The sequence below is a fragment of the Pteronotus mesoamericanus genome, unplaced genomic scaffold, assembly GCF_021234165.1.
Source record: "Pteronotus mesoamericanus isolate MK-2021 breed Mesoamerican mustached bat unplaced genomic scaffold, CSHL_Meso_final contig_121, whole genome shotgun sequence".
Lineage (NCBI taxonomy): Eukaryota > Metazoa > Chordata > Mammalia > Chiroptera > Mormoopidae > Pteronotus > Pteronotus mesoamericanus.
The window spans coordinates 2,766,997-3,343,712 of NW_026555046.1; the positions used below are offsets into that span (position 1 = coordinate 2,766,997).

At 38.6% G+C, this 576,716-nt stretch overlaps 2 protein-coding genes and 7 pseudogenes across 2 annotated transcripts in view; 5 read left to right on the forward strand and 4 right to left on the reverse strand.

The window, feature by feature from the left end:
- Window positions 1–18,492: 18,492 nt before the first annotated feature.
- TMEM131 (transmembrane protein 131) lies at window positions 18,493–261,953 on the reverse strand. The gene is made up of 41 exons (XM_054586120.1): window positions 261,465–261,953; window positions 209,834–209,895; window positions 184,956–184,996; window positions 166,356–166,424; window positions 154,039–154,162; window positions 129,694–129,810; window positions 126,878–127,000; window positions 118,780–118,860; window positions 105,864–106,014; window positions 105,710–105,766; window positions 104,250–104,311; window positions 88,132–88,240; window positions 82,003–82,111; window positions 80,788–80,941; window positions 80,528–80,698; window positions 79,399–79,509; window positions 79,173–79,307; window positions 76,551–76,655; window positions 75,277–75,363; window positions 72,371–72,523; window positions 72,199–72,274; window positions 71,912–72,029; window positions 69,944–70,082; window positions 69,719–69,828; window positions 68,972–69,038; window positions 64,696–64,847; window positions 64,103–64,245; window positions 63,483–63,669; window positions 62,264–62,449; window positions 61,441–61,599; window positions 60,456–61,036; window positions 46,020–46,195; window positions 42,994–43,121; window positions 38,537–38,661; window positions 38,186–38,335; window positions 29,996–30,161; window positions 28,691–28,812; window positions 28,489–28,585; window positions 27,559–27,656; window positions 26,546–26,706; window positions 18,493–19,606 (listed from the first exon to the last, which is right to left on the reverse strand). Exons 1-41 carry the CDS (start codon window positions 261,640–261,642, stop codon window positions 19,322–19,324), a joined length of 5,625 nt encoding a protein of 1,874 aa, XP_054442095.1. The 5' UTR covers window positions 261,643–261,953; the 3' UTR covers window positions 18,493–19,321.
- Window positions 20,724–21,113, reverse strand: LOC129080611 (60S ribosomal protein L31-like; annotated as a pseudogene).
- Window positions 119,456–120,174, reverse strand: LOC129080601 (POU domain, class 5, transcription factor 1-like; annotated as a pseudogene).
- Window positions 130,304–132,681, forward strand: LOC129080288 (ferritin heavy chain-like; annotated as a pseudogene).
- A 27,999-nt stretch (window positions 261,954–289,952) lies between the features above and the next one.
- Window positions 289,953–291,601, reverse strand: LOC129080198 (asparagine--tRNA ligase, cytoplasmic-like; annotated as a pseudogene).
- Window positions 291,602–369,465: 77,864 nt separating this feature from the next.
- On the forward strand, window positions 369,466–370,120 carry LOC129080209 (PACRG-like protein; annotated as a pseudogene).
- Window positions 370,121–375,607: 5,487 nt separating this feature from the next.
- VWA3B (von Willebrand factor A domain containing 3B) overlaps window positions 375,608–576,716 on the forward strand; it is a 217,404-nt gene continuing 16,295 nt past the window's right edge. Inside the window, 23 exon segments of the mRNA XM_054586153.1 lie at window positions 375,608–375,883; window positions 380,240–380,467; window positions 413,007–413,101; window positions 414,214–414,464; window positions 419,525–419,684; window positions 426,201–426,370; window positions 430,889–431,004; window positions 461,372–461,497; window positions 481,946–482,142; window positions 487,262–487,416; window positions 489,819–489,957; window positions 490,998–491,129; window positions 492,687–492,785; window positions 496,011–496,193; window positions 515,385–515,512; window positions 518,064–518,221; window positions 528,489–528,602; window positions 529,998–530,085; window positions 530,164–530,320; window positions 539,819–539,937; window positions 545,184–545,234; window positions 550,497–550,701; window positions 573,432–573,543. Of these exon segments, the coding sequence (XP_054442128.1) occupies window positions 380,272–380,467; window positions 413,007–413,101; window positions 414,214–414,464; window positions 419,525–419,684; window positions 426,201–426,370; window positions 430,889–431,004; window positions 461,372–461,497; window positions 481,946–482,142; window positions 487,262–487,416; window positions 489,819–489,957; window positions 490,998–491,129; window positions 492,687–492,785; window positions 496,011–496,193; window positions 515,385–515,512; window positions 518,064–518,221; window positions 528,489–528,602; window positions 529,998–530,085; window positions 530,164–530,320; window positions 539,819–539,937; window positions 545,184–545,234; window positions 550,497–550,701; window positions 573,432–573,543 (3,151 nt within the window). The 5' untranslated portion in view covers window positions 375,608–375,883; window positions 380,240–380,271.
- On the forward strand, window positions 446,589–448,782 carry LOC129080291 (kelch-like protein 4; annotated as a pseudogene).
- On the forward strand, window positions 457,441–458,363 carry LOC129080622 (aldo-keto reductase family 1 member B1-like; annotated as a pseudogene).

Genomic DNA, 576,716 nt, shown 5'->3' on the forward strand with positions numbered 1-576,716 from the left:
TATGATTCCAATTTTCTTCAATTTGTTTATTTATTTTGTGTCCTACGATGTGGTCTTTGAAAATGGTCTAGGTGCACTTGAGATGAATGTGTGTTCTATTGTTTTGGGATAAAATGTTCTGTAAATGTCAATTAAATCCATTAAACTTAGTGTTTTTTAAAAAATTTTATTTTAATTTATTTTTTCAAATACATTTATCTCTGCCTACCCCCCACCACTTTCCCCTGCCCCCTCCCTCCCTAACTCCCTCAGCTCCTCCCCCTTGGCCCTGTCCATGAGTCCTTGCTATACGTTCCACAACCTTCCCCTTCCCATCCCCCTCCCCGCTGCCCCTCCCTCCCTCCCTCCTGTCTCTGTTGATTTCCCTTGCTTTCAGTTATGCTGGTCTTATTTTCCTTGCATCTTTGTATTGTTGGTTAGGTTCCACTTATAGATGAGATCATATGGTATTTGTCTTTCGCCCCCTGGCTTATTTCACTTAGCATAATGCTCTCCAGTTCCATCCATGGTGTCGCGGAGTTTAGTAGTTCTTTTTTTCTTTCTGCTGCGTAGTATTCCATTGTGTATATGTACCATAATTTTTTGATCCAATCATCTACTGATGGGCATTTAGGTTGCTTCCAGCACTTGGCTATGGTAAATTGTGCTGCTATGAACATTGGGGTGCATAGGTTCTTTTGTATCGGCATATTGGTATTCTTAGGGTACAGTTCCAGCAGGGGAATCACTGGATCAAAAGGCAGTTCCATTTTCAGCTTTTTGAGGAAATTCCACATTGCTTTCCACAGTGGCTGCACCAGTCTGCATTCCCACCAACAGTGTACTAGGGTTCCCTTTTCTTCACAGCCTCGCCACCACCTGTTGTTTGTTGATCTGTTTATGATGGCCATTCTGACCGGTGTGAGGTGGTACCTCATGGCGGTTTTGATCTGCATTTCTCTGATGGCTAGTGATGCTGAGCATCCTTTCAAATGCCTCTGGGCTGTCTGTATCTCCTCCTTGGAAAAGCGTCTGCCCAGGTCCTTTGCCCTTTTTTTGATTGGATCGTTTGTCTTCTTGGAGTGGAGTCGAGTGAGTTCTTAATATATCTTGGAGATCAAACCTCTATCTGATGTATCATTAGCGAATATATTTTCCCATACGGTTGGCTCCCTTTTCATTTTGCTGATGTTTTCTTTTGCCGTGCAGAAGCTCCTTATTTTGATGAGGTCCCACTTGTTTATTCTTTCCTTTATGCCCCTTGCTATAGGAGACATATTGGTGAAAAACTTGTTGCGTGGAATATCTGAGAGTTTCCTGCCAATGTTCTCCTCTAGGACTTTGATGGTGTTGCGACTTATACTTAAGTCTTTTATCCTTCTTGAGTTTATTTTTGTGTATGGTGTCAGCTGATGATCCAATTTCAATTTTTTGCATGTAGCCATCCAGCTCTCCTAACACCGCTTGTTGAAGAGGCTATTATTGCTCCACTTTATGCTTCTGCCCCCTTTGTCAAATATTAGATGCCCATAGAGACCTGGGCTTATTTCTGGGATTTCTATTCTGTTCCACTGGTCTATGGGTCTGTTCTTGTGCCAGTACCAGATTGTTTTGAGTATAGTGGCTTTGTAGTAGAGTTTGATGTCCGGTATTGTGATCCCTCCTACTTTGTGTTTCTTTCTCAAAATTGCTGCAGCTATTCGGGGTCGCTTATGATTCCATATAAATTTTTGAAAGTCTGTTCTATTTCTGTGAAATACATCATTGGTATCTTAATAGGGATTGTGTTGAATCTATAAATTGCTTTGGGTAGTATGGACATTTTGATGATATTAATTCTTCCAATCCATGAGCACAGTATATGCTTCCATTTATTTGTGTCTTCCTTAATTTCTTTCTTCAATTTTGTATAGTTTTCTGCATACAGGTCCTTTACCTCCTTGGTTAAATTTATTCCTGGGTACTTTATTTTTCTTGTTGCTATAGCAAATGGTATTTTTTTTCTGATTGCTTCTTCTTCTATTTCATTACTGGTGTACAAAAATGCCTTTGATTTCTGAATATTGACTTTGTATCCTGCTGTTTTGCCAAATTCACTTATTAGATTGAGTAGTTTTTTGGTAGAGTCTACAGGGTTTTCTATGTATACTATCATGTCATCTGCAAACAGTGATAGTTTTACTTCCTCCTTTCCTATTTGGATGCCTTTTATTTCTTTTTCTTGTCTGACTGCTGTAGCTAGGTCTTCCTATACCATGTTGAAAGAAGTGGTGAAAGCGGACACCCTTGTTGTGTTCCCGATCTTAGTGGGAAAGCTTTCATTTTTTGCCCGTTGATTATGATGTTGGCTGTAGGTTTTTCATATATGGCCTTTATTACATTGAGGAATGCCCCATTTATTCCCATTTTGCTGAGTGTTTTGATCATAAATGGGTGCTGTACCTTATCGAATGCTTTTTCTGTGTCTATCGAGATGATCATGTGGTTTTTGTCTTTTCTTTTAGTTATGTGATGTATTATGTTTATTGACTTGCATATATTGAACCATCCCTGCATGCCTGGGATGAATCCCACTTGATCGTGGTGGATAATCTTTTGAATGTATTGCTGGATGCAGTTTGCCAATATTTTGTTGAGGATTTTAGCGTCTATGTTGATCAGCGAAATTGGCCTGTAGTTTTCTTTCTTTGTAGGGTCTTTATCTGGTTTTGGGATCAGGGTGATGCAGGCCTCATAGAAAGAGTCTGGGAGTCTTCCCTCCTCTTGGATTGTTTGGAATAGTCTGAGAAGGACAGGGGTTAGCTCTTCCTTAAATGTTTTGTAAAATTCTCCTGTGAAACCGTCTGGCCCTGGGCTTTTGTGTGCTGGGAGTTTCTTGATGACTGCTTCAATTTCCCCAGCTGTTACCGGTCTGTTCAAGCTTTCTGTTTCCTCCTCCTTCAGTGTTGGAAGATTATACTTTTCTAAAAATTTGTCCATTGCATCAAGATTTTCAAATTTCGTGGCATATAATTGTTCATAGTAGTTTCTGACAATCCTTTGTATTTCTGTGGTATCAGTTGTTATTTCTCCTCTTTCATTTCTGATATTATTAATCTGGGTCCTCTCCCTTTTTTTCTTGATGAGTCTGCTTAAAGGCTTGTCAATTTTATTTATCTTTTCAAAGGACCAGCTTCTGGATTGGTTGATCCTCTGAATTGTTCTTTTTGTCTCTATGTCGTTCAGTTCTGCTCTAATCTTGACTATTTCCTTCCTTCTCCTTGCTCTGGGATTTATTGGTGGTTGTTTCTCCAGTTCTTGGAGTTGTAGTGTTAGGTCTTTTATTTGAAATGCTTCTATGTTTTTTAGGTAAGCCTGTATTGCTATGAACTTCCCTCTCAGGACCGCCTTTGCTGTGGTCCATAGGTTTTGGACTGTTGTCTGTTCATTTTCATTTGTTTCCAGAAATTTTTTGATTTCTTCTCTTATCTCATTATTGACCCATTCATTGTATAATAGTCTACTGTTCAATCTCCATGAGTGTGCCAGTTCTTGAAGTTTCTCTTGGAGGTTGATTTCCAGTTTCAAGGCCTTGTGGTCCGAGAAAAAGTTTGGTATTATTTCAATTTTCCTGAACTTGCTGAGGTTTGCTTTGTGTCTTATCATGTGGTCTATCTTTGAAACACTGCCATGAGCATTTGAAAAGAATGTGTATTTTTCTTCTTTGGGATGTAAGGTTCTATATATGTCAGTTAAGTCTCTTTGATTCAGTGTGTCATTCAGCGCCACAATATGTTTATTAATGTTTTGTTTGGAAGATCTGTCCATTTTTGACAGTGGGGTGTTGAAATCCCCTACTATCAGTGTGTTGCTGTCTATATCTATTTTGAAGTCATCCAACAATTTCCTTCTAAACTGGGGTCTCCTATATTGGGTGCATATAAGTTTACAATGTTTATGTCTTCTTGATAGATTTTTCCTTTTAGTATAATAAAGTGTCCCTCTGGGTCTCTTTTTATGGCCTTTGTTTTGAAATCTACTCTGTCTGATACAAGTATGGCAACCCCGGCCTTTTTCTCATGCCCATTTGCTTGGAATATTTTTTTTCCATCCCTTTACTTTCAATCTGTGTAGGTCTTTGGCTCTGAGGTAGGTCTCTTGTAGGCAGCATATGTGTGGGTCATGTTTTCTTATCCATTCAGCTACCCTGTGTCTTTTGATTGGGGCATTTAGTCCATTCACATTGAGAGATATTACTGATAGAAACTTACTCATCTTTTCTCTTTGTACCTGTGTTCCTCTCTCTCATTCTTTTTCTTCATCTGCTTAAACCAGTCCCCTTAGCATATCTTGGAGTGCTGGTTTGGTAGAGATGTATTCTTTTAGCCTTCTCTTGTCTGGGAAACTCCGTATTTCCCCTTCTATTTTAATTGAGAGCCCTGCTGGGCAGAGCAGCCTTGGCTGTAGGCCCTTGCTTTTCTTTCTTTTTCTTTTTTCTTTTTCCTTTTTTTTGGAATATTTGTTGCCATTCCCTTCTGGCTTGTAGTGTTTCTGTTGAGAAGTCAGCTCCTAGGTGTATTGGGGCCCCCTTGTATGTTAATTTCTCCTTCTCCCTTGCTGCCTTGAGGATTCTCTCTTTGTCTTTGATAGTTGCCATTTTAATGATGATGTGTCTTGGAGTGGACCTCTTTCAGTCCCTCTTGAGTGGGGTCCTCTGTGCCTTCTGGATCCATGAGAGCCTTTCTCCTCAAATTAGGGAAATTTTCCATCATTACTTTTTCGAGGAGGTTCTCTATCCCTTGCTCCTCTTCTTCTCCTTCTGGTATCCCTATTATATGGATATTATTGCGTTTCAGGTTGTCCTTCATTTCCCTAAATGCCTCTTCATTCTTTTTGAGTCTTTTTTCCATTTCTTGTTCTTTCTGGGAGCTTCTTTCTACTTTATCCTCCATATCACTGATTCGATCCTTGGCTTCATCCAGCCTGCTTTGGATTCCTTCTACTGTGTTCTTCAATTCAGAAATGGTATTCTTCATATCCTCTTGTGTCTTCTTGATAGTTTCTTTGTCCTTTTCCAGACTGATAGTTTGCTGCAAGATCCTGATAGTTTCTCTGCAGTTTCTCATAGTTCTCTTTGAGCTGGCTGAGCTCATTGAGCTTCCTTAGAGCCATTGTTTTGAAATCAATATCTGATAGTTCCCTTGCCTCTATTTCATTTAGCTCTCTCTGTGGGGAGTCCCCTTTTCCACTCATTTGGGGGGAACTTCTTTTTCTTCCCATTTTTGTGAGAGTCTGTTAAGTATTTTTGTCCTTTACTTTTCTTTCTTGGCCTGCCTCTGATGATGTCAGTTGTTGACCCTATATGACCTTGGGTTGTTTGTTTGAGCCTTCCAGAAGTCCAATGTCTGTGTCTGACTCCTGCTTGGGGCAGCTCTGTGATCCCTTCGGTCAGGGCTGGGCTATTTTTTGGGATTGCTCTGCACTCTTACGCTGTCTCCTTGATCACACTCCCGGCGTGGCAGGATCCCCCGCCTGCCTGGGCTTGCATGTGCTTGCCCCAGACCAGGAGGCTTATTCGCGACCTCGTGTACTCATCTGGCTCCCCTGGCCTGCAAGCTCCGTGGCACTGGTCCGTTTAGGGTCTTCTATTGTGTGTTTTCCCTGTTTTTGGCTCTTTGGGTGCGTTGCTTGCCCTCGCCAAACGGGGACTACAGAAATGGGAGAAAGTCAGCTCCAGGACTCTCCGGTTAATCCTGTTTCCAGTCTCTCCTCCAGGGACTCTGGGCAGCTCTGTGACCCCTTTGGCCGGGGATCTACTAATTTTGTGGGCCGCTCCGCAATCCTGGGTGGGCGGGTCAATTTATGCCTGCCCTTGCCGCTCTGTGCACTCCCTCGCAGGCTGGATTGGTGTCAATCTGTGTGAGGCCTTGCCGGCAGGTGCAAGCATTCGCCAGCCCGCGCGGGTCACACACATGCTCGCCAACCCTCCCTGGTCACTCAGCGCAAGTGTGCGCGCCTGCACTGGGTGTTTTTAGGGTGTCTATGTGTACTTTTCGGCTTTTGGCTCTTTGGGGGTGTGGCCTCTTCCCGCGCAATGGAGACTACGGCAAGGAGAAGGAGTCCGGACTCCCCGGTTCCTCCTCCTGTTCTTTCCCCAACGCCTCTGTTTCTAGTCTCTCCTCAGGGGTCTCTGGGCAGTTCTGTGACCCCTTCGGCCAAGGATCCACCCCCTGTGCAGACTGCATTTCAATTGCAAGCAGTCTGGTTCATGCACGCCCCGTTTCTGCCTCTTTGGGGTCGCGCCTTTCCATCCCACAATGGAGACTACAGAATGGGGAGGGAGTCAGGACTCTCTGGTTCCTCCTCCCGTTCTTTCCCCAACGCCTCCATCTCCAGTCTCTCCTCAAGGCTCTCCCAGCCAGTCTGCACTCAGCCCTGCAGCTCACAGGTGCACAAGCTGTGTGCGGAGTGCACAAAAGGCAGGTTAATTGTTTCCCTTATGCCTGAGCAAGATGGTAGCTGCAGAGTGGGAGGTGTGTTATCACCCGGGCTCCAGTGGCCGCGGTGTCAGTTCTCTTCACAAAGTTTTTCCTCACCAGTCTTTTCCCAGGCACCAGCCCACCCTGCTGCCACCTCTACCCAGAGATCAAGGAGGGTGGCTGCCACTGCAATTTTTGCTTTGGCCCTTTAAATGTCTCTTTGCATCCCCAGCCACCTGTCTCTGGCAGAGAGCGTCCCTAAGCTTTTCGGAGTTGCGTTTTTTCTGTATTTTCTTGTAAACTTAGTGTTTTGATTATGGTAGCTGTTTCCTTGTTGATTTTTTGTCTGGAAGAACTATCCATTGGTGACAATGGGGTGTTAAAATTCCCTACAATGATTGTATTGCTGTTGATCTCTCCCTTAAGTCCTCCATGATTTTCTTTATATATTTACATGCTCCTATATTGGGTGCATATACATTTACAGGGTTTATATCCTCTTGTTGTGTTTATCCCTTTAGTATTATTATTCACCTGCTGTCTCTTATAATGGGCTTTGTTTTGAAGTCTATTTTGTCATTTATAAGTATTGCTACCCCAGCTTTTTTTGGTCTCCATTTGCATGGAATATTTTTTTTCATCCTTTCACTTTCAGCTTGTATAAATCTTTTTTTCTGAAGTGGGTCTTTTGTAGACAGCAAGTATATGAATCATGTTTTCTTATTCATTCAACTACCGTATGTCTTTTGACATTATTACAGTGGGGCATGTAATAATCCCTTTATATTTAAGGTTATTATTGATAGGTATTCTTTGCCATTTTTTTCCCCATTGAACCTGTGTTATTCTCTCTAGTTCTTCTTATAGTCGTCCCTTTAGCATCTCTTGCAATGCTGGTTTTGGTGGAAATGAACTCCTTTAGCAGATGTGTGTGTGTGTGTGTGTGTGTGTGTGTGTGTGTGTGTGTGTGTGAAGCTCTTTATTTTGCCTTCCATTTTAAATGAAAGCCCTGCTGGATAGAGTTGTCTTGGTTGTAAGTCCTGGCTGTTTTTTGTAATTTTGTTTTTAAATATTTTATTTATTTATTTTTAGAGGGAGGCAAAGGGAGAGGGAAAAAGAAAACAATGCACAAGAGAAACATCAATCAGTTGCCTCTTGTATGCCCTTATCCGGGGACCTGGCCCACAACCCAGGCATGTGCCCTGACTGGGAACCAAACCAATGACTGTCACTGAGTTGTAGGCTGTTACTTTACATTATTTGGAGTGCTTCATGCCAGTCCCTTCTGGCCTGTAGTGTTTCTGTTGAGAAATTACCTGACAGCCTTATTGGAGCTCCCTTGTAGGTAACTATTTCTTTCTTGCTGCCTTTCAGATTCTCTTTTTGTCTTTAAACTTGGTCATTTTAATTGTGAGGTGTCATAAGTGGGTTTCTTTGGGTTCATCTTGACAGGGACTCTCTGTCATTCCTGAACTTGTGTGACTTTTTCCTTCACACAAGGTTAGGGAAATTTCCTGTCATTATTTCTTCAAACAGCTTTTCTACCCTTTGCTCCCTTCTTCTTCTGGAGTCCCCATGATGCAACCATTGTTACATTTTTTGTTGCCCCACAGCTCCCTTAAACTATCCTTGTTCTTTTAAAATCATTTTTCTTTTTGTTGCTCTAATTGGGTATTTTTTACTACCTTGTATTCCAAATCACTGATTTTATCCTCTGCTTTGTCTAGCCTGCTTTTAATTCTTTTTAGTGTATTCTTCATGTCAGATATTGCATTCTTCATTTTCAACTGGTTCTCAATCATAGTTTCTATGTCCTATGCTGATGTAATTCTTACTAAGTTCCTTGATCATCCTTACAACCATTACTTTGAACTCAATGTCTAATAATTTGCTTGCCTCAATTTCATTTAGCTCTTTTTCTGGGGATTCCTCCTTTTCTTTCATTTGGATGTTGTTTCTTTGTCTCCCCCTTTCAGCTGTCTTTTTTTGTTTGTCACTCTGTATTAGGTAGATCTTCTTTGACAGCTTGTCTTCATGGGGTATCTTTATGTGGTAGGAGTGCTGTGGGACCCAGTGGTGCAGTCTCCTTGATTTCCTGAGCTGGATGTTCTAGGAATGTCCTTTGTGTGGGTTATGTGGGTTCTCCTCTTGTATTTGAGTCCTGATTGTTGTTGGCCTGTTTGACAATGGGATCTCCCCTTCACCTGGCTGACTGTGAGGCTCAACCCCCACTACACCTTGTACATTATTGTACAGGTGCTGTACAGGTGCTGACAGAACCACACAAAACCACACAAAAAAACCCAAAACAAGCAACACTCCCAACAACTACAACAAAACCAACAACAAAAGAGCAAAGAACAATAAAAGTGGAAAGAGAAATATTTAGTAGAGAAAAGTGAAAAGAAAAAGGGTAAGAGAATCCCAAAGGAAAGAAAAGCAATTATGAAAGAAAAGGAAGAGAGCTAATAAAAGTAATGAATAGAAGAAGAAAATGGGGAAAAGGGGCAAAGAGAGAAAAGATAACAAAAATAGAAAAAGAAAGAAGGTAAAAATGAAATAAAGATAGGAGTAAAATAAGGCTTATGGATGAAAAAATACAGCACCAAAAATAAAAGAAAAATAAAAAATTAAAAGGCTATGCAAAAGAAAAAAATAGCAAAAATAGTAAAAAAGAAAATGGAATTCATTTCCACAGAGTGTAGTGGAAATAAACTCTGTTGGGTTCTCCCTTTGGCTACAGCTCTGATATTGTCTGAGGCTGGTGTAAGCCAAAGTCACATCCAGCCCTTGGCAGGCTGTGTGCACCTACAAGCAAGTGATCCACAGTTTGTGGTTGTTTCCTTTGGGCTTGGCTGTGCACAATATGGGCCAAGCTGTACTGCAAAGCTGGCTTTTATCAGCACTAGGCCCTGGCGCAGGTCAACAAATGATCTAAGGCCCCACAAGTTCCATCTCTGCAGGCCTCTGCCTGCTGGCCTGCTGTCAGTCTTAGACTATTCACTGACCTATTTCTGAGAGGGCTTCTGGTGGAATCAGGAGGATGGGACTCCTGGATCTCTCATAGGAGTTGACTTTCAGACTTCAGGGCAGATGGTGGATGTTTCCCCTGCCACCAAGCAACTTGTCTGAGTCTGTCTGGGATTATTTCCCTCAACTCAGCAGCATGGAGCCCTTCATATATAGTGGGTGGGGCCCCCATAGCCCAGATTTTCAGTCTGCCAGAAACCAGGAGTGTGTTTCTTTGGCTCTCTCATAAAGGGGAAGTGCCAGTCTGGTTCCCAAGCAAATATATGGAATGGCTGTGCCCTGAAGCCAGTCTCGGACAACCCAAACCTGCATATGTTGCTGCCTCCACAGCAGGGGATTAAGATGCAGATGGGTCGAATGAAAGAAGAAAAGGAAAAAAACAAAATGAAACAAAAAAAAGGATGCAGGTTGGGGCTGAGAGTGGGGCTAGCAGCATCCCACAGGGTTGGGTAATTGCTTTTCCCCTGGGAGGGGCTTTCTCTTCTCAAGAAAGATGGCAGCTACAGTATTGAGGTATATCCAGGCACAGAAATCCCTAGAGCTGCTCCCCATGTCTTCCTCTAAGGTGAGTGCCTGTGAACCTAAAACCAGTACTTTGGCCCCTGGGTTCCGTTTCATATTCTGTCCAGTCTCAACACATTGCTCTCTCAAGACTGCATCCTTGAAAATGGCTCCAACATTTTCTGCTTTATTATTATTATTATTATTATTATTATTATTATTTTGTCAACTTGCCCAGTTGTCATCTGAAATGATTTAATTTCTGGGATTGGATTATAGTTTAAGGGTGAATTTAAGTCTAAAAGAATTTTAATTAGGAGCAAATGAAAGTAAATCAGGGCTAATCAAGGAAATCTCTAGCAAAATTACAGATATGTAAAAAAAATGATTAAGAGTTGATGATAATTTGGTGATAAAAAAATCTCTTTTGCTTTGATGTATTTTAACTGAATAATTTTACATGCAAAACCCAGATTATAATTTTACTCCTTTGGTCCATTATTGGTGTAAGAAAAAAATTTGAAGGACCTATTAAAATACCATTATTTGTATGTATAATGGCATATAAAGACAATAAAAACAAAAAATTGGTAATGATGTAGAGTTTTTAACTATAGCTTTAGAATACAGGGGTCTGGAAGAAGTAACACCTACTGGAGTGTGGTTAGCAGTGTATGTGAATGTCTTGCACAAGATGGACAGCAAGTTGAACATTTCACCTAAAATCTTCTATGGTGTGCTTGAGTGTGATATTGTTATGCTAAATAATTACAAGCTTATGATTTTATAATTAAAAGGGGTGTTATTTGTGCTGGACCCTGTATAATAAACTTTTCAGTGTATTAAATATTGTATATAGCACTATATTTATAAGGATGAATGGTAATAACTTTTAAAAGTGAATTGAAAAGCACATTGTCTATTATCCTATGCAAATACCTGTATGTCTCTGCAATTACTGTACCATGTATAACTATCTATATTATGACCTATAATAGTACTTAAAAAAACATACACTTTTTTCTTCAGAGATGTGATTTCCAGACAAAAATATAAACTGTTAATATTTTATGTGGATTAAACTCATTTAAAATTTTGAAGTGGCAAAACATATCTAAAAGTATTTGCATATTGTTAATCTGCTGATTTTAAGAAATACTTAATATTCTTTTTTTCTTTTAAAAAACTGTACTTTTTAAATTATTTTATTTTTTTATTGTTCAAATACATTTGTCTCTTTTTTCCTGCCACCACTTTCCCCTGCCCGCCCCCTCCCACCCTCAATCCTTCCCCACTTTGGCTTTGTCCATGGGTCCTTTATACATGTTTTTTGACTTGACCCTTCTTCCCCTTCTTTTTCTCCGTTACTCACCTCCCTCATTCCCTCTCGTAACTGTTGGTTTGTTTTTTCTTTCAATGTTGCTGGTTATATCTTTCTTGTTTTGTTGATTAGGTTCCACTTACAGGTGAGATCATATGGTATTTGTCTTTCACAGCCTGGCTTATTTCACGTAACATAATGCTCTCTAGTTCCATCCATGTTGTCATGAAGGGTAGTAACTCTTTCTGCTGCGTAGTATTCCATTGTGTAAATGTACCATAGTTTTTTCATCCATTCATTTATTGATGGGCACTTAGGTTGCTTCCAGCACTTGGCTATTGTAAATTGTGCTATGGACATTGGGGTGCATAGGTTCTTCTGGTGTTTAAGGATTCTTTGGGTATAATCCCAGCGGTGGAATCGCTGGGTCAAAAGGCAGTTTCATTTTTAGCTTTTTGAGGAAATTTCAAACTGTTTTCCAGTGACTGCACCAGTCTGCATTCCCACCAACAGTGTAGTAGGGTTCCCTTTTCCCCACAACCTTGCCAGCACTTCTTTGTTGATTTCTTTATGAGGGCCATTCTGACTGGTGTGAAGTGGTATCTCATTGTGATTTTAATTTGCATCTCTCTGATGCCTAGTGATATTGAGCATCCTTTCATATGTCTCTGGGCCCTGTGTATGTCCTCCTTGGAGAAGTGCCTGTTCAGGTCCTTGGCCCATTTTTTAATTGGTTGTTTGTCTTCCTGGAGTGGAGTCATGTGAGTTCTTTATATATTTTGGAGATCAAACCCTTGTCCAAGGTATCATTGGCAAATGTATTTTCCCATATGGTTGGTTTCCTTTTCATTTTGCTGATGTTTTCTTTAGTCCTGCAGAAGCTTCTTTCTTATTTTGATGAAATCTCATTTGTTTATTCTTTCCTTTATGTCCCTTGGCCTAGGGGACATATAAGTGAAAATAAGCTGTGTGGAATATCTGAGTTTCCTGCCTATGCTCTCCTCTAGGACTTTTATGGTGTCTCAACTATATTTAAGTCTTTTATCCATCTTGAGTTTATTTTTGTGTATGGTGTAGGTTGGTGGTCAAATTTCAATGTTTTGCATGTAGCTATCCAGGTCTCCCAAAACCATTTGTTGAAGAGGCTATTTTTAGTCTATTTTATGATTCTGTCTGCTTTGTTGAATATTAATTGACCATAGAGACATGGGTTTATTTTTGGGCTCTCCATTCTGTTCCATTGATCTATGTGTCTGTTCTTATGCCAGTACCAGACTGTTTTGATTACAGTGGCCTTGTAATATAGTTTTGGTGTCATATTATGGTCCCTCTTACTTTGTTCTTCTTTCTCAAAATTGCTGCAGCTATTTGGGGTCATTTATGGTTCCATATAAATTTTTGAAATGTTCTATATCTGTGAAATATGTCAATGGTATTTGAATAGGGATTGTATTGAATCTATAAATTGCTTTGGGTAGTATGGACATTTTGATGATGTTAATTCTTCCAATCCATGAGCACGGTACATGTTTCCATTTATTTGTGTGTCTTAATTTCTTTCTTCTGCATATAGGTCTTTTACTTCCTTTGTTAAGTTTATTCCTAGGTACTTTATTTTTCTTGTTGCTATAGCAAATGGGATTTTTTTCCTGATTCCTGATTCTGCTATTTCATTGTTGGTGTACAAAAATGCCTTTGATTTCTGAATATTGACTTTGTATCCCTTTGTTTTGCCAAATTCACTTATTAGGTCAAGTAGTTTTTTGGGGAGTCTGTGGTGTTTTCTATGTACACTATCATGTCATTTGCAAAAAAATGACAGTTTACTTCCTCCTCTCCAATTTGGATGCCTTTTCTTTCCTTTTTCTTGTCTGATCGTTGTGGCTAGGACTTCCAATATTATGTTGAATAGAAATGGTGAAAGTTGTTTGTTTCCAATCTTAGTTGGAAAGCTTTTAGTTTTTGCTCTTTCAGTTATGATGTTGGCTGTAGGTTTTTGATATATGGCCTTTATTGAGGTATGTCCTCTTTATTCCCCACTTTGCTGAGGTTTTTGTTTTTTATCATAAATGAGTACTGTACCTTATCAAATGCTTTTCTTGCATCTATTAATATGAGCATGTGATTTTTGTCTTTCATTTTGTTTATGTGATTTATCACCCTTATTGATTTGTGAATATTGAACCATCCTTGCATCCGTGGGATGAATCCCACTTGATTATGGTGGATGATCTTTTTAATGTATTGCTGGTTGCAGTTTGCCAATATTTTGTTGAGGATTTTAGCATCTATGTTCATCAGAGATATTGGCCTGTAGTTTTCTTTCTTTGTTGTGTCTTTATCTGGTTTTGGGATTAGGACGATGCTGGCCTCATCAAGAGTTTGGGTCTTCTTTCTTCTTGGATTTTTTGGAATAGTCTGAGAAGGACAGGGGTCAGTTCTTCCTTAAATGTTTTGTAAAATTCTCCTGTGAAACCATACGGTCCTGGGCTTTTGTGTGCTGGAATTTTTTTGATTACTGCTTCTAATTCACCAGCTGTTATCGGTCTGTTCAGGCTTTCTGCTTCATCATCATTTGGTGTTGGAAGGTTATATTTTTCTAGAAATTGGTCCATTTCATTGAGGTTTTCAATTTCTTGGCATATAGTTGTTTGTAGTAATTTCTTACACTCCTTTGTATTTCTGTGGTTTCAGTTGCAATTTCTCCTCTTTCGTCTGATTTTATTCATTTGGGTCTTCTCCCCCTTTTTCCTGATTCTGCTGAAAGGCTTGTCGAATTTGTTTATATTTTCAACCAACCAGTTGCTGGATTTATTGATCTTTTGAATTGTTCTTTTAGTCTCTATGTCATTCAGTTCTGCTCTGATCTTGATTATTTCCTTCCTTCTACTCACTCTGGGTTTTTTCATTGTTTCTCCAGTTCTTGTAGAGGTAGGGTTAGGTTGTTTATTTGAAATGTTTCTATTTTTTTTAGGTAGGCATGGATTGCTCTGAACTTCCCTCTCAGGACTACCTTCGCTGTATCCCATAGATTTTGTACTGTTGTGTGTTCATTTTCATTTGTTTCCAGAAACTTTTTGATTTCTTCCTTGAACTCGTTATTGCCCCATTTATTGTTTAATAGCATACTATTCAGTCACCATGAGTTTGAATGTTTTTGTTTTTTCCTTGAGGTTGGTTTCTACTTTGAAGCCCTTGTGGTCTGAGAAAATGCTTGTTATGATTTCAGTTTTCTTGAATTCATTGCGGCTTGTTTTGTGTCCTCTCATGTTGCCTGTCTTTGAAAATGTTTCATGTGCATTTGAAAAGAATGTGTAATTTGCTTCTTTGGGATGAAAGGTTCTATATATGTCAGTTAAGTCCATTTGATCAAATGTGTCATTAAGTTTCCACAGTATCCTTGTTGATAATTTTGTTTGGAAGAGCCATCCATTGTTGCCGATGGGGTGTTAAATATGCTACTGTTTGTTGCTGCCTATATCCTCCAAGACTTTCCTTATGTATTTGGATGCTTCTATGTTGGGTGCATATAGGTTTACAATGTTTATGCCTGCTTGATAAATTCTTCCTTTGGGTAGTATGAAGTGTCCTTCTGTGACTCTTTTTATGGCCTTTGTTTTAAAGTCTATTTTGCCTGATGTAAGTCTTGCTACTCCAGTTTTGTCATTTGCTTGGAATATTTTTTTCCATCCCTTTACTTTCAGTCTGTGTAGGTCCTTTGTTCTGAGGTGGATCTCTTGTAGGCAGCATATGTACGGGTCATGTTTTCTTATCTGCTTATCTATCCTATGTTTTTTTTTTTATTAGAATATGAAATCCATTAACATTTAAAGTTATTATTGATAGGTATTCATTTTTTTCCTTTGTACCTGTGTTCCTCTCATTTTTTTCATCTTAAAGCAGTCCCTTTAGCATGTCTTGTAATGCTGGTTTGGTGGAGATGTATTCTTTTAGTCTTCTTTTGACTGTGAAACTCCTTATTTCACCTTCCATTTTCACTGAGAGCCTTGCTGGGTAGAGTAGTTTTGGTGCAGGCCTTTGCTTTTCATTACTTGGAATATTTCTTGCCATTCCCTTCTGACTTGTAGTGTTTCTATTGAGAACTCAGCTGCTAGCCGTATCAGGGCCCCCTTGTATGTTACTACTTGTTTCTCCCTTGCTGCCTTTAAGATTCTCTCTTTGTGTTTGATATTTGCCATCTTAATGATGATGTGTCTTGGACTGGGCCTCATTGGGTTCGTCTTGAATGGGACCCTCTGTGCTTCCTGGACTTGTATGACTTTTTCTGTCCTCCAATTAGGGAGGTTTTCCATCATTACTTTTTCAAACACGTTCTCAATTATCCCCTCCTCCTCTTTTTCTCCTTCTGGTATCCCTGTTATATGGATATTATTATGTTTCAGGATCTTCTACGTTTCCCTAAACACCTCTTCATTCTTTTTGAGTCTTTTTTTTTTTCTTTCATTTTCTGACTCTTTCTGGGAGCTTTTATCTACTTTGTCCTCCAGCTCACTGATTGGATCCTCTGCTTTACCTAGCCTGCTTTTGTTTCCTTGTACTGTGTTCTTCAATTCAGAAAGTTTTTTTCATTTTCTCTGGACTCTTATTGATTGTTCCTGTGTCCTTTTCCGTGCTGATACAGTTTGCAGTAAGTTCCTCATAGTTTCCCTGTAGTTTTTGGTAGTTCTCCCTGAGCTCATCGAGTTTCCTTAGAACCGTTGTTTTGAACTCAGTATCTGAGAGTTTACTTGCCTCTTTCATTTAGTTCTCTTACAGGGGATTCTTCTTTTCCTTTCAACTGAGGTTGGAGGTGTGTGTCTTTGTCTTCCTATTATTTGTGAGATTCTTTTTTTGCTTCTGCTTCTTAAATTGATCTGTCTTGACTTCCTGACTTTGTGGTGTGAAAATCTATGGTAGGAGATCGCTGTTTGTTTTTCCTGGGTCTGCCTCTGATGTCAGGTGACGCTGCCAGACCTTAGGCAGTCTGTTTGACTTCCAGAAATCTGCTATCTGCAACTGCCCCTTTCAGTTTTTAATCTAGTCACTTTGCACTCAGCAGCCAGTCTTAGGCACCATAGGGTGGGGTAGAGTCCCTCCTGGGGGCAGAGAATTGTGTCCTCTCATGCTCCTGCTGCTCCAGCGAGTGGTCTAAGCCAGATGGCTCCAGTCAGGTTGTGCTAAAGCTGATTCTTCTGTCTGAGGTTATAAGGTTCCTCTCTCGTTACTGTTCAGTTGTTTGTTCCAGGTGATTTCTCCACAATTTAATTGTAATTCCAGATTCCTCCTGGGAGGAGGTCAGTGTGACTTCCATTCATTCCTTGGCATCTTGCCTCAGAAACTATACTACTATTTCAAGATTTGTTAATTTAGGTCTAAGCTTTTTAGACCTAAGCTCTTTTTAGGTCTAAGTAAGGATTCTGAACATTAAAAGTTGTTTACACATTACATTTTCATGAATTTTTTGTATTTTAAGAATTTAGTAAAATTAAACCATTTAAAAATATCCATTATTTCATTTAAATACAATGATATATAAAGATGTACGGGGGGGACAAACAAAAAAAAACCCTCACAAATTATCTTCTGGAATGCAGGCCCTTTGTAGGCTTCCCTTGCTAGGTGAGTGTCCCTGAAACCCACATGTATCAGTGTACCAGCTGGTGGTGTTGTGAGAGGCTGTTTGGCTTCAGTGAATTTTGTTTGAAGACCAATGTGTTTGCCCACTTCACAATGGGAGATTTATGAGTGAACCTGGCATACCACAGTGAGTATTCAGAAGTTTTTGACCAAAAATGGCATGACTCACCTGCCCCACCCTCCCTATTCCCTTAATCTCATTCCACACATTTTTGTTTTTTGTTTCCCCAGATTAAAAGAACCCTCAAAGGGAAATGTTTTGCCCATGTGGAAGAAGTGGAAAAAAAAAATCTCAATAGCTATATTGCATCAAAGAGTACTTTGAAGGTGAAATTTTGATGCGTAAGAATACACAATTTTTAATAAAAAATTCCATTTTTGAGGGTCCTCCCTTGTGTATGTATAAATAAAATACACATACATATAAGAAAGGGTCTGTCTAGAAAGCCTAGCTATGTAATATGAAAAAGAGACATTTATTGGAAATACAACAAACATTGTACATAGGACAATGATGCCTCAGTTCCCTTCAAAATAGACACTTTGGGACTTCACACAGTTCTTCCCATCACCATCAGCTGCCCTGTCATATTTTCCTAAATATCAATGGTCTGAAATTGCTTCCCTTTCAAAGGTGATTTTAATTTGGGAAAAGCCAGAGGTTGCAGAGCACCATATCTGGGCTGTAGGGGGGCCAAGTCACCTGGGTGATTTGATGTTTCACCAAAAAAGTCTCCAGGAGTTGTGATGCATGAGCAGGGCACATTGTCTCGAGGAAGCTGCAAATCACAAGTTGCGCATAGCCGCGACCTTCTGAATCATTTGAAGTTTCTGTGGAGGAATGCTCAAGCTTACTGCGAAATATGATGCAGACTTGTTGCTCTACTCATTCAGTCATTTTGAAAATGATGGCCACACAGTACATGCTCACTCAATGGCGTCTGCTGCCCCCACGAATTAGTACAGCAAAGTTGTCATTGTTCACACATCTGCATTCCAGTACACTCTCCTTGGCTGCCAAGTTACATCAATGTCATGCAAATCTTTCTCGTTACAGTAACAATGGAGGGACAGACCTCAGTATGTTCAGTGTTTCCTAGTTACTGAGAAAAAGCTGTGTGTCCAAAGGTTGGCTTTAAAATAGACTTGATATAATAGATGAGAAAAGCAAGCTGGAGTAGGCACAACTTTCTGAAAGGTTAAATCACACCAGAGAAAAGCCATGTGTCCGAAGGTTGGCTTAAAAATAGACTTGATGTAATAGATGAGAAAAGCAAGTTGGAGTAGGCAAGACTTTCTGAAAGATTAAATCGTACCAGAGATGGCATACTGGTATTTGTGTATTCTGTACAGGTAGCATTTGGAGGGGTTATAGGAGTTTTAAAATTGGAAGAGAGTCAATATTCCTCTATTTAGAAGGAAAAATAAGTTTTAAATGTGTAAACTTTTTTTCCATCAGGACCTCCAGTGATTACCACAGAAATACTCAGAATTTAATTAGAGCACTGGGGTTCCAGCTATGATAAATCAAATTGCACAGAGTGAATAACAGCATGGCTTACTTTGGTGTGAGAGAGCCCTAATAAATGTAACTTGCATGTAGAAAAAGGCACACAACGATTCAAGGCTTTTGAAAAAAGCATTTATTTCAAAGTACAACACAAAGTTGTATTTTTAAGAAATACACACTCAATCTTGTTATCTCAAGACTTGGCTATGTGCATTTCAGTTTATCTTTAAAATAAATTCAGGTATACAAATGTTACATACCTCAAGTACAAACAGCACAGAAAATGCATATGGTCTTAACTGAATGTTTTTACATTCATTCAATGTTCTTAGAGTTGACTTACATTTCTGTAATCTGCTTTTAAACCAGAACAGCCTTATTTTAAAAAAATATTCTGTGTTTTTCAGCACAAAGTCCTCATACATTTTTAAAATTAGATCTTGGCGCATAATATTGCGAAATTATAAAAAACCAAACCTGGTAATTTAATAAAATTGTCACATGCCAGAAATTCTGAATCAACTAAAAAATTATTTCCTTAGCTGTGATGTCAAATTTGTGTCCATACAGATAAAGGATGGAAGAAGACAGGTGGTGGAAACTTGATGACAATTAAGGTTTTCAGATGTACAGGTCTTATTGGAATTTGTGGCCGAGTCCAGACTTTTCTCTAAAAGCAAAGAGCAAATCTCATTATCATAATTGCAAGAAATATCCGAAAGGAGCGAGTGGTACAAGCTTGCCCTGCTTGAGTCTGTTTTGCAAAGATGTGGAGGGTAGGGAGTGGGAAGCTACAACAGTAAGAGCCTTAGAAAGATGTCTCAGAAACTGGCATATCATGATCTAGATAGAGGGCCCCAATTTTTTTTTTTTTTGTGCCTAATTTCAATTCTCATGAGGGAAGTGAGAATTAGACCATGGGTCCGAGCTTCTTCTTCCAATTGTGGGGCTCCATATTCGCCATGGGTTGTAGGTCTGTCCCAAATCATCAGCTGGACTGGAGGCAGAAGGAGCATGAGGAGCAGAGGAGTTCTCTGTACCCATGAGGCCAATGTTGGTCAGTGTGTTTGATGGAGTGGTGAAAGGAAGGGCATTGCTAAGGTTGCTCGACCAGATTGAGCTGCTGAAAGGAGTGGTGGACCACAAGCCGCTGGTGTTGCCAAGGATTGACTGCAAAACAGAAAACAACACAGGGTGTCAGGCTGAGACTGGTAGGCAGATGGTAAAGTGGTAAAAGTTATGCTGAAAATAGGGGCTGGGTCATAGACAGCTTTCACTTTATGTATTTTAAAACTAATTAAGTATTATTTGCTTTATGTATAGCCATCCCAGAGTCTGAACAAATGGCTGTAAGCTTTTAAAGGACTGGCCAACTACAGCCAGTGGCTACTTCCAGTCCAGCCTACTTCTGTAAATAAAGTTACCCTGGAGTCCAGCCACACCATTTGTTCATGTACTGTCATGGCTGCTTGGGCACTATTATGGCAGAGATGAACAGGTGCGATCAAAATAGTACAACCTACAAAGCCTAAAGTATGCAGTGACCCCTGTTTTAAAGAATGGTTGTGATGTTTTTAAAACTGAAGCCAAATGATTACAGGTAGAGACAAACTTTGAAATTTATTTAAATGAAGAAATCACAGTGGGATCATATTTTTCTATCAAAAAATTTTTTCCTCAATTTTGTACTGTATTTTTTTCTCTCAAAATTTTGTAAAAGCTGAAACCACTAATTATTTTAAGAATTATTTTCCTAGAGCATTATTTCTGTAGAAATACTTAGCTGCAAAGCAAACAAATACACATAGAAAGCTCAAGATAAGACACAGATACCTTTCAGAAACAAAATCAAAGCTACCCCCAACAAACCTTACTATCTGGCAACCACCTATTTCTTCTCTGCATCTATGAGTTTGTTTTCTTTGTTCGTTTATTTTGTATTTTAGATTCCACAAATAAGTAGTATCATATGGTGTTTGCCTTTCTCTGACTTATTTAATAGCATAATTTCTAGGTCTATCCATATTGTTGTAAATAGCAGGATTTCATTCTTTTCTTATGGTACACATTGTATGTGTGTACCATTATTTACTCTATACATTTTCTTCTGCTGATGGGAACTTGTTTGCTTTCGTATCTTGACTATTGTAAGTAATGCTGCAATAAACATAGGGCTGCATTTATCTTTCTGAATTTGTGTTTTGTGTTTCTTCAGATAAATATCCAGATATTGTATGGTAGTTCTATTTTTTTTCCAGAGGCAGTTTATAACTTTGACAATCAGCAGTTAGTTCTCATCCACATTAACTGTCTGTAGACTTTTGAAAGTGGTGATAGGTACGTAGGTGACCAACGTATAGAGCTTGTTTGGTGAATCTTCATCCTCATTTCATTTTCTGTGCAACCGCACCCGGATATGGTATGGGACATTCCTTATTCCTTTGGTCCAGGTAGCTTTGCTGAGCCTTGTGTCAATGCACACATCTGGAGCTCCCATCTTCTTTATGGTAAATTTCTGAATCTTTTTGAGTGCCCAAGGGGCAAGCTTCTTGAAGCCCACTCCATGGATACACTTATGGATGCTGATGGTGTACCCTCTGGTCACTACCTCATTAATGGCAGAACAGCCCTTCTTCTTGCCACCTTTCTTTGCAGGAGCCATTTTGCTGGGCCCAAGTTGGAAAGAAATAGCGCATGATATTGTGGGAGAAAGAAAGCTCTATTTTTAATTTTTGAGGAATCTCCATAGTATTTTCTACAGTGGCTGCACCAATTTATAACCCCACCAACAACGCATGAAGGTTCCCTTTTCTCCATATCTTCACCAACATTTGTTTTTTATTAATGATAACCATTCTGACAGGTGTGAGGTGGTATTTCATGCCTTTAATTTGCATTTCCCTGATGATTAGTAATGTTGACCATCTGTGTGTTGTCTTTGAAGAAATGTCTCTTCACATCCTCTGCCCAGTTTTTAATTGGATTGTAGGTGTTTTTTTGGTGTTAAGTTATACAGGGAGGACAAATGTAGTTTTACAGCTGCTTGTATAGAAAATAATACAATAATATTAATACAAGAATAAACTGTGTTTTGTGTACTCACAATTGTAAACCTACTTTTGCCCCTCCCTGTATTAGATCTTTATATATTTTGGATAATAACCCCTTCTCAGATGCATCATTAGCAAGTATTTCCTCCCATTTAGTAGGTTCTTTTCATTTTGTTGGTCTCCTTCACCATGCAGAAATTTTTCAGTTTGATGTAGTGCCTTTTGTTTTCCTTTTGTTTCCCTTGCCCAAGGAGACATAGCCAAAAAAAAAAAATATCGCTAAGAGTGATGTCAAGGAGTTTACTGCCTATATTTTCTTCTATGAGTTTTATAGTTTCAGGTCTTACATTTAAGGTTTTAATTCATTTTGAGTTCACTCTTGCATATGGTGTAAGAAAGTAGTTGTTTCTCTCTTTTTTTTTTGCATGTATCTCTAGCTTTCCCAATACTACTTATAGAAGAGACTGTCTTATCCCATTGTATATTCTTGCCTCCTTTTGTCATAGATTAGTTGAACATATAAGCATGGTTTTATTTCTGGGCTATCTATTCTGTTTCACTGATCTGTCCATTTTTATGCCAGTATCACAGTGTTTTGATTATGAGAAACTTGTATAGTATAGCTTGAAATCAGGTAGTGTGGTATCTCTAAGTTTGTTCTTTCTCAAAATTGCTTTGGCTATTCATGGTTTTTTGTGGCTCCATATAAAATTTTAGATTATTTGTTCATTCTGTGGAAAATGCCTCTGTTGTTCTGATAGGGATTGTACTGAATATATAGATTGTTTTGGGTAGTATGAACAATTTGATGACATTAATTCTTCCTATTCATGAGCACAGTTCATTTTCCCACTTATTGGTGTTTTCCAATACTATGTTGAATCAAAGTGATGAAAGTGGACATTCTAGTCTTGTTCCAGACCTTAAGGAATATGCTTTTAGCTCTTCACTGTTATGTTTGTCATATCTGGTCTTTATTATGTTGAGGTACGTTTCCTGGATATCCACTTCAGTTTATCATAAATGAATGTTGGATTTTGTCAAATGCTTTGCTTGCATCTATGGATATAATCATATGATTTTCATCCTTCATTTTGTTATGTGGTGCACCATGTTAATTATTTTGGGGATAGTGAACCAACCTTGCATCCTGTGAATAAATCCCACTTGATAATGGTGTATGATCTTTTTAATGTATTGATGAATTATGTTTGCTAATATTTTGTTGAGGATTTTTGCATCTATGTTCTTCGGGAATAGTGACCTGTAATTTTTTTTTGTACTATCTTTTTCTGGTTTTGGTTATTGGGGTAATGCTGGCTTTGTAAAATGAACTTGGGAGTCTTCCCTCCTCCTCAATTTATTGTGATAGTTTGAAAAGTACAGGTATTAATTTTTCTTTGGATGCTTGTAAAACTCTGAAGACATCTGGCCCAGGACTTTTGTTTGTTGGGAGTTTTCTGATTACTGATTCCATTTCATTAGTAATGAGTTTGTTTGGATTTTTTGTTTCTTCCTAACTCAGACTTGAAAGACTGTATGTAGGAATTTATCAGTTTCCTCCAAGTTGTCCAATTTGTTGGCATATAATTGCTCTATTTTCTTATTCTTTTTCTGTGCTGTTGATCATCACTTCTCTTTCATTTCCAACTTATTTTTTGGTTGCCCTCCTTTTTTCTTGATGGGTATGATGAAAGGTTTATCAATTTTGCTTATCTTTTCATAGAACCACTTCCTAGCTTCATTGATCTTCTCTATTGTGCTTTTAGGCTCTATTTTCTACTCTGATTTTTATTATTTCCTTCCTTCTACTCACTTTAGTCCATTTACATTAATTATTGTAGCTACTGCCATTTTATTTAAATTGATTTTACAGTTCTTCTCTGTTCCTTTCTTATTTGCTTGATCTCTTCTATGTTGATGACTTTTTATAGTGTGTTTGGAGTTGTTTCTTATGTATCTCTTGGAGATTTTTGGTTTGTGGTTACTATGTGCTGCATATATACCAAGCTATGTTTCCAGCAGTTCATTTTTAGTTGATAGTTGCTTAAGTTTGAACACATTCTAAAACCACTAAAATTTTTACTCACCCCCTCCACATTTGTGTCATTATTTTTCCTTCTTTTGTGTGTATCCCTTAATTTATTATTGTAATTACACATGATCTACTTTTGTCTTTTAACCTTTGTATTAGTTTTATAGTTGGTTGATCCACTGCTTTGTTTGCCTTTTTTTTCCCTTTTATATATATATTTTTAATTCATATTTTGGATCCTTTTCTCTTAAAGAAGTCCCTTTAACATTTAATGCAATACTGGTTTAGCAGTAATCAACTTCTTTGGAGCTTTTTCTTGACCGGGAAACTGGTTCTCCTTCAATTAAATGATAACCTTGCTACGTAGAACAATATTGGTTGTAGGTCTTTCTTTCATCACTTGGAATATTTTGTGCCAATTCCTTCTGGCCGGCAAAGTTTCTGCTGAGAAATAGGCAAACAGCCTTCTGGGAGCTCCCTTATAGGTAACTAGCTGCTTTTCTCTGGCTGCTTTTAAGATCCTCTGTCTTTAACCTTTGGCATTTTATTTTATTTATCTTTTTAAAAGATTTTATTTACTTATTTTTAGAGAGAGTAGAAGGGAGAAAGAGTGGGAGAGAAACATTGATATGTGAGGGATACATCAGTTGGTTGCCTTTTGTACACTCCCACCTGGGGACCTGATTGGCAACCCAGGCATGTGCCCTGACTGGGAAAATCGAACCAGCAACCTTTTGGTTTGCAGGCCAACACTCAGTCTACTGAGCCACACCAGCCAAGGTAACAACCTTTGGCAATTTAATTATGACATGTCTTAGTGTGGGACTCTTTGGGTTCATCTTGTTCAGCACTCTGTACTTCCTGGACTGTGTGCTTACTTCCATTGACAGGTTAGGGACGTTTGCCATCATTGCTTCTTCAAATATGTTTTCAACCCCTTTTTCTCTCATTTCTTCTGGTACCTCTATGATACAATGTTGGTACACTTGATGTTTTCCCAGAGGAATCTTACACTATTCTCATTTATAATTTTTTTAAAAAAGTTTTTGCTGTTCTGATTAGGTGTTTGTCACTACCTTATCTTCCACATTGCTAACTTGATCCTCTGCTGTTGATTCCCTCTAACGCATTTTTTCATTTCCTTATTATATTCCTCATTTCTGGTCCTTTTTCCTGTTTCTATCTTCATGTTTCCTTTTTTTGAGGTTCTCGTTGAGTTTATCTATTCTTCCCCTAAATTGATTGAGCGTCCTTACAATCAAGTGTTTTGAATTCCATATCTGGTAGGTTGCTTATCTCCATTTCCTTCTTTTTCTGGAGTGTGATCCTGTTCTTTCATTTGGACATGTTTGTCTCTTTGTTTTGGCTGCCTTCCTGTATTTGTTTCTGTGTATTAGGCAAATCTGCTATATCTCCCGATCTTGACAGAATGTTCTTATCTAGGACATTATTAAGTGGTGCAGTCTTCTTGGGTGTCCATTGTGTTGGTTGTGGGTCTTCCTGTTGAGCCTGGATTCTTGCTGAACTGACCCCTCAGGCTGATTGGCTCTGAGGGCTTATTGTGACTACAGCAAACAAGCTGTTGTGTGTGACCTTTACAGAGTGAAAGTTGCGTTAGTGGTGCTCTAGTACCAGCTGAATCCACTGTTGAGATGTATTTTTTTTTGTGGAGCTGGTTGGGGGATGCTCTTGTGTGGTCTTAAGCTAGCCACACAGTGTGTTGGTTCTGGAGTCTCTAGGGAGGAGCTTTGGTGCAGGTCAAAGCCAACTACCATTTGAACCTGGCTTGGGGCCATCTGATAAGATGTACAAAGTGATCTGTGGTTGGTTGCTGCTTGTGCTGAGCCTGAAGGCAGTTGGGAGAGGATATTTTGCAAACCAAGGCTGGCTGCCCCTAGTGTCAAGCTTGGGACCCATTGGTGGGCATCCCAATGTGAGCTGAGGTCATCTGCCACTTGGCTGACTGTGTGGCCACTTAAGTGAGGCTATATTCCAAGCCAAGACTGGCCACTGCTTATGCCAGCTCTGGGGGCTAACCGATGGGAGTTACAACGCAAGTTGGGACCTGTTGCTGCTTGTGCTGAGCTTGGGGTAGCTTAGCAAGAGGTACTGGTTACACTGAGGTCTGCTGCTGCTTATTTGGGGTTTGTGGATCTTTGAGAGCTTTTAGGAAAGTCTGTAGCACAAACCAACACATGTCTTTGTGTGAAGGAACCCCTGAAAGAGGTTTGGTTGGACAGGAGAGTTGGGCGAGGCAGGGTCTCAGGGAATCACCAGAGTGGGGTGAATCATGTTTGGCTAATAAAGAGCTCAGATTTGGAGCCACGTTGGCTGGGTGTGGGGAGAGCTCTATGTTACCTGCCAGCAGTTCTGTCCCTGAAGAGAGCTGCCCCTCTATCCCTTGCCCTGAAGCTAGTCAATTTAATTCCTCTCTCTATCTCCCTGGTGCATTTTGAACTGTTGGCCCTGTGCTGGAGTGTGAAGTGAGTCCCTGTGCAGGCCCTTTAAGAGCAGCACCTTGGTCTCTAGCAGTCCTTGTCTTTCCTGGATGCAATCCCTGCTGGTTTTCACAGATGTGTTATGGGGACTCTTCTTCCTGGCACTAAAACTCCAGGTTAGGGAGCCCATGTGGGGCTGGGACCTCTCACTCCTCAGGGAAGATCTCACCAGTCTGTGCCTCCACCTTTCCTACCAGTCTGGATGTGACTTTTTTATATCCTTAATTATAAGATTTCTGTTCAGCTAATCTTCAGGTGGTTCTCATTGGCTGTTCTATAATTTAATTTTGACATGGTCATAGAACAAGGTAAGAACAGTGTTTACACCCACTCCACCATCTTGACTAGAAGCCTCCTCTTCCCATAATTTCCTGAGTATAATGGTTCCGACAGATATTGATGGGTCACTTTGGAAGATATGAAGACACAGTCAGAAAGACAGTAACAGTACTAACGCAACACTTCCACACTATTATCAGCTGCTTATAACTGTGGCAGTAACGATGAGTCAGCCTTGAGTACTCACTGTGGCTGTGTGGGTTGGGGAGCTTGAACTGGCTGGCCAGGAAGGGCTGGGATCTGTGGCTGGAGAGTCCCACAGGTATGAAGGGCCACTACTGAACTCATTCCAGCTCCTCTGGGAGGCCTGATTGCATGGTCGAGATAACCCAAGTTTGCTAAAAACTTCTGAAAATAAGAATACAAGTTTAAGTCCGTATTTTATTTTGCTGAGGTCAAGAAAGTGGCATGTCCAATAATTTACTGTATATTATCTAGCATTTGCTCCAATTTCTTTTTTCTCGAATACATTTTTGTTCTTCTATATCTAATTATCAGATCACATCTTTTCTCACCAAGGATAGGATGGGGCATCTACCCAGTGGCACATTTCCCACTGCTGCCCACTTGGAGTCATCATACCCACTTCGTCAGCTCCCCCCACACTCCACGTACAACTGGGGGATAGTCCCCAGAACTCAGGCACACAGTGCACAATTTGAATACTCTACCCAAGCCTAGATAACATAAAATGCAAGTATTTCCCAACTCTAACATTATAATCACAGCTAACGTAAAACTCCCATGGTGGTCTCTAATTCTGTACAGCAAGAAAACATATGAAGCCCTGGCATAGCCAGGAATCACATCTCAGACAGAATCCTTTCCAGAGGTTCCTAAGTAAGTGTTGTGAAGCACAAACCAACAGAGACTCACGCAGCATCGAGCCTGTTCCACTGTACCTCTGGGCTGAGAGGAGAGTGGAAGGAGACCCTTCCTAGAGGCTCTTACTGGGCCCCATTAGCATCTGTCCAAACAGCAAGAACAGATCCGCTTCCCTAAGGTAAACCCACATATTTTATGTCTATTGGTTCCTGGCTGCAATACAAAGAAATGCATCTTTTAAAAATGTCTACTACATGACAAATCATGCTCTCCTTTCTATCTCAGTGTGTTTCCCCACATGTAAAACTAGACTTCGTCTTCCTTCCTTCCTTGTCCACAGGCTTATTAGTTACAGGTCTAGTGTTAAACACTCACCACCAGTTAGGTTAAAAGAATTCCCAAACGCGGAGAACGAATTGAGAGGTGTGAAGTCAGGGCTGCTGGGGTTGCTGACAGGACTCCACAAACCCGAGCTGAATGTTACAAGAGGAAAATGCAACACAAAATGGACGATGGTTAGTGTAAATGGATCCCTTAAGTATGGCTTCACAAAGGGGCAGTGCTGCTTCAGCTGGGGGTACTCAAGTATTAAACACAAACACAAAGGGGAGAACTGAAAAACAATGTCTATACCACAGAGGGTTGAAGGAACAAGAGAATTCCAGAGCTCCTACTCCTTATCATAAGCTGAGAGCCTGGAGATATTTCTTCCTTATGTTTACTTTTTGGTAATAAAAGATTTATTTAAAAACATTTAAACACAGGACTCATTTTCTTTTAGTGCCAAGCAGGTAAAGTTGGTGTTCTGCTTACTGACGGTCTCTATTGTTACTGTTATTTACCTGGGAAGATAAACCAAGGCACTCATTGCATGCCACCAGACCCATGGCAGTGTTCTGGGTCAAGAAAGGGGCATGTCCAATAAATTACTATAAATTATCTAGTATTTGCTCCAGTTTGTTTCCTCTCAAATACATTTTTTTCTTCTATATCTAATTATCAGATCACATCCTTTCTTTCAGAAGGCTGTGATGATGGAAAATGACAACACAAACCTCTCTGCTAGGGTGATACATGTCGTGTGCAACTCCTTCCTTCTGTCAGGGGAGCTATGAGGGAAGCACAATAACTAGGCTTTTTGCTTCCCCCCAAAAGGCAAGAGCCCCTAGAAGCCTGGACCACTTTTGACAAATGCATACTTATACTCTAGGGAAAAATACCTGAAACACATGTATGGACGGAAAATGCTAACCTGATTTGAGAAGCCTGTTCATCTTTCTACTAAGTAAGAAGAGTCTACTGTACCTGTCTGAGCCATCGCTGTCAACAGGAGTGTGTGAAATGCCAAGACTGCTGGAAAAATCTGTTTTGTTTGAAGAAACTTTAGCAAAGCCATTCCCACCTGTAACAATGGACTCTGAATCAATCAAAGAAAAATCACACCAAAGGTAAGTCCACCATGCCTGAAGCCCTGCTGTGACAGGTCTTCTGATGTCAGGCCACTCACCTGGGCTCTTGTCATAGCCAGCTGTGACTGCAGCAAAAGTGGGGTTGCCATTCTTGCCAGGAAGTGAGGCTGCTTTTGTCAATTTGTGTTGGTTTCCATTTGGCTGCTTGGTTTTTGGGTCACTGAAGAAAGAAGAAAAAAGAAAACTAATCCTTCTTCAGCACTGCCCGCTGGAGGCTTGTAGGAGTGCTTGTCTCAAGGCTGTGGATCTGCAGGACTGAGTCCATGCAGTCAGCACCTTCACTGCGCCAGCCCAGGGCCGCCCACAGGGCACAGCCTGGCCTCATGTCAATGATTTGGGACCTACAACTTCACCGTCAAATAGAAGATAAGGGATTTGTGGGGGAAAGTAAGAAAATACAGGATCAGTATAAGAGATCTGGATCACAATTCAGGGACTGGAAAGACTGTTTTAGAGAAGGACTTTAGGAAGGGAAGCACTAGGCAGTGAACAAGGAGTAGAATGTGATGTCTTCATAGGCGACAACACATGACAAACTGGTTCTTAGAACGTGTCCTCCCCTATCAGGACAGGCTAAGGAGCTCACGGTGGCAAGGACCCAGGCCAGGTGGTCTCCCCCAGATTAAGTGGATGGATGCTGCCTTTTCCGGCAAAAGTTAAAAACTTGGCGGGTGCACTGTAGTTTCCTCACGTGGAAAGCAGTGGGGGTAACAGTACCTAATTTGTGCTTGTGGGGAGGATGAAATGCAGTGGCAGCTCTGCGGCGCTGAGAACAGTGCTGGTGTGAGGTAAGACTTGGTCAGTGCTGCATAGATGGTTATAATTACCACTGAGGTTACTGTTATCCTTCAGGTCAAACACAAGCGTGCTGTGCCTCTGGTGAGGAGCACTTGAGGGGATCCCATCTACCTGTCAGGAGGCTGCCTTGCTGTGCACATGTCACCTACTGCAGCAGATTTGTTCTAGATCCTGCCCTTTTAACTGCTAAGCTAAACTGCCATAAGGTTAAGAGAAATATTCCACAAAGACATTTCCTCAACTCAAAGGACATATGTAGATCTTCATCTAATGCTCAGAATGCTTATTTACTCTTGAACTAGAACATAATTCTAGTAAGTCATTTTATGCATTTCGGGCCCATGGGTCATAAAAGCCAAGGGAAAGAAGAGGTACTGCTGGAATTGGGCACCACCATGATGGTGCCAAGGGAGAACCTGACCCGGGGAAAGGGCTGGAAAGGAGAGCAGTCTGTGGCCACTGGGTGTTTCCATTTAGTGGGAGTGAGCCTCAGGTTTCTGGAGCACTTATCTATTCAAGGAACAGGAAGCAACCAGTGAGCCTACCTGCTGGAGCTACTGTTGACAATGCTGCTGTAGCTGCCGCGGGACGTGAGCAGGCAAGGTGCAGAGGGGGGAGATGGAGAGGCAGGTGTCGGTGAGGTCTGGCGTTGTTTTAAGAAAATGTCTGCGTTGAGGGTTTGCAGAGAAAGTTTATAAAGACTATCAGTAGCTGGAAAGTAAAAATAAAAGGTCTCATTAATGTGATGCTTTCACTTTTTGAAGTCAGTTACTTTTGATGTTTCACCTGATACTATGCAGAACTCAAGTGCTTCTACAAAGAAAAACAAAATTAAAGCTTTACGTGTGTTCTGTTCAAAGGTTTAAAGAAAACAAGGAAAGCAGCTTCTCTCTGCATTATGAGGCTTCCCTGGAAGCACCAGTGAGGCCCATCTCTCTCATGAACAGGTCTGCTTTTCTTCCCTTCTCCCATGTCCTTCAGGAATGGGTAGGTGAAATCACTGTGTGGGATCTGAGAGTTTCTATGCTTCCATAAAGGTTCACACAACTGTGGCAGGTGCAGGGCCTGGGGCAGAGCATCCCACAGTTCACTGCATAGTAGTCTGTGTTCCCATACACTTGGTGAGGTGCTGTTCCTGGTTCCTGATTTACAAGGATACAAACTCCTAGTATCTTCCTCCTTCCTTTTAGGGTAATGTCTACACAGCTGTTTAAAAATTTAAAACAAAAAACTGTCATGAAATAATACCTCTTCTGCACTCACTAAACAGAAACATGTAACATTTTTATCAGAAAAAGATATCACCACTTCTGATCAAGATGGTGGAGTAGATAAAAACCATGTTTGCTCACCGTGTCCCAGGACCACCACATCAAACTACAACTAAAGTAGAACTAGAAAAAGAAGAACAAACGAAGCCCAAAGTGAGTAGAAAGAAGGAAATAATAAGGATCTGAGCAGAAATTTAAAAAAAAAGTTTAGAAATATAGAAAAAAAATGAAACCAGGAGGTTTTTTTTTCTGAAAAGGTAAATAAAATTAATAAACCTTAGTCAAACTCATCAAGAAAAAAACGAAGAGGACCCAAATAAGTAAGATCAGAAAGAGGAAACTGATGCTACAGAAACAGAAAGAATTTTAATACTACAAACAATTACATGACAACAAATGGGAAAACCTGGGAGCAATGGATAAATTTTTAGAAACATGCAATCTTCCACATTGAATCAGGAAGAAACAATCTGAACACTGGTTATGACCACTCAAATTGAAGCAGTAATGAAAAAAACTCTCAACAAACAAAAGTCCAGACTCAGATGGTATCACAGGTGAGTTTTACCAAACATTCAAAGAAGAATTAATGCCTCAAACTATTACAAATAATAGAATATGAGGGAAGACTCCTAAACTCACTTTATGAGGACTTCATTACTCTCATTTTGAAACCAAAGACCATACAAACAAGGAAATTATAGGCCAATATGCCCGATGAAACAAAAATCCTCAGCAAAATATTAAAAACCAAATTCATCAATACATTAAAAAGATCATACACCAATGATCAAGTGGGAGTTATACCCAGGATGCAAGACTGGTTCAATATCCACAAATCAATTAATGTGATATATGCCACATAACAAAATGAAGGATAAAGATCATATGATCATACCAATAGATGCAGACAAGCATTAGATAAAAACCAACATCAATTCATGATAAAAATTCTCAGCAAAGCAAGGATAGAGAAAACATTCCTCAACATAACAAAGGTCATATATGACAAACCCACAGCCAACATCATAATCAACAGTGAAAAGCTGACAGCTTTTTCTTTAAAATCAGGAACAAGACAAGGAGGCCCACCTTTACCAATTATATCCAACATAGTACTGGAAATCCTAGTTAAAACAATTAGGCAAGAGAAAGAAACAAAATGCATCCAAATTGGAAAGGAAGAAGTAAAACTCATTATTTGCAGATGACATGATACTACAGGGTCTAACACAAGTAATGCCCCTTTTTAAATTATGAAATCTTTTATTACAAAATCATAAGCATGTAATTCTGTAACATAACAATATCATACTCAAGCACACCATATGACATTTTAGGTGAAATGTTCAAAGTAAAACTATAAATTATTACATCCATATTATTACCCTACCAACCACATGCAAACAGGCATTACTTCTGCTAGACCCTGTATATATAGAAAACCCAAAAAACTTTAGAACTAATAAATGAATGCAGTAAAGTAACAGGATACTAAACTAATACTCAGAATTTGGTTGCATTTTTCTATACCAGTAATGAACTATAAAAGAGAAATTAGAAAACAATCCTATTTACAAATGCATCAAAAAGAATACCAAGAAATAAATTTAAACAAGGGAGTAAAGTATCTGTACTCTGAAAACTACGAGACACTGAAGAAAGAAATAAAAGAAGATACAAATAAATGGAAGGCTATACTGTGCACATGGATAAAAAGAATTAACACCATTACAATGCCCATACTACCTAAAGCAATCTATAGATTCAATGTGATCCCTATCAAAACACCAGTGGTATTTTTCACAGAACCAGAACAAATAATCCAAAAGTTTATAGACCCCGAATAGCCAAAGCAGTCTTGGAAAAAAAACCCCAAGTTGGAGGTACCATGCTACCTGATAACAAACTATATTATAAGGCTATAGTAATCAAAACAGCATGGCACTGGCATAAAAACAGACACACATATCAAGGGAAAAGAATAGAACCTGGAAATAAACTCACGTTTATATTGTCATTTAATCCATGACAAAGAAGTCAAGACTATACTATAGGGTAAAGACAGCCTCTTCAATAAGTGGTGTTTTCCCAACTGGAGCAGTATGATAGGGGACCAAGCCCCCTACCCCAGAATTTATTTATTGTATAAAAAAATTGTGTATTTATTCTTATATGTTTAAACTTCAGTCACCTTTAAAGTACTCTCCATTTGATGCAATACACCTATTGAGATGTTTTTTTCCACTGCTCAAAACAGTTTTTTAAAATTTTTAATTGAATTAGTGACATTAGTTAATAAAATTATATGTTTCAGCTAAACAATTCTATAATACACCATCTGTATATTGTATTGTGTATTTACCATTCCAAGTCAAGTCTCTTTCCATCACCATTTACCCCCTCTTTACCCTCTCTACCTCTCCCCACCCCTCTTTCCCTCTTGCAATCACTATATTGCTGTTTTTGTCTGTAAGTTTTTTCTTTGCAAGATCCCTTTAACTTTTTCACCTAGTCCCCAACCCCTGCTGCTCTGACAACTATAGGTCTGTTCCCTGTATCTATGATTCTGTTTCTTTTTGTTTGTTAAGTTTATTTTGTTCATTAGATTTCACATATGAGTGAAATCATATGGTACTTATCTTACTCTGACTGGCTTATTTCACTTAGCATAATACTCTCCAGGTCCACCCATGCTGCAACAAAGGGTAAGTTCCCCTTTTTTATGGCTACGTAGTATTCCATTGTGTAAAAGTAACACAACTTCCTTATCCACTCATCTACTGATGTGCCCTTGGACTGCTTTCAAATCTTGGCTCTTATAAATAATGCTGAAATGAACATAAAGGTGCATATATTCTTTCAAATTAGTGTTTCAGGTTTCTTTTGAAATATTCCCAGAAGTGGAATTCCTGGTTCATAAAGCAATTTCATTGTTAATTTTTTTTATATATCTAGCAATGTAATATATGATTAAACTGATATTTCAACTCTTTTGAACTCATTGATTTTGATGGCTTTTAGTGTTTCTGTCATTTTTTGTTTCACCTCTTCCACACCAGCAGTACATTTCCCTTTGAGGACTTTTTTCATCCGGGGAAACAAAGAAAAGTCACTGGAGGTGAGATCAGGTGAACAGGGTCACATCGTTTTTGATCAAAAATTGCTGAGCACTGAGCACAGTGTGGGCTCCTTAATCACCCATCATGAAATGGGCACATGTGTTGAAAGAGTCTTCAACAAAACATTCACTGAAGCCAAAAGCAGCTTCACAACAATGCCAAGGTGGTACACTAAAACAGACGGGTTCCTAGAACCTAGAGGGGGAAGCCTGTACTACAGGGGCCTACCCTCCAGAAGATAATTCCAATTTTTGGGCCCCCCCTTGCACATGGAAAAAAAATGAAACTAAACCACTTTCTTACACCACATACAAGAATAAACTCAAAATGGATTATAGACTTAAATTAAAGAACCAAAACCACAAAAACTAGAAGAAGCTGTAGGGAGTAAACTGTGATATTATTCTTAACAATTTTTTTTTTTGGTGCGGTAAGTTTCCTTGGGCAAGGGAAACAAAAGAAAAACAAATGGGACTACATCAAACTAAAAATTTTCTGGACAGTGAATGAAACCATCAACAATATGAAAAGACAACTTACTGACTGGAAGAAGGTATTGGCCAATGATAAATCTGATAAGGGGTTAATACCCAAAATATATAAGGAACTCACACAACTTAACACCAGAAAACAATCGGATTAAAAATGGGTCAGAGGACATGAACAGACATTTCTCCAAAGAGAACAGACATTTCTCCAAAGAGAACAGAGAGCCAATAAACATATGAAAGATGCTCAAAATTACTAATCATTAGGTAAATGCAAATTAAGAGCACAATAAGATATCGCCTCACGCCTATCAGAATGGCTATCATCAATAAATCAAAAAACAACAAATGTTGGTGAAGATGTGGAGAAACATAACTTTAGTGCACTGCTACTACTTGCAAACTGATGCTGCTACTATGAAAAGCAATAGAGATTCCTCAAAAAAATTAAAAATAAAGCTACCATATGACCCAGTAATTCTACTCCTGAGTATTTATCCAAGAAAACCTCAAACACCAATTCAAAAAGATATATATATCCCTATGTTCACTGCAGCATTATTTACAACAGCCAAGATATGGAAGCAACTAATGTCCACTGATAGACGAATGAATAAAGATGTCGTACATATGTATAATGGAGTATTACTCAGCCATAAAAAAGAATGAAATCTTGCCATTTGTGACAACATGGGAGGACTCAGAGAGTATTATGTTCAACAAAATAATCAGAGAAAGACAAATATTGTTTCACTTACATGTGGAATCTAAAAAACAAAATGAATGAACAAAACAAACTGATAATACAGAGAATGAATTGATGGTTGCCAGATGGGAGGGAGTCTCGGGAATGGGTGAAAAAGGTAAAGGGATTAAGATATATAAATTGGCAGTTATTGTATAAAAACAGTTACAAGGATGTAAAGTAGAGCAAGGAGAATAGAGCCAATAATATTGTAATAATTGTGTGTGGTATCAGAAGAGTACTAGTCTTATTGGGGTGATCACTTAGTAAGTTTTAAAGTGTCTAATCATTATATTGTATACATAAAGGTAATATAATATTGTATGTCAACTGTAATTGAGAAATAAAAATACAAGTTTTTTTTAAGCCCTGACCAGTGTGGCTCAGTGGATTGCGCGTTGTTCCACAAAGCTAAAGGTCACCAGTTTGACTCCCAGTCAGGGCACAGGCCTAGGCTGCGGGTTTGGTCCTCAGTTGGGGCATGTATAAGAGGCAATTGACTGATGTTTCTCATATCGACATTTCTTTTCCTTTCGCCCTCCCTTCCTCTCTCTCTTAAAATTTTTTAAATTAAGAAAAAGAAAGAAGATATCATATGTACCTTGGTGCTGGTCAGGTGACTGTGATACAAAGCAGTCAGTCAAGTGCTCTGGCCTTTGTGAATTCAGTCTCCATGGGCTCCCAACCTTTGAGGCTGCCAACTGACCCAGTTATATTGGCACAGCTGCACAGACCCACTGCCCTTGTTTCTTATCTTTGCCCAAAGCAGCTCTGTCCAGCCTGATACATTTCCCTGTAACCCTCCTGGTTGGCCTATGTCCCATGCAAGTCCTGTGTAGAGTGAGGACAGTCTGTTCCTCCTCATTTCCAGAGTGAATGAAGCCTGCTTTCATGGTGGTTCTACTTCTTTGTAATTCTCTCTTACATCTGATGCTTCTCCCCAGCACCTAGATAAGGCTATACCTTCCTTGGTTGTGTCAAAGCCCCCATTATGGCACTACCAAGGAAAACATCCTTTTCTTTGAAATCTCAGCTATCCATTTGCCGGCTTCTGTGCCACCTTGTGCCTGCCCCAGGAGTTCTCCCTGACCTTTCTCAATGGTGTTGGCCCCTAATTCATTGTCGTTATGACCGTCCCACCCACTCTTACCTGTGACTATGTGGATAATTCCTTCCCTCATGTGCTGTGTTATTTGTTGACCTGATGCCCATGCTTAGGGCCATTCTCAAATACCATCTCCTCTATGAGCCCTGCTCAAATCACTTCATTCTCTGGCCCTCCTTGGAAGCCCCCAAAGCACAGTATGCCTAAATAATATCACATATTTGCTGTAGGGTCATTCATTATTTGTACAATTGTCCTGACCCTTCCCTAGCCACTTCTTACGTAATACGTTTTCTGACCTCCTCCAACACCACCAGAAGTGGCCTGTCCCCCTGTGAACTGCCCACACCTGTACCCCTCACCTGACTTCTAAGTTCTTAGCCTTCATTCAACTCACTGAGGCTTCACTGAAATCCCCCTTCACCTTAAGAATCTTGCTGCTCAACCTTGATTTTACCTTTAATGCCAAAAGCCAAATGTGAGTTTACTCTAACACTGCAGTGTAGACAAGTCAGTCCTAAGACTGGCCCTCTCTTCATCCTAAATCCTGCCATCAGGCCCCTCCCTGTGTTTGTCTTTATTGTCTTCTATTTCAGGCAAGGACCTCTGCCTCATGTTGGTAGGCTGTGCTACTGTCATGATTGATAGCAGGCCAAATCTGAGAATAAGGTAAAAGAGTGAGGAAAATAATGAAACCATCATATAGGTTGTTTATGTCCAAGACATGGGTAAAGTTGAGAGTAAACTGAATTTCTAGAAAGTGATTACACTGTAAGTATATGAGGAACAAGAAAGGTAAAGCAATATGGAGTTAATGCCCTCATAAAGGAGCAGTTTTTTGAAAGATTCCCCAATCCAAACAGGTCTTCCCATTTTGGACAATGGGCATTGGTGTGCTGGTGCACCAGCTTCTGGGAAACAAAAGACCTGATGTAAATCATCTGCTACTTCTCTGGTGTACATACTCTTATTACAGTATGTAGGTAGTTATTAACAAAAGAAGGGAGCAAACACAATCATACGTTAAGCCTGATTAACTAGGAAGCTGCTGCTTCACAGACTCCCTAGGGGGCAGCTGCATCCTCCACCAAAAGGGCTCAATTCCCAAGCAGGCAGAAAGGCTGGCTTTCCAATCTCTCTGGGGAATAACCAGCCCATTACTAGGGGAAGGAGAACCAGTAAGGGAGAGATTCCTTGGAGAGGCATGTGCAGATGAAGCCAGATGACAAAGCAAAACTATGAGACAAGTGCACCAGAAGCCAAAATAGCAACTGCAACGGGAAAGAGTCTAGCCTGGGAAAATACGGAAAAAGAATCGGATAGAATAAGGGCACAAAACCCTGAAAGATTCAAGAAAGGGAATGGACCAGGGGAGGGCCTACCACAGCCCTTGGAAAACCTAGGAAACAGGTTGGATAGTTTGCAAGATAGCCTGCTTGCTCCTGAAACCAAGAAAATATTTGGAAGATCAGCAGGGATCTTGGGGCAGCTGCCACTAGAGCCTGTCTACCCTCTGTATCTCTTAAGGAGTATTATTTATTTTCACCCCAGTAAATCTTGCCACTACTCCCCTGTGTGTGCCCCTTGAAATTCTTTTCTTGTGACACTACAAGAACCCATATTCTCTGACAATGCTCTCACCATGACCAACTAAACTACTACAGTTTAACAACTGGCAGACTATTTAACAAGAGGCTTTTGTTGGCTAGTACAAGCTGGCTCTAGCAAACCAGATACTGGGTCACCTTTAATTTTTTTTTTAAAAATTTTATTTTAAAAAAGATTTTATTGTTTATTTTCAGGGAGTAGGGAAGTGAAGGGGAAAGAGAGGGAAGGAAACACTGATTGGTTATAGATTGCCTCTCACCCCCAACTGGGGACCTCGCCTGCAACCCAGGCATGTGCTCTGACTAGGAATTGAACTGGTGGCTGGGTCTCCTTCTAAAGCAATTTATCCCTGCTGAATTTTCATGCCTAGAGCGATTCCCAAGTTGCCATACTTACAGCTGCCAGGTTTGTGAACTGGCACAGAATCCCACTCTGGCGGCGGAGAGTCTTTTTCTCCTTCTGAGCTACTAGTGTTGCCTAGTTCTTGACTATTTGGGAGGAATTTCGCTAGGGCAGATGGCCTGTTATCCACTAACCTATTTGTACCTGTACAGAAAGGAGAAAAGAAAGTTGTTAGTGGACAATGACTCCTTTATTTTAGATCTACTTCAATGACCCCTCTAATGAAGATGAGAACACAATCTTAGCTTTTTACACGACTAATTACTATAACTGACCACTGGTAATTCACAACTAACTATTACTATAATCGATCATGGAGGTATCTGTATGACCAACAGGAAATACCTTTTGTTTTCTGGGAATTCCGTGATTTGGAGCTGCTTGTCAATGCAGTTGGAAGAGGGATCTTGGTTGAGAGGCTCCTCCGTTGTTTACTTTCTAATGAGGAAGGGTACGGCAGCTCTAAGCAACTGAAAGACAAGCATGGAAGCAAAATTCAGATTTGTCTCTTTTTTTGTGGGGCAGAGAAGTCAGTGAGTGCTCTGCACATTCAATGCATGTTTTAGGAATCTGGCTTCCTGAGGCATTATCTGCCCCCATCCTGAGGCTGAGGAGGCCTAGGAGACAGCTCAGCACTTGAAGACACCTCCTTTGCACTCTGAGTGGTGACAATTAAAGGTTAGAGCACCTGCTTCAGGTAATGGGCATAAAGCCATTAGCAGGAACTTGCCATTTTGAAGCTGTTGAATCTCTCCCAGTAAATACACTACCAGTGGTGTTCCTGAATGTAGAGATTCAGAAAGGTCAAGGTTCTGCTACAGATATTTTTTGTTGTAGAAACTATTGAATGAACCAAGCTATGTATACAGATTCTCCCTCCTAGAAGGCAGCTAATCCACATCAGATTTCAAAGGTCAGAATGGTTTAGACCTTCTAGATCCAATGGCACACAAAGTACACTACTTCCCCCAAAGGTAAGCAGATGACAGAATAAAGTATGATCTATCTTATAAATAAATATAATTTAACAAAGGCTATTTACAAACATTTTATAAGGTACTAGGTCAAAGGTCATTTTATTTTCATTCTTTTGTTTCTCTATATTTCACAAAGTTTCTATCATAAATATGTATTGTATTTGGAATTAGTAAAGTAGGTAAAAAAGAACCCTAAAGGGTCTCAGCTACCCCAAATTAGGCAGGATAATAAACTGACTTGAAAAAATCCACAGTTTTATACATCTTCTGTCCTTTTGCTTCTGGCTGACAGGGTTACTTAAAAACTGCACCTTTTAAAAAAACAAAAGCTCCCATGACACAGACACCCACCCAGTCCTCCTGTGGTGGGTGAGTGTGAGTTATTTTTAAGTCGGTGGTTTATTAGCGTTGGGGGTGAGGGCTGTCTATGTAGACAAAACTTAACTCTGTGCCACTGTAAAATTAATTGGTTTTTAAGAAAAAAGGTGCCAGACAACTACTTTATTTTTGCCGATTCATACTTTTCTAAATTAAGCCAAACAATCTCTATTGAAAAAACTTTAAGGCTTCTGAATGCGTGGATAGAGCCAACTTAATTTCAGTGATTATTTGTTAAAGGAAAAACCAGAAAGGTGTTTCAGATGCCAGACTTTATTTCGGCTCATGTAATACATGGAACAGGCCCCATGCAGGGAGGCAGGAAGCCAAGGGCAAAGTCAGGGTTTCCCTGAGCTGACGGGGGCTGGAGGCCACTGTGTGGAATGTGGTGTCAACTGCCCTGGGTGGGTGTGCTATTTGAGCGGATTATGAGAGAGTAAACATTGTGCTAACTTTAGATTTTTACATTTGTTTCTTAAACATAAAATGCTGATAAACAATTAGAAAACAAAAGAATCAACAGATAGCTGGTGTCCTCTATCAGGGTTTCCTGGGCCTTTTTTGATTCTCTGGAAGTCATGACTCTTACACCCTGGCATATCTGACCTACGGAACAGTCTTCTGGAGGTCTGCAGGCTCAGTTCTGCAGTACTGAAGCTGGAAAAAATGAACGGACCAAGGCTCTGCCATTGCAACCCAATGATCTACACTCAGAAATGATTTTTGTGAAATTAACTCTTGGGAGTCTGATAGGAGGATCTATACTGGCAGAGACAGAGGCATCCCTCTCTGGCTTTATCGATTTTTAAAAACTGTGTATGACAGCTGTGCGGGGGGAGGTAGGGGGAGGGTTGGGGGGGTGGAAGGATCGAGTGCAAAAGAAAAAGAACTTAGGGACACAGATAACAGTGTGGTGACTGCATGGGGGATGGGGATGGGTGGAGTTGGAAGAGGGTAAGGGGGTTAAATGGTAATGGAAAAACAAAATAGCTGAAATATAAAAAATAAAAATAAATCTCGTAAAGATTAAAAAATGCATATATATTTCCTTCAGATGTAATAAAGCACTGAAAATACTTCTTGTTAAGTAAAAGGCATTTCAGGTATCACTACTGCAGGGCCAGAAGTGATTGTACCTGAATAACAGTGCAAGGCGTGCATCCTAATTCAGTGTGAACAGGAGATGGTTCTATTCAGACAGGCACATTGCTGGTTATTGAAAAAAGTCTCTATTTGTTTAACTCTGTACTTGATTGATGTCCTAATGAATACTGACTCTCAATACTTTATTTTTATCCCTGAATTCAGAAAAACACAAAACAAGATCTGTGACTTCAAGACATTAGAGAAAGGAGGTTAGAAGACTAAGGCTGCATATGGATTTCTCCAGTAACAAATTTTTTTTTTTTTTTTTTTTTTTTGGTGAAAAGGAAAGGAACTATTTATTCAAAAGTTATATAGGTTTGATTAATGGCTAAATGTCCGTCTTAAGTCTCAAAATCCCTTTAAAACACCCACCAACACACAGTCCTGCCTTCCTCCCTTTGCCCAGTTAGGCCAATCAGGCCAGTCAGGGGTACCATCCTTCAGAAGAAAAAGAACCGAAGTCCGGGGCTTGGCTAGGCAGGCCTCTCGCGGGTCTCAGCACCATCTGCTGCATCGCCGCGCTCTCCAGCTCTTAATCCAAAACCATGTGGCACCTTCCCATGGCCCACCAGCAAGAGTCCTTTCTCCCCTTTTTCTTCCTCCGTGGGCTTCACATTGTTCCCCAGAGTCTGTGTCCCTTTGTCTCTCTTGCAGGCCCCTGTCTTTCCTCCTTCCTCTCCCAGTTATATTCTCCAAAGACAATTTAGAAAGATAATTTATAGTGCACTGCTTAAATTGTTTTTTGGTACTGATTCTTAGCTATGTATCAAAAGAACCTGAATTGTCACTGTAACTGTCCCTTGAACAGGTGATAGAGAACTGGTCACTCTAACTTGTGGTTTGCCAGAGAACTCAAAAACCTTAGCAAGGTTAGTGATACTGCAGTGAAGTCTTTTACAACCTTTTCAAAACCAAATCTGCTAACAGTCAAATAAATTCATAAAAGGAAAAATGAGAACACAACATAAAGGGAAGAGGAATGAGGGTGAGATTAACATGTACTATTTGTTTTGAATTATCATGTCTCAGGCACTGAGCTCAGATACCCAGGCTAATAAACTTCCTAGCCACTAGCTGATTAACATTCTTGTCCTGGGATGCCACACTATCAGCACCAATTAATGCCTCAGGATGACTTCTGTCATGAGAGGTCCAAGAGTGTTAACCTCGACTCCATGTGACATTCCTTCTAACTGGGTCAGACTATTCTCAACAAACTGTGTGATTAGGTCAAACTAACAATTTGCACAGAAGACTAAATTTTAGACACTCCATTACTAATCACTGCCATATGCTGTGTTATTTCTAAATTCAGGGACAAGGTGAAATTTCTTTCCAGTAATCACTAATTCTTATTAGCTTTCCCTTCTGCAGAACAGACTGACTTGCCTGAGTAAAGCTGTGTAATCTAGGGAGAGTGTATAGGTTATTGGTGTTTTTTGCAAATCTCAAGTATTAAGACCCAGAATAAGAGTTCTAAGGCAAATTTTAATGATAATGAACTATGTCTTCTTTTATTACTTTATACCTAATTCCTTCAACTTCCTGGGTCAATGCCCACTTGCCACACAAAAAAGCATATATCAGCTTTCATGCTGACAGCCATTTCATACAATGAACTAGGAAGGGCATTATTAACAATGCTAAAACTAAAATTAATTTATTAGGTAGATCCAAAGTTTAATAGAAGTATGACGTTAATAACCCAATAGTTCACTTATTCATTTGCTTGGGGAAACATTTTGTAGCAAGCCTTCCGGGGGGGGGGGGCGGTGGTGGTGAGGGGGGCAAAAATTCTGTCCCACAGGGCCTGGGATGGAGTAATTTCATGGTAGACTTGTCTTATAGGAACCACCTGCCCTGATTACCTAAGCATAGATTCTTCCAAGTTTTACGGCACAGAATTCTAGATCCAACTGCAGCTTTGAGTTAGAAAGCAGGTTCTGAGCTCTCTTTCAGAAAAGTTATAATCACACTTGTGGCTAAACCACTGAGGTCATCTTTGCGCGGAGTTGAACTGACTGGCTCCCTGCCTGGGAATGAATTACCAACCTAAATCTTCGCAACAAGTTACCTCTTCCTTTTATGTTTCTGACATCGAAAGCATGTGGCCATCCCTAATTGGTAAATATTGGGCATCAGAAAGAAACCAAGAGGAACATGATGTAGAATAGGACTTTTGTTGTACTCCCCGCCCCACCCCCACCAAAGACCAACCAAACCAAGCAAAAGCTTTACCTAGCTTTTACCAGTAACTTCTTTTATATACTTTATTTCTCTGCACTCATTTCTTTATCTCACCTGGGTTTCACATCTGTTGGGATTTCCTTCTTAACATTCAAGAGTTTTTTGCTTTTTTGTTTCACTTGAGGCATTTCATTTTCATGTTTTTCAGCCATGGCTTGTTTTCCCTTTTGCTTTTCTGTATCCTGTAAAAAATGTACACTTAATTGCTGAGAGGTATTAATAAAGATGACAAGATATAGTTCTATTTGAATGTAGATACACAAAACTGAAGATGTAGCAGATATATATAAAAATGATAAACTCCTTTCTTCAAATCTATCTTAACTATTGTGGTTCTGTCGGTTTTTCAGTCTTTGATTTATTATAATTGTATTTTGTTGAGTCTGAGTTATAAAGTGTCATTTTAATTTGTACCCATATCTTGACTGGGGTCAGGGGTGGCACTGGCAGAAGCCAATTGGTGGCTTCTTAGTTTTTGGATACAGGGAGCAAAACCTTGCCTTTATTAACAAGAAAAGGTCAGCAAGGAATACAACATAAGCATTCTGGCAATGGGTTCAATGCTGATCTCAAGGACCATCCAAGCCAAGAATACAAGTGTCTACACCCATTCACTGAATGTTCACAGTGACACTGTGACTGTCAATAGAGTTATAGTGAGTTAATGTTAACAATTATTCACCATCAATAGGAGGGGGCTTAGTTACCTACTCACTTACTCAACATTTACTGGTCACCCACTTGGAGCCAGGCAAGGGGTTACCAAGAGGGTCCAGGCCCTTCCCCTGAGGGCTGAGATTTAGCAGGAGGGAGATACAGATGACAGTGAGAGATCAATCAACTTGTGCTTCCATATGGAAGTGCTCACTGGCCATGACCATAGCACAGAGGAGCTGTCTCACCTGGCTCAAGTGTGAAGCATGGACTGGAAAGGCCATACCCATGATGCATGCAACAGCTGTGCTACTTGACTGGTTGCCAAATACTGTTTCTGGCCAGCATTTATACCAGGTAAGTATAAAAACCAGATTCATGCTTTCTTATAATAATTTGACACTGTTGCAGTCTCCAAGTACCAATCAGTGAACTTGCCCCAAGGACATGGCATGGGGTCTGTTCAGGTGCTGATGAACTTGCCTGGGGAGTGGCATGTGGACTGGGTGCATATTGCTCATGTGCAGTAGGACCACGTATGTGACAGATTGGAAATTTTTAAAAAAACTTGTTCTTCATCACAGATAGTTTGAACAGCACTGTGTTCAAGGATGCATGAGGCTAACAAGGGGCACAGACAGGAGAAGAACATATGTGTAGCAAAAGGGAAAAGCTGTGAGTGTGGGGGAGTTACAAGCACATGGTGAATTAGAATCAACCCAACAGTGTCTAGCTTCACAGTGTGGTTATTAAGGGAAACTGGATTTTAACAGGTAACATCAAGTCAATCTATCTAACTGCCAAAAGTAAATAACCAGAGAAAGGGCCAGAACACCCTCCTGCCCCTACACCTTTTCAGACTTATTCTGGGTTATTAAGGAAGCATTTCCTGAGCACTTGACTCATCAAGAGTTTTGTAGATGGTGAACTCTTTGAGGATGAGAACTGGTCTTTTGTCCACTTGTTTCCTAAGCTCCCAGCACAAGACCCAGCTCTTAGGTACTCAGTATAGACTTTTTGAATAAATGGGTAGAACAGGGCTGGAACAGACAGGCAAGTGTGTAATCTAGTTGGGAAGAAATTACACACAACTGGCAAACAGGTCAGCCACGAAGAAATAAGAGCACAAGAACCCTTTGGAAGAGTGCTGAGGAGGAGGAATAAAAACAGAACATCAGGGAGAAGGGTAACAGTTATGCAGGCTATGAGTTCTGAGCCATGTCTGTAAGGATGCAAATGACAGGGAAGGAGAAGCTGAAGGAAAGTAACAACAGAGAGGTAAAAATTATGCCAGCAGGTGCACAAAGAATGCGGGAGATGGGGTAGCTGGAGGGGGCCACTGGGGAATAGTTAGGGAAAAAGCTGGAAAGGTGGAAAAGATGTAAAGAAACCATGTGTTAAAAATGTCTTCCAGAAGCTTATTCTTATCACTGAAACTGCTGGGATTCTACTCTAAGATTTGTAGTCATCTGTTAGAAGGATATAATGCACAGGACTCCAGTACTAGTTATCAATTATACTGAGGGGCACAGAGCACCACGCCAAATGTGAAGGATACAAAGGGGAAGGCAGTTGCCAAGAAAAAGTTACATATAAATTTTACTTAAAAAATTAATATATGTAGGTGACACTACTCGATTTCTTTAAGAAATGACTCCTTAGGCCACTAGGTTAAAACAGAAAAGAAACTTCTGGTATACAAGATTAAAGGTTATATTAGCATCATTTTAAATGTGAAATATAGTTACCTAAAAAACAAAAATGCCAAAATAGAATTCCACTTTCCCTTTTCTGCTAAATCAGATTCTCAGACACAACCCAACAGTAACACTACCCTCTATTACCTAACTCCCGGTAGTATCAGGTGCTTTACAATATTACTCCTGATGCAAAAGACACTGAGGAGTGACGCAGCTTTCTTGATGTGCTGATGTGTGCTAGGCTGAGTCCCCAGTTCTGGGTGAGTACTAAAGCCTGGAGTCTTTCCCTGGGTTATGTTTCTCTGCAGGACAGTCACTGCTCTACCCGTGTAGGGATTGGGCTGCTACTGAAGCTGATTGTGCCAGAAGTGATCTTACAGGAAAAGCTCAATCTAAGTAAAATGGTGTAATTCCTACGCATTCCCTTCTGATACTTAAAATCTGAAACAAATTCCATGAGCCAGAGTAGTTACTATTCCAGATATCCCCTAACTTTTAAGCAGTGTTTCCAATTTCTAACCATTTTACTTTGTTAACATGCTTCCCAATGTTCTTCCTGGGGGGAAATGAAGACACTCATCCCCAGAGCTGTGACTGTTTAAGCATGTCTGTGAACACTGAGCACTGATCCTCAGAACATGTGCTCAATGTTAAATATAAAATGCTCATTATGCATTAAGAAACCCAAATGATGAGACAGTGTCTGTTTGTACAATCCCGCCCTACCTCCTTGAGGAGAGGTTCTGTGTCTGGGTTGGAGGTCTCTGTGGTGGTAGAGGAGCTGTCATCATCAGCCAAGGAGTCTTTCAGCTCATCTTCCTGGGGCTTTCCCTTTCCCTTCTTCTCCTTTTCCTCTGGCTTCTTAGATGCTTTAACCTTGCGCTGAAGAGGTTTTCCTTTTGCTGCGGATGGAAATCAAAGTAAAATAACTGATTTTTAAATAGCTGAGAGAACACAGGAACTAAAACCTTTTTTTTTTTGAAGAGGCTGGACTCTTCTGATTAATCAAACTTTCCTTTATTTATTCCTTAGAGAATTATTTAATTATTCCCTAATTAAAATTTTCCAAATCATGTTTGACTTTTTGATTAGACTGTTTTAAAAATTAACTTTGAGGCATAATTTTTGCACAATAAGATGTATCTATGTTAAGTGTACAGAGTTTTGGAAAACTCAGTAGTTTTGACCAATCTGTATGCCTGTCTTTGAATACTTTTTTGTATCAGAGAGAGTAATAGAGCTTGGAAAAGTCACAGAAGTTAAAACCTGAGACCTTTCGAATCTATTTGGATGTGGAAGTCTGATGGTGACACTTCTTTGGTGCTGGTGTTCCCTAGGGATCTGCCCTTGAAACTTTACTTTCCCCATCTATAATCACCGTGGGGGCACACTTTAATAAAATAACGGGTAACAAAAAAAGGTGTGTGTGTGTGTGTACATAAATCATTTAAATTTAAAAGCAGAGTTCCCTAGAGCTCATAGTGACTAAGCTGTAGCATGTCCATAGGGCATATACTAATTGTTGTCAAGTATGTTAATTCTTTAGAATCATCAAGTGTTGTTTACTCTGAAAAAGCTAAACACACTTTTTCTTATGCAAAGAATAGGTCAATTTGGCTGGAAAGCCATCCTCCCAAGTTCAATTCCAGCTTTCTTCTCAGCATGTCAAGGACTGGATCTCTCTTTCGGTCATCATGTCTGAGAAAAATGGGAGATTTATAAATGTTCACCTCATAAGTGACCAGCTGCTAGACCCCACTTCATCAGTAAGGATACAGGAAAAAAGCTTATGGAAGTAGACAATGATCTGTCAAGTTCTTTTATCACAGATACACACTCTAGGCATAATTATTTTGTATGACATGCTACATTGAGTTAACATTCTGTAATTACAAATATTCTGTTCTAAAGACATGTAGGCAGTTTCCATTTTCCACTATTATAAAACACAGTGTATATAAGATTATTTCTAGATACGAAATTTCCAGATATGAGCTCACTGATTCAAATGATGGGTGCATTATTTTATTTTTAAGGCTTTTGACATGCTTCGGAAAACTTGTTGCTTTCCATTATCTATGAATATACAAATGAAAAAAAAACTGACTTGATAAAGAGAGAAACATTGGTTTGTTGTTCCACTTATTGCTGCATTCATTGGCTGATTCTTGTATGTGCCCTGACCAGGAAACCTGTAACCCTGGCATATCAGGATGATGCTCTAACCAACTAAGCTACCCAGCCAGAGCCAAGCTTCTTGTTAACAGAACTACCACTGACAATTTTCTATATATAACTATAGATCCCAGGCTATTGATGTTTTTAGAAATATATAATTTGCTTGCCTAAATTGAAGAGAGAGAGAATAATCACTGACAGGTTAAATTCTAATCACCAACAATGATTTGGGTGTAAGTCCATCTACCCTAGCAAATTAAAAGAGAAGCCTGCTAACTACATGTCTATTATAATCATCTAGGAAAATTTTTGACATGTGGTTGGCCGATGACAACCTTTCTTGCCCTTGTCTTCATGTCCTGACTCCAGTAGGTAAGACGGGGCCTGGTGTTCCTGTGTATTCTGCCCCACGAAAAAGGTAGTCATTGTCATCCTTTCATATTGCTAGCTGGAAAAGCAAACCTGGGGTCCCTGCCTTCTGTGAAGCTCCAACTCTCTATCTTATGTTCTCTCCTGCCATATCCAAATACGGAAGTTCTGATTAGAAGTTTTAGAACTGGGATGGAGGCAAGAAGCCTCACCTGGACTCTAGCATAAGCTTCTTTCATCAACTAAGTTCTATCATGGGCAGGAAGGTAGTGGAGAGGTTATGGGGTGCCTAAGTGGTACTGTATTGCTTGCTCACTGTGTGTATGCTGCTGTGGCAGGAGACCTGAGAGAAAACAAGGGGTGCATGGTAGAGAGCAGGCACCACAACCCACTTCACACTGCTCACATGTGATGATCAATCATTTGTTATGACTCGAATGGCTGGTATTTAACAATCCCACCCAACAGGGAGTGGGCACACTTTAAGCAGCTACTTTATCTTGGTGAGACAACAGTTTGCATCTCTCCTCAAAACCTGATGTCCAAGTGGTGGCTGCTATGCCTGCTCCAAAAAGTGGTCAGAATGAAATAGTACATTTTCTTGAAGACTACTTAAGTAAATTTTTTTCTAGCAGCTAAGTAGATTCAAAACTATTAACAAGAACCATTTTTCCCTACCTGCAGGGCACCCTTGGGGTTAATCTCATGAAGTATGTCCAAGAAGAATACAAGATAGGCTGCTGAATATATGCAACAGAGAACTACCAGCTATTTGAGGGTCTAGCATCGTCACATAACAGTGAAGTCCTAATTCTTGTCAGATAATCCAAATTTGACCTGAGTTACCACAGATGTTATGTGTGTGTGGGTGATGTTGAGCATATACGTCAGTGAGGCGGTAGATGAAGAGTTATTACTTAATGCTATGAGGCCAAGATAAAGCCATCTGTGTGGAGAATGTTCCATGTTCCCGTATTCTTTTCAACAGACCAACGCCCCTTCTATTAGCCAATGTCCTCAGATTCAAGCAGAAATTCAATGCCAAGCAGTCTTTTTCAGGTGAACTTTCGAGCTTCCTTGTCCTGAACCAGAAATGTAACAATGTTTTCTTTTGGGCTTAGCTGCCAGGACATTTGCAGCCAATTTAATGCTTAATAGTAACAACTAACTTCATTCTAGGTTTGTTGATATAGCACCAAAATTAAAAACAAATGAAACATCAAAAAACTGCTTTTTGTCTTTATTCTCTGTTTTACATGTGCTTTAATAATTTAAACTATCTCCAATAATTTTAAAAGTAGGCAAATTATAAATTTAAAAAATATGTCCCACTCATTTACTTTTTTTTTTTTTTGCTACTAAGTGGTATATAAATGATTCTGCAAACACTAGTTTGGTCAACTTGCTTTGGTTGTGTCTCTTCCATTTTAAATCCCACTGTTAGTTTCCACCCAAAAGAATAATTTCAGGAAAGTTCCAACTACTAGCAAACGGTTTATTTGAGCCCGTTGAACTCCTGGCAGCTGTGTACCTCAGTTGGGTCTTGCAAAGCCATTTACAACACTTAACGGGAGATTCTGGAGACTCTCTAGAGCAGGGCTCCCCAACCTCCAAGCTACAAACTGGTACTGGTACAGGCTTGTTAGGAACCGGACTGCACAGCAGGAAGCGAGCTTGGATGTATTGCACTCTGATCATCCCGAAACCATCTCTCTAGTTTGGTCCATGGAAAAATAATTTTCCACGAAACCAGTCCCTGGTGGCAAAAAGGTTGGGGACCACTGCTCTAGAGATCACTAATCCCAGCAGGAATCTGTCTTCCTTCTCACCTTTAGCTTCTTAAAAGGCCGAAATGAGGCCAAAAAATACTAAAGACCAAGACATGATTTACTGGGGTCAGTACTTGACCTGTAAATTTATTTTCTCCTTTGTTCTGAATGATGCCTTTATAAGCATGATAAACTGAAAGATACCAAAAAATGCATGCAAGGAAATCTCTCCAGGGGTTCTTTAGGCTAAGGTAAAAAATGTTTTCAAAATTCTATAGAAATTATCACATTACTTGGTCTTATTAAACTCTTTGCTGAGATAGTAAAGATGTTTGTTCAGCTCAACAGAAGGTAAAAAGAATTCCTATTTGTGAAAAAAACTATAATTTTATTCCAGGGTAGAAATTACTAATGAGTGTGCAAGACAACCCATACTGTATTCTATTATAGTTTTTCTTGTGTCTAGATACCACTAGTGGCATTAAGGAGAACCAAAAAGGTATACAGGACTAGGGCAAAAGGCTGCACAACCAAAACTACATAGGAAACACAGAGTTCAATTATTTAGGATTTTCATACAATTATGTTCAATTAAATTTTGGATTTGTTTATTGTAGAAATAAAATATCCTGGATATTCAAAGCAAACTTACCACAATTTAAGTTGAGAGAGGATAGCTTCTGTCCTTGTTTAGGCATTTCTCTCCACTCCCTTTGAGGGCATTTCCTTCCTGCCCCCAAACCCACTAGATGCTTCTACAACTCTCGCAGCTTGACCTGCTGGATCTCCCATCCCTTGACTTATCCATGTTCTCCCTGTCTGTTTGGTCTTTCCCTATCTTGCTAATTCCTCATGACATCATCACCCATGTAGTTTTGCTTTCTCTGGCCCACAGAACTCCAGCACTGTATTAATACAAAGACTATTCACCCTTGGGTTGCAGGGTGCACGGAGAGAAAGGACAGCACAAGGTGGAGTTAGAGTGACACTCAGCTAGGCGCCCACTGTTGCCTAGGGGCTGCTCTGCAAATCTAACAGTCCTATCCTGTGGACTCCCAGTCTACAGGAATTCCAGCTATTTGGAATTTGACTATTCTAAACTTTCTCTATTTTCTTTTTGTACCAGATGTCCAGCCATTTGGCGTCTCTGGGCCACACTGGAAGAAGAAGAGTTGTCTTAGGCCACACATTAAATACAAACACTAATGAAAACTGATGCGCAGGAAAAAAGGTCCGTGTGTAATTTTTATGATATCTGCCACCACAGATAAGCAAAAAAGTCCCTGCATAATAACCCTAATTATGTAGCGGCCCTTTTGATAATCTTTTAAAATTGTCGAGCAGGTCCCAAGTTTGTGATCACTAATATAGGAAATGTACTTAACTAAGTAATATAATGTCACTAATTTTTAAGTAATTTTTTATTGTAAAAGCAAAGAGGGCAACATAAAACTAGTGGGATGCTTAACACTGTATTTGAAAAACTAGTGCATCAATATGTGGTTTGATGGAAGTAGTTGTAATTCTCAGTGAGTTCTCCAGGTGCTCATCAGATATTTTGGTTCTAATTTAATTCTTAATGTGTTTCATTCTTGAAAATAGTTGCATGCAAATGTAGGTGCTGCCAAATAGCGATGACATGAATAGGCGTGATTGTGAAGCATGGGATATTTGTCTCTGGGAAGATAAGACCTACAAAAGTCTAGTAAAGAGATACAATCAAATTTTTAAATTGAATGTCAGACTGCAGCTCCTTGCATTCCATTTGAAAATTGGCAAGTAACATATTTATTAGACTGAAAATGGAGTCGCGAATATAGCAAAATATTATTTTCCTGGAAATCTTGAAATCTGTTTTCAAATTCTTGTATCAAGTTGAAAAGCAAGGCTGCATATTTTTCGCTCTTTACAGGACTGTGTTTAGTAAGGCATAAAATTGTTTGCCTTAATTTGAGCTTGCCATCATTTCAGTTTCATTTGGAATGTTGTTATGCTTTGAAAGGTGGTATTAAACACCTTGAAGACATATGTTTAACTCATTTAAAGGAGCAGTTAAATCCACTGAAAATGCTAAATCTGTAAGCCACTTTTCATCAAGTTCCAGTACAAATTTGTTTTTTGATACCATTAATGACTTGTTAACATGTTGCAAATCGTACAGTCTCCTCAAAGTTTGGCGTCAAGTTAGCTATCTTATTTCCAAAAAGTAAATGATGTCGCCACAGTCAGCATCAATACTTCTAAGGAATTCCTGGAATTGGTGATGATTCAATTCCTTGGCTCCTATGAAATTCAGTCTTGATTATGATTTGCATGACATTACCCACTTTTATGAATAACTTTTCTTGATGTACTATGCAATGATACTTCATCAAACATTGAGTTTTGGGTGGCAATTTCACTGTCTTCTATTAATTTTACAAGTCCTTCTTTTACCTATCATTGCCGGGGCACCAACAGTAACTATACCAGATATGTTGACAATGGACAAAAAAAATCACTTTAAACATATTTTTTTACTGCTCTGTATAAATCTCCTGATTTAGTTGAAGAAGCCATTTCTTCAGTGACATTATATTTTCATCAATACCTTTAATAAAAATGGCAACCTGAGCCGTATCTATAGCATCAGTGCTATCGTCTACTGCCGAGGCATAAACTTTAAAATTAGGAGCTTTACTCTCTAAACTTCTTTTGGTAAATTTTCCAATTTCTTCAATTCGCCTGGCTATTGTCTGGTAAGACAAACTGATTTTAGAGATATCCCCTGTTTTTTCAGGGCAAGTTGTATCTGCCACGCTTTCTATATATTGCTTAATAAACCCACCATCAGTAAATGGTTTTGTTTTTTTGCTATTAAATATGCTACCACATAGCTAGCTTTTATAATGGAATCCACCTGAGTTGTAACTTTTTGAAAAAATTTTTGTTGAGAAGACAGACTTTTTATCAGTTCAGCTATTTTGTCCTTACAACACAATCCTTCATACTCACTGAATTTGGTAACATGTTTTTGCATATAATGACTTTTCAAATTATAGTCTTTGAAAACCTGTACTAATTCCCTAAAAATTAAGCAGAGTGCCTTACTATTTGCCTCTGCAAAAAACTAGGTATCTGTCCACTTTTCACTGAACAAACTTCCTTCATCTGTAATTCTTTTTTTGGTTCTTTTTTCTTTTGAGACATTGTAAAAGCCAAGCTGGGATTAAATAATAATAATAATAATAATAATAATAATAATAAAAATAAATAAAGGACCTTATTTACTTTTATATTTTTTATAGATTTTATTTATTTATTTTTAGAGAGTGGGGAAAGGAGAGAGAAAGAGAAATATCAATGTGTGGTTGCCTCTCCCATGCCCCCACCAGAGACCTGGCCTGCAACCCAGGCATGTGCCCTGACTGGGAATCAAACCAGCAACCCTTTGGTTCACAGGCTGGTACTCAATCCACTGAGCCACACCAGCCAGGGTGTACTTTACTTACTTTCATTATGAAAATTAATTGACAGGAAAATAGAAAGCAAGGTTTGGGCTCTTGCACAGCCCTCCCAGCTGCCTATGCAGGGTGAGGCGGAGGGCTGACTGTAAAGTGTGGCAGGTGATGTGTGAGGCACTGCCCAGATGTGGAGGTATCTTTAATAATCAAAAAAGAATGCTTACCTGACTTCTAAATAACATTAAATGCCTAATGTTGCAACGGTAGGTTGAAATATTGATAATCGCTGCCTCACTGAATGACCAGAAGCACATGTAACATCTGAAGGTATTAATTCTACTGTCTGCTCTTGGAAGATAACACATTAGAAGCTGCATACTACCTTAAAGCTGAAGCCACATACACTACAAATAGAGTGTACGCATGTTTATTTTACTTGACACTGCTGAGTGTAATCCCCCAAAAATCTCATAATGTTTTAAGTAAATTAATGATTTTGTGTTTGGTCACATGCATAGTCATCCTGGGCCACATGCAGCCAGTGGGCCATGGGTTGGCCACCCCTGGTTTATACCTTAATATCTCTCCTTTAGTCTCAGCAACTGTTATTTTAGTTCAGATGAAAAGTTCCCCTACCTCCCTGTGCTGTCTCCTCACCTCTACCAATTCATCTGCATTCACATACTGATGGACTAAGTATCTTTTATCATCTACTTAACTGGGCCTCACTGCACCCTACCTCCTTGGGCATTTGGTTTTCACCAATTATCTCATTTGCTTCTCTTCTTTTTGGAGGAAGTAGTGCAGCTGAAGGGTTAGGTAAGTCAGGCCTGGGCCTGGCCCCCCATCTGCCTGATGTAGCTTTCTTAAACTGAAGACACATGGTCATAGCAATACCAGTCACAGCAGAGCATGAGGCATGCACAGCTGAGTCAGTGGCATTTGAAAGTGCTGATCAACACCACTGCTCTCAGCTTTACTGCTTTCTGTCTTTGGCTCACAGATATTTCCAAGTACCATGTTCCCTTTTTCCCCTCATTAAAAATGCTACCATACAATATATGGCTTCCTTTTTCTTATTAAAAATTAAAGTACAGTGAGGCTACAGAGTAAACCCTCCCTTCTCTACTTCACTCCCTTTCCCACCAACACATACACAGACACTAAGAAGTGGCTGCTGGAAAAAGTCAGATGTGAGTGATACTCTCTAAGCCATGTAACTTGCTTTTTAGTCGTATTTAGTTTAGAAACTATTCTTGTTGAGGCCAAACCATGTTCTAGCTGTTACCTCCTCTGTGGAGCTCTGGTGTACTTTCCCTTCTCCTGGCCTTGCTGGGATATGCTGCCCACACCTCTACCTGCTTTCTGACATGGTGTCTCTGTTGGCTGCCTTTTGCCAGCCTTACCCTCAGAACTCTGTCCTTAGACCCCTGCTTGTCCCATTTCTCACCCACAAGACCAAGTTCCAATTGGACATTTCTGCTGGGAAGTTCCATAGCCACCTTCAACTCAGAAGGTGCCATTCCTGCTCTAATAATATTCATAACAGTAGCTGCACACTACAACATAGATAGGAACTATCCTATCCACTTTAAAGATAACAAACAGAGGCTTGGAGAAGTAATTTTCTCCAAACTCACACAGTCAGTAAGATACCGAGCCAGGATTTGATTGGGGCCTGCCTGATGGCAGACTCTGACCTCATGATCCCACACCACTCTGCTTTTCCTACCCTGGATAGAGAAGTGACGATGGCCACAAGATTACACCATTGCTTCAGTTAGTGCAGATATTAAGAACTGAGCACCAGGTTGAGAGCTTTTTCTGTATCCCTCAGTCTAACAATCTACAGGGCTTACGTGTTAGTGGGGGAAAACCCACAGAAGTATAGAATCTAAAGATTATCCAGCTGTATGAGACCCTACTCAGGCCAGCAATGAACAGAGGGGCCCTTCTGAGTGCCACCTTCCACAGGGAACAGTGACTGGAGGAAAGACTAGAGAAATAGCTAGATGGCCTGCAAGCCACTCAACCCAGAGAGGGTGAGATTTAGGGAGATCACATTCATTTGAAGAGGTCATTCTGAACAGCCTCCCAAACCTAAAAAAAATATGAGCTCATTACAAGAAGACTTTTTTTCCTTTGAGATATTGAGGATGTGGGAGGAAGAGCAGGGTCCTTGTGAAAAGAGGAAGTTCATATTTAATGTAAACATGATGACTACTTGCAGGGGTTTGGGTAAGCTTTAGACTTGCATGGGTATTCAACCTTTTGGCATCTCTGCACCACACTGAAAGAATTGTTGTCTTGGGCCACATATTAAATACACTGCAACACATAATCACAAAAAAGCTCTCATCAAAAAATCTCTCATAATGTTTTAAGTAAATTTATGATTTTGTGTTGGGCTGCATTCACAGCCATTCTGGGCTGCATATAGCCCATGGGCCACAGGTTGGACACCCCTGCTCAGAGGGATTAGAAAGTTTTTATGACATACTACCATTCTGTAATTCCCAGACTAATGCCTGCCTTTCAAAGTTCATTTAAAAGACTGGTTTACTGTATGCACATTGTACATCAATAAAAACTTATTTAAAAAAAAAAAAGACCTGGCTCTTCCTTCTTTTGAAACTTGAGAGCTTGTTTGGAGGTTCTAGCAGGGGAGTGCAGCTACTCCTATACCCTTGACCAGTCCTCTCTAGTGGGAAGGTCGTTCTCTTCAACAGAGCGCGCAGCTTTGGGTTGGACCACATGGATCGGTGAGGGAGGAAAGGGACACCCGCCTAGCCAGCCAGATCAGCTGAATCAACCCTGGTGATCAATGGGGTGACAGATGTTGCAGCCAGATCGCCCTCACATCCTCCTTCCTTCTTTTGAAATAGCAACAGTGGGAAGGATAATAGGCAGAGTGACCACTGATGTGCAGCTTGTAATCACTGTGTCCTCATGAAATTACTAATGATATGATACCCATACTCCATCTTTGAGTATGTTTCAGTAAGTCAGCTCTAGGACCACTGTGAAAATTAAAAAAGTCTTTAATTTTAAAATTTATGTTCTAGATGAATGACCTTGAAAATAAAAATGGACCTATCCTTCTGATGTTAGAGGATTATCTCAGACACAGGCAACAAGGGATTCAATCTGACCATCAAACTCTTTTTTTGTGGTAAGAACAGATAATATCCATTTACTCTACATTCCCTCAACATGGGAAAAACACATTAGGTAACTTGACCTAATCAAAATCCTCTAAGAATTTATATTACTATAAAAGTATCCTAAAGTATGTAAATTCTATTAATGAGATAACAGAAGATGATTTCTGTGGCAGAAACTAATATACTGAAGATATGTTATTGTTTCATAAATCCAAATGCATGTACTATTTTTTTTACTCAATTAAGGATAGTCTCTTTAGTAAATGGTGTTGGGAAAACTGGATACCCACAGAATAAAATGGGACCCCTACCTTAACGCCACTCACAAAAATTAAACCAAATGGATTACAGATTTCTTTTTCACTTGTTCATTTATTTTATTATTTTAGATTCAATTGTTGGTATATATGTATTTATTGTCATTTTATCATTCACACTTTTTATCTTTTTTTCCCCTCGTAAAGACCCTTTTTTTAACATTTCTTATGATATTGGTTTGGTGGTGATGAACTCCTTTAGGAGTTTTTTTTTGGGGGGGGGTCTGGGAAGCTTTTTATCTGTTTTTTGATTTGATTTTTAAAAAAGATTTATTTATTTATTTTTAGAGAGAGGGGAAGGGAGGGAGAAAGAGAGACAGAGAAACATTGATATGTGATTCCTTCCTTGCCTCTTCCATGTCCCCAGTGGGGACCTGGCCTGCAACTTAGCATGAGTCCTGATTGGGAACTGAACTGGAGAACTTTTGGTTCACAAGCTGGCACTCAATGCACTAAGCCACACTAGTCAGGGCTCTGTCCTTTGATTTTATATAATAGTTTTGCTGGGTAGAGTAATCTTGGTTGTAGATCCTTGCTTTTCATCACTTCGGATATTTCCTGCCATTTCCTTCTGGCCAGCAAAGTTTCTTTTGAGAAATCAGCTGACAGTCTTATGGGAGCTACCTTTTAAGTAACTAACTGCTTTCCTCTTGCTGTTTTTAAGATTCTCCCTTTGTGTTTAGTCTTTGGCATTTTAAGTATGTGTCTTGTTGTGGGCTTCTTTGGGTTAGTCTTGCTTGGGACTCTCTAAGTTTCCTGGACTTGTATGTCTATTTCCTTCACTAGGTCAGGGACGTTTTCTGTCATTATTTTTTCAAATGGGTTTTCATTTTCTTGTTTTCTCTCCTCCTCTGGCACTTCCATGATTCAAATGCTGGTATGCTTAAGTTGTCCCAGAGGTTCCTTACACTATCCTTATTTTTTAAATTCTTTTTTCTTTTTGCTGTTCTAATTGGGTTTTTTTACTTCCTTATATTTCAAAATGCTGATTTGATTCTTGGCTTCATCTTCTCTACTATTGATTCCCTGTAAATTATTTATTTCAGTTAGAGTATCTTTGACTGGTTTTTTTTTTTATGGTTTCCATGTCTTTTTTTTATGCTGCTGAAGTTCTCACTAAATCCCTTCAGCATCCTTATAACCATGGTTTTGAACTCTGTACTTGTTAGTTTGCTTGTCTCTATTACATTTATTTCTTTTTCTTGATCTTGTACTTGGGACCTATTTGTCTCCCCATTTTGGCTGCTTCCCTTTGTTTCTATGTATTAGGTAGAACTGCTACATCTCCTGGACTTGGCCTACTGTAGTAGGTGTCCTTGTAGGGTTCAGTGGCACAGCCTCCCCATTCACCCGAGCAGGGCACTCCAGGTACAACCTCCATATGGGCTTTGCACACCTTCCTGTTGTAGCTGAGCCTTGACTGCTGCTGGCAACTCAATTGGAGGGAATTGGCCCCAGGCCAATTGACTTCAAAGACTGGCTGGGACCACTGTGGAGGATCAGCTGTGTAGGGTCCCACTGAATCTATCTTTTGAATGTGTCTCTTGTGGAGGTGGTTGGATGGTGCTTTGATATGGCCTGAGCTGCAAAGCAATCTGCAGATGGCTGCTACTTGTACTGGGTTTGAAAGTGCCCTGGGCTTGAAAGTGCCCAGGAGAGGCCAAGTTGTGACCTAAGGCTATTTAGCAAGTGTTTTGGGGCATGTTGAGGCCAGATGCTGCTTGTTTGAGAGATTTTAGGAAAGTCTGAAGCATGAACCAAAATGAGCTGGACACAGGTTGGGTACGCCCCCGAGATGGGTGGGGTGGGATCTCAGGGAATCATTAGGCAGGACTAATAGTGTGAGCCAGATTCATGGAGGCTCAGATATGGTGCTAGCATGCTGGCTCTGAGAAAGGAAGGCTCAGAAAAGGAACAATCGCCTCTGCCAGCATTTCTGTCTGGCAGAAAGCTACCTCTCCAGCTTTCACCAGGATGCCAGACAATTCAGTTTCCTTCCTCCATGTCCCTGGTGCCTTTCAAGCTGCTGCCTCAGCACTGGAGCGCAGAGGGAGTGAGTGTGAACAAGTCTATGCATGGGCTCTTTAAAAGGAACTGCCTGGAAGTCCTCTGCCTCACTCAGCCACAATCCCCACTAGTTTTTACAGACATAAATTATGGGGACTCCTCTTCTGGTGCTGGAACCCTGGGCTGGTGGGCTGGGTGTGGGGTTGGACCCCTTGTTCCTCAGATGGGCTCTCTGCAGCCAAAATATCCCTCCTGATTTTTATCTGCCACACATGAGTGGACTAGCCCATTCCGTGTCTCTGCCCCTCCTAGAAGTCTTGATATGGTTTTTTCTTTATATCCACAGTTGCAGGACTTCTGTTCAGGTAGATTTCAGGTGGTTCTGAATGATGGTTGTTCTGCAGTTCAGTTGTAATTTTGATGTACCAAATGTAGGTAGTTCTAAGAGAACTCTATATAACCAACTTTACATCACAGCAACAAGAAATTCTCTAAAGAAAACTCCTGGACTCTGGGGATGTCAGGTTTCTTCTGGGTCATACGGCTGCAGAGTTCCCTGTTCCTTCTGTAAACCAAAGGTAAACTTCCTTGGTATATCTGTGAGGGAGGTACTTAAATAGGCTTGGAGTAACATGCATTGGAATGGCTGAAATAGGAGAGAAAGGAAGACGCTAAAATGTTAGGGTGTAAAGGATTAAATGGAGGAAATACAGCTAGGCCATTTATTGGTTTTTACATTTGATTCTAGAAATTACCCATTAGCCTACCTGTGTATGTATGTATGATACACAGACTTCTAAGATGGCTCCCAGTGACCTTACCTCTTGGTATTTGTGTTCTTACAGAATTCTCTCTCCTGAACTGTGGGCAGGACCACATTGCTAATGACCAAACTACTGAAGAAGAGATGGGATGTCACTTCCAGGAGCAGGTCACAAGATACTGACTTCTGTCCTGCCAGCTTGTTTTCTCTTTTGCCTTCTTGCTTGCTCACTCTGGGGAAGCCAACTGCTTTGAGCTGCTCTATAAAGGGGATGCGTGACAAGCTGCTGGCCACATCCAGCAAGGAACTTGGAATCATCAGTTCAACATGCTGTGATGAAATGAATCCCCCATCAACCACCTCAGTGAGCTTGGAAGCAGATCCAACTTCAGCCTTGGCCAACACCTTGAATGCAGTCTTTTGAGAGCTGGAGAACCCAGCTGAGCTGCACTCTGAGGTCTGACCCATAGAAACTGTGAGCGATTCATTTGTTACCAAGGAAAAAGTAACTAATAGAATATGCAGGACTCCAAAGCAGGGGTCAGCAAACTTTTTCTGTAAAGGGCTAGACAGTAAGTATTTTCAGGTTTGTGAACCCTATGGTCTCTGTCGCAGCTACTCAACTCCCTTGATGCTGCACAAAAGTGGGCACAGATAATATGTAAACAAGTGGATGTGGCTGAGTACCAATGTAACTATTTACAAAAACAGGTGATTTGGCTCATTGGCTAGAGTTCGCCAACCCATGCTCTAAAGTACAGGTTGTACAGAAATACTATTTTTGAGTTAAAATGATCTCCATCTTACTACTGTGTTAAAAATTATTTAAACAGTTTTTAAAAAGCTCATTCTAACACAATTACATAATAGTCACAGGCAGCTGAAAGGCAAACAGTTTAATCAATTTCTGAATTTGGTCAGTAATCTAAGAAACACATGTATCTTTTATGACAAATGGCTACCTCTATTTGCATTTTTGACACGTAAAAGCCGAAGTCCAATGCTGGCACTAAATCTGACGCAGAAGAGCACCTACTGAATTAGTGTATATCACAACTCTGACCACAATAATTGCTGAGACAGGCACTGACTATCCCTTCACACACTGACTGACCCCTCATGTGGTGTTCCACAGTGAGAACAGAGGCCTACCTTTGCTTTTTGACAGTGGCGATGGTGGCTGCTCTGTAAACACGTCCAGGGCTGGGGGGTCATGGTGGTCGAAATCTTTGTCCATGGCTTCTATGAGACTGGTGATGTCTGAGTCTTCTGAGCTGTGCCTTGTGCTGTTGGCACGTTCTGGGTGGGAAGGGTGTGTGAGGGGGGCGGGTGACAGCCTTCCCAGCTGTGGCTCCTGGTGCTGAGGCACTGGTGGCGGCGGCGGAGAAGAGTGCTGCTCCAGCGTGCTGTGGACATGATGCTGGCTGCTGTGCTGGCTTTGTTTTGTGCCTTTGGACTTTCTGCCCGCTGTGTGACTCTGGGCCACTGTATTTGAGTCAAGGACCAGGGGGCCTGCTTTGCTAGAAGACTGTGCAGAAGTCCTGCTAGAGGTACTGGAGCTGTTTTTGGCTCTGACGTTGTCCACGTCAGCTGAGTTTCTACTGCTGTGACTGCTGTGTGAATGGATGGGCGGGCCACACTGCTTATGACTCCCTGCACCGGGTCGGGACGATGAGCCACCTGCGCCACAGAACCCCCGACTGTGACCGGAGTCACAGCTGAGTGTGTTCAAGCTGAAAAAGGACAAACTGCAGTCAGTAAACAGCAACCTACAAAATCTGGGATTAAAAAAAAAAAAATTATTTCATCAGTAAAGCCATCACAAATATAAACATTACAAGGAAAAACAAGCAATGGGAATAGTTTTCACAACTCCATATGGTCTGTTCTATTTGAAAACTTAGGAATTGAGTCACAGCCTAAGAATATTTTGACCCTCACCAATATAATGAAAACATGATTATCTGCTATAAGTTCTTGGTAACTGGAGCTACATACAGTGTATTATTAAGTAATTAGAATTAAGATTTCCCTATCCCCCCCCCGAGTAAAGATGAAAGAGAAACTTATTTTTCTTTTAATTACATCAGCCAAATCTATGTATACTAGAGAATCTATTTTCAGCCTGTGAACATACTTTCCTTCAGATGAAATACCAATGATTCTCCTGAGATCAAAAGGTCTTCCCACATCAAAGGGTGGGTTTGAGGCCTCAAAGGACAGCCGTCTTCGAAATGGCTCCCAAATTCCTTGAGCTTCTAAATAGGCTGTTCCAATGACCAAAAGAAACAGGGCACTGCAGGCACAGAGAGGGTTCATGTGTTAGTGCAATAGTAACTAAGTTTGATTTAAAGGCAGAGTTTCCTGGCAAAGTACAATATGTTATTAAAAAAACAAAGACATCTATGAAAGTTTTTAATGGACAAGACAAAAAACAAAGCACTGTGGGGAAAGCTTGCACATCAGTTTTTATAGAATGCCAATTTACATTAAGGCTCATATGGGAGAAATGATTATTTGTATCAGAATAGTCACTAAAGGAAACTTTTCCTTTTATCAAGGCGCAGCTTTTATCTTTTCTTTTAGTTTTAACTCTAGGCCAACTCTGTTTCCTTAAAGGATGTGTGGAGTAACTATGTAAAGTGATTTAGAGATGAGTATATCTGATTCTTGAAACACATTAACAAATATACTGATAAATGAGGAGTGTTTTTTTCCCTTTAAGAAATTAACATATACTTAACATATAGTAAATTTCAAAGGCAGACAGACTTTTATCACGTATACCACCAAAAAGGGTTCAGTTTTGACTGCTTCCACTAGATGTGGAGAAGATACGTAAGCCAGACTGTCTATTCGTGGAAGGGTCCCCAGCACTCAGAACACGACTGTCACATGGTGGGCTCTCAATGAACAATGTCGAGTGATGTGGAATACCAACTTCAAAAGAAGACAAGTACCTCATTATTCCTGAGATGATAATATACAGAGCCAGCTCCCAGTTGGGTCTGGGTAGGGCTTCTGCACAGGTTGCTAACATATGGTATGGAAGGGATGCATTCAATACAAACACAAATTCAGAGCCACTGGTAGTTACAAACTTCAGTTCACGAATAACTCTAGAAGCTGTGAAATCAGGAGTAAACCTAAAACAGAATGATTGGCAGTTAAGACCAGGTTTTAAAAACATACTGCAAGCAGTTTAAAACATAGTATCAGTCCCATATACCTATGAAACATATCACAAAATTTGATACTTTTATTCAGCCTCATTTTAAGACGGAGAAAGTTGATTCCCATGAGGTTAATAACAAAAACAACTATATTCTGTAGATAAATGGAGAACTAACATAAAAAAAAGAGCCTGTTCCTTGCAATCGTTAATTCAGAAAGTGGTCTATGAGTTTCCTTCTCTTCCCTCCTCCTTTCTCTAAATCCACACTGTTCTCCAAGGATACATTCCTAATAATGCCTTTAAAAACACAAACAAACGAACAACCAAACAAAAGAAACTAAACCCCAGTGATCTTCTGTCTCCTGCAGTACTGCTTTCTTCATAATTTTTTATGTCTGTTAACTGTATGTTCCCAAACCAGATGATGTGCACATGAGGAAAGGAGTGCTATTCCTCCTTGTTCCTTAAATGGAGTAATAAATGTAGTAACTTGTTAAGTCAAGGTCCACTCAAGATCATGACGCTATCATTCAATTAAGGGGACAAGATTATATTTTGTTACATGAACTTCACTGCATAACAAGTTATCAGTTAGTTAAGATATGCTGCAACTCTTACTGGTACAGGAATTAAAACTGTTTTGATGAAAATACTACATATTCTTATGTGGTACAACATGGAAAAACTGTACATGTGATGTGTCTGCTTTGTTGCTGAGACTGCAAACCTATTAGCACCAACACCTGCTTTAATACAATCCTGAAAATAATTCTGAAACTGATTTCTAAGATTATCTGATCCACTCTGGAGACAGAAGTGTCATGATTTTGAAAACAAAGATATAAAAAAACCACCAAAGATTAAGTGGGAAAAAAAAGTAAATATATTTGTGGATAAAGACCTTTTTTGTGTGTATGAGAACATTCTGCACAGTTTGAATAACTCTAGTATAAAAAGTTAATGGGAAGCTAATGATTCATTATACTTTATCAGAAAATACTTACAATATAATTATGTCTTTAGAGGCATTGGCGCTTAGTGCAAACTCTTGACAATTAACAACTTTGAAGCCATATCCCTCACAAGAGTACCCACTGACTTCAATGGCTTCTATGTGAATTTGAAGTTGTCCTGTATTTTCTACTTTAAATGTTCTTTTCAATGTAAAATTTGGTTCTCTCAGTTTCAAACCTAAAGGAAAAAAATTAAGAGTGAATACAAATCTTTCAACCATGTGCCCCAGGTCCAAATGATGAAAGCTTACTCGTGAACGCGTCTGGAGATTATGAAGTAACTCCTCTAGCCAAGGAATTCAGCTTTACTCAGATTTCAGCAGGAAGTACTCTACTTTGTATGTTCTTTTAGATGTCAAAAGTTTGTGCTTTATCTTTTATACTCAGAATAAGTCATCTAAGGCATGAAATGAATACTGGTACTTTAGACCTTTCAAGATCCAAATCAAACAACCCTAAAAGCCAGTCAGGATGTTTCCTTATAACTCTGAAGTATTCATCAATGATATACACATGTGCACAGACAGAAATACTGTTTTTGTTTTTGGAACTAATTACTGTTGAAAGTAAATGCTGAAATTTGTGCCTGTGAACCTGTTAGCAATACTCACTATCTGTACAATCTTTTAATAATGCTTCTGTGATTTTAAAGCGTAAGGAACTCCCTGGACCAGGAAGCTTGCCTGCCACCCTCAGGCTTTCAGTTGTTCCTTGTCCTTGGACCATCAGAGCATCCATCACGGTCAGGTTATTTCTATGCAAGAACAAGAATCACAGATTTTTCATCACTTCTTGGCTTTTGGCTAATATCAAGTGAAGAACTACAGATTTTTCTCCTATTATATTTTGCACAATACTTTGATCTACAATTTTACCATGATTTTATAAACTACTATGCAGAAATTAAAACAGTAAATTTAAGAGTGGGACATTTATACTTTAAAAATTTAAAAATATTTACACAAATAAAAAGTTTTTCATTTTTAAGTCATACATGGAACAGCAAGACACTATTCAGGTTTTTTAGTTATAAACATAATCACAAAATAATGTTTCATCATGCACTGTGTGTGCACATGTGCCTTGGACAAAGTAAAAAAACATTTCTAGAAATTAAATATGCAAACTCATATTGAAACAAATCAAGTAAGAACTTCTAATAGAAGTGCTAAAAATTACTCTACACTTAAATCACAGACCATACCTGATTATGATTAGTGAAGACACAGTTCTGTTGTGAACTGGAGTAAACTTTACTTTGACAGACCTCTTTTCTCCAGGTTTTAAAATGAGGTTGAAGATAAAATTTCGAGAGAGGCCCTCTGTGAATCCTGTTGAACTCTGCAGTGGATAAGCCTTGGATCATCGGGTAATGAATAGCAGTCATTAATATAGTCTCTGGGAAAATGTTTTTTCCTTTACCTGATCTACAGCCCAGTATTACTAATTTCTTCAATTGATTAAATATGTAAACAAGGACACTGAAGGCGCAGGTGTCAAAGTCTTCATGTTTGTATTAGGCACGTTTTTGTATACAGATCTTTTAATTTTGAAATATAACATACAAACAGAAAAGGACACAAACCTAAGATAAATAGCTTGATGTTTCAAAACAAAGCAAATGGCTGTGTAACCAACACACAGCACCCCAGAGTCATTCTGATACTGTCCCCACCTATTGTCACTTCTGTCCTGCTCCTCCAAGGGGTATCTGCAGAAGGGTCTTAAGGTTATATCATGTTTTTTGTTTGCAAAAATATTTCCAATTCATATTACTCTATCTTTGAATTTTACTTTGAAAGCTAAGCACATAATCACTGCTTCATAAACACTTGGTGATTTAATGTTTTGAAGGATAGCTCAGTTTCATTAATAAAAATTTGAAGTCTTGACAGCCAGTTACAGATTAAAAGAAAATCAAGTGGTTCTTCGAGCGCGCCCCTCGCCTTTTTTCTATCCTCTCTCTAGCTTGAGTCCCCACTGAGGAGACCATGGATGGGTTCCGGTGCACCCTGTTGCTCCTGCTGGTCGCCCTGGTCCTAGCCCTGGCAATGAGCTCTGCAGCTGGGGCAAGTCCTGGCAAGCTTCTTATGCCCAGTGGCCTGGCAGAGGCAGATGTCAATGAGGAGGTTATGCAGTAGGCACTCAACTCGCCCTGAGCTAGTACAATAAAGTGAGTAATGACACCTTCCACAGCCATGCCATGTGGGTGGTGTGTGCCTGCAAGCAGGTTGTGGATGGGCTGAGTGGCTTCCTGGATGTGGAAATTGGTCAAATCACATGTACCAAGTCCCAGCCCAACTGGGCAAGCTGTCCCTTCCATGTCCAGCCACACCTGAAAAAGAAAGCACTCTGCTTTTTCCAGATATACACTGTCCCTTGGTTGGGCAAGACCTCCATGGTGAAGTCCAGCTGCTAGGACGCATAGAGGATTTGTGACAGCCTGGGCCTCACTGACTGCCTCATACTTATACTCCCCTACCCTGGTGGAGTCCTCTCAGTGTGCTGGTCCTAGAAGACAAATAGAGAAGGCTTCCTGAGCAATATCTGAAGAGCTAGGTGGCTTTAACTTGTTTCTTTCTATTAATTTCTTTCTAGCTGTACCTGTCCCTGGTGCACATGTTCTGCCCCTATTTTACTCAATAAAAAGTAAGATTAACTAAAAAAAAAAAAAAGAAAGGAAAAAAAAGGAAATCATAGTTCGCACTTAAGGATATACTGCTCTGATTTTTTAAGTAACATTAAGTTTCAAGTTTTTGTGGGAAGGGTGGGCATCACTTGGCTGTGAGGGTCCATGCTCTTCATGGCTCTGCTCACGTATTAAAGGAGAGGGAGTTTTGTATGATTTTTCTATTCTACTTGGCAGTTAGGTTTAATACACAGAGACCTAATTCCTGCATTAGTCATGATCCTACAAACCTGACTTATAGTCAGTTCACTTAATGCGGCACACTACTTAATTCTTGTGCTTCTGAGGCATTTTTTCCCCTGTGTCTAATATTTTTTTCTGTTAATGTCTACCAGGACAAAACAATATTCTGACTGCTCTAAATGGTTGGTAAATAAGTTTCCTTTTAAATAAACTATTCTGGGTAATTGATGGACACATTATATACCATACATATAGTCCCAACAAACATTAGCTAATGTAAACTCTGATGACTTCGGAAACACTTTAGATGTTGTGATGTCTCAGGGATAGCATTAAGGGCCTCAAAAATTCTTCATGATTTTGTAATGATGGTTTTCACAGAGTGACCCATTCACCCCTGGGGATCTCAGAGATCCTTTCAGGGTATCCATGATGTCAGAACAATTTCCCCAATACTGTCAGACACAATCTGCCTTTTTCAGTGTGCTGACATTTGTACTGGTGGTCAACAAAAACAATGATGGGTCAATCTGCTGACCGTTTAGTACGAAGCAGGGCAGTACTATCAAACTTCCTGAGAAGGCACTGTCTTCTTTGCTGCATGCACATGTAGTTAAGAGAATCAAGTTCTGGATTAAACAACAGTAAACATCAACCTTACTAAGTCTCAACCCCTGGACACATGTCTTTTTAACATTCTGTGATAATATGGGCAGTATGCATAGAGCACTACTGCTGCGCACTGAGGTATCACATTGTCTTGAAGAGCTATCATTTGAGATGCAAACTGAACTCACTGCTTTTCTCATGGAACACCATTTATATTTGAGAAAATGACTGACAGGCAACCTATGGTTATTCAGATGGGCGTATCTGGTGGACACTTTTAATGAAAATACAGTGCATTTGTTTCTTTAAGGAAAACAACTTAAGTATTTGTTGCCAATGATAAAATTCCAGCATTTAAGTAGATATGGGAAACAAGGTATCGTACATCAAAAAGAGGAAAAAAAGTGAAGTTAACATGGATATAAAGGAAGAGTCAGGGAGGATCAAGACAGCCTCATCAGTGAAGGCTTCACAGGTAGCAGGGTGGCAGGGTGAACAGAAGAATGTCCAGGAATGGACGCACTACATGGCAGGGCTGAATGAAGGTAGTCAAGGCCAAGAGACTTTAGCACTTTGCAGGTGGCTTTAGTTCCAAAAGCTAAATTCCCGACTGGTCCATACCCCACACATTAAGGGCTTATAAAAATGAGTGATTAGTGGCTGCTCATCTTGACCTGTATGATAGAGAATTCTTTTGTTTCTAGAACAAATCAGTTTATGTACACATTTATTGATTCAAGGATATCAACTGAGTGAAAACTATGCTACTGTGCTAAAGTATGAACAGCCAGCTATGGGTCTCACATTCATGGAGCTTACAATTTTACTAGAAAGTATACAAAATAAAAATTTAAATGACCGAGCACAATATTTTGAGGTTTAATAAAAATAAATTATGTATTAGTATATACCTCATGATCCTGATGTGTAACCTTTATTGTGGATAGGAAGCCACTGTAATTAAGTACAGAACACAGATAGAGAATGATTTCCTAGAGGCAAAGGTGTCAGACAAGGGTGCCTTTTATTTCCCTATATGCTTAATCTGTATGCAGAACATATATGAACATCAAGAAGACAAGAATGATAACTACAAAAGAAATATACAACTTAATCATAGATAAGGAAGACAATGAAATTGTTAAAGATTTTGCTGGTTCAGCCATCCAACTCAGATAGAGACTGCAGCCAAGAAATCAAGAAAAGGCTGAGACTAAGAAGGGCAGCAAAGGATGAATTAGGAGATCACCAAGAGCAAAGATATATGTCATTAGAAAACAATGCTACGATCATGCATAACCTCATATTCCCAATAACTATGTACAGATGTGAAAGTTGGACAGTGAAGAAGGCTGATAGGAAAAACATGAATTCATTTGAAATGTGGTGTTGGAGAGCTCTACGGACACCATGGGCTGTTAGAAAGATGAATAAGTGAGTCCTAGAGCAAATTAAGTCTGAAACAACACTGGAGACAAAAATGACAAAACTGTCCTACTTCAGGTACATCATGAGAACACAGGTTTCTCTGCAAAAGGCAGTAGTGCTGGGAAAAACAGAAGGCGGCAGGAAAAGAGGAAGACCATATATGGACTGGATTGATTCCATAAAGAAGCTGTAGGCATGAGTCTATAGTTGCTGAGCAGGGCTAAGGAGAGACCATTGTGGATATCACTCGTTCATGGAGTCAACAGCAGCTGGAGCACATAATACACTCCCTCCCCCATATAGTATTTGAATTTCTAGTAGGTGTTACTATAAATAGTCATGTCCTTAATATTTAATGCCTACAAATAGGAAGTTTCTTCTACCCACTGTCCCTCATGTCAATCTAAATCCAACCTATCCTGCCTGCGTTTTTACCTTTACAACCTTTACTGACTTATTCATAACTTGTTCTTCAGCCAAACATAAGGGCAGTTAATAGTTTTCTGTCTCATGAGCATCGATCATATTATAGAATTATTTTTGTGGAGTAGTATAAAGTTTAAATACTTACACTGTTTCTGAAGACTTGGAATTCTAGTGTTCTTAAATCTACCTTTGCCACCTTACTCAAGTTAAACCTAAAATAAAAACGTATATATTTTTCTTTGTAAGCAGCATCACAATTAAATGGGTTATACAGTAATTATCAAGTCTACGTTTTGTTTGCAAGTTATCTTTTGGCAGATTTGAGATCAAAATTATCGGATTAACAGCTTTCAAAAATTAAGAGCCACACTTAAGAGTTAATATTTTGTTCACTTTTTAAAAATACAATATTTGAAAGGTTCCACTTGGTTTTCTTTATAACAGTTTTTTAAATCTTCACCTGAGGATATGTTGATTAGAGAGAGAGGAAGAGGTGAAGGGGGGGGGGGGGAGAGAGAGAGAGAAAAGCATCGATTGGTTGCCTCCTCCTGTACATGCCCCAACTGGAGTTCAGACATGCGACCTAGGTATGTGCCCTGACTGGAGATTGAACCGTCAACCTTTTGGTGTATGTACAGGATGATGCTCCAACGAACTGCAGTATCTGTATGAAGATGTTCTACATTACTTTTTCTTGTATTAAACTGAAAGCTTTTCCATATGCTTAACATATATCAATCTCTCTTCCCAGAACCTTCTCTCCACTTCAATTACAGACTAGAATTTCTTTAAGCCCCATCTATTACTGTATGAGCTGCAACAGACTTTAAAATGTGTAAAGCAAAATTCAGTGCTAATATAGAAACATTTGATTACCTAAAGCAATGCTTACCTTGATATTAACTTATCCACAAAGACTGAAGGATTGGAATATAAAGCCAGGGGAATAAACTGAATATAAACAGGAACATCTGCAGGATTTTCTAAAGTAATTTCTTCTTCCTTAAATAAAGTAACCAAACAGTATATGAAAGATTTCCATAGTTATAAATAAGGGTAGGTACTTTACAAATCCTATTATGTATTTCCAAAACCCAGTGTCGCTCTGAATACTTACTGAAGAGCAGTTGGTATTAGTAAGTGGAAATTTCAAGTGCCGGGGTGAACTAAGTATGGAAGGCCAGGAGAGCTCAGCAGTGATTTTTGACAGTATGTTTTTTTGAAGGTCTGTATTTATTTCAAATAAAGCACTCAATCTAGAAAAAAAATTTGTAAGTTACTGGATCAAAATGAAGTATTTGAGTTTTCTGAAAAACAAGAAATTCCATCAAGTTTGTGTACTTGAGAAATTTTATTCTGGCTCTGGATAAACACAGGTTTATTTGCTCTAATATTTTACTATGCATAGAAACGTGTATAAAGTTGTCTCTATACTGGCATCAAGTGCTGCCAATATATGTATCATTGATCCCCATACTGTTTTTCTTCACTTAATATGTAAAGAAAAAGACAGGCATGTATGCATAACACATAATGGGGATCCTAAAAGACCTTGCATGCCTAGTGGAAAGACCTAGACACTAAGACCAGGGTGCTAAGAACATTTTCAGTACAACTAATGAGAAGGCAGTGCAGTGCTTGGTATATGGCCTTTCCCTCTTGAATTAAAAAACAAAACAAAATCCTAATATGCAATGAGTATAGAAGGTAATCCGCAGGAGGGTTTCGTGCAGCTATTTGTAAAGTAGTCGGCAACATTCAGGGCCTCATTTAATTACTTCCCTACTTATGAGTGTTTATAAACCAGCTGTTTAGAACTCAAAACACATTTCCTAAGGAAACAATATTATAAATGGGGCTATGGTCAGTGGACCCAAACAATGAAGCCTATTTTATCCCTAAATGACACCAAATTATGGTATTCCAGTATTGGTAAGAGCACAGGCTTTGTAAGACTAGTAATGGAAAGTCTCTGTAACACACACACTGATAAGGTAACACAAAGGCAGGAGCAGGGAGCATGACCCACTCACTGTGTAACTGGAACCCAGAGGCACAGGGTAGACAAAAAGCCCAGGTTTTCAGCAATGGAATGCTGGGCACACAAAGAGGAAGGTAAGGGTTTCATTAGGTGGAAGGTGACGAAGTTCCTTGGCAGCTAAACCTAGGGCAGCACTCTAAGTTACTTATTCATAATTGAATGGTAAAATTTGGAGACTGTTTATACATTACAATGTCCACTATGGAAGTGTAGGGGGACCAACAAATGTTTTAATTAGTACTCTCTTAGTTCATTAGAAGTCTCTTTGTACTTATTTTAATCATTTGAAAGTAAAAATTTAACTCTTTGTGTTAAGAAAACATTTTATAGTAAATAGTTCAGATAAACAGAAACCTTCAGATTTAACTATTAGTGGTTTGAAAATTTTATATCACTATAAACTGCAGTATCTTGATAATACTGACAAATACATTTCAAATTAGCCAACTGAGAGGAGCAGTTTTCATCAGTTGTCTTGTTATCATCATTCTAGTCAAATTCTCTTCTAAAGTACATGAAAAGATCAAATTTCTGTACTGTCCTTGTTTTGAATACAGGTGCAGTAGTGATCTGTCATTAGCATGTTTTGTACCTGCCGAAGACATGGTAATACCATCTGAACCGGGCCCTGTGGATATACCCCTAACAGTTCAGCACTTGGAAAGGAGGTGGTTCATTTCCCAAATGACACACTCGTCTCCTGCTACGGAATGAAACCGAGAACACGTTTTACCTTGCCTTTAACAGAGGTCAGTATTGGCATCCTATGTAAAGACAACTTTAAATAGTTTCTTTGATTTTGGGGAAGTATTTAGAGTGATGGAGTAAAGAGAAAAATGGTAGTATATATATTTCTGAGCAATATACAATTAAAATGGCAATTCAAGGTGCCTCATTTATAATTTTTTGAAGATTAGGCATATTTTCTTAACTATAGAAAAGTAAATAACCTAATATAAACCTAATATTTAGGAAGTAACATTAACTGAGATGTTTTGAACTTGTAAAGACAGTTAAAATATTTAAATAAAGCAGAACACTCACCTATAACCTGAGTTTTCCTTTATTCCCATCCATCCTTTGAACAGGCTTTGATGCAAATCCCAGTCAGCATCCCATGTATCTTCTTGCATGGCTACCCCCGGCTGGACTTTGGGTTCAGCTAAAACAGGGAACGTAAGTTGTGATATACTTAGCCCTACATATCTAATCCACTTGCCAATTTTCCTGAAATTATTTCTACAGCCCAAGAGATAGGGACGGACTTTTAAAATAGCAGCCTTCATTAAAGAATACTTTGTGGGCAGTGAAAAAATAGCAAGGTAACTTACATTTGGACAGAAAAGGTAAGCCAACATAGCAATGATCCCCACACTGCAATCCAGGATCAAAATAAATATTTGCAATCTATAAAGAGGCACAGGAGAACAATGAATTCCAAGTCCACAGAAGGTCACAATAATAAAACAGTCATGGATGGAATTCTTAAATAGTATGTCAAACCTTTGATTTTTTTCCTGGCTCCAAGTCTTCCTTATTGCTCCGTAATCGTTTGTAGTAAAATCGCCCATCTTCTGACAAAGATCGTATTTGCTGTATTTTTACTTTCTGTGAGAAGGAGTTCATAATACTTAAACTTTGATGAACTATTTTCCCCTGAAGGAAGAAAACAAATTCATTTGTATAGGGCTGAATTTTCTTCAGCTTAAGAGCCAACAGACATCTTTCTAGGAAATCAAAACTCAAAGGACATTTAGAATTTTCAAGAGTTGCTACTTCCTAAATTTGTAGTTAGAGATCTTAATCAGCAGCATGCCTCTTCCTATGATAGGATACTAGATTTTAAGTAAAAAAACTGTATGATTTAAATAATCCTTAGAATCATATGGTAATCTTTTACTTTTGTTTGAAAACTTTTTTTTGTTTTTATAAATTGATTCTTAGCTATTAAAGAAGTCTCTAAAATGTTCTTAGCCACTGGTCTAATATTGGTATTAAAGACACGGAAGTTAGGAAAAAGAGATGAATAATGGTGAAGTTAAGACAAACACTCATCATTTACAGTCTAGCAAGAGTAAAATGCATTAGAAAGACATTAGAAGGCAGGCATGCTGCTGAGTCCCAGCTTGGCCTCTAATCAATTGTGTCTTTCTGGCAATTACCTAGTCTTCATGTAAATGTCGTAACTATGTCTCTCATGTCCATGTCTTGTCTTGAAGGGGTATGGTGAATCAAAAGAGAGAGTAGATACACAAGTTCATTTTACAATATTCAAATACTAATTATTAAACTATGAGTTATTTGAAATGTTTATTAAGTATTGTTCTCAGTTGGCTCTTGCACTCTCCATCTGATAAAAGACTCTACAGACTTTGGTAATTGTTACAGACTGAATGTGTCCCCCCTAAAATTTATGTAGAAATTCTAGCCCTCAATGTGATGGTATTAGGAGGTCAGGCCTTTCAGAGGTGATTAGGTCATGAGGGTAGAAACCTAATGAATGGGGTCAGTGAGTGGCCTTAAAAAAAGAAAGCCAGGAGCTTGCCCTCCTTCTTTCCTCTTCTGGCTAAGTGATTATGCAATGAGAAGACAGCATCTGCAAAAGCAGGAAGAGGGCCTGCACCATACAAAGGACCTTTTAGTGTCTTCATCTTGGACTTCCCAACTTTCTGAATTGTGAGAAATAAATGTTTGTTGTTTAAGTTACCAGTCTCTGGCAATTTGTTATGGCAGCCGAACTAACACAGTAATATCAAGTTACTTTGTAATTTTAAACAATTATCTGGACCTGTAAGTAACCTGTAGATAGAGATCTGAAAACTTAACCTAAAGTAGTTCAAAACCAGCACCTTGTTTTTATACAGATGTTTTCTCGTTTACTGCAGGATTTATGTAGTAGTTAAGGAGATCATTGATTAAAAAGGCAATTGAAGGAAGGAACAGGTCCTTTTGGGTAAATAATGAATTCAAGAGTTCTGTATAATCAGTGCTAAGTGGAATGACAAGAAGATAAAGATTTTAAGACCTACTCTTTAAATATGCTGCACCTTTTAAATCAAAATTTATATTTTTAAGGAGCAAAGATCTGAATTTAAGTTTTATTACATAAAACATTAAGATTTTTGCAATGTACTATTATTCTCTTAACCCACCATGTCTTCTACCACAAAATAAAAGACACTTCCACATTTGCCCCAGTGTGCCCTGGACTGATTGCATCATCATCCTACATCTCTTTTCTCCTGTTGTCCAGGCTCAAATTATAAATCACTATTTTTGACTCCTCTAGCTGCCAGCCTACCACACCTGTTTCAATTAGTCCCTCAGGATATTCAAAGACAGTTTAATTCATTCACCTGAAATGTCTCTTGTCTATGTTGTTTCTTTTCATCATTTTGCTCCTCCATCCATCCACCAACTACTGAGAACCTGCTACTGGGGATAAAAGATCCCTGTCCTAGAGGATCTCAGAGTCTCCTTGGGGAGACCAATACATAGGCAATATTTACAGCATAATGTGACTCTTGCTGCAAGACAGGTAATTTCAAATCCTTCCAGGATCATACAGAACTAGTACTGTTTAGTGGAGTCAAGACATCTTCAGAAAGGAGATGATGAGAGAACTGAATCTGGAAAGATGAGTAGAAGTTCTCTGAAGGTAGGAGAGGAGGAAGGGCATTCAAGGAAGACTAATAGCCAAAGGCTTGCAGGTATGGAAGGAATTTACTGCCTCTGCCAAATCTCCCCTATACACTATCATGTGGACTCTGGCCGGAGTCTCTGGGTGGGCCTCTAGGTGCTCTATAGTTACTTCTGTATGCATTTACTTCTGACAAAGGGCCAATCCTTAAAGCTCAGCTCTGATGACATTAATCTTCTGCTCAAAAACTATATATTTCCATGGATTTAAATGCACTTTTTAAAAAAAAATGCTATCACTCCAATATAATGTTTCATCTCCACTCTTACCAAACTGGCCAACTCACTACTGCCTAAAGCTATCTTGGACTTGACTGCTGTGTCTTTATTCAGGTTGTTTCCTGGGTCCTGAATGCAATGTCTAACCACCTCTACTCTATCCCTGACCAAACACATTCTGAGCTAGCTCACATGACACCTTCATCAATTAGATATGTGTTTCTCTCATAGCATTTTATTTTTATACCTCTCAGAGAAAATTCTACATCTCTGAGTTATGGACCCATTTCCTAGTCTTGATGGAAAGCTTTCTGAGAAAAGGAACCATTTCTTATTCCTCTTCATACCCCCTAAAGAACCTATACAAAGTCTTACCTTAAAATAAGCTATTGACAAAGAATAACTGATATTTCTGTTGAATTTGAGGAACACAGAGGTAAAAGCAAAGAAAAAAAATGAGCAAGAAAAAGTCAGTAAATTAACTGTCTTACTGGGAAGGATGGTGGAAGGACCATATGCTTTGGAAAGCAAGTCAGCGAACCCACTGCGATCACAGCCTTCACAGGAATCGTCAGAATCTGTACAGAAGCAGACCATAAAGAAGTGTTTAAGTCCGAGAGTGATCCCAACTGTTACAACATTATGTTTTGGGATTAAAAAACCTAATTTTGGGACTTAGATTAGTAATGACCAACTGTTTAGCAATGTTAAAATCACCCATGGAAACTATTTAATCTGACCAATGTACTCCATAAATGCACTAAAATACAATAAATTTCTGTGTACTTCTCAGTGACTCATTGAAAACATGGTAAACAAGACCAAACAATGGGGAGTAAAGAATAGATTTTTTTTTTCATAAAGGTTATTTTGTAGATTATTATAATTTAAAAAGAAAAGTCAAATTGTACTTCTAAAACAATGTATGTGCTGTATGTGCTGAAAACAGGTAGGAGAACAAGAGCAACAATATGATGAACTTAGCAGTGCAAAACTTCCCAAAGAGCTTTTCAATATTAAATTAGAATGTTTAGGTTTGGCAGAAATACATACAGTCAAAATCTCACTGACAGCAACATGTTAAATGCCACAGAGTTTTTAAAAAGCTCAATGATCTTCATTTTGTCTCTGATTTAGGACTCATATAAATACACTTGTGAGAACTCAAATTAAGATGTGACTTCCTGGTTGTGTCTTCCTATTCGGAAATGTTACATGAAGGATAGCTATAATTACAGAAAGAATCAGAGATATCTAATTCATTAATTTCAGACAGGGTCTCTGCAATGCTATAACCACTGGTGAGCAGGGTTCCAAGAGTGATTCAAAATGTGCCCAAAGCAATTTTTAAAGAAGATTTTTGGTTAAGAGGTTTGAGTTTTATCAGAAGACCAATATTCTGCAAACTATTCTCAAAAGCTCAGCTAAAAAAAAATTATTTATTTATTTTTAGAGAGAGAGGGAGGGAGAAAGTGAGAAACATCAATGCATGTGGGAAACATTGATTCGCTGCCTCTTGCACATACCCTAACAGAGGAACTGGGCCACAACCCAGGCATGTGCCCTGACTGGGAATCATACTGGCGACCTTTTGCTTTGTGGGACCAATACCCAACCAACTCAGCCACAACTGAGCCACAGGGCAAAAGCTCAGTTTTTAAGGTATAAAACAGGTAAACTATAACTTTATGAGTAAACTTAGTTCTGTTTCTATAATAACAAACAAAAAACTGAATTATTCAGAAAACACCCATAAAGTCCTTACCTCATAGTCTGTTGTGATCTGTATGGCTCCATCATGAATCCCTTCCAGCTTTTTTGCAGTAAGTTTGACTCTGAACACTGCAAAATAGCCTGAAGCTAATATCACCTGTATGTAGCAGAAATGATAATCATTCATTAGCCTGCTAGTTGAAGTTCTACTAAAATAGAAAAGAAGGCTATAGTGATAAACTGACTTCTGAACCCTAACACATACCAGGACAACACAGAGTTACCATATCATCAAGTACAAATATTTCTAAACAATGCCCATCCCTGGCTGTTTATCTACACTTATTCCATGTGCCACCAAGAAAATTGGCTTCTTGAGGAACAGTCAAGAGTCCCAATTGCCAAGTTTGGGCAGGGGCATGGTCCTCAGGCACCACCCATGTACCTGCATGGACAAAGAGGGTGAGGACTGGAGCAGAGGGACACAGCTTTCTACCAACCCTTCAGCCATATTAGGGTACAAGCATATAGAAGTTGGTTTGGCTTCAAGTTCTGAATTAAACTGTCATGTTAATAATCATGTCTTCAGAACAAATGAAGTTGGGTTAAATGAAAACTCAAATATCATGGAAAGAAAGAGTTAAGCGATACAAATTTGGAAGAAGAATGGGGACCTTATTTGTTTTCTCAAACCATTTGCTGATGTTTCTGGTACGTAATCTTTTCAATTGTGAAATTTTCAAAAAAAAAAAAGGAAAAAAAAGAAAAAAAAAGAAACCCCATGAAATGCATTTTGTGAAGTTGTGTTTTAGATTTTAGTAGTTGTATTTTACATAGAATTCACATTTACATCAAAATAACAAATGTCGATAGACCAAACATACTTTCCTCCTTTTGGAAGCATTTTTGTGTTGGTTTTTTTGTAATTCTAACGCTTTCATCATAATTCTATAACTACTCAAGTCAGAACACAGGTCTGGAGAACACACAGAGTTGTTGGCAACATGTGTTTCATAAGGCACAGAATGCTAATTTAGTTCATAGCTTTGGCTTTTTAGAAAACAGCTAAAAGTTTGGGCATTACAAACTTTAAAAAAATCATGTGTGGAGTTTCTATTTTTAAGTTCACCTTATCACAACTTCCTATTTTAAGTAAGTGTTCATAACAACAATCTCATCTTTCTGCCCTTATTTTTGTATTTACAGTTTATATAAAAATGAATTATAAATCTCTCAAATTTAAAGTGTATGTGTTATACGTATTATTTCCTGCTACGAAATGATCCAGATTTCTAAAATGATTTCTGTCTTATTAGGAAACAGTATAATTCAGCCATTTGGGATTAGACACACATATAATTTTACTCTATTGTTTGAAGAAACACATTAATGGCTGGCCTCATTGTTATCTTTTTTCAGCATTTCATTTGTATTAAAAATAAAATTTCAGCTGGAGTGACAAATATTCCTTCTCATTAGCATATCTATTGTATGTTTTTAAAAGAGGCTCTATTTCTGAATCATATTTAAAACATAATAAATTATTAAAATGTAAATACCTATAAATCTAGCACTATTCAGATATACCTAATTATGCAGCTTGAGTCCTACACAGATGCAGTCAGAATGCATTATTTAGTAATTTCCTACTTTTTCATAAATCCTTTTCAAGTTTCTACATACAATCATATTTACAACTCTTTATTTGTTTCAATAGTCATTCAATCATAGAATCGTAATTTTCTTTATGCATTTGGTTGGCTATGTCCTGTTACTTGGAATCATTAATAATGCTACTGTGAACATCTTTATTCTTACAGCTTTTGGCTCTTAAGTTGCTTCCACGGAAAGAATTCCTAGGAGTGGTATATACTGCCAAACTGCCCTCCCAAAAAACTGTTTTGGGGGATCCTTCCAGTGAAAACTTTCTAAATCAGTTTTTATAACCTATAGCATTCCATGGAAGTATATCTGTCATCAATTTCTGCATTAGGACATCTGCTTTTCCTTTTTTAAAACTGCTGCAAGAAGTTCTACCCTAACTTACAGAGGAGGTAAGTTATGGTCCTTTTCATGAGAGGGGATTCTGACTCTGTTCTGAGTAGGTGTAAACTCCAAGTTCCTTTCTTAGCAGTGGGGAGGGGTTAGACTCATGTTATACTCACTTTCTCTTGCTTTATGCTTTTATAACCAGCTTTCCATATTTATAAGACAGAAAAAAGTATATGGGCAGGGATCAAACAATATTCACCTCATTGAACTCTTTTAATTAGTGTGGAAAATTGGCCAGAAATACTACTGTATAATTGAAGACATTCCCCTGATATGCAGGGTTATCTCTTCTGCCCAGTAAATTCAATGGACACAGGGTTAATTTAGTACCAATGTGCCCTGTAATGACACTTGTATTATAAAAGGATGATTTAAATTTTGCTTGTTATAGAACTTTGTATGACAAGGTAAACCTTAACCCCATTGGGTTTAAAGTACCCTTATCATAAAGGGAGGGATTTGAAGTAGATGACCTACAAGGTGCTTTCAATACCAAGTAACCACTGCTTTATGAATCCCATAAAAATATGAACTGAAGTATGTGACATGGCAACAGTCTTTTATTCTGTGTCTAGACACAGAAACATCTATGTTTAAGAAAACAATAAGAAGGTTTACTTACTGATGATTGGTCTGATAAAGAGGATTTTTCTAACTCTGCAAGGCTTGAAATTATTGTAGTTTTATTGCCTCTTTCAGTAGCTATGAGTTCTATTGATAAACCATCTCCTATGATGTGCCAACTTTTTATAGCCAACTTAAAAAAGAAAAAGATATGGAGGTGATTATTGCAGCACCAGAATAAAATCCTTAAATACGATTTAGCATAAAAACAGATTTTTTTTTACCTCAATCGGATTGCTGTTTATAATTGCAAATAAAATATTACTTGTTTCTGTAGCACTCAGTATGCCAAAATCTATGAAACGCTCCTCTATTTTGGGGGGTAATATAAAATACTGAAAAGATATAAAAGAACTAGATTAAATGTAAAATCAAACTTATGTAAGAGAATGTTATCAAGAGAAAATGACTATATTAAGATATTCTAAGGTTTCTCTATTTTATGTAAATATGCACATACACACATATAAAATATAATTATTTTTAGTAATCAAAATGAAAACTCCCATAGCCTCTATTCCACAGCTTTTCTCTCTAAAGGCATATAAAAAAAGTGGAAAGCTAAAGGGAGTGGGGGAAGTGGAGGGAGTCCTAGAACATAAGGCAAACGGTCCATGGTTTCAGTAAACACTATGCATCATGAAAGCAGCTACAAATACATAATCATTTAAACCAAACAAATGATGAAGGAGTGGGACAATATGAAGGTCCCTCAAGCCCTAATATTCTTATTGCTGTCAGCTTTTTGGAGAACTACATTTCTATGTTTTCATTTTCTTTTTATCTTTCCTATCAGTTTTGCTTCTTCCATAAACTTTGTCATTGGCTACTCTGAGGACACATATTTTGGATTTTTTTTCAGGCTTATTTTCTGTACTAGGAAGACCGTTACTCTTCCTGTCTGTTTAGACTACTCTTCCAACCATGTGTCTTTACCAGCTTCCTTTCTTCTTTAGTATCTAGTTTTCTTCATCATGATACTTCCTGACCTCTTTCCTATATAGTTTCTTCTTCAACCTCCTGTTACTTTTTTCCTCATTGTGATTTTTCCTTACTTTGTTTTTAGCTTCCTCATGATTATAATAGTTTAAAAGCAAAGTCAAGAGAAAGAAAGTGGAGAAGATCTAAGTGGAGACTCTAACTAGAGGATTCAGCTGCATCATGAGGGGAGACAGCTGCTGGGAAGGGTGAAAACCAGTTTTCTTGAAAATACAGACTGGGGGAAGAGACATACTTGTAAAGAAGAGAAAACAGTGAAATGCAAGGGTGCCTAATAATGATTGCCTAATGATACCTGAAAACACAGAAGATGGGGAGGGAGTTTAATTTTTAAAGGTAGATAAACATACTTACATCTAAAAAGCCTGTATATACCCGCACGGGCAAATGAAATTTAGAAGCATTAGTAATAAGTAAAATGTTGTTATCTATGTGCACAGATGATGTGGTTGGCATAAAAAACAGGGTAAAAATGTATCCTGATTCGTTTGGAAGAATTAAGACCGGTTTGCTGAAGTTGTGAACCTAGAAAATGAGGGGAAAGGAAAAACCGTGTTAGCATCTCCAAGCTGGTAGGTCAGTAAAGTTAAAAGTATGAAGGGTCCCAGACATACTTTAAACATTGTTTTGGCTTCTTCTGGTAGCAACACATCATGAATGAGGATCGCAAAACTGAAAGTGTTAGTAAGGTAAATTGGCCTTTCCACAGGATCAGAAGGACTGTCTCGGATGTGAAACAATGTTGCAGCGTGATCAAATCCCAAATAACTATTTGGAAAAAAAAAAAATTCATTTTCATTTCCATCTGTTAACTTAAAATCCAAGTTCTTTTGTTGTAATAATTTATGTTTAGCACTAAGGACTGTTATTAGAGAATTAGAACTGTAAATATTTAACTGATTGATTACATGATTTAAAACAAAATTTAACTTGCAAAATATTAACATGGAATATAAAGAACTATACTCTTACTTATTGTATATAATTAAAAAATTAAAACCAAGAATATATTAACAGAATCATTCAATTGCAACCAGCTTCGTCTCTATCAAGTTGATTATTAAACTATTATTGGTTATAGTAGCGATTTTCAACCTGTGTGCTGCAAAAAATTTTAAAACATGCAATACCTAACTATTTAGTCAAGGCACTGACCTCTTTTCCCTTAGATTCTCAAATTAAAAAAAAAAAAAAATGACAACAGACAACACAACAGCTATATGGTGTGAATCAATCAAAACAGGTACGATCTGACACCTATTTTTTTTTGTCAGAGCAGCAAAAAATGTATTTTTTAGTGTGTGGAAGAATTTTAGTAATTAGTTTATGTGTGCCATGAGATGAAAAAGGTTGAAAATCGCTGGGTTACTGTATAATTAGAAAATGAACTACACATATTATTGGCCACTTATAAAAAGTTGTAATTCTGGAAGAGTGCATACAAGTTTATAAAGGAATATAAATGCTTTTGTTTCAATTGACAATATACTTTACTAACAAACCGCAACCACTTCCAGGTTACAAAAGGAATTTACAGAAAGGAAATGGTTCAAATGACTTATAGACTCATTTTTCTATTGTATTACTGAGTTATCAAAACTTCATTTTAAGCCCAAATTACATCATCCCATTTAACTTTTTCTTCTAAGCAAAATATAAACAAAATGTGGGAGGAATTTTCTCCTTTACAGTTGAAGTTGTTATTTTCAACAATAATTTCATGGAGTTTATGTGAATTTGGATACTAGTTTTTTGCTAACATCAGTTACAGGAAAATAGAACTTACTGATTATTAATAAGTTACAAAGTTTATTTCAAGAGAAACTTACCCATCTAATACTTCTGCTTGATATGGTATCTCAAGTTTAGAATAACTCTTTTCCTTTGCTTTAACAGTGATTTTCCCAGAAAACTGAGATGGTTTTTTTGCTTTTGATGCTGAAAGGAAACACACACACATACACACACACACACACAAAAATCTCTGTCAACTTTATACAGAGGAGTGTAAGAGTGGCTATGTGGACTGAAAAAATCTTAAAAGCTGAGCTTTCAAATTGATAAGCAGAATAGTTTTACAACATTTTAAATCAAATATCACACTTTTCATACAAAAAAGGAATAATGTTTTAATTTGCCTGTAATGGGACAAATAAGGAATTAGTAATGAATACAATTCAGGAAGAAAACCACTTTATTTGAGCTACTTATTTATAGCCATAAACTTTTGCTTTGCTTATATTTACAGCAGGGTTTCTCAACTTTGGCACCACTGACATTTTATGCCAGGGTAATTCTTTATTGTGAGGTGGCGTGACTGTCCTGTGCAGTGTAGGAAGTTTAGCGGCATCCTGGGCCTCTACTTGTTAGGTATCAGCAGCTTCCCCAGCTGTGAGAAACAAGGTTATCTGCAGACACTGCCAAATGTCCCCTGGGAGCAAAACTGTGCCTCACCGAAAACCATTGGTTCACAGTCACACTGAGAAAGAAGTAACATTACTTGTGTGACCAGTCTTCTTATAAATACACACCAAGTAGAGTTTTGAGCTCTGACTTCTTATGTTAGCCAACCCTAACTTACAGTAATAAGAGGAGGCATCCTTTGTCTGCCATCACACTGTCCTCACAGATGAAGTAAAACCTTTAATTTCTATAGCAGTTCTGTGTAATTCTTGCTGGAATTACAGAAATAGCTTCAGTTGGATCCAGTCTGGGTACCCATAGGATGTTCCTTTCAAAGCAAATAAAGAAGCTGTTTATCTTTATCCCCTTTAAAATACTTCAGGAACACTTCTGCTTACGACAATTTACATGTGGGCCCTGCAAATGGGTGTTGTCCAAGTTTGGCACAAAAAAAGATGCAAAAAAAAAAAAAAAAGAAAAGGAAAAAGGAACATATGGTATCTAGTGTGTGGCTAAGTACAGGTAATGACTACATTTTTAAAATCCCCATTAAGCCTCAATTCTTTCTGTTTGCTGTTTTAGCTACTTCTGAATGCTTTTTGTTTTTCACTATTTATTCTGATGTAAAGCAGATCACAAGGGCCATAATTAAAGCATTTCATGGTAGTTTATCAAGTTATATTTTAGCAAATAAAGTTTACAAAAGTCTCCAGAAAATTCAGTTAAAAATCCTAAAGAATAAGTGACCTGATGAAAAAGATGCTTGCTTGTAGAGTTAATATATATGGTACATTCTGAAAATATTAAAAAGTTAAATAAAGCACACATTTCCTATTGATTGTCACAGCAATCCCAGTGGTATTTTGTGTTGGGATCTGGGGTGGTGGAGGTAGGATGTGAAGTGAAAGGTGGAGGGACCATCCCATGGTAATAAAAAACTACTTTTAAGAAATGTAGCACTGGAGAAGCAATACTTATATGAGACAAAATAGACTTTAAAACAAAGGTTATAATAAGACGCAAATAAGGATATTACATACTGATAAAGGGATCAATCCAGTAAGAGGATATAATCCTTATAAATTTTATGCATCCAACATAGGAGCATCTAAATGTATAAATCAAATACCGGTGGATGTCCAGGGAGCAACTGACAGTAACAGCTACAGTAGGGGATTTTAATACCCCACTGACTTCAGTGGAAAGATCTTCCAGACAGAAAATCAACAAGGAAACAGAAGCCTTGGATGACACATCAAACCAGATAGATTTAATTGATATTTTTCAGAGCATTTTACCCCAAAGCAGCAGAATATACATTTTTTTCAAGTGTACATGGAACATTTTCCAGGACGGACCACATGTTAGGGCACAAAACAATATAGGACACAATATATTAGGGAAGACTGAATAGTATCAACCATCTTCTCCAACCACAATAGTATGAAACTAGAAATCAGTTAAAAAAAACCGAAATAAACACATGAAGGCTAAATAACATGTCACTAAAAATAAGTGGGCTAATAACAATGAGATCAATGACGAAATCAAAAGATACCTTGAGATGAAAATAAAAACACAACAAAACTAAACCTATGGGACACAGTAAAAATAGTTCTAAGAAGAAAATTCATAACATTACAGGCCTACCTTAAGAAATAAGAAAAATCTTAAACAATCTTACTTTTTCCCTAAAGAAACTAGAAAAAAAAACAAAAAAGCCTATGAATAGAAGGAAGGAAATAATACAAATCAAAGCAGTAATAAATGAAATAGGGTCTAAAAAAATACAAAAGATCAATAAAAGCAAGAGCTGGTTCTCTGAAAAAATAAATAAGATTGATAAACCTTTAACCAAACTCGTCAAGGAAAAGAGAGAGAGGACCTAATAGATAAAATCAGAAATAAAACAAGAAGTAACAAAAGTCAGTACAAAAATAAGGATTACCTTTAAATATTATGAGCAACTATATGTCAACAAATTGGACAATTTGGAGGAAACAGATATATCCTCAGAAACACATAATCTTCCAAAACTGAATCAAGAAGAAACAAAAATTCTGAACAGACAGATCACAACTAATGAAATAGAAGCAGTAATCAAAAATCTTCAACAATCAAAAATCTTGGACTGGAGGAAGGCTTCACAGGTCAATTTTATCAAGCATTCATAGAACTAATATATATCCTTCAAAAACTAGTCCCAAAAACTCAAGAGAAGGGAACACTCCCAAGATCATTTTACAAGACCAGCATTATCCTAATTCTAAAACCAAACAAAGACACTGCAAAGAAAGAAAATTTTAGGCCAATTTCCTAGTGAACATAGATGCTAAAATTTTCAACAAAAGATTAGCAAATGGAATTCAATAATACATTAAAATGATCATACATGATGATCGAATAGGATTTATTACTGGAATGCAAGGTTGGTACAATAGCCGCAAATCAATTAACATGATATACCATATAGACAAAATGCAGAACAAAAATTGTATGATCACATCAACAGATGCAGACAAAGCTTTGGACAAAATCCAGTACCATTTATAATAAACACCCAGCAAAGTGGAAAAAGAGAGAACATACCTCAATGTAATAAAGGCTGTATATGACAAACCCACTGCCAACATCAAACTCAATGGGGAGAAACTAAAAGTATTTCCCATAAATTCAGGAACAAGACAGGGATGTCTGCTTTCACCACTCTTATTTAACATAGTATTGGATGTCCTAGCCACAGCAATTGGAAAAGAAGAAATAAAAGGTATTCAAATTGAAAAGGAGGAAGGAAAACTGTCATTATTTGCAGATGACATGATACTGTATATAGAAAACCCTAAAGATTCCACCAAAAAACTACCAGAACTGAAAAATTCATTACAGTAACAGGACATGAAATTAATATTAAAAAATCAACTGCATTTTTATATACCAACAATGAACTATCAGAAAGAGAAGCTAAGAAAACAATCCCATTTACCACTGCATCAAAATAAAATAAAATAAAATAAAATACCTAGGAATAAATTTAACCAAGGAGGCAAGACACCTATACTCAGAAAATTGTAAGACAGTGAAGAAAGAAGATACAAATAAACAGAAGCATATAACAAGCTCATAGGAAGAATTAATATCATTAAAATTTCCATGCTACCCAAAGCACTCTACATATTCCACGCCATTACTATCAAAATACCAATGGCATATTTCACAAAACTAGAACAAATAATCCAAAAATGTACATGGAACCAAAAAGACCCTGAATATCCACAACAATCCTGAGGAAAAAGAACAAGGTTAGAGGTATCATGCTACATGATATCAAAGTATATATACTACAAGGCTACAATAATCAAAGCAGCATGGTACTGGCATAAAAACATACATATAAGTCTATGGAGCAGAATAGAGAGCCCAGAAATAAACCCACACCTATATGGTCAATTAATATTTGACAAAGTAGGCAGGAATATATAATGGGGTAAAGACAGTCTATTCAATAAATGGTATTGGGAAAATAGGACAGATTAAGTGCAAAAAAAAAAAAATGAATCTAGACCATCTTCTTAAACCACATACAAAAACTCAAAATGGACTTAAGACTTAAATGTAAGACTTCAAACCATAAAACTCCTGGAAGAAAATATAGGCAGTAAAATCTCTGACATTTTCTCTTAGCAATATTTTTTTCTGATATTTCTTGGGCAAGGGAAACAAAAGAAAAAAATAAACAGGATATCAAACTAAAAAGTTTTTGCAAAGCAAAGGAACCTATTGAATGTGAGAAGATATTCACCAGTGATACATCTGGTAAGTGGTTAAAATTCAAAATGTATAAAAATAACTGATACAACTCAATACCAAAACCAAACATCGAACTAAAAAATGGGCAGGGGACCTAAACAGACACTTCTCCAAAGAGAACATACAGATGGCCAATAGACAAATGATTAAATGCTCCACTCAAACAACACAGGATAGCTGAATGGATAAGAAAACATATATATGTCTACAAGAATCACACCTCAGAACAAAAGACACACAAACTGAAAGAGATGAAAAAAACTTCATGCATATGGAAAACAAAGAAAAAAAGGTGGGGTAGCAATACTTATATGAGATAAAATAGACTTTAAGAAATATAGCACTTGCTTTAAAAATGCTTTCCCTTTGCCTGTGTATTTAATTTTATCTAATTTAAGAAGCACTTATTCTAGAGTCTATGATCTCAGAAGAACCAACATTACTGACAGTCATTCATCTCAAGAATGGAAACATTCACTGAGTTGTCAGTCCAGGAGCTTGAGGAGAAGAGCATGGGAGGCCGGGATAGCACTGTCTTGATGTGCACCCCCTCATTCCTTCGATACACCAGGAGGGTGGGTACTAAATGCTCTCAAGGGTCAGGAATTACTATTGGCTGCTCTCTTTCTTGATAAGAAAAGAGAATGTACCTGCCAAAATCGAAACTGGTGGTCATGACTGTGGTGTCTTAAGAACACAGACAATTTATCACAATCTTGGAAATAACTGTGGCATCAAAACCTTCATCAAGCCTACTTGACAGCTGGATTATGACACCATGCCACATATTTCATGTTGATTTCCTTGGCTGTTTTCTTTGAGCTTGCAGGATGAAGACTGAAGCTGGTGCCCAGCCTGTGCAGTTGCTCCAGACCCTCCTGAGAATTATCCATGTGCAAGCAGTAAGCAAAATGCTCTCACACTGTGCAGAGTGTTCCAGTGTTCTGTCACATGCAGAAGGTCACCAGCGAGCCAATACTTTCATCTGATGAGGAGCTTAAATGTAAAATGTGGACTATATGCAGAGATGGCTGTGTTGTAAAGCCAAAGTTTAAGCTTCAGGGTTCCTCACTTGCATGGGCTCCCATAACAAGCCCCGTTTGGAGTTTCAGTTCTTATTAAATTTAATCACATATAGTTAAGCAGCTATTAAGTCACTATTTGAAAAATTTCTGGATCGCAAATTCAGTAAGAATTCTACTAAAGCGGGCAAAAATGAATAAAAATGTGCTATTCAAATACGTTCAAGTCTGGGTTGAATTAATATTTCAAGTGCCAAAATATACAGTATAATAATTCTATTATAAAGGCTAGTATTTTAGCTTAGGCAGGACTGTCTCCCTTGCTTAGAAAAGCCAATATATGAAAATGTTGAAAAGAATATTTCTGCTCTCAAATTCAGACATGTTTCTGAAGTTGAAATACATTATCACCCAATTACAAAAATTAATGACTTCATAATTAAGACAAAGTATAATTGGAATATATGTGGAAGAGCCCAGATTACAAAAATTTAATTCCATTCCTACTGTATTTGCCAAAACTAGCTTAGGTTTATAAAATTAGAATATTTTCTTTCATAAAACAGTCAAATAAGAGTTCTTGGTATTTTACAAGAAAACCCAACCTAAGCAGTAATATAAAATCTGACTGTAAAATGGTCAAGATTTCTATATTAAGATGTTGACACAGAGGTCGTCTAGTTAATCAAAATAAGACCACTGTATTAGAAAAAGTTGAGTACTTACCATCAAAACTAATACTTGCAACTTTGGTATATTTACTTTCTGAAGCTTTTAAGGTAATTGGTTTAAAGTGTACTGTTATAGCATCATTTTGTGGTGTGGGTCGAACACTCTGTAAAGAGAAAAATATAGATAGCATTGTTTTAGTCTAGTGGTTCAGTTATATTTACACTGGAAAGTGTACTGGAAAAGTAAGGCTTCAAAACTTTAAAAATGGACTTCATGCGGTCCCTTTAAATGGAGTAAGCCAAACTAATAAAATGTCAAATTGATTTCAGGAGAATATCTTTAAGAAATAAAATAATCAGCCCTGGCTGGTGTGGCTCAGTGGATTGAGCACCAGCCTGCTAACCAAAGGGTTGCCAGTTCAATTCCCAGTCAGAGCACATGCCTGGGTTGCGGCCCAGGCCCCCAGTAGGGGATGCATGAGAGACAACCACATATTGATGTTTTTCTCCCTCTCTTTCTCCCTCCCTTCCCCTCTGTCTAAAAATAAATAAAATCTAAAAAAGAAATGACATAATCAGAAAAAAAATGTATGACAGATGAGTGTAAAAATCTAAAGACAAACCTAGTACACAGGGAGTGCATACATAAAACAGAAATAAAACGTCTTTATTTTTCAAATGAATGTCCAAATCATATATTGGGTTAGCCAAAAAGTTTGTTTGCTTTTTTCCATAAGATGGCTCTAGTAGTACTTAGTTGTCTTTAACTTCTTTTATAACAAGTTTGTTATATTGTATTGTGACAGCTGTCATTATATTGTCAGCATGCATTAAAAAAAATCAAAATGGTGAATTTTTGTATAGCCAATTTAATATTGAAATGGAAGAAAATAAGCAACATTTTCGGCATATTATGCTTTATTATTTCAAGAAAGGTAAAAACGCAACTGAAATGAAAAAAAAAAAAGATTTGTGCAGTGTATGGAGAAGGCGCTGTGACTGCTCAAACATGTTAAAAGTGGTGTGCGAGTTTCGTGCTGGAGATTTCTCGCTTGATGATGATGCTCCACGGTCGAGTAGGTCAGCTGAAGCTGACAGTGATCAAATCGAGACATTAATGGATAACAATCAACATTATACCACACAGGAAACAGCTGACATACTCAAAATATCCAAATAAATAGTTATTCATTAAAATGAAAAATGTGCCTTTTTATTTTACAGAAAAAATCATATGGATATAAGAGAGGGAGACACAAAGATTCATGAGAGTCACTCTTAAAGAATCCATGTGAAGATGAACCATAAACATGAATTTGGAAGCTGGTACCCATTTGCTAAGATAGTGTTGCAGACCCATTTCTAATGGTAGTTCTCTCGGGAGCCCAGTGCAAGTGAGGCACTGCTGACCAGGGACAGGGTCTCACTCCAAGCTGCGGGACTGAGCAGTGAAGTGACTACAGGGATGTGTAACTGGGAAAAAGTCAGAATTCTTTAAATTTAATAAATAAGGCCTTTCCATTACAGGGGAAAACACCCAAACTAAACCTAGAGTAACAAAAAAGAAACAGTAAAAGCTTGTACTTTTTGGGCAAACTTAAAGAATATATACAAATGCAGTAATTTTTTAGTCGATGATTCTCATGGGCACAAAGCACTTTTCATTGGAAGGAACTTTACAGATCCCAACCTCTTTCCCTGTTGATGGGTGAAGAGAACCATGCAATACTGAGCTATGTTTTCATAGCCAGGCATCAAGAGGCAGAACTGGACTCCGTTCAGGGCCCTTCTTCACCTGACACCCCGTGCCCAAACACATATTACACATAATGACTAAACACACTGCTTTCTACTACCTGCAGGCACAGCATCTCTGGCCCGTTGCTGGTTAGTACTCAGCCATCAGCAGGTTTTGACTGAGTCTGGAACCATGGGCTTAAGGATGGCTCTGACTGTTTCTGTGCTGGACATATTCATAGCCTTAGCACCTGGCCTCAGGCTCTCTCAGAACTCTCATTCTTTTTCTCTTTGACAACTCCTCATGTCTTTGAATCTCTAACTGAGGCTGGGTGCTGATCTGCTCATATCAATACACTTACTATAATTAGCAACCACTTGAAGCATATATCTCTTTCTTCCTTGGAGGGGGGTGGGGGGTGTGTGTGTGTGTGTGTTCAAAGCAGTGTGAACTGTTAAGATAATCTGCAACTGGATAACGTTTCATTTGGGTCTAGTATGCTGTACCACAATACTATGCTAATATTTTTTCTGAAGGAAAGGGAAGCAGTACAGGAGCATATGTGACAATCCCATAGAGACCTGTTTATAAGTACGAGCCTCAGTAAGCTGCCCATCCACTCTGCACCTGAGTTCTTCCATCCTAGGGGATTGGATTAGATATTTTCTGAGAGTCCATCTAGCTATATATATCTTTTTTATTCTATTAAGTTTGCTGTGTTTTCAAATTAGCTACTTTTATCCTGAGGTCAAGATTGTCAGAGATGATCTTATAAAGCGCTGTAGAGCTCTGCAAAGGACTTACACACAAATGGTTACAAACACTCTCTCCTGCTCCACTGACTATGACAGTACAGCAAGAGGACCTGAACTGTTTCAAACATGCTTAAAGACTATATGTGGCACTAACAGCCAGAACACTTTTTGACTGTCATTAGCCTGTAGAGAACCACATGGGAAATAGCTAAGTGATGATACTTATTAAAATATAGTCACTGTAAGTACTAAGAGCTTAAGATAGTGGATGAAAAATGTTTTTATCACATGAAATGTACTACTTAAAAAAAAAAGATTTTATTTATTTATTTTTAGAGAGGGGAAGAGAGGGAGAAACAGGGACAGAAACATCAATGTGTGGTTGCATTTCGTGCGCCCCCTCCTGGGGACCTGGCCTGCAACCTAGCCATGTGCCCTGACTGGGAATCAAACCAGTGACCCTTCGGTTCGCAGGCCACAGCTCAATCCACTGAGCCACAGCAGCTAGGGCTGAAATGTACCACTTCTAAGATTTTCCTTACCAGAAGAAAATTTTATACTCAATATTATTACCCAAGATCTGTTGCACTAATAGTAAACAAATATTCAATTAACGTGTTTTATATAAATTGTCTGAATTGTTCACTTAATACCATTATAAAAACCCCTAAGTCAGTTAATACCCGTTTCCAAGGGAGCAAAAACAGAGCAAAACAAACAAAACAAACACTGAAATAGTTGACTTATTCTGGTGGCTTTAAATAAAAAATAATATGTAATTATTAACTTGTAATAAGCATATTTATACTAATATCAGTTTTAATATCAGTCACTAGCTGCCTCTTAAAGACAATCAAGAAGTAGAAAAAACTTGGCAACATTCCCAGGAAAGGCAGCCTACCACATGTTCCAAATACAGTTCCAGTCTTTTCTCACAAGACTCATACCCAATAATGTTCAATAACTGTCAAGTGAGACTTAAAGGCCCAGGACTTTCTGAAACTAATTATCTGAGTAAGCAAGGAAAATAGCCTTCTAGTACCTAAAAATTGTATACAATAGTTGGACAAATTTGCTAAGGCTCATAGCAAGTTGATATTGTTAAAATAAGTACATCTGTGACTCTTATTCATCAATTAGCAAGGAAATGTCAGGCAACTGTTACTCTTAGAACATCTCAAGCAAACTTACTACATGTTTTATGCAACATTAATATTTAAAAAATGTTTTCTAAATATTCTCAAAGTTACATTAGATGATCAGTGTCAGGAAGACCTGACCCTCTGCATCTTGTCCACCAAAGATGGGGAATTTGTATTTGGAGTTGCTTGCTTTAACAGTCTTCTATCTACAAAGGTGAAGAGACTAAATTCCCTGAAGGGGAATTAAACAAAAAAACAAAAAACACTGCCTAGCCCATCCTGAAAATGACATATTTGTGAAATGGTGAAAGGCAGAGGCCCTTCTAAAATGTATCAGTCTTTAAGTTTGGCTGATTATGCAGAAAAGTACAGGAAAAACCTTAGAAGGCCCTCATACAATTCTTAGAATCATCCCGTGGCTGTCAAGGCAAGACGTGTAAGCCACCACCATCTCTCAAGTGGACCACTGTAAAAGATTTCTGTTTCTGTAGTCACTCTCCACAAAGTAGCTATAGTGACCTTTCACAAACACATAAATACTTAAAGTTCTTTAATTTCTCATTGTACCCATAATAAAATCTAAACATGCTGCAGGGTCCTAGCAGTACTGTGTGACTCTCTCACACACACCTTTTACATTCTACCTCTTAGTATCTCCCATGACATCCAAAGCTATTCCTGCCTCATACCTTTGCACTTGCCTGCTACCTGTGCTAGGAACGCTCGTCTACCAATTTTTTCAATGAGTGTCTGCTGCTTAGTCCTCAGTTATGACCTCAAAATGTCAGCTCCTTTGAGACAACCCCATCTAAACCATCCCCTCTCCCCCTTACATGCCACTCTGTGTATTTCTTTCATAGACCTGGGCTTGAGACTTCTGGCCAAGATGGAAGTATAGGAAGATAAAACATTTTGCCTCCTCACAAAACCAAAAGAAGGACAAGTGTAAAAACAAAAAACAACCAGAACTGACAGAAAATCAAACTGCACAGAAGTCTGACAACTAAGGAGATAAAGAAGAAACATTTATCCAGACTGGTAGGAGGGTCAGAGACAGGCAGCCAGGGTGGAGAGGATGCATGGCAAGGCAGGAGCTGGCAGATTGGGCAGGCGAGGTGGCACCTAGCAGACCGGGCAATCCCACATTTGAGAGTGGATAAACTGGGAGGAACAGTTAGGGAGCGAGACAGACCATGCAACCCAAGGTTCCAGTGAGGGAAAGGAAAGCTTCAAAACTTCTGGCTGTACAAACTGGTGGGGGTTGCGGTGGTGGGAGAAACTCCCAGCCTCACAGGATAGTTCACTGGAGTGACTGACAGGGTCCTAGAACATACACAAACCCACCTACTTGGGAATCAGCACCAGAAGGGCCCAATTTGCTTGTGGCAAGCGAGGGAAGTGAAATCTGGCAGCACTGTTCCCTCTCTGACCCTCCTCCACACACAGTGCCATACCACAGTGACCTGGGTTGCCCCACCCTGGTGAATACCTAAGGCTCTGCCCCTTACAACCTAACAGGTGTGCTGAGACAAAGGAATATGGACCAAATGAAAGAACAGATCAAAGCTCCAAAAATAGAACTAAGCAATGAACAGATAGCCAACCTATCAGATACACAGTTCAAAACTCTGCTCATCGGGATGCTTACAGAAACGGTTGAGTATGGTCACAAAATAGAGGAAAAAGTGAAGGCTATGCAAAGTGAAATAAAAAAAATATATAGGGAGCCAATAGTAAAGAGAAAGAAACTGGGACTCAAATCAATGATTTGGGGCAAAAGGAAGAAATAAGCATTCAACCAGAACAGAAGGAAGAAACAAGAATTCAAAAAAATGGGGAGAGGCTTAGGAACATCTGGGACAGCTTGAAACATTCCAACATCTGAATCACAGGGGTGCCACAAGAAGAAGAGGAAGAGCAAGAAATTGAAAACTTATTTCAAAAAATAATGGAGTTCCTCAATCTGGTGAAGGAAACAGACTTCCAGGAGATCCAGGAAGCTCAGAGAATCCCAAAGAAGTTGGACCCAAGGAAGCACACACCAAGGTACATCATAATTAGATTAGTCAAGATGAAAGATAAGGAGAGAATTGTAAAAGCAGCAAGACAAAAGGAGACAGTTACCTACAAAGCAGTCCCCATAAGACTATGAGCTGATTTCTCAAAAAGAAACCCTGCAGGCAAGAGGGGCTGGAAATAAGTATTCAAAGTTGCGAAAAGCAAGGACCTATATCTAAGATTACTCTATCCAGCAGAGCTATCATTTAGAATGGAAGGACAGATAAAATACTTCCCGGATAAGGTAAAGTTAAAGGAGTTCATCATCACCAAACCCATACTATATGAAATGTTAAAGGGACTTATCTATGAAAAAGATGATGATAAAACTACGAACAGTGAAATGACAACAAACTCGTAATAATCAACAACTGAACCTAAAACCAAAAACAAACTAAGCAAACAACCAGAACAGGAACAAAGTCACAGAAATGGAGATTACATGGAGGGTTATTAATGGGGAAGGGGAGGGAGGAGAATAGGGGAAAGGTATAAGGAATAAGAAGCATAAATGATAGGTACAAAACAGACAGGGAGAGATTAAATATAGTATAGAAAATGGAGAAGCCGAAGAACTTATATGTACGACCCATGGACATGAACTAAGTTGGCGGGGGGGCGGGGGGATGCTGATGGGGGAGGGGTGCAGGGTGGGGGGGAATAAAGAGCAGAGAAAAAATGGGACAACTGTAATAGCATAATCAACAAAATATACTTAAAAAGAGAAAAAGAACTGGGCTTGATTTACAATGCTGTTGTATAATCTTGGCTGATTCAGTGCTGTATTATCAGTACTTAGTACAGGAGATGGCAAATAACTGATGTTCATTAAATATTTATTGAATGAATGGATAAATAAATAAGGAAATAAGACAAAACTACCAAAACACTGGCTGCGTGTAGACTTTGGATAGTAGGAAAAATACATACATAGGCAGATACAGATGTAGACATATAGACATATTCACAGATCAACAGTTTTTTAATAGCAATACAAATTTGAAATTAAAATGATATACTCATAGAGACTTAAATGTCATTATGTACCTAATGTATTTTCGAGTAACTTTTGAGTTTTTATAGTTGAATAAGTCATTACTTGGAAAACTACAACCCATGTGACTTATAAATTGTTGTATCAAATACAGGAATCCCTATAATGTATCTCCCACAGTGCCTGAACCATAGAAAGAGCAAATAAAAGAGAAAAGTCGGTACATGGGCCTATTTAATTCCATCGTAATGGATTAAACACTACATTTTTTAAATTCATATTCTTATATCAATTGCTAATTTCGTTTTTCTAGGAAATGTTTATTGAAAAGGACATTTACGGCAGTCCACTCACTGTATGCAAAAAGTTGGACCAGATCATCTGGGCTGTGTAAGGGCACTTTCCTATCAAATCTCTAAACCCTCACATATGGAAAAGTGATTACAGGCCTGAAGTCTTCCCAACAAGTATAAAAGCTCCCACTCTTACCCTGCTGTGTGCAATGGCCTCCCACATACTGAATAAACCAGTAACAGACAAACAGCATGCAGAACATGCAAATAATAAAAATGATCTGACATCTCAAAAAGGCAATGGCAGGGTGGTCCACCAGCAGACAAACAGTTATCCACAGCTGAAGAGAAATCTTGGATGCTGCCAGGAAGTTGTGCGGCACAATGCACCTCTGTGGAGGTCAGTGGCTTAAGCACACGAGAAGGGAAGGACTGGGAAGGGAGTGTGTCTGTGTCACTACGAATGAGGTAAATTTGCTCCATATAAATGACAGACTAAGGAGGAAATCCAGCACCATCAAGTTCAGGGAAAGTAAGTAGATTATAGCCAAAGCAACCAAGACAAATCGAACAGAAGGACTTTATATTCCATTATAAAGGTAACTCTCGTAACTAAGCTATAAAATTTTGAACAAAAGAATCACAATTCTGGGTGACAGTGATTTAAAAATGTTAAAAAACAGCAGTGATTCCTAGGCTTTTGCATTTCACTGGTTGGTAAAATCTAGAATGTAGGTGTGGGAGAGACCCAAGATGGCAGAAGAGAAAGTGGAAGCTGTACTCACCTCAACCCAAGACCAATCTGGAAATACAATTAAATTGTAGAGAAATCACCCTGAATAACCAACTAAACACTAGCTGGAGAGAAACCTTATAACCGTGGACAGAGGAAACTACTTTACCACAATGAGACTGGTAGGAACTGTGGAGGAGGTGCAAGCGGGCTGGCTAGGCTCCCATGGGCAGCAGCCTAAGTGCTGAAGAGATGTTTAGTGACTGGGGGGTCCCCTTGAGAAGTATGGGGTCCAAACCCTAGGCTGGGTTCCATAGCCTACAGCACCAGAGCTGGAAAATGAACCCAGATAACATCTAGCTGTGAAAAGCAGCGGGTTTTGTCTGCCAGGAAGAGAGAACTAGAGACTCAGAGAGCCTTTGAAAGGGCCAATACACAAAATTCTGCTTGCAGCTACTTATCCTGACCTCTGGCAGATGGAGGGCAGAATGGACTACAGACACATGAGGAGAGTCTGCAGCTGGTGGCTCTGGGGAGAGAACTGAAGGAACAGCCGCTAGGGTCCCTGTGATGAGTCATTCCTCATACTACAAGAGCCATTACTCTCAGGCAGAGCACCCCTCTCCAAGTGGCATCAGCTTGAGGGGAAGCAAGAGGCCTGACCACAGGAATTACTCTGCCTCACCCTGTGGAGCTTAAGCCCTGCTGCCGATCACAGCCTGATTAGATTAACAACTGTGGCAGAAAATACAAAGAAGTAGACAAAATGGGAAGACAAAGAAACAGACCTGAATGAAAGAATGAGAGAATTCTCCAGAAGAACTAGATGAAATGGAGACAAGCAATTTATTAGATAGACTTTAGAGTAATGATTATAAGGATACTCAACAGCATTAAAAAAGACATAGAAACCATAAAAAAGAACCTGTCAGAAATAAATAATTTAATATCTGAAATAAATAATACACTGGAAGGAGTAAACAGTAGGTTAGATGAAGCAGAGGATCGAATCAGTGATTTGGAAGCTAAGGTGAAAAGAAACACCCAAGCAGAGCAACAAAAAGAAAAAAAATGAGGAGAGCTTAAGAAACATTTTGGACAACATGATGTGTAACAACATCTGCATCATGGGAATACCAGAAGGAGAAGAGAGTGAGCAAAGGATTGAGAACTTAACTGAAGAAATAATGACCAAAAACTTCCCTTACGTGGTGAAGGAAAAAGACACGCAAATCCAGGAAGCTCAGCGTCCCAAACAAGCTGGACCCAAAGAGGCCTATACCGAGACATATCATAATTAAAACGGCAACGTTTAAAGACAAGGAGAGATGCTAAAAACCTGAAGAAAAAAGGTAGTTCCATACAAGGGAACACCACTTAAGACTGTCATCTGATTTCTCAGAAACAGAAATATTTAAGGCTAGAAGGGAGTGGCATGAAGTATTCAACATGATGAAAAGCAAGGTCCTACAACAATGTTTACTTTACCCAGCAAGACCGTCATTTAAAATCAAAGGAGAGATATGGAGTTCCCCAGACAAGAAAAAGCTAAAGGAGTTTGTTAATACCAAACCAGTACTGCAACAAATGTTAAAGGGCTTGTTTTAAGAAGAAGAGAAAGGAAAAAAACCCCAACAACCCAGGAAACTAGTCTAACAGTAAAGTGGCATTAAATACGTATCTATCAACAATCACCTTAAATGTAAATGGCTAAATGTTCCAACCAAAAGATACAGGGCAGCTGAATGGTTAAGAAAACAAGACCCATATATATGCTATCTCCAAGAGACCCAATCAGATCAAATGATACACAAAGACTAAAATAAAGGGATGGAAAAAAGGTATTTCATGCAAATAGAAAGGAAAAAAAAAAGCTGAAGTAGCAATACTTATATTCAACAAAACAGACTTAAAACCAAGGCTATATTAGGAGATAAAGAAGGATACTACATAAGGATAAAGGAAACAATCCAAAAAGAGGATATAGCCGTAGTAAACATTTATGCACCCAACATAGAAGCACGCAAATATGTGAAGCAAACCTTGATAAACATAAAGGGAGAGACTCAGAAATACAGTCATAGTATGGGATTTTAACACCCCACTGAATTCAATGGATCGATCTTCCAGGCAGAAAAACAACAAGGAGACAGCACCCTTAAATAACACTCTAGATCAAATGGATTTAATTGATATCTTCAGAGCATTTAACCCCAAAGCACTTTTCAAGTGTACATGGAATGTTTTTTTAGTATAGACCACATGTTAGGACACAAAATAAGTCTCAATAAATTTAAGAAGGCTGAAATCATATCAAGCATCTTCTGTGAACCAAATGCCATGAACCTGGACATCAATAACAAGAAAAACACTGAAAAATAGCCAAAGACATGGAAAGTAAATAACATGTTATTAAAAAAATGAATGGGTCAATGAAATCAACAAGGAAATCAGGAGATACCTTGAAACAAATGAAAATGAGAATATAACAATCCAAAATCTGTGGGACTCAGGGAACGCAATCCTAAAAGGGAAATTCATAGCATTATAGGTCTATCTCAAAAAACAAGAAAAAGCTCAAATAAACAATCTAACTTTACACTGAAAGGACTTGAAAAAGAACAACAAACAAAGCCCAAAGTGAGAAGGAAGGAAATAATGAAGATCAGAGCAGATATCAATGAAATAGAGTCTAAAAAAAGATACAAAAGATAAATGAATTCAAAAGCTGATTCTTTGAAAAGATAAACATGGTTGATGAACCTCTAACCAGATTTATCAAGAAAAAAAGTGAGAGGACCCAAATAAATAAAATCAGAAACGAAAGGGGAGAAATAACAACTAATGCCAAAGAAACTAAAAGACTGTAAGAAACATAAACAAATATATGCCAACAAACTGGGTGAATTCCTAGAAACATAAAATCTTCCAAAACCAAATCATGAAGAACGAAAGAATCTGAAATAGATTACGCCTAATGAAATTGAAGCAGCAATCAAAACACTCCCAACAAACAGAAGTGCTGGACCAGATGGCTTCACAGGTGAATTTTACCAAACATTCAGAGAAGAACTAGTATCTTTTCTTCTCAAACTATTTCAAAAAGTTCAAGCTTATTTTATGAGGCCAGAATTATTGTAATTTTAAAACTGGAAAGAGACACTACAACGAAAGACAATTACAGGCCAATATCCCTGATGAACATAGACACTAAAACCCTCACCAAAATATTAGCAAACCAAATACAACAATGCATCAAAAAAGATCACACGCCATGATCAAGTGGGACTTATCCCAGGGATGTAAGGTAGTGCAATATTCACAAATCAATAAATGCGATTCACCACATAAAGAAAATGAAGGATAAAAACTAGATGATCATATTGATAGATGCAGAAAAAGCATCTGATAAAATCCAGCACCCATTTATGATAAAAACACTCAGCAAAGTAGGAGCATACCACAACATAATAGAGGCCTACTGCCAACGTCATACTCTATGTGCAAAAATTAAAAGTATTTCCCTTAAGGTCAGGAACAAGACAGTGGTGTCCGCTTTCACTACTTTTATTCAACATAGTCCTGGAACTCCTAGCCAGCAATCAGATAAGAAGAAGAAATAAAAGGTATCCTTATTGGGGAAAAAAAAAAGTAAAACTGTCATTATTTGGACATGATGTGATACTGTACATAGAGAACCCCAAAGATTCTACCAAGAAACTACTAAAATGATGAATTCACCAAATTAGCAGGATACAAAAGCAATATCCAGAAATCAGCTGCATTTTTATATGCCAATAATGAACTAACAGGAAGGGAAATTAAGAAAGCAATTTCATTCACAATTGCTTCAAAAATAAAATACCTAGGAATAAACCTAACCAAGGATGTAAAGTACCTGTACTTGGAAAATTATGACACTGAAGAAACTGAAGAAGACACAAATAAGTGGAAGAACATACCATGTTCATGGATAGGAATAATTGACATCATTAAAATGTTGTACCACCCAAAGCAATCTATGGATTCAATGAAATTCCTATCAAAATTCCAATGACTTACTTCACAGAACTAGAACAAATATTTCAAAAATTTATATGGAACCACAAAAGGCCCCATACAGCAACACCGATCCTAAGAAAGAAGAACAAAATAGGAATCATGCTACCTAATATGAAACTATACCTAAGGTCACAGTAATCAAAACAGCATGCTCCTGGCATAGAAACAGACTTATAGCTCAATGGAAAAGAGTAAGAGCCTAGAAATAAAGCCACACCATTATAGTCAATTAATATTTGGCAAAAAAGGCAGGAACATACAACGCGCTAAAGATAGCTTACTCAATAAATGATGTTGGGAAAATTGGACAGATATGTGCAGAAAAATGAAACTAGACCACCTTAAACCACAAACAAGAATAAATCCAAAATGGATTAAAGACTTAAATGTTAGACCCTAAACTATAAAAACTGTAGAAGAAAACATAGACAGCAAAATCTTGCACATTGCTTATAGCAATTTTATCAGATGTATCTCCCCAGGTAAGGAAAACAAGAAAAAATAAACAAACGGGACTACATCAAACTAAAAACTTTTTGCACAACAAAGGAAAAACATCAACAAAATAAAAAGACAACCCACAGAATGGGAGAACATATTTGCTGATATATCCAAAACTTATAAAGAACTTACAAAACTCAACATCAAAAAAACAAACAGCCCAATTAAAAAATGGCCAAAGGACCTGAATAGACACGTTCTTAAAGAGGACATACAGATGGCCAACAGACATATGAAAAGATGCTCAACATCACTAATCATGAGAGAAATACAAATTAAAATCACAATGAGATGTCATCTCACACCTGTCAGGGTGGCTATCATCAACAAATCCACAAACAGCAAGTGCTGGCGAGGATGAGGAGAAAGTGGAACCCTTTTGTACTGTTGGTGGGAATGCAGACTGGTGCACCACTGTGGAAAGCAGTATGTAGATACCTCAAAAATTAAAAATGGACTTGTCTTTTGACACAGCAATTCCACTTCTGCGAATATATCCAAAGGAACTCAAAACACTAATTTGAAAGAACATAAGCACCCCTATGTTAATTGCGGCGTTATTTACAATTGCCAACATAGGGAAGCTGTGCAAGTGTCCATTAGTAGATGCGTAGATAAACAACTAAGGGACATTTACACAATGGAATACTTACTCGACCATAAAAAGGAAGAAAATTTTACCCTTTGCGACAGTATGGATGTCCCTTGAGAAAATTATGCTAAGTGAAATAAGCCAGTTAGAGAAAGACAGATACCATATGATTTCACCCATATGTGGAATCTAATGAACAAACTGAACTAACAATCAAAATAGAGATGGACTCATAGATAGAGAGCAGGATGACGGCTAATGGGGCCAGGGAGGTTATGGGGTGAAGATATTGAGCAAGAAGGAAAAAGGACTCATGGACATGGACACAGTGTGGTGATTGTGGGAGTGAAGGGGGTATACGAGGACTAAATGGTAACGGAAAAAAACACAAAAAAATAAAAATAAAAATAAAATTATTAGAATGTGTGTGTGTGTTTATGCTTGTGGAAGGAAGTCTAACAGAAGTTTCCTAACTTTTATTTTGCAAATATGAGCAATTTGGTGGTAGGGGAAGAAGAATATCTTAATATCTACTACCTTTATTCATAAAATAAAAGATATTTTAATGTCAAAGAAAAATAGTAGAAAAATTATGACAACTAAAAGCTGGTTCTTTGAAAGGGTAGACAAAATTGACAAACAAACTTTTAAAAAATATATAGAAGACTCAAATTACTAAAGTCAAGAACGAAAGACAAGACATTACTACCTACTTCATAGGGGGAAAAGTTTTATAAAAAAATACTGTGAATAATGGGATGCCAACAAATTAGATAACTTAGGTAAAATGGAAAATCCTAGAAAAACATAAGCACTGGAATTGATTCAAGAAACAACAGAGCCCTTGCTGGTGCGGTTCAGTGGACTGAGTACTGGCCTGCGAACCAAAGGTCACGGGTTCCACTCCTGGTCAGGGCGCATGCCTGGGTTGTGAGGAAGGTCTCCAGCTGGGGTTGTGAGAGAGGCAACCAACTGATGTATCTCTGGCACATTAATGTTTCTTTCCTCTTTCTCCCTCCCTCCCCATCTCTCTAAAAATAAATAAATAAAATCATTTTTTAAAAGAGAATATAGAATCTGAATACACTTATAGCCAATAAAGAGACTGAGTTATTAATTTTAAAACTTCCCATAAGAAAAGCCTGGGCCGAGATGGCTTTATTGGTGAATTCTACCAAACATCTGAAGAAAAACTAACACCAACCATCACAAATTCTTCCCAAAAAATAGAAGAGGAGGAAACACTTCTCAACACATTCAATTATGAAAAAAACCCCTATCTACTGTCTTTATTCATAAAATGACTGTTATTTTAATGTCAAAGAAACAAGCGCATTATTGCAGAATAGTCCTTCTCTAGAAAGGGTATTTGTAAATTTTTTAAACATATGCACACTAATAGTTTTATAAATATTTATATTGTTATTTTGCTTATTTTTCCAAAGACTTATGAAAATTTCAATACAGATTAAAGAGCCAAAACCAATCACTAACCCCTCAAGATTGTATTAACAATCAGCATTATGTACTTTTTGAAAGATATAATTACTGCTATAAAATAGGAATTACAAAGAAACTGTACAACAGAAATATTCAGTTATATTTTCTTATGTAAAAGGTCACACCTGGAAGATATGCTGATAGTTTTATTCCAGAGAGACTTTGATGATAATTATTCAAAAGACTGAATTAAAAAAAGTCATTAAATTAAAAATGAGTATTATATAAAAATATAAACACTAAGGTTACTATTTAAGAAAAAAACTAAGAACAAGAGACATAATGGGGCTGCTTATTTTTTTGGTGTTTTTGTTTTAATGGCATCAGGGTGGCCAAGTCAAAGGAGTTGTTCCTTGTCATCTGTGGAAAGATGCTGGGCCCCTGACGACCCCCCTGGGAAGTATGGCAGCGTACACTGGCTATGGCATCGCAGGTCTCTCTCGGCCTGACTAACACCGGAGGAGCAGGAACCCCAGGTGGGGTAATTTCAATCCCTCAGTATATAATGGACACTCTCCACCAGGCCACACTTCCCTAACACACCCTCAATTCTTCCACTAAGCAGGAAGAGATACAAGGTCAGAGAGCAGGACACTGTCCAGGCTGTGATCTCTCTAGTGAGCAGACTGTTGCGCATTAAAACGTGGTTACCTGGGATGACAACTTCTTGCTTCCTCATTTGGGGTTTGTATACTCTCCTTTCTTTGGTCTCTACTCCACCACCTGGTCGTAAACTCTGGCTTTGGCCATTGATGGGCAAAAGTCCCTTAAGTCTCATGCCCTCTGATGTACCTTATTTTATCAGAATTTTCCTGAATTTACGTTTCTGACATCGAAACAGGTTTAATAAAAATGTACTGTTTTCCTTTTCCATCATTCCCTATGATGTGTCCTGGGACCTCACCAGAAGGCCAGGTTGTGGCTAAAACAAAATATAAACAGCCCTGCTTTTTTATTTTTCTTTTGTGCCTAAAACCATCTAATGGAACCCTAATTCCACTCTAAGGCATAAAAGTTATTGGAGTGTATGTGTGCGGGGAAGGGAGGACCCTAGTTTATGGTATGCTTTCTAGGGTAACTGTAATAGCTGCCAGTTGGAAGGGATATCCATGACAAATGTTAACAGCATGCTACTGCTACCTACCCTAATTCTTTGCTTCATAATTTCTCTTGCCAACACATCTGAATCTTTCTTTCTCTCTTTTTACTTACTCATACACATAAGTCTAACAACCAAACTTGATGGAATCCTTATAACCTGTTTTTCTTTGCACATGGCACACCGATACTATGATTTACCAGAATCCACAGGTTATTCATTAATGCTAACATGAGGATATGTTGATTTTTAGAGTGAGAGAAAGGGAAGGAGAGGGAAGGAGGATGAGAGAGAAACATCAATTGGTTTCCTCCCGTACATGTCCCAACCTAGGATCAAACCCATAACCTAGGAATGTACCCTGACTGGGGGTCAAACCTGCAACCTTCTGGTATACAGGACAACACTCCAACGAACTGAGCCACTGGGCCAGGGCTTCACAGGCCTTTTATATTATTCTGCCTAAATATGAACCTCATGAACTTCAGTTCAAACTTAAGTTGGAAAAGATCACCTACTTTCCCTTTCATCCTTAAAATTTGGTGGTTAAAGCAGAATAGGTTTCTCACATTATACTTAGTACCACGGTTCACCAGGTCCCCACAAAACAAAATGCCTTTAGAGCAAGAATTTAATTATTTTTAACTTTGTAATAAGTTTAATAATAAAGAATATATAAATTAGGAAAAGATAAGTAAAAACTTACTGTTATTGGTACATCTTTTGTTCCTGAATTTAATAAATGAAGATTTAAAACTTTTGGTAGATCTGTTAAAATTGAAAAAAGAAATATTTCTTAACAAGGTGTATTTTATAGCAAGTTAGAATCTTTTATCTTCTTAGATATCAGATTGAATCTATTTTAGAATGTGAAATAAAATGACCATCACATTAATAAAAAGAAATATTAGGCAGGAATCACCTTATTCATAAGGACATTGTGTGTTATAAGAACTACCCCCCACCTAAACAATTAGGCCAAAATAAAACAAGAAATTTTTAGTAAACTTGACATTAAAACTTTTAGTTTTCCAGCAAAGTACAGTGAAGCAAATTAGAAATGTGAAATTATATTAAAACTGAATCAAACATTCAAATATGGGTCTTCACTATCAAATAACAAAATTTTAATTACATATGGCCCACAGACATCCCAAATTACCAGTACAGTTGACTCTTAAGCAACACAAGGATTAGGGGTACTGATCCTCACATAGTTGAAAATTCATGTATAACTTCTGATTCTCCAAAAATTTAACTACAATCCCTTGGTATCTAAAGGGGGTTGGTTCCAGGATCAAAATCCATGGATGCTCAAGTTTCTTATATAAAAAGGTATAGAACAATGCAGTCAGCCTTCCACATCCACAGATTCCCAAAAACAGACAGAAAATACAGGTTTTGATCCCTGGTTGGTCGAAGCATGGATGTGAAACCTGGGATACAGAGGCCAACTGTATGTATACTTATTGAAAAAAATCCACATAGAAATAGACTCATTCAGTTCAAACCCACATTGTTCAATGGTTAACTACATTGTCACTTTTTCCTTAATAAATCCTTGATTGTTTTCAATTTAAAATTTGAATTCTTTCCCCTTCCCTTCCTTTCCCCCCACCCACCCCTCCCTCCTTCCCTCTTGTCTCTGTAGGTTTAAAGTCAAGGAACATATAGCAAGGACTCATGGACAAAACCAAAGGGGGAAGGATTGAAGGAGGGAGTGGGGGAGGGGCCAAGGGAATGTGGTGGGGGGAAGGCAGAGACAAATGTATTTGGAAAAAAAATAAATTAATTAAAAAATAAAATAAAATTTGAATTCTTTCTCTGACCACCTGGGACAAATTTCTAACATCATATCATTATGATGCAATTGAATAATCAATATCTAAATAAAAATCCAGAAGTAGGGAGGAACTAGATTACAAAACTGAGAAACTACTTTGTGCCTCAACTTCCATTTGCAAGACTTTACTTAAGTTATCCCATGGCCTTGAAAGGGTTCTCAGTTCCCAAAAGGAGATTTCTACAAAATCAGATAACACACTAGGAGGAACTCACAAAGGTGAATTACAAAGGAGTAAAGCAGAACCATTTAGTACTGAACAGAGATTTTCTTTCTTTCTTTTTTTTTTAAAAGATCCATAAAGACATTGTCTCTTTTCTTACCTTGTGTTCGCAGGGTACCAAAATCTAACATTTCTGTTGAGGAATAAATTCCAGGGGCTTGGAGAAAAGAAAAGTAAACAATTATATTTCACTTTGCCAGAGAAAGTTCAATGAAAACCAAACAAACTGACAGTGCCTTCAGTTTTCCACTCACCTGTTGTAACTTCAACCTCAACAGGAAGAATGATAAACTCTGTACTGTCTGAAGCATTTGTCTTTATTCTTATGAAGGCTGTGTGGTTATCTGCTTCTCTGGAGGAAAAACTGGCTCTCATCACTCCCTTGGTTTCATAAGGAGGAATTTCCTGACAAGTTAACAGACCATAATGTAGCATAGCTTTTGTAATGTTGCAAAACCATCAGTTTATTGAATAAGGTGACATCGACCGAAAGATACCTAATTATTTTATATATTAAGAAAAAAATACATTAACAAATATATTCCACTGTAACACATATTCTAATTCTGCAGGATGTTAAAATGTGAAATATGTGCACTGCCACTTGCAAAGCCATCATTAAAGGTAGAATTGATCTATAAAATCAGTTGTTCTTTGATGTATTGGTGGTGCTTAGGTTTACGAGGTCTGTTCAGAAAAAGTCCAGCCATTGTTAACAAAAATGGTTTGTGTGACATCCATGTAACCGGGCAGCCGAGGAGAGTGGACTGGAATGTGCAAGTGTGAATAATGATGACTACTCTGTACTACTCAGGGGGGTGGTATACGCCCTTGAGTGAGCACACGTACTGTGTGGCCGTCGCATTTAAAATGAATGAGCAGAGCAAGGAATCTGCATTAAATTTTGCATTAAGCATGAACATTCCTCTAGGGAAATTATCTGTATGATTCAGAAGGCTGCAGTTATGGGCAACTGGTGACTGGCAGCTTCATCATGACAACGTGTGCACTCATGCATTGCTTCTGGTGCAAAGTTTTTTTTGACACATCAAAATCACCCAGGTGACTCAGCGCCCCTAAGCCCAGACTTGGTCCCCTGTGACTTCTGGCTTTTCACAAAACTAAAATCACCTTTGAAAAGGAAGAGATTTCAGACCATCAGTATGACAGGGAAGCTGATGGCAATTGGGAGAACTGTGTAAGGTGCCTACTTTGAAAGGGACTGAGGTGTCCTTGTCCTATGTACAATGTTTTGTGTATCTTCAATAAATGTCTCTAATTATTACATGGCTGGATACCTTCTAGACAGACCTTGTATAATTCAGTCCTGAAATTGTCTAACCGACAGAAAATTATAACCAAGAGAGTTTAAACTGTGCACTCCTTTCATTTAAAACCTAACAGAAAAAAAAGCTTCCCAAGCAAATCTGCAGTTTATCAACTGTGGGTCAGGAAGGCTTCAGACACGGAAGATTGTTGCAGTTTCTAGGCCTGTAATGGGAGAACACTCACACATACACTAGAAGGAAGATTCATTTAAAAAAAAAAAAAAAAAAAAAAAAGGCTACTTTTTGAAGTGTAATTCTTTTCCTAGTTTTAGAACAATCTGGCTTCCTTGGGATGACCAGAGTTTCTCTGTGCACATTTTTTTGGTCTTTTTAGGAAATACCTGTGTTTTAGATTTTGCTGTTTTTCACTTACCTTTACTCTCAACTTTTTAGTTTTAAAAACTATAGGAGGTGACTGAAACATTCCTAGGCCCCCTAGAGAGGGACCATCCACTCATAAATTACTCGTATTTGGGATCTAACTTGGTCTCTGGGTTTTCTCACATACTGAAATAGGGTGGGAGGTGAAGTCAAGGCCAACTGACTTTTTTCTCTCTAGATTTGTAGGAGTAGGAGTCACTATAGCTTTCCTTTAACCCTGTGGGTTTTATTAAAACATTATGCCATCTCTGCTACAATTCAATAATTCTTAACTAAGCAGAAACTTGAATTCTCTCATATTTGTTTATTATGTACCAATTATATTTGATAGTAAATTCTTAGTTCTTCTATCTAGAATTAAATACAAATTTAATAGCTTATAGTTAATTTTCTGAGGTATTGTTTTAGACACTATTTCTCCAAAAGGCTTTTCAAATAATAATTACAAGGTAAAACATTTTTGTGAAAGGGTACAAATGGACCACCTACACATTATGTATTTCTACCTGATAGTGTGTTTCTGTATCTTAACAGTTAGCCAAATGCTGACAAATTTGTGTCTAAACGTTTAAGTCAACATCCTAAAAATGCCCTATATATCCTTTCCCTATTTGAGACTGGTCAGAATTCAGAAGACAGAATCAAGAGGCAATGTGTGTTTAAGAGCACAATTCATAAAGAAAAGTTGATCTTCAGAGCTCATTCATAGTGGTACACAGTGTGTTATCAATAATGTGAGTGACCTTGGTATAAGAACTGCATTTAGTATGTCTTTTCCCTCTTTCATTAAAGCATGGCAGACAACATTAAAAACCCCTCAAAACTCTCCTATGGTAGGAACCTTTGCAAATAAGGTAGTTACTACATATTCATTAATTTGGTTAATATTTGGTAGTATTCTCTAAGAAAAAGTGGTTTTCTATGCACTGATACAAACTATTGTTAATATTCAACAATAAAGGTGGACACAGAACACCTAAGAAGTTAAAAACTTCTAAGGTCTCAAAAGGGCTTGGCTATGTTTCCTCAGTAAACACGGACTGTAAATCGGAATGTCCAATTATATACTTTCAAAAATTGAATGGATCCTTCTCACAGGGTTTAAAAAACAAAAAAATCTTAGGATCATATAAGTTTGAAGATGGGAGATCCAAGATGGCGGAGGAATGAGTGAAAAGATACACCAACTTCCTCAGAGGACCAATCTGGAATTGTAACTAAATTAAGAAGAAATCACCCGGAACAAACAACTGAACAATAGTGAGAGAGAAGCCTTATAACTGTGGACAGATGGAAGAAAGAGCTTCAGCACAATCTGACTGGTAAGGAGTGCGGTGGAGACATGAGAGGGCTGGCTGGGTGCCCACAGGTGACAGCTGAAGTTCCAGAGGAATATTTAAGCAGCCAGTTGTATTCCCCTGAGAAGACTGGGGTCTAAACCATAAGCTGGAATCCCTAGACTACCAGGGCCCAAAAAGTACACAGATAACATCCAGCTGTGAAAAGCGGCAGGGTTGCTCTCTGCCAGGGACTGACTGCAGGAGACACAAAGAGCTGATTAAAGGGAGAACACGAAAATTTTCTTCTGCAGCCACTTACCCTGTGATCTGGCAAAAGGGGGACAAAGAATGGACTAGAGATGCTTGAAGAGAGACTGGGGATGGAAGCTTTGGAGAGAGAACTGAGAGAGTAGCTGCCGGGATCTTACTGCTGAGTCATCCCAAACACTGCAGCAACCATCCTGCTCAGGCAGACCACTCCCCTCCCAGTAGCAGCAGACTGAGGGGAAGAAATAGCCCCGCCTCGAGGAGAGATTCTGCTCCGCTCTGTGGTGCTTAAGCCTGACTGCTGAGTGCAGAGTGACTAGATTTACAACTGAAGAGGTCAGCCATAGACTGTGGATGACTGGTGGTCTCGAATAGGCTGCCTAAGGCCAGGCTGGGACACTCTCTGACATCACCAGAGGTGGATCCAGAAAGGAAAAAAACAGTGGTAAATACTAGATACTACAAAGACAAAATCCACTATGGTCTTCTCCATGATTTGCGATATTTTCTCTCCTGCATAGAATTTTTTAAAAAAAGGTTCTCAATTGTTATTTTCCTGCAGATATCTTTATTCTGTTCCCCACAGGAGCTCACAAACACATTCTAATCAAGTTTAGAACTCCATTTTGCCTTAGCAAAATAAAATCTCAAAACTGAAAATTGAGATGTTCACTGTGGAAAAATACTTGTTGAACATTCAAATCAAAGACAATTCAAGTATTTCTTTTCTTCTACAGAGGGATTTCACATGTAACATCCTCACAGGAATATAATTTTGTTATCATAGCCACGTCAGATACGTAAATTAAAAAAAAAGGATGGGAAATATAAAATAAATTTTGTGGCTATAACTTGAAATTAATTTACATATACAAATCTTGACAATTTATTTGACTGTTCTTCTTTTTAAAATTTTATTTTTAAGTCATGTTTATTCTATTACAGTTGTCTCAATTTTTCCCCCATTGCCCTCCTCCACCCATCCCATTCCACCCACTTCTCACACAGTCAATTCCCACTCTCTTGTCCACATCCATGGTTCATTCATACATGTCTTTTGTTTAGTCCCTTCACCTTTTCACCATTGTCCTCCTTCCCCATCTCCCCTGGTCACTTTCAGTCTGCTCCATATTTCCTTGCCTGTGGTTTATTTTGTTCGTCAGTTTATTTTGTTGAATAGATTCCACTTATAGGTGAGATCATATGGTATTTGTCTTTCACTGACTGGCTTATTTCACTTAGCATAATATTCTCCAGTTCCATCCATGATGTCGCAGAAGGTAGGAGTCCTTTCTTTTCTTTTTTCTTTTCTTTCTTTCAAAGTGCAGATTCATTTTATTTATTTTTTAAATGTCAAAATCCATTATAAAATATTAAAAAATTTAAATCCATTAAAAAGTCTCTCCAATTAAAACATGACACCAGCTCAGAAATAATCAAGTAGATCAATGAAATAAAATGAGCATTCTAGAAACAAATGTATATATCTGTCTAACAATGGAATATATGATTAAATTGATATTTCAGATCAATGGGGAAAATAAGGCCTATTCAACAAATAAGGTGCACGGTCCACTATTACTTGAAATAAAACAAATATAAAGCCTGATTTCACAAATTATACAAAACATATTCAGATGAGTTAAAAATCAATATGTAAAATCTAAGGAGTTTTAGGAGAAAATACAAAATAACATTTTTCTTACCTAGAAGTAATATACTCAAACCTAGAAGCCACAAAGTAAAATATTGACAATATGACTATATCAAACATTTACGACTATGTAGTAATATACATAAAGTTAAACGACAAGTAATAGAATAGGAAAGTATTTGCGACACATCTAAAAATAGGTTAATAGTTTTCTCATTTGTTGTTTTTTTAGGGTAACAATTCTACAAACATTTAAACAAAAAATGGATTAAGAATACCAAAAAGTCATTTAAAGCTTCCTAAAAATAATAGAAATAGGCAAAAAATATACAAATACAGGTTTCATTTCAACAAATAATAAAGGAACAATTAAAATAACACACCATTGTCACAATCAGATTAGTAAGTATTAAAAACATTGGTAATACCAAGTATTGGTGACTGTGAAAGGAACTGGGTATTCATAGATTCTTTTTCTTCATCTTCTTAAAGCAGTCCCTTTAGCATATTTTGCAATACTGGTTTGGCAGAGGTGTATTCTTTTTAGCCTTCTTTTGTCAGGAAAAGCCCTTATTTCACCTTCTGTTTTAACTGAGTGCCTTGCTGGGTGGAGCAGTGTTGTTAGCAGGCCTCTGCTTTTCATTACATGGAATATTTCTTGCCAGTCCCTTCTGGCTTGTAGTGTTTCTGTGGAGAAGTCAGCTGCTAGCCATACTGGGGCTCCCTTATATGTTACTACCTCTTTCTCCCTTGCTGCCTTTAGAATTCTCTCTTTGTCTTTGATATTTGCCATTTTGATGATGATGTGTCTTGGAGTGGGCCTCATTAGTTTCCTCTTGAATAGGACCCTCTGTGCTTCCTGGACTTGTGTGACTTTTTCTCTCCTCCAATTAGGGAAGTTTTCCATCGTGACTATTTCAGACAGGTTCTCTATCCCTTGCTCCTCTTCTCCTTTTGGTATCCCTATTATACGGATATTATTACATTTCAGGTTGTTCTGCATTTCCCTGAACACCTCTTAATTCTTTATGAGTCTTTTTTCATTTTCTTGCTTTTTCTTTTTTTTTTTTTTCCTACCTTGTTATCTAGCTTGGTGATTCATTCCTCTGATTCGTTCCTCTGCTTCATCTAGCCTGCTTTTGATTCCTTCTACTGTGTTCTTCAATTGAGAAATTGTATTCTTCATTTCCTCTTGCGTCTTCTTGATAGTTTCTATGTCCTTTTCATATTGATATTGTTTGCAGTAAGTTCCTCGTAGTTTCCCTGTAGTTTTTGGTAATTCTCTCTGAGTTCACTGGGTTCATTGAGCTTCCTTTTAAAAGTTGTTTGGAATTCAATATCTGACAGTTTACTTGCCTCTATTTCATTTAGTTCTCTTTCTGCGGATTCCTCTTTTCCCTTCATTTGTTGATTGTTTCTTTGTCTTACCACAGTTTGTTAGAGTATCTTTTTTGCTTCTGCTTCTTAAATTGATCTGTCTTGATTTCCTGACTTTGAGGGGTGAAGGTCTATGGTAGGAGACCGCTGTTTTTTTTCTTTTTGAGTCTGCCTCTAATGATGTTAGATGCTGACTCTGTCTTGATGATAGACAGTCTATTCGAGACTTCCAGGAATCCACTGTCTGTGGCCGTCTCTGGCAGCTGTTAATCTAGTCACCTCTCCTGCAGAGATTTTTAGCATTCATTTCTTGTCCTTCATGTTTGTGCATTTGAAGTCACTGGACTTTATATTATAATTTATTTCAGTTCACATATTTTGCTCCTCCCTTCTCTTGCCCCATTTTACTTTCTTCTTTCCTCTTATTATTTTCATTTTAAATTTCATTTTCTTTCTTGCTACCACTTGTTTCTATTCCTCATTCTTGCTCTTTCTCCCCGCTCCAGCCCCTCAAATCAATTTTCTTGTAAATGGTCACCTCATATTCTTTTTCCCAGTCTTAAAAATACCCACATACACACTTACTTTCAGTAACTGTTGCTCATTAGATGTGGATATGGTAGTTGTTGTTGCTTTTTTTCAATTCTATCTCTAGATCTTCATTATTTCTGTATTTCAAATCTCAAATTTTACTGTTCCCCTCTCCTACTCTTTGTCTCAAATTTTAATTTTTCCCTGCCTCAGCCTGTTTTCTTTTTTTCTCTTTCATCCTGCCCCTCCTTTTTATTTTTTGGTTTTATTTTTGTCTCAAGTTTTAATTTTTCCTTGTCTTATCCGGGTTTTCATTCCTCACTCTTAGTATTCCCTTTTCCTCTATCATCTCAAAATCATTTCCCTTGCCTCTAGACATCTCTTAAGGTTTTTTTTGGTGTCCTTTTTCCCTCTAACACCCAACCCACCTATATTACTTTTAGCACATTTGTTGTTGATAGTGCTCTGGTGGAGCTTTTTCTCCAATTTGGTTCCTATTTTTTTATTATTTACTTCATTATCCTTTCACTTTCTCTCTCACCTAATTTAATTAGCGGGTCACCTCATATTTACTTTCCCTTCTACTAGTAGTCTTAACCTCGTTACATCCCTATTAATATTGGTTCATTTGCTGTTAATAGTGGGACTGCGGGTGGAAGTTATTTTTGTGGTTATGGGTTTGTTTCCTGCGCTTTGTGGTTTTGTTCTGGCAATACCTGCACAACATCATACAAGAAGTGGTGGGCAGAGTGACTCTCAGTCAACCAGGTGGAGGGAAGGACCCACCAAAGAATGACTGAAAAACAATCAAAACCCAATTACATCCAGAGTGCCAACATAGAGGCATAAAAGGCCTGCCAAAAGTATCAAGTTCAGGAGATCAAGGAGACTGCACCACTGAATTACACAGATCTCCTATCATAAAAATTCACACCACAAAGAGGGAGTCAAAGCAGATCAATTTAAGAAACAGAAGCAAACAAGAAGAGCCTCTTCTAAAATGTGTAGATAAAGAATCTCTGATTGAAAGGAAAGGAAGAATCCTCAGAAAGAGTGCTGAATGAAATATAGGCAAGTAAACCATCAGATACTGAGTTCAAAACACTGCTTTTAAGGAAGCTCAATGAGTTCATTGAGAATAACAAACAACTTAGGGAAGCTACAAGGAACTTACTGCAAACTATATCAGCATGAAAAAGGATATAGAAACTATCAACAAGAGCCAAGAAGGAATGAAGAATATAATTTCTGAATTGAAGAATACAGTAGAAGGAATCAAAAGCAGGCTAGATGAAGCAGAGGATTGAATCAGTGAGCAGGAGGACAAGGTAGCAAAAAGCGCCCAAAAAGAGCAAGAACAGGAAAAAAGACACACACACACACACACAAACCCAAACCCACAGATGGGTTAAGGGACTACAGGACAACATGGAATGTAACATCGGTATAACATGAAATGTAACATTTGTATAACAGGAATACCAGAAGGAGAAGAGGAGGAAGGGACAGAAGCCTGATTCAAAAAGCGTTGATGGCAAACTTCCCTAATTTGATGAATGAAAACTTCACACAATTTCAGGAAGCACAGATGGTCCTAAGAAAGATGAACCCTAAATGGTCCGCTCAAAGATCATCATAATTAAAAATGGCAAAATTCAAAGACAAAGAGAATCTTAAAGGCAGCAAGGGAGAAAAAGGACGTGACATAAAAGGCAGCTTTGATAAGGCTAGCAGCTGAGCTTAACAGAAACACTACAAGCCAGAAGAGAATAGCAAGAAATATTCCAAGTAATGAAAAACAAAGGCCTGCAACCAAGACTACTATAACCAGCAAGGCTCTCATTTAAAATGCAAGGTGAAATAAGGAATTGAAGAAGGCTAAAAGAATACACCTCCACCAAACCAGCACTGCAAGATATGCTAAAGGGACTGCTTTGAGAAGATGAAGAAAAAGAGTGAGAGAGAGAGAGAGAGAGAGGAACACAGGCACAAAGAGGGTAAAATGGCAATGAATAAGTACCTATCAATAATAACCTTAAAAGGAAATGGATTAATGCTCTAGTCAAAAGATATAGGGTAGGTGAATATATGGAAAACATGACCTGCACATGTGCTTCCTACCAGAGATCCAACCCAGAATAAAAGAACTACACAGACTGAGAGTAAATGGTTTGAAAAAATATTCCAAGTAAATGGACAGTAAAAAAAGCTGGGGTAGCAATACTTATATCAAACAAAATAGACTTCAAAACAAAGGCCATAAAAAGAGACACAGAAGGACACTTTATAATACTCAAGGGAAGAATCCATCAAGAAGACATAAATATTGTAAACATATATGCACCCAACACAGGAGCACCCATATTGATAAGGAAAATCTTGGAGGACTTCAAGAAAGATGTGGACAGTAACATACTCATATAGGGGATTTTAACACCCCACTGTAAATAATGGATAGATCTTCCAAACAACTAGCAACAAGGATATTGTGGCACAGAATGACACAATAGATCAAAGAGATGTAACTGATACATATATGAATTTGCATCCCAAAGAAGCTAATTACACATTCTTTTTGATGCACCTGGGGCATTTTTAAAGACAGACAACATGAGAGGACACAAAACAAGCTGCAACAAATTCAAGGAAACTGAAATCGTAACAAGCATTTTCTCAGACCACAAAGGCTTCAAAGTAGAAACCAACCTCAAGGAAAAAACTCAAAAACATTCAAACTCATGGAGACTGAATAGCATGTCATTAAACAGTGAATGGGTTAATAATGATATAAAAGAAGAAATCAAAAAAGTTTCTGGAAACAAATGAAAATGAACACAAAACAGCCCTAAACTTAAGAGACACAGTGAAGGCAGTCCTGAGAGGGAAGTTCAGAGCAATACAGGCTTATTTGAAAAAAAGAATCATTTCAAATTAACAACTTAACCCTACATCTACAAGAAATGGAGGAACACCAACAAACAAAGCCCGGAGTGAGTAGAAGGAAGGAAATAATCAAGATCAGAGCAGAATTAAATGACATAGAGACTAATATAACAATTCAGCAGATCAACTGATTCAGGAGCTGGTTTTTTGAAAAGATAAAGAAAATTGACAAGCCTTTAACCAGACTCATTAAGAAAAATAGAGAGGACTCAAATAAATAAAATCAGAAATGGAAGAGGAGAAATCAGAACTTATAACATAGAAATACAAAGGATTGTAAGAAATTACAATGAACAACTATATACGAAGAAAATTGAAAACCTGGGTGAAATGGACAAATTTCTAGAAACATAATCTTCCAAAACTCAATCAAGAAGAAGCAGAAAGCCTGAACAGACTGATAACAGCTGGGGAAATTGAAGCAGTAATCAAAAAACTCCCAACACACAAAAGCCCCGGACCAAACAGTTGCACAGGAGAATTTTATAAAACATTTAGGGAAGAGCTAACCCCTATACTTCTCAGATTATTCCAGAAAATCCAAGAAAAGGGAAAACTCTCTAACTCTTTTTATGAGACCAGAATCATCCTAATCCCCAAACCAGATAAAGACACAACAAAGAAAGAAAACTAAAGGCCAATATTGCTCATGAACATAGATGCTAAAATCCTCAGCAAAATATTGGCAAACCATATCCAGAAATACATTAAAAAGATCATACACCATGATCAACTGGGATTCATCCTAGAGATGCAAGGATGGTACAATATTCACAAATCAATAAATGTAATACATCACATAAATAAAATGAAAGACAAAAATCACATGATAATACCAATAGATGTGGAAAAAGCATTTATAAGGCACAGCACCCATTTATGATATAAACACTCAGCAAAGTGGGAGTAGAGGGAGCGTACAACAACATAATAAAGGCTATATACAAGTAACTTACAGAAAACTTCATACTTAACGAGCAAAACTAAGCTTTCCCACTAAGATCAGGAATAAGACAAGGGTGTCTGCTTTCACCACTTCTATTCAACATAGTATTGGAAGTTCCAGCCACAGTGATCAGACAAGAAAAAGAAATAAAAGGCACCCAATTGAAAAGGAGGAAGTAAAACTGTCATTGTTTGCAGATGACATGATAGTGTATATAGAAAACCCAAAAGACTCCACCCAAAAACTAGTCAACCTAGTAAGTGAATTAGGCAAAATGGTGGGATATAAAGTCAATATTCAGAAAATTGAAGGCATTTTTGTACACCAACAATGAAATATCAGAAACAGAAATTAGGAAAAAAATTCCATTTGCTATAGCAACAAGAAAAATAAAGTACCTAGGAATAAACCTAACCAAAGAGGTAAAAGACCTGTACTCAGAAAACTACACAAAACTCAAGAAAAAAATTAAGAAACAAATAAATGGAAGCATATACTGTGTTCATGGTTTGAAACACTTAACATCATCGAAATGTCCATACTACCCAAAGTAATTTATAGATTCAATGCAATCTCTATTAAAAGACCAGTGACATATTTCACAGACATACAAGAAATATTTCAAAACTTTATATAAATAAATGATCCTGTTTAGCTTTAGCAATTTTGAGAAAGAAGAATGAAGTAGAAGGGATCACAATACCTGATATCAAACTGTATTACAAGGCCACTGTAATCACAGCAGTCTGATACTAGCCTAAAAACAGATACATAAAGCAATGGAACAGAATAGTGAGCCCAGGTATAAACCCATGTCTTTATGGTCAACTAATATTTGACAAAGGGGACAAGAGCATAAAATGGAGTAAAAACAGCCTCTTTAACAAATGGTGCTGGGAGATCTGAAAGAGTACATGCAAAAAAATGAAGCTCAACCACCAACTTACATCATATACAAAAATAAAGATGGATAAAAGAGTTAAGTTCCAACACCATAGAAATCCTAGAGGAGAACAAAGGCAGGAAAATCTCAGATATTCCATGCAGCAATATCTTCACCAATATGTCCCCTAGAGCAAGGGATATAAAGGAAAGAATAAACAAATGGGACTACATCAAATTAAAAAGCTTCTGCATGGCTAAAGGAAACATGAACAAAATGAAAAGGGAACCAAGTGTTTGCCAATGATACCTCGGACAAGTGTTTGATCTCCAACAAAGAACTCACATGACTCCATACCAGGAAGACAAACAATCCAATTAAAAAATGGGCAAAGGACTTGAACAGATACTTCTCCAAGGAGGACATACACAGGACCCAGAGACATATGAAAGGATGCTCAGCATCACTAGTCATCAGAGAAATGCTAATTAAAACCACAGTGAGATACTACCTCACACCAGTCAGAATGGCCATCATTAAGAAATCAACAAATGAGTGCTGGTGAGGTTGTGGAGAAAAGGGAACCCTAGTCCACTGTTGGTGAGAATGCAGACTGGTGCAACTACTGTGGAAAACAGTATGCAATTTCCTTAGGAAACTAAAAATGGAACTGCTTTTTGACGCAGAAGTTCCACTGCTGGGAGTATACCCAAGAATACTGAAACACCAATTCAAAAGAATTCCAATGTTCATAGCAGCACAATTTACAATAGCCAAGTCCTGGAAACAGCTGAAGGGCCCATCAGTAAATGAGTGGATCAAAAAACTGTGGTATATTTACACAATGGAATACTACACAGCAGAAATAAAGAACTCCTACCCTTTGCAAAAGCATGGATGGAACTGGAGAGTATTAAGCTAAGTGAAATAAGCATGGTGGGGGAAATACAAATACCATATGATCTCACCTATAAGTGGAACCTAATCAACAGAATAAACAAGTGAGCAAAAGGAACCAGAGATATGCAGACAAAGAACAAACTGATACTGATCGAAGGGGAGGGTTGAGGGGGATAACAGGGGAGATAAGGGGAAGATCAAGTCAAGGAACATGTATAAAGGACCCATGGACAAAGAGAATGGTAGAGGGGATTAAAGGGGGGGCAGGTAGGGCAGGGAAGAGTAATGGGGGAAAAATGAAGACAACTGTAATTGAACAACAATTAAAAAATAATAAAATAAAATAGTTAAAAATCTTAAGAGTAAAGCAAACTATAAATGATTAGGTTCAGAGACAACATTACCAATATAATTATGATAAATAGATAAAATCTTTTCCTTTCCACACAGTGGGTTAAAGATCCTACCAATTTTGTTCACTTCTATTTTCAAAAATTACTACTTTTCTCTCATCCTATCATCCAATTTTCAAATATATTTGATATAAATTCAATATTCAGACAATTAAAAAGTCACCCACATTTTTTCAGGTGGTAAAGAGTCAAGTAGTTTCTGGTGTATTTAAGTAAAAAATTGGTTTCATGTGACCACATGTGAGAGAAAAATGTGTTAGCACTCACCCACAGTTTTTTGGTACCTCCTTGTTGACCCGTTGGAAGTTCTAGGTGAAGATCTCCTCCACTGGAGTACATTTCTACAACCTGTAACAAAAGAGCACATGACAGGTAAGTTAAAAATCATATCCTCAATGCATGTGATTTGCTGTTACACAGAAATGAATTTGATAACCTAATTGTTTATCAGAAAAGATTTAAAAATAGTTACAGATATAAATGTAGGCTAAGTGTCCTGTCACATTACCAGTCAGTACCCTGTATGTGTAAACAATGGTGGTATTTTTTAATAAAAACAACTTGACTTTGAAATATTAAACTTCAAAACAGTGGAGTTGTCTCAAATACTGAATTTTAGAAAATCCACCCATAGGAGACTTAGAGTAATTCATGAAAATTATCAAATTTTAGAAATATAAATATTGTGTGTGTGTGTGTGTGTGTGTGTGTGTGTGTGTGTCCCAGACCTCTTTATTTAAGATCAAAGTGATAAGTGATGTGGGGATTAAAATCAAGAGCATCACTGATCTTCACCTTCCCTCTAACCAGTTACCCAAACACTCTGTCCCTAACCTGTCTGTGCTCCCAATTCTGTATTGAAGAAAGAACTTAATCCCAAAGCCCTGGAACAATGCTCAGGGTTCTTTCTGTAGGTCTCCCCTGTCCTGGAAGGGTTGTCAGCTCAGTTTGAATGCATGGGAGAGCCTAGAATGGTGACAGACACAAAGAGAAAGACTTCACCCTCAGGAAAGGGGACTGCGAAGTACAGCATAGTGAAGTGAGGGCCAGCATAGCCTGGGGTACCAAAATGAGGCCCTGGTGCCACAGGAAATGGTACTGGTCCCCTTGAGAAAGGGGGTCCAGAAGCCTTAAAATCCTCTTGAGACTAGTCTCTGCTTGATCATTTGCCTTTCTGGTGATGGATGCAGAACGACACTTGGACCACATCCTTCTTCAGCTGAGCTGCTGGGCAAAGTAGCTGATGTGCTGCAGGTGGGCTTTGGGCACTGCAGAAACATGTTCTTGAGGTTGCCCCTCACTCGGTTCCTGGTACTTGTTCACTTTCTCTTTTGAGCATGCACAAGGTTCTACACTTTGCATATTCCTGAAGATTCTTGTCAGCTTCTTCCTTCCACTTCTGCAGGAGGGGTTGCAGCTTATACATGTTCTTTAAACTGAGCTGCAGAGTCTCAACGTAGTGGATGGTTGTTTGGCCAAAAGAGAACACCCAGGGGGAGCCCCACATTGGCCTCGGTATATCCCAGGATGATCTTCTGCTTCAAGAAGCTGGCAAACTTCTTGAGGTCTTTATTCAGAGCTCTCATGTACTCATTCGCCTCCTCCTCAGGGTTTGGCTCCAGCTTCATGGCCCCAGGAGGAGTAGTGCAAGACTATGGGAAGGCCCCCCTTGAGGTTGCTCTCCATCCTTGCTCCCGCCTGGTCCTCAGGTTGGGAGTTCTCCAGGCCACTTTTGGGCACCAGACCCACTCCAGCCTGAGGCCCACAGGAGACCATCCCCCAATGTTAACTCACATGGTGGGGGACAAGAGGAATTCCCCAGACCTTGGTTCCAGAGCCAAGTTCTGTCCCAATTCCCATCCCACTGGGAGGGCCCTGGAAGCTCAGCCAGGCATGACAGTCAACTCAACCTGGCTCTGGCCCTCCCGACCCATCGCCTCCACCACCTGGCGGGAGCAAGAAGGCAAAGTCAGAAGCCAGGTGTCCCGCCATGGGAAGAATGGTGCCCTAAGCCAGGGGTCAGGTGAAAGGAGAGCTCTCCAAGGCACTCAAATTCTGTATTTTCTTATAGTAACACAGTGCTTCTTTATTCACACATTTATAAGACCTAGCAATGGATCTACTAGCCAGTATAATTGAAAAACAGTGAAGAGTGTATTATTCTGAAACATAAACAATTTTAATGTAGAATGTAAACTTTTAGCTCCTACTGATGGCAAAATCACAGGTGCTGTTAATGCCTCTGTGGCTTGTACCTATACACATGATTTTTAAAAACAAAATAGTTTTTTTTTAATGAAAGAGAAACAACTACCAGTTGAGAAACACCTTTTTCTTTTTTTAATCCTCACCCAAGGACATGCCTATTGATTTTACATATAGAGGAAGGAAGGGAGGCAGAGAGGGAGAGAAACATCAATGTGAGAAAGAAACATTGATCAGTTTCTCCTGCATGTGCCCGGACCGGGGACTCAACCCAAAAGCTAGGCATGTGCCCTGACTGGGAGTCAAACCTGTGACCCTTCGTTTACAGGATGATGCTCTAACCAACTGAACCACACTGGCCAGGGCTTAAAATAGTTTTAATGAAATAGTTTTATGTACAATAAACTATACATATTTAAAATACACAAGATGACAAATTCTGACATATGTACACAGTATAAAGCTACCACTTCAATTAAAATATGAAATATACCCATTACCTCACAGTTTACTCATGCACTTTGCTATCTACCTGTCACTCTTTGTCCCCTCTCATCCCTGGGTATCTGCTGAGTTGCTCTGAGCCACTCTGTATTTGTTTGTATTTTGTAGAGTTTTATATAAATGAAATAAAAAATCTGTACTTTTGTGTTTGGTTGCTTTTACTCAGTGTAATGATTTTGAAACCCATCATGTTGTATGTATTTATAGTTCATTTCTTTTCCCTTTTGTGGATATGTAATAATTTTTTATACATTCAGCTAATAATGAACACTTGACAGAGATGCTATGAACAATTCATTAATAAGTCTGTGTATGAAAAAAAGACTGGCCAAAATGGAGGTGTAGGTAGATACACTTTACCTCCTCTCACAACCAAAAGGAGGACAACAAATTTAAAAAACAAAAAACAACTAGAACTGCCAGGTAATCGAACTGTATGGAAGTCTGACAACCAAGGAGTTAAAGAAGAAACATTTATCCAGACTGGTAGGAGGGGCGGAGGTGGAAGATAGGGAAGAGAGAACATGTAGCAAGGCAGCTTCTGGAGGACCAGGTGGGCGAGATAGCAGCTGGCAGACCAGGTGGTCCCATGTTTGCATGCAGATAAACCAGGAGGAACAACTGGGGAGTGAGACAGACCTAGCAATCCTGGGTTCCAGAGTGGGAAAAGAAAGTCTCAAAATCTCTGGCTATAAAAACTGTGAGGGATGTGGTGGCAGGAGAAACTCGTTGGAGAGATCCACAGGTGGAAGAATTTACACAAACCCATCCACCAGGGAATCAGCACCAGAACGACCCAATTTGATAGTGGGTAGCTGGGGAAGTGACTGAAAGCCAGACGAGAGCTGAGCAAGTGGCGTTGTTTCCTCTCAGACTCCTCCCCACCTACAGCATCACAACTAGGGACCTGGGTTGCCCTGTCCTGGTGAATACCTAAGGCTCTGCACCTCCTAACCTAATAGGTGCACTGAGACAAAGAAATATGGCCCAAATGAAAGAACAGATCAAAGCTCCAAAAATGCAACCAAGCAAGGAGGAGATGGTTAATCTACCAGATGCGGAGTTCAAAATATTGGTAATCAGGATGCTCACAGAAATGGTTGAGTATGGTCACAAAATAGAGGAAAAAGTGAAGGCTATGCAAAGTGAGATAAAGAAAAATATACAGGGAACCAACAGTAAAGGGAAGGAAACTGAGACTCAAATCAATGATTTGGAGCTGGAGGAAGAGAGAAACACTCAACCAGAACAGAATGAAGAAATGAGAATTCAAAAAAAAGAGGAGAGGCTTAGGAACCTCTGGGACAGCTTGAAACATTCCAACATCTGAATCACAGGGGTGCCAGAAGGAGAAGAGGAAGAGCAAGAAATTGAAAACTTATTTCAAAAAATAATGAAGGAGAAGTTACCCAATCTGGCGAAGGAAACAGACTTCCATGAGATACAGGAAGCTCAGAGAATCCCAAAGAAGTTGGACCCAAGGAAGCATACACCAAGGCACACCATAATTACATTACCCAAGATGAAAGATAAGGAGAGAATTGTAAAAGCAGCAAGACAAAAGGAGACAGTTACCTACAAAGCAGTTCCCATAAGACTATCAGCTGATTTCTCAAAAAGAAACCTTGCAGGCAAGAAGGGGCTGGAAAGACGTATTCCAAGTCATGAAAGGCAAGGACCTACATACGAGATTACTCTATCCAGCAATCCTATCATTTAGAATGGAAAAGCAGATAAAGTGCTTTCCAGATAAGGTAAAGTTAAAGGAGTTCATCATCACCAAACCCTTATTATATGAAATGTTAAAGGGACTTATCTAAGAAAAAGAAGATGATCAAAAACTATTAACAGTAAAATGACAACAAACTCACGGAACCTAAGAAAAAACAAAAACAAAAACAAAGCAAGCAACTAAAACAGGAACGGAATCACAGAAATGGAGATCAGTGGGGAGGTGGAAGGGGGAAACTAGGGGAAAAGGTACAGGGGATAAGAAGCATAAATAGTAGGTACAGAAAAGGCAGGAGGAGGTTAAGAATAGTATAGGAAATGGAGAAGCCAAATAACTTATATATGTACAACCCATGGACACGAACTAAGGGATGGGTGGGATACTGGGAGGAGGGTGGGTGCAAGGCAGAAGAAAATAAAGGGGAGAAAAAAAATGGGACAACTGTAATAGCATAATCAATAAAATGATTTCAAAAAAAGAGAAAAAGAAAAAGAAGTAAGTCTGTGTATGAATGTCTGCTCTTCTTTCTTTTAGGAAAAGACCTAGGAACAGAATGGGTCCTATGACAGGAGTCTTTCCTTTAATGGCAGATAATCCTATCTCCTAATGAGAATAATCTAATTAAATGCAAATTTGAGGTAAAGTTATAAGAGAAGGGATAAAAAACCTGTACTCCTTTTATTACAAAAGTTCTCTGATGGTATCTAGAAAAGGACAAAGCAGGAATACAGTAATACTTTAGTATAAGCTTAAAGGTTTTTGGTGTGTGTGCTGGTGTTAACGAAATGCACTGGGGAAAGACTAATGAACTAGGATTTTTTTGGAGTGTTATTACTTGCCTTCCAATTTCTTACAACAGTATTCCTGCAACGTACTGATTGTATTAATAGTAATAGCACCTTATCTGATGGGGTAACTATGGAACTTTTTCTGAAAAACCAGAAAAGATCACATGTTGTTTTATTTAACCTTCCAAGGTATTAAGGAAATAAACATAACAATGTTTAGAAACAAAAGACTGAAAGGTAGACTACTGATAACAACGAAATACGTAAGGAGACAGGGACCGAAAAAGGCTAAATCACAAAATCAAAGGGAAGATTACAATAAAATTAGGTATGTGACACATTCCTGATTTTTAGTTCAGTACTATTTATCCTAATTTAATAAAGTTTAGAAAAAAAGAAATCCAATAATATATATAGAATGTATTTTTAAAATTCCCACAAAAACTGTTTATTTTTGTATGCCCAAATATATGCCTAAAAATGCACACACACAAAAGGATCTGATGTGATGCACACCAAGATCATATGACTAGTATCTATGAGGAAGGGTTTAGGGCTGGAGTAGTGCTAATACAATAGTTACCTGCTACATGTGGTTATATTTAAGTTTAAATTAGTTGAAATGAAATAAAATGTTTAGTTCCTCAACCACTCTAGTCACAATTCAAGTGCTCCATAGCCACATGTGGCTCATGGCTACTGTACTGAACAGAGCAGATAAAGAACTTTTTCATTATCCAAGAAAGTTCTACTAGACAGTGCTGGGTTGGAAGGGAAGAAGTCAAGGGGACATCTGCTTCACAATTGTTTGAATTAACATTTTTTTCAGGGAGAACATACGTGTTTGTATTGCATATTGAAAAAAATAGATCTTGCTTTACAATATTTTCTTAAATTCAAGGACAAGACTAATGACAGTAGAACACATTACAGTACTATCAGGTTAAAAGTATCTTCCATACAAACTTTCAGTTATAAAGTAAGTCCTGGGAATGTAAGCTACAGCATGGACAATAGTTAATAATACTGTTTTCATATTTGAAAGTTGCTAACAGTAGATCTTAAAAGTTTTTGTCACATGGGAAAAAATTTTAACTGTGTGGTGATGGATGCTAACTAGATTTATTGTGGTGATCATTTTATAATATATAAGGATATGGAATAATTATATTGCACAATTAAAACTAATATAATGTTACAGGTCAATTATATATCAACAAAAGAAAAAAATCAGTATTGAATTCAAAGAGATAATTATTCTGAACAATAGCCTGATGACTCAAAAGCTGAGGAGAAGAGACACAGACCATAGGACCACTTAAAAAATTGCAGGCTGGCCGCCACCACTTGCTGAGATAAGGACCCCCATCATCCAGCAGGAAGCAACTCCTGAGTCTGTGTTCTGGCAACTACACAGACAGGGCACCCTGGGCTGCTCTGTCATATTGCCGCTATAGCAGTGTGCCAAGTCATGCAGCAGGGTCTGAAAGAATGAAGACCCCCACCCCCCACACTTTTTTAATGTCTTTGACTTAAAGTAGTCAAAACAAGAAAGTAGCAAGAATTTATGAGGTTTCTGCATAGATTTGTAATAAAAGCCAGAACAGGGGAAATATATCATTACCTAAAGTAGCAAACAGATATGAATGACAGAGTGATGACGATGAAGGGGAAACACTTTTCACTGTGCAAATAGGACACAAGAGGTTTTTCCTCTTTTGTGATGAAGATATATAATGAAAAATAATTAAAATTCTTGCAGAGTACAGGGTCCAGCAGAAGGCAGGTTTGCTTGAGTATGGTTGGTAGGGTACGTGACTGTCTCGCATGAGATAGAGAGCAATATGAACATTTTACTTAAAATGTCCTATGGCGTGCTTGAGTGTGATATTGCAATGTTAAAGAACTACATGCTTATGATTTTGTAATAAAGGGGCATTATTTGTGCCAGACCCTGTATTTTTATTAGTAGCTATCCTTACCCAGTGTCAGCCAAATGTTGGGGTAGAAACTTTTTCTTGCTACTTGAGCATAAAATTCAGGCTCTGAAAATCTTGTCTTGTTTTTCCTCATTTTCCCTTCTAATGTTTATGAATATGTTTACCAGGGGGTTCTAGGATGATAAATCCATTTTGGTTGCCACAGTTGTTTAGCTTACCACAATATATAGTATTTCCTTCCACCTGTCATTTTCAAGATACTGTTAAGTCCTTCAGTGTTAAGTTTGGGTGCTCTGGGTGTGGAAAACCACTCTGGAAAACATCCACATCTTCCAACACAGACAACAGAACTAGATAAGCTATAGTGGTAGCAAATGTCATATAGTAGGAAGTCACTAGGGATGTGGGTGGGGTTTTAAAAAGTATCTGAATGAGTCACACCAGCCATGTCCACTGTGGAAGAGACAAGAAACCAGTGAAAAGGAATTTCAAATTTGAAAAGTTACTACTAAAAGATTGGGTAAAATAAGGTGTTAGATTTTTGAAATAAAAAATAAGTTTGCTGTTAATCATGATGCTCTTACCCTTCCCTTGGGACTTAATTTCCAGGCTATTATCACCAAAAACTTATTAATTTCAGAAACAGGTAGAAACTGTGTTTTTTAAAAAAAGATTTTAAATTTATTTATTGATTTGAGAGAGAGAGAAAAAAAGAGAAACATTGGCTTGTTGTTCCACTTATTTATGCATTCATTGGTTGCTTCTTTTATGTGCCCTGATCGGAGGTTGAACCCACAACCTTGGACTATCTGGACAGTGCTATGACCAACTGAGCTACCTGGCCTGGGCTGGTACAAACTGTGTTTTTAAAAATTTATATTGGACTGAAAAGAGCTTATAGGCAAGAAAAGTAGCCAGCCTTATATAGCTGAAAACTCTTCTTAAGTATAGAGCTGCCTAAACTGTAATACCAGGGCAGCCATAATTGTTTTAAAAATAGTTAAAAAGATTCAATACCTAGACTGCTGACATCCAAAATGCACACCACAGCAAGATGCATTAGAATACCCTTCTTCAATACAACTTTGAAACCACATCATTTTAAAGTCTTGAAAACGGTAACGAACTTAAATATTAAGCTAAGCCTTAATTTCCACCAAAATGAAGTTCATTCAAAATCACTGTCATAAACTCACCTGCAAAGGCTCACTGTGAGGGTTGTGTATGTTTATTATAGGTGAGAAACTGCTATTCACAGGGACTCTGGCCCCAATGAATGGCCTCAAACGATAAGGATTCGGAACTCCAACACCAAATACCTGTTTCAAACAAGGAATAAAAAGTAATTTGAGTTGCTTTTACAACCAACATTTTTATAGGTTATGACTGATTGATCTAGGGAAAACTGTTGAGTCTAACTTAGATTTAAAAAAAATCTTAACTCTCTTTAAAAGGAGCACACATGTAGTTTCTACATCTGATTTGGCTACATATACGATTTACTACACATACATGCATTTGGAATAATTTTTATGATATACTGGAACTAGAAGGATAGCAGTCCTTCATGAATGACAGGCAAGAAAATAAGGACTCAAAAGATTTCCCTATGCTAAACCTCAAAAGATGAATCTAGGGCCCAGACATCTCTCAAATACCAAGTACAGCCTCAGGTCATTCCTGCATAGGAAGGCCTGAGTTGACTAAATAGCATGAGTCAGTTATTGAGATGACACATATTTACTAAGTGCTTGCAATGTGCTAGGCACAAACACACACAGTAGTGAAAAACTGAATAATGAACAAGACAGATAATGTGCCTGCTCTCACGAAACTTAAATTCTAGTATGAAAAACAGGCTAGAAAACAATAACAAAAGGTTTAAAAAAATGTGGTATGTGATTTAGAGTAACAGGCTGGAGGAAGGATGGGACTACTCTTTTAGAGAGGGTGGCTAGGGTAGTCTTCTTTGGTGCGGGGGCGGGGGGAGTGACATGAGTTGTTGCTACCTGAAAAAAAAAGCCAGTACTGGGAGTGGACTCAGGCAAGGGGAAGTGTACAGGCAAAGGGCATGAGGCAGGAAAGGGCTTGGCTTGTTTGAAGACCAGGAAGAAGAAAGGAGCATGGTCAAAAAGGATGAGGTAGGAGATCTACATAGGAATCAGATTCTTAGATCATTATAGGTCTTGGTCAGTTTACATTTTGCTCTATGTGCAATGAGAAAACAAGATTTACAAGGGGAAGTTGACAGGATCTTATTTATGTTCAAAGGGATTGGGGAGGAATGGCAGGCCAGTTAGAAAGCTACTGTGTAATAGCGTGAGGGGTGACGATAGTTTAGAAGATGGCAGTGAAGAGGAGAGATGCAGACAGACTCAATAAATATTTAGGAAGAAGACTTGAGGTAAAGTAAGACAGCTGCCTGCTGAGGCTCACCTTGAGAAGAACCTGATCACAACCCTCAAGTAATCCCATTTGGCCATGACCACCTAGATCACTTGGGGGTGCCTATGCAGGGCAAAGGTCTTCATAATCTTATGACAGTCTTTTCATTTACTCAGCAAGTGTATGTTTAAATGAGTGTCATCTATAGAGTGCCTTAGTTACTTACCTATATAGGCCTTTAAAAGTTTACCGACTAACTACTAAACAACCATTAAAGACTTATTCTTATTCACATTATGTAAGTACAAGATATGCTTATGACTAAAATGGAATGTTTATTCTGACACTAATTTTCAAAATATATGAAGTGTTCTGGGCAATGGAGAAGAAACGTTCAAAAACCAAAGCACAAAAACTGTAAAGTAAGACATTTAAACAAATGAGTTCCATGGGCAATACAACACAGTGGCTAAGAGGATGTTTGCAGGTACAAGGACATGGGTTTGAATTTCTGTTCAACAACCTACTAGTAGCATAATCTAAGTAAATTATTTAACCTTTATAAGTTTCATCTTCCTTGTCTAAAAAATTGAGAACAGTATCTATAACACTTGCAGAAGAGTAAAGTGTGAAGTGTCGTACAATTATAAATAATCTCAACTTTAATAAACAGTAACTTTCTTTAATAACCTAAACAATAACTGCACATAAAAATAACAAAAACTTAAAACAATATATTTACTAAGAAAAGCAGGCATGTATGGTTTAATCTTGAAACTATTACAGAGTATGTTTCACAACTGTACAAATAATAAAAAAAATTAGAGTCAGTGTGAAAATATTTTTTACTATTCTTTTGTCAATCAATCTTACAATAACATTTCAGCTGCAGTTTTAACATCATTTGTTCAGTCTAATTGGAATAGGGATATTCACAGACACAGCAATAGGAATAAAAATGCTCTAAGTCTCATCTTTTACATTTACTATTATCTCTGAGTTCATGAACTTTTTAAAAGCTTATGATGTGATATGTCAAAGATGATGAATATGTTTAAAAAAAAAATAAAAGGAAAACAAGATCTCTCTTCCGGGAATATATCCAAAGGAACCCAAAACATTAATTCAAAGGAACTTAGGCACTTCTATGTTCATTGCAGCATTATTTACAATTGCTAAGATATGGAAGCAGCCTAAGTGTCCATCAGTAGGTGAGTGGATAAAACTCTGGGACATTTACACAATGGAATACTACTAAGCCATAAAAAGGAAGAAAATTTTACCCTTTGTGAGAGTATAGATGGACCTGGAGAACATTATGCTAAGTGAAGTAAGCCAGTCAGAGAAAGACAAATACCATAGGATTTCACTCATATGTGGAATCTAATGAACAAACTGAACTAACAGGCAAAATAGAGACAGACTCATACAGAGAAGGATGACAGCTAAGGGAGAGAGGAGATTAGGGGATGGAGGGATTGAGCAAAAGAAAAACAGTGAGGTGATTACAGGGAGTGGGGGAAGAGCAGGGTATAAGAGGACTAAATGGTAATGGAAAAAATACAATAAAAAAAATCAATTGACCATAAAAAAATAAATATATGAATGTTTTAATTCTGGTTCTTACCTGGTAGGTAAATACCCCATGATTAGATGTGTTAATAAATAAAGTATTTTCTACATTTCCCACTACTCTTGCAAGGAAAACTACATCAAATGATGTATTTCCTCCTGGAAGAATTTTCTGTAAAAGAACAGCAATAAATAAAGTTAAATTAGTAACCAAAAAAAATCAGATCATGGTAACCACAATTAGAGACCTAAAATTCTCTAAAATAAACATTTCAGAATCATTTCCATAAACTATCTTCTCCCCACAAAGGATTAAGCTTTAAATTAGCCAAAATATTTTATAATAGAAAATAACTGATGTCGACAGTCATGTATTTCTGTCAATTACCAGTCTAAAAACCCCACAAAACAGATGGTTTCCCTGGACTCTGTTCATTCAGCAATTGCTGGGCTGGAATGAGGTACCTCATTATAGGCTGTTTCATCATCACACGATCAAGTAGGAGTGAGCTGAATCTGAATTTTTTATATACATGTACTCTACTATGAAGCAGCAACCTGTACAATTCCTAAGAAGCAGTAAGCCCAGACTTTAACCCCTTTACCTCTGTCACCCATTCACAAAGGAATACAACGTGCCAGCAACTCACATGAGAAAAGAAGGCATGGGAGACAGGTATGTGCAAGAACTCACCCCTGTTATCTTGTACAGAATGAAAATGTCATTGTAGTTAGTAAAAAAAAACAAACAACAAAACACAACAGAACAATACGGCTACTTGAGAAGTTCAAGACTACAGACTGCAGTTCTGTTTGCAATGAAGGCTTAAAATGCATTTTAATAAAGTCATCAACTTTGCACATTCTGCCACTATGGCTAGAACTCTAAAATAATCCCCAAATTATAGCTTAAAATACATGACATTGAGACTTCTGGCTTCATCTTAGTACATAGGAAGCTGTAAAACACATTTCTCCTGCATTATCAATTACAAAAAAAAAAACCTTTTCTTGAACCCACCACTAAGTTTCTGTATCAACTAGCCCAGAATCTAAGGAAAGACAAGCATCTCCAAGGAGAGATGGAATGTGAATACTGGCTCACCCATGGTAGAGAATGGGAAGAAGAGGGTAAAATGAATTCAGCTAAGCATTTTTTAAAAAATATTTTATTTTTATTTTTAGACAGAGGGGAAGGGAGGGAGAAAGAGAGGGAGAAAAATATCAATTGTGTGGTTGCCTCTTGCACGCCTCCTACTGGGAACCTGGCCTGCAACCCAGGCATATGACCTGACTGGAAAATGAACAGTGACCATTTGGTTCATAGGCCAGCACTCAATCCACTGAGCCATACCAGCCAGGGTGAATTCCACTAAAATATTTATACACTGGCCAAGTATGGGCTAAAATATGAGTCCAAAACTCTTTGGGTACTATAGACAATAAGTGGAGGTCATACCTGAGCAAAAATTAGTAATAGGAAGATATCTGGTAAATTCTTAAATAGTTTGAAATGAAGCCAACACCTTCAAAATAACTCATTGGTGAAAGAAGTAGTCACTACGTAAATTATAAACTATTTTTAATCAATTAGAAATGAGGACAATGTATCAAAATGGTCAGCTGCAATTCAAGCAATATTTGGAGGGAAATTTATAGTATTACATGCTTACTTTGAAAAGAAATGCCTCAAATCAATAATCTATGTTCCCATCCTAAAAAAACTAAAGTAAACTAAACCCAAAATACACAAAAGAGAACAGAGGAGAAGAAATGAAAGAAAAGCAAACAAACAAAAAAAATAAAATAGAACAAAAGGCTAATGCTTCAAAAAGGTCCATAAAACTGATAAAAAACCCTATAAAGAATTACCAAAAACAATAAGGGACACAAAAATAAAACAAACTGAAATGCAGACATCATTATATATACTTTTTACATGTAATAAAGGATGACAAAGTAATACTACAAACAACTCTATAGCCATAAATTTAAAAACTAGAACGGACATTATCTAAAAATCAAAATCTGCCAAAGTTCATTCAAAATGAAACTGAAAACTTTAACAGTCCTACATCCATTAAAGCAATTTAATTTGTAATGAAAAATCTTCCCACAAAACAAACTGCCAAATATAAAAAACAGTCACCAGGATGTAAAGTACAGCATATGGAATTTATAGTCAACAACATTATAACTATGTTTGCTGTCAGGTAGATACTAGACTTATTGGAATGATCACATAAGTTATATAAATGTCTAATCACTATGCTGTTCACCTGAACCTAATATTGCACCTGAACTGTAATTGAAAAATTACAAGTTAAAATAAAACTCCCACAAAGAAAAAAGCGCAAGCTCAAGTCTTCACGGAGAGTTGCTGTGGTTTCCTCCTTCTTTGGAACCCTGTGCTTGTCCCCTATCCCAGCCATCTACCCAGATGCACCCTTCTGCCACCTCCTCACAATTCCCTCACACTGCCCCACAGCCCCAGCCCTGCTCTGGAGCCCAGAAGCCGCGTGTCCTCAGCCACACAACAGGACAGAGGACACTACTAACTGCCAGATCAACCTGGAGCTCTATACTTCCTATGTCTACCTGTCCATGTCTTACTACACTAACTGCAATGATGTGGCTTTGAATAACTTTGCCAAATATTTTCTTCACCAATCTCATGAAAAGAGGGAACATGCTGAGAAATTGATAAAGCTGCATAACCAATGAGGTGGTCAGATCTTCCTTTAGGATACCAAGAAACCACACCATGATGACTGGGAGAATGGGCTGAATGCAGTGGAGTGTGTATTACACTTGGAAAAAAGTGTGAATCACTCACTACTAGACTTGCACAAATTGGCCGCTGGAAAAAAACGCCCCTCATTTGTGTGACTTCATTGAGACTCACTACCTGGATGAGCAGGTGAAATCCTTCAAAGATGTGGGTGACCACTTAACCAACCTGTGCAGATTGGGGGCTCCTGAATCTGGCATGGCAGAGGATCTCTTTGACAAGCACACTCTAGGAGACAGTACAGAGAGCTAAAACTTAGGCTGCCTTCCCACTGCCACAAGAGTGACATCCCTGGTCACCAAAGCAGTACGTGCATTTTGGAGTTACCTTTACCTTTTCTATAACTTGTACCAATCATCCATTTATATCTTCTTTCACTTGTACCATTCCTTCAAATAAAGTAATTTGGTCCTCCTCCTCCCGCCCCCCCACCCCGCCAAAAGGAAAGAAAAGCCCAAGCTGAGACGGTTTCACTGGTAGAACAGAAGAATTTCTACCAACCATTAAATAATTAAGAGATATATATACATAAAGTTTCCAGTGTATGGAAGAAGAGAAAACATTCCCCACCTCATTTTATGAGTCTAGCATATTACCCTGATATCCATACCAAATAAACACTTCAAAAGAAAACTATGAGTCAATATTCCTCATGATCATAGACATACAATCATCTAAAAAGTACTGGCAAACTGAATCCAGTCAATGCATGAAAATGGTTAATACAACTTGATCAAGTGATTTTTTACCTTGACAAAGCAATTCTAGTTCAAAATTCAAAAATCAAAATGATGTAAGTGGTATTATCAACTTATTAAAGAAGAAATACCATATGGTAATTTCAATAGCTGCATAAAATAATTAGACAAAAATCAATATCCATTCATCTTAGTAGCGGAAAGATGGCGGAGTGAATGGGAGTTGCGCTGACCTCCTCCTCCCAAGACAAAACTGGAATTGCGACTAAATAGTGGAGTAATCACCTGGAACTATAGTGAGAGAGGAGCCTTGGAGCCGCGGACAGACAGTGGATTCAACTCTCACACATCCCAACGGGTGAGAAGTGTGGGGGAAGCTCGAGTGGGGGAAGCTTGAGAGGGTGGGCTGGGTGCACCAGAGGGACATTGAAATGGCCAGTTAGCTCCCCCCAAGAAGAACGGGGTCTGAATCATAAACAGGGACCTCTAAACTACAGCAACTAAAACCAGGAAAATACAGACAAAACGCAACCCGGAAAAACTTAGGGGCGCTCTCTGCCAGAGACAGGTGGCTGGGGATGCAAAGAGACAGTTAAAGGGCCAACGCAAAAATTGCAGTGGCAGCCACCCTCCTTGATCTCTGGGTAGAGGCAGCAGCAGGGTGGGCTGGTGGGTGGGAAAAGACTGGTGAGGAAAAACTTCGTGAAGAGAACTGAGACGGCGGCCGGTGGAGCCCCGGTGATAACTCACTTCCCACTCTGCTGCTACCATCTCGCCCAGGTATAAGGGAATCAATTAACCTGCCTTTTGTGCACTCCGCACACAGGTTGTGCGCTTGTGATCTGGGGGGCTAAGTGCAGACTGGCTGGGAGAGCCTTGAGGAGAGACTGGAGACGGAGGCGTTGAGGAAAGAACGGGAGGAGGAACTGGGGAGTCCCGACGCCCTCCCCGTTCCGTAGTCTCCATATTGGGCTGGCAAAGCGCACACCCAAAGAGGCAGAAGCAGGGTGCGCATGAACCAGACTGCCCGTGATTGAAACACAGTCCACACAGGTGGTGGATCCTTGGCTGAAGGGGTCACAGAACTGCCTGGAGACCCCTGAGGAGACACTGGAAACGGAGGCGTTGGGGAAAGAACAGAAGGAGGAACCGGGGAGTACCCGCTCCTTCTCCTTTCCCTAGTCTCCATTGTGCGGGAAAAGGACACACACCCAAAAGAGCCAAAAGCCAAAAAGCACACAATAGAGAGCCCAAAACCACCCAGTGCAGGCGCACACACTTGCACCGAGTGCCCGGCGAGGGTTGGCAAGTGTGTGTGTGGACCCACATGGGCTGGCAAGACCTCCCAAAGGTTGGCACCAACGGGGCCTACGAGGGAGTGAGCAGATCAGCGAGGGTAGGTGTAAATCGACCCGCGCAGGCCCGCGAGTGCAGAGCAGGCCGCAGAAATAGTGGATCCCGGGTCGAAGGGGTCACAGAGCTGCCCAGAGTCCCTGGAGGAGAGACTGGAGACAGGATTAACCGGAGAGTCCTGGAGCTGACTTCCTCCCATTTCCGTAGTCCCCATTTGGCGAGGGCAAGCAACGCACCCAAAGAGCCAAAAGCAGGGAAAGCACACAATAGAAGACCCTAAAGGGACCAGTGCCGGGTTATCTGCTGGCCTGGGGGGCCAGATGAGTACACAAGGTGGCGAAGAAGCCCCCTGGGCTGGGGCAAGGACGCGGGAGCCCAGGCGGGTGGGGGATCCTGCCAGGCCGGGAAGCGCGATCAAGAAGCCTGCGTGACAGTGGAGAGCGATCCACAGAAATAGTGGATCCCTGGCTGAAGGAGTCACTCAGCTGCCAAAGGCAGGAATCAGACACAGACAGTAGATTCCTGGAAGGCTCAAACAAATGACCCAAGGTCATACAGGGTCAACAACTGACATCATCAGAGGCAGGCCCAGAAAGAAAAGAAAAAAAAAAAAAAAGGGCGAGCCTACTACCATAGAAGTTTAATCCACAGTCAGGAAATCTAGGTGGCCTAATTGAAGCAGAAGCGAAAATAACTAACTAACTAACTAACTAACTAACTAACTTAGCAGACTCTCACAAAAATGGGAAGAAAAAGAAGTTTCCCCCAAATGAATAGAAAAGGGGACTCCCCACAGAGACAGCTAAAAGAAACAGAGGCAAGGGAACTATCAGACACTGAATTCAAAACAATGGCTCTAAGGAGGCTCAATGAGCTCAGCCAGCTCAAAGAGAACTATGAGAAACTGCAGAGAAACTATCAGGATCTTGCAGCAAACTATATCAGCCAGGAAAAGGACATAGAAACTATCAAGAAGACACAAGAGGATATGAAGAATACCATTTCTGAATTGAAGAACACAGTAGAAGGAATCCAAAGCAGGCTGGATGAAGCCGAGGATCAAATCAGTGAGATGGAGGATAAGGTAGAAAGTAGCTCCCAGAAAGAAAAAGAAATAGAAAAAAGACTCAAAAAGAATGAAGAGGCATTTAGGGAAATGAAGGACAACCTGAAACGCAATAATATCCGTATAATAGGGATATCAGAAGGAGAAGAAGAGGAGCAAGGCATAGAGAACTTCCATGAAAAAGTAATGATGGAAAATTTCTCTAATCTGAGGAGAGAAAGAGTCTCATAGATCCAGGAGGCACAGAGGACCCCACTCAAGAGAGACTCAAGGAGGTCCACTCCAAGACACATCATCATTAAAACGGCAACTATCAAAGGCAACGAGAGAATCCTCAAGGCAGCAAGGGAGAAGGAGAAAGTAACATACAAGAGGGCTCCATACGGCTAGGAACTGACTTCTCAACAGAAACACTACAAGCCAGAAAGGAATGGCAACAAATATTACAAGTAATGAAAAGCAAGGGCCTACAACCAAGGCTGCTCTACCCAGCAAGGCTCTGAATTAAAATAGAAGGGGAAATATGGAGTTTCCCAGACAAAAGAAGGCTAAAAGAATACATCTCTACCAAACCACCACTCCAAGATATGCTGAAGGGACCGGTTTAAGAAGATGAAGGAAAAGAGTGAGAAAGAGAAAAACACAGGTACAAGGAGAAAAAATGAGTAAGTTTCTATCAGTAATAATTCTCAATGTAAATGGACTAAATGCCCCAATGAAGAGACACAGGGTAGCTGAATGGATAAGAAAACATGACCCACACATATGCTGCCTACAAGAGACCTACCTCAGAGCCAAAGACCTACACAGATTGAAAGTAAAGGGATGGAAAAAAATATTCCAAGCAAATGGGCATGAGAAAAAGGCCGGGGTTGCCATACTTGTATCAGACAAAGTAGATTTCAAAACAAAGGCCATAAAAAGAGACCCAGAGGGGCACTTTATAATACTTAAAGGAAGAATCTATCAAGAAGACATAAACATTGTAAATTTATATGCTCCCAATACAGGACCCCCAAAGTATATAAGGAAATTGTTGGACGACTTCAAAATAGATATAGACAGCAACACACTGATAGTAGGGGATTTCAACACCCCACTGTCAAAAATGGACAGATCTTCCAAACAAAACATTAATAAAGATATCGTGCAGCTGAATGACACACTGGATCAAATAGACTTAACTGACATATATAGAACCTTACATCCCAAAGAAGAAAAATACACATTCTTTTCAAATGCTCATGGCAGTGTTTCAAAGATAGACCACATGATAGGACACAAAGCAAACCTCAGCAAATTCAGGAAAATTGAAATAATACCAAACTTTTTCTCGGACCACAAGGCCTTGAAACTGGAAATCAACCTCCAAGAGAAACTTCAAAAACTTGCACACTCATGGAGACTGAACAGTAGACTATTAAACAATGAATGGGTCAATAATGAGATAAGAGAAGAAATCACAAAATTTCTGGAAACAAATGAAAATGAACAGACAACAGTCCAAAACCTATGGGACACAGCAAAGGCGGTCCTGAGAGGGAAGTTCATAGCAATACAGGCTTACCTAAAAAAGATAGAAACATTTCAAACAAAAGCCCTAACACTACAACTTCAAGAACTGGAGAAACAACAACCAATAAATCCCAGAGCAAGGAGAAGGAAGGAAATAGTCAAGATTAGAGCAGAACTGAATGACATAGAGAAGAAAGAACAATTCAGAGGATCAACCAATCCAGAAGCTGGTTCTTTGAAAAGATAAATAAAATTGACAAGCCTTTAAGCAGACTCATCAAGAAAAGAAGGGAGAGGACCCAGATTAATAATATCAGAAATGAAAGAGGAGAAATAACAACTGATACCACAGAAATACAAAGGATTGTCAGAAACTACTATGAACAATTATATGCCACGAAATTTGAAAACCTTGATGAAATGTACAAATTTTTAGAAAAGTATAATCTTCCAACACTGAAGAAGGAAGAAACAGAAAGCTTGAACAGACCAGTAACAGCTGGGGAAATTGAAGCAGTAATCAAGAAACTCGCGACATACCAAAGCCCAGGGCTGGACGGTTTCACAGGAGAATTTTACAAAACATTTAAGGAAGAGCTAACCCCTGTCCTTCTCAGACTATTCCAAACAATCCAAGAGGAGGGAAGACTCCCAGACTCTTTCTATGAGGCCAGCATCACCCTAATCCCAAAACCAGATAAAGACCCTACAAAGAAAGAAAACTACAGGCCAATTTTACTGATGAACATAGACGCTAAAATCCTCAACAAAATATAGGCAAAGCGCATCCAGCAATACATTCGAAAGATTATCCACCATGATCGAGTGGGATTCATCTCAGGGATGCAGGGATGGTTCAATATACACAATTCAATAAATGTAATACATCACATAAATAAAGGAAAAGACAAAAACCACATGATCATCTCGATATATGCAGAAAAAGCATTTGATAAGGTCCCGCACACATTTATGATCAAAACACTCAGCAAAATGAGAATAAATGGGGCATTCCTCAACGTAATAAAGGCCATATATGAAAAACCTACAGTCAACATCATACTCAATGGGCAAAAACTAAAAGGTTTCTCACTAAGATTGGGAATACGGCAAGGATGTCTGCTTTCACCACTTCTTTTCAACATCGTATTGGAAGTCCTAGCCAAAGCGGTCAGACAAGAAAGGAAATAAAAGGCATCCAAATAGGAAAGGAGGAAGTAAAGCTATCATTGTTTGCAGATGACATGATAGTGTACATAGAGAACCCTGTAGACTCTACCAAAAAACTCCACAACCTAATAAGTGATTTTGGCAAAACAGCAGGATACAAAGTCAATATTCAGAAATCAAAGGCATTTTTGTATACCAGCAATGCAATAAAAGAAGAAGAAATCAGGAAAAAAAAACCATTCAATATAGCAAGAAGAAAAATAAAGTACCTAGGAATAAATTAACCAAGGAGGTAAAGGACCTGTACGCAGAAAACTATACAACATTGAAGAAATTAAGGAAGACACAAATAAATGGAAGCGTATACTGTGCTCATGGATTGGAAGAATTAATATCATCAAAATGCCCACACTACCCAAAGCAATTTATAGATTCAACGTAATCCCTATTAAGATACCAATGACATATTTCACGGAAATAGAACAGACATTTCAAAAACTTATATGGAACCATAAGCGACCCCGAATAGCCGCAGCAATTTTGAGAAAGAAATACAAAGTAGGAGGGATCAAGATACTGGACATCAAACTCTACTACAAAGCCACTCTACTCAAAACAATCTGTTACGGGCACAAGAACAGACCCATACATCAGTGGAACAGAATAGAATGCCCAGAAATAAGCCCAGGTCTCTATGGGCATCTAGTATTTGACAAAGGGGGCAGAAGCATAAAGTGGAGCAATAATAGCCTCTTCAACAAATGGTGTTGGGAGAGCTGGATGGCTACATGCAAAAAATTGAAATTAGATCATCATCTGACACCATACACAAAAATAAACTCAAGATGGATAAAAGACTTAAATATAAGTCGCAACACCATAAAAGTCCTAGAGGAGAACATTGGCAGGAAACTCTCATATATCCCATGGAGCAATTTTTTCACCAATATGTCTCCTAAAGCACGGGACATAAAGGAAAGAATAAACAAGTGGGACCTCATCAAAATAAGAAGCTTCTGCACGACAAAAGAAAACATCAGCAAAATGAAAAGGGAGCCAACCGTATGGGAAAATATATTCGCTAATGATACATCAGATAGAGGTTTGATCTCCAGGATATATAAAGAACTCACTTGCCTCCACTCCAAGAAGACAAACGATCCAATCAAAAAATGGGCAAAGGACCTGGGCAGACGCTTTTCCAAGAAGGAGATAGAGAGGGTCCAGAGGCATTTGAAAGGATGCTCAGCATCACTAGCCATCAGAGAAATGCAGCTCAAAACCACCATGAGGTACCACCTCACACCGGTCAGAATGGCCATCATAAACAGATCAACAAACAACAGGTGCCAGCGAGGCTGTGGAGAAAAGGGAACATTAATACACTGTTGGTGGGAATGCAGACTGGTGTAGCCACTGTGGAAAGCGGTGTAGAATTTCCTCAAAAAGATGAAAATGGAACTGCCTTTTGATCCAGTGATTCCTCTACTGGGACTACACCCTAAGAATCCCAAAACGCCAATTCAAAAGAACCTATGCACCCCAATGTTCATAGCAGCACAATTTACAATAGCCACGTGTTGGAAGCAGCCTAAATGCCCATCAGTAGATGACTGGATCAAAAAATTATGGTACATTTACACAATGGAACACTACGCAGCAGAAAGAAAAAAAAGATCTACTAAACTTCGCAAGAGCATGGATGTAACTTGAGAGCATTATGCCAAGTGAAATAAGCCAGGGGGCAAAAGACAAATACCATATGATCTCACCTATAAGTGGAACTTAATCAACAATACAAAGATGCAAGGAAAATAAGACCAGCAACACTGAAAGGAAAAGAAACCAAGAGAGATAAGAGGGAAGGAGGGAGGGGTGGCGGGGGGAAAAGGAAGGGAAGGGGAAAGTCAAGGATCATATAGCAAGGACTCATGGACTAAACCAAAGGGGAAGAGTTGAGGGAGGGGGCAAGGGAAAGTGGTGGGGGGTAGGCAGAGACAAATGTATTTGAAAAAATAAATTAATTAAAAAAAGATAAAACACACACACACACACACACGTGCACACGCACACACACACAAAATCTTAGTAAACTAGGTCAATATGTAACCCACCTCTTTACTCTTTTCTGTTAAAAGTGTTTTTATAAAAGATGAATTGTTAATTTTCATCTTGGGTTGATAATATTGGGTTGGCCAAAAAGTTCATTTGTTTTTTTCTGTCAGATGGCTCTAGCAGTGTTCAGTTGTGTTTAATTTCATTTGTAACAATTTTGTTAGATTGTATTGTGACAGCTGTCATATCAGTGTGCATTAAAAAAAAAAAACTTATGAAAATAGTGAATTTTTGTGTGGCCATTTTAATATTCAAGATGGAGGAAAAGTAACATTTTCAGCATATTATGCCTTATTTCAAGAAAGGTAAAAATGCAATTGAAATGCAAAAAAAGATTTGTGCAGTGTATGGAGAAGGTGCTGTGACTGACTGAACATGTCAAAAGTGGTTTGTGAAGTTTCATGCTGGAGATTTCTTGCTGGATGATGATGCTCCTTGGTCGGGTAGATCAGTTGAAGTTGAGAGTGATCAAATCGAGACATTAATTGAGAATAATCAATGTTCTACCATGTGGGAGAGAGTCAACACACTCAAAATATCTAAATCAATAAAGTTATTGGTGAAAAGTGAAAAATGTGTCTTTTATTTTACCGAAGAAACCCACACGGACTATTTGGCCAACCCAATATGTAACCTGTGGATAAGCTGCATATTTGTGTAAGAGTTCCAGGTACTAGCTTCGGGAAAGGAGGCTGACTCCAGCAAGTGTATGTTCTGGCTCCAGGAGACTTGCTGATTTTCAACCACAAAAACCAGACCTCTGCTTGACCAGTGTCAAAATATCATTGGAGTGAACTGTGCTGACTTACATGTAGATAAGTTTCAACCTTCCTCCCTGATTTCTTTATTCTGATTTCTCTCTCCCTTCTAATAAAAACCCCTGCCAGCAATGAGATGTTAAGATGGACTTTGGGATGAGAGTCCTCCATCTTCTCAGGTTGCTGGCACTTGAATAAACATCAGCACCTGTATCACCCCAAGTTAGGCTTTTGTTGCAGCAGGCAGCTGAACTTGCATTCAGTGACAAACAGAAGAGTACTTCCTCAACCTGATAAGCGCATCTAGAACTGTCATATTTAATGGCGAATGACTGAATGCTTACTTTCCCAAATCTGAAACAAAGCAATGATGTCCTTTCTCAGGACAGCTGTTCAACATTATATTGGAAGTAATACCAGTGCAATGAGGCAACAAATAAAAGGCACACCCATTAGAAAGAAAGAAAAACGTGTCGTTATTCAGACAGCATGGCTATCTTTAGAAAGAATAAAAAAAAATCTTCAAAAATGCTCTTAGAACTAATGAAAGAATTTAACAATGTCACAGGAATAAAGGTCCACATATAATGTTCAATTGTACTTCCCTATCCTAGCAATTAACACTGGAATTCTATCGTTTAAAAAGGTATTATTTACAGTAACATGAACACATACACAAAGAAATATTGAGGTATAAATCTAATAACATGTAAATTGTGTAAGCTAAAAACTACAGCACTTTGTTGAAAGTAGTGAAAGAAGACTTTAAAAAATGGAGAGCCAACACTGTGTTCATAGATCAGAAGACTCAATATTGTTAAGATATTTATTCTCCCCAAACTGACTTCTATATCCAATGAAATTGAAATAAAAATTTCAGTCTGAGGAGAAATAACTAAATGCAATGTGAAACAGGATTCTGGAACAGAAAAAGTACATTTATAAAAAACTAATGAGATTTGTAAGTTTTTTAGTCAACAGTATTGTACAAATGTTAATTTCCTGGTTTTGATAATTGTATGATTATACAAGATGTCAGCATCAAGAGAAACTGTGTGAAGGACATATGAAGAAAAACTATACTTACTTTTCTGTATATTTAAGGTTAATTAAAAATAAAACAACTTAGCAAAGTTTTTAAAAAAGAAATCAACTAGCTGTTTCTAAAATTTAGATGGCAAGGAAAGGGATTCAGAAGAACAATACAATTTTGAAAAAGAAAACAAAATTGGAACACATGCACTACCTGATTCTAGGAATTACTAAATAGCTACAGTAATCATGACAGTGAGGTACTGGTGAAAAGGTAGACATATTAGCACATAATGGGGTCTGGCAAACAGACCCACACATACAAGGTCAATTGATTTTTGACAAAATGTAGAGGGATTTCAATGAGAAGAGGCAATTTTTTCAACCCATGGAACAGAAACAACTGTATATCCATGTGCAAAACAAAAGGAAATGACTCTTGATCCATATCGCTTACCATCAAAACAAGCACTAACTCAAAATGAACCATGGACCTAAACGTAAAATCTCAAACTATAAACTTCTGGAAGAAAAACTGGAAAAGATCTTGACCTTGGTTTAGGCAAAGAGCTCTTAGCTACAACTCTAAAAGCAAAACTCATAAAACAAAAAGTTGATAAATTGGACTTCATGGAAATTCATGACCTGTTCTTTAAAAGATCCTATAAGGGACCATAAAGACATGATACAGCCTGTAAGGAAGATTTGCCAATCACATAAAGAGCTTTGTCAATGAAAAGATGCTCAACAACCATTAGTCATTAGTGAACGTAACTTAAAAAAGAACATTGTACACCTATTAGAATGACTAAAATAAAGAAAAAACAAATGCAAATTTAACAGTAGAGAGCTAATAAGGATGTTGAGCAACTGGAACTCTCAAACATTTCTAGTGGGAATGCAAAATGGTAGTTACTATGAAGAACTGTTAAACATAGACTTTGCACACAACCCAGCAATTCCACTCTTAAGTATTTTTGTAAAGAAAATGAAAATTTCTGTACACACAAAAATCTACACATACATTTTTATAGTGATTTTATTATTATAACTCTAAACAGGAAACAGCCCAAATGTCTTTAACTGAACAGATAAATAAACTGCAATGCCTTATACTGAAGCATCACCCAGTAAAAAAATGGTACAAAGAACTGAAACATCCAACTACTTGGATCAATTTGAAATGAAAGATGACAGACTCAAAAAGTTCTATACTGCATATCTCCATTTATATAACCTTTTAGAATAGACTACACTCAGAGGCTTGAGTTGACTTGTTGATTACATGACTTTGTCAAAATTGACAACTCTACAGTCACGTGTAGATTACTTAGAGGATAATCCTGACAAATGTGTGGTTAGGTGCTTTTGTTGTTGCGCAAACATCATAGAGTACACTTACACAAACCTAGATGGTACAGCCTACTATTGTAATTGTATGTGCTGTACTTTTATAGGACTGGAGCATTAGGTTTGTTTATATCAGCATCACCACAAACAAGTTAACTGTAGTGTGAGCTCCAACAATTGGCCTTTTTAAAAAAATACAATGCCTGATTTATGCTTTGAATGCAGAGGCATCCATTTCAAAGTAAACAAAAGCACTGCCAGACACACGACCTGATAAAGAAGCAGGCTGCCTTTCCCCCAGTGACTGATGCTCTTTTGCTTAGGAGATTCTGGTTGATTTAGACAACTGACCATTTGGGCTACCTGGTTTTTTTCTTCCTGCACTTTAAATCCCCACTCTTAAGATGTTTCATCCCCACTCTTACCATGTTTTAAATTCACCAATAAAGTTGAGCCTCCACTCTCAATCCCAATAAAAGCAGAACACCAGGCCCCTGTTGCTCTCTCCCAGGCATGCCTTATATGCTCCAGGGCCTGTCAGTAATTAATTCATCTCTCTTCAGAGTTTTGCTGAAGAGTATCTTGCAATCAAAGTAAGATCATGGGGTGGCCCAGTCATAACATTAGTGTAGAAAGGACAGATGTCTATGGAAAGCTCACCTGTACCCAGGTGAGTGCACCCAGGCATTTCTTGCCAATAGCACTGCTTTGGAAAGACCAAGAAAGAAACAGTAATGCATCATGCTATGACTTTCGGACAGCTAAAATGTCACTATGTGATAGTAATTTTTTAGCTCCATTATAAGGTATGGGACCACCTTTATTTAAGGGATCTGAGACTGAACAAAACATTGTTATGAGGTGCATGACTATACACTAAAATAGGTGAATTTTACTGAAAGTATACAATGTCAGTTTGCATGCTTCTTGGAGCAAGAACAAGCAATTGAAAGTTTGGGTTTAATTCTTGGTAGGCAACAATAAACTCAATTCTCCTTAGAGGCAACAAAAGCACTGAACAAAGTAAATAATAGTATCACTGAGTCTGTTTGGAACTACTGACCCAGATATCCAAAGCAGTCATGAGAAAGAACAACAATGCCAGAGATAGCACATTCCTACTTTCAAACTATACTACAAGGCTACAGTAATGAAAATAGTATGGTACTGACATAAACTGACATAAAGACCAATGGAGCAGAATAGAAACCCCAAAACAACCCCCTGCAAACACAGTCAACCATATTTGACAAAGGAGGCAAGAACACTCTGTGGGGAAAAGATAGTCTCTTCAATGAATGGTGTTGGAAAACCTAGATAACTGCATGTCAAAAAATAAAACTGGAACCTGTCTTATACCCCTTAACCAAAACTGAGATGAATTAAGACTTAAACATAAGACCTGATACTGTAAAACTCCTGGAAGAAAACACAGGAAAGAAACCCCTTGAAAGTGGTCTGGGAAATATTTTGTTTTGATATGACACCAAAAGAACAAACAACAAAAGCCAGATTCAACAAGTAGGGCTATCAAACTAAAAAGCTTCTGTGCAGCAAAGGAAATGATCAATAAAATGAAAAGGCTACCTATAGAATAGAAGAAAATATTTGCAAACCGCATTATCTGATAAGGGGTTAATTTCCAAAACACATAAAATGTCATACAACAGACAAGCAATCTGAATAAAAAATGGGCAGAAGATCTAAACAGACTTTTTTTTCCCCCAAAGAAAATATCCAAAAGGCCAACAGGGATATGAAAAGATGCTCGCCCTGGCTGGTGTGGCTCAGTTGGTTGGAGCATCATCCCCTACTGAAGGGTTGAGGGTTTGATAACTAGTCAGGCACATGCCTAGGTTTCTGGTTCAATCCCCAGTATGGATGTGGGAACCATGCAATCTCTGGTCCAGATGAGTATGAGACGTAACCAATCGATGCTTCTCTCTCACATCGATATTTCTCCCTACCCCTTCCACTCTCTGAAAAAGCAATGAAAAAAGGATCTGTGGGTGAAGATAGAGAAAAAAGAAAAACACTCATCATTACTAATCATAAGGGAAATGCAAATCAGAACCACAATGAGACTATCACCTCGCACCTGTTAAAATGGACATCATTAAGAAGAGATAATTGTTGTGAAAGATGTGTAGATAAGGGAATCCTTGAACATTGTTGGTGAGCATGCAAAGTGGAACCGCTACTATGGAAACAGTAGAGAGATCACTCAATAGTACTACCAAAAGAACTACCATATGATCCAGTAATCTCACTTCTTGGTATATATCCAAAAGAAATGAAAATAGGATATAAAAGAGATATAGCACACCCATGTTTACTGCAACATTATTCACAACAGTCAATATGGATACAACTAAGTGTTCATTAACTGATGAGTGGATAAAAAACACATGCTCATACACTGGAATATTATTCAAGTATGAAAGAGGAAATCTCGCCATTCGTGACCACATGGATGAACCTTGAGGACGTCATGCTAAATTAGATAAGTCAGACAGAGACAGAGAAAGAGAAAGGCAAACACTTTATGTTTTCACTTACATGTCAAATCTAAATAAGCTGAACTTGTAAAAACAGTAGATGGTGCTTACCCGAGGTTGGGGGAAGGAAGATTGGGGATACATGTTATTTAAGGGTACAAATATGCAACTAGTAGATAAATAAGTTCTGGAGATCTAATGCACAGAATAGTGATTACAAACAATAGTACTGTAGTATAAACTGCATTAGGGTTAGATCCTAATGGTCCACCCCCAACACACACACAACTATATAGTGACTGAGGCCTGTTAGCTAAACCTATGGTGGTAATCATGTTGCAATAGATAAGTCCATCAATTCAATGTGCTGTACAACTTAAGTTTACACAAAGTGATATGTCAATTATAACTCAATTAAAAGAAAAAAGATAAAAATTGAACCACATCCCCACTGTGCTAACTGCTTTTTTCTCAATTTGTATCATCACCTAACACCTCATAAGTATTTATTATTCTTGCCTCCTCTATGCTGCTGATGTCACCCTACCCCTCACCTCCCAGAGGTAAGTCTCTAAGTATCGTAAGAAGAATCTCTGTTGTTTACTGATAAATCCACAGTGCCTGGTACCTTTTGCACACAGGTGGCAAACTATTTTTTAAAATTTATTTATTTATTTATTTATTTATTTATTTATTTATTTTTAGAGAGGGGCAAGGAAGGGAGACAGAGAGGGAGAGAAACATCAATGTGTGGTTGCCTCTCACACACCCCCTACTGGGGACCTGGCCCATAGCTCAGGCATGTGCCCTGACAGGGAATCGAACCAGTGACCCATTGGTTCACAGGCTGGCGTTCAGTCCACTGAGCCACATCAGCCAGGGCAACCATTTTTTAATTTATAATTTCTTACATGTTTTAAATTACAAAAATAGTAAGTGCTTATTTCACTTAGTGATTTATTGTAAAGATGCATGACATGAATACTACCAACCCATCTCCATTCTCATCTTTCTCAGGTTATCCAGTTTTCCTGTGCATTACTGATCTGTACAATACTTAGGTTCTTCTTAATATCCGAATATATACAGATTTTCTGCTTTATATGAAAGTGGTGTCATAGTCTACTCTACAATGTGCTGTTACATATTAACACATTATTCCATATCAACAGAGCAGGTCTAATTCATTCTTTTTATTCTCTGCAAAACACTCCATACTACTGCTAATATCAGATTTTGCTCTGCTCCCAATAAAATGCATGGATGCCAGAGTTTAACCTGAAATAAAATAAGTTGGCCAAACATCTTAATTTTAGTCACAGATTGAAACAAAGTTTATCCTAGTTAATCTTCAGTTTATCTGAAAATTCAACCAATCAAAAGGTTCTAAATAATCAAGGAAAAAACAATTTTTGTTTGCTTACCAATGTGTGTAAGGTATGCTATTTTTACAATTCTTAGGTAATCAAAATTTGACTATTATGGAGTATTAAAAATCTGTATTCTTTGACATAAAACATGTATTACATATTTTATGGCCAATATACAATACAGTCATTAAAGATAAACAGGTCTAAGTTTCAGTCTTAATATTATGTAATTTTAAATTACAATTAATAAGACAGAATTAACAGATAATAGTAAGTAATTATCTGTTTTTCTTCTTGATTTCCAGGTGGTCTTAAAAATCAAAATTTTAGTAAGGAGAATTATTTGTGTGTTAGAATACAGATATGTAAAACTCAGCCTCTAAAGCAATAATTATTCTTTTCTGCTTGCTTAATGTAGAGATGACATTAATTAATAATCTAAAACCTCAGTGAATTACAGAAAATGTTTCATTCTTGAGGAAATTAAGGTTTGACTAAAAATTATGAAGGTAACAAGGGTACTCAGAATTAGAATATACAGAAAGGATTTGCTCTCCTTGACATGAGAAACTCTCTTCATTTTCTCCTAACATCTTATTATAGGCATAAAATTGACATGTAAGGGATATATGATGATTTCTTCCTCCAAGGGTTCATTCCATCTCTACTTCCTAAGCTTCTGGGATCAGTACGTACTGAAGGAATAAAGATGGAAAGCAGTAAGAAGAGAGAGAAGACAGTAAAAATTTTATCTATCTCCTTTGAAACTAAACCTAGATTACCTAAAGGTAGATTTTTATAGGCATAGATTATATTTTATTGTTTAATTTCATCTCCTGAGGAATGGAAAACAGGTTGGTTTTTAACCTGTTCTTTGACTGTACACACATTTAGTTTACCTTTTGAAGAATTTTCAGGAAACTATTCTCTTTGCATAAGATTCATGAGTTTAAGTCAGTCCCTGAGAGAACTTGTTCAGAAATGTCAAACTGGGGGCCTTTGGCTTATTTTGTTTGGTCTACATTATCTGTCTTTCTAAAGTTGAATTCTTTTTCAATATGTAAAAATTGGGATATCACATAAAAATTACAATTTCTGACTCTTTTTGGAAACCCCAAAGAATTGCACATGGGCTGTTAAACACCCCCACATGGCAACCACTGGCTGGAGCCACCTGGGGACTGATCCCTACGGATGGACCATATGCTCTCTCCAGGTCCCCTGATTCCACTTGGCCTGCTTCTTTTGTTTATATTGCCTACTTGGCCCCTGTAACAATCTGTGATTAGAACTCTTGATCTAGCCTCTGTATTGTGATTATACAGTGAAAAAAGTAAAAACCCTATCCTTTAATAAGGGTGAAGCCTAAATAAGTTTAGAAAAAACAAAACACTGCTTGAATTAGCAAAGGCAGTTAACTAGTTAAAAATAAAATCTGCAGTGGAGTTGTGAACTATTTTAAAACTGTTTCTATTTTCACTTCACTATTTTACCTTTAACCTAACATGTCTGAATGCCTGAGAGCAGGATGGTTCCATTCATCCATACGTGCATCTCTGTATATAAGCTGTAGTGTATATGCGGCAACTCGAGCTTAATATGATCCAAATCATTGGGTAAAGCCAATAGAACACTTTGACCTTGGCTATTGTCACTAACTGTACTACCAGAGCCAACCCCTTTTTGATTTAGCCTTTTATTTCTATATTAAGGGTGCTGGACTAGACGAATACACAGATCTCTCCCAGCACCGGGATTCTATTATTTGAGACCATTAGTTTATTTATAAAAACTGCAAAAACAGCTTTCAAGTAAAGAAATTTGAAGATAGAAAATGACTTGAGAGAACTAATGCTTTAAAAAAGTTTTATGTAATTATAAAAAAACTGTAAAAACAGCTTTTAGGTAACAATAGAAAATAATTCAAAGGAAATTTAAGAAATATATATATTTTTCAAGACCGTATTCATTTTATTTTTAGACAGAGGGGTAAGGAGAGAGAGAAACATCAGTGTGGGGGTGACTCTCATATGCCCCCTACTGGGGACCTTGGCCAGTAACCCAGGCATGTGCCCTGACTGGGAATTGACCAGGCGACCCTTTGGTTCACAGGCCAGTGCTCAATCCACTGAGCCACACCAGTCAGGGCTAGTTTAAGAAATATTTTAGTTAAAAGATGTTTCTAGGACCAGAGAGGTTCACAAATGAATTCTACCAAGTGTTCAAAGAAGAATTAATACCTATCCTTCTCCATCTATTCCAAAAAAAACTGAAGAAGTAGGAAGCCTTCCAAACTTACTCTGTGAAGCTAGCATTATCCTGATACCAAAACCAAAGACACAACAAAAGAAAATTACAGGACAAATATCCCTGATGAACACAGATGTCAAAATTCTTAATAAAATATTAGCAAACCAAGTTCAACAATACATTTAAAACACTACACACCATGATCAAGAGGGATTTATCTCATAAACACAAGGATGGTTCAATATCCACAAATCAATGAACAAAATACACCACATAAACAAAATGAAGGACAAAAATCACATGGCCATATCAAAAGATGCAGAAAAAGCATCTGAAAAAATCCAACATCCATTTATAATAAAAATTAAAAATAAAAAAATAATAAAAAAAACTCCCAACAAAGTGGATATAGAGGGAACACGCCCTAACATAATAAAGATCATGTATGGCAAACCTACAGCTAACATTATACTCAACAGTAAAAAGCTGAAAGTTTTTTCTTTAAGATCAGGATATCCACTCTTGCCACTTTCATTCAACATTGTACCGGAAATCCTAGCCATAGCAACAGACAAGAACAAGAAATAAAAAGCATCCAAATTGAAAAGGAAACAGTAAACCTGTTATTTCTAGATACTATATATAGATAAAGATTCCACCAAAAAACTATTAGAATAAATGAATTCAGTAAAGTTGGAAAACAGAAAATTAATATAAAGAAATTTGTTGTGGTTCTCTACACTTACACCGAATTATCAGAAGTGGAAATTGAGAAAACAATCCCATTTACAATGACATCAAAAAGAACAAAATACCTAGGAATAGATTTAACCAAGGAGGAAAAAGACTTCTAGTCTGTAACTATAAGATACTTATGAAGACAAACATTAATGGAAGGATATGCTATGCTCATGGACTGGAGGAATTAATATTGACCCAATGTACATAGTACCCAAAGCGATCTACATATATAATACAATCACTATCAAAATACCAATGGCATTTTTCACAGAACTAAAATGAACAATCCTAAAATATATATAGAACCACAGAAGACCATGAATAGCCAAAGAAATCTTGAGAAAGAACAATGTTGGAGGTATCATGCTCCCTGATTTCAAACTACGTTCTACAAACGTACTTGCACAAAAACAGACACAGATCAATGGAACAGAACAGAAAGCCCAGAAACAAATCCATGTTTACAATTAACCTATGACAAAGGAGACAAGACTATACAATGGGGTATATACAAGAAATGGTGTTGGGAAAACTTGAAAGATACACGCGAAAAAAAATAGAATACTTTCTTACACCATATATTAAAAAAAAAAACCCTCAAAATGAATAAAATGCTAGCCCTAGCTGGTGTGGCTCAGTGGATTGAGTACTTGCCTGTGAACCAAAGGGTTGCCAGTAAGAGTCCCAGTGTCTGGCACACGCCTGGGTTGCGGTCTAGGTCCCCAGCAGGGGGCGTGCAAGATGCAACCACACATTGATGTTTCTCTACTCCCTCCCTCCCCTCTCTGAAAATAAATAAATAAAATCTTTTAGAAAATTTAAAGGACTAAAGGCTTAAGTGTAAGAGATGAAATTATAAAACTAGAAGAAAACATAGGCAGTAACTCCTTAACATGGGTCTTAGCAATATTATTTATTGGAATACCTCCTTGGGCAAAAACAACAAAAGTAAAAAACAAACTGGACAATATCAAACTAAAAAGCTTTTGCAACATGAAAGAAACCATTAACAAAAAAACAAAAAGGCAAAGCTACTGAATGGAAGGAGATATTTGCAAATGACATATCCACAAGGAATTAATATCCAAAATACACAAAAAACTCATACAACTCAACATAAAAAAAATCTCAAACAATCCAATTAAAAAATAGGCAGATAACATGAATAAACATATCTCCAAAGAAGATACAAAGATGGGCAAGAGACATAAAAAGATGTTTGACATCACTAATCATCAGGAAAATGCAAATCAAAACCGCAATAAGACATCACCTCATGACTGTCAGAATGGTTATCAACAAATAATAGTGTTGGCAAGGATATGGAGAAAAGAGAACTGTCATGCATGGTTGGTACAAGTGCAAACTGATGCAGCACTATGAAAAATACTATGAACCCCCAAACAATGCTCTATAATCTAAAGCGTTGATGGGATTAGCCAAAGAACATATAGGCAAGACACACAGACACAGATAACAGTGTGGCGATGGCCAGAGGGAAGGGGGGCACTGGGTGGAGGTGGGCAAAGGTGCGGGGAATGGGGAAATCTGTTAAATAGTGTCAACAATAAAGATAAAATAAAATAAAAATGATTTTGAACTAGGAAAAAAAAAAAGAAAAATACTATGGAGATTCCTCAAAATATTAAAAATGGAATAACCATATGGCCCAGCAATCCCACTTATGGATATTTTTCCGAAAAAATTTAAAACATTAATTTAAAAAGATATATGCATCCTATGTTCCTTGTAGCATTAGTTACAATAGTGAGGATATGGCAGCAACCTGGCCATATTGATAGATGAATGAATAAAGAAGGTACACACACACACACACACACACACACACACACACACACACACACACTGAACTATTACTCAGCCGTAGAAAGAATGAAATCTTGCCATTTGCAACAGTATGGATGGACCTAAAGGGTATTGTGCCAAGTGAAAGAGTCATTCAGAGAAAAACATATACCACGTGATTTCACTTATATGTGCATGTGAAAAATGAAACAAATGAACAAGCCAAACAGAAGCAAACTCATAGATACAGGGAAGAAACTGATGGTTGTCAGACTGGTGGTGTGGGGACGGGAGGGGGGGGACGTTGGCGTTGGCCATAAAAGGTGAAGTGATTAAGAAGTACAAATTACCAGTTATAAAAATAGTCACAGGGATATAAGTACGGCACAGGGAATATAGTCATTAATATTGTAATAACTATGCATCATGTCACATAGGCACTAGATTTATGGTGAGGATCACTTTGTAAAGTATGTAAATATCTAATCACTCTGTTGTATTCCTGAAACTTATATATTTTATGTCAGCTATAATTAAAAATAAATTCAAAAAGGAATGCTCTCTATGAATATCACAAAATATTAAAAATTTTATTATCAAATAAATATGCTGACTTATTAATTCCTTGTTTATAGAATACTTTTAAATTTAAAAAAGCCACTATTATATGTCATATCTGTACAAGTTGTTAGCTTACAACAACATGTGATGGAACAGGGTTTTAGAAAGGAGAAATGTAGAAATCTAAATAACATATAACCTTATATGCTAAAAAAAACTCCTTAGTTATTTAGTCATATTGCTGGGAAGAGGAAATTAGAATCCATTCATTTACTTCACTCCAATATTTGCTACTTAGCCAATTATTTTCAAAGCCTATATATTAAGGTTTAATGCATTTTCTCAATTTCAAAATTTATTAAGACCTAATTGTTTGTCAGAAAAAAAGTTGTATTTTTAATAACAAGTTTGCATACTATCTACAAAAATGATTATAAGTAAAATTATAGAGGATATTTGTGGTAGGCCGAACCTTAAAGTAATCCACAAACTTCTTACTCTAATTTCTGAGACTGTCAATATGAGGAGATACCGTAAGTGTGACTTTACAAACAAGATAAAAGGGATTTTGTAGATGTAACTGAGGTTATATCAATTGACTCTAATTAATCAAAAAGGAGACCATCCAGGTTATCCTGACCCAATGACACGGTTGGGCCAAGGAAGCCAAAGCTATCTGAAGGTATGAGGGAGATGTGACACACCACTGCTGGCTTGAAGAAGGAATATGGGTGCTGTGAGAAACTAAGAGCGATCCCTGGCCAATAGCTAGCAAAGACATGGGGACCTCAATTCTACAACCACAAGGGATGGAATTCAGCTAACAATTTGAATAAGTTTGAAAGTTAATTTCCCCCTAAGTCTCCAGTCAAGGACTCAGACCAGCCAACGCCTTAAGTACAGCCTTATGATACCCTGAGCAAAGAACCTACTGGACTTGTGATTTAGAGAACTATATGCTAATAAGTGGGTTTCGTTTTATACCATCATGTTTGTGCGAATTTATTGTGCAGCAACAGAAAACTAACACAATGCTGAGGAATTACCTACTTTAGAAAAGAAAAGAAAATCAACTGAACACAGGAATACTACATTTTTCAGAGTGCTTTAAGGTTCAATGTTGATTTGATAAGCTGTTTCATGTTGAGAAAAACATGTATTTAAGAGAAGTGATAGTTCTTAGGAAATGGTGTAAACTGAAATCCAGAACAAATTAGAAACATTTAAACAGATTTTAAATACAGCAAAATTAAATTATACGTAAAAAATTCTAGACATTTCAATTTCAAACTCAAGGGAAATCTGCTATAAATAAGAAAGACTTACCCTATTTTGAAAAAATGATGCATGAAAATGTGATGTTGTAGCAGAAATTGATACTAAAGTAATTGTTTCTTCAGAACTAGGATTATGTAAATAAACTTTTTCCATTTTTGGCATTCCAACTGGCCTGTAAAAACAAAAAGAAAATTGTCACAAATGATTCAAAGATAACTTCTAGTTGTTAAAAAAAAACAAACATTAAAATTATTAGACAAATACATATCCCAATGTATAAAACTGTTTATTAAATTGGTTTGTATTTAAATTTACACATAAAGATGCATTTAGCCATTCAACAAATATTTGAGTGACAATTTTATGTCACATACTGAGCCAAATCCTGGGATATAATGAAGCAAGTCTCTCCCTGGATGAAGCTTACAATGTATTAAGGCAGCAGGCAGGGAACAAAATGGACAGATCCTTTTAGTTCTTTCTGTAATACCACCCTGCTTTCCTATTAATTTGAATCGTGTCCTCTTCTTCCCCAAATCCATTGATCACTGCTCTTCAATTTAGGAGGAGAAATTTGCAAAGTTATGTAAGCAGATCTGCCTTATACATGGGGATATGGAGACACAGGAAACTTAATTAACTTGCCCAAAGTCATACAAGGAAACTAAATTTGTATCTAAGCCATGTGGCTCTAGTTCATGTTCTAGCACACTATATTCACTGCCTCCTCTCAAAGGATCAATGTCACATACGCTCAGTGGTCTATGAGAGGGGACCCCCCTCCAAAAAAAGGGATTTATTTATAAAAAATTGCGTCTTTCTTAGATGTTTAAACTTCAGTCACCTTCAAAGTACTCTCCATTTGATGCAATACACCTATTGAGATTTTGTTTTCCATTGCTCAAAGCAGTTTTTGAACTTGTCAGTTTTGATGCCTTTTAGTGCTTCTGCCATTTTTTGTTTCACCTCCTCCATGTTGGAAAACGTTTCCCTTTGATGACTTTTTCTTCGGGGAAACAAACAAACAAACAAACAAACAAAAAGTAGAAAGAAAGAGTGGGGCACAGAGTCATGCCGTTTTTGGTCAAAAACTGCTGAACACTCAATGCAGTGTGGGCAGGTGTGCTTGTATATCACTCATGGTAAAGGGGCAAAAACAGAGTCTTCAAAAAAAAAAAAATCGGTTTAAGCCAAATGTGGCCTCTCATAACAATGCCAGCTAGTACACTGATCCAGGTGGGTTCCTGGATCACTCACCTAGCGGAAAATGTCTGTACGACAAGGGGCCCGCCCTTCAGAAGATAATTCTGATTTTTATGGGGGGAAGCCCTCCCTCTGTATGTGGGGAACTGGGGCGCCAGCTTGGGGGTCATCTCCCTTCTTAAATTCACCATAGAGAAAGACCAAAGCCTAGCCTTCTGTCTTTCCTCAATATGCATTACAAGACAGGAGCTCCTGAGTTCATACCTCAAAATAACAGGATCTGTGAGAACAATCTATTAGAAAATATATATGATGTCATGATAGACTGTAACGCTGTTACCAATTTGCTGTCTGGGCCTGTGAGAGGATTACACTTTTCCATTTCAGTAACATTAGGCTTGGCCATATGATTTGCTTTGGCTAATGAAATGTGAGCAAAAGTAACATTCACCATTAAGTTTTAAGAGCCTTCTTGCACTCTTTTTCCTTTGCCAAGAAAGTGGCACTTCCCATATATGAGTGCTCTTTCAGTCTAAATTTCAGAGCTTTTGGGTTTGGTTGTGGTCACCGTATCATCCAATAAAGGCTCAAAAATGCAGAGCTGAAGCTAGAAAAGTTGAACTAAGAATTAAAAATAAGCATAATGTAGCTCTGCCATACTTAAATGGCAAGATACTAGGAAAATGAAGGATGGAATCATAGAAAAAAAAGAAAATATTTGTATAAAATGTATCATATAAAGGTAATACACGGAATAGGTAGGTGAAGGTTTATTAATGAATTGGAGGAGTAGATTGACAATTTACTTCAGAATTCAGCAAGAAAGAATATGTATTTAGAATTAGAATATTTTAAAAGATACAGCTAACGAAATTAAAAAAAAATAGTGATATGTTGTCCATAACTAGAAATGTTAATATTTTGGAAACTGAAATGTAGAAATATTTGAAGAGTATGGACAAAAATAATGAGGCAAATCCAAAATTTTAAAAAAGATGAAATAATTCTTGAAAGGTTTTATGAGGTATCGATATCATCTAAAACAACAAAATCTAATTCAGCAGCACTTTACTCATTTTCTTCTACAGCTTCATCTACTGTTCAAGCTTGGATTATTTTAAACTTTGTCTTTTCTAGAACAGAATAATATCGTCCTTTTATAATACACCAAGAAGTCAGGTTCATACATGTTAAGTTTCACAAACTATTCAAATAAAAACTCTTCATTGTCTTTTTAAACATTTAACACATTTTTAAGGTTTTCATTAACAGGCAGCACTGCTGTCTATTTTGTACATCAGTTTGAGAATTCATAGTTCTGATATGAAGTTTTGTTGTTAGAGTTAAATGTTTTCTGGTGACTCGAAGGCCCAAACCAAAGCCTTCTGTCCTGAGAGCTTATTACGACCTCTTGCTAAAGTGGGAGCAGATGAGTTGGCTGCATTTGCAGTCACTGGAAGCTGTGCCCAGATTGCCCGTGCGAGATGGAATTCCATAGGAGACATTCTCTGCTCTACCCAGAGAAGCAACATCCAGATTAGTGTTTGACTGCTACAACTGGGAGATGTAGATGCACCTCAGAAGCCAGGAATTTGGGGACTGCCTTAGAATTCTGCTGTAGTAAGCAGCATGTGTGACTGCTTGGCTAGACAGGTAGATTTAAAAATAAAAAAGATTTTCAAGTGCCTGCCAATGCTTGTTCTGTTTGTTTCCATTATGAGCTGCTTCAAAGACAGAAGTAGGGCCAAAGGGGAGAGTGTGAATTATTTATAAATAAACGAAGCTGAATCAATATACAGCTATTCTCTGTAGTGTTAGAGTGGAGCTACTGATTTTTCATATTTTAGAAGAGCCTGAGGCTCAAAGAACTAGAAAGAAGCAGCTATGAATCAGAAACTAGCTTGGAAAGTAAACTGCAATTCTGTGGACAATGGCAAGTTTCCTATGCCCCAGAAAGAAGATATGCAATGCCAGGAATGAGCTGAAGAGATGGCTGAGCAACTGCCTTGAGACAAACCTTATGAATGACAGTGACACAGCACTCTTAATAACACAACTTCTGGCAGGAAGTTGCACCAAATCAATATGTACTACTTTGTACTACTCAAATACCACAAAGCCTGACCATATTCTCAAAACACATTTATTTAGACTGAGGATAAAGCTGGGGTGTTGGTGGAACAGTTAGAAATTGAAAAGATATAAGGCATCAAATGTGCCTTTAGAAAGGGGACCTACCTGATTTTCTTGGAATATCAAAAAGGGGTAAGGGAGAAATGCCTTTGATGACCTGAATTTAACTTGACAATAAATACTTCCATTTTTATAAGTCTATTCAATTTCCATTTTCAAGCCATTCAGCCTCCATTTTAAGCTTTAGATATGAAATCAAGATTTTCTGCTCTTAATGATTATATAAACCAAAGAACTCAGTAAACTAAGATTCCACCCAAAGCAACTTTTATAGTCTGCAAATAAATGTATGAAAAAAGGAATCATGGATAATATAAAATATTTAATAGCACTGGCATAAATAACTAAAGGGGGAGCAGGAAGAAAGGGAGAAGTGGTTATGCCCAAACTGTTCCAGCCAATTGTTAAGGGGTGGAAGGGAGGTGGAGAGAGAGAAAAGAAAGGGAGATGGTAAGGGGACGAGGTAGAATTAAAGAATAAATTAAAACAAAATGAATGAAAACAAAAGTAGCTATTTTTGAAGGAAGTTCTAGAGGGCAGTAGGAACAATCAGGGTAGTGAGAGAAGCCAGTGCATGTGGGGTCTACAAAGTGGCCAGGGAACTAGAGCTACTTCCTGGCATAAGAACTGGAAACCCCCTGGAGGCTCTGCATGGCAATCAGATGCAACCTGGAGAGTTAAATTCATCCAGCTTAAAGTTCTTCCAGACACTGCAAATGGTGCTTTAAGAGTGGCTTCTCAATTTGCAAAAATGACAAGCAGTGGAAAAAGTTCACAGAATACCGTAGACAAAGCTTCAGTGCCTCAGTCAAGGTAGTGAGCAATGACAACTCCACTTAAAATTTCTGGGAAAAATATGAGAAAGTGTTCTGTTAAGGACACTTCTAAAGTTCTAAAATTACTATACATATACCAAGTCAATGAAACATCTATATCATGGGCATTAAGTCACTACATTGCTGGATCAAGAAGAGAAGGTATAGCAAATACTTAATGTAGCCCAGCAAAAACACTTAAAAACGTAAAACTAACTTAACTAAAGCAAGAGAAATCAGCAGACAACCTTGTTGGACTTAATGTACCATATATAAGTTTTTAAATGTGAAATATGTGACAGAAGTACAAAGACAGACTAAGAAGTAGGGGAGCAGATATCAGAATGATCAGCAGTGCACTGATAGAAGTTAGTAGAAGACGTCATGAATAATGAAGACTTGAATTCCTTGTTTAACATTTGATTCCTGACAGTTTTAAGCCCCAAACATCCCTTCACCTTATGCTATATATCTGGGCAAGCCAGTAAGGAAGCCTGCACACTCTCCCTCTTGGATCTAGTCAGAAGTTCAAACCATGCAAGCTTCACCCCTAAGGACAATCAAAGTGAAGTCAAGTCTTCTTTCTCTGCTCCCTCAAGCCGTTTTTCAGACCTGTTTGCGAGAATTGTCCCTCCACCCCCAGCTCTCCCCAGAAAGCTTCATTATATGAGTATGATAAACCTTTTCATACCCTCTTGGTGTGTGTATGCATCTGATGTCATCAGTCTCAACATTGGACCAAATTTGGGGTGGGGATCCATCCCACTTTGTAGGTAAACACAACCCCATGGAAACAGAGAGAAGGCAGTTTCTACCACTGCTGGGCAGGCTGGGAAAGGCCTGCTTTACAGAGAATAGCTATTCCCTATAGCACTAAAGGTCATTAGGGAGTTGACATGCCAAGGAGGCTGTAACTGATTTCAACTGCAGTAGTTGCCTACTGTATAATTTCTCTGGGTGAAACAGGGAAAATACCTTAAGACACATCCACTACCAAATACTCCCCTGTCTGACTGGTGGGAAAGACATTTGATCTAAGCCAAGGAGATTATTGCATTACTCTGAGATTTTTCAAACTAAAGAAAAAGAAACTATTCGTCCCTGATGGAGAAAGGCTACAGAATGTGAGCCTGAAGAGCAATCAGTGAATCTGTTATCGTTGTAGGAAAAAAAATGTTGGTAGTGGGGAGAGTAAGCCAATGCAGAGAGGCAGAAATAACACACAGAGAGGAGTACTAGTGGCATGGGATAATGGGGATCCTGTTGGCCCCTGGTCCCAGCTGCACCTCTTACCTTCCTGCAGATATATTACAGTCCTCAGTGTTTCTTCCAATATACACTCATCTTTGCCTCAACTAGTTTAAATGATATTTCTATCCCTTAGAACCAGACACTGACCAAAACAGAGGAATTAAAGGCACTCTGTAATTACTGTTAATTGTCTTACAATACCAGTAATGGTATTCCAATTATGTCTTTATGTATGCAAATGTGTCCTGAAGAATATTGGAATGAAATGTCATCATGTCTGCCACTTTCAAATGATTCAAATCAGCAAAAATATGAAGTAAAATATGGCAAAAATGTTCACTACTAAAGTTGGGTGAACAGTACATTCATCATCTGTTCTTTATACTTTTCTGAAGACATAAAAGCTTCCATGAAAATTATTTTTATATGGGAGGCTCTTAAAGTATGTATAACATATCTAGAGCTTAGAAAGATCAGTTATTTCAGAGCACTATAAGTATCAATAGTTATGCACAGGTGTAGTTCAGGGTGGGGTGGCGTGTAAGAGAGGTAAAGGACAGATCTGATGTTAAGACACTTAGCATTATCTTGAAGACATTAGGAAACCATTAAGGGGTTTTTTGGGGGAGAGGAGTGCAGGAAATAACATGATAAGATTTCAAGAGTAAAGAGATTTCTCTGTTGATAGTACAGATCATAAATAGGAAATGGCAGGCATGTGGTCAGTCTAGATAAGAAATGATGAAGGCCTGAATTAAGAGGAGAAGGGTGAGCAGTAAAGGTTAGAGAGAAGACATGAAAAACTGATAGGATTCTGGTACTGGATTTGGTGAGAAAAGAAGTAGGGTGCTTTGAGGGAAGGTGAGGAATTCAGGAATGCTCAGAATTCATGGTTTGGTGACTGGCTGGCACCATTCACAGAGACTGGAAATTGAGAAGCACGAGCAGGACACACTGACGTTAAGGTGTTGTTGGAGACATGAGGTAACTGTTGAGGGGACTGTGGGTATAGGGTGGGAAACCATGGGTATAAGTCAAAGATGTGAAATACCACCTAGTAAGAAAGTGTGGAGGGGGCTTAAAAGGGCTGAGGAAACAGAAGCAGACACAGTTAGGGTATAGACAGAGAAACAGAACCCTTGAAAGAGGCTAAGAAAAAAGAGCCTTAGACACAGGAGCCAAACAACGTGGTTCACAGGGTGGAGGCAGAAAAAGAGCTGAGAGATGAACAAGACAGCAATGCCATACAATCTACAAGAGATCAAGAAAGCAAGATGAGTAACTGTCACTGAACAAAAAAACCCTGAAGTGGGCAGTTCCAGGATTGATTAATTCAGCAGTGCAACAATATGGTCAAGAGCTTAAGTTCTTTCCATTTTCCCCTCTGTCAAACATACTTTGCTGGCTTTATCCTCAGGCTAGTACTTCCAATTGATTACAAGATGGTTGCCAAAGCACCTCAAAAATCACATGCAGACATGATTCAGCATGGAAGATGGGTATTTCTTTATTGTATCTCTTTTTTTGGAATGAAAACAATCCTTCCCCAGAAACCCTTTAATAGACCAGATCTCTCACATTGTTCAGTAGAATGTATCACATCTACCGCTGAATTGATCACAAACAAGAAGAATGGGATTATGGCAACTGACATAGATCAATTAGGATTTACTCCTCAGCTGGGAACAGGGTCACTTTTCTTAAGGGCTGGAAAATGGAATTATACCAACAAAAGGGGGGCAAAATAGATGGCAACTAACAGGCATGAAGATGGGCCATTCTATACCAAAGTATTCTAATCTGATTCTTTTTCCACTTAATGTTTATTTAGGAAAGAGCAGGGATTTTTGGATGCAAAAAGTAGTCAAAGAAGGAAAAAATTTCAATTAAGTTTTATGTTTCAAAGGGTAAAAAAAATAAACTTATAACTTTAAGAGAGGATATGTGCTAAAATATCTTTGATTTCCTTTAGCAATCGGTTAGTTCCTGACCCAATGATAATTTACTTTCTTCATTGAAAATGTACAACTTCATCTTGTTTGTTCTAAAACTACTTTTATTAATTAATTTATTTAGGGATTTGGAGGATCAACATGGTGGAGGAGCGAGTGGAAGTCACACTGACCTCCTCCCAGGACCAACCTGGAATTACAACTAAATTTTGGAGAAATCAACTGGAACAAACAACAGAAAAATAGTGAGACAGGAGCCTTATAAACTTGGACAGAGAGAAGAATCAGCTTTAGCACAATGTAACTGGTAAGGAGTGCGGTAGAGACTCAAGAAGGCAGGTGAGGTGCCCAGGGGCAGCAGCACCAGAAGGATACTGAAATGGCAAGTTGGATTCCCCTTGAGAAGGGCGGGGTCTAAAACGTAAGTGGGGATCTCCATCCTACAGCACCAGAGCCCAAAAATTACACAGATAACAGCCAGCTGTGAAAAGTGGCAGGGTTGCTCTTTGCCAGAGACATGCAGCTGGAGACGCAAACAGCCTTTTAAAGGGCCAACGCATAAATTTATTTTACCCTGGTCCGGCAAAGGCAGGGGCAGAGTGGGCTAGAGATGTCCGAAGAGAGACTGATGAAGGAGGCTTTGGGGACAAAACGGAGAGAGTAGTTGGCGAGGTCCAGTGCTGACTCATTCCCCATATGGCAGCAGCCATCTTGCTCAGGCACACCACCGCCTTGAGTGGCTACAGGCTCAGAGGACACAGTAACACAGTAGCGCCGCTCCCAGGAGGGACTCTGTCCCACCCTGCCCTGTCTAAGCAGGCCTGCAGAGTGACTAGATTAACAGCTGAAGGAGACAGCCACAGACAGTACATTCCTGGAATTCGCGAACAGACTAACATCAGACAGGGGTAACATCTGACATCCTCAGAGGCAGATCCAGAAAGAAAAAACAGTGGTCTCCTACCATAGATGTTCATACCACAAAGTCAAGAAATCAAGACAGAGATCAATTTAAGGAGCAGATTCAAAAGGGAAGAGCCTCACAAATAATGGGAAGACAAAGAAACACCCCCCAGTTGAAGGGAAAGGATGAATCCCCAAAAAGAGAGCTAAATGAAATAGAGGCAAGTAAACTATCAGATATTGAGTTCAAAACAATGGTTATAAGGAAGCTCAATGAGCTCAGGGAGCTCAGAGAGAATTACAAAAAAATACAGGGAAACTACAAGGAACTTGCTGCAAACTGTATCAGCATGAAAAAGGACATAGAAACTATCAATAAGAGACAAGAGGAAATGAAGAATACAATATCTGAATTGAAGAACACACCAGAAGGAATCAAAAGTAGCCTAGATGAAGCACAGGAACGAATCAGTGAGCTGGAGGACAAGGTAGAAAAAAGCTCCCAGAAAGAGCAAGAAAATGAAAAGACTCAAAAAGAATAAAGAGGCATTTAGGGAAATGCAGGACAACCTGAAATGTAATTATATCTGCATAATAGGGATACAGAAGGGATGAGGAGGAACAAGGGACAGAGAATCTGTTGGAAAAATTAGCAATGGAAACTTCCCTAAATTGAGGAGAGAAAAAGTCACACAAGTCCAGGAAGCACAGAGGGTCCCATTCAAGAGGAACACAAAGAGGCTCACTCCAAGACACATCATAATTAAAATGGCAAATTTCAAAGACAAAGAGACAATCCTAAAGGCAGCAAGGGAGAAAAAACAGCTGGTAACATACAAGGGAGCCCTGACACTGCTAGCAGCTGACTTCTCAACAGAAACACTACAGGCCAGAAGGGAATGGCAACAAATATTCCAAGTCATGAAAAGCAAAGGCCTGCAACCAAGGCTGCTCTACTCATCAAGGCTCTCAATTAAAATGGAAGGTGAAATAAGGAGTTTCCCAGACAAAAGAAGGCTAAAAGAATACACCTCCATCAAACTGGCATTGCAAGAAATGCTAAAGGGACTGCTTTAAGAAGATGAAGAAAAAGAGTCTATGAATACTCAGTTCCTTTCACAGTCACCAATACTTGATATTAACAATATTTTTAATACTTATTAATCTGATTGTGACAATGATGTGTTATTTTAATTGTTCCTTTATTATTTGTGGAAACTAAACCTGTTTTTGTATATTTCTTGCCTATTTCTATTATTTTTAAATAGCTTTAAATGACTTTTTGGTATTCTTTATCCAGTTTTTGATTAAATGTTTGTAAAATTCTTTTCCCTAAAAAAAAAACCCCACATAAACCAATTAACCGTATTTTAGATATGCTGCAAATACTGTCCTATTCTATTACTTGTCTTTAACTTTTTTTATATGTATATTACTGTACAGTCTTAAATGTTTAATATAGTCATACTGTCAATATTTTACTTTATAGCTTCTGGGTTTGAATATTTTACTTCAGGGTAAGGAAAAATATTAGTTTGTATTTTCTCCTAAAACTCCTTAGAATTTACATATTGATTTTTAAGTCACCCGAAAGTTTCTTGTATAGTGTGACATAGGGCTCTATATTTGTTTTATTTCACGTAATAGTGGTCCATGTACCTTATTTGTTAAATAAGCTTTATTTTCCCCATTGGTTTGAAATATCAATTTAATTATATATTACATTGTTAGATATATACATTTGTTTCTAGAACGCTCATTTTATTTCATTGATCTCCTTGATTATTTCTGTACTGGTGTCATGTTGTTTTAATTGCTGAGACTTTAAAATGGATTTAAATTTTTAAATATTTTATAATGGATTTTGACATGTAAAAAATAAATTAAATCAATCTGCATTTATGAAAAAACAAAAGAAGGAATTCCTACCTTTTGTGAGAATATGGATGTAACTGGAGAATATTATGCTAAGTGAAATAAGCCAGTTGGTAAAAAACAACTACCATATGATCTCACTTATAAGTGGAATTTATTAAACAAAATAAACCAATGAACAAAATAAATCACAGGCAAGGAAACATGGAGCAGAGTGAAAGTGATCAGAGGAGATGGGGAAGGAGGACAATGGTGGAAAGAAGGCGAAGGAACTAAACAGAGAACATGTATGACTGACCCATGGACATGGACAACAGAGTGGTAACTGACTGTGGGACAGGGGAGCAGGGGGCAAGGGTGGAGGAGGGCAAAGGGGAAAAAATTGAGACAACTGTAATAGAATAAACATGATTTTAAAAAAAGGAATTTCTTGGGGTGACATTGGTTAATTATATGGGTTTCAGGTGTAAAATTCTACATCATCTGTATATTTGTGTGTTCACCACTCTGAGTCGCATCTCCTTCCATCACCATTTATCCCCTCCCTTTATCTTCTTCTATATCCCTCCACACCCTTTCTCTCCTGAAATCACCATACTGCTGTCTGTATTCACTTGAGTCTTTCTTTTTTCTTTGATTAATCCTTTCACCCTTCTCACTCAATCCCCATCCTCCTCCCCTCTGACAGCTGTTAGTCTGTTCTCTGTAACCATGAGTCTGTCTCCACTTTGTAGTTTATTTTGTTCATTAGGTTCCACATATAAGTGAAATCCTAACTACTTTCATGTTTCATAAAATGAACCTTAGCTCTAAAAATGCTAGGCACATTCTTTCATTCACATCCCTTTTGATTTTCTACAGTCAGAAGTTCTGAATTTAGGAACCTCTGTTTATATTCATGTGGTTTTTATAACATAGATTTACAAAAATTTAATTTCTCGTATTTAGGGAGTGGGTCATTATCTAAAGGGATTGAGGGACAGATAATTTGGAAAAGTAATTCCCAATTCTAACTCAGGTATTTTGTATACCTGAAAACTGATTTATCTGAAGGGATGCATGAAGTTTGTAAAACTCTCTCAAAAAACAAATAATGAAGTGAAAAACAGCTGGATGTGACTTTTTAAGCAATCTCTCTAGAATGGTTACGAACTTTTTCAAAGTAAAAATATTCACTATTTTAGACAAAGAATTTTGGTATAGTATACTGATCTCCTCTGTCCCTACAGTTATACATATTCATATACCCTTATATTGCTCAGGTCACAGTCTTAGAATGGAGTTCATCAGTGTTTATTCTGATTGTTTCCCCCTAAGTACATCTGCAATATGCAAAACCTGAGGCCCAGACGTAGGAAGTGAGCCAGAATGTAGTTTCAAGAAGCATGTCTGTAGCTGAACCCTGTGTTTCTGTGGGATTTGCTTTGGTCTGCCCTTCTGGGTTGGAGATATTATTATTATAATGTTTGATGATGTATAAAAGTTCGTACTTTGGAGCACCTCCACACCTTTCCCCACTCACTTTCCCCAGGTGTGTTTTCCTTGCCTCTCTCTTCTACTAAGTTCCAAGAGCCTTTCTGCCTATGTAACTTGTTTCTTGAGTCCATTTCCTCTACAGCTCACTTCTCCTACCTTTTTAACTTTCTAAATAAACTTTCTCTTAATGTTTGAGTCTTGGCTCTGAATTACTTCTTAGCTAGAACTCAAGTATCAAGGTTGCTGAACTAAGATCTGGTCTGGTCTGGTCTGACTTTGCCGGTATAACTGTGCCCTTTAGCCTCCAACGTAGGGGCTTAAGAAGAAGAAAAGAAAAGCAATGCATCAAACAAACAAATAATATATCCTATATCCACAGGAAAAATTTAAATAATAAAAATGACAATGAAGTGCTAATAAGAAAAGATAACCCATAAATTTTATGCTTCTTCTGGAGGTAAGAGAAACAGAGACTCAAATAAGTGAGTAGCTTTCAAACTTCAAAATTTAGTATTATATGTTAGGTTCATAATTATTACTTCCCATCTGCAAACTGCATTCAACATCATTTGTTTACCTGATGACTTCAATATTAACTTTTTCAAACAGATAACACAGGCGAAAGGCAAGACAAATGCATGAGTAAATTACAGGCATATTTTAAAGAAGAACTATGGTCTGGACATTTCAAACTTACTGTTCATGGAAATCCAGCATTGGTGGTTCAAATCGTATAGGTCTACAGTTACCCCGGTACAGAGATATACTGTAAGTAAAAAGAAAACAGCTTAAGAAGCAATTCCTCAGAAAAACACATTTCCCCAAACCAAAGTCAGGGACTTAAATTTTGTCATGAGTATGTACCTTTAAGAAAAGTGGAGGTTAATGTTCTAGTAGGAATATGCATTACTTTCTTTATTAGATAAAAGCAATTAAGGGTGTTTTAACAAAATGAAAATAATAACAACAACGACAACATAGGAGTATTTTCCCTAATGCAAGGTAATGTAAAAAGAGAAACTTCTCAGGCAGACTGAATGTTGAAATTTATTTGGTTGATATTATTCACAATAATATACCTTAAAAGACTTGCTTAGATTTTTGATACATGTACAATGAACAATAAATAGATGATACCAACTACGTATACTTGGCAGACATATACCTATACATAGAGATAGTAACTGTGATCACATGATAACTGGAAAGGCAAAGGAACTAAACAAAAATAAATTTTGGGGCAGAAATTTCCAAGAACTGAAATATTTTTTTAATCTGAGTCTGGAACACTGATCTTTGACATCTTGGACTAAATATTTGAGTATCATTTCTAACTGTCCCACTTGATACTAGGACTTCCCAATAGAACAGTTTTTTAAAAAAGATTTTATTTATTTTTAGAGAGAGGGTAAGGGAGGGAAAAAAAGAGGAAGAGGAATATCGATGTGAAACAGAGTCAATAGGTTGCCTCTGGCATGCCCCCAACCAGGGACCTAGCCCAGCAACCCCAGCATGTGCTCTGACCAGGAATTGAACTGGCGACCTCTTGGTTTCCTGAAGGACACCCAACCCACTCAGCCAAACCAGTCAGGGCTAGGAAAGGTTTTGAAAGAGCAAACCTACTAGACATCACGATGACCTAACAGTGATGTTAAGTATAAATAACAGGGTGGGGGGAGCCCGCATACCTACAGTTATGTATTTATACACCAAGAAAACCAGAAATTGTCAGCCACTAAAATTTCTAAATACTCCATGTTTATCTTTCTGTTGCATTTTAAGAAATGACACAAGAACAAAACCAATTCTTTGAAGTAAGTATTTCCATCACCATCATAATTCACAAGAACACGAGCTTCAAATGATACAGTAATGTCATTCAAGAAATAAAGGAAGTACATTAGAAAAAGAACATACAAAATATGTTGGAAATTTAGCTTTAACTCTATTCTATAAAGATTACATAGCCTGAGTGGAATAATTGAGTTAAAAGTAATAAAATCTAAGGGTATTTTTAGCCCTATCAATTGAGAGTAATCTGTGCTGTTTGATAATTCCTCTACATATGGTGAACAGAAAAGATGACATACACAAACAAGAAGGAAAACACCAAATGTATGATTATACTTTACTAAAGCACTGGGGCAAAGAACGTAGAATTCCTCACAAGACAGCTGCTAAATGCAGCAAGAGGTACAGAATCTACCTTTGATTTCTGCCCTTCTTAGACATGATGTAACAAGAACACTCTGGCTCCTTCGAAACAAGAGATCCGGATCAATTTATCAGTTTTATTGGTGTAGAACCCAAACTTGCATAAAATCTTCATCTAATCAAAGGGGGGAAAGTATAACGCATAAAGTAAATGTGTGTAACTCAATAATTTACATATAAACTCTGACTTGTTAGATATACAAAGGAGATTAATAAACAGTTTTTTCTCTCAAAAAACTGTGTCAACTCCCCAAGTTACAAATGGAAATATCTAAAGTGGCCAGACAAGGTAAAAAAAAGTGCACACTCTGTAAATTCAACACAAATATACTGAAGCCCATGGGCTGTCTAGTGCTGGGGCTATGGGGACAAAAGCAAAGAGCCTGCTTTCATGGCACTAACATTTCAGTAAGGACAACAAAAGTGAAGCAATGGCAGTGATGTGTAACACATAAAGATAAATCACACACAGTAGAAGAGAAAATGCCTCTCTGAGGAGGAACACCAGAACTGAGACGTAATGGGGGAGATCTGGGAAAAGACAGTAGGATGTACTTAGTAGGCTGAGGAAAATGAAGCTGATGTGGTCAGAATGCCGGGAAGAGGAGACAGAGGTAGGAAGCGGGCTCAGGTCTCCTAGTAGGAGTCTTGATTTTATTCTAAGTGTATCAAAAAGCCTCTACAATGTTTTGAACAAGGAAATAACATGATCTTACGTGTGTGAAAAGGTTAATGCTGGCTGCTATGTGAAGAACAGACTGTAGTGACCCAAAAGTGGAAGCAGCGAAGTGGTGCAACAGTACAGACAAGAGGGAATGATAGCCATGGTCTATGTGATTGCAAGGAAGGGTGGTAAGACGTGGCTTCTTTTATGAATACAGGGTGGTGCAAAAGTAGGTTTACAGTTGTTTGTATGGAAAATAATACAATAATGAATAAATCATGATACAGGAATAAACTCTTGTTTCACGGACTCATAACTGTAAATGTACTTTTCCCCCACCCTATATATGTAGAAGCTAGACAACAGGTTATGCTATCAGGCTGATTGTGACGTGACAAAGAAGAGAAGCATACAGGATGACTTCATTCTAAGATTTTGGCCTGAGAAACTGCATCCATAGTCATGGCATGGGAATAGTGGGCTGGAAGTAGGGAAGGGAAAATGAGTAGATATTCAAGAGTATTTTTAGACATTTGAATTGGAGATGTATTATCTAGATGGAGATGTCAAGTTACTTTGGTGAGTTAATTGTAATAGTTTGTGTACAGATTCTCTTAGATCTTCCCATCACTAACTATATGGGCTGCCAAAATAATTACTGTCTTGGATTATCTCTGAAAACAAATAATTTGCAAGTAAAAACAATTCTATTTATTCCTTTCAAGTTCTTACACTTTGTTTCTCTTTTTTGTCTGTATGGGCTAAGAAGATCATCCATAAAATGTTCCACAAAGGTGGTATATTGCAATTATTATTGTGATATTTATAGAGTACTCACATAATGTGAGATTGAGGGAACAATACATGAAAAATTATTCCCCTCATAAATAAATGCATATTTTCAAAGCAGTAACAAATCTATATCTAAGAAAGAGCTTAATATTTCAGTGGGTACAACACAGTTGGCATAGGTTTAATGGGTACAATCTTATTTTAACAAAAACCCGAACTCCAATAACATAATTGTCATGTAGCCATAACTGATCAAAAGGGTTACTACTATGTTTATTTGGAAAGGCCATGGCATTTAGTACTTTATTAACAGAGAGCAAATGTTTCCAAATCTGTAACATTGAAAAATAAACTGGGGAAGAAGCAAGTTTGAACAATGGTGCCCTTTGGCAATTTCAAAGAAACAGAATCTGTCACATTGTTAATAGTATAATGCATGATTTTATGCTTTCCGCAGGGATCATATTTGTTTTGAAATTCTCAATACAGTGTTTTTATTTGCACTAAAATTTTTACTATATATTTGGGGATAAAGAGATGAATAAAGACTAGTTTTTGACAAGCTAGGGAACAACTGAAGAGACACAAGATGCGGTCTATGCCGCCTAGAGAACTATTGGGTCCGAGTTAGGCAGTTATCTCCCAGGTGAAGCACAGAAGGGTTTCTTGGAGCTTTGGTAGTGGCTACTACCTAAGTAAAAGGTACTGTTTTTGGCCCAATATTTCTTAAAGAATGGTTAGTGGTCTACTGTATCTTAATCCTCTAAAATGTTAGAAGTGTAGATTCTAGGGACCCATCTCCAATCTGATGCCTATCATCTAGTGTGGAACCCAGAAATTTGTGTTTTTATGTACACTCATATTTGGGACTACTCTTTTGTATTCTGATCTACAACAAGCATTGCAAGCAAAATTAGGAAGGGGGGAAACTACCTTAGGAAGTACCTTTCAAAGTCACTATTTAAAATGGTTCCAAATATGATTTTATTAGAGAAAGCTAAAAAAGTGTCTTAAAAATAACACAGACTACTCCTATATAACATACACTTTCCTATAAATACATTTTAGCTCAAATTTGCATTTCCCAAAGGACTAATGATATTGAACACCTTTCCAATTTTTAGTGTCCCATTAGATACTTCCTTTTGTAAAGTGTTCAAAGTTTTAAAACTGGGATGTTTGTCTTATTTAAATTGTAAGATGTAAGAGTTCTGTATGTATTCCATATACATGTTCTTTGTCAAATATACCTACTGTGAATATTTTCTCCCTGTCCCTCCTTTTCCTAATGGTGTCTTTGGGGAGTGGTACAATCAAGATGGCAACATATGCCATTGCAACTTCAGTGCTCTGCACAAGACCAACTAGAAACTAACCACAGATAAGATACCACTATGAAAACCCAAGAACATGGGGGAAAGGCTGAACCTCCCCCACCTCGAATTACAGAGACCAAAAAGGACATCAGAAAGGTAAGAGGAAGGGCTAAAGTCTTATCTCACTACCCCTCCACCAGGCTAGCAAAGCCCTCCACTGAGAGGGTCCTGGAGGCCTAGGGTTTCTCCAGTGGGAAACAGAGTCCGAGGTGGATATCCAGCCCCCCTATTTGTTGTGGGTTGCTTCCTGGAAAGCTTCCTTAGGGACTTTAGGGGGAATTGTGGGGGCAGATCTGTAGGGCTTGAGCCCTGGAGATCAGATTGAGATGCAGAGGACAGTGGGGCTTATAGCAACCAACACTTGGTTCTTGGCAGACTTCACTACTCCTTTCAACAACAGCTAAGTGGAGATCCTGGCCAGTGGCCAGTGAGCTCGATGGACAATTTTGCCTAATTCGGGTCCCCAACCAACAAACCATACTAGCCATAGGCTGTTCTATGGTCCCACCTGGGCTCAGAAGCAATTTCAAAGGCCTACTAGGACTGAATATAGCCTCCAGATGTGCTTGATCAGAAGACCTAACCAAAGCACTTGGGGAGCTCTGTAGCCCATTCTATAGCTCCACTTACAATGGCACTTGAGCAGAGAACCCAGCCAGTGGTTAAGTCTATCTGCAGAGCCAAGCTGGTTGACTCATCTGGCCAAGGAGCGTGATGATCAGCTTTGCTGTATTTGGATGCCCAGCAATCAAGCTATAAAGGATGTGAAACCTGTTCTATCGTCCTGCCTAAGCAAAGAATCTACATAGCCCCACCCAACTGCTGAGAACTGTAACTAGTCTTGCCTGACTGGGAAGACTGACCAGAGAGAATGGGTACTCTGGGAGCCCATGGTACAGCTGTGCATGGTCAGAGAACCAAGCCAGTTGTTTGATTTAACGGTTCTCAGAAAAAAACAAAACCCAACCCTGAACTCAGAGCTTGGGAGGTGGCCTTGGGCAAACTGCGACTAGACCTATGGGAGGATGCTATCAGCTGAACCATAAAGCATGCTAAGCTGAGCTGAGTGGTAAAGAGCTGTCTCTCCTGAAGTGGACAATAAAGTTGGAAAGAGGAGACCACTCATTCCATACAGTGTAGGTATCAAGGCAAGGACTAAAGAATATCAACAACCCGGTAAACATGACACCACAAAGGAAACTGATAAAGTTCTAATAACTGACCCTGAAGAAATGAGATCTTTGAACTCTCTGAAAAGAATTAAGAATGATCCTCTTAAATGCATTTAGTGAACTACAAGAACACACAGACAACTAAACAAAATTAGGAAAACAATGCATGAACAAAACAAAATTAACAAAGAAATAAAAACTACTAAAAAAACAAACAAAGAGAAATCCCAGAGCTGAAAAATATAATGCAATGAAGAATTCTAGGGAGCTTCAAAAACAGACTCTACAAAGGAAAAGAACAAACCAGTGAACTAAAATATAGTTAATTTAAAATTACCTAGTCATAGGAGCAATAAGAAAATGAATGAAAAAGGGTAAAGAAAGCATGTGGAACCTATAGGATAACACCAAGAAAAATCATAAACATACTATGGGAATCATAGAAGCAGAGAAAGGCATAAAAAGTATATTTAAAGGAATAATTAATCAAGAATTACCAAACATTAGAAGAGAAAAATGACCATTAGGGTTTATGAGGCCCAAATGACCCCAAGTAAGATGAACCCAAAAAACGCTACAATGAAAGACATCAAAATTAACCTGTCAAAATCAAACACACAGAATTTTGAAAGCAGTGAAGGGAAGAAAGATAGGTCACATAAAAGGAAACCCCTAAAAGAATACAGGCAGACTTTTCAACCATACTTTGCAGGCCAAGAGAAAGTAGAAAAATATATTAAAATATTGGGGAAAAATAACTGTCAATCAACAATACTACACTTGGCAAAGCAGTATTTCAGAAATGACAGAAGGATAAAGACTTCCTGAACAAACAAAATCTGAGCAAGTTCATCTTCACTAGACCTTCCCTACTAAAAAAAAAAAAAAAAAAAAAAAAAGGCTAAAGGATGTTCTTCAAGCAGAAATAAAGGGTACTAACAAACATTAAGAACATAAATGTATGTGTAAAACTCACTGATAATGGTAAATATAGTCTAAATCACATTCTCTAATATTGACTATGGTGCTAATTCATTTACAACTTCAGTTTAAGAGTAAAAAATGTACTAAAATACCTAAAATAAAAACAAACTGCTACTGACTATACAACATAAAATATATGTAAAATTTGACATCATTAAAATGTGGAAAGGAAAATAAAAGTATAAAGTTTATGTATGCTATCAAAGTTAAGCTGTCATATTAAAATAAAATGTTAAAAAATGTGGTTTTTATGTTAGCCTCATGGCAACCACAAAAAGAAAACCTGTAGTAGTTACACAAAAAAATCATAATTAAGAAGTCAAACCATACTACCACAAAGGGTCATCAAATCAGAGAAGAAGGCAGTGAGGTAAATAGAGTAGGAAGGAACAAAGAATTTACAAAGAGGAAAAAATTAACAAAATGACAACAGTTAAATCCTTTATCAGTCACTACTTGAAACAAAAATGGGTAAGAGATTCCTGGAAGTCTAGAAAAGACTGCTTATGTCATATGGGGTCAAAGGCTGACATCATCAGAGGCAGCCCAGGAAAAAAAAACAGCGGTCTCCAACCACAGAGGTCCACATTACAAGTCAGGAAGTCAAAACAGATCAATTTAAGAAGCAGAAGCAAAAAAGAAGGGTCTCACAAATAACAGGAAGACAAAGAAACTCTCCTCAGTTGAAGGGAAAGGAGGAATCCCCAGGAAGAGAACTAAATGAAACAGAGGCAAGTAAACTCAGATATTGAGTTCAAAAGAACAGTTCTCAGGGAGCTCAGAGAGAATTACCAAAAACTGCAGGGAAACTACGAGGAACTTACTGCAAACTATATCAGCATGAAAAAGGACACAGGAAATATCAATAAGAGGCAAGAGGAAATGAAGAATAAAATTTCTGAATTGAAGAACACAGAAGGAATCAAAAGCAGGCTAGATGAAGCTGAGGATCCAAACAGCAAGCTGGATGACAAGGTAGAAAAAGGCTCCCAGAAAGAGCAAGAAAAGGGAAAAAGACTCAAAATGAATGAAGACGTGTTTAGGGAAATGCAGGACAACCTGAACCAATAATATCCGTATAATAGGGTTACCAGAAGGAGAAGAAGAGGAGGAAGGGATAGAGAACCTATTTGAAAAAGTAACGATGGAACACTTCTCTAAATGGAGGAGAGAAAAAGTCACACAAGTCCAGGAAGCACAGAGGGTCCCATTCAAGAGGAACACAAAGAGGCTCACTCCAAGACACATCATAATTAAAATGGCAAATTTCAAAGACAAAGAGACATTCCTAAAGGCAGCAAGGGAGAAAAAACAGCTGGTAACATACAAGGGAGCCCTGACACTGCTAGCAGCTAACTTCTCAACAGAAACACTACAGGCCAGAAGGGAATGGCAACAAATATTCCAAGTCATGAATAGCAAAGGCCTGCAACCAAGGCTGCTCTACTCATCAAGGCTCTCAATTAAAATGGAAGGTGAAATAAGGAGTTTCCCAGACAAAAGGCTAAAAGAATACACCTCCATCAAACTGGCATTGCAAGAAATGCTAAAGGGACTGCTTTAAAAAGATGAAGAAAAAGAGTGAGAAACAGAGGAACACAGGTACAAAGGGAAAAAATAAGTACCTATTAATAGTAACTTTAAATGTAAATGGGTTAAATACTCGAATCAAAAGATATAGGGTAGCTGAATGGACAAGAAAGCATGACCTACATATATGCTGCCTACAAGAGACCCACCTCAGAACAAAGGACCCACACAGACCGAAAGTAAGGGGATGGAAAAAAATATTCCAAGAAAATGGACAGGGAATAAAACCCAGGATTGCAATATTACAGCAGACAAAACAGATTTCAAAACAAAGGCCATAAAAAGAAACAGAGGACAATTCATAATGCTCAAAGGAAGAATCCATCAAGAAGACATAAGCATTGTAAACTTATATGCAGCCAACGAAGGAGCACCGAAATATATAAGGAAAATCTTGGAGGACTTCAAGAAAGATATAGACAGTAACACACTGATTGTAGGGGATTTTAACACACCATTGTCAATAATAAATAGATCTTCCAAAAAAAAAAAAAAAAACAAAGATATCGTGGAACTGAACGACGCATTAGCTCAAATGTACTTAACAGAGATATATAGAACCTTTCATCCCAAAGAAGGAAAATACATTCTTTTCAAATGCACATGGAACATTTTCAAAGATAGATCACATGAGAGGACACAAAACAAGCCTCAACAAATTCAAGAAAACTGAAATCATAACAAGCAAATTTTCTCAGATCACAAGGGCTTGAAATTGGAAACCAAGCTTAAGGAAAAAACTCAAAAACATTCAAATTCATGGAGGCTGAATAGCACGCTATTATACAATGAATAGGTCATAATGAGATCAAAGAAGAAATCAAGAATTTTCTGGCTAAAAATGAAAATGAACACACAACAGTCCAAAACCTATGGGACACAGTGAATGAATGCAGTGGTGAGAGGGAACTTCATAGCAACACAGCCCTACCTAAAAAAGATAGAAACATTTCAAATAAACAAAGTAATCCTCCAGGTTCAAGAATGAGTGAAACAACAACAAACAAAGCCCAGAATGAATAGAAGGAAGGAAATAATCAAGATCAGAGCAGAACTGAATGACATAGAGACTTAAAAGGACAATTCAAAGGATCAACAAATCCAGGAGCTGGTTCTTTGAAAAGATAAAACGAAACTGACAAGCCTTTAAGCAGACTCATCAAGGAAAAAAGGGACAGGACCCAAATAAATATCAGAAATGGAAGAAGAGGAATAACAACTGATACCACAGAAATAGATAAGGGTTGTAAGAAATAACTATGAATAATTATATGCCAAGAAATTTGAAAACCTTCATGAAATGGACACATTTCTGAAAAATATAACCTTCCAACACCGAATGAAGAAGAAGCAGAAAGCCTGAACAGACCATTAACAGCTGGGGAAACTGAAGCAGTAATCAAAACACTCCCGGCACACAAAACACTTGACTGAACACAGGAGAATTTTACAAAACATCTCAGGAAGAGATAACCCCTGTCCTTCTCAGCCTATTCCAACATATCCAAGAAGAGGGAAGACTCCCAAACTCTTTTTATGAGGCCAGCATCATCCTAATCCCAAAATCAAATAAAGACACAACCAAGAAAGAAAACTACTGGCCAATATCTCTGATGAACATAGATGCTAAAATCCTCAACAAAATATTGGCAAACCGCATCCAGCAATACATTAAAAAGATCATCTACCATGATCAAGTGGGATTCATCCCACGGATTCAAGGATGGTGCAAAATTTGCAAATCAATAAACATAATGCATCACATAAACAGAAGGAAAGACAAAAACCACATGATCGTATCCATAGATGCAGAAAAAGCATTTGATAAGGTACAGCATCCATTTATGATAAATATCCTCAGCAAAGTGGGAATAAAGGGATCATACCTCAACATAATAAAGGCCATATATGAAAACCTACAGCCAACATCATACTCAATGGGCAAAAACCAAAAGCTTTCCCACTAAATCGGGAACAAGACAAGGTTGTCCACTTTCACCACTTCTATTCAACATAGTTTTGGAAGTCCTAGCCACTGTGATCAGACAAAAAAAAGAAATAAAAGGCATCCAAATTGGGAAGGAGGAAGTAAAAGGAAAAAAAACAAAAATGGATTAAATTCAAAAGACTTGGAATGGCTGAACGAATCAAAAAGGAAAAAACAAGATCGAAAGATGTGTTGCCTGTAGGAGACTAACTTTCGCTTTAAAGACACACATACATTGAGAGTGTCAGAATAAAAAAAGTATTTTCAACCAAATTATAACTAAAAGAAAGCAGGGATAGCTATATTATATCAAACAAAATAAACTTTAAGCTAAATCTGGTCAAAAGAGGCAACAAAGGTCATTACGTAATGATAAAGAGGTCAATCTTTCAAGAAGGCATAAATGTTATAAATACTTATATACCCCAACATCAGAGCACCTACATATTTAAAACAAATATCAACATAACTAATAAGAGAAACTAGAATAAAATAGTAGCTGGAGACTTTAATACCCCACTTTCCACAATGGATAGATCATCCTGACAGAATCAACAAGGAAGCAGTGGAATTGAACAATGCTACAGACCCAATAGAGTTAAGAGAGGTATACAGAACATTTCATCCAACAACAGCAGACTACATACGAGGCAGGCAGGGACCCACAAAATCCTGGAACTTATTTATAAAAAATTGAGTATTTATTCTTACATTTCTAAATTGCACTTTCAAAGTACTGTCGATTTGATGCAATACACCTATCAAGATGTTTTTTCCATTGCTCAAAACAGTTTTGAACTCATTGGTTGTGATGTCTTTTAGTGCTTCTGCCATTTTTTGTTTTGCCTCTTCCACATTGGCAAAACATTTCCATTTGAGGACTTTTTCTTCTGAAACAAAAAATGCTGCTTGGCACCAGATAGGGTGACTAGGGAGGGTGGAACACAGGGGCTATGCCTTTTTGGTTAAAAACTGCTGAACACTCAGCACAGTGTGGAAAGGTGTGCTTGTAAATCACCTATCATTAAATGGGCAAATGTGTTGAAAGGGTCTTCAAAAAACATTCACTGACGCTGCACGCAGCTTCTCACAACAATGCCAGCTAGTACACTGATCCAGATGGGTTCCCAGAACACTCACCTAGTGGGGCCAGCCTATACTATAAGGGGCCTGCTCTCCAGGAGACAATTACAGTTTTTTGGGGTCCCTCTTATATTCTTCTCAAGTTTACATGCAGCATTTCAGGACAGATCGTATGTTACATTACAAAACAAATTTTAGCTAATTAAAGATGACTGAAATTATACCAAGTATCTTTTCTGACCATAATGGTATAAAACTAGACTTAGTAACCGGAGGAAAACCGGAAAACTCACAAGCACATAGAAATTAAACAACATACTCCTGAACAACTAATGGATCAAAGATATAAAAAGGGAAATGAGACAGCATCTTGAGACAAATTAAAATGGAAGCACAACACACCAAAACTTATATGATGAAAAAGAAAGAAGTTTTAAGAGGAAAATTTAGAGCAATAAAGGCATACATCAAGAAAAAAAGAAAGATCACAAGTAAACAAACTAACTTTCTATTGCAAGGAACTAGGAAAAGAACAAACTAAGAATAAAGTTAGCAGAACAAAGAAATAGAGCAGAAATAAATGAAATAGAGAACAGGAAAACAATGAAACAACGATTAATAAAACTGTTGGTTCTTTGACAGGATAAACAAAATTGACATTTCTTAAGCCAGACTCACCAAGGAAAAAAGAGGACCTCAAAATAAAAATTATACACGTATGAAGAAACATTACAACTCATACCACAGAAATACAAAGGATCATAAGACACTACTGTGAACAAGTATATGACAACAAACTGGAACACACAGAAGAAATGGATAAATTCCTAGAAGTATATAACTTACCAAAACTGAATCAAAGAAATAGAAAATCTGGCTTCTGGCCAAGATGAAGGTATAGGTAGACACAATTCACCGCCTTGTATAACAATAAGGATAACAACCAATCTAAGAACAAAAACTAGAACTGCCAGAAAATTGAACTGTATGGAAGTCCAACAACCAAGGAGTTAAAGAACATCCAGACAAGTAGGAAGGGTGAAGACAGGCAGCCAGGGCAAAAGGACATGAGGCAAGGCAGCAGGTAGCCAGCAGAATAGGTGGTCCCACATTCACATGAGGCAGGTAAAAACTGGGGACAACTGGGGAACGAGCAATCCCAGCCCCAGGCCAGACCACACAGCCCACGGTTCCACCGCCAGAGAATTAAAGCATCAAAACCTCTGGCTGCAAAAACCAGTGGGAGTTGTGGCAGTGGGAGACACCACTGGTCTCTAAGGAGAATACATTTAAAGGGCCCACATTGTCATAGAAATTACACAAACCCACCCACTCAGGGAATCAGCACCAAGGCAGCAGACACAAGAGCGCCAGTCACTCCCAGGAAGTGGGGGAAGTGACTGAAAATGAGGAGAGCACCAAGAAAGCAACATTGTTCCCTCTCTAACCCGTCCCCCACATACAGTGCCACAAAGCTGTGAAACAGTTTGCCCTGCCCAAGAGAATACCTAAAGCTCCACCCATTATAACATAACATACACACCAACACAGAGAGTCAAAGCAGCTCTACCTAAATACACAGAAACACAGGGAGGCTGCCAAGTAGAGGAGAGAAAGAAATATAGTCCAAATGACAGAAGAGATCAAAACTGGATACTCAAAGAAATAACTGGGTATGGCCGTAAAATAAAGGAAGAAGTGAAGGCTATACAAAGTGAAATAAAGAAAAATATACAGGGAACCGACAGTGAAGGGAAGGAAGCCAGGATTCAAATCAACGATTTGGAACAAAAGGAAGAAATAAACATTTGACCAAAACAGAAAGAAGAAACAAGAATCCAAAAAAAGGAGGAGAGGCTTAGGGACAATTTTAAAAATACCAATATCTGAATCATAGGGGTGCCAGAAGAAGAGAGAGCAAGAAATCAAAAACTTATTTGAAAAAATAATGAAAGAAAACTTCCCCAAGTTGGTGAAGGAAATAGATATACTAGTCCAGGAGGCTCAGAGAGTCCCAAAAAAGTAGGACCCAAAGAGGACCACATCAAGACACATCATAATTAAAATGCCAAAGGTTAAGGATAAGGAGAGATTCTTAAAAGCAGCAAGAGAAAAGAAGAGAGTTGCCTACAAAGGCGTTCCCATAAGACTCTGAGCTGATTTTTCAAAAGAAACTTTGCAGGAAGAAGGGACTGGCAAGAAATATTCAGTCATGAAAAGCAAGGACCCACATCCAAGATTACTCTATCCAGCAAAGCTATCAATTAGAATGGGAGGGCAGATAAAGTCCTTCCCAGACAGGTAAAGCTGAAGTTGTTCATCATACCAAGCCCTCATTATATGAAATGTTAAAGGGACTTACCTAAGAAAAAGAAGATCAAAAGTATGAACAGTAAAATCACAACAAACTCACAACTATCAAGAACTGAACCTAAAAAAAACCTCAAAACAACAAAAAACAAAAACAAACTAAGCAGACAACTAGAACAGGAACAGAATCTTAGAAATGGAGGTCACGTGGAGGGTTATCAACAGGGAGGGCAAAATGGGAGAATAGGAGAAAAGGTACAGTGAATAAGAAACATAACTGCTAAGTACAAAAAGACACGGGGAAGTTAAGAATAGTACAGGAAGTGGGAGAGGTTAAAAATAGTATAAAAAATGAAGAAGCCTAAGAACTTATATGTATGACCCATGGACATGACCTATAGGGACGAGGGTTGCTGGAAGGTATGGGGGTACCAGGCAGAGAGGGGAAGGGGAAAAATGGGACAACTGTAATAACATAAGCAATAATATATACTTAATTTTTAAAAATTTAAAAAAATAAATAGAAAATATGAACAAATGAATAACATTAAGGAGACAAAAACCTCCCAACAAAGAAAAGTTGGGACCAGATGGTTTCACTAGTGAATTTTATCAAACATTTAAAGAAAAATTAACACCAATCCTTCTCAAACACTTCCAAACTAATTATAACAATTCAGCATTACTCTGATACCAAAGCCAGATAAGGACACTATAAGAAAGGACAACTACAAGCCAGTATTTTGGATGGATATAGGTACAAAAAAACAAATTCAACAGCACATTAAAAAAGATCATACACCATGATCAAGTGCAATTTATCACACCATGATCGAGTGCAATTTATCCCTAGGATGCAAAAATGGTTCAACATTTGCAAATCAATAAATGTGATACATCAAATTAATAGGATAAAAGACTCATATGGCTCATCTTACTATATCTAGAAAACCAATCTGACAAAATTCAACATCCATTCATGATAAACACTCACAAAAAATTGGGTATAGAAAAAATGTACCTCAACATAATAAAGGACACATATAACAAGCCCACAGCTAACATCATACTCAAAGATGAAAGGCTAAGAAATTTTCCTCTAAGATGGGAATAAGACAAGGGGGCCCACTCTCACCATTCCTACTCAACATAATACTGGAAAGTCCTAACCAGAGGAAACAAGGTGATTAAAATTACAAACTTCCTTCTATAAGATAAATAATTTCTGGAGTTACAATATGTAGCATGGTAAGTATAATTAAAAATAGTGTATTGTATATTTCAAAGTGTTAAGAGAGATTTTAAACACTTCTCATCACATGAAAAAACTAACTGTGAGGTGATGTTAACTAAATTTATTGTGGTAATCATTTTGCATATATATAAATAGAATCATTATGCTGTATATTTTGAACTTACACAATCAATTATATCTTAATAAAACTAGGGGGTAATGGTGCCTTTTGAAGAGCAGAAGTTTTTAATATCGATAAAATCCAACTTCTCATTTTTTCTTGTATGTTATGTGTTTTTGGTATCCTAATAAAAGTTTGCCCAGGTAGCATACATTTCTACTAAATGTTTTAGCTTTTACACATAGGTCTACTATCTTTTTTAAGTTAATTATGGTTTATGTTGTGAGGTAAAGTTCTTTTTCTTCCATATAGATATGACACAAAATGTCACAAGGCTTTTAAACAGCTATTTTAAGTCATATGTGTATTAGGTAACTTGATCCCCTATAACTAAAATCTGAGGCTTTCATGATCTGATTCTAATGCCTCTCCAAGTGTGCCGCAAGATAGACTGCATTCTGTCACTTCTTCAACACATATGCTTTATGACCTTATCAGAAGTGGTGTCTCCATGATCCTTCGCAACCCCTGAAGCCAGGTAGTATATTCAGAGCCCCAGCAGACAGGAGATACTTTAAGAAACTGAAAGCAGGTTGTCTCTCACCTCTATTCAACACTCTCCCCCCTCATGTCCTCTTAGTCATGACAACTACCCTCCCGCATGTCTCTACTGGCATCCCGACTCCTCTTTCATCACCTTTCCCTCTCTAATTCCTACTAATTTTCTATATTCTTATTCTAGGAATAGTGGCTAAAAGAGAAAATACAGGGAATATTGAAGGAGTCCATATTTGATATGAGAAAAGTCAAAGAGAATGCTACACTGGGCTGGCAATCAGAAGATAAAATCAATTTAAACTGAAACTGCTCCTCTATCCTTGGGCATAACCTTTGGTTCTTCTATAAGTCTCAGCTTCCTCAAGTGTCCAAGGGGCTCAACAAGATAACCTCTTAGAGTTTCTTATCCAGAATCATCTCTAGTTATTTGATAACTTCCATCTTAGTGAAATTTTTGAACCCAAACCCAAATCCTGACACTTTTATAGAACAATTTGTACTTGAACTGAAAAAAAAAAATTACAATTTCTCTTCTGACACAACTACACATTTACAATTCTGTTGTTACACAACTGCACATTTTATTTTATTTTCATTTTACATTTTATTTTACATATACACTTTCAATAAAGTTATTCATGTTTAAATTAGAGCTCAGGTATTGTTTAATTTGACTGTGCAGCACTAAGCTATACATAAAAACGACTAAATTCTTCAAGTGTAGAAGTTATGTTGTGATCATCACTGCTAGGTAAATACAGACTATAATTGTCCCATATTTAAAATAAATGATTTATTAACATAATTCATAAATACAGCTCTTTAGTTTTTAGTTCACTGGTATGAGGCTGAAATCTGAATTTAGACTTGTATGTTGTTATGGACTGAATTGTATCCTCCCAAAATTCTTATTTTGAAGCCCTAACCAGATCGCATTTGGAGATGGGGTTTTTGGGAGGTAATCAGGTTTAAATGAGAACATGAGGGTAAGGCCCTTAAAAGAAGAGACACCAGAAAGCTTGCTACCTCTCTTTCTTTTTGCCATGTGAGGACAAAATGGAGAAAGCAGGTCTCTGCAAGCCAAAGAGAGAGCCCCACAGGGTAACCCAATCTGCTGGCACCTGATCTTAAACTCCCAACCTCCAGAACTGTAAGAAATAAATATCTATTGCTTCGCTGCCCAGTCTATGTGGTGTTTTGTTACAGCAGCCTGTTCTGACTAAACATGTTTACTGCCTAATCCAGTCCATACTTATATGGTATTGCAAACCAGTTTGAACCTAATGTTTATCCAATTCATGGTCTTGGTGAGAAAAAAAAAAGTGTGACTGTTTTAAAACATATCTGCACATTCTCCAATATTCCTGCTATCAATAGGTGAAAGCCTCTGCTTCCACCCCACCAATGCCTTAAGTCCATGCCAACCTAAGTGACCAAGAGTGTATAACAGAAGTAACACTATGTAAGGACAGGTCATTATAGGTGATCCAGCTTCCACTGGTTCTCTTTGGGATGTTCACTCTTGGAATCCAGCCATCTTGCTGGAAGAAAGCCCTAACAAGCCTCAGTGAAAAGACCACACAGAGAGGCCCACATGTAGGTGTTCTAGGTGACAGTTCAGCTGAGGTGCCAGGTAACGAGCTAGCATCAACATGAGAGCGATCATACTTTTAGCTCCCCACCACTGAGTCATTCCTAGCTCTGGAGTCTCCCCAGTTGAGGACCCTATCACCATAGAGCAGAGGCAAGTTGCCTTCACTGTGCCTGGCCTAAATCCCTGACCTATAGAATCTGAGAGCATAGTAAAACCATTTTTTTATGCCAGGAAGTTTTGGGGTAGTTCATTAGACAGATGTAGACAACAGATAAGTGGAATGTGAGAGCAGAATATCATTATCTATTTCTTGTAAATTCTTCATTATACTAAGAAAATAACTTGATAAGATCACTTTCATAAATGTAGTATAATGTCATAGCTAACCTCTTAACTGCTGGAATAAAGGATTGAGGAAGAAGCACAAGGTATCAGATGTGCTTTTCTCAACTAATTTTGCTCCAGATGGGTGAGAGAGCTCTAGGTTTCTTAGATGGTCCAGCCAAGGTGGCATCAGTTAGATTTCCAGTGGTCTGAAAACAATCCATCCCAGAGTCAAAAATATTTGGGGGATGGGGGTGGGCGGGGTAAAGGATGGAAGGTGGCATTATGACTTATAATCATAGTTGGAGAGAGGTCTACACCTTACTGTTGGCAGTGGGCATTCCTTTGGCCAGGGTTCATGAGCAGACCAGGTCCAAAGAGGCATATCTAACATTAAGGAGAAGGACAGAGCAACAAGGGAGTCAGGGCATTTAACTGCAGATAAGAAAGAGCAAAAACAGTGATTACTAAAGGAGTTTCATTATTATACATATTTATGAAGTAGCTGTCCTCATAATCTGAATATTTGCTACTTCTTTCTCAAAATAAACTTTTCTGTTAATGTCATCTGAATTTCACTAGTGTGCGGATAATCTTGGATGTATTTTAGCATCAAGAAAGCTCTCCCCTCCAGAAACCAGCTGCAGGCCCTCACTGGATATTAAAGTGAATCATGCAGTAGCATTCTTTATACTGTTTCCATAATAGACGTGAGAAGCTCCAGAAGACCAAAGAATTTGTGGGTGTGAAAGTCATCTTCAAATTCACATGCAGGTATATAATCTCATAATACCTGAGAATAAAACAACTCCCCTATAATCACAGAGAATGTGTTTAAAAGGCATCTTTTAGACATGGGACTGGGTTTCACACTCCCTGCTCCCTTTCCCAGGGGCCTGCAGGCAGACTGACTTCTGGTGATACTGAGGGCAGCAATGGGCAGTCTGTAAAAGACAGGGAGGACCATATGAGAAGTCACTAGGGAGTTAAAAAGTTGATCCTTGCACAAAGCCATAAAGTTTCAGCTTTGAGTAAAAGCCCTTCATATATGATGGGGGAGGACTGTTATGCAGTGCATCACATACAAATTCAGATTTAAACCTGGCTTTCCATACACAATACTTGAAATACATGATATAATGTCATTTATAATAAGCTTCAACAAAAAAGTATGCGGAAAGAGATGGGGAACATTGTAGGTATCCCCCAGAAGGAACTGAAAGTATGTTAGTATCTTACTAAATCTACAGAATTTTATATACCATAAAAAAATATATATGTATTCCTTCTTTACCTTTTTTGTTGATATGAACTGAGTCCAAGTGTTGCCTCAGTCTGTGAAAGGAAGAAAACAATGGTAAAAATACTAAAACAAAATCTTTATACTACAGACATATGAAACATCCAAAATATTTTATTGTAATTTCAACTTTGATCTTATGCTCATTTGAATTTACAGCTTAAATGTGACCCCCAAATCATATGAAATGATCTGTCACACTATATACAGGTACTCTCTGCTTTTTATAAGTTCACATTATACCACTTCACTTCAGAAAAGACCTACATTAGTACCTGTTTTCATTAACTGAATAGCCCGAAGAGGATTTTTGCTCTTACCAAAAAAAAAAAAAAAAAAAAAAAAAAAAAAAGAGGTAAAAAGCTAAAAGATAGCTCAGAGTTTGTTCTGCAGCAGCCAATAGAGGCAGTGGCCTCCCAGCAGTAAGAGTGGCCCCACCGAGCTCCTTCCCCAGAACCACACTCAGCACCTCAGCCTCCGGCCCCAGAGCCCTGAGCTGTGCGTGGGAGCATCTGGGCCTTATCTCCAGTGATTTTGTGTGTCCACTAGCAAGCTGTGTCCTAGGGTATCAGAAAGGCATAACAGAGCTCTTAACGGTGTTATGCTTTAGTGTAAAACTGGACATAATTAAGCATTTTGATCATGATGAACAAAATAACGACATTGTCCTTGCACTGAATTTTGGATCTGGGAATGCTTAAAATTTTTTCCATAGGTTGTGAAAAGTTTCATAGAAACCTCTGTTTTCAGGTAGCGAGGAAACATATAACTCAAGTGCAAGAGGAATCTGGATTACATTTTAACACGCATGGAAATATCATCACGTAATGTGATTGATTTTTAAAAGTTTGCCAGACCAATACCTCTGATGAGAGGAGTCCTCTTCACATTCACTTTGTGAGGCTACATGAGCCTCTCTCTGTTCACTGCCTACCACTGCGTGCCGGGTGCCGGTGTGTATCAGTTTCAGCCACTATGAAGCTGAATGTGAGGTATTCGAGGAGGGCAATCATTTTAAAACTAAATAAATATGTGTTTATCCACCGAATAAAGAATATGAAAATCGTGGAAAGGCTCTGCATCAGAGAATAAATAGGTGACATGCTAGAACGTGTGATAAAGAAAGTCCTGTCTGCAAAGATAACATTTACACTAAAGCCTAAAGGATAAAAAGAGCTATGTGTGTAATCAAGACTGGGTGGTGGTGGAGAAAACAGCATGTGCAGAGGTCCTCATACAGGGAAGAGCCTAGACGTTCGCAAAACAGAGAGCAGCAGATCTATATGGCTGGAGCTTAGAGACAGGAGAGAGAGAAGAGGAAAATGAGGCTGGAGGGGTAAACGGGAAAGATTATGTTGTGCTCTGGTAAGAAGTTCAAACTGTGTATATTTAAATGCAATACAAGGGTTCTGGAGTAATAAGAGACAGAGGCAGACAAAGTTTTAAAGATACTATCTGTCTTTAGTGTAGAGGACAGATTAGAAGAGATAAGAGAGAAAGCAAGAAGTTGAGAGGCAACTAATGAAGGAAATGAAGTGCTTAATAATGGTGTGTGAGCAAACACCCAAACTTTAAGGAATACCATCAGTGAACTTATCCCAAAAGGTTAGCTTCTACATTATAATTAGAAAAAGCAGTAGAGTTGTGGCCTTTTTTCCCATTAATATATATTATTTTGAAACAGTATTTTGGAGAATACATATGAAGGATATATGGCAGATGTGGGAACTGTCCTTATTTTTCAAAGTGAATGCTTGTGTGAATGTCTGATGTCTGTAATTTTCTTTAAAATTCTTCAGTAATATAATTTGTCCATGAAAGTATGTGTGTATAGAACACAAATATGGCAAAATGTTAACTGTCAGGTCTATCTCAATGGTAAGTGAATGGATATTAATTCTCTCAACTCTTCCATTTTCTGTACTTAAAGAAAAATTTCTTTAACTTTTTATTATGGGAAAAATATTTGCAAATCATATATCTGATGAAGTATATAGCATATAATGAAGAACCTCCACAACTCAACAGCAAACAACAAAAACAACCTGATTGAAAAATGGAGAGAACTTGAATAGGTAGTTCTCTAAAGAAGACATACAAATGGATAGCAGGCACATGAAAAGATACTCATCATCACTGATCATTAAGGAAATGCCTATCAAAACCACAAATGTGATACCATCTCACTCCCATCTGAGATACTACCTCATTCCCATTAGGATGGTTACTATTTAAAAAACAAACAAACAAAATAACATTTTGGTAAGTGGAGCAAGTGAAGTTGGTGACATGGAGAAACTGGAACCCTTGTGCATTGCTAGTAGGAGTAAAATGTGCAGCTACTGTGGAGACTAGTAAGGCAGTTCCTCAAAAATGTAAACAATTACCATATGACTCTGTAAATCCAGTTCTGGGTATAGACCCAAAAGAACTGAAAGCAGAAATCAGGGACTCATATTTGGATATCCACGTTCATAGTAGCATCATAATAGCTAAAAGAGTGGAAGCAACCCAAGTGCCTATAACCGATGAGTGAACAAAATGTAATTTATACAACAGAATGTTATTCAATCTTAAAAAGAAAGAAAATCCTGATATATGTTACAATACGGATAAACCCTGAAGACTAAGTCTACACTTATGCTAAGTGATATAAGCAGTCACAAAAGGAGAAATACGGTAAGATTCCACTTATATGAGGTACCTAAAGTAGTGAAATTCATAGGGACAGAAACTAGAAAGGAGGAGTAGAATGGCCAGGGTTTGGGGGAGGAGGAATTGGGTGTTTCAGTTTGGGATAATGAAAAAGTTCTGGAGTTGGATGGTGCTGATGTGAAAACAAATGTAAACGTACCTAATACCACAAGACCGTACACTTACAAATGGTTAAAAATGTAACTTTTATGTTACTTGTATCTTACCACACTCAAAAAAAGTTATAGCAATCAAGATTAATGGAACAGAGGAAAGTCCAGGAATAAACTCACATTCACAGTTATTTGATTTTCAATAAATGCATCAATGCAATTCAATAGAGAAACATACACCTTTTCAACATATGGAGCTGGAACAACTGGACAACCTACTGGGGGAAAAAGTAAACCTCTATCCTATGTCACATGAGGTACTCAAACTAACTTTAGATGAATCATAGTTCTAAGCATAAAAACAAATTATAAAGCTTCAACAAGAAATCACAGATTATCTTTGTAACCTTGAAATAGACAAAGATTTCATAAACAAGGCAAAAAAAAAAAAATCCCACTAGGTATAAAAGAAAATAATTGACAGATAGAGTCACCAAAAAGACAGTGTTATGAAAGTGAAAAGGCAAACTACACATTGAGAGAAAATGTTTGCAAATCACGTATTTAAGAACATATCCTGAATGTATAAAAAAATCTGAATAATAAACCACCCAATTTTAAAAAATTGGCAATTATACAAATGTCAGCTAAACACATGAAAAGATACCCTGTATCGGCAATTAAGGAAAAGCTAGCAAAAATTCTAATAAACTACACATTATAATGTCCAAAATGGAAAAAGACTGATCATACAAAAGGTGGGCGAGGGGGGGCATAATGGGGACTTTTTTTCATACATAGCTGGTGGGAAAACAAAATAACATTACCTCTTCAGAAGAAGCTCAGCAATTTCTTACAAAGTTATACACCTACCACCATATGACCTAGCCACTGCACTCCTAGATATTTGCCCAAGAGAAATGAAAACACATGTCTATCCAAAGACTTGCAGATGAATGTTTGTAGTAGTTTTAGTTGTAATTAGTCAGTACTTAGAACAACCCAAATTTCCATCAACAGGTGAATGAATACATGAAATGTGTACTATCTACACAATGGAATACTTCTCGAAAATAAAAAAATAATACACTCAAGACTGGGAACCTTTCTTTCTTTCCCATTAAATATTTCTTTATTGTTTTATAATAAATGTTTAAAAATAATTTTTAAAGAACATTTGAGTGACAAGAGAATAAACTATTGATACACACAGCAACATGGATGAATCTCAAAATAATTATGCTGAGTCAGACCCCCCTAAAAGTATATTCTGTGTGATTCAATTTATATAAAGTGTTTTAAAATATAAACTGTCAGTGACAAAAAGCAGATTGGTGGTTGTCTAGAGATGGGAAAGTGAGGGTTGGAACAATCACCAAAGGTCACAAGTAAACTTTCATAGTGATGGCTATGTTCATTATCTTGATTGTAGTGATGGTTTCACAGGTGTATAAATGTCAAACTTTTCAAATTATACACTAAGTTTACATTTATACTAAGTGACAGTTCACTGTATGTCACTTCAAAAAAGGCATAGCCTAAAAATTCTACAAGAGCAAAACTGGTTCCCATTTGAGACTGACAGGAAGGAGACTCACCCATGTATACTTTCTGGAGGGTGAAAAAAACCTTCAGAAAAACAATCTGGCCAAAAAGATTATTCATGAAGAATTGCATATGCAGAAGCTGTCTTGTGAAAGATATAGATATTCAAGGTAAAGAAACGGTGGAAATAAGGTTAGAAAAATAGAAAGTAAATGTTGTTTTTGAAGTATAAGCAACAAAAATAGAAAAATATTTAACAATAATAAAGAGTAAAAAATCTCAGGACATGCCAATACACCCTGAGTACTGACAGAAAGGGAGCAATCACAGCAGACACTATTTTATTTCTAATGTAATTTGAGAAATAAAGGTTTAAACATTTTAAATGTTTATCTGAAAATTAAGCCTCAAATCAAGAGCGAAAAAAACAAAAAAAAAAAGCATGAAATTTAGATGAGCTGGATTAAATACAAAATACAATATGATTAAATGAGATCAACTTGTCTATTTAAAAAGGACAAACGGATTGTGTCAAAAGAGGAGAAAAGGCAAGCAAGGAAGAGTTACACTGTAATAACCTTATATCTTAAGTAAAAATTTGTATAAATTAACAGCAAAAAGAAAAAAAATAAAAGAAAATGAGGGAAAGAATATTGTGATTGAAATGCAGTAATGGGCAAACAGGCAATTCACTAAAGAAAAATAAATGGCCAATAATTATACGAAAAGATGACCAGCCTCACTAAATAACGAAGCAGTCCCTAGAAGACACTGAGATTTCATTATTTTACCATCTGAATGGCAGGCACTCATGAAATTTATGAATTCATGTCCAGAGGTTAAGTATCTATCAGGAGTACTCAGAGCCCTAAAATGTGCCTGTGCCATGGCTTTTTGGGGGTGGGGTGGGGGGAGTTTCTATCAAATATAAGACATACTTAAAATATTTCAAAGTAAATTTCACTGAATCACAGATATTTAAATTTGCTAATTCTTGGCTTATTGCAAATGATCTTTTCACTGTGCCTATCTCAAAAGACAAGCACAGACTCCTTCCTACCCACAATTCAGAATCTATGCTGTTATTGCATGTAAGGGCTCCAGCCTCTGCCTAGCTCACTGTTAGGTTCCAGATGTCAGACCAATCTGAGCACAGTCTCTCAGAGACTGTGCCCAACAAAAACAGGGACATATGGAGGAAAATGGACTATTCTTACAAATGAATGGACCAGCCTCTGCAAAAACGTGTGTGTGAGGTATGTTCTCAACTATTAAATTCTCTTATCACAAAAATAACACATGATAGTTTTATCCTTATAACCTAGTAGTTCTATGTTGGAGGTGATTTTGTCCTACAGGGGCATGTGACAATGTCTTGATACTTTTGATGGTCACAACTGAGAGGGCTATGCTACTTGCATTTAGAGGGCAAAAGCCAGGATGCTGGTAAATACAATGCACAGGTCAGTCTTCTTCCCTCCCAGGACCTATCTGGTCCAAAATGTTTATACACTGCCAAGACTGAAAACCCTACTGTAACCTGAATTTTACAAAGAAATAGTAGCAATTTAGATTTTCATTTGTAATGACATCAGCCTGCATTATAAGTCAAAGTACATAGTTTTCACAACTTTATGGAGACATTTGAATACAGAATTGTATTTTACAGATAAGGAAACTAAGCCTCTGAATGATTCAAATTATGGTCCAGGAGCAAATGGTTAGGAGTGAGAACTCAGAATCTGTAATCTCGTCTATTATTACATACTTATTATGATACATACCCTTGATAAGACTGTATGTGCCTAATATTAACATCTTTTAGATAAGATGAACTGAAGTTGGCCATATTATTGCTAACATTTTTTAACGTCATATTTTATGCTGTATAAATATTGAACAGCATGTTTAGTTTCCTTAGAAAAATTCAACTAAATGAAATTTACTACAAAATTAGGCAAACAAGGCTAGTTGTGTACAAGGCACTAAGTGCTGTGTGCCAGCCTAGACTCAAGATTCTTGACGTTACAGGTGGGGCACATACATAGGTCAGTGGTACCAGGGTCCACAATGGGCAGTATATCAGTGTCACATACTGTGCAGCTTTCCCCAGGGCTATGCTTGAAAAAGGAACCCAGTCTCCTTGAAGATGATTAGATCTATCACTTTCAGATATAAAATTACATACGTCTTCAAGGACTGGGGTAGGGGTAGACGATAAGGTCTGCTTTTGATTAAGAAAAATAAGCAGGTGGTCTTGCCTCTCATCAGCTACCCACCCTCATCCCCCAAAAGGTCCTCTGCAGATAATTCTCATCATTGAGAATAAACAAAGTAATTGTGAGGCATTTTTAGAAATTTTTAACTCACAAAATGGGTCTTCCTTAACTTTTTTAAAAAATTGTTTTGCTTATGTGTTTGCCTATGTGTATTTTTAATGTAAATTTTTACTGAGATAATTGTAGATTCATACACAACTGTAAGAACTAAAATAAGAGAGAGGTACATTTTACCCAGTTTCCTCCAATGAACTGTACTGCAAAAGCTATGGTATAAGATCACAACCAGGATATTGATATTGACATAATCACACATCCTGTTCAAATTTCCTGTTTCACTTGTACTCATTTATGTGTTTGTGTGTCTATTAACCTCTACACAATATTCTCACTTGTGTAGGTTCATGAATCCACCACCACAGTCATGATTCATAATATTCCTTCACCACAAGATCACGGGTGCTGCCCTTTGCACCTTCTGCATCCCCTCCCCCAAGCTCCAGCAATCAGTGAGCTGCTATTCATGTCTAAACTGTTGTCACCTCAAAACTGTCACGTAAATGGAATCATACAAATACCACCTTGGGATTGGCTGGTTACTCAGCATAACTCTCTGGTGATTCACTCAGGTCACTGCATGTAGCAAGAACTGTTTCCCTTCTACTGCTGAGCGGTGTTCCATGCATGGATATTCCACAGCTTATTTAACTAATCACCCACTGAAGGACACCTTGGTTGGTTCCAGCTTTTGACTGTTTATTACAAATACAGCTCCTATGAACAAGTCTTAGTGTGAATATAAACTTCCGTTTTTCTAGGAGAATTCACAAGACTGCAATGCAAGACACAGGGTAACTCGTTTAGTTTTATAAGTAACTACCAAATTGTTTCCCAGAGTGGAGTACCACTTACCCACTAGCAATGTATGAGTGACCCAGTTTCTACCCATCCTTGCTAGCACTTGGTGTTATTATTTTTTGTGTGTGGTTTTAATTTGCATTTTCCTGATGGATAATGATGTTAAACAGCTTTCCATGTTCTTTTTGTCATTTGTATATACTTTTCAGTAAAATGTCTGCTCATGTCTCTGTTGCCAATTCCTAGTTGCATTTTTTATTGCTATGGAGTTCTGAGAGTTCTTTATATATTCTAAAAACTAGGTTCTTTGTCTCTTAGTCTATAGTCTGACTTTTTATCTAGTTTGCAAGTTCTTCAGCAGAGCAAGTTTTTAACTCGTCAATTTTTCCTTTCTGGAGATTGTACTTCTGTGTCAAGTCTTTGGTGTCAAGAACCCTGCGAACTTCTATATCCTAAAGCTTTTCTCTATTTTTGTTTCCTAATAGTTGTACAGATTTATGTTTATATTTAAGTCCAAATCCATTTTGAGTTGTACAAGGTGTAAGTTTATCTGTATATTTAAATATGTTTTGGTGTTCTTTGTTCCCAGTTTTTAAAGCTATTTTTTTTAAGAGATTTTATTTATTTATTTTTAGAGAGAGGGTAAGAGAGAGAGAAAGGGAGACAAACATCAATGTATGGCTGCATCTCACATGCTCCCTACTGGGGACCTGGCCCACAATCCAGGCATGTGCCTTGACTGGGAATTGAACCGGGAATCAGACTAGCCACCCTTTGTTTGCAGACCAGTACTCAATCCACTGAACCACACCAGCCAGAGCATAAAGCTATTTTTGAGTAAGCTATTTAATCTTTTTTGTTATGACTTTTTAAAAACAGAAAACTGGAAATGTGGTGTCAAGACGACAGAGCATCAAAATGAGCTGAGATAAAGAGCAGATAGTTCTGAGAAGACCTAGGATCTGAAATAAAAAACAAATAAAAATGAAGAAGCCATGTTCAAATAATAGCCCTGCCCTCACTAGCCCAGTAACCTTGGAAAATATAGGAAGAGGTATTCTTTCAACTGCAAAGAGGTGCACAGAGGTTAGCTTCTGATTAGGGCCTTCTAGTATCCCATTTCTCCAACTCCAGCCATAAGTAATCAACTTGAGATCATGGGAAATGGCTGTTTTGAGTAGAAAATCTGTTGTTAAATTTGAAAACTGACTACTTAAAATAAGAAAACAAAGCTATGCTTGCAGAAAAAAACCACTAAAAGGAAATAAATTGATTATGCTTTAACATGCTCCCCTGTAATATCATCATAAAATCAATGACCTATTTCATGTATTTTGACTTTGGGTAGTGATGATATATTATAGAATTGTACACCTGAAACCTATATAATTTTATTAACCATGACACTTCAAAAAATTCAATAAAATTTTTTAAAAAAGAACTTAGAAGAGTAACTGGCACAGTGTAAGATGATACCTCATTGTACTTTTGATTTGCATTCCCTAATGATCACTGTTGAGTATCTCTTCATGTGCTTATTAGCCATTTGCACCTCTTCTCTGAAGACATGCCTACTCACATCCTTTGTTTTTATTTTTTTAATTGGGTTTTTTTGGTCTTTTGTTGTTAGTATTATAAATTCTCTCTAAATTCTGCATATCAATCCCTTATCAGATATTTGCAATATTTTCTCCCAGTCTGTAGGTTGCCTTTTTTCTTTGTTACTGTTTCTTTGAAGCACAAAATGTAAAAATTTTCATGAAGTCCAATTTGTCTAATTTTTCTTTTGTTGACTGTGCCTTTGATGTCACAGTTTAGAAATAACTGCCAAATCCAGTATCATAAAGCTTTTGTCCTACATTTTCATCTAAGAGTTTTATGGCTTCAAGTCTTACGTTTGTGTCTTTGATTCACCTGAGTTATATTTGTATATAGTGTTAGGTAAGGGTCCAACTTCATTCTTTTTTGTGAATATCTAGTTTGCTCAGCACCATTTATAAAATGACTACACTTGCCCATTAAATAATCTTAGCACCATTATCAAAAATCATCTGCATTTATGCAAAGGTTCATTTCTGAGCTCTCTATTCTAGTCCATTGGTCTATCTAGGTCTACGTTCATGCCAGTAGCACCTTGTTTTGATTACTGTAGCTCTGTAGTAAGTTTTGAAATCAGAAAGTGTGAATCCTTCAGCTTTGATCTTCTTTTGCAAGGATATTTAGGCTATTTAAGGTATCTTGAGTTACTACATGAATTTCGGGATGGGTTTTTCTATGTCTGCAAAAAAATACTGAATATCAATGGAATTTCAATAGGGATTGTACTGAATTTATTGACCGTTTTTAGTAGTACTGACATCTTGATAGTATTATTCTTCAAATCCATGAACACGGGCTGTTTCCACTTATTTATGTTTTCTTTAATTTCTTTCAGCAGTGTTTGTAGATTTCATTGTACAAGTCTTTCACCTCCTTGGTTAATTCCTCAGTATTTCATTCTTTACAGTGGTACTATAAATGGACTTATTTTTCTGATTCCTTTTTAGGTTGTTCATTGAGTATACAGGCATATCTCATTTTATTGTGCTTTACTGCATGTTGCAGATATTACATTTTTCATCAACACTGAGGCAAGATGCTCCACCAGCAAAAAGATTACAATTCACTAAAGGCTTAAATAAATGTTAGCATTTTTTAGCAATAAAGTTTTTTTTTTAAATTAAGGTATATACACTACTTTTTCTAGACATAGGCGATTGCACACTTAGTAGAATGCAGTATAGTATACACGTAATTTTTATGTGCACTGGGAAACCAAAGAATGTCATGTGACTCACTTTATTGCAATATTGATATTTGCTTTATTGCATCTGTACATGGAAGGCTAAATATACCTCAACTAATTCAATGTTTGTCAGTGAGAAGTCACACCTGCTGCAGTGTTCTCAAGTCACATGTATGCTTGAACACTTTCAGTAATGGAAATTCACTTGTCTCAGGGAACCTTACTTGGTTCTGAAATTATCAGCCTTGATTTTAATACTTTCGCTTAAAATAAGTTGACAACTTTAGAGCAACATTCTTTAAGAAGGTGTGTAATCTCTCCCTGGCTGGTGTGGCTCGGTGGCATTAGTGCCAGCCCGCAAACCAAACGGTCACTGGTTCAATTCCCAGTCAGGGCACATGCCTGAGTTGTTGGCCACATCCCAGTAGTAGGTGCATGAGAGGCAACCACACACTGATGTTTCTCTCCTTCTTTCTCCCTCCTTTCCCCTCTCTAAAAATATATAAATAAAATCTTAAAAAAAAAGGTACGTTATCTTCAATGACCATTTTAATAAAAATTTTAAGACACTAAATCTCTGTAGTTTCTTCCTCTTACTGGAGTTTGTTTTTTACACTTTGAACTGTTTGCATGCATGTGTAAGAGAGAAAATATTCTTTTGAATCATCTCCCCTGCCTAAAATATGTTTCTTCAGCACTTAGTTTATCTTAGTTACAAAGTACACACTGATGATTTTTGTGTATTGATTTTGTATCCTGTTAACTTTGCTGAGTTCATTTATTAGTTCTAACAGTTTTTTATAGAAATTTTAGGGTTTTCTATTGGGTTGGCCAACAAGTACATTTGTTTTTTTTTCTGTAAGATGGCTCTAGTAGCACTTAGTTGTCTTTAACTTCATTCAAAACAATTTTGTTACATTGTATTGTGAGAGCTGTCATATCAGTGTGCATTAAAAAAAAAAACCTATCAAAACTGATGAATTTTTGTGTAGACATTTTAATATTAAAATGGAAGAAAATAAGCAACATTTTCAGCATATTATACTTTATTATTTCAAAAAAAGTAAAAATGCAAATGAAATGCAGAAAAGACTTGTGCAGTGTGTGGAGAAAGTGCTATGACTGATCGAATGTGTCAAAAGTGGTTTGTGAAGTTTCGTGCTGGAGATTTATCACTGGATTATGCTCCATGGTTGAGTAGATCAGTTGAAGCTGACAGCGATCAAATCAAGACATTCATTGAGTATAATCAATGTTATACCACGTGGGAGGTAGCCGACACACTCAAAATATCCAAATCCATAAAGTTATTAGTCAAAGTGAAAACTGTGTCTTTACAGAAATCACCTAAACATACTTTTTGGGCAGCCCAATATGTATAAGGTCTCAATTATCTGCCAACAGACAATTTTATTTTTTCCTTTCCAATTTGTAGGTCTTTTAATTTCTGTTTTTTGGTCTATCTAGTCTGGCTAAAACTTCCAGTACTATGTTGAATAATAGTATTAAAAGTAGATATCCCGGGGAAAAAATACAATAAAAAATAAATTTAAATAAATTCAATCATATAATAAAAAAAATTGCAGGCATCCTAGTCTTATTCCTGATCTTAAAGGAAAAACTTCTGTTTTTTTCACCACAGAATATGTTAGCTGTGGGTTTTTCATATATGGTTTTTATTATCTTGAGGTAGTTTCCTTCTGTTCCCAGTTTGTTGAGTTTTGTCAAATAGTTCTATTGCAACAATTGTGATGAGTATGTAGTTTCTGTCTTTCAGTCTATTAATTCGATATATTACATTGACAGATTTTCCTATGATAAAAATTCTTACATTTTAGGAATAAATCCCATTTTTTAATGTATTAGTCTCTTAAACATATAGAAAACAAAGAGTGGAGTTTCAAACCACTGTTACAATAACACTGGCTTATATAATTGCCCATGTATTCACTTTCACAAAATCCTCACCTGAGGATATGTTTATTGATTTTAGAGAGAAAGAGAGGGAGTGAGGGAGGGAACAAGGGAGGGGGAGGGGAGGAGAGAGAGAAAAACATCAACGTGAGAAATATCCATCAGTTGCCTCCTGTACATGTCACTACTGGAGAACAAACTCACAACCCAGGTAGATGCCCTGACCCAGAATTGAATCAGCAATCTTTTGGAGTACAGAACGACGCTCCAACCAACTCAGATACCCAGCCAAGGGTACTGAGATCTTTGTTTCTTCATATGGCTTCAAGTTGTTATCTAGTGCAGTTTCATTTTAACCTGCAGGACCCCCTTTAGAATTTTCGCAGGGCAGGTCTAATGGTAGTAAATTTCCTCACAGCTTTTGTTTATCTGGGAATGGCTACTTCATTTTTGAAGTATATTTGTGCCAGACACAGAATACTCGGTTGACAGTCCCCCCCTACCCCACCCCTTTTACAACTTTTACTATACTGGCCCACTGACTTCTGGCCTCCAGCATTTATAATGAGAAATCTGTTGACAATATTATTGAGGACTCCTTGGGTACGCTAAGATGCTTCTCTCTTGCTGCTTTCAAGGTTCTCTTTGTCTTTCAAAAGTCTGGTATTTATGCTGTGTATAAAAAGACCTCTTAGACCAGCCTATCTTCTAAGCACATCATTTAGGAATTTATCTCTTTTCTCTAAGGCAACCCTCTTAATTCTCAGGCAGCAGAGCAACAGAAAGTGTAAAAGATTTGGAATCAAACTTGCTTAATGAACTAACTAGCTGAGACTCCAACAAGTGCTCACAAAAATGGTAGTTCTGGCCATTATTGCCTTCTAGTCATGGCTTCCTATCAATGAATGCTCAGAAAAGAATATATATGACCACTGTTTCTTCACTAAAATTAGAACACAAAATTATAAATTCTTAAAAGCTTTAAAAGAGCACATTAAACTCTGCATGGGCTCTCAACTCATGAACATTGTGGAACTTGCCTTCCAATGTCTTAAAATTCTATTAATTATTCTGACAGAATAATGAAAAAAATACAGAGCTAGCCTTTTCCTTGGGCTTTATTTTCATTTTTTTATAAGAAAAGTTATAGAAAACAGATTAATACTTAAAAATGAAAAATATCTTTTCAAATTTAATCTTAAAATATTTCAGAGGAACAGGTTAAAAAGAACCAGCCATTTTGACCAGTTAGCACTGAAAAAATGGTTTGAGGATTCCTTATGGGGATGAGTTTTAATGCATATTTCTTCCGTTAAGATGTAGAAGTGTTCTGTGTTCACCTTAGGAACTATTTGGTCTTTATATATGGTATACTCTAAACCTTAGTAGCCTTGCCAAGCAGGGAATACAAAATGAATATAGCACATAGAACAAAAAATCATGGGCTCAGAAGATTCCTATGTTTAATCATAGCCCAATTTTACCAGTGGTAACCCACTGAATGTGCTTGAGAACTGCACAGGCATTGTCTGTAGAAAGAGCTCTGAAACTCAACAGGCTAGGTACTTAATGCAGGTTAGATTCCTGCTCAAACAACTGAATATTGAGCAAATTATTTAACGTCAACGAGTCCCATTTTCTTGTCTTTATAAAAGAAGTCATCCCTGGCTGGTGTGATTCGGTTGGCTGGAGCCTTGTGCTGTAACCAAAAGGTTGGGGGTTCAATTCCTAGGCACATGCCTAGGTTACGAGTTTGTTCCCTCATCCAGACATGTACGATCCCTGGTCCAGGTGTTTATGGGAGGTGGCCAATCAATGCTTCTCTTTTGCATCAATGTGTCGCTCTTTCCCTTCCTCTCTCTTTCTCAAATCAATGAAAAAAACGTCCTTAGGTGAGAACAAAAAAAAATTTTCTTAAAAAAGGCCAATCCAATCTTTGTAGCAAATTTTTAAATGAGTTTTGGCAATTTTTACTGACTCATCAAGTAATTTTTAAAACTAAAAAAATTACTGTGAGCCAAGCCACATAACATAATATAAATTCCAGGATCGTGGAGGGAATGCTCTCAGGAAAAATTCTCATTTTAAATAATGTAAAACAAGGCTATTGCTTTCACTCTTTCCCTTTTTTAATTTGGAGAAACCTGATATATATTCTGCCACAGAAAGGCTACATGTACATTTCTGTTTTAATCATACTAAAAGAAATCAGGTGTTAAGAAATAGTTAAACCTACGTCAAAATTTTTGTCAGAAAGAATGACATTTTGTCATAATCAAAAATATTCCCAGGAAACATCCTTCAACATTAAAATGGACAATTTTTATACATGTATTCAAAAGGGTCTTATATTCTACTTCTTGGTGATATATAATACATTATTTATAGTACCTCATATTAGACATTCTGCAGGAGTCTCAGTGAGGTTTCATTATAGCTGAAGTAGCCAACTAGTTCCATCTGCCCTCAATATCTCCCCAGTCCAAAATTACCTTTGCCATAGAACTATGAGGTCTCAATCAAGCTCTTATCCAAGCATTTCAGCAGACCCAAAGTATGAGCATATCACATCCCAGTCCACAAGCTCTTCCGCAATGTCCAGAATCTTCAAAATGATCAATCTACAATCTAGGTGTCTAGTTCCTAAAGGACACGGATACTTCTTCAATCAATAATTCTAGGGGAATTTCCCAGAAATTCAGCCCTTGTTTGTCTGTCATTCGAATCCTGCAAATAACCACCTAAAGGGATATATTTAAAACAGTCATCCCTATAAGTTCTCCAAGTTCTCACCTTGCAACAGATTAAAGTAATAGCGAAAAAACTAAGATCATTTTCTAGTAAGAAAGCATTACAAAATTAGAGATCATTATATTATCTTCACTTTTTATTCAGTTTTAAAATATAAAAAGCCATACAAATACTTTCTGCAAGTACCATTCAGCCACTGCCTGCTTTGTTTCTCAACATCTTTTATATAAAGGTATAAGTGACACATTTATTTAAAATTTTAGAACCAGTAAAAGGGATGTCTGGAACACTGACTTGCTTCATTGTCAGAGAAGAAAAAAACCCTTAAAAGTCATCACTTTTCATCTTTATCTCTTTGTGTGCTTAGTGTCTGAAATCTAAATTTATGCTAAAATTCGAATACAAACCATTTTCCAGGTCTCTACCAGAATCATTTCTCTATACCTTTAAACTAACTTTACTTTTTACTTTCCTGCCTTTACCTATCCTACAAGGAATACTTTCCTAGCATTATTTATGTCATATATTTAGTTATAAACAAGTAAACAAATATATCATAGTCAGCATCACGTCACATAGAGACTAATAATCATACCTAAAGTGAGCAGACTAGAATCCTAATACCCGTTCCATTACCACAAAGTCATGGAATTTTGAGTAACTTTCTTAAATATAAAATGAACAAAGTATTATCAGTTTTACTGCCAAATTACATGGTACTTGAAAACAAATGCTATCATTACAAAGGGGTATGTAGGTATAAGCACAGAACATGGTTCAAGTTTGGAGAAGAAACTCAAAAACACCCCAGCCACAAAAGTCAGAGGGTAAGTTAAGATGGCTTTTACTGTTCCTCCTCAGCTCTGAAATTCTAAACTGATTTTTCACTGGGAAGACTAAAGATAGCTTCATGGTGATATCTGAGCTAGGTATGAAAGGAAGGACAGGATTTTATCAGGTTATACTTTCTAATATTATGTGACACATAGTTAAAGATGGGCTGATGATGGCAAGGAGTAGGATGATAGAGATGTAAATTTATAGAACGTAAGCTCTTTAGAGGAGTTCTTGTCCAGATAAATATACTGAGGACCAACATCTGAATGCAATGTTTCACTCACTGGCTCCATCCTCCCAGAGCTCACCTCATTCCACAACTCCTGACCTCACTCATCCGCCACCTTACCAAAGAGCATTAAATTCACGAAGTCAAGGAGACTGCACCACTGAATCTCACCGGTCTCCGACCACAGAAGTTTACGTTATGAAGTAATGAAGTCAAAAAAGACCAACTGAAGAAGCAGAAGCAAAAAAGAGGAGTCTCACAAATACTGGCAAGATAAAGAAACAACCCCCAATTGAAGGGAAAGGAGGAATCCCCAGAAAGAGCACTCAGTGAAATAGAGGCATGTAAACTATCATGAACTGACTTCAAAAAAACGGTTCTAAGGAAGCTCAGAGAGCTCAAAAAGAATTACCAAAAACTTCAGGGAAACTAGAAGGAACTTACTGTAAACTGTATCAACATGAAAAAGGACACAGGAACTATCAATAAGAGGCAAGAGGAAATGAAGAATACAATTTCTGAATTGAAGAACACAGTAGAAGGAATCAAAAGCAGGCTAGATGAAACAGAGGAACAAATCAGTGAGCTGGAGCATAAGGTAGAAAAAAGCTCACAGAAAGAGCAAGAAAATGAAAAAGACTCAAATAGAATGCAGAGGCGGAGAATCAAGATGGCAGAGGAGTGAGTGGAAGTCACACTGATGTCCTCCCAAGACAAATCTGGATTTACAACTAAATGGTGAAGAAATCACCTGGAACAAAAAACTGAACAATAGCGAGAGAGGAGCCTTGTAACCTCGGAGACAGAAGAATTGGCTTTAGTGCAATCAAACTGGTAAGGAGAGCGGTACAGACTTGAGAAGGCAGGTGGGTGCCCATGGGCAGCAGCACCAGAAGGATACTGAAATGGTCCTGAGAAGAGCTCAGGTTCTAAACCAAAAGCAAGGATCTCTAGCCCACAGCACCAGAACCCAAAAACTATACAGAAAATAACTAGCTGCGAAAAGCAGCAGGGTTGCTCTCTGCCAGAAACAGGCGGCTGGAGACATAAAGAACTGTTTAAAGGGCCAACACATAAATTTTCATGGGCAGCCACTTACCCTGGTTTCCAGCAAAGTTGCTAGAGATGCCTGAGGAGAGACTGCGGAATGAGGCTTTGCGGAGAGAATTGAGAGAGTAGCTGGAGGGATCCTGGTGCTGACTCATCCCCCATGGGGCAGCAGCCATCTTGCTGAGGCAGAGACCACGCCCCCTGAACTGCACCAGTACCAAAAGACCTAATAGCCTCACCCCCAGGTGGGACTCGACCCTGCCCCCTGTGCTGTCTAAACTGCCTGCTGAGTGCAGAGGGGCAGCCACAGACAGTAGATCCCTGGTGAAAGGGGGCACAGAGAGGTCTGAAGGAACTTGAAGAGAGACTGTGGACGGATGATGTGGGGAAAGAACGGAGAGAGTAGCCAGTGGAATCACAGTGCACACTCCTCCCCCGTACAGCAGCAGCGTTGAGAGGACCCAATAACTCCACCCCCAGGAGGGACTCTGTCCCGGCCGGAGCTGTCTAAGGCGGCCTGCTGAGTGCAGAGTGAATAGATTAACAGCTGAAGGAGACAGCCACAAACAGTAGATTACTGGAAATCTCAAACAGACTGCCTAAGGTCAGACAGGGACGACATCAGATATCATCAGAGCCAGATACAAAAAGTAAAAACAGCAGTCTCCAACCACAGAAATTCATACCACAAAGTCAGGAAATGAAGACAGATCAACTTAAGAATCAGAAGCAACAGAGAAGAATCTCACAAATAATGGGAAGACAAAGAAATACGGCCAACACGAAGGGAAAGGAGCAATCCCCACAAAGAGAGCTAAATGAAACAGAGGCAAGTAAACTATCAGATATTGAGTTCAAAACAATGGTTATAAGGAAGCTCAATGAGCTCAGTGAGCTCAGAGAGAATTACAAAAAACTACAGAGAAACTACGAGGAACTTACTGCAAAGTATATCAGAATGAAAAAGGACATAGAAACTATCAACAAGAGGCAAGAGGAAATGAAGAATACAATTTCTGAATTGAAGAACACAGTACAAGGAAACAAAAGCAGGCTACATGAAGCAGAGGAACGAATCAGCGAGCTGGAGGACAAGGTAGAAAAAAGCTCCCCAAAAGAGCAAGAAAACGAAAAAAGACTCAAAAAGAATGAAGAGGCATTGAGGGAAATGCAGGACAACCTGAAACATAATAATATCCAGCTAATAGGGATACCAGAAGGAGAAGAGGATGAGGTAGGGATAGAGAACCTGTTTGAAAGAGAAATGATGAAAAACTTCCCTAATTGGAGGAGAGGAAAAGCCACACAAGTCCAGGAAGCACAGAGGGTCCCATTCAAGAGGAACCCAATGAGGTCCACTTCAAGACACATCATCATTAAAATGGCAAATATCAAAAACAAACAGAGCATCCTAAAGGAAGCAAGGGAGAAAGAGGCAGTAACATATAAGGGAGCCCCGACATGGCTAGCAGCTGACTTCTCAACATAAACACTGCAAGCCAGAAGGGAGTGGCAAGAAATATTCCAAGTCATGAAAAGCAAAGGCCTGCAACCAAGACTGCTCTGCCAGCAAGGCTCTCAATTAAAATGGAAGGCTAAATAAGGAAGTTCCCAGACCAAAGAAGGCTAAAAGAATATACCTCCACCAAAACAGTACTGCAAAATATGCTAAAGGGACTGACTGCTTTAAGGTGAAGAAAAAGTTTCTATGAATACCCAGTTCCTTTCAGAGTTGCAAATACTTGATATTTCCAATATTTTTAATACTCATTAATCTGATTGTGACAACGATGTTACTTTTAATTGTTCCTTTACTATTTGTTGACACTAAACCTGTTTTTGTATATTTCTTGTCTATTTCTATTATTTTTTTTAAAAAAGCTTTAAATGACTTTTTGGTATTCTTTATCCATTTATTGATTAAAGGTTTGTAGAACTTTTCTCCCTAAAAAAACAAAAAAAACCCAAAAAACTCCTATTAATCCACTTATAGATGTTTTGCAAATACTTTCCTATTCTATTCCTTGCCCTTTAACTTTTTTATATGTATATTACTATATAGTTAAATGTTTAATATAGTCATGTCATCAATATTTGCTTTATAGCTTCTGGGTTTCAATATTTTACCTCAGGTCATGAAAAATAATTGCTCTATCTTCTTCTAAAACTCCTTAGATTCTACATATTGATTTTTAACTCATCTGAATATATCTTGTATAATGTGTGAAATAGGGCTGTGTATTTGTTTTATTTCAAGTAATAGTGGTCCATGCACCTTATTTGTGGAATAAGTCTTATTTTCCCCATTGATTTGAAATATCAACTTAATCATATATTATTTTGTTAGACAGATATATACGTTTGTCTCTAGAATGCTCATTATATTTCATTGATCTACTTGATTATTTCTGTGCTGGTATCATGCTGGTTTAATTGCTGAGCCTTTATAATGGTTTTAAATTTTTTTAATATTTTATAATTAACTTTGACATTTAAAAAAATGAATAAAATGAATCTGCATTGAAGAAAGAAAGAAAGAGAGAGAGATGGAACTCCTACCTTTTGTAACAACATGGATGGAACTGGAGAATATTAAGCTAAGTGAAATAAGCCAGTTGATGAAAGACTAATACCATATGATCTCACCTGTAAGTGGACCCTTTTCAACAAAATAAACTAATGAACAAAAGAAACCACAGGCATGGAAACATGGAGCAGACTGAACGGGACCAGAGGGGACAGGGAAAGAGCACAATGGTGGAAAGAAGGGGAAGGGAGTAGACAAGGAACATGTATGAATGACTCATGAACATGGACAAGAGAGTGGGAATTGACTGTGGCGGGGGGGAGGGGGGTAGTGGTGGGATACTTGGCGGGGGGGGGTTAATGGGTAAAAATTAAGACAACTGTAGTAGAATAAACATGATTTATAAATTTAAAAAAATAAAATTAAAATTAAAAATATATAAATATTTTCTTTAAAAAAAAAAAGGAATGCAGAGGCATTGAGGGAAATGTGGAACAACCTGAAACAAAATAATATCCATATAACAGGGATACCAGAAGGAATAGAAGAGGAGCAGCGGATAGAGAAGCTGTTGGAAAAAGTAGTAATAGAAAACTTCCCTAATTGGAGGAGAGAAGTCACACAAGTCCAGGAAGCACAAAGGTCCCATTCAGGAGGAACCCAATGAGGCCCACTACAAGACACATGATAATTAAAATGACAAATTTCAAAGACAAAGAGACAATCCTAAAGGCAGTAAGGGAGAAACAGGTAGTAACATACAAGGGAGCCCTGATACGGCTAGCAGCTGACTTCTCAACATAAACACTGCAAGCCAGAAGGGAATAGCAAGAAATACTTCAAGTCATGAAAAGCAAAGGTCTGCAACCAACACTGTTCTACCCAGCAAGGCTCTCAATGAAAATGGAAGGTGAAATAAGGAAGTTCCCAGACAAAAGAAGGCTAAAAGAATACACCTCCACCAAACCAGCATTGCAAGATATGCTAAAGGGACTTCTTTAAGGAGATGAAGAAATAGAGTGAGAGAGAGAGGAACCGAGGAATGAAGGGAAAAAAATCAGTAAGTACCTACCAATAACAACTATAAATGTATGGATTAAAGGTTCCAATCAAAAGTTACAGGGTAGCTGAGTGGATAAGAACACCTGACCCACATATATGCTACCTACAAGAGGCCCACCTCAGAACAACGGACCTGCGCATATTGAAAGTCTCAAGGGATAGGAAAAAATAGTTCAAGCAAATGACAGGAAAAAAAAGCAGGTATAGCAATACTTATATCAGACAAAATAAATTTCAAAACAAAGACCATATTAAGAGACACATAAGGACACTTCATAAGACCCAAAGGAAGAATCCGTCAAGAAGATATATACATTGTAAACCTATATGCACCCAATACAGGAGCACCGAAATATGTAAGGAAAATCTTGGATGGCTTCAAGAAAGATATAAACAGTGTTCCCTGACAGTAGGGGATTTTAACATGCCACCATAAATAATGGATAGATCTTCCAAACAAAATATCAACAAAAATATTGTGGAACTGAACAACGCATTAGATTGAATGGACTTAACTGATATATACATATATATCATATATATCTTTCATCCCAAAGAAGGAAAATACACATTCTTTTCAAATGCACATGGAACATTTTCAAAGACAGACCATATGAGAGAACACAGAATAAGCCTCAACAAAGTCAAGAAAAATGAAATCATAACAAGCATTTTCTTGGACCGCAAGGGCTTGAAACTGGAAACCAACCTCAAGGAGAAAATTCAAAAACACTGAAACTCATGGAGATTGAATAGCATGCTATTAAACAAAGAATAGGTCATAATGAGATCAAAGAAGAAATCAAGAAGTTTCTGGATACAAATGAAAATGAACACACAACAGTCCAAAATCTATGGGACACAGAGAATGCAGTCGTGAGAGGGAACTTCATAGCAATACCGCCCTACCTAAAAAAGATAGAAACATTTCAAATAAACGACCTAATCCTCCAGCTTCAAGAACTGGAGAAACAGCAACAAAGCCCAGAACGAGTACAAGGAAGGAAATAACCAAGATCAGAGCAAAACTGAATGACATGGACACTGAAGAAGAATTCCAAAAGATCAACCAATCCAGGAGCTGTTTCTTTGAAAAGATAAACCAAATGGCCAAGCCTTTAAGCAGACTCATCAAGAAGAAAAGGGACAGGACCCAAATGAATAAAATCAGATGAAAGAGGAAAAATTACAACTGAAACCGCAGAAATACAAAGGAGTGTAAGAAATTACTATGAACAATTACATGCCAAGAAAACTGAAAACCTTGATGAAATGGACAAATTTCTAGAAAACTATAACCTCCCAACACTGAATGAAAAAGAAGCAGAAAGCCTGAACAGACTGATAACAGCTTGTGTAACTGAAGCAGTAATCAAAAAACTCCCAGTACACAGAAGCCCTGGACCAGACAGATTTATAGGAGAATTTTACAAGACATTTAAGGAAGAGATAACCACTGAACCTCAGACTATTTCAACAAATCCATGAAGAGGGAAGACTCCCAAACTCTTTTTATGAGGCCAGCATCATCCTAATCCCAAAACCAGATAAAGACACAACCAAAAAAGAAAACTACAGACCAGTATCACTGATGAACATAGATGCTAAAATCCTCAAGAAAATATTGGCAAACCACATCCAGCAATACATTAAAAAGATCACCTGCCGTGATCAGGTGGGATTCATCCCAAGGATGCAAGGATGGTTCAGTATTTGCAAATCAATATACTTTATACATCACATAAACAAAAGGAAAGGCAAGACACACCTTATTATACCAATAGATGTGAAAAAAGCATTTGGTAAGGTACAGCACTCACTGATAATCATAACACTCAGCAAAGTGGGAGTAAATGGGGCATACCTCAACACAATAAAGGCCATATATGAAAAACTACAGCCAACATCATACTCAATGGGCAAAAACTAAAAGCTTTCCCACTAAGATCGGGAAAAAGACAAGATGTCCTCTTCCACCACTTCTATCCGACATACCATTGGAAGTCCTAGCCACAGAGATCAGAGAAGAGAAATAAAAGGCATTCAAACTGGAAAAAAAGAAGTAAAACTGTCATTGCAGAAGACATGATAGTGTACAGAGAAAACCCCATAAACTCCAAGAAAAACTACTCAACCTAATAAATGATTTGGCAAAACAGTGGGCTACAAAGTCAATATTCAGAAATCGAAGGCATTTTTGTACACCAACAATGAAATAGTAAAATCAGAATCAGGAAAAGAATCCCATTTGATATAGCAACAAGAAAAATAAAGTACCTAAGAATAAACTTAACCAAGGACATAAAAGACCTGTATGCGGAAAACTATACAACACTGAGGAATGAAATTAAGGAAGATACAAATAAATGGAAGTATATACCGTGTTCATGGTTTGAAAGAATTAACATCATCAAAATGTCCATACTACCCAAAGCAATTTATAGAGTCAATGAAATCCCTATTCAAATACCAATGAGATATTTCACAGATATAGAACAAACAATTCAAAAATTTATATGGAACCATAAATGGCCTGGAATAGCAGCAGCAATTTTGAGAAATAAGAATAAAGTAACATCAAACTATATTACAAGGCCAGTGTAATCAAAACAGTCTGGTACTGGCATAAGAACAGATACATTGATCAATGGAAGAGAACAGAGAGCCCAGAAGTAAACCCATGTCTCTATGGTCAATTAATATTTGACCAAGGGGGCAGACGCATAAAATGGAATTAAACAAATGGTTTTGGGAGAGCTGGACAGCTACATGCAAAAAAATGAAACTTGATCATCAACTTACACCACATAAAAATAAACTCAAGATGGATAAAAGACTTAAGTATGTTGTGACACCATAAAAGTCCTAGAGAACATAGGCAGGAAACTCCCAGATATTCCATGCAGCAGTATCTTCACTAATATGTCCTCTAGAGCAATGGACACAAAGGAAAGAATAAACAAATGGGACCTCATCAAAATAAGAAGCTTCTCCACAGCTAAAGAAAACATCAGCATAATGAAAAGGGAGACAAACGTACAGGAAAATATATTTGCCAATGACACCTCAGACAAGGGTTTGATCTCCAAAATATATAAAGAACTCATACAACTCCACTCCAGGAAGACAAACAAACCAATTAAAAAATGGGCAAGAGATCTGACAGTCTCTTCTCCAAGGAAGACATACAGAGGGCCAAGAGACATATGAAAGGATGCTCGGCATCACTAGCCATCAGAAAGATGCAAATTAAAACCATAAAGAGATACCACTTCACGCCGGTCAGAATGGCCATCATAAAGGAATCAACAACTAACAAGAGCTGTTTGTGGAGAAAAGGGAATCCTAGTACACTGCTGGTGGGAATGTGGAAAGGTGGAGCCACTGTGGGAAACAGTGTGGAATATCCTCAAAAAGATAAAAATGGAACTGCCTTTTGACCCAGGGATTCCACTGCTGGGATTATACCTGAAGAGTCCCAAAACACCACTTCAACAGGACCTATGCACCCTAATGTTCATAGCAGCAGAACCCAAGTGCCCATCAGTAAATGAGTGGATCAAAAAGCTATGGTACATTTACACCATTGAATACTACACAGCAGAAAGAACTCACTCCTACCCTTTGCAACAGCATGGATGGAACTGGAGGGCAATATGCTCAACAAAGTAAGCCAGGAGGTGAAAGATAAATACCATATGATCTCACCTATAAGTGGAACCTAACCAATAAAACAAACAAGTAAGAAAAATATAACCAGCAACATTGAAAGAAAAAACAAAGCAACAGTAACCAGAGGGGAGGAGTGAGGGAGGTAAAGGAGAAAAGAAAGGGAAGGGTTAAGTCAAGGAACAGGTATAAAGGACCCAAGGACAAAGCAAAAGTGGGGAAGGATTGAGCGTGGGAGGTGGGGGTGGGTGGGGCAGGGGAAAGTGGTGGTGGGAAAATGGAGACCATTGTACTTGGGGAAGAAAAAGAAAATAAATAAATAAATAAATATAAATGCACATACAATTTAACTAAGGATAAATTTTTACTATATATTCTTTTTGTTTTCTATTTTCTCTTATACTGTGAGAATTATACCTAACAAGGCAATTACCTTTAATGACTACCTAGAATACCTTTGTTCTTTTTTTTTTGACTAACAATCTCTTTAGGCTGTTTCCAAATTTTTGTTAATAAATAATGCTATGATTGGTAACTGAAAAAAATAAAATAAAATTACCTGTAGTAGCCCTCCATCGTCAAATCGCAGTACTTCTATTATGCTCTCTGACTGAATAAATGCTGTGAAGGAAACAAAACATACTATCACTTACAGATGCATAAATTTGATTTAAATAAACCCATTTATCTTAAAGGTAATGCTACAATTTTATATTTTATTCATTTACTTTTTAGGTTTTATTTATTTTTAGAGAGAGGGGAAAGGGGGGAGAAAGAGAGGGAGAGAAACATCAGTGTGTGGTTGCCTTTTGCATGCCTCCCACTTGGGACTTGACTTGCAACCCAGGCATGTACAGACTGGGAATCGAACTGGCGACTCTGGTTTGCAGACCAGCATTCAATCCACTGAGCCACACCAAACAGGGCTACACTTTTATATTCTAAAAATATACTGCTAGATGGAAAATATGACCAATACTTCAGGATTTTAACAACAATAAAATATGTTTAAAATTAATACAACTCAATTAGAAACTAGTTTTAAACAACCTACAGGCTATGTAAACCACTTGCAAAATATCTATTCCTACTATACTGCCAGAAAGTACAGAACAGTCATATTCAACTAGGTGCAGATTATTTTCATTGGTAGGTTACTGGAAATATCATAAACACCTAAAAAAGATCACTAGACCATTGTATTTATCCCCTAAAATGATAAGCTGGCATTTTGTATCATCTGCTCTTTTGCAGGGGTGATATGGCCTGGGATCAACAGTCAAGACACTTGGTAGGGGAATGGGCAAGGAAAATGGCAAAAGGAGACTATTCTGTTCCAGGAAATTGAAAACAATGCAAAGCCAAGATACAAAGCTAACATACTTTTACCACACAATACAGCAATTGTGTTCCTAGGTATTTACCCAACTGACTTGAAAACATATGTCCACAAAAAAATCAGCATACAATTTGTCATAACAACTTTATTCATAATCACCGCAACTGAACATAATCAAGATGTTCTTTAACAGGTAACTAGAAAGACAAACGTAGTACACCAATACAATGGACTATTATTCAGTAATAAAATGTAAGAGAAAATACTACATACTGTAGGATTATAAGTATAAGACATTCTGGAAAAGGTAATAACATAGAGATGGTAAAAAGATCAGTGGTTGCTAGAGGTTTGGGGAGACAAAGGAAAGGAAGAAAAAGTGAACCACAGCAAATTTTTTAGGGCAGTGAAACTATTCTGCATGATACTACAACGTAGATACATGACACTATGTATTTGTCAGAACAGAACTCTACAGAACAAACAGTGAACCTAACATGTATAAAATTAAAAAAAATCATTTAGGAGATCAGGGGATCCCATGATGGAATGAAAAACGTGACAAAACAATTTTACTATATTACAAATGTATGAAACCAACTCACTGAAGGAGGGGTAGAATGGGGGAAAGTGCTGATGAAAGTAATTTGGAAATTACTGGAATCTGTATGACTACAGGCAAAGAAACTACATAAGCACTATACTCTAGTTGATAAAGTTATTTCCCACATGGGTGTGGGTTAATAATTCTGATGCTGATACATGTATACTGGAATTGAACAATTAAGTATGTGGATGATGGATAGTGGGAATTAGATTTCTCACTCTTGGAGTAAGTTAAGAGTTTACACAAAAGCAAGAGAAGGAGGCTAGAATGATCTATGTGGTAATGGATAAGAGTTGGCAACATCAGTATGAACTCATGTTTAGCTTGATACATGTTTAGTACAGATGATTACATTCTGAAGCTTATGGATGTGCACATACACAGGTTAGTATACATTACATAAATTTCTTTGCCCTGTCAGTTGAGAGGACCTGGAAGCAATTATATGCCAGTAGCAAAGGGCACACTTATCACTCAGGTCTTGGTTTCTAGTATCATCCTCCAATAAAAGGAACCAGGGCTTCTTAGAGAGGTGGCTTAATCTAGGGCTAAGGCAAGAAATACACAAGATGAAAGTGGAACATCTTAGAGTGCCAAAAAGTGAGAAAATGCTAAGAACAAAAAACCTACATTGATGGAAATATGTGAAAGGGACATGAGTTAACAGAAAGAATTCCCAGATGGCGAAAGCTAAAACAACTTAAGCAGTAAAACAAAGTTGTATTAAATTATAACTGAAAGTATAAAATAAATATCTACAAGTCCATACTGGTACAAATAAATGACTGAATAAATAAGTAAGTGGGGAAAAGAGACAAAACTCCTAGGCAGAAGAATTCTGAAATTTACTTTTAGAAATTCTTCTGTCAAGACTGTGGAGTGTAACTCCCTATTCTTTAAGCCTGGGATGCACACAGTGATTTCCTTCCAAAGAAAATAGTATAGAATGGAGGGACTAAAGAGTAAATACACTCTGGCGGAACCTGACAAATGTTACCTCAGATGATCAGGGTCAACTTCCACAGTGAAAGATCATGTTGATAGTCTGTACCCTTGACATAATGTATAGTAAAAATGACACTTTTATCCTCCCCAAATCACTTAGCCCCAGTCTCATCATGAGAAAAACACCAGGGAAATCTCATTGAGGGACATTCTACAAAGTACCTGACCAGTACTCCTGAAAACTGTCACAGTCATAAAAAACAAGAAAAGCCTGAGACACTCAGAGATCAGAGGAGCCTCAGGGGACGTGACTACTAAATGTAATGGGCTATCTTGTGTGGGATCCTAAAAAAGAAAAAGAGAATTAGGTAGAAGCAAAGGAAGTCTGATTAAAGTATGGGCGTCACTTAGTAAGAATGCATTAATTAATAGAAAAAGAGTACCGTATTAATGGAAGATGTTAATAACAGGGAAAACGGGGGGAGGGGGTATATAGGAACTCTGTACTATTTTTGAAATGTTTATATAAAAATAAAGATTGTTCTAAAATAGAGTTAATTGTTAAAAAGCACAAAATAATGGTATTTTCACTTAGTATGGCATTTACTGAACTCCTCTTCATTGGTTTTTGGGCATTCAGAGAAGACACTTGCTGTCTAATCTCATATACCTGGCTTTTCTAGTATGGCTAAGGCTGAAAGTCAAGCAGCAGAGTGAGATACTAGCTAATGAGATTACTTTACATAGTTAAAGTGGTGTTTTCCTGCCTGCATCACTTTCCTCGTATTCTAATAATCACATCTTGATTGTATTTTGGGAAATTCATGTCCTTCATTTCTTAACTTTAACCAATGTCAAGCTTTTCATTAAATTTCCCAGGTCTTGAGAGACCAGAGTAAGAGGCTGACAACTCCATCATTGCAACAAGAGTTTATTAAGAGAACTTATATATGAGGAGTGTCTTGGGCAGATAAAACAACATGGATATCCTCTGCCACTGCAGCAGGTGTTAAAGAATTATATAGAATGAGGCAGGATAAATAAAGGTACTGGAGCCCCAGATAAAGAAAAACCACTCACAAGCTTGCCCAAGGAGGTGGTGGCGGCAGGGGGTGGGGTGAGCGGGCAGGGAGGGCAAGGGGCTGTTCCAGGAACCAGCAAGCCTGGGGATAAAGGGAGGGGTTGAACAAACCGGTTCTGAGGGGATTTATGGGAAGCCATCTCTGTTCTGGCCTAAATCTAGCTTGTGGATCCAGCAGTGGTCACATCATAGAACAGTCTCTTCTTCACACAACCTGTTCTACTCCTGCTCATTGCCCACCAGTTCTTAGTATATAGAGAACATCCAACAACTTTTGAGTGCATGAATGAAACCCTGCCTTTTTGCTCAGGTATAATTTGGTATTTGCACTCAATGATACAAGTGACTTGGTTTTTGTCTCTAGTTCCAGCTTGTAGTTGAATTTCAAACCTAAGATTAGAGCTAATGACTCTGACGGGATTACTGACAAAGAGTACATTTGACGTGCAGGAGATCATCTTTACAGAAAGTGGTAAACTGTTCAGAAGGAAGAACTGTGAGTATAAAGGGTTCTGCCCAGCTCACCCATCCCATTTCTCATCCCTTTCCTTAACTGTTAACATAAACTGAAATTTCATACTACCCGGGAAATCTTTTTGTTATACTTCTCTTGAAGACCAATTTATTGATGTAAGAACACAAAGAACTAACAAGAATTAACTGACTAGCCAGTTGTTCACATTATGAGACAAAAAGTAGGAGCTCCTAGTTAGAAATGTTCCATTTAGTCAATAAAGGAAACCAACAAGAAGGTACTGGAAACGTACTGTATTTGGTGGCTGCTGTTAGAAATACTACATGATGACCACTGCGTAAGTTCCCATCATCAAATGAGATCAGAAATTTAGCTAACAAGAACTTTTAAGACAGAGGCAAAAGTATAATTTGGGTGCACTGTATTTTTAATTAGGAGCTTTTTAAAAAAACTTCAATTACTTTAGGTGAAAAAAATTAATAGTAGCAGCTGATTTATAAAGTCCTAAAAAAAAAATCACCATATTTTGCCATATATAACGTGCACCCACGTTTTTTGCGAGCATTATACACAGGATTATTACACCCATTATTACACCCATGGCATGTATTCATTATACCCATGTATAATGTGCATCCTTATTTTTTCCTCAAAAATTTGGGCAAAAAGTGCATATTATACATGGCAAAATACAGTGTGTTACACATCATGAGCTTTCCTCAAAAGATGTGGAAATGAATAGGATTTAACTCTGGCATGAAATGACACAGTATACAATGCTTTAAATGATCAATTATAACTTTAAATTGGTGCCTAGAAAAATAGCACTTACACTAAATATATACTTCATCATTTTATGTTATTAAACCTATGAAATACAAAAAGGAACCAAAGCAAGTCAAATTCCCCCTTCTCCACCTCTGAATTTGAAACCATAACTAAAAAATACTTCCTCTCAAAAATTTTTTCCCTAATTTTATACTCAAAATGAATCCCCAACTTCCCAATTTTCCCCGATTCAAGCAGAAACCATATATGATAGAAATAAAAATAACATCTAATGATTATCGATCACTATGTTGTTAAACTTCAAATTGATCATGTGACACAGATATTACAGATTCCATGTAAAGACAGACGGGCACAGTGGGGTTATGCTTCAGGTCACTCAACAAGAATGTGGCTTGAGATGGACTAAATTTCAACAATGGGGCTCCAGAATCAATGCTTCTAAACCCATCACTATTTACTTTCAAAGTAAATGTTACATTAATGCTTATTACTAACATCACCTACAAGCAACCTCATTTAAAAAATTAGGCATATGTTATTTCCAATAACAAGTGAGGAAAGAAGGGTATATAAACAAAAGGGATTTCTATTTCTGGCTTTTATGATTGTACTGGTATTTACTTGTGAAGTTAGACTCAGTAAGATGTACCTGAAGCTCCTCATATCCACCCACATGACTATGATGTCTGAGTAACAAAGCTTATTATATTGTGTAAGAATCTCAATGTGTCAGTTGTTTAATGACCCACTTTCAAAACAGAAGTGCAGAAGTTTGTTTACTTCCCTACTTCATTTCGTTAAGAATGACATAAAATAATTTTTTAAAAAACCTTCACTTTAAAGGCAAATTTTTCTCAACTATAATTAGCTTTTTTCCCCTTCTAGGTAGAGATTTTTTTTTTCTGGCTATTGCAACTAATGACTAGATACAGTCTGCTTGTTTTCATACATCTTTTACAGTAATTCATGAAAATAATAAATGTTGCAAATAACCCATTAGAAATAGATATCATATGGGTGTGTGCGTGAGGCATTAGGATCCCAGGCTGTCACCATCAAGTGTTTACTTTTCTAGCCTTCAGTCTCCTCACCTACAATGCAAGACTGAACTAATTAAACCAGTGATATTTAAAACAAACAAACAAACATAAAAACAGGTGAGGAAAAGGCCATACAAGAAGGACTTGGAAGGGCCCCCAAATTCTGAGTCAAAGAGCTACCTTGCCTGAAATTCTTTCCTCATGGCTGCTGTCTTCTTCAAATGTTAACCTCAAAGCTACCCCAGAGAGGCCTTCTGTGACTGCTCCAAGCAGATCCCTGTTTTTCTCCATCATATGCTCTATTTTAACTATTATCACAATCTATAACTTAGTTTGTTATCTATGCCTAGGACAAAGTCTGAAAAATGAAAGATAAGACACATTGGTTAAAATAATGGCATTAATATTTCAAAATTAATCATCACTAATGATACTAATATCTCTTTCATAATTACACTTGCTCAGGATTTTGTTTCAGCAAAAGGCTCAGTAACAAAAATTTTTAAGCATTCTGAACTAGTTTTATATGGACTCCTCTCTTTATAAAGATACTTCCGCACTGAAACCATATTTATTTCCTCGCTAATTTTCTTATCTGAAAGATGTAACAGACATCTAATTTATCTTCTTTTCACATTAAAAGCACAAAGGAATTTATGAAAAGAACCAAATAAAAAAGCACAATTATTGAGGTTCCCATCTTTAATAAAGTATTATAAGAGTAAAGAAATGACAAAATATGGCCCATAAACAGGAAAAAATGCAATGAATAGAAACTATTCCTGATGAAGCCCAGACATAGGACTTCCTAGATAAAAATGTTAATAAGCTACTTTAAGTATGTTAATAAAGAAAAAAATAGAGAATGATGTCTCACCAAAAAGAAAAAATCAATAAAGAAAATATAAAAAGAAAACAAATAGAAATCTGGGAATAAAAAGCACAATAACAAATTAAAAATTTACCAAAGGGACTAAATAGCATATTTCAACAATGTGGAAGAAAGAATCAGCAAAGGTGAAAATAGGTTGAAATTATATGGTCTGAGAATCAACAATAAATAAATACATAAAAATGAAGGAAAGAATGAACAAAGCCTCAGTGACCTAAGAGATACCACCAGGAGTACCAACATTTGTACAATTGGTGTCCCAGAAGAAAATGCGAGAAAAAGGGGTAGGAAAAATATTTAAAGAATAGGTGGTATTAATCTGAGCAAGATGTTAACTGTCATCCCCAGGACCATCATTTACAAAGAACAGACTTTAAGACAAAAAATGTTACTAGAGACAAAAGACATTTCATAATGATAAAGGAATCAATCTATCAAGAATATACAATAATTATAAATATATGTGTACCTAACAAGAGAACTCCAAAATACAAGCAGCAAAAACTAATAGAAATGAAAGGAAAAACAGAAAACTCAACAAAAATCCTTGAAGAATTCAATATCTCACCTTCAAATATGGGTAGAAAAATTAGGCAAAATATCAACAATGAAATAACAATAAACCTGAACACTAGAAACCAATTAGACCTATCACCATTTACAGAACACTCCAACAATAGAATATACATTCTTCTCTAGTGCACATGGGACATTCTCCAATACAGACAACATGTTAGGCTATAAAACAAGTTCCAATTATTTTAAAGGAAATGAAATCATACAAACACAATGGAGTAAAAAAATTACAAATCAGTAATAGAGGAAATTTTTTTAAATGTGGAAATTAAAAACACAGTCCTAAATAACCAATGTGTCAAAAAAGAAATCAAAAGAAAAAATTAGAACATATTTTGAAATGAATATAAACAAAACCACACAATACCATAACTTATAAGATGCAGTGAAATAAGTGCCTAGGAAAAAATTTATAGCTGTACAAAGATCTTAAATTAATAATGTCTATCATTTTAAGAAACTAGAAAAAGAAGGGCAAACTAAACCCAAGCAAATAGAAAGAAGGAAATAATACAAGTAAGAGTGGACATAAATAAAACTGAGAGCAGAAAAACAACAGAGAAAATTAATAAAACAAAAATCTGATTATTTGAATAGATCAATAAAATTGACAAACTTCAGGTAGACTGAAAAAACTTCATGAATGAAACAGGGAACTGATGTTACAGAAATAAAAGGAATTTACCAACCTTAAATGAGTAAAAGGAATAGAAGAATAATTAGGAAAAACTGCCAATAAAACAGATAGCCTAGATGAAATGGCCAAAAACCTAGAAACCTAGAAACTACTGAAATTAACTCAAGAATAAACAGAAAATCTAAGTAGATCTATAACAAGATTGAATTAATAATCAAAAATCTTACCATAAAGAAAAGCCTAGGGGCAAATGTCTTCATTAGTGAATTCTACCAAACATTTAGAGAAGGATTAACACAATGCTTTACAAACTCTAACAAAAAAAATAACACAGGAGGAAACACTTCCCAACTTACCTTTTGAAGCCCTAATACTATGCTACCAAACTCAGATAATGTTATCACAAGAAAAGGAAATTACAGACCTGTAATTTCTTTACAGACTTGTAAATATACATATTACGTCCTCAACAATATCCAAGCAGACTATATCCAGCAACATATGCACAGGATTATACCATGACCAAGTGTAAGACCAGTACTTTAAACTGCAAAGCATCACTGAAAGAAATTAAATACCTAAATAAATGAAAAGACATCTGGTATTTGTAGGATGGATTACTTATCAATGTTTAAACTACAATATTCACCAAATTGATCTTTGATTTAATGGAATCTTTATCAAAATCTCACCTTGCTTTTTTTGTAATTGCAAATTGATCCTAAAATTCTTGAGAAAATGCAGGAAACCCAGAATAGCCAAAACAATCTTGAAAAAGAACACAGGGAGGCTCTTACTTTCAAGTACAAAACTTTCTAAAAAGCTACACTAACCAAGATAGTGTGGCGCTGAAACACAGACAGATGTATAAATCAAGAGAACAGAATTGAGAGTCCAGAAAGAAACCCTCACATTTATGGTCAATTGATTTTTGACAGGAATGCCAAGATAATTCAAAGGAAAGGCTAATCATTTCAACAAATGGTTCTGGAACAACTGGATATCTGCATGCAAAAAAATGAAGCTGGATCTTACCTCACACCATACAGAAAAACTCACTCAAAATGCATTAAAGACTTCAGCGTCAGAGCTTAAACTACAAAATGCTTAGAAGATAACTAGGTGCAAATCTTTGTAACTTTGCATTAGGTAATGTGTCTCAAGTAGGATAAGCAATCAAAAACGGAAATATAGATAAATCAGATTTCATCAAAATTAAAAACTTCATGCTTCAAAGGGCAACATTGAGAAAGTGAAAATACAACCCACAGAATAGAATTTCTGCAAATGATATATCTGTTAGAGGATATGTATTCAATACACAAAATATAGAGAGAGAATTCTTAGAACCATTTTTTTAAATTTCATTGTAGACTTTTTTTGAGTATAGATCTTTTTTACTTGTCACTTTTTTTAACTTAAAATCTGACTCATTCTAAATATCTCACACTTTAAAAGGAAGATGTTTTTTCTTTATAATTTTGGGTTAAGTTTTTTTGTTTATTGTTGTTCTGATACAGTTTTCCCACCTTTTCCCCCACTTCTCTACCCTACCTCGCCTCCCTCCGACTTCCACAGTCAGTCCCCCATCATTGTTCATGCCCATGAGTCTTCTATTCATGTTCCTTGACTTGACTCTACCCTCTTTCTCATGTTATCCCCCTCGCCCCTCCTCTTTGGTCACTGTCAGTTTGTTCTTCATTTCCAAGTCTCTGGTTCTATGTTGCTCATTTGTTTGTTTTGTTGATTAGGTTCCACTTATAGGTGAGAATCTTTCACCCCCTGGCTTATTTCACTTAGCATAATGCTCTCCAGTTCTATCCACACTGTTGTGAAGGGTTGGAGTTCTTTCTTTCTCCTGCGTAGTATTCCATTGTGTAAATGTACCACAGTTTTTTGATTCATTTAGTGTTGGACACTTAGGCTGTTTCTAGCAGTTGGCTAATGTAAACTGTGCTGCTACGAACACTGGGGGGCACAGGTTCTTCTGAACTAGTGATTCAGGATGCTTAGGGTATAATCCCAGCAGTGGGGTTGCTGGATCAAAAGGCCGTTCCATCTTTAGCTTTCTGAAGATATTCCAAACTGTTTCCCAGAGTGGCTGCACCAGTCTGCATTCCCACCAACAGTGCACTAGGGTTCCCTTTTCTCCACAGCCTCACCAGCACCTGTTTGTTGATTTATTAATGATGGCCATTCTGACTTGTGTGAAGTGGCATCTCATTGTGGTTTTAATTTGCTCTCTGTTGGCTAGTGATGATGAGCATTTTTTCATGTGTCTCTGGGCCCTCTTTATGTCCTCCTTGGAGAAGTGTCTGTTCAGTGCAATGAGTAAATCCTTTGCCCATTTTTTAATTGGATTGTTTGTCTTCCTAGTGTGGAGTCCTGTGAAAAACTCAATTTTTAAAAAGATGAATACCCCAACAAAACATGGACAAGCAAAGAGTAAACATTTCTCCAAAGATATACAAATAGCCAATAAATACATGAAAAGACACTCAAGATCAGTCCTCAAAGAAATGCAAATCAAAACAAAGATAACACTTCACACATACTAAAATGGCTAAAATAAAAAAGACAAGACAATAAATAACAAGCACTGGTGATGATGTGGAGAAACTGGTAACCCATAAGTTGCTGGTGGGAGTAAAAAATGAAGCAGCCACTCTGGAAAACTCAAAAAAGTAAATAGAGAGCGCGCACACACACACACACACACACACACACACACACACACACAGAGCTGAACACATGTGCAAACAAAACCTTAGAAAAATGGTCATAGCAACATTATTCATCATAGCCAAAAAGTAGGAACAACCTAAATGCCCACTGACTGATGAATGATAAACAATATATGTGAATCCATACAATAAAATATTTCTCAGCCACAAAAATGAATGCTACAACATAGATGAACCTTGAAAACAGTGCAAAGTGACAGAAGCCAGACACAAAAGGCCACAGATTTTATTATTCTATTTACAGAAAATGTCTGGAATAAGAAAATCCACAGAAATAAAAATTTAATGAACTTTTCAGTTGCTACAGACTGGGAAGAAATGGATTGTGACTGATAATGTGTATAAGGTTTCTTTTTGGGGATATGCAAATGTTCTGAAATTGGAAAGTAGTGATGGGTGTGCCAATTTGAGTCAATATTTTAAAATCATCAACAACAACAAAAACCTGCATGGTTTGTTTTCAATTTTCTAAATCTTTTCTTAAAAGACTGCCTGAATGACATTTTAAATACTTTCTAAGAAAGGAACAAAACATAACTTTATTCCAGAAGAGCTCTAAGTTTACAGTTCTTTCATTTATTGGTGTGCGTATGTATGTGGTTAGGGAGCCCCAACAGTAAATGATAAAGCAAATAGGGCAAACTGTCGACAATAAGCAAATCTGGGTAAAGATATGTTTTTTATATTTTGATTCTTATAAATTTTTTGAAAGTTTGAAAATATTTCAAATAAAGTTAACAAGAAAGAAAATCAACTTCCAACTTTAAAATGACTGTTTAAAGACACTCTTTTAAAAAGCCTTCTGTCAAACTACAGTAAACCTCCTTACTTAATTATGCTACACTGAAAGTACTGGTTACAGAGGTGTTTGGTATCCTTACTGCTCCTACAGATTAACTGTGACAAGAATAAACTGCCCAAGTGTCTGTGACTACAGTGGTATTATAGCCATTTAAAATGTCAGTGAAAATGATATGCCAACTCAGCTATTGGACGGAGATTTTATCCTGTGTGTTTACAATATGTAATCATTATTATAAGAGTGTGTATATGTAATATCTGTACTGCACATATGTACATAATATATATCACATTCTAAATATTAGGTAATCATCCATATTTTATGAATAAAGTTTTTATTACACATGCCCCAAAAAGTGACTAAGAAACTAGAAAACAAAGAGCAAATTAAACCTAAAACAGAAAAAATATAATAAAGACTATAAATCAAAGAAATAAACAAAAGAGAAAAATCAAAGAAATCAAAAGCTTTCTTAAGAGGAGGAATAAATTGATAAACTTCTAGCCAGACTAATCAGTAAAGAGATGTCACAGAAAACTTAAGAAATGAGAGACAACTTTGTTAATATAGTCAACATTGAAATTATGAGATGAACAATATGTCAAACACTCAAAATGCCAGAGATCAGTCAAGAAAAAAAAAGTTAACTTCAATAGCTTTACATGTATTAAAGAAATTATTTTGAAGTTAAAAATCTTACAAAGCAAACTTCAAGCCCAGATGAATTAAATGATAAAATTTTCCAAACATTTAAAGAAAAAAAGACCAATTCAGTACAAATTCTCTCAGAATATAGAAAAGGGAAAACTTCCTGATTCATTTATGAAGCCAGCACTGCTCTGCTACCAGAAACAAAGACATTAAAAGAAAAGAACTACAGACCAGTATTATTATTATAAATTCAAACTTTCTTATTAAAATTTAAGCAAATATAATCCATTAATGTATAAAAAGCATAAATACATTGTAGCCACATGGGGTTTATCCAGGAATGCAGTATTGGTTTCACGTTTTAAAAAAATAATGTAATCCAACCTAACAAAAAGCAAAATAATCATCTCAGAAAATGCAGGAAAAGCATTTGATAAAATTCATAACCTTTCCATGATAAACAGATCTTGGCAAGATAGGAACAAAAGGAACTTCTGAAAATTGATAAACCATTGATAAAAAAATAATGTAATCCAACCTAACAAAAAGCAAAATAATCATCTCAGAAAATGCAGGAAAAGCATTTGATAAAATTCATAACCTTTCCATGATAAACAGATCTTGGCAAGATAGGAACAAAAGGAACTTCTGAAAATTGATAAACCATATAGACACATTACCTGTGTCTATATGAAAGACACAGGTAATACCCTAACCATGATGACTCAGTTGGAGTGTCATTCCATAAACTGAAAAGTCATAGGTTCAATTCCCAGTCTTGGCACATGCCTATGTTGTAGCTTTGGTCCCAGGGTGGAGTGTGTATGAGAGGCGATAGATTGATGCTTTTCTTTCACATCGATGTTTCCCTCCCTTCTCCTCTTTCTAACATCAATAAGCACATCCTCAGGTGAGGAAAAATTAACAAATTAAAAAAAAAAAGACACAGTTAACAGCATAATGGTAAAAGACAAAATACTTTCCCTCTAAGGGCAGAACAAGCTAAGGATGTTCCCTATCACCACTCCTATTCAATATCATATTGAAAGTATTAGCCAATGCAAGAAGGCAAGAAAAAGAAATAAAAGCATATATGTTGGAAAAGAGAAAATAAAATTGTCTTTACACACAGATAACGTTATTTTCAGTGCAGAAAATCCTAAGAAATTCTACTAGAATAAAAGCAAGATTAGCAAAGTGGTAAGATCCCAGGGCAACAACTAAAATTGAAAACTACTTATAAAAGCATCAAAATATATATACCAAATGGTATATTTGACAAAACAATGCTGAGAAAAATTAAAGAACACCTCAATAGAGATATACTGTGTTCTTAAAAAAAAAAAAGCGAACATAAAAACAAAACCTAAATCATATGCTAACAACAACAAAAACCCTCAATATTGTTAAGATACCAGTTCTCTCCAAACTGATCTAGGTAGTCAATCAATCTTAATAAAAATCTCAGCAGGCTTTTTTGTAGACATTTACAAGATTATCCTAAAATGTATATGGAAAAGCAAAAGACCCAAAACATTAAGAACAATTTTGAAAAAAAGAAGACAGCATTATGACTTACTTAAAATAGAGCCATAGTAATCAAGGCAGTGTAATGTTGATACAAAGGCAGTAAACAGACCAAAATAAAGACTCCAGAAATAGACCCCTACATATACGGTCAATGGATATTGACAAAGGTATCAAGGCTATTCAATCAGGGGAAAATAGTTTCAATAAAAAATGATGGTACAATTAGATAGTCAAATGGGAGAGAAAAAAAAGAATCTTGATACCTCAACACTTACAAAAATCAATATGAAATGAATGACAGAATTTAAGCTAAAACTCAAAAACTCCTAGACATCAGCATAGGAGGAAATGTTAAGATGCAAAAAATGATGATATATAAAATATGTAAAAATCATGTATATATACACACATGATTCAATTGTGTATATATACACATTTCTTTAACTTTTTTAACTTTTATTCTTCAAAAGACACAGAAGTGTCTTTTGCTACAGAAGTAAAAAGTACTAGCCAGAGACTGAAAACAACTATTTGCAAAACATTTATCTGATAAAGGTTTTGCATCCAAGATATGTAAAGAACCCTTGCAACTAAGTAATAAACAATATAATTTTTAAATGCACAAAAGATCTAACTAAACATTTAAGCAAAGACGATATGAATAGCACAGAAACAAAAGTACACAAGAAGATGCTCAGGATCCTTAGTTCTTGATCAATGTTCAAGATCATTAAGTAAATGCATATTAGAAACATAATGGGACACCAACACACACACACCCGCTGAAATGACTAAAATTTAAAACTCTTACTATATCAAGTATTAGTAAGGATGTGGATGGACTTGAACTCAAACACACTGCTGATGGTAAATAAAGTGGGGCAACCAGTTTAGAAAACAGGTTAGCAATTACTGAAAAGTTAAACATACACCCATTAGATCCAGAATTGCACTCCTATGCATGTACCCGAGAGAAAGTGAAACATACAGAAAGGTTTGAACACAGTGTTATAAGCCGCTTTATTTGTAATAGCTCAAAAGAGGAACTGCCCCAAACTTCCATTGATGAGTGAATGGATAAACAAGTGGTGGTCCACACAACTGAATACTACTCAGCATTAAAAAAAAAGAAGCTATGGAAACATGCAACATTGTGAATGAATTTCAAAATAATTATGCTGCATAAAGAAAAGCAAATAAAGAGTTCATACTATATGATTCTGTTTATATAAAGCATTAAAGTATGCAAACTAATCTTTAGTGATAGAGCACAAGAGCAGTTGCCTGGGATTGTGGGAGGGAGATTAGAGGGTCATAAAGAAACTTTAAAATGGTGCATGTGTTTATTGTCTTGATTGTGGTGATAGTTCACAGGGGTATACATGGGTCAAAACTCAAACTGTGCACTTTAAATGTGTACAGTTTATCATACGTCAATTATATCTTGAAAAACTCTGTTTTAAAAAGTTAGTATTCTTTTCCATACTCTACACATGGCTTGTTTCTTTGGTTATTTTTGAGGGATTTGAAATCACTATTTCACATTAATAACATGAAGCCTTTTCTCCAAAGCTGCAGCCATCCTCCTTGTCTTATTCCTTACACAACTAACAGGCCTATTATGTTGAAATATTCCCCCTCATAAATACATAATTATGTCATGTGATTATGATGCCTATCAATCTCATTAAGCTAAAATGTCTTTCTTATAGAATAGCCAACATTTCAGCACAAGACAGACAGACACACAAATACCTGTCAGGCCAGTATTTAACCACTTAACACAGCGAATGGGAAAAAGGATTTCTCAATGAAAAAATCTGGCAAAGCATTATACTCTATATTTTCATCTGGGTGATAGCTACACAAGCACAGTTGACCCTTGATCAATGCAGGGGTTAGGGGCACTGACCCTCGCCAGTCAAAAACATGAATATAACTTTTGACTCTCCAAAAAACTTAATTTTAATAGCCTTAATTATTAATGTGCTTGAACAACAATACAGAAAAGGGGAGGGAAAAAAAGGCAGTCCTTTGGTTCCACAAGCAGATACTCTCTTATTCATGAGGGCCTGCATGCGGATCTAATTTTATCTATGAGACCAAAATGGTTGTGGTGGAGTTAGTCAAAGGGTTTCACCTGACAAATCATGTTGTGTGAGTCTTGAAAATTAAGAAAATAAGAATAGGGAAATGTTCGACAATGAAATAAAGGCAAAAAAATGAGAAATGTAAAAGAAAAAGTGCGTGCCATGTATGATTTCAGTTTGTCTAATCACAAATAGCAGGGGTTCTGCAAAGAGAAAAGAGAGTGTGGGAAATTTGCAAAATAGTAATTCCAGAATTTTCTCATAATAAAAAGTTTTTAATTAATAACAAAGAATAAAATTAAGATGGTTAGAAAAAATGACCTTACTAGGTTCAGTGTGTAGGTTTTGATCTACTTTTGTGGTCTGCAGTTTTGTAATGAGGCTTTGTGATGCTATATTGTCTGCTACAATCTTCTAGCCCCACTGGGGCTTCCATTAGATGCCTTCTGGTGCCACATGAAGGGCTGAAAGGTACTTCGTTAGACCACAAGGTATGACTGGCTGGAGGAATGCCAGACCTCTACGTGGACAGGACCCTGGACAGTTCTCTGGCTACCCCATTAGTCAGCTTTCCCTCTATTTCTGGGCTGCTGCTGTGTACAGAGCAGGCCCACCACCACTGGGTAAATGCCAGACTGCTGAGTTCCTGTTGGGCTTCCTCCTTCCTGGTCTTTTGGACAGAGAGATTGGGTTTTCATCTTTGTCTGTTTATGCCTATTGGTGATTCCAAGTTGGAAGCCCCTCTAGTCTGGGATATATGGGACATAAAAAAACAACAACAACAACAACACATGGAATCCACTACAGTGTCATTCTTTATGACTTGGAGTCAGAGCCGGTCCATCTTCTTCCCACCTTTCAGAATCTTGTAATGATCTTCTGTTAAATTGTTTCCAAAGTATTTAGTTGTAGTTGGAGGAAACAAGCAGGGGAAAAGTAAGCCTAAGCCATCTTTTCACACTAAACCTAAAAATGTAAATGCTTGATAAAAGACATAAATTGATCCAGAGTCTCCTAACGTAGTAGCCATGTCCAAATATTGAACACAATAGAATTATCACTCATTTTACCAGAAACACACACCATGAATAAGATAAAACAATCAACTGAAGCCAAAACCCAGATGAACCCAGTTCAGAACTGACAAAGATCTTAAAGCTTCCACCATCATGTTGTTTCAATAAGTAATTATGAATTCACTTGAGAAAAGGAAACATATAAGACCACAGCAAAGAAACATAAGTTATAAAGAAAAAACAAATGGGACTTATAGAATTGAATATTAACTGAAAATGAGATCTTGTTGGGGACCACTTTGTGTGGTATCTAGAAATGCAGCCCCGTGCAAGCCAGGCCTTGAAAAAATGCCTGTGAGTCTCGACAGGGAATGCTGGAAGGCAGACATGATCCAATGCTAACACCAAAGGTTCCTGTGGGAAATCTGGCCTAAAGAATCCATTGTATCCACTGAAGCTTGCTCTGCTTTGCACTGCCCTGATAAGAAAAAAACAGATGTTTAAGCTCCAAACAGGAGTGAATTCCTGAATTCAGGAGCCATACCTTAAGACCATCTGTGGTCAGCATATCTTACAAACCCTGACCCAAGGCAAATCTGTGTTCCTTCAATTGCTATTGATGATCTCTATCTGTTTTCTGTAAATATAGCCTTTAGACATTGATTGATAAGCTTTGCATGCATACTGTACACCCCTGCGCGTATCATTCTCAATAAAAGCCACTTTAGAGAAGGGCTGGGGGCATTCTAGAGGGAATTACCTTCCCCTTTTCTTGACAGTGTTTGGTGTCTGGAATGACTTGCTATTTCCTCTGTGGTGAATTGGAGGACTCCATGGAACGAGGTCTGCCAAAAAATCCCGTATGAATAAAAACATCCCAAATTTGAAGAACAATATAAACTTAGGAAGCAACCCTGACCTGGTGGCTCAGCTGGTTGGAGGGTCATACACCAAAAAGGTTTTAGGTTCAATCCCCATCAGGGCACATACCTAGGTTGCAGGTCCAATCCCCAGTCAGGATGTGAATGGGAGGCAACCGATCAATGTTTCTCTCTCTCTCTCTCCCCCCCTTTCTCTCCCCCTTCCTCTCTTTCTAAAATCAATAAACATATCCTCAGGAGAGGATTAAAAAAATAAATAAACTTACAGAACAAATCCCAGACAGAATAAACCCAAAGAAGTCAAAACACATCACACTTAAACTTCTGAAAACTAAAGACAAACTTGAAGGCAGCCTAAGAGAAATGACACTAGACACCAATTCCATTGACACCAATTCCAATTACAGTGGCTTTCTTATCTAAACTCAGGCAGGCTGGAAGGAAAGTGGCGCATTTCTTAAGTGCTGAAATACAAAAACTGTCAATTGTGATTCTCTATATAACAAAATCATCTTCCAGGAAAGGAGGAAAAATAAAAACATTATCAGATAAAACAAAACTAAAATCTTTGCCACTCCCATGCCTACCACTAAAGAATGGCTAAAGGAAGCTCCCCTCAAAGAAAGGAACTTCATAAAAGAATAAAGACAGGGATGAAAAAATAAGGTTAATCACAATAGACTATCCATCCTCATGAGTTTCTTAAATCACACTTATGAGTAAAACAGTTATAATAACATCTGTGTATGCAATGTATGGAGAGAAAATATTTTAGGAAATTATATTTTAAAATGTGGGAATGAGGGAGTGAAATCTTACTGAAAGCAAGATCTTAATACTGCAAAGTGGTAAAACACTTGTATCAGTAGGCTATGATAAGTTGCATATGTTTACTTGTGATGTGTAGAGCAATCCCTAAGAAAAATACGCAAAAGCAATATACTCAAAGACAATATAAATCAGATGGAATCCTTTAGAAAAGGATTCCTTCAAAAAAGAAAATCAAAACAAACTCAAAAGTAGAAGGAAGAAAATAATAAAAATAGGAGCAGAAATCAATGAAACTGAAAAGAGAAAAACAGCAGAAAGCTGAAACAAAAAACTGGTTCTCTGAAAAATATCAGCAAAATTGACTAACCTCTAGCAAGACTGATACAGAAAAAAGAGAGAAAACAAAACCTCCAATACCAGGAATGAAGCAGGGGCAGTACTACAGCTATTAAAAATTAATAAGAGAATACCATAACAACGTTGTGATCATAAATTCAACAACTTGTAAAAAAATGGACCAATTCATCAAAACCCCCAAATATCAAAGCTCAGCCAAGATGAAACAAATGCCCAGCATACACCTATAGTTGCTAAAAACACTGAATTTATCGATCAAAAGATCCCCCCAAAGAGAAATCTTCACGCACAAAAGGCTTTAACTAAAGAATTTTTTTGAACATTTAAAGACGAATTAGCAGCAATTTTATATAATCTATTACAGAAAATACAAAATGGAATACCTCACAACCCACTTTATGAGGCTACTATTACCGTGACCAAAGTGAGACAAAAACATGACAAATTTTCTTTTAAAACTCCAGGCCAACATCCTTTATTAACATAGATATAAAAACCCTCAACATATAACTACCAAAACGAATCCAGCAAAGTATAAAGAGGACTATATACCAAAGCTGATAGAGATTATTTCCGCACATGTGAGACTAACTCAATATTTAAAAATCAGTCATCAGAATCTACCATACCAACAGTTAAATAAGAAAATTGTATGATCAAAATAATTGATGCAACTTGACCTGACTTCAGGCCAAGATGGATGCATAGGTAGATATATTATGCCTTCTTGCACAACCAAAAGATAACACATTTAAAAACAAAAAAATAACCAGAACTGCCAGAAAATCAAACTGTATGGAAGTCCAACAACCAAGAAGTTAAACATTCATCTATACTGGTAGTAGGGGCAGAGATGGGCAGCCCAGGGCGGCAGGTAAGACTCCCAGAAAAGTGAAGCCTGGAGGACTGGGCAGATGAGGTGGTACCTGGCATACCAGGCCGTTCCACATTTGCATGCGGATAAACTATGAACAGCTGGGGAGTGAGACAGATCAAGCAACTCAAGAGTGCCAGTGCAGGAAAAGTATACCTTAAAACCACTGGAGGTAAAAACATATGGGGGATAAGGAAGCGGGAGAAACTCCCAGCCTCAAAAGAGAGTTCATTGGAGAGACCCACAGTGTCCTAGAACGTTCACAAAACCACCCACCTGGGAATCAGCAACAGAAGGGCCCAACTTGCCTGTGGGTAGTGGCGGAAGTGACTGAAAGCCAAGCGACAGCCAAGCAAGCAGCACTGTTCCTTCTCGGAACCCTCCACCACATACAGCGTGACAATGGAGCAACCTGGGTTGCCCTCCCCTGACAAATACCTAAGGCTCCATCCCTTCCAATGCAACAGGCTGCTGAGACAAACAAAAATGGGCCAAATGAAAGAACAGATCAAAGCTCTAAAAACAGAACTAAGTGATGAAGAGAGCGCCAACCTATGACATGCACAGTTCAAAACACTGGTAATCAGGATGCTCACAGAAATGGTTGAGTAAGGTCGCAAAATGGAAGAAAAAGTAAAGGTTATGCAAAGCAAAAAGACAAATATACAGGGAACCAAGAGTAAAGAGAAGGAAACTGGGACTCAAATCAATGATTTGGGGCAAAAGGAAGAAATAAGCATTCAAGCAGAACAGAAGGAAGAAAGAAGAATTCAAAAAATGAGGAGAGGCTTAGGAACCTTAGGGATAACTTGAAACAATCCAATATCTGAATCATATCAGTGCCAGAAGGCAAATAGGAAGAGGAAGAAATTGAAAACTTATTTCAAAAGATAATGAAGAAGTTCCCCAATCTGGCAAAGAAAATAAGACTTCCAGGAGATCCAGGAAGCTCAGAGAGTCCCAAAGAAGTTGGACCCAAGGAAGCACACACCAACACACATCATAATTACGTTGCCCAAGATTAAAGGTAAGGAGAGAATCTTAAAAGCAGCAAGAGAAAAGGAGACAGTTACCTACAAAGCCATTCCCATAAGACTATCAGCTGATTTCTCAAAAAGAAACCTTACAGGCAAGAGGGGGCTGGAAAGAAGTATTCAGTCATGAAAAGCAAGGACCTATATCCAAGATTACTCTATCCAGCAAAGCTATCATTTAAAATGGAAGGGCAGATAAAGTGCTTCCCAGGTAAGGTAAAATTAAAGGAGTTCATCATCACCAAGTCCTTATTATATGAAATGCTAAAGGGGATAATCTGAAAAAAAGAAGATCAAATGCTATGAACAGGAAAATGACAACAAACTCACAACTATCAACATTTGAACCTAACAAAAAAAGACAAAAAACAAAAACAAACTAAGCAAACAACTAGAACAGGAACAGAATCACAGAAATGGAGATCAGAGGGGAGAGGGAGGGGAGAGAATGGAGGAAAAGATACAGGGAATAAGAAGCATAAATAGTAGGTACAAAGTAGGCAGGAAGAGGTTCAGAATAGTATAGGACATGGAGAAGCCAAAGAGCGTACATGTATGACCCACAGATATGAACTGAGGGGCAGGGGGGAATGCTGGTGGGAGGGTGGGCAAGGTTGGAGGGGAATAAAGGAGAGAAATAAAAGGGACAACTGTGATAGTATAATCAATAAGATATATTAAAAAATAAAAATGGGCAAATAAAAATAGGAAGGACGAAGGAAGGAAAAAAGGGAAGGGAAGGGAAAGGAAGGGAAGGGAAAAGGGAAGGGAAGGGAAAGGAAAGGAAGGAAAAATAATTGATGCAGAAAAAGCTTTTGGCAAAATCTGACACCCATTCATGACACACATTCTCAGCAAACTGAGAACAGAATGGAATTTCTTCCACTTTTGCATCTGCAAAAGCCTATTGCTAACATCATCTGTAATAATGAGAGAATGAATGGTTTGCCCTTAAGACTGGGAAAAAAGATGAGGGTATTGTTTTCACAAATTTTATTCAGCACAGTACTAGAAATTCTAGCCACTGCAGTAAGAAAAATAAATAAAATGCATAGAGATCAATTTGGAAGAAACTGTCCCTTTATACAGATGACATAAAAACCCAAAGGAATCTATGAAAAACACCAAAAGTCCTAGACTAAGTGACTTCAGAAAAGTAGCAAGATATAAGATCAATGCACATAACATTTTTATATACTAACAATAAACACATGGAAGCCAAAATTAAACATGAAACACCATTTACAATCAATCCAAAAAATATTTAGGTATAAACTTAACAAAAATTACAAAATGCTGATTTTAAAAAAGACCAAAATAAATGAATCTACATACTATATTCATGGAATGTAGTACTCAACATAGCAATAAATGTCAATTCTCCCCAAATTAACAGACAGATTTAATACAATTCCCATCAATATCTCAACAAGGTATTTTATAGACATAAGGCATGCTCATTCTAAAATTTACATAGAAAGGCACTCTCCCTAAAATAGCTGAAAGAATCTTGAGAAATAAGAATAAAGTGGAAGGACTTGCTCTATTTCAACACATAGCTGGAGTACTATAGGCGTGTAGTACTGGCAGAAGCATATACACCCAGATCAATAAAATAGAACCCAGAGTGCAGAAACTGACCCACACAAACGAGCCTGACTGATTCAGACAAAGAAGCAGAACCAATCAGGGAAAGGACAGCCAGCCTTGTCAACAAATAGTGCTAAAGCAACTGGACGCCTACAATCAAAAAAAGACGAACATTTTAGTACCTTACAACCAAACAGCTTGGATAAATAAAAGTGTGAAATATAATAGTTACAATGTACCATCAGATAATTCATTGATTATAAACATAACACCTTTCTAAAAATCCCATTCTTTGTTTTAACTCACCTGGCTGTGATCGCTATACTTTGATCAAATAGTTGCTGGGTGTAAATTAAAATTTCAAGTTTCTTTCAAGGAGCTTCTACAAATAATAATTAAGTGATACTCATTAAGTGATGAAAGAAAAGACTTCAAGTTTGGAAAATTTTCTTGGTCATAGTAGTTGTGGTGAAAACAAATTTATGTCAAATGGAGAAAATGTTATAATTAAGAAGAGTTAAAGAATATTTCTTTTCTTCAGTATTAAGCATGACTTTTGTAAATGCATAATTCAATAATTTTATTCACTATCAGTCTTTAATAGCTTATTTACTAGCTTATTCCCTACCTCTGATATGAATTTTAATAAATTGTTCAACAGCATTAATTTAAAAATGATATTAGATGTTCAAACAGACAACTAAAAAACAAAAATCCAATTGTACCCAAGTACTCAATGTTTTACTTAAGTACAAATTTTAGAATTACTATAAATTTTGATTTATTGCTTTTTTAAGTTTACATATTTCATTATAATTACATGAACATAAAAATGTCATTATACATATTTTCCTCTCTAGTATGACAATTTTCAACTTTTTTCATCTCATGGCACATATAAACTAATTACTTAAATTCTGCAGCACATCAAAATATGTTTTTAATCAATCTGACAAAAAAAGGTATAATTTTGATTCATTCACACCAAATGGCTATTGTTGTTGGCTGTTGTCATTATTTTATTTGACAAATCTAAGGAAGAGGTTAGTGCCCCTGACTAAATAGTCAGGTATTTATTGCTTGTTTCAAAAATTCTCATGGAACACCAGCTGGAAATCACTGCTCTAGTGACTAGGCACAAATTTTAGTCTACCTCACCTGTCCTGGTTTGCTTCAAAGCTCTAGGGACACCACTTTTGGTGTTAACCACGGGCTATAAACAGAAGGTACTAACTCACTCACAGGATAGGGAAGGATAGGGTTACTTTATGATCTCACTGTGGAATGAGTCACTTACAAACCTAAAGAAACAACTTATCTCTTCAGACATAAGAAAAAAAATGTGTTGAAGTGCTAAAATTTCTATTCCAAAAGGACATACATTTATTTATCTTGCCTACTGATATGGTTACCAAGTATGCTGACAAACAACTGAGGAAGAAAACTTCAAAACTAAGCTTCCAAAATATAATTAGCTAATGCCAGAGCAGGTACTCTGGTAATTTATTTTTTAAGAAAAAAAGAAAAAAGAAAAAGAAAAAGAAAAGAAAAGAGAAAAGGAGAGAACATTTAACGGAAAGCTACTGCATACAGGCACTGTGCAAGGGGCTAGGGCTGGACACTGCCTGTCCTTAAAGAGCTCATAAGACTAAGTTGGGACACAGACAAATAAATCAAGTACTAGAAGCTCCAGGTGCACTGATACCACCAAATTCAGCTCCAAGAGTGCACATGCCTCCAGGTAGTGGTTATACGTGAAAGGCAAGCAAGAGTCGGGTAGGTTTGCATTCCCTAACAGAAAGCACAAGGCAAAGAAATTAGAGGTGTAAGAAATTATGGTACTCTCAGAAAATAAGTCATTTAGTAGGTCTGAAATTTAGAGAGCATTGGGAGGAATCAGAGAGGGGGCTGAAGAGGGAAGCAGATCCTATGCTAGGTCCTTGAAATTATATGCTATTTTTCCCATTTTTCTAGTAACTTGACCCAAGTCACATCAGCAGGTAAATGGCAGGGTCAAGATGAGAGCTCAGGACTGTTTTTCTACAAAGTTCAAGCTCAGACTGCCTCTCAACAATCTTTAATACTTTGGGAGTGAGGGTGTCGTTCAACAAGGCTGGCTGCTTGAAGGTACGGGAATCCCATGGTAAACTAGTACAATGACCTTTGAACTGATCATTAAAACAGTTCTCAATATTGGGTCCTTGGATTTCTGCATCACATCACCTCAATACTCAGTGCAATGGAGATTCTGGGCCTCCTTCTAAACCTCCTGTATCACATTATCTGAGACTGAGCCTGAGAGTTTACATGCATGCTTTGGAGGTCAGTGATGTAAATATCTCTTCAACTGAAGCCAGATGGATGCCAGATTTGAAAGTGAGTATGAAAGCGAAGGCTTAATTCAACTTTAGACACACTTTAGATCACAACAGAATATATAAGTGAAAATGCTGATACAGACAGTCCCAGGGCAATATTTGAACTTGGGGAAAGAGGTCACAACTAGAGACAACAGAGATAAAAACTGAAGGTCTAAGCTTTAAAAAGTTACGAAGAAATGGTAGGGCTAAGATCTATAGTTTAATATAGGGCAGAATCTCAGGCAGCAGTGGAGCTACTGACAGTAGCAGTGGCTCAGAATCCAAGAGAGGGGAGGGTTTAACAGTATCAAAGACTATCATACAGAGAGGATGGGGGAAAAGGATGAAAAAACTTTAAAATAAACCATCAGATCTGGTTAACTGGAAACCACTGGTAAGTCTTCAGACATGTTTCTGAGTATCAGAGCAGAAGACAGACTGTATGTAATACAGTTGCTCCAAAGGTCAAGAGAAGTGGGAGAAGGGTTTGTCTTGGAAATGCTCTTTCTAAAATCAGAAGTAAAGAAGCATGTGGTTGAAAAGACACAAAATGAAGTTATGAGAAGGGAGAAGTAACAGAGAAGCCTCATGGGCATGTGGTGGGGGAAAGAGGGACAAGCCTGTAGAATCAATGGCTTCAGCCACATGGTAAAGACTGCAGCCTGGATTCAAACAGGAAAACATTTTCTGACAAATCTTTTACTGTACAACACTTTAAATGCACAGAAAAATGATACTCTGTCAGATCTGTTTTGGCACATTCTTCTTGTCCATATACATATACATATATATGTATATATGTATATATATATTCTATTTATTTGTCTGTTTGTTTACTGGCCATTTGAAAATAGGCTACAGATAACACAGCATTTCCCAGTAAATACTTCAGCATGTATTTCTAAAAATGACATCCTTCAACACAATCACAATTCTATTATCACATACATGTAGTTTCACATCGATACAGTACTAAAAATGTTTTAGTACTGTATTTGTTTCTTCAATTGTCCACCCAAAAGTGTCTTTTTTTTTTTTTTTTTTGGCAGTGTAGAATCTAATCAAGGATCATGCATTACAACTGGCTGTAATGTTTCTTTAGTCCCTTTACATTAGTAGTCTCCTCCTTTTTGTCTTTCATGACATATTTTTGAAGAATCATGACCTAGTATTTTACAGAATGTCCCACAATCTTGATTTTCTTGTTTCTTCGTGATTAGATTCTCATTAAATATTTCTGGCAAGTATAATATATAGAGGACATTGTGCATCTCATCCCCTCTCAGGCAGATGTCAATCTGTCTAACATTACTGGTGATACTAAATTGGATCAGTTGGTTAATGTAGTACCCACCATATCTTTTGATCATAAAGATGTCTCTTTCCCTCTGTAATTAGTAAGTAACTCATAGTGAGAACATAAAGATAGTGTGTATCTATCCAACAACATTTCACCAATGATTTTAGCATTCACTGGTGATTCTTGCCTAAATCAATTATTACACTAGTGAGTGTAAGTGGTGATTTTCTAATTCAATCATTCCTTCTACATTTATATATGATATTTCTTGGTAATGCCATTTTCATTTCCTTCCACTCTTTTCATTTTTGAGTGTCACTATGAACTCATAGCCTTTTGTCCCAATATAACTGATTACTACTATTCTTTGTTGATGCTCAAAATGTCCCAGATGTGGCCAAATGAAGTACCTTCAAGCCAGCTTTTGTGTCCTTCTGACATGTTTACATTAGTCCTTGAGCATGTCTCTGCTTTGTGACACAATAACATGTTCCAGGATCACCTGCAGTTCTGTTTCCCTGGAACAGCTTGAAAGAAGTAAATCCGATTTTATACAAGCATTTCAATATTATAGGGGAAAACATTTCACAATTCATTTTATAAAGCCAACATATCCTGGCACCAGAAATAGACAAAAAAAAAATTTAAGAAAAAAACCATAAAATCTAAAACCAATATCCCTTAACATAGACATGAAAATGCTTAACAATGCTTTACCAAATTTAGTTGAACAAGAAGTAAAAAGTGAGTAATATAATGACCAAAATGAGGAACACACCAAGAATACAAGGTCGATCTAACATTTAAAAAAATGTATTGCGCTACAGATACAAAAAAATATATTAACCATACTTAAAAAAAACTATATGTAACCATCTCAACAGATAAGGAAAAAGCACTGAAAAATTCCTTTTGTGATGAAAAGTATCAGTGAGCTAAGACTGGAAAGGAACTCTTTCAACTTGATCATGAATCAATGAAAAACCTACAATTAATATATTTAATGATGAAAGGCTGAAAGCTTCCCCCCTAAAATTCAGAACAAGGCAAGAATGACCACTGCTGCCACTTTTATTCAACACTGCCCTGAAGTCTTAGTCACTCAGGCAAGAAAAAGCAGCAAAAGGCATAAACACTGGAAAGAAAACTATAAAACTTTTATTCACCCCGGCCAGGTGGCTTAAGTTGGTTAGACTGTGATCCCATACCAGGGTGTCCAACCCATGGCCTTTGGGCTGCATGTGCCCAGGATGGCTATGAACGCGGCCCGATACAAAATCGTAAATTTACTCAAAACTTTTTTTTGCTCATCAGTTTTTGTTAGTGTTTGTGTATTTAATGGGTGACCCAAGACAACTCTTCTTTTTCCAGAGTGGCCCAGAGATGCCAAAAGTTTGGACACCCAGGTTGCGGGTTCCATTCCCAGTTGGGATTTGTACAGGAGGCAACTGAGTTTCTCTCTCACATTGCGGGGTGGGGGTGGGGGGGTGGGTGGGTGGGTGGGTGTGTGTGTGTGTGTGTGTGTGTAGGAGGCAACTGAGTTTCTCTCTCACATTGGGGGTGGGGGGTAGGGGGTGGGGGTGTGTGTGTGTGTGTGCGTGTCTCTTTCTCTCTCTCCCTTCCTTCTTCTCTAAAATCAAAAATGTATCATTGGGTGAGGATTTTTTTAAAAAGGGAAAAAATCTGTTTTTATTCGCCGACATGATCTATATATGTAAAAAATTCTAATGAACCTACCCAAAAAGGGGTGTTTTTAGAATTAGTGTTAGCCACAGGATACAATGACAATACATGAAAATCAATTACATTTTTATCGCTAACAATGAACGGAAAAATAAAATAAAAATACAGTTCCATCTGTAAGAGCATTCAAAAACATAAGAGATAAATTTAGCAACTTTACCAAAATATGTGCAATACTTATATACCAAAAGACTCAACACTGTTGTCAATTCTCTCCAAACTGATCTATACATTTAAAGATTAAAAATCCCAGCAGACTTTTTTCACTAAATTGACAACTTAAGTCTGAAATTTATACAGAAGTGCAAATAAACTAAAACAGCTAATGCAGTCTTTTTTTTAAACTAAATTTATTGGGGTGACAGTGGTTAATAGGATCATATAGGTTTCAAGACTGCATTTCTATGATACATAATCAGTATATTCCGCTAATACAATTTTAAAAAAGAGCAAAGCTGGAGAACTTACTCTGCCTCTTAAAGACTTAAATATAAATCGATGGCACAGAATGAGAATTCAAAAACAAAAATACACATAACTATTATGGTTAACTGATATTCACTAAAATACTCAGCAATTCAGTGGGAGAAAGGAAGGACGTCTTTTCATAAATGATGCTGGAACAGCTAAATGCCTATAAGCAAGCATTTATGGTACCTCATACCATATATAAAAATAAGCTCAGAATTAATTACCAACCTAAATATAACAGATAAAACTATTAATATTCTAGAGAAACACATAGGAGTAAGTCTTTGTGACTTTATGGTAGGGAAAAATTCTTATTTTTGAAAAATTCTTATCTTTGAAAAGATTCAAAGAGCACAGAATCATAAATGAAAAAGCTGAAAAAACTAGATTTCTTTAAAATTTAAAATATTTGCTCTCAGAAAACACTGTTAAAAAGATAAAAAAAACAACTCTGTCCAGGTGGCTCAGTTGGCTGGAGTGCCATCCCATGCACCCAGAGGTGGCAGGTTCTATGCCTAGTCAGGGTACATATCTAGGTTGCAAGTTTGATCTCTAATGTTTCTGTTTCTTTCTCTCTCTCTCAAATCAATAAACATATCCTCAGGTGAGGGTTTAAAAAAATAAATAAAAATAAAATAGAGCCCCGGCTGGTGTAGTTCAGTGGATGGAATGTGGGCCTGAGAACCAAAGAGTCGCCAGCTCGATTCCCAGTAAGGGCACATGTCTGGGTTGTGGGCCATGTCCCTAGTAGAGAGCGCGCAAGAGGCAACCACACACTGATGTCTCTCCCCTTCTCTTTCTCCTTCCCTTCCCCCTCTCTAAAAATAAATAAATGAAATCTTTAAAAAAATAAAGTAGAGCATATACTTAGAAAAATATTAGCAATATATATCTGATAAAAGAATCACATATAGGGTATTAAAGAACTTACAAAAGTTAATATATCAGACAATTCAATGAAACAAAAGATTTAACTAGAAATGTTACAGAAGATCTGTAAGTAGCCTAGAACTACATGAAAAGATGCCCACCCATATTATTAGCTATCAGGCAAAAGCAAATGAAAACCAGAATGAAACACAAGGATACATCCACAAAAATTCAAGGATGTACATACAGCAAGAACAGCTAGAACACTCACATACTGCTGGTGATAGTTTGGCAATTTTTTATAAAGGTAATCATAGTAAACCCTTATCAGTCCCACTCCTAGTAATTTACTTACCAGAAAAGAAAAAGGCTTTTACTTGAATGTCCATTAAAGCTTTAATTGTAACAGATCATAACTTGAAACAACCCAAATGTCCATCAACAGGTGAATGCATAAATTGTAGTATACTGATCACTACTCAACAACAAAAAGAAACAAATTTCTTTACATGAAACATGGATGAATCTGAAAAGCATTATGCAAAGTGAAACAAAATCTGGCACAAGGGATTGCACACAGTAGGATTCCATTTATTTTAAATTCTAGAAAGGGCAAGATTATAGTGACAGCAGATCAGCAGTTGCCTGGGGTTAGTAAGAGGGGAAGGCACAGACTACAAAGTGGCACAAAACAACTTTTCGAGATGATGTAAATGTCCTATATTACAACGGTGGTGGTTTCGTAACTGGGTATGTTTGTGAAAATAATCAAGTGTACAATTAAAACTGGTCAATTTTATTATATGTAAATTACATTTCAATAAAAGCTGATTAAGACATAAAACTAGCTCAAGTTCAATGAAGTTCACTCACTAAACAGGGCTGTTTTAGCTACATATTGCTGCAGCCATGTATGTTCTAAATAACCTTAAGGATAAACCTGTCACCTACTTTGTGTCTTTTATTAATTTCCCTGTGTTAAGGGGGAAAAAAAGGAGTTTTGTTGCTTCATTTTTTTTTTTTTTAGGTCACAGGAAGTAGTCAGCTTTAAAAATTTTAAAGATTGCTAGAACAATTTGATTTTTCACTTCTGAAAACAGACAATGTTTGTAGTATGTTATGTTCATAAAGACTAAACAGAACTTTTAAGAAAACACAATCAGTCCAGAGATCTATAGGAGGAGCTAGGGCTTATGGAAGTCTATGCATTCGCGAGAACCAGGAGAACTCTACAGGAAAAACTCCCTATGCTTATAATAAAGCTCTACGGTTCTAACTTTCCCTTCCCTTTACTTCCTCTTCTCTTATATAAATTCCTCTCCAAACTGGCATACCAGACAGACTGTGCACGTGGCATGCCATGTTTGCATGTACTACATTGCAACCGTTTTCTTTTTCCCACATAAATTCTTTTTTGGTGATGAAATGCCAAGTAGATATTAATTTTCAGTCAACAACATGACAAAAAGTTTTTCCTGTATGCAAATATATTGTGGCAAATTGCCATTAAAAGTACAAAATACTTGGATATGGAATGAATTAATATTTAAAAGAATGATGTCAATCCAGTTCTTCGACACACAGGCTTACATAAAAGTGACACAGGTATAGTAATGTTCTACAACACTCCAACCTACTTCCAAGAAAACTGGCAAACTTTCTTTCCTAAATGTTCTGCCAATAGGATGTTAGCAATCCCGACACACCCACTATCACGGGCAGCTGCAGTCAAAGGTCTCTTTTTCTTTCTCGATCAGAATTCCTATGTCCCCAGACAAAAGCAAATGAAGGAGACTACCATCTATAAGTTCAAAAATACTACTATTAAATTTAGGAAATTAGAAGAATTGTTATAGCATTCTATTTTTGCACTAGGTTTATTCAAGGTTGATCTATTGCAATTTTGCATACTTCCTATTACTGAAATTGGTATACAAGTCACATCCTTCCCCTTTAGAGTAAATTCAGTCCCACTGGAAACAAATTACAAGAATACAGGAATAGGAAAGAAGTCAATATTTTCCATAATTTCCTTAAAATAGTCAAATAAATGCTGCTAAGGGAAGTAAAAAGTCACATGTAACTAAGAATGAAGTTTGTTAAATGCATACTTAAGATATAAGTCCTTGAAAAGTCTATCTTGCAATCAGACTGCTCTTCCTTATACTATACCTTCACTTCCAGACAGAAAAATGCATCAGAATAAAAATAACCAGAATAAAATGTCTAACACCATCTAGAGAATGCCTTCTACATGCTGAACACCGAGCTAAGCAATCTACATGCACTATTTGTATTTAACCCCAAAAAGTCCTGGGGAGGAAGATATTAACCTTTAAAATAGGAAGACATTATCAAGTGGTAAAATTACTAAATATATACTATTAACCACAATCAGAAAAATCTGGGAAAACACTGACTCATGGTCTTTAAACCCCAGTCACCTCATCTATAAAATATGCATATATTTCGCACCAACTGTCAGTGCCGCTTGTGGGGTCACTGGCTAAGCACCTAGTAGAAATCAGGGATGATAAATCTGGATAGTGTGACAAGCCCTATGACTAGCGAACTCATCTGATCTCACAAACTACAGTTTGCCACAGCAGGCAGACTGGTGTGGTGCAAAAAATTTTAAAACATACAATACCTAACTATTTAGTCAGGGGCCTCTTTTTCTCCCTTTAGATTGTCAAATAAAATAATAACAACAGCCAACACAGTAGCCACCTGGTGTGAATGAATCAAAATACCACCTATTTTTTTTTTTTTGTCAAATCAGCAAAAAATATATTTTCTGGTGTGCTGCAGAATTTTAGTAATTATTTTGTGTGGCATGAGATGAAAAAGTTTGAAAATCGCTGTCCCACTGTTATGAAAATTACAGGTTCTGGAAACCTGGAGAAATTCTCCAGTGAATTTATACTGTGTAGCTGGCCTACCCCTAGACAGGCTAACATTGAAAGCTAGCTTCTATCTTGCTTTACTTTGCCCATGAAGAAATGATACAAACACACTTCTGATATTCACATAAAGGTAGAATTCAATGTCATTGGCCAAGTCTCCCAGTGTGGTCCTCTCAACTCGATCTAAAAACATAAATTAGCAGAGAAAGAACAGTAATGTAAGAATAATTCAGTAAATGAAAGAGCAGAACCTAAAAAAAGTTAATCAAAAGCAAAATTAGAAATTAAAACCTTTACATGAAATTATCAAATTTAACTTTTAATTTAAATTGTCATCATTAATTTGATAGGGGTATTTGTAATGTTTTTCTTTGCCATAAAACAAATTCCCATCATCGATACCTAATGTTGAACTGTCTTATTACTAGGACTGACAGTGTATACACTCAGCATGTAAAAAATGTATTTTTTGGTGTGCTGCAGAATTTTAGTAATTAGTTTGTGTGGCATGAGACCCTTCTCCTCAGTACAACATATTGTGTTGGCTAAAAAGTCTGTATGGTCTTTTCCATAAAATAAAGGACACATTTTTCATTTTCATCAATAACTTTGATTTGGATATTTTGAGTATGTCGGCTATCTCTTGCTATTGGTTTCTAGTGGGTAGAGGCCGGAGGTGCTGCTAAACATCTTCCAATGAATAAGACAGCCCCAAATTGGCCAAAATGTCAATAGTACCAAGAAACGTCAAAAACCACTTTTGACACATTCGATCAGTCACAGCACCTTCTCCATATACTGCACAAATCTTTTTCGGTGTTTCAGTTGTGTTTTTACCTTTCTTGAAATAATAAAGCATAATACACTGAATTTGCTGCATATCTTCTTCCATCTTCAATGTTAAAATGGCTGCACAAAAATTCATCAATTTTGGTTTCTTTTTTTTTAATGCCTGCTGATATGACATCTGTCACAATACAATCTAACAAAATTGTTTCGAATGAAGGTAAAGATAACTAAGCACTAGTGGAGCCACAGCATGGAAAAAAACTAAACAAACTTTTTGGCCAACCCAATAATTCAGATATTAAAGCTGCACAGGGTCTAGCACCCAGCTCAGATGAAGTCTTTCTGAGGTGGTTAATAAGGTCTGGAAGGGGAAATCTTACTTAACCTGATTTTTTACTTTAAAAGAGAACGCTTTTCTAATTTTTCTTTATTTCTTCAACTTTTCAAATCTAATCATTTACGTATTCTGATCTTAAAAGACTTCAATACAAATAGAAAATATAAACTATTTGAGGACAGCATGAACTCCAATTCATCAATGAGGCCTCAATGACCAACCCTTGGTCTGACAGGCTCCTTGGTCCTCAGTAAATGTCTGCTGCGCTATATATTTATGGAATTCCTTCAGACAAGGAGTTGCTCTGGTCCAACTGAGAGGAACTGAACCTGGCTAGCTGGGTATCACAGAAGTGGTCTGGATTGAAACATAATATAAATATATAACAACAATGAGAGCTAGCACTAATCTGGCACTTACTACATGCCAAAACCTACAGATGATCTAATTCTGCCCTCACACCAACCCTAGAAAGGAGGTACTCCTGCTATCCCCATTAAAACATATCAGGAAGCTCAGGCATGAGGACTAGTTAACCTACTCAAGGTCACTATCAAGGTGGTATTTTATACCAGCTGTATGTCTAGTCTCCACAGGAGATAGGCAGCCAGGCTCCTCATGCAAGATGACAAGACTGATAATTTATCAGGGAGACATGAGCTTGCATGACCAAACTTTTCCCAGGGTTCACAGGCTTCAATTCAGCCACACCTGCCTTCCACAAAAAAAGGCACAATTATTACATGGGTAGCAGAGGTGGGTTGAATGGAACTATGGAGCAGGACTTTAACACACTGTAAATCTGGGTTATGTGGATACAGACCTAACATCCTCACTAGTGTTGTTCTCACCATTATATAAGCTGACCAGCAACAGGTTTATTTATACAGTCAACCTCACTCCCACCTTGATATGCATATTTAACCCAACATTATAATTATTTGTTTATGCCTGCCTCTCTAACAGGAAGTTCTTGGAAACTAATGACCATGTCTTACTCAAACATGTTCCCAGAGCCCAGCAGTGTGCTCAATAAATACTTGCTGCATGAGAGATGCACACTGACAAGAGAACAGGAAGCGTAACTTAAAACAGTACAGTGTTAAATTTATTCATATGTAACTACAAAAAGGAATGTTTGAGAGGGTTCCATTTATTTAAATTCCTGGGTACAAACAATCAGCAGAAAGGGGAAGGAAATAAAATCATAGCATAAAGATCACATGGAAATACGGAACTGCAATAGGTAATTATTTTTTTTACCTATAATTAAAAACTGTATTCTCACTAATCCAAGCTTACAATGGGGAATTTTTCAAGAGAGTTGATACTGGAGGAGAAAATATGATGATGGACGGATTAAGCACTCTGGAACCCAAAGCTTAAACTCCTCAACACTCCATTACATACTTTATTCTCCTTTAGTCTAAGAGGAAACACTCTCAGCCTAACTTATTCAAGATCACAGAGCCAATAAGTATGAGGGCCTCAATGCTTTTCTTTTTATCAAACCACACTGTCCTCTTACATAAAACATCTTGTTGGGATGTCTTACACCATTTTTTTTAGGTTTTATCTTTTTTTAAAGTAGGAGGAAGATAGGAGGAAAAAATAATCCAAACTCCCTTTTAAAACACAGATACATCATAATAAAGCTAGAATGTCAAGACTAAGACCCAAAAATGGGTTACTTACTTTGAGCTAAGTTGGTTTACAATTGTGCTTGCTCACTTATGGACCCAAAAGGCTTTATTCAAAGCTAAACATTTTGCTTGTAAGGAAGAAATGGTCTTGGAAAGAAATTCATACACTGACTGGATCACAGTGAATGTCTTCTCATAGTTCCCAGATAAGGTCTTCTGCTCCTCAAACCCCTTGTACACTAAAGTCTGGCAGCCTCTCCTGACAACCACCATAACCTGTAACTCAGTGTCTGTCTGCAGGCCTCCTCCCCCAGTGGTACTGGAGACTGCTGCAGGGCCAGAACGTGCCTTTTTCTTGTAGATACAGGCTAAGACATAGGGCCTAGAGAATAAAAATGAGTGAATTAACTTGCCAGTGTTCAGCCTTCTCTGGTGACCAAATAAGAACTGAGGTGTGACTACCAGATAAGGGCTCAGAGGGTCTATGTTTGAAAACAAAAACAAAAACAAAAAAAACCAATGTGGTATTTTGATGTTTTAAGTACTAAGAATTTAAGAAACCAACACAAAGTTCTAAGGTGAACATGGACATGATCACGAACCAGCCTGATGGTGTGTCATTCAATTTGCAAATGAGTCAAGATTTACTGAGCATTTGCCTGGTAAGGCATAGTGCCAGAAATAGTGGGCACTCCCATCTCCCTCTAATGAGGCCTCTGAGAACAAATTCCACCCTCAGCAGGGAGATGTTGAGACAAAATATTAATCTTCAGAAAGTATGCCATGCAAAGCAAGGGTGACTTCCAGCAGCTTCCACTTATCTTTGCATGGTGAAGACGGAGACCGGGCAATAATAAGCTTCCTGGCTGCCATCACTGGGAGATTAGACTCCTTCCCAACTTCCACCCAAGCCAGTTTTCTAAGGCACAGCCTTAGAGCAGCAGTCCCCAACCTTAGAGCAGCAAACCTCAACCTTTTTGGCACCAGGGACCAGTTTCAAGGAGGACAATTTTTCCACAGATGGAGAGGGGGATGGTTTCGGGGTGGTGATTCAAGTGCACTGCATTTAAGCTCATCTCTTGCTGTGCATCCTGGTTGCTAACAGGCCCAAAGCAGTACCAGTCAGTGGCCTGGAGGTTGGGGACCCCTGCCTTCCAGGGTACAACACCACTTATGTTAGTTAATTATTTGACTTAACTCACTAAAGTACAATTTGTTGATGTGTTAGGACTATCCAGCATGTGTTAAGACTTTCATTTTCAATTGTATAGAGGTTCAGAAATCACCCAGTACATAGTGCATATATATCTTAAGGCTGAATCCTTAAAGACACTCTGGGAGTAGGGGTGGGGGTGGGGGTGAAGCTTTAGACAGACAATTGTTTTATCAGCAGTTTCCTCCAGGCCCCCGCCTGGCTAAGCTCACCTGGTTTAGGTTTTTCTGCCTCTCCCCGACCCCCCATTCCACCCAACTCCTTCCCACAGACTCCATCTGCTAGCCTGTTATTCCTCCCCTGTCTGCAGATACCCAAATGCCCACCTTATGTTTTTGAAAACATTTCCTTTTCAGAATGTAATGACACTTCCAGCCTCCTTTATATCCTCAAATGTACCTTTCTGTGCTGGTACTCCTATTCGAGCTGTTATTCCTGGTCTTGGAGCACTCATTGTGCAATGATTCAGAAACATATCTACACATCCATCTGGTGAAGATTATTCATATATCACTGTAGACAATCTGCTCAAATAAAATAAAAAACAAAACAGATGCAGTAGGAATCTACAGAAACAGAATCATGAAATTAAAGCCTAACACTTTCTCCCACAAGTAGCTGGTACCCAACCCAAGCTTTCACTTCCAAAGGGGATTGTGGACAACACTGGACTACCTGGTGCTACCATAAGTAATTCAAAATTGTCCAGTTTTCCAACTTTTCCTCATCACCTTTCACAACAACCTTTCTAATGCTGAGTTGTGCAGGAACCTCTCTGCAAACAAAGACCCTGGCATTGTTCCATTGCATCCTTCCTGTTGTTTGAGAATGACCTTAATAATGCTGCTGAAGCCAGTGAAGAATGGTGTCCAGGAATGTGCATTGTGATCTAGAAGTAGGAAACCTGAGACACATTCCAGGAGGATCAACCACCTCGGAAATACAGGTTTTGGACTGAAATTAGCATGGAACAAATGCAAAATTTGCATAAGTTATTAAAATAAAATACAACACCTTAAAGGAATGACTATCTCTTTGAGGCATGTCCTTAGGCTTCCCTTGCCCCCAAGCAAATGCCTACTAGGGAGCATAAGGGTATTAAGGGCTGATCCAACAGACAAAAACTCCAGGCACAGTTTCTTTCCCTGGGTAAACGGGATGGGAAGATATAAGTAGAGACAGAAGCCAAAGAAAATAGTTCAGAGAAAGAAGAAAGAAAACTTTTTTTATGGTACAAAGTCTTCTCTAAAGATATCAAAAACTAACATTTGAGTATACATATAAAGCATTGAACAGCTCTATTAAACACATGTATGCCCAGTTTATAGCTAGAGAAGTCCACAATTAAATAGTCTGTCCCAAGGATACATACAGCTAGTAAATGATAAACTAGTATGTGAAGAAAAGTCATCCATCTACGAAGCTTTGACCTTGTCTATTTATCAGGCACTGGACCTAAGCAGAGAGCAGCCAGGTGGCAAAAGAGGTGCTCAGCCAATCGGTCCAGGTCCCAGAACTGTGGCCAGAGAAGGGTGACAACCCCAGGACTTCTCCTGTAACAGGGACAAAGTGCTAACTGCTTTGGCCAACTTCTTACTGGTCTGCCATGTTGGGCATATCTAATGCACTTTCACCCGGGTGGGGGTGGGGTGTGCCAGAAATTCTGCAAGAGAATTTATAAACAAATGTCACTGGCTTAACTGCGTGGTCTAAAAACTGACCCTACTGACCTTCAACTGTACTTGCACATATAAAAGCCTGGTTTGTTTTGTGTAATGTGTGTGTGGGGGGGAGGGGTGATTAAAATCTGCATTACCATTCTGATTATTTGTTTTGTGGACTGACTTCTGGCTTAAATACTATAAGGAAATATTGTATTGAACAATTACCTGAGAATTCCATCAACATTTAGACATGTGAAGAAGATGGGCGGTAAATACAATAGAAAGATAGCTGTGGAAGGGAAAGTGAAAATCACTCAGAGCTGTTGTACACAAGTTATTCTATCAATATTAAGTACACACAACCCTTCCCAAAGAATTGTGGGTAAAGGACAGGGAGAAAAATCATGGATCTACAACAAAGACCCTTGTCAAACAGCACTGAAATTGTTGACATGTGGGAGTTGACACTGCTGAATGCCTGACAGGAAAGAACACACACAAGGAGTGACCAGCTATTCCACTTGAAAACAAGTGACAAAGTACAAAAGAAGGTAACTGTGATAAGTGAGGGAGGGGAAGATACTATTATATATATAATTTTAAGAGGAAAAAATATTGAAATATAAACTAGATTGACGCCTCCCTAAAATTACATTTGTAACACTAAATCAACTTCACAAACTTGAAAAGTTTCTATAGATTGTCAGATAACAATGGGCTGAAAAGTCTCAAATCATAATTTTGTAAAGTAACCCACAACAATTAACATCAGAATTGCATCTGTAATGAAAACAAACTACCTCCATATATTATGTGTGAGACAGAAACTATAACAACACATCTCTTAAAAGTACAGGCTTACAGAGTTCATTTTGTATAATAATATTTTTAATGTGTATAGGTTTAGAAGAAAATCCTTAATAGATCATTTTTCTTCACTGTAGGAAAATAAGCATTTGAGTAGAAGGATGGTGAAAGCCACAGACCTGTGGCAAGCAAAAAACCTCCCCCATCTCCTAGATGTCCATGTCCCAATCTCAGAAACCTGTGAATACGTTAGTTCCCAAGACAAAAGGGAATTAAGGTTGCAATGGAATTAAGGTTTAATCAGCTGGCTTTAAGAGACAATTCTGGATTATGTGGGTGGGCTCAATATCCTTAAAAGAGGAGGAAAGAAGCAGAAAAGGGAGGACCAGAGAGGTTGCAGAGTAAGAACTTGGCCAGGGGTTGCTGGCTCTGAGATGGCGGAAGGGGCCACAAGCCAAGGAATGTGAGGAGCCTCTAGAAGCTTGAAAAGTCTTCTTTTCAAACTGATTTCCCCCTACAGACTACAGAAAGGACACAGCCCTTCCAGTACCTTGATTTTGCTCTTGGGATCCATTTCAGACTTCTGATCTCCAGAACTGTAACAGTAAATCAGTGATGTTCTAAGCCACTAAGCTTGTGGTTATTTGTTACAGTAGCAGTAAGAAACGAATAAACCATCCTATCTGATATTACCAAAATTGTTTTGTAGCAAGAGGTTTGCAAATAATACCTGAAAATAACAAGTATTCTTGAATATTCTTGAGACTCTTGAGTATTCTTGAGTACTTCTTGGCCATACTCAAGAATAACAACTGATACAAGTATCTAGACTTCTGCTCCTGGGCAAGATGGAGTAACAGAGACTCTACGTACCTTCCCACTTGAAACAACCAAACACTCAAACAAAATAAATGAAATGATAGTTTTCAGATTAATATCAGTCAGTAAAGGACAACACTCCCTAAAAGATGGGAAACAAATAAGGTGAGCCCTATGATTTTCCCAGTTTACTGCCTTGAAAGTTACTAGGCTAGAGTATAGAGAGGGGATACCGTGATGGAGCCTGGTGGACTCTGAATTAATGAGACAAAGCTGAGAGCCCAGAGGAAACCAAGGCAGTGAGAGCTCACAAGATAGAATATGAGAAAAAGGGCTGCACAGACAATCCCGGAGAACTACAAAGGGTCTCCATTAGGAACTGATCAGCACATATGGTTAACTACCTAGGGCTGGGAAAGAACCATTGAAAATGATTAGGACAATGTCTGGTATTTGCTCACTGCCAGGCTCACACAGAGCCTGTTCCCCCCAGTAAACATGGATTTTGGATAGAGTATTCAGAAGGTCTTGCTTCAGCCATGGGGAATATTTAGTTCTAGACTGAGCACTGGTCTATACCCACATAACAAATATTAAAAGCAAGGACCCAAAAGGATCAAACTGCTTTCAAGTAACTTAACTGCATCTCAGAACAAAGCTCAACATTATTTTTTGGAATATAAAAATATAGCACCTAATAAAGAAAAATTCATGATGTCTGGCATCCAGTTAAAGACTAGTAAGCATATAGGAAGATAAGAAAAGCTCTGGCAAGTGTGGCTCAGTTGGCTAAGTGTTGTCCTGCAAACCAAAAGGCTGCTGGTTTGATTCCTGATCAGGGCACATACATGCCTGGGTTGCAGGTTCGGACCCTGGTTGGGGTGCGGGTAAGAGGCAACTGATGGATGCTTCTATCTCATATAGTTTTCTCTTGTTCTCCTTCTACCTCCTTTCCCCTCTTTCTAGAATCAATTAAAAAAATTTTTTAAAGAACAAAAGGTAAGAAAACATGAAGAGAATACTCAGTTGAAACCAACCCAGAACTGGCACAGATGTTAAAATTAGCTGATACAACAATAAAAAGGTATCATAAATGTGTTCTGTATGTTCAAAAAATTAAATAAGAAATAAACAATATAAAAAAGACTGAAATCATGCTTATAGAAAAACCACAATCTGTGAGATGAAAAATACCCTTAATGGGATTAATGGGAGATTAGACATTGTGAAAGAAAAGATTAAGAAATTTGAAGGCAAAGCAATAGAACCTATCCAAAATGAAATACACAGAAAAATTACAAAAACTAAATAGTACAGTGAACTATAAGATCAACTACAAGCTGCCTAATGCATGGATAATTGGAGCCTCCAAATTGGAGTTGGGGAGAGAACCATCAGAAAAATATTTAAAGAAATAATAGTTGAAAATGTCCTACACTTCGTGAAAACTATAACCCCATAGATCCAAGGAATTCAATACACCCTACACACATGCACACAAAAACATGAAAAAAGATCTATACCAAGACACATGAAATCAAATTGCTCAAAACAAGTAACAGACAAAAATCTTAAAAGGATCAAGAGAAAAAAAGATGTTATATACAGAGGAACAGATATAGATGACATCAAATTTCTCATGGGAAACAATGCAAGGGAGAATATAGTGAAGCTAACATCTCTAAAGTACTAAAAAAAATTTAAAACATGTCAACCTATAATTCTATACCTAGCAAAAATGTCTTCTAAAGAAAAAAAAAAGGCAACATAAAGACTATTTCAGATATATAAAAGCTGAAAAAATTCCTTCTTGGAAGATACATACTATGAAAGACTTTAAAGGGAATCTTCCAAGCAGAAGAAAATACCAGATGGAAATATAAACACACAAAGAATTAAAATCACCAGAAATGGTAACTACATGTTAATTACATAAATACACACACACAATGTAAACCTCTTTAAAATCTTTTTCAAAGAAATCATTGACAGTTTGAACAAAAATAATAATGTATTGCAGGGCATAAAACATATGCAATCACAGTGGTCTTCATAAGAGGGAGGTGGGTGATGAGAGGGACAGAAGGCAATGTGATAAATGAGAAAGAACCTGAAACAAAGCAAGACAATGGAGCAATGTAAGTAAGGGGTTACAAGGCAAGGAATGCTCAGCTCTCAAAGCCCAAAATGCAAGAAAGCAGATCTTCCCCTGAAGCCTCTGGGAGGAACTATTTACCTACTCCTTGATTTTAGAATTCTGCCTTCAGAACCATAAGAGAATAAATCTGCGTTGTTTTAAGCCAATGAAGTTGCAGTAATTTGCTATAGCAGCAAAAGGAACATAGAGGCTAAGGATTAAATTAGGACCTTGATCACATAGGCACCTTCTGCCTAGCACATTACAGACTCCCAGAAGGAAAGCAGGTGATGAGCATAAATCACATGTACTTAGGAATTTCTATTCTATTCCACTTATCTATTTGTATACCTGTATCTTACTTTTTCAATTATATAATGGCTTAAGAGTATTTTTAATAAGTTGCTTGTGCTACTCATACCTCATAACTATTCAGCCTTTTCCCAGCATTTCTACATGTTCATTTTTCTATATAAACCTTAACATCAACTTTTCTAACTCATGTTTTGCTGGTACTTTTAAATTGCATTGTGTTAAATTAATGTTAACTTAGAGAAAACTGACATCCTTAAAATGTTGAATTCTCCTATCCATGCATAAGAAATATCTTTTCACTATTCAAATCTACTCTTTTGCCTTCAGGAATGTTTTCAAGTTTTTCTCAAATACTGCACATTTCTTGTTAAATTTGTTCTTAAAACTACTTTGTTGTTGTTGTTGCTAAACTTTATATAGCTTTTGGCAATGTCTAAAGTATTTCAAAAAACTCTTAGAAGAGTTTTGGGTTAAAAAAACACACATCCCACAATATATAGATATAAATCAACTAGAGGGAGCTAATGTGTAGAAGTGTGAAGAGACCAGCCTGTTAGCAGATAGCTGCCCATGTCCAGTGGCATCAATGAACAGGTCTTCTAGATGCATTAGAGGCACAGGTTAGTTCACCAAGAGAGTTCAGTGGCACTGACTTAAGGTAACTGCTGCTAAAATTCAAACAGCCTAAATAAATAGCTAAAAATAAAAGAGCATGAGATATTTCACCTAATAAACATCACACCTATCCCTTATTATTCTTAAAACTAAAACTCTTAAATACACAAGACATTTCCTATTATCACAAATACTTGCTTTCAACCAACTACACACCACAATCATATATCACAATGAAACATGGTGTTAATTACCCTATAAAGAACAGAAAAAGATAAGGATGCCTCACTTTTTAATCACTCCTATTAACATTGTTCTAAAGATCTAGACAATGCAATAATACATATAAACATACATATTAAATAGCTAAGTTGTTATTCAATCATGTCAAGGTGCCATTTACACCCACAAAATGGCAATTTCATACAGTTCAAGTTAGTGTGTATATATAAGGAAAAAACATAGAAAACATTATAAGGATGTCATTAAGTTCCAAATTTGTCTAACATTTTAATGCAATTCTAATTGAAAAGCAAATAGGAATTTTAAATTTTCTTCAAAACTAATTTTAGGGCTCACAGGGAATAAAAACAACATAGACAAGAAAATGCTAAGTTGCGCACACAGGAAGAACTGTAACATATTACAGTATCTCATTTCATTAGAGATTAAAACTGTGCATTATACTAACACAAACAAGCACCTCCCAGCAGTACTGAGAGCCACAGAGGAATTGTAGTCAAGTACAAGCCGATTTCGGGGGTGAGGAAAGGAGGATTGTCCACCTATATACGGTTAATGGGAGAATTAAATGAGACAAGACATGCAAAGAAATTAGCACAGTGTTCAAGTGATTTGAAGAACGTATATGGTAAACATTAGCCATCATGATCAAGCAATTATAGGTGTTACCCATATAGACAATAACTGCCTGCACGATATATTCCTGAAATGGTAAAAAAATAAAACTTGGATAAATATATATTATCATTCCAGAAACACTTTTTCTTATTCTGGTTCATTTTTAATTGCTTCTCCTACCAAAACTGAACTCATTGTGCTGAACCCCTTAAAATGGTAGGGACAGGAAAAACATGATCTAGTCCTTAACCTCCAGAAGCTCATGATCCTATGTAAGTACAAATAAACCTGGGCGCAGTTGGGAAGGGACTGACGATATTCAGAAATTATTTTCTATTTTTAAGAATATCTAGTACTCAATAAAGTTAGATCTAAACTGCTTCTTCTAACGCTTTCTCTCTTCAGCACCATTCTCAGTAACTCATTTTCTCCTCCAGCCATAATCCAAGAGAAGCCCCAGTGAGCTCTAAATATGAAGTAACTCCCCAAAATGGGAAACATAGCTACCTACTGCTGCACTGGATCTGAAAACAGAAATTACTGTACTTCTTGGTATTGCTAACAACTATTTCATGCTCCATTTGCAAATTAAGATGCAATACTTCAGCTGAGCCCAAGTAACCAATTCTAAGAAGCATTTTTTTTTTTTTTAAGTGGCCCAGTTTGGAAAAGCACATTCTCTTATATGCTGCTCTACCAAATAACTTTTGGAATGACAAACTGAAGCCATATCTCAAAGCTTTTTCTAAACAGAGCTAAGTTTTGGAGAGAACTTTTGTCCCATAAATAATTTCCTAGATAATCTCCTGCATCCAATTTAACCATTCCCAAAAAAGAAAGTCTCCTTGCAGGACATTTAGTCCTGCCCAAGGAGACATGTGGTCCACACCAAAGTCCTCTAATCAAAAACCCAAGTAGGGACCTTGTCATATCATGGAATGCAAACTGCTAATTAATTTGTGTCAGTAGATTTGGCTTAGGCTATTCCTCACCCTGTTCTGACTGCTAAGACAGTTTTAACTAGCATATGTTTTGATCCAAATCTAACACTGTAAATACACAGAAAAAAAAGTAGTTAAAAGCCGAAGTTAAATTGTCATTTCATTTTGCAGTCACAACCGATTTAGAAGTCATAAATTGTTAGAACTTAAGAGGTCTTAAAATACATTTCATTTTATAAGCAAATAATCTAAGGAAATATTTTATGTAGAATTTGTAGTTTCTAATAGAGTATGCTACTTTTATCAAAAACTACATTCACAACTCTCAGTGCCATACAATGACTGAAACTGTTCAAAAATGCAGGTTTGAGCCCTAGCTGGTGTGGCTCAGTGGATTGAGCACTGGCCTGAGAACCAAAGGATCACCGGTTCAATTCCCAGTGTAGGGCACATGCCTGGATTGCAGGCCAGGTCCCCAGCAGGGGGTGCGCAAAATGCAACCACACACTGATGTTTCTCTCCCTCTCTTCCCACCTCTAAAAATAAAACCTTTTTAAAAATGCAGTTCTGATTAACAATAGCATCAAAAAAGAGAAAAATATAATAACCAAGGAGGTGAAAGACTTATGCACTGAAAACTACAAACACTGGTAAAAGAAATTAAAGAAGATACAAATAAAGGGAAAGACATCCCTTGTTCAAGGATTGGAAAACTTAGTATTTTTAAGATGTCTATTCTACCCAAAGCAATCTTCAGGTTCAGTGCAATCCCTATCAAAACCACAACAGTATTTTTTGCATAAACAGAAAAATCCACATGGACTCTCGAAGAACCCCAAATAGCCAAAACAATCTTGAAAGGGAACAAAGTTTGAGGTCTCACACTTCCTGGTTTCAAAACATACAACAAAGCTACAGTAATCAAAACATGTGGCACTGGCATAAGAGACAAACAGATCAATGGAACAGAATAGACAGCCCAGAAATAAACTGCAATATAAATTGTCACAAGATGTTCAAACAGGGGTTCCAAGACCCTTGGGGAAAGAACAGTCTCTTCAACAAATGGTGCTGGGGAAAAAGTGGAAAAGAATGATTTTGGATCCTTATCTTACATCATATACAAAAATTAACTCAAACCAGATTAAAGAACAAAATTTAAGATCCAAAACTGTAAAACTTCAGAAGAAAACATAAGTGAAAAGATTCATGACATTGGATTTGGCAATATATTCTTGAATGACATCAAAACCACAGGCCATAAAAGCAAAAAACAGACAAATGAGACTATATCAGACTTAAAAACTTCTCTGCATTGAAGGATGCAATCAACAGAATAAAAAGGTAACCTATGAAATGGGATAAAATATTTGCAAAACATTTATCTGACAAGAGGTTTAATATCTAGAATATATAAAGAGTTCCTACAACTCAACAGCAACAGCAACAACAAAATAACCCCATTTAAAAAATGGGCAAAGGACTTGAATAGATATTTCTCAAAAAAAAAAAAAATATACAAATAGTGATGCTCAATGTCACTAATTATTATAGAGATACAAGTCAAAACTACAATAAGATATCACCTCACATCCATTAGGATGGCCACTATAAAAACTATTTTAAATATACTATTAAAAATAAGTGTTGGCAAGAATGTGGAGAAACTGAACTTTTGTGCCCTGTTAGGGAAACCATAAACTGAAACTTGCAGTTGGTGGTGTGGCTGCTATGGAAAACAGTATGGCAGTTGAGCAAACACTTAAAAAAAGGACTATCATATGATTCACCAATCCCATTTCTGGATATATAATTAAGGAATTAAGAGAATTAAGGCAGAATCTTGAAGAAACACATGCACACTCATAACTAATACTCATAACAGTATTATTCACAATAGCCAAGAAGTGAAAGCAACACATGTCAAATGAAAATGCTATATACATACAATAGAAGCCTTAAAAAAGAGGAGAATCATGTCACATGCTGCAACATGATAAGCCTTGGATATTATGCTAAGTGAAATAAACCAACCAGAAAAAGACAAATCCTACATGATTCCACTTATACAGGTATCTAAAATAGCCAAAATCATAAAAACAGAAAGTGGAATGGAGGTTGCCAGCGGCTGGGAGAGGGACAGAGAAAAGGGTAGTTACTGTTTAATAGGTATAGAGTTTAAGTTACACAAAACGAAAAAGTTTTGGAAACATGCTGCACAACTGAGTATACTTAACACTATGAAATTTCGTTATGTGTTTTCACAATTATACAGAAATAACCAAACAAAGCAGATTCGACGCTATTGTGATATACTATGTAAAAAGGATCCTCTTAGACCTTAGACCTTTGCCCTGAGTGATATATACAACAAAATAAATCATTATAGTGGTTAACAAGTTGATAGGAAGTGATATGAATGGTCACAGCATATACTGGTCTTGCCCAAACTGGCAGGTCTGCTCTCTCCAGCTGGTATACAGTACAACAAAATCTACTACCTTAAGTACTCATTCAGAATTAGATAGCTTGGTTTAGGAACAGATGGCTTAGAATGGAATCCTTGCTCAACTATGTACCAGCTCTGTTACCTTGAGAATACCATCACACCTCATTCTATTGCACTTCACCTCATTGCACTTCAAGATGTTTGGTTTTTGACAACGTGAAGCCAATACTGTCCACCAGCAAAAGACTACAACTCACTTTACTGCAGTGGTCTGAAACCCAACCCACAGTTATCTCTGAGGTGTACCTGTATTACTTCATTTCTCTGTGCCTGTTTCATGGTCTATAAATTGACATTTTATGAGAATCTGAAATCTTAAAATCCAAAAGTTACAAAAATGATGCTTCACAAAGTGTTTATTACTCATTTTAGTTATAAGGGAAAGCAACATGTAGAGAAGAAAAAAGTGGTGTCACCCTATGTCCTGTTACAGCAGAATTCCTAATAACATCTGCATCTGAGTTCAATTTTACATGTACTCTTGACCCTCAATCCAGGTCTTGGTTTAAGAAGGGGAGAATAAAGTCATTTTAGGCAAACCTTCATTTAAAACTGAATGCCTGCTATCCATAAACTGCACGTGTTAACAGAGGTTCTGCCCTACAGAAATCCCAGTCTGGGCAAAGAATGACACCCATAAAATAATTTAAGTAGCTAAATAAGGCAATACACAATAAAGCTCAAAATGAATGATAGATGAGTGACAAAGATAATCCAAATTCAGAGGGGACTGCAGGACTGAAGAGAAATAGAGAAAGTTGAGAAGTGAGAGCCCACTGCAATGCCCCAGGCTAGAGAATGTGGGGGAGCTAACCAAGATAGTAAATAGGCACTGATGTTGCCTGCTAGAGTCAAAAATGAGACACCAATGTGGCAGTGAATAATCATGGCATTAATATTAAAATCTGGGAAACTGGAGGTGGCATGAGATAATTCTGTTTTGGACATGTGCAGTATGACGACGGCTAGAAATGTACATGAAGGGAGACGTCCACGCTAGAGAACAGTGACTGACAAGGGCAGGGTCATAACCAAGTACAAAATCACAGAAACCAAGGGAAAAAGGTTCCAAGGCTCAGCAATGGACAGTACCTGATGCTGCCTACAACAACAGATGGCAGGGGAAATTTCAGCCACAGAAAACAAGCCTCTGGGCAATCTGGCAAGGATAATCAGAACACTCAAGCCACATGCAAATGATGGAGAATTTCTAAAATATCAAGCACCCAGCAATGATTGAATTATCCCCAAGAGTAGTCTGGCTTATTACTACGCTGAATGACAACAGAATTACATGATTTTTACATCTACCCCAAAGCTGATCTTTTTAGCTGGTGTCTCTTGAGTTCTGCAAAGACAAGGAAATAGTCATCCACTAAAGAGAAGACACACTTTTTCCAACTATAGGATCCCAAGGCTCCTGGCAGTACTGAACAGCTTTAAGCAATATTAATGAAGTAATGTTTTATTTACTAGACCCTAAATTAGAACAGTCACTCTACACCCAAAGGATAAAAACACGCCACTCTTGAGAAAATCATTTCAAAATATTTTTACATTTATATAAAGTGATAATTTGACTAGAAGTAAATACTACTCCTAATTAAATTCTACATCCTAAGACAAATTACCTAATCAGGTTTTTATCTCTTTCTTTGGGCCTTTATTTCTAAGCCCTTTGTTCATATATAGATAAAATATTATCTACATTTGTAGATAAAATATTTTCATATCCTCCTTCGGCACTTCTGTCACATACACAGCTTAAAACAAAACTGAAACATAAATTGTCACAGGCCAAAACAATCATATTCCTGAAAACTTATCCAAGTGTATATTTACTAGACAAATAAAATGACCTTTTTATTTATAAGAAATTAAAAGACAACCGTGCCTTCCAAAAACCCATTTCAGAAGTATTGTACAATAGTCACAGTTTACAATAGTAAACTACAGCATATAGAATGTATAGTCAATAATATTGTAATAACTAAGTATGGTACCATTGGGGTACTTGAAATACTGGGGGATCACTTTGTAAATTATGATTGTCTAACCACTATTCTGTATATTTGAAACTAATATAAAATAATATTGAATGTCCACTATAATTGAAAAATAAAATTTTTAAAAATGAGTATGGAGGCCAGAAGACACTGGAACAATTTTTGCTGTAACACAAACTGGCCAAACTTTGGCCTGAGTTATTAACCCTAGCATACAGTGGTTGCCTCTGTATCAGAAATACAGAGCTCTTTACTATGTTGGGGGAAAAAAAGAACTATATTACATGGCAAGGTGCTTTTTAAAAAATGTTCCTATGTGCTGGTCATAATGAGCTGATTGCAAGTCAAAATACTACTAAAAATTATGCATTTAGTATACATACAAATATATATTTTTGCTACATATTTTTAATATACTTTAATTACACAAACACACACCCCTAACTTTCACAATTCTCAACATCTAGATCTTAGCTTCAAGACAAATCTTGACATTAATCCAGAATAAACAAGTTCTTTGTAGTAATTATAGTAACTTCTACCTCTGGCAACTCTTTCAAAGTCCATACAAACTACAGAGTACAGCCAAAACATTTTCTAAGTCCCTTTTCTTTGGGCTATTAATAATATAATCCCATAGATTAGTAAAGATGAATATTAAGATATAGTTATCTTAAACTTATAGTTATCTTAAACTCTTACAGTTTCCAAATGATGGGAAGTCAGAGGCTCATGCTTCTGACTTTCAAAAATTAACAACACCTAATCCAAACATGAAAAACTGCATTAGGTAATCTAGCTATTTCCTTCAGGAGACAATGAGTTTTATTTTGTTTTGAAGATTTTTTGGTGCAATTCTGCTGCAGTGGAGAAAAATTATACAAACTTACAAAATGCCCAGAAAACCATCATTACAATTGCAGGTAAATCTCAACTTTGAAAAAGAAAACTAGTTTAAGTTACTAAAATAAGCAAAAAAGAATCCCTAAGGTGTCAATGGACAAACTGAACTCAGCTACCTTCAAAAATCTGCCCGGAGTTGCTGAAAAAACTCAACAATAACTTTTTGGGGTAAGTGCTGTATTTGTACCCCATCAGATCATGGTATCACGATCATGTGAGAAAAATCAATCTCATTCCTCCTGCTTACTCAAACAAAAACAATACTAGAATTTGATCAGCAAGAAGGTTGAAAGCACAGGCTATTTTTGGAGATACCTTCAGGAATATTTAATATGAACCAGATCCACTGATGATGGGCAGAGGCTTCTGTTCTATATTAATATAATCACCATCAATACCTTGAACAGCTCATTTGTACAAATTGGTCACACAGACACAACATGGCCACAAAAGATGTCTCACTGTGCAAGGACGGCTGACTGATTCAACCACATCTTTTCAAACTTGATACCCTGGCGAACATTCTCCTCACCTGACCCTTCCATTTATGGGGATTAGAGAGTACACCAAAATTTATAAGCTACACAAATGGGAAACTGGCATATAAAATTTAGGCCGACATTTCTCAAACAAGGGTTTTGTTTCCTTAACTATATACAAATAATGAGCATATAAAATGGTTCTTGGAAAAATAAGTAGCGGAATAATACAAAGTTAATGTTTCACTAGACTCAATCATTCTTTTATTTCCCTGTACTAACAATGACCCATGAAGGCAGTCATTCATTCAAACAAATGTCAAATGTCTATACTGTGTGCCTGGCACTGTGCAGGGTAAGCAAAGGGAAAGAAAAGCAAGGACACAATACCTGCCAAGGACGATTTTAAACTCAGGGAGACAATCCCATTACATTATAGTACTATTTTAGGTTTATGGGACACCAACTACATGCCAGACTGTGCTGGGCACCATGGACACACAAGAACAATCAACTAACTGCAGGCCTGTAACCAATGATGAATTAAGACAACCGCAGGCCTGACTGATCCTAAAACATCAGTATTTTATTCTGGAAATAAACAATTACTCCTTTCTATAAAGATTGCAATTCTTTGAATAATTTCCATATATGTTAACCCAGACTAAGGTTGCTTAGAGTATGAAATGAAGAAATGTAATGTTTTGAACAAAAATAAACAGTAAACCGAAGCACACTTACACTTCAACATTAATTTGGTTTGCAATAAAAAGCATAAAGTGGAACATCAAATTTTCTTGCAGTGGCAGTTCAGAGTGAAACAAAAGCTAAACTAACAAGTTTTGCTTAGTTTTTTAAAAAAGCATTGACTTTTCAGTGATTTCTTCAGGAAGGCTCTGTGACTCATTTCCCTACGCTCAAAAACAGGTAGTATTGATGAAATTACAGATTTGGTCTTTTAGGTGACAAAATAATGTTTAATCCTGTGAAAGCACCAGTTTACAGTCATACAACACTAACAAGAGGTTTTAAATAGGGGCCAACCCTTAACTGTAAATTGAAGATAAGATTTGCAAACTAGAAACTTGACATTTGTATTTAAAGTCTTTCGTGTTGAAGATAACGATACCCAATTACGTATCTTAAAATAAAAAATATAAACAGACTTCCAGTAACTTACTAGAACGCCAAATAGAATTGTACTGTTCATACATACAGAGAACTGTTAGCTAAACATCCGTCAACCCTGCAAAGCGATACTGACGAGGGAAACTGAAGAAACAAGATTCATCTCCTAGAAATGTCTGAACAAATTCAAAGTAAAATGTTTTAAGTTGTGTTTTGAAGCCTTTCCACCAGTCTCGCTATTTTTACTACCGCACTTTAAAGTAAGCCCTGTATGTACGCCGTTATTCAAACCGCAACCAAGAGAAGAAAAAGTGTCCTAAAATTTGCCTATTAACAGGAATCAAGTCTCAATATATGCACCATCCCCCGTCAGAGTGGGCCAAGTGGCAAGACTATCCGAGAAGTCAGGAAGTTTTGAAATGGCAGTGACAGGAGACAAGGGGGAAGACAAGGGGAAGGAATCACGAACAAGAGCAACTCGGTGCGGGCCAATGCAGCGAGTTGGCATCTGGACAGCAAGTTCAAGACTCCGGACGGGGCTCGACCCGGCAACTTCGGCCAGATGGAGCTCCGTGCTGCTGCCCTGCCTCCCAGTCGCGAGGGCGCAGTGACAGCGCGGGGCTGGAGAGACGCCGGGCGGTGACACCCACCTTCCTTCTCGGCCCGCGCCGCGGCCACGACGAGGGTCATTACCAGGTGAAGCGCTCCTAGGAGGCCGGCGGCCACGCTCCGCGGGCCCCTGCCAAGGCCGGCGGCTGGCTCCAGACCGGCTCCGGCGGAGGTGAAAGCGGCGGCGGCTCCTGCTGCTCCTCCGGCCCGCTTTCCCATCCCTGCCGGCCGGGGGCCGCCGCGCTCGAAGTACGGCGCGGCCCTTCTCGGCGAGGCGGCGGTGGCGGCACGGGAGCCGTGGTCCAGACTCGGGCAGCGACGCCGGGGACGAGAGCGGCTCCGGGCCCAGGACTGGGACTCCGGCTGTGGGTCTGGGTCCGTGCGTGCGTGTGAGCGAGCGTGTCAGTCACGGCCCCAGCCTCGGCATCGCCAGCGAGGAGTCGAAGCGGAGAGGCCCCGGGTCAAGCACGGCAGGCGGCCATTCTGAAAACGGGCACGGGCCAAGGGTTCCGGACGCTGGCTTGCGAGGGGCGGGGCACGGCCCAGGGCACCGCCTCCGCCGTGCAGTCACCTGTGGGCCCGCCGGTCAGCTGTCTGCCGGGACACAGTGGGTCTGAACTCCTCGTCTGGCTGTCGGAGGCCCACGGCTCCACCGGTCAGGGAGAGCGGGGACAGCACAGCCCCAACCTGCCACGCTGTCCCACAGGAAGAAGGGGGGAGGCAGCCCTGGCTCTGCCGCCAGGAGTTATCATGGCGACGCACGCTTCACGGAGGCGGTGACGGCGATCACGTGGAGACGGGGAGGCCTCGCGGCGCAGCCGCCGTGGTGTAGGGGTGGAGCTCCAGGGCGCTGTGGGAGGTTTGGCAGCTGCTTAGACGCGGGGAACAGCTCCCGCATCGTAGGCACTGCAGTGCGAGAGCCTTCCAAAGGATTCAGTGTGCCTACTGACTTCGAGGCCCAGCGCGGAAAATCCTTTCCAGTGACTTCCTGGTCCCACCTGCGCCTTTCAGCCCCTTGGGGGAATACCCCGTGCCTGATTCTGTGCCTGAAGGCGCTTCCTGGAGAAAGGAGACCTGCTCTGCTCATTTTTGTGTTGCCCGGCCAGTGTATCCAGGAGCGCTTACTGGAACCTTCTTGCCCTTGGATTGTGCCCACTGTTATGTGTGTGTGTACAAAGCAGTACTGACCCTGGAGGGAGAGGGCAGGTTGTTTTTTTGGAAAAATGTCCAGTGGCACTGCTGGCTGGCCTCGTCTTGAAGTGATCTTAAGACGTTTTATTCACATATTTCCTTCGAGGCCCAAATTAAACACCATCCTCTGTAGTCTCCATTCGTACCTCTTAGATTCCCTTTCCACCTTAGAATAAGGTTCTCGGTGCGCTTAGCTCTTCTCTCCAAAACGATTTACGTTCGATGAGGGAGTCCCTCTTTACTCATCCTAGTAACCTCTCCCAAACTCTTAATTTAGAGACTATTTAGTAAATGTCATTTTAAGACTAAGTCCGCCCCTAATACGTCTTGGAACAAACTACATAGGAAAATAAGATTTCAGGAAGATTTACAGAAGAACCTCCAAGGGCTACCCTAGACAAGCTCTTACATTTATTTTATTTATAAATGGATTTTTAGTGGCCTTTGAAAAGCAATTTTACATTTCTGAATGTTAGTGTTAAATGTGAGTAATCAAATTTTGTTCTTGATATAATGAAATAGGAGTAATCATCTCTACGTTGGCTTTTCCATATTTGCATAAGCCTAGGGCAACAGGCAAGAAAGCTGCCCAAGGCAGCTAAAGTAACTGAGTGCCTGAGAGCGGCGTACCAACTACCTGCTAATGTGCCGTACAAGGAGTCAGCCACCCTTGCCCATGCTTAGGCAGGCAAGCCCCTCCAACCAAGAAATACTCAGGTACTCACACAAAAATAAACCACATCTTCGAATTAGCCCCAGGCTCAGGAGCCTTATGGGCAATAACTTCAATATATTGGAATTTGGACATGTACAGACACATTTGAGGAAAGTCTCATGAAGGTAATGAAGCTTAATCTATAGGGCCTCTTTCTTGCACAAGCTCTTTCCAAGACTCTGTGCCTAATTGTGTATTTACATTCTTGTATTCTTGTTCTTAAAGTGGCCTCTTTGATAGTTTTGTAAGCTTTCAGAGCCCACTCTACCCGAACCTCCCCTATGCCTGGTGGACAATGTGAGCCAGAGGAGTGATGAAGTTCATTCCCAGGAAGGGGTGACTGCTGGGAGAATAATGACAAAAGAAGAACAATTAATGGACAGATTAGTAAATTGTGTGTTGGAGAACACCTCGAGTTGAGCCACTGTCATCCCTTCGTTCTCTCCCCACCGTTAACATCCATGTGCCTTGAGAAGGAGAGGACTATGAGTCAAAACTGAAGCTACACCAAGGGCCCTTGTGAAGTTCTGACTAGCTGCAGAAACTCCTCCCTTTTAGGGAATTAGAAAGGCCTGGCCAGTGGGCAAGTGGAGTCAGGCTGTTTAGCTGGCAAAATCAGGGAAAACCCGCCAGACCAGCAGCATCAGCATAATGATTTTTTAGAGATACAAATCAGGCCACAACCCAGACCTGTGGAATGAAAAACTCTGAGTTGAGGACCAGTAGTCTATGTTTTAACAAGTCTCCTGGGTGATTCTGGTATATACTCAAGTTTGAAGACTGTCGTACTAAAGACCGTTGATACGTTCCAGGAATTACAAGTTGTTGGGATTCCTCATCTTCTACTCGTTTTGTTCTCTACCAAGATTAGTAAACTACTGTTGAAAGCAGAGTTATAAGGGAATTAGACAAATTTGGGCTTAAACCCCAGCCCTACCTCTCTTAGCTAAGCAAAGTATTCAACTTTTCTGGCCTCAGTTTCCTTATCTGTAAATTTATCTAATAAATTTGGGGAGATTAAATAAGATATGTTAGTAAACATGAAATAGTGTTTGGCACATAGTAAGAGATTGTAAAAAGTAGATTATTGAGTACCTACTTTTTTTCAAAACACCATATTAGGCACCATGAGGCTTTCAAAGATTATTCCACAGAACATTTGAGGAGACTTACAAGAATATTTTCATTATAATAAAAATATATATGAATTAAAATTTTGGACAAGATAGGGAAAACGCTGTTGGAGTCCCCAGGATTCTATCTCACTGGCTCCCTAGGTGAATGCATGTGGTCTCCTGATACTCAATACCATCTTAAACTCTTTCAAGTCCTAACTTCATCTCACCAGCCAACCAGTTTCTATTGCTGTCCCCACTCAGGCATCTAATAAACACATTAAATTTCCATGAACTCCTAATCTCCTCCTCAAACGTACTCTACCCACAGTTTTTCCAATCTCCAGGGAAACTCCAGTCATCCAGTTCCACCAGCCAAAAACCTAGGAGCCATTCTTTATTCATCTCCAGATAGATCCAGAACCTAACCACTTAACCACTTCTCATCACCTCCATGTATAAGCTAGAATGAACCCCACCAGCTTCTGCCTGGATTTCTACAAGGGCTTCCTAACAGCTTTCCCTGTTTCCAATTGTAAAAGGAAAAATTTCCACTTATAGCACTTGCCTAAGAGAAATCAAAATGGAATGCTATGTTATACCTCAGCTGGTTAAAACCAGCTGAGCTGATGGACTATGAACTTTGAATGACACCTAGGCCAGACCTTTATTAGACCTAACTGGAGTCTTGTTGCTGCCCATTTAGCAAAGGACTTGTTTTATCCAAAATATTCAAACTTCTGGATTTCAATCCTTAATCAGCATAACCATCATGAACCCCCTTTCGTCTTTCTAGCATTTAAAAGGCCCTGACTTGGACAAGAATCATACGATTTCATTCGTATGTAAGATGTAAAATAGAAAGAAAGAAACAAACAAATTCATAGACAACAGAGAGGAAGGGGGGTAGGGAGAGGAAAAATATGTATATTTGATCCCCTTTATCCTAATGGAGGGAGACGACACTTTGGATGGTGAACACACAATGCAATGTACAGATGATGTATTATAGAATGATACAGTTGAAACTTATGTAATGTTATTAACGAGTGTTACTACAATAGATTTAAATATAAAAAGTTTAAAAACTCTGACTTTTCCCAACTAATGAATTTCTCACTGGTTTGTTTCCTTGCCTGCCAAGTATATACACTGAAATTTTATTTTTTATTTTTTATTTTTTATTTTTGAGATCCTGTGGTCTTTGCTTTATATTTTGACATAAATTTGCACATTTCGGATCTCTCGTAAACACAGTAGCTAAAAGGACCCATTTAAAACATGGGCCATCCAATGTCCTTCCTGCAAGGACTCCCATCTCGGGGTAAAAGCCAAAGCTTTTTTTTTTTTAATTTATTTATTTATTTATTTATTTTTTAAATACATTTGTCTCTGCCTCCCCCGCCACCACTTTCCCTTGCCCTCTCCCTCCTCCCCTCCCTCAGCTCTTCCCCTTTGGTTTTGTCCATGAGTCCTTGCTATATGTTCCTTGACTTTCCCCTTTCCTTCCCTTTCCCTGCCCCCACCTTCCCTCTTGTCTCTGTTGATTTCTTTTCCTTTCAGTGTTGCTGGTCGTATTTTCCTTGCATCTTTGTATTGTTGGTTTAGTTCCGCTTATAAGTGAGATCATATGGTATTTGTCTTTCACCCCCTGGCTTATTTCGCTTAGCATGATGCTCTCCAGTTCCATCCATGCTGTCGCGTAGTTTAGTACTTCTTTTTTCCTTTCTGCTGTGTAGTATTCCATTGTGTATATGTACCATAACTTTTTGATCCACTCATCTACTGATGGGAATTTAGGTTGCTTCCAACACTTGGCTATTGTAAATTGTGCTGCTATGAACATTGGGGTGCATAGGTTCTTTTGAATTGGCCTTTTGGTGTTCTTAGGGTATAGTCCCAGCAGGGGAATCACTGGATCAAAAGGCAGTTCCATTTTCAGCTTTTTGAGGAAATTCCACACTGCTTTCCATAGTGGCTGCACCAGTCTGCATTCCCACCAACAGTGGACTAGGGTTCCCTTTTCTCCACAGCCTCGCCAGCACCTGTTGTTCGTTGATCTGTTTATGATGGCCATTCTGACCGGTGTGAGGTGGTACCTCATGGTGGTTTTGATCTGCATTTCTCTGATGGCTAGTGATGCTGAGCATCCTTTCAAATGCCTCTGGGCCCTCTCTATCTCCTCCTTGGAAAAGCATCTGCCCAGGTCCTTTGCCCATTTTTTGATTGGATCGTTTGTCTTCTTGGAGTGGAGGCAAGTGAGTTCTTTATATATCTTGGAGATCAAACCTCTATGTGATGTATCATTAGCAAATATATTTTCCTATAGGGTTGGCTCCCTTTTCATTTTGCTGATGTTTTCTTTAGCCATGCAGAAGCTTCTTATTTTGATGAGGTCCCACTTGTTTATTCTTTCCTTCATGTCCCTTGCTTTAGGAGTCATGTCAGTGAAAAAATTGCTCCATGGGATATCTGAGAGTTTCCTGCCAATGTTCTCCTCTAGGACTTTTATGATGTTGCGACTTATATTTAAGTCTTTTATCCATCTTGAGTTTATTTTTGTGTATGGTGTCAGCTGAGGATCCAATTTCAATTTTTTGCATGTAGCTGTCCAGCTCTCCCAACACCATTTGTGGAAGAGCATATTATTGCTCCATTTTATGCTTCTGCCCCCTTTGTCAAATATTAGATGTCCATAGAGACCTGGGCTTATTTCTGGGCTTTCTATTCTGTTCCACTGGTCTATGGGTCTGTTCTTGGGCCAGTACCAGATTGTTTTGAGTACAGTGGCTTTGTAGTAGAGTTTGATGACCGGTATTGTGATCCCTCCTACTTTGTGTTTCTTTCTCAAAATTGCTGCGGCTATTCGGGGTCGCTTATGGTTCCATATAAGTTTTTGAAATGTCTGTTCTATTTCTGTGAAATACGTCATTGGTATCTTAGTAGGGATTGCGTTGAATCTATAAATTGCTTTGGGTAGTATGGACATTTTGATGATATTAATTCTTCCAATCCATGACCTCAGTATATGCTTCCATTTATTTATGTCTCCCTTAATTTCTTTTTTCACTGTTGTATAGTTTTCTGCGTACAGGTCTTTTACGTCTTTGGTTAAATTTATGCCTAGGTACTTTATTTTTCTTTTTGCTATATCGAATGGTATTTTTTCTCTGATTTCTTCTTCTTCTATTGCATTGCTGGTGTACAAAAATGCCTTTGATTTCTGAATGTTGAGTTTGTATCCTGCTGTTTTGCCAAATTCACTTATTAGGTTGAGGAGTTTTTTGGTAGAGTCTACAGGGTTCTCTATGTACACTATCTGTCATCTGCAAACAATGATAGCTTTACTTCCTCCTTTCCTATTTGGATGCCTTTTATCTCTTTCTCTTGTCTGACCGCTGTGGCTAGGACTTCCAATACGATGTTGAAAAGAAGTGGTGAGAGCGGACATCCTTGTCGTGTTCCCGATCTTAGTGGGAGTGCTTTCAGTTTTTGCCTGTTGAGTATGATGTTGGCTGTAGGTTTTTCATATATGGCCTTTATTATGTTGAGGAATGCCCCATTTATTCCCATTTTGCTGAGTGTTTTGATCATAAATGGGTGCTGTACCTTATCGAATGCTTTTTCTGCACCTATCCAGATGATCATGTGGTTTTTGTCTTTTCTTTTATTTATGTGATGTATCACGTTTATTGACTTGCGTATATTGAACCATCCCTGCATCCCTGGGATGATCCCACTTGATCATGGTGGATAATCTTTCAAATGTATTGCTGGATGCGGTTTGCCAATATTTTGTTGAGGATTTTAGCATCTATGTTCATCAGCGAAATTGGCCTGTAGGTTTCTCTCTTGGTAGGGTCTTTATCTGGTTTTGGGATCAGGGTGATGCAGGCCTCATAGAAAGTGTCTGGGAGTCTTCCCTCCTCTTGGATTGTTTGGAATAGTCTGAGAAGGACAGGGGTTAGCTCTTCCTTAAATGTTTTGTAAAATTCTCCTGTGAAACCATCCGGCCCTGGGCTTTTGTGTGCTGGGAATTTCTTGATGACTGCTTCAATTTCCCCAGCTGTTATCGGTCTGATCAAGCTTTCTGTTTCTTCCTCTTTTAGTGTTGGGAGATTATACTTTTCTAAAAATTTGTCCATTTCATCAAGATTTTCAAATTTCTTGGCATATAATTGTTCATAGTAGTTTCTGACAATCCTTTGTATTTCTGTGGTATCAGTTGTTATTTCTCCTCTTTTGTGTCTGATATTATTAATTTGGGTCCTCTCCCTTTTTTTCTTGATGAGTCTGCTTAAAGGCTTGTCAATTTTATTTATCTTTTCAAAGAACCAGCTTCTGGATTGGTGGATCCTTTGAATTGTTCTTTTTGTCTCTATGTCGTTCAGTTCTGCTCTAATCTTGCTATTTCCTTCCTTCTCCTTGCTCTGGGATTTATTGGTTGCTGTTTCTCCAGTTCTTGAAGTTGTAGTGTTAGGTCTTTTATTTGAAATGTTTCTATCTTTTTAAGGTAAGCCTGTATTGCTATGAACTTCCCTCTCAGGACTGCCTTTGCTGTGTCCCATAGGTTTTGGACTGTTGTGTGTTCATTTTCATTTGTTTCCAAATATTTTTTGATTTCTTCTCTTATCTCATTGTTGACCCATTCATTGTTTAATAGTCTACTGTTCAGTCTCCATGAGTGTGCAAGTTTTTGAAGTTTCTTGTGGAGGTTGATTTCCTGTTTCAAGCCCTTGTGGTCCAAGAAAAAGTTTGGTATTATTTCAATTTTCCTGAATTTGCTGAGGCTTGCTTTGTGTCCTATCATGTGGTCTATCTTTGAAACACTGCCATGAGCATTTGAAAAGAATGTGTATTTTTCTTCTTTGGGATGTAAGGTTCTATATATGTCAGTTAAGTCTATTTGATCCAGTGTGTCATTCAGCTGCACGATATCTTTATTAATGTTTTGTTTGGAAGATTTGTCCATTTTTGACAGTGGGGTGTTGAAATCCCCTATTATCAGTGTGTTGCTGTCTGTATCTTTTTTGAGGTCATCCAACAATTTCCTTATAAACTTGGGGGCTCCTCTATTAGGAGCATATAAGTTTACCATGTTGATGTCTTCTTGATAGATTCTTCCTTTAAGTATTATAAAGTGCCCCTCTGCGTCTCTCTTTATGGCCTTTGTTTTGAAATCTACTTTGTCTGATACAAGTATGGCAACCCCGGCCTTTTTCTCATGCCCATTTGCTTGGAATATTTTTTTCCATCCCTTTACTTTCAATCTGTGTAGGTCTCTTGCTCTGAGGTGGGTCTCTTGTAGACAGCATATGTGTGGGTCATGTTTTCTTATCCATTCAGCACCCTGTGTCTTTTGATTGGGGCATTTAGTCCATTCACATTGAGAGATATTACTGATAGAAACTTACTCATCTTTTCTCTTTGTACCTGTGTTCCTCTCTCTCATTCTTTTCCTTCATCTGCTTAAACCAGTCCCCTTAGCATATCTTGGAGTGGTGGTTTGGTAGAGATGTATTCTTTTAGTCTTCTCTTGTCTGGGAAACTCTGTATTTCCCCTTCTATTTTAATGGAGAGCCTAGCTGCGTAGAGCAGCCTTGGCTGTTGGCCCTTGCTTTTCATGGCTTGGAATATTCGTTGCCATTCCCTTCTGGCTTGTAGTGTTTCTGTTGAGAAGTCAGTTCCTAGGCGTATCGGGGCCCCCTTGTATGTTACTTTCTCCTTCTCCCTTGCTGCCTTGAGGATTCTCTCTTTGCCTTTGATAGTTGCCATTTTAATGATGATGTGTCCTGGAGTGGACCTCTTTCAGTCCCTCTTGAGTGGGGTCCTCTGTGCCTTCTGGATCCATGAGAGCCTTTCTCTCCTCAAATTAGGGAAATTTTCCATCATTAGTTTTTCGAGGAGGTTCTCTATCCCTTGCTCCTCTTCTTCTCCTTCTGGTATCCCTATTATACGGATATTATTGCGTTTCAGGTTGTCCTGCATTTCCCTAAATGCCTCTTCATTCTTTTTGAGCCGTTTTTCCATTTCTTGTTCTTTCTGGGAGCTTGTTTCTAACTTGTCCTCCATCTCACTGATTCAATCCTCGGCTTCATCCAGCCTGCTTTTGATTCCTTCTACTGTGTTCTTCAATTCAGAAATGGTATTCTTCATATCCTCTTGTGTCTTCTTGATAGTTTCTATGTCCTTTTCCAGGTTGCTATAGTTTGCTGTAAGATCCTGATAGTTTCTCTGAAGTTTCTCATAGTTCTCTTTGAGCTGGCTGAGCTCATTGAGCTTCCTTAGACCCATTGTTTTGAATTCAGTATCTGATAGTTCCCTTGCCTCTATTTCATTTAGCTCTCTCTGTGGGGAGAACCCTTATCCACTCATTTGGGGGGAACTTCTTTTTCTTCCCATTTTTGTGAGAGTCTGTTAAGTATTTTTGTCCTTTACTTTTCTTTCTTGGCCTGTCTCTGATGATGTCAGTTGTTGACCCTATAGGGCCTTGGGTTGTTTGTTTGAGCCTTCCAGGAGTCTAATGCCTGTGTCTGACTCCTGCTTGGAGCAGCTCTGTGACGCCTTCGGTCAGGGCTGCGCTATTTTTTGGGATCTCTCTGCACTCTCACGCGGGCTCCTTGAGCGTGCTCCCCGTGCGGCAGGATCCCCTGCCTGCCTGGGCTCGCATGTGCTTGCCCCAGACCAGGGGGCTTATTAGCGACCTCGCGTACTCATCTGGCCCCACTGGCCAGCGAGCTCCGCGGCACTGGTCAGTTTAGGGTCCTCTATTGTGTATTTTCCCCACTTTTGGCTCTTTGGGTGCGTTGCTTGCCCTCACCAAATGGGGACTATGGAAATGGAAGGAAGTCAGCTCCAGGACTCTCTGGTTAATCCTGTCTCTGGTCTCTCCTCCAGGGACTCTGGGCAGCTCTACTAATTCTGTGAGCCGCTCCGCAATCACGGGCGGCGGGGGGTGGGGGGGGGTGTCAATTTACGCCTGCCCTTGCCGCTCTGTGCACTCCCTCGCAGGCCGCATCAGTGCCAGTCTGTGGGAGGCCTTGGTGGCCAGTGCAAGCATTGGCCAGCCCACGGGGGTTACACACACGCTCGCCAACCCTCGCCGGTCACTCGGCGCAAGTGTGCGCGCCTGCACTGGGTGTTTTTGGGGTGTCTATGTGTGCTTTTCGGCTTTTGGCTCTTTGGGCATGTGGCCTCTTCCCACTCAATGGAGACTACGGCAAGGAGAAGGAGTCAGGACTCCCCGGTTCCTCCTCCCATTCTTTCCCCAACGCTTCCGTCTCCAGTCTCTCCTCAAGGCTCTCCCAGCCAGTCTGCACTCAGCCCCGCAGCTCACACGTGCACAAGCTGTGTGCGGAGTGCAGTAAAGGCAGGTTAATTGATTCCCTTATGCCTGAGCAAGATGGTAGCTGCAGAGTGGGAGGCGTGTCATCACCGGGGCTCCAGCGGCCGCCATGTCAGTTCTCTTCACAAAGTTTTTCCTAACCAGTCTTTTCCCAGGCACCAGCCCACCCTGCTGCCACCTCTACCCAGAGATCAAGGAGGGTGGCTGCCACTGCAACTTTTGATTTGCCCTTTAAATGTCTCTTTGCATCCCCAGCCACCTGTCTCTAAGCCAAAGCTTTTATGATAGCTCACGTGGCTCTACATGATCTGGGTCCCCATGATCGCTGACTTCTGTTTCTACTGCATTCGTTCAGGCTCAGTCTGTTTCAGCTGAACTCACCATTAGTGTGCTTCTACTCTAGGGCCTATGTCTTTGCTTTTCCCTCTATCTGAAGTACTTTCTCTTCTTGCAGTTCTCTGCTTGGCTCACTTTCTCACCTTCCAGTCTTGACTCAGTTATCACCTTCTTGGTGAGGCATACTCTGATCACCACTGTTAATACTGAAATTTAATGTACTCACCCCCCAACCCAAGGCCCAATCCTCCTTACCTTGTGCTCACTTTTCTTTTTTCCATAAAACTTACCATTTTCTATAATACTATATAACTCACTTAATCACTATGTATTGTTATTATCTGTCTTCTACCCACCCCCATCTATTTTTGTTCACTGATATATCTCAAACGTCTATAATATATTAAGCATTCAGTAACACTTGTGGGATGAATATGAATGAATGGATAGAGGGGTGGATGGATGAATAAATAGACCAAAAGATAAAGATCAGGAAGACATAATCCTTCCCCTCAAGGGAATTTATAATCTAGTGGATGAGACAGACATGTACAAAATATCATAGGAGGGGGTGAACCAAAGGGAAAAAAAGAGAGTATTAAATGAAGGCCACTCTGGGTTCTACCAATTTCTGTATTTATCCAGTGTTTTAAATTTCTTTAACTGATTTTTCTTTGTTTTTAGTTCTATGTCCCTTCATCTAGTTCAGAGTATGAATAAAGCCAATAGCAATCAAGTGAGTGATAAATGTAGCATATTGACAATCTTTTTCAATATACAGAATATTCTGCTCATTTTGTCTGCTGCGTGCCTTATTTCTTAGTAAGTTTCCCTTGATGTTATTCTTGAAAAGAAAAAAGAAAGAACTCTTGTGCCCCAGGCTGATATCTGTTCAACTTAGTGGGTAGCTATAGCGTAGGGTTGGACAAATAAACCTTAGGCAGGTTCATGCTATAGGATGAGAAAGTAGCTTGTGAGGTGGTGGGCTGAGCTTGATACCTCTGTGGATTTCATCTTATTTGAAGCTCTTTACTTATATATTCCTCAGGAAAACCAGATTCCTTTGCATTTTCCAAGTTCACATGAACTAAGGCCTTATCAATGACCATAACCATTACCACATGTACATGTACACCTCTACTAGTAAGCCTATTGCACTTAGGTGCTAGAATTAACTATGGTTTTATTTACTAGTTCCCTTTCAAACTGACTGACACGTTTTTACAAGCCTATATTAATCTTCTAACATTATTAAGAAATGTTTTATGGCAAACATTCTAAGTTGAAATAAACCAAAATTTCAGCCTGCCATTTTGAATTGTCCACAAGTCTTCAATATCTCGCTAATTTTCTCTCTCCTAGAAGACTTACTATGTAACTGTTTGTAACTGTAAAAATGCCAGTAATGATCTGAAAATGTGAGGACCAACATATTCAAGATGTTTAGATAGAGACCAAAATAGATGAAAAACAACTAAAACACTAATAGTGTAAGACAGTAAAATAATGAGCGCTATTGAGATGAAGATGAGGTAATAGAGATACAATCTGATGACTTTTGAGATGTTTTGTGTTGTTTGGTGGTCTTGTTATTAAAAGGAGGGAAATAGTATTCTTGAGGACAGAGGAGGCCTATAGTACTTTTCTTGTTCCACCCACTTCCCCTACTATTGTCCCCTCTAATACTCATTAAGTACTCTGAAAATGAATTTTAGGTGGTCCTGAGTTTCTGAACTTTTCTAAATACCATTGTTCAAGATACCTACTTCAACCATCATTCATTTGTACTTAAAATGTCATGGTTGGGCAATAATTAGAAGCCTTGAAAAATCAGTCAGTGGAGGGAAAGGCAATTGAACAAAGTGTTGAGGGACATTCTGTTTCTACGTCTCCCCATTATTTAACTGTTTGGAACTGTAAAAATGCCAGAAATGGTCAGTAAAGGTGAGGACCAATATACTCAAGATGCTGAGATGGAGATCAGGAATGTTGAAAAACAACTAAAACACTAATAATGTATGACTGTAAGATAATGACCACTGCTGAGATGAAGATGAGGTAGGACAAACACAAGTCTCTCTGCCAAGCCTACTGTGAGTTTCACAGTGTGAGGAATCAAGAATTGGCCATTTTGTGTGGCACCTGTAAGAACAGGCAGCCTGAAAGCAGGTATCCCAGCTATCACATACGCTTGGGCAGCGTTTCCCATAAAGTGAATTCTCCTTTCTTTAAACATCATGACTTCAATTTCTGGTATTATAAACACAAGTTAAATCTGGTATTTTAATCTGGTATTTTAAAACCACATAACGTGGCTGGTAAAATATCTTCACGACCACAGATTAACAAATCTATGAATTATTCTTGAGAATATTTCAAGACAAGCTAATAAGTTAGGCAAAAAAAGGCAAGAATCATGTGATTTCACTCATGTGGGATATAAAATCGAAAGCAACAAATGAACAAACAAGACAAACAAAAATGCATAGACACAGACCATATTATGGTAATTACCAGAGGAAAGGGGGGCAGGAGGTGGTAAAAAATAAAGAGGGTCAAATATATGGTGGAAGAAGAAGATTTGACTTTGGGTGGTGGGAACACAATGCAATATATAGATGATGTATCATAGAATTGAACACTTGCAACCTATATACTTTTATTAACCAGTGTCACCCCAACAAATTTAATTTAAAAATATCTTTAAAAAAAGAAAAGAAAAATGTCATCAAAGAAATAGTTTGTGCAAGTTCTCAATGATAATACTCATGTTCAGAGTTAATCTATGTTTTGGTTAGCATCTGTGTTCTATCACAAAGGTTTGATGTTTTGAATCCCTTTGCTAGGACACAGGTTAAAGAATATTCACAGCAGAGTCCTTGGTCTTTATAAAATATGTGTTCTGTCACATGATGGAAAATATTATTGCAAATAAAGGAACTATACTTTTTGTTGGAGAAAATATTTTTTAACAACGTGGTTTTACTTGTTAATAACTTCACACCAAAAATCCATGGGATTTGAGAACAAGGGGTGAACTATAAATATTTAGTTGAGATTGGCTTCTCAAGTGTCTGCTCCACCTCCAGCTCTTGTGGGCAAATCTCTCAGCCTCTCCAAAACTCAGTTTCCACAGTTTTATATTTTAAAAAATGGTAGAAATTACTACCGAAGATTCCTTTGAAGGACTGAATATATCCAACACATGTCACATGCTCAATAATGTCACTGTTATAATAGTGATTATCATTACAGAAAAGGAAACTGAGGCCCATTAATGAAGGGGCCTAAGACAATGGCAAGCAAAGACATGCTTCCAAGACCAGGGTTTCTTTCAGCTTTTGTTCCATCTTTAGCTTCTGTCACGAGCCAGAAGCACCCAGTTAGGCCATACCCAGATTCCTGCTGATAAATGTTTGCTGTTTTAAGCTGCTAAATTTGGGAATAACTTGTTAAATAGCAACTGGTAACTAATACAAGGGGTTGTAAATATTCAAAATAAAAAAAAAATGATGACAATGAAAGGAGACCTAGACTAATCCAAAGTTATAGTGTTGATTTTAAGATTCCCCTGCCAGTATTTAATAGAAAAAGAAATGAAAGATTAGCCATGAATTGATCGTTATTGCACCTGGTTGATTGGTGCAGGGGAGTTCATTATTCCAATCTCTCTACTATTAGGTATGCTTGGAATTTCCCATAATAAAAATTTTAATGCAATAATAGGCTTCCAGCTGCTTCAGTCCCAGATCCACTTTCTCTAGATGTGGCTAACAAAGGGTCCTAGGCCATCACTGGTGCCAGGCAGGCCTGACCTGAGAGAGCAAATTGTTGAGTTCCTGGAAATGTTTGCACTTGCCAAACACTTGAAACAATCAAACCTTAGCCCAAGGTGGCAGCAGGTACTGCCTGTGCCTTGAAACATCTGGCAAGACCTCATGACCACCCACTCTTGCTCTCTAAAGAGGCTGAGTACTCAGAGCCTCCTGAGGCCAGTTGTCTGTACAGTTTGACACATAAGACTGAGTCTAACTCTGAGCTAAACTCTTCTTCTCGGGTTACTCTGTGACCCTGGCAGGACACTTAAATTCTGTTGGTGGTTAAAACAGTGCACACAGACTTAAAGCCATGCAAGAATGTGTGGGACATGAGCCTGGGCCACAAACAGACCTGGGATGTGACATGAGGGTTACTACAGATGCTCCTCCCTGCCTTCTAAGGCCTGGTCTTCGTTGCAGTTCTTCACCCCTGAGCCAGCCCACTCTCAGTTCCAATCATTGCCAGCCTCTTCATATCGGAGGTGCTCGTTGTGAGCATCACTAAGGTGACACCTGGCACATAATCTGTCCTCCTCTGTGAGCACTGTTCCCTTGCACATGCGGGTGGACCTCTGGCACCTGGGTTTATTGCTCATTAGCTGCTTTCTCTATCATAGCTGATTAGCTATGGATGCCTATCCCAGGCTAGTTTAATCAGATTCTCCTGAATTTTTTCTGAGCGATATGGACATTGAGGAGAAGTTCTGAATTATGTAAATGGCAGAGCTTACACATGACCATCTACAAACTTCTGCTACAGAGTCCCCAGAGCTGCCTTGAGTCCCATTCTCCTCAGGACTGATTGCTCATCATTTTCATGGATGTCACCAAATAATCCAGTATCATCAAATATGCACATGACTGAGGTTTCTTTCTTTGTTGAGTGCCTTGAGGGATGTTGTAGAAACCTCTAAGACAGCCTCCAATTGTCTCCACATGCTGTTATTCACACCTTTCTGTAAGCCACACTCTCAACCTTGAGTGTGGGTTGAATATAATAACACTTCTAATGAATAGAATATGGCAAAAGTGATGTGATTTTACTTCAATAGTGTGTTACAAAGATCTTTCTCTGTCCCCTCTGGGGGAAGAAAACTACCATGTTTGAATATCCCTGTGCATAGGTTCACCAGTCAAGACTCTAGCTCATAGCCAGGGCCTGAGGCCTGCCAACAACCATGTGAGTGAGCTTGGAGGCTAACTGGGAGCCTTGAGATGACTATGACACAGGACAGGCTGACACTTCGATGACAAACTTCTGAGAAATTCTGAGCCAGAAGCACCCAGTTAGGCCATACCCAGATTCCTGCTGATAAATGTTTGCTGTTTTAAGCTGCTAAATTTGGGAATAACTTGTTAAATAGCAACTGGTAACTAATACAAGGGGTTGTAAATATTCAAAATAAAAAAAATGATGACAATGAAAGGAGACCTAGACTAATCCAAAGTTATAGTGTTGATTTTAAGATTCCCCTGCCAGTATTTAATAGAAAAAGAAGGCAGAAATCATAAAAACAGAGGACTTAAACAACACTGTCCAGCAACTTGAATGGATTGATGCTTATGGGCTGCTCCATGTAGGAAGAACAGATTGTACAATCTTAGCAAGTGCGTATAAATTCATCTAGACACACCACCTGCTGGCCATGAAATGATGAGTTTACAAGGGCTAAAATCATACAGAGTATGTTCTTTGACAGTATCAGAATTAAAGCAGAAATCAATATTAGAAAGATATCATACAAATGAGATCCCCTCATGTTTGGAAATTAAACATTTTAAATAATGCATGTGACAGAAAAAAATCACAAGATAAATTAGAATATAATTCTTACTGAAGAATAATGAAAACCTGACATTGAAGTTTGTGGAGTGGGTGAAGCTAAGCATTGCTTAGAAGGAAAAGGATAACTTTAAATGCTTACATTAGAAAAGGATAGTCTACAGCCATAACACCCTGAACACACTCCATCTCATTTGATCTCGGACTTCGATGGGAGAAAAAGATATGTTTAAAATCAATGATGTAAACTTCCATCTTAAGAAGCTAGAAAAACAGAAAATTAAGCTCAGGTAAATGGAAAGAAGGGAATAATAAAGACAGGAGTGAAAATTAATGAAATAGAAAACAGGCAAACAATAGAGAAAGATCAGTTAATCCAAACATTGGTTGTTTGAATGAACATTCTTCTTGCTTCCTATGTCTCTCACTTTTTCCTTCATTCTGAAATTCATCTTGACTATGAGACATGATGCTCAGTTCTGTCCTCATGACAAAGACTTCAGCTTCTATATCCTGTATCTACTGATCCAGGTAGTTCAAACTAGAAGACATTTATTAGAAAGATCAACCAGTGTTCTTTCAGCCCAACCTTAGAAGGGCTGAAGAGATATATTAGGCTCAGCATTTAGGGACATCACCTGCAACACCTTCACAGAATCAGCCTGGTAAGGAACATCTGACCCCAGAACCATGCTGCCTCTGCCGCCACCACACCAGTAACACAGGTCCCCTAGACTCCTGCAGCTGGCTTCCATACCATGTCTTTAGGCTGATATTATGTGACTGGTGGAACACAAGTCAAATATTTGCATTATGGTGGGAAAGGAGGCTAGGAAGCATAGGATCTGGCTTCTACAGTTGAAGGTAAGTTTGTAATAGGGTGCTGAGCAACAGATCCTCCTCACCCCCCATTGCTTGAGGGGATGAGGGAAGCAGAAGAGGGCCATTGAGAGCTACTTTGCATACCTAAAGAACTTAACCAGTGTTTTAATAAAGTTAAAAGCTGTGTCTGTGCTCAGGAGCAAGAAAGATGGGCATGACTCTAACCTGTGGGGCAACATAGCTGGAGGGGCTTCCTGCACCTGCAAGAGCAGCTTGGAGGTGGCTCCTACTTCATGGGCCGTGCTTGCCCAGACTAACAATGGCAGCTGAGAAAGGCAAAAGAAACCAGACTACTGGCAGGTGTAACCCAGTGTGGGAGGAGTTGGAAATAGGGTAACAAAGGAAGAGCCACACCATGATTTAAACCCATGTGCAGCAGCCATGCTGGGGGTGTAGACATGTGGTTTGAGACTAGAGAGGGAGCTCTCTCTCTCAACCATGCTCTCTGTCTCAGCCATGCTCCAGCTCTGGACCATGGGGGAAGGAGAGTAGGAGAACCATGAGAGTCTCTCTCTGTCTTGCTCGCTCTTGACCATGTGCCTGGGGAAGGAGAGGCCTTTTGACCATGCAGCAGCAGTGTGGGGTCTTGGCCACGCAGTCCGAAAGAATGCAGAGGGATTCCCACCAGCCTGCAATGAGGAACTGCCATGTGGTTGTGGATTAAAAACAGGAGCCTTTCTGAGCTATAGGCTTCTATTTCTTTTCCAGAGGGACGGTACCACAGACTGGCCTGGTTTGGCGAGGGGTGGGGGCAGGACTGTGTGTTTGTTTCTTTGTTTCTAAAGGGAGTGAGAATTAATGGCAGAATTCCATCATTATTCTAAACCTGTGTAATTTTTGAATAAATAGTTCCTTTCCTTTTTACAGAACTCTGCCATTGAAAGCCGCGGGTCTTATCGGTGGCAGGGAAAAGAAGCGAGTAACGGAACCCACATGGGGGAAAGGGTATTTCTGTAACAAATACACAATCCAGGAAATCATCAAATATAGAGACAGTACTTTGAAGATTTTGGATAGATATGAATGACAGATGAATACGTTAGCTATTGATTGCCAACATATAAGGCTCCCTCTCTAAATTCAAAATTTGTGTGTATGTAGTTTCATTGCACTTTGTCACATGTATATTTGTATAACCACCATCACAATCAAGGTACAGAACAGTTCTATCACCACAAAGCTTTCTCATGCTTCTCTTTTATAACTACATATACCTCCCTCCCTAACCTTTGACAACCACTAATCTGCTCTCTATCTCTATAATTTTGATACTTCAAGATTAGAATCAGGCAGTATATAACAGGTTTTAAATTGGCTTTTTTCTGCTCCTAGCACAATTCCCTTGAAATCTGCCTGAGTTTTAACCCTGACTTTGTGCCTTTCTGTCTGTGTGATGTTAGGCAAGTTATGTAACCTCTTTGTCTCAGTTTCCATTAAAACAAGGGCCACCTGATTTAAAGTTTTGCTCTCTCCACTTCACTGCCTTGCCTCTCTCACTTGCAGTTGAGAGGCCTTCTGTTGGCTTTATTGTCTGTTTCTCTATGGAAACTCGGAACATGACTGAGACCAAACTCTAAACCTCTCAGCACTTTCAAATCAGTACAGGATAAAGAAAAACACTTTGGAAAAGCTAATTTGATAGGTTTAAGTATTTAGATTTTGTCATAATCTTATTTTTTGCTAAATACTTTTATATATGTTTAAAGGAATGTTGTTTTGAATGGAAGCTCATTTCTGCTGCTAGCAGTTTTTATTTTTAATCTGTTTCTCTTTCATCAGTGAAGATATATATATATCCAGGTAGCATTTACCTGTCTTTTAGAAGTCATTTGATTTAGCCTCAGATTGTGACATGGCTCTGGGTATACTGCCAAGGGAACAGTCCCCCTACTGTGCCAGCTGGTTGATTATCTATAGTTATCATTTGTAGAAAGCTTTCGTGCAAGTTCACAGAGCTCTCTGCTCAAATGTCAGCTCAATAGAGGCCTCTGTAAAATAGCGTCTATGCTTTCTATCTCTCTTCATTTCTTTACCCTACTATATTCATCATCAGAGCAGTTGTCACTGCATTCTACATCTATGATATACATTTATTTGTTTACTGTCTATCACTTTCGGAAGGCAATCTTCAGGACAGGAAGGAACTTATCTGTTCCCTGCTATATTTCTGTTGCTTCAAGTGGTCTCTGAAACATGATATTTTTAGAATGAATGAAACAAAGGAATGAATGAATGGATGAATTCTCCCATAGTTAATGTTATGCAGGCACTCTAGACCTGGATAAACGGAAGGAGATGGTACCCCGTGCAGGAAAGACTCGGGGACTGTCAATGATCTCCGTTTGAGCCACAGAGCAGAGGTGCAAGGGTTCCCAGAATGAAGAGGTAGCAATAAAAAAGGTCTTGACAACAACCATTCTGTGGCAAGAATGGAATCCAGTCCACAAATTTGGATGCACAAAAGAAAAAAAACCAAAAACACAAAAAACACTTCATTTTTCTTTAACTTAACCAAAGTCCTATTTTGAGTCTAGATTTTGACTTGGTGGAGGCACTAGCAGCAGTAGAGGTACTGTCCTTACCCACCTTGCTCCACGTATGGGGTGGGGTTATGTATCTGTTCCTGTGGTGGGTGCAGAATTGACTTCATTCACAGCAGGCTGGGACTATGCTCTTGCCTATCTGTGCAGCTGAAGAAACAGACCCATGAAGGCTCTGAGTCCATCCCCCCAGGATTTCTTCTTCATCAGCTCTTTGTGACTCACCCGCTGGGCCCTGTTATAGATGGTGATTTCCCTATAACGATCTTCTGCATTTTAGCAATGCCTGTAAATTCTGTTCTCAATTCCATGTTAAGTTTCAGTTCTCTATTCTTGTCTCCAAGATAAGACCTTTCCTCTGATTCTCAGAGCTAAAGTTCCAGTGAAATTAGGTAGTTTTTCCTGGAAACACACATTGCCCCTTAATGCTATACAATGTTTCCGAATAAAGATATCTCATTTATTGCAGTAGCATTCTCCCTAAATCAAGCACTTAGTTTCATTTAAATGATGGGTGTGTATTAGTGCCATAGAGATTAATAAGGCATTAGTACTTGGGTTTCCTTTAAGATAAATGAATTATTCATTGAATAAAATGTCTTTTGAGAAAACAACAGTGTAAATGAAATTAGAGCACTAAAATTTCATGAGAAAAATTTTAGTACTATTGTCGGACAGGAGTTGGCTTGCAAAAAGTGAGGGAAGGGTGTTCTAGGTGGAGGAACAAGAGTAAAGGACCCAAGGCAGGGAAGAACAACAGCCAGCATGCTGAGAGCTAAAAAGCTAGTAGGTAACGAGTGTCAAGTGGGTCTAGGGAGACAAGGAGGACTGAGGTTATAGAGGGCCTCATAGGCCAGGCTGAGGTCATTAGCTTCATCCCAAATTCAAAGGGAGGTCATTGAAGGGATTTAAGCAGGAAAGAAATATGAGCAAGGGCAAGTGGGGTGAGGGGAATGGGAGCATTGTAATAATGTCAACAATAAAAATGAAGTTTAAAAAAAAGAGTATTGCTGTCTGTTGGCTGGAGACTAGATTAAAACAGAAACAGGAAAGCCATGGCAGTGCTCTAGGTGAGAGGTGATGGTAACTTGGAGTAGGATGGTGGCTTTGGGGTGGAGAGAAGTAGAAAGACTCAGAATGCATCTTACAGGTTGACAGACCTAATACGTAAAATGTCTGGGAGGTATTAAATAGGTTCTGGCTTAAGCAACTACTGGATGGATAGTACCCTTTACTGATGTTTTAAAAGCTGGCAGAAAAAAACAAGTTTGTAGAAAGGACAAGAGTTTCTTGTTTTAAATGTCTGTGAAGCATCAAAGGGAGACATTCAGGAGGCAGTTGGATCTGTGGGTGTCAAGCTCAGAAGAGAGGTCTTGGAAGAATATAAATTTGGGGGCCTTTGGCATACAGTTGGTTTTGAAATCCACAAGAATATGGAAGATCTCTGGGGGAAAGAGAAAGTGTTAAGACAGACCTCTATGAAACTTCACTATGTAGAAATCAGACAAAGAAGTGAAGACAAAGAAACCAAAATGTGGCAGTGGAAAATCATGGGGTGTGATACCATGGTAGCAAGGAAATAAACTCTTCTGGAAAAGAAGTGTGGCCATTACCACTGAGAGCTCAGGTACACTGAGGACTACATAGGGACTGTTAGATGAGGAGGCCATTGATGATCTTCACCACAAAGGGTTTCTATAAAATCATGAGGCAAAAATCAGATTGGACTGGCTTGAAGAGTGGTGGGAGGTTTACTAAGTAACAATGAACATTAAAGAAAGAAAAAAATGGAATAGACCAGAAAGCCAGAGTACATTGCTTATATTAAGGATAAGAAATGTTTTCTGAAACTTTTGTTTCAGGTACATGAGTGTGTCCAGCTGAGGGTCATTGCCAAAGGATTCTGAGAAACAATGGGAGATTGGAGACATTTTTTGCTGTCATGACTGCTGATGGGGTTCCCACTGACATCTATTGAGTAGAAACCATGCATGCTACTAAACATCCTGCCATGCAAAGGACAGCCTCTCCAACAAAGAATTATCCAGCCCCAAATATCAAAAGTGCTGAACTTGAGAAAGAGTATTGTAAGATAATGGACTTCAACTACTGCTGCACATCAGAATCCCTAGGAATCTTTTAAAAGCATGCAAGTTCTGGGATTACCTGGGCATTAGTATGCTTAAAATTCTTCCAAGCTGATTCTCACGTGCAGCCAGGGTTGAAAACCTTTGCTCTGGAAGGACAGTTCCAATGTCCTTTTAGACCGGGTATATGTACTAAAAAGGAGGAGATGGACTGCAAATAATTTGTGATTCCTGACACCACTCCCATTGTGCACATGTGCACACACGCCCGGGTGCACACACACGCACATGCATGATTAATTGGAGACAGCTGGCCCCATGTAACCAATAAATCTTAACAATGAAGACCTGACAAGTGGTTTTGATTAATCCATCACCCTCTTTTGGGCCCCAGTGTCTCAGATTTCCTATCCTTCACTTGGAGAGTAACTGGCTATTTCTCAGTTCTTGCTCCTGTGTCTGGATGGAAGCTGAAAAGGACCACCTGACCACCAGACAGGATAGGAGGTGGCTTCCTGGTAACCTGTTTTAGTTCTTTTTTTCAAGAGAAACTTAATATTTTGTCCTTGGTGTGCTTCAACTTCACTATGACTTGATTATAGGTAAAGTTATTTTTGCCCATCCTGCTCATAATCCAGTGTGCTCTTTCGGCCTCCAGTTCTGGCCAATTCTCTGCCATTATCTCTTTGATATGTTGCCTCTCCCTGATTCTCTCTATTCTCTCCTTTGGACTTCCTATTCGATTTATAGTGGATTTTGTCATCTTGTTCTTCATATTACACTGGTTTCACTTTCATAATTTCTTCTCTTTCTGTACTTCAGTTTGATGTCCTCAGACCACTAGCTCTCTCTGTCTACAGTTTTCTAGCCTGTTTAACTTGTCTATTGAATTTTTAAATTTTAATAACTACACATTTCATTTCCAAAATTTCTATTTGCTTTCTTATTTCCTCATCAATGTTCTCTTTCTGTCTTATGGGTTCTAGTCATTCCTTTGTCTTTTTCAACATTTTAAATCTCTCAGACTGTTTTATTACCATTAGTTCTGGGAGGGTAAATTCTACCATTGTTTGTATCTGCTGAGTCTCTTCCTTGTGATCTCATGCAGATATCTATGGTAACCTAGCACCTCTGCAGTAGCTTAATCCACTATCTTTCTACAATGAACCATCAGCTAAGAGAGTATTGTTCCCATTGGTGTCCAGACCTCATATTTGGTATGAGATAGTTCATGTTGTTTTGAGACCTTATCTGAAGAGAATTCTGTAGGCTGATTTTTCCATAATTAAGATTGGGATGGGAAAAAGAAAAGATAAAGCACCTTTGTAAATCATGTGGTCAACAGGTTTAACAGAAAGTAATTTGATAAAAAGCCTCTTGCTAAGTTGTTATAACTATGTCAGTTATCAAGGCTAGATTTTAAGGGTTAGAGAAAACTCTAACAATCTTTATTAAAGTACGTTACATATCGTCATGTCTTCTAGCTGTTCACCCTCTGATGCCTTTTCTAGGCTGCTAAACATCCTTGTTTCCCTCTTTTGCATGTATTGGAAATGCCACTATAAGCCATCAGTGTGTAAGGATGGAATACAATATGTCAGACCAGCTGAGAGGATACAGAACTCTTGCTTTTATCCTGGATCCTATCTTCTATCTGTTAAGTCCAACACTATCAAATCTCTTTAGGTAACACTAAGTTATAATATTCAGTAATCTAAAATTTTGAGTGCCTCACACAAAAACCTGCTGCCTGGACTCTCTAAGAAGCTGAGTGTGTGATCCCCGCTACACAGTCATTGCAACCCCAAAAGACACCTATAGAACTGGATTGATGCCCTACTGCACTCCAAATATTCTGCAGTGGCTTTTTCCTGGGTCTCGAGTCTTTCTGAGGGAAGAGCAATTGCATATATGGAACAATGGGATAATACAGCCAAACGCCAAATCATGTGGACCAGGCAAATACTGCAGAAGGGAAGAGAACTATTAAGAGCTGGTAAAGCTTCACACGCAGGGTCAGATCTAATATGGCCTTGAGGGATGAGTAGGGACTGTGCATGAAGCATTTCAGGTGTAAGTGGGGATAAACACAAGCTGGAACATGCTGACAGCTCGTGCTGACCTCTTGGAGTAAGTAGATAGGCACTGATGGGGGATAGTAGTAACAGAGGGAGGATGAGGGGTAAGAAAGCTAGAAGGGAGAATACTGATAATTGACTGACGCTTAGGAAAGGAAGTGGTGGAAGGAAAATGACAAACAGAAAAAGTAATAATATAAATAGACACTGCTCACTGAGTGTTTTCTACGTGTAGAACTTTGTGCTAGCTATGTTACATAAACTTTCTCATTTAATCCTCACATATCCTATGGGGTAGAGGGTGCCAGTATCCCCATTTTCCAGATGAGAAATCTAAGGCTAAAGGAAGTTAATTAAGTTGCCCTAGGTTATGCAGGTAGCAAATGATAAAGTATAGATTTGAACTCTGGCAGTCTGGCCTCAAAGTTTGTGTTCTTAATTGCCAAGAAATACTATGCCTTAGAGGATTATAGTATGTTGCCTTAATGCTACTAAAAATTGGAGCATATGTCATTTTGATCATTGTTTTTCATTGGTTGTCATCTTCTGAAGTAAGACTATGCTCACTCAACAAATACTGCCAATCCCCAGCCTTACATTGTATGCTGAGGATATCAGGATGAATTGTTAATTACTGTCCTGGAGGAGGTGACAGTCCCCATAAGGAGGTCACAAGAAAGAGAGTCATGTAAACACATAATTATAGTGCAGTCTGGCAAATGATGACTCAGTATAATACTATTTAACAGCTCATGAAAATAGCAACCTCCAAAATAAACTTTGAGATATACTGAAATAAGTTCATGTTTAATTTTAGTTTCAATTTTAGTAATAAGAACTCATATATTCCAGCAGGGGAACTTATCCTGTTTACGTTTAAAATTCTTAAACATTCTATTTTCTATTACAGTTGATATTCAATATAATAATAGTTTCAGGTGTACAACATAGTGATTAGACATTTATACAACTTAATGAAGTAATTCCGCAGTAAGTTTAGTACCCCCTGATACCACGCATAGTTATTACAATATTTTTGACTATGTGTTCTATGCTGTACTTTTAACATCCACATGATTATTTTGTAACTACCAATTTGTACTTAATTCCTTCACCTTTTTCACCTGGCCCCCAACTCCCCCAAACCTGGCAACAGTCAGTTTGTTCTCTGTACCTAAGTTTGTTTCTGTTTTGTCTGTTGGGTTTTTTTTTTTTTTGAGAGTCCACATACTAGTGAAATCATGTGGTTTTTTTCTTTCTCTATCTGACTTATTTTACTTAGCATAATACTTTTTAGATCCATCCATTTAGGTTGTCACAAATGGCAAAATTTCACTTTTTCTTATGGCTGACTAATAATCCATCATATGTGTACCATCTTTTCTTTATCTAACTGTCTAGCAATGGACATTTAGTTTTCTTCCATACAATAATGCTTCAATGAACATAGGGATGCATATGTATTTTTGAATTAGTGTTTTGGGTTTCTTTGGATAAATACCTAAAAGTTGAATTGCTGGTTCCTTCTCTATCTCTTATTATAGCCTTTGTTTTCAAGTGTTTTTTGTTTAATATAAGTATTGCTACCCCAGCTTTTTATTTACATTTATATTTTCATGAAATATCTTTATCCATCCCATTACTTTCGGTCTGTGTGGGTCTTTCATTCTCTCTTCTTGTCTGCAAGAAGGGAGTCTCTTGCAGACAGCATATGTATGGGTATTTTTTTCATATTCATTCAGCTCCTACAGGAAAGGGGGCCTGGCCATCAGTGGGTCTGCCTGGGACCAGCTGGTAGTGTGTGGGTTCTTGATTTCATGTAGAAAAGATTTCACAACACAAGTCCAGGTGACCATGAAGGTATGCTTATTAAAGCTGGGGACAATAAAACAAGGAAAGGCTCAACATAGAAGAAATAACAGGAGAGCCTTAGCTCACTGGGAAGTCAGAGGAAAGGGGGCCTTGGAGACAGTTTCAGGGGATTAATCTGGGATGAACTCCTGCTGCCCATTGCTGTCCAGTTTGCAAATCTTGTGGGGACTCTTCAAGTCCAGGAGATGCATGCCTGTAGGGGAAGAAGAGGGAGAAGGAAATGATGTGGGTTGCTCCCCAGAGGGAGAGCATAGACTGGGTCCTTTGTCTTGAGGCTTTTATCTCTCCCTTGAAGGAGGGAATCTTAAGGGAGGTCTCAGGGGAGGGGTTCAGCAGAATATTCATCAGTTTTCTAGCTGTGTTCTTTCAGGGTCATGGTCTCCACTGATCTGGCTATGCCAGGGCAAGAGGTTGTTAGTCATTGCAGCTGGTCTGGTTTTGCTGCTTTTCTGGCCCTGAAGCTAAAATATAACTGAGACCTAGATGTTATTGTAGGGAGGTGACTTCCTGCACCTAGCTGTAAATTGCTCAGCCACTTTGTTCAGCTATGTGTCTCAGTTTCCCTATTCCACTTATCTGGGCTTACTGGCTTGTCTCATAGCCACCCTATATCTTTATTTTATTTTTTTTAGATTCAAAAATGATTTTATTTCATTATTATCTAAGTATCTTTGAAAAGATAATTGTATAAGTCAGTGCATGAAAAATGGGCTTTGGGGAAGCCCTCTGTTGGCCCTAGCCTAAGAAATGTACATATTCACATGCGCACTTAGAAAGGAGGGGCCTGGGACCCACTAAGCTGGCACTGTGGAAACTGAGGGTAAAGAGGAAGCACCAAGGAACCATGTCACTAGATCCACACAGTGGCAGCAAGAGACAAGCTGTGTTTAAGGTAGTTGATGACATGTACAATTTAGAGGCCCCCAAGGGGATTAAAGCATTTAATCCATTTACAGTTAATGTAATTATTGATAGGTATGTAGTTATTGCCATTTTATTATTTATATTTTTGATCTTTCTTCTTAAAGAAGTCCCCTTAACATTTTGTCCAGTACTGGTTTGATGGTGATGAACTCCTTAGCTTTTCCTTGTATAGGAAGCTTTTTACCTGGCCTTTGATTTTAAATGATAGCCTTGATAGAGTAATCTTGGTTGTAGGTCCTTGCTTTTAATCTCTTTGAATATTTTGTACCAATCCCTTGTGATCTGCAAAGTTTCTGTTGAGAAATCAGCTGATAGTCTTATGGTAGCTCCCTTGTAGGTAACTAACCACTTTTCTCTTGTTGCTGTTAAGATTGTCTCTTTGTCTTTACTCTTTGGCATTTTAATTATAATGTGTCTTGGTGTGGGCCTCTTTGGGTTCATCCTGTTTGGTACTCTCTGTGCTTCTTGGACTTGTATGTTTATTTCCTTCACCAGGGTAGAAAAATTTTCGGTCATTTTTTCTTTGGATCAGTTTTCAATATCTTGCTCTCTCTCTTTTCCCTCTGGACCCCTATCGTGATGTTGTCCCAAAGATCCCTTAAACTATCCTCATTTTTTAAAACTCTTTTTTCTTCTTGCTTCTGATACGTGCTTTTGTTGTTGTTGTTTTTTGCTTCCTTATCTTTCAAATTGCTGAGTTGGTTCTCTGAGCTGGTACATGCCATTGATCCCTTTTAATGTGGTCTTCATTTCTGACTGGTTCCTCTTTATAGTTTCTATGTCCTTTTTATGCTGATGAAGTTCTTACTAAGTTTCTTGAGCATCCTTAGAACCATTTTTTTGACTCTATATCTGGTAGCTTGCTTGCCTCCATTTCATTTAGTTTTTTTTTCCCTTCATGTGTGTCCATTTATTGATTGCTGGGAATACAGCCTGAGAATACATGACATGTGTTTTGGCAGAGAAATTAACAAAATTGGAAAGAAAACCATTCAATAAGTCTGCTGAGAGTTAGTAAGGAAGTATGGATTAGATCTGAGAGTATGGTGGGGATGATTCAGACACTTAGAGTTTTAATTAAGAAATTCTTTGGAACATATTTATTCTTAGTTATTTAGGAACTACCAGGAAAGGAAGGTCAATCTGCCTTTAGCTTAAATTAATGCTAGGAAGGATGCTGTTCACTGAAGCACTGAAAAAAATTTTTTGCTCTTTAAATTACAAATTCTTCCATATCAATTTGTATTCCTCAGAATTATAAGCAGCTATACAGATTTAGAAAAGATTAATAACTGATGCAAGAGACTATTCGTTTGATTACAGTTTCTATTGTTGAATTATACTGTTCTAATACTAGCAAATTTTTACACGACTGTGTCAATCTTCCCAAGATGTTTAACTCATTGATACAATAAAATGATACAAATTAAAGATTTTCAGTTAAATTTAAAAGGACAGAAAGTTTACGTATCTGGAATGCATTAGACCATAATTAAAAACTTTAATTATAATAGTATATATGGTACAAAGATTAAAACTTATAATTTGATAACATGCTGAAATATATTCATAACAACAGAGTTACATGCCATGTGTGTCTCCCAAATTTCTGTAATGGATATTTTTTTCTTAAAATGACAACTGCAATGTCACTTTATGTTCCAGTGTTTGGATTGCTTTTTGTAGTAGCAGGAACAGAAAACAAAAAGAGAAAACAGAAGCAGATAGATCCCGATGGGATGAAAAGGGAAGATCTTGGCTTTTTGTTCTTTGTGGAGAGGCAGTCTGCTGTTCTTCTGAACCATGAACTGTGTTCTTGCTGCAGTGCTTTGGGAGGACTCGGCTATGGCTTGCAGCGCTGGACAAAGCGAGGATATAAGCACACATCTCGGATGCGGTGCCTATTCAGAATCCAGGTTAAGAAGCATACCAAGCCCACGCCATGTTCTCCATGAGGACAGGTGCTGTATTTTTCTCTGATCTGTGTACCAGTAATAGGGAGAGGAATCAATTCCTCCTGCTAGCATTTCTTCACTATCCCAGCTATGCATTGAGCCTCCCACAATCTCACCAACATTGGGCATCAATACATCGACAGATTCGGTGAGGTGGGAATCCTAGGGACATCACTGCATGTAGAAGGACTTGATCTCCACAGGAAATTGACACAGCAAGATGGGCTCATTAATGGTGTCTGTCATCAGTCTCTCAGGAGCTTCTGGGATGTCCTCTCTAAATTCATAGTAAGTTCCATCTTCTTTCTTTATATTGTGTTCTTTTAGCCACACAATAGCATCTGAATAGTTCATCCATTTGAAAAGCCGTTTGGGGGGCTTGAAGTTCGGGTTGAGGTCATACACTATGCTTGCCACAGGTGATTTCAAGGCTCTGTCTACCATGTCACAAACCAACTCCTCCAATTGGTTCAGGAGCTCCTTAAAGGTCAGGAAAGGGCACTCAGCCTCCATGTGAGTGTACTCAACCAGGTGCCTTTGTGTTCTAGATTGTTCTGCCCTGTATGCCTGTGTGACACAAAAAACATCTCCCAGGGCTGGGATGCATATCTCCAGGTACAACTGAGAGGACTGAGTCAAAAATGCCTCTTCCTCAAAATAGTCAAGCTTGAAGAATTTGGCACAGCCTTCTACTTGTGTTTGCACTAGTGTAGGAGGAGTGACTTTGCAGTACCCCCTATCGAAGAAGTGGTCTCTAAAGCACCGGTGACCACGGAACGTGCTTTCAGGATTTTGGACATATTTTCTCCTTGGATCATCATGTGTCTGTTGTTGAGCTGGACATCAACATCAGTCTCTTCATTGATCAGGTTATTGGCTTCTCTGGTGGGGGCCAACCCGATCAGTTCCCAGAAGTCACAATTCAGTTCATGGTCCCCAGGAGCCTGCTTGACCTTTGGGGTGAGATTTAGCATTCCATAGATGACAACACTACTCTCAGTGGACAAGACTACTCCATTGTAACACTGACACAAATCATCTGACAAGACACACTGAAGATACCCTGTACCATCTTGCAACACCGGAAACATTAAATTCTTTCCTTGTCTACGCAGCCTGCAAACCCAGCCAAACACCTTTACTCTTTGTCCTCTATATCCTTCTACTGTGTGAATTTTCACACACTTTGGCTCTGGAAGACTTGAATCATTGCTTCTTCTAGGTTCTTTTCTCTTCTCAAATTGTCTTCTGCCTCTTTCTTTTCCTGGGATTCATTCTTCACTTGTTCCCTGTGCCACATTTTCTTAATGTTCTTCATCTGTGATTTAGAAATAAGATCCCATTGCTCATTTTCTTTTTGTGAATCTACACAAATGGTAGGAAATGGTTCTTTTCCCACTGTCATCAAGGCCTTTAGACCTGTTTTAAAAGGTTTCTCCTTGGTTCCATCACCTTTAGCATCATTTCCCTCTCGGTCCAAGACTTAGAGCTCTGCTAGCACCATCCCCATGGTCGCCTCTGTCACCTCCAAGGACATCATCTTCCAAAATCATCATTTAGTTCTTTTTCTGGAGATTTCTCCTGTTCTTTCATGCAGAGCATGTTTTTTTTTTTATCTCCCCATTTTGGCTGCCTCTCTGTATTTGTTTCTATGTATTAGATATACCTGCTACATCTCCCAGTCTTGGCAGGATGGCCTCATGTAGTAGAAGTCCTGCAGGGCCCAGTGGCACAGTCTCCCTGGTCACCTGACCTGGGTACTCCAGGGATGTTCCTTGTGTGGGTTGTTTGTTCCCTTCTGTTGTTGTTGAGTCCTAGATTGCTGTTGACACATCAGTTGGTGGAATTGACTCTCAGGCTGACTGGCTGTGATGACTGGCTGTGATTACAATAGACAAACTGTTGTCTGTGGGCTGACCCGGTAGAGTGGGGTTTGCTATAGTGGGGCTCTGGTACCTGCTGTCTTCACCCTAGGGGTGTGTCACTTGTAGGGCTAATTGGGTGGTGCTCTGATGTGGTCTGAAGCCAGTCATTGAGTGTGTTGGTTCTGGGGCCTCTTGGGAGGGGCTCTGCTGCAGACCTACATCAGGTGTAGCCTTGCCTGGCCTTAGGCATCCTTCTAGTAGTACAAAGTGATCTGCAGTTGGTAGCTACCTGTGCTGGGCTAAGAGGCACCTGGAAGGATCTCTGTGAACTGAGGCTGGGTGCCAATAGTGCTGGGCTTGGGGCCACTTTGCAGAGGTACAGAGCATGTCAAGGCTAGCCACTGCTTGTTTGGGGTTTGTTGACCTTTCAGAGATTTTAGGGAAGTACATAGCATGGGCAAAGGCCAGCCACTTGTAAATAACAGCTGCTGAAAGAGTTCCAGCCTGTGCTCTAGTTGGGTGGGGTAAATGCTCTGGAGATCACAGGGTGGGGTGTGTTTGAGAGACTTAGATTTTATGCCCCCCAATCTGAACAGCAAAGACAAAATACACTGAAAACAAGAAGAACAGATCTCATGACCTGTTGAAAGATAATAAAAAGAATCTAACATTCATGTTGTTGGAGTCCTAGAAGGAAAGGAGAAAGAAAATGGAGATAAAAAAATATTTCTAACAATAATGACTAAAATTCTTCCAATTTGGGAAAAATTATAAAACAACACATTTAAGAATTTAAGTTAACTCCAAACAGGATAAACTTAAAGAAATTTACATGATGATACATCATAGTCAAACCTACAAATAAAAAATCTTGAAACATCAAGAAAGAAATGATACTTTTCCTTGATGGGAAAAATAGTTTGAATGACAAAAGATTTCTCATGAGGAAACAAAGGAGGCCAGAGGAGGTGGTATAATATTTTACAAGTGCTGAGGAAAAGAACTTTCAACCAGAAATTCTGCATTTGGCAAAACTATTCTTCAAGATTGAAAGGAAAATAAAGACATTCTCAGACAAAGGGGAGCTAAGAGAACTTTCTGCTCATAGATTTAGGCTTAAAGAAATGTCAAAGGTAGTTTTCCAAGGAAAAGATAACAAAAGAAGGCCTGGAACTACAGAAAGGAAAGAAGAAAAATAAAATAAATTTTAAAAAACTCACAAAGAGGGGTGTGTAGATACATTAGACTATCCCATTCCTTGTGAGTTTCTTCAATAATATTTAATGGTTTAAGCAAAAAATCATAGCACTATTTGATGTGATCAATTTACATAGAGAAAATTTCAAAGAATTATATTTTAAAGTAGATAAATGGAAGTTTTTTATACATCACTTAAAGTGGTAAAACAAAGAAGATGTGATCAACAGATAAATAAAAAATGCTCAACGTCACTAATCATTAGAGTAATGGAAATCAAAACCAGTGAGATATCACATCACAACTCTTAGGACGTCTATTATAAAAACAAAACAAAACAAGTATTGGTGAGGATGTGTATAAATTAGAACCTTGGCACACTGTTGGGGGGAATGCAAAATAGTGCAGCTGTTATAGGAAGATTTTTCAAAAAATTAAAACAAAAACCACAATATCATCCAGAATCTCTGTTTAGGGTATTTATTGGAAAGAATTAAAATCAGGATCTTAAAGAGATATTAGCACTCTAGGTTTGTTGTGGCATTATACACAATAGTCAAGATGCAGAGACAACCTAAATGCTCATTAATGTATGTGAATAAATAAAGAAAATGTTGTGTATAGAAACAGTGGAATATTATTCAGTCTTAGAAAGGAGACCACATGGATGAACCTTGAGGAAATCATGCTAAATGAAATAAGCCAGTCACAGAAATACAAATACTGCATAATTTCAACTTACATGAAGTATCAGACTTATAAAAGCAAAGAATAGAATAGTGGTTGCCAAGGGCTGTGGGGAAGGGGAAATGGGGAGTTGCTAATCAATAAGTATAAAATTTCAATTACGCAGGATGAATTAATCATAGAGATCTGCCTTAAAACAGGTGCCTATAGATAACAATACAGTATTGTACACTTCAAAAAATCATTAAGAGCGTAGCTTAACATATGTGTTCTTACCATAATAAAAAATTAAATTAAAAATAAAAACAAATATGATAAAACATTAACATCAGATTTTAATGATTATATATATATATGACAAATATTATAGACAAATCCATAAAGGGATGTCAGCATCTCACTCTCAGTAATTGATAGAATTACTAGACAGAAAATCAGCAAAGATAGAGAAGATCTGAATACCACCAACCAACAAGATCTAATTGACATTTATACCCAGCCTATCAAAGGCAAAACACACATTCTTTTTAAGTGCCCATGGAACATTCACAAAAAGAACATACATATCCTGGGCCATAAAAACAGACCTCAACACATTTAAAAGACTTGAAATCATACAAAGTAAGTTCCTTTAAGATAATGAAATCAAGGTATAAATGAACCAGAAAATCTCTAAACACTGGATATAAAACAACAAAATTCTAAATTATCCATGGCTACAGAGGAAGTCTCAAAGAAAAGAGATACATGTAATTAAAAATAAAATGCAACATATCAGTATTGGAGAGATACATCTAAAACAGTGCTAAGAAAATAAATAATAAAAATAAGTCCAGAAATCAATGAAATCAAGCAATACCTGCAAAAATGGTGGAGTAAGAATTGGCAAAACATGTAAAAGCAGTAAAAAAAAGGCAAATTTTCAGAATTTTGGAAACTAACCAAAGGCTTTTGGCAATCCAAAAACAATGTTCATTCAACAGACAAGACTGAACTAGAGTAAGATCAGTAATTTTTCTGACATTTTAAATTGCCCTATACTTATTCTCTCTACCTCTTTACCCCCAACCCAGTTCTGCTTCAGCCTTGAAAACCGACCACCCAGAATCATGGTGATAATTATTTTATTTTATTTTATTTTATTTTATTTTATTTTATTATTTTTCTCACTAATTCTTTGTTTTGCTGGATTATGGTCAAAGAGAGTTTAAATCTAAGAATTTATGGAAACTTCTTTTATGATCTAATATACTGACTTAGTTTATATATGCCCTAAGGTTATTTTTTATTGTTGACACTATTACAGATGTCCCCCATTTTCCCCCCTTTGTCCCCCTCCATCCAGCCCCCACCTCCACCCTGCCCTTCATTACATTGTTGTCTGTGTTCATGGGCTATGCATATATGTATATTTGCTTTTTGGCTAATCTCTTCCAGTTCCCCCCTACTCCCCAACCCTTCCCCTCTGAGATCTGTCAGTCTGTTCTATGTATCCAGGCCTTTGGTTTTATTTTGTTTGTCAGTTTATTTTGTTCATTAGATTCCACATATAAGTGATAATATGTGATATTTTTCTTTCTCTACTTGGCTTATTTCACTTAGCATAAAATTCTCCATGTCCATCCATGTTGTTGCAAAGGGTAAGAATTCATTCATTCTTTTTTTTAAGAAAAAGATTTTATTTATTTATTTTCAGAGAGAGAAAAAGTGAGAGAGAAAGAAAGGGAGAGAAACATTGATGTATGAGAGAAACATCTATTGGTTACATCTCACACATCTCCATCTGGGGACCTGGCTCACAATCTAAGCATGTGCTCTGATTGGGAATCAAACTGGCAAATTTTCACTTTATGGGGTCAATGCCCAACTCACTGAGCCATACCAGTCAGGGAAAGAATTTCTTCTTTTTTACAGCCATACAGTATTCCATTGTAAATTTGGCATATCTTTTTATTCCACTCATCCATTGATGGCACATAGGCTGTTTCCAGATCTTGGCTATTGTAAATAACACTGTTATGAACATACAGTATTCTTTCTGATTTGTGTTTTCGGGATTCTTAGAATATATGTCCAGAAGTAGGATCACTGGGTCAAATGGCATTTCCATTTTTAGTTAGGTTTTTTTTTTTCTGAGGAAACTTCATATTGTTTTCCGCAGTGGCAGCATCAATCTACATTTCTACCAACAGTGTATAAGGGGTCCCTTTTCTCCACTTCTTTGTCAGCACTCATTTTTTGTTGATTTATTGATGATAGCCATTCTGGCAGGTGTGAGGTGATATCTCATTGTGGTTTTAATTTTCATGTCTCTGATGATTAGTGATGCTGAGCCTTATTTCATGTGTTTATTGGCCATTTGTATGCCGTCTTTGGAGAAGTGACTATTCAGGTCCTTTGCTCATTTTTTAATTGGGTTGGTTGTCTTTCTGGTGTTGAGTTGTATAAGTTCTTTATGTTGTAAATTAACCCCTTACCAGACGTATAATTGGTGAATATTTCTCCCATACAGTGGATTCCCTTTTCATTTTGTTGATGGTTACTTAGTGGGATGAAAAATTCAAAGTCATGAAAGAAAAATACTGTTGACCAGAGCTTCTAAGTATCTTTCAAAAAGAAGGCAAAATTAAGATATCCCCAAATAAAGAAAAACAGGGAAAATTTATCACTGATAAACCTGCTCTACAAACAATACTAAAGAAAATCCTTCAGACAGAAATAAAAGAACACTAGTCAGTAACTTGAATCCATCTGAAGAAATAGAGTCCCAGTAAAGTTACTATACTGGTAAAAATAAAAAAAAAATTTTTTTCTTGAAACCCTTTTTCCTCCTACTTGACTTAAAAAGACAGTTGTATAAATCAATAATTGCAAAACTGTATTCATAGACATATAATGTATAAAAGTAGAATTCATATGAAATGTTGAAAAAGAACAAAGATGAAAGAGTCACACTTCTCTTTTTCAAAATTTACTACAAAACTACAATAATCAAGACAGTGTGGTATTGGCATAAGGATAAATATATAATTCAAATACACAGAATTGAGAGTCCAGAAATAAACCCATACATCTTATGATGCATTGATTTTTGACAAGGCTGCCAAGACCTTTCAAAGAAAGAAAGAAGGGTCTTTTCAACAAATGGTACTAAAACAACTGGATAATCACATTAAAAAAGAATGAAACTCAACCCTTTCCTTACCCTATATAAAAAAATTAACTCAAAAAGGACCAAAGACCTACATCAAAAGCTAAACTATAAAACTCTCAGAAGAAAACATAGTTTATCTTTGTGACCTTGGATTAGACACTGGTTTCTTAGTTATGACGCTAAAAGCACAACCCACCAATGAACAAACGAATAAATTAGACTTAATCTAAAGAAAAAACTTTTGTGCTTCAAAGGACACTATCAGGTGAATGGATAAAGAAAATGTGGTGTATATATACAAGTAAATACTATTCAGCCATAAAAAAGAAGTATATCCTGTCATTTGGACAACATGAATGGAACTTGAGGGCATTATGCTAAGCGAAATAAGCCAAAATAGTGTATGATATCACTTATATGTGGAATCTAAAAAGCCCCCCCACAAAATTCAAACACAGAGAAAGTGATCAGATCTGTGGTTACCAGAAACAGGTGGGCGGGGGGGAGGGGGCAATTGGATAAAGGTGGTCAAAAGGTAAAAACTTCCAGTTTTTAAATACGAAGTATTACAAAGTAAATAAGCCCTGGTGGTGTAATGTACAACATAATGACTGTAGGTAACACTGCTTTATGGCATATTTGAAAGCTGATAAGAGAGTGGATCCTAAAATTCTCATCACAAGGAAAAACACTTTTTTTGTAACTATATGATGAGATGGTAACTAAACTTCTTGTGGTAATCATTTCATAATATAAGTATGTCAAGTCATTATGCAGTCCACCTTAAACTTATATAGAGCCGTGTGTCAATTATATCAATAAAACTAAAAAATGTGGAAAGACAACATACAGAATGGGAGAAAATTTTTGCAAATTATATATCTGATAAGAATCTAGTATACAGGAGTTAAATATTGAATTGTAAATAACTATTAGAATTCAACAATAAAAAGCTAGTAATTCAATTTTAAAATAGGCAAATGATTTGAAGAGATATTTATTCAAATAATATATACGAATGGCCAATAAGCACATGAAAAGATGCACAACATCATTGATCACAGGGAAAATGAAGATTAAAACCATAATGAGATACCATTTTTTATACTCACTAGAATGGCTATAATTAAAAAAAGATAAACAATAACAAATGTTGGTGAGGATGTAGAGAAATTGGGGTTCTCATAAATTGCTAGTAGGAACGTAAAATTATGCAGCCACTTCATAAAACAGCCTGGCAAGTCCTTAAATACTTAATACGGAGTTACCATATGATCTAGCAATTCCACTTCTAGGTATATACCTACGAGAATTGAAAGCAAACATTGTTACATGTCCACACAAAATGTGAACATAAATGTTCATAGTAGCATTAATCATAATGATCAGAAGTGGAAAGAATCCAAATTTTCATCAGCATAAATAAAATGGGGCATATTCATACAAGAGAATATTATTTCACCATAAAAGAATGAAACACTAATTCATGCTATAATATGGATGAACCTTGAAATTGTTATACTGACTGAAATAAAACAGATTCTTGAGGCACACATTGTATAATGCTATTTATATAAAACTTCCAAAATGGGAAAACCCACAGAAACAAAAATAGGTCAGTAGTTGTCAAGGGAAAAAGTGGATGGAGAGTGATTGCATATGTGTAGGGGATCCTTTATTAGGTGATAAAAATGTTCTGTAATTAGATTGTTGTGATACATGCTCACTTTGTGAACATACTAAAAATAATGACTTATATACTTTACAAGGGTGAGTTTTATAGTATGTGAATTATATCTTAACAAATGAATTCAGCAAAGCCACATAATGCAAGATAGACAACACAAATTCAGTCACATTTCTGTGTACTAACAAAAACGGAGTCCAAAATTTTTTGAAAAAAGTTGCCATGCATAATCACTCCAAAGAAAGTTAAATACTTAGGTATAAATCTAATAAACATGTACAGAATCTGTATGCTGAAAATTACAAAATGCTGATCAAATAAATAAATAAATAAATGGAGAGATATGCCTTATTCATGGATTGCCATACTCAACATAGTGAAGGTATCAGTTCTCTCCAATGATCTACAGATTTAATGTAATCCCTATCAAAATTATAGCAAGGTTTTTTTCTAGACATTGACAAACTATTCTAAAATTTATATGAAAAGGTAAAGGAACTAGAATAGATAAATCAATTCTGAAAAAGAAGAGTAAGGTAGAAACAAACACTACTTGATATTAAGGTTTACTTATATTAATCAAGACATTGTGGAATAGATGGAGAGATATACACATAGATCAATGGGATAGAATGGAGAACCTAGAAATAAATCCACACAAATATGCCCAACTGATTTTTGACAATATTGCAGAAGAAATTCAGTAGAGGAAGGACAGCCTTTTCTACAAATGATGCTAGAGCAATTGGATTTCCATGGGCAAAACAAACAAACAAACAAACAAACCTTGACCTTATACCTTATACCTTAAACAAAAATTAACTCAAAATGGATTAGAAACTTAAAGCTACAGATTTTATGGAATAAAACACAAGGGTCCTTGAGCCTGGTGAAGAGTTGTTAGGCTTAGCACCTGAAGCATGATCCATAAAAGGAAAAATCAATACACTTGGGCTTCATCAAAATTTAAAACTTTTGCTCTGTAAAAGGATAAAATGCATAAAAAGAGGACAAAAATCTGGGAGAAATATTTGCAAACCATATATATAATAAAGCTCTTGTATCTATGTATAATTACCTTCAAAACTCACTATTTAAAAAAATCCAGCTAGAATATGGACAAAATACATGAAAAGATCAAAAAGGACACATAAATGGTAACTAACCACATGAAAGGGTATTCTCTATCATTAGCCACTATGGAAATGAAAATTAAAACCGCAGTGAGATACCACCACCTGTCTATCAGAATGGCTAAAATAGAGACAGCAGCAAATGCTGACAAGTATTCCCAGAACACATTGCTAGTGGGAATGTAAAATGGTACTGGAAAAGAATTTGGCAATTCTTTTAAAACTAAATGTACAACTACTATATACCCAGCAATATGCATTATATTTACACTATATATATTTGCTATTAAGTGCATAGCAGCTTTATTTGTAATTACCCCACATAGAATCAACTCAGTTGTCCTTCAAGAGTTGATTGTTTAAACAAATTGTGGAATGTATATAACATGGAATACCACTCAACAATGAAAAGGATTGAACTATTAATACTCATAACAACTTGAATGGTCCTCAAGGGCATTATGCTGAGTGAAAAAAGCCAGCCTCAAAGGATTACATATTGTATAACTCCATTTATATTTTTGAAACGACAAAATTCTAGTGATGAAGAGCAGTTTGGTGATTGCCAGAGATTACAGAGGAAGTGAGGAGCTAGTTACTATAAAACAATAGTAGGCAGATCTCTGAGGTGAAACAGCAATTCTGTATCTTGAGTGTAGTAGTCTTAACATGAATCCGCAGGCCTCCCACAAGGGAACGTCTTTCATAACTGTAGTATATTATCAAAGCCAGGAATTTGACATCGGTAATTTCACAGAGCTTATTCAGATTTCACCAGTTTCACACACACTCATCTGTGTGTGTGTGTGTGTGTGTGTGTGTGTGTGTGTGTGTGTGTAACTCCACTGGGTGAAGTTAAAAAATAATTTAAAAAATTTCAGTAGCTGTATTCAACAATATTCAAATTTGGGGCACTTAAACTGTTACAGTCATCATTAATAAAAACATTTGCATGTATACATCTTTGTGTACAAATCTTGCCCATAATTTTGACCTATTTCTTAATTTTGAATACCTAATTAGTAGAACTTCAGTCTTAGAGTAAGGATGCACATTTTAACATGTAAGCTGTTTAAAATGGGATGGGCTGTTCAGGGAGCTAGTAAGGGCTTTGTCCTTGGTGAAGGTCACCAGTTAGCAAAGCTATAGAAGTGATGCTGCTGTTAGTTGGACCAGGTAGCCTCTGAGGTCTGTGTACAACTCAGAGTTCCAGTGTGGAATATGTCACAAGCTACTCTGTGTGATAAGAATAAAACTGAATTTATCAGTCTTTTCCCCAAACCCGATCCTTCTTCTAAATTTTCTGCCTTGGCAGATGATACCATTAACTCACTGCTCACTGGGGAGTCACCTTACATCCCTCTTATTCATTTATCTCATTTCTGCCCCTTGCAGTCACCACATCCTTGGAATTGTAGCTCCAAAACATTTCTCACTTCTGTGCTCTTCTCCCTCTTGGGTGCCATGCCTCCCCTGGCCTGTCTTTTAGCCCTGTGGGTCTCTGCCCAACCTCTACTGCTATATACACCTCCGCTAGTACACCCTGCACATTGTAGTCAGAATGAGTTAAGAAGTGGGAAAGGTTTTAGTCTGTCTTATTTGCTATCAGAGTCTCTGTCTCTTTAACCTTCTAGGAAAGACTATCTTCCATATCAAGGGGTTAGGGGGAGCGGCTGGGTAGGAGAGGGAAGCCCTGTGCTGGTATCACACTTTCTGGTACCTGAAAGTTGACTGGAAACTCCTTGTGGACAGGCAGGGCCTGGAAGACCTTTCAAACCTAACACCCTGTAGCACTAACCATGTGCCGGGTGCACTTTCCAGTTAACTGTGAAGCCTACAGCAACCCATGAGGCTGTGTTATTATTATCACTATTTTACAGATATAGAAACTGAAACACAGAAAAGTATTTAAAAAACCAAAGGACAACTTACATTTGGATGCTGTTATCAAATCAAATTTTAGGAATCAAAAATTGCACAATGAATGTTGAAGGTTTGTTACACACTAAGGCAAACTGACTAGTTGGCCTTACCCCTACTTTAAATATTTTTTATTATTCTTTTGTATCATTTTTCACTTTCAGTGATGTTATTCACCTAGAGCAGGGGTGTCTAACATTTTGGCATCTCTGGGCCATACTGGAAGAAGAAGAGTTGTCTTGGGCCACACATTGAATGCACTGTGACACATAATCATAAAAAATATCTCGCAGGTTGGACACCTAGAGGCACATCTAAACCCTATGTCAGGTATGATGAATAATATTGTCTGCAGTTCTGACATGGGATGAAAGGTGCACATGATATAATTGACTATTTGTATTTTAAAATAAAATGTTGCAGGCTATGAAGACAAATCGTTAATCAAACACATTAGGAACTAAAAAACAATGCTAAGCCCAAAACAAAATCAAGTAGACCACTGATGGAGGAAGAAGAAGTCATTCTAAAATTATGTATAAGCTGAATGTGTGTGTGTGTTTATGTGTTCTGCTTCTACTCCTTGTGGTATAGTAAAATTTGATAATGGTGAAGATTTCTAGGTTTGGAGAGAGTCATAGTTGCTGAAACACTCAACCTCTCACCCAGACACTCCCTGTGATACACAATTTCCCTGAGAACTTTGTCCCCCGATCTCCCAGGCTCAGAGCCTCACACATTTCCAAGCTAGTTCTAACTCTAGCAGCCTTTCAAGCAGCATGTTTAACACAGAGTTTGTGTAGTTTCCTAAGGGCTGCTGCATCAGAGCACCACAAACTGGATGGCTTATAACAACAAAAATTTATTGTCTCATAGCTCTTGAGGATAGAAGTCCAAAATCAAGGTTGGCAGGGCAACATCCCCCTAGAAGCTGTAGGGAAGAATCCTTCCTTGCCTCTTGCTAACTTACTTCTGATGGTTTGCTGGCAATCCAGTTCCTTGACTTGCAGGTGCATTACCCCTGTCTTCCATCTTCACATACCCCTTTGCCTCAGTGTTTCTCTCTGGGTCCGAACTTCCCTAGTCAGATTAGATTAGGGCCCACCCTATTAACCTCTTTTTAACTTGATTACCCTTGCAAAGACCCTTTTTCCAAATAAGATCACATTTGAAATTACTTGGGGTTGGGATTTCAACATAGTTTTCTGGCGGGACACAATTCAACCCATCACAGGGTGCTGGGTCACAGTTCGGGTTATGTGTTTTTGCTCCTTGCATTTATGGAACTGGGAGTGCTCTGTGGTGCTGCCTTCCTCAAAATCATCTTCATCTTTGGGTAATTGTTTGGCTGGGTGCTACCTGGGGAAGCTTGTCCAGGACCGTACTACTATGATATCAAGTGTCTTGGATCCCAGATGTCACAGAGGGCAGGGGCTCCTCCCTGTGACGAATGCCTCTGGGTTGGCCTTCTAGTTGTCCTTACTTTCCCTTTAGCCAAAGGACTTTCTATTTTCATTCTATTGTGCTCTATGGTTGTGCTTACAATCCTCCTTAACTCTATTTGGGATGAAATAAAGTATAAAAATAAGTTGAATGAATGGCAATTCCCTGCCACAGTTTGATAGCTTAATTAAGTAGCAGCACAAGGGCAGGCTGTGATTTCCAGGGCCTCGGTGATTTTCATGACAACCACAGGGTTCTGCCTCCTCCACTTGACTCTTCCCAACCTTCTGTACTCGCCAGCTCAATCTCACATCTCAGCCCAGCCTCCATCCTTCTGAGAAGACACCTTTGAGCAACAGAGAGGACAGCAGGGTTCTCCACGAGCTCCCACGGAATTCCAAGCTCCCTGTTGCTGCACTCATCTCATGGCATTCCAGTTGCCTGTACAGTTTGGTGTCTCTCAATAAATTGCCAGAGCAGGAGCTGGAAGACCAGCATGTTTGACTTTAAAGGCATGTCTCTGAAGCTACCATCACATGTCTCTAAATTTGCCTATTTAAATTTAAAATTAAAATTACATTTATTTTTTTAAATTAATTTATTTTTTCAAATACATTTGTCTCTGCATACCCCCCACCACTTTCCCTTGCCCCCTCCCTCCCTCCCTCAACTCTTCCCCTTTAGTTTTGTCCATGAGTCCTTGCTATATGTTCCTTGACATGCCCCTTCCCTTCCTTTTCCCCCGCGCCCCCTCCTTCCTTCCCTCTTGTCTCTGTTCATTTCTTTTCCTTTCAGTGTTGCTGGTCTTATTTTTCTTGCATCTTTGTATTGTTGGTTAGGTTCCACTTATAGGTGAGATCATACGGTATTTGTCTTTCGCCCCATGGCTTATTTCACTTAGCCTAATGCTCTCGAGTTCCATCCATGCTGTTGCAAAGTTTAGTAGTTCTTTTTTTCTTTCTGCTGCATAGTATTCCATTGTGTAAATGTACCATAATTTTTTGATCCACTCATCTACTGATGGGAATTTAGGTTGCTTCCAACACTTGGCTATTGTAAATTGTGCTGCTATGAACATTGGGGTGCATAGGTTCTTTTCAATTGGCGTTTTGGGATTCTTAGGGTATAGTCCCAGCAGGGGAATCACTGGATCAAAAGGCAGTTCCATTTTCAGCTCTTCTAGGAAATTCCACACTGCTTTCAGTCTGCATTCCCACCAACAGTGGACTAGGGTTCCCTTTTCTCCACAGCCTCGCCACCACCTATTGTTTGTTGATCTGTTTATGATGGCATTCTGACCGGTGTGAGGTGGTACCCCATGGTGGTTTTGATCTGCATTTCTCTGATGGCTAGTGATGCTGAGCATCCTTTCAAATGTCTCCGGGCCCTCTGAATCTCCTCCTTGGAAAAGCGTCTGCCCAGGTCCTTTGCCCTTTTTTTGATTGGATCGTTTGTCTTCTTGGAGTGGAGGCAAGTGAGTTCTTTATATATCTTGGAGATCAAACCTCTATCTGATGTATCATTAGCAAATATATTTTCCTATATGGTTGGCTCCCTTTTCATTTTGCTGATGTTTTCTTTAGCCATGCAGAAGCTTCTTATTTTGATGAGGTCCCACTTGTTTATTCTTTCCTTTATGCCCCTTGCTTTAGGAGACATATCAGTGAAAAAATTGCTGCATGGGATATCTGAGATTTTCCTGCCAATGTTCTCCTCTAGGACTTTGATGGTGATGCAACTTATATTTAAGTCTTTTATCCATCTTGAGTTTATTTTTGTGTGTGGTGTCAGATGATGATCCAATTTCAATTTTTTGCATGTAGCCATCCAGCTCTCCCAACACCATTTGTTGAAGAGGCTATTATTGCTCCAGTTTGTGCTTCTGCCCCCTTTGTCAAATATTAGATGCCCATATAGACCTGGGCTCATTTCTGGGCTTTCTATTCTGTTCCACTGGTCTATGGGTCTGTTCTTGTGCCAGTACCAGCTTGTTTTGAGTAGAGTGGCTTTGTGGTAGAGTTTGATGTCCTGTATTGTGATCCCTCCTATTTTGTGTTTCTTTCTCAAAATTGCTGTGGCTATTTGGGATCATTTATTGTTCCATATAAATTTTTGAAATGTCTGTTCTATTTCCGTGAAATATGTCATTGGTATATTAACAGGGATTGTGTTGAATCTATAAATTGCTTTGGGTAGTATGGACATTTTGATGATATTAATTCTTCCAGTCCATGAGCACCGCATATGCTTCCATTTATTTGTGTCTTCCTTAATTTCTTTCTTCAATGTTACATAGTTTTCTGCGTACAGGTCTTTTACCTCTTTGGTTAAATTTATTCCTAGGTACTTTATTTTTCTTCTTGCTATATTGAATGGTATTTTTTTTCTGATTTCTTCTTCTTCTTTTTCATTGCTGGTGTACAAAAATGCCTTTGATTTCTGAATATTGACTTTGTATCCTGCTGTTTTTCCAAATTCACTTATTAGGTCGAGTAGTTTTTTGGTATAGTGTATAGGGTTTTCTATGTACACTATCATGTCATCTGCAAACAATGATAGCTTTACTTCCTCCTTTCCTATTTGGATGCCTTTTATCTCTTTTTCTTGTCTGACCACTGTGGCTAGGACTTCCAATACGATGTTGAAAAGAAGTGGTGAGAGCGGACATCCTTGTCATGTTCCCGATCTTAGTGGGAAAGCTTTTAGTTTTTGCCCGTTGAGTATGATGTTGGCTGTAGGTTTTTCATATATGGCCTTTATTACGTTGAGGAATGCCCCATTTATTCCCATTTTGCTGAGTGTTTTGATCATAAATGGGTGCTGAACCTTATCGAATGCTTTTTCTGTGTCTATCAAGATGATCATGTGGTTTTTGTCTTTTCTTTTATTTATGTGATGTATCACGTTTATTGACTTGTGTATATTGAACCATCCCTGCATCCCTGGGATGAATCCCACTTGATCATGGTGGATAATCTTTCAAATGTATTGCTGGATGCGGTTTGCCAATATTTTGTTGAGGATTTTAGCATCTATGTTCATCAGCAAAATTGGCCTGTAGGTTTCCTTCTTTGTAGGGTCTTTATCTGGTTTTGGGATCAGGGTGATGCTGGGTCATAGAAAGAGTCTGGGAGTCTTCCCTCCTCTTGGATTGTTTGGAATAGTCTGAGAAGGACAGGGGTTAGCTCTTCCTTAAATGTTTTGTAAAATTCTCCTGTGAAACCATCCGGCCCTGGGCTTTTGTGTGCTGGGAATTTCTTGATGGCTGCTTCAATTTCCCCAGCTGTTATCGGTCTGATCAAGCTTTCTGTTTCTTCCTCCTTCAGTGTTGGAAGATTATACATTTCTAAAAATTATATGCCACAAAATTTGGAAACCTTCATCAAGGTTTCCAAATTTTGTGGCATATAATTGTTCATAGTAGTTTCTGACAATCCTTTGTATTTCTGTGGTATCAGCTGTTATTTCTCCTCTTTCATTTCTGATATTATTTATTTGGGTCCTCTCCCTTTTTTTCTTGATGAGTCTGCTTAAAGGCTTGTCAATTTTATTTATCTTTTCAAAGAACCAGCTTCCTGGATTGGTGGATCCTTTGAATTGTTCTTTCTTCTCTATGTCATTCAGTTCTGCTCTAATCTTGCTATTTCCTTCCTTCTCCTTGCTCTGGGATATAATGGTTGTTGTTTCTCCAGTTCTTGAAGTTGTAGTGTTAGGTCTTTTATTTGAAATGTTTCTATCTTTTTAAGGTAAGCCTGTATTGCTATGAACTTCCCTCTCAGGACTGCCTTTGCTGTGTCCCATAGGTTTTGGACTGTTGTGTGTTCATTTTCATTTGTTTCCAGATATTTTTTGATTTCTTCTCTTATCTCATTATTGACCCATTCATTGTTTAATAGTCTACTGTTCAGTCTCCATGAGTGTGCAAGTTTTTGAAGTTTCTTGTGGAGGTTGATTTCCTGTTTCAAGCCCTTGTGGTCCAAGAAAAAGTTTGGTATTATTTCAATTTTCCTGAATTTGCTGAGGTTTGCTTTGTGTCCTATCATGCGGTCTATCTTTGAAACACTGCCATGAGCATTTGAAAAGAATGTGTATTTTTCTTCTTTGGGATGTAAGGTTCTATATATGTCAGTTAAGTCTATTTGATCCAGTGTGTCATTCAGCTGCACGATATCTTTATTAATGTTTTGTTTGGAAGATCTGTCCATTTTTGACAGTGGGGTGTTGAAATCCCCTACTATCAGTGTGTTGCTGTCTATATCTTTTTTGAAGTCGTCCAACAATTTCCTTATATACTTTGGGGGTTCTATATTGGGAGCATTTATGTTTACAATGTTTATGTCTTCTTGATGAATTCTTCCTTTAAGTATTATAAAGTGCCCATCTGGGTCTCTTTTAATGGCCTTTGTTTTGAAGTCTACTTTGTCTGATACAAGTATGGCAACCCCGGCCTTTTTCTCTTGCCAATTTGCTTGGAGTATTTTTTTCCATCCCTTTACTTTCAATCTGTGTAGGTCTTTGGCTCTGAAGTGGGTCTCTTGTAGGCAGCATATGTGTGGGTCATGTTTTCTTATCCATTCAGCTACCCTGTGTCTCTTCATTGGGGGCATTTAGTCTATTTACATTGAGATTTATTGCTGATAGAAACTTATTTTTTCACTTTGTACCTGTGTTTTTCTCTTTCTCACTCTTTTATTTCATCTTCTTAAACCAGTCTCTTTAGCATATCTTGGAGTGCTGGTTTGGTAGAGATGTATTCTTTTAGCCTTCTCTTGTCTGGGAAACTCCGTATTTCCCCTTCTTTTTAATTGAGAGCCCAGCTGGGTAGAGCAGCCTTGGCTGTAGGCCCTTGCTTTTCATGACTTGGAATATTTGTTACCATTCCCTTCTGGCTTGTAGTGTTTCTGTTGAGAAGTCAGTTCCTAGCCATATGGAGCCCCCTTGTATGTTACTTTCTCCTCTCCCTTGCTGCCTTGAGGATTCTCTCTTTGTCTTTGACATTTGCCATTTTAATGATGTGTCTTGGAGTGGACCTTCTTGAGTCCCTCTTGAGCAGGGTCCTCTGTGCCTCCTGGATCCATGAGACCTTTTCTCTCCTCACATTAGGGAAATTTTCCATCATTACTTTTTGAGGAGGTTCTCTATCCCTTGCTCCTCTTCTTCTCCTTCTGATATCCCTATTATACAGATATTATTTTGTTTCAGGTTGTCCTGCATTTCCCTAAATGCCTCTTCATTATTTCTGAGTCTTTTTTCCATTTCTTCTTCTTTCTGGGAGCTTTTTTCTACCTTATCCTCCATCTCACTGATTCGATCCTCGGCTTCATCCAGCCTGCTTTGGATTCCTTCTACTGTGTTCTTCAATTCAGAAATGGTATTCTTCATATCCTCTTGTGTCTTCTTGATAGTTTCTATGTCCTTTTCCAGGTTGCTATAGTTTGCTGCAAGATCCTGATAGTTTCTCTGAAGTTTCTCATAGTTCTCTTTGAGCTGGCTGAGCTCATTGAGCTTCCTTAAAACCATTGTTTTGAATTCAATATCTGCTAGTTCCCTTGCCTCTATTTCATTTAGCTCTCTCTGTGGGGAGTCCCCTTTTCCACTCATTTGGGGGGGACTTCTTTTTTTCCCTATTTTTGTGAGAGTCTGTTAAGTAATTTATTTATTTATTTTCGCTTCTGCTTCAATGGGGCCATCTAGATTTCCTGACTTTGTGGATTAAACTTCTATGGTAGTAGGTGAGTCTTTTTATATATTTATTTTTATTTATTTTTCCCTTTACTTTTCTTTCTGGGCCTTCCTCTGATGATGTCAGTTGTTGACCCTATATGGCCTTGGGTCGTTTGTTTGAGCCTGCCAGGAGTCTACTATCTGTGTCTGACTCCTGCTTGGGCACCTGTGTGACCCCTTCTACCAGGGATCTACTATTTCTGTGGATCGCTCTCCACTCTCCTGATGGCTCCTTGATCGCGCTCCCCCCGCTCGCCAGCCTGGGCTCATGCGTGCTTGCCCCAGCCCAGAGGGCTTCTTTGCCACCTTGCCTACTTGTCTGGCCCCCCAGGCCCGGGCACCCTGGCACTAGTCTGTTTTAGGGTCTTCTATTGTGTGCTTTCCCCGCTTTTGGCTCTTTGGATGCGTTGCTTGCCCTCACCAAATGGAGACTATGGAAATGGGAGGAAGTCAGCTCCAGGACTCTACAGTTAATCCTGTCTCCAGTCTCTCCTCCAAGGACTCTGGGCAGCTCTATGACCCCTTCGGCCCGGGATCCACTATTTCTGGGGCCTGCTCTGCACTCGCGGGCCTGCGCGGGTCGATTTACACCTACCCTCGCTGATCTGCGCATTCCCTCGCAGGCCCCATTGGTGCCAACCTGTGGGAGGCCTTGCCAGCCCGCGCGGGTCCACACACACACTTGCCAACCCTCACCGGGCACTTGGCGCAAGTGTGCGTGCCTGCACTGGGTGGTTTTGGGCTCTCTATTGTGCACTTTTTGGCTTTTTGCTCTTTGGGGGTGTGTCCTTTTCCCTCGCAATGGAGACTAGGGAAAGGAGAAGGAGTTGGGACTCCCTAGTTCCTCCTCCCATTCTTTCCCAATGCCTCCGTTTCCAGTCTCTCCTCAGGGGTCTCCAGGCAGTTCTGTGACCCCTTCTGCCAAGGATCTACCCCCTGTGCAGACTGCGTTTCAATCGCGGGCAATCTGGTTCATGCGCGCCCCGCTTCTGCCTCCTTGGGGGCGTGCTTTGCCAGCCCAATATGGAGACTACAGAACCGGGAGGGAGTCGGGACTCCCGGGTTCCTCCTCCCGTTCTTTCCCCAACGCCTCTGTCTCCAGTCTCTCCTCAAGGCTCTCCCAGCCAGTCTACACTTAGGGCCCCAGCTCACACGCGCATAAGCTGTGTGCAGAGAGCAGTAAAGGCAGGTTAATCGATTCCCTTATGCCTGAGCGAGATGGTAGCTGCAGAGTGGGAGGTGTGTTATCACAGGGGCTGCACCAGCTGCCATGTCAGTTCTCTTCACAAAGTTTCCCTCACCAGTCTTTTCCCAGGCACCAACCCACCCTGCTGCCGCCTCTACCCAGAGATCAAGGAGGGTGGCTGCCACTGCAATTTTTGCGTTGGCCCTTTAACTGTCTCTTTGCATCCCCAGCCACCTGTCTCTGGCAGAGAGTGCCCCTAAGCTTTTCAGAGTTGCGTTTTGTCTGTATTTTCCTGGTTTTAGCTGCTGTAGTTTAGAGGTCCCTGATTATGATTCAGACCCCATTCTTCTTGGGGGGAGCTAACTGGCCATTTCAATGTCCCTCTAGTGCTAGTGCCCATGGGCACCCAGCCCACACTCTCGAGCTTCCCCCACACTTCTCACCCGTTGGGATGTGTGAGAGTTGAATCCACTGTCTTTCCGCGGCTCCAAGGCTCCTCTCCCACTATAGTTCCATTGTTTTCCAGGTGATTACTCCATTATTTAGTTGCAATTCCAGTTTGGTCTTGGGAGGAGGAGGTCAGCGTGACTCCCATTCACTCCTCCACCATCTTTTCCTCAAAATTACATTTAAATGAACCAAAATTAAAAATCCAGTTCCTCAGTTCCAGTAGCCACATTTCAAGTGCTTAATAAGCCACATATGACTAGCAACTACCACATGGAACAACACAGCTGTAGAACATTTTCATCATCACAGAAAGTTCTACTGGGCAGAGCTTGTTAACGAGGATCCCATAACCAGGGCCCCCTACGGACACACTTGGTGTCTGCCCATTGCACTCCTAGCCCATCTGAGCTATGCCAACTAGTTTTAGCCCTGGGGACAAAAGAGAAAATGTAAGCCATATATCCCTCTCTTAGGATCATAAGCTAATGTAATGCCCCTCGCTAAGAGAGGAACAACAGTGGCATGGCTTGTTTCCTTAGCAGTCCCTAAACTAGCTGGGCCTTTCTGCCTCTGCTTTTGCACATTCTGTTCCTCTGCCTGGAATGTCCACCCTAACAGGAATTCCTGACATCTTGAGTAAAGGAAATAAACTCTTTAGGCATTAACACATATGCCTTTGTGTGCATAAAGTCTTTCTCCCCATGTCATCCCCTGAGTTGTGTGTGTGTGTAAAATATATCTTCTCACATTATATCCTATGTATTATCATGTAGTAGCATCACAATCTATGAGCAGATTATGTTCTATAATTAGCACAGAAGGCAAAAATTATGTCAAATCAAAACTGTCCTCGAAATTCTCTTAAAACTCCCATAGTGCGTGCATTTTTGGTTTCATTTATCCAACTTCATATAAAAATTCTTAGGGAAACTGAAGTGTACATACTACTGAGGTGGACTAAGGAAGAAGAAGTAGATGAAAGGTTCACAAGCAGATCTGTAGGCTTCCAAACCACCTGCCTTTTACAAAAGCCACAACATCCCAGGGAGGGTGGGGGCGTCCTAAATCATTCCTGATGGCCTGATTGTCCCTGATCATTTCCTCCAGTGGTTCTCAGCATGTGCTCTCTGGGCCCAGTAGTATTGGCATCACTTGTGTACTCCCCGCTCCAGTCCAAATCAATCAGAAACTCTGACCAACAATCTAAGTTTTAACAAACTCTCCTGGTGATTCAGTTGCATGTTAAATTTGAGAACCATGGGTTTATCCACTCTGGTTTTTTTTAACAGTTACTCTCTATAGCTTAGTATAGCTTTTCAGATTTTTTGGATATGTGAACACCATGCTAATGTGAGGATGAAACAAGATAATAACTGTGAAAGCCCCAGCTCAGGGCCTAGCATGGAGTGGGCTCTCCATATATTTGCTGGACTGTGAGCTGCACTCTCAATCTGCCGTATTCTTTGAGGAGGTGCAGAAGAGTTTGGCCACCTGCCTGCTGACTTTCCCAAGTGATGTTTTTGTTGACTGGTGTTATTCCCACTCCTTTGGACATCCATTGGTCTCACTTTAGAGGAAGTAGGAAAGGGAACTAGGTTTTAAAGTCTCCTCAGAACTTAAGGGCATTAAAGACTTAAAACATTTCCTCTGTGCCCAGGGGCTTTCTCACCCACCCTTACAATGGAAGCTTCCCTATAAGGGAAGGTGAGGTCATTATCTTGGGGGAGGAGGGGCAGGAGTATTGAGGCAGCTTGTGCTGTGTTTCCAGGACTATTTGTTCTCTAAAGTTTTTCCATGTAACCAAGCAATTTATACAGCAACCCAATGAGGAGGACTCAGACATCATTCCCAACGTACCCAGGAAGAAATGGAAGCACAGGGGGATTCTATAACTCACACATATTGAGCGACTACTGTGAGGGAGAGCTGAGATTTGAATCAGTCTGGCACAAGATTCGGAGACCTAAATAAATACTGTTATCTGCTACCTCTCATACAGAGTCAGGTTAACTTTAAAAGAAATATTTGACGGGGAAAATAAGGAGCATACTAATATCCTCCCATGTGGAAAGGTTAAAGAAATTCTGCAGGATTCATAAAGTGGAGTATTTCATGGCTGTCAAGTATGCTGCTTGCAGGAGTTACTTGATCATATGGGAAGATACGTGTACACATCCTAATTTTATACACATACGTTAAAGAAGAATATGTATGTATAGAAAAAGCCTGGAGGGTCACTGTAGTTTTTTCCTAGAGTTGCTATAAGAAATCACTACAAACCCAGTAGCTTATGACAGTGAAATAGTTTCAGAGGCCAGATAACTGCAATCAAGATGATGGCAGGGCCACGCACATTCTGAGAGCTCTGGGAGGGAGCCCTCCTTGTCTCTTCTAGCTTCTGGTGGTGGCGAGCATCCTTGATGTTCCTTAGCTTGCAGATGTGTCACTCCAGTATCTGCCTCCATATTTATATGGACGTGTCCCCTGAGTGCCTATCTCTGGGTTTCTGTTTTCTCTTCTTATAAGGACCCCAGTCACTGGATTAGAGCCCACTCTAATTCAGGATGATCTTATCCTACTAATTAGACCTGGAAAGATTCTATTTCCAAATAAGGTCACATTCTGAGGTTCCAGATAAATATGACTTTTGGGGGGGTCACTATTCAACCTAGTATAGTCTGCCCACTATCATTTAAAATTTCAAATCTGCCCTACATGCAAAATGGATTCACCACATCCTACCATCCTCATCCCAGTATTGACTTTAAGTCTCAAACTCCTTCAAAAAGTCCCAAACATCATCTTGTAAGACATCTAAATCAAGCATGACTATGTTGGGGCAAAATTCCTCTGTATCTGTGGACCTGTGAAACCTAGAAATGAAGTTATCTTTTTCTGAAATACAATGATAAAACAGGCATAGAATAGAAAAGGTCATGACCAGCTATACCACTGGCCCCCAAGTCAACATTGCTGCCCTCTGACACTCGGTATGTAAAATGCCAGGGACCAGACACCTCAGCCTGTGACACCACCATTGTAACTGTCCCAGTAGAACCAAATACCTCCTCTACTGCATTCCAGTTGATCCCAGATCCTGTGCACGGTTGATCACCTGATGCTACTCACTTCTGCATTCCAATTCTCTTATTGATATGTCTAATTAAAGGAATGTAAGTCACACATTCTCTAGCTTTTTCACGCTCATGGTTGACTGAAATTGTGCTGAGCAAGTCATTTGGAAGCATTGACTATATTATATTATTTGAGGCATGGCTATTCACAACAGTTTGTGAATTGCACAATTTTTCTATTACGAAAAACATTTCTTTAGCTTATAAATGCTTTTGTCCTGAATTTTCAACTTATCTGTTGTAAAGACTGTGGCCCTTTCTTTCTATTTACTTTTGCCCTTGGATCTTAAAAAATTTTTTAACATACCTGAACTCTTTGTTCTTGGTATATTTCTTATAGTTGAGTTTATTTATGTATATTAGAACTATGGGCTTTTTTGGTAATCTGATATTTTTTCCTTTTAATAGGAAAGTCTATTTATAGTTACAAATTTAATTAATACCTTTCATCTCAATTTTGTCAGGTTTTATGTTACGCTTTTTATTTTGATTCCTTCTTTTTATATCTTTTGCCATGTTGCCTGTGCATGTGTGGATAATTAAAATATTTATATTTTGTTCTAGTGGATTCTTTTTAAATTTTTTTTGCAGTGTCAGGTTGAGATCAAGTTGATGATGGCCTTTTAACTTTCTGCCTTTTCTCTGGGAAACTTTGTGTAATGTTGATCTAATTAATGTTTGGAGAAATCCTATGAAGCCATCAGAGTTTGGAATTTTTTTGTGGGAAAAACGTTTTAATTATATATTCAACTTATTTCACAAATATAGGACAATTCATATTTTCTATTCTTTCTTGAGACAATTTTGGAAAATTGTGTTTTTCAAGGTATCTTCCCATTTCACTTAAAAGTCTGTTTATTGGCATAATGGCATATTTAATATCTTCTCATTATTTTCTTAATGTCTATAAGATCTTTATATTGGTGTTTTCATGCTTTCTCTCTATTTTCCTTCATTGGTTCTCATAGGAGGTTATCAATTTTATTAGTCTAAAAGCAAATCTCAGGCTTTAAAATTTTTTTCTGTGTTCTATACTTATTATTACATTGGTTTTTGTTCTTTATTGGTATCTCCTTTCTGTTCTCTCTGGTTTTATTTTGATGATTTTGCCTAGTTTTCTTGAAATTGTTAAAAGATGAGCTAAGGCATTAAAAATTTTAAGAGCTGATCTGAGTAAAATTTGATTTTAGGAGAGCAGTACCAATCCTGAAGTGGCTAGGAGTACTCCACTGGCAGGAGCTACAGGGAAAGGCTTTCGCAGAGAGAAGTTGTAAGCAAAGCAAGGCAATTATTTGATTAGCTGTAGTATAAGCATTTGCCTTATTTGGAAAAGCCTAGCTGGCTGATTGTTATTGGTTATCACTAGGTTTTGATTTTTAACCTCTAAGGTTACACACTTAGGTTTGGTTTGCTTACCTAGGCTGCTGAGATATTAGAACCATCTCAGTGTAATGGCTTCTTCATTAATTAATCTGATAAAATGGGTACTTACATAATTGACTTTCAGCTTTTTTTTCTGGTACAATATATGTACTTAAAGCTATAAATTTCCCTGTAAACGTGGCTTTAGCTGAATGTCATATTGTTTATTTTTGTTGTCATTTAACTTTAAATATTTCATATTTTTCATTGTGATTTCTACTTTACCTCTAGATTACTTAGAATAATCACATTTTCCTGTTAAGTTGAATGTTTTATTATTATGAAATGTTCTTTATCTGTAATAGTAACTCTTATCTTAAATCATTTGTCTGTTATTAGTATAGATACTACAGCTTACTTTTGTTTATTGTTTATATATATTTATTCATTTAATTCAGTCTTTCTGAGTCCCTATACTTAAAATAGAATTGGACTCATTTTAATGAAGCCTGGGAGTCTTATTGACTTTTAATTAATTTGTCCTTTTATGTTTACTGTAATTACTGATATGTTGGGTTTAAATCAACTTACTATTTATTTTTCTATTTGTCCTATATTTTCATTGTTGCCTTTATTTCTCCTTTTTTGACTGCTTTCAGATCAGGTTTTTGTTGTATTTTATGTCATTCCATGCCCCTCCCTTTATTATTAGTTACATATTTTCTTATCTATTTTTTAAATATATAATCTTTATTCTATTTTTTCCATTACAATTTAATCCCCTATACTCCCCTCCCTCAGCATACACAACCCTGTTTTCCACATCCATGAGTTATTTTTCCTTTTTGCTCAATCCCTCTACATCCTAACCTCCCCTCACCCACTGGCTGTCATCCTGCTTTCTATCTATGGATCTGTCTGTTTTGCTTGTCAGTTTAGTTTGTTTGTTAGATTCCACATATGAGTGAAATCATACAGTATTTGTGTTTCTCTGACTGGCTTATTTCAAGTAGCATAACGTTCTCCAAGTACATCTATACTATTGCAAAGGGTAAAATTTTCTTCTTTTTTGTGGCGGAGTAAAAATCCATTGTATAAATGTCCCATGGTTGTTTTATCCCCACATTTAATGATGGACACTTGGTCTGCTTCCTTATCTTGGTGATTGTAAATAACGCTGCAATGAACATAGGGGTTCTTATGTTCTTTCAAATTAGTGTTTTGGGTTCCTTCAGATACATTCCCAGAAGTGAGATTGCTGGGTTAAAAGGCAGATCCATTTTTAATTTTTTGAGGTATCTCTATACTGTTTTCCACAGAGGCTGCACAAATATGCATTTCCACCAACAGTCCAAAAGTTCCCCTTTCTCCACATCTTCACCAGCACTTGTTTGTTGATTTATTGATGATAGCCATTCTGTCAGGTGTGAGAAAGTATCTCGTTGTAGTTTTTATTTGCATTTCTCTGATGATTAGTGACATTGAGCATCTTTTCCTATGTCTATTGGCCATCTGTATGTCCTCTTTGGAGAAGTGTCTATTTAGGTATTTTGACCATTTGTTAATTTGGCTGTTTGTTTGCTTTTTTTTGGTGTTGAGTTTTGTAAGTACTTTATACATTTTAGATATTAACACCTTATCAGATGTATTGGCATATATGTGCTCCCATTCTGTGATTTGTCTTTTTATTTTGTTAATGATTTCCTTTGCTGTGCAAAAACTTTTTAATTTGATGTAGTGTCATTTGTTTATTTTTTTCTTTTCTTTCCCTTGCCTGGGGAGATATATCTGAGAGAAAAAGTTTCTACAAGCAATGTCCAACATTTTGATGCCTGTGTTTCCTTCTAGGATTTTTATGGTTTTGGGTCTAACATTTAAGTCTTTGATTCATTTTGAGTTTATTCTTGTGTGTTGTGTAAGAAGGTGGTCTAGTTTCATTTTTCTGCATGTATCTGTCCAATTTTCCCAACACCATTTATTGAATAAACTATCTTTAGCCCACTGTATGTGCTTGCTTCCTTTGTCAAATGTTAAATTGACTATAATGGTGTGGGTTTATTTCTGGGCTCTCATTCTGTTCCATTGATCTATGTGTCTGTTTTTATGTCAGTACCAGGCTGTTTTGATTACTATGGCCTTGTAGTATAGTTTGATATTAGGTAGATTGACTCCTCCAATTTTGTTTTTCTTTTTCAGGATTGCTGTGGCTATGTGGAGCCTTTTTTTGTTCCATATAAATTTTGAAATATTTTTTCTAGTTCTGTGAAATATGTCATTGTATCTTGATAGGGATTGCATTGAATCTATAGATTGCTTTGGGTAGTTTGACATTTTAATGATGTTAATCCTTCCTATCCATGAACATGGTATGTGTTTCCATTTATTTGTATCTTCTTGTTTCTTTCTTCAGTGTCTTATAATTTTATGAGTATAGGTCTTTTACATTCTTGGTTATGTTTATTCCTAGGTATTTTATTCCTTTGAAGCAATGGTGAATGGAATTGTTTCCTTAATTTTCCTTTCTGTTAGTTGATTATAGGCATATAAAAATGCAACTGATTTCTGAATATTAATTTTGTATCCTGCTACTTCACTGAATTCATTTGTCAATTCTAGTGGTTTCCTGATGGAGTCTTTGGGGTTCTCAATGTATGGTATCATGTCATCTGCAGATAAAGACAGTTTTACTTCTTCCTTTCCAAGTTGGATGCCTTTTATTTCTTCTTCTTATCTGAGTGTTGTGGTTAGGACTTCCAGTACTATGTTAAATAAGAGAGGTGAAAGCAGATATCCCTGTCCTGGTCTCAATCTTAAGGGGAAAACATGTAGTTTTTGCCCACTGAGTATGATGCTGGCAGTGGGTTTTTCATATATGGCTTTTATTATGTTTAGGTATGTTCCTTCTATTCCCATTTTACTGAGAGTTTTTTTTCATAAAAGGATGCTGGATTTTATCAAAAGCTTTTTCTGTATCTATTGATATTATCATGTGGTTTTCATCTTTCTTTTTTTTAATATGGTGAATCACAATGATTGATTTGTGAATATTGTACTATCTTTGCATTCTCAGAATAAATCCCACTTGATTGTGGTGTATGATCTTTCTGATGCATTGCTGTATTTGGTTTTCTAATATTTTGGTGTGGATTTTAGTATCTATGTTCACCAGGATATTGGCCTATATTTTTCTTTCTTTGTAGTGTCTTTATCTGATATTGGAATTAGGATAATACTGGCCTCATAAAATGAGTTTAGGAGCCTCCCCTTCTCTTGAATTTTATGAAATAGTTTGAGAAGGAGAGGTGTTAGTTCTTCTCAGAATGTTTGGTAAAATTCACCTGTGAAGCCATCTGGCCTTTTGTTTGTTGGGAGTTTTTTTTTTTTAATTTTTTTATTATTATTCCTTCAATTCCATTAGGTGTAACCTGTCTATTCAGACTCTCTGTTCTTCCTGATTTGTTTTTGGGAGATTGCATGTTTCTAGGAATTTATCCATTTCATCCAGGTTGTCCAGTTTGTTGACATATAATTGTTCATAATATTTTCTTACAATCCTTTGTATTTCATTGGTGTTAGTTGTTATTTCTCCTTTTTCATTTCTGATTTTATTTATTTTGGTCTTTTCTCTTTCTTTCTCAATGAGTCTCTTGGAAGGGTTGTCAATCTTGTTCACCTTTTCAAAGAACCAGCTCTTGGATTTATTTATTTATTTATTTATTTATTTATTTTGCATTTTCTTGAATTTTATTTTTTATGTCTATTTTATTGATTATGCTATTACAGTTGTCCCATTTTTTCCCTCCCCTTTATCCCCATCCACCCTGTACCCTCCCTCCCACCAGCATTCTCCCCACCATGTCCATGGGTCTTACATATAAGTTCTTAGGCTTCTCCATTTCTATACTACCCATTATGCCCCTTTTCCCCTGTATCTTTTCCCCCATTCTCCTCTCTCCCCTTCCTCATTGATAACCCTCCATGTGATCTCCATTTCTGTGATTCTGTTACTGTTCTAGTTGTTTGCTTAGTTTTAATTTTTGTTTTTTAGGTCCAGTTTTTGATAGTGGTGAGTTTGTTGTCATTTTAATGTTTATAATTTTGATCTACTTTTTCCTAGATAAGTCCTTTTAACATTTCATACACTAATGGTTTGGTGATGATGAACTCTAACTTTACCTTATTTGGGAAGCACTTTATCTGCCCTTACATTCTAAATGATAGCATTGCTGGGCAGAGTAATCTTGGATGTAGATCCTTGCCTTTCATGACCTTCAAGATTTCTTTCCAGCCCCTTCTTGCCTGTAAGGTTTCTTCTGAGAAATCAGCTGATAGTCTTACGGGAACTCCTTTGTAGGTAACTGTCTTCTTTTCTCTTGCAGCTTTTAAGATTCTCTCCTTATCTTTTATCTTGGGTAACGTAATTGCGGTGTGCCTTGGTGTGTGCTTCCTTGGGTCCAACTTCTTTGGGACTCTCTGAGCTTCCTGGACTTCCTGGAAGTCTATTTCTTTGGTCAGATTGGGGAAGTTCTCCTTCATTATCTTTCAAATAAGTTTTAAATTTCTTGTTCTTCATCTTCTCCTTCTGGCATCCCTATGATTTGGATGCTGGAACATTTGAAGTTGTCCCAGAGGTTCCTAAGCTTCTCTTTATTTTTTTGAATTCTTGTTTCTTTATTCTGTTCCAGTTGAATACTTATTTCTTCTTTCTTTTCCTAATCATTGATTCGAGCCCCAGTTTCCTTCCCTTCACTCTTGGTTCCTTGCATATTTTTTTTTTTATTTTACTTCATATAGCCTTCACTTTTTCCTCTGTTTTGTGTCTGTACTCAATCATTTCTGTGAACATGCTGGTTACCAGGTCTTTGAACTCTGCATCTGATAGGTTGGCTATCTCCTTGCCAGTTCATTCTTTTCCTGGAGTTTTGATCTGTTCTTTCTTTTGGACCATATTTCTTTGCGTTGGTGTACCTGTTACGTTGTAAGGGGCAGAGCCTTAGGTATACACCAGTGTGGGGCATCCCCCGTTACTGGGTTGTGGCACTGTATGTGGGGGAGGGTTCTCTTCAGAGAGGGAATGATGTCTCTTGCTTGGTTCTTGCCCCATGTTCAGTCACTGTTACCCACAAGCAAACTGGGCCCTTCTGGTACTGATTCCTTGGTGGGTGGGTTTGTGTACATTCTAGGACCCTATGGGTCTCTCCAATGAACTGTCCTGTGAGACTTGGAGTTTCTCCAGCTGCCACAACCCCCACAGGTTGTTACAGCCAGAGGTTTTGAGGTTTTGGTTCCTTGCTGGAATCCTGTGTTACATGGTCTGACTTGCTCCCCAGTTGTTCCTCATGGATTCTCTGCATATGAAAGTGGGACTGCCCTGTCTGTCAGCCACCACCTTGCCCACCCCAGTCCTCCAGACACTGCCTTCCTTTGCTTCCTCTCTGCCCCAGCTGCCCATCTCCACCCCTCCTACCAGTCTGGATGAATATTTCTTCTTTAACTCCTTGTTTGTCTGACTTTCATACAGTCCAATTTTCTGGCAGTTCTGGGTTTTTTTGTTTTTAAAATTGTTGTTGTTCTTCTTTTCATTGTGAAAGGAAGCAAGGGGTATCTACCTATGCCTCCATCTTGGACAGAAGAAAAATATTTCATTTATTTCTGCTCTGATCATAATTGTTTCCTTTCTTCTACTCATATTGGGCTTTGTTCATTGTTCCTTTTCAAGTTCCTTTAAGTGAGAAGTTAGATTGTTTATTTGAGTTTTTACTTGTTTTTTTTTTTTGAGATAGACCTGTATTGCTATGAATTTTCCTCTTAGGATTGCTTTCCCAGTGCCCCATAGATTTTGGCTTGTTTTGTTCTCATTTTCATTTGTTTCAAGGTATCTTTTGATTTCTTCCTTGATCTCATTGTTGACCCATTCATTGTTTAATTACATGTCATTTAGTTTCCATGTTTTTGCATTTTTTAAGTGCTCTTCTTGTGGTTGATTTCTAGTTTCATAGCATTTGGGTCAGGGAACATGCTTGATGTGATTTCAATCTTCTTAAATTTATTGAGAATTATTTTGTGTCCTAGCATGCAGTCTCTCCTAGGAAATGTTCCATGTGCACTCAAAAATATGCTTATTCTGCTGCTTTGGGGTGAAATGCTCTGAAGATATCAATTAAATTCATTTGATCTAGTGTGTTGTTTAAGGGCTCAATCTCCTTGTTGATTTTCTGCCTGGAAGATCTATTCATTGAAGTAAATGTAGTGTTAAAATTCCCAACTATGGCTGTATTTCTGCCGACAAATGTATTTAAAAAGTAAATAAATTAATAAAAAATAAAATAAAATAAAATAAAAATGATGATAAAAAAAAAAAAAAAAGATTTGCATTACACATTTAGGTGCTCCTATGTTAGGTTCATAAATGTTTACTAGGGTTATATACTCTTGTTGGATTGTTCCCTTTATTATTATGTAGTGTCCTCTTTGTCCCTTACTAAAAACTTGGTTTTAAAATCTATTTTGTCTGATATAAATACTGCTAACCCATCTTTTTTTTTCTTTTCCATTTGCATGATATATCTTTTTCCAACACTTTATTTTTAGTCCGTGTATGTCTTCCAATCTGAAATGGGTCCCCTGGAGGCAGCATATATATATATATATATGGGTCTTGCTTTCTTATCCATTCAGCTACCCCCGTCTTTTGGTTGGAGCATTTAAGCCATTTACATTTAAGGTGATTATTGATAGATACATATGTCGTGCCAATTTATTGTTAGACTGTTTTCCTTAGGTTTTTTCCACTTTCTCCTCTCCCTCCACCTCTTCCTCTCCTCCTTTCTCCTTACTCCCTCCTCCCTCCTTCCTCCTTCTCCAAGCAAGCCTTTTAACATTTGTGGCAGTATTGCCCTTGCTAGGTAAAGTAAGTAGCCTTGGTTGTAGGTCCATGCTTTTCATCACCTTGAATATTTTACACCACTCCCTTCTGGCCTGAAATGTTTCTGATGAGTAACCAGATGACAGTTTAACTGCTGCTCCTTTATAGGTAACTACCTGCTTTCCTCTTGTGGCTGTTAGGATTTTCTCCTTACCTTTAAACCTTGCCATTTTAATTATGATGTTTCTTGGTGTAGACCTCTTTGGGTCCAATTTTTTTAGGACTCTCTGACTTCCTGAAATTGTGTAACTTTTTTCTTTACCAGATTAGGGGAGATTTTGGTTATTATTTCTCCAAGTAAGTTCTCAGTTCTTTGCATGCTCTCTTCTCCCTCTGCTGTTCCCATGATGCAGATGTTGTTACACTTCATGTTGTCCAAGATGTTTCTTAAGGTCTCCTCATATTTTAAATTCATTTTTCTTTTTGCTGCTCTGCCTGATTGTTTTTTTCCTACCTTGTTTCCAAACACTGAATCAGTCCTCTGCTTCATCTAACCTACTGTTTATTCCTTCCAGTGTAGTATTTATCTCAGATATTGCATTATTTATTTCTGACTGATACTTTTTTATAGTTTCTAAGTCTTTTTTTCTTGCTGTTGAGTATCCTTATAATCATTACTCTAAACTATATGATAAATTGCTTACTTCTGTTTCATCTAGTTCTTCCAGAAAATTCTCTTGTTCTTTCATTTGAGGTCTATTTCTTTGTCTTCATATTTTGGTTGCTTCTTTGTATTTTCCACCTTAGATGGTAAACTAATCAGTTGTTGTTATAATCATGTGTTAATCTAATCAATCTGTAATCAGCAGTCAGGCTTAAGCACCACTGGGTGGGGCAGAGTAATTCCTGTGGGCAGGGCTGTTGCTTCTGCTTCACCTCAGGCTAAAGCCATTCAGAGAGGAGTGCTCTGCCTGAAATAGATGACTCTTGCAGAATAGGGAATGACTCAGCACTTGGATCCATATGGCTCTTCCCTCAGTTCTCTCCCCAGAGCCACAAACCCCAGACTCGCCTGAAGTGTCTCTAATCTACTCTGCCGTCTCTTCCTGGCACTCAGGGTAAGTGGCTGCAAATGAAATTTTGTGCATTGGTTCTTTAAAAGGCTCTCTGCATCTCCAGCTGTCTCTCCCTGGCTGATAGAACCCCTGCTGCTTTTCACAGCAGGATGTTATTTGGGTTCTTTTCTGGCTCTGATGCTGTAGGCTGGAGAGCCCAGGTTGGCATTTAGACCCCACACTTCTCAGGGGGAATCTCCTAGCCACTGAAATGTCCCTCTGGCACTTCAGCTGCTGCCCATGGGAGCCCAGCCAGCCCTCTCACATCTTTTCTGCAACTCCCTACCAGTCACATTGTGAAGTGTTTTCATCTGTGTTTGTAAGGCTTCTCTCCAGCTAGTGTTCAGTTGGTTATTCAAGATGATTTCTCTATAATTTAGTTGTAACTTCAGATTGATCCTGGGAGGAGGTTAGTGTAGCATTTACTTACTCCTCTGCTGTCTTGGATCTCTCCTTTTTACTTATCTACCTTAGAGATTGTGACATACTTCTTTGACTTTTTAGAGTCTTCCTTAAATGCTTTCACCACTTCTTAAACAGCACAAGGACCTTTGAACACTTACATTCCTTACCTTCTTCCTACCTTTGTCCTGTTACTGTCATGTATTTTAATTGAATGTATTTTTTAAACTCCTCAAAAATACTATTTTAAAATCTATATTGATTTAGTTTTACCCTCATTTGTACTTTTCTTCATTCTCTTCTACACCTCCAGCTGAGATCAATTTTCTTGTGACATATAAAAAGTAGAAGGAAGAACTTCTTTTAGTTTTCAATTAGGTAGTTAGTCTGCTGATAATGTTACCATAGACAGTCAGCTGGGGTGTCTCCCCCATTGAACAAGATGGCACAGGGGGAGATTCTTACACTGAGTGTACCAAATGCTAGGAAGATAATTAAATAGGGGGAAAAAAAGTCTTCCCCTCCCCATCCTTATAAGAACTTCAGGCTTGAGCAGGAAGGGGAGATGGTCTTTGAGATGGGAGTCCACCATTCTCACAGGTTGCATGGCATCTGAATAAACCTCTTTCCTTTTGCACCAGCACCTGTCTCATGAGTTTGGCTTTTGCTATGGTGGGCAGCCAAACCTGCATAATAATACAGTCTCTCAGATGTTTAGATTTTTTTTTTTGTTTTTGCTGAAAATAATTTTTTTATGTTTCATTTTTAAATGTTATTTTCTCTGGATAGAGAATTCCAGGGTGTTAGTTATATTCTTTCAGTACTTAAAGATGACAGTGCATTTCTTTGAGCTTTCATAATTACTGTTGAAAGTCAGCTAAAAGCGATTTTTTTCTTCATATGTAAAGTGTTTTTTATTCTCTATTTCTAATTAAAAATGTTTCTAAAACTTGCCCGTTATCTTTGGTCTTCAGCCTTTTAATGATACATTTAGGTATGGTTTTCTTTGTATTTACGGTACTAGAATTCTTGAATCTGTTACCTGATTATTTTTCACCATTTTTGGAAAATTATAAGCCTTCTCTCTTTTTCTCCTTCTGGGACTTGAATTCCATGTATGCCAGACTCTTTCCCCACGTCCTACATGGCTCTTATGCTCTTTTCTGTATTTGCTATATTTCACTTTTCCTTTCAGGATTTTCATTGGATATTTCCAACTGGCTTATTTTGAAATTTCCTAATTCCCCTTCTGTATCTAATCTGTTGTTGTTCTTGGGGATAGGAGTTGGGGTAAGATGGGGAATGTTGATCTGAAACAAACTACTCAGTCATGGTTGGAAATACTTGTATATCCAAATCATTTAAAATTCTCTGGTCATTTTAATTTAACTTGTCTATTTTTCTAAGTTCTCCCTTCTTTTTATCTTATTGTATCATAAGCTAAGTCTCGTGCGTTGCACCTATTTTAGTCTTTGTTTCTGTAATTATTTTGTTTTTTATCCCACTGCTTTCCTATGCTGGGTTAACTGACATTTCTTCTTCCTCTAGCTTACTTTATCTTTCCAGGGCTCCTTAACTGGTGCTTTATGCCCCCCTTTTATTTTTCATGAGCAAATACTTCACCTATTGCTTTGTAAAATTTTTGGTACTATTTTTAGTCAACTTTTTATTTGTTCTGTGGCAATAGGCTTTTTGGTAAGTGCTCATCTGCCACTCCCCCACTGTTACTTTCATCTTTTTTTTTATTGTGCTACCTCTGTTTAAATTCTGTGACTTTAGAAAAATAATGCTCTTTCATAAAAAGATGAATGATCCCTGGAGGTTTAGACTGAAAAGCTGCTGATGCCATTTTCTAGGCCAAAGGTGGCTGTGTGTATGAGAGTTCTTTTATCCTTTACTTCTCCTCAGTCAGATGAGATAAACATGGGCAGACTGCTCATACCACCTTGTCTCATCATCAGAATGCAAGTGTGGCTTGTCTATCCTTCCTCATACATTCCCACCTTTGCTATTTGTTGAGACTTTGGATTTAAGCACTCAAGACTGTACACTCTTCCTATCGTTTCAAGAGATTTCTGGTTTTGTCACTTAGGGTATGTCATTTACTTTGAGAAACTAGGTTTTTCTGAATTTGCCTGATGTTTCACACCGTGGATATTCATTCTCCTCATTCTTATCTCAGTATCTACTTGAACTTTGCTGCATTTGGGAGCCCTTCCCTATCTATTTTGGTTCAGGATTACAGATGCCGCTCAATTTCTTCCAAGAATATTCTTCCTGTTCATTGCTCTCCTTCTTGCTTTGGGGTAACTTCTCAGAGAAGAGGAAAACTGCCCTCTTTATGCTGCATTTTACAGCCAGAAGGTTCACCCGCAAGGACTCTTTTGCATACAATATTATTTTTACTTTCGATTCTGCATTGCTTATACTTTTTTCAAGAGTCATATTAAGTGGTGAATACAGAATTGAATTCAAGTTTAATTTCAACCTTGCCTGGTGCTACCAATGCAAATAACTCAGTTGAAGTGACAATCAAACCATCAAACTGTAGCACATGGGTAACTTGCATATGTGCAGGCAATGACAAATCCATCACAGTATATTCCTCTGCCTAGACACAATAAAAATGTAAATACTTGGAAAAATGGTCTCTGGCATTTCAGCTTGGCCTGAGTCCACCTGGCTCGTAAGGAAGGAGAATTCCTTCCATGGAGTAGCATCAACTTTTGCAAAGTCTGAAATTTTAGAATAGGTTTAGGAATCAAATAGAAAATACTCCAAACAGGAGGGAAAATAGAGTTCTAGAGCATGTGGCACTTCTTTTTCTGCTAAATTGAGGGCGAATTCTTTAACTTACAATTGAAGTCTACTCCCAGCTTTCCAACAAACCCATTGTCTTTTCAATGTCCACAGAACAATGCTTAAATGTTGCAACCTGGCATTCAGAGCCCTCCACCCATGGAGACAAAACTCAACTGAAGGAATTGGGTTAATTGACCAGTCAAAGGCCCTTTATTCTGTGATTTGATACCATTCTCTCTCTGCTTTTCTTACTAGTGTGTAACTGCTGTATGATATCCACCCAGCATGCCTTGCACTTTCCCATATCTGATTCCTCTAACTCTTCTACTAAAAATCCTGCTTACCTTTCAAACCCCTAGCAGCAGTGTCCAAACTTTTGGTGTTTCTGGGCCACACTGGAAACAGAAGAGTTTTCCTGGGCAACACATTAAATAAATTGCATCACATAATCACAAAAAATCTCATAATGTTTTAAGTAAATTTATGATTTTGTGTTGGGCCGCACTCATAGGCATCCTAAACCACATGTGGCCTGCAGGCCACAGGTTGGACACCCCTGCCCTACAGCCTCTCCTGATTCCCCCAGCAGATGTGAACTTGCTTTTTATCTCTTGGACTGCATTTGTTACAGTCTTTTCAGTCCAGCCACCACTCCTTACGGAGGGAAGGACAATTTCTCTGACACCTCAATTCATCCCTGTGCTCTTGGAAAAGTATCTCCAAAACCAGCCTTCAAACTCTTCCTCTCCTGGTTCCTTCTGTCCAGCCTGAATTTCCCTGTTCAGTTGGACTCTCAACTTTGTTCCTATGCATTTCTTGTTTTGATCTGGAGCTTTCAGATTTTTGTTTCCAAGTGTATCTTGATTTACCTAGCTCCTGGTGAATATACATAAATATACATATTGTCCTTGATGCTACTCTACAGACAAACCTGTCAACAAGCTCCCAATTTCCAGAGCTTTTCACTCCAGTGACCATCACCATTGTCCAACCACTCTCCCAACTGCCATGGAGCATCACTGGCCAAGCTTACAGGTTATGTCATCAACCTCATGGATGTAGAATATTTTTCTTGGGTTTTAATTCTCTGAGTCTCACACACATGGCTCTTTGAAGATGGATACTGCAATGCCAAGCATAGTGCTTGCATACAGAAGAGCTCAGAAGATTTTTAGTCAGTGGTGTTTAAATATGGGCACTTTCAGGTGACTTGGGTCTCTCACTGTGTACCCCAGCAGTGGCCACACCTGTGGGTGCTGCCCCCTTGCATTTGGGCTCAGCTTCCCACTTTCTGAAAAGGGCAACATCTTGACACTTCTAGAATGTCAGCTGGGGCTGCAGACATCTGAAGGCTTGACTGGGACTGGAGGATTCACTTCCAAGATGGTTTACACATGTGGCTGTTGGCAGAGGCTTCAGGTCCTTGCCATATGAGATTCTTCACAAACTTCACATGAGTGCCATTTAATGACATGGTAGTAACTTCTCCCAGAGTAAATAATCCCAGAGAGAGAAGGTAGCAGTCACAGATCTTCTATGACTGAGGCTTGGAAGTGATATACCATCATTTCTGCAATACTCTCTGGGTCCCACAGACCTGTATTTATTTTATGTGGCAGGCTGGGACTATTTGATATACAAGGGAGTGAATACCAGGAAGCTAGGCTCACAGTGCACAGACTTAGCCTCTTAAATGGATGGATAGAAATACTCTTCAGTTATTTTTTTAAGCCTCTCCTAATTAAGTTTAGTTTCTCTTCAGAATCCCCGAAGAACTCTGCTCTGTTGCCTGCACTAGTCGATACCAGAAATTCACTCTGTACTTGTGTGAAGAGCGCAGACCCCAGCAGAAGTTAGGGGAGCCGGACTCTCTGCCAATGTGTGCTCCCTTGATGCATCAAGCTCCCTCCCTTTCATGTTTCCCTTCACCTTGTTTTCAGTAAACCTCTTCTTTTGAATCTGTTTCACCTCTCTATTTCTTTTTATTACCAAAAAGGTAGAAATATATTAATAGGTTCTTTGAAAATTTAATTTAGGATAAGAAATCAAAATAACTTTCTGAACATAAACATAAAAATAGAGCACATTTATTAACAGTAAGAAAACTCCTCACTTTATAATAACAATGTATTAAGTTTGACATAATAACACATAGCCAAAAGCATTAGAAATTCACTGCTAGATATTTTGATGCATTATTCTGAAAATATGTCTGACACATAACCCTAGCTTATAGCAAAGTATAACATTTATTTCACAGGGAGAAAAGGTAAATTTTATCACAAAACAGGTTAACTGGATTTCAGCTTTTTAAGTGTTAGAGATATATTTTAAAGAGACAAAGAAAAACAAGACTCACCCTTAAAATAAAAAATATATATAATTCATTATTAATAATTTTTATGCTCTTGTAACAGGGTGGGTCTTGCCAAGTTGCTGGGGAGCAGAGAAGGGAACCCCAGATGTGGAGCAAGAACCAGCATCTCTCCTCTAGAGGGGAGGGAGTTGCAGGAATCACCAAAGGCAGCCCAGGATTGAAACTGGAGCTGGAGTTTTATAGGCTTCCATGCCCCAGGGCAACTGTAAACAAAGCCAATGTGGCTGCATGGATCAGTGTGCGTTGCCCCAGCAGCTGAGCATCTCCTGACACAGGCTACACAGAGGCTACCTGGGCTAAGGAAGTCAAAACACACATGTAACAAGATGACATCCTGCCCCATTCCTGAAAATGGTGGCCAGAAGAGGGCGAAGACAATAGGAGGCTGACAAACATGGGGGACTTTGGGCTGAACTGGTTGGGATTTGGACACTCCCACAGCAAGTGGGATTTTGTAGGGAAAATTTAAAATGCTGGGCGCACAGGAGCTGGCTCTTTTCTTGCCACTTGCCCCCAGTCAGGGTGGGGTGCACAGTGCTCATGGGACCCTGCAAGACATTAATGGCTCTTGCACTGCCCTGCTCGCACGGTCTGGAGCAGGCCTGTATGCAGGATGCGCATCTTGCCAAAGGTGGGCTGGTGGGATGCTGCAACTCTGTGTTGCATGACAAGGGTCTGGGACTGCTTCCACTCTCTTGCCCTGAGAGCACCACGTAGATGTACAAACAGGAAAAGTTCATCAGCCCTGGGGGCATGAACAACATTGGGCACTGGGAGCCCAATGATGGAGCACCTTGCATGACTGACTAGAGTGAGCTGACAGTACCTCCTGGCCCCAGGAAAGAAAGAGAAGCTGCGTGAGGCGATGATGCTAGAACCCACAAGTGCACACCCCAGGGAGAGAGAGACTCCAAGCTGCCATGGAAAAAGATATAAGAAGGCCGTGGATCTGGGTGACCCAAAGTGAATCAAAGACAATGGTTTGACTGTTAAAAGGATCCCTCATGGATACAGGAATAAACAGAGAACAAAGAACACAAAGTAATGAGCATGTTTAGATTCCTAGGTATTCTTCTAAGTTGAAATACTTGAAAAATGATATTGTTAGTTAGAATGGCAGGAGAGGGAAGCCCAAGAAGAGACGTTGAATGTCTAGGTGCTAGTTACGAAAACAGATTTTCAGGAGCCTGTCCTTGGGGACTTCTGGAGATGGCATATATTGTCAGGGGGCAGTGCCAAGAAAAATCTGACTTCTTTGGAACCAGTTTTCTGTCATTTTTGCAGAATGCTCTGTGTAGAGCCCTCTTCTGCTGATTCTCATGGTCCCACCACTTTCCTCAAGTGGCTTGAACCATTTGAGATCCAATGTCTGGCTTCAGTAATGGTTCCTAGGCCTCACTTTTGACTTAGTCCTATGTCAGCCAACATCCACATTTTGTTTTATTTGGTTTAGCTATTTTAAAAAGTCACTTTGCATCTTCAGAGTAACTTCTTGCTAGCTTGTGAGCAGAACTTCCTCACAACTGTAGGCAGATTTCACACAGTAATTTAGGCAAGTTTGGAGAAATACTGTTTGTTCCTGTGAGTATTATAAATATTTCAAATTCATTTAATTTTCCAACAATTACTGGAGTCTTTACTATATGTCATAAGATTAAATATTCTGGCTTTCCTAAGGAATTAATCACTGGCTTGAAAACTTTAAATATGTGACATCTTTAGGTAGGTGTTTTAGTTTAAAACACTTTTGTCTTAGTGTGTTTTCTTTCCCTCCAACCTGACCCTTTCTCTGTCTCTTTTAAAAAAATTAACAGAGATAATATAAAAAGTCAGTCCAAATTAGAAATGAAAGTTCCTCTTCCAAACATTATTGAGAGAAATATTATCAGCAAGGAGCCTTAGTCTAATGAAGGAAGTTATTTCCTAGTTCAGAAAACTTATGCTTGTCATAGACATGGCCTTCTTGCTTTGGAGAGACCACCAACACAAGTTTGTTTGTTTTTTTAAAGAGAAACGTAACATGAATCTTAAAAATATTATGTCTGGCAACAGAAGTCAGACACAAAAGAATGCATTTTTATGAAATTCAAGAAGACTAAAAAATAATCTATAGTTACAAAAAGCAGATCAGTGGTGACCTGGGGCAGGGGTGAGGGGGAGAATTGACTACAGAGAGCCTAGAAGAAACACGTGGAGAGAATGGAAATGTTCTATATCATGACTGTGACAGTGGTTACACCAATATATACATTTGTCAAAACTCACCAAACTATATATTTATTTATATGTAAATTAGAAAGTTAATGTTTAATATTTCTTAGAAAGGACCACGTAAACCATCAGACATCCTGGGTGCCTTAACAGTTGCTTTAAGCACTTCAAAAAATTCTTGCATAAAAACATGGACTTGATCTTTGTAGGCCCCTGATGGGAATAAGCAGTACCTCCTGCATTGATCAGAAATTCCTCCAGAATTCTTTAACTCACTAAAAAGAAGAGAACTATCTACTTGAAAATATATTCTGAGACTCATATAGTAGTGTTCTAAATTCAATCAAGAAATATGAATCCTAAGACAAAGAAGTACCTAAGTATGATATCATCAAGTTATAAATGACCATTTTCTCACCACCATCTTGAAATGAAAGTTTAAAGAAGTGAAGCTACTTGAAAATTAACCTGTAAAATACCCACCAATCAAGCATGGGACAGTATTTCATCAAAATGTCCATAGATCATTTCTTTCAGGTATAGATGAGCATCTTGCAAGTTATCACACAAGGGACATTTTTATAGTCACATTGGAGAGAAATGTTAACATTTTTTTGTGTGTGTAACAAGAGCCAGTCTGATCAATAAAAATATAAAAGATTACGTTCAAGGTACAAAAATCAATTATAAATGGGGAATGGACGATAAAAAAGTTACTTTGTTTCTAAAACCTGTGTCCTCTCTTGGTCTATTTTTACTTCTTATATTTTTTCTACCCACCTATCCTAGGAAACATCTATGCTATTGTCAAAACTTTGTTGCTGACATTAGTTTACAAAATCAAAAGTAGCTCTGTCTATATGTAAATTATGCCTCCATAATATTGACTTAAGTCAACAGATTATGTAATTTAATCTGGATGAGGATCTGAATGGAAAAGAATTCTCAAGGGGACACACACACACACACACACACACACACACACACATACTTCTTTTTGTTTCCACTTTTTCTTTAAAGAGCTTTGTTGAGGTATAATTTATGTACCATAAAATTTACCTGTTTTAAGTGTAAAATTCAATAAATTTTGGTAAATGTGCAGAGTTCTGCAATCACCATGATGATTCAGTTTTAGAATATTTCCCTCACCCCAGGTAAATCCCTCATACCGATTTGTAGTCAGTCCCCACTGAAGCTTATATTTTATGGTGAATTTTGGGGAAGGGGCTAAGCCAGTATCTTAAATGGCTGAGCTCATTTGCCAGAAAGACTCAAACCCTGTGAGTTTGCTGTGGCACAGTCCCTCAGAGGCCTCCACAAAGGCAGGTTCTTCATTTGTACTTTAATTCCTTTTGCAAATGCAGTTACAGGCATGTTCTCTATGTTCCTCCATGGATCCCATGTGAACAGGCATAGGAAAACCCATGGTTGTCCTTCGGGTGCATCCTGCTGCCCTCTGTGTCCCGACCACAGAGTCCCCTGACCGCGGCTTCCCCTGCCCAGCCCACTCACTTTCCTTCTATGCTCTTGCCAGCTGTGTAGGAGCAGGCCCAGAAGGAGCTGATCCTGCCAGTCAGCTGTTGCTGGAAGCAATGACAAGAACAGACTGAACATCTCCAGAGCAACACAAATAAGTGGAGAGAACACAGGGATGATCATGGTGGACTTGGAACAAAAATTGGCCTCTCTTTGGATAGCAATTATGTTTACTCTGAAAAGGCTGGCATATACCCAGAAATATGTGATAACAGTGTAACCTTAATCTGGGGAAATCAAGGGAGAAAAGCTGACAAGAAGGTGGAGGACAACCTAAGCCTCTCCTCCATGTTCCCATAGAAGGTCAAAGTCAAGGGAGGAGGAGCTCAGGATTTACATTTTATGTGCTTCCCTAGGACCCTATTGATGGAATTTAGCAATAAACAAAGTAAACATGATTTATTTATACATAGGCTTTCACAAATCTAAGAGTATGTGTTACAGCTTCTTCTCAGGAAAGGGTAAGATGAGACCCTTTGTAAAGGAGTCTGTAGGTGGTGTGCACAGTTCTGAGCTGTGGTGCAGCCCATAAGACTGCAGTATATTTAAAAGCAATGTGACAGGTTGGTCCTCCCTGGGGTGCTACTTTTAGCATTTCAGATGTCTTTAACATTTTATAATGTCCAGGTTGTGTTAAGTATGTCAACAAGTTGCCTAGCGGCTCCTTGGCTCAGTGACTGGCTTATATACACTGCATGTTGGGTTATGGCTCTCGAGGCTGTCTATATCGTTGGCAGGGCCTAGTGTGAAATGAAAAGGTGGGTCCCTTTATTTATGAGGAGGAAAACAGCTTTTTCCTTTCATTTGTGGTCTCTATCTTCTTGACTTGAAAAGCTGTTTGTTTGTTTTTTAATTTGTTATTTAATGTTATGCTCCTTCAGGCATAAGGTTCTCATGGGGTAAGTACAGACCCTTGTAGATGCCCAGGATCCCAACCCACAATTCCTCCTGGCCCCAGGAGGGCTCTTCGCTTGCCCCTTAACTCCTTTGACAATTTCTGGCATGCTGGCCTGGGTGTGACTTCACTTCCCACAGCCAGTACCTGCTGTATTAGTTTTCCAAAGGCTGTTGTAAGGTGGGCAGCTTGAAGCAAAAAAAATGTATTCTTTCAGAGTTGAAGAGTGTAGAAGTCTGAAATTAAAATGTCAGTAGAATTGGTTCCTTTTGGAGGCTGTAAGGAAGAAACTGCTTCATGCCTTTTCTGGTTTCTGGTAGGCTGCTAGCAATCCTTGGTATTCCCTGGCTTGTGTGTGCTTCACTCCAACCTCTGCCTCTGTCTTCACTTGGAATCCTTGTGTGTGCGTGCATCCATTTTCTCTTATAACAATACCATCACTGGATTAGGGTTACCCCCTATAATCTGATTATATCTGCAAAGACCCTGTTTCCAAATAAGGCCATCAGGTTCCAGTGGACATGAATTTTGGGGGGCACAATCTGCAACCTAGTATACCTGAGCTAAAGAAGAACCCAGAATGCCTAGGAATTCACATCCTTCCAACTCCTTTGCTGGGAAGGAGGTATAAATATTTCACCACTTGGCTAAATAATTTGTAGGGCCTAGTATAAAATAAACAATTGTTTAAAAATTATAAAGAACTTCAAGATAAAGAAAGCAGAGCACTAACTGAGGTATGGGACCCTTCTGAATGTACAGCCCTATATGACTGTGGATTCCCATGAAGCTGGCCCTGCCATTATCTCTGATCAGGAAAACTCAGAGAGGACATGTGCACTGTTCCCAGTACTCCTTGAGGGCTCACGCCAAAGGTACCCTCTGTGATAATGCAACCTTGATTGCCCTTCCTCACTTCCCAGGTCCACTTCTTTACGCCCCTATCATTCACTGCCTCATAAACCTCTTTCGTCCAAATCCCCATCGCAGGGTTGCTTCTAGGAAGTGAACATCAGACAGGTAGAGGCATTTTTGCTTTAATTGGATAAGCATTGAAAAGATCATTGCTGAGGCAACATGACCTTATGTGGCACATCTAGCTTCTCTATTTCTTTTCCTCTTATAAGAAAAACTTCCAAAATAAATCTTAAATTTGTACCCAAGGACTTCTTGGAAGATAGAGTAGATGTACTTTACCTATTCCTCCACTAAATATCTTTGACATTATATAGAAAACAAACAAGGAGACTCTGAAAGGTGGAGAGGAGAAGGCAGACTAGCTTGGGCTTTAGTATCCAAGGAATGACATGGTGGTGAGTTCCCTGGAGTTTTTATTTTTTACCTGATACATTCTAGACTCATAATGGAAGAAACTGGAAACTTGGAAACGGCAGTGGTACAGGAAAAAAAAGCATCGACAAAGCCTGCTTTTTTCTAGGGAAAGGGCCAAGAAAAGACAGCCTACAAAGCAGGAAAATTTCAGACAATAACTGTTCTCCTCCAGCTTAATACGACCAAAAACACTGTGGCCCCACTCCCACCTATTCCAGCAAAAGCTGAGTAAGAAGCCTAGACTTCCATCTTTATCAGGTAGAAAGAAGTGCTCCACCCCGCCTTTCTCCTACTGCCAGACCAGGCGGTGTTACAGAAGCCTAGTGGACAGTCAGGATATTCATTGTTTTCTAGCAATAAAAAGGCCACTCCCAGTGGTGTCAGTGGATGCCATCTAGGGAGCAGTAAATGACAAACTAACCATGAAGGTTCAGCATAGTGGAGAGAAATGAATTTCAACTGCCACCCAGTAGTAATGAGGAGACTTATCACCCTTGAGAGTCAAAGGAGGACAAGTGTGGAATCAGGACTCTACCCTCATCTGACGGTAAGAAGGTGGCAACCTCACCTGTGCTGGAGTAGTGTCAAAAAAAGTCTACTAGAACAGAAGGTTTAGATAAGATCCAGAGTTTCATAACATAATACCCCAAATGTCCAGAAGTCAATTAAAAACACCAATCATCATATCAAGAACCAGAAATATTTCAAATTGCATGAATAAATACAATAGGTACCAACACTAAGATGACAGAGATGTTAACATTATCTGATAAAGATTTTAAGGCAGTCATGATAAAAAAAAATACTTCAATGCTGAAGCAAATGCAAAATTAGGGATTAACAGTAAAGAAATAGTGTCAACAAAGAAATAAAAGATTAAAAAAGAACCAAATGGAAAATATACAACTGAAAAATACAATAACTAAAACTGTAATAGTAGGCTTAATGTTAAAATGGGTGAAATGGAGGAAAGAATGTGTGAACATGAAGACAGAACAATAGAAATGACAGTCTTAGTAGCAGATACAAATAAGATGAAAAAAAAATCAAAGAGCCTCTAGAACCTGTGGGACTGTAACAAACAATTTAATAGTTATCGCATTGGATCCCTGGGATGAGAGGAGAAAGAGAGCAGACTAAAAAAGTCCTGAAAGAAATAATGGCTGGAAACTATGCAAATTTGGCAAGAGATGTAAACCTACAGATTAAAGAAGCTGAGCAAACCCCAAATAGAATTAACACACACACACACACACACACACACACATCCATGCCAAGATGAATTTAGGTCAAAATCTGAAACTAAAGAGAAAGCAAAACATGTTTGGAAAGCAGCCAGAAAGAAACATCATATCTATGGGGAAAGAAACAATTTGAATGACAATAGATTTCTTATCAGAAACCAGAAGGACATGGCACAATATTTTTCAAGTACTCAAAGAAAATAACAGTTAACCCAGAATACTATATTCAGTGAAAATATTCTCTTTTTTTAAAAAGATTTTATTTATTTATTTTTAGAGAGGGGGAAGGGCTGAAGAAAGAAAGGGAGAGAAACATCAATGTGGGGTTGCCTTTCCCATGCGCCCCTTACTGGGGACCTGGCCCACACTCCAGGCAAGTGCCCTGACTGGGAATTGAACCCATGATCCTTTGGTTCACAAGCTGGCACTCAATCCACTGAGCCACACCAGCCAGGGAAATATTTTTTTAAATGAAGAAGAAATCAAGAAATTTTCAGATCAAGAAATACTGAAGAACTTGTTGTCGGTAGACCTAACCAAAATAATGAATAAAGAAAGTTCTCTAAACAGAAAGGAAATGATAAAAGAAGGAATCTTGAGGAAAGCAAAAAAGATTCAGTTAGCAAAAATACAGTATTTTTTCCTTCTGCTCTTGATTTTCTTAAATCACGTTTAATGCTAAAAGCGAAAATTATAACACATCTGATGAGCTTCTAAGAGTATGTAGAGCAAATATATAATATATTATTAGAGGGAGACAGTAAAGAGCTATAAAGGGCAATAAATTTTTATGCTTCATTCAACTGGTAAAATAAAGATAAGACATTGTGATAATTTAAGTATTCATAATATAATACATAGAGTAACCACTAAAAATGCTATAAAAAGAAATTCACTAAAAAAATAGTATAAGAAATCAAAACAGAATTCAAAAAAAAAAAAACATTCAAATAACCCAAAGGAAGTCAGGAAAAAAGCCTACAGAGCAATGAAAAACAAAGAGAAAAAAATGGAAAATAAATGGCAGGCTTAAACCCTAAGATATGCTTTACTAACAGTAATCAAAAGAAACCTGGATGAAATAATTTGCCAGGGCTGTTGTAACAAAATACCATAAGGTAGGTGGCTTAAGCAACAAGAATTTATTGTTTCATCACCTATAAGCGGAACCTAACCAACAATGCAAAGGTGCAAGGAAAATATGACCAGCAACACTGAAAGGAAAAGAAATCAACAGAGACAAGAGGGAAGGGTGGGGGGACAGGGAAAGGGAAGGGAAGGGGAAAGTCAAGGAACATATAGCAAGGACTCATGGACAAAACCAAAGGAGAATGGTTGAGGGGGGTGGGGAGGGAAGGGGCAAGGGAAAGTGGTGGGGGGAAGGCAGAGACAAATGTATTTGAAAAGTAAATAAATTAAAAAAAAAAGAATTTATTGTTTCACAGTTCTGGAGGCCAGAAGTCCAAGATTAAGGTGTCAGCAAGACCATACTCCCTCTGAAGGTGCTGGAAAAAGATTTTATTCCAGGACTCTCTCCTAGCTTCTGGTAGGTCCCTTGGCTTGCGGCTGCACAACTCTAGCCTTCTTATGGTGTTCTTTCTATGTACATGTGTCTCTAAATTTCCCCTTTTTATAAGGACATCAGTTTTATTGGATTAGAGTCTCACGCAACTCCAGTGTGATCTCATCTTAACTAATTACACCTGCAACAACCTTATTTACAAATAAAGTCACACTCTGATGTAGTGGGGATTAAGATTTTAATAATTTTTGGGGAAACACAATTCAACTCCTAACATGAGTAGCCACATTAATTTCAGATAATGCAGACTTCAGAGCAAGAAAAATTATCAGGGATAAAGAGAAGCTTTACATAATGATAAAAGGGTCAGTTCTCCAAAAAGATGTAACATTCCTTAATGTGCTTGAACCTAAAAATAGAACAACAAAATACATGTGGCAAAAATAGAACTGCAAGAAAGAAAGAGACAAATCCACTATTATAGTTGGGGACTTCAAAACCTCCCTATCAAGTAAACGACATATCCAGTAGGAAGAAAATCAGTAAAAATAGAGTTGAACTGAACAGCACCTCAATCAACTGTATCTAATTGACATTTATAAAATACTGTATCCAACTACAACAGAATATATGTTCTTCTTAAGCTCAGTTGGAACATTCACTGTATTCTAGGCCATAAAACAAATACGAAAGAATAGAAATCATACAAAGTCTGGTCCCAGACCACAGTAGAATTAAATTAGAAATCAATAACAGAAAGATGGCTAGAAAAATCTCAAAATATTTGAAGATTATACAACACACCTCTAAATAACACATGAATCAAAGAAGTCTCAAGAAAAACTGAAAAATATTTTGAACTAAATAAAAATGAAATACAACTTACCAAAATTTGTGGGATGTAGCAAAAGCAGTGTTTAGAGGAACTTTTATAGCATCGAGTACATACATTAGAAAAGAAGAAAGATCTCAAATTAATAATTTAAGGGGCCTGAGGACAAAGAAAATTACTAGAAACATTATATAGTAAAGAAGTAAATCCACCAAGAAGACATAATAATCCCAAATGTGTATGCACCAAATAACTGAGCAACAATATAGGTGAAGGAAAACTGATACAACTAAAAGAAGAAATAGACAAATCTATAATCATAATTGGAATATGCAATACCTTTTTGTCAACAATTGCTAGAACAGCTAGACAGAAAATCAGCAAAAATTTAGTACTAAACACCATCTACCAAGAAGATCTAACTGACGTTTATAGAAAACTCCACACAACAGCTGAGCACACATTCTTTTTAAGTGCCCACAGTGCATATACCAAGACAAGATCACATCCTGGGCTGTAAAACAAACCCTTACAAACTTGGAGGGATTTAAATGACAGAGAGTGTGTTCTTCAACAATAATTGAATCAAACTAGAAATTAATAATAGAAGGATAATAAGAAACTCTCCAAACACTTAGAAGCTAAACAATACACTTCTAAATAATTCATAGGTAAAGAGGAATTTTCAAAAGAAATTAAAAAACAGATTAGATGAAATAAAAATACAACTCAAAATTTGTGGGACACAGCTACAGAGGTGCTGAGAGAGAAATTTATTGTACTAAATGCAAACATTAGAAAACATGAAATGCCTCTAATCATCCCTGGCTGGTGTGGCTCAGTGGACTGAGTGCCAGCCTGTGAATCAAAGGGTTGCTGGTTCTATTCCCAGTCAGGGCACATGCATGGGCTGTGGGCCAGGTCCCTAGCAGGGTGTGGACGAGAAGCAACCACACATTAATGTTTCTCTCCCTCTCTTTCTCCCTCCCTGCCCCTCTCTAAAACAAATACATAAACTATTTTTTTTAAAAAAGAAAAGATGAAATGTCTCAAATTAATAATCTAAGCACCCACCTCAAGAACCTACAAAAAGAAGGGAAAAATAAAACTGAAACAAGTAGAGGAAGGAAATAATAAAAATCGGAGCAGAAATCAATGAAATTGAAATTAAAAAAATAGAGAAAGATCAATGAATCAGAGTTGTTTCTTTGATAAGATCAATAAAATTTAATTCTGGCCAGATTGGCAATTAAAAAAGACATAAGCTATCATTACCATAAACAAAGGAGGGGATATCATTACAGACCTTGTACATGGTAAAAGAACCACAAGGAAATACTACAAACAACTCTACTCACATAATTTGACACTATAGGTGAATTGGGCCAATTCCTCAAAATATATAAAGTGCCAGAACTCACATTTATTAAACAACTCATTTGAATAGACCTATAAATATTATGAAATCAAACTCATAATTAAAAATTCCCCCCAAATAATAATGAGTCCCAAAGAATTCTACCAAAATCTTAGAGATTTAATTGTATACAATCCATGCTAGAAAGCAGAAGAAGAGTGAACACTTCCCAACTCATATTATGAAGCTAATATTATTACCCTGATAAAAACACCAGGAAAAGACAGGCAAAAAGAAACGTTTAGACTGCTATCCCTCATGAAAATAGATGCAGAGGATCTTAACACAACATTAGCAAATACAATTCAGCAATATATAAAAAGAATTATATAACAAAAAGCAAGTGGGATTTATTCTAGGGATTCAAAACTGGATGAATATCCCCAAACCAGTTAAAGTAGTCCATTATAATACCAGACTATGAAAGCTGAAACAGCATTTAATATTCAATTGTTAAAAGTTCACAGAAAACTTTAATAATTGTAGACTCAAAAGAAAAGAGCAAAGAGGATGTCATGGGTAAATAGTGTATTCTTCGAAAATAAAGGCCAAATCCTGTGGTTTGAAAAAAATTTCCCAATAGTTCAAAGGAAGAAAATGGTGAGAGAACTGAGTCATCAAATAGAACAGAATAGTAGAGGCAGTGCTCTGTAAAATTATATTCCCATCGTGAGCAGCAATTTAGGTCATACCAGTATTATTAACCACATTGAATTAATAATGTCAATTATTAATGGAAATTTAATAATTGAATAATACATTAATTAAAATTTTATTAGACTCATTATTTTGCTTGTTTCTAATCTCTATTTGCATAAGTTTATATCTAGTTCTAAGTTTACATATTTAAGTCATATTTTGATTAAAATAATAAAAACAATACAGTGGCAAATACTGGAAATCCACAAGATTGCCTTTCCTTTAAGCATTATGCTCCCATAGAATAAATTTTGAACTGTAATGTTCTTCACTGATTTACTAGAGAGGAAACTGAAGTCCCAAGAGATTAAAGAACTTTTCCAAGGTCAGATACTCATCCTCAGCAGGGCTGTAATAGCGGCAGGGTGTCCAGTTCAGGCCCCCTTCCAAGAGACGACTGTTTAGAAAAGTGATCCAGGGAAAGGCAGGTGGATTTTCCGCCCCAAAAGGTTGGGTGGAGATGTCTCCTCTAAAATAGAGTCAGGGAGCATTACTTTTTATTTTGCAGGCCACTGACTCACAGAACACATCAATGGTGGACCAGATACAATTGCAAAACAAAAAAAAGTTTAAAGACAGGATTGCATGTTAGTTCCTGCACAACCCCAGCAACCTCACTGTGGCTAGTGTTGCTATTTACTCCACTTCTATCACATTTGAATATGTGCACAAGATGACAAATGATGTGCTAAAGTGCTACTTTTAACATTTCCAAATGGGTGTCTCAGACTGTGTGATTTAGAAAGTGGATGATGACAGAATGATTTTCTGCTGATTAAAAAAAAAAAAAAAAGACCTGCCTTTTTGGGACCTAATCACTAATGCAGGCCAACAAATTCTGAAATTTAACTTGATGTCTTTAAACTTTGACTAGATAGTAAAATGATCGATTTTCAAGCTTTGAATTTGGATTGTTTATAGATGAAACCTATCTGAAATATTCTAACAGAAAGAGCAAAGAAGGACATCATATATAAATAGGGCATTCTTCCAAACTAAAGGCCAAATGATGTCATGGCTTGAAGAAAAATTCCCAGTAGTTCAAATGGAGAAAATGGTGGAAGATCTGAGTCATCAAATAGAACAGAGTAGTGGTAAAGGTAGTGCTGTGGAAAATTATATTCTCATTGTGAGCAGCAATTTGGGTTCAGCAAACCAGTATTATTAATCACATTGAATTAATGTCAATTACTAATAGATAAAAGTAATAAATTTAATAATAATATATATTGATTAAAAATTTTGCCCTGACTGGTGTAGCTTAGTTGGTTGAGCGTCATTCTGCAAAGTGAAATATTGCTGGTTTGATTCCAGTTAGGGCACATGCCTGGGTTGAGGGCTAGGTCCTTGGTTGGGTGGGTGTGAGAGGCAACTGATCGATGTTTCTCTTGCACATTGACGTTTCCCTCCCTCTTTTTTCTCCTTCCCTTCCCCTTTCTCTATAAGTAATAAATAAAATCTTTTAAATATTTTTATTGGATTTTTTGGTTTGCTTGTTTCAAATCTCTAAAACTATCCATATAAGCTCAAGCTTTGAACTTGAGCTGTTCGTAGATAAAACCAATCCAAAATATTCAAACATAATGTATACTTCATTTGTTCTAGCTACTCCACCAAATGATTCAGAAATGTCTAGAGGTAACTTCCAAGTATTTATAAATTCATCTAGTTAATTACCAAGTAGAGTTGGTCATCTGTATAGTTTAATTTCTACTCTGCTGGCCCTATATACTGGTCAGCCTTGTATAGTGGGAAACCCATTCCTCCCATCTTGGCCAGGACCCCAGTATCTGCAGTGCAGCCTCCTCCATGATATGTGCATGGTCCTGCCCTCCCAGAATTCTCGTTATAGGATCTATAACCTATAGATTCAGTTGCAGCCATTGTAATGGCGTTAACTTTTTCTTCCTCCCAGGCTGCTGAAGCTCCCTAACTGGGACTATACTCTCCATACATGGAGGACACAGTTTCTTCATCTGGAGTTCACTGACCTCCCAGGGACTATAGAGAGAATTCAGGAAGTCTTTCAAATTTGGATGGGGGGAAATGACATTTTTGTTTTCACTACCCTCAAACTACAATACTTTGTTTCCCTTCATTATGAAATTAGGTAGTTTTAGTCCCTATCTAGGTAGCCTAGCTTGTTTCTAGCTGCTGTCCATTTCACGCTCCCTCCTGGAACCTGCACGTGGGGCCTCCATGGCCATAGGCCATATGGCTGCCAGGGCCACATATTTTGGGGCTCCTGGGTGATAGAGCATGTGCATTCATGGGCCAGTGCATCACCAGATAGACAAGAGAGAGCAAGAGTCTCCCTACTGAAGGCCATGGGCAGCGTGGCTGCCAACATCACAAGGTCCATGGGGAGAACAGGCAAGTGTACTATGCAAGTGCAGGTCACAAACAAGAGTGCAAGAGAGAGAGAGAGAGGGTGAAAGAGAGCATTTCTTTGTTCCCTTGGGATTATTAGTTTGGCTGTGAGACAGACTGGGTGCTTTGTCAAAATAACCAATCAGTTTCCCAAACTTTCACCTCCTTCTAACTCCCAACCAATCCCTTCTTTTCCCAGGCTAGACTGACATCTGTCTTTGGTCCAGCACTTCTCCATGTGCCATTTTGACTTCTGCAGTGCATGTTCCTGCCCTCCCTGGTCCCACCCACAGTCTGGTACTGGAGAGAAAAGGGGTCTTTTCTCAGTCCAATTATCTTGTTAGTTTTTCATGTTTGGGCCCTATTCATTGATATTTCTAGCTTTCCATACTCAGTGTAAGAACATCCGCCTGCTGCCATCTTGGCCAATGGGGGAGACACTCTGGTGCTTTGGACAAACTGTCTACCTGTAACAACCCTTTCTACCAAGATGTGTGTCATGGGTTGAATGGTGTCCTCCAAAATGATATTTTGAATTCCTAATCCCTCATACTTGTGAATTCTGGCCTTTTTGCAAATAGAGTCTTGTGGATATAACTAAGTTAAGATGATGTCATATTGGAGTCTGATCTAATATGGTTGGTGTCCTTATAAGAAAAAGAGAAGAAACTTCAAGATGGCAGAGGAGTGAATGAAAGCCACACTGACCTCCTCCCAGTACCAATCTGCAATTACAACTAAATTGTGGAGCAATCACCTGGAACAAACAACTGAACAATACTAAGAGAGGAGACTTATAACCTCAGACATACAGAGAAATTGGCTTTAGCACAACGTAGCTGGTAAGGAGTGTAGTAGAGACTTGAGAAAGTGAGCTGGGTGCCCACGTGTGGCAGCACCAGAGGAATATTGAAATGGCCAGATGGATATCCTGGGGTTTGAACCATAGGTGGGGATCTCCATCCAACAGAACCAGGGCCCAAAAACTACACAGATAACAGCCAGCTGTGAAAAGCGGCAGGGTTGCTCTCATCCAGGGAGGGGTGGCTGGAGATGAAAAGAGCCATTTAAAGGGCAAATGCATACATTTTTATTTGCAGCCATTTACCCTGGCTGGGGCAAAGGCAGGGGCAGGGTGTGCTGGAGGCGCCTGAGGAAATACTGGGGAAGGAGGCTTTGGGGAGAGAACAGAGAGAATAGCCAGTGGTATCCTGGTGCTGACTCATCCCCAAGATGGCAGCAGCCACTTTCCTCAGGCAGACCACACCTCTGAGCAGCAGAAGTTTGAGAGGAACAATAGCCTGGCCACAAGGAGACTCTGCCCTGGCGCAGTGGTGTGCAAGCCTTACTACAGTACAGAGTGGCAGTCACAGGTAAATAAATCCCTGGTTAAAGAGGATGCAGAGTGGTCTAGGAGCACTAGAGGAGAGACTGTAGACAGAGGCTTTGGGTTGAGATGGAGAGAGTAGCCAGTGGGATCCCAGTGCTGATTCCTCCCCCATATGGCAGTAGCCATCTGGCTCAGGCAGATCACTCATCTGAGCAGCAGCATCATGAAAGGACTCGATAACCCCACCCCCAGGAGGGACTCTGCCCCACCCTGTGGTGTCTAAGCCAGCCTACTAAGTGCAGAGTGACTAGATTAACAGATGAAGGAGACAGCCACAGACAGTATATCCATGGAAGTCTTGAACAGACTGCCTAAGGTCAGACAGGGACAACATCTGACATCATCAAAGGCAGATTCAAAGAGAAAAAACAGTGGTCTCCTACCATAGAAGTTCACATCACAAAGTCAGGAAATCAAGACAGATCAATTTAAAAAGCAGCAGTGAAAAAGGTGAGTATCACGAGTAATGGGAAGACAAAGAAATATGCCCAACACGAAGGGAGAGGAGGAATCCTCACAAAGAGAACTAAATGAAATAGAGGGAAGTCAACTATCAGATATTGAGTTCAAATGAATGGTTCCAAGGAAGCACAAAGAGCTCCCTGAGCTCAGAGAAAAACACAAACATCTACAGGGAAATTATGAGGAACTTAGTGCAAACTATATCAGTGCAAACTATATCAGCATGAAAATGGGCATAGAAATTATCAATAAGAGACAAGAGGAAATGGAGAACACAATTTCTGAATTGAAGAACACAGTAGAAGGAATGAAAAGCGGGCTAGATGAAACAGAGGATCAAATGAGTGAGCTACAGGACAAGGTAGATAAAAGCTCTTAGAAAAAACAATAAAATGAAAAAAAGATTAAAAAAGAATGAAGAATCATGTAGGTAAAATGCAGGACAATCTAAAAAAATAACAATATGCGTATAATAGGGACACTTGAAGGAGAAGAAGAGGAGCAAGAGATAGAGAACCTGTTTGAAAAAGTAACGATGGAAAACTTCCTTAATTGGAGGAGAGAGAAAGTCACACAAGTCCAGGAAACACAGAGGGCCCCATTCAAGAGGAACCCAATGAGGCCCACTCCAAGACATATCATCATTAAAATAGTAAATGTCACAATCCTAAAGGCAGCAAGGGAGAAACAGGTAGTAACATACAAGGGGGCTCCAATATGGCAAACAGCTGGCTTCTCAGCAGAAACACTAGAAACCAGAAGGGAATGGCAAGAAATCTTCCAAATCATGAAAAGCAAAGGCGTGCAACCAAGACTGCACTACCCAGCAAGGCTCTCAATGAAAATGGAAGGTGAAATAAGGAGTTTCCCAGACAAAAGAAGGCTAAAGGAGTACACCTCCACCAAACCAGTACTATCAGATATGCTAAAAGGACTGCTTTAAGAAAAAAAAAGGAGAAAGAAAGAAACAAAGGGAAAAAGGAAAAAAATGAAAAAGTACTTATCAAAAATAATTTTAAATGTAAAAGGATTAAATTCTCCAATCGAAAGACATAGGGTAGCTGAATGGATAAGAAAACATGACCCACACATATGCTGCTTACAAGAGACCCACCTCAGAACAAAACACCTGCACAGACTGAAGGTAAAGGGATAGAAAAAAATATTCCAAGCAAATGGATAGGGAAACAAAGCAGGGGTATCAGACAAAATAGATTTCAAAACAAAGGCCATAAAAAGAGACACAGAAGCATACTTCATAATAATCACAAGAAGAATTCATCAAGAAGACATAAACATTGTAAACCTATATGTACCCAACATAGGAGCACCCCAAAATATAAGGAAAATCTTGGAGGACTTCAAGAAAGATATAGACAGCAACACACTGATAGTAGGGGATTTTTACACCCCACTGTCAACAATGGATAGATCTTCCAAACAAAACATCAACAAAGATATTGTGGAACTGAACGACACATTAGATCAAATGTACTTAACTGACATATATAGAGCATTTCATCCTCCCAAAGAAGCAAAATACACATTCTTTTCAAATGCACATGGAATATTTTCAAAGATAGACCACATGAGAGGACACAAAACAAGCCTCAACAAATTCAGGAAAATCAAAATCATAACATGCATTTTCTCAGACCAGAAGGCTCAAAACTAGAAACCAACCTCAGGGGAAAAACTCAAAAACATTCAAACTCATGGAGACTGAATAGCATGCTATTAAACAATGAATGGGTCATTAATGAGATCAAAGGAGAAATCAAAATGTTTCTGGAAACAAATGAAATGAACACACAACAGTCTAAAACCCATGGGACACAGTGAAGGCAGTCCTGAGAGGGAAATTCATAGCAGTACAGGCCTACCTACAAAAGAGAGAAACATTTCAAATAAACAACCTAACCCTACACCATCCAGAACTGGAGATACAACAAAAAACAAAGCCCAGAGCAAGTAGACGGAAGGAAATAATCAAGATCAGAGCAGAATTGAATGACATAGACACTAAAAGGACAATTCAAATGATCAACAAATCCAGGAGCTCGTTCTTGCAAAAGATACACAAAATCAACAAACCTTTAAGTGGGCTCATCAAGAAAAAAAGGGAGAAGATCCAAATAAATAGTATCAGAAATGAAAGAGAAGAAATAACAACTGATATCACAGAAATAGAAAGGATTGTAAGAAATTACTATGAACAATTATATGCCACAAAATTTGTAAACCTCGATGAAATGGACACATTTCTAGAAAAATATAACTTTCCAACACTGAATGAAGAAGAAGCCGAAAGCCTAAACAGACTGATAAGAGCTGGGGAAATTGAAGCAGTAATGAAGAAACTCCTGGCACACAAAAACCCTGGTCTGGATGGTTTCACAGGAGAATTTTACAAAACATTTAAGGAAGAGATAACTCCTTTCTCAGATTATTCCAAAGTTCAAGAAGAGGGAAGACTCCCAAACTCTTTTGATGAGGCCAGCATCATCCTAATGCCTAAATCAGATAAAGACACAACAAAGAAAGAAAACTACAGGCCAATATTGCTGATGAACAGACATGCAAAAATCCTCAACAAAATATTGGTAAACCACATCCAGCAATACATTAAAAAGATCATCCACCATGCTATAGTGAGACTCATCCCAGGGATGCAAGTATGGTGCAATATTTGCGAATCAATAAACATAATAAATCACATAAACAAAAGGAAAGACAAAGACCACATGATCATATCAATAGATGTGAAAAAAAGCATTTGATAAGGTACAGCATCCATTTATGATAAAAAACACTCAGCAAAGTGGGAATAAAGGGGATATACCTAAACATAATAAAGGCCATATATGAAAAATCTACAGCCATCATCATATTCAATGGGCAAAAGACTAAAACGTTTCCCACTAAGATTGGGAACAGACAAGGATCTTTGCTTTTACCACTTCTATTCAACATAGTATTGAAGTCCTAGCCACAGTGATCCAACAGGAAAAAGAAACAAAAGGCACCCAAATTGGAAAGCAGGAAATAAAACTGTAATTGTTTGGAGATGACATGATAGTATACATAGAAAACTCCATAAACACCACCAAAAACTACTCAACCTAATAAGTCAATTTGGCAAAATAGCCAGATAGAAAGTGAATATTCAAAAATTGAAAGCATTTTTGTACACCAACAATGAAATATCAGAAGCAGAAATAAGGAAAAAATCCCTTTTGCTATTGCAACCAGAAAAATAAAGTACCTAGGAATAAACTTAACCAAGGAGGTAAAAGACCTGTACTCAGAAAACTACACAACACTGAAGAAAGAAATTAAGGAAGACACAAATAAATGGAAGCATAGACTGTGTTCATGTTTTGGAATAATTAGCATCTTCAAAATGTCCATACTACCCAAGGCAATTGATAGAGTCAACACAATTCCTATTCAAATACCAATGACATATTTCACAGACATAGAACAAACATTTCAAAAATTTATATGGAACCATAAATGACCCTGAATAACTGCATTAAATTTGAGAAAGAAGAACAAAGTAGGAGGGGACACAATACCTGATATCAAACTATATTACAAGGCCACTGCAATCAAAACAGTCTGGTATTGGCTTAAGAACAGACAGAAAGATCAAAGGAACAGACTAGAGAGTCCAGAAATAAACCCATGTCTCTATGGTCAATTAATATTCAACAAAGGGTGCGGAAGCATAAAATGTAATAAAAATAGCCTCTTCAACAAATGGTGTTGGGAGAGCTGGACAGCTACATGTAAAAAATTGAAATTCGACCACCAGTTTACACCACACAAAAATAAACTCAAGATGGATAAAAGACTTAAATATAAGTCATGGCACCATAAAAGTCCTAGAGGAGAACATAGGCAAGAAACTCTCAGATATTCCATGCAGCAATATTTTCACCAATATGTCCCCTACAGCAAGAGACATAAAGAAAAGAATAAACAAATGGGACTTATCAAAATAAAAAGCTTCTGCATGGTTAAAGAAAACATCAGTAAAATGAAAAGGGAACCAACTATATGGGAAATTATATTTGCCAATGATACCTTTGACGAGGGTTTGGTCTCCAAAATATATGAAGAACTCCCATGACTCCACTCCAGGAAGACAAACAATCCAATTAAAAAATGGGCAAAGGACCTGAACAGACGCTTCTCCAAGTGGGACATAAACAGGGCCCAGAGACATATTAAAAGATGTTCAGCCTCACTAGCCATCAGAGAAATGCAAATTAAAACCACAATGAGATACCACTCCACACCAGTCAGAATGGTGTGGAGTGGTATCTCATAAACAACAAAGAATAAGTACTGGCAAGGTTTTGGGGAAAAGGGAACCCTAGTACACTGTTGGCGGGAATACAGACTGGTGCAGCCACTGTGGAAAACAGTTTGGAATTTCCTCAAAAGCTAAAAATGGAACTGCCTTTTGACCCAGCAATTCCACTGCTGGGACCATACCCTAAGAATTCCAAAACACAAATTCAGAAGAACCTATTCACCCCAATGTTCATAGCAGCACAATGTACAATAGCCAAGTGCTGGAAGCAACCTAAGTGTCCATCAATAAATGAGTGGATCAAAAAATCTATGGTACATTGACACAACGGAATACTATGCAGCAAAAAGAAAAAAAGAGCTACTACCCTTTTCGACAGCATGGGTGGAACTGGAGAGCATTATGCTAAGCAAAATGAACCAGAGGGTGAAGGAAAAATACCATGATTTCACCTGTAAGTGGAACCTAATCAATAAAACAAACAAGCAAGAAAAATATAACCGGCAATATTGAAAGAAAAAAGAAACTGACAGTAATGAGAGGGAAGGAGGGAGGCGGGTAATGGGGAAAAGAAGGGGAAGGGTCAAGTCAAGGAACATGTATAAAGGACCCATGGACAAAGCCAAGTGGGGAAGGATTGAGGGTGGTAGGCAGGCATGGGTGGGGCAGGGAAGTCGTGGAGAAAAAATGGAGACAAATATATCTGAACAATTAAAAAGAAGAAGAAAAAGAGAAGAGACAGACAGGGAGAAGGCCATGTGAAGACAGAGTGGAGATTGGAGTGAGGCAGCTGCTAGCCAAGAATACTAAGGATTGCTGGCCACCACCAGAAGCTGGGAGAGATGATTGAGGATTTTACCCAGCATTTAGAGCGAATATGGCCCTGCTTACACCCTGGTTTCAGGCATCTAACCTCCAGAACTGTGGGAGGATATTTCTGTTGTTCTAAACCACCAACACTGTGGTATTTTGTTTGGATAGCCCAAAGAAACAAATACAATGTGCCTAATAGAGGGAGAGTAGGAACCTCTTGGGGGTCACAAAACTGGGTGTGTGACTTTTTGGGCCTAGTTGTTAAAGAGACATGTACGTATGGAAGAATCTGGTCTGAGCCTAACACTGATTTTTATATACCACCTGGTTGTGAGGTTGTGGGAAGGAAATATAGAGCAGCCACCCACTTCCAGCTGGCAGAGCCTAGAGATGCCCAAAATAGCAGCACAATTGTTGGGCCTAGAGATTAGCTTAGTATGGAAAACAGAATGTTCCTCTTCTGTTTTGTGTTACATTCAGCTAAAGCTGCTCCATCTCATAAACACTTCAAGCAAGAAAATCTCTTTACATTTTTACTCATCCCTTTTTCTTTCCCTGAGGCTAAAACACATGCCCAGAAAAGGCTGGATGAGATCCAAACTCACTGGTTTTACATGGCACTGTCTCTCTCTTCCTTAGGACCTATTCCCTTCCAGGTAGAACTCAGGGCTTTATGTGGAGACATATGCAAGTCTACTAGTGACTTTGCTAGACCTCCACCTTACTTCCTTGCTAGACCCAGTTCTCAGGAGTGGGCAGGGTACCCCAAGTCAGGACTCTCTTCTCTATCAACACAATAGCCTGTTTACCTAAGTTGTCTAACTATATCAAGTACAAGTTCAGACACCAATTCTAGAATACCCTTTTAGCCATCAAGTATAAGTGTTCTGGGGCCTTGAGCTTACCCCCTGGTTTAGATAATTGAGGAAGGGCTGGTGGGGGATTGGGAATCAGTAGGGGCAGGGACAACTAGTTGCTTCGTGCTTCCACTCTTTCCCTCCTGAGTTCCCATTTCCTTCACGCTTGGCTCCTAATCTCCCTAAGTCCAAGATAGTCCTTTCTTGTGTCCTAAAGTCTACCCCTGCTCCCAATATATCCTTTAAAATACAGTAAAGTATTCATAAGAGCCACCAATCTTTCAATAAATAGTTTCTCCGAGATCAAATACCAAGTTAAATATTGACCTGCATAAATTTGTACTTATGTAATCTAATCTTCAAATTCAGAAATATAGCCTTCAACCTTCTATTCTGTTCCTGAGAGAGAATGGAGGTCCTTCAATCGCACACAAAACTGTCTCCAAAATGTGTAACCTAGCCCTTCAAATCAAGTTTACAGTGGAAAAAAAAAACCCACCAAAAAACTATTACTCAAAATGCTTGTGAACTAGCCCTTCATATTACGAAACCACCCTCTTTCCCTCTGCTATTTTTGGCCAGTGAAATAGCTACCATTTATTGATTGATTGAGTTATAACTCATGTACCATGAAATCCAGCCATTTAAAGTATATAATTTAGTGGTTTTTAGTATACTCACAGAATTGTACAACCATTGCCACTCTCATTCCAGAACATTTTCATCACCCCAGAAAGAAACCCTGTGCCTGTCAGCAGTGACTTCTCATTCTCCCTTCCCCAAGACCCTGGCAACCACTCATTTAACTTCTGTCCCTATGGATTTGCCTGCTCCTTTCTTTTCTTTTTTTCTTTTTATTCAATTCATTGGGGTGACATTAGTTCACAAAATCATACAGGTTTCAAGTGTACAAATCAACAAAATATCATCTGCACACTGCATTGTGTGCCCATAGCCATAAGCAAAGTCTCTTTCTGTCCCCTTTTTCCTCCCCACCCCACCCCATCCCCATTTTGCCCACCTCCACCTACCCCTCCTTTCCCTCTGGCTATCACCACACTGTTGTCTGTGTCTATGTGTTACGTATATATGTTTTTTTTTGTCTAGATTCACCTTTCTTCATCCAGTCCTCTCTCCCCACTGCCCTCTGACAGCTGTCAGTCTATTCCATGTATCCATGCCTGTTTCTATGTTGTTTGTCAGTTTATTTTGTTCATTGAATTCCACATATAAGTGAGATAATATGGTATTTGTCTTTCTCTGACTGGCTTACTTCCCTTACATAATAATCTTCAGGTCCACTCATGCTGTCGCAAAGGGTAAGATTTCCTTTTTTTTTTGACTGCCAGGTAGTGTTCCACTGTGTAAATGTACCACAGTTTTTTTTATCCACTCACCTACTGATGGACACTTGGCTGTTACCAATATTGGCTATTGTTAATAATGCTATAATGAACACAAGGGTGCATATATTTTTTCGAATTAGTGTTTTTGGTTTCTTTAGGACTTGATTTTTTCAATCCTTTTCCAACCCTGAGAATCTAGTCCAGCTCTACCAAATTAACATTTTTTAGTGAAGGCCGACTGTGCAAGAGGGAGGCTCTGGACTTTGACTTTGAAAGGCCAACCTTTCAAGTTCTCTATTCATAATGTAAAGAAAGAGAGGCAACTGGCCATACAGATCCCAGGAGGGGCTGGGTGTCATGAGTTAATGGAGGAGTGATAGCAGTGTCTTTGAAGAAAGTGCTCTCGCTTTGTAAACTGAAGCCATCCACATGTTTCCTTAGCAAGGAGGCTTCATGACCATGGAGAATATGGTCATGAACTTTTGTTTCTAACTACTACAGAGTTGCTGCAGGTGTTGCTAGTTTTCAATGCAAACAGAAGCAAAGTCAAATGTCCATTGAATGACTGGAAAGTTAATTTTCTCAGGCACAACCCATTGGGCCACATTTGCTCTTATAGAAACCATTTCTTGGATCAAGAAACCATTTCTTGGCCCAGTTGACATCATCTATGTCTTTCTTTATGGCAGGGGTATTATTAGGTCACCAGCTAATCAGAGTCTTACAAGGTGAAAATAGTTTTAAAGATACCATAGGAGAATACAATTAAGCCTCACAATGTGTAAAAATAGGCCTATTCATTTTGCTAGGATTGTTCTAAACTAATCTGTAGCAATTCTAAATATACTTTTACTTTTGAAAATATAATAAGCATTTTAAAGTAATAATAATATAAAAGGTCATTTGTTTTTTGTTTTTAAATAAAGTTCTGAACAATTTTCAGCAGTGTGTTATTTCTTTTGTAGTATCTACTGCATATTTAAATGGTTTTACTATGGTATTTCTTTTTTTAATTTTATTTTATTGATTATGCTATTACAGTTGTCCCATTCTTTTCTCCCCTTTATGTCCCTCTACCCTGTACCACCACCAGCATCATCCCCCCTTAGTTCATGTCCATGGGTCATATATGTAAGTTCTTTGGCTTCTCCATTTTCTATACTATTCTTAACCTTGCCCTGTCTACTTTTTACCTACCATTTATGCTTCTTATTTCCTGTACCTTTCCCCATCTTCACCTTCCTCCCCCTCCCTGCTGATAACCCTCCATGTGATTTCCATTCCTGTTCTAGTTGTTTGCTTAGTTTTTGTTTTTGTTTTCTAGGTTCAGTTATTAATAGTTGTGAGTTTGTTGTCATTTTAGTGTTCATAGTTTTGATCTTCTTCTTCTTTTTCTTACATAAGTCCCTTTGACATTTCATATAATAAGGACTTGGTGATGATGAACTCCTTTAGCTTTACCTTGTCTGGGAAGCACTTTATATGCCCTTCCAGTCTAAATGATAGCTTTGCTGGATAGAGTAACCTTGGATGTAGTTTCTTGCCTTTCATGACACTTCTTGCCAGCCCCTTCTAGCCTGTAAGGTTTCTTTTGAGAAATCAGCTGATAGTCTTATGGGAACACCTTTGTAGCTAACGGTCTCTTTTTCTCTTGCTGCTTTTAAGAGTCTCTCCTTATCTTTAATCTTGGGTAATATAATCATGATGTGCCTTAGCATACGCTTCCTTGAGTCCAACTTCTTTGGGACTCTCTGAGCTTCCTGGATCTCCTGGAAATCTATTTCCTTTGCCAGATCAGGGAAGTTCTCCATTATTTTTTTCAAATAAGTTTCCAGCGTCTTGCTCTTCCTCTTCTCCTTATGGCAACCCTATGATTTGGATGTTGGATTGTTTCAAGTTGTCCCAGAAGTTCCTAATCCTGCCCACATTTTTCTGAATTCTTGTTTTTTCATCCTGTTCTGGTTGAATATTTATTCCTTCCTTTTGTTCCAAATCATTCATTTGAGTCCTGATTTCCTTCCCTTCATTGTTGGTTCGCATGTATTTTTCTTTATTTCACTTTGCATAGCCTTCATTTTTTCATCTATTTTGTGACCATACTCAACCATTTCTGTGAGCATCCTAATTACCAGTGTTTTGAACTGTGCGTCTGATAGTTTGCCTATCTCTTCATTGCTTCGTTGTATTTTTTCTGGAGTTTTGATCTGTTCTTTCATTTGGGCCATATTTCTTTGTTTTGGAGGTTCTGTTATGTTCTAAGGGGCAGAGTCTTAGGGATTAATCAGTGGGGTAACCCATGCTGCTGTGCTGTGATGCTGTATGAGGGGGAGGAGTCTACCTTGGTATTTCTTTCTTTATTTCATTTTATTTTCCTTATATACTTTTATATCAAAGTCTCAATTATATTTTCTTACAGCAATTTATGCATTTTATAGTTATTGAAATTTACTGTATTGGAAGTTAAAACTAAAAACTTTAAAATACAGGGTTTGGCACAAATAATGCCCCCTTTTATTACAAAATCATAAGCATGTAATTTGGTAACATAACAATATCACATTCAAGCATGCCATATGTCATTTTAGGTTAAATGTTCAAATTAAAACTCCATATTATTACCCTAAAATGACAATCAAGCAGGCATTACTTCTGCTGGACCCTGTATATTTAATTCATTTTAAAATGACTATAGAGAAATCAAGATGGCGGAAGAGTGAATGGAAGTCACACTGACCTCCTCCCAGGACCAATCTGGAATTACAACTAAACTGTGGAGAAATCACCTGGAACAAACAACTGAACAATAGAAGAGCCTTGTAACATCAGACAGACAGAATATTGGCTTTAGCACAACCTAACTGGTAAGGAGTGCCGTAGAGACTCAAGAAGGTGGTCAGGGTGTCCATGGGTGGCAGCACCAGAAGGATATTGAAATGGCCAGTTGGATCCCCCTGAGAAGAGTGGGGCTTAAACCATAAGCAGGTATCTCCATCCTACAGCACCAGAGCCCCAAAAATACAGATAACAGCCGACTGTGAAAAGCAGCAGAGTTGCTCTCTGCCAGAGACACACACCTGGAGACCCAAAGAGCCTTTTAAAGTGCCAACACATAAATTTTTATTTGCAGCCACTTACCTGGGGTTTTCTCAAAGGTGGGCGCAGAGTGGGCTAGAAACACCTGAGGAGAGACTGGACAAGGAGTCTTTGGGGAGAGAACTGAGAGAGTAGCCAGTGGGATCCCAGTGCTGGCTCATCCCCCAGAAAGCAGCAGCCATCTGGGTCAGGCAGACCATTCCCCTGATGGCAGCAGCGTGAGAGGACCCAATAAATCCGACCCCAGGAGAAACTCTTCCCTGCCAGCCTGCTGAGTGCAAAGTGACTAGATTAACAACTGAAGAAGACAACCACAGACAGTAAATTCCTAGAAGTCTTGAACAGACTACCTAAGGTCAGACATGGTCAATATCTGACATCATCAGAAACAGATCCAGAAAGAAAAAAACAGTGGTTTCCTACCATAGGTGTTCATACCACAAAGTCAGGAAATCAAGACAGATCAATTTAAAAAGAAGAAGCAAAGGAGAAGAATCTCACAAGTAATGGGAAGACAAAGAAACACCCCTCAGTTGAAGGGAAAGGAGGAATTCCCAGAAAGAGACCTAAATGAAATAGAGGCAAGTAAACTATCAGATATTGAGTTTCAAACAATGGTTCTAAGGAAGCTCAATGAGCTCAGTGAGCTCAGAGAGACTTACAAAAAAAATACAGGGAACCTATGAGGAACTTCTTGCAAACTATATCAGCATTAAAAAGGACATAGAAACTATCAATAAGAGACAACAAGAAATGAAGAATACAATTTCTGAATTGAAGAACACAGTAGAAAGAATGAAAAGCAGGCTAGATGAAGCAGAGGATAGATCAGTGAGCTGGAAGGTAAGGTAGAGAAAAGCTCCCAGAAAAAGCAGGAAGATGAAAAATAGACTCAAAAAGAATGAAGGGGGGGGGGATGGAAGATGGTGGAGGAGTGAATGGGAGTAATGCTAACCTCCTCCCAAGGCCAAACTGGAACTGTGACTAAAAAGTAGAGAAATCACCTGGAAAACAACAAAACGATAGAGTGAGAGGAGCGTTGGAACCGTGGACAGATGGTGGAATCAACTTTCACACATCCTAACAGGTGAGAAGTGCAGTGGAAGCTTGAGAAAGTGTGCTGGGTGCCCACGGGCACCAGCACCAGAGGGACATTGAAATGGCCAGTTGGATCCCCCTGAGAAGAACAGGGTCTGAATCATAAACAGAGACCCCCAGACTATAGCATCTGAAACCAGAAAAACACACAGACAAAACACAACCACGAAAAGCTTAGGGGCGCTCTCTGCCAGAGACAGGCGGCTGGAGACACAAAGAGACATTTAAAGGGCCAACACAAAAATTTGCAGTGGCAGCCACTGTCTTTGATCTCTGGGTAGAGGTGGCAGCAGAGTGGGCTGGTGCTTGAGGAAAAATTGGTGAGGAAAACTTTGTGAAGAGGACTGAGTAGGTGGCCAGCAGAGCCCTGGTGATAAATCACCTCCCACTCTGCAGCTACCATCTCACTCAGGCATAAGTGAATCAGTAAACCTTCCTTCTGTGCACTCAGCCCAGAGCTTGTATGCACGTGCAAAAATCCCATTCAATATAGCAACAAGAAAAATAAAGTACCTAGGAATAAATTTAACCAAGGACGTAAAAGACCTGTATGTGGAAAACTATACCACATTGAAGAAATTAAGGAAGACACAATTAAATCAAGCATATGCCAAGTTCATGGACTGGAAAAATTACTATCATCAAACTGTCCATACTACCCAAAGCAATTTGTACATTCAACACAATCCCTATTAAGATACCAATGATGTATTTCACAGAAATAGAACAGACATTTCAAAAATTTATATGGAACCATAAATGACCCTGAATAGCCACAGCAATTTTGAGAGGGAAACACAAAGTAGGAGGGATCACAATACCGGACTCTTCAATTTCAAACTCTACTACAAAGCCACTATACTCAAAACAATCTGGTACTGGCACAAGAACAGACCCATAGACCAATGGAACAGAATAGGAAGCCCAGAAATAAGCCCAGGTCTATATGGGCAACTAATATTTGACAAAGAGGGCAGAAGTATAAATTGGAGTAAAAATAGCCTCTTTAACAAATGGTGTTGGGAGAGCAGGACATCTACATTCAAAAATTGAAATTTGATCATCAGCTGACACCATACACAAAAATAAACTCAAGATGGATAAAATACTTAAATATAAGTTGCATCACCATCAAAGTCCTAGAGGAGAACATTGGCAGGAAACTCTCAGATATCCCACGCAGCAATTTTTTCACCAATATGTCTCCTATAGCAAGGGGCATAAAGGAAAGAATAAACAAGTGGGACCTCATCAAAATAAGAAGCTTCTGCACGGCGAAAGAAAACATCAGCAAAATGAAAAGGGAGCCAACCGTATGGGAAAATATATTCGCTAATGATACATCAGATAGAGGTTTGATCTCCAAAATATATAAAGAACTCACACGACTCCACTCCAAGACAAACAATCCAATCAAAAAATGGGCAAAGGAGTTGGGCAGACACTTCTCCAAGGATGACATACAGAGGGCCCAGAGACATATGAAAGGATGCTCAGCATCACTAGCCATCAGAGGAATGATAATTAAAACCACAATGAGACACCACCTCACATCGGTCAGAATGGCCATCATAAACAGATCAACAAACAACTGGTGCTGGTGAGGCTGTGGAGAAAAGGGAACCCTAATACACTGCTGGTGGGAATGCAGACTGGTGCAGCCATTGTGGAAAGCAGTGTGGAATTTTCTCAAAAAGCTAAAAATGGAACTGCCTTTTGATCCAGGGATTCCTCTGCTAGAACTATATCCTAAGAATCCCGAAACGCCAATTCAAAAGAACCTATGCACCCCAATGTTCATAGCAGCACGATTGACAATAGCCAAGTGTTGGAAGCAGCCTAAATGCCCATCAGTAGATGATTGGATCAAAAAATTATGGTACATTTAAACAATGGAATACTACTCAGCAGAAAGAAAAAAAGAACTACTACCCTTCTCAACAACATGGATGGAACTGGAGAGCATTATGCTAAGGGAAATAAGCCAGGGAGCAAAAGACAAATACCATACGATTTCACCTATAAGTGAAACCTAAGCAATGAAACAAAGATGCAAGGAAAATAAGACCAGCAACACTGAGAGAAAAAAGAAACCAGCAGAGACAAGAGTGAAGGAGGGAGATGTGGGCAGGGAAAACGAAGGGGAAGGTCAAGTCAAGGAACTTGTAGCAAGGACTGATGGACAAAGCCAAAGAGGGGAAGGATTGAGGGAGGGAGGGGAGGCAGGGGAAAGTGGTGGGAGGTAGGTGGAGACAAATAAATGTATTTGAAAAATCAATTAATTAATTAATTAAAATATAATAAAATAAAATAAAAACAAAATAAAACCCATGTAAATAATAAAATATTTACCTTCAGAAAAAGAAAAAAACATTTTTAATACAAATGCTAATAGAGAAGTAAAAAAAATTACAAAACAGAAAAGTGTGTAATGACAAAGGGGCTGGAAGAATAAACCAATGCATATCTGACTTGGTAAAAGAAAACAACAGCTTTATCATTCAGTTCCTCTTCTCTTCAATGGCATCAAACTGATATCTTTACCACCTCCTGAAATTACCATGCCTTTGATCTCATTACATCATTCCATCCAATAACATTACATTCCTTCTCTTGCCTGACTGAGTACTAAAATATCCATAGAGGTTCATGAAGTTCTAATCAACAATGAAGTCTTCCCAACTATTCTAGTACTAGCAGATATTGCTCCTGACTTTTGATGAACTCTGAGAATATTTTAGCATGTTCCATCAAACTTATAATTCTATAGTGGTCGTGATATTTTCTGATTATTTCACAGTGAATAACATTTATCTTGTATAAGTGAAGCTAATATATGTATTAGGACTTGCCCAATGGTATTTTTGTTTGTGCTCTTTGCCAAACTGAATAAGCAAATTTACCAGGCTTTCAAGGATTCCCTACTGCTCTATTTATAATGTTGATTTTTTTCCTAAGATAACCTGTCTCTGAAACATCTCATCATCTAAGTATTTTTCTTTTATTCAGATTACCATGCTTTGACATTGAACATACTTTACTACGAGAGGGAGTTAGGAAGGAAAAAAAAAGTATGTTGTGCATTTTTTCTATTCTAAAAATAGTCTAAAAATTTGACTATTCTAAAGTATTGTCAAATTTCAAATCAATTATCCAGTAAACCAGTAATATCTAGAAATCTAACAATGGGAAAAATATTGTCAACATTAAAATGCACTACTTATAGATTTTAAAAACAGTCACATACAATTAAACAAAAGCTTCATAAAAATATAAGCTTATAGGCATTAATTATTAAAATTTCACCATGGATAATTTTCACTATGGTAACCCAAAAAGCATGCTAAACATAAATCAATTAAATCAGCATTTTATTTGAAAAGCTGTACATCTAAATATATCACAGAAGGGGGAAAATGACTGAAAAATAATATAAAAGCCAAATGTGAAACTTCTTTTTCTACTTGTACAAATTGAAAATGCAGATATTTGTGATCACCTAACTGATATCATTACTATTTTCTTTAAGTTTATGAAATGGAAAAGCCCAACTTACACATGAACTGTTAAGATTTTAAGAATACTTAGATGCTAAAAATGTTATAATGTTTATGTGGGGGGTGTAAGGGAGATACATGGTAATGAAAAATACAATAAAATAAATAAATTAAAAAACAAAACAAACAAACAAACAAAAAAGAATGAAGAGGCATTTAGGGAAATGCAGGACAAACATAATAATATCCATATAATAGGGATACCAGAAGGAAAAGAAGAGAAAGAAGGGATAGAGAATCTGTTTAATAAAGTAATGCTGGAAAATTTCCCTAATTGGAGGAGAGAAAAAGTCACACAAGTCCAGGAAGCACAGAGGATCCCATTCAAGAGGAACCCAATGAGGCCCACTCCAAGACACATCATTAAAATGGCAAATATCAAAGGCAAACAGAAAATCCTAAAGGAAGCAAGGGAGAAACAGGTAGTAACATAGAAGGGGATCCCAATACAGCTAGCAGCTGACTTCTCAGCAGAAACATTAGAAGCCAGAAGGGAATGGCAAGAAATCTTCCAAGTAAGGAAAAGCAAAGGCCTCCAACCGAGATTACTCTACCTGTCGAGGCTTTCAATTGAAATGGCGAAATAAAGAGTTTCCCAGACAAAAAAAAAGCTAAAAGAATACACCTCCACCAAACCAGCATTGCAAGATATGCTACAGGGACTGCTTTAAGAAGATGAAGTAAAGGAGTCTATGAATACCCAGTTCCTTTCACAGTTACCAATATTTGATATTACCAATATTTTTAATACTCATTAATCTGATTGTGACAATGATGTGTTATTTTAATTGTTACTTTATTGTTTGTGGAAACTAAACCTGTTTTTGTATATTTCTTGCCTGTTTCTATTATTTTCAAAAAGCTTAAATGACATTTTGGTATTCTTTATGCATTATTTGATTAAATGTTTGTAGAATTTTTTTCCTTTAAAAAAAAAACCCCAAAGCTATTAACCCTTTTTTAGATGTGTTGCAAATACTTTCCTATTCTATTACTTGTCCTTTTTAAAAATATGTATATTACTATATAATCTTAAATGTTTAATATAGTCATGATTTTACTTTATAGAATCTGAGTTTAAATATGTTACTTCAGGGTAAGAAAAATATTTTGTATTTTCTCTGAAAACTCCTTAGATTTTACATATTGATTTTTAACTCACCTGAATATTTTGTGTTTATTGTGTGAAATAGGGCTCTATATTTGTTTTATTTCAAGTAATAGTGGTCCATGCACCTTATTTGTTGAATAAGCCTTATTTTCCCCATTGATTTGAGGTATCAATTTAATCATATATTACATTGTTAGATATATACATTTGTCTCTAGAATGCTCATTTTATTTCATTGATCTACTTGGTTGTTTCTGTGCTGTGTCTGCTTGTTTTAATTGCTGAGACTTTATAATGGATTTAAACTTTTTAATATTTTATAATGGATCTTGACATTTAAGAAATAAATAAATAAAATCAATCTGCATTTAAAAAAAGAAGAAAGAAAGAACTTCTACCTTCTATGACAACATGGATGGAACTGGAGCATATTATGCTAAGTGAAATAAGCCCATTGCTGAAAGTCAAATACCATATGACCTCACCTATAAGTGGAATCTATTCAACAAAATAAACTAACGAACAAAATAAACCACGGGCATGGAAATATGGAGCCAACTGAAAGTGACCAGAGGGGATGGGGGAAGAGGACAACGGTGAAAAGAAGGAGAAGGGACTAAAAAAGGACATGTGTGAATGACCCATGGACATGGACAACAGAGTGGGACTTGACTGTGGGAGAGGCGGGCTGGGTGAGATGAGTGGAGGAGGGCAAAGGGGGAAAAATTGAGCCAACTGTAATAGAATAAACATGATTTAAAAATTAAAAAAAATATGTTGGTCTCTTCTATGTTTAGACACAGCTATTGGTCATTCAAAGGGGAAGATAAATGGGCCTGGGGAGAAGACCACAGCAGTCAGTCAGTGTGAACGCAATACTGGAGGCATGGTGCTCTGGAGACTACAAGGACCCTTATCAAGTAGTTGACATCAGTAATGGACTTTTATAAATTAAGAAGAATTCTCTAGGTGTAGAATTAGAGAGGAAAACTCATGGCAGAAGGATCAAAATCCCTGGAATGGCTATTTGCAATTTTACGTTATTATAGTAAGTCAAATAAGCAATAGTGAGTATGTGATTTGTGTTTAGTTCAGTAGGGGGCACAATGAAATTCCAGTTCCTGCTTTTGAGAAGCTGGGAATCTAGTTGGGGAGATAAAATTGCCACTGACTATACAGTGAACCTACAAGGAGTATAGTATTGCCAAAGAGTATGGCTCAGAGTCTAGATGCTACAGGAGTGCCAAACAGGTTGAATGGCACAAGAGTGGGGCAGTGAGAGCAAGATTCATAGGAGAGGCAGCTGGATAAATATAAGAGGACAGAACTGAACAGAACAGAACAAACCCTGCAGTGACATGCCTCCCAAAGGACAGTCAATAAAAGGGGAGTATTGAGGGCATCCCAAGACTGATAAAGAAACCTGACACATGGGAAGATCTGGTATGGCCATTAGAGTAATGGTATCAAGGCAGTGCTCAATTTTGATCATTGAGGTCAACATATTTTATCCAGTCAATTAAATCAATGAACCATCTTCTTCCCTTCTTTTCTCTACCCCAGTGAATCAACAACTGTGTAGCAAGCAAAATTAACTGGCAGGTTCCTTTGTCAACTGTAGCCCACACGCCACATTAAATTAAATCATCAGGCTCCTGGAAAGAGTAGCCATGATTTTACTTTAGGAATGTGCAGTCCTCTTCTGCATTCCTTGTAGTGAGTGAGTTGGGAAAAGCTGTCACCAGATGAGACATCAAAGGTTTGCCAGAGATAAGAAGACAAGGACTTGATTAAGGCTCCTAAAGATGACTTTCAGTTAATACTGATTGAATTTTTAATTTTTTGAGTTTTAAATTAATTTTTAAATAAGCTACACAGTTCCATGGTATAAAATTCAGAAAATATAGCTTCTTTCTGTCTGGGTCCCTAACCACTCATTTCTCTTCTTTGGAGGTAACCAACATTGCAGTCTTGAGCCTTCTTCTAGAGACAGCTTATACACAGACAAGCAATTACATATTCTTAAAATTAGTGTCAGATTTCATATTGTAAATAACATTAAGGATGTATTTTCTTTCACTTAAGGGGGAAATTGTTATTTTTCAAATTATAAAATAAATGGATATTTATTATAGAACACCTAGAAACTACAAAAAGAAAAATAAAGAAAATGAAAATTACCTATTATCATACCATTTGAGATAACCTATGATTATTTATATTTTCCTCTCATACTATGCACATAATATGTTATGTTGGGGTCTTTCTGTTTTCACTCATTAAAGAGTTTCAACTTTTCCAAGTCATTAAATATCTGTATACATTGTTTTTAATGGCTTATTTCTGTATACCACAATTTATTTAATCAAGTCCCCTTGTTTGAAACCCAAGCAGATTTCATTTTTACACCATTATAAACCTTGGCTTGATATATATTTAATTTTTACTCATTGATTACTTTGTAACTTAGATGCAAGTTTCCTAAAGGAAAAGACTGTGTTTGTCTTGATTACTTCCATCCTTAGAACAATGATTTTCAAACTTTTTCATCTTATGGCACACATATACTAATTACTAAAATTCTGTGGCACACCAAAAGATATGTTATATTTTTGCTGATCTGAGAAAAGAATAAGTATAATTTTTATTCACTTGCACCAGATGGCTATATTTGTGTTGGCTGTTGTCATTTTTTTTTTAAAAGAGTTCAGTTCCCCTAACTAAATAGTTATTACATGTTTTAAAAATTCTTGCAGCACAGCAGTGTGCCTCTTGTGGTTGAAAATCACTGCCCTAGAGCACAGTGCCTGGTTACGTGATTTTAACTATTGTAGACAGTATCTGCAACAAAAATGCATATTTTAAGTGAAATTAAACCTCAGGAAGGATTTATTTAAGTGAAATTAAATCTCAGAAAGGGTTGGGTTTCTGATTTCTCATGTAAGTTGCTTTTGGAAGGTAGGACAGCATTCTTTCACCTATAGCTACAAATCCTACAGAGGCTAAAGGATTTGTTTATTCATTTTCGTAAAAGGAAGAATTGTGATTTGGGATTTTAAACATAAAAACAGGGTCACAAAAATGGCTTCCATTTTTAGTAAGCTGTGCCCTCTGTGAGGCCTACTGTAGTGGGACAGTAGAGTCTACTTTGTTCCACTGGAAGAAAAAGTTGTCGGGCACCACACCAGCTGAAAAACATCAGATAAAACACTCTTCATTAGTGATGGTCAGAAAATGCCATTGAACACATTACAAAAAGCTACTTTCTCAAAACAATGCCCTCTTTCTCAGGAGAGGTCTATTTTCAAAGATAATGGTCATAAGATAGTTGTTGTCTTGTTTATTATTACTCTAAATAAGACAACAAAACAATAGATTGGTCAGTCTGCTAGGAAATCTTTCCTCATCCCTAACTGTGAGTCTCCACAGTGGGAAAAAGAAAGATGCTTCCAGAGCAAGGGACAGTCAGGCAAAGAAGGGCAGGTAGAGCAGATTTTTTGGGAGTTCAACTTTTGACTCAGAAGGTTAAGATTTCAAGTCAAAATGAATGCTTGCAGATCACCCTTGTGTTGACAAAGCCACGTGAGTGGCCATAAAAGTGTCCATGAAGACCAGGAACACTGAGTGCCCTGTGTTAACAGTAGTATTTGGGGACCATTGTACTCTTGGACACCCCATACATTGTTTTTTTCATAGCCAGGCTCTGGTTTAGGCTAAGGCTTAGGCATATGTAAAGAATCTGCTGCAAATTTGACTTTGAAAATGTTTGCAAAGAGAACAGAAACAATCATAGGCTTTTTCTCCACTGGAAACTAGTCTTTTTAAAAAAAATCCTCACTTGAGGATGTGTTTCCATTGACTTTGGGAGGGGGGTGGGGAGAGAGAAAGAAAGAGAGAAATAGGAGAGAAACATTGTTCCTTTGTCTTCCATACATACTCCAGCTGGAAACTGAACCCACCACTTAGCTGTGTGCTCTGATGGGGAATTGAACCAGTGACCTTTAGTGCACAGAACAACATTCCAACCAATTGAGCCACATGGCCAGGGCTGGAAACTAGACTCTTGACTATTATATGCAGACGGAAGCTCTTTCTTGGGTCTGCCTTTCCTTGAAGGTATAAAAAAACACGTCTATTTCTTGTTAAATATTTTAAATTGATCCTTATGACACTGACAGAGAAAGTTTCAGTACTTTCAAAATGATACTTTAACATTAACTGGCCCAACATTTACTCCCCAATGCCTCTGATGTCACAATGGACCTCACAACCCAGAGAAATTACAGTTCTGCCTCTGTCAAGAATAAGATATAATAAGCAAAATTTATGAAGTTAGCTCTATAAACTTTGAAACATATGCTACCCTTCTTTTTTTTTTACTTTTATTTTTAAATAATTAAAGACACAGAAAGTTGTAAAAATAGTAGAGAATTCCTTGAACTCTATCCCCATCTTCCAATGGTAACATTGCACATAACTGTATGTAGCACATGATCAAAACCAGGAACTGGACGTTGACATGGGTGCTACTGCCTCTATTCATTTTGACATCTGATGGCACAAAATAAAACAAAGTCCTACAATCAAAGACGAAGAATGAGCTCTGCCTCCTGCTAAGATTTACTCCATCAGGTTCATGCTTTCTGCACTCCTCCCTGCTCAAGCTATTTCGGTTTTGTAGCATCCCTGTCTCCATTGGGCAGAGAAATGCAGTCTCCTCTAAAATGTGCTGATCCCTCATCTTGAATACAAGTAGGCCTCCCTTGTCCTTCACTCTGTGTTCAGCAGACAATCTTCCACCGTTCTACCAGAAAAGGAAAGTGGAATCTTTGGCGGCTGGCCAGGGGCAGGGGTGGGGGGAGTCGGGGGTGGGGGGAGGTGCCAGGCGGGGTGTCTCTCCTGGTGCTGTACTTTAACATTCTGTTTAAAAAAAAAAACAACAACGACTTTTACTTTGAAATAATTATAGATTCACAGAAATTACAAAAATAGTACAGAGAAGTTCTTGGTACCCTTTATCCAGTGTCTCCCAGTGGTTACTTTAAACTCACTTATCAGGTTATTTATATTTGGAAAAGAAAATGAATTCTTGTTTTGTTTTGTTTTTATAGCCCAGGAAACATCAAACCTTTTCTTTAACTACTCCTTTTGTCCAGTGAAAGAAAATCTATTATAACTCAGTCTCTGTTATTCAAGATATCAGGGCTAATTGTTAACCAGTTAATTGAAAATTAGGAACCATTTATAAAAATAACAGATCTTACATACCCCATTTTAATTTGGCTCATGCAAATGTGTTCTTCTTCAATTTTTTGATATAGGATTTGTCCAGCTGAAGGTTCACAACCAATTTAATGCCACCAGGAATCCTCAGTTTAGGGTGTGAGGGAGGGGAGATTTTATTTAGTGAAAACAGCTCAATTGTGATATGGCTGGGCTGTGAAACTCCTCAGATGCATGGCAGCTTGGGTGTTAGGTCTAAAGCTCCAGTTCCGGTGTTGCAGCTTCAGCTTCCCAGCCCACAAATACTCTTGATGGAAACTGAAAGTGAGCTTCATTGCCCTGGCTGGTTGGCCTAGTTAGTTGGAGAATCATCCTGTACACTTAAAGGTTGTAGGTTCAATACCTGGTTGGGGCGTGTACAGGAGGCAATTAATCAATGTTTCTCTCTCACATTGATGTTTCCCTTTCTGTTTCTCTCTCCCTCCTTTCCTCTCTCTCTAAAATCAATAAAACATATCATTGGGTGAAGATTAAAAAAAATAAAAGAGCTCTGGCCATTAGTTGGTTGGAGTGTCATTCTGTATACTGAAAGGTCACAAGTTCAGATTACTGGTCAGGGCACATGCATAGGTTGCAGTCTTGGAACACTTATGAGAAGTAACCAGCCAATTGATGTTTTTCTTTAATGTCCATGTTTCTCTCTCTCTCTCTCTCTCTCTCTCTCAAAAAATCAATGAAAAAAAATGTCCTTTGGTGAGGATTAAAAAAAAAGAAAGTGAGCTCCATTGAGGCTGGTTTATACTGAAGTGTGACAGACTCTGGTCCCTAAGTGGTCTATTGATGTGCAAATGAGGATTCCAAATGTTTACATTTTGATAGGTTCAAATAGTATCATACTAATTGATTGGTAAAGTGGCAAATGAGGATATAGCTGTGCAGCTTTAATTGGACAGAGAAAGTCTAGTCCTAATGACCAAATTTCCATTCTAGGGCCCCTCTTACCAGAGTTAAATCAGATGTTTCATCACAGTGCAAGAGACTATATAGGCCAGCCTGTGGCTCTTCCCTGAAATGCAGAATGCATGTGAAGCCTTAGTAAACAAAGGCTGCTGGACTCTGCTTCTGAGTTGGAGCCTATTAACCATGCAGAGTCGTATTTGGCAGGTACATTCTTCTTGGGGTCAACGGTAGAAAAATAAATGTACTACAAAGGAAAACAATGCATTATCTATAGTGTACCTTCCTACCTTATCAGATCAATTCTATGGAAGTTATTTTATAAATCTGTACACTGTGGATAACTGATAGACATGCCAATTACATTCTGTCTGGTAGAGATGGGCCTCCCTCTCCCTTGTGGAAAAGCCAGTCTGTGTCTACTGCACATTCAATTCAGCATTACTTCATAAAATTTTTTTTTCTGCTTTTCCTTTATAGCATTTATAATACCTACGGGGTTTCTTCGTTTGAGGACTTTAATATGATCTTAACATGCAATCATTTTTATGTCTGAATGAGAGCCATGATTTTATCTTTTTCTGAAACTTAATATTTAACAGGGTCAAGACTTTTTTCTGTGAATATTTGTTCACTATTCAGAGTTATTTCTCTTTCTTTCAAAAATTGCACTCATCAAGGACAGCAACGATTTTCAGTTTCACTGTAGAGGTTGAACATAAAGATAAATAAACACATTAGAGAGAGAAATACTTTGTATACCTGTTTATTCCCCCCTCAGTCATTAATTGGGGTTTCATCCACTCATAATTCAATAGCAATGTTATTTAAAAATTCACATCCATCTAGTATTTTTAAAGCATTCACCCTAAGTTTTACAGAAATAAGAATTTTTTCTCTTTTAACACTTGTATTTCGCTAATTTATAACATTTAATTAAATTCTGTAGTAAGAGTCTACTAAATAAGTATATTTGAGTACAAACACATCTGACATGATAAATGCACAGCTAGATTGGTTGTAGAACAGCCTGGAATCTCTGACTTTCGAGTGTTAGGAGCTACAGTGGTGCATTCGGGCAGCGTGCTACAGGCCAGTTAATCTTTTGAATATGCTAAGGAGAGACTGGTTAAGAGAGTGTGTGGCAGGGATTGTCGGGTCTTCCTCCAAATTTCTTTTTCCTTACTGGGCATACAGCTATAACTCATATTCTATCTTCCATTGTAGTTAATGTGGTTGTGGGACTGAATTCTAGCCTGTGTAATTTAAGGGAAAAGGCTAAATACCCCTTCTAGGCCTGGCCCATAAAAACCTCTCTCTGCCACCCTTCAGCTTTCTGTGCCCTTCTGCTGGCTTGAAAAGACAAGCAGCTTGGAAGTCAGTAATAAAGATGGTGGAGTAAGAAGACAAAAGAAGTCTGAGTCCCTAGATCACTGCTTGGAGAGCCTGTTGATCAGGAATATCACTTTTGGAATTTATATGAGTAAAATAGTAACTTCCGTTATGTTTGGTCCAGTGTATCTTTCTGGGTTGCTTGTTATAGCAGCCAGCAGCATTGTAATTAACCTAGAGCTTCTACTGGATGGCCACAGTTGATCCTCTGTTTCCACTTATCAAGAGGAAGATAGGTCTTTCAAAGTGTAAAAATAATTAATTTTAGCTTAATTAGTCTGATAAAGTGGGTGCCCTACTGAAATAGCCTTCAAAAAGAAATAACTGGATTTAGATTCCTCACATCTTTATTCATTCCACAAAGATGCATGGAGGAACTTTTGCATGCCAGGCACTGTTCTAGGTCTTACAAATACGCAGGGAAGAGACAAAGATCTCTGCGTTCCAAGAGCTCACATCCTATAGAGGAGAGACAGATAATATGCAATAATAATGTTACACAAAGTTAGGCAGCAATGTGTGCTATGAAGAAAAGTCAAGCCACGGAGGTGTGCAGAGAGTTAAGAGGATGAAAGAGGTGTCTGTGTGTTTCAGTGCCCTGGTCAAGGAAGGCCTCAGTGAGGTGAAATTTGAGCAAAGACTTGAAGGTGGTGAGAGTGTGAGTCACATGGCTATCTGGGGAGAAGAACATTCCAGGAGAAGTTGATACAAAGGCTTCTTTCCACTCAGTTTAAATTCTACTCCCATTGCTCAGTTTTAAAAGTCAAATCTGGCTAGGGTGGGGGGAGGATTTCTTCAGTGACTGGGTCCCAGAATGTGGCTGTCAGTGATGTTCACTTCTTCTCTAGCCCTCTGGACCAGCATCTTGGGTAGGTCTAAGGGCAATGGGATTTTGAAGACTGCGGCTTGCAGCTTTGCAAGGCATGAGAGCTGGTATTCATCATGAAGTTGGAAAAGTTCTCCATGGAAAGGAGAAACCTACTGTGTAGGTACCCTTTTAAAACCATCCTTTCAATTTAAGAGGACTTCAAAAGACAAAAAGTGTCATTTAGATAATGACTTCCTGGGAATTTGCTTAAACTTTTACTGCAGTTGAAAGTCAACATTTCTCAGGTACCATGAGATCCCTGGAGGAGCAGGCACCCTTCAAAAGCCCCATCTAGGGCGGCAGCTGGTGTGCAGATAACAGTGGGAAAGAGGGGTGGAGTAAAGGGGAAACAATGCAGAAATCAGAGCACTATGGAGATGTACAGTTGAGAAACAGTGACAGGTAATTATGATCAAAGAACACCATCAAGTGCACAAATAAGACATAGGACTACAGTTGAAGAAAGCAAATATTTATCATCAGCCAATTCTCCAGTCTGTAGGAAAAGTCCATTCTCTACCAAGTGAAAAACTTAACTCTAAAACAATTAACTTGTTTGTTGAACAGTCACCAGCTCCTTCTGCATTTGCAGCTCTTTACTCTAAAGGAGGTATTCCTTGCAGATTGTCCATGGTTCAGTGAAACACAGATTGCAGTGGGAATGTCCTGAAAATCTTCCATTTGACCCTCTTATTACTTTAGCTGAGGGTCTGAGAGAGACTAAGCATCCTTATATATTTGTGTCAAAGGAGGATTTTAGAGAATTGATTTTGGTCTAAGGTGTTCCTGAAATAGTGGTGCCTTTGCTTCCTAACCTGATTCCTGTGCTAAAGGCACTTCCGGTACATTCCAGTGATGAAGTATTGGAAAGAGGATTGAATGCTCTGGTACAATTAAGTGTTGTTGTTGGTCCTTCTCTAAATAACCATCTGAAACATCTGCTTACAAGTGGAAACCTTATCATCATCAAAGCTAAAATTCCAACATATTGCTCTATAGGTTGTTGAAGAAGAGAACTGACAAAAATATTCTACCTGGTGACAGGTATTAAATGCCAACCATGGATACCTATGGAAGTTTTTTAGATTCATTTTGGTTTATTCTTTTGTAAATGATAGCTGCCATTCATTTTTTACTACTGCAAGATGAATAGATAATTCCACTGAATCAGAGTAAAAGTTAATCAACAACAAAAAAGAATAGTTAATGATGGAAAGCTATTTTTAAAAGGTCTATAACAGGATAATTTTTTATCCTGTTATACTGGGGTTTATTTTTCATATTTCTATGGTTTGTATGAACAACCATTACTGGGTTTACAGTAGAGGTATTTGTATTTATTTTCTAGTGCCTTCTCTTTATAACATCTCTTTTGCAATCACTTTGTAGCTGTACACTTATTTCAACATATTTTGCCATTTCTTGATTTTATATTTATTAAGGCTATGGATAATTGTAAATTTACTATTAATTATTTTTTGTAGATATGTATTTTATAATGTAGAATGCTTAGGAAAATTTCTTTCCAGAGTACTATAGTTTAAAAAGAATTTAAAAATGTATAAATTCTCTTACAAGTATGTTTATTGCAAATCAATAAAACTACCTAAACTTTAGGTGTTAATTGTATTTAAGTAAATGTTACTTTTGTATTTCATAGCCTGAATTGGGTATGTGAAGAGATTCAGAAATTAAAATCTTAAAACTCTTTTAAAAAAACAAGTCTTTTTCCACTATTGGTTAATGATTCAAGAATCTTGCTAATTCTTTGATTAGAAAATAATTTTCAAGCAACCATTATTATATCAACATTTTATAAAAGCTCTTGGCATATAATTTTGTAAACCCTGTCTTTGTGGCAGCATTTCTATTTGAGTAAGTACATCTTAGTATATAGTTTCAAATGAAGCTGGACTGTGCACATGTGTGTATGTGTATTTTTCCAGCTTTCTGTAGTTTTCACATGCCCTTGCCACCACATTCTACCAGGCAACCTGTTCTCCACCTCATTTCCTCAGGTGATGAATGAGCATATAACACAGTGGGAAGTACAGCGTGTGTGCAACTCTTTCTGGCTGTTGAAAAGCCTAAGCCTTGTATGGCAGAGAGAAATTTCCACTACCCAGGGGTTATTCTGTGCTCCCCATATTTCTCCATCTCCTAGTTATTAGGAAGAGTCATGTGACTTGCCTGGCTAATGGGCTATGACTGGAAGCAAACATATGAATGCATCAATATAATTGTATGTGTATTAACATAAAATGCACTATATTGTATGTTATTAAAAAACTCAACACTATACCTTGGAGATCTTTCCAGCATATAAGAAGTAAATTTATTTCTTTAAATTGTATCATATCACAATGATAACATTCAGATGATTTCCGTTATTTTGCTATTACAGAAACACACTTGTGTATTCTCAAGGAAACTTGGAAGTGGAATTTCGTGGCAGAAACTTATATGCTTTTCCAGATTTTAAAACAATGATTTAAAATGTATTCTGTTAAATTCAATTTGCTGTATTTTTCCTAGGATTTTTATAATAAGATTAATCAATGAGAATGTCCTAACGCCTCTAATGTTATTATTTTCTTCACTTCTTAAGACATGGAAATACTGACCTAATTGGTCAGATTCCAGGATGTTGATGGTGATGAGTTTACGAGTGTGAAGACATCCATCTGGGTGTGGTTCTCCTGTGGTGCTTAGATGTTTCTCGAAGGGGAAAAGAGGGCAGCCAAACCAGAGTGTACCTCCTCTGGTGGGCAGAGCCTCTTCTCTCTCTTCCTCGCACAGGAGCAGTGCCGCACATGTGCCCCTCCCAGCTGTGCAAGAGTTGGTAGAAATTTCTGCACTTAAAAGAGGACAAAGAGGCCCTAGCCTTGTGCCTAAGTCCTATGCCCCTACTGGGTTGCCCCTATTTGGTTGCAGTAGGGTTAGGACCTAAAATAAGGAAATGTCTACGGTCGCTGCCATTGTCAGATGTGCATACTCCTCTCTTCAGGAACCACAGGAAGAGCATAACCAGGCCAAGGCAAGATCCAGGCTCATTCCTGAATATCTTTTCCATATGATGAAAATCTCATCCCAGGGGTATTGTTTTTGGCAGCTTATAGTATAAGTTATCTAATTTGAAAAGCAATTTTAGATATCCAAGTGTTCAGGCCCTTTTGTTTAAATAAAATATTTTTGTTCAGTTCTTCTTAATTTAGCTATTGGGATATGATAGTAGACATTAAGGCATCCAGTTCATTTAGAAGCATACCACATTGCAAAGGTGTTGGTTAACAGGAAGTGGGAGAGAACAGTAATTAGAAAATCAACCTACTTTATGCCATTAAAATTGAAATGTGAGGTGTCAAATCCAGCAAGGTTTTCATCGTAGCATTAATATCCAGTTCTAAATGAACACTGTACAACTGAAATGACAAAAAAATTCTTTTGGAGAAAACTAAAACCAACAATTGATCAACACAGCATGTAATTAAGAGGGCAGGGTGATGCAGCAGGGTTCAAATTCCGCAGCCACCATTTACTAGCTGAGTGGTGTTGGAGAAATTGCTTACCCTTGTATTTCAGTTTATCTGTAAAAGGGGAAATCACAGTATTTCCCTCATGGAGCTTTCATAAGGATTGAATGAAGTGATATATTTAAAGTGTTCAGAACATTGTCTGGCACTGAATAAATTTTAGCTATTATTTTTAAGTATTGATCATCACTGCATTGCCAAGGGTAAAACAATTAAACCTAAAAGCTCCATTCCTCACAAAAGGTGTTAGATTGAGAGTCACAGGCCAGCATTCACTCTCCAAGTAATAAATACTGAACTGAAGAACATGACAATATATACAGGAACATGAACTGAAGAACATGCCATCCCCAAATCCCAACCCCCTCTCTCAGGCAGCCCCTGACAACCAAACACCCTGGGCCAACAGTGCCAACCAAGGTTCCCCAGTGACTGCTGCCTGATTTAGTTGCTCCATTTCCCCACTTTTCTTGTTCCTTCCTCTTCAGAAGGAATACTTCTTTGTTATTTTTGTCTCCAACTATTTCTCATACATATACATAATTCCATTGAATGAACATTCTATTCTCTGGTTCCAGTTTTTGTAGTGGGCTTAGGATAATTGCTTTTCCTCCTTTTATTTCATTTATCACCCCCTTATCTCTCACCCCTTAAGATTCTAGTCATGATCATAAGGCCGATTAGTACCAGTGGTAGACTTATTTAAAGAAAAACCATTCAACCTGTAAACAGCACAAAGGTCCAATAGCAATGTAAGGGCTGTTACAAGGCTATACAAGGTTGCCAAGACTGTGGTACTGACAACTGATGCTGGGTCTGGACAGGGAGAGAGAAATTGTTGGAGCCAGAGTGTCCGTGGAAGGCTTTGTGAAAAGAGGAGAGCTTGAGCTGATCCTGAAAGACCTCAGGAGCTGTTGCTCCCAAGCTCTGGTAACTCAGGTGAAGGCGGTGGTCTGAGTAAAGGCATATGTGGTCAGAGGCAGAGACAAGGTCAGTCTCTTGGCTGCAGGGTTTGAGTTGTGGGCAGTGGGCAGAGAATGAAAGTATAATCTGAGCCCTGAATGGTAAACTCAGATTAGACATTACTTTACGGATGAGTCTGATATGAGAAATATCAGTTCTGAGGTTGAGGGTAGGATACAAATTACCTCTTAAATGTAAATTCAAAACAAATTTGTTAAAGTTCAGTACAGTGGTACATTACACAACTATGCTAAAGGTATTCTTATTCTAAACCACTCAACAAACAAAAATGAGGTGAATCATCCTCCAGCTAGCTGAACTCGTCTGTATCAGCTCTGAACACTTCAAAATGACCTAGACTTCTGCTCAATTACCTATCTACAGTTTAAGTAATTAGTGGTTAACATTGTCATAGGAACTTATGCTTATAGGCACATAAACATAAATGACAGAAACATTAAGTCATCTGCTGTTACTTGCGTAAGTGGCAATGTCCCAGGGAAGGAAGAATGTGTGGGGTGAAGGTGGGGATGGGAGTGCCTGGTGTGACTGCGGAGGCTGGGGTATGGCTGTGTAGATGCTCTGTGTTCTAAGACACCCATGTGACAGAAATGTTAACCTGGCAGGGTGTGGACAGCAGGGATTAATGTGGCCTTGGCAGCTCATGTAGTCATGACTACTATATTACCTTTCTTCTGAATAGAATCTTGAGTACTATTGAGTTGTTGCTTTTTGGGTTTTTTTTTTGTTTTTTGGTTTTTTTGTAATGAGGTTGATAACTATAATTTACAGGGCCAATGGTACACAATCAAATAACTTTATGGAATGATTTGTGACCTGAGGTCAAAGCATTCAGTACTTTTTAGTTATAAAGGTGATAAAAGAATGCAGGAAAAATAAATCCTCATGGGGGACAGAATTATCAGCTTCAATATTAACTATGTTTTATTAGGTCTTTGACTCAAAACCCTAGAAATAATCTGGTCACTTTTTAAATTAAAGACTTTATTTATTTATGTTCAGAGAGAGGGGAAGGGAGGGAGAAAAAGGAAACATCAATGTTTGGTTGCCGCTCCTGGGCCCCCTACTGGGGACCTGGCCCGAAATCCCAGCATGTGCTCTGGCTGGGAATCCAACCAGTGACCCCGTGGTCCGCAGCCCCAGCACTCAATCCACTGAGCACTCTAGGCAGAGCTACTAATCTGGTCACTTCTTTAGTTTTGAAATGTAAAATACAATTTATTATCCCAATATACTAAAAACGGTACTTGCCTGTAGGATCTTAAGGATTTAAAGAAGCTTTTCATAAGAACAATTTTCTTTACCAGTGACTGAAATATCACAAGCATATATTTCGAGCTCTTTGTTCACTTGATAAGGAAAAGATAATATAAGGGTTAAAAATAAAGCTGAATGAAGAAAATAATGCCTATAGGAATTCTCGTCTAATAGAAAGGAGTATTTTTGATAACTGCAGCCCCTGCCTCCAAAATTGCAAGGCTGCAAAACTGTAGCTCAAGGTGCCTCCTGTCTCAGATCCAGCCTCATTTTGGTAGAGTGACGTGCCCTTGCCCCAGCTCTTTCAGCTTCTTTTCTTCAACTGTAAAATAAAGAAAACTTCTCTTCACAGCGTTGACGTGAAAATTAAAGTAAGTACTCTGCAAACTGAAAAGTGAGTACAGAAGTTAATGCTAACGTTTTCTATAATGTGCAGGCCTCCCCGTCTTTGAAGCTTTTTTCCTCCAGGATCGGCTCGCGCCCGCTCCCCTTACCCGGCCTCGTCTGTTTGTTCATTTAATTAATTAATGTTCGCCACCGTAGTCGACTTTCCCAGTGACAGCAGGTTCAGAGGCCAGGACCGCTCTCCCTGTCCGCTACTTTGGGGACCTTACTTCGCTTCCAGGTCGAGTGACTCCACCCCGAACCCGCCTTGGAACCCCGCCCAGTATCGGAGATCTCGTCCCTGGTCCCGCCCCCTTAGGGCGAGCGCTGCGAAAGGGGGGTCGAATTGAGGAGCCGTGAGGTGATTGGCGCTCTCCAAGCAACCGCGGTCCCTCGGTAGTCAACTGGCACAGCGACCAGTTCTCGGGTCACAAGGGAAATCGAACGGCTGAAGGCCTCGGTGTCGCGCGTGGACTCTTGGCGCGCGGGCAGCGCTGCTTATCACCCGGAGGGATTCGTTCCTCCCTGGCCTTCTCGGGAATGAAGGCCAGCAGAGGCTGGGAGGGAGGCTGCTGAGCAGGACCCACCTGTTTTACACCTGGCAGAAGCCCAGTAAGTGCGGGACACCTTCCCCTCCACGGCCTACCCTCCGAGGCGCTGAGGGCAATCTTGGAAATAGAGTTTTCGAGCAGGACTGCCCCGGTTTGCAGTTGTGGAAACTGGCCCAGAAAAGCTCAGCAACTTGACCCGACTCGCTGAACTGTTGGGTCCTCGGGTCTGGGCGGGAAACAAGGTACCCGGGCCGGCCCGCCCCAGAGAGCCCCTTTCGACCACGCCTTGTCTGCAGGCAAGGCTCAGGCAGGGAGAGCTGGCTTCCTAGCTCCCGGCTGTGTCAGAGGCCAGCAGTAGGAAGGCGAGGGCTGTTTGTGCTTTAGAGTTAATAGAAGCACCAGGAGAAGTTTATTTCTGAGAAATAATCACAACATAAATAGTCTAAACCCCAGAGCCATCTGTTTGGGTAAAGCTTTCTACAATTTCCTGGCCTGGAAAGGCCGCTGGCTCCCTCCCATTCCTCCACACATGAATGGTTTTCACAAGCACATCACTATGTGCCCGATTTTCTCTTGCTCTTTTTATATGGGCATAATATTTATATTCAGTTGCCACTTGGAAGTTTTCCTTTCATCTTCTTGGGAGCTCTTATTTTTGTTTTGTTTTTGTCCCCTCAGCAATAGCTAAAGCCCCCCATTTGTCCTCAGATTTTCTTTTTTCTTGGCTCTATTTTCTTAACCGTGGAACAGCCCATTTCACTCTCCCTGTCTCTGCCCTCGTTATTTGTGTAGATGAGCTCAGCCTAACCCTGCCCCTCAAGGGCAGAAGAATGGGGTGGGGGATGTTACAGCAGCGTACCCATGGGCCTCATTCTAGCTTTCTTTCTTTTTGAAATAATAATAATTCAAAACTCACATAAATCACAAAGTATGTCCACCTAGCCCAGAGTTGTTTTTATTTTTTTTTAAAGAAACTAACAAGGTTATAGGAAGTCTTGGGTGTTGGCAATAAAGCAGTTAGAAGTGTAGGAAGTGTTTAAGATGAATTGATAGACTTTGAGCTATGCATTGTGCCTCAACCTCTGTCCACATAGGTCTTACTCTCAGGACAGCCAGGGGACACACCTCTTGGCTGCCCCGCATGGGCAGACCCCAGCAGCACAGTTTGGCTGTACATGGAGTCCCATCCTATCCCTTTGGCTGGAGCCTTTGAATTTGTGCCAGATTAATCTTTCTATTTTTCCCCAAATCCTGACTTCTGGTCCCTGCTTTCATCAGACTTTGACTTCCCTTTCTCTTCTTTTTTCTCCCCCCTTCCTCTTTCTGTTAAGGAAATCTCTTCCTATTTCCCTAACCTTTGACCTTTGGGATAGCACTTAGGGCAGTGCTCACCTGGGATTTATTGTTTCTTTCTTCTGGTTCCTCTTTCCCCAATTTGTAATAACCTCAGATGAAAAAATCCTGAAAATTATTAGTAAAAATAATAAGAACAGTAATATCCAGAAAATAATATGTCTCTGTTTAAACAGACATCTATTTCCTGATCATAGCCTTATTAGAAAAGTGAATCTTTGCCTTGTTCAAAAAATCAGGGTTCTCAGCAATTCTTTTTTTTTTTTTACATTTTCACCAATAACTTTATTGATTTGGATATTTTGAGTATGTCAGCTGTCTCCCACTATTGCCTTCTAGCAGGTAGAGGCCAGGGGTGCTGCTAAATATCTTCTAATGCATAAGACAGCCCCACAGCAAAGAATTATTTGGCCAAAATGTCAGTAGTACCAAGAAACTTCACAAACCACTTTTGACATACTCAGTCAATCACAGCACCTTCTCCATACACAGCACAAAACTTTTTGCATTTCAGTTTTGTTTTCACCTTTCTTGAAATAGTAAAGCATAATATGCTGATAATGTTGAGTATTTTCTTCCATCTTCAATATTAAAATGGTTGCACAGAAATTCATCAATTTTGATGTTTTTATCTTATTTTATTTAAAATTTTTTTGTAATTGTGCAATTCTGAGTAATCAATTTAGGTCAACTTCAGCACCCATGCAAAATGCCTACTGTATATAAGGTACTGTGCTGAAGACATCCATAGAGTTTGTCCCTGTAGTCATTGAAACTTCTTTCAGACTAGAGAGAACAAACCTAAAGAGGTGAAGGCCACATTGGTGTAGTGTCACAGCAAAAGCTAGGCTTTTCCTAGGGCGAGGCCGTAGAAGTTTGGTGAGGGGTTCTGGAGAGGCTTAATAGAGGAGTCAGGGTTTGAAATTGGCCTTGAAAGCTGAAATTCCACACAGGAGAACCACAGGAGACCACCTTGGAGGTGGGAAAGCAGGAGCACTATGTATGGAGGGGTTGCTTGTCAGGTCACCTGGCCACATTGCTGTGGCAGGCTTACTTGCCTTGACACAATAGCTCTTTTCCCGTTTGAGTAGAAGGATCCCTTCTGTTGGAGATGACTTTTCTCATTTCCTTCCTGTCTTCTCTGGACAAGTTTAATTTTCCAGTTGCTTTCATTTCCCATGATGTGGGTGTTCTCATGCTAAAAAACCCTAAGAGTCAAGATCAGAGTCAGAATGACTCATACAGGTTCTCCATACACTAGCACTAACCAGACTTTTTTTTTTTTACTTTTAATTTTTTTTAAGTCATATAAGTCCAAAGGAGACTGCAGCACATACCTTAGCTGGAGGATTCAGGTGTCTTGTTTGGAACCAAAAATGTGTCCCTTTGGCTTAAAAACAAAATCTATGACTCTTCTGAAATCTCTTTTAAGTTTAGGGGACTTAGGATAGTTTATGAAGCTGTGTTTCCTTTTTTACCCTAGGGTATGCAGTTCCCTCTAGTAAGAAAACAGAAAGTGGGTGAGTGTGTTTTGAGGAAGAGAAAGAATAACTGGAAATGATGAAATAGTCAAAAATCTCTGTTCTGGCTTCCTTTTGTTTCTATAGGAACCATTGGCCAAATGTAAATATCAGTCTTTGTTGGACTGATCTCAAAAAGAAAACTGAAACATACACAATCTGCCCTTTTCATGCTCTTTGGTTCTAAAGTAGAAGGAGGAATCAAAATTTCTAGCTCAATATGTCTGGGGCTTGGGGATAAAAAGATGCTTGGAATAAAAATGGGTACATGAAACAAAGCACAGTTACTAAAGGAAAATGATTTTAAGTAATTTGTTTGTATATTGCTCTTTCCAATATTTTAAGTGCTCATCCATGCAGAATTCCTGCATTGCTATATTTGCTCCTTGTACAAGCCCTGGGAGTTAGGGAACACAGGTGGCATTACCACTGCAAAGAAGGAAGTCACCTAATGTGGTGGAATGAACCTACATAGAGTTTTCATGCTCAGCTTTCCCACTCTCATATGATGCCGTCCAAATACTATTGTTCTCATCAAATTGAGCCCGTGTAGGAGGAAAGTAAGATCTTCACCGATAATGTGTATTTGTGTACCTTTGGAATTCAATATTTGATTGGGCAATGCAAATTCACATAAACTGTAAAATGGAAATCATTCTTAAAAATGAAAATGACAAACCAGGAAGCTTATTGAGCCCGAGCTCTGAGAATAAAGGTTATTGCTCTGTTTTCATTGAGAACCCAGGAGTCCTAAGGGAAAGCGGTTATCCTAGAGTGCATGCCGTTGGTAGGCCTGTACCATAGGACCAGGCTGGAGCTGGTCAGTTATAATAGTAGCAGAGTGGTTAAGAAATAGCTTTGACTACTGCTTCTGCCACTTACTGGCTGTGAGCCTGAACAACTTTACCTTCTTAAAGCTTCTGACTCCTCATATGTAAGTGGGGTGTTAATAGTATGTAAATGATATGGTTATGAAGAATTTATGAGGTAGCACCTATAAAAAGCTCATCCCAAGGCCTGGCCACTCCACATACAGGCGTGTGTGTGTCCTCTAGAAATTTTATCCTCTTTATCCTCTTTAGAAGCATGTGATTGTAATTGGAATACTGATGTGCAATGAAGTTTCAGGAGTGACTATTTTCCAAAATGGAAAAGCTTTGTATTTTTTGGATTATAAAAATAAATCCTGTTTTAGAAATGTTTAAATAACGCAAAAATTCAAGCAACATAGAAAAGGCAAAAGTCCCACCTGTTCCCACCACACATAGAAAACTACTGTGAACCTCTTGGAGCATATCTTTCTAAATGTTTTTCTATGTGTATATGGATATCTACCTATGGATGTTCAATTTTATGGATACCTTTTAGCAATATATATGGATATTATCTTTGCCAACAAATACTCATCTGTATTATAATTTTTAACTTGTAGATAGAATTCCACTTCATGGATTGCACTGTAATTTATATTAAACCAATCTTCTGTTGATGTTAGATTGTTACCAAGTTTTTAGGAAGTCTGAGTTTGACAATTCCCCTTATAGGAGGTCCAGGTGACTTACTTCCTAACTCAGAGATGGAGATATCAGGCTCATCTTCTACCATCTCTGAGCAGCAGCTTCGAAGGCAAGAGGGACTGAACAACACCAAAACAGACGTGGCCAAGCAGAGTCTCATCTCATCTGAGCAATGGCTCCAACTGCATGGGCTAAAGAGCAACAAATTGACCTTGAAACAGATTTTGTCACAACTTGGATTTCCACACTGTGAAGGTAAGAGTACTCACAGAACAATGCTGGCTGGGAGACCCAACCAGCATGCTGCCTGTTAGCCTCTGAGAAGGCTGTGTTAATTCTGTAGGTCCCTCAAAAATGATGGGTCCCTGAGCTTGTTTCGACCTTACTTCCTTATTGGAAAAAAATGTTTGCACCCCAATGTGTGTATATTTTATAAATACACATTTGTTAATCCACATATTAAACATTAGTAAGGTTAAATTTCATTCTTTCTCTTTTGAACAATGAAATAGAAGTTATTTGTATTTATCCCCTGGGATGTGCCAACCCTTTTTGGAGGTCATTGATGGAAACAATAGCCATGTGTAGTTTCAGGAAGAGTGTGCCATTTTCCTGTTGTGGCCTGCCTTCCGTATGTTGTAGTCCAGTTTTTCTCTGAATGCATTGGTTTGAGTGTTCTCAACTCCCATGAATACTGCCCTCCAATAGTGAGTATGGCAATGTGTGAGGATTATGGATTTATGTTGGCTTTATAAAATGTTTGGAAATATTTATTCCTCCTCCTCTATGTTCTGATGTTGTTATAGATATATGATTGGTACTATTTCTTCTGTAAATGTTTGATAAAACTCAGCAGTGAAACTTATGAGCCTAGGGTTTTGTTTGTAGAAGTTTGATAAGAAATTCAATTTCTGTAATAGACATAGAGCTATTCAGATGTTTTGTTTCATCTTGCCACTTTGGAAAACGTGTGTTTTTCAAGGTGTTTGTTAATTTCATCAGTGTTTTTAAAAATATATTGGCAAAATGTTGTTCATAATATTCCATTAACTTTTTTTTAAGCCTGTGGAATCTGTAGTAATGTCCATTTTTCACTGCTGATATTGATAATTCATGTTTCTTTCACTTTTTGTAGACAAGTCTTATTAGGGATGTGTCAAAACTCCTTTCAAAGAACCAAATTTTGGGTTTGTTGGTTTTTCTTCTATTTTTTTTGTTTTCTATTTCATTGATATCTGCTTTGATCTTTATTATTTATTTCCTTCTTACTTTGAGGTTAATTTGAATTTCTTTTTCTAGCTTTTAAGAGAAATGTAGATAATTGATTTTAAGCCTTTTTTTCTCTTCTAGTGTAGTCACTTGAAGTTATATTTCCTCAAGCATTACTTAGCTGAATCCCACAAATCTTGATGTGTAGTGCTTTCATTATGATGTTCAAAAATATTTTTTTCTCTTGTAACTTTTTTCTTTGATTCGTGTTTTTTAAGAAATGTGTTGTTTAACTTCCAAATATTTTGGGACTTTTAAGGCTATCTTATTTTTGTTGGATTTCTAATTTAATTCTATTGAGGTCAGAGAACATAAGATTTTAATCTTTGGAAATTTACTGAAATTTGCTTTACAGCCCAGCCTATTTCTTGATGAACATTTTAAACACACTTGAAAAGAATGTGTATTCTGCATTTTTTAACATATATTTGGAAATGTCGATTGGGCCAAGATTGTGTTGATACTATGATAAAAATCACTAAATATTTTTTTGTCTAGTGGATGTGTCTATTTCTCCCTTTAGTTCTGTCAGTTTAGTTGGAAGCTTTAAATTGCATACAGATTGCAATTATCGTATCTTTCTGATGAACTGACAAAGTTTAATAATTTTGATTAATTTTGAAATGTCCATCTTTACCTCAGCTGGTATTTTGACATTTACTTTGTCTGATGTTACTATAATTACCACAGCTTTGTTATGCTTAGTTTTTATACTGCATGCATGTTTATAGTCTTTTACTCTCAAACTCTCTGTAGTCTCTATATTTAAATACTGCCATTTTAAACCCAGTCTCATGATCTCTGTCTCATAATTATAGCGTTTGATTCCCCCACATTTAGTGTAATAATTCATATAGTTAGATTTAGGCCTAACATTTTAATTTTTGTTTTCTATTTGTCCCATCTTTTTCTTTATACTCTGTTTCTCCTTTCCCGACTTCTTTTAGGGTAAACTGAATATTTTTTAGTATGTTATTTAATTTCATCTTTATTTTTCCATTTAATTTACAATAGGCATAGATATAACTTTTTGCATTATATTTTCAGTGATTGCTTTAGTGATTATATCGTTAACTTGTCACAGTTTGCTAAAAGTTAACTTTGTACTACTGTAAAATATAAGAACCTTGTTACAACATATCTCTACTTATCTCCCATTCCTGTCCTTAGTGTCATTGTTTTTAATATATTTCATTTTTATATATGTTATAAATCTTAAAATCCAGCATTATAATTTTTACTTTAAAAAGTCATTTGTTTTTTAAATAAACGGAGTAGAAAAATAGCATTTTAAAATCCACATATTTAATATTTATATGTAAGTAAATCTTACCTTCATGTAAGATTTGAGGCTGCATCTGGTGTTTTTCCCTAAAGAATTTCTTTTAAACATTTCTTGTAGTGAGGGTCTGTTGGTTACAGATTTTCTTGGTTTATCTAATATTGTCTATTTCAACTTCTCTTTTTTTTGACGATTGATATATATATATTTTTTCCTGAAATAATGATAGGTCCACAGAAAGCTGCAAAGGTAGTATAGACAAACCCCATATTTCCCCTCATTTCCCCCAATGGTTACATCTTATAAAATTATACTATGATATCAAATCCAGGAATTTTGACATTAATACATGACATATGAATAATTCTATGTAATTTTACCACTTGTGTAGATTTGTGTAAGCACTACCACAATCAAAATACAGAACTGTTTATCACCATGAAGCTCTCCCTATGCTGCCCCTTTACAGTCATACAGACTCCTACCTTTCAACATCCTTAATCCCTAGTGACCACTAGTCTGTTTTTCATTTATACAGTTTTCTCATTTAGAGACTGTTTATATAAATTCTATAATATCATATATGAGTTTTTGAGATTGGCATTTTTTTACTTGGTATTATTTCTTTGAAGTTTATCCAAGTTGTTGCATGTACCAATAGTTTGTTTCTTTTTATTGAAGAGTAGTATTTCATGGTATGGATGTACTGCACTTTAGCCATTCACCAATTAAAACACATTTGAGTATTTTCTAGTTTGGAGCTATTACAAATAAAGCTGTGAACAACTGTTCAGAGGTTTCTTTGTGAACATAAGTTTTCATTTCTCTGGGATAAATGCCCAGGAATGCAATTGCTAGGTGGTATGTTAAAAGTATATGTTCAGTGTGTTGTTAAGAAGGCTGCCAACTCTTTCCAAAGTGGTTGTACTACTCAGTCAGTAATTATGAGAGATACTTTCCCCACATTATACCAGCATTTGGTTTGTCAACCTTTAAAAATTTTATCTGTTCCAATAGTTGTATAGTAATATTTTGTTGTGGTTTTAATCTGTATTTCCCTACTGTCTAATTTGGTTGAACATCTTTTCATATACTTATTTGCTATATATCATCTTTGGTGAATGAAATGTTTATGCCTTTTGATTATTTTCTAATTAGGTTGGTTTTTTAAAATGTTGAGTTTTGAGAGTCCTTTATGTATTCTAGAAATTAATTCTTTGTCACATATGTGATCTGTAAATATATCCTCCCAGTCTGTAGCTTGCCTGTTTATCCAGAACTTCTAACAATTTCTCAAACCAAAAGTTTTTAATTTTGATGAGGTCTGGTTTATTTATTTTTTTCTTATATGGATCTTGTTGGGTGTCAAAGATTTTCTCCTACTTTTTTCTCTAAAAGCTTCATAATTCAAGGGCTTCTGGCCAAGATAGAAGCATAGGTAGATACAGTTTGCCTCCTCACTCAACTAATAGAAGGACAGCAACAAATTTTAAAAACAACAACCAGAACTGCCAGAAAATCAAACTGTATGGAAGTCTGACAACCAAGAAGATAAAGGAGAAACATTTATCCAGACCAGTAGGAGTGGCAGCAACAGGCAGCTGAAATGGAGAGGATGCATGGCAGGGCAGTGGCTGGAGGACTGGGTGTTCCCACATTTGCATGCGGATAAACCAGGAGGAACAGCTAGGGAGAGAGATAGACTGTACAACCCAGGGTTCTAGTGCAGGAAAACAAGGCCTCCAAACCACTGGCTATAAAACCTCTGGGGGTTGCGATGGCAGAAGAAACTCCCAGACTCACAGGAGAGTTAAATGGAGAGACCAACAGGGTCCTAGAACATACACAAACCCACTCACCTGGGAATCAGCATCAGAGGGCCTAATTTGCTTGTGGGTAGTGGGGGAAATGACTGAAAGTGGGACGAGAACTGAGCAAGCAGCATACTTTCCTCTCTAACCTCTCCCCCACATGCAGTGCCAAAATGCAGCAAAACCGGGGTTGCCCTGCCCTGGCAAATACTAGGGCTCCATCCCTTACAATGTAACAGGACCTCTGAGACAAAGGAATATGGCTGAAATGAAAGAACAGATAAAAACTCCAGAAAAAATAGAACTAAGCAATGAAGACAGACAACCTATCAGATACAGAGTTCAAAACACTGGTAATTAGGGTGCTCACAGATATGGTTGAGTATGGTTGCAAAAGAGAGGAAAGAGTGAAGGCTGTGGAAAGTGAAATAAAGAAAAATATACAGAGAACTAACAGTAAAGGGAAGGAAACTGGGACTCAAATTAACTATTTGGAGGAGGAAGAAATAAACATTCAACCAGAACAGGATGAAGAAACAAGAATTCAAAAAAATGAGGACAGGCTTAGAAACCTCTGGGACAACTTTAAATGTTCCAGCATCCAAATCATGGGGATGCCCAAAAGAGAAGAAGAAGAGCAAAAATTTGAAAACTTATTTAAACAAATAATGGAGAAATTCCCCAATCTGGCAAAGGAAATAGACTTCCAGGAGATCCAGGAAGCTCAGAGAGTCCCAAAGAAGTTGGACCCACCCAGGAAAACACCAACGCACATCATAATTACATCACCCAAGATCAAAGATAAAGAGAGAATCTTAAAAGCAGCAAGAGAAAAGGAGACTGTTACCTACAAAGGGATTCCCATAAGACTATCAGCTGATTCCTCAAAAGGAATCTTTCAGGCCAGAACAAGCTGGAAAGAAATATTCAGTCATGAAAGGCAAAGACCTACATCCAAGATTACTCTATCCAGCAAAGCTATCATTTAGAATGGAAGGGCAGATAAAGTGCTTCCCACATAAGGTAATTTAAAGGAGTTCAACAACACCAAGCCCTTATTATATGAAATGGTAAAGGGACTTATCTAAGAAAAAGAAGAATATCCAAAACTATGAACAGTAAAATGGCAACAAACTCACAAGTATCAACGACTGAACCTAAAAACAAAAACAAAAGCAAACTAAGTAAACAAGAAGAACAGGAATAGAATCACAGAAATGGAGATCACTTGGAGGGTTATCAGCTGGGAGGGGGAAGGGAGAGAAGAGGGGAAAAATTACAGGGAATAAGAAGCATAATGGGTAGGTACTAAATAGACAGGGGAGGTTAAGAATAATATAGGAAAAGGAAAAGCCAAAGAACTTTTATGTATGACCCATGGACATGATCTAAGGTGGGCAGAATGCTGGTGGGAAAGGAGGTACAGGGCAGAGGGGAATAAAGGAGAAAAAAATGGGACAACTGTAATAGCATAATCGTTAAAAAAAACTTTAAAAATATATAGTTCACATCTTACATTTAGTTTGTGATCAATTTAAGTTCATTTCTGTGTCTGTGGGTCCTTTATATATGTTCCTTGACTTGACCCTTCCCCTTCCTTCCCCTGTGATGCCCCTCCCTCCTCCCATCTGGTCACTGTCAGTTCTTTATTTCCATGTCTCTGGTTCTATTTTGTTCACGTATTGTTTTGTTGATTAGGTTCCACTTATAGGTGAGATCATATGATATTTGTCTTTCACCAATTGGCTTATTTCACTTAACATAATACTCTCCAGCTCCATCCATGCTGTTGCAAAGGGTAGGAGTTCCATCTTTCTGCTGCATAGTATTCCATTGTGTACCCTGTACATTGTGTAAACGTAACCAAGTTTTTTTATCCACTCATCTACTGATGGGCACTTAGGCTAGTTCCAGCACTTGGCTATTATAAATAGCAATTCTATGAACATAGGGATGCATAAGTTCTCTTGATTTGGTGATTTGGTATTCTTAGGGATATTCCCAGCAGAGAAATCACTAGGTCAAAAGGCAGTTCCATTTTTAGTTTTTTAAGGAAATTCCATACTGTTTTTCACAGTGGCTGCATCAGTTTTCATTCCCACCCACAGTGCACTAGGGTTCCCTTTTCTCCTCAGCCTTCCAACACTTGTAAATTGTAGATTTATCAATGATGGCCATTCTGACCAGTGTGAGGTAATATCTCATTGTGGTTTTAATTTGCATCTCTCTGATGACTAGTGATGTTGAGCATCTTTTCGTATGTCTATGGGCCACATGGATTGTTTGTCTTCAGAGTTTTAGTCACATGAGTCTTTATATGTTTTGGAGATCAAACCCTTGTCCCATATGTAATTGGCAAATGTGCTCTCTCAAAAAGGGATGGTTCCCTTTCCATTTCGATAATGGTTTCTTTAGCCATGCAGAAAATTTTTAATTTGATGCAGTCCCATTTGTTTATTTTTTTCCTTTATTTCCCTTGCCATAGGGAATACATTGGCAAAAATATTGCTACGTGGGATATCTGAAATTTCATTGCACATGATTTCCTCTAGGACCTTTATGGTTTCATGACTTGTATTTAAGTCTTTATCCATTTTGAGTTTATTCTGGTGTGTAGTGTAAGTTGGTGGTCTAGTTTCATTTTTTGGTAAGCACCAGTCTAGTTCTTCCAACACCATTTATTGAAGAGACTATTTTTACTCCATTGTATGCTCATGCCCCCTTTGTCAAATATTAATTGACCTTAGAGACATGGATTTATTTCTGGGGTCTCTATGCTATTCCATTAATCTATGTGTCTGTTCTTATGCCAGTACAAGACTGTTTTGATTTCAATGGCCTTGTAATATAGTTTTATATTGGGTACTGTGATCCCTCCTACTTTGTTCTTCTTTGTCCAACAGCAATGCAATAGAAGAAGAAGAAATCAGGAAAAATATACCATTCGATATAGCACGAAAAAAGATAAAGTACCTAGGGATAAATTTAACCAAAGACACAAAAGACCTGTATGCAGAAAACTATGCAACATTGAAAAAAGAAATTAAGGAAGACACAAATAAATGGAAGCATATACCGTGCACATGGATTGGAAGAATTAATATCCTTAAAATGTCCATACTACCAAAAGCAATTTATAGATTCAACGCAATCCCTATTAAGATACCAATGACGTATTTCACAGAAATAGAACAGATATTTCAAAAACTTATATGGAACCATAAACGACCTTGAATAGCCACAGCAATTTTGAGAAAGAAACACAAAGTAGGAAGGATCACAATACCGGACATCAAACTCTACTACAAAGCCACTATACTCAAAACAATCTGGTACTGGCACAAGAACAGACCCATAGACCAGTGGAACAGAATAGAAAGCCCAGAAATAAGCCCAGGTCTCTATGGACATCTAATATTCGACAAAGGGGGCAGAAGCATAAAATGGAGCAATAACAGCCTCTTCAACAAATGGTGTTGGGAGAGCTGGATGGCTACATGCAAAAAATTGAAATTGGATCATCAGCTGACACCATACACAAAAATAAACTCAAGATGGATAAAAGACTTAAATGTAAGTCGCAACACCATCAAAGTCCTAGAGGAGAACATTGGCAGGAAACTCTCAGATGTCCCACGCAGCAATTTTTTCACTGATATGTCTCCTAAAGCAAGGGACATAAAGGAAAGAATAAACAAGTGGGACCTCATCAAAATAAGAAGCTTCTGCACGGCTAAAGAAAACATCAGCAAAATGAAAAGGGAGCCAACCATTTGGGAAAATATATTTGCTAATGATACATCAGATAGAGGTTTGATCTCCAAGATATACAAAGAACTCACTCGACTTTACTCCAAGAAGACAAACGATCCAATCAAAAAATGGGCAAAGGACCTGGGCAGATGCTTTTCTAAGGAGGAGATCCAGAGGGCCCAGAGGCATTTGAAAGGATGCTCTGCATCACTAGCCATCAGAGAAATGCAGATCAAAACCACCATGAGGTACCACCTCACACCGGTCAGAATGGCCATCATAAACAGATCGACAAACAACAGGTGCTGGCGAGGCTGTGGAGAAAAGGGAACCCGAGTCCACTGTTGGTGGGAATGCAGACTGGTGCAGCCACTATGGAAAGCAGTGTGGAATTTCCTCAAAAAGCTGAAAATGGAACTGCCTTTTGATCCAGTGATTCCCCTGCTGGGACTATACCCTGAGAACACCAAAACGCCAATACAAAAGAACCTATGCACCCCAATGTTCATAGCAGCACAATTTACAATAGCCAAGTGTTGGAAGCAACCTAAATGCCCATCAATAGATGACTGGATCAAAAAATTATGGTACATATACACAATGGAATACTACGCAGCAGAGAGAAAAAAAGAAGTACTAAACTTTGCGACAGCATGGATGGAACTGGAGAGCATCATGCTAAGCGAAATAAGCCAGGGGGCGAAAGACAAATACCATATGATCTCACCTATAAGCGGAACCTAACCAACAATGCAAAGAAGCAAGGAAAATATGACCAGCAACACTGAAAGGAAAAGAAATCAACAGAGACAAGAGGGAAGGGGGGGGGCAGGGAAAGGGAAGGGAAGGGGAAAGTCAAGGAACATATAGCAAGGACTCATGGACAAAACCAAAGGGGAAGAGCTGAGGGAGGGAAGGTGGGAGGGGGCAAGGGAAAGAGGTGGGGGGAAGGCAGAGACAAATGTATTTAAAAAGTAAATAAATTAATAAAAAAAAAAAGATTGCTGAGGCTATTCAGGGTCTTTTTTGTTTCTATATAAATTTTGGAGGTGTTTATTCTAGATCTGTGAAATATGCCATTGGTATTTTAATACAAATTACTAGGATCTATAGATTGCTTCAGGTAGTATGAACAATGTAATGATGTTAATTCCTCAAGTCCATGAACATGATATATCCTTCCATTTATTTGTATTTTCCTTAATTTCTTCAGTGTTGTGTAGTTTTCTGAGTATAGATCTTCTACCCCCTTGGTTAAATTTATTCCTAGATACTTTATTTTTCTTGTTGCTATAGTAAATGGGATTTTTTCCCTAGTTTTGCTTTCTGATATTTCATTGTTTGTGTACAAAAATGCCATTGATTTCCAAATGTTGACTTTTATCCCACTATTTGTCAAATTCCCTTATTAGTGGAGACTATAGGGTTTTCTACTCATACTATTGTGTCATCTGAGAATAATGATGGTTTTACTTCTTACTTTCCAATTTGGATGCCTTTTATTTATTTATTTTTATTTTTTTTAATAGACATAAGTTTTATTTTATTTGGATTTTGAGCATTACAATTTAAAAATCTCTTGTAAGTAGGTGAATGAGTAAATAGGTTGAATAAGAAACAATGTAAATCATCTGTCTCCCTTGAAATGTGATAAAAGAAGGAGGTCGTACAGGAGAAAATCTTGGATGTGAGCTGGGCAGAGTTATGAAAAGAAGAAGCTAATTGAAGATTATCTAGGGGGAAAAAAAGTCTGCAGCACTCCCAGGGGAAATTAACTGCCAGATGAGAAGCATATTATGAAAACATGATAACAAACATTATTTTTTAAGAAGAGTTTTGCAGTTGATGGCAGTTCTTTTACTTAAACAAAACAAAACAAAAAAGAACCAATGAATCTGAGAAGGGTGAAAAAAACCCCATGTGATAGGCACTAAACAGGGTAGACACACTGAACTTTTTTTGGTGAAACCAATTAAACATACATTTATCCTATTAGTGCCTCTTATTATCAAAGGGACTGTGAGATATTTATGGAGGTTATGGGAAGAGAATAATCACTACTGAAAAACTTTTAAAGTAATTTTTGTTTGCCACTGAGTTATTTGGAAATTATTTGTGCCACAACCTAATGCCACTCTATTAATAATCAAATGAAATTTTTCCTTCATAATTATTTATTTTCCCTTTATAGTTGACATAATATATTATACTAGTTTCAGGTGTACAACATAGTGATTAGACATTTATATACCTTGGTAAGTCTAGTAATCACCTGACACAATACATAGTTATTACAATATTATTGACTACCATATTTTGCTATGTATAATGAGCACTTTTTTTGCCCAAACTTTTGAGGGGAAAATAAGGATGAGCATATAGCAAGGACTCATGGACAAAACCAAAGGGAAAGAGCTGAGGGAGGGAAGGAAGGAGGGGACAAGGGAAAGTGGTGCGGGGGAGGCAGAGACAAATGTATTTAAAAAGTAAATAAATTTAAAAAAATAATCACGGAGATGTAAAGTACAGCACAGAGAGTATACCCATATTTTGCTGTGTATAATGTGCACTTGCATTTTGTGGATGTGCATTATTATACCCACTATTATACCCATGGTATGAAATCATTATACCCATGTATGATGCTCATCCTTTTATTTATTTTTATTGTCTGATTTCTGTGGCTAGAACTTCCAATACTGTGTTGAATGTGGACACCTAGTCTTGATCCTGATCTTAAAGGGAAAGCTTTTAGGTTTTGCCGATTGAGTATGATATTGGTTCTAGGTTTCTTGTATATGGCCTTTATTATGTTGAGGTATGCTCTCTCTACTCCTACTTTGCTGAGTGTTTTTACCATAAATGGGCACAGGATTTTATCAAATGCTTTTTTTAGTATCTGTTGATATCGTATGATTTTCCCTTTATTTTGTTTATGTTGTGTATTATGTTTATTGATTTGCAAATATTGTACAATCCTTATTATGTCCCTGGGATGAATCCCACTTGATCATGGTATATGATCTTTTTGGGTTTTTTTCCTATTTGTCTATTTATGTTTTTTCATTTTTACTTTTTTAAATTTATAAATAATGTTTATTTTATTACAGTTGTCTCAATTTTTACCCCTTTACCTCCATCCACCCATCATAACCCCACCCCATGCTCCTACAGTCAATTCCCATTCTGTTGTCCATGTCCATGGGTCATTCTACATGTTCTTTGTCTAGTCCTTCCCCTTCTTCCCACCATTGTCCTCTTTCCGAATCCCCTCTGGTCACTTTCAGTCTGTTCCATTTTCCATGGCTATGGTTTATTTTGTCCATTTATTTTCTTGAATAGAGTCCACTTATAGGTGAGATCACATGGTATTTGTCTTTCATCAACTGGCTTATTTCACTTAGCTTAATATTCTCCAGTTCCATCCATGTTGTCACAAAAGTAGGAGTTCCATCTCTCTCTCTTTTTCTTTCTTTCTTAAATGCAGATTGATTTTTTTTAAAATGTCAAAGTTAATTATAAAATATTAAAAAATTTAAAACCATTATTAAATCTCAGCAATTAAACCAACATGACACCAGCACAGAAATAATCAATTAGATCAATGAAATATAATGAGTATTCTAGAGACAAACATACATAATATATGATTAAGTTGATATTTCAAATCAATGGGTAAAATAAGGCTTATTCAAAAATGAAGTGCATGGACCACTATTACTTGAAATAAAACAAATATAGGGCCCTGTTTCACACATTTTTCAAGAAATATTCGGGTAACTTAAAAATCAATATGTAGAATCTAAGGAGTTTTAGAAGAAAATAGAGCTAATATTTTTCATGACCTGAAGTAAAATATTCAAACCTAGAAGCTATAAAGTAAATATTGGCAATATGACTATATTAAACTTTAGACTATATAGTAATACACATATAAAAAAAGTTAAAGGGCAAGGAATAGAATAGGAAAATATTTGCAACACATCTAAAACATGGTTAATGTTGGGTTTTTTTTAGGAAAAAAGTTCTACAAACCTTTAATCAGTAAATGGATAAAAAAAGCTTTGTAAAAATAATAAAAATAGGCAAGAAATATACAAAAACACGTTTAGTTTCCACAAACAACAAAGTAACAATTAAAATAGCACATCATTGTCACAATCAGATTAATGAGTATGAAAAATACTGGTAATATCCAGTATTGGTGACTGTGAAAGAAACTGGGTATTCATAGACTCTTTTTCTTCATCTTCTTAAAGCAGTCCCTGTAGCATGTCTTGCAATGCTGGTTTGGTGGAGGTGTATTCTTTTAGCCTTCTTTTGTCTGGGAAACTCCTTATTTCGCCTTCCATTTTAATTGAGAGCCTTGCTGGGCAGAGCAGTCTTGGTTGCAGACCTTTGCTTTTCATGACTTGGACTATTTCTTGCCATTCCCTTCCGGCTTGCAGTGTTTCTGTTGAGAAGTCAGCTGCTAGCTGTATCGGGGCTCCCTTATATGTTACTACCTCTTTCTCCCTTGCTTGCTTTAGGATTCTCTGTTTGTCTTTGATATTAGCCATTTTCATGATGATGTGTCTTGTAGTGGGCCTCATTGGGTTCCTCTTCAATGGGACCTTCTGTGCTTCCTGGACTTGTGTGGCTTTTCCTCTCCTCCAATGAGGGAAGTTTTCCATCATTACTTTTTCAAACGGGTTCTCTATCCCTTCCTCATCCTTTTCTTCTGGTATCCCTGTTATCTGGATACTATTACGTTTCAGATTGTCCTGCATTTCCCTCAATGCCTCTTCATTCTTTTTGAGGCTTTTTTTTTTTTCATTTTCCTGCTCTTTCTGGGAGCTTTTTTCTACTTTATCCTCCAGCTCGCTGATTCAGTCCTCAGCTTCATCTACCCTGCTTTTGATTCCTTCTACTGTGTTCTTCAATTCAGAAATTGTATTCTTCATTTGCTCTTGTCTCTTATTGATAGTTTCTATGCCTTTTTTCATGCTGGTATAGTTTGCAGTAAATTCCTCATAGTTTCCCTGTCGTTTTTGGTAATTCTCTCTGAGCTGACTGAGCTCATTGAGCTTCTTTAGAACCATTGTTTGGAACTCAATATCTGATATTTTACTTGCCTCTATTTCACTTAGTACTCTTTCTGGGGATTGCTCCTTTCCCTTTGAGTGGAGTGTATTTCTTTGTTTTCCCATTATTTTTGAGACTCTTCTCTTTTGATTCTGTTTCTTAGGTTGGTCTGTCTTGATTTTGTGACTTTATAGTGTGAACTTCTGTGGTTAGAGACCACTGTTTTTACTTTCTGGCTCTGCCTGTGATGATATCAGATGTCGTCCCTGTCTGACCTTAGGCAGTCTGTTTGAGACTTCCAGCAATCTACAGTTTGTGGCTGTTTCCTTTAGCTGTTAATCTATTCACTCTAAACTTTCAGGCCACCTTAGTCAGCTCATGGTGGGGTGGAGTCCCTTCTGGCGGTGGGGTTATTGGGTCCTCTCCTGCTGCTGCTGTATGGGGGAGGAGTCCACACTGGGATCCCGCTGGCTACTCTCTCCGTTCTCACCCCAAAGGCTCTGTCCCCAGTCTTTCCTCAAGTGTCGCCAGACCTCTCTGCACCCCCTTTAGCCAGGGACCTACTTTCTGTGGCTGCCACTGTGCACTCAGCAGGTTGCTTGGACAGCACAGGGTGAGGTGGAATCCCACCTGGGGGCGGGGCTATTGGGTCCTTTGACGCTGGTGCTGCTCAGGGGGAGTGGTCTCTGCGTGAGCAAGATGGCTGCTGCTGCATGGGGCATGAGCCAGCACCAAGATCGCTCAGGATACTCTCTCAATTCTCTCCCCAAACCCTCCTTCCCCAGTCTCTCCTCAGGCATATCTAGCCCACTCTGCCCCCACCTTTGCTGGAGACCAGGGTAAGTGGCTGCAAATAAAAATTTATGCGTTGACCTTTTAAACAGTTCTTTGTGTATCCAGCTGCCTGTTTCTGGCAGAGAGCAACCCTGCCACTTTCCGCAGCTGGCTGTTTTCTGTGTACTTTTTGGGATCTGGTGCTGTGGGTAGAGATCCCTGCTTTTGGTTTAGACCCCGCTGTTGTCAGGGGGATCCAACTGGCTCTTTCAATATCTGGTGCTGCTGCCCGTGGGCACCCCGCCTGCCTTCTCGAGTCTCTATCGCAGTTCTTACCAGTTAGGTTGTGCTAAAGCCAATTCTTCTGTCTCCGAGGTTTCAAGGCCCCTCTCTCGCTCTTGTTCAGTTGTTTGTTCCAGGTGATTTCTCCACAATTTAGTTGTAATTCCAGGTTGGTCGTGGGAGTAGGTCAGTGTGACTTCCACTCACTCCTCCACCATCTTGATGCCCCTCGGTATATGATCTTTTTAAGGTATTACTGAATACGGATTGCCAGTATTTTGTTAAGAATTTTAGCATCTATGTTCATCAGCAATATTGGCCTCTAATTTTCTTTCTTTGTTTTGTCCTTATCTGGTTTTGGGATTAGTATGATGCTGGCCTCATAAAAGAGTTTGGGAGTCTTTCCTCTTCTTGTATTTTTTGGAATAGTTTGAGAAGGATAGGGGTTAGCTCTTCCTTAAATGTTTTATAAAATTCTCCTGTGAAACTGTCTGGTCCAGGGCTTCTGTGTGCCATGAGTTTTTGATTACTGCTCCAATGTCACTAGCTGTTAATGGTCTATTCAGACATTCTGCTTTGTTTTGATTCAGTTTCAGAATATTGTATGTTTCTAGAAATTTGTCCATTAACCCCAGTTGTCCAATTTCTTGGCATGTAATTGTTCATAGTAATTTCTTACAATCTTTTGTATTGCTGTGGTATCAGTTACAATATCTCCTCTTTCATTTCTGATTGTATTTGGGTCCTCTCTCTTTTTCATTAATGAATCTGGTTAAAGGTTTGTCAGTTGTGTTTATCTTTTCAAAGGACAAGCTCCTGGATTTATTGATACTTTGATTTTTTTTTTGTCTTTATGTCATTTAATTCTGCTCTGATACTGATTATATCCTTCCTTCCTTCCACTCACTCTGGGCTTTGTTTGTTGTTTCTCTAGTTGTTCTAGATGTAGGGTTAGGTTTTTGGGGGGGATTTTTCTGTCTTTTTTTGATAGGCCTGTATTACTATCACCTTCCCTCTCAGGACTACCTTTGCTCTGTTCTATAGGTTTTTGGGTGTTATATATTCATTTTCGTTTGATTCCATATACTTTTTTATCTCATCCTTGATATCCTTGTTAATCCATTCATTATTTAATAACATATTATTCAGTCTCCGTGTATTTGAATATTTTCAACATTTTTCCTTGAGGTTGCTTTCTAGTTTCAAGCCATTGTGATCAGAGCATATGCTTGATAAGATTTCAATATTTTTGAATTTGTTGAGGTTTGTTTTTGTATCCTACCATTTGGTCTATCTTTGAAAATGTCCCACATGCGTTTGAAAAGAATATATGCTTTGCAACTTCCTACCAAGATGGAGGCATAGATAAATACACTTCACCTCCTCGCACAACCAAAAGAAGGACAACAACAAATTTAAAACAAAAATAACCAAACTGCCAGAAACTCAGACTGTGTGGACATCCGACAACCAAGGAGCTAAAGAAGAAACATTCTTCCAGGCTGGTAGGAGTGGTGGTGAGTGGCAGCCAGAGTGGAGAGGTTGCATGGTGAGGCAGTGGCTGCCAGACTGGATGGTCCCACATTTGCGTGTGGATAAACTGAGAGGAACAAGTGAGGGGAGAGACAGACCACCCAATCCAGGGTTCCAGTCCAGGAAAAAAAAGCCTCAAAACCTCTGGAGGTAAAAACCTGTGGGGGTTGCAGCAGCAGGAGAAACTCACAGCCTCACAGCAAAGTCTGTTGGAGAGGCCCACAGGGTCCTCAAATGTACACAAACCCACCTACCTGAGAATCAGCACCAGAAGGGCCCAATTTGCTTGTGGGTAGTGGGGGAAGTGACTGAAAGCCAGCCAAGAGCCGAGCAAGAAGCATTTTTCCCTCTCGGACCCCTTCCCCATACAGAGTGTCACAATGCAGTGACCTGTGTTGCTCCGTCATGGTGAATACCTAAGGCTCTGCCCTGCCCAATGTAACAGGTGCACTGAGACAAAGAAACCTGGCCCAGATGAAAGAACAGATCAAAGCTCCAAAAACAGAACTAAGCGACAAACAGATAACCCACCTATCAGAGGCACAATTCAAAACACTGGTAATCTAGATGCTCACTGAATTAATTGAGTATGGTCACAAAATGGAGGAAAAAGTGAAGGCTACACAAAGTGAAATAAAGAAAAATATACAGGGAACCAACAGTAAAGGGAAGGAAACGGACTCAAATCAATTATTTGAATCAGAAGGAAGAAATAAACATTCAACCAGGAGAGAATGAAGAAATAAGAATTCAAAAAAAATGAGTGGAAGCTTAAGAACCTCTAGTATAACTTTAGAAGTTCTAATAGCTGAATCATAGGGGTGCCAGAAGGAGAAGAAGAAAAACAAGAAATTGAAAATTTATTTGAACAAATAATGAAGGAAAACTTCCCCAATCTGGCCAAGGAAATAGACTTCCAGGAGATCCAGGAAGCTCAGAGAGTCCCAAAGGAGTTGGACCCAAGGAAGCACACGCCAAGGCACATCACAATTACATTACTCAAGATTAAAGATAAGGAGAGAATCTAAAAAGCAGCAAGAGAAAAGGAGACAGTTACCTACAAAGGAGTTCCCACTAGACTATCAGCTGATTTCTCAAAAGAAACCTTACAGGCAAGAAGGGCTGGCAAGAAGTATTCAAAGTCATGAAAGACAAAGACCTACATTCAAGAGTACTCTCTCCAGCAAAGCTATCATTTAGACTGGAAAGGCAGATAAAGTGCTTTCCAGATAAGGTCAAGTTAAAGGAGTTCATCATCACCAAGTCCTTATTGTATGAAATGCTAAAGGGACTTAACTAAGAAAAAGAAGAATATCCAAAACTTTGAACACTAAAACAGAGGGGAGGGGGAGGGGGAAGACTGGGGGAACATTACAGGAAATAAGAAGCATAAATAGTAGGTACAAAATAGGTAGGGGGAGGTTAAAAATATCACAGGAAATGGAGAAGACAAAGAACTTATATTTATAACTCATGGACATGAACTAAGGTGGGGATAATGCTGAGAGGTGGGTGGTGCAGGGTGGAGGGGAATAAAGGGGAGGGAAAAAAATGGGACAACTGTAATAGCATAATCAGTAAAATACATGTTTAAAATTTAAAATAAAAAAAATAAAAATCACTAAATAAAATTCAAAATAACCCCCCCTTCCAAAAAGAAAAAAAGAATGTATACTTTGCTTTTTTGGGTGAAATGTTCTGTGTATATCAATTAAGTCCATTTGATCTCAAGTGTCATTTAATTCCACAATATCCTTCTTGATTCTTTGTTTGCAAGGTCTGTCCATTGTTGACAGTGGGATGTTAGAATCCCCTCTGATGACTGGGTTGCTGTTGATATCTTTCTTGATGTCCTCCAAGATATTCCTTATATATTTAGGTGCTCCTATATTGGGTGCATAGAGGTTTACGATAGTCTGTCCTTCTGATGGATTGCTCCCTTGAGTATTATGTTGTGACCTTCTTTGTCTCTTTTTATGGCCTTTGTTTTGAAGTCTATTTTGTCTGATATAATTATTGACATCCCTGCTTTTTTTTCACATCTGTTTGCTATGGATGTTTTCTTCATCCCCTTACTTTCAGCCTGTGTAGATCTGAGGTGAGTCTCTTGTAGATAGCATATATGCGGGTTATGTTTTCTTATCCATTCAGCTACCCTATGCCATTTGATTGGAGCAGTTAATACATTTATATTTAAGGTTATTATTGGTAAATACTTATTCATTGCCATCTACTCCATACCTGTGTTTATCTCTCTCTCTCTCTCTTTCTCTCTTCTCTTTCTTATAGTAGTTACTTCAGCATTTCTTGCAGTGCTGGCTAGTTGGCAATGCACTCTTTTGGTCTTTTTCTAGGAAGCTCTTTTCACCTTCCATTTTAAATGAGAGCCTTTCTGGGTAGAGTAGTCTTGGTTGTAGGTCCTTGCTTTTCATTACTTGGATTATTTTATGCCAGTCCCTTCTGGCTTGTAGTGTTTCTGTTGAGAAATCAGCTGATAACTTTATCAGCGCTCCCTTGAATGTTGCTTGCTGTTTCTCTCTTGCTGCCTTTAAGATTCTCTCTTTGTCTTTAAATTTTGCCATTTTAATTATGATGTATCTTGGAGTGGAGCTCTTGGTTCATCTATATTGTGACCCCCTGAACTTGCATGACTTTTTCCCTGACCACATTAGGGAAGTTTTCTGTCATTATTTTTCCAACACGTTTTCTATCCCTTGCTTCTTTTCTTGTCTTTTTGAGATTCCTATGATGCAAATGTTGTTACGTTTAATGTTGTCCTGAAACTCCCTTAAACTATCCTCCTTCTTTTTGAGTCTTTTTTCATATTGTTGCTCTGACTGGATATTCATTTCTACCTTGTCTTCCAGCTCAGTGATTCGGACCTCTGCTTCATCCAGCCTGTTTTTGGTTCCTTCTGGTGTATTCTTCATTTCAGATTTTTATTCTTTATTTCTTTCTGGTTCTTATTCATAGTTTCTTTGTCCTTTTTCATACTGCTGTTGTTCCAGCTAAGTTCCTTGTAGCTCCCATAAAGTTCCTCGTAGTTCTCACTGAGTTCCTTGAGCATCCTTATAATTATTATTTTGAATTCTATGTCTAATAGATGCTTGCCTCAATTTCATTTAGCTCTTATTCTGGGGATGCTTTCTTTCCTTTAAATTGTAGGTTATTCCTTTGTCTCCCCATTTCAGGTGACTCATTGTTTTTTCTGTACCTCAGATTGCTCTGCTTTGACTGCCAGTCTTTGTGGGGTGGCCTTCTGTGATATGAGCTATATGGGACTCATTGGTGCAGTCTCTTTGATCTTATCTGGATGTTCTGAGGATGCCCTTTATTTAGTTTTTGTGGGTATTCTTATTGTACTTGGTCTTTGATTATTGATAGCTCATACTTTGGTGGGTTCTCCCCTCCACCTGGCCAATTGGGAATCACAACACCCACCACATGTTGTATGCTGTTGTACAAATGCTGGTTAAGAAAGCAGTATTACCCAGAAAACCAAAGTCATGCCAACAAAAATAATTCCCTACCACATCAGCAATTTCAACAGCAAATGAGCAAAGATTAATAAAGGTGGAAAGAGATTAAGAATATTAAAAGGTGGAGAAAAAGAATATGGGATGACTAATGTAGACAAAAATTATTTTGAGAGGGGAGAAGGAGACATACTAAGAATAATGAATAAAGCAAGGTGAAGAAAGGGAGAAAATAAAATTTAAAACATAATTTAACAAGGGAAGTGTGATGGCAAAATGGAGTAAGAATAAGGAAGAGTATAATATGAGGTTTGAAATAAAATAAATAGTAGGAAGAAAATTAAAGAAAAACCACAACAACGTTAATAACAATGACAGATGACCAAAGATTAATAAAGGTGGAAAGAGAATAAGAATATTATAAGAAAGAAAAAGAGAATATGGCACGTATACAGTAAAGAAAAATGATTTTGAAGGTAGAGGTAGGAGAAATAATTAGAAGTAAGAATGGAGAGGGGCATGATGGCAGTGGAGTGAATAGAATTCACACTGACCCCCTCCCAGGACCAATATGGAATTACATCTAAATTGCGTAGATATCATTGAAAATAAACAACTGAACAATAGCAAGAGAGGAGCCTTATAACCTCAGACAGACAGAAAAATCAGCTTTAGTGCAACCTTACTGGAAGGAGTGTGGTAGAGACTCAAGAAGCTGGGCTATACACCCACAGGAGGCAGCACCAGAGGGATATTTAAACAGCAACTTGTATCCCCCTGAGAAGACTGGGTTCTAAACCTTAAGTGGGGATCTCTGGCCTACAGCACCAGAGCCCAAAAACTACACAGATAACAGCCAGCTGAGAAAAGGGGCAGGGTTGCTCTCTGTTGGAGATGGGCAGCTGGAGATGCAAAGAGCTGTTTAAAGGACCAACAAATATATTTTTATTTGCAGCCACTTACCCTGGTCTCCAGCAAAGGTGGGGGCAGAGTGAGCTAGAGATGTCTGAGGAGAGACTGGGAGAGGAGGCTTTGAGGAGAGAACTGAGGGACTACCTCGGTGATGATTCCTCCACCATAGGACAGCAGCCATCTGGCTCAGGCAGACCACTCACCTCAGTGGCAGCAACATGAGAGGACACAATTACCCTAGCCACAGGAAAGACTCTGCCCAGCCATGCGGTGCTTAGGCCTGACTATTGAGTGCAGATTGACTAGATTAACAACTGAAGGAGACAGACTTAGACAGTAGATTCCTGGCAGTCTCAAACAGACTGCCTAAGGTCAGACAGGGTCAACATCTGACATCATCAGAGGCAGATCCAGAAAGAAAAAAACAGCAATCTCCTACCATAGAAGTTCACAGCACAAAGTTAGGAGATCAAGAAACTCAATTTAAGGAGCAGATGCAGAAAAGAAGTCTCACAAAAAATGGGAAGACAAAGAAACACTCCCCGCATCGAAGGGAAAGGAGCAGTCCCCAGAAAGATAACTAAATGAAATAGAGGCAAGCAAACTATCAGATATTGAGTTTAAAACAATGGTCCTAAGGAAGCCCAATGAGCTCAGTGAGCTCATAAAGAATTACAAAAAAAAAAAAAATACAGAGAAACTACAAGGAGCTTACTGCAAACTATATCAGCATGAAAAAGAATATAGAAACTATCAACGAGACAATTTCTGAATTGAAGAACATAGTAGAAGGAATCAAAAGCAGGCTCGATGAAGCAGAGGATCAAACAGTGAGCTGGAGGACAAGGTAGAACAAAGCTCCTGGAAAGAGCAAGAAAGTGAAAAAGGACACAAAAAGAATGAAGAAGTGTTAGGGAAATGCAGGACATCCTGAAAGGTAATAATATCTGTATAACAGGTATACCAGAAAGAGAAGACAAGGAAGGAATAGAGACCCTGTTTGAAAAAGTCATGATGGAAAACTTCCCTAATTGGAGGAGAGAAAATGTCATACAAGTCCAGGAAACCCAGAGGGTCCCATTCAAGAGGAACCCAATGAGGCCCACTCCAAGACACATCATCATCAAAATGGCAAATAACAAAGACGAACACAGAATCCTAAAGGCAGCAAGGGAGAAACAAAAAGTAACATACAAGGGAGCCCTGATACGGCTAGCAGCTGACTTCTCAACAGAAACACTGCAAGTCAGAAGGGAATGGCAAGAAATATTCCAAGTCATGAAAAGCAAAGGCTTGCAACCAAGGCTGCTCTACCAAGAAAGGTTCTAAATGAAAATAGAATGTGAAATAAGTAGTTTCCTGGACAAAAGAAGGCTAAAAAAATATACTACCACCAAACAAAAAGTGTAAAATATGTTAAAGGGACTCCTTTAAAAAGACGAAAAAAAGAGTGAGAAATACAGGAACACAGGTACAAAGGGAAAAAAATGAATAAGTACCTATCAATAATAACTTTAAATATAAATGTATTAAATGCCCCAATCAAAAGACATAGGGTAGCTGAATGGATAAGAAAATATGACCTGCACATGTGCTACTTACAAGAGACCCCCCCCCCCCCTTAGAACAAAGGACTTACACAGACTGAAAGCCTAAGGGGATGGGAAAAAATATTTCAAGCAAATGGACAGAGTAAAAAAAAAGCAGGGGTAGCAATAATCATGCCAGACAAAATAGATTTCAAAACAAAGGCCATAAAAAGAGACCTAGAAAGACACTTTATAGTACTCAAAGGAAGAATTCATCAAGAATACATAAACGTTGTAATCATAAATGAACCCAAATTAGGAGCATCCAAATATATAAGGAAAATCTTGGAGGACTTCAAGAAATATATAGACGGCAACACTCTGATAGTAGGGGATTCTAACACCCCAGTGTCCCAAGTGGCTAGATTTTCCAAACAAAACATCAACAAAGGTATTGTGGAACTGAATGACACATTAGATCAAATGGACTTAACTGACATTTATAGAGCCTTTCATCCCAAAGAGCAAAATACACATTCTTTTCAAATGCACATGGAACATTTTCAAAGATAGACCACATGAGAGGACACAAAACAAGCCTCAACAAATTAAAGAAAATTGAAATCAAAGCATTTTCTCCCAACACAAGGGCTTGAAACTAGAAACCAACCTCAAGGGAAAACTCTAAACATCCAAACTTGTGGAGACTGAACAGCATTCTGTTAAACAATGAATGGACCAATAATGAGAACAAAGAAGAAATCAAAAGGTTTCTGGAAAGAAATGAAAATGAACACCCAACAGTCCAAATCCTATGGGACACAGTGAAGACAGTCCTGAGAGGGAAGTTCACAGCAATACAGGCCTACCTAAAAATGATAGAAACATTTCAAATAAGTGACCTAACCCTACGTTCAATAATTGGAGAAACAACAACAAACAAAGCCCAGAATGGATAGAAGGAAGGAAATAATCAAGATCAGAGCAGAATTGAATATCATAGAGACTAAAAGAACAATTCAAAGGATCAACCAATCCAGGAGCTAATTCTTTGAAAAGATAAACAAAAGCAACAAGACTTTATGCAGACTAAACAACTGAAAAAGGGAGAGGACTCAAATAAATAACATCAGAAACGAAAGAGGAGAAATAACAACTGATACCACAGAAACACAAAGGATTGTAAGAAATTACTAAAAACAATTATATGCCAAGACATTTGAAAATCTCAGTGAAATGAACAAATTTCTAGAAAAATATAACATTCCAACACTGAATGAAGAAGAATCAGAAAGACTGAAAACAGCTGGGGAAATTGAAGCAGTAATGAAGAAACTCCTGGCACACAGAAGCCCTGGACCGGATAGTTTCAAAGGATAATTTTACAAAACATTTAAGGAAGACCTAAGGCCTGTCCTTCTCATATTATTCCCAAAAACCCAAGAAGAGGGAAGACTCCCAAACTCTTTTATAAGGCCAGCATCATCCTAATCCCCAAAACAGATGAAGATACAACAAAGAAAGAAAACTACAGGTCAATATCACTGATAAACTTAGACACTAAAATCCTCAACAGAATATTGGCAAACCACATCCAGCAACACATTAAAAATATCAGCCACCATGATAAAGTGAGATTCATCCCAGGGATGCATGGATGGTACAATATTTGCAAATCAATAAACGTAATACATCACATAAACAAAAGGAAAGAGAGAAACCATACTATCATATCAATAGATGTGGAAAAATCATTTGATAAAGTACAGCATCCATTTATAATAAACATTCAGCAAAATGGGAATTAAGGGGGCATACCTCAACATAATAAAGGTCATATAAGAAAAACCTACAGCCAACATCGTACTCAATGGGCAAAAACTAAAAGCTTTCCCACTAAGATCAGAAACAAGACAAGGTTGTCCACTTTCACCACTTCTATTCAATATTGTATTGTAAGTCCTAGCCATAGTGATCAGACAAGAAAAATATATAAAAGGCATCCAAATTGGAAAGGAGGAAGTAAAACTGTAATTGTTTACAGATGACATGATAATGTACATAGAAAACCCCATAGACTCCACCAAAATACTACTTGACCTAATAAGTGAATTTCGCAAAACAGCAGGATACGAAGTCAATATTCAGAAATAGAAGGCATTTTTGTACACCAACAATGAAATAGAAGAAGCAGAAATCAGGGGGGAAAAATCCCATTTTCTATAGCAACAAGAAAAATAAAGTACCCAGGAATAAACTTAACCAAGGAGGTAAAAGACCTGTACTAAGAAAGCTACACAACACTAATGTAAGAAATTAAGGAAGACACAAATAAATGGAAGCATATACTGTGTTCGTGGACTGGAAGAATTAGCGTCATCAAAATGTCTATACTACCCAAAGCAGTTTATAGATTCAACACAATCCCTGTTCAAATACCAATAACATATTTCACACATGTATAACAAACATTTCAAAAATTTATATGGAACCATAAATGACCCTGAATAGCCACAGCGATTTTGAGAAAGATGAACCAAGTAGGAGAGATCGCAATACCTGACATCAAACTATATTATAAGGCCACTGTAATCAGAGTAATCTGATACTGGAATAAGAACAGACACACAGATCAATGGAACAGAATAGAGAGTGCAGAAATAAACCCATGTCTCTGTGGTCAATTAATATTTGATAAAGGGGACAGAAGCATAAAATGGAATAAAAGTAGCCTCTTCAACAATGGTGTTGGGAGAGCTGGATAGTTACAAGCAAAAAATTGAAATTCAAACACCAACTTACAGCACACACAAAAATAAACTGAAGATAAATAAAAGACTTAAATATAAGTCATGACACCATGAAAGTCCTAGAGGAGAACATAGGCAGGAACCTCTCAGATATTCCATGCAGCGATATTTCGCTGATATGGCCCCTGAGCAAGAGACATAAAGTAAAGAATGAACAAATGGGACTTCATTAAAATAAGAAGCTTCTGCACAGCTAAAGAAAACATCAGCACAATGAAAAGGCAACCAGCCATATGGGAAAATGTATTTGCCAATGCGACCTTGGACAAGAGTTTGGTCTCCAAAATATATAAAGAACTCCCATGACTTCACTCCAGGAAGAGAAACAATCCAATTTAAAAATGGGCAAAGGACTTGAACAGACACTTCTCTAAGGAGGACATACACAGGCCCCAGAGACATATGAAAAGATGTTCAGCATCACTAGACATTAGGGATATGCAAATTAAAACCACAATGAGATACCACCTCACACTGATCAGAATGGTCATTATAAATAAATCTACAAGCAACAAGTGCTGGCAAGGTTTTGGAGAAAAGGGAACCTTAGTACACTACTAGTGAGAATACTAACTGGTGCAGCCACTGTGGAAAACAGTTTGGAATTTCCTCAAAAAGCTAAAAATGGAACTGCCTTTTGACCCAGCGATTTCACTGGTGGGGTTATACCCGAAGAATTCCAAAACACCTATTCAAAAGGACCTATGCACCCCAATGTTCATAGCAGCACAATTTACAATAGCCAAGTGCTGGAAGCAACTTAAATGTCCATCAATAAATGATCAGATCAAAAAACTATGGTACATTTACACAGTGGAATACTATGCTGCAGAAAGGTAGAAAGAGCCACTACCCCTTGCGACAGCATGGATGGAACTGGAGAGCATTATCCTGAGTGAAAAAAGCCAGAGAGTGAACGACAAATACCATATGATCTTACCTATAAGTGGAACCTAATCAACATAAGAAAGAAGCAAGAAAAATATAACTAGTAACATTGAAAGAAAAAAGAAACTGACAGTAACGATAGGGAAAGAGGGAGGGGGTAACGGGGATAAGAAGGGGAGTGGTCAATCCAAGGACCATGCAGAAAGGACCCATGGACAAAACCAAAGAGGGGAAGGATTGAGGGTGGGAGGTGGGGGTGGGTGGGGCAGGGGAAAGTGGTGGTGGGAAAATGGAGACAAGTGTATTTGAACAATAAAAAAAAAAAAAGGATAGAATCCAAGCTAAGAAAAAGAAAAAAAAATTCAAACTCAAATAAGCAAGAGCTGGAGGAAGGCAATATGGAGTAAGACAGATGGAGAGTAACCTATGAGATTTGAAAAAAAAAAAAGTAGTGAACAAATGGAAATATAATTGAAGAAAAACAGCAACAACTGCAATATCCATGTCCAGCAAGCCACAATTGATAAAGATGGAAATAAAATAAGAATAATATAAGAAAGGGAAAAACACTGTGAGCTGACTAAGGGCAGGAAGAATGATTTTGAGAAGACAGGGAAGAAATAGTAAGAGTAAGGTATAGGAACAAGGCAGAGAGAGAAGGAAAATAACATTTACAACAAAAATAAGCAAGGATAGGAAGAAAGCAAAATTGAGTAAGGCAGGGAAGGGTAATGTGTGAAGTTTGAAATAAAAAATAAAATAATATAAAAATCTATATAAAAAGAATGAAAAATAAAAGACAAAAAATAGTGAACACTTGGAGGAAACAAATGTTCAAGGGCTATGGGGGAGAAAATACAATGCAAATTCTGAAGAAGAATGCCGTGGAATTCATCTCAGCAGGCTTTGGTGTTTGCCTTTCTCTTCTGCTTCCAGATCCATCTCTGGGTTTTTATCAGCTCAAGGTCTAGTGGTGGGTGATCCAACTTCTAGTATCACTACATGTACCACCCTCACCTGCCTCTATATGGGGTTTCGGTTGTGATTGAGAAGGTGGGTCTCCCCTGAGAAGCACTGGTCAGTCTTCTGGGAAAATTGTGGTTGTGTTCCCCTGCCCCTGCGCCACCTGTCTTGGTCTGTCCCAGCTTATTTCCAATAATGTATAGTTTCTGGTGAACTAGCTGTTTCAAGGGAGGGGCCAATCTGTGTAAGAGAGTCAGCTCTTTCCTGCTTGGTGCTGTTGGCAGCTCTGTGTGAGAGCCTATGTTGGTCAGGGCCCTGATTACCCCTTGCTGGATGGATTTCTTATCTCCCTGCCATGGTAGCCTCAGTGGAATAGGGCCCTAGGAACCAGTGTATTTTCTCTCCCTGAGAGAAGTTCAAAATGGGTCCTTTTGGAGATTCTCTTTCCACCTTCCTCCTGTAGCTATGCAGTCTGCAGGGGGTTCTTGAACCTATCTTGCTTGTTCTGCCAATTCTGCAGAAGTTGGGGGCTGGGGAGTCCTTCACTTCCTGGAGGTTTGACTTCTACCAGGAAAGGGGGTTCTGCTTGGCTGTAAATAATCTCAGATGCTCAACTCTTGCCTGTCTTATTCCCAGCCCACTGCCCTTGTAGTAGACATAGTCCCAAACTCGCTGTTTTGTGTAGCCCCCGCTTTGCTAGCCGAGCTGGACTGGGGCCAGAAATCTCTTTGCTGTTGACTTCTCTGATCTCCCTGCCCAGCTGTATTCAGTAGGAACAAACTGCGCTTTCAATCTTGTCCCTTTGTTAGCAAGGCAGATGTGCACATGGTCCCTGCCCAGCAGGCTTCAGTTGCCTTTTTAAAAAGTCTTTCTGTGGTACCCACACTGCAGCACCAAGTCACTGTCCAGCTTTCCACCCACACCACCTCTCCAAAAAGTCAGAAGACTCTCACAGGCACAGCCTGCTGCAGCATGCCTCTGCCTGACCCACATGCAGATGAGTTCTTCTCTCTCTCTGTCACTCTCCCAGTTGACATTTGGCGTTGCAGCTATGGAAGATGAGCTGCTTGCTGTGTGTGTGTAGCCTGGAACTCCGCAACCTTGCACATCCTCCCAAGTTATCCAGGCCGAAGTCTGTGGGTTCCCCATTCCTCTCGGGACCAGGGCACCCTGCCCTGAGAGGGGAGGGAGCCACAAGGCTGCAATTTCTGTTCAGTCTCTCTGCAGCTACAGGACCTATGCATAGGTTATTTCCCCTTCAATTTATAAAATCTCCTTACTGACCATTGTGAAGTGCCTTCTGTACTCCTTGGCTCAAAGCTTCACATCAGCTAAGATTCCATTAAGTTGTTTGTCAGCAGATCAGCTGAGAATCTAAGTTGGGGGCTAGAGCGAGTGGACTCAACTTACTTGGCTGCCATCTTCTCTTTCTTAATTTCTGATTCAACAATCAAACATCATTTAACAAACTTGAGAAAGGCTATTGTACTTACCCATATTTGTGCTCACTATGTTTCAAGCTCCTTCTTTTATTACTTCCTTTGTGTTTATAGAACTTTCTTTATTCATCTTCAAAAGTAGCTCTGCTGGCAACAAATCTTTTTAGTTTCCTGTGTGACAATATCTTTATTTCATGATGATTCCCAAAGAATTGTCTCTCCATATGTAAAATTTGGGATTGCCAGTTTTTTTTTCTTTTATTGATTATGCTATTACAGTTGTCCCAGTTTTTTTCCCTTTGTTCTCCTTTACCCAGTTCCCCCCTTTCCACCAGTGACCTCCCACCACTCTTAGTTCATGTCCATGAATTGTGCATGTAAGTTCTCTGGCTTCTCCATTGCTTATACTGTTCTTATCATCCCCCTGTCTATTCTGTACCTACCCACTTATGCTTCTAAATCCCTACGCCTTTTCCCCTATTCGGTCCCTTTATCCTCCGAGCTGATAAATCTCCAAATGACCTCCATATCTATGATTCTATTTTCTTTTAGCACTTTAAAAACATTATGCCACCTCCTTCTGCCTCCATGATTTTTGATCGGAAAATCATTTTCATTACAATTGATTACCTACTACTAGTATGTCACTGTTTTACTCTGACATTTCTATATTCAATTCATTATATCTTCTTTATATACTTTCATATCATGTCCTCCTTTTTAATCTCTAATATTTATAAGAATTTATGTATTTTATATCTATTGATATTTACCCTCTTGAAAGTTAAAACTAGAAGATGCAGCATAGATAAACATGATTCACTTCCTCACACAACCACATAAAATTTACAACTAAACTATAGAACAACCATCACTCAGAACCATCAGAAATCAAATAGAATGGAAGTCTTACAACTATGGAATTAAAGAAACCATATCCATCAAAATTGGTAGGAGGGGTGGAGATGGTAGAAGGGGCTGGTCCCACAACCACATGTGGTGGATAAAAATTTGGAAGGGATATCACGGGAGTGAGAAGTCCCAGCTCCATACCAGACCACCTGGCCCAGGATTCTAGTACCAGGAAGATAAGTCCCCATAACTTCTGGCTGCAAAAACTAGCGGGGATTAAGTTGGTGGAAGAAACTTCTTGAGTCGGTCCCAAGCAGTTCTTAAAGAACCCACCCACGGACTTACTCAGACTCACTCCCTCTGAGCTCCAGCATTGGGGTAGCAGCTTGAAAGGCACTAGTAGTATGCAGGGAGGAACTGAAATATCTGGCATCAGGATGAGAGCTGGGGGACAACTTTTTCTCAGACAGAAAGTAGGGCAGAGGCCATTGTCCCTTTTCTGAACCCTTCTCCCACAGAACCACAGAGTGGCAGGTGGGTGCGATATCTGAAACTCCATCAACCTGGCTAACACTGTTTGCCCTACCATGGAGATCCCCTGGGGCTCTATCCCACCCAACTTATGGGCTGACCCAAGCTGTTTAACAGTGGCTTTTCCATATGAATGACTGTGCTTCATGCTTCATAAATACTCTCATGCATCACAACTTCATAAATACTCTCTTGGCTCATGCTTAACAACTTCATAAATACTCTCAAACAAGCAACAGCCAGCCTCAGTGAGCCCCTGGCCCCTGTACCTCTTGTTATGTGGCCCCAGGCCTGGCAGCAGACAGCTTTGGATCACAGTTTGGCTTCACCTGGAAATCTCTAAGCCCAGCACAACCAGCAGCCACCTGCAGTTGGCTTGATAGCTCATGCAGGGTGGCCTGGGCAAAACACAGGTGGGGACTGACCTTGGCCTGCAGCATCAGGGAAATCCCAGAGCCTGAAAACCCAGTGGATAGCTACAGACAGTGTTGGAACATCACCACCATGGCCCTGCACAGCTGATCCTCCACAGAGGATGGAGGTTGGTGGTCAGTGGTCACAACCAGTCCTTCCAACTGACTGGTATGGGTAAATCTTTCCCATTGATTTGCCAACAGCGATCAAGGCTCAACTACAAGAGGAGGGTGTATTCAGCCCACAAGGAAGGTACACCTCAAGTATCCAGCTTGGATGATAGGGGAGGCCATGCCACTGGACCCTATAGGATGCCTGCTATATTAGGCCATGCTACCAAGTCAGGGAATCATAGCAGCTCTACCTAATACATAGAAACAAGGGACACTGCCAAACTGAGGAGACAAAGAAAGATGGTCCAAATGAAAGAACAGATCAAAACTGCAGAAAAAGAACTAAACAAAATGGAGATAAGCAATCTATCAGACACAGAATTCAAAACACTGATTATAAGGATGCTCAAGGAACTTAGTGAGGACCTCAACAGCATAAAAGAGAGCCAGTCAGAAATGAAGGATACACTAATTGAAATAAAGAAGAATTTACAGGGAAACAACAGTAGAGTGAATAAAGCTGAGAATGAAATCAATGATTTGGAATATAAGGAGGCAAAAAATAACCAATCCGAATAACAAAAAGAAAAAAGAATCCAAAAGAATGAGGATATGTAATCAGCTTCCAGGATAACTTCAAGCTTTTCAACATTTGCATCATACCTGTGCCAGAAGGAGAAGAAAAAGAGCAAGAACTCTATTTGAAAAAATAATGAAAGAAAACTTCCCTAATTTCATGAAGGAAATAGACATGCAAGTCCAGGAAGCACAGAGAGTCTCAAACAAGAGGGATGTAAAGAGGCTCAGTTCAAGATTCATCATAATTACAATGCCAAAGTTTAAAGATAAAGAGAGAATCTTAAAAGCAGCAAGAGAAAAGCAGTTATTTATCTAAAGGTGAATTCCCATAAGTCTGTCAGCTGACTTCTTAAACTTTTCAGGCTAGAAGGAATTGGCAAGAAATATTCAAAGTCAGGAAAAGCAGGGACCTATGACTAAGATTGCTCTACCCAGCAAAGCTACCATTTAGAATCAAAGGGTAGGTAAAGAGCTTCCCATATAAAGAAAAACTAAAGGAGTTCATCGTCACCAAACCATTATTATGTGAAATGTTAAAGGGACTTATGTAAGAAAAAGATCAAAACTATGAACAATAAAATGGAAAAAATATGTATCTATCAACAATTGAATTTAAAAAAAACAAACTAGGCAAACAAGAAGAACAGACAGAATCATGGTATGGAGAGCATTTTGGTGGTTGCCAGATGGGAAGGGTGCATGGGGGAATTGGGTGTAGAGGTAAGGAGATTTAGTCAAATAGGTAGTTACAGAATAGCCATAGGGATGTAAAGTACAGGGTAGAAAATGGAGTGGCCAAAGAATTTATACACATGACCCATGGACAAGAACAATTGTGTGGGGATTGCCTGAGGGAGTAGGTGGTGCTCAGTGGAGGGGGAAAAAGGGGGAAAATTGGGACAATTGTAATAGCATAATCATTAAAATATAAATTAAACAAAGAAAAGGAGTTTTTGACATTTGATTGTCAATAGTGTAAGAAATATCCAAACCTGTAGAGAATTTTTGTTTATTTGAGTGAAACTGACAATAGTTTCCTGGAAGCAAAATCTCAACAGATTGAGAAAATGCTCCAGAGAATGGCCAGGTATACAGCTTATTTTATATATTACAATTATATATAAAGGAGAAGATATAAAGCATGGTAGATTAGGGAGGCAAGAAAAAGCAAAATGAGAAATTTCTGAGATTAGATAAAAAATAAAACAGAGCCACTTCTTTTACATTGGTGGGTATAGGTTAGTTAATAATATCAATAGCACATAGAGGTAGAATTTTGGCAATAACATAACAATGAGAGCTTCCATGGTCTCTACCCTGCTGGGAGATTGTGCCCTGAGGGGTCTGGAAAAAAGAACCTGTTATCTTGGATGCAAAAAGACAATAGTCTTAGTTAAGGCAAAGATTGACCTTTGTCAAGGAAGATACTGGCCTAGGACTTGACTACTTACCACAACTTGCTTTTAGTTAGGAAGTTTTAATTCCAGACCATCCTATGCAGTTACTCTTGGTCTCTGAGTTTGTGAGACCACCATGCAGGCCTCACCTGAGCCAGGTAGCTTTAGTATGTGGCCCTGTTTTCATCCACATGAGTGAGATTATTGCTGATGGAATTCAAGAACCCATTCTTTACTCTGCTATTATGAACATTGAACTTCAAGTCATGTAAATTATAATTCAATCATGCCCTTCCTGTCTTTCCAGAGTAAGCTGTTATCCTGCCTCCCTATAAAGGCAGAGAATGGACATACTGGATCCAAGAGTACTACCATTCCCTCTTCCATCTTTGGGACTTAATAACAATAGCAACAATAACATAATAATCACAGTAAGAACATCTGTGGGAAGCTTTGCCTCATCTTCTGTCCTGCCAAGTCAGAGTTAGTCGTTGAATCCTTTCTGTAGTCTTCTGTTATATAAAGGAATAAAAGTTTTAGGGACTATTGTATTCACATTCTGTAAGCACTGTGCATATCATGTGGTGGGTACTCAATATGTGTTTGTGCAAAAGGTGTTGAATAGTTGAGCACATGATCTGAGAAAAATCATGTGATTCTGACATTATGTGTGAGTATTCTGAATCTGTTACCTTCTTGCTTCATTCACTCATCTATTCATTAACCCCCACTTGAGAGAGCAATAGAAAACATCTAAGTTTAACTTTTAAAATTCTGCAAATAAATTCAAGTCCTGACTAAAAGTTTTCAGTAATTAAACACAAAGTCTGTGCTTTTTTGTTGACCTCTGATTTAATCATACTGGACAAAAGAACCAGGAAACCAAGAGGCGAACCTTGTTTTCCTCCTCATTCATTCATATATTAAAGTATTATTCATGTCATAAACAGTTATATTTATCATAGCACCTAGAAGTACTTTATTATTTGGATCAGAATACAAAACATCACAGTGTTGCTGTCACTGGGGATGTAATTTGAATGGTACCAGAGAAAAGCATTTTGAAATAAAATAAGAAGCACTGATAACACCATTTTGATTGTTGTTTTTTGTAAAAATGCAGATTATGTGGCTTCTCTGGGAAGACTTGTGGCCTCCCGGTATGCCGAAGGCCTGTTTCCACGGGTATGCAGAGCAGAAGATGGCACAGCATACAATGTAAGTGGGAGTTCCCATACCTTTATGGGGTGCACTGCAGAGGTCTGTGAGTGGCCAGCTCAGAGAGTCTCACACTGCTTCCACTGATGCTGGAGCTCAGTTGCGAAGAATATGGGGATGGAAAGAAGTTTAACACAAAGGGGACAGCATGAAACAAGGCATGAAAATGTGGAATTACATGGTGTGTTCAGAAAACACATTTTCCTTAACAATTTAGGTATTTGGGGTATTCTAAGGGTTTTTGAGGTTTATAAAAAGTACCTGATCTTTAAAATGTTGATTCTTCACATTTTAGAATAGAGTACACTTTTCCTTACTCCTTTTCTATGTCTCCTACTACCCAATACCCTAAAAGACCTTATACAATTTCTATGCCTCCTACTACCCTATACCCTGAAAGACCTTGCACAGTTGTGCCTGATCTATCTGAATGGTACTATATTTCTGTATACCAGAAATTGCTCGCAAGCCTCTGTCACCTTTGAATGACAGACTCTACAAAGGTTTGTGGCAGCTATAGGTAATCAGGTGATCCAGATACAGGGGAGCCTGGACTGGGAGTCAGAAGACACAGGATAAGATCATGAGCAGGAGGATGAGTCACTGGGGCAGCATCATTAGAGGAAACCAGGCAGATGTGCTGGCATGTTTAGAAGCATTTTCAGAAATATTTTTGGTATGTTGTAGGTAGGAAAACTTTTTAGAGGCTTATTTTTTTCTATCTGCCTCTGTGTATCTTTCTTTTTTTCCCCTCAATTTCTTAAAATTTTCCCTGGACACTTTCTGATAAAGATAATTCTCTAACGGTAAAGATAAAACATGATCTAGGAATAGATTGTTTTAAAGAATGCTCTGTTTTGAATAGAACACATAATCATCTTTTCTCCTATGGGGAATTAGCAAGCGGTTTTCAGTTGAAAGACTAGACACTTCTTTTTTGGATTATGTGGGGTTTGGAGGATCATCTACAAAATTGTTATTAATGCACAGTTCCTGATGGCAGAGGCCTTGACTCAGTGGGCCCTGTTGTTCCTGGCACTGTGGTTCAAGATAACTTATTTTGGTGTACTTCTGTTTTGATTTGTTTTATTTTTTTTCTTTATTTCATAAAGCTGATAGCCAAGTCAGAACTGATCTGTCAATTTGTGGAACATTTAACACAAGCTGTGGAGAGCTATAAGCAGCGGATGGACTGGCTCACCAGCAGAAGCCGGCAGATTTTTGGTGTCATCTTGGAGCAGTGCATCACCATTGTGCTGGATTTTGGTGGCATGTGGAAAGAGGAGCTTAATCTGTGCCAAGATGCTCTGAAAATGGTCCTCCAGGAGCAGGTGGCTCACATAGCCAAGTTTAATATCATATGGTGAGTTTCCCATAGGAACAGGATGTCTCAGTGAAACTTCGTAGGTAACTTACATTTATTTGGAGTTAAGTAGCATAACTAACATAGCTCTATGGAGGGATTGTTATCTTGCAATTTCCTAGGATATAGAATTCCAGCAGAGAACCCACAATGAATAAATCTTAGAAAACTTTTATCTGCTTTGCACATAGCATTAGTTTTCAAATTAGAAGAGATTTGGAAACACACTTTTTTTTCAATGCAAGGCAAGGTTAAAAATATAAAAATATGATTATATTGAATGTATATTTAAAGCCATAAACATCTGTTCACTCATTTTAGATTTTAGCTTGGATAATAAATTCACATTCCTCATATATTTCACTGGTTTTCTTATCTTATATTTTTTAATTTTTAAATCATGTTTATTCTATTATAGTTGTCTCAGTTTTTCCCCCTTTGCCCTCCTCCACCCATCCTCGACCCCCACTCCCACAGTCAATTCCCACTCTCTTGTCCATGTCCACGGGTCATTCATACATGTCCTTTTTTAGTCCCTTCTCCTTCTTTCCACCATTGTCCTCCTTCCCCATCCCCTCTGGTCACTTTCATTCTGCTCCTTGTTTCCTTGCCTGTGGTTTATTTTGTTCGTTAATTTATTTTGTTGAATAGATTCCACTTATAGGTGAGATCATATGGTATTTGTCTTTCACCTACTGGCTTATTTCACTTAGCATAATATTCTCCAGTTCCATATATGTTGTTGCAAAAAGTAGTTCTCCCTTTCTTTCTTTCTTTCTTAATTCAGATTGATTTTATTTATTTTTTTACATATCAAGATCCATTATAAAATATTAAAAAATTTAAATCTATTATAAAGTCTTTTCAATTAAAACGTGACCCTAGCACAGAAATAATCAAATGGATCAATGAAATAAAATGAGCCTTCTAGAAACAAATATATATATCTAACAGTGTATTATATGATTAAATTGATATTTCAAATCAATGGGGAAAATAAGGCTTATTCAACAAATAAGGTGCATGGACCACTATTACTTGAAATAAAACAAATATAGAGCTCTATTTCACACATTATACAACAAATACCCATGTGAATTAAAAATCGGTATGTAAAATCTAAGGAGTTTACAGAGAAAATACAAAAAAATATTTTTCTTACCCTGAAGTAACATATTCAAACCCAGAAACTATAAAGTAAGATTATGACTATATTAAACATGTCAGACTATACAGTAATACACATATAAAAAAGTTAAAGGACAGGTAATAGAATAGGAAAATATTTGCAACACATCTAAAGAAAGGTTAATAGTTTTTCTTGTTTTTTAGGGCAACAATTCTACAAACATTTAGTCCAAAAATGGATAAAGAATACCAAAAAGTCATTTAAAGCTTTTTAAAAATAATAAAAATAGGCAAGAAATATACAAAAACACATTTAGTTTCCACAAACAATAAAATAACAACAATTAAAATAACACATCATTGTCACAATCAGATTAATGAGTATGAAAGATACTGGTAATATCAAGTATTGGTGACTGTGAAAGGAACTGGGTATTCATAGACTCTTTTTCTTCATCTTCTTAAAGCAGTTCCTGTAGCATGTCTTGCAATGCTGGTTTGGTGGAGGTGTATTCTTTTAGCCTTCTTTTGTCTGGGAAAATCCTTATTTCACATTCTATTTTCATTTAGAACCTTTCTTGGTAGAGCAGCCTTGGTTGCAGACCTTTGCTTTGCATGACTTGGACTATTTCTTGCCATTCCCTTCTGGCTTCTAGTGTTTCTGCTGAGAGTCAGCTGTTAGCCGTATCGGGGCTCCCTTATACATTACTACCTCTTTCTCCCTTGCTTGCTTTAGGATTCTCTGTCTTTGATATTTGCCATTTTAATGATGATGTGTCTTATAGTGGGCCTCATTGGGTTCCTCTTGAATGGGACCTTCTGTGCTTCCTGGACTTGTGTGGCTTTTCCTCTCCTCCAATGAGGGAAGTTTTCCATCATTACTTTTTCAAACAGGTTCTCTATCCCTTGCTCCTCTTCTTCTCCTTCTTGTATCCCTGTTATACAGATATGATTATGTTTCAGGTTGTCCTGGATTTTCCTAAATGCCTCTTCATTCTTTTTGAGCCTTTTTTCATTTTCTTGCTCTTTCTGGGAGCTTTTTTCTACCTTGTCCTCCAGCTCGTTGATTCAGTCCTCAGCTTCATCTAGCCTGCTTTTGATTCCTTCTACTGTGTTCTTCAATTTAGAAATTGTATTCTTCATTTGCTCTTGTCTCTTATTGATAGTTTCTATGTCTTTTTTCATGCTGGTATAGTTTTCAGTAAATTCCTCATAGTTTCCCTGCCGTTTTTGGTAATTCTCTCTGAGCTGACTGAGCTCATTGAGCTTCCTTCAGCTGTTGTTTGGAACTCAATATTTGATGGTTTAATTGCCTCTATTTCATTTAGTTCTCTTTCTGAGGATCGCTCCTTTCCCTTCAATTGGGGGGTGTTTCTTTGTCTTCCCATTATTTGTGAGACTCTACTCTTTTGCTTCTGCTCCTTAAATTGAGCTGTCTTGATTTCCTGACTTTGTGGTGTGAACTTCTATGGTAGGAGACTGCTGTTTTTTCCTTTCTGGATTTGTCTCTGATGATGTCAGATGTTGACCCTCTCTGACCTTAGGCAGTCTGTTCGAGACTTCCAGGAATTTACTGTCTGTGGCTGTCTCCTTCAGCTGTTAATCTAGTCACTCTGCACTCAGCAGACTGGCTTAGAGGCACCACAGGATCGGGTAGAGTCCCTCCTGGGGGTGGGGTTATTGGGTTCTCTCATGGGGCTACCATTCATGGGAGTGGTCTGCCTGAGCCAGATAGTTGCTTCTTTATGGGGGAGGAGTCAGCACCAGGATCCCACTGGCTACTCTCTCTGTTCTCTCCCCAAAGCCTCCATTTTCAGTCTCTCCTCAAGTGTCTCTAGACCACTCTGCGCCCACTTTTGCCAGGGATCTATTGTCTGTGGCTGCCACTCTGCACTCTGTAGGCTGGCTTAGAGACACCACAGGGCGGGCAGAGTCCCTCCTGGGAGGTAGGGCTATTGTGTCCTCTCAAGTTGCTGCAAGTCAGGGGAGTGGTCTGCCTGAGCAAGATGGCTACTGCCGTTTGGGGGATGAGTCAGCACTGGGATCCCACTGGCTACTCTCTCAGTTCTCTCCCCAAAGCCTCCTTCTTCAGTCTCTCCTCAGGTATCTCTTGCCCACTCTGCTCCAACCTTTTCCAAACCCCTGGGTGAGTGGCTGCAAATACAAATGTATGCAGTGGCTCTTTAAAGAGCTCTTTGAATCTCTAGCCACCTCTCTCTGGCAGAGAGTAACCCTGCCATTTTTTGCTGCTGGCTGTTATCTTTGTACTTTTTGGGCTCTGGTGCTATAGGCTGGTGATCCCCACTTATGGTTAAGACCCCATTCTTCTCAGGGGTATCCAACTGGCTGTTTCAATATCCTTCTTGTGCTGCCACCTGTGGACGCCCCACCTGCCTTCTCGAGTCTCTACCACACTCCTTACCAGTGAGGTTGTACTAAAGCTGATTCTTCTGTCTGTCCAAGGTTATAAGGCTCCTCACTCACTATTGTTCAGTTGTTTATTCCAGGTGATTTCTCCACAATTTAGTTGTAATTCCAGGTTGGTCCTGGGGTGAAATCAGTGTGACTTCCACTCACTCCTCTACCATTTTGATTCTCTAGGTTTCACTTTTCACACTGAGCCTGCAGCTCAAGTTGATCTCCCCATAAGTTCATCATGTGGCTTTATAGAATTTCCCATATTTTGGAGTTTTCACAATCAATCATTTATGGGTTCTTGGGTTTGAGAGGATTTGGACTGCAGGGCCAACTTCCCGTGTGGAAATTGGCTCATATGCTTGACAAGAAACATCTGGCAGAGGGACATCTTCCTGTTTTTCTTTTTAAAAATAAATTATTTTCAGCTAAATAGATGACATCTTTGGGGATACTGCCTATTTGCGTTCTACTCTATGTTCCTGTTTCTGTTACAGATATATTATTGAAGGAACTAAGTGCTTAAGTTTACAATGCTTTAGCTTTCTTGGAAATATGTGCTATAGCATATATGCCCCTTGGCCAAGATTCTCTACCTAGAGGAACACACGTGTGAGGCAGCCTCTGTCTCTGGAGATAGGCTCTGAGAAACAACTCAGGATGATGCATTTAGTCCAGCAATTTTCAACCTTTTTTTCTGATGGCATAGATAAACTAATTACTAAAATTCTGCAGCACAACTAAAAATATGTTTTTGGCCGATCTGACAAAATATAGGTATAATTTTGATCCATTCATACCAGACAGCTATTATTGTGTTAGCTGTTTTCATTTTTATAATATATTTTTAATCGTCATCCAAGGATATGGTTATTGATTTTAGAGAGAGGAGGCAGGATGTGGGGGTGGTTGGAGATAGAGAAACATGGATGTGAGAGAGAAACATTGATCAGCTGCCTCCTGTATATGCCCTGATAAGGGATCAAACCTGAAACCTTTTGGTGCATGGGACAACACTCCAACCAACTGAGCCACCTATCCAGGGCAGAACAATACTATTTTTGATCCCAAAATGTCACTAGTGGGAATCTTTCAGAATAATGATAACAATGTAATAAAAGAACTAGAAGTAAAATTTTAGATAATAAATTATTGCTGATTTGCAAATATTAATGCTGTGAATTCTTATAAATTTACTAGTAATAGAAGACAGTTACATATATATTTGACTTTATGAAAATAACTTCCCTCTATAATTTTAATGCACTTTATAATGTTTGAAATTTTCTATTCTGTAAACATTGTTTTCCCATATCCAGCTGATGGAAGGTAATGGTGCTTAGGAAACCTGTCTCACAACCAATAGTTTTGTTGGTAACTTTCAGAGGGCTGGGAGCTGCTTTTTCTTTCTTCCAGTGCTGGTGAAATTAAGTGGCTTACTGCCCATAGCTGTGAGACTGAGGGCTGACAGCTGTGTTAACCACTGCCCAATGACAGCCCCATACAATTCCTTTCAGGGCCTCTCAAGAGCCTGTGAAGTGGCAGGAAAATGCTGCTCCTGTGATGGAACAATCTATAGCTGCCGCCATCAGCTGGGTTGAGCAACTGACCTTTGAGTGGGCTCTGAGACCAACTTGCAGCCTGGATGCTCTGCTGGAAGCTGGGAAAGATAAAACTGTAAGTGTGTATCCAGGACTGGCTTCAGGTCACGAAGGTGCCTTCACGCTTATTTCTTCGCACTCAATATTCTCTTACTACCTTTTAGCTGATCTTGGTCTCTTCCCAGTGGCTTCCCACAGGGACGGCACCATAGGCATTAAAGAGCCCCTTAAGTCTTAATGCGATTGACCTCTGAATTTGGAACCAAGTGAGAAACAGATGACAGGCCCCAGGCAGGGATTAAAATTGCAGCTTTGGTGATGGCAGAGCTAGACCAAGCAAAATGAGACTCCCTAACACCTGTCCTCTGGGCCTGTCTGGGCTTCCCTGGTGGGGTGATTGGGGTCGACCCTCATTTAACCACTACCAGGATAGCCACGTGCTACTCATAGCCACTGAGCATTGAGAAAGGACAGGGTATTAGGCCATAGTTCTGCATTTCCAACACTAATTCCTTTCTTGCTCTCCTGACAATTAGATAAATCAGGCAACTCTTATAGGAGGAGAGGTTGGAAGAGTCTTCATAGAATCCTTGGCAGAAGGAAACAGGGCTCCCCAGCATCCATGTGGAGCTTTCCCACATTTCCTCTTCTCCATAAATGGGTCTGTTATGTGCTTTTCAAGGTGAAGTATATCTATGCCAATGATTCAACTATTCTCAGATGTTAATGTATTCACATATGCATTTTGATAAGGACTTTCTGGAAATAAAGATTTATCTGGAAGAAGTGATTAAAATGGTGGTGTTTTATGTGTCTTTTAGCCACAAGAATGTGTGCTTTTGGGAGTGACTCTAATGGTGGGACTGTTAAGGGCAGTGGCAAGGCAGAGAGGGAGTCCTCTGGGCAGGTGGGTCCTTTGACTCACCTCAACTCCCCGTGTTGGGTGTGTCCCCATTCCTTTGAGATTCAGCTACTTAATTAATACCCACTAATTAATGTTAATTAATATTTCATTGCTTTGTCCACTTTGGAATCTTGGATATTCTGTAGGTTTCAAGCTTTATTCTACTGCATTAAGAAGACCTTTCTTGGGCAAGAAGGCCATGTGCTGGCACCTTGAAAGGGTAGTCCCCAGTGGTCACCAGGCTGTGTTTATTGATACTGAGGATGATGGTTTAAAAATCAGAACACATTGTTTATCCTCATAAAGCCAGAAGAGCAAATGTTTCCCATTAAAGAAAAACAAAATACAAGCAACTTTGTTCTATGGCCTTTCAAATTTGTCTTAACATCTGTAAAATTTCAAGTGTCTGGACATTGTAATTTGCATTCAAGAAATGGAATATTTCATAGGCTTGTGTGTGCATGAGTGCACATGGATGTTTTCTTTCTGTGTCCACCTGGCTTCCTTTGTCACAGCTGACTCTGACAACTTGACATGACTGCAAGATTTCCCAGTGACCTTGATTTTCTATTTTACTTACATGTGGTTTGTGCCTCACTTTTCTCAGGGCTTCATTCCCAGCCCAGGAAATATGGAACATTTTAGTGATCTCTAGGGAAGTCCAATAAAAGAGGAAGAGCCCAGAAAGAAGCTCACAGGCAGTGATCATCAAATGCCACATGAAAACTGGAGAAAAGATTGTGGAGTATGGCAAATGCAAAACACTTAAACTGGTGTGCTCTTCCACCTAGAGCTTTATTTGGATTTGATCCCAAGGAAAATCTTATAAATACAACTGCCTCACAAATAAAAAATGTCATTCCCTATGTTTTATGAGGAGTAAAACAAAGCATGCATGTGTGTGTTGGGAAGTTGGGGAGGGGAATCGGTTTTCTTCTCTGTGAACCTCATGTCCAACCGGTGAGTTTTAAATTGATCCATGTTGCTGCTGTTTATTATGAATAGAAAAGATTTAAGGCTTAAGAAACTTGAACAACAAGGCTAAATGCCTGGACTTTTCCTACTGATAATAACCTGCTTTGGGTTAGCATCTCCCACAAGTGAGTTCTGAGAGGAACCAAGAAAGTAAGTATCAACTTATGTCCAAAGATTAACAGGGAAGTTGGGTTTTGGTATCAGGTCCACGTGCAGAGGGAGGGCTGACTGATGTGCTTGGTTACAGTGAAGGAGGATGTTCAGAGGCCACTGGCCTCCTCTGTTGATGAGGCTTTGTCACCACAAGTAGGCCAGGAATATAGAACAGAGAGGGATGACTGAACATAAGCCTTCAAGTTGAGGGGAACTGAGCAGAGTTGAAGAGTCTGTTTAAATCTCTAATCATGGCATGTGAAGAGCACTATAGATGTATGAACTACTGTTGTATCCTGTGGGAAAAAAATCTGGTTCATGGGTAGGGGAGCATGTGGGGGACTGAGGAAATGTTCAGCAGTTTCCAGGGGCTAGTATTGTCCTCAGAACCCAGGTGTGCTGTCCAGCTCTGCAAAAGGACATGTATTTTGAAAGTTGGTGGCTTCCTTGGTCTTTATGAGGAGCAGGTGTTGTGCCAGGATGCCCCAGAAGGCTACTGGTCCAGTATGTGAGGGGTCCAGATTGAAGATCTCAGCTGCCGGAGGAGGCTAACCAGGAGGCTCTGCCTCTGCTTTCAGCAGAAGACCACCTACCCAGAGTACACCTCTGTTTCTCTTTTTGTTCTTTCAGCCTCTCTCCTATCTATCTGATACGCACTAATTTGTTTACTTTTTTATTGGAAGACTTAAGTGGGTGAATGAGAGGCAGACCCTCATGATTCCATTAGAAAGCTTCCCCACTAGACAGTAAGCTGAAGGATTGGCCACATCAATCATAAACCTGACATTTCATTTACTTCCTGGCAGTGGTTCAGGCAGGCATCAGATCTTTTCACCTTTGTGTCCCTAGCCATAGCAGTGCCTAGCAAGGGCTCGATAAATCTTTGTTGAACATTGAAGGAATAGAAAGGAAATAATGTTGATATTCTTGAGTTTGGGGCTAGAAATGATTCTAAGAGAGTTTCATCCCCAAGCTATGGTGCATATTTGAGTTTTTTGAATTGAAGGGATATGGTCTGTGTGGAACCAGGCAGGTGAGTTTGCTGAGCCTTGTGTGACTCTGGGAGGGACAGTGGGTGGACACAGGGACACTGAAGCCTGGGAGGCCAGAAAGGTGGTGGTGGTCAAGGGTGTTAGTTGGATTAATACCATGGGATAGTCTCTGCCATAGGAAGAATCAGAAAATCAAAATTGCTGAGCCAGGAAAGGGGGCATAGGGAAGATCTAGAAGTTAGATTCAAGGTCTAGATAGGTCAAAACTGTGGCAGTGGTCAAAGTTGTATGAAGAACAAGAAAGAATTTTGCTAGACCTCTGGTTGCTGTTTTGGTTGACTTTCATTTTTGCTTCCTTGTGGAGTGGCGATATTTAGGCCCAGAGGCCTTGAGGGCTTCTAGAGCAGCAGGCAGTCAGAGAGGAAGCAGCTTCCAAATCTGGTTCTTCCTTTCCCCCAAATCTGTGGCTGGGAAGCTGTTCAGGACTCCTTGGCTGAGAAGAGTGCAGATTACTATGGGAAGCAGCTGGAAAAATGGCCCACACAAAATAAGACATTTTAAGTGATTATGGAAAGGTTCTACCCTATTTTATGTAGTATAAAGTGACAAGAGTTTGTGACTCACAGTAAAATATCTGAATGTGACATATCGTCCAGGTCTTGTTTACCAAATTCAGTGCGTATCAGCTTTTACGGAAATGCTGATCAGTGAGGAAGCTGCTCCTGTTGATCCTCTGGACTGGCCCTTGCCTCAAGGAGCTCAGAGGTTCTGGTTAGGCGTATGGATTCCCGGGAGGATAAGTCCCTGAGCCAGACAACCTCCTGGACCCAACTTTGGTCAGTGATGTTTCTATCAGGTGGTCGGAGCTAAGGAAGTGAAAATGGTCCCTGATCTCTGGCCACTTTTATGTCCCATGATCTTGCTTTCATAGTTCTGGGAATGCATGTTCATCTGTAATAGGTGACCAGCCTTGCCATGATGAGGTGAAACAGTGAGTGAGGTGGTTGAAAACAAGGACAGAAGCTCATGGGGTCAGGTAGCCTGGGTTTACTAGCTGCAAGATCATGTCAATTAACCTGTCCAGGCCTCACTTTTCTTCATCTGAAAACTGGGCATGTGAATAAGAATTCATATTCCACAGGACTGTTGTGAGTGTTGAATAAAATAATTCACATTAGCTTATCATCCCAAATAGCAGATGAACCATTTCTTCAGAGCTATTTCACTTTAAAAGGCATTTTGCCAATTTGGAGAGGGGATAGTGATAGCATATTTATTTTCCTCTCTGTTTTTCTCAATGCCATTCTGTGAGCAGAAAGGAGTCACAAAGGCAGGGTGCAGGTAAAGAATGGGAGTGGGATAAGCAGTCTCAATGGGGGGCATGTCTCAGGATATTTGCACAGATAGCTGTGAGGTGACTAAAAACAGGCAATTAAGAAGCTGAGTTGTGAGCTTTAATGAGTAACGCTATAGCCTTAGTAAATGAAAGAAAATCCTGAGTCACTGCTGGCTACAGCAATTTTTAGTTTGATGAAATCTTGAGGGAAAAACATTTCTGTACAAAGATTTTCAGACCCTTGGGTTATGGCCAGAGCAAAGAAGCTGAGTTTGCACGATGTGCATTGGAAGTATAGGATGTCAGAAGCTGCCTACTGACCACCTAGAGAAGTTTGTCCTCACTCACCTCCCTGTGAAGCTAACAAATTCTGTCAAGTACCCCTGTGTCTGTTCCCCTGTCTCAGGCCATGTGTAAATTTAGAGCCTTATGGGAGGATGGATCCATCCTCCTGCAACACTTAGGCACCAACATGACTAAGTACTAACAGTGCAGCTCAGTGTAGTCCACTTAACACATTACACAAGGTAATGTATAACACCAGGAGAAAAATGGAATTAGTGCATTTGCTGGAAGAACAGTATTAAGAATAATAAGAAATCTGTAGAACACTGTCTCTTCCTTCTTAGGTTTTTTTTCCGCCATTTGGGTGACTGGCTGAGAGAATGTACAGCTTTCCTCAGTCTCTACCTCCCATTGAGTCCTTTTTAAAATCAGGGAGCTGGTGTGAAAAGGCCTGAAAGAAAAAGTGAGGGCGGGAGGTAGGGCGGGCATAGGGGGCTCTTTTGTGCCTAGTTGGAGGAGGGTTGTTGCTGCAATAGCCTGGTCTTAGCTCCCACTGTGGTCTCTTGATTCCCAGTGTGCATGCTCTGCCACCCTGCCTCTACCTGGCTCCTGGGGCACACAGTCTTCCCAGGATACTGCTGATAGGGTGTCCTAGCCAGTTAGGGAGCTGACCATAATCCCTCCTTTGTCTGTGCCAGGTGGGTTTAAAGCCAAGGTTTGAAGTCAAGGGGAGATCATTGATGGTTTACCTTCCACTGACAAGGGCCTGTGATTAGAGCAGACAGAGGCTTGTAAATCCTAAAGGGATAGGACATCTACTTATCCCTTAAAACACAAAACCATTTGCTGGGTTTCTATTTCCAGTTATCTGCGGAGACAATGGATCTATGTGTTTATAGGGCAGGTTTAGATGACCTGTAGTCCTGGCTCTCCCTTGGCTTTTACTTTCTGAGACTTAAATACGTAAGTGTAAGTCACCTTGTTTAAACCCAGTCATGAGGTAAACTGCATTCTCTCTCTTATCATTATTAAAATCACTTGCGCAAGGTTACAGATTTCATGAGTGAGGGTTGGGGGGAGGGCGACAAATGCCAGGGAAGGCAAATCTGGGGAAATTCGAGCAAGGGTGTTGTGGCTGCCATAGGACTGTTGTCTTTGGGGCCCTTGGTAGGGAGGGTGGGGGGTTGGCATTACTCTAAATCAATCAGGGAGCTTTGTGGGATTGCCTCCTACCTGGTGAGGTATGCATCTTTCAGATCCCTGATTGAAGGTTGTGTGTGAGTGTGTGTGTGTGTGTGTGTGTGTGTATTCTGACGCAGGGGTTGTTCATTCTCTCATTCCTGTCATGGCCTGGAATGGTGGCAAGAGACAAGGCCCTATGGGTGGACCTGGCTCTTAACCTTCTGTGTGAAGTCAGGACAGCCTCACCTCCCCAGGCATTTGCTTCCCTGTGACATGAGACCAGAGAATGAACCAACTGGGAATGTGTCCTCCTGCCACATTCTTCCTCAGACCGAGGATGGTGGAGTTGGATTATAGAATTCTGGCTCCACCATAGGGAATGTCTAATAAGCTTCCTTCCCATGGTGGCTGTGTGTCTTCATATTGAAAACAGCTGCTCCTGACCAGTATGATGTACTCATAGGCTCAGAGGAAGCTCTTCTTCAAATCTGCCAACTATATCCTTCCCTGTACTACCTGAGACTATGACCATTAGACCACCACCAACAGACCTCCTTGGCACCAGGCCTTGAATACCTCACTTCCTGACCTTGGTTCCCAAATGTCCTCACAAAACATTGAGCAGTGTTGCTATCCTTTCTGCTCCTCCCTCTCACCACCACTTTTTTAAAAAAAATGCTGTCTTATAGAAAGTGTATTGCCAAGGAGTCCAGGACAAGGCTAGGGCATGTCAGGAGGTAAATTGCTGGTACTACTGTTTTGCAGATTGAATCCATTTACTACTTTGTGGTGGGGGATATTCCTGAGGAATCCAAGCAGCTTCTCCTCCAGAGGGCTTTGGAGATCCCATGTCCTGTCTGCACCGTGTCCTTCAATGCCAGAGGAGAAGACACTATAGCTTTCTTAAAGAATCTAAGTGCCAACACCCACAGCAGGTAGGCACAAACATGCTCTGAGGGACTCCTACTGAGCTGCCTGCTTCCACAAGATCAGCAGTGGGTTTTCAGTTCTTCGTGGTCCTAACCAGTCTGTGGCTGTGTTTGTCCCACCTTTCTAACAATCTTTAGCCTCCCTGTACTTTTTCCTGTCTGCCCTGTATTCATCTTGCCGCCTTATTTTCTGTGATTTGGATGCTTGCACATCGTGGGACCTTGCTGACCTTGCAAAGACTGCCCCTCCTAGGGCAAGCTAATTCCTAGAGATAGTGAATGACTCCCCTGGGAGTGCAGCCTTCCTGTGCAAACTACCTGATACAGAGCCCAGTGCTTATCCCCAGGACCCCTCTCACCCCAGAGCCAGATGCCAGAAAACTACCTCAGAACTCGCTGCAATTATTCAAATTTAGCTAATCCTAAACTTGCTTACTCTGCCTTACCCACTCCGCAATACGACTCTTGCCCATGTTTTCCCCTTGTTTCCTCTGCCTCCTGACTGGCCCTGGTACTTCCCTGTGTGGCCCTGTGTGGGGTGGTATGGCCCCTCCTCTTGGGCACTGTATTAGTCAGCTCTGGCTGCCATAACAAAGTAGCATAGACTGGGGGTCTGAAACAACAGAAATGTCTTCCTCACAGCTCTGGAGGCTGGAAGTCCAAGGTCAAAGTGCCTGCTAACTTATTTTCTGGTGAGAGCTCTTTTCTGGGTTGTTGCTTTCTTGCTCTGTCCTTTTATAGAAGGTAGAGAGAGAGAAAGTGGGGGAATCAAGAACATGCAATCACTCTGGAATGTGTTTTTTAAAGGGATTACTAATGCTATAGGATCAGGACCCACCCTTAGGATCTTGTTTTGTTCCTGGATAGGGACCTGGTCCTGAGTGGGTCTGCATAGGGCCAGCTGTAGTGTGTGGGTTCTTGACTTCATGCAGGAAAGATTTCACAACATGAGTTTAGGTGACTTTGAGGATATGTTTATTAAAGCTGGGGACAGTGAACAAGGAAGGGTTTAGAATAGAAGAAGCAATGGGAGAGACCTGGTAGGGCTGCATTTGCTCTCTAGAGACATTATAAGAAAGAAGTGAGCCATGACAGGGCTACTTTAGCTTACTGGGAAGCTGGAGAAAAAGAGGCCTGGGAGACAGATTCCAAGGGGTCAGATGGGCATGTGTTGCTGCTGCCCATTGCTCCCCTGGTTGTAGGTTTCAGGGACCCTTAGAGTTTAGGAGATACATATCTGTGGGGGAAGAAGGGGAGAAAAGGAAAGGTATGGGCAGGCTCCCCAGTGGGTCTGTTGTCTTGAGGGTTTTTATTTGTTTATTTAAAGAGAGGGGAAGGGAGGGAGAAAGGGGAAGAAAACCATCAATCCATACTCACTCTGACTGGGGACCAAACCTGCAACCTTTTGCTTTGCAGGAAGATGTCCAACCAGCTGAACCACACTGGTCAGGGCTGCCTTGAGGGTTTTTATCTCTCTCTTGCAGGCAGGAATCTTAGGGCTGGTCTCAGGGGAAGATCCAATAGAATATTCATCAGCTTTCCAGGTGTGTTCTTTCAGGGTCCAGGTCTCCAGTGAATTGTTGACACCAGGGCGGGTGACCATTCATCAATGCAGCTGGTCCTGCTGTCAGTCGTGGCATTGCTTGTCTAATTTTGCTGATTTTCTGGGCCTGGATCTGAAACACAACTGAGGCCTAGATGTACTTGATATGGGTCAGAATCTCATTATTCTGGGGACTTAATGCTTCAGGGCTAATCTCCAGCCTCCTTGTTTGTTCTTCCTCTAAGGGGGGATGCATCTAACCTGTATGACTATCAACATTACAAGGGAGGAAAAGTCCAGGATGAACCTCGTGACCAGTGACATGAAAGGTCAGGAGGTCTCAACTGCATAACCAGCGATATGCTAGGGAAGGAAAGGTTCCCTGTGGTGGGGGAGGAGGAGTGCTGGTGGTGGCGAGGTCCTGGTTATCCCAGTTTTTCCCATTGCTAGGCACCTAGGGTTTTCTGCCCTGATGACCTTCCATACCTGGTCATCATTCTTGCTTTGCTTACTACAAATCACTTTAGGGGTTAAGGCTTCAACATATGACAGTTGAAGGGTAGACACAATTCAGTTAATAGCAGGAACTGTAAGTACTAAACTATCTTTTCAGTTGCAGTTGAACTGATCTGTCAGCCTCAGCATATCTGAATAATAATGAAATGTACATTTTAAAACATACCCCACTGCCCTGTCTGTGTGTGTGTGAGTTCAAGCCCCTTGTGGAGAAAGGCCAGATGTTTATGTGGTTACAAGAGTGACTGGGTCCTTTCCTAAGTTAGCCTGTCTGAAATGAATGCAATAACTGCTCTTGAGTATTTGTTCTCAAATCGAGTTGCTCATCATATTTATGTGGGGAATTTGTTAATCATTTGGATGTCTGAGCTTCACCTTGCAAGCTGATTTCACATAATATAAGGGAACCTGGGAATATGCATTTAGTACTTCATTTGCATAAGAGAGGGCCATGGCTACTCTAGACTATTAAGGGAGCTTGATTAAAATGCAGATGTCTTGGCCACAGCCCCAGAGATACTGTCAGGATCTAGGGAGAGCCAGGGGCATCATTTTTCACAGGACCCCTAGTGATTGTGAGGAATGCGGCTCTGGTTGCTCTTAAAACAATTTAAAGTCTCCTAACATCAGGTAATTGGCTACCATTCTGAGTTTCTGAGCCCCCAAAGTACAGAAAGGGCTCACTGCCCCACTTTTGCTATAGGAGACAGATAAAAGCAACTGGCAGAGCCACCTTTCTTGCTTGTCCTCTTCTCTGCTCCTGTGGGCATTTCTTCTGGGTGGGTGAGAGGCCAGGTAGTAATTTAACAGGGAGTTCACCTAACCTTTCGCACTTTAAATTTTAACAATTCACCACTGCACTTCAGCTCCAGATTTTTAGGCCATGCACTGTGGAGTTCTGTAGAAGAGGATGAAGTGTAGACAGGCCTCCTGTCCCAGCTCTTGCCCCCGAAAGTGAGCGCACCCACAGCCAGTGGTGCTCCTCCTCACTGCACCAACCCCCTGGGGTTCCTAGTTGGGCTCTCTGCACTGTGGCTCTTGGGCCTCAGCTAAAATACAGTGATTATCCAATTGTAAGGGCATGTCCTTAGTATCTCAGCTTGCAGGGAGCCTAGAGTCTGCCTACCCCATGCCCAAAGCTGTGTCTGGACAGAGCCAAGAGCCCTGAGGTGCAGTGCTGTACTCTGCAGGCTCTCCAAAGAGCCCAAGATGATTTGCATAATGGTGATTTGCTTTGTGCACTAGAAGGGCTGTGTTAACCAGAGGGAGTGTCTGCCCTGTTCTCTTCTCCAATCTGGAGAATATGTCAGAGAGTAGAAAGTCTTGGGCACCAAAGGCCTTGGCACTCAGTGTGTGGGGCCAGCCAGGAATAGCCTCAGCATCTCTTCTCTTCCCTGCTAGGAAGCTGTCCATTTCTGCTCTGGAGGAGGTCCCAGCGGGAGGCAAGCACAAGCAGATGGAGTCCATCAGCCTCATTAGGGGTCATTGGACAAGGTTGACTTGTTCCCTGCCATCAAGTCATCATCCTAATGTCACCTGAAACTCTTTAGAAATAGGCAGGACTGAGGCTTTCCATAGCCCAGCTGAGGCCCACGCCTCTCCCACTATTGGCCCATCTACCCATCCATCCACCCTCACCTGTGCTTCAGGATTCTCTTTGGGTTGAGTAGCCACACGCCACCCCTAAGGGGAAAGGGGAGCATTACTCAGAGCTCTCCTCAGCCCATCTGAAAGAAATTTCCCATGATTTCTGACTGTTTGAATTCTGGATAAGTGGCTTCAGGTGTGACTTAATCCATCACCCATTCACTACACCAGTGCTCCTTGAGCTTTTAAGGTGCACATTGAGCCCCCTTGCGGAGCTTGTTCAAGTGCCGATTTGGACTCAGCATCTGGATGGGTGAGGGAGCGTGTACCCTAAGCAGCTCCCAGGTGCTGCTGCTGCTCCTGGGGCCACACTTGGAGGAGTCGGTCCCCACAGACCCGTCCATACATGAAGTCTTTCCATTCATACTACATGTAGGTCCTGGGGAAGTGTGTATTTGCTGAGTTAAAGCAACTGCAGCCTGTCGGCCATGAGCAGGTGAGCCCCGATGCCTGTAGTCGCCTGCTCTCTGACTGCAGGACTCTGGGCACTGTGGGGTCACATTAGACCTGGCTTGTCAAAACTGGGCCGCCATGACTGAACTCTAGAACAAAGCATGAATATAACACAGGGTATCATTTTTCCAGGGAAGAAATGCCATTTGGCTGAACTATTACTCTATAATAAAGAGAAGAGTCATCAGTTAAAACCCCAGCACATGTACAGTTCTCTGTTTTTTCCCTTCTCTCTGTCTCTCGTCTGTAGGAACAAAGTACATGGAAATCAGCGTGAAAGAGCAAGTTCACAGTCTTGGGGGACTGAATAGGCATGGGCAAATACCACCTTCCAGCCTAATGTTGCAAATTGCTTCATGTTTCAGATTCCATGCGTTTGCAGAGAGAACAGAGTGTGTGGAATTTCCTGCATTCCCCCTAAAAGATGGTGACAGTGTAGTGACTTGGAATTCAAGGAAACTGAAAGGAAAACTCCCTCCAGGTACCTGGAATCAAAAATAAACAAGTGTGTTTTGTATCTTAATTTCAGATGATCTCGTATCCTTGGAAATAAAGCACTAGGTAGGGACTAACTGTGTCTTGTATTATTAATGTTGTATGAGGTAGAGTTCATGGATCTTAATAGTGCATTTTTCAGTTTAGCAACCAGTCATAACTCATCACCCAGGGAAGTGACCCAAGTGATCAGTGTGTTTACAAACTTGGGAACCTTCTGGAGATGTGGTCCCAGGGCCTGTCAGTGCAGGACGTAGTTCTTGGCTTGGCAAGGCGGAGTGCTCTGCTGCCCAGCTCCGCAGGGTGCTGTAGTGAGGATGCCTACAGTTCTCTGGGTTTTCTGCTGCCCTGCACAGCAGTGACAGCAGTGCTTGTAGATGATGCACGTGTGGGATTAAGCTGCCTGTTGCTGGGGGCCAAGGCGCACAGGAACCCCTGCAGAGGCTAAATGAACCTCCCCTTTCATTCAATGAATGTGATCAGAGTTTAAAAGGCATAGAAACTGATATCACAAAGTCAGTGAAAAATAGGGTAGTGGTTTAGAAAAACAGCACTGGACAGTTACTCAGAGAGCCGAGAGGTGAGTGTTTCTTTGGACTGGTGAAGCTGCCAAGTGCCAGGCACTGAGTACACACCACTGAGAGAAGCAGGAAGGAAGCTCCCGTTCCTGTGTGAGATGACAAAGGGGTCTAGTGGGCATCTCACACAGATGCCCGTTAGACATCTGAGAAAGCCCATCCACCTCCACCCTCCTGCTCACTTTTCGTAATCAACAGAAGGATTTCTAGCTTCAGTGTGAGGCAAGAACAACTCTTTGGGGATGTGGGAGAAGCTACAAGATGAAGCTGCTTACAGGTTTCCTTTTATGTAATAGTGTTGCAGAGGCTCCTGGGGAAGGGCTCTGGGACTGAGCAGGAGGCAGCTGGGTCAAGTGGGGAAAGCAGGGGGCAGCCAGGTGGTCAGGTGGAGATGAAGGCAGGGGATGGAGTCATAAAGTGTGTATCAGAGACACACTTCGTGAATTCAGATTCTTAGTGCTCCAGAGCAGGGCAGGGGAGAGGTCTCAATGGAACTCTTGGTGGGCAGTACTTTAGGTAATAGCTGACACCTTTGCTCTGATGGTGAATTAAAGGTCTCCAAGAAATTGAGAAAATATCAATTGATAAGCAAGGTTGATGCTAATCTAAGAAAAAAAATTCAGGAAGTATGCCATGCCTATTGAAAGTAATTTACAAGGTTAAGCCTAGTGGGCAATAGGTAAAGAATGTGAGATGTCACCAGCTCCCCAAGCCATGCCAACTACTGTAAATGGGGTTTAATTTTGGCCTATATGTATTCCTTGGGAAGTTAGTTTAGAAGGGAAACACATCTGGCTGCATAGATTACATTTTCAGTAAGTACCATCTTCCAACCCTTTGAAGCATACAAATTAAATTAGATATAAAAACATTTTTCCTAGAATAAAATGCTCAGAGCACAGTCTGCTGTTCAGTGATCACATGTTCTGAATATGATGAGAGTGTCCCAGATTTTAAATAAGTGATCTTGTCTCCTCTATCCATCACAATGTCCCAGAAATGTAAACATTTCAAAGTTGACCTTTCCCACTCAAAAACTGCCCAGAAATCCTTGACTATTTTGTCGGAAAATTTGCGGTTTCCAACCTCATCTGGAGCTTCAGAGACAGATCTTCAGTCTTTTCCTGATGGATTTCCTCTCCCCATGTCCCTATGATCTGTTTCAAGCATTTTTCAGTGTCAGTTTCCTCAGGTTCCTCTCCAGTTTGGGGAGGGAAGGTACCCCCTCAGGAGGTAATTTGCCAACTATTATACAGAAAAGTGAGACTATGGAGTGAAGGGCTGGAAGATCATGCTCAGAGAAATCACCTGGCAATTTAATGAAATCTCCTATTACTGGCTTTCAGAGTATAACCAACCATCATCCCATGCACTACAGCAATGCAAAAAGAAACTCAGGAGTTAAGATAAATAATAGTTTTAAAAATTAGAGTGAAAGATATGTAACATAAAATTGACCGTCTTAACCATTTTTAGGTGTACAGTTCAGTAGTGTGAAGTACATTCACAGTATTGTGCAAACAACCTCTAGAAGTCGTTTCATCTTGCAAAACTGAAACTCTATCTATTAAACAGCATATCCCCATTCTTTTCTCCTCCAGCCCCTGGCATCCACCATTGTACTTTATGTCTCTGTTACATTGTTTTATTTTTATTATTATTATTTTAAAATTTAACAAACAGACATTGCTTGATATATGCCAGGCACTGTTCCAGCATCATCAAATTTTAACTCACTTAATCTTCATCATAGCCTAAGGGATAGGGACTATTAGTATCCTCATTTTAGTGATGGGAAAAGCGAAACAGAAAGCGGCCAAGAAACTTTCTAATTCACAGAGCAGTAAATAGCAGAGGGAAGATTAAGACTCAGGCCCATGGTACCAGGCTGGTTTTCTTCAGCGACTCATTTTACGTATGAAATATAATAGGTCTCTTCTGTCTCCTGTGTCTATCCTTTTTCCTCTAATATTTTAAAATACTTTATTTCTGTTTGTGCTCACCTTCTCTAGTTTCTTACAGTGAGTGCCACAGTCTATTTTCTTCAATGAGTTTCCACCAATTTTATCTTAACTTCTGTGATTTTTTTTCCTCTACTTCCCTGAATTTGTCATATTGTATCTCTTCATGTTGTCCTATCATCTCACTCTTGAAAATTTCTGCTTTGTTTTCTTCCTTCATGGAGATGATGGCTTCATAGTAATTTTTAATTCATTTATTTCTGAATTTTTAATTCAGAAATATTGGATGATAATTTTCATGCATTCCTTGATAACATTTTTAGTGTCATTCATCTTTTTATAGTTTTTTGGCTTTTTCCTTCATTTTTTTCTTATTATACCTATTTTGGATACTGTGTGTCAGCTTTCTTTTTATTTTTCACCACTGGAAGGAGACAAGACAGATCTGTGCAAGCACTTCCTATGGGAGGTGTGGTAGGAAGGGCTATGCTTCCAGCTCAAGGATCTTCTCTGCTGCTGCAGAGAAAGTGGTGCCTACAGATGATTTTGTTCTGGGTGATGCTACTTCCCTTGCCTCTCTAAACCAGGCAGGTGAACTTTTGCTTCTAGCCCTTGTTCCTGCAGCAGTCAACATTGCTGGGAAGGCTCACCTTTGACTTTAGGTGGGCCTTCCACTGCCTAATACCTGCCCCAGCTCTCTGGACCACCCCAAGTACATAATTTTTGGGCTTTCTCCTGCACAACTTCTTCCTCATCTCACCTGCTCTTTACAGCCCTTATCTGGATGTTATTTTTGTCTCCTAATTTAGTAGAAGAAAGTATTTGTGTTTTCTTTTTCATTCTCATTTCCCCTATAATTTCTGGGAAAAAGGGGAAAAGATGTTGACTTACACAGTTGTGTATATCTTGGAAGTAAGGCTTCATCAATACGAAGATGCAAGGAAAATAAGACCAGCAACACTGAAAGGAAAAGAAACCAACAGAGACAAGAGGGAAGGAGGGAGGGGGGGCGGGGGAAAAGGAAGGGAAGGAGAAAGTCAAGGAACATGTAGCAAGGACTCATGGACAAAACCAAAGGGGAAGAGTTGAGGGAGGGAGGGGGGTGGGAGAGGTAGGGGGAGGGCAGAGACGGATGTATTTGAAAAAATAAAGTAATTAATTTTAAAAAGTACTAAAAAAATAAATTAAAAAAAGGCTATATCTTAGAAGTTCAAAGGTATATTAAAATGAGCTCTAAGGCCAAATGTGAAACCTGATATCGTCATCTACTGTGTGGGATGGACAGATCTTTCACTTTTTCTTGTTATACATTTATGCGTTGTTACATTATGTTGCCACTCACTGCGTTTATATAAAAAATGTGTCATTTGAACATAGCCCATCTCTTATCAATTTCTCAAATTCCAAAATAACATTTGATGGGTTGGTATAAAATTATGGTGTTTTAAAAGAGAATACAAGTTGTAAATATTAAAAAACAACATTATCTATTTTTCTCTATTACATCAGTTATTTCCTATAAATCATGTTATCACTTCTAATTATTGAGTGGAAATGATGATGTGTACTAACTCTCTGAATGTTTAATTTTTGTCGGTTATTTTTTTTCCTAGCATGGGTAAAGCTGAGGTGTATGTTGCTAGGGATATTACATACATTAACTCATTTGATCTTCACAACAGCCGTGTGAAGTGAATGATATTAGTATCCCAATTTTTCAGAAGAGAAACAGCCTTGGAGTTATGTTCTGAGGTTACACAGCTGTTAAGAGGCAGAGCCCGAGGTCTGAGTCCAGGCCCATGAAAATTAGGCTGTCTTATACTCTGCAGACATGTTGTAGACAACTTGAAAAAAACAGAGAAAAAAAGAAAAGAAATATTGTTGCCACCCAAAGATTTTCACTGTTGAACATAGTAATGTATTTCCTTCCAATCTGTTCATTGCATGCTATTTTTAACAAATGAAGCATAAATGTTATATTATGTACCAATTTAAACATTGCATTTTCTACTTAATATTGTAGCAAGTATTTGTCCATGTTCCTAGAAAAGTTTTGTAAGTGACATTTTAAAATACATAATAACTTTATGAATGTGTGTTGCATAATTTTGTTAATCATATTCTGTTGGGCATTTGGGTACTTTCGAATTGTTTTTGCTGTTAGAGATGGTACAGCACTTATCTTTTTTTGTAGCATATTTCCTCCTGTATTTTAGATTTTTGGGGGATTGATTTCTAGTAGCGAAAATACTGGCTCAATCTATTTGAATATTTTGGGGTAATCTCTCCCATTGAATTGCTTCCCAAAAAATGTTTCAAGGCAAGTTAACTCACCCCAGAAGTGTATGGGGAAAACCGATTTCACTGAAGTGAATTAGCATAAAAATAGTATCTCATTGTTTCCATCTGAATTTATATATTTTTATATATATTAAATTTATTAGGGTGACATTGGTTAATCAGATCAAATAGGTGTACATTTCTGTGACACATGATCTGTATATTGCATTGTGTGCCCACCACCCAAAGTCAAATAATCTTCTGTCACCATATATTTGGACCCCTTTACTCTTGACTACCTCCCCACCCCCTTCCCTCTGGACAACACCATAATATTGTCTATAGTTAATGAGTTTCAGTTTTATATCCCACGTATGAGTAAAATCATATGGCTCTTAGCTTTCTCTGAATGACTTATTTCACTTAGCATAATATTCTCAATGTCCATCAATGTTGTTGCAAATGGCAGTATTTCTTCTTTTGTTATGGCTGAGTAGTATTCCATAGTATATATATACATGTTCTAAAACTTCTTTATCTAATCCTCTATCAAATGACACTTTGGTTATCTCATGTCTTGGCTACTGTAAATAATACTGCAATGAACATAGGAGTGCATATATCTTTGCAAATAAATATTTTTAATTTTTTCAGATAGATACTCAGAAGAGAGGTTGGTGGGACATATGGTAACTCTCTTCTTAATTTTTTGAGGAATCACCATACTGTTTTCTATAGTGGCTGCAGCAGTTTACATTCACAGCAGCAGTGAATGAGGGTTCCTTTTTCTCTACAACCTCTCCAACATTTGTTATTACCTGTCTTGTTGATAATAGCCATTCTAACAGGTGTGAGGTGGTATATCACTGTAGTTTTGATTTGTATTTCCTGAATAGCTAATGAAGTTGAGCATCTTTTTATATATATGTTGGCCATTTGCATGTCTTCCTGAGAAGTGTCTGTTCAGGTCCTCTGCCCATTTTTTAATTGGATTGTTTGTTTGGTGTTGAGTTGTATGAGTTCTTTATCTATTTTGGACATTAACCCATTGTTGGAGCTGTTGTTATAAAATATCATCTCCCATTTGGTTGGCTGACTTTTTGTTTTGTCTTGTTTTCTTTTGTTCAGTTTCTTTTGTTGTGCAGAGCTTTTTAGTTTGGTATAGTCCCATTCATTTATTTTTGTCTGTACTTCCCTTCCCTTTGGGGTCAAATTCATAAAATGTTCTCTGTAACCAAGGTCCATAAGTTTAGAATCTATGTTTTCTATATAATTTGTTTCAGATCTTATGTTTAGGTCTTTGATTCATTTTTTTTTGTTTTTGTTTTTTATTTCTTCTGCTGTTTTTCTTTTCTTTTTTTACATTTTTATTTTTATTTTTTTAATTTATAAATCATCTTTATTATATTACAGTTGTCTCAATTTTTACCCCTATACCCTCCTCCATGCATCCCACTCCAACCCCCTACTCCCACAGTCAATTCCCACTCTGTTGTCCATGTCCATGATTCATTCATACATGTTCTTTGTCTATTCTCTTGCCCTTCTTTCCACTATTGTCCTCTTTCCCAATCCCCTCTGGTCACTTTTAGTCTGCTCCAGGTTTCCATGCCTGTGGTTTATTTTGTTCGTTAGTTTATTTTGTTGAATAGAGTCCACTTATAGGTGAGATCATATGGTACCTGTCTCTCATCATCTGGCTTATCTCACTCAACCCAATATTCTCCAGTTCCATCCATGTTGTCGCAAAAGGTAGGAATTCCATCTCTCTCTTCCTTTCTTTCATTCTTTCTTTCTTTCTTTCTTTCTTAAATGCAGATTGATTTTATTTATTTTTTTAAATGTCAAAGTTAATTATAAAATATTAAAAAAATTAAAACAATGATAAATTCTCAGGAATTAAACCAACATGACACCAGCACAGAAATAATCATTAGATCAATGAAATATAATGAGCATTCTAGATGCAAACATATATATCTAACAATATAATATATGATTAAGTTGATATTTCATATCAATGGGGAAAATTAGGCTTATTCAACAAATAAGGTGCATAGACCATTATTACTTGAAATAAAACAAATATAGAGCCCTATTTCACACATTACACAAGAAATATTCAGGTGAGTTAAAAATCAATATGTAGAATCTAAGGAGTTTTAGAAGAAAATAGAACTAATATTTTTCATGACCTGAAGTAAAATATTCAAACTCAGAAGCTATTGGGTAAAATGTTGACAATATGACTATATTAAACATTTAAGACTATATAGTAATATACATATAAAAAAGTTAAAGGACAAAGAATAGAATAGAAAAGTATTTGCAACACATCTAAAATATGGTTAGTAGATTTTTGGGGTTATTTTTTGTTTTTTGTTAGGGAAAAAAGTTCTACAATCTTTCATCGATAAATGGATAAAGAATATCAAAAAGTCATTTAAAGCTTTTGTTTAAAAATACTAGAAATAGGCAAGAAATATACAAAAACAGGTTTAGTGTCAACAAATAGTAAAGGAACAACTAAAATAACATCATTGTCACAATCAGATTAATGAGTATTAACAATATGGATAATATCAAGTATTGGAAACTGTGAAATGAACTACGTATTCATAGAAACTTTTTCTTCATCTTAAAGCAGTCTCTTTAGCATATTTTGCAGTGCTGGTTTAGTGGAGGTGTATTCTTTTAGCCTTCTTTTGTCTGGGAAAATCCTTATTTTGCCTTCCATTTTAATTGAGAGCCTAGCTGGGTAGAGCAGCCTTGGTTGCAGACCTTTGCTTTTCATGACTTGGACTATTTCTTGCCATTCCCTTCTGGCTTCTAGTGTTTCTTCTGATAGTCAGCTGTTAGCCGTATCAGGGCTCCCTTATACGTTACTACCTCTTTCTCCCTTGCTTGCTTTAGGATTCTCTGTTTGTCTTTGATATTTGCCATTTTAATGATGATGTGTCTTATAGTGGACCTCATTGGGTTCCTTTTGAATGGGACCCTCTGTGCTTCCTGGGCTTGTGTGAGTTTTTCTTTTCTCAAATTAGTGAAGTTTTCTATCATTACTGTTTCCAATAGGTTCTCTATCCCTTGCTCCTCTTCTTCTCCTTCTGGTATCCCTATTATATGGATATTATTAACTTTCAGTTTGTCCTGCATTTCCCTGAATGCCTCTTCATTCTTTTTGAGGGTTGTTTTTTTTTTCATTTTCTTGCTCTTTCGGGAGCTTTTTTCTACCTTGTCCTCCAGCTCCCTGATTCGATCCTCTGCTTTATCTGGCCTGCTTTTAATTCCTTGTACTGTGTTCTTCAGTTCTGAAACTGTATTCTTCATTTCCTCTTCTTGATAGTTTTAATGTCTTTTTTCATGCTGATAAAATTTGCAGTAAGTTCCTGAAATTTCCTTGTAGTTTTTGGTAATTTGAGCTCACTGAGCTCATTGAGCTTCCTTAGAATTGTTTTGAACTCAATATCTGATAGTTTACTTGCCTTTATTTCATTTATCTCTCTTTCTGGGGATTGCTGCTTTTCCTTCATTTGGGGGGTGTTTCTTTTTCTTCCCATTATTTATGATACACTTCTTTTTACATCTGCTTCTTAAATTGATCTATCTTGTCTTCCTGACTTTGTGGTGTGAACTTCTATGGTAGGAGACTGCTTTTTTTCTTCTTCTTCTTTTTTCTTTCTGGATCTGCCGCTGATAGTATCAGGTGTTGCTCCCATCTGACATTATGCAGTCTTTAAAAGACTTCCAGGTATCTACTATCTGTGCCTGTCTCCTCTAGTTGTTAATCTAGTCACTCTGCCCTCAGTACTCAGACTTATGCACCATAGGGCAGGGTAGAGTCCCTTCTGTGGGCAGGGCAGTTGTGTCCTTTCTCGGTGCTGCCGAACAGGATGGCTGCTGTGTATAGTGAAGGAGTCAACACCAAGATCTCCCCAGCTACTTCTTCAGTTCTCTTCCTAGTGACTCTGTATCCAGACTCTCCTCAAGCAACTCTAGTCCCCTGTGTGTCCCCTTTAGCCAGGGACCTACTCTCTGTGACTGCTGCTCTATACTCAGCACTGAGTCCTGTGCAATGCCTTGCAGGGAAGAGCCTCTTGGGGTGGGGCTATTGTGTCTTTTCACACTGCTGCTACTCAGGGCAGTGGTCTGCCTGTGCAAGATGGCACCTGCACAATGCTGGGTGAGTCAGCCCGGGACCTCACCGGCTACTTTCTCAGTTCTTTCCCCAAAGCCTCCTTCCCCAGTCTCTCCTCAGGCAGCCGCAGCCCACTCAGTCCCCACCTTTGCCAGAGCCCAGGGTAAGTGGCTGTCACTACAAATTTTTGCATTAGCTCTTTAAATGGCTCTTTGTGTCCCCAGCCACCTGTCTCTGGCAGAGAGCACCTGTATGCTTTTCACAGCTGGCTGTTGTCTGTATTCTTTTTGGGCTCTGATGCTGCAGGCTGGAGATCCCCACTAACGGTTTAGACCCTCCTCTTCTTGGGGGATCCAGCTGGCCTTTTCAATGTTTCTCTGGCACTGCTGCCCATGGATGCCTAACCCACCTTCTTGAGCCTCTACCAGACTCCTTACCAATTAGGTTGTGCTAAAACTGATTCTTCTGTCTGTCCGTGGTTTGAAGGCTCCTCTCTTAAAATTGTTCAGTTGTTTTTGAGGTGATTTCTTCATAATTTAGTTGTAATTTCAGATTGGTCCTGGGAGGAGGTTAGTGTGTCTTTCACTCACTCCTCTGCCATCTTGAAGTCTCAGAACCAGCTTTTTGTAGTATTAATATTTGGTATAGTCATTTTGTTCTCTATGTTATTCAGTTCTGCCATAGTTTTTATTATTTCCTTTCCTCTGCTTACTTAGGGTTGCTCATATTCTTTTTTTTCTAGTTCTTTAAGATATAGTATTAGGTTGTTTACTTGGGATTTCTTGCATTTCATGACATAGGTATGTAATGATATAAATTTCCCTCTTATTACTGCTTTCACTGCATCCCAGAAATTTTGATATGCTATATTGTCATTCTCACTCATCTCTATATGTCTTTTGATCTCACCCTTTATTTCTTCTTTGACCCAGTCAATATTTAGTACTAGTATGTTGTCTAATCTCTACATATTTATGATTTATGGGTTTCTTTATTTCCTTTTTGAAGTGGATTTCTAATTTCAAAGCATTGTGGTCAGAGAACATTCTTGGTATGCTTTCAATCTTCTTGAATTTATTGAGACTTGTTTTGTGACCCAGCATATGGTCTATCCTTGAGAACATTCTATGTGCACTGGAGAAGAATGTATAATCACATAATACCCCAAACTGAGACACATAATTTAAAAAAAGAGGAAACAGAGGAAAGAGACATGGAATACCATCTGAATTTCTTTGATGAAGAAATTAATGTCAATTATTAGTGAAAAGTACTGAATGTTTTATATTTAATTTCTTTTGTGAATTACCTGTCTTTTGTCCATTGATCCACTGGGGTCTTGTGTTTCTTATATTGTGTGAACTCTTATACCAATGACATTAACTCTTTGATGTTATTTCTTATGGATAGTTTATCCTAGTGATTGTTTGGCTTTTGATTTTGTGTACATTTTATATACAACCTTAAAATCTGCAATCCAATCTGTAAATCCTATAACTTATGTGATTTCCTGTCTTTTCCATTTGGTTATTTATGACCTGAGCTTAAAACAAAACCAAAAATCTTTTCGGTCAATCTAGACTTATTTTGAATTATAATGTAATGTATGGATGTAAATGGATGTTTCTCTTCCGTAGCTCACACCTGTATTCACACCATTTAGCTCTCTGGCTTTTTATAATATATTACACTCCTATGTGATAGGCTTGTTCCTGAGCTGTGTACTCTCCTTCACTCCCTTTTCCCTTCTAATCTTCCCTTTCCAGTGATGACCTTTGACATTAATTTGTTTTTCTCTCTTCCCTGTATATTTCTTGTAGATGTGAAAAATGTGATTGATATTTATTTATTTAACTTTATTTTTTTAATCACCATTTATTTCCCTATACCCTCTTCCACTGCGACACACTGCCCCCTTCCCTGCCCTCCCCCCCTTGCAATCACCACACTGTTGTCCATGTCTGTGTGTCCTTTCTCGCTCTCTTTTTTTATTTTTTGCTCAATCTTTCCTCCTCCACCCCAGTGGCTTGATATTTTTTAAATAAACTTTCCTGTTGTGCAGTGTTGGACTGAAGCTTCTAAGGGGAAAATATGCGTATGCCTGATCTGTATTCTGTCCTACTCAGTGCATGCTCGTTTCCTCATAATATCCATTGACATTTTAAGCTCTTTATTTTTTTACCCCAAATACATTTACATGCATTATATTGTTTTCTTTTCTTCGCTTTGTCCCCCACCTTGTTCATTAGTATAGATTTGGGTAGATCCAGCCGTACAATTAGAAAGGAAAACAAAAGATTGAGCTGAATCAGCAGTGTGCTTACTTCACTTTCCTTGTCAGTGTACTAAAGCCTTTAAACATTTGGAACAATAATATTGCATTTGTACCAATTAGCAAGTGGCCATTTAAAAGGTGATAAATATTCTCTAAAGTTCCCAGAGTCCTTTGGACTATTACTACTGAAATTAGTAGAGACTGGATAAATTAGAAAAATGCATTGCTATGAATTCTGATTTCATTTAATTTTGATGTTTGATACTTATTGATAACATATTTGTAGGAATTTGCATATCTGCAAGTAAGTTATTTATGTATGAATTACGTCCAACTGTTGGGCCTTATATTTTGGGGTGATTCCTCATGTTAACCTCTGATAGCAATTTTGTCTTGTTTCTTGCTTCGTTACACAGGCAAAAATATATCCATCAAGTACAATCATTTATTTATTCTGTGCTTGCTTTGGATTTTTATATGGACATTAATTCCTTGGAAGCATTTCCCCTCAGATTGAATTTTTTCTTATTTGTTTTTCCAGGATTGTTCTTTTCAGGTGATAGAAAAGCTTTTCCAGTATTTTGATATGGACACTAGGTTGGTATATTAAATGGTGCATTACATTTAAAATTTTTCTTGCATTGACTCCTAAGAGTTCATGGTCAATCTTCTTCACAATCAAGACCATCAGAGAGAGGGCAGGAAGGGGACTAAAGTTCATGTTACCTGTCGTGTCAGCTCCACTGAGCACTTGTGCCTGCCCACCTCAGGGATCAAGAGAAAATTGCCTCTAACCCATGATTCTGTGGTCAGGCGATATCTAAAGACCTTACCCTAGATTTCTGAGAACCTAAGGGGAACCCTTTTGTTCCCCTTGCACTCTGGTATTTTCTCCCTGCCTGTGCCAAGTCTGGTTCCCCCATGGTAGCCTGGGTGAAAAATCCATTCCCTCTCTTTATTCCCTCCCACCACCCTCCTCTCATACTCTTCATTAGGTGTGATTTTAATATATGCTACTGACCCTCTGAAAGTTGAGGAAACATCCTCAACTGCATCCACCCTTCTATTGATTCTTTTGCAATTGGAAGCCTCTCACTATTTCTATTTAAGAGCAAAACATGCCATTGAATCTCCCCTATAATCCCAATGACAATATCTTGGGGTATGTTGAGCTTCTTGGACCTGTTGATTTATAGTTTTCATCAAATTTTGAAAATTTTCAGCTATTATTTCTTGATCACAGGTCTATAGGTCAACTGCAGTTTGATTGCTCTAGGATGGGATTTGTCTTCTTTTAACTAGTGTTATCTATGGTATATTTTTTTTGTAGCAAGTACCATGAGCACAAGAGCCAAGCCAAACCATGCAGTCATGCATAAGGCCCCTGTTCATGTTACATCCACTAATATTCTGTTGGCCAAATAAAAGCATATGACCAAGTTCAATAGTAGTAGGATGGGAGGTCACCCACACCGGCATGGAAGGGGAAGTAAATATTTGCTGAACAGTAATGTAAGCTATCAGAATCTTTTGTTCTTGTGTGGTTCTTTTTTTGACTCTGGGAGAGTAGTTGCTGAACATTGAATCAACTTTGGAATTAGACCTGGATTCAAACCCTAGTTTTGCCACTAATTACTTGTGTGACCTCAGGCATGTTACCTGACCTTTCTGAGCTATGTTCACTCAGCTGTAAAAACGTACATAATAACATTTACCTCATGTGATTGTTAGGAGAAGTAAAGCATATGGCACGCATAGAAATGTTTAGTACAAAATTGGCATTCAGTTAATGTTAGTTTCCTTTTGGGATTACAAGTGGGATTTTATTGTAGATATTGGTTCTAGAAAGATAATCAAACAGGATATTCAGCCTCTGTCATAAAGAAGTTTTTAGAGTAGTCATGATACTAATCAGTTTATTTACATGCATAATGATGGATGGGTACTGGAATTTGGAACTAGGAAGTGAATACTGTATTGTTAAATGTGTTCCAATGGGAGGATGAGCCATGTTTAAGGTTGATACTAGGAGTAGGCCACTAGGACCTAGCTAGAGGAAATCAGGAGCACCTGTTCTTCTCCTGGAAGCAGTAAGTAGGATTATACTGTGGGGCCCTTTCTGGAAATGATTTTCTCCCACTTACATATTGTCAGACTGGGCTCAGTGAGAGCCTTGAATAGTGCAGGAATATTTGTAAATTGGACATGGTAATTTTCAATCCTCAGAAGGTTTCAGGTTGGGATGGATTGTCCTGGTTGAGGGTTGGGTTAATGTCTTGGGAAGGAACTTTAATTGCTGGTGCTTTCCATGGACTGTATCTCTTAGAGATACAGTCCTAATCCTTTGGGGAGCTACTCCTTAGGTTATGGAAGCCCTGTGGGCCTAGAGTAAGGGGTCAGTTTAGTGGTTTGGGGACTTTCTCTTAAGAAGGAAAAAGGCATTTTATCTTTTAGTTTGGTATTTCTTCCTGTTTTATGCTAAAAATTTTAATTAAACTGAAATAATAAAATTTTCAATGAGGGCCTGGCATCAGGCTGAAAAATAAAAAAGAAATAGTTTCAGCATTAATGTAGCTAGCCAAGGATTCGGACTCACTGGTGAAGCTAACATGGACCTATTTTAGACAGTCTACAGTTTCAGGCTCTTCAGGATTGGAAATTCAAGGCACTCTAGTGGTAGGATGAGCACCCAGGCTGACAGCACGGTCAGAGCTCTGAGCTCCCACTTCAAGCCAAAGCATTACACTTTATACTTGAAGAAAAGGAATATAAGGAGGAGAGAAACTGCAGACAATTGAAGCACAGTTTTAACTTTCACATGTTTACATATTTTTTCATATGTATCACCAAGGGAACCAGTAGCTCAGAACCCTCTCCTGGTTCTATGAGATCAGGGTTGGACAGCATGGCACTTGCTCTTCTGGGCCCACCCACCCATTCAGCCATCACTAATCAATCCATCCTCACCCCTTTCCACTGAACCTGTACGGGTAGCAGCCCCTCTCAGCTCATCATGCTGGCCAGCCCCTGCTGATTGAACAAAACTGGCAAATAAGGTTCAGAGTGCTCACAACGATGTTTTGCTTGTGGGACATGAGAAAGACTTAGCAATGAATAAATAAAAAGGAGTATCAGGTAATAGGAAAAAGTCAGTTTTTCTGAGAGTATCTTTGTTTTTTTTTCCAGTCTTCTTGGCAAAATGTAGTAGAAAAGATGCTCTGTTCCACTACTATTATTAAGTCCAAAAATGGTATAGCTAGAAAAATGTGATTGTCTCTATCTTTGGAAACTGGGCTTCTTTTGTGTTGGTGGAGAAAAATGCAAGGACTGAAACTAACTATTATCATAATAATGAAACCAGATTTACTTTTCTTTAACATATGTTCAAGCTGTTATGTTTAAAAAGGAAAAAGTAATCAAGTTGCATTCTTGGAATACACTTGTAATTCTTTAATTAGATAGTTAAAGTTTATGGGCTCATCACTTGACCTTTGCATTGCTGCTTTGTTTATAAACTCTAATTTAATTTGAAAGCACTGATGGGTGCCTGTTTGTAGCTTACTGACAGCAGGGTAGTCTTCCTTCTCCCTAGAATCCAGTTTAATTCAGTGGATGAAGCTGCAGCAGCTGCACTTCCAAAATTGTTGCCACATTACAGTTGACAAGGCTGAGACTTTAATTTTCTCTAAGGTCCTGTTCCCTCAAACAGCTGGTTGCTTTGAATTTCTTTTTGCTGTTATAAGACAGTCATCTGGTTAGTAACAAGCATTTATGAATCTCCATCTGTGTGCTTTAGAGTCTCACTGGGTTTGAGGAGGAGATTCAAAAGCAATAAAAGGCAAGGTTCCTCTTCAGGGAACTCCACATTCTTAGAATGCCAGTTACACTTGTGCTTGATGATTAAAAAGTTGCTCCTTCTCTTTGTAACTCCAGAATCCCTGTTTAGAACTTAAGAACTGTTCACCTCCATGTCTTCTCCCCTTAGTGCACACCTTCACCCAATGTGTGCGAAGCTCTAGTTTTCCCATCCAGACAGTAAGCCCTGTTAAGGGCAGGGAACCTTATGTTCCTTCCCCAATAGTGGATGTGTGTCCTGGGCTCCTGATTTTATTCTCAACTACTGGCTGCAGTTCAGCCTCTCACCAGGACCCCCACCACTCACTGTAGCCCTTTCCTGGCATTGGGCAGTGGTGAGGTGGGCTTGGTTCTTCCATCATCAATATAATCTCTTAGAATCATGCTGAAATAATTGAGTGATGCATCCTGCGTCATCTAACAAAACATGAGACATAGAGAAATCCCTCAAAACCTTTTAAAAATTAGGTCTTTCCTCCCACAATGGTGTCGATGTATGGCAAGAAAGAGTTCGATGTGAAACAGATCCTACGGCTGCACTGGAGGTGGTTCAGTCATCCTTCTGCCGGTTCCCCCAGCCCTGGAAACTGCCTTCAGCAGGAAGGATATGAGCATAGAGGGACCCTGGTTCAGGGTAGGTTGAAGAACCACTCTTGGGACAGAAACGGACTGAAAAAAGCAACGGTCCTGTCCACCACAACTTACTGGCACCCATGCCAGGGCTGGCCCCTGCCCATCAGAGACTTCTTCAGAATTAGCATTCCCAGAACCTGATAGAACACTTTCGAGCCAATGAAGATACTCCTAAAGCAGCTCCAGAGGAGAATTTTGGCCAAAGAGCTTGGGAGAAACCCTCACGAGATTTGGACATGATGGCTGATGACAGTCCAGAAGATTCCCTGGCAAGATTACATACACAGTATCCTAAAGAAATGAATGCTAGCATTTTTGAGGAGCAGTTCCATGCTGTCAACCATGCAGAGCAAATTCTCCGTAAAATGGAGAGCTACCTGAAAGAGAAACAACTGTGTGATGTGCTCCTCATTGCTGGACATCTTTGGATCCCAGCTCATCGGTAGGTTCTCAGTGCAGTGTCTAATTATTTTGCTGTCATGTGTACTAATGATGTGCTTGAAGCCAAACAAGAAGTCAAGATGGAAGGAGTTGACCCTAATGTGCCTAATTCCTTGGTGCAGTACACTTACACAGGTGTCCTTCTACTGAAAGAAGACACTATTGAGAATTTTCTGGCCGTGGTTTGCTTGCTGCAGCTGACTCAAGTCATTGAGATCTGCTCCAATTTTCTCATAAAGCAGCTCCATCCTTCAAACTGCTTGGGGATCTGATCCTTTGGAGATGCCCAGGGCTATGCAGAGCTCCTGAGCATGGCACATAAGTACGCAATGGAACACTTCATCGACGTCATAAAGAACCAAGAATTCCTCCTGCTTTCAGCTAATGAAATCTCCAAACTTATGTGCAGTGACAATATTAACATACCCAATGAAGAAACCGTTTTCCATGCTCTGATGCAGTGGGTAGGGCATGATGTGCAGGCCAGGCAGCAAAACCTCACCACACTGCTTTCTTACATCAGACTGCCCTTACTGCTGCCACAGTTACTGGCAGATCTTGAAAACAGCTCCATGTTTAGTGGTGATCTTGAATGTCAGAAACTCCTGACAGAAGCTATGAAGTATCATCTCTTACCCGAGAGAAGGCCCATGATGCAGAGCCCTCAGATGAAGCCCAGAAAATCAACTGCGAGGGCACTTTATGCCATGGGAGGCATGGATGCCATGAAAGGTACCACTACAATAGAAAAATATGACCTCAAGACCAATAGCTAGTTACATATTGGCACCATGAGTAGCCGTAGACTTCAGTTTGGGGTTGCACTTATTGATAATAAGCTGTATATGGTGGGAGGCAGAGACGGTTTAAAAACTTTGAACATTGTGGAATGTTTTAATCCAGTTGGAAAAATCTGGACTGTGATGCCTCCCATGTCAACCCATAGGCATGGCTTAGGTGTAGCCACACTGGAAGGACCAATGTATGCTGTTGGCAGTCATGACGGATGGAGCTATCAAAATACCATAGAAGGACGGGAAGCTGAGGGGCATCTGTGGAATTACATGGCTAATATGTCAACCCCTAGAAGCACAGTGGGTGTTTTTGCATTTAACAACAAGCTATATGCTACTGGTGGATGTAACAGAAGTTCCTGTCTCAAATCAGTGGAATACTTTGACCCACACTCTAACAAGTGAACTCTCTGTGCTCCAATGTCCAAAAGACGTGGAGGTGTGGGAGCTGCAACATACAATGGATTCTTATATGTTATTGGGAGTCATGATGCCCCTGCTTCTAACCATTGCTCCAGGCTCTCTGACTGTGTGGAAGGGTATGATCCAAAGCATGATTCGTCATCCACTGTGGCACCTCTGAGTGTCCCGCGAGGCGCTGTTGCTGTGTGCGCTCTGGGTGACAAACTCTTTGTGGTTGGCGGATGTAACAGACATTCTTACTTGAATACCATTGAGTCATATGACATGCAGAAAGATGAATGGAAACAGGAAGTCCCTGTTAACATTGTAAGAGCTGGTGCATGTGTTGTGGTGGTGAAGCTACCATAGAGGCTATCTGATCAAAGAGAAGAAAACTGGATAATTTGAAGGAATAGAGTAGGAAGAAGAGAAGAGGAAAAAACATGTTCTTTCCTTCAATTAGTAACAAACATGAAAATTCTTGTGTCATTTTAATATGTAGTTGTGATTGCTCTCATTTGTGAAGCCAAAACAAATTTTAAACATGCATTACATATAGGTGTTAAGTGTATTTGTCTTACAGCTGGTAATATACATGGAAATCTACTTCTCTAAGTGTAGCCTCATTACTTCAAACTATTTAAAGGAAATTAACAGTGGCCAAGGTATGAAAGGTTAAAAAAGCATTGTTAATTTTTAAGTTAAGAATCTGACAAATTAAAAATAGTTTCTATTTTGAAAAAAAAAGGTACTTTATTTTCTGGACCATAACTAAAATAAAAGAGAACCTCTAAAGCCTAAAATATAAAGTCCACTTTTCAGTAAGACATCATTCTTGTACTCAAACAATATCCCAAATGGCTTAATAATACCTCATATCTATTAATAGGAAAGCTTTTACTGTGTTGGTGAAGAAAAAGAAAAGAACATGAAAAACTCATTGGCATAATTTGTTATGTTGATCACAGAATGTGAAAATGTTCACAAAATTACTCTCTTACTGTACCATCTTACAAAGCACACATATAGATTTGTCTTCTTAGATGTGTTACAAGTAAAACATGACTGTAACTTCATATGCACAATCTATACAATTATAAAGTGAATATTTTATCATATTGATAGAAACTGTGACCTCTGCTTAAAGTGTCAGGGCCTCACTTGTACAGAAATTAATATTTTCTTCAAACATTTCTGTGAACTCTGTCAACACCTACCATTAAGTTTAACAAGTTTCCAAAATCGATTTTTAAAGAACAGTAAAGTTGAGCACATGTTCTACAGTAGTAACACATGGAAACACCAAAATGTTTGGCATCCATGATAATTTCTGTATTTATCTTTTATGTAATGATACATGCTTTTCTGTTAATGTTATAGTCATCCCATAGAAAACATTAAGGATATGCACACTACAATAAATATTTTTAAATTAAAAAAAAAACCAAACAGGTGCTGGCGAGGCTGTGGAGAAAAGGGAACCCTAGTCCACTGTTGGTGGGAATGCAGACTGGTGCAGCCACTGTGGAAAGCAGTGTGGAATTTCCTCAAAAAGCTGAAAATGGAATTGCCTTTTGATCCAGTGATTCCCCTGCTGGGGCTATACCCTAAGAATACCAAAATGCCAATACAAAAGAACCTATGCACCCCAATGTTCATAGCAGCACAATTTACAATAGCCAAGTCAAAGGGAAGAGCTGAGGGAGGGAAGGAGGGAGGGGGCAAGGGAAAGTGGTGGGGGGTAGGCAGAGACAAATGTATTTGAAAAATAAATTAAAATTAAATTTAAAAAAAACCCAAACAAAAAAGATTAGTTGGGTAGTACTTACCTTTAAATGTTTATTTGAATTTATCCCATTACAAAAATATTTAAGATAAAATGTTGAAAAAACTTCTTTATGAAAGTAACTTTTCAAATAAATATACAGTTTTAGAATTCCTGCTATATGTTCTTTTAAACAGGCTTTGTATCACAGTATGTGAAACCAACGAGAAAAATCCAGAGAGAGGCTTATCAAATGTACAATTACCTTTTAAGTTGCTCAGAAAGAGCAACTTAAGTTATACAAAAACATTTGTACTTTCACAGATTGAATTTAAATAAAATCTATTTCTTCTGGTTAAAAAACAAAAAAAAAAAACAAAAAAACTTTTAAAAATTAAATTGAGGTACTAGGGAAAAGAAATAGTGAAGACTTCTGGTAACATTTGAAAAAAAAACTTCCTCTGATTTCAGAGTGAGAGATCCACTCCACATTTGTTATTTGAAAGTCGAGCAATGTCCTGAGCCCTGGGGATGCAATAATGAAAAAAAGAGGCCCCTCTCCTTCATAAGCTTATGTACTGAAACAGTCTATTTGGAAATATCTGCCAGGAGTAGGGACATACCTCCGAGAATGGTTACAAAAATGGATAAACATAGTTCTGATAATAGTTTGATGAATGAGACAAATTTCGGATAGTAGAAGCCCAACACTTGCATACTCTCTGAGCTAATAACCCACCAGGCCTGTCCTATGGGGACTGATATTCAGGGCAGACCAAGTGCAGCTGAGCCAGCAGGTGTGTGCTGTTACCAGAATGCCACTTTAGGCCCTGTCTCGGGGATATAGCTCAGCAACAACCATCACCTACGTAATCAGAATTAGACCAGGTGATTTCCATCACAGGAAGAAGTGAGTCTACAGCCCCTTGAAGGAAACTAAAAACAACCAATACATCTCAGATAAGGTTTGCCGACGTAGATGTCACATTGTGAGAACTTAGGAGGATGCACAAGGACAGTGTTCCCGTATGGGAACAATATTAGGGCTTTGGATGCAGACAGACCCGAAGTTGAATCCTGGCTTTACCACTCATTAGTTGTGTGACCTTGGGCAAGTTCTTTAATTTCTCTAAAACTAAACAAATTATTTTATAGATAATTTGCTTGTCTATAAAATGCTTATCTACTTGTATGATTGTCATGAGAGTAAATGAGTTAACATATTTAAGTGCTCAATATGTTGGCTGGTACATAGCACATTTTACTGTCCCCTTCTTTTTTCTTTATGTATTAGCAGGAAACAATCATTATAAAAATACATCTAAAATAAACAGTGCTCTAAGAAATAGTAGAATGATATGAACCAGATCAATGAGAGTGGCCTGACATGGGTATCTAGAAGATTGTATGCCAGGGACTCTCCAACATTTTGAAGGGGAAAAATAGTTTTGACTTCTTTGGGGAAGCATTTCCTTAGGGCATATGTAGGGACATTAGGGTACTGGGATATTGTTCCCAGAAATCGTGGAACTTTTTTCCCCCAAGAATGTTTTAGATAGAAATAATTTGTTTACATTCCTGTCACATCTATTAGAATAAAGTGTCGCAAACTTTTATTGCAAGAGAATCAATGGGATGCTTTTATTATTATTATTGTTGTTGTTGTTTAATCATTACTTGAGAATATGTTTATTGGTTTTAGAGAGAGGAGAACCGGGAGGTGGGGGTGGGAGACAGGGGAGAGAGAGAAACATCAGTGTGAGAGAGAAACATTGATGTGTTGTCTCCCACAGGCACCCTGACTGGGGATCAAACCCACAACCTAGGTATATGCCCTGATTGGGAATTGAGCCTGCAACTTTTTGGTGTATGGGACGATGCTCCAACCAACCAAACCACCCAACCAGGGCAATGGGATGCTTTTAATTTCCTGGTGCCCACCCTTAGAATGTGTCTGGGGAAGGGCTTAGGAATATGCATTTTGATAAGCAGATTGGAGGATTCTGACAGGGCTTCTGAGGGTCACACCCTGGGAAGACCGCACTGGAGTGAGAGCCTGTTTCCTGTTCACTCTGTTTCCAGTGACCAGATATTATAGGCATTGATCAAGTTTTGTTTGTGATGATACTCCAAGAAGGTTACTTGTTGAGAAAAGGATACTTTTAAAAAAAAATTATTTATTTAGAGAGAGAGGAAGTGAGGTAGGGAGAGAGGGAGAGAAACATTGGTAGGTTGCCTCTCATATGCGCCCCTACTGGGAACTGAACCCACAACCCAGGCATGTGGCCAGACTGGGAATTGAACCAGTGATTTTTCGCTTTGAGGGGTGACACCCAACCAACTGAGCCATACCAGTAGGGTGAGAAGAGAATATGTTTAAATAGTTGGCTTCCTAGTTCCTGGGCCAGTCTCTTGTGAATTTGAAGAAAATAATTAGTTTCCAAAACTTGCTCATTCTTGAATGTCCTTGCAGAGCTGAGAATAGACTCCACTGTGTGAGTGAGACTCAATCCCCAGTAGCTCACATGACCCATTTTCACAAAAATGTGCTTCTGTTGAGAGCAGGAGGCTGAATAGATGCTAGTGTGGGCTTGCTCCCCACCAAATAGTACCTAGCTTAGTCTTTCTCTGTTGATTCAGAGTTGGTTGATGGGAATCAGGCAGCAGCTCAGTGACCAATTTACATTTGTTTTGTGCACTGGAGGACCCTTAGAACAAAAAGAAGCCCAGCCTTTTTCTGATGGAAAAGCTGAAAAACAATTTTAATAATTTGCTTTATAGGAAATTCATAAAATTCTCCTGAATTTACTATTTCATTAAAACCCTTACTCTTTTAGTTGATGTCTTTTAAATGGTATTTATAAATAGAATAAATTTATTTAACTAAACTATATTCATTGGTATTTTGGCATTATTTTTTTCTTTAGCTATTGCTTCTCTATCCCCATGGCTGTGTTTTTAACACCTGCTTGCCTGGTAGCACCCAAAGCTATGGGTCATGCTTCTTGCTGAGTTTGGTGGAGCATTTTCTCTTTACCATGGGAAGAATAATGGTGGTTTATAGTCAGGATTTCTATGGGAATGTTGGACAGTTAGACCACATTACGTTTGCACTTTGCAGTTCACCACTTAGAATAGAGAATCCAGGAGCTAATACCATACCCACTTACTAAGAGTTGCCCATACTTGGTATTCGAAATTACTTTTAAATACAGCATGGTCCTTATGAAACTCATAAGGGGGACTAAAACAAACAAACAAACCCTAGAATTAATTTGTGGATTTATTCTTACATGTTAAAACTTCAGTCACTTTTAAAGTACTGTCCATTTGATGCAATACACATGTCAAGATGTTTTTTCCACTGCTCAAAAGAATTTTTGAACTCATCAATTTTGATGCCTTTTAGTACTTCTGCCATTTCTTGTTTCACCTGTCCCACATCAGCAAAATGTTCCCCTTTGAGGACTTTTTTCATCCAGGGAGATAAAGAAAATCACTTGGGGGTGAATAGTGAGGGTGGGGCACAGGGGTCATGCTGGTTTTGGTCAAAAGCTGCTAAACACTCAGCATGGTTTGGGCAGGTGCATTATCATGAAGTAGAAAATGGCATTGAAAGAGTCTTCAAAAAATTTTCACTGAAGCCAAATGCAGCCTCTCACAACACCACTAGCTGGTATACTGATACAGATGGGTTCCTAGAATGCTCACCTAGCAGGGGTAGCCTATACTACAAGAGGCCCAGCCTCCAGAAGATAATCCTGAGGTTTTTTTTGGGGGGGGGTCCCTCCTCACGTACAAGGTGGTCTGTCCAGAAAGTATTGAGCCATGTAATATGGAAAATAGAGACATTTATTAAAGAAGATACAAAATACGGGAAACATTGTACATCGGAAAATGATCCTCAGTCCCCTTCAAAGTAGGCACCTTGGGACCTCAGTTCTCCCAGTCTTCATCAGCCTCCCTGTCATATTTGCCTGAATCTCATCAATGGTCTCAAATCTCTTCCCTCTCAAAGGTGATTTTAGTTTTGGGAAAAGCCAGAAGTCACAGGACACCAAATCTGAGTGTTAGGGGGCTGAGTCACCTGGGTGATTTGATGTTGGCTAAAAAACTGCATGAGACGTGATGCATGAGCAGGCACGTTGCCGTAATGAAGCTGCCAATCACCAGTTGCCCATAGCTGCGACCTTCTGAATCATCTGAATAGTTTCTGTGGAGGAATGTTAAAGCTTAATGCAAAATTTGATGCAAATTTGTTGCTCTACTTGCTCAGTTATTTTGAATGTGACAGCCACACAGTACATATGCTCATTCAATGGCATCTACCACCCCCACTGACTAGTACAGTGAAGTTGTCATTGCTCATATATGTGCATTCCAGGCTACTCTCCTTGGCTGCCAGGTTACATCGATGTCATGCAAACTGTTCTCATTTTATTAACAATGGCTGGACATTTCCCCAGACAGACTTTGTGTATTCATTGTCCCCAAGAAGAAGTCAGACATTTATCCAGATGGTGAATTGACTTTATTTACTTTAATTGGTGGTTAATTCCATAGGGCAAGACTGAAAGCAGATCCACACTCACCTCAGCAGTTAGCACAGTGGGGCTGGATCAAGCCAGCAGGTATTCAGTGACCTCTTGTCAACAAAACATCTTAATATATAAATAATTTAACAGAAGTAACTAGGGACTTTTCCATTATGAGACCAACTACTGATTTCACCACTTTCAACCCTTTTGTAGATGTAGTAAGTCCCCTTTCACCAGACCCATGTTATAAGTTTAGGTCTCTGGGAATTTTAAGCACTCATAGTTTTTTAATATTTTAAAAATATTAGAGCTTTCTGAAATAAAAGTGTGTGCTTCTTTTTCCAAAGAATGCAACTGTTTGATGGTTATATTCAGCTCTCTCAATGCTCATGACTGAATGCAGTTTAGTGCACAGGCAGATAGCAAGGTCTCTATCTAGCTCCACCAGTTCTTCTCCCAGGAGCCCTGGGCAGTGGGGAAAGGACCGCAAGCAAATGGGCCTCAGTAGGACTCAGGGGGATGTTCTGGGGTTCAAGACTACTGAGGGGGGTTTATTTCTGGACTACCCTCTCCCAGGGCCACATTAAATTGTCCTTGGACTAGTGCCACATTTAGCTGCTTTTCTTTTCTTTTTTTTTAAAGATCTTATTTATTTTTAGACAGAGAAGAAGGGAGGGAAATAGAGAGGGATAAAAATGTCAATGTGTGGTTGCCTCTCATGTGCCCCACACTAGGGACCTGGCCTGCAACCCAGGTATGTGCCCTGACTAGGAATTGAACCAGCAACCCTTGGTTCACAGGCTGGTGTTCAGTCCACTGAGCCACACCAGCCAGGGCTCTAGCTGCTTTTCTAATTTTCTTTCCTGTCCTGCCCTTGGAATGATAATGTTTCAGATATTTGGGGAAGCCTTGCCTACCTGTGGTATAAAGATCTAAAAAAAGAAATTACTTACTACTTTGGGGCAAGTTGTTAATGTTTGGAATAGCTAGAGCATAGCCATATAGTCAGATGATAGGAGCCTGTTACGTGTCACTCAGAAGAGCTTCTTGTGACATTTGGGCTGTCAATGATGAGGCATGAAGAATGTTTAGGTGCTTGATAACTGTTTCTTCATATGTAGGAAAAACAGGAAGGATAATAATTCTTACCAAAAACACTGGATCTTTGGCTAAGTGCTATGGAGTATACAAAGAAAGAAAAAACACTGTCCCCACACTCAAGATGATTACAATCCAGTGGCAAAGTCAGTCTGTGCCAATGTAAACAGTAACCCAAGACTGCACACTAACTCCACAGCAGAACTGTAGACCACAGCTTTAACAGCAGGGTGGCCATGGACATGCTGCTGAGTGGTGAGCTGTGTTGTAAGCAGTTACCTGCTAAAAAGGGTTGACTTAAATCAGACTGGATTCAAGGTCAGGTGTATACTAATTCACGATACTGATGATTCTTTGTGTTCTTTGAACTGGAGGTTGGAGTGACAGCCAGCCAGGAATTGCATATACTGCCAGCCCACGTAATGGAATGGCCCAAGATTTTGTCCTGGCAGCAAAGGACAGAACAGTGGCTGTGGATGGTTGCCAGGAGTTGAGCAGGAGGCAGGCCACTGTTTCTGGGAGTGGCTAGACCAAGCTTGGTGGCAGAATCAGCAAAGTGCCTCTAATGAAGGGTGGGGCTAGGTGAGTGTGTGGAGGACTATGAGCCCCCTGATAGGGAGGACAGTGGGAGGATAGAGCCCTAGAGGCCTAGAGTGATCTGACAAGGTTCACAGTGTCAGAGTATTAAAGGGAGTGTTTTGGAGCCTTGAACCCCAGACTCAAGTGCCAGCTCAGGGAGCAGGGCCCTGTTCACTGCTGTATCCTGGAACTGGCAGTGTGCACCCACCACCAAACAGTAGGTGCTCAATAAATACTTGCTAATTGAATAAATTAAGGAATTGAACTCAAAGTAGACTTATTCCTGTAGGTGAGACATGAAAGATTTGACATAACAGCAGTGTTTTGTGGCAGGTACTCAGGGCTCTTCCCCAGACACATCAAAGCATATCTGACCCAATGACCTCTGGGTCTTGTTTCATTTGTTAAACAAGCCAGTGTGAGAAGTCAGTACTGGGAGCAAATGAAGAGCAGCAGTGTAATGTGACATCTCTCCCAGCTGATGTCAGCATTAGGTAAGCCTTCAGGTTGTTACCATGGCATGTGGGGGATGTCAGGGGTTAGTGCAAGAGAGGTCATTGGATTGGAGGATCTTTTAGGACACCCAGATGTCTCTAAGAGGAACCAGCTCCTGCTTGGGAGCGCTGCAGACCTTGGCTGGCTGACACCTGGTGGTCAAGATCCATAAGGCTTTTCTGTTTAGTCTTTTCTCTGGTTGAGCCTGGAGAATTTCAAGTTCACAGAGCTCTCTGAACACTGGGATTTCCTGTGCCTTATCCTCCTTCCTGTTCTCTTTCCAGTAGGGTTGTCTCCTTGGGCTGCAGTTGTCCCATATCTTAGCTAAATCCCTCAGGGATGATCCCTGATAAAAATAGCCCTTCCACATTGCCTGTGCAGTAACTTGAAATAAAACCTCTACATTCTGAGTTATACTTTTTACTGCCCACTGTTTTTTCTTGTTCACTAGTTGCTTTTTTGTTTGTTTGTTTTAAACAAAACTAGTAAAAATGGATATTTTTGAGTTGTTCTGTTTCCTGATTGCCAGCTTGAGAATCTGTAACTGCCGGTCATGGTCCTTGGGCCTGGGTCTGTGGAGCACGGCAGTCATGGCCAGCCTCGTCGTACTCTCCAACGGTACCAAGATGCCCACTGTGAGGCTGAGCACCTGGAATTCCCCTGCGGGCAAATGACAGAGGCTGTGAAGGTAGTGATTGACCTTGGGCACCACCACATTGGCTGTGCCCACGTGTACCAGATTGAGAACAAGATGGGAGTGGCCATCCAGGAGAAGCTCGAGGAGCAGGTGGTGAAGCGTGCGGACCTCTTCATCATCAGCAAGATGTGGCCCATATACCATGAGAAAAACCTGGTGAAGAGAGCCTGCCAGTAGATGCCCAGCGACCTAAAACTGGACTACTGGACCTCTACCTTATTCACTGGCTGATCAGTTTCAAGCCTAGAAATGAATTTTTCCCATTGGATGGGAAAAGCAATGTGATTTCTTCTGACACTTTCACCAGACCCATGTTATAATTTTAGGTCTCTGGGAATTTTAATTTTTTGGACATGTGGACAGTCATGAAAGAGCTGGTGGATGAAGGGCTGGGGAAAACTGTTGGAATCTCCAACTTCAACCATCTCCAAATCATGATCTGAAACAAATTTGGCTTAAAATATAAGCTGGTGATTAACCAGATTGACTGCCACCTGTACCTCACTCAGAAGAAGTTAATCCAGTATTGCCATTCAAAAGGCATTGTGGTGACTGCCTTTTGTCCCCTTGGCTTTCCTGACAGGCCCTGGGCCAAGCCTGAGGACCCTTCCCTGTTGGAGGATCCCAGGATCAAAGCCATACCTGAAAAGTGCAATAAAAGCACAGCTCAGGTTCTGATCTGGTCCCCATGCGGAGGAATTTGCTCATGATCCTAAGTCTGTGACACCTGAACACATTGCTGAGAACTTTCAGGTTTTTGACTTTGAACTGAGCAGGGAGGATATGACCACTTTACTCAGCTACCACAGGAACTAGAGCATCTGTGCCTTGGTGAGCTCCTCGAGCCTTTCAATGGAGAGTTTTGAAGCTGTAAGTACCCGTTCTTCCCCAAGTGACCTTCTGCCATCCTCCCAGCCTCATTCTTCCTGTGGCCCATGTTGGTCAGCCATGGGGCAGCCACCTGCAGACAAACCATTGGGGTCATGGCCATCCTGGCCTTGGGTCTGAAAAGAAGTCTGAGTAGGTTAGAGATCTCTTCCATTTTTCTTTGCTGTTGTCCAGCAGGGAAAGTGCAACCTTGAGACCCTTTTTTGACTAAGTTGCATCTACAAAGTGAAAAATAGTGCCACTAACAATTGTATTTCAGCTGCTTGGAACTGTAATCTTTTCAGCCAGACTTCTTCTTTCCTCAAATAACAAGTACTTTTGTGAGCTTGGAAAAAAAAAAGAATTTATAGGCACCTAATTACAATGACTAAACCAGTATGACAACAGTCCTAACTGAGACTCGCACAGGAGAGCATGCCTCAGGTCACTGCTGCTTCTTAAGCACACTCCCCTGTCCCTGGATCAAGAGCCACCTGTGTTTCCTTGGAAAGTTTTCTTTGGATGCTGATCTGTAGTCACTCCCTCTTAAGATATGAATGAAAAGCCTTGACTCATTTGAAATGTTTTAAGAGAGAACCTGCTACTTACATGTCCATGCTACAGCAAGCAGCTGGAGGAAGTCAGGCTTGCTTTCACAGCAGCAGAAATACCCGTGGGCTTACTGTTTGCATTTGGCAGTGGCCTGCAGTGGTTTTGGAGTTCCAGCATGGAACTGGGTACACATCACATTTCACTCCCTGGACTGTTGATGGTTGAAAAGCCATGGAGGCCATCCATCTGTGCCAGGACATGTCACTGCTTCTTTATAAGCACATTATCTGGCCAACTTCGGGAGGGCCAGAGCTCTCGTGTCCTTTTACTTCTGCCCTGCCCTTCTCGACTACTTTTTAAGTCAGAGACATCGACTCTGGTCTGTCCCAAACTGTCTTGGTGGCTGGTTTAGGGTCAGCCCTTTGCCCTGGTGCACAAATCTCCTGGGATGGCTTGTAGACCTGATTGCGGTCTCTCATTCTCTGTGGCTGTGTGATCTCAGGTGTCTGTGGGCTGTTATGTAGACAGGCTTGGTTAAGTGGGGTCTCATCAGTAGCAGGAGGAGGGGCTGCAGGGCCCCTTTATAACCATTCACTGCTTGCTCAAGGCACCTAGCCATCATGGTGACTGAGTTGGTGTAGCCACACCAACCTGGGTTTGACTCTGCTCTGCCACTCATTGACAGTGTGACTTAGACAACTTGCTCTGCCTCAGTTTATACAGCTATAAAATGGGGAAAAGAATAGAATTTGCCTGCAGAGTTGTGGTGAAAAGAAATGAGATAATGTTTAGAAAGACCCAAACATAATGCCAGGCACAATGCAATTACCCTAAAAAGGAAGTTATCATTACAGAATTTGGACCCAGTTTACTTCAATGATAACATCATCAATATTCTCTAAGCCAAACACGTACAAGTCTGTGAAACAGAATTGTTTGTTATGTTTTTAAAAAATATATTTTCATTGGAATGGAGTTTTTATTTTTATTTTTATTTTTATTTTTTAAATTTTATTTTAATGTATTTTTTCAAATACATTTGTCTCTGCCTTCCCCCCACCACCTTCCCTTGCCTTCTCCCACTTTCCCTCCCTCAGCTCTTCCCTTTGGTTTTGTCCATGAGTCTTTGCTATATGTTCCTTGACTTTCCCCTTCCCTTCCTTTTCCCCGGCCCCCTCCCTCCTTCCCTCTTGTCTCTCTTGATTTCTTTTCCTTTCAGTGTTGCTGGTCTTATTTTCCTTGCATCTTTGTATTGTTGGTTAGGTTCCACTTATAGGTGAGATCATATGGTATTTGTCTTTCGCCCCCTGGCTTATTTCGCTTAGCATAATGCTCCCCAGTTCCATCCATGCTGTCGCGAAGTTTAGTAGTTCTTTTTTTTCTTTCTGCTGCATAGTATGGAATGGAGTTTTTAAAACTAGAGAATACAACTGCTAAATTCTTGTCTATAGAACCGTATTAAAAGCAACCTTAGAGCAGGGACTCTCCTGTAGCTTCCATGGTGCCTTGAGTAGTGCCAGGCTGGTGATTGGGTCTGTAGATGCCATTGAAAATGGGTGGGTGGCATCTTCCACTCATGGTGGCCTCTTGGCATCACCACTGGTCACATATGCGCAGCACAGAGGTGCAGAGATCATTGTAGGTTCATGAACAGTTGTAAGAAATACTGCAGAGATACCCATGCACCCTTTACCCAGTTTCTGCCTATAGTAACATCTTGCAAAACTATAGGACAATATCACAACTAGAATTTTGATATTGATACAGTCAAGATAACACCACAGGATCTCTTCTGTTGCAGTTTTATAGTCCCACCTGTATCCTTTCTGCTCTTATACTCTCCTTAACCTCCAGAAACTACTAATGTGTTAGAGCCTGGACCTAGATGAGGACAGAGCCTCTATCCCAGCCTTGGGTGTGTTACCATAGATGAATTTTGATTGACTGATTGGTTGTAAGAGTGATATAGATGAGCCCTATCATTAAAAATAAAAATCATACAGTCCAACCTAGCCCTAAACTGAGACAACAGATGTCTAGAAAAGGAGGCCAAAGACTCATGATTATGCCAGGGGAAAATGAAGACTTGTGAACGTGCTTTTGAAGAAGTAGGTAGTCTCAGCTACATCAAGAAAGGATGAGGGCCATTGCTTCCATAAACCATTTGCTTCAAATATTTACTTTATAAAGATTTATGGCAACCAAAATGTGCATTTATGATTTTTTGAGATGACAGCATTTCCTTAGGGATTTCAGTTCTGCTTCTCAAAGGTTAGTGGAGAACATGGAATTTGATGTTCAGAAATGCTCTAGAAAACTGGCTGGGATGTGCTAGTTCTGCTAGAACAACCAAAGAGTTCTTGGGCCAGCCATGGCCACACATTCACACTGTATTTCCCTCCTAGGAGCTGAGGTCCGAGAGGATGTGTTTCTCATTTGGAGGGAGATGGAGGAAGCCTGCAGTACACTGGCCCAAATCCAGAAGCTGGTGGCTGAGCCTTCGAAGTCTGATGTGGCCACATTAGACTGCGGTGGGTGCTGCTTATAGTCACTACTACGAAAGAGTAATACTGCTGCTGGTTGGGGATGGGGCTGTTTCCAAGTTTTTTACCAAAGAGCACTCAACCAAACCTGAGGAGAGCATCTGGGGCTGTGTATGTATGTGTTCCTGTGCTTGTGTATTCATGTGAATGCATGCATGTGTGTGTGTACATTTGTGCGGTCGTGTGTGTGTGCATAAGGAGATTTTTAAAGAAAAAACAGAGCTGACAGTAGTTAAAGCAGTAAAAGGAGATTCTATTCCAGACTACTCTCTTTTCCCTGTTGTAGTAAATCCAATTTGTATCATCTCTTTTCCCTGTTGAAAGATACAAACTGGGCTCAGTTATGAACACAACATGGACAAGTGGGGATTTATAGCCAAGAAGCAATGTGGAGGGGGTGGATAAGAAACTACTGAGTGGGAACATCAGGGATAGGGGCGCAGGTTTCTGGTTAAACTGACCTGACAGGATTCTTGCTATAGGCAGGCCACAGGAATCAGATGTCACCTGGGGACACTGAGGGGATTCTGGCTAAACTGACTTCAAAGGACATTTGCTAAAATTGGGCAATGCAAAGACCAACATGAAGTCCAAAGGTCACTGTCTAGTTGAGAAGAGGATTCAGAGGAGTTTGAGATTTGGAGTGAGGAAAACCTGGTTATAAATTTTATCTCCATCACTAGATTAACCTGAGTTAATTTCTTTAAATCTTAGTTTATTCTTCTGTAAAATAATTATAATAATATCAGTCTTGAGGGATTATGCTTTAAATGAAGAAAAATAATACATGTTTTGCACCAAGCAGGTACTCGGTAAATGTTAGTTCACCTCTTCTCTTTCACAGGTAGGGGAGTTAGTACAATCTACTGACTCTCCTGCATGAGTGATTGAACTAGTAAAATATTTCCTCTGTAAGTCACTGGCATCATTTATGGCACCCCTGGTAATAATAGCAGTTAATATTTACAGCACATACCTTACATGTTAAGCACTCTTTGGGGCTCTTCACAAGTATTAACTCATTTAATCCTTCCCACAATCTTGTAAGATAGATGCTACTATTTTCATTTAGGGTTAAGTAACTCTCAAGGTTACCCAAGGAAACACAGCTAAAAGTGGTAAAGCTAGGATTCAAACCTAGTCCTAGTGAACATGTCAATGTCTAGTGCCCACCCCAGACATTCTGATTTAATCCATATGGGATGTAACCTGGACATTGGGATTTTAAAAGCTCCCAGGACACCCTAACATGCCACAAATATAGGGTTGTATTGCCTGCTTGTACCCTGACTGTGTTACAGAGTGTCTGTGTGGGAGGAGAGCAAGGAGGCCAGGCTGGCTGGGGGCATACAGGGAGATGGTTAAAGAAGAAAAATGGGGAAGGGGTCATGTGTAGATGGGGGAAGAGATTGAAGGCCTGGGTGACCTTGCCCTCCATAACATGATAAATTCCTGATGACAGTGACATTTTCCTGTGACTGGGTGTCTTAACTTGATCCTGGGCAGCAGCAGCTGCACTTGCTTTGCCAGGATCAGCTATCTAGGGTTCCTAACAACCGGTCCAATCAGGTTCTTCTGGAGGGGCTGCTCACTTGTGACACCCCACTGAGCGTGAGCTTAGAGTCAAGAACCCAGACAGTCCCTGTCATCTTGAGTAAATATCCATGGCAGGTAGATAATGGTGATCCTGCTGCCAAGGTGTTTGTTTCAGGGAGTGCTGTGAACTGAATATGTCTTTGCCCAAATTTATATGTTGAAGTCCTAACCCACATTGTGGCTGTATTTGGAGAGGAGGCCTATAAGGAGATAATTAAGATTAAATGAGGTCATAGGGTGGGGCCCTAATCTTACAGGACTGGTACCCTTATAAGAAGAGGAAGAGGCCCCAGGCACCTCTCTCTCCACATGTGCACAGAGAGAAGGTGTCCATCTACAAGCCAAGGAGAGATGCTTCGTCAGAAACCAACCCTGTGGGCACCTTGATCTTGGATTTCCAGCCTCTGGAACTGTGAGAAAATTACCCAGTCTGTGGCATTTTGCCATGGCAGCTAGAGCAGACTAATATGGGGAGTATTTAAGTGTGGGGTAGCTAGTCTTGTGGTTTAACATAGGTTTTTGGATGTTATTCCTAAAGGAAACAGAAGAGCAATTGGCATCTGTAATTGATCGAAGGCTAGATCATCGTTCCTTTCATTCTATATGATACACACACACATGTGCACACGCACACACACATGAAACTTAAAACCAATCTAACTCCAAAAATAAATTCTCAAAAGATCCTTCAAATATACTACCTCTATTTAAAAAGGAAAATTTGGTCAGGACCTTTCCACTGTTGGATACACATCAAAGCTTTGTAACCCAGAGGCCATATGTAAAGTGTCTGACCTGCTTCTGTTGCCACCCAATTCCCAGTGTTACTGAGGCAAAGGCTACATCAGCCCAGACTTTATGTCTGCTTTGCATGAAGGCAGTGGCCATTCCCCATGTTTGGCTGCCGATGGCCTACAGGCCAAGGAGATGGAGTAGTCATCGGGGGAGGGGAGGGTCAGGATGGAAGAGACTATGTGGGCTGCCATTGTATATGGAACCTTTATGTGGATCAGACAAAACAAAAATCCCTTCCTGGGCATAGCAGCCACCCTGTGTCCCTTTGGTGGGCACACTGGTTCTGGGATCATTGGGCACCTAAGAGTGTGGGGCCAAAGGGCAGAGATGACTCATCAGCCTGATGACTGGGATAAGATGGTAAGGCATTCTGATCACTGATAATTGTGACCTCTTTTAATTAATAATCAGAGAACATGAGAATTCCCTTGTGGGGGGGGGTGGGAACTGACAAGAGGCAGTGGTTTTTAAAGACACTGGACACTAAGCAATGAAGACCAGTGAAAATCCAGAGTGAGTTCTATGATTGTCCCAGGTTAATGCTTTGCAAGAGTTTCCAGGCCACAATGTGGGAAGAAGGATCTCAGAGGAGCGCAACAATTTTCTGAGTTTAGTAGCCAGAGTAAAGAGTCCAAGGAGACCAAGACATTTAGATTTTGCAGGACAAAATATCAGAGAGAGGAAAGGTACACAGAGAGAGAACTTGGGAGATCTGCAGAGAGGCCCCCTTGAGAATTCTGCTTAATACTGATCAGCTCATTTATGTGAAGGAATTACCTGAAATTTAATAAGATCCATTCAAAAGAATTATAAAGAAAGGGCTTGGAACTTGAACATAGCCTACTCTCACAAGCCCAACTTGTGGGGTACTGAGAAGACTACTTGGGAAGGCCTTGACTCAGTAATGAGGACTGGTTAGCCTTAAACTGAGCTCTGGGCCCTTCCTAAGAAATCACTAAGACAAGATATGAAAGGAAACAACTTTTCATAGGTAACTTAACTGCATCACAGAACACAGCTAATGAAGATTTATAAGAATATAGAAACATCCAGTACCCATCAAGGTAAATTTCACAATGATTGGCTTCCAATCAAAGATTACTAGGCATGAAAAGAAACAGAAAATGCTACCCTAAATAATCAATCAACCAAACTGACTGGGAACTGACACAGAAATTAGAATTGTCAGAGAAAGGCATTCAAACAGTTATTATTACTGTATTCCATAAGTTATAAAAGTTAAAAAGGGATAGGGAAGATATTTAAAAAGATACATGTTGAATTTTTAGAGATGAAAATTCATAGGGGAGAATATATTTTAGATGAATGGGATAAATGAGAGTTAGACATTGCAGGAATAAAAAGATTAATGAAATTGAAGACACAGCAATACAAACTATCCAAAATGAGAGACACACAGTAAAATAATCAAACAAATAAAAAAAAATTACCAACAATAAGCAGGGCATCAGTGAACTGTGAGACAACTTCAAGTAGCCAAATATACATGTAGATGGAATTCCCAAGGAGAGGCAAGAACAGGCAACAGAAAAATATTTGAAGAAATAAAGATAGAAAAATTCCCAAATTTGATGAAAACTATAACCCCAGAGATCCAAGAAGTTCAATGAATGCCAAGGACAGGAAAATGAAAGAAACTGTACCAAGGGATGTCATAGTCCACTTGCTCAAAACAGTATTACAGAGGAAATCTTAAAAGCAACCAGAGGAAAGAAAGACACCTTTGTACAGGGAGTAAAGATAAACACGACAGCCTATTTCTTGTTGTGCATGAAAAGACAGTGGAGCAACTATTTTTTTCATTCAGTACTTTAAATTTTCAATCTAGAATTCTATATTCCATAAAACTACATTTAAAAAAATAAAGACTTTTTAAGACATACAAAAGCTGAAAAAAATGATCATCAACACACCTGCACTGCAGGAAAAGTTAGAGGAAATCTCTTAGGCAGCAGAAGAATGAAACTTTTATATGGAAAAATGAATGAAAACATGGATCTACACAAAGTGATAAAGAACATCAGAAATAACTGCATGGATAAATATGCGATTTTTTTCTATTAATATATTTCAAAGACAATTTACTGTTTAAATAAAAATAATGTCTATAACACATGTGTAATTAAAATGTATGAAATACTAGCATAAGAGCTAGGAGAGAAATAGCAACATTATTCATAATAAGTTCCAAAGATAAACAACCCATATATCCACTGCCAGATGACTGGATAAATAAAATGTGTATATACATACAACATAATATTATTCAGCTTTAAAAGGAAAGGAAATTCTGATATATAGTACAACATGGATAAACCTTAAAGATATGCTAAATAAAATAAGCTGGACACAAAATATTTTATGATTTCACTTGTATGAAATAAATTTAAAGTCAAAATTATAGAGACAGAAAGTAGAATGATGGTTACCAGGGCCTAGGGTAATGGGGAATGGGGAATTATTATTTAATGGCTGCAGAGTTTTCATTTGAGATACTGGAAGAGTTTTGGAGTTAGATGTTATTGATGGTTGTGCAAGAATGTGAATGTACTTTAGGTGAATTGCACACGTAAAAATGGCTAATTTTAGGTTGTGTATATTTTATCACAGTTAAAAACATCAACAAACCACTGAACTGCAAAAAATATATCCAGGAGGGGAGAAATGGAAATATAGTATTGCAAGGTTCTGGGATGAAGTGGTATAATATCAATTGAAATTAGACCATGATGCATTAAAGATGTGTATCATAAACCTTAAATAAGCACTAAATGACAAAATAAGCAAACAGAGGAAATAAAATGGAATTGAGAATACTCATACTAAAAGCTGTCAGAAAAAAAAGGGAGTACAAAGTATAGATAGGACTAATAGAAAACCAATAGCAAGATGACAAACATAAACCTAACCATATATATGTCAAAAATTATCAATTTATACATTTTAGATGTGTATGGTTTATCATATATCTGTTATACCATAAAACAGTTGTTAATAAAGTAAAAGAGGAGGACATATTTCACTCCTGAGGGGTAAACTGTGCAAAGGCATTGGTATTGGTACATCTGAGCATTCTGTATGAGTGTATCTGTGTGTGTATGCCACGTGTGACTCTCAAATGAGAAGATAGCTTTTCTCAAAAAACATTCAAGAATTGGTACAAAATTAGGGAAACTTTACTCTTCTTCAGATAATGCTACAGCACAAAACATTTCAGGAACTTCTCGTTTGAAATAACCTTTACAGCCATTATTTGACCCACTAGAGACAGTCTAATCATGTTGTGTAGTCATGCCGAGACTGGATTCTGAATACTTGGTTGGTTCAAAATATCAAACTTAATATCAAAAGACAAGAAGCTAGAGGCTCATTCAAGTTGTGCAGGCAGTTCCAACCAGGAGTTCTACAGGAGTTGTGAGCACTTTTTTTAACAGTTGAGGAGAGGAAAAATCCTCATTTTTATTAGCATTGTATTAAATAACCAGCCAGATTTATCTATTATCTTGGGTAATTGTGAAGTACACAGGTTTTAGAAGTACACAGGAGTTAGAAAGACATTAATCCTGTCCCTGCCCACTCCTGGGTGACTCTGTGCAAGACATTTATTATCTGTGCCTCAGTTTTCTTATTTGCAAAATCAGGATGATAATGATAATATCTACCACAAGGGCTGAGAATTAAATGAGAAAGCACATGTAAAACACTTAAAACTGTGCTGATCTATAGTTAGAATATAATGATACAGTAAGAAAGGTTATTTATTCTTTCATTCATTGAGTTATTTCTACATGTAGCTTTGTGCTAAACAATGAGTATAATGGTGAGTAAAATAGACATGGAATGGGCCCTTGTAAATCAGGACCGTGTACCATATCTTGCTCAGTGAGAGTAGAAAGTCAAATTCACACTGAAGTATACTTACCAACTGGGGTAAAATTACTGAGGAATAGTATGAGATTTTGAATTATTCTCTAAAGTCAAGGATAGTTTTGGGGAGGAAATGACATTGGAGCTGATATCTGAGGGTTGAGGAGGCAAATTAATGAGGTGAAGGAGAGAGTATATGCCAGGCAGAACAGCACTTGCAAAGGTCCTGAGGCAAGAAGGAGCATGGTACTGTAGAAGAATTTTGAAAAGATGAATGTGGCTGGAGTTCAGATTTCAAGTAGAAATTGGCCTGTCATGAATCTGGAAAGATAAGGCAAGAACCAGATCATTCTGGGTCTAGAAGCCGTGATATGAGATGTCAGTCCTTAATTTTTGATCAGTGGGAAGCCACTGGAAGATTTTTAAGGGAATGATAAGATTAATTTGCATTTAGAAAAATGCATTTTTTGTGTACTATTAAAATTTATTGTTAATCTATATTAGATTATGATAAAATGTTCATTGTAATCCTGAGGGGAGCCACTAAAAATAGTACCTATAAAATATATAGTAAAAGAAATGCGAAGGGGATTAAAATGGTATACTAGAAAATAGCTTTTTTAACATAGAAGGTAATAGAAGAGCAAAATATATTTAAGACATATAGAACACAAATAGCAAAGTGGCAGAAGTAAATCCTACCATATTATTTATTGTATTACATAAAATGGATCAAACACTTCAATTAAACAGCAGAGCTAAAAAGGATGTATTAAAAAAACATGATCCAACATTATGCTGTATACAATAGACACATTTTAGATTGAAAGATACAAATAGTATAAAAGTGAAGGATAGAAAAATATACAAATAGTAACAAAGAGTTGGAGTAGCTATTTTAAGTTCAGACAAAAATAGACTTTAAGACAAAAAATTTTTACAAAGAGGGACATTTGATGATAATAAAAGGGTAAATTTACAAAGAAGGTATAACAATTATTAACATATATACACGTAACAACATATCCCCAAACTGCTGAATTAAAAGGAGAAATAGTTCAATAATATATTTAAAGACTTCAAGATCCCACTTTCAATAATAAGTAGAATAACTAAGCAGAAAATAAATAAGGAAAAGAAAACTTTGGCAACACAACAAACTACACCTACTAGATATCTATATAGAATACCTAATAAAACAGCAGTATAATATACATTCTTTTCAAATGAACATAGATTATTCTTCAGAAGAGACCATATGTTAGGTTATACAGTAAATTTAAAATGATTGAAATAATACAAAATATGTTCTCTGACCACCATGGATGAAATTGAAAATCAAAAACAGAAGGAAATTTTGGAAACTGAAAAATATGTATATTTTAACAACATGCTCAAATAACAAGTGGGTGAAAGAAATCAAAAGTCGAATTAGAGTATATTTTGAGGTGAATGAAATGAAAAACTTGATTTACCAAAATTTATGGATGCAGCTAAAGCAATTCTTACAACATTATTTATAGCTTTAAACAAATATATTATAAAAGATAGAATATCTCTAATAAACTAACCTTCTATCCTAGAAAATTAGAACAAGGCTAGTGATCCAAGATGGCAGCAGAGGAGGTAGAAGGAACGCTAACTGCCTAGCAGGACTTAACTGGAATTACAACTAAATTATAGAGAAATCTGGCTGGTTATTTAATACAATGCTAATAAAAATGATAGCTAGAGAGAAGCCTTATAACCAAGGACTTATCAAAAGAAATCACATCAAAACATTGAGATTGATGGAAGTACAGAGGCATGAGAAGGCTGGCTAGATTCCCATGAATGGCAGCTGAAGTTCTGGAGGGATATTTCAGCAGCCAGGGTGGTTCTCCCGAGAAGTGTGGGGTCTAAACCCTATGCAGAGCTCCCTATCCTAGAGCCACAGAATTAGGGAAGGGGCTCACATAACATCAAGTTTAGAAAAACAGAGGGGTTTCTGTCTGCTGGGGAGAGACAGCTAGAGATGCAGACAGCCTCTTAAAGGGCCAATGCACAAAATTTCATTTGCAGACTGCACTCTGGTGGAGGGAGGGCATAATGGACTTTAGCTGTGAGAGGAGAGTGTGGGGTTGGTAGCTCTGGGGAGAGAGCTGAAGGGTCCCTGTGCTGAGTCACTCCCCCATACTACAAAAGCCATCTTTCTTAGCAGAGGACTCCCATCCATGTGACATCAGCCAGAGGGGAAGCAGTAGCCCCACCTGTAGGAATCCCTTTTGCCTCACCCTGTGTAGCTTAAACCTTGCTGAGGTGTAGAGCCAGAGGCTCTTTCTATGACTACACCTAAGAGGCAGCCTACAGGGGAAGACAGATTGCTGGATGCTTTGAGACTTTAAATGGGTCCTCCTCAGGGCCCAATTCTGGTAAAAGCCGGCCTTGGTGCTCAGTTTGGTCCTTTCTGCATGTACCCAGGCCCAGCAGAGGGAGCCAAAAGCTGTAGATCACTGAGAGATATAAACAGGTTGTCCAGAGCCACTCACAGGCAGCATCTGACATAGAGCTGCACCAGAACTTTGCAGACCTACCTAATACATGGAGACAAACACAAAGAGGCAGCCAAAACAGGATGACAAAGAACAGGCCCAAAATGAAAAAACAGGAGAATTCTCCAGAAGAACTAAATGAAATGGAGGCAAGCTATTTATCAGATATAGAATTCAAAGTAATGATTAAAGGATGCTCTGAAGCATGAAAAAAGACATAAAAAGAACCAGTCAGAAATAAAGAATGAAATATCTGAAATAAATAATACATTGGAAGGAATAAACAGTAGGTTAGATGAAGTAGGGGACTGAATCAGTGATTTGGAAGACAAGGTAGAAAAAAATGCCGAATCAGAGCAGCAAAAAGAAAGAAGAATATTTAAAAATGAGGATTGTTTAAGGGACATTTGGGACAACATGAAGCATAACAACATCTACATCATAGGGTTATCAGGAGGAGAGAGAGAGCAAGGAATCAAGAACCTATTTGAAAAAGTAATGACTGAAAACTTCCCTAACTTGGTGAAGGAAGAATACATCAAGTCCAGAAAGCAGAGAGAGTCCCCAACAGGATGGACCCAAAGAAGCACACACCAAGACACATCATCATTAAAATGGCAAAGCTTAAAGACAAAGAGAAAATCCAAAAAGAACAAGAAAAGGTACTTAGTTATTGACATGGGAGCTCCTATAAGAGCAATTCTTACAACATTATTTGTAGCTTTAAACAAATATAAAAGATAAAAAATATATTTTATATAAAATATATAAACAAATATATTATATTTGTTTAAAGCAATTCTTACAACATTATTTGTAGCTTTAAATACTGTCATCTGGTCTTTCTGTTCTTTTTATTTTATTTTATTTTATTTAATTAATTTATTTACTTTTTAAATACATTTGGACCAAAAAAAAAGAAAGCAAGGAATGAATATCAGAAAAAGAAAAACCAAGACAATGTAAATATCACGAAAATCTAATTTTAAAAAATGTTCTGGCATTTGGGGACAAGATTGGAGGTACACACTAAAATGATTAAAATAATGATTAAAATTAGAAGTAGTATATTTAGATGCTTATGATTTTGTTTGGCATTTAAAAATCAGTTTATTGCTGTCTTATATTGTCATGTGGTTACGGAGGAAGACTATTAAAAAAAGTTTTGAAATTGAAAATAAATAAATAAATAAATAAATAAATACTGTCATCTGATTTCTCAGCAGAAATATTTCTGGCCAGAAGGGATTGGCAAAAAATATTCAATGTGATGAAAAGTAAGGACTTACAACCAAGGCTACTCCACCCAGCAATAAAAAAACTCCCAACAAATTAAAACCACAATATCACATCACACCTGTCAGAATGGCTATCATCAATAAACAAGTGCTGGCAAGAATGTGGAGAAAAGGGAACCCTTGTGTACTGTTGGTGGGAATGCAGATTGGTGCAGCTACTGTGGAAATCAGTATGAGGCTACCTCAAAAAATTAAAAATGGAACTGCCTTAGACCCAGAACATCCACTTCTCAGAATTTATCTGAAGAAACCTGAAACACTAATTTGAAACAATATGTGCATCCCTATGTTCATTGCAGCATTATTTACAACAGCTGAGATTTGGAAACAGCCCAAATGTCCTTCAGCAGATAAGTGGATAAAACAATCATGGTATATTTACATAATGGAATACTACTCAGCTATTTTAAAAAAAAGGAAATTTTACCCTTTGCGATAGCATGGATGGACCTGGAGAGTATTATGCTAAGTGAAATAAGCCAGAAAGAGAAAGATAAGTACCATATGATTTCACCCATATGTGGAATCTAATGAATGAAATGAACTAACAAGCAAAATAGAAACAGATTAATAGATAGAGAGCAGGCTGACAGCTGTTGGGGGTGTGAGCTGGGTGGGAAGAGTGGAAGGATTGAGCAAAAGAGAAAAAACTAATAGGGAGAGAGCGCTGGGGGAAGTAGAGAAGGGTATAGGGAGGATAATGGTGCTGGATGGAGACTTGACTTGCAGTGGTGAACACAATACAGTGTACAGATGATGTGTTGTATAATTGTGCATCTGAAGCCTGTATAGTTTTGTTAACCAGCATCACCCCAATGAATTCAATTAAAAGGGAAGAAAAGCCTGAGCTGGGTGGGTTGGTTGGTTGGAGTGTGATACCATACACCAAAATGTTGTGGGTTCAATTCCTGGTCAGGTACACACCTAGGTTGTGGGCTTGATCCCTGGTAGAGGGCACATATTGGAGGCAACCAATGGATGTCTCTCTCTCACATCGATGTATCGCTCTCTCTCCCCCACTCTCTCCCTTCCTCTCCCTCTAAAATTAATCAACATATCCTTGGGTGAGAATGAATGAATGAATGGAAATACCTATATACTAATATCTCATATAAATATAAATACCAAATCCTCAACAAAATACTAACAAATTGAATACAGCAACATATAAAAGGAACTTGACCAAGTGGAATTTACCCCAGAATGCAATGTTGGTTCAACATGCAAAAATCAGTGTAATATACCATATTAATAGACAAAAGGACAAAAACCACATGATTATCTCAATAGATATGGAAGAAGTATTAAACAGTATCCCATACCCTATATGATAAACACACTCAACAAACTAGGAATAGAAGGAAATTTCCTCAACCTGATAAAGACAATCTATTAAAAAGTCATGGCTAACTTCATGTTTAAGGTAAAAGACTGAAAGCTTTTCTCTGAAATCAGGAACAAGACAAGGATATTGTTCTTATCACTGCTATTCAACATTGTACTGAAGGTGAAGCCAACACAATTAGTCAAGAAAAAGAAATAAAGGTATCCAGATTGGTAAGGAAGAAGTAAAATTATCTCTAATATTAAGTATTTAATTTGGTACTGACACATGCTGCAATGTGGATTAACTTTGAAAACATTATGCCAAATGAAAGAAGCCAGACACAAAATACCACAATTTGTATGATTTCATTTACATGATGAAATAGGCAAATCCATACAGTGAATTGTGGAGGGGAAGAAGAGAAGGAAAAGAGGGGTTCCTTTTTGTGGTGATGAAAATGTGCTAGAATTAAATAGTGATGGTGGTTGCTCAGCCATGTAAATAAACTAAAAACCACTGAATTATATACTTGAAAAGGGTGACTTTCACAATATGTAAATTATATTTCAACAAGCTTTTTTACATGAAATAAATATGCTGACTAAAAATGAAAAAAAATACCTTGCTGGCAATGGTGATGCAAGGTAAAAAAAATTTTAATTTCCCAAGGGAAGCAAATTTAGATTTTTCTGTCTTGGTTTAATTTCACTATTCCCACTCTGTTTCAGAGTTCTATTCTCACTACCACATGAATTTCAAGTTTTCAATTTAAAGTTTCCCAACTCCATTAATCCTTTTCACAATTCTCAGTCTTGATTTTTGCACCTTATATTATACCAAACATCTTGAATTGGCTTGTGTTTAGCTTGCTGGGTTGTGCTATTTTTTGAAGGTATAATTTATTACCCACATTACTCATCCTTGACTATTTTCAGTTTATTCAGATACAGACACATTGAAATGTGGCTTTCAAAATTCTTCCCTTGGAGTCTGTGCTCCACTAGTGGTTTCCTCTCAGCCGTCATGTAGGTTTATCACTAACTTAACTATTGCTCTTATTTCTCGGAAACCAGTTGCACATGTTGTAGTTTAAACATTCTTCCGGCCTACTTGTAATCATTTTTTTTGCTTTTAATTTTTTAATTTATAAATCATGTTTATTCTATTACAGTTGTCTCAATTTTTACCCCTTTACCCCCCCTCTACCCATCCCACCTCCACCCCCCACTCCCACAGTCAATTTCTACTCTGTTGTCCATGTCCATGAGTCATTCATACATGTTCTTTATCTAGTCCCTTCCCTGTCTTTCCACCATTGTCCTCTTTCCCCCTCCCCTTTGATCACTTTCAGTCTGCTCCATGTTTCCGTGCCTGTGGTTTATTTTGTTCATTAGTTTATTTTGTTGAATAGAGTCCAGTTATAGGTGAGATCATATGGTAATTGTCTTTCATCAACTGGCTTATTTCACTTAGCTTAATATTCTCCAGTTCCATCCATGTTGTCGCAAAAGGTAGGAGTTCCATCTCTCTTTCTTTCTTTCTTAAATGCAGATTAATTTTATTTATTTTTTTAAATGTCAAAGTTAATTATAAAATATTTTTAAAAATTTAAAACCATTATAAAGTCTTAGAAATTAAACCAACATGACACCAGCACAGAAATAATCAAGCAGATCAACGAAATATAATGAACATGCTAGAGACAAACATATATATCTGATTAATATATGTATGATTAAGTTGATATTTCAAAGAATGGGTAAAATAAGGCTTATTCCAAAATGAGGTGCATGGACCACTATTACTTGAAATAAAACAAATATAGACACCTATTTCACACATTTTTCAAGAAATATTCAGGTGAGTTAAAAAGCAATATGTAGAATCTAAGGAGTTTTAAAAGAAAATAGAACTAATATTTTTCATTACCTGAAGTAAAATATTCAACGCCAGAAGCTATAAAGTAAATATTGACAATATGACTATATTAAACATTAGACTATATAGTAATATACTTATAAAAAATTAAAGGACAAGGAATAGAATAGGAAAGTATTCGCAACACATCTAAAACATGTTTAATAGGTTTTTTTTTTTTTTAGGGAAAAAGTTCTACAAACTTTTAATCAGTAAATGGATAAAGAATACCAAAAAGTCATTTAAAGCTTTTTTTAAAAAAATAATAGAAATAGGCAAGAAATATACTAAAACAGGTTTAGTTTCAACAAATAGTAAAGGAACAATTAAAATAACATCATTGTCACAATCAGATTAATAAGTATTAAAAATATTGGTGTTATCAAGTATTGACAACTCTAAAAGGAACTGGGTATTCATAGAAACTTTTTCTTCATCTTAAAGCAGTCCCTTTAGCATATTTTGCAGTGCTGGTTTGGTGGAGGTGTATTCTTTGAGCCTTCTTTTTGTCTGGGAAACTCCTTCTTTCACTTTCTGTTTTAATTGAGAGCCTTGCTGGGTAGAGCAGTCTTGGTTGCAGGCCTTTGCTTTTCATGACTTGGAATATTTCTTGCCATTCCCTTCTGGCTTGCAGTGTTTCTGTTGAGAGCTCAACTGTTAGCCATGTTGGGGCTCCCTTATTTGTTACTACCTCTTTCTCCCTTGCTGCCTTTAAGATTCTCTCTTTTTCTTTGATATCTGCCATTTTAATGATGATGTGTCTTGAAATGGGCCTCATTGGGTTCCTCTTGAATGGGACCCTCTGTGCTTCCTGGACTTGTGTGACTTTTTCTCTCCTCCAATTAGGGAAGTTTTCCATCATGACTTTTTCAAACAGGTTCTCTATCCCTTCCTCATCCTCTTCTTCTGGTATCCCTATTATCTGGATATTATTACGTTTCAGGTTGTCCTGGATTTCCCTCAATGCCTCTTCATTCTTTTTGAGTCTTTTTTCATTTTCTTGCTCTTTCCAGGAGCTTTTTTCTACCTTATTCTACCTTGTACTCTCTGATTCGGTCCTCAGTTTCGTCTAGCCTGCTTTTGATTCCTTCTACTGTGTTCTTCAGTTCACAAATTGTATTCTTCATTTCCTCTTGTCTCTCATTGATAGTTTCTATGTCCTTTTTCATGCTGATATACTTTGCAGTAAGTTCCTCCTAGTTTCTCTGTAGTTTTTGGTAATTCTCTCTGAGATGACTGAGCTCATTCAGCTTCCTTAGAACTGTTGTTTGGAACTCAATATCTGAGAGTTTACTTGTCTCTGTTTCATTTAGTCTTTTTTATGGGGATTCCTCTTTTCCCATCAAGTGGGGCTTATTTCTTTGTCTTCCCATTATTTGATAGAGACTCTTCTCTTTTGCATCTGTTTCTTAAGTTGATCTGTCTTGATTTCCTGACTTTGTGGTATGAACTTCTATGGTAGGAGACTGCTGTTTTTACTTTCTGGATCTGCCTTTGATGATGTCAGATGTCATCCCTGTCTGACCTTAGGCAGTCTGTTTGAGACTTCCAGCAATTTACTGTTTGTGGCTCTCTCCTTTAGCTGTTAATTTAGTCACTCTGCACTCAGCAGGCCACCTTAGACAGCTCAGGGCAGGGCAGAGTCCCTCCTGGCGGTGGAGTTATTGGGTCCTCTCAAACTGCTGCATATGGGGGAGGAGTCCGCACTGGGATCCTCCCGGCTACTCTCTCCATTCTCTCCCCAAAGACTCTGTCCCCAGTCTTTCCTCAAGTGTCGCCAGCCCTCTCTGCACCCCTTTAGCCAGGGACCTACTGTCTGTGGCTGCCACTCTGCACTCAGCAGGTTGCTTGGACAGCACAGGGTGGGGTGGAATTTCATCTGGGGGTGGGGCTATTGTGTCCTTTGATGCTGTTGCTGCTCAGGGGGTGTGGTCTCTGCATGAGCAAGATGGCTGCTACCCCATGGGGGATGAGTCAGCACCAAGATCCCGCCAGCTACTCTCTCAGTTCTCTCTCCAAAGCCTCCTTCCCCAGTCTCTCCTCAGGCATCTCTAGCCCACTCTGCTCCCACCTTTGCTGGAGACCAGGGTAGGTGTCTGCAAATGAAAATTTATGCGTTGGCCTTTTAAACAGTTCTTTGTGTCCCCAGCTGCCTGTCTCTGGCAGAGAGCAATCCTGCCGCTTTTCGCAGCTGGCTGTTATCTGTGTACTTTTTGGGCTCCAACGTTGTGGGCTAGAGACCCCTGATTCTGGTTTAGACCCCACTCTTCTCAGGGGACTCCAACTGGCTGTTTCAATATCCTTCTGGTGCTGCCGACTGTGGGTGTCCCGCTCACCTTCTCAGGTCTGTACTGCACTCCTTACCAGTTAGATTCTGCTAAAGCCGATTCTTCTGTCTCCGAGGTTTCAAGGCTCCTCTCTCGTTCTTGTTCAGTTGTTTGTTCCAGGTGATTTCTCCACAATTTAAATGTAATTCCAAGTTGGTCCTGGGAGTAGGTCAGTGTGACTTCCACTCACTCCTCCGCCATCTTGATTCTCTATTATTTTTTTCTTTCTTTCTATTGGATGACACTTCCAGGTTCTTCCAAACCGTTCCTTTACAACTGATTCACAACATCCTTTTCTTGTACTTTTCACATGATAGCCAAGTGTTGGTTCAGGGTCTCATGGCACCTGTGACAACAGAGAATTTGGGCAGTGTGTATCAAACAAACTGTAGTCTATCAAATATAAACCCTCATCAGTGTTCTATGAAGAAAGAGTTTGAGACCAAATAACTTTAGGAAATACTATTTATGCCTCTGTTCATGGTGAGTCCACTGCTGAGTCCTATAAAAAAAAAGGCTTACACAAGTCCTGTGATAAAGAACCTGTTGAAACTGTTAAGTTTCAAGATCCCCTTTTGCTAAGGTAAGCTCTTTCTCAGTAACAGCCACCAGATGCAGTAGAAGTGGTGTTTGTGAGACACAGTCTGGGAAGCACTGACCTTGATGATCTCTGAGGTTGGTTCCAAATCTAGAGCTTGAGTTTACTCATTAGCTGATAGTTCACATGGACCTAGCATGGCAGGAATGAGGTGCTAGACAGGTAACTTTCAGTGGATGAGGACAGGTATATTAGTCAGGGTTCCGCAGAGAAACAGAACCAATAGGATGTGCAAGTATGTGTGCATGTGTAGAGGGAGGAAGAGTGAGATTGATTTAAGGAATTGCTTCACATGATTGTGGGGGCTGGCAAATCCAAAATCTGCAGGGCATGCAGGCCACAGGCTAGAGATGTAGGGAAGAGCTGGTGTTGCAGTTTGGGTCCAAGGCCATCTGCTGTCAAATTCTCTTTTCCTCATGGGAGGCCAGTATTTATTTTTTCTTTTTCTTTTTCTTTATTTTTTTTTTTGAGAGAGAGGGGAAGGAGGGAGAAAGGAAGAAAAACAACAATGTGTGGCTGCCTCTCATGTGCCCCCTACTGGGGACCTTGCCTGCAACCCAGGCATGTGCCCTGACTGGGAATCAAACCACCAACCCTGTGATTCACAGGCTAGCATTCAATCCACTGAGCCACACCAGCCAGGGCAAGTCTTTTTTCTCTTAATGTCTTCAACTCAATGAATGAGGCCCATCTGCTTTATTCAAAGTATATGGATTTAAATGTTGATCTTGCCTAAAAAATACCTTCACAGAAACATCTAGAATAATGTTGGACCCAATATCTGGGTACCATGGCTCAGCCAAGTTGACACATAAGATTAACTATTGCTGCCCTGGCTGGTGTGGCTCAGTTGGTTGGATCTCCATCCTATAAACTGAAAGGTTGCAGGTTCAGTTCCCAGTCAGGGCACATACCTAGGTTGTGGGTTCAATCCCCCTGGTTGGGTGTGTACAGGTGTCTGATCGATGTTTCCCTTTCTCTCTCTACCCACCCTTCTTCCTTCCTCTCTCTTTAAAAGCAATAAGAAAATGTTCTCAGGTGAGAATTAAAAACAAAAAGATTAACCATCATCATTGGACCAGCAATTATGGTGGTGGTGAACTTTTGATGGATGGGAGCCACTCAGGAACTGCACCCTGAAGAGAGGTGTGGGCACCTTGAGGTGATGCACTGTGGCCACTTTGTCATTATATCATGGCCTGGCTATCACAGTGATGTTTCAAAAGCATTGGCCGGTAGATCCTGAGATTGATAAGTAGGACAGAGAGGAACAGGCCGCATTCTGTGGCATAGGTATGATCTGCCATGTGCTTCTCCTGCCATAACTGAGAGATAATCCTTAGCAATCTCACATACAAAAGGAAAGCAATGAAATCAGGATGACCTGTGGGCACACATGTCTATAATAAATAAAGGTATTCCTAGGCCTGTAAGTGAAAAGTTATCTAAATTTTTAATACCTATAACTGTAGGAGAATGGAAAGAACCCATAGCAGGTGATTCTAATGAGGAGGTGAGGCCCTTCCCATTGGGTAAAATAAGGCTCAGCCACTATTTGGTATAATTTGCAATGAAAGTGAAAAGATTTTCCCCCAGGCTTGGAGCACCTAGGCTGTCTTTTGGCTGCCCCTTCTTTCCTTTATGAAGTTCAAGTTGCTTTGGGGTCTTCTTCCCAACCCCCCTTTCTGGAAGGTAATTGGGAGCCTGAATAATGCCCTCAAGGTGACTGCACTGAGTGGTCCTGGGAGATTCTAGAAGGAATCAGAAGTTAGTCTCTGGCTCTTCAAAAATCCTTGTTAAAATTGATGTGATGTGTTTTTAGAGAATTCTTTTATGGTAAGCTGGTATTTATTATTATCATTTATAAAGGGTTCTTGTTGATATAAAAGAAGGCAAGTCAAAACAGAGCACAAGGATGTGATAGTGTGTGTTGCTATGGAAATAATTGAATAAAAATTGTATTTCCTGCTACACCTATTGATTAGAAAGAAGAGAAGTGAATAATAAAGTAGGAATAAGGAGGAGACAAAGGCTTAAATTAACAATAATGAGGAAAAATATCCACTCAAAGGGTTGGATTTGTTCCTACTCTGAGGAAGCTGATCCCACTGGGTAAATAGCTTCTTTCTCTTTGTGCTGCTTCCTTGTGATGCAGGCAAACCTGCAGGGGAACCTCAGGGATCAGAAGCTTCAGGAAGCCTCTGGTTGGAGGTCCTGGTGTGAGAGGACACTTTGCAAGTCACATAGAAACCAACTGCTGACATTGGGAGCAGTGCACAGAGCAGCTTTTGATGCCAGATTGGTTTAAAATTTCAAAAACAAGGTTCTTTGAGATGGTCCGCCTCCAGTAGATTTCAGAGTGCATTATTTTAAAACTATTGTATTAAAATATGAGGACATGGTTCACATGAGGACTAATGAACAGATCCTATACACATTAGTGAGAAATAATTGGCTCGAAAGTATTTTATATCTTCAAATCTCATTTTAATTATATATCCCCTTAAATATAGCAATGGGTAAGAATGGATAATATGTTTGTTTCCCTAATAGTAAGTGCTACTTTTTAATTAAAAGTATAATTTGACTTGAATCTATGTCTGGTGGAAGCCTAATTGATGGGATCACTATCTCATATTTTAGAAAGCTCTTTCCATCTTACCCCAAGTTCAAGGCTTGGCTGCACTGTTCAATCATCTGGGAGTCTGTAAAATCCCAGTGCTCAGGCCAATTAGAGCAGAATCTAATGGGTGGGGCGCAGGAAGCAGTATATTTAAAACTCCTCAGAGGATTCCAGTGTTCGGGGTTAGAACCACTGACCTCAGTGGAAATAAATTCTATGGGGCTGGCGGACACTTGGTAATACACTTTATTAAATCCCACCTTCCCAACATTCCTCCTGGTCTTCCTAGAGCTCTGCTGTCCCAATGGGGCTAAAATCTCAGGGTCCGTTCTGTCTTCCTTCCAGTGCCATGCAGATAAATGTTTAGCAATCCACACTTTAGAATAAAAAAAGTCCTGGCTTGTATCATGTGCTACCTCCAGATTTTGTACATACTCCCAGCATGGGCTACCACTGAGCACAGGCTGGAAGGAGAGGTGCACTGCCAACTCTCACAGGCCAATACAAGGCTGCTCCAGACACCAGTGCCGCCTCCTCAGCTTCAGATTTGTTCCCTTTCTCCTCTGTGCCCACCCCAAGATAGCCCGGTCTCCCTTAGGTGGCATTAGGGGTTTTGTGCCACCTAGATAAATACTTTTCTGTTACTGTGAAAGCTGGTTTACATGGTTTTTCTGCTCAGGTAGCATAAAACCTCCTCCTGCTTAACGAGTATAGGAAACCTTTGGAAAACACCAAGGGACTGTGTCTAAGGCTGGGAATATTTGGGCAATTGGCCTTCTGGATTATACTTTATCCTATGAATCTGACTAAGGTTTGTTGTCATTGATCAGCTCTAGGTGCCTGAGCTGACATATGAAGTTTCTGAGCCTGCAGAATTGAGGGCCAGGCTCTGAATCAGGATAAACCCACCAAGTTAACAGGGGACTCCTGGCAGGAAGCCCACTAGTCTTCTGGGGTTGACTGACTTCCACTTCAATGCAGGTTACATGCCTCTACTTCTCCCCTCTCATTACCCAGCACCTCCACATGGCTCTTCTCTTGAATTACTTTCACACACCTGGGAAAGCACAGTAGATACTATCTTCCTTCAGCAGGTAAAGAATTTGCTGAAACTCAGGTTAAGTAGGGTGACTTGCCCAAGTTTGAGAACTTGCCCAGCCTAGTTCTCAAACTTGGGCAAGTCACCCTACTTAACCTGAGTTAAGTAGGACTTGATGGAGACAGGACTTGAACCCAGAGCTTCTGACCCCAAGTTTAATGCTCTCCCAATACATAGCCTTGGTTTGTTGGCTATCTCCACCAATGCATGGCGACAGTCAGCTTAGGTAGAGGAAGAAGTAGTATGAAGAGTAGCAGATTCCTGCCTTCTAGTCTTGTGAACTAATTCTTTGCCAGTCCTGCTTTGAAAAGTGTACTTCCTGAAATGAGTGGGATCTAACAAAGGACATGTTTCAGCTTGGTAAATATTAATGTGTGGGTGAAATATGAGTGACTTGTGTAATATTAATGGTTAATGAACTATGATTTCAAAAATAGAATCAGGAGCAACCTCTGTTGGAAATGAATCAAATCTAGAAGACACCTGGGACTCTAAGAAGTGGCTGCAGAAATATGGCATAAAAGCCCAAAATCTGTCATTTTATGATGTCCTTGCCAACTGCTCCTTCCGCCATGCTGATGGAGTTGTCGACATAAAAGCCAAGCCTGAGAATGAGTACATACAGACCAGTGCGGTGAGTGCACTCCCGGCGGGACTGTGGCCTTCTCTTAATACCCTGAGCAGGTAGTTAAGGCTTCCCTCAGACCAGAGCCCAAGGCAGGATCAAGGTTAAAGGCAGCATGGAGGGAAACTGGCTGGGGTTTCCATGCAGAAGGATGTCCTTTCTGCTTTGCATTATATACTCCTCTGAGTGGAGGTCAACTCTGGGAATGGTTTCTAGAGATAAGTGATTTATACAATAATTATACATAAGCCAAGAGCTGGGCTAGTAGAAATTCAGGCATTATTAGCCTCAGAATGGTTCAACAGTATTTCTAAAGAGAAACCTTTTGCCTCCTCTACATTGAATGGAAGAAAGAAACTACCTGTGAATATGCCCAAAGCAGGCATTCCTAGGGTCCTCTTGTATTTTCACTATCTTAAAAACACATTAGTCTTGGATTACTAGCCAGCATTTAGAAGATTCCCAATAAATACAAAGTCAGATTCTTTAAGGGGTTGTAACACTGGAAGGGCGAATACTGAGAACTCTTGAAAGCTTTAATTCTGTTATGCCAATGGGTCTGAAAAGAATAAAGCTTCTCTAAGTGCCCAAGTCTGGCTCACAATGGAAGGATGATGATCTCTAGTAATGGCTCATGAACATTAACACACATGAGTCAGTGGGTCCGGGGTGAGGATGCCAAGAATTTGCATTATAACAATCCTCAGATGATGCTGAAGTGCCTGGTCCAGGGGCCACACTTTGAAAAATACTGATATGTAAATAGAATCCAGAACTGTCAAAAGTTTAGAATTACGGAAAGACTAAAAAGTGTCACAATATTAAACAGAAAGTCGGGATACAACGAATGTTCTAAATACATTAAAACTAAAGGAAAGCTCTTTGAGAAGGTGGTAAAGGCCCAGGTACCCACTGAGAAGTGAAAGCTGACATGCCAGCAACACAGCAGACACTACTGGGAGAAGAGCTCACATCCTTCTCAAATGCAGGCCACTTTATGTATTCTCTAAGTCTCCGATTCATTGTCAAGATCATCAGTGACATGTCTGTCCAGTCAAAAGTGAAACCCCAGTCTCTCTGACACTCATGGGGCTGGCTGGCCATGGGGTTCCTCAGGGAAGGGCTCTTTCTTTCAGGGCTACAGTAGCCACATGTTGTTGTCTGTTTGCCCTCTTACTGCTGTATGTTGACAATGAACTCCAAGGAGGAAAATATAAAAATTGAATTAGAAGAAAAATGCAGAATTGACGCAAGACTTGTTTCCTGGCATGTATACTGGATGCAGAGTAATTGCTGCATTGCAGGAAAATCTCATTTGTTTCCTCCCCAGCACAGTTTTCTGATTTTGTAGACATTATTCAGTAATGTTATTAGTTCAGGAAATCAAGCATAACTACATTTTCATTTTTAAAAATACATTAAGACTTGGATATTTAAAAATATAAATCCTTGTCCATTTGAATGTCGCTTACTGCAATCTCCTGGCAATATGGTGGTGTGCTCAGGTTTCTCTCTAATACTGATTTTTTTCCTTGTCCTTCCTTGACAGTTTTATATGAAATTTTGTAGGGAAAATCTAAGTAATTTGGCTTATAAATGGGGAATTTTACCTGAAATTTCTTGTGCTAACAAATAATAATGTAGTAAAAGCTGAGAAGTATACAGAAAACTATCCTCTTTCACAAATATTGCTGAGAAACAGACAATTTTATTTTTAGTATTTAGTATGGGGCTACATATCTGAAACTGAATTTGTACTAAAAATTGTGATGTGTATCATAAGTTAGGAAGAAACTGAGGCTGTGAAATAGGTTGACTATTTAGGGTTCTTCCTGGCTCCCATTGGGCAGGCCCCTGAACTTTAAACCATAAAAACCAGTTTGTAGGTACTAACCTAGGAAACTCATTTACACTGAGACGAATGACTAAAAAGGCCTTGCTATGTATTACTCTAAGATAAATGAGCAGGTGGGAGGAGAAGACAAAAACCTATTTCTAATTAGGAAATTTCAGGCAAAGTCTAGTAACTTGATATTTTGGGGCATCCCCGAAATGACATCACATTCATTGCTGCTTATGCTGCTTAAGTACAAAGCCAGCCCTGATGTTCAAAAACCCACTCTAGTACCACCATTTATTCCTCTAACAAATATTTATTGAGCCTTCACTCTATACAAGGCAGTGTAGTTTGGTGGACAGTGCATCCAATTTGGAGTAAGAAGACTTGGGTGTGAATGCTGTTTCTACCAGTTACTCATTATGAGATGTTGAGCAAATAATTTAACCTTTTTGAATCTCTTTCTCCATCTGTAATGTGTATGGTTTAAAGTCCAAATTTTAAAAATGAATGTTGTGCTCTGGTCAGGTGGCTCATTTGGCTGGAGCATCATCGCATACAGCAAAAGTCTACATGTTCAGTTTCTGGTTAGGGTACATACCTAGGTTGCAGGTTCTATCCTTGGTCAGGGTGCATATGGAAGCTAACTGATTGATGTTTCTCTCTCTCTCTCTCTCTCTCTCTCTCTCTCTCTCTCTCTCTCTCTCATTCCTCCCCTCTCTCTCCTCTCTCTTTCTCCCCTCCCCTTTCTAAAATCAATAAACATAACCTTGGGAAAAAATGCATGTCTGAGCACTGTGCCTGGCACTTAGGAGATGCCCAGTAGATGTTATCTGCCTTCTTTTCTTTATTAAAAACTAGGTGAGTCAGAAGTGAGCATTTATGGAATGTCCATGTGCTTTCTGTATAAAGTGAATATTTGTGCTCTCATATCACACATGAGAAAACAAAGTCACAGGGTCTTTGAAAGGTTAGGCAACTCACCTGCCATCTCATGGCAGGTGGAAGCATGGTTTGAACTCAGATCTGGTTGGTTCTCACACTGTGCTTCTCCCATTCTAAGACTGTGCTGCCTAACAACTATATTCACGTAACTTATGGCCTGGTGTGTTTCTATTCGCAGTTGCGTAAGGCACAGTTGGCAGATGCCACATGAAAGGGTTGAGAGTAGGGATTACTCTCCTGTGCCATCCCCAGGAACGTGTGAGAATGAGAGGACATCTTTCTCTTTCTTCCTTGCACTGCGGTGCAGATGTGGTTCCCCTTCCTGCCGAGGAAGCTGATCTCATCATGTCCTCCAACCCTGTTCACAGCAGTCACCACTGAACCTCCAAATCTCATTCATATGTAGATCTGACCTCCCTTCTCTGAGCCTCCTCCATTCCTCCCTGACTCCCAGAACCCTTTCACTGTGCCCTCTGGACCTAGAAGTCATCATCAAACTCCCCAGAGCCTGAAGTGTTCTGAGATATTCCCTTTGCCTGCTTGTCTGTGTTCCCTCAAGGACCCTGGTTTCTCTCCCCATCTCCTGTAGGCCCAGAGGTAGGCAGTGGCCTCTTTGCTGCTTCTTGAGCATTTTACCACCCTCTTTCCATGTTAGAAAGTGGCTTTCACCTAATGAGCCCCATGTCACATCTGTCAATCCTCGAAGATTAAGCTTCTGGCTTGCTGTCACTGGCTCTGTTTCAATTCTTAATGAAGTCAGTATCATGTCGATGACCCTTCCCATACCCTGATCTTTCATTTCTCTGACCTACTCTTTGCCAATGGCTTTCTCCTCTACTCCATGTCTACCACTTCTGTCACAGGCAGACCCTTGAGCTTGTCATTTCAAATAGCTGTGTAATCATAACCCACATAATCTATTTCAAAGGTCCCACCATCTATTAATTTGTAGGTCATTTTCTCTGCTTCCCTAATTCCATCAATCTTTCAACCCCAATGGGATGTACAATCTGTTGTTTCTACCATCTTTTCTCTGTTCTCTCCATCCTTTAGACCCCATCATATATCCTCAACTTCTTTTTCTCTTGTACATTATTACACTCCCTGGCAAAACCCCAACTCTGGCTAAATCCAGCCTTCTGCCTTTTCTACCTTGTACCTATGCAGGTGACTACAGCGGGTGAAAAGGAGAAAAAACACACAACAATAGTGTCTGGTTTCACCTTAAATCCCTTACCTGTAACTTCAGGTGGATCTTTTGTGCTGCACCACAATCACGCTGCCCTCTCCCAAACCACTCAGACTCGCATTCTGTAAGATATCTACCTTCTTCTTCCTCCTCAAACTTCAACATCTCCTCTGTGCCCATTCTTAGTAGATGACCTTGTTCCCATTTCACTGAACATTGTAGTGAAAAATCCATGGACACCTACTTCAGAGCTACAAATCTCCCAGCATCTACATCTGTGTGCTCTCTTCTTATTCCTTCTGGGATGGCTAAACTGTGCTTGCTGCTGTCTGAGGCCAAGTCCTCCTTGTGTTCACTGATCCCTATTCCCTCATTCATTTGTTCTCCCCCTTTCTATCATCAGTTCTGCTCTCATTTCTAGATCTTTCCCATCAGCACATAAATAAACATGGTGCTATTTTCCCCATCTTAAATATACAGTGCTTCGACCTTCTATTTGCCTCCAGCTCTGCCTCATTAGCCTCGTTCCTCAGCTTCTCTTTAAAATTCAGTTCTCTTAGAGTTTTATACATTTCCATTCTCCAATTTTGCAGTTCTCCCATGCTCTCTTGGATGTACTCCAGTCAGGCAAAGGGCTGCCCTCCACCAAAACCCACTCTTTTTAGGGATACCTGAGTTGCTAAATCCAGGGGTCAATTCTCAGTCTCTTCCTTGGCCTGTTATCAACATTTGATATAGTTTGATTACTTCCCTGAATTTTTTTTACTTGAAGAAAATACACTGTCCTGTTTTTCCTTCTGCTTCACAGCTATTCTTTCTCTGCCTTCTTTATTACTTCTTTCCCAAACTCTAAATGCCAAAGAGAGTCCTCAGACCTCCTCTCTATCTGAACTCATTCTCTAGGTGTTCTGCTGCTGGAAATAGCAGCTTCTCTGGGGGCACAGATGGGATAGCACATGCCTTTCTGGCCATCATTTGTGACATCTAGCACAGGTCTCCATGTGGAGCAGGCCCCAGTACATATTTGGTCAAACCAATAATTGAATGATTTTACCATAGGAGTGAGTGCTAAGAGCTGCATAAATAAGGCAAAGATGGAATTGCCACCTGGAGACTTTTCCTCTTGGAATGGCTTCTGTCCTTTGTGCTTTCCTTAGGAGACCAACAAGAAGATAGTCCATGCGAAATACTGTAGCAGATTTGTCCATGTCCCCTGGAAGGATGGGAGCTTGGTTCACGTCTGCATTACCAAGGAGAAGTGCACATGGTACAGTGAGAGAATTCATGCAGTCCTGGCCCAGATCCAGAGGAGGTTGGTATATTTACAGGACAGTACAAGTGGTCTAGTCTCTTGAAATTCAAATGTGCTTGACCTCTTTGTAAAGCTTAGCCAAGAGAAATGGCCAGCAGACATGTTAAATCAAAGTTGCCATCTGATGGTTTGTTGGTGGCCTTGTTAATAACAGAGGGTGATGTTTGGATTCAGACTCTTAAAAACAGCAAACAAAGGTATAGTTATCATGGTGGTCGTGCATCACTGTAGGAGGCTAAGGAATGCTTCTCCTCTTGTCTTGAATTTCTGTTGGCCCCAGGTATTGAGACTGTATTACATCTGTCCTCTGTACTCTTGAATATTTGATTTCAGGGCAACTGTTACAATGTGAAATATCTGAAATAGTTGAAATATATATACAGGATCTGGCACAAATAGCGCCCATTATTATTGCAAAATCTTTTATTACAAAATCATAAGCATGTAATTCTGTGACATGACAATATTACACTCAAACACACCATGTGACATTTTAGGTGAAATGTTCAAATTAAAACTATAAATTATTACACTAATATTATTACCCTACAAACCACACTCAAGCAGACCTTGTTCTGCTGGACCCTGTATGTATTAGAAATCAGCTAGAAATAACTCTATGTGATCCTTCTCAACCCTGCTATTTCCTAAAATCTGGTAATGCTAATGAATCTGGTGTACTAACACTGTGACCTCAACCTCAGACCCATGAGGATGGTCTACCTTCATGCTTTCACTTTGCATGCCAGGGGACAGCTTTAGACCATGAAGACCAAATTCGTTTAGGTGAATGGGCTTGAGGTCAGATAGAGCTGGAGTCTAATCCCAGTTCTGCCACTTGCTGTGTGACCCTGGCAAGTTAGTTAATGTTTTTGTGCATCAGTTTCTTCATTTATAAAGTGGGAATAATAATGCCATTTAGAAATGTATTCTATGGGTTTGATTAGACACTAAATATAATAAGGATAAGCTAGTACCCAGCCTGCAGTAGCCACTTGGAAATGAAAGTTTCCTCCTTCCCTCTCTGTCTTCTATTATAAAGCCCCAAGCTGCAGACACCTGTCTCCATACTGTCTTCAGAGCCCCAGCTTCTCAAACCCAGGTGGTGATAGGTTACTCAGAAAAAGTAATCCTTATATTAGGGTTGACTTTTTGGGAGAGTAGTTTGGACTACAGATCTGGGAAAAAGGATGCTGCTTAAAAGACATTCCACCTGGCAGCTGCCAAATCTTTTTGTCCCTCTCATGATACCAAGTGTCAAGGGTTGTTGGAAAGTTTTCTCGCCTCTATTTTCCATGGAGAATTAGTATCATCTCTGCCTTAAACGTTTGTGGGGTTCACCATTGAAGCCACCTGGGCCTGGAGTTTTTCTTTGTGGGAAGGTTTTTAACTACATATTCAATTTCTTTAAATGCTCATAGAGGTGATGTTTGTAATTTATGTCATCTTTATTTTCTAATAAGTCTGTCAAGTGGTTAATTTAATTCTTCTTTTCAAAGAACCAGCTTTCAGTTTCATTGTTTGTTTGTTTGTTTTTCCTCCATAGGGTTTTCTCCTTTCTATGCCATTTTTCTTTCTTTCCTTTTCCTTAGTTTGGGTTTGGGTTTCTTAAGATGGATACTTATATCACTGAGTTGAGACCTTTCTTTCTAGTATAAGCAAGCATTTAATATTGTAATCTTTCTTCTGAATATCTCTTCAGCTTCCTACCTCTCACAAATTTTGAAGTGTTATATTTCCTTTCATTCAATACTCTCCAGCAGTTTGTTCTACAAATTCTTATTGACAAGGCCTTTCTGAACTTGGTTTCAAATATTTTTCCATTGGACTGCTCCTCCCCTGGCTTTGCTTGCAGCTGTGAATTTAATTTTACATCCTGTGATGGCATTCTAAGCCTGTGCCACAGAAGCTGTGCTGCTGAGACAGCTGCCTGGCACTTTGTTATTACAGGGATCTGGAGTGGCCCGCTATTGTCTATAAGCTGCATTGACACTTTAGAAACATGCTAGCATTACTAGCGTGATTACGGTCAGCAGGGATGGGAAAACAAAGGGTCTGAAGTCATAGCTGGGGGTTTCAAACTCTCAGATGACTGGAAACAAATTACTTTTAACTTTGGAACCCAGTATTGGATTTATTTTTCTTCCCTATTAATTTTCCTAGTTTTGTTTTACTTGGATTGATGATGGATAGGGGAGGGGGATGAGGAGGGAGTCAGCTTGAATGCAGAATTTTCCACAGGAACCCAGCAAAGTAAGTAATCCATTCACAGAAGATTGTATATGAACAAACAATACAGCACAGCTCTGGCCTCTGTAGGCACATCACTCAGCTCTTAGGAAGATGTTCTCCTTCCATACACAGGCTCACAACCAATCACTTTCAAACTATTTCCTGCCTAGGATTAAATGGCTACAAGATGGAAGTCAAATCCTTTTTGGGAAAGTGTGTAATGATTGCGTCTACATCCTCATTGATACATCTCACTCAATGAAGGGCAAACTGGACTTGGTGAAGGACAAGATCATCCAATTTATACAGGTTAGGTGGAGCTAACAGTTCATGCATCTGGGGGCTTGTGTTTCATGACATCTCTACTGATCATCATCTGTTCTGGTAATTGGAGGTGCACAGGTGAGGTTGCACTCAAAAATCCACAAGAAAGGCATTGTAGGAAAAACTTCCTTTTGTCAGTTAGAGAAGAATCATCAGTTCCCTTTTGCTACCAGTTCCCTTTGGTGGGTCCTTTCTGCAAAACTTGGGTTACTGAGGAAGTACCTAGGTCCATTGCTGCAGGCTTTCTCTATCCTTAAGTCTGTGATGTGCACACACCTCCAAGGTTTTCATCTTTAGGTTGGCATTTGAATTTGAATTTTTGATGTTTATGAAGGGTGCTGTGTGCACGCAGATCCAGCACTGATGGTGAGGAGCTTCCTGTTCTCATTCAGCTTGTGCTGCCTCTGAGTTGCAGGGCCTGAAGCAGACGGCCTGTGTTTCCTAACTCCAAGTCCCCACACCTAGAAGTGGGCATCACAGCACTGAATGAGTCAGTATTATTGATGTATTAACCACGGAAAATAATTGTGGGGAGTGTTGACAACTACAAAATACAACTTTTAATTTGGTAATTCTCCATTTGAGAAATAGGGGCTGATGAAAGGCAAGTGAATAGATATGTAATGGAATAATAGCCTTACCAAAAAACTGATAACCAAAATGTAACACTGTTTTGAATTTCTTTTTCTTAAGCATGTTGCATTTAGTGTGCATATTTGGGATATCATTAATATAAGTATTAGAGATAACATTTAATGTCGCATTATATATATTGATTTAACTCATATATGATACATAATATATATTCATGCATATATACATTTGTAAAGGTTTAGTATTCAAACTATAAATTTTACTTACATGTCTTTTGTACTAGAAAAGATTTTTCTCTATTGGATATAATTTTTATCTTCTAGAATGGAAAAGAGGTATTATAGGGATTAAAATTTATCAAACTGTGACCTGTCCTAATATTTTCTTACATTTGAGTGGCGTGATGCTTAAATAATAATTGTCTCTTACAGGAACAGTTGAAATTTAAAAGGAAATTCAATTTTGTGCAGTTTGATGCTCAAGCAGTTGCTTGGCAGGAAAAACTTGTTGAAATCAATGAAGATAATTTGAAAGGGGCTCAGTCCTGGGTTAGAGACATGAAGGTAAGATGGAGGCTGGAATTTGAGAAGCGAGAAGTAACCTGACTTGATCCCCTGCTGAGGTCATGCTGGAGAGAAATTCTTGAGGAACCGCTTTGAGCTCCAGGGATGGCATTGGCTTCACATAGACGCTCATTTGGTTTACTGAGATTACATTAACCCAGTGATTGTCAACCGGTGCACCACAGGATTTTTAAAACATGGTGTACCTGGCTATTTAGTCAAGAGCACTGACCTCTTTTCTCTTAGATTGTCAAATTTTTTAAAACATGACCACAGCCACCACAACAATAGCTGTCCAGTGTGAATGAATCAAAATTATATCTATTTTTTGGTCAGATTGGCAAAAATACAATATATCTTTTGGCATGCTGCAGAATTTTAGGAATTGTGCCATGAGATGAAAAAGGTTGAAAATTGCTGCATTCACCCAATCTCTTTAGTCAATACCTTTACTAGGGGTGTGGCCCTCTCAGCACCCCATCCTGTTCTTCCTGTTCCTCCCTCTTTCCTTCCTCCAGCTGTCCTGGGTGTTCACCTGTTCCCTAAGGGTAACACATTTGTGCCCTTCTCTCTACCTCCGCATCACACACAGGTTAAGGCTTTTATTTTATAGAGGAGATACAGGGGAGGGGTCTCTGGAGATTCAAGTTTCACTGTCCCTCTCCCCAAGTCCTGTGCCATGAAGGAGACTTTCTTGGGACTCTCCCAGTCTTTTCTGTGAGCATTCCTGGGGCTTGTGATGAAAGAGCCTCCAAGAGAGCACAGATTCCCCCTCTAGTTGTGGCATCCGGGCCTTTACCCTGTAGTCATTATATACCTGGATAGCCTCTACCAATTAACCAATCATCCCAGATAAACTTTCCTTACCAGTGTCTGGCTGCATCCTGTTCCAGAAGGCCAGTGCTTGCATCTCGCTTCACTCCGCAGGTGCCTGTTTCCCCCGACATTTTGGGCCAACCGGTTGCCCTGTGACCTGACACTCTGGTGGGTGTAACAGCAGTTCCCTGTTTGCTGTATGGCTGTTCTTTCATTATGAGTCTTGGAGTGACACTCTTGCCAGTGCTCTATATCCTTGGGCAGAACCTGCAGGAGTTTTTTAAATTTACAATTTCTTTGTTGTACCTCCAGGTTGCTAATGCTACCACACTCATGTTTGCCAAATCCTGGGTGTTGTGAGTCAATCCTTGTTTCAAACAAACATGATCCCTGCCAGGGTGTACTCAGGCTGTGTGTTGAGGCTGTGTTGACAGCTGAAGGAACAGTAACTGGGTTTGTGCCTCACACAGAAACACAGGAAGATAGAATTGCATGAAGAGCTCTGTTGTCAGGACAGAAGTCCACAGCCCCGGCATCCAGCAGTCCTGGGACCAGTAGGAAAGAGGCCTTATGTCACACCCAGGGGTTTGGTTTCTTGGAATTTCTGGGCTTAAATTATTATCTCAATATAATTTTAATGTAGCTTTTATTTCACAAGAACTTTTCTTTCTTTTTTGAGAGCAGAAAACATTTGAGATCTTTCTTGAGATTCAAATGTGTGCTTGGTATTCTTTTCTGTAGACTGGGAGTTCCACAAACACTCTGAATGCCCTGCAAATTGCTTTTGCTGATGAAGAAACACAAGCAATTTACCTTTTGACAGATGGGAGACCTGATCAGGTACTTATCAAAGTTAGGGACAAAGACGGATTCACCAAAACCCTGAAAGACAATGTTGAGAATGGATTTGGGGACTTTTTAAATGGTCATCAAACAGCTGTTGAAAGATATTTCCTTGGTTGTGGGTCCCAGAATTGAGGTGAGAAAATATACAGAGGAATTACTTTGTCTACTGAAACACAGAGGACAATTCATATGACCCTGAGTGCTGTCTGGTTAATGTGCCACATACTGTCAGGCCTGGAGAACAATCCTATGAGAGGAGATTACCACTTGCCATTGAAGACTGGTTTATATTTTATTATAAACATAGAGAAAATTCTTGTTGATTTTTTTCCTTTGGGAACTCTGAATCTAAACTTGTCACTGCATAATGTCCTCGATTTTATGCTTAATTTTAACTTAGTAATCATTTAAACAAAAGCATGCCTGTCTAGTGGAATGTTCTTTGCTTTGTTTAGCCTGACTGAAACATATTTGCAAATCTTAGCAGAGTCTGTTCATCTTTTTTTGAGCTTTATGAATGAAAGACTAATGCTCTGGGCATTAAATAAATATACAGATTTGCAGGCCAGTACAGTGTAAATTAACCATTAAAGTGAATTAGTACCAACTTGTTTCCTTCATTGTGAGGTGTTTGCATATGAAGACAGCTGAACAAACAGTGTAAAATATCCTGTGTCCAATGGCTCAGGGATTAAATAGTGAAGCAACTAGATTTACTGCAGCATTAGATTTATCATGGCAGAGAAGTTGTATGTAAAATGAAATTTTATTTGGAATGATTTTCCCCTCAACTTCACTATACTTTCTATTCAGATGCGATGCTTGCACCCTGTTTATGTTCTATATGTAGTGTCAAAGTTTGAGGCTGCAAAGATGAAAAATATCTCAGCCTTAAGGAAGCTGACACTTTAGGGGACATACTAGACATGCACAGTTAACTCAGATACGATATGGGGAATTGGCTTCTTTGTGCTACGAGAGGTCTGGGAGCATAAAGTGATGCGTTTTGCTGTATAAGATGTAGAGACAACCAGGCAAGTTTCCACCGAGGAGGGGACATTTCAGCTGTGTCTGGAAAGAGGAGAAGGAATTTTCTTAACAGAGATGACTGGTATTCTGGGTAGAAGCAACAAAAGGGCTCAGAGAAACAATGTGAGAATAAGGGCTATGAGTGTCAAGGGAAGTGTGTCAGGACAGTGTTTCCAAAGTTAGGTTTGGAAAGATTGTGAAGGTCCTTGAATGCCACATGGAAAGGATGGGTTTTACCACAGGTGGCAGGGTGGGGGTGGGGGTCAGGAGCTTGGGCTCAGAGGAGCATATGGTTCTATCCATCTGTATTTTAGAAATATGCTGCCTAGTGCCAGGGAAAAACTAGATCTTGACATACTGGTAAGGACCCAGCTTGGGTAGGAGCAGCAGAAAGGGGGAGGAGGGGATTCTCTTCAGAGATGAGATAATAGAACTAGCCTCAAAGGACTCGGTGACCAATTTGGGAGGGGGTTGGGAAGCAGGGGCAGGAGAAGAGGGAGCAAGGGAGAAAGAGATCAAGATGACTGATTTCTGGTTATCATGGTTATGTTATTAACTGATTTGAATTCTTAAAGGAGCTGGTTTGGATGTTGTTGACAGAAGCAGCTAATTTGGAGAGCTTATAGTCCATGGATGTCCAGAAGCCCCTAGAAATAGGAGCTGGATATTCTTATTTGAAAGTTATCTGGACAAGAGATCCTTTTCTTTTTAGTAAACTGTAACTAATTTTACTGCAATTTAGAAAATATAGATAAGCACAAGCATAAGAAAGAAGAAAAGTCAAATAATTCATAATTCATTTTTGCATCCTGCTTTTTTATCTAACATGTGGAGTTGTTCAAGTCATGAGAAGGTCTTCAGAAACATCATTCTTAATGAATGTATCATATTCCATTATAGACATTTAATAAAGATTAATTATGTTTACTAATTTTTGAATAGAAATGCATTTACATGGTACAAATTACAAAGGAACAAAGGGATACATAGAGAAAATTCTCCTTCCCACCTCCTGCTCACCAGCTAAGAGGCAATGTATATTACCAGTTTCTTACATCTTCTTTCAGAGATTGTTTGTTTGCAAGCACAGAAGTATTTATACATATTTCCTTTAAAAATATACAAATGGTAGCATGTTACACACACAATTCTGATGTTTAAAAAATAAAACAGTATACCTTAGAGATTGCTTATTACCATTTCATAAAGAACTTCCTCATTTATTTTACAGCTGTCTGCTTATTACCATTTCATAAAGAACTTCCTCATTTATTTTACAGCTGTCTACTATTCTATCACATGGCTATTTAGCTATGTCCCCTGAAGACAGACATTTAAGTTGCTTTCGATCTTTCTGTTATACATGTTGCAAAAGTAACTGTGCATATATATCAGTTTGCACATGTATGCGTATATCTGTAGTGCAAATTCTGAGAGGTGGACTCAGTCAAAAGATACGTTTTCATGATACTGCCAAATCACACCCTGCCCCCTGCCAAGAAGATATACCAAGTAACACTCCTGCTGGCAGGGTACTGAGAAGGCACAGTTTTTCCAAAGCTACTTCTCGAGACAGCTGTGAGGATTAACTGGGATATAGTGCCCCAACAGAGTGCCCAGCTCACTCTGAGCTGAACATTAAGAGAAGGACACTTAATGTCTCTTCGTTTGCTCTCTGTGGGAGACATATTGTCCATTGTCCATAGCTTGTCTAGTCGGAAATTGCTCTTTCAGTGGAGATCTTTAGGAGCCACATGAAGCTCCAGGGGCCTCATTCTAAAATCCTGATTTCCAGGATGTTCTACTCATGACTTCTGACTGCAGTACTTTAGGGGGATCTGATGCATAGCCCAACAACTTAAAAGCATGGTTTCTAAGTTTAGGTGCACCTAAAGCTGAGTGACTTGATTAGTCACATCTTTCTCCCAGATCCTTTTTCCCACCCTCAGAGGGCAAGGACCATGTCATTGGTCTTTTTACTCTGCTTGTCAGTGCTTGCTTTCCTTACTGAACTAAACTGACATCTTTCCAAGAAGCCACTCACTGCTATATATTGTAGGTCATTACTAGTTGAGGTTTCACTATCCAGAACAAATACTAAGGGATTTAACATCTTATTTTTTTGCTTTCTCTTTTTTTCTCTTTCTATCTCCTCTCCACCCCACTCCCACCTCAAAACTTGCCATTTAGCCACCTGAAATGGTTATAGACCAAGTCAAAGATTTCAAGAAAATTCCTATTCATACCATCTCCTTCAATTACAATGATAAGATTGCAAATGGCTTTCTGAAAGAACTTGCTTCTTTGACTGGAGGAGAGTTCCATTCTTACAAATTTGGCTTCAAGGATCCCTGGCCCCCAGAGGCTCTTCAGGTAAGAACTTGATAAGCTGAGAGTTTTCTTTTAATTGAACATTGTAGTCTGGAGGCCTATGGACATACTTTAAATGAGAAAACAGCAACCATAAAGACAATTAAGGTAAGCAAATGAATCACTTAATAATGAGTGTACAAGTGTTTCTCAAAGACCATCTGAGCTAAAGGCACTTGTTAAAATGCAGATTCCTGGGTCACACTTAGAGTCACTAAATAAGGCTCTAGGCATACAGGACCAGGAATCTTAATATATTTGGTTTTCTTCTAAGCCTTTTTTCTTGTGGAAGGTTTCAAACTTACAAAAGTAGAAGAGTATACGGACCTCCATGTATCTATTAGTCAAATTCAACACTTATCAACTATTTGCCAAATTTCAGGAATCTATATTTTTAACAAGCAGCCCAGAGGATGCATACGTAAAATCTGTCAACTGCTGCTGTTTATGGACATTTGTGGGAAACTTTAAAAAAAAATTCAGATGCTAGGTAGTTGTCTTCTAACTTCTTTGACAATATAACTGCCTGATAAAACAATTCATTTTAATGGGTCAATGGGAGAAAGTAAATAAAGTTCTATTTCCTAATCCTCCAGTCTTGGCCTGAGGATATACATTTCAAGAACACCCTTCTAGAGAATATGTTTCTCATCTTGTTGTCTGTCCTGAGGAGTGACTTTAAAACCAGGACAAGCTAGGGTTCTGATTAGGGCTTGCATGTGAGGAAACGACTGGACTCTGGGGAATGAATTATCCAAGAGGATTGGAGGGAGTAGAAATCAGAGTTCACATAGAGCTGGAAGTAGTGACTACTCCCATAAGCTAGACTAGAACACCTTATAATCCTACGAGCATTGGATGTAGTATACAAAAGGGTCTTGCCTCAGTGTTGGGAGCAACCGGACACTGCTCCATTTCTGCCTAGAAAATCTTAAATGCAAGAATTAAAACAAACTATTTCCAAGGGCCTTGACTGCATCCATGAACAAACCTCAAGAGCTTATTTAATTATAGGAAAGCAAAAATATCCACCATCCAACAAAGTAAAATTGAAAAATTTTTTGCATCCAATCAAATAATATCAGTTATGCAAAGAATCAGGAAAATACAGGCCTGTAATGAGGAGAAAATGTGAACAGAAAAATAAAAACATACCCATAACTGACTCAGATGTTAGTATCAGTGCATTAAAAGTTATTATAATTGCCCTGGCTAGTGTGGCTCAGTAGATTGAGTGCCAGCCTGTGAACCAAAGGGTCGCTAGTTTGATTCTCAGTCAGGGTACATGTCTGGATTGTGGGCTAGTTCCCAGTAGGGGGTGTGCTAGGGGCAACCACACATTAATATTTCTCTCCCTCCCTTTTCTCCTTCCCTTCCCTTCTCTTTAAAAATAAATAAAATCTTTTAAAAAGTGACAACAAATTCACAACTATCAACAACTGATTCTAAAAAACAAAAACTAAACAACTAGAACAAGAATAGAATCATAGATATGGAGACCATTTGGAGGGTTATCAGCTTGGAGGCAGAATGGGGAAAATGGGGGAAAGATATAGGGATTTAGAAGCATTATTGGATAAGTACAAAACATACAGGGGAATGTTAAGAACAGTATAGGAAATGGAGGAGTCAAAGAACTTCTATGTTCAACACATGGACATGAACTACAGGAGGGAGGATTTCTGCAGGGAAGGGGGGAACCAGGTAGAGTGGGGCAAAAGGTGAAAAACTGGGACAACTGTAATAGCATAATCAATAAAATATACTTAAAAAAAGAAATTTTAAAGGGAGTAATTTAGATAGAAATTATACCAGATGGAAATACAGATCTACACTAAGGAATGAAATGCAAAGGACATGGTAACTGCATGAGTAAATATATAAGTTTTTGTCCTCTTTATTTGTTTAATTATAAGATGGATTGCTGAAGGGACTTCCAGTTCCAGCAATAATAAAGTAGTCCCTTTCCTCTTAGGTCCTCCTTCTTACACCATATAAGTCAGGGACATAACAAAAGTAAGCATAGGAAGACTTTGAAAGGTAGAAAAAAAGACACAGGTGTGCCTGGGGACCTCTGAACTTAAGAAATGACATGACAATGAGCCCTCTGGTTTTTTATAACATTCCATATATTCCGGGTAGAACACTGCAGAAGCTTCCAATTTAGAATCTCTAACAGGCACAGATAAAAAATGATCCAAGAAAAGCCTACTTCCCCTAGCCAAAGGACCAGGAAAAGGTTTGCCTAAACACAGAAAACATTTTGGTAATATTTGACCTACTTTGCCCATACATCAATGGAAACATTGCAACCCCTTTCCACAGGATTTCAGAGGGGTTGAACAGGAGGCTGATCACATCACTTCCACATCACTTTCCTACTTTATGGAACTAAGTGCGGATATCCTGATCCCCCTGCCATGTGGCATTAGTAGAGCTAACCAGAGAGCTAATCTTTGATCCCCCACATGGTGGAAGAAGATGGCAGTGTTCTCATTTTTCTGCTGGAGCAGTGTCAGTAGAGCTGAGTGGAAAGCTGATTATCTAAACCCTACTAGGCAATAGCAGGAGGTGACCCAAATCCTGTGGTAGGTAGCATCAGAGGACTGAGTGGGAAGCTGATCTTGCAGAAGTAAGCAGTGCTCTTTATTTCCTTCCAGGGTAGTGTACATGGAGTCCAGTGGGAAGCTGAGACCCTGGGCTCCTACCAGGTTAGCACCAAGATTTAACAAGGCCGTGTGAGGTCAGTCTGGTCTCTACTATGCTTTCCACAGCCCTCATGCCAGTGGGACTCAGCAGGAAGGTAATCATCCACAATACCCAGCATCAATGAAAATGAAAACAGAAGTGTGAGTTGAAGATAGGCAACATTCCAGTTCCCTCTATCCCTGGGGTCAGTGAGGTAATATAAAATGAGACTGACACCACTGTGGTTCTCCCCTGCTGTAGAACTGAGCCTCCACCCCAACCAGCATCAAGACTAAAGAAGGCAGCAATATGTGAAGCTAATCAGTACTCTGTTAACCCCTACCCTTAGGATATCTGTCTGTTACTGAACCCAGCCAGTTAGGGTCCCTCCACTCACCACCATAGTGGCAAAACTCTTGAGACAGAGTTAAGTGGAAAGGAAAAGGAATGTTTTATTTAACAATTGCACAACTTGAGATAATGGCAGATTTCCGCCTCAAATCCTGTTTTCTCTAAGACACCCACAGGGAATCCCCCCACTACCTTCTGCCAGCTCAGTTCAAGGTTATGCTAGGAACCTCTTCTCTCACCCAAAGCACCATCCTTTTAGAAATGTAGATGGCTTACCTGGTTGTCAGCTGCTGTCTGGCTTCAGTCATCTTTTGGAGTCTGTGAGTCCAGGCATCCTACTCGCAGTGCACTGCCCTCTTTCTCTGACTATGCTACCCTCCAGTGGTCTACTAAGCCCTCTCCTGCACATTGGTGCAGTAGGCCCAAGGCCCTGATCAGACTGGAGGCATGGGCAGGTAGAGACTGCTTCACCTTCCCATGTAGGGAAGGAGCCTAGGGCTTAATGTCAAGTCATGCTCCCGGAGCCCAGCCCACTGGCCTGAGCCTTCTCCACTCCCCTTTTACTAGCCTAGTTCCCACTGCACTCCAAGAAGACTCTGGAGTGCACAGGTCAGGACACCACAGACATTCCTGGACCTGAAAATCCTTAATAAAATATTAGTAATTTGAACCCAGCAATGTATGAAAAGAATTATACATTATGACCAAGGGGGATTTATTCCAGGTATACAAGGCTGGTTCAACATTAGAAAATCAATAATATAATCCAGCATGTCAAAAGGTAAAGAAGAGAAATCATATGGTCATATCAGTTGTGCAGAAAAGGCCTTGACCAAATCCAACTCCCATTCATGATAAAAACTCTCAGCAAAATAGGAATAAAGGGGAGATTTCTCAACTTACATCATCATAACACTTACAGCTAAAATCATACTTAATAGTAAAAGATTAATTTCTTCCTGAGATTAAGAAAGAGACTCGGACATCCATTCTAACCACTCTTATTCAGCATATTACCAGAAGCTTTACCCATGACAACAAGGCAACAAAAGAAATGAAAGGCATACAAATTGGAAAGGAAGGAATAGAACTGTCCCTCTTTGTAGGTAACATATTGTCTACAGGGGAAACCACAAAAGATGTACAAAAAAACTTATAGAACCCTAAGTTAGTTCAGCAAGGTCACTGGTTACAAGATCAATACACAAAATTTAATCACATTTTGATAAAGTAAAAATGAACATGCAGAACTCTAAATAGTACCATTTATAATCGCTCAAAAGAAAGTGAAGTAGTTAGGTATACACTTAAAAATATGTACAGGGTTTTTATTTTGAAAATTTTATTTTTTGTTTTTAATTTTAAAAAATTTAATCTTTATTATATTGTTTCCATTACCATTTAGTCCCCTTATACTCTCCTCTCCCCAGAAATCACCACACTGTTGTCCATAAAATGCAGTAGTAAGAAATCAAAGACCTAAGTAAATGGAGACAACATGTTCACAGAATGGATGACTCAACATATTAGAGATGTCAGTTCCCCTTTATTTTATATTTAGGTTTAATAAAATTCCTATCAAAATCCCAGAAAGGTTTTTTTATAGACATAATCAAGCTTATTCTAAAATTTATATGGCAAGACACAGGCATTAGGAAAACTTAAACAATCTTGAAAAAGAATAAAGTTGGAATAAAGCTTACTCTGTAGCTGCATTAATCAAGACAGTAGGGTTTGGTGGAGGAATAGACACATAGGCCAATGGAATAGAATGTAGGACTCAGAAATACTCTCACACAATATACCAAACTGATTTTTGACAAAGTGAAAAAACTAGAGGAAGGATAGCCTTTCTGACAAATGGTTGGGGCAACTGGACATTCATAGACAAAATAATGAACCTCAACCTACATCTCACTCATGCAGATATTAAACCAAAATGAAGCATCGATTTAAATGTAAAACATAAACTATACAACTTCCAGAAAGAAATACAGGAAAAAATCTTGAGGACATCAGGTTAGGTAAAGAATTTTTACTCTTGACACCAAAAGCATGATCTATGGAAGAAAATATGACTTCACTTATGTGGAATTTAATGAACAAACTGAACTAACAAACAAAATAGAGATAGATTCATAAATAGAGCAGGATGATGGCTAAGGGCAGTGGGGGGAGGGTAAGGGATGGAGGAATTGAGCTAAAAAGAAAAATAACTCATGGACATGGACAACAGTGTGCTGATTGTGTGGGAGAGCAGGGTATAAGGAGACTAAATGGTAATGAAAAAATACAATAAAGTATTGACAAATTAGATCTCATCAAAGTTAAAACTTTTTGTTTTGTGAAAGACTCTGTTAAGAGAATTAAAAGACAGGCTATCGGCTTGGAGAAAGTATTGATGAACAACATGTCTGACAAAGGCCTAGTATCTAGAATAACTCAGCCGTAAAAACTAAATCATCTAAGCAGAATACAGGCAAAATACATGCACTGACATTTTACTGAAAAGGATTTACAGATGGCAAATAAGCATATGAAAAGGTGTTCAACTCCTTAGCCATTAGGGTAATGCAAATTAAACTGCCATGAAATACTAGTACATGTTCATCAGAATGGCTAAAATGAAAAATTGTGACAAAATTGAGTGCTGGCAAGGATGAGAAGAAACTGAATCATTAATACAGTTGTATGTAATTGTTGGTGGGGATGCAAAATGTCACAGCCACTCTGGGAAAGTTTGATGATTTCCTTAAAAACTAATATTTAATTACTATAGGATCCAATACTTGCTCTCTTAGACATATATTTCATAGAATAAAAACTTAAATTCACATAAAAGCCTGTACTTCAATGGTGATAATGGCTTTAATTTTATTAGACAGGAACACAAAACAACCAAGATGTCCTTCAACAGATGAATGGTCAAATCAGCTGTAGCATGTCCATATCCTGCAATATTACTCAGTAATAAAAGGAATGAATTATTAATATATGTCACAACTTGGATGAATTTCTGGGGAATTAAGCTGAGGGAAAAAGCTAATCTTAAAAAGTTATATACTGTATGATTCTATTTGTATAATATTTTTGAAATTACAAAAATTTGTAAATGGAGATCAAATTAGTGGTTGCTAAGGTTTAGGAAGGATGTGAGAGGGAGGGAGGGAGGCACATGTGGTTACAAAAAAAAACATGAGACCTTGTGATGATGGAACTGTTCTTGTGATGATTTGACTGTAGTGGCAAATGTACAAGCCTACACAGGTGAGAACATTGTATAAAACTAAACACATATATTTACACACACAAATGAGGATGAGTAAAACTGTGGAAATCTGAATATGATTTGTTGATGGTATAAATCCCAATATCCTTGTTGTGATATTCTATTATTGATTTTCAAGATGTTACCATTTTGGGTGAAGAGTATATGAGATGTCCCTGTATTATTTATTACAAATAAATGTGAATCTACAATTATCTGAAAATAAAAATTATATTTTAAAAAGGACAGAGAACTTACTGGTAATACAAAAAAAAATAATAAATTCACATCTAAGATTAAATGATAAATTGCTAAAAAGACACATATTACCAAAACTGTCTCAAGAATAGATAACCTAAACAACCTTACATGTATTTAAGAAACTGAATTCGTACTTTAAAAACTATTTTTTGCAAAGAAAACTCCAGTACCAGATGATTTCACTGCTGATGTGTATCATATATTAAGGAGAAAATAATATCAATTCAACAGAAACTCAGAAAATTGAACAAAGAGAATACTTCCCAACTCATTCTATTAGGCTAACATTACCCTGATACTAAAACCTCAAAAACATATTATAAAAACTTTATAGGCTAATATCCCTCATGCATACAGACACAAAAATTCTAATTAGAATTTGGCAAATTTAAATCAAAATATATATAAAAAGTTGAAAGTTTGAGAGACACAAGATGGCGGAAGAGGGAATGGAATTCACACTGACCTCCTCCCAGGACCACTCTGAAATTACAACTAAATAAAGGACAAATCAACTGGAACAAATGACTCAACAGTAGTGAGAGAGGAGCTTTATAACTTCGGACAGACAGAAGAATTCCCTTTAGAACAACCTAACTGGTAAGGAGTACGGGAGAGTCTCGAGAAGGTGAGTGGGGTGCCCACAGGTGGCAGTGCCAGGAGTATACTGAAATGGCCAGTTGGGTCCCCTTGAGAAGAGTGGGGTTTAAACCATAAGTGGGGATCCCCACCCTACAGCACCAGAGCCCAAAAGTACACAGATAACAGCCAGCTATGAAAAGCAGCAGGGTTGCTCTCATCCAGAGACATGTGGTTGGAGACACAAAGATCCATTTAAAGGACCAACACATAAATTTTTATATCCAGCCACTTACCCTGGTCTCCAGCAAAGGTGGGGGCAGAGTAAGCAAGAGATAGATGCCTTAGAAGTGAGTGGGGAAGGAGGCTTTGTGTAGAAAACTAAGGGAGTAGGCCAGGGCTGAGTCATCCCCCATATGGCAGCAGCCATCTTGCTCAGGCAGACCAGTCCCCTAAGCAGCATCAGCATGAGAGGAAGCAATAACCCTGCCCCAGGAGGAACTCTACCATGGCCTGTGGTCCTTGATCCCTGGCAAAGGGGGGAGGGCAGTGTACCCTAGAGACAGTTTAGGAGAAGCTGGAGATGGAGGCTTTGGGGAGAGAAGTGAGACAGTAGCTGCCGGGACACCAGTGTTAAGTCATATCCCAATATGGCAGCAGCTGTGGGATCCAGAAGACCACTCCTCTCCAAGCTGCAGCAGCGTGAGGGGAAAGAGTAGCCTCCATCCCAGGAGGGATTCTGCCCCACCCTGTGGTGCATAGGCCTAACTCTGCAGTGAAGAATGACTAGATAAACAAATGAAGGAGACAGCCACAGAGAGTAGATCCCTGGAAGTCTCGAACACACTGCCTAAAGTCAGATGGAGTCAACACCTGACATCACCAGAGGTGGATGCAGAAAGAAAACAGTGATAAATAGTAGAAACTACCAAGATGAAATCCACTGTGGCCTTCTTCATGATTTACTATATTATGTATACTACACAGCTTTTTAATACTTATTTTGGGTCCATCAAGTTTGTGCATATGAAGTAATTAGATTTTATACTAATAGTTTATTTCTCTCCTTTCTTATAATAGTCTTAATCTCTTCACAACCTCATTAATACTAGTTCATTTGCTGTGGATAGTGGGATTGCAGGGGGAGTTATTTTTGCAGATGTGGGTTTGTTTCCTGGGCTTTGTGGTTGTGTTCTGGTAGCACCTGCACATAAAAAACAAGACGTAGTGGGCAGAGTGACCTTTGGTCAACCTGCTGGAGGGAAGGATCCACCAAATAATGAACAAAGCATGATAAAAACCCAGTTACTTCCAGAGAGGCAACATACACGGAATAAAAGGCATCCAAGAGCATCAAGTTCAGGAGATCAAGGAGACTGCTCCACTGAATCTCACAGGTCTCCTACCAAAGAAGATCATACGACAAAGTCAGGGAGTCAAAAGAGATCAATTGAAGAAGCAGACGCATGGTATTTTTTCTCTGATTTCTTCTTCTTCTATTGCATTGCTGGTGTACAAAAATGCCTTTGATTTCTGAATGTTGACTTTGTATCCTGCTGTTTTGCCAAATTCACTTATTAGGTAGAGGAGTATACCCTAAGAACACCAAAACGCCAATACAAAAGAACCTATGCACCCCAATGTTCATAGCAGCACAATTTACAATAGCCAAGTGTTGGAAGCAACCTAAATGCCCATCAGTAGATGATTGGATAAAAAAGTTATGGTACATATACACAATGGAATACTACGCAGCAGAAAGGAAAAAAGAACTACTAAACTTCGCGACAGCATGGATGGAACTGTAGAGCATCATGCTAAGCGAAATAAGCCAGGGGGCGAAAGACAAATACCATATGATCTCACCTATAAGCGGAACCTAACCAACAATACAAAGATGCAAGGAAAATATGACCAGCAACACTGAAAGGAAAAGAAATCAACAGAGACAAGAGGGAAGCGGGGGCAGGGAAAGGGAAGGGGAGGGGAAAGTCAAGGAACATATAGCAAGGACTCATGGACAAAACCAAAGGGGAAGAGCTGAGGGAGGGAAGGAGGGAGGGGGCAAGGGAAAGTGGTGGGGGGAGGCAGAGACAAATGTATTTTAAAAAATAAATAAATAAATGCTTGGGGGGGAATAAATAAAAATAGAAGAAGAAGAAGCAGGCGCAAACAAGGAGAGTCTCACAAATAAGGGAAAGACAAAGACACAACTCCCAATCAAAAGGAAAGGAGGAATCCCCAGAAAGAGTACTAAATGAAAAAGAGGCAAGTAAACTATCGGATATTGAGTTCAAAACAATGGTTATAAGGAAGCCCAATGAGCTCAGTGTGCTCAGAGAAAATTACAAAAAACTACTGGGAAACTATGAGAAACTTACTGCAAATTATATAAGCATGAAAAAGGACATGGAAACTATCAATAAGAGCCAAGAGGAAATGAAAAATACAATTTCTGAATTGAAAAACACAGTAGAAAGAATCAAAAGGAGGCTAGATGAAGCAGAGGATTGAATCAGTGAGCTGGAGGACAAAGTAGGAAAAAGCTCCTGAAAAGAGCATGCAAAGGAAAAAAGACTAAAAAGGAATGAAGAGACATTTAGAGAAATGCAGGACAACAGAAAACATAATAATGTCCATATAATAGGGGTATGAGAAGGATAGGAAGAGGAGCAAGAGATAGAAACCATGTTTGAAAAAGTAATGATGGAAAACTTCCCTAATTGGAGGAGAGAAAAAGTTATACAACTGCAGGAAGCACAGAGGGTCCAATTCAAGAAAAACCCAAAGAGGCCCACTCCCAGACACGTCATAATTAAAATGGCAAATATCAAAGACAAACAGAGAATCTTAAAGGCAGGAAGGGAAAAACAAGTAGTAATATATAAGGGAGCCCCGATAAGGCTAGCATCTGGCTTCTCAACAGAAACACTAAAAGCCAGAAGGGAATGGCAAGAAATATTCCAAATAATGAAAAGCAAGAGTCTACAGACAAGACTGCTCTACCCAGCTAGACTCTTAGTTAAAATGGACAGTGAAGTAGGAGTTTTCCTGACAAAAGAAAGGTAAAGGAATATACCTCCACCAAACCAACACTACAAAATATGCTAAAGAGACTGCTTTAAGAAGATGAAGAAAAAGAGTGAGAAAGAGAGGATCACAGGTACAAAGGGAAAAAAATGAATAAGAACCTATCAATAATAACTTTAAATGTAAATGGATTAAATGCCCCAATCAAAAGGTGTAGGGTAGCTGAATGGATAAGAAAACAGGACCCACACATATGCCGCCTGCAAGAGACTCACCTCAGAACAAAGGACCTCCACAGACTGAAAGTAAAAGGATGGGAAAAAAATATTCCAAGCATATTGGACAGGGAAAAAAAGCAGGAGTAGCAATACTTATATCAGACAAAATCAATTTCAAAACAAAGGCCATAAAAAGAGACCCAGAAGGACACTTTATAATACTCAAAGGAAGAATCCATCAAGAAGATATAAACATTGTAAACCTATGTGCACACAACATAGGAGCACCCAAATATATAAGGAAAATTTTGGAGGACTTCAAGAAAGATACAAATAGTAATGCACTGATAGTAGGGGATTTTAACACCCCACTGTAAAAAATGAATAGATCTTCCAAACTAAACATCAACAAGGATATTGTGGAACTGAATGACACATTAGATCAAGTGGACTTGACTGACATATATAGAACCTTTCATCCCAAAGAAGCAAAATACACATTCTTTTCAATGCACACGGAACATTTTCAAAGATAGACCACATGATAGGACACAAAACAAGCCTCAACAAATGCAGGAAAATCAAAATCATAACAACCATTTTCATGGACCACGAGCGCTTGAAACTAGTAACCAACCTCAAGGAAAAATTTCAAAAACATTCAAACTCATGGAAACTGAATAGTCCACTATTAAACAATGAATGGGTCAATCATGAGATTAAAAAAAGAAATCAAAAAGTTTCTGGAAACAAATGAAAATGAACACATGACAGTCCAAAACCTATGGGACACAGCAAAGGTTGTCCTGAGAGGGAAGTTCATAGCAACACAGGCCTACCTAAAAAATATAGAAACATTTCAAATAAATGACCTAACCCTCCAGCTTCAAGAACTGATGAAACAACAACAAACAGAGCCTAGAGCAAGTAGAAGGAAGGAAATAATCAAGATCAGAGCAGAATTGAATGCAGTAGAGACTAAAACAACAATTCAAAGAATCAACCAATCCAGGAGCCGGTTCTTTGAAAAAATAAACAAAATCGACAAGCCTTTAAGCAGAATCATCAAGAAAAAAAGGGAGAAGACCCAAATAAATAATATCAGAGGTAAAAGAGGAGAAATAGCAACTGATACCACAGAAATAAAAAGCATTGTAAGTAATTACTGTGAACAATTACATGCCATGAAATTTGAAAACCTCGATGAAATGGACAAATTTCTGGAAAAATATAATCTCCCAACACTGAATGAAGAAGAAGCAGAAAGCCTGAACAGACCGATAACAGCTGGGGAAATTGAAGCAGTAATATACAAACTCCATGCACACTAAAGCCCTGGACCAGACAGTTTCACAGGAGAATTATATAAAATATTTAAAGAAGAGTTAACCCCTGTCCTTCTCAGACTATTCCAGAAAATCCAAGAAGATGGAAGACTCCCAAACTCTTTTTATGAGGCCAGCATCATCCTAATCCCAAAACCAGATAAAGACTCAACCAAGAAAGAAAACTACAGGCCATTATTGCTGTTGAACACAGACACTAAAATCCTCAACAAAATGTTGACAAACCACATCCAGCAATACATTTAAAAGATTATCCACCATGATCAAGTGGGATTCATCCCAGGGATGCAAGGATGGTTCAATATTCGCAAGTCAAAAAGGTAATATATAAACAAAAGTAAAGACAAAAACCACATGATCATATCAATAGATGTGGAAAAAGCATTCAATAAGGTACAGCACCCATTTATGATCAAAACACTCAGAAAAATGGGAATAAAGGGGGCATACCTCAACATACTAAAGGCCATATATGAAAAACCTACAGCCAACATCATACTCAACAGGCAAAAACTAAAAGCTTTCCCACTAAGCTTGGGAACAAGACAAGGTTGTACACTTTCACCATTTCTATTCAACATAATATTGGAAGTCCTAGCCACAGTGATCAGACAAGAAAAAGAAATAAAAGACATCCAAATAGGAAAGGAGGAAGTAAAACTGTCCTTGTTTGCAGATGACATGATAGCGTACATAGAAAACCCTATAACTCCACCAAAAAACTACTCAACCTAATAAGTGAATTTGGAAAAACAGCAGGATACAAAGTCAATATTCAGAAATCAGAGGCATTTTTGTACACCAACTATGAAATACCAGAATCAGAAATCAGGTAAAAAAAAAAAATCTCATTTGCTATAGCAACAAGAAAAATAAAGTACCTACAAATGACTTAACCAAGGACATAAAAGACCTGTACACAGAAAACCATACAACACTGAAGAAGGAAATTAAGGAAGACACAAATAAATGGAGGTCTATACCATGTTCATGGATTGGAAGAATAAACATCATCAAAATGTCCGTACTACCCAAAGCAATTTATAGATTCAACACAATCCCTATTCAAATACCAATGACATATTTCACAGACAGAATAAACATTTAAAAATTTTATATGGAACTATAAATGACCCCCAATAGCCACAGCAATTTTGAGAAAGAAAAACAAAGGAGGGGGATCACAATACCTGACAAAACTATATTACAAGGCCACTGTAATCAAAACGGTCTGGTACTGTCTTAAGAACAGATGCATAGCTCAGTGGAACAGAATAGAGAGCCCAGAAATAAACCCATGTCCTTATGATCAATTAATATTTGACAAATGGTGAAGAAGCATAAAATGGAGTAAAAATGGCCTGTTCAACAAGTGGTGTTGGGAGAGCTGGATGGCTACATGCAAAACATTGAAATTCGACCACCAACTTACACCATACACAAAAATAAACTCAAGATGGAAAAAAGACTTAAATATAAGTTGTGACATCTTAAAAGTTCTAGAGGAGAACATAGGCAGGAAACTCTCAGATATCCCATGCAGCAATATTTTCACCAATATGTCCCCTAGGGCAAGAGATATAAAGGAAAGAATAAACAATGAGGACTTCATCAAAATAAAAGCTTCTGCATGGCTAAAGAAAACATTAGTGAAATGAAAAGGGAACTAACCATATGGGAAAGTATATTTGCCAATGACACCTCGGACAAGGATTTGATCTCCAAAGTACATTAAGAATGCACACAACTCCATTCCAGGAAGGAAAACAATCCAATTAAAAAATGGGCAAAGGACCTGAATAGACACTTCTCCAAGGAGGACATACACAGGGCCCAGAGACATATGAAGGGATCCTCACCATCACTAGCCAATTGAGAAATGCAAATTAAAACCACAATGAAATACCACTTCCCACTGGTCAGAATGGCCATCATAAGTAAATCAACAAACAACAGGTGGTGGCGAGGTTGTGGAGAAAAGGGAACCCTAGTACACTGTTGGTGGGAATACAAACTGGTGAGCCACTGTGGAAAACAGTTGGGAATTTCCTCAAAAAGCTAAAAATGGAACTGTGTTTTGACCCAGCAATTCCACTGCTAGGACCATACCCTAAGAATCCCAAACACCAATTTAAAAGAACCTATGCACCCCAATGCTCGTAGCAGCACAATTGACAATAGCCGAGTGTTGGAAGCAACGTAAGTGCCCATCAGTAAATGATAGGATCAAAAACTATGGTACATTTACACAATGGAATACTATGTAGCAGAAAGAAAGAAAGAGCTACTACCCTTCATGACAGCATGACGCTAAGTGAAATAAGCCAGGAGGTGAAAAACAAATATCATATGATCTCACCTATAAGTGGAACCTAATCAACAAAGCAAGCTGGCAAGGAAAATATGACCAGCCACATTGAAAGAAAGAAGAAACTGACAGGGACTGGATGGAGGGAGGTGGGTAGCGGGGAGTGGATGGGGAAGGGGAAGGGTCAGATCAAGGAACAGGTGTGAAGGACACATGGACAAAGCCAAGGTGGGGAAGGACTGAGGGAGGGTGTTGGGCATGGGTAGGACAGGTGAAAGTGGTGGCAGGTAAATGGAGACAAGTGTTTTGAAAAATTAAAAAAAAATACAACTGAGAGGCAACTGGCCTGAAAAGTGCCAATGTTATGAAAGACCAGGAAAGCTAGAGGAATTTTCTAGATTAAAAGAATTAAAGAGGCATGACAACTAAATGCAATGTATGATCCTGGATTGGATTCTAGATCGGGGTGAAATCTAAATATGGACTGTAGATTTGATAACACTGTCACATCAAAGTTACTTTTTCTGAACTTTTGTTCATTATAATAAGAGAATGTTCTTGTCCTTGGGGGGAAAAAACCTATGGTACATTTACACAATGGAATACTACACAGCAGAAAGATAGAAGGAGCTCCTACCTTTCACGGCAGCATGGATGGATCTGGAGATCATTATGCTAGGTGAAATAAGCCAAGCAGTAAAAGACAAATACCATATGATTTCACCTGTAAGTGGAAACTAATCAACAAAACAAATAAGCAATCAAAATTTAACCAGAGACATTGAAATAAAGGACAAATGGACAGTAACCAGAGGGGAGAGGGATAATAAGGGAAAATAGGGAAGTGTCACCCAGGAACATGTATAAAAGAACACATGGCCAAAGCCAAAGGGTGCAGGATCAACAGTGGAAGGTGCGGATTGGTGGGGCAGGGGGAAATGGAGATAACTGTACTTGAACAACAATTTAAAAAAAAAGAAATTTAACAACCTGGGGAAATGGACAAATTTCTAGAAACACATAGTCTTCTAAAACTGTATCAGAAAGAAGCAGAAAACCTGAATAGACTGATAACACCTAGTAAAATTGAAGCAGTAAGCACAAAGCTCCTGGTACAAAAAAGCCCTGGACTGTATGGATTCATAGGAGACCAAACATTTAAAGAAGAGCTAACTGCTGTCCTGCTCAAACTATTCCAAAATATCCAAGGAGAGGGAAGACTCCCAAACTCTTTTAATGAGACCAATATTATCCTAATTCCAAAACCAGATAAAGACACAAAAAAGAAAGAAAACTACAGGCCAGTATCGCTGATGAACATAGATGCTAAAGTTCTCAACAAAATATTGACAAACCGCATCCAGTAGTACATTTAAAGGTCATCCACCATAATCAAGTGAGATTCATCCCAGAGATGCAAGGATGGTACAATATTCACAAATCAATAAATGTAATATACCACAAAAGTAACATGAAAGAAAAAATTTACATGGTCATATCAATAGATGCTGAAAAAGCATTTGATAAGGTACAGTACACATTTATGACAAAAACACTCAATAAAGTAGGAGTAGAGGGGACATACTTCAATATAATCAAGGCTGTATGTGAGAAACATCAAATACTCAACAAGCAAAAACTGAAAGTTTTCCCCCAAAGATCAGGAGCAAGACAGGGGTGTCTGCTTTCACCACTTCTATTCAACATAGTATTGGAAGTCCTAGCCACAGCAGACAAGAAAAAGAAATAGAAGGCATCCAAATTGGAAAGGAAGAAGTAAAACTGCCCTCATTTGCAGATGATATGATAGTATACATAGAAAACCTTACAGACTCCACCAAAAAACTGCTCAACCTAATAAGTGAATTTGGCATAACAGTGGCATACATACTCAATATTCAGATTTGAAGACATTTTTGTACACTAACAATGAAATACCAGAAAGCAAAACTAGGGGGGGAAATCCCTTTTAGTGTAGCAACAAGAGAAATAAAGTACGTAGGAATAAATCTAACCAAGGAGGTAAAAGACCTATACTCAGAAAACTGAGCACTGAACACTGAAGAAAGAAATTGAGGAAGACACAAATAGATGGAAGCATATACTGTGCTCATGGATTGGCAGCATTAACATCATAAAAGTGTCCATACTACCCAAAGCAATCTTTAAATCTGCAATCCCTATCTAAATACCAATGACATATTTTACAGATATAGAACAAATATTTCAGAAATTTATATGGAACCATAAATGACCCCCAATAGCTTCAAGTAATCTGGAGAAAGAAGACGAAAGTAGGAAGGATCACAATACCAGATATCAAACTATATTACAAGGCCACTGCAATCAAAACAGTCTGGTACTGTCATAAGAACAGACACATAGATCAATGGAACAGAATAGAGAGCCCAGAAATAAACCCATGTCCCTATGGTCAATTAATAGTCAACAAAGGGGGCAGGAGCATAAAATGGAGTAAAAATAGCCTCTTCAACAAATGGTATTGGGAGATCTGGAGAGGTACAGGCAAAACATGAAACTCGATGTCCAACTTAAACCTTATACCAAAATAAACTCAAGATGGATAGAAGACTCAAATATAAGTCACAAAACCATAAAAGTCCAAAAAGAGGACATAGGCAGGAAAATTTTAGATATCCCACACAGCAATATTTTCACCAATATGTCCCCTGGGTCAAGAGCTACAAGGAAAGAATAAACAAAAGGGAGTACATCAAATTAAAAAGCTTCTGCACGGCTAAAGAAAACATCAGCAAAATGAAAAGGGAATCAACTGTATGGGAAAATATATTTGCCAATGATACGTCAGACAACGGTTTGATCTCCAAAATATATAACGAACTCACACGACTCCACACCAGGAAGACAAACAACCCAATTAAAAAATGGGCAAAGGATCTGAACAGACACTTTTCCAAGGAGGACATACACAGGGCCGAGAGACATATGAAAGGATGCTCAGTGTCACTAGCCATCAAGTGATGCAAGTTAAAACCACAATGAGATACCATCTCACACCAGTCAGAATGGCCATTGTAAACAAATCAACAAACAAGTGCTTGTGAGGTTGTGGAGGAAAGGGAACCCTAGTACACTAGCCTAGTGCGAACCCTGTCAGTGGGAATGCAGGCTGATGGAGCCACTGTGGAAAAGAGTAAGGAATTTCCTTTAAAAACTAAAAATGGAGCTGTCTTTTTATCCAGTGTTTCCCCTGCTGGGACTATACCCTAAGAATCCTGAAACACCAATTCAAAAGAACCTATGCACCCCAGTGTTCATATAGTGTTATTTACAATATCCAAATGCTGGAAACAGCCTACGTACCCATCAGTAGGTGAGTGGATCAAAAAACTGTGGTACATTTACATAAAGGAATACTTCGCAGCAGGAAGAAAGAAGGAACTCCTACTCTTCACAACAGCATGAATGGAGCTGAAGAGTATTATGCTAAGTTAAAAAGCCAGGCAGTGAAAGAAAAATACCTTATGATCTCACCTATAAGTGGAACCTAATCAACAAAACAAACAAGTGAGCAAAATAGAACAAAAGACATGGAAATAAAGAACAAACTGACAGTCACCAGAGAGGAGAGGAGGGGGGAATAATGGAAGAAAGAAGGGGAAGGGTCCTCAAGGAACAATTATAAAGGACCTATGGACAAAACCAAAGCGGGTAGGATTGAAGGTGGGAAGGGGCGGGATGAAGAGGGCAGGGGAGAGCAACTGGAGGGAAAATTGGGATGACTGTAATTGAAGAGCAATAAAAAAAAAAGACAAGACAAATTGTAAACTGCAAGAAATTATCTTCAAATTGTATATCTAATAAAGGACTTTCATATATATATATATATGTATACACACACACAAACACACACACACACACACTCAATGATAAGGAAACTCAAAAAATGGAAAAAATATTTGAACAGTTATTTCACCAAAGAAGATACATGCATGGCAAATAAGAACATGAAAAATGCTTAACATTATTAATTATTAGGGAAAATACAAATTAAAACCAGAATGAGATACCACTGTTCAGCTGTTAGAATGGGTAAAATTTAAATGATTGACCATACCAAGTATTTGCAAGAATGTGGAGGAACTGGAACACTCAAACATTACTGGTGGAATATGTATTAGTACAATCATTCTGGAAAAGAGTTTAGTAGTTTCTTTAAAAGCTTAACATCACCAATCATATGATTCAACCATTTCATCCTAGATAATTTCCTAAAAGAAATGAAAGCAAGTGTCCATACAAAGCCTTGTACACAAATGTTCATAGCTTTAGTTATAATAGGCCAAACCTTGAAATTACTCAAATGTCCATCAATAGGTGATTAAATGTTGGTATTCAATGTACAATGTAACACTACTGAGCAATGAAAATGGATGAATTCTTTATTAATTCATGCTAGATGAGTGAATCTCAAAATAATTATGTAAGTGAAAGAAGCTAGATGAAAAAGAGTATGTACTATATGATTCCATTGATATAAAATTCTAGAAAATTAAATTAATGTATAATGACAGAAAGCAGATGAGTAGCTGCTTGGGAATGGAGGTAGAGGGGTTTTGAGGTCGGGGAGAATAGATTTACAATGCAGCATGAGGAAACTTTTGGGGATGATGGATATGTTTATTGTCTTGATTACAATGATGATTTCACAGGTGTGAATGTCAAAACTATTGAAATAGTACACTTTCCATGCATTCCACTTATTGTATGTAAATTATACTTCATTAAAGCTGTTTAAAAATGCAATAATGTGAGAACTACAAGAAATTCTTTAGATTCTTCTTTTCCTGATACACTTAGTTTTGTGTTAGAAATATTGCAGTGTGGCCCTGACTGGTATAGCTCAGTTAGTTGGGTGTCATCCTGCAAAGCGAAAGGTCACCAGATTATCCTCAGCCAGGGTACATGCCTGGGTTGCAGACCTGGTCCCCCATTGTGGCAGGTGCAAGAGGCAACTGATCAATGTTTATCTCTTACATGAATGTTTCTCCTCTCTTCCTTCCTTTTCCTCTCTGAAATAAATAAATAAAATATTTTTAAAAAATAAATGTTTGCAGTGTGAACTTATATAATCTCATAGTGTATTCACGTCTCATTTGACAGAATGAAGATCTCACTCTTTTAATTAAGGAAATGGAACAAGGACGCAGTGACCTGGAGAAGATGCAAAATCTTTATTCTGAGTCCTTGATCATGGACTGGTGGTACAACGGTGAAAAGGAAGGAGACAAGTGAGCATGCCAAACTGCCCGTTCCCCTCACCGTGGTCCTCTCTGATGCTTTTTGCTCCTTCTCCTTGACACTTCTTCCTTCTGTAATGCTTTCTGATATTTCTTTGAAAAGAATCACATGGTATGATTATTTTAGGAGTTTTTTTATAAGCACAGAAAATTTATAATCTAATAATTTAATAACAATTGGCTTAAGGAGGCCACATGTTCACCTTGATAAGTAAGTTCTGAAGTCCTTGCATGGCACCTGAAAGCAGTGCTAGTTTTATCAGCACCCAGTGTAAACATGCCCCCAACCCAGGCAGTGACAGAGCAGAGCAGGAGTATGTGTGGTGAAGGAGACCTGACTCAGGGCCAGGGGTTCCAAGGTCCGGATTTCACTCAGAATGTTGGCAAATTCATACCTTCTCTCCAGTCCTATCCATTGTTGTGGGTCTCTGTTTCCTCATCTTTGAAATGGCAAGTATAGTGGTAGGATTTGAGATAGATGATTTCTTGATTCTTTTCCCACTCTATATTCTGATAATCTTCTAATTAATAGTTTTTAAACAACAAAATCAAAATCACCCCAACATTCAAAAAATGTGTCAAATCTTATTAAAATGATTTAGCATTGTGCAGATATTAAAGTATTACAGCTTCATATAAAAACTTTATCAGGAGGTGCCGGGCGTGGTGGCGGGCGCCTGTAGTCCCAGCTACTCGGGAGGCTGAGGCAGGAGGATCGCTTGAGCCCAGGAGTTCTGGGCTGTAGTGCGCTATGCGATCGGGTGTCCGCACTAAGTTCGGCATCAATATGGTGACCTCCCGGGAGCGGAGGGCCACCAGGTTGCCTAAGGAGGGGTGAACCGGCCCAGGTCGGAAAAACTTTATCAGGAGGATTTTTTATTGAAAAGAGTAATAGCAAAATCCTCTTTATCAAAATTCACTATCTTCCTATTGGCAAAATGAGCATTAACATGGGCTAGGAGCAGGGTATGAGCACAGAATCAGTACAGCAAGATAAATGCTATTCTGGGCATCTTTTAAAATAAGATTTTTACAGTATTATTTTAAAACTGGGAAAGCTCAGGTACATCTTCTAAATTGATATAATTTGAAAAAATAAATTAAGAATCAAGTAAATTGGCAGCACTTCAGTGTAAATCACCTTCTCTATGCTTTCAGCCAGCACCTCAACTGTCCTTGTCCCTGAGTTTAATCAAACTGAAATCTCAGGAAGCTGGCTTGATCAGTTGACTGTACTTGCAATTGGTTAAGTAGCGGATGCATTCTAGTTTTTATACATTTTTTTGGGGGGGGGGCCTGGGAAGGGTGGGTTCCAGAGTTAAGTGGGCAAGTGTTTTTATCCAGGCTTCCCTATAGCTGCATGTTACTTAACCTCGCTGAGCCTCAGTTTCTCATCTATAACATGGGAATAATGGTACTCATAGAATTGTTGGGTGGATTAAATGAGGGCATGCCTGGCACATAAGAGCTCTGAATTAACACAAAGGAAAGAGTAAACACAGTGCCTCATTCTACAGATATCATGCTTCTATACTTCCTTGTAACATAACAATATTAGGAAGTTATTCACCAATTTAGCTCCAGTTGAAAACAAATTGCCTTGTTCTAGTTTTCTACCAACTGAAAAAAAAATAGCCCCCAAATATCCTCTCCCTTCCTCCTTTTTTTTCAAACATTTATTGAGTTCAAATTGGGAGCCAGGAGAACTGGGAAGCACAAGTAAATGTAAGCCTGGTCCTTTCTGTCACAGGATGTGTGGTATGGTTGGGGACACGCAGAGAATAATGGACATTGGGTGGGTGCTCCATGGAGGTAGGCATGGGGATGCAGAGGGTGAGAGTGAAGGAGGGAGGACATGCCTGTTCATTATTGGAGCAGGAGATTGTTCTGGAAACTCTTCTCTGTGGCCACTGTGTTCAGAGCTTCAGAGAAGGTATGTCTGGGAAAATACTGGGGAATTTCTGAGGTCCCTCCTGTCCCCAGATCTTCACCAGAATGTTTTTGCTGTGATCTGATGTTGGCACAGGGGGTCCAAGGCAGGGGTTTCCCTCCCCTGGCCTTTATGAGTTGGTTGTTCAACCCTTTGGTTGGAGAAATGGGTTTCTGTCAAGTGTCCTGGTTTATAACCAGCTCTCCTCATGTTAATCCTCACATCGGCCCCATGTGGTCAAAGCACAGCTCAAGTTTCCCACAGTTGATAGATGAGGAAAATGGTGAATTTTAGAGTGTTGAGCAACTTCACTGAGTCACACAGCCAGGAAAGACTAGAGCTGAAATGGGAGTCATAGCTAATGACTCCAGATCTGGGTCCCTGTCCACTCTCCTGCATGGGGCAGGGATCAAGGGCTATTCTTACACATTATCTAAATGCGGCTGGTGGCAGGGGGCGGGGGGGTGCAGTTGACTCACTTCTTTAAGTTTGCAGCTTTCAATATGACTATTGATCTAACTGTGCCTTATTAATGGAAATTTTGTTTCCCCCTTTCTTTTTCTTTTTGTTCTTTGTTTTTGTCTACTTTTAAAAATATCTAACTCAAAACAGGCATCAGAAAGAAATCTGTTCCTTGGTTTCAACCCCAGAAAAATGTGTAGATCCTCAATCTGATGTTGAAGCAACACTGGTGTCCTCCCTAAAAATGTCAAAAATACCAGGGGACCTTTCAAGTCAAAAGATTCAGAAAAAGAAAGTCCTCCATGCAGGTATCAGTGAACAAAATGGTTTGAATCTCATTACTGGTTTTCCTTCAATTCAAGAAAGTAGAATAAAATTAAACCCATGCAATGTTATAAAAGAAGCTTAAAACTGTTTTTTTTAATTGAAATTTTTATTGAGATCACTGTCCATTCACATGCAGTTGGAAGAAAAAATATAGAGAACTCCTATATGCCAAACCTTTACCCAGTTCCCCCAATGGTGACATCTTGTGAAATGTAATAGTGCAATATTGCAGCCAGGATATTGACATTGACACAGTCCATGATTTTATTCAGCTTGCCCAGTTTTACTTATATTTATTTGTGTGCATGTGTGTGTAGTTCTGTACGATTTTATCACATGAGTAGTTTTGTGTTTCCACCACCACAGTCAAGATACAGAACATTTCCATCCCCACAAGGATGCCTGGTATTGCTCTTTTTTAACCACACCTACCTTTCCTAAGCCTGGGAAACCACTGAATTCCCCAATTCCAAAAATCTGTCATTTCAAAAATGTTATATAAATGGAGTCATATAGTACATAACCTGTAACAATTGGGTTTTTTTCACTCAGTCTGTTTTCCTGGAGATTCATTTTAGTTTTTGCATGTATCAATAGTTCATTCTTTTTCATTGCTGCATTGTGTTCGGTGATGTGGATATATCAGAGTTGGTTTAACCATTCATCTGTTGAAAGATATTTAGGTTGCTTCCTGTCTGGGGATATTACAAATAAAGCAGTTATAAACATTCATGTACAAGGTTTATGTGAACTTAAGTTTCATTTCTTCAAGGTAAATGCCCAGGAATGCAATTGCTAGGTCATATAGTAATGGAACTGTTTCTCAGGGTGGATGTGTCATTTTACATCATCACCAGCAATGTAGGTATAATCCAGTTTCTCCACATTCTCACCAGCAGTGGTATTGTCACTTAGCCATAGGTGTGTGATATCTCATGGTGGTTTTCACTTGCATTCCCCCAATGGCTAATGATATTGAGCATCTTTTCATGTGCTTGTTTGCAATCTATAGATTCTTTTCAGTCTGTGCACATGATTTGCCCATTTTCTACATGGATCATTTATCCCTGCTTTTCTATTCCTAGAAGGAATTGGAGTAGTTCCTTTTTAAATATTTGATAAAATTATCATGGAGCCATTTAGGCCTTGAGATTTCTTTTCCAGGTTTTATTTTTCATTAAGAATTCAAAAAATTATGGTACATATACACAATGGAATACTACGCAGCAGAAAGAAAAAAAGAACTACTAAACTTCGCGACAGCATGGATGGAACTGGAGAGCATTATGCTAAGCGAAATAAGCCAGGGGGTGAAAGACAAATACCATATGATCTCACCTATAAGCGGAACCTAAGCAACAACACAGAGATGCAAGGAAAATATGACCAGCAACACTGAAAGGAAAAGAAATCAACAGAGACAAGAGGGAAGGAGGGAGGGGGGGCAGGGAAAAGGAAGGGAAGGGGAAAGTCAAGGAACATATAGCAAGGACTTATGGACAAAACCAAAGGGGAAGAGCTGAGGGAGGGAAGAAGGGAGGGGGCAAGGGAAAGTGGTGGGGGGTAGGCAGAGACAAATGTATTTGAAAAAATAAATTAAAATAAAATAAAAAAAAAGAATTCAACTTTTAAAAATGGTTTTAGAGCTATTAATATTGTCTATTTCATTTTAGTTGAGTTTTGGCAGTTAGTGGTTTTTGAGGAAGTGATCCTTTTTTCTAAGTTGTCAAATTATGAGTACAAAATTATTTATTGTATTCTTTTATTACCTTCTTAATAGCTGCAAGAGCTATAGTAATGTCCCCTATTTTATTCCTGATACTTCTGTTTATTTCTGTCTTCTCTCTTTCTCTCCATCCCTCTCTCTCTCTGTCTTTTTCAGTCTTTCTAGAGGTTTTATCAGATTTATTGCCTCTACAACATACAGCTTTTTGTCCATTGATTTTCTCTAATGTTTTACTATGTTCAATTTCATTGATTTCTGTTCTTTATTGTTCCCTCCATTCTGTCTCCTTTAGTTTCTTTTGCTCTTTATTTTCTATTTCTTGAGGTTTCCAGGTTTTTTTATTCTATTATTGATTAAGATTCTATTATTGATATTAGATCTTTCTTCATTTCCAATGTAAGCAGCTAGTACTATCAGTTTCCCTCTCTGTACTGTTTTAGCTGCATCTCACATATTTTTATTTGTTATGGTTTTGTTTTCATGTATTTCTAAGTATTTTTACTTCCTTCAAAACTTCCTCTATGGATTATTGATAAATGCATTGTTTACCTTCCAAGTGTTTAGAGATTTTTTTCCTATTATCTTTCTCTTACTGATTTCTAGTTTGATTCCACTGTGATCAGAGAACACACTGTATAGGATTTTAATTCTTTTAAATTAGTTGAGGTTTGTTTTTTGTTTTTTTGTTTGTTTGTTTTTTAATTTTATTTTAATTTATTTTTTCAAATACATTTGTCTCTGCCTACTCCCCACCACTTTCCCTTGCCCCCTCCCTCCTTCCCTTCCTGAGCTCTTACCCTTTGGTTTTGTCCATGAGTCCTTGCTATATGTTCCTTGACTTTCCCCTTCCCTTCCTTTTCCCTGCCCACCCTCCCTCCTTCCCTCTTGTCTCTGTTGATTTCTTTTCCTTTCAGTGTTGCTGAAAGAGCTTTTCAGCAACACTGAAAGAGCTTTTCTTTTTGCCTTGCATCTTTGTATTGTTAGTTAGGTTCCGCTTATAGGTGAGGTCATATGGAATTTGTCTTTCGCCCCCTGGCTTATTTCGCTTAGCATAATGCTCTCCAGTTCCATCCATGCTGTCACGAAGTTTAGTAGTTCTTTTTTCTTTCTGCTGCGTAGTATTCCATTGTGTATATGTACCATCACTTTTTGATCCAATCATCTACTGATGGGCATTTAGGTTGCTTCCAACACTTGGCTATTGTAAATTGTGCTGCTATGAACATTGGGGTGCATAGGTTCTTTTGAATTGGCATTTTGGGATTCTTAGGGTATAGTCCCAGCAGGGGAATCACTGGATCAAAAGGCAGTTCCATTTTCAGCTTTTTGAGGAAATTACACACTGTTTTCCACAATGGCTGCACCAGTCTGCATTCCCACCAACAGTGGACCAGGGGTCCCTTTTCTCCACAGCCTCGCCAGCACCTGTTTGTTGATCTGTTTATGATGGCCATTCTGACCAGTGTGAGGTGGTACCTCATGGTGGTTTTGATCTGCATTTCTCTGATGGCTAGTGATGCTGAGCATCCTTTCAAATGCCTCTGGGCCCTCTGTATCTCCTCCTTGGAAAAAACTTGCAAACTCATGGAGACTGAACAGTAGACTATTAAACAATGAATGGGTCAATAATGAGATAAGAGAAGACATCAAAAAATTTCTGGAAACAAATGAAAATGAACACACAACAGTCTAAAACCTATGGGACACAGCAAAGGTGGTCCTGAGAGGGAAGTTCATAGCAATACAGGCTTACCTAAAAAAAGATAGAAACATTTCAAATAAAAGACCTAACACTACAACTTCAAGAACTGGAGAAACAACAACAAATAAATCCCAGAGCAAGTAGAAGGAAGGAAATAGCAAGATTAGAGCAGAACTGAATGACATAGAGACGAAAAGAACAATTCAGAGGATCAACCAATCCAGAAGCTGGTTCTTTGAAAAGATAAATAAAATTGACAAGCCTTTAAGCAGACTCATCAAGAATAACAGGGAGAGGACCCAAATTAATAATATCAGAAATGAAAGAGGAGAAATAACAACTGATACCGCAGAAATACCAAGGATCGTTAGTTGAGGTTTGTTTTAATGCCTAATGTATAGTCTATTTTGATAAATGTTTCATAGGCACTGGAAAAAATGTATATTCTGTTGTTGAAGGAAGTGTTTGTCAGTTAGATTCTATTGGTTGGTTGTGTTGTTCAGATCTTCTCTGTGCTTGCTGATTTTGTGTTTCAGTTGTTGAGAGGGAGGCTATGAGATCAACTACATTTGTCGATTTGTTTATTTTTCCTTTCAGCTCTCTCAGTTTTAGTTTCATATACTCTAAGGGTTGTCTTAGTTTGTATGCATCCATGTAGGATCTATGTCTACCTGGTGGATTGATCCCTTATTATGTAAATTCTTTCTGCTGTGAAGCCTACATTATCAAATATTAATATAGCCACTCTAGCTTTTTATTAATATTTGAATGGTATAACTTTTCTTCCATCCTTTTTTGTTCAATCTACCTATGTTGTACTTGAAGTATGAATGTCTTGTATGTTGTATATAGTTCTATTTTGTTCTTTTATCCACTCTGCAAATATGTCTTATTAGTGTAATTAGACTACTAACATTTAAATTATCAATATATCAGCACTTGCTATTGTTATTTTATTATTTCCTATTTGTTTTCATTGCTCTGGTTTCTGTTTCTCTTTTCTTGCTTTCCTCAGGTTATTTGAATTTTTTAAACACCTCCGTCTTGGTTTTTTAGTAGCATGTGTGTGCATGTATATGATATCTTTAAAAAAGTTTTGTAACAATGAATCAGTTTAGTGAATTATTAGTCAAAGCCTCTCTACTAGTTACTTTCCTGGCTATCAGTTTGATAGGTAATACCTACCTTTATTCCCATTGTATTTCTGTTGTAAGGTTTATAAAAATATATTTTATTGATTATGATATTACAGTTGTCCCAATTTTTTCTCCTTTGCCTCCCTCCACCTAGTACCCCCATTCCCTCCAGCAATCCCCCCACTGCTTAGTTCATGTCCATGGGTCATACATATAAGTTCTTTGGCTATTCCATTTCCTATACTATTCTTAACTTCCCCTGTCTATTCTGTATCTACCAATTTGTACTTCTTAATCCCCCCCTCATTTTCCCCCATTCTCCCCCTTACCCCTCCCAACTGATAACCCTCCAAATGATCTCCATATCTATGACTCTGTTTCTCTTCTGCCTGTTTGCTTAGTTTACTTTTTAGATTCATGTGTTGACAGTTGTGAAATTATTGCTATTTTAATGTTCATAGTTTTGATATTTTTTTATTAATTTATTTTTTCAAATACATTTGGCTCCACCTTCCCCCCACCACTTTCCCCTGCCTCCCCCACCCCCTCTCCCTCCCTCAATCTTTCCCCACTTTGGCTTTGTCCATGAGTCCTTGCTATATGTTCCTTGACTTGCCCCTGATCTTCTTTTTCTTAAATAAGTCCCTTTAATATGTCCTATAATAGAGGCTTGGTGATGATGAACTTCTTTAGCTTAACCTGGGAGTCTGGGAGGCACTTTATCTGCCCTTCCATTTTAAATGTTAGCTTTTCTGGATAGAGTAATCTAGGTTATAGTTCTTTTCTTTTTATCACTTTTAATACTTCTAGCCAGACTCTTATTGACTGCAAAGTTTCTTTTGAGAAATCAGCTGACAGTCTTATGGGAATTCCTTTGTAGGTAACTATCTGCTTTTCTCTTGCAGCTTTTAAGATGTTCTCTTATTTGTAACCTTTGGCATTTTAATTATGATGTGTCTTGGTTTGGTCCTCTTTGTGTCCAACTTCTTTGGGACTCTCTGTGCTTCCTGGACTTGCACATCTACTTCTTTCACCAAATTAGGGAAATTTTCCTTTGTTATTTTTTCAAATAAGTTATCTCTTTCTCTTTTCCTTCCAGCACCCCTATGATTTGAATGTTGATATATTTGAATGTGTCCCAGAGGCTCCTTAGCCTATCTTTGCTTTTTTGGACTCTTTTTTCTTCTTGCTGTTTGGATCAAACTGTTTACTTTCTTCCTTATGTCCCAAATCATCTATTTGATTCTCAGCTTCATCCAGTCCACTGTTGATTCCCTGTAAATTGTTCTTTATTTCACTTGGTGTAATGTTCATTTCTACCTGGGTATTTTTTTATGCTATTGAAATACCAGTGAGTTCCTTGAGCATGCTAATAACCAGTGTTTTGAACTCTGCATCTGATAGATTGCTTATCTCCATTTTGTTTAGTTCTTTTTCTGGAGTTTTGTTCTGTTCTGACATTTGAGCCATATTTATTTGTTTCCTCATTTTGGCAGCCTTCCTATGTTTGTTTTCATGTATTAGATAGAGCTGCTTTGACTCCCTGTCTTAACATGGCCTATTATGGAAAAGTGCACTGCTAAGTTGGATGGGGTGGAGCCTTAGGTAATCACCAGGGCAGGGTAACCCCTGTGAACCAGGTTTATGGAGTCTCAGATATGGTGGTGTTGCTCTGTGGCTGTGTAGGGGAGGGCTCAGAAAGGGGATAATGGCTACTGCCTGGCCTCTGGAGTTTTGCCAGGGAGGAAGCTGTCCCCTGGCACTCGCTCTGATGCCAGACACTTTAGTTTCTCACTGTATGCCAGTGGTACCCTTTCAGCTGCTGCCCCAGTGCTGGAGCCCAGAGGGAGTGAGTCTGGGTAAGTTCTAAGTTCATTGTGGGCCTTTTAAGAGAAGACACCTGAGAATCCTGCAGTTTCTTTTACCACCTCAGCTCCCACTAGTTTTTACAACCAGAAGTTATGGGGACTTATCTTCCTAGTAGCACTGGTACCCAGGGCTGGGTGGTCTGGTGTGGGGCTGGGCTCCCTCACTCCCGAGATATCCCTCCCAATTTTTATCTGCCACACATGGGTGTGGGACCACCCCTTATGTGATTCTGTATCTTCCTGTGTCTTCACGTCTTCACCCTCATACTTGTCTGGATTAACATGGCTTCTTTAATTCTTTGGTTGTCATACTTCCATACAGCTTGATTTTCTGATGATTCTGGGCTTTAGCTGTTTTGTTGTTGAGTTATTTTTGCTGTGATTGTGGAAGGAGGTGAGCCGTGTTTACCTATGCCTCCATCTTGACTGGAAGTCCCTGGGCAAAGCAGCTGCTCCCAGTGGTTGCTGGCCAGGAAAATATCTGCCCCCCCATATTTTTTTTTTTTACAGTTTGCATTCAGGTATTAGTTTCAGGTGTATAGCACAATGGATAGACATTCGTTCATATAGGATACAAAGTGTTCTCTCCTATATTCAAGTGTCTACCTGGTGCTATTGATGGTTATTACAATATTGTTAACTACATTCCCTATGCTTTACCTTACATCTCCATGCCTGTATTGTAACTATCATTAGTACTTCTTAATCCCATCACCTTATTTCACCCTGCCCCCCCAACACTCCTCCCGGCTGGCCTTCATCAATTTGTCCTCTGTATCTCTAAGTCTGTTTCATTTGTTCATTTATTTTGTTTAGATTCCACATATAAGTGATATCATATGGTATTTATCTTTCTCTGCCTGGCTTATTTCACTTAGCATTAATACCCTCTAGGTCCATTTGTGCTGTCACAAATAGTAAGCTTTTATTCTTATTTCAGGGCCAAATAATATTCCATTGTACATATACCACAACATTTTTATCCACTTGTCTATTGATGGACACTTGTTTTTTAGTATATTTTTGTGTAGCTTTTGTGATGGTTTCTTTGGGTATGACAGATATGAAGGTGACTTATAAAAGTGTACTAGCATCACCATTTTAACACTTTGTGTGGAGCATGGAGATCTTACTTCAATTTTGATTTCTTTACCTTCTCCAGTTTTAATTTAAATCATTGTTTTGAATATCAAGTGTTTTTATAACTTTAATTTAAATCATCAACTATGGTTTATAAATTTCAAGAGGAAAGGATTGTCTATTGTATATACCATATTTTTTCTCTTTTGTTCTTTTTTCCTTCCTGAGTCTCCAAAATTTCTTCTTTTATTATTTCCTTTCTGTTTGAATAACTTCCTGTATTCAGTCTGTAAAAATAGGTCTGCTGGCCACAAATTCTTCTGCATTTTTTAGTCTAGAAAAATTTTTATTTTCTCTTCATTTCTGAAGGACAACTTGCCATATTCAGAATTTGCAGTCGTTAGTTCTTTTCTTTCTGTAGTTGAAAAATAGTGTACCTCTTCCTCTGGCTTCCTACATTTTAATGAGAAACCTGCTGTCATTCAAATTGGTGTTCCCCTATAAGTAGTGCATCCTTGCTGTTTGACTACTTTCAAGATATTTTCTTTCCCTCTAATTTTCAAATGTTTAACTATAATGAAACTTGGTATAGACTTCTTTGGGTTTATTCTTTTTCAGGTTTGCTCAGCTTCTTGAATCTGTATGGTATGTCTTTCACCAAATTTGGGAAGTTTTCATCTATTATTTCTTCAAATAGTCTCTCAGTTTTACTTTCTTTCTCATCACCCTTTGGGATCTGATGATATAAATGTTGGGTATTTTGTTATTAGCCTGCAGGCTTGAGGTTCTTATCTTCTTTAAAATATATTTTTCTCTCTGTGGTATGATTTCCTTGGTTCTTGGTGTGCTGGGTGATTTTTTTATAGTATTCTAAACATTTAGTCAGGGAATTATGTTAAGGACTCTGGATTTTATTTAAATCTTTTCTTTTAGTAAATAAATGCCCTGGTGAAGGTTAACACATAGACCTTTGCCTGCTTTTGTGGGCTGAGATTCCAATAGCAATTTAATTTTCACAGCCTTTGTGGTATGGTTTTGGTGTTTGGTTTTCTAAGGTTACTGAGGCTGCTTCTGGTCCCTGCAGGGGCTGCCTAAATTTCCTCAGGCAAGGACTATAGACGTCTATCAGTGGGGGAAGGTTGTGGTGGCTTCTCCACTTGTCCTGGTGCCTCTGTGCAAGGAAAGAATGTGTTAAGCCTATGGAGTCAGAGAGGCTTCCCAATCTGGGCCACTTGTGTGTCTGCATCCCTTTTGCCATCCCTGCCTACCCATTCCAATCAACCTGCATTTTGCTAAAAATGCTACTTGCTGCCCATCCTAAATATTTTAATGTCTTTTGTCACTTGTACCTTTTCACTTAGGTTTGGGATCATAGCTAATGATAGGCAATCCTGTGCTGAATTTTTATTCTGCTTTGATTTTAATATAGAGAATAAAGAATGTGGGGACAGACTATACAGAGCTTGGGGAGCAGTTACATGCTAGAGTCGACTGCAGTATTTGCAGAGTTTGGTAACAATGCAGTTTTTATGTTTGGGGACTTCTGGAGCAAAAATTTATTTTCATTTTGGTGTACCTGTGTATGTGATTATTTTTGCCTGGTAATTTTGGTCAAGGTGGTCTGCCAGTGAGGTCAGGAGCAGGAATTCAGCTCTCCTGTATGGATCATTTACCTCTTTTTCACAGACATCATGCCCAAGAAGATTTATCGTCTTAATTCTTAGTTATAGAGGCAACCAAAACAGGACTCACCCCTTTGTTGCCTAGAAAAACATTGAATAGCATACAGCACACTCTTGTCTCTATGCATGGAGACTACTGGTTATTACCTTTCCATGCAAAAGATAGATAATTGGCAAATTACTGATTACTATTCACTTTATCTAATTTCTTATGGGAGATAGCAAGTCCCTTCTTGTTGAAAACAAGGGCACATTTCATTCATGAGTACTACATAAAGCCTTGATACTTGTGCCTCCAAGCTGTGAAGTAAAGAACATATTTATAATGAGTATATTTTATATAATCACATATGAAAACTCACCAAGGTATCTTGGTACAGTCTCATTATCCTCTAAAGCACACAGTTTAAATGTCAATATTTGATAAGTGTCTACTTCCTAGTTGAAGGGACACAACAGAGGGTAGAAAATAATATAAAGGTGTGGGCAGCAACTGTAGTAGACAGCAGCCTACCAAACATGCCCCACTCTAAACCCTGCAACCTGTGATGATGAGGAGTCATCACTCCTCTGATTATGTTATGTTGACCTTGAGACAGGGTTATTGGGGGGTGGCATGTACTTACACAAACCCTTAGAAGCAGGGGCTTTTTCTAGCCGGTGGCAGAATGGAAAATCAGAGAGACAAAGCATAAGGGGAATTCAGTGTGCCATTGCTGGCTCAGAGATGGAGGGGACCACAGAGATAGAAATGTGGGTGCCTTACAGAGCTGATAGAGGCCTCTGGCTGACAGCCAACCAGGAAACAGGAACCTCATTCCTACAACTGCAAAGAAATGGATTCTGCCGACAACCTGAATGACGTTGGAAGCAGATTTCCCTCCAGAAAGGTCAGATCCATTGCCATAGCATTCAGTTGGTGGCAGAACTGTGCTCTGGGGTTTGGGAAACTGAAGCTGCAATTTTTTTAAGGATCCAAGGAAATAGTTTCATCTAATGAGATATCTCTTTCCTTCACAAATTTCTTTGACTACTCTCTCTGTAATAACCACAGAATCGACCAAAACCAGCATGCTCAGAAGCCAGATATCCACCCTGAAGAGCTCAGCTTGCAGCAAGAAGGACAACTTTTCCAATTTCAGCAACTGGAACACTCCAAGTGACAGAGGCAAGCTAGAGAGGGTCTCTATTTCAGGAAGTCCAGGCTGGCCTCCCTTTGCCCAATGTGTCTGCTCCTAAAAGAGCTGGGTAGAGATACTTTAGGTGGAACAAATAATCTTTAAGTGATTCCAGATTGTTCTTTCTTCAGAGGGCTCTCTTTTAAATCAGGTCTACCTGCTTTTGTGAACTGGATTTTCTTAGAGTGAGACTTGCACTCACTGTACCTGGGTGTTTAACACACACTTGGTCTGTGTAACCATGGTGCTAGTGGTAATGCTTGCTGCCACTCCAAGGTTTGAATTTCAACATTTAACACTTCACAGCTCTTTTATTTTCTTCCCTTCATTCAGGTGGCACCAGCCAGTTGGGAAACTGAAGTGAGCCCTTCTCTGGTCCATATTATCAGCCTTTTGGGGGCTAAATATGGGAGGAAAATATGACTTTTTCACTCAGTTTTTATTACTATTGATAACATAATTACTCTTAAAATAGTGTTTTCTAAAAGTTTAATTCTGTAGTATTTTTCTCTATATTTCAAATAGTTGATAAATAATAAATCCCAGCTACACACACACGCGCATGTGCACACATGCGCGCGCGCGCGCACACACACACACACAATCCTATAGGTAGTAGGAAGCACCTGAGTGTCAAATTCATACCTATTGTTACTCAGTCATCACTTAATCAAACCTTGTGATCTTCAGTGCTGATCTAGCTGATGTCTTTTCCTCAGTTTCAATTAACCTACCATATTTCCTCAGTCTGTTCCATGCACAGTCCTTACAGGGATTATCATATGATGATTAGGATATGATATCTTGGGCATTTAATGAGTGAATTTTCCTTTTCATTAATAAATCCAAGTTAATATATTGATATACATTAAAACCCCCAAGTACCAATTTGAAAATTTGAACCTAAAACTAAATAGAACCTAATAGGGATTTGGTTTTCCTACTTACAGCTAAGGAAGCACAAAACAAACTATCAAAAACTGAAATGTCGATCAAAGCTCCCCTGTATAATTTGGGGAGTGTCTAATGAGGGCAACATTGAATAATCACTGGTTAATGATATTCTTATTTAACATTTTAAAAATGTGTTCTCTGCAGAATGAGTAAATTAATATGCCTCAGTTTTCCCTGGAGAGAGATCTCAGTGATCATGGGTTGAGGTAGATAAAACAATGACAGCACCATATTTAACCATTGGCCTTTAGCGCCAATTGCAGGTGACTCCTCTCTGAGAAACCGCTTGGACAGACCAGTGTTCTCAGAAATGTGGCTCATTTCTTAGCCCTCAGTCACAACTTAACTCAGAGATATGTGTGACCCTCTTGTATTTTATTATAAGTCCAATATTTGAGGATATTATACAACTGCCATTTCTCTTTCCACAGAAACGAGCATCCTGCTGACAAATGAGTATCCAGATGACAAATCATTAAGAAGGTTGACTCCAGAAGGAAGCCAAGGTTATGACCAGGAGTGAGTGTTTTGATTTTACTAGGACAGTTTTGTTATGTTTTTGTTTAAGTTTTAAAATGTCACAATCAATGTTTTTAGTTCTTCAGGTATGTCTTCAGTAAACTGGCTCAAGACCCATGGCTTGGTTGCCAGGAAACTCACCATGATGGATGCCTTGTCAGTGACAGCTGTCCCTCACAGCCCCACCTACATTCCCGTTCTGGACAAGCATGTTGTTTCCAAGGTCTTTGATGAGGTAAAATAATTTTCTGTATGTTTCTGTTTGATGTAGTTTTCATTTCCCACTTAAATGAAAAGTCATCCACTTTGGTGTCATATACACTTGTAACAAAAATGTATTTCACCCATTGATCAATATTTATTTGTAAAGGCAGTAAAAAGGAGAAAGAGGAGCCCTTAAGCATTATTGCTATTAAGCTCTAAAGGAACTGACCTTTGTTAGGCTGGCAGTTCATGGTCCTCTGCTGCTGGGTGGCAGTGCAGCTGCAGCAGTGTTTGATAAGCCTCTGGGTCAGAGTCCTGAGTCCTGGGTGAGTATCGTCTAACACCAAAGGACAGGGAGAACTTGAGAAACCGTATCTCCTTCCTTTGCTCACATTCCCTTTCTGAGCACAGTGGCATCTTTGCCATCATGAAAGTCTCCAAAGGAAAAAGAGAGAAAGAGAGAAGGAGGGAGGAAATGGAGAGTTAGCCAGAGCAAAAGAGCTCTAAGAGAGTGACAAGTGACAGACATTCATATCCCAGAAGGAGAAAAAAGAGCTTCCAGTAAGAGGAAGTGGCAGGGTTAAATATGGAGGAAGCCAAATAGGTACTGAAGAGTTTCCATTGACTTGTGTGACAAGAAGGCCCTGCCCTTAGCAAGAATAACTCCTATGGAGCAGCCAGATTACACAGGGATGGGGAACACAAAAGAAATGAGAATATAAGAACTGAACACCAGTGCTGCAAATATAATACCAACTCATGATTTAAATAGAACATATCCGGCTTTACAGTGACTAAATGAAAATAATATCCTTAAAAGGCCTTATCTCATACTGAAATATTTACAGAGGAATGAAAGAGGTTTGGGATTTGCTTAAAAATAATCTGTATGGTAGGAATAGTGGGGAAAGGGAAGAGTAGATAAAGCAAGGTTGGCCATGAGTAGATAATTGTTATATTTGGATAATAAGACTATTAAATGGGAGGGGAAGCTCATGTTAATGTCTGTCTTCCTTTTTTACATATTTAAAATTTTCCATAAGAAAAAGTTGAAAAAAACATCAAAGGCAGGAAAACATATTTTTAAAAAAAGAGCTTTATCTAATTGGTCTTGCAATGGCTGAGATCTGATGTATTTGGAAGAAATGGATGAATTGGTGAGTTTTTTATATTAGTCATATTTAAGAAATTATACCCATGGACTTTAATACTCATCTTGCGTGACATGACCAGTGGCTCTGGAGGTTGTACGTGTGATCACTTAGGCTGGGTCCCTCATGGCTCTGGCTTAAGGTGAGTGGTCCTGTCCTTGTCAGTCATCTTGTGACTGGCAGATTCTATTTATACCTCTAGTGAGCTCTAACCTGATTAGTCAGATATCAACTTACCACTTGAACTTACTTTTTTCTAGAAGCAACAGAGAGAAACCGGGTATAAATTTACTTCTTCTAAGAAGTTTGGTGACAGGTTCTCATATTCTGTCCAATTATTTTATTAATATTCTTGAGTTTTATTTGGAATAAAGTATATTTAGTGAACTCTCCTTGGAAGAATTTTCTAATGCTTATCCAGTCTCCTTCTAAGCTTCTCAAGCCGAGATATATCAAAAGTAAATTTCTCAACAATCAAACATGATAGGGTAGGAAAACATAAGAATAAAATCCAAAGAAGAAACCATAAAGGAAAGATTTATAGATTGAATAAATAAAAATAAAAATGTTATTTTCAATAAAAACATATAAATAAAATGGAGGCAGATCTCAGAAAAAATATTGGATTACATATTCAACACACAGTTAAGGAAATGGCAACTAAATAAGAAGTTCTAGTTAAATATGTCATATGGGAAGTAGAGAGTGATGATGTAGGAGCATCCCCTAATGCAGTTTCACATGTCAGAGAGGTATTCAAACATGGCCATGAGAGTTCAGACCTGAGAGCTGAGGGAGGGAAAGAGGGAGGGGGCAAGGGAAAGTGGTGGGGGGTTGGCAGAGACAAATGTATTTGAAAAAATAAATTAAAATAAAATTTAAAAAAAAAAGTCCAGACCTGGGGAAAAGGAGAAGTTACAAAGGAATGGATGTGAGCATGAGTGTCTTAGGCAGTGGGGGAGTGTATAGAGAAGTCTAAGGGTCAGATAAGGTTTGTCATTCTACAGAAAGTTTAGTGTGACTGGAGGAAGATGTTAAAGCTGGGGAAGAAAGGGTTTTGATTTAGTTAAAGACTTTGAATAGCATCCTGAGGGGAACTGAAGGGCTTTTAACAGAGGAAAGAAAAAATCAAGTTTGGGCTTTGGCTGCTATCTGAAGAAGGGTTGGAAGGGTCCGAGGCTGGGAAGACGAGGGGCAGTCAGGAGGCAAAGCCAAGGTGGCTCTGGCCCAGGTGGTACCATTGGGGATGGATCCAAGGCTATTTATAAAGTAGACAGGATCAAACCACATGGAGCTGAGAGAGAAAAAGTCCAAAAGTCAAATTTAAGAAAAAAAATTTGGGAGGAAAAATAGCAAGGGCCCTGCTCTTCAGGAGAACATTCTAGTCTTCTGGCTCTAGAAAGCAGAACCACAGAAGGAGGACTAACATTTTTCAAGTACATTTTACCATAGAATATGTGCTTGGTACCTTTGTGTCATTATAAACCCTCATCACAAACTTGTGGATAGGTCACACACTAACCAGTGGCCATCCATCCTTTATTATTTTTAAAAGATTTTATTTATTTATTTTTAGAGAGAGGAGAAGGGAGAAAGAAAGAGAGGGAGAGAAATATCAGTTGGTTGCCTCTCACACGCACCCCAGCTGAAGACTGGGATGCAACCCAGGCATGTGCCCTGACTGGAAATTGAACCAGCAACCTTTCACTTTGCAGGACGATGCTCAACCAGCTGAGCCATGTCAGTCAGGGCCCATTCTTTATTATTGATGGTAAGAACAAAAATCATGATTATGATGGAAATATACTGAAATAGATTCAATTTCACCTTTAAAGCACACTTACATCTTTTAGTCCTTAATTTTTTATCTGACTTTAAGAGACCCTTGGCTGTAAATGGAAAAAGTAGGAAAACAAAAATCTAAACATATGTCCTAGTTACTGGGATGTATAGCTTTTTGAGACTTGAACCTAAGATTTTATGAAAAAGTAGACAAAAACTAGAATGGAGCTGAAAAGAAAACAAGAATCTAAACCCACTTCATTGAGAATTTTAATTGATTCTTGCTCCTATGTTCTGTGCACAGCCACATCCATCTGGATAGAATTATAAAACAGTGTTTGGCACCCTGGCTGGGTGTCTGAGTTGGTTGGAGTGTCATCCCATACACACACAAGAAAGAAAGAAAGAAAGAGAGAGAGAGAGAGGGGGAGAGAGAGAGAGAGGGGGGGGAGAGAGAGAGAGAGAGAGAAAGAAAGATAGAAAGAAAGAAAGAAAGAAAGAAAGAAAGAAAGAAAGAAAGAAAGAAAGAAAGAAAGAAAGAAAGAAAGAAAGAAAGAAAGAAAGAAAGAAAGAAAGAAAGGAAGGAAGGAAGGAAGGAAGGAAGGAAGGAAGGAAGGAAGGAAGGAAGGAAGGAAGGAAGGAAGGAAGGAAGGAAGGAAGGAAGGAAGGAAGGAAGGAAGGAAGGAAGGAAGGAAGGAAGGAAGGAAGGAAGGAAGGAAGGAAGGAAAGGGAGGGAGGGTGGGAGGGAAGGAAGGAAGGAAGAAAGGAAGGAAGGAAGGAAGGGAGGAAGAAAGGAAGGAAGGAGGGAGGGAGGGAGGGAAGGAGGGAGGGAGGGAAGGAGGGAGGGAGGGAGGGGAGAAAGAGAGAGAGAAAGAAAGAAGGAAGGAAGGAGGGAGGGAGGAAGGAAGGAAGGAAGGAAGGAAGGAAGGAAGGAAGGAAGGAAGGAAGGAAGGAAAGAAGGAAGAAAGAAAGGAAGGAAGAGAAAAAGAAAAAAGAAGGTTGTGTGTTCAATTCCCAATCAGGGCACATACCTAGGTTGCAGATTCAATCCTGATCTGGGCATGCAGAGGAGGCATCTTATTGATGTCTGTCTGCCTGTCTGTCTCTCCTCTCTCTTTTTTCCTCTTTCTCTGAAATCAATGAGTATATCCTCAGGTGAGGATTAAAAAAAAAAATTAAAAAGATAAAGCAGTGTTTGGCTTTGTCCCCAACACTCTTCTTTTCATTCGTGACTTATTTATGGGCTTTCTTCTTCTAGAACACAATGCTATTTTGATTTTTAGTGTTTTCTGGAGCAGCATCAAATCTGTCACCTTGAAAGTGAAGTACTGAGCAGAGGTCTCCCTAGCAACTGGTTTTAGTTATTTGATGGATCTAGACTTTGAAGCTCTTTGTTGCCGATTGCTTTGAGAATAAAACCAAAATAATTTTGGAACATTAGCCTATCTCATTGGAAAGCCTATATCTTCATCCTCATCCTGTCTTTAATAGCATCCCATCAAGGCTCCTTGCTTTGTCCTAATCTGGGTTCAGCAAATAGCTCTATGGTCAGATGGCCTGGCTCATTCATTCCTGACAGGCCATGGCTGGTTTCTAATCTAGTATGAGTCCTCATGCTAGATTCTGAGTGAAACGTTTGCTATCATGAAAGTATTCCATTTAAAACTTGGAGCAAACTAGTGAAGTGGCTATTCATTTTGTCATTTAGCTTAAGAACAACATTAGGTGCAGAGAGGTTAGGGATGCTACTAAAGACCTAATGTTTGCTACTTTCAAATGCAGTAGCATTAAATGTAACTTTTCTACTGATAGAAAACTTACTCTAATTAAAAGTTCAAAAGCACAGTTATTGCAATAGCTATATATATTCATTGTGTAAAAAAAATAAAAAATATAGTTAAGTGAAAAAGTAATAATACTTATAATTACACCACAGATGAATCATTAGTGTATGTCCATTTTTTTGGTTTTTGTCTCACCAAAATGAAGTCAAACTAAATATACTGTTTTGTACCTTCAGTTTTGCTCAATAGTCTATTGTGAACATTGCCAACAAATGTATCTACTATAACATTTTTATTGAAATTTAAATTGAATAAAATATATTTTAAAAATTTATATTGAAAAATGTAATGTATAATAAGATATAATCTATACTGTAATCTACACTGTAATAAATAACATATTTTCATGGGTTCATGAATGATCTTATTGACACACTGCTTTATCAGTTAATTTTGTGGCCCTGCCTTCATTTTGTTCTCTGGAGACTGGAGGTATTTCAGTTCAATAGCAAGCATTTAGGCTTTAGCATGTGATAGTTGGTACAACTGCACTATCCATCTGTAGTCAAAGTTATCCATCAGGTATATGCATGGTCTTTGCATTTTCATTACACATGTCCAGTCAGAACTTTCTTGGCCAATCTGGCAGCAAGCTCTGGATACTTATTGGAAGAACTTACTTTGCTGAAAACACAAAAGTAGTTGGTGAATTTAGTCAGGGTTGAACAATAAATATATAAATACCAATTTCACATTATCGTCTTATTTTCAAAAGGCGGATTGTGGGATTGCTTATAAACACAGAATGTTATAAGGTGGAATTCTGCCTGTACTACTTTAGCAACTAATAGCTGTGTGTATAGTTCTATATTCTGCTTTATTATTTTAGCATATGTTATGACCATATTTCTTTGCAATGACCATTTTTGAATGATTTTAATGGTTGTACTAATATTCAATAATATGAGTTACTACAATTTATTTAACCATTCCCCCCATTTTGAGTCAGTTTACTTGGAATTTTAAGAATGCCCATTTCCCTTTATATTTGCTATCATGTAGAATGGTAATATTTAAAAAACTTGCCAAGTGATATCTGGAATGATATTTCATTTTAATTTTTTATTTTTTTAATTGTTTAAGAATACTTTTCTTATGTAAGCTTAATATCTTTCACATTATTCTTTCATATTATGTAAGCCTAAAATCTTTTTCACATTATTCATATACTCAGCAAACACCTCTTTAAAACTAGCAAAGTTATACTCATCTCATGCCTAAGTTACCAAGGATTCAAATTTGGTGGCATCCAAACTTAATTGTATTTTATGATATAGATGAACTTTAAACACTTTTGAAACTTTGCCATTATTTTAATTTATATATAATTTTAATTTTTAATGTGTTCAACAAATGATTATTCTGTACATGTGCTAGAAACTAGTGTTTTTAAAGGGAATAAAGAACTACAGTTTAGTGGAGAGGTAAGTCATATAATAAGAACTGCATATATGAATATATTTTATACAATGCTTAAATGAGAGATATATGGAGAGTACCTAGCACTTGGCAGAGGTGAAAGGATAAACACGATTATCATTGTTGACAAAGATACTTTTAAGTACAGTGGTTCTTTTAGGGTATTTCTGGTCTAACAGTGGGAAAAATTCTAACTGAATCAGCCCAGATTGGCTGTCTATGAACTCCAGAAATTTCTTCTGCCTTTATGATCAGTGTCTCCCTCCATCTCTTCCTCTCTTCCTCCTTCTTTTCTCCTCTCTAGTTAAAATCGTCTTATACAGAATGTGATTATTAATATCAATTTGGTAAGTTTTCTAGATTAACCTCAAGATAATTAAAGTAATAGCTTGAGGCTCCCTTTTGTTATCAGATATTGTCTAGAAAGTCTCCCATTAGTTGGTGATGCTTAGTTTGCATTATTAGAGGTAATAAGCAAATCACTTTCAAAGGAAGTGTGATCAGGTGGTTTTATTCCCTCTCAAATACAGCTGTCAGTTTCTTCATTAACAGCACTCTCCTCCCCATTTGCTTCCTAACATCATCTGGACCATAATGCTGACCTCCCAAGTCCCTGTGAGAATGCTTCTTATGACCTCATAGTCACACTAAATTTGACATCATAAAGAGAATATCCCATGAGACCTCCACGTGACCACCATGTTGTAAAAACTAAGACCACAGACTGAAGGTGTGGAGTATGATTTTGTCTTTCCCTGAATCTGCATGCACACAAGCTAAATTTGAACAAATCTGAACTGCTGCCACACTGAAGTACATTATGGCCATGCAAGGCATGAGATCCAAATCCACCAAAGAGGGAAGTAGCATGTTAAATGATGGGTTTTCTTTAAGTATAATAAGTGAGGAGTCAGACTGATCATGGTGAACCATGATAATGCTGCTAAACATTTTGTGGTATTGATTTGTAATTAAGCTTTGTAAGTTGGCAAACTTGGAAGGCTATTTATAGACTTCTAAAGAGGTTCCCCCCCACCCAGAGGTGATAAAAATGTAAGGGTCTTTTGTTCAGATTGTTGCCTCTCCCACCCTCTCAAAATTTATGTGATATGTAGCTTTATTTTGGAAAGTTTTTTTGTTTTTTCATTTCTGCAAGCTTCATTCAGTTTTCAAAGTCCAGTAAACCCACTGCTCTGGCTCCTGCTTTTGACAATTGTTAGAAGCCACATGCTGAATTCATGTGTCTGACAACTAGTAAGGTTTGACTATACAACTTCTTTATGATTTTCTCTTCGGTTTCCTGAATTTTTGTTGTTTTCTTGTTAGTTTTGGTCTTGATCTTTTAATTACAAAATGAATGTATGTAGTTTTCAATTTCAATGTCTGCTTTTCCAAGAAGAATTTTACTTTATTTTTTAAAATATTGTAGTTTTTCCCATTCCTTTCTTCTTATGGCACTTCTGTATTTTTTTATACTTTTATATGACTATTATATCTTTGAACAGTCTAACCATACTTAATATAAAGTCATTGTTAGATGGCTCATGAGTTAACTTCTTCTCGTGAATTGACATTATGGTTGTTAATTTGCTCGGCTATCATTTTTTTGGCTTGCATGTGTGTATTTTGGAATTTTAGTATTCTGGCTCATTTTAACAAGAGTTTTTTAATCTTTTTTTTTCTCTTTATCCTTCTGTTTTGCACTTTCCTGAATCCATCCCCTTGAGCCTCCTCTTTGGCTTTTAGAGTGTTTGTTCCATGATGATACTGGAGTATTGTAGATTCAGAGGGTGGACTATAGATTCATTGTCCTCTCTCACTAGACTGGGACTTCCTTCAGGCATGGGAGAGCCTCCTACCAGTGCTAGGTTCAGGCACTGAGCCTCTCTTGGGTCCTTGTCTTATACACAGAGCACTCACAATCCCACATGCTTTCCAGGAGTTGAGCTCCCATGGCCCCCACCATCCTTGAAGATAGTCAGCAAGCCCACAGCTTCAGCCCTGCTCATTTGTTCATAGTTCTGCTCAGCCTTTTGTCTCTAGAAATCTATTTATCAACCATGCATCTTTTTTCCTCTTTCTTTTCTATGTATTTTTTTAAACAACAACAACAACAATATGATTTTTGTATGATTTTGGAGGCAAGGGGGAACATAAAAGCATGAACTACATAATCTTGATTGCTTGAAAGTAAAAATTTACTTTTTAAAAAAGTTGCCCATATTTCCAACACATCTATATTCTCCTTGTGGTTGGAATCAGGTACAATTGTGAAATGATGCTGTAGCTTACTTAGTCAGACTTTTCCTTTTTTTGTTTAAATATTAAGATATGGATTATGCCTCTTTGTGAACATATATTTATTTATGTATCAACAAATATTTGCAGAGGGCACACTATGTACCAGGCACTGTTCTAGGTGATAGGAACACGGTAGTGAATAAAGCATAATTGTGTGCTATTATGTAAACAGTTTTTTTATCCTCACCTGAGGAGATGCTTATTGATTTTAGAAGGGAAGGGAAGAAGAGAGGGAGAGAAACATCGATGTGAGAGAGAAACATGGATTGGTTGCCTCTCTTACGCTGCGTGACTTGACTAGGGATCGAATGAACCCACAACCTTTTTGTGCATGGGATAAGAAGCCCTGCTCAGGCAGAGCTTACACTGTGCTACAGAAAAATGGGTATTAGGCAAACAGATAAAAGTACAGTATTATAGGTACTATTAAGATGGCATGAAATCAGAGGCCTCTCAAACCCCGGATGTAAGCCAGGTGCAGACAGAAAGAACTCAGAAACAAGCCTGGTACTCTGCTGTTTTTATAGAATGCAGTTCCATTGACTACTAACCCTTCTTGATTTGACATGTATAGGAACCTCTTATCAACTGATAAGGAAAGTGGTCAAAAGGTTAACTATCATCAGATATTCTCAAGAGAAAATTAAATGTAAATTAAATATATGAAAAAGATGTTTAACCCAAGTAGTAATTTGCAGGTAGCAACAATTAGACCCTGTTTCTTATTACTCACCCTCATCAATTTGACAGAGGTTCACAAAGTTATGCTCAGTTCTGACTACAGTTCCCCAAAAGAGTTTATTATTCTCGTTTGTGGTGGTGGTTATTTTTTAAATATATAGTTTTTGGAAGAAAAAGTTTACTAATGATATCTGTAATTCTTATCTTTTTGATGATTTTCTATGTTTTCTAATTTTCTACAATTATATTGATCTTATAGTCAGAAAAACATACCACATAGCCATGTAGATCCATTTTTGAAAGTACCTATTAACCTATCAAATGACGCTTTCCTATGGTGTTGATGTGTAGGTGTTCCCTCTGGCACATGTGTGCAACGACACAAACAAGATGACATTAATTAACCCCCAAGGAGTCAAGCTTAATATCTACAGGCAAAAAGTGGAACAGGCAATTAAATCCTATGAAAAGTGAGTATTACTCTGGGCTGCTCCCTGATGACTGTGGGATTTGTTTGTTTTGGCTTGTTTTCTCTTGTGTTAGCTTAGATCTTTTTCATCTGGAGTAGCTGTTTAAAACTCATCCACAAGGAATGTCAGAATCAGCAGCACCAACAGCAAACACCAACACTTCCTGTGTGCCAGGCATGTGTTAAGTACCTCACCTGAACATGTCCAACATAGTTTTAAACTGTCTTCCCTTTGATGAACCTGTAGAAATCTCGTGTTTCTACAAGATTTTTAAACCTTTCCCTTTAGCAGAGTGAATTTGGTCATTTTGGCACCTAACATTCTGTAAAGTGACCAATAAAACCCTACGATAGTGAGATAATGGAGATAGCATAATTGTGTGCTATTATGTAAACAGTTTTTTTTATCCTCACCTGAGGAGATGCTTATTGATTTTAGAAGGGAAGGGAAGAAGAGAGGGAGAGAAACATCGATGTGAGAGAGAAACATGGATTGGTTGCCTCTCTTACGCTGCGTGACTTGACTAGGGATCGAATGAACCCACAACCTTTTTGTGCATGGGACAATGCTCCAATCAGTTGAGTCACATGGACTAGGGCTGCAAACAGTTTTTATAACAAGATCAAGAAAGTGATCAAGTTGACTACAGTGAAAATTATACTTTGAAATGGTCCTGTGTTAGTGCTGAGATAGGGGCCTTTTTTCAAAAGGGCAGCTGATCCAGTCTCACCCTGTCCTACCTTTTTAATCACCTCCCACCTCAACGTCAAAGTTTAATTAATCCTTGGTGCACAGCACTTCATTAAACTTGGAATGTGCCTGGCTTTTCCCAGCAAGCCTATTCTTGGTTCTAGAGCTATGTAACTGGGTTTTTATTTACTACCATGTGAGTGGGAAAAATGAAATAAAGTACACAAAAATTAACACTGTGTCCCAGGCCAGCATATACTGTCAATTGCCATCGTGCAGTGTTCCTAGTGTGTGTTGAAAAGAAGCACAAAGCCTTACTCCTGCAGGAGGCGTGCACCTGCCAAAACAGAAGCTGCCTCCCCCACCATACCCAACACAGGCCTCCAGATGGCAGGATTTTTTCATCGTAGTCTGCCCTTTGTTTCTCTTGCAGGCAGGATGAACTATACCAGAGCTTGCCCTTCCCTGTAGGCCTGCAACTTTCCTCTATTGTTAGTTAGCCTGGCACTGCCCCTTTTCTCTCTGCCTTTCCCTCTGCTTTATATCAGCCTTTCTTTGCTTCCGAGCTCTGCTGCCCCTCTCCTGTCCCCCAGCTGGCATCTGGCATCTTCTCAGGCCTCCGTGCCAATGGCCCTCCTCAGTAAGGCCTTTGCCCAGTGACTCTCCACCACCCTCCCTGTGTGTGACCCTCAGGTACTCACAGCTCTGGACAGGCATGTGGGCTCCCAAAGGCAGGAGCTTGGGCAGCCTTGCTTTCTCCTTCGTCTCCTCTTCCTAACAGATGTCACTATCTATATATTTGACTACTGGAATTTAATTTGAATTTGATCTAATTCAATTTTAGTAATTAAAATTTTTCAAATTCAGTTATTCAAAATGTAATACAATAATATTATTCATATTATAATTTAATTTGCTTGGCTCATTCAAATATTTGACTTCTCTAATCACCTGGTCTGTGAAAGCCTGGTGCAGGGCACGGGCTGGGCCGTGGAGACCTTCTGTCCTGGGTTTCACCATTGGCTCTGACAGCTACTTGGCAAGTCACGTGACAGTTGCGGCCTCAGATTCCTTATTTACAAAATCTGTTTCATAGGGTGGTGGGAAGGTTATGTTAATTATATATGAGTAATGAATGTTAATTACTTCCCCCTTTAATTCCCTGAGTCTGCTGATCCTAAAAGGACCATAAAAAAATGGAGTTTCATTGTCATACAGTTCTTCCCGGGGGTTTCCGGAAGACAGGGACTCTTCTTATCCAGGCAGAAGAGAGCCTTTATTTGTTAATAGAAAAACCAAAATACATAGTAAGTAATTTGCCCATTTCTTCCTTCCAATGAATGAATCTGTAAAAGCCTTTTAGTTCCCTTGGAGAACTACTGTACTATATTGTTAGTATTAACAATAATATTAAATCTAACATGACTAATTCAATCAATAATTATTAATACTGCCCTGGCTGGTGTGGCTCAGTGGATTGAATGCCAGCCTGCAAACCAAAGGGTTGCCGGTTCTGCACCCTAGTCAGGGCACATGCCTGGGTTATGGTCCAGGTCCCCAGTACAGGACATACAAGAGGTGACCACACATTGATTTTTCTCTCCCTCCCTTCCTCTCTCTAAAAATAAATAAACAAAATCTTTTAAAAAATCATTATTAATATTGATTGGGTTAATATTAATTAGTGTTAGTAATTTGATGTTTATGTTAAATGAACTATTTATTTAAAATTATTTAATAATATTAATATTAACATTACTATTATATAGCCCAAAACTTCCTGATTGTTTGCGTTCAATAATAGTATTTAAGAATTTTGTTGGTATGTCAATACTTACTTTGTTCCACCTTCCTAAAAACATGCACATAAAAAAAGACATGCATAATATGAAAAGTAATGAAACTTGCTTTACACCCACTCCATCCCCAGTATAACACTTCTAAGGTGTTTCCCACCGCAAGTAAGCCAGACATAACTCGAATGGTTGGGGATGACCAGGCAAAAGAGAAGCACACAGCCCTTTGGCCAATATGGTGACATAAACTAGCTATTTTGGTCATACTCAGTGTCTATGTGTAGAAGTACTTCTGTTTCAATATATTAAAAATGGAGGAAGGAATTTTGCCTTTGTGTGTCTGAGTACAAGCTTTGAGTAAGGATTGCCCGGGCTGGCTGGATTCTGGCGTGATTTTTCTGCAGCTTTTTTTAATTGAGTCAAAAGTCAAGGTCGCAGCCCTCAGATCCACAGGAGAAGCACCAGTTCTAAGCTGGCTCTGAGACCATCCTTGGAAAACCTCTACTTACAAACTCCAAGATGCTCAGGAGCTGCTTAGGCTTCTGAAGTGTCATTAGTGACAAGTTGCTTTGCAAATGAGCCAATTGTTGGTACAAGTAGTATGTGAAGTAAAGATACAGAAAGCTAGTGAATGCCACCCATCAAGCAAATTTTACTCTTCTAAAACAAAGAGGAAAACCTTGGGCAGTAATATCCCTGAGTCAAGGGGCTGGACCAGCCGCAGGGAGGTCCTCCTGTCCTGTGCCCATGGCATCTCATAGGGACTGTCCTCATCCCACACACTGAGGGCTTCCTGTGGTCTCCCCACAACCTCTTCAGTGAAGCTAAGATCAATCCTCAGTTGTCCTCAGTTCACACCCACCAATTTTGTCTGCCCTGTGTGCTTTAAAATATTTCAGTGAAGATGGAAAGTAGGGGAATAACAGAAGTTATGAAAATGTGCTCTTGGAAACATATTTTTCTACAGGATTGAATTAAAATTAGATCTGTGCTAAGTCTATGTCTAATTAGACACATTCATTAATGGTTTCTCAGCTTTGCCAAAGCTTGTCCCACTCCAGAACCTAGAGGCAATGAACACTGAGTTATTCCTGGTCACTTTATAGAGGAGTGGGCAAAAGTAAATGCACTGTGCCATTATGACATTCTTTTGAGTTGAAACAGCTATTGTAATAATTGTAACCTGCATGTCTTTTTTCATACAAACAACTGTAAACCTACTTGTGCCAACCCCTGTATATATACCTCAATTCTCTCAGCTCCAGCGTAGCCAGTATTATCCTTGTTTTATCAATAAGAAAATAGAATTTCAAAAATTCACATAACACCAGTCACACAGCAGCAAGCAGAGGCCCTGAGATTTGAACTCAGACCCGTGTAGCTCTAAAGCCCCCATCCACACACTCAGACTCCTTAATACTTTGCTTCCACTGTCAAGGTTTAGATCTATGATGATTTTTAATAAAGATTTTTTTAATAGAAAAGCACACACACACAAGCCCAAAGTGCGTCCATCCTATGAATCCTTTTTATAAGTCTTAGAAGCACTCATCCCTGTAAAATGACCCACATGATTAATGAAACCCAATTTTCAAACAGGCCCCAAAGAACCAAAAACTTCAAGTGAGACAGAGCACTGAGTTGGCTTATTTCCTACTCCCTGACTCTTTCTGTCACTTATAGAGTATCTATGTGTGTTAGACACACACTAGACCATTGGGTCCTCACGGTAACACTAGGACGGGGATACTGTCATTATCCCCATTCCATGGCAAAGGTTTTGGCCAAAGTCTCAGAAGAGAAAAAGCTAAGTGAGCTCTGGGTCCAGGTGGTCTGGCTCAGAGTCTGTGCTCTACCCTGTCAAACCCCCTTCTGTGATCTCACCAAGCTCTGACAGGAAATCAGGGCAGGATGATACCTCCAAAGTGTGTTCCCAGAAGGATGCCTGCCGGAGAGTGACGATATTCTCCCACCTCATTTTATTGAAGCAGGTTTTGTTAACATCAGCTCACAATGCCTGGAGCCAGCGTTCTGGGCCCTGCACTCCAGGAAGCCTGATTTGGGTAATGGTGTGGCCGTGCGGAGCTCAGCTGAAACCTCTGAAAGAGGCGTTGCCAATTAGTAACAAGAGAAGGATCTCTGCTCACCCCGTAGAAACCATCCACACTCCAACTGCCTCCTTTCTTGGGTTGACAAGCTTCTCTGCAAACATGTTCAGGGATGAGTTTTGGTCTCAGCATTGTTAACTAGCTGTGGTGTGTGAGCGAGGCACTTCATTAGTCTGTCCCTCTCAGAGGCTTCATTTGGAAAGTAAAGACAACAGGCTGCTTGATCTCCAAAGTGTGACCCAGTCCTGTTATGTGTGACCCTAGTAACCTCTTTTGCTCAGAGAATCCAGGCAGAAGACTGCTTACAGAGGCAAGTTAAAGGCACACTTATATTTTTACTTTGGAAGAAAAATAGTGGGTGTTTAGAAACATCTTCACGCAGAGATAATGAGGACCAGCTTGTACAATTACTGCTGAGAACTGGACCCTCCTTTTCTACGCAGCATGACTGCCACAAGGCCACGGGCTTCTGCGGTGATGCCGAGGGAGGGAGCACTCATATCCATTGTCTAAGCAAATGGCAGTGGCATGGGCCAGCGCTGATGGCCCTTGGTCTGTGCTGCCCTGCACTGCCCTTCAGAACCTGGGGTCAGCCTTTTGCTCTGAAATGAAGTACTGGTACTAAGTAATTTTTTTTTTATTTTTTAAACAGGCGATTGAATAAAATTGTTTGGCGAGCATTATCTCAAGAGGAAAAAGAAAAGTAAGCCAGTTCCTCACTTTTAAAAAAAAGATTTTGTGATAGTCACATAATCTACAACTAATTTTTTTTAAGGGAACCATTCAACAGTACATATTTAAATAATTCAAAATGTTGTACAAACCACCACCTCCCTCTAGTTTTGAGGCTGTTTTATCACCTCAGAAAAGCACCTTGTACCCATGAAGCAATCCTTCCCCAGCCCTCTCCCCCCTTCTGGTAACCACCAGTCTGCTTTCTGTCTCTGTAAATCTGCTCATTCTGGATATATCCTATGAAAGGAACCATATATCATGTGACTTTTTGTGTCTGGTTTCTTTTACTTTGTTCATATAAAAACAATGTTTTCAAAGTTCATACAAGTTATAGCATACAAAGTACTTTATTCCTTTTTTATGACTGAATAATGATCCATTATGTAGGTCAACCCCCCATTTGTTTACCCATTGATGGATGTTTTCATTTCCCTTGGGGACACATTAAGAGTGGTTTTGCTGGGTCACAATGTAACTCTATGTTTGACTTTTGGAGGAACCACCAAATTTTTGCCACAGCAACTACACCATTCTACATTCCTTCAAGCAATGTTATTTCACAATCCTTGCCAACACTTTTTTTCCTTCTTTTAAAATCCTAAAAATGTGAAGTGCTATCTCACTGTGGTTTTCATTTGCATTTCCTTAATGATCAGTAATGTTGACTATCTTTCATGTGCTTCTTGGCCATATGTGTATCTTCAGAGTAATATCTATTCAAGTTCTACACTCATTTTTATGTTTTTCCTTTATATATATGAAATTGATTATGCTATTACAATTTTCCCATTTTTTTCTCCCCTTTATTCCCCTCTGCCCTGCACCACCTCTCCCTCCAGCATTCTCCCCCCTGCTTAGTTCCTGTCCATGGGTCGTACATATAAGCTATTTGGCTTCCCCATTTCCTATATGATTCTTAACCTGCCCCTGTCTATTTTGTACCTACTATTTATGCTCCTTATTCCCAGTACCTTTTCCCCTATTCTCCTCCTTCCACCTCCCCACTGATAACCATCTATATGATCTCCATTTCTGTGATTCTGTTCCTGTTCTAGTTGTTTGCTTAGTTTGTTTTTGTTTGTGTTTTCTTTTTTAGGTTCAGTTGTTGATAGTTCTGAGTTTGTTGTAATTTTACTCTTCATAGTTTCCGATCTTCTTTTTCTTAGATAAGTCCCTTGAACATTTCATATGTTAAGGGCTTGGTGATGATGAACTCCTTTAACTTGACCTTATCTGTGAAGCACTTTATCCACCCTTCCATTCTAACTGATAGCTTTGCTGGATAGAGTAATCTTGGATGGAGGTCCTTGCCTTTCATGACTTTGAATACTTACTGCCAGTCCCTTCTTGCCTGCAAGGTTTCTTTTGAGAAATCAGCTGATAGTCTTATGGAAACTCCTTTGTATGTAACTGCCTCTTTTTCTCTTTCTGCTTTTAAGATTCTCTCCTTATCTTTAATCTTGGGTAGTGTAATTATGATGTGCCTTTGTGTGCTTCCTTGGGTCCAACTTCTTTGGGACTCTCTGAGCTTCCTGGACTTCCTGAAAGTCTACTACCTTGGCCAGATTGGGGAACTTCTCCACTTTTTTTCAAATAAGTTTTCAATTTCTTGCTCTTCCTCTTCTCCTTCTGGCACCCCTAAGATTCGGATGTTTGAATGTTTAAAGTTGTCCCAGAAGTTCCTAAGCCTTCCCCCATTTTTTTGTATTCTTGTTTCCTCATTTTGTTCCAGCCGAATATTTATCTCTTCCTTGTGCTCCAAATCATTGATCTGAGTTGCAGTTTCCTTCCCTTTACTGTTGGTTCCCTGTACATATTTCTTTATTTCACTTTGCATAACTTTCACTTTTTCTTCCATTTTGCAACCATATTCAATCATTTCTGTGAGCATCCAGATTACCAGTGTTTTGAACTGTGCATCTGATAAGTTGGCTATCTCTGCATTGTTTAGTTCTATTTTTGGAGCTTTGATCTGTTCTTTCATTTGGGCCAAATTTGTTTGTCTCAGCAGCCCATTACATTGGAAGGGGTGTAGCCTTAGGTATTTGCCCCAGGTGTTGGAGGGACAACCCAGGTCTCTGAGTTATGACACCATATGTGGGAAAGGAGTCTGAGAGGAAACAATGCCACTTGCTCAGCTCTCACCTGGCTTTCAGTCACTTCCCCCACTACCCACAAGCAAATTGGGCCCTTCTAGTGTTGATTCCCAGGTGAGTGGGTTTGTGAATGTTCTAGGACCCTGTGGGTCTCTCCAATGAACTCTCCTGTGAAGCTAGGAGTTCCTCATGCTACCTCATCCCCCACAGCCAAAGGTTTTGAGGCTTTCTTTCCTGGCCCTGGAATCCTGGACTGTGTGATCTGCCTTGCTCCCCAGCTGTTCCTCCCAGTTTATCTGCAAGCAAATGTGGGACCACCCATTCCACCAGCTGCTGCCTTGTCTGCCTGGCCCTCCAGCCATTGCCTTGCTGCTCATCATCTCTGCCCATCTGCCTACCTTCGCCCCTCCTACTGGTCTGGGTGAATGTTTCTTCTTCAACTCCTTGTTTGTCAAACTTCCATACAGTTTGATTTTCTGGCAGTTCTGGTTATTTTTTGTTTTTAAATTTGTTGTTGTCCTTTCGGTTGTGCGAGGAGGCAAAGTGTATCTACCTATGCCTCTACCTTGGCTGGAAGTCTCTTCACTCATTTTTAAATTGAGCTGCTTGTCCTTTTGTTGTTGAGTTATAAAAGTTCTGGATGTTCAGCTTTTATCAGATATATGATTTGTCGATATTTTCTCCTATTCTATGCATTGTCTTTTCACATTCTTGATAATTTCCCTTTTTTGCCCAGTTTTTATTTTTTATGAAGTCAGTTTATCTACATTTTCTTTCATTGCTCATACTTTTGGTGTCAAATCTAAGAAATCATTCCATTGCCAAATATGAGGTCATGAAGAATTACCCCTGTAAATCTCTTCTAATACTTTTCTGGGTTTAGCTCTTATATTTAATTTAGGTCACTGATCAATTCTGAGTGAATTTTTATATGCAGAGTGAGATTATCTCTATCTGCAAATAGAGATGTTTTTACTTCTCCTTTCTAATTTGTATGCCTTTTGTTCCCTTCTTCTGCCTAATTGGTCTTTATGATATTGAATAGCACTGGTGAAGGGGCATCTTTTCTTGTTCCTGATCAGTCTCTCACCATTGAGCAGGATGTTAGTTGTGGGTTTTTCATAAATACCCTTTATCATTTTAAGGAAGTGCCCTTCTATTAATAGTTTGCTCATTGTTTTTATCACGAAATGTTGGATTTTATCAAATGCTTTTTCTGCATCTATTGAGATGGTCATGTGGGTTTTTTCCCTGTTTGTTCTGTGGATATGTTGTGGTATATTAAATCAATTGATTTCTTCATATTCAACCACCATGTATGGCTGTGTGCCTGAGTTAAATCATACTTGGTCATGGTATTTAATCCTTTTAATGTTCTCTGTTGGATATAGTTTGCTACTATTATGTTGAGACTATTTACCTCTATATCCATAAATGAAAATGGTCTCATAGCTTCCTTTTCTTTAGTATCTTTGTTTGGTTTTGGCACCGAGATAATGCTGGTCATTTTTCTTTCCTTCTCTGTTTCTTTGGCCATCTTTCTAAGTTTCTTTGTATGCCTTAGCATCTTTAGTTGCCTTTAGTTGAGCATTTGAGAAAAGACACCTGTCCCAGTCATTATATACTGTCTTCTTACAGAGAAAGGCTTTGATCAATCATCCAGGCTAGGGATGCTGAGAACCTTCCAACTCTTTTTCTGGGGCTTTGTCTCCTGCAGGCTTGTGTATGTCGTTTCCCAAAAGGGTTTGCCCCCATTTCCTCTCTGGAGCCCATAATCTCTTGCTCCACCTTGTGTCTATTTTTGGTACTGCAGTCTCTTGTGGTGTAAGAAGCCATGGAACTGGGCTTTGTTCTCAGCGGCTCCTAATCTGGCATCCAAAGCGTACAGCCCTTCCCATCAGTGTTCTGAGTCAGATGAGACAGAAACCAGTGTCTCTGGAAGACCCAACAAAAGCCAGATTGTTGGGTGTGTGTTCTCTTTTCTCTTTCCCTCCCGATGAAGAAGTTGAGATTTAGGAGTTTTTTCTCAATTGAGCAGCATTGTGCCTGTGAAGGGAGGGGCTAAGCCAGGCAAAATGCAATAAATTTTCCTATGCACTTCAGTGACTTTTCTTCTTGGGTTTGAGGAGTGCTACCAGCTCTTAACTGGCTTCTGGAATTCTCACAAAAGTTATTTTGTCCATATATTCTTGTTAAGTTGGTATCTCTTTGAGGAAATGAAGGTCTGGGGTTTCTTATTGCACCATCTTTCTGACATCACTCCAATTTAGATTTTTAATAAGAGTTTCTGTTGTTGTCTGGAAACAAGTTTATTTGTGGATTGAGTGCTGTGGTTGTGCTGGGTTTACACTATATTCTTCCAACACCCTACATCTAAAGGAAATGACATTTTCAGCAGTAGGAGAATGGTGATTATGAAATGAGCTCTCTCCCTCTACCCCACCCGCCTTCTCTCTCCTTCCCCAAGTGTCTGACTCCATAGCAGCTGGGACTGGAAAAACAATCTAGGATGTGGGCCATCATACCACACTGGCTTCCCATGGAGCCTGTTCCTCAGAAATAGAAAGTTCAGCTCCTATTCTTTACCCACCTAAACAATGAAGCCAGAAAGTTTAGACCTATTTAGGGTTACAAGGAGAAGAGGAGATCAAAATAGCTGAAATGAGCTGGTAGAAGAATTACTACACTGAGACAAATATTTGGGTTTTGTTTAGCTTTGCTGTCTTTTGCTTTCCTTTATTTTCCAGAGTCACTGCTAAATGATATTTGTTTGGAATCTTTTTGAAGCACATTTTTGGTTCTGCCAAATGTTAGGCCTGGAGAGAAAGAAATGGGTTCTAAATATGCAAAAAGAAATTGTTAACAAAAATACATGTGTCAAATCAGATAATCAAATTAGGTAACAGGGAAAAGTGCCTACCATAATTTACAGAGGTGGTTATTTTTAACTTGAGTGAGCTACCAAAGTTCCCCACAGACCAGAGAATGTGGCTGTGATTCTGTTAACTGATATCTGACATCTGTTTTGACAGATGTTTTTCAGGGGAAGGTTGACTAAAAAACCATCTTTCCACATTTTTTTCTATTATGGTCACTTTCTTTGTTTTGTTTCTTCTTCCTTTTTTCTTTTTTAGGTTAGATGCAAACAAACCAATACAGTACTTAGAAAACAAGGCAGCTTTAAATGAGGCATTAGAACGACTGAATTGGCCCATTTCATTGAAAGAGCTGTCACTGCTGGAAAATGAAATCCTAGCTGGGAAAATGTACATCCAGCAGGCTATGGAACTCCAGGAGGCTGCCAAGAAGGAGAATCATGTGAGCAGGGCACTAGCAGAGGTGAGAAACTTCGATGAGTCAGTGTTTCCTCCCTCCCTCCTCTCCTGAGCCACTGCCATCCCTGTGTGGGTTTTCCTTCTCTCTCTCCCACCCCCACCACCCTGATTACTTAGAGAGCACCAATCCAGTTAGGGTCCAAGGACTTCTTTAAACAGGAAGGAGATGCCATTTGATTTTACTATGGCTTTATTTGTTTTAAAACAATACATCTTTTAACTGCAAAATAAAACTAAACAGAAGTATGATGTCATGATCAGAAGCCTGGACTTCGATATAAGCCAGGGCAAGGTCCAACCTCAGGTCTGCCACCTAATCTCTGTGTGATCTCAGCCAGTTACTCTCTCTAAACTTTAGTATTTTTACTTGTAAAATAAGAGTAATAATAGTATCTGCCTCATAAGGTTATTATGAGAGTAAAATGAGCATTTAAAGAACTTAGTATTGAAAGCCCCTGTGAGGGTTAGCAATTATTATTATTATTATTAATAAAACAAACCTTATAAAAAGTAAAACTAATTTATTATATCATTGCCTTTTTATTTTTACAACTTTAGATTATTTACTTCGTTTACTTTTTTATTCCTTGAATATATTTGTATACATTGATCAGTCAAATTGTCCATAATCATTTCATATTCTGCTTTTTAATTTAGCCTGATCTCTTATACTTTCTCTCTGTTTTTACTGAATCATCAGATTGGTATTTTTGTGGTTATATAACATCATAGTATGTGTGTATATATACCCTGATTTACTTAGCTCTACTGAATATTGGACAATTGGCTTACTTTCCAATTTTATTCTCTTTCACGTCATGTTTTAATGATTTCTATGTACATATCATTGAACTATTTTTTTAGATAAATTCTTAAGTGTGACATCCTTAGATCAAAGAATATGAACATTTTGGGGCTCTAAACACTTGTTGCCAGTAGAACACCCCCTTTCTTACTGCAGTTGGGTATATGTAGACCTGGAATAGTTCATCAAGAATCTTAATGAATTTGGTCTAATTTTCACCATATGACAGTCTAAAAAATATGCCCCAAGAACTGACCTTTGAGATTCATCATATTTGGTTTCAGTCTTTGCTAAGCGATACTGGTTTTACCTGCTTTTAAATGTTGTATTGAGCCCCAGATGAATGGCTCAGTGGATTGAGAGCTGGCCTACAAATCAAAGGGTAACCAGTTCAATTCCAAGTCAGTGCACGTGCCTGGGTTGTGGTGAACAGTTGGGGGCACATGAGAGAGAACCACACATTGATGTTTCTTTCCCTCTCTCCCTTCCTGTCTCTAAATATAAATAAATAAAATATTTTTTAAAAATACTTTTATTTATGGGACACAACAAAGGCAGTCCTGAGAGGGAAGTTCATAGCAATACAGGCTTACCTAAAAAAGATAGAAACATTTCAAATAAAAGACCTAACACTACAACTTCAAGAACTGGAGAAACAACAACCAATAAATCCCAGAGCAAGTAGAAGGAAGGAAATAGTCAAGATTAGAGCAGAACTGAATGACATAGAGATGAAAAGAACAATTCAAAGGATCAACCAATCCAGAAGCTGGTTCTTTGAAAAGATAAGTAAAATCGACAAGCCTTTAAGCAGACTCATCAAGAATAAAAGGGAGAGGACCCAAATTAATAATATCAGAAATGAAAGAGGAGAAATAACAACTGATACCACAGAAATACAAAGGATTGTCAGAAACTACTATGAACAATTATATGCCACGAAATTTGAAAACCTTGATGCAATGGACAAATTTTTAGAAAAGTATAATCTCCAAGACTGAAGGAGGAAGAAACAGAAAGCTTGAACAGACCGATAACAGCTGGGGAAATTGAAGCAGTCATCAAGAAACTCCCAGCACACCAAAGCTCAGGGCCGGACGGTTTCACAGGAGAATTTTACAAAACACTTAAGGAAGAGCTAACCCCTGTCCTTCTCAGACTATTCCAAACAATCCAAGAGGAGGGAAGACTCCCGGACACTTTCTATGAGGCCAGCATCACCCTGATCCCAAAACCAGATAAAGACCCTACAAAGAAAGAAAACTACAGGCCAATTTCGCTGATGAACATAGACGCTAAAATCCTCAACAAAATATTGGCAAACCGCATCCAGCAATACATTAAAAAGGTTATCCACCACGATCAAGTGAGATTCATCCCAGGCATGCAGGGATGGTTCAATATACTCAAGTCAATAAGCATGATACGTCACATAAATAAAAGAAAAGACAAAAACCACATGATCATCTCGATAGACGCAGAAAAAGCATTCAATGAGGTTCAGCACCCATTTATGATCAAAACACTCAGCAAAATGGGAATAAATGGGGCATTCCTCAACATGATAAAGGCCATATATGAAAAACCTACAGCCAATATCATACTCAATGGGCAAAAACTGAAAGCTTTTCCACTAAGATCAGGAACACGACAAGGATGTCCGCTTTCACTGCTTGTTTTCAACATCATATTGGAAGTCCTAGCCACAGTGGTCAGACAAGAGAAAGAGATAAAAGGCATCCAAATAGGAAAGGAGGAAGTAAAGCTATCATTGTTTGCATATGACATGATAGTGTACATAGAGAACCCTGTAGACTCTACCAAAAAACTCCTCAACCTAATAAGTGAATTTGGCAAAACAGCAGGATACAAAGTCAATATTCAGAAATCAAAGGCATTTTTGTACACCAGCAATGAAATAGAAGAAGAAGAAATCAGAAAAAAAATACCATTCGATATAGCAAGAAGAAAAATAAAGTACCTAGGCATAAATTTAACCAAAGACATAAAAGACCTGTACACAGAAAACTATACAACATTGAAAAAAGAAATTAAGGAAGACACAAATAAATGGAAGCATATACCATGCTCATGGATTGGAAGAATTAATATCATCAAAATGTCCATACTACCCAAAGCAATTTATATATTCAACGCAATCCCTATTAAAATACCAATGACGTATTTCACAGAAATAAAACAGACATTTCAAAAATTTATATGGAACCATAAGTGACCCTGAATAGCTGCAGCAATTTTGAGAAAGAAACACAAAGTAGGAGGGATCACAATACCGGACATCAAACTCTACTACAAAGCCACTATACTCAAAACAATCTGGTACTCGCACAAGAACAGACCCATAGACCAGTGGAACAGGATAGGAAGCCCAGAAATAAGCCCATGTCTATATGGGCAACTAATGTTTGACCAAGGAGGCAGAACTATAAAATGGAGTAATAATAGCCTCTTCAACAAATGCTATTGGGAGAGCTGGACAGCTACATGCAAAAAGTTGAAATTGGATCATCAGCTGATACCATACACAAAAATAAACTCAAGATGGATAAAAGACTTAAATATAAGTCACAACACCATCAAAGTCCTAGAGTAGAACATTGGCAGGAAACTCTCAGGTATCCCACGCAACAATTTTTTCACCGATATGTCTCCTAAAGCAAGGGACATAAAGGAAAGAATAAACAAGTGGGACCTCATCAAAATAAGAAGCTTCTGCACGGCGAAAGAAAACATCAGCAAAATGAAAAGGGAGCCAACCGTATAGGAAAATATATTTGCTAATGATACCTCAGATAGAGGTTTGATCTCCAAGATATATAAAGAACTTACATGACTCCACTCCAAGAAGACAAACGATCCAATCAAAAATGGGCAAAGGACCTGGGCAGACGCTTTTCCAAGGAAGAGATACAGAGGGTCCAGAGACATTTGAAAGGATGCTCAGCATCACTAGCCATCAGAGAAATGCAGATCAAAACCACCATGAGGTACCACCTCACACTGGTCAGAATGGCCATCATAAACAGATCCACAAACAACAGGTGCTGGCGAGGCTGTGGAGAACAGGGAACCCTGGTCCACTGTTGGTGGGAATGCAGACTGGTGCAGCCATTGTGGAAAGCAGTGTGGAATTTCCTCAAAAAGCTGAAAATGGAACTGCCTTTTAATCCAGTGATTCCCCTGCTGGGACTATACCCTAAGAATCCCAAAACGCCAATTCAAAAGAACCTAGGCACCCCAATGTTCATAGCAGCACAATTTACAATATCCAAGTGTCGGAAGCAGCCTAAATGCCCATCAGTAGATGATTGGATCAAAAAGTGATGGTACATATACACAATGGAATACTACACAGCAGAAAGAAAGAAAGAACTACTAAACTTCGCGACAGCATGTATGGAACTGGAGAGCATTATGCTAAGCGAAATAAGCCAGGGGGCGAAAGACAAATACCATATGATCTCACCTGTAAGCAGAACCTAACCGACAAAACAAAGATGCAAGGGAAATAAGACCAGCAGTACTGAAAGGAAAAGAAACCAACAGAGACAAGAGGGAAAGAGGGAAGGGTGGGCAGGGGAAAAGTAAGGGAAGGGACAAGTCAAGGAACATAGAGCAAGGACTCTTGGACAAAGCCAAATGGGGGAAGGATTGAGGGAGGGAGAGGGAGGAGGGGGGCAGAGGAAAGTGGTGGGGGGAAGGTGGAGACAAATGTATTTGGAAAAATTAATTAATTTTAAAAAATGAAAGTTAAAATATCTTCTAATGAAATAATGTAATTAAATGTTATACTATAGAATAAAGATAGTTTAAAAAATACTTTTATTTTTTACTTTTTTAATATATATTTTGTTGATTATGCTATTACAATTGTCTCAATTTTTTCTCCCTTTTATTCTCCTCCACCCTGCACCACCTCTCCCTCCAGCATTCTCCCCCCGCACTTAGTTCCTGTCAGTGGGTCATACATATAAGTTCTTTGGCTTCCCCATTTCCTAAATGATTCTTAACCTGCCCCTGTCTATTTTGTACCTACTACTTATGCTCCTTATTCCCTGTACCATTTCTCCTATTCTCCCCCTTCCACCTCCCCACTGATAACCATCTATGTGATCTCCATTTCTGTGATTCTGTTCCTGTTCTAGTTGTTTGCTTAGTTTGTTTGTGTCTTTAAGTTCAGTTGTTGATAGTGCTGAGTTTGTTGTCATTTTACTATTCATAGTTTCTGATCTTCTTTTTCTTAGATAAGTCCCATGAACATTTCATATAATCAGGACTTGGTGATGATGAACTCCTTTAACTTGACCTTATCTGGGAAGCACTTTATCTGCCCTTTCAGTCTAAATCATTGCAGAGTAATCTTGGATGTAGGTTCTTGCCTTTCATGACTTTGAATACTTCTTGCCAGACCCTTCTTGCCTGCAAGGTTTCTTTTAAGAAATCAGCTGATAGTCTTACGGTAACTCCTTTGTAGGCAATGTCTCCTTTTCTCTTGCTGTTTTTAAGACTCTATCCTTATCTTTAATCTCAGGTAATTTAACTATGATGTGCCTTTGTGTATGCTTCCTTGAGTTAAATGTTTTTGCGACTCTCTGAGCTTCCTGGACCTCCTGGAAGTCCATTTCCTTGGCCAGTTTGGGGAAGTTCTCCATCATTATTTTTTCAATCAAGTTTTCAATTTCTTGCTCTTCTTCTTCTCCTTCCAGCACCCCTGTGATTTGGATGTTGGGACGCTTAAAGTTGTCCCAGAGACTCCTAAGCCTCCCCCCCATTTTTTCAAATTCTTGTTTCTTCATTCTGTTCTGGTTGAATATTTATCTCTACCTTCTGCTCCAAATCGTTGATTTGAGTCCTAGTTTCCTCCCCTTTACTGTTGGTTCCCTGTATATTTTTCTTTATTTCACTTTGTGTAGCCTTCACTTTTTCCTCCATTTTGCAACCATACTCAACCATTCCTGTGAGCATCCTGATTACCAATGTTTTGATTACCAACTGTGTGTCTGATAAGTTGGCTATCTGTTCATTGCTTAGTTCTGTTTTTGGAGCTTTAATTGGTTCTTTCATTTGGGCCATATTTCTTTGTCTCAGCACTATTGTTATGTTGTAAGGGGTGGAGCCTTAGGTATTTACAAGGGCAGGGCAACCCAGGTTGCTGCCTTGTGACACTGTGTGTGGGGAGAGGTCCAAGGGGGAACAATGCTGCTTTCTTGGCTCTTGTCAGGCTTTCAGTCACTTCCCCCACTACCTACAAGCAAATTGGGTGCTTCTAGGTGGGTGGGTTTGTGTACATTGTGGGACCCTGTGGGTCTCTCCAATGGACTCTCCCACGAGGCTGGGAGTTTCTCCCTGCGCTTCAACACCCCCCCCCCCAGGTGTTTACCTCCAGGGATTTTGAGGCTTTCTTTCCTGGCCCTGGATCCCTGGATTGTGTGGTCTGTCTTGTTCCCAGCTGTTCCTGCTGGTTTATCTGCACACAAATATGGGACTGCCTGGTCCTCCAGCCGCCACCTTGCCACATGCCCTCTCTGCCCCAGCTGCGTGTCTCCTCCCCTCCTATCAGTCTGGGTGAATGTTTCTTCTTTAAGTCCTTGGTTGTCAGACTTCCATACAGTTTGATTTTCTGGCAGTTGTTTATTTTTTTGTTTTTAAATTTTTGTTGTCCTTCTTTAGGTTGTGCGAGGAAGCAAAGTATATCTACCTACACCTCCATCTTGGCTGGAAGTCCAACTAAATTTTTAAAACATATATTTTAATTGCTGTGTTGACTGCTCTAGAGGCTTGTGTTTGTTTTCCTTTAATTTTATTTTTCCCTGCAAATGGCATTTTCCCCCTTCAATGCAAAAAGCTATTTCTTTCATCCAGAATCCAAACTTCTTATATCTTTATTTATTGTTTTTATTTATTTTGTCTTACTTGGTTTTATATATATATTTATATACATTGTTTGTTTGTTTGTTTTATTCACTTCGTGAAAGAGTTGTTTAGTGTGGCTGTCTCTTGGCCTGCCTCACCTAACTATGTCCTGTGGGTACCCAAGAATCAGGAAGGCTGACAGTGAATTAACTCCTTCTCTCTGAAAATGTACTTTTTTCATTGTGCCTCTTCCTCTCTGTCCTTTCATTTATTCATTGAGATATTTATTAATCCTTATGAGGTGTCAAACACTATTCCAGGTACTAGAAGTATTGGGTTGGCCCAAAAGTCTGTTCAATTTTTCTTTGTAAAATAAAAGACACATTTTTTTCATTTTCACCAATAACTTTATTGATTTGGATATTTTGAGTATGTTGGCTATCTCCCACTATTTGCTTCTAGTGAGTAGAGGACAGGGATGCTGCTAAACATTTTCCTGTGCATAAGACAGCCCCACAGCAAAGAATTATTTGGCCAAAATGTCAATAGTACCAAGAAACTTTGCAAACCACTTTTGACATGTTCAATCAGCTACAGAACCTTCTCCATACACTGTATAAATCTTTTCTTTTGCATTTCAGTTGTGTTTTTTACCTTTCTTGAAATAATAATACATCAAAAATGTCATGTATCTTCTCCCGTCTTCAGTATTAAAATGGCTGCACAAAAATTCACCAATTTTGATGTTTTTTTTAAAATGTGTGCTGATATGACAGCTGTCACAATACAATCTAACACAATTGTTTCAAATGAAATTAAAGACAACTAAGCACTACTAGAGCCATCATACAGAAAAAAAAAAGTAACACGCTTTTTGGCCAACCCAATATCTAAATACATGGGCCAAGTCTCACCCTCACTCTAATTGCAAAGACAGACCATTGCATGTCCTAAATTATGGTCTTTTCCTGTGTTGAATGATGGAGGTACCACTGCACCACAGCAGTACTTGTTAGCTTTATTCTTTATCTATATTTTGTATTATATTTTAAAGTGGGAAGTATTGCTAATAGAGTGAAAATAAGCCTCCTCTGATTCAGAGCAGACTGTATTCTACTGAATTTATCTAGTATTGTGGGAATCAAAAGCTCATTGTTTATGGGATATACTTTAATTGTTCTGTTTCTTTATTCCCCTTATCCACATCATGGGAATAAATATAATTTCCATAATTTCTTCATGCAAAAATATTTATTCCCTCCCTAACATAAATAGATCCTGTGCTTGGCATAGTTGGTCTTGGGCAGTGAATAGCTTGTCTCACTCTTTCTCTCTCTTTCTCTCTCTCTTTGGGGGCTGCCAAGGTGATACTAATATATTGGCAACAGAATGGGGGCGTATTAACTGCACTGAAGGCATGGCCCCAGCCTACTGGAGGAGCCCTATTGGAGTAGAACATAACCTCTGTGAGAACCAAGACCTTGTTTGGCCTTATTTGTAGCTGTATCCATAGCACTGAGAATGGTGTATGGCACACTGTGAGCACACAACAAATATTTATTGAATGAATGAAACTCACACTCTTTCATAAGAGTATTATAAATATGACAACAGAGGCACACTCATAGAGCAACTGGCAAATGGGAAAAAGTGACCAGCTCTAGCTAGGAAGTTGGGGAAAGTTTCATGGAGGGGATAGTAACATAAGGGTGGGTGTGAGGAATGTTCTGAGTGAAGGTAACAGTCTGCAAAAAGGCAGGGAGGTAGGAATAACATAGCACATTCACCACGGACATAGCAGAAGATAAAATGAGGAAGGGAAGATGGCACTAGAACATGAGGAACTTGGAATTCTCTTCTAGAACAAGGGACTCATACAAGTGGGAAATGAATACCCAGAGAAGGATTTCAGCAAGTGGAAGATGTTAACCAATTTGTGTCTTGGAAAGATTATTTTGGCAGCAAGATGAGGCCCAATGTCGAGGTGAAAGACCACAGCCGGGAGCAGCACTCCATTGAGAGGCTTGTGTCTTTAAGCTGAGCCTGAACAGTGGGGAGGGAATAGGTAACAGAGACATGAGTTGGTGGCAAGTACATGTATGGGGTGAGCCAGGGACAAAGTTGAGGATGCCCACAGATTTCTGTGTTGAACAACTGGGGAGACAGAAGTACTGTCAACCACTTCCACAGTACCTCTGGTTCTCAGGAACACAAATAATCTCTGGACAGCCCATCTAAACACCTTCTCATTCTCTAACCCCTTAGCACATTTGTGTTTTCTTCAATGCACATTTAACTACCTGACATTATGTATATGTTTGTGCATAATCTGTCTTCCCCAGTAGAATAAGGGTGGGATTTTGTCCATTGTGTTCTAGATACTCCCAGTGCCATGAGCACCTTGTAGGCACTCATAAATATTTGAATTAATAAATGAAAAAATGGATAAGAGGAAGAAGTATGATTGGCAGAAAAATATATTTTCAGGGAAAGGTAAATAACTTTAGGTCCTCTTGATTCTTAGATGTCCGTAAGGTATCCAGGTGAGAACAGCCAACAAACAGCACATGCTTGGAGCACAGGGGAGAAATCTAAGTTAAGGAGGTATACCTGGAAGTCATTTGAGATGTGAGAGATGAATAGCAGGGAGGTGAAGCAACAGGAGCAGGGAAGTTGGAGGAGCAGGCAGCCCAGCTATGATACAAGAGCCAGGATCGGGAGTGATACAGACCTGAACACCTGCCTCAGTGCTGCCACTTTCTAGCTGTGTGACCTTCGTCAGACCCTCTAAGTCTAGTTTCCTCATCTTTATGATAGCAAAATCAAAGTATCTACCTAGAAAATGATCGTGAGACAACACACATAATATGCTTGGGACAGTGTGCTGCACTGAAGTGGTCCAAGTATATGCACTCAACCAATATTATCCATTTTTGCTCTTTCCATTAGTAAGGTAATTACTGAGGACCCTTGAAAAGTCACACTGAATGATGTCTGAAAGCCATGTTATTTGTCAAGAGGGAGATCACTAGTGGTCTTAGCCAGAATAAGTTCATGGAAGTGTGGGAGTAGAAGCCAGTTTATGGTGGGTGAAGGTGTGGATAGAAGTAAAGAAGTACATACAGGAAGTGGAGATTATTGTTTCAAGTTCTTTGTAGGAAAGGAAACAAGAGAGAGATGGTGGTAACTTGAGCATGAACCAGAGTGAGAGGAGACATTTCATTTGTGTAATGGTGTTGATGGGTCTCCTGCTATCGTCTTATTGTTCAGGGGCTAAGGCTCTCCTTTTACTGCCCTGTCCCCACATAGGATGTCCAGAGCCCCACACTGTCTGTTCAGGCACACAGGACAATTGTCTTTAGGTAATGAATGGGAAGGGGGCGTACTTGGCAGTTTGTCTTCAGAGCTCATACCGTTCTTTGCATGGCCCTCAGTACTGGAAGATTTTGTACATTATTTTCTTAAAGTGATACTTTTCCTTTCCACATGTGATGTATTCTGAGATATTTTGTTCCATTTTTGTCATGCCCACTGGTTGATTTCATAGCCCACTAATGGGTCTCAACCAGTGTGAGAACATTGGATGGGACCAAAGCTCCAGGCTGCAAGGCCTTGTGAATTCCTGGAGGGACAATGCATCAGAGATGCAAGTCATTTCCGCTGATTTGCATATATATATAGTCTCATTTTAAATCATTTTAGTAAAGGCCAAGGATTTTGATTAATGATTACAAACTGAAGAAGATGAAACCTTTTATTGCTCAGTAAGACCCCCTGGAGTTTATTGATAATGTGTGGCAAAAGGTGATCAAAGTTTCTTTGAATGTGACCACATAATACAAGGACGGATCATGACTCTGAAATTTTAAATTCCCCTAAAAACTCCCTCACCAGCACTTCTTGTTGCCATAATTGCCCGTTTCACTACCACTGGCCCATCCTGAGCTTTCAGAGTGGAAATCAGAAGGCATCTGAGTCATAATTAACCTTCCTGCGAGAGAGCTCCAGCCATGTTTCCCTACAACATATCCTTAGTAAATAAGGATTGTTCTCCAGGCCAAATCCCACAGTCCCAGAAAGACCCAGTGGGCTCCTGCACCCACAGACTTGACCTCCTTGGAAAATATGGAAGCAGGAAATCTTATTAAGCTGTAAGCAGCTGTCAGCAGCCCTAAAAGAGCCTTGGAAATGTACTTGCACAGTTTTCTGCATACAGGTCTTTTACCTCCTTGGTTAAATTTATTCCTAGGTACTTTATTTTTCTTGTTGCTATATCAAATGGGATTTTTTTTCTGATTTCTGTTTCTGCCTTTTCATTGTTGGTGTACAAAAATGCCTTCGATTTCTGATTATTGACTTTGTATCCTGCTGTTCTGCCAAATTCACTTATTAGGTTGAGTAGCTTTTTGGTGGAGTCTGTAGGGTTTTCTATGTACACTATCATGTCATCTGCAAACAATGATAGCTTTACTTCCTCCTTTCCAATTTGGATGCCTTTTATTTCTTTTTCTTGTCTGATCACTGTGGCTAGGACTTCCAATATTATGTTGAATAGAAATGGTGAAAGTGTACAACCTTGTCTTGTTCCCAAGCTTAGTGGGAAAGCTTTTAGTTTTTGCCTGTTGAGTATGATGTTGGCTGTAGGTTTTTCATATATGGCCTTTAGTATGTTGAGGTATGCCCCCTTTATTCCCATTTTGCTGAGTGTTTTTATCATAAATGGGTACTGTACCTTATTGAATGCTTTTTCCACATCTATTGAGGATTAGAAGAATTAACATAATCAAAATGTCCATATTACCCAAAGCAATTTATAGATTCAACACAATCCCTATTAAAATACCAATGACGTATTTCACAGAAATAGAACAGACATTTCAAAAATTTATATAGAACCATAAACGACCCCAAATAGCTGCAGCAATTTTGAGAAAGAAAAACAAAGTAGGGGGGATCAGAATACTGGACATCAAACTATATTGCAAGTCCACTATAATCAAAACAGTGTGGTACTGGCACAAGAACAGACCCATAGATCAGTGGAACAGAGTAGAAAGCCCATACATAAACCCATGTCTCTATGCTCAATTAATATTTGACAAAGGGAGGAGAAGCATAAATTGGAGTAAAAATAGCCTCTTCAATAAATGGTGTTGGGAGAGCTGGACAGCTACATGCAAAAAATTGAAATTCGACCACCAACTTACACCATACACAAAAATAAAGTCAAAATGGATAAAAAACTTAAATATAAGTTGCGACATCATAAAGTCCTAGAGGAGAACATAGTCAGGAAACTCTCAGATATCCCACGCAGCGACATTTTCACCGATCTGTCCCCTAAAGCAAGGGACATAAAGGAAAGAATAAACAAGTGATACCTCATCAAAATAAAAAGGTTCTGCATGGCTAAAGAAAACATTGGCAAAATGAAAAGGAGCCAACCATATTAGAAAATATATTTGCCAATACATCAGATATATCAGACACATCAGATAGAGGTTTGATCTCCAAAATATATAAAGAACTCACACAACTCAACAATTTTTTCACCGATATGTCTCCTAAAGCAAGGGACATAAAGGAAAGAATAAACAAGTAGGACCTCGTCATAATAAGAAGCTTCTGCACAGCTAAAGAAAACATCAGCAAAATGAAAAGGAAGCCAACCGTATAGGAAAATATATTTGCTAATGATACCTCAGATAGAGGTTTGATCTCCAAGATATATAAAGAACTTACATGACTCCACTCCAAGAAGACAAACGATCCAATCAAAAATGGGCAAAGGACCTGGGCAGACGCTTTTCCAAGGAAGAGATACAGAGGGTCCAGAGACATTTGAAAGGATGCTCAGCATCACTAGCCATCAGAGAAATGCAGATCAAAACCACCATGGGGTACCACCTCACACCGGTCAGAATGGCCATCATAAACAGATCCACAAACAACAGGTGCTGGCGAGGCTGTGGAGAACAGGGAACCCTGGTCCACTGTTGGTGGGAATGCAGACTGGTGCAGCCATTGTGGAAAGCAGTGTGGAATTTCCTCAAAAAGCTGAAAATGGAACTGCCTTTTAATCCAGTGATTCCCCTGCTGGGACTATACCCTAAGAATCCCAAAACGCCAATTCAAAAGAACCTAGGCACCCCAATGTTCATAGCAGCACAATTTACAATATCCAAGTGTCGGAAGCAGCCTAAATGCCCATCAGTAGATGAGTGGATCAAAAGATTATGGTACATTTACACAATGGAATACAACACAGCAGAAAGAAAGGAAGAGCTAGTACCCTTCGCAATAGCATGGATGGAACTAGAGAGCATTATGCTAAGCGAAATAAGCCAGGGGGTGAAAGACAAATACCATATGATCTCACCTATAAGTGGAACCTAACCAACAAAACAAACAAGGAAAATATAACCAGCAACATTGAAAGAAAAAAAATCCAACAGAGTCAAGAGGGAAGGAGGGAAGGAGAAATGGAAGGGAAGGGACAAGTCAAGGAACATATAGCAAGGACTCATGGACAAAGCCAAAGTGGGGAAAGATTGAGGGAGGGAGAGGGGGAAGGGGGGCAGGGGAAAGTGCGGGGGGAAGATGGAGACGAATGTATTTGAAAAAATAAATTAATTAAAAAAGAAAAGAAACGTACTTACACAGCTGGGGACACATGGGTATTTCCCAGAGCTGTGACTGGCAAGGAAGTTGGAGTCTCAGGCCTCTTGGAAGAGTGAACCAAGTGTTCCAGTATGTGACAAAGAGTCCAGGAAAAAAATAAAATGCACATGAGGGAGGATACGGCTGAGACTGGGTGACGTGGCACTGAAAGAATGAAGGAAAGAAGAGAGACCTTGGATTTGGAAACATGTTGGGCTGTCACTTTTACACTATACAGGATAATATTAGTTGGAAAGACTTAGAAATTTCTTGGAGTTGTACAAAATGAAGTCAGAATTAAGTAGAGTGATTATCTTTGTTCCCAAATAATATTTGGGCCAATTGTTGTTCTTGCATTGTAGCCCATCCCTTTACAGGTACCAATGTTCCCTCAATAAAGGGAAAAGGGAGACATCACATCTTAACCCTTTCTCATTCCACTAGTAAAAATTTTGTCTGTTGTGCTGATACTTGGGTCTGGTGGGAAGACTAATTCCTCAGTGGCTGAGAACTGTTCTCCAGTAGCACATTAGCTCCCCAGGTGTTAGGGTGGGGAAATAATAGTTCTGGGTTGTACATCAATGATGATGCTGTCACAGAAAGAATAACACATTCACATTCAGGCCAGTACTTCAATGATAAGTTAATATCTGGAAATGGGACCTGGAAGGGCTCCTGAGGAGCAGTGCTAGGACATGTGGCACAGTGGGACGGAAATCTCAGAAAGACCATGAGGTGCCCTGATGGGGTAGAGAAGATGCCAACTGCATGATTGTGCCCCAGTCAGAGGAGATTTAAAGAGAGAAACCTGCTCAGGGGCACCAGTCACTGGAAGAAATGAAAAGAAAGGAAGAAAAAACTCAACACAAACCCTAAATATTACCTAAAACATTATCTGGCTAGTATCTGATGTTCAGGAGTAGAAAGGTGGCATCAGCTCTAGGGATCCCCAAGATGACAGCCAGATTATTTTCATTATAATGCTAAAGGCAATCCTCTTTGCTGGAGACTTCGACTGCGTGGCCCTCAGCACTCTCCTGCTACCAGATTTATCTTTTCCATAGTAATAAATTTTACCCTAAACAGGTTTGCAGATGGTCACTGATCTCCCTGTCTGGAGGAACTGAGCATGAAGGGCGGATCAGTAGGGTCCAGGCAGGAACCAGACTCCCATTTAGTTGGTCCAAGTAAAGAAACATTAATGAAGAGACTTTTTGCAGAGGTGGATGTAGGTATGAGGCAGCCAGCAGAGGATCTGAGGCCCCCAGCACCTGGCAGGGGCAGGAAGTGTCGTCACCCCCAAACTTGAGGGGCAGAAGGAAAGAACACCGCCAGAGTCCTATGAAGCCAGTATGAGCATAGGGGGTGGTAGTCCTCCAGAGGCAAAGGGCGGGAGGGGGCAGAACTGGTGCCCCAATCTTTCCTCCTCCTGCAGACCCTCTGACCTCCTGCCTCTCATTGGATCACCCCATCCAGACACCAACCAAGAAGGGAAATAGGGTGGCGTTATTCTTGATGGTAAGCCTCCTGGTAATGGAGCAAGGCAGGGCAGAGAATGGATTTGGGGGCCGGTGGGTGGACCAGAGTAACCAGCTCAGAGATCTCTTACAAAGGTTTCTTAAAGGCCCAACATTTATTTTTTGACTATAGCCTGTGTGAGATATTTATTCACAGCTATAGTAGATAGCTAGTATGGGTCACACTCCAGGCAATGAAACTAAAGTGGCTCAAATTTGTGATCTTCATTCATTTCTGGAGTAGCAACAAGCATAAGGGTAACTAACTATCAGTACCATCAAATTACAGATCTCAAAGCTGTGGTGGTTTAAATATTTAAAACATTTCAAGTTTATTTTCATTTTGAGTTTTCCCTAAAAGAACAAGGAGAGAATATTCCCTGAGATGTTACAAGTTTGTTCATAAAGTTAGGGAAATAATTTTATTCATCATCTAATGTACATTTATTAGGTCTTTTGTTGCCACTACACACATAGAGTTCATCCTTTCACAAAAAGCACCTTGAGTTGCTATTGACTGGTATTTGAGTGGAGATTTTACTCTCTCTGGTGCCAGTGCTGCACCATGCTGGAGAGGAGAGAGCTATTATCTAGGTCAGGACTTCACCCTGCCATTGTGTCCTGTGTTTCAAAGGGGCCACTCACGTAGCACAAGAACAACTGAGATGAGGGCAAGTTCACACCTCACCTAGCTGGTGATCTGTTCAGAAGCATCTCAGAGAGGGAAGTAGAAACTGCATAGAATTTGAGGACATGTATTTTTTCATTCTGTGTTTTAAAGTTACATTATTTCCTGAGGAGAAGGAGGGAAAAACAACTCCACAAAAGGATTCCCCTCCACCTCTTCAGATCTTAAAGTAAGGCTAAGTAACCAAGATTTCTTTTTTTTTTTTTAATTTCTTTTTTTTTCCAGCTCTCTTTTATTTTATTTTTTTAAATACATTTGTCTCTGCCTCCCCCCGAACACTTTCCCTTGCCCCCTCCCTCCTTCCCTCCCTCAACTCTAATGCAGATTGATTTTATTTATTTTTTAAATGTCAAAATCCATTATAATATATTAAATTTAAATCCATTATAAAGTCTCAGCCCTTAAAACAACATGACACCATCACAGAAATAATCAAGTAGATCAATGAAATAAAATGAGCCTTCAAAAAACAAACATATATATCTGTCTAACAATGGAATATATGATTAAATTGATATTTCAAATCAATGAGGAAAATAAGCCTCATTCAACAAATAAGGTGCATGGCCCACTATTACTTGAAATAAAACAAACATAGAGCCCTATTTCACACATTATACAAAACATATTCAGGTGAGTTAAAAATCAATATGTAAAAATCTAAGGAGTTTTAGGAGAAAATATACAATAATATTTTTCTTACCCTGAAGTAAAATATTCAAACCTAGAAACTATAAAGTAAAATATTGACAATATGACTATATTAAACATTTAAGACTATATAGCAATATACATATAAAAATGTTAAAGGACAAGGAATAGAATAGGAAAGTATTTGCAACACATCTAAAAAAGGGTTAATAGTGATGTGTTTGTTTTTTTGGGAGGAAAAAGTTCTACAAACATGTAATCAAAAAAATGGATAAAAAATACCAAAAAGTCATTTAAAGTTTTTTAAAAATAATAGAAATAGGCAAGAAATATACAAAAGCTTGTTTAGTTTCAACAAATAATAAAGGAACAATTAAAATGACACATCATTGTCACAATCAGATTAATAAGTATTAAAAATATTGGTAATAACAAGTATTGGTGACTCTGAAAGGAACTGGGTGGGTATTCATAGACGCTTTCTTAATCTTCTTAAAGCAGTCCCTCTAGCATATCTTGCAATGCTGGTTTAGTGCAGGTGTATTCTTTCAGCCTTCTTTTGTCTGGGAAACTCCTTATTTCACGTTCCATTTTAATTGAGAGCCTTGCTGGATAGAGAAGTCTTGGTTGTAGGCCTTTGCTTTTCATTACTTGGAATATTTCTTGCCATTCCCTTCTGGCTTGCAGTGTTTCTGTTGAGAAGTCAGCTGCTAGCCGTATCAGGGCTCCCTTGTGTGTTACTACCGGTATCTCCCTTGCTGCCTTTAGGATTCTCTATTTGTCTTTGATATTGGCCATTGTAGTGATGATGTGTCCTGAGGTTGATGAGTCTTTGAGTGGACCTCATTGGGTACCTCTTGAATGGGACCCTCTGTGCTTCCTGGACTTGTGTGACTTTTCCTCTCGTCCAATTAGGGAAGTTTTCCATCATGACTTTTTCAAACAGGTTCTCTATCCCTTGCTCTTCTTCTGCTTCTGGTATCCCTATTATACAGATATTATTAAGTTTCAGGTTGTCCTGCATTTCCCTTAATGCCTCTTCATTCTTTTTCAGTCTTTTTTTCATTTTCTTGCTCTTTCTGGGAGCTTTTTTCTACCTTGTTCTCCAGCTCACTGATTTGGTCCTCAGCTTCATCTAGCCTGCTTTTGATTCCTTCTGTTGTGTTCTTCAGTTCAGAAATTGTACTCTTCATTTCCTCTTGTCTCTTATTGATAGTTTCTATGTCCTTTTTCAGGCTGATATAGTTTTCAGTAAGTTCCTCATAATTTCCCTGCAGTTTTTCATAATTGTCTCTGAGCTCACTGAGCTCATTGAGCTTTCTTAGAACCATTGTTTGGAACTCAATATCTGATAGTTTACTTGCCTCTATTTCATTTAGTTCTCTTTATGGGGATTCCTCCTTTCCCTTGGACTGTGGTGGTGTTTCTTTGTCTTCCCATTATATGTGAGACTCTTCTTTTTTGGTTCTGCTTCTTAAATTGATCTGTCTTGATTTCCTGATTTTGTGATGTGAACTTATATGGTAGGAGACCACTGTTTTTTTCTTTCTGGATCTACCTCTGATGATGTCAGATGTTGACCATGTCTGACCTTAGGTAGTCTATTCAAGACTTTCAGGAATCTCCTGTCTGTGGCTGTCTCCTTCAGTTGTTAATCTAGTTACTTTGCACTCAGCCATCAGGCTTACACACCAAAAAGCAGAGCAGAGTCCCTCCTGCGAGCAGGGTTATTGGGTCCTTTCACGCTACTGCTTCTCAGGAGAGTGGTCTGCCTGAGCCAGACGGTTGCTGCCATATGGGGGAGGAGTCAGCACTGGGATTCGACTGGCTACCTTCTTCATTCTCTCCCCAAAGTCTCTGTCTCCAGTCTCTCCTCAAATGTCTCTAGACTATTCTGCACCCCCTTTAGCCAGGGATCTATTATCTGCGGCTGTCACTCTGTACTCAGCAGTCAGGCTTTAGCACTACTGGTCCAGGGCAGAGTCCCTCCTGGGGGCAGGGCTATTGGGTCCTCTCACACTGTTGCTGCTCAGGGGAATAGTCTGCCTGAGCAAGATGGCTACTGCCGTATGTGGGAGGAGTCAGCACTGGGATCCCACCGGCTACTCTCTCAGTTCTCTCCCCAAAGCCTCCTCCCCCAATCTCTCCTCAGGCATCTCTAGCCCACTCTGCCCACACCTTTGCTGGTGACCAGGCTAAGTGGCTGCAAATAAAAATTTATGCGTTGGCCCTTTAAAAGGCTCTTTGGGTCTTCAGCTGCCCATCTCTGGTAGAGAGCAACCCTGCCACTTTTTGCAGCTCATTGTTATCTGTGTACTTTTTGGGTTCCAGTGCTATAGGCTGGTGATCCCCACTTATGGTTTAGAACCTGCTCTTCTCAGGGGGATCCAACCGGCTGTTTCAATATCTCTCTGGTGCTGCCGCCCATGTTTGCCCCACTCACCTTGAATCTCTACCGCACTCCTTACCAGTTAGGTTGTGATAAAGCTGATTCTTCCATCTGTACAAGGTTATGAGGTCCCTCTCTCAGTATTTTTCAGTTGTTCCAAGTGATTTTTCCACAATTTAGTTGTAATTCCAGATTGGTCCTGGGTGGAGATCAGTGTGACTTCTTAAAAGAGATGATAATTCTCCCTGCATGCCCTCCTGTCTGCAGCTTCCCTGTCAAGCCTTGGACTCACATGCCTTTTCCCTAGTGTCCCCAAGAGCCCCAATGTCAACCTTCTGTGCTTGGGAGAGGTTTTGCGAGGAGACTTATCTCCCTCTTCGAAAGGGCAGGGCTGAGACAGAAATTTCTACTTAGAGCTTCACTCCTTTATCATAGTAGTTTGCCTCTTGTTAAAATACAAATGCTCTAGAAAGGAAAGCACACCAAAGCCTTCCAATTAATTTATAATGTGTCATAACCCCAAGGACTAGAGGGACTGGGCAGGAGATTGCCAATCCTGATTGACATTTCCCTGTAAGGTCTTTTTGACCTTGATAAATGATTTGAAGGAGGATACTTTTTAAGCATTTAGAAGTTTTTTTTTAAGGTGCTATATTCATTGTGTAAAAATGAACATGAAACACTCTGCAGAGCTACCATTCATCTTGTTGCCCATGCCAGAAGGTCTTTTCAGAGTGGGTGGTTGTCTTGTATCACTTGAATTGGGGAGTGACAACTATAGGGACAAAAAAAGAGCTCTCTTATGATTTTGGGCAACTTCACAGAGATTTGTACCTGTGACAGTGTAGAAAACAATCTCATTGGTTAGCTTCAGGCTAGGATATTGAGAGAATCAAATCAATATTTGGACATGAAAGAAAATGTGGCTAGATAAATAAATTATATAATTATACTCATTTAGAATTTTGGAAAGGAACTTTAAATGTATCTAGGAATAGTTCATAATAAATGGCTTCTCTGCTATGTTGATGAACTCTAAAGCAGAAAAAAAAATCTTTCTGGAATCAATGTGACATCTTTCTGAAATAACACATTATCTATCTGGAGGCAGAGAAGCTATCTGGTGCCTCTGTGACCAGTAGCACCTACCTGGCCAATTTGTCTTTGCTGTGAATACTGGTGGTATGAAGCAGGCAGCCGTGGAAATTAACCTTATGTAAAGGTAATCGTTATGGAAGTTTACCTTTATAAAAAGGTTTTTAAGTAACAATTGATTTAATTTGTCAGGTTCCAGACTCTCAATTTTAAATTCTATCAATAATTAGAAACTACATGGATCTGTTGGAAAACTTTACATGGATCTGACATGACTGTAAGAAACTGGTGTGGACCTCTTTGGAATCTGATGCCTGGAAATTGTGCTATTCATATTCTTAGTACTGGCTAGTACATTTCCCTCAAATTGTAAAAACTGCAAACAAGGATTAGTTCTTATGTTCCTGCCCAGTTTATACGTGGCCTGACTATTTCTCCTGTGATACAGGAAAGCCTAATAAGGCCTAGATTCTCCTGGACAAAAGTATAGAACTAGAGGATGTTAGAGATCACCTAGACCATTCCCTCACTTTGCATATGCAGAAACTGAAGCTCAAGAAGGTTAAAAGGTTGCCCAAAGTCATACAACCAGCTGGGAGCACTCAGTCCTGTTTCTCCTGGCTCTTGGTCAGGTTCCTTCCTTTGAGGCTATTTCAGACTTCGGGTCATTCTGAATCTCCCATGGGAAGGCATGCTTAGGTTCCTCCTCTGGGTGACACCCAAGAACAAGCAGATAACATTTACCATAAACCAGAGATGCTGACATACTCGCTGCATTAGTAAAAATGGAAATTCCATGAGAATGGAGGTATCCCAGCAAAATCCAGCTTAATGGGAACATCATAAAGCAAAGGATTGTATTTATCTGACATTTTTGTCCCTGGTTGCATAGGCTGAAGATTTGATACTATCCCACAATTCCTTAAAGAGAATCTGACCCCTTAAGTCATTATTTCTTCACTTCTGAGGACCTGGCTCTAAGTTTTCATCTCCCAGGAAATCAACCATACTCCCACTTGTTTTAATGAACCTGGAAAGCATGTCCAAACAGGTCTGACTCATAAATGCTACAACAGAACCCAGTTACCTCAGGGCACCATGGAAGTGAGCCCTCTATATCCTAACTGTACCAAACTTGAATAATGACCCAAGAGCAAATGGTGTTCAGACCACCTGAAGTTTTTAAAACTTTTGTAGTCAATTGCCTCATAAATTAGATAATTGCTTAAGTGCAATCCTGTAGATGACCTCATAGAATATGCATCTAATACTTTATTTATGATATAGCATTTGCACTGCAAACAAGTGACTTCAAAATACATGTGAAAATACCTGATGTTGGCTTTGTATTGTAGAGAGGAGGGACGTTTGATGGTCTGCAAAGAGGAAGAGCTGGAGAATGATGTTGATGGGCAATCTCATTGGGAAGAAAGACTAATTTCTTTGAGAAACCCAAGAATTAGTACATTAATGGTCAAGAAAGGGTAAATAATCTAGGAAGGAAAATCCCCACTTTCTATAATGTAGCAATTTGGAAAAAAAGGCCTATTTGATATACTTTTTTCCCATTTATTTATTTTACTTTTCACTGAATTTATTGAGGTGACATTGCTTAATAAAATAATATAGGTTTCAGGTTTACAATTCTATAATACATCCTATAATAAATATTGTCTCCAAGTCAAGTCTCCTTCTGTCACCATTTATCCCCTGCCCATACCCTCTTCTACTTCCCCCCACCCCCTTTTCCCTTTGGTAATCACCATACTGTTGTCTGTGTCTATGAAGATTTTTTTTCTTAATCCATTCACTTTTTTCACCCAGCTCCCCAACCCCACAACCAACAGCTGTCAGTCTGTTCTCTGTATCTATGAGTCTGTGTCTGTTTGTTAGTTTACTGAAGCTTCTGTATTCATCTGCTCCTATTGCCCACTTTATGCAGAATACCATGAGTGTTCACGTGGAGCAAACCATAAATAAATGGCTACCATAAAAAAAACAGACCTATAAAAATATAATTTTGGGACCATAAATTTCACCTATTTCAATTTAGAGATTTTTAGTAACTGACTGAGCTGTCAACAGCCACCACAATCCAGTTTTTGCACATTTCCTTCACCCAACAAAATATCTTCATGCTAATTTGCAGTCAGTCTGTTTGCATTCCCAGTCTCAGGTAACCACTAAGCAATAAATTTGCCTTTTCTGTACATATCACATATAAGTGGTTAAGTAATATTCTTTGTAAGGATATATCTTTACTTTTCTGAAACTGCCTGGTAAAATCTTCCCAGGGAGATTATAACTGAGCTGGGCTTTTAGGGATTATCTGAAACAGGATGGACCTTGCTCATTTTTAAAAATCTTTGTTTCTCTGTGTTCTTCAGATTGAATAATTTCTGTTGATGTGTCTCTCCTGTCATATCAATTCTTCTATTGAGCCCTTCCAGATGTTATATTTTTTCCTTCTAAAATTTCCATTTCATTGTTTTTATATTTTCTATTTCTCTATTGAAAACACATTGCCATTCTTCAGAAGTGTTTGCCTTTTATATCCTCGGCTATGGTTATAATTACTGATTTAAAGTCTTTATCTGATTATTTCAACACCTGGGTCATCTTAGTATTTTGACCTATTGATTGCTTTGTACCTTGAGAACTGGTCATATTGGCTTGCTTTTTTTATATGTTGCATTTTGGATTATATAATGGATATATTGAATATTATGTTTTAGGATATAATTCTAAAATTTAAAATATTAAATTCTGTTTAAATTCTCTGAAAAAGGTTAACTTTTTTTGGTTAGTTTTGTTTTAACAAAACTTAATTAGATTTAGACAGAGAATTCTATCTCACTTCATGTAGGCAAGGTTCTCAAGTCAGTTCAGTGTTAAAAGCCTATTCCCAACAACAGAGAACAAGAAGCTCCCCAGAAAGTGACCGCTACATGTATGCGCTGTGGTTCTCATCAGAGAATCCTAAGATACCTAAATGTGTCATTTTCACTGCCTACATTGACTTTTTCTGTCAATTATTAATGTTTTATCTTTTTAGCAACAGAAATTTCAAGGAAATTCAACAAAGAAAATCAAATCCAAAAAATTGGATCACCTCAAAGGCCAGAAGGTTATTGCAAGATGTGAAGAAAATGGCTTTTATTTTCCAGGTAGATATATTATTTTGTAAGATTTCTTTGTTAAACAATGTGTTACAGAGGCCAGAGGTTCTCAAACTGTGCTTTCCCTAGAACACTGACATTTCATAGCTGGAACTAGAAGTCAAAGGAAGGGTATAAAATAACGAGGCTCAAGGGTAAGAACTTCCAGCCAAGATGGAGGCATGGGTAGATATACTTTGCTTGCTCGCATAACCAAAATAAGGGAAACAAAAAAATCTGAAAACAAACAATAACTGGAACTTCCATAAAATTGAACTGTATGAAAGTCCAACAACCAAGGAGTTAAAGAAGAAGCATTCATCCAGAACAGTAGGAGAGGTGGAGACGGGCAGCAAGGGTGAAGGACGTGCGGCAAGGCGGTGGGTGAGGTAGTGGCTGGTGGATCAGTGGTCCCACTTTTGTGTGTGGGAAAACTGGGAGGAACAGCTGGAGAGCAAGACAGACCACACAACCCAGGGTTCCAGTGCAGGAAAAGAAAGCATCAAAACCTGTGACTGTAAAAATCTGTAGGGGATGCTGCAGCGGGAGAAACTCCCAGCCTCAAAGGAGAGACCCATGGGGTCCTAGAATGTACACAGACCAACCCACCTGGGAATCAGCACCAGAAGAGCCCAATTGGCTTATGGGTAGCATGGGAAGTAACAGAGAGCTGGTGGGAGCCTAGCAAGCATCAGTGTTCCCTCTTGGACCCTGCCCCCACACACACTGTCACAGTGCAGCGACCTGGGTTGCCTCACCTGGGCATATACCTAAGGTTCTGCCCCTTCCAATATAACAGGTGTGCTGAGACAACGAAATATGGCCCAAATGAAAAAAACAGACCAAAGCTCCCAAAATAGAACTAAACAATGAACAGATAGCCAACCTATCAGATGCACAGTTCAAAGCAATGGTAATCTGGATGCTCACTGAATAGGTTTAGTATGGTCGCAAAATAGAGGAGAAAGAGAAGGCTATGCAAAGTGAAATGAAGAAAAATATACAGGGAACCAACAGTAAAGGGAAGGAAACCGGGACTCAAATCAATAATTTGGAACAGAAGGAAGAGATAAACATTCAACCAGAACAGAATGAAGAAACAAGAATTCAAAAAAATGAAGAGAGGCTTAGGAACCTCCAGAACAACCTTAAATGTCCCAACATCTGAATCATAGGGGTGCCAGAAGGAGAAGAGAAAGAGCAAGAAATTGAAAACTTAATTGAAAAAATAATGAAGGAAAACTTCCCCAATCTGGCCAAAGAAATAGACTTCCAGGAAGTCAAGGAAGCTCAGAGAGTCTCAGAAAAGTTGGACCCAAGGAAGCACACACCAAGGCACATCGTGATTAAATTACCCAAGATTAAAGATAGGGAGAGAATCCTAAAAGCAGCAGGAGCAAAGGAGACAGTTACCTACAAAGGAGTTCCCATGAGACTATCAGCTGATTTCTCAAAAGAAACCCTGCAGGCAAGAAGGGACTGACAATAAGTATTCAAAGTCATGAAAGGCAAGAGCCTATAGCCCAGCAAAGCTATCATTTAGAACGGAAGGGCAGACAAAGTGCATCCCAGGTAAGGTAAAGTTAAAGAAGTTCATCTTCACCAAGCCCTTATTATGTGAAATGTTCAAGAGACTTATCTAAGAAAAAGAAGATCAAAAACTATGAACAGTAAAATGACAACAAACTCACAACTATTAAGAACTGAACTTAAAGAAAACAAAAACAAAAACAACTAGAATGGGAACAGAATCACAGTAATGGAGATCATAGGGGAGGGGGACGGGAGAGAATGGGAAAAAAGGTACAGGGAATAAGAAGCATAAATAGCAGGTACAAAGTAGGCAGGGGGAGGTTAAGAGTAGTGTAGGAATGGAGAAGCCAAAGAACTTACAGGTATGACCCGTGGACATGAACTAAGAGCAGGAGGAGTCTTGGAGGGGGGGAGCAGCGGGAAAGGGAATAAAGGGGAGGAAAAAATGGGAGAACTGTAATATCATAATTAAGAAAATATACATTAAAAAGAAAATAATGGGGCTCTTCAGAGAGGTACATAAATGTGGGGCCATTTATTAAGGGTTAATGTTAAAAAGTGTGGATTTTATCGAGGAGCCACATTTAAAGCAGGAAGAAACACAGTCACACTTGAAGTTGTATAAAAGGTGCTCCCTCTGCTGTGTGAGGAGAGGATAAGGAATGGGTTAGGATGTCACTCAGGACCCTGTCTTGTGCTCTAAGATGATGGTGATACCTACCGGAGATGGTAGTGCAGACGGGAAAATAATGAGGTGTGTCTGGGACAATGAATTGTAAGTGCACTACTTTTGTGTTGATGTCTCAAAATCTCTATCTCCAGATTTCCTCTTTATATTCAGAATTAAAAGAAAAATTCTTTGTTATGTTTAATTAAATCTTTTTTACATGGGAAAACTGCTTCAGTAAGAGTTGATTTCCAGTAGGCGTATGTGTAGAACTGACAACTAGGACATTTCTTTGAAATTTGATAAATGTGTTTTGAGGTGGATTGGATAAGTGTGACTATGGGTCTGAGCATTTGAGATGAACTCATAGGCCCAGGCACAGAACTCTTCTTTGCAAGCATAGGGTGCAAAAACCTGCCATATTTCTGGGGCTCAGATTTGCTGGGAGGTGATTTTAAGAGGCTATCCCTGCTTGGTATTCTGATTTTGAGCCCTGGAGAGGGGTTCAAGGCAAATTTAGCAGTTGAATGAAAATGCTAAAAAGGACTGGATCCCAAATGACTAGATTAAAGGCTTGGGATCAGTTTATGGCCAGAGTCCCAGAGAAAAGTAAATTGGCTCAAAATTTTCCTCAGCACCATCTCTGTGCGATAGAAAGGAAGGAAGGAAGGAAGGAAGGAAGGGAGGGAGGGAGGGAGGGAGGGAAAGAAAGAAAGAGAGAGGAAAAGAGAAAGAGAGAAAGAAAAAAGAGAAAAGAAAAAAATGCTGAAGACCTATTGCTGCCAGTCTGGGGAAATAGAGAAAATGTGTCTTCCTGTTTGCCTTTCAGCACCCTGATAAGCCAGGTCATCAGTTTGTCATGTCCATTCTAAACAATGTGATTATTCCTTAACTAGATAATACACACAGACTCTGGAACACAGCCAGATGGGAATCTGTGCCCCGATTCCCAAGGTGGCAGCAACAACCAGCCAGCTCTGGG

Coding starts and splice junctions, on each gene's coding strand:
- TMEM131 (XM_054586120.1), bottom strand. CDS start 261,642: ATGGGAAAGCGGGCCGGAGGAGCAGCAGGAGCCGCCGCCGCTTTCACC. Junction 76,656..79,172: donor CTTTATCAGACCAATCATCA/GTAAGTAAACCT, acceptor TGCTACATACAG/GTGATATTAGCTTCAGGCTA. Junction 62,450..63,482: donor TCTAAAGACATAATTATATT/GTAAGTATTTTC, acceptor ATTCTGTTTTAG/GTTTACTCCTGATTTCACAG.